Consider the following 505,045-nt stretch of genomic DNA (forward strand, 5'->3'; position numbering starts at 1 on the left):
TGGCTGCCAAGAGGGGAGAGGCCTAAGTTCCAAGTTGATAACATTTGGCCCAGAACTTAGGGGAAAAAGGATTGGAAAAACTTTTACAGTATCATCTATACTATTAAAGCAGAATACCTACTAGGATTCTACCCCTGCCTTTTCAATTATTTACAATTCTTGCCATTGCCTATTTTCCTTTAAAAAAAATAAATGACGCCAATATATTTTGACCAATCAGAAATCTTCAGTTATTAAAACATATCCATAACGTCATCAAAATGCATTGAAACAATTAAGGCCCACATCCGCGTAAGCTCGTGCCTTTTTAAATAAATCGGAAAGAATGATGAGCCCATCAAAATCATCTTCATAATCAAATCCTATTCCATGAAAATCCCATCGAAATCATCTTTCGTAATCAAACCCTACCCCGAAATATGAAGTTTTCGGGGTTAAAACTCTAAACAAACCATATTCCATAACACAATAATTTAAAACTATAAAACACTAACCAAGATGAATATAACGTATGGATTCTCAGAAAATTAAATCAATGTTCACATGCTTATTAAGATGATTCATTACACCTACCTATATGTTATGATTCGTTTATCAAAATGCAATGTATAATGATGGAAAATTTAATCAAACCAAAAATATGAAAATCGAATTTGAATCAAAGGTACTACAGCATATTCCCAATTTTTCAAAAAATGTTAATTAAAAAATCTATTTATCTTTTAAACAACCTTTAATTTTTATAAAGTTTTGATACCAAATTTATTCGAAGTATATTTTTCAACCCATCCCCTAATTTCAGTGTTCGGTTTAAAAAGAGTAAGGCCCTTTTTACCAAAAAGAAAAAGAAAAAAAGAGTATGCCCTCCTAGATTGTAGCAAGTATTCATAATTGTAACAGCATAATATTCCCTATTTCATTTGTTCGATTTTAAAAGAGTAAGGTACTCATAGATTTTGGCAATCACCCCCAATATTCCTTATTTGATACCTTTAATAAATGTAAAAACAAATATAGAAAGAAAAAAAGATGATACAATTAGCTATAATCACGATTCAAAAAATATAATCCATAATTATATTGCGTGTACAATAATATCTTAGGTTTCAAATTGGTAACTATATTTACTAATATTAACTAGAAAATCTCGCCAAGATTTAGAGTATGCCACATGTTTTTCCAATAACCTAAACACCTCTCCATGTCGCCTCTTCCTATTATAAATAACAACGCCTCTTCCTAATCAAACTCATGCCGTCAAACAAAAAAATGGGTTCTAAAATGCAAATAAGAAAATTGAGTGCTTCTAATGAACAAAAGTCATCGGCATTAATGACTTGAGGCCATCGAAAAACACTTCTTGGAAACAAAACATTCAACAATCAGGGAAAACCATGGAATTCATCTTGGCGGATGAGAATGTAAGCAATCCTAACTTTCTACTTGTTTTTCAAATATAGTTCAATGAACATTCATCAAACAATCTCCGTTTTTTTTTTCCTAACTACCAGTTTCAGTTCCAAGCCTAATTACTACAATTAGAAGCTTTTAAAATGCACTTACATGGGTTCGAATTGCTTTCCCGCTATGTCTCTGTCCCATGTCGTTCAGATGAATAAAGCTCTGTCTCAAAACCTTTAACTGCACGACCTGCACATCCATTGTATATATAATTAAGTCAACTCATTATCTCTAACCCCAAAAAAAAGCTATAGTCGGAGACTTATCTGTGTACTGTAAGGCTTTGGTTGGACTTTGCCTCATGTCCTTTGGGTTCGACTTGACTCATGTCCTTCCATCAGAGGATGAGTATAAAAACAACATACTGTTGTGTACAGACCAGACGTATAAGAGGATGAAGATTAAAAAAACATACTAGACGTAAAAGAGGATGAAGATAAATAGATTATACCAGTTTGGTCAGATTACAAAATGGTCTGGCCATTAGTTGATGTACTTGAGAATTATCTCTTTGTTTACATAGCAATTACCCTACAAAACTTAAAACATTAACGTCAGAACAAACCAAAAAGTGTACGTACTTGAATTATTTATTATGTGACATAAAAATTCTATATTGCTTGAGTAAGGTACGTATCTGTGTATTTTAATCAGTCATCCTTTTTTTTTTTGCAAACAGACCGGATCATCATTTTGCAAAGTATAAGACCTTTGATAAGCCCTCACTTTAACGTAACCCCAAATTTTATATAGTAACCCAAAATTTCATTAGGCCAACTGTAGTTTACATCAAAATAAACCAAGATTATGTATTAAATATCATAAAAGTTTAAGAATCTTAAGTGTAAAGGATAGGGGTGGGCACTTTACCCGATATCCGAAGTGGCATCCGAACCCGATCCGAAAAACCCGAACCGAAATCCGAACCGAAGTAGCAAAATACCCGAACGGGTATTGAATAAGGAGAGATTGGATACCCGAACCCGAACGGGTAATACCCGAACCCGAATGGATATCCGAAGATAACCGAACATATGTATAATTAATCTTATATTTTTAGTTTATATCTCTAATTTTATATAAAATATTTATATTGATACTACACATACTTTAAGTTCATATGATATACATACAATTACGGAAAAAATGATTTGCTATTCACTTAAAATGCATGTCAAATTTTTTATTTCAAAAATTAACAAAAAGATACATCCAAAATTTAAAAAAAAATAACTAAATTAATATCTTTTTAGTTTTAAAATGTTATGTCCAAATCTATTAACCATTCAATCTATTAGAAAAAAAAATTAGTTAACTGAAAGTTATATTTTTAAATACAAGAAACTTGAGAAATGAAAATTTTAATTTTTTTTCAAAATCTAAATATCCGAACCTGATCCGAAATAACCGAATCCGAACTAAAAATACCCGAACCCGATCCGAAGTGAAAAAATACCCGAACGGGTTCTACACCTCTATACCGAAATACCCGAAAATCCGAAATACCCGACCCGAACCCGAACGCCCACCCCTAGTAAAGGACATCACCTTCATGGTTGTCAAAGAAATGAACATCGCCCTTCAGATTTTGAGCAAGCCGATGGACATCACGAGCTTGACATCTGAGAAGCTCGAGATTGCTTAGGTGTTTCCGACCCCAATAGGGAATGGTCAAATTCAGTGCTAATCGAAGATCCGCTTGACTAAGATCGATCATCAGAATCAACATACAAGTCATCTGATACTTCTACATGCAAAACATTTATGGAATGGTCAAAATCAGAGAAGAGATTTTAGATTAGCATAACATCTATATATTAAGAAGAAATTAGATATTTTCATGTACCTGAACATATCTATAAAGAGGCTTCTCAGATCAAGTAGATGAATCGTAAGATAATGAGAGAGTAAATGATGGTATACCGGCAGATTTCGAGATTCTGATTTCGTATTTACTCATATAGAGTCGTACACCTTTGTTTTTCACCATCGAACACCGATTTTTCTTCGTCTCATCTTTTGTCGGCAAAGAGACCGTTCTCGATCTCTCTCTTTTTTTCCTTTTCTGTTTCTTTTTTCAGTCTTGAGAATGGTCAACATAACGAAATACCGAATCAGTGTTCTGTTGGGTTTTAAACGAGAACATTAGATTTGTTGGGGCCAATTAACTTTATATTTTTTCAAAATAAACATTCAATTATATGGGCTTTGAATTAATTTGTTTCAATAGTAAATTCTATCAAAAATATTAAACATTGTAACTGATATTATATTAATATACAATTATATACATTTACAATATGTTTGACATTATATAGCTAGCCATTTTAATTTAAATTATATTTCAAGTCATTTTTAATTTAAATTATATTGTGATACTAAAATTAAATTATATTGCAAATAATTTTTAATTGAATTTCTTGCTTAAGTTTGCAACAGCAATATAATTATTTTATTTTAAGAGTAACATTTTGTATAGATATTGATCATCCAAATTTATAACAACAACTACTAAACCAAATCATAAAAACACATGATATAAATCTTATGTAGAAACACATATGGGTTATAACAATAAGTACGTCAAAAATCAATCATTTTCTGGGTTTTTTTTTCGAACGGTCAATATGACGAAATGAAGAATGTGTTTTGGTCGAGCTCTAAACCAGAATATTAGATTTGTTGGGGGTCCATTAACTTCTAGATTTTTGGTTAATAAACTTTTTAAGTATATGGGCTTTTAATTAATTATTTCAATAGTAAATTCTATCAAAACTATTTAACATTGTACTTGATATTATATATAAAAATACAATTATAAAACGTAAACATACATTTACAATATGGGTTACATGTTATTACTAGCAATTTTTAATTTAAATTATGTTGCAAGTTATTTTTAATTTAAATTATACTACCATTCTAAAATTAAATTATATTGCAAATATTTTTGAATTGAATTTCTTGCTGAAATTTCCAACAGCAAAATAATTATTTCATTTTAAGGTTAACATTTTATATACGTATAGATCATCCAAACTTATAACAACAACTACTAAAAAATCATAAAATTATATGATATCAATTTTTGGTAGAAACTAAAATGGATTATAATAATAAATACGTAAAAAGAAACGATCCCGCGCTTTAAAAGCGCGGGTCAAAATCTAGTCATTACTTAAAGTTACATCCTCTCAGTCTCATTAGAACACCAACTAAACATACATATAATGCAGCAATAGTTGAATTTAATTTTTAAATCAGACAATAATTCAGCAAAGCTTTTTTAACTCTTTTTCCCCCAAAGTCTGGTCCAAAAGTTATCAGGTTGGACCTTAGCCTCTTCCCTCTTGGCAGCCTGCTCCTTAAGTCCTGCAAAGTCCTTTACGGGTTGCGATGGTGTTGGTGGGGGCTTATGCTTGGACCCATCTTCAAACTTCTTGGTCACATTCCCGTCTGCTGGAAGTTGTACTCTCTCAAGTCTGTGTAACCCAAGTGATCATTAGAAAAGCACATACTGATCAAAAGTGCTCAAGCCACAAACCCCCCCTGATTAACGGTTCTTACCTCAATCCTTTGGGTATACTAGACTCTTGATTCAGTTCAGTTAAGGCATGCAACATGGCGTTTGTGATGCTCTCAGATATGTGGTTTATCTCCTTTACGTCCTCTTTGTCTTCTTGTGCCCCTTGAAACACATGATCCACAGTCTTCACAAGTGTGTGCTCCTCGGTTGTTTCTTTTTCTTGATCGCCTTCTTCTCGGATTTTCCTTGAGTCGACAATGAGTGCCTGTTCCAATTCTTGTTGAGTTCTCCTTGAATCAATGTGTGCCTGCTGCAACAATAATCTAGTTTAGCTTCTTTCTCTTTGTCTCACTATGTATATACTGCTATGTAGCCTTATATATACTTCATACTTCAAATGGGAATAAAACCTAAGGAGACGTTTGTATGCTTTGCAATACTGACAATAAAAAAAAAAAGAAGCAGATTTCAAATTCGTTAAAGAAAACAAAATAGTAAAAGTTATAAAACTTGCCTCTGTTTGCTCCTTGACCATGGCAGCATGGTTCTGAGAAGCAAAGGCGGTTTGGCTTTTGCTCAATACCTTCTCCAACCTCTCAGCATTCTCCTTAGAAAGCATGGCGTCTCTCTCGAACATCCTCTCCCTCTTCTGTTGGTGTATTTTCCCACAGATGTGATTTGCATATGCAACCTTGCTCTCGCAGCTGATCTGGCAGACATGACAGAAGACAGGCCAAACATTTGTTTCCTTCGTTATATGTTTGGTTGAAACGCTGGACTTAGCATCATCACTGGCTACAGAACCAGGCTGCATCAAGAGTTAAAAAACAAAATGTTCAATGGGTTTGATTTTGATCCAAAAAAGCAAAGAGGTACAACAAGAAGTGCTGTCACTACCGTAGTATGGTTTATGTTCGTCCAATGAGATTTAATATCACAAACCACTGTTGACAAACCCTGTGGTACCATCACCTCCTTTTCTTGCACCGTTGGCCCTCCAGACAGGTTTACTGGCTTGACAATGCCATCAAAACATTCTCTGTGGCACAAGTTACAGAATATTATTAAAAACATTACAGAATATTATTAAAAACATTATTGACATACTAAACAAGTCCAAGCTGCCAAAATTTACCGTGTTTTCACTGATGCTCCAAAATCACCGAAGAAGACAGTCTCTACCCAGTCTTTAGTACTTGAACATTTTTCTTTAACACTGCTTTTTGATTTGCCATATATCTCTCTGAGCTCTTCGTTGGGCTTCTCAAAGAACTTTGTGTTCTCTTGAGACTGCGACTGAGGCTCTGCAACTGTTACCATTGGTTGAACCTTTTCTCGGACAACTTTCTCTTCATGCTTCCTAGAATCAACGAGTGCGGCCTGATCCAAACACATATATATATAAGACTTCACTCCTTCTCTTTTTACCATTGTTAAGACTTGCTCTTAGTATGTTTAAAAAGATAGAAAACGTGCCTCAGATTGATTCACCATGGCAACATGCTTCTCAAAGCACTTGCTGTCCTCTTGAACATTTTGAGACTGCAGCTGAGGCTCCACAATTGCTTCTCTTGGTTGATCTATTTCTCCGACCCCTTTCTCTTGAAGCTTCTTAGAATCATTGAGTGCCTTTGCTTTAGGCTCTGCAACTGCTTCTTTTGGTTGAACCTTTTCCCAGACACCTTTCTCTTGAAGCTTCTTAGAATTAGTGAACGCCTGAATCAACGTTAATTTATCAAGCATATGCTTAGTAAACTGTAAAAATTGGTGTGTTTGTAAATTTGTAAGTTCTCAAAAGTTAGAAACTTGCCTCTGACTGACTCATCATGGTAGCATGCTTCTGGCCCTTCAGATGAGACTCAAAGACAACTTGACTCTGGCATACCACATTGCACAAACGACAAGAATAATGCCCTTTTGGTTTAGTCCTACTACCTTCACTCGCGTTCTTCTTCCTATTCTTCTGTTTCTCCAGCACCTCCGTAGGGAGCCCAACTGGCCCACGCGACATGTTTTCGGACTTACCAGTTTGCAGCTCCAAGTTTTTTCGATGTCTTTTACCATAGGTGTGACTGTTATATGCATCTTTATTGGCGCATCTAATTTGGCAAACATTGCACAACACAGGTTCCACAAGCGCTGCTTCCTTTATGGGTTTGGGTGAAACGGTGGCTTGAGCTTTTTGACTGGCTACAAACGCTGCTTCATGTATGGGCTTGACTGAAACGTTGGCCTGAGCTTTGTGACTGGCCACAAACGCTGCTTCATGTATGGGCTTGGCTGAAACGTTTGTCTGAGCTTTGTGATTAGCCACAAACGCTGGTTCATGTATGGGTTTGGCTGAAACGTTTGTCTGAGCTTTGTGGCCAGCCACAAATGCTGCTTCATGTATGGGTTTGGGTGAAACGTTGGCTTGAGCTTTGTGACTAGCCACAAACGCTGGTTCATGTATGGGTTTGGCTGAAACGTTGGCCTGAGCTTTGTGACTAGCCACAAATGCTGCTTCATGTATGGGTTTGGGTGAAACGTTGGCCTGAGCTTTGTGACTAGCCACAACCGCTGGTTCATGCATGGGCTTGGCTGAAACGTTGGCCTGAGCTTTGTGACTGGTCACAAACGCTGTATCATATATGGGTTTGGGTGAAACGTTGGCCTGAGCTTTGTGACTAGCCACAAACGCTGGTTCATGCATGGGTTTGGCGGAAAGATTAGCCTGAGCTTTGTGACTGGCCACAAACGCTGGTTCATGTATGGGTTTGGCTAAAAGGTTAGCCTGAGCTTTGTGGCTTGCCATAAACGCTGCTTCATGTATGGGTTGGGCTGAAACGTTAGCCTGAGCTTTGTGGCTGGCCATAAACGATGCTTCATGTATGGTTTTGGCGGAAAGATTAGCCTGAGCTTTGTGACTGGCTATAAACGATGCTTCAAGTATGGGTTTGGCTGAAACGTTGGCCTGAGCTGTGTTGCTGACTACAAATGCAGTCTGCATAAAAGAAATCATACAGTTTGTTATTATATTCTTTCCGGACAAAACCATATTCAAGAATAGATCTACCAACAAGTAAGTAGCCACAAAACGATACAAGTTTACCTGAGATGTATGTCTTATATCTGAATGGTGCGCTTCAAAGCCACCACCAGAAGCAACAGATTCACCTGCGGCTCTTCTGCCATTCTGAAGCATATTTCTTCGAGTGTCGGGAGTTGAATCAGTTGGTTTGTTGGACTGACTTTGTTCAGAAACTGGACCTTTAGCCTCTTCATAGTTAGAGACAAGAGAGCGTCCACTGTCGACCAGTCGAGAAGATTCACCACTCGTAAGAGGAGGACCTCCCGAGGCTAGGCATGTCCAGAGCCATACGTATTTGGCAGCAGCAATAAGCGGAGGCGAGGCACGTGGAGGCTGAGCAAGGAGAATAGTGTACCTCCTCATGCTTAGCTGGTGGAGAGCATTGGAGAAGTCTCTATCGCCGGAGATGAGCATGAAGTTGGCTGGTGCAGGGTTGTCTACAGCCCACAGTAACATGTCCACTAGTATCTTCTTGTCGCTCGCATCTTTCACTCCTGTTATTAATACACCACCCAAACAACACAAGTTAAATCTTTCATGTTCGACACTAAAAACAATGAGATGTGATCACAGTTAAAAAAAAAAAACTAAGATCATCATCTAAGCAACATAAACTCAAAAAAAAAACACTCTTAAGATCAAACAAAACCCTGTGAACTCCAAAAAAAATAAAATAATAATTAACTCCAAAGTCAATATGATGAAACCCAATTCAATTTCTTCCCATGTATAGTAAAGATCGCTGTAAAAGTAGAGATCCTGGATCATCATTATCAACTAACCACTAACAAACAATGATCAAACTAAAGATCCCACTTTTTAAGAGAGATGGACAAATAAAAAAAAGAGAGAGAGAACCTGCAGGAACATGATTAAGACCAACACCAGTAGAAGACAAGGCTTGCTGAACAGGTTTAGGGATCAGATTGGTGTCGCCGTACGCGGAGATTGAGACAGGACCACCGTAGTTCATCTTCAACAAAGCAGAACTCACGTTCTGAGCTATCGCGTGCGCATCCCATCCTTTAGGCACCTCACAGTTCTCTATGTCCCACCAAACAGAAGTTTTGGCCTTCGAGTACTCCCCCTCAGCCGTCGTCATCGCCGGAGATAATAAGAAGACACGGTTGGTTTTAGGAGGAATCAAGAACAAACACAAAATGAACTTTGTCTCTTTCTCTCTCTCTAAATGTGGTCGGAGATAGTAAGGTAAGCTAACAATAATGGAGAAGGTTCCATTTTTATTAGCTTTACCATCTCGACGAAGAAACCTTTCGCTTTCCTTTTCTCGGAGTCGTCTTTTTCATTTATTTTCCTTTCTACTATTTTTTCTACGTATTGATGAATACTACTGTTTTCTACTCCTTTTATTAACAACGTTTAGTTTTTAAGCCACGTCAGCAAATTAAAAAAAGCGCCAATCAGACAATGATATACACTGTCTCAGTAACTTTGGAAACTGGATCTATAAAAGGTAGCTTCTTAGGCATAGTAAATATATGGACGCATGTCTCTACGTTACGTGCTAACCAGACATTTAATCATGGTTTAACCAAGTTTATGGGGATAGACTTTTTACAGATCTGAAAAATCAACGCACGTAAAAGCTGGAATTTTGTGGTTTCCTTACGCTTTTCAGAAAATAGCAGTATCTTTTTTTGTTAAGAAACATGCGCACCCAAGGAGAATAATACTTCTTCCGTTTCAATATAGATGATGTTTTAGAATAATTATTTTATTTTAATTTATATAAAGTTTTGAGATTTTAAGGTTAATTTTAACTTTATTAAAAACTGTTCAACCAATTAGATTTTACTGTCTTTTTTATAATTGGTTAACTGATTTTAAAATTATATCTTTAAAATATTTTTTTAAGAAAAAATTATGTTCTTAATTTTTATGCATTAAGGCAAAACATAAGTATTATGAAAAAACATAAGTATTATGAAAGGGAGTAATAGTTATCAAGTACAAAATTGATTAATTTAACATTGAATTTGCATATAATTAAGCATTCCGATTAAATCAACAAAAAACATTTGTTTTTCTTTGTTTTCTTATTTGCTAATATTGAAATCGTATCAACAGCAAAAGCATTGGCAAACTGTTACAGTTATTATATATGTTTATAGCTAAAAAAAATTCATTAAACTGCAGAGAGAACAAGGTCGTCGATTAGATCAAATTGCGCATAGGAACAAAAGAGAAACAACTCATCAAAACAAAACATAAAATGAGAGAAGGGATTCCACTACTGGTTTCCAATGCAATCTCATTCCATATGTATCTAAATCTCAAAAAACAAACTTGTGATCTTCGATTTTAGATGGCAGCTGCGATCCTTCCTGCGACTTGGTCAAGATCTCTCTCACCACTCGATGTGATTTTCCTCCCCCTAATCACATGAGAATGAAAAAGCAAGCTTAGCTAGTCAAATATGATCAAGTCCTAAAATGAACCAAGTAATAACAAAACCATATACAAGTCTTAAACGAACCCATGTCACAATTTCAACTTTAAGCAAGTCAATAAACTACGAGACTAAACAAGTGCATTACAAGTTTTTATATTGACCTTCAAACATGTAACATATAAGATAAAACAACAACTAACCCTTTAGTGTCGAGGTCGACAATGTTCATAGTCTGGAGTTGCTGAAGAATGTGACGAGCAACACCACCACTGCTCTTGCAGAAATGAGGTGGTCTGCTTCCGTTCCTCTTGCTTCCTCCATAGATCCTGCGGAACGCACCAACTCCAAGTCCACCTCTCAGGTACACTTTCCTTGCCATCGACGCTACAAACCAAAAAAAAAAAGAGTTCAACTTTAAATCTCAGAAACACAAACACTAACTAAACAAGTGACCAGAGATGTAGTACATACCAGCTCTGATGTAGTACCAGTCAGGGTCATAAGGAGCAAGCTCCTTAAGTTTACCGGTCTTGACGATGTCTGTCCACGGTGGCAGCTCAATCTACACCACACGATATTGTAATAAAATGCAGAAACTAATGGCCATTTCCAAGATTCGACTGTAAGATTATTATACCTTGCCGGAGCGCTTGAGGTGGGCAGCGTAAGCCTTGACGAACTCGTGTGGAGAGACATCCTTCACCGTTTTGCCTGTCGCCATTATTCTTGATTCTTCTTCTTCTTCCTGCTTCCTCGTCGGCGCTGCTATAATATTCGAGTGGGGGTGATTGAGATGAAAGTGAAATTAGGGTTTTTGAGGAGTTTTGTATTTTACATAATTACCCTTATTATTTTTGATTCCTGGGCTCATGGGCCTATGAAATATTTCTGGCCCATTTTATATATATTTTCTCATGTGATCCATATAATGTTATGCAGTTGGAGTGTATTTTTTTCTTAAATGTTTCTTTTTAAACCCAAAAAAAAAAACAGAAATCTGATTATTATTTATTTAGTCCAAAAAATCTGCAACACTGTAATACATAAACTGGGACACTATCAAGCTTTTGATTTTTACATTAATTCCATCCACAACTATATTATCTGATGGCTCAGCAGCGCCGTGCAAGTTGTTGTTCAATGGATTACGGAGTGTTGCAGACTGTAATAAACAAAAGAAAATCACTTCTGACCCCATTATGAACATAGCATTTTATTATTATCGACATTTGTGTGGAACACCACAGCCTGCAACACAAAGATTTGGCTTATTTCAATAAGTAATAAACTAGTTGTTGTTGTTTTTATTTAATTTATCTACCAACCTGTACTCTAATAATACAACAATGTCTTTTTTAATTTAAATCTCAAGATATACGTAACTCTACATGAGCTGAGTTCTTAAATGATGTAAAACAGCACTCAAAAGGGTTTTGAGAGAGAGACAAAAGAGGACACACAACAAGTAGCCACTCTCTCATCTCACCCATCTCTTTACACACATCAAGTAGCCACACTCTCTCTACTTCTCGCTGTTTTCTCCACTTTCTCTTCTCCTTCTTTCTCTACAGATCTCTTTCTCTATCTTCACTACTTTTCTTTCTAGAGGACAACTGTGACATTTTGTCTGAACGCATCTATGGCTGCTCTGGTTCTTTCACTTCTCCTTCTAGCCATGGCTGGCCATTCTAGTAAGAACTTCCACTCTTCCTTCAGATTTCTTGGCATTAGTCTTGTCTCTCTTACTGTCCGAGTCTCAAGCCTTTTGGCTCTGGTCAGAAAATGGGTTCTTGTAGTAGTAATCAAGTCCCTTGACTCAAGGGTCTTACTGTTCCTTAGTGTTCTACCATTGATAAACAGATTAAAAGTTACCATTTGTACTAGCTATTTTCTCTTGACATTCAGGCTGTATTTTTTGGTTGCTTTTCTTTTGAATAACAAAAAAAGGTTTCAAGATTTGTTTGTTCTTGTCTCATTTTTTAATTTACTTATTATCTTCTTTAAAGTGTTTTCTTCCTTGGAAAAGTTCACAAATCTCTAGAAAACTCTGCTGGTTTGCTTGTTTTCTTACAACTTTTTGCTATGTTTTTGATAATTTTTAAAGATTAAACCCCTCAAATTGAGTTCCAAGTTTTTTTACCACAGATCTTGTTGGCTTTCACATTATATAACAACAAATATGGAGTCTTTTGTATTGAATCAACCACTAAATGTAGCCTCTTGGTCTACGTAGGTGCCTCATGGTGTGTGTGTAAAACAGGGCTGAGTGATACAGTGCTACAGAGCACACTAGACTATGCCTGTGGCAATGGAGCAGACTGTAACCCCACTCACCCAAAAGCACCTTGCTTTGACCCTGACAATGTTAGGTCTCACTGCAACTATGCAGTCAATAGCTTCTTCCAAAAGAAGCACCAAGCTCCAGGCACTTGTGATTTTAGTGGCACTGCCACTCCAACTAACTCTGATCCAAGTCAGTCTCAACTATCCTCATTTGACTGCTCTTTGTCACATAAAGTTGAAGGCTTTATGTTTTGGTTACAATTTGAGTGATTTTGATAAGATTCTAAGACAATGTGGATATGCCAAATGAGTGATAAAGACTAATTTATAGCTTCAACTCTGTGGATAATCATCAATGTATTAACTTTTTTTTTGTTTGCTGGAACCCTTTTAATTGTACAGGTTACTCAGGATGCACCTTCCCTACTAGTGCCAGGTTATACTTCTGATTCAAATGGCTTTTCAAGAATTTGATTTCTATATTTGTGGCAAAGAGTACCAAGTGGACTAAAGCTTGATTTGGGTCCAAGTTTGCAACTCTTTTTTTTGTTTTGTTGTGAAAGAGATAGGATCACATTCAAATCAATTAAGGATAGCAAACATCATCATTAATATTACTTGAACCAATAAATAAATAAATAAATTTTTGATTTGAAGTTTCATCAAGGTCTGGTTATAAACTCATTTAACCAGATTCATTAATGCCTCAAAGTAGTTGTTACCTGTCTGATATTCTCTTTTATGTGTTGTTGCTTTTTTATTTTCTCTAGTGGCTCCGGTGGCAGCACCACTGTGACACCAGGCACAACCAATCCAAAAGGCGGCAGCACCACACTTCCTGGTGGCAATGGCAACAGTCCTTTTTCAGGAACCTCCTCAACCAATGGAGTTTTTGGAAACAATAGCACTGGGATTAACCCGGACTACACGACAGAGAGCAGCGCGTTTGCTCTCAGGAACTCAAGCACATTTCTCACCTACCTTCTCTTGATCGCTTTGAGTGGATTCTGTTCTTTCATGATGCTCTAAGAATGTTAACTTTCTCTGGTTTTGTTGGTGAACTTATTGTCTCAAAGGACATTGAGTCTAGCTTAGTGGTAATCGCTGTCTGGCTGTTTTGAGTCTCTCTAGCTATGTTATGTTCTTGTTGTAAGAAGATTTCAGCTCATGCTTTCACTCTTACTCTCTCAAACTGTTTCTGGTAGATTTGATCGTAGTGAAGAAATTTATATATAAAATGATCTTATCTCATGTTTACTATTAGAAGCAAATGTTGCATAGTTACCAAACATATCTTTATTTCTACTTTTGAAAATAATTTGAAAACGTTAAGAAAGTTTCGAGTCTTCTTCTTGACACGACATCTCTTACTCTCTTCCAAAACGTTCAGCCCTCATGTGTTCTTGTCACGATCTTATCGCACGCTCACTCCTCTGATCCCGTATAACGTATACGACAGACAAAGAGGACAAGCACAGTACAGGTGTGAGGAATCCCCTTTATGCCCTCTATCTTTTTTATCGACTGACAAAGATCATGCACATGAGCTTCACGTGTTCTTCATATTTGCATTTTGGGTTTGAACCCTCTGTTCTACTTAGAGTCTCTTGACACGTCCCGTATAGAGATGTGTTTACCCATTCCGTACAGCGGCGGATTAGTTATCGAGCGGATCACAACGGGCCTATCCCGCGCGGACTGCATCTTCAAAATGGCGACCCAAACCCATACCGCATAATATATAGGCTTTCACGGGCCGTCCCGGGGGACGCTTTCTTAGCAAACCGCTTGTGCTACAGCTTCTTTCATGAATGTTCAAATAAAAGAGTTGTGTAAGAGAAATGAAGAGAGCTCATTAAGCTTCACTAAAACCTTATCAAAATAAATACCACAAAGTTCTGTTTGTGCTTGCGTTCTTGAGTTAAAATCCTTCTTTTGTTATCAACATAAGCTTTTGTTAAATTTGAATCTGATTGAATTGTTGTCTTTGTAATAATTTGGCTCAAGTGTTGTATGTCTTCATCAAACCATCTCTCTTTTTAATTATTCGGATTGCAAAAAAATTCGTGAATCACTTTGCCAAATTATACAAGTGACGCGATATAAAACTAATTTTTTTCATAAACAACACCATTGGTAACCAAATTTAATTTAAGAAAAACACCACTTCACACTACTAGAAATAAAATCAATCAACTTAAACAAGAAATATCACATTGTAATAAAGCAATTCATAGTTGTGTGTAATAAAAAGAGAAAACCAAACCAAAACACCACCAAAGCTCGAATCGTCGTCGCTGGAGCTAGTGTCGTCATCGCCGGAACTCGAATCATCATCACCGAACTCGAATCATTATCATCAGAACTCCTTATGTATTTTAGGGAAAAAGTCACAAGAATAGTTTTCTTCTTACTCTCTACCTCGTTTTTTTAGGTAAAAGAAAACATGAAAAAAGCCCAGTCCCGCAAAGACCCATTCTGCGAGGCCCGCAAATTTACGGTTTTAGAAAACTTCATCCCAATACCGTTTTACAACAGTTTTTTACAGACCAAGTTCGAGTTCTAGATCCATGATTGTCATCTCTAGTCTCGTACGTTGGTAGACTCATTGTATACTTCTCGCATACTCCAAATATCGAATCATAGACTCCAAATATCGAATCATAGGGTAAATTGTCGCATTATGCAAAAGCGTATATATACTCACATGCCTTTTTTTTTTACAGAGTTACTTGTTATATCAAACATATTTACTATTAACAAAAGTTAATAATAAAAAGTTATAGCAAATATTTAGATTTGGAAGTCTCCTATACACCACTCATTTTTCAGGCAGTAGTGTATTTGGTGTGGAAGGAAAGGAACCAGAGAATTCATTCAGCTTTGGAGAAGCCGCCAGGTACTCTTATTAGAGAAGTTCAGCAGATAGTGAGACTCAGATTGGATCTTCTGACCCGTAGACAGATTATTCCTTCGGGACAGAACTCATTGCTGGCAACATGGTTCTTGTCCTTTGATTTTTGAAGCAGAAGCTCTTGGTGGAGTTAGGAGTTAAGTTAAGAGTAGTGGCTTTAGATTTGGTCGGGCCTGTTAGTTTGCTTTATTTTACAGGGCCTTCCCTGCACTATTGTATAAAGTTAAGATGAATAAAGATCCAGTTTCTAAAAAAAAAAAAAAAAAAAAAAAAAAGACTATATAGCATTTTTGGAATAAAATCCAAAAAAAAAATGGAATATATGCAGCTAGTCAAACTAGTGAAGAAAAAGTAGAGAGAGTAGAAAAGAGTGTCACGTCGATATCTGATAGGCTAGCAGAAGAAGAAGAAAATCTGCTCAAAGATCACCAATCAATCAATATCTCATGATTTACTTACATATGGGGTTTCATGTAAGTTCCAAGAAAACAAGGGTCCGTTTTTCATTTAAGTGAAAGGTTTGGGCAGTTATTGCAAATTATCTATTTTAAATGTATTTCTTCTTCCGTGTGACTTTTTTTTTTTTAATTCCACCCAGTCTCTCTCTATCTCACTGGTCCCTCAAGTCCCCCACCTTCCTCCTTCAACACGCTTTCTCTCTCTAAAACCCCTTTCTTCACTCTAAAGTTCCAAACTTTCCTTCTGGTTTTCTCATATTAGGGCTTTTCTCAGCTCACAGCGGCAGTATGGTATGTTGAATCACTCTCTCTGTCTTTACCTGACCTCGTCTGCTCTGCTTTCGTTGTGTGGATAATCATCAATGTATTAACTTTTTTTTTGTTTGCTGGAACCCTTTTAATTGTACAGGTTACTCAGGATGCACCTTCCCTACTAGTGCCAGGTTATACTTCTGATTCAAATGGCTTTTCAAGAATTTGATTTCTATATTTGTGGCAAAGAGTACCAAGTGGACTAAAGCTTGATTTGGGTCCAAGTTTGCAACTCTTTTTTTTGTTTTGTTGTGAAAGAGATAGGATCACATTCAAATCAATTAAGGATAGCAAACATCATCATTAATATTACTTGAACCAATAAATAAATAAATAAATTTTTGATTTGAAGTTTCATCAAGGTCTGGTTATAAACTCATTTAACCAGATTCATTAATGCCTCAAAGTAGTTGTTACCTGTCTGATATTCTCTTTTATGTGTTGTTGCTTTTTTATTTTCTCTAGTGGCTCCGGTGGCAGCACCACTGTGACACCAGGCACAACCAATCCAAAAGGCGGCAGCACCACACTTCCTGGTGGCAATGGCAACAGTCCTTTTTCAGGAACCTCCTCAACCAATGGAGTTTTTGGAAACAATAGCACTGGGATTAACCCGGACTACACGACAGAGAGCAGCGCGTTTGCTCTCAGGAACTCAAGCACATTTCTCACCTACCTTCTCTTGATCGCTTTGAGTGGATTCTGTTCTTTCATGATGCTCTAAGAATGTTAACTTTCTCTGGTTTTGTTGGTGAACTTATTGTCTCAAAGGACATTGAGTCTAGCTTAGTGGTAATCGCTGTCTGGCTGTTTTGAGTCTCTCTAGCTATGTTATGTTCTTGTTGTAAGTTGAAGCTATAAATTAGTCTTCTTACTCATTTGGCATATCCACATTGTCTTAGAATCTTATCAAAATCACTCAAATTGTAACCAAAACATAAAGCCTTCAACTTTATGTGACAAAGAGCAGTCAAATGAGGATAGTTGAGACTGACTTGGATCAGAGTTAGTTGGAGTGGCAGTGCCACTAAAATCACAAGTGCCTGGAGCTTGGTGCTTCTTTTGGAAGAAGCTATTGACTGCATAGTTGCAGTGAGACCTAACATTGTCAGGGTCAAAGCAAGGTGCTTTTGGGTGAGTGGGGTTACAGTCTGCTCCATTGCCACAGGCATAGTCTAGTGTGCTCTGTAGCACTGTATCACTCAGCCCTGTTTTACACACACACCATGAGGCACCTACGTAGACCAAGAGGCTACATTTAGTGGTTGATTCAATACAAAAGACTCCATATTTGTTGTTATATAATGTGAAAGCCAACAAGATCTGTGGTAAAAAAACTTGGAACTCAATTTGAGGGGTTTAATCTTTAAAAATTATCAAAAACATAGCAAAAAGTTGTAAGAAAACAAGCAAACCAGCAGAGTTTTCTAGAGATTTGTGAACTTTTCCAAGGAAGAAAACACTTTAAAGAAGATAATAAGTAAATTAAAAAATGAGACAAGAACAAACAAATCTTGAAACCTTTTTTTGTTATTCAAAAGAAAAGCAACCAAAAAATACAGCCTGAATGTCAAGAGAAAATAGCTAGTACAAATGGTAACTTTTAATCTGTTTATCAATGGTAGAACACTAAGGAACAGTAAGACCCTTGAGTCAAGGGACTTGATTACTACTACAAGAACCCATTTTCTGACCAGAGCCAAAAGGCTTGAGACTCGGACAGTAAGAGAGACAAGACTAATGCCAAGAAATCTGAAGGAAGAGTGGAAGTTCTTACTAGAATGGCCAGCCATGGCTAGAAGGAGAAGTGAAAGAACCAGAGCAGCCATAGATGCGTTCAGACAAAATGTCACAGTTGTCCTCTAGAAAGAAAAGTAGTGAAGATAGAGAAAGAGATCTGTAGAGAAAGAAGGAGAAGAGAAAGTGGAGAAAACAGCGAGAAGTAGAGAGAGTGTGGCTACTTGATGTGTGTAAAGAGATGGGTGAGATGAGAGAGTGGCTACTTGTTGTGTGTCCTCTTTTGTCTCTCTCTCAAAACCCTTTTGAGTGCTGTTTTACATCATTTAAGAACTCAGCTCATGTAGAGTTACGTATATCTTGAGATTTAAATTAAAAAAGACATTGTTGTATTATTAGAGTACAGGTTGGTAGATAAATTAAATAAAAACAACAACAACTAGTTTATTACTTATTGAAATAAGCCAAATCTTTGTGTTGCAGGCTGTGGTGTTCCACACAAATGTCGATAATAATAAAATGCTATGTTCATAATGGGGTCAGAAGTGATTTTCTTTTGTTTATTACAGTCTGCAACACTCCGTAATCCATTGAACAACAACTTGCACGGCGCTGCTGAGCCATCAGATAATATAGTTGTGGATGGAATTAATGTAAAAATCAAAAGCTTGATAGTGTCCCAGTTTATGTATTACAGTGTTGCAGATTTTTTGGACTAAATAAATAATAATCAGATTTCTGTTTTTTTTTTTGGGTTTAAAAAGAAACATTTAAGAAAAAAATACACTCCAACTGCATAACATTATATGGATCACATGAGAAAATATATATAAAATGGGCCAGAAATATTTCATAGGCCCATGAGCCCAGGAATCAAAAATAATAAGGGTAATTATGTAAAATACAAAACTCCTCAAAAACCCTAATTTCACTTTCATCTCAATCACCCCCACTCGAATATTATAGCAGCGCCGACGAGGAAGCAGGAAGAAGAAGAAGAATCAAGAATAATGGCGACAGGCAAAACGGTGAAGGATGTCTCTCCACACGAGTTCGTCAAGGCTTACGCTGCCCACCTCAAGCGCTCCGGCAAGGTATAATAATCTTACAGTCGAATCTTGGAAATGGCCATTAGTTTCTGCATTTTATTACAATATCGTGTGGTGTAGATTGAGCTGCCACCGTGGACAGACATCGTCAAGACCGGTAAACTTAAGGAGCTTGCTCCTTATGACCCTGACTGGTACTACATCAGAGCTGGTATGTACTACATCTCTGGTCACTTGTTTAGTTAGTGTTTGTGTTTCTGAGATTTAAAGTTGAACTCTTTTTTTTTTTGGTTTGTAGCGTCGATGGCAAGGAAAGTGTACCTGAGAGGTGGACTTGGAGTTGGTGCGTTCCGCAGGATCTATGGAGGAAGCAAGAGGAACGGAAGCAGACCACCTCATTTCTGCAAGAGCAGTGGTGGTGTTGCTCGTCACATTCTTCAGCAACTCCAGACTATGAACATTGTCGACCTCGACACTAAAGGGTTAGTTGTTGTTTTATCTTATATGTTACATGTTTGAAGGTCAATATAAAAACTTGTAATGCACTTGTTTAGTCTCGTAGTTTATTGACTTGCTTAAAGTTGAAATTGTGACATGGGTTCGTTTAAGACTTGTATATGGTTTTGTTATTACTTGGTTCATTTTAGGACTTGATCATATTTGACTAGCTAAGCTTGCTTTTTCATTCTCATGTGATTAGGGGGAGGAAAATCACATCGAGTGGTGAGAGAGATCTTGACCAAGTCGCAGGAAGGATCGCAGCTGCCATCTAAAATCGAAGATCACAAGTTTGTTTTTTGAGATTTAGATACATATGGAATGAGATTGCATTGGAAACCAGTAGTGGAATCCCTTCTCTCATTTTATGTTTTGTTTTGATGAGTTGTTTCTCTTTTGTTCCTATGCGCAATTTGATCTAATCGACGACCTTGTTCTCTCTGCAGTTTAATGAATTTTTTTTAGCTATAAACATATATAATAACTGTAACAGTTTGCCAATGCTTTTGCTGTTGATACGATTTCAATATTAGCAAATAAGAAAACAAAGAAAAACAAATGTTTTTTGTTGATTTAATCGGAATGCTTAATTATATGCAAATTCAATGTTAAATTAATCAATTTTGTACTTGATAACTATTACTCCCTTTCATAATACTTATGTTTTTTCATAATACTTATGTTTTGCCTTAATGCATAAAAATTAAGAACATAATTTTTTCTTAAAAAAATATTTTAAAGATATAATTTTAAAATCAGTTAACCAATTATAAAAAAGACAGTAAAATCTAATTGGTTGAACAGTTTTTAATAAAGTTAAAATTAACCTTAAAATCTCAAAACTTTATATAAATTAAAATAAAATAATTATTCTAAAACATCATCTATATTGAAACGGAAGAAGTATTATTCTCCTTGGGTGCGCATGTTTCTTAACAAAAAAAGATACTGCTATTTTCTGAAAAGCGTAAGGAAACCACAAAATTCCAGCTTTTACGTGCGTTGATTTTTCAGATCTGTAAAAAGTCTATCCCCATAAACTTGGTTAAACCATGATTAAATGTCTGGTTAGCACGTAACGTAGAGACATGCGTCCATATATTTACTATGCCTAAGAAGCTACCTTTTATAGATCCAGTTTCCAAAGTTACTGAGACAGTGTATATCATTGTCTGATTGGCGCTTTTTTTAATTTGCTGACGTGGCTTAAAAACTAAACGTTGTTAATAAAAGGAGTAGAAAACAGTAGTATTCATCAATACGTAGAAAAAATAGTAGAAAGGAAAATAAATGAAAAAGACGACTCCGAGAAAAGGAAAGCGAAAGGTTTCTTCGTCGAGATGGTAAAGCTAATAAAAATGGAACCTTCTCCATTATTGTTAGCTTACCTTACTATCTCCGACCACATTTAGAGAGAGAGAAAGAGACAAAGTTCATTTTGTGTTTGTTCTTGATTCCTCCTAAAACCAACCGTGTCTTCTTATTATCTCCGGCGATGACGACGGCTGAGGGGGAGTACTCGAAGGCCAAAACTTCTGTTTGGTGGGACATAGAGAACTGTGAGGTGCCTAAAGGATGGGATGCGCACGCGATAGCTCAGAACGTGAGTTCTGCTTTGTTGAAGATGAACTACGGTGGTCCTGTCTCAATCTCCGCGTACGGCGACACCAATCTGATCCCTAAACCTGTTCAGCAAGCCTTGTCTTCTACTGGTGTTGGTCTTAATCATGTTCCTGCAGGTTCTCTCTCTCTTTTTTTTATTTGTCCATCTCTCTTAAAAAGTGGGATCTTTAGTTTGATCATTGTTTGTTAGTGGTTAGTTGATAATGATGATCCAGGATCTCTACTTTTACAGCGATCTTTACTATACATGGGAAGAAATTGAATTGGGTTTCATCATATTGACTTTGGAGTTAATTATTATTTTATTTTTTTTGGAGTTCACAGGGTTTTGTTTGATCTTAAGAGTGTTTTTTTTTTGAGTTTATGTTGCTTAGATGATGATCTTAGTTTTTTTTTTTTAACTGTGATCACATCTCATTGTTTTTAGTGTCGAACATGAAAGATTTAACTTGTGTTGTTTGGGTGGTGTATTAATAACAGGAGTGAAAGATGCGAGCGACAAGAAGATACTAGTGGACATGTTACTGTGGGCTGTAGACAACCCTGCACCAGCCAACTTCATGCTCATCTCCGGCGATAGAGACTTCTCCAATGCTCTCCACCAGCTAAGCATGAGGAGGTACACTATTCTCCTTGCTCAGCCTCCACGTGCCTCGCCTCCGCTTATTGCTGCTGCCAAATACGTATGGCTCTGGACATGCCTAGCCTCGGGAGGTCCTCCTCTTACGAGTGGTGAATCTTCTCGACTGGTCGACAGTGGACGCTCTCTTGTCTCTAACTATGAAGAGGCTAAAGGTCCAGTTTCTGAACAAAGTCAGTCCAACAAACCAACTGATTCAACTCCCGACACTCGAAGAAATATGCTTCAGAATGGCAGAAGAGCCGCAGGTGAATCTGTTGCTTCTGGTGGTGGCTTTGAAGCGCACCATTCAGATATAAGACATACATCTCAGGTAAACTTGTATCGTTTTGTGGCTACTTACTTGTTGGTAGATCTATTCTTGAATATGGTTTTGTCCGGAAAGAATATAATAACAAACTGTATGATTTCTTTTATGCAGACTGCATTTGTAGTCAGCAACACAGCTCAGGCCAACGTTTCAGCCAAACCCATACTTGAAGCATCGTTTATAGCCAGTCACAAAGCTCAGGCTAATCTTTCCGCCAAAACCATACATGAAGCATCGTTTATGGCCAGCCACAAAGCTCAGGCTAACGTTTCAGCCCAACCCATACATGAAGCAGCGTTTATGGCAAGCCACAAAGCTCAGGCTAACCTTTTAGCCAAACCCATACATGAACCAGCGTTTGTGGCCAGTCACAAAGCTCAGGCTAATCTTTCCGCCAAACCCATGCATGAACCAGCGTTTGTGGCTAGTCACAAAGCTCAGGCCAACGTTTCACCCAAACCCATATATGATACAGCGTTTGTGACCAGTCACAAAGCTCAGGCCAACGTTTCAGCCAAGCCCATGCATGAACCAGCGGTTGTGGCTAGTCACAAAGCTCAGGCCAACGTTTCACCCAAACCCATACATGAAGCAGCATTTGTGGCTAGTCACAAAGCTCAGGCCAACGTTTCAGCCAAACCCATACATGAACCAGCGTTTGTGGCTAGTCACAAAGCTCAAGCCAACGTTTCACCCAAACCCATACATGAAGCAGCATTTGTGGCTGGCCACAAAGCTCAGACAAACGTTTCAGCCAAACCCATACATGAACCAGCGTTTGTGGCTAATCACAAAGCTCAGACAAACGTTTCAGCCAAGCCCATACATGAAGCAGCGTTTGTGGCCAGTCACAAAGCTCAGGCCAACGTTTCAGTCAAGCCCATACATGAAGCAGCGTTTGTAGCCAGTCAAAAAGCTCAAGCCACCGTTTCACCCAAACCCATAAAGGAAGCAGCGCTTGTGGAACCTGTGTTGTGCAATGTTTGCCAAATTAGATGCGCCAATAAAGATGCATATAACAGTCACACCTATGGTAAAAGACATCGAAAAAACTTGGAGCTGCAAACTGGTAAGTCCGAAAACATGTCGCGTGGGCCAGTTGGGCTCCCTACGGAGGTGCTGGAGAAACAGAAGAATAGGAAGAAGAACGCGAGTGAAGGTAGTAGGACTAAACCAAAAGGGCATTATTCTTGTCGTTTGTGCAATGTGGTATGCCAGAGTCAAGTTGTCTTTGAGTCTCATCTGAAGGGCCAGAAGCATGCTACCATGATGAGTCAGTCAGAGGCAAGTTTCTAACTTTTGAGAACTTACAAATTTACAAACACACCAATTTTTACAGTTTACTAAGCATATGCTTGATAAATTAACGTTGATTCAGGCGTTCACTAATTCTAAGAAGCTTCAAGAGAAAGGTGTCTGGGAAAAGGTTCAACCAAAAGAAGCAGTTGCAGAGCCTAAAGCAAAGGCACTCAATGATTCTAAGAAGCTTCAAGAGAAAGGGGTCGGAGAAATAGATCAACCAAGAGAAGCAATTGTGGAGCCTCAGCTGCAGTCTCAAAATGTTCAAGAGGACAGCAAGTGCTTTGAGAAGCATGTTGCCATGGTGAATCAATCTGAGGCACGTTTTCTATCTTTTTAAACATACTAAGAGCAAGTCTTAACAATGGTAAAAAGAGAAGGAGTGAAGTCTTATATATATATGTGTTTGGATCAGGCCGCACTCGTTGATTCTAGGAAGCATGAAGAGAAAGTTGTCCGAGAAAAGGTTCAACCAATGGTAACAGTTGCAGAGCCTCAGTCGCAGTCTCAAGAGAACACAAAGTTCTTTGAGAAGCCCAACGAAGAGCTCAGAGAGATATATGGCAAATCAAAAAGCAGTGTTAAAGAAAAATGTTCAAGTACTAAAGACTGGGTAGAGACTGTCTTCTTCGGTGATTTTGGAGCATCAGTGAAAACACGGTAAATTTTGGCAGCTTGGACTTGTTTAGTATGTCAATAATGTTTTTAATAATATTCTGTAATGTTTTTAATAATATTCTGTAACTTGTGCCACAGAGAATGTTTTGATGGCATTGTCAAGCCAGTAAACCTGTCTGGAGGGCCAACGGTGCAAGAAAAGGAGGTGATGGTACCACAGGGTTTGTCAACAGTGGTTTGTGATATTAAATCTCATTGGACGAACATAAACCATACTACGGTAGTGACAGCACTTCTTGTTGTACCTCTTTGCTTTTTTGGATCAAAATCAAACCCATTGAACATTTTGTTTTTTAACTCTTGATGCAGCCTGGTTCTGTAGCCAGTGATGATGCTAAGTCCAGCGTTTCAACCAAACATATAACGAAGGAAACAAATGTTTGGCCTGTCTTCTGTCATGTCTGCCAGATCAGCTGCGAGAGCAAGGTTGCATATGCAAATCACATCTGTGGGAAAATACACCAACAGAAGAGGGAGAGGATGTTCGAGAGAGACGCCATGCTTTCTAAGGAGAATGCTGAGAGGTTGGAGAAGGTATTGAGCAAAAGCCAAACCGCCTTTGCTTCTCAGAACCATGCTGCCATGGTCAAGGAGCAAACAGAGGCAAGTTTTATAACTTTTACTATTTTGTTTTCTTTAACGAATTTGAAATCTGCTTCTTTTTTTTTTATTGTCAGTATTGCAAAGCATACAAACGTCTCCTTAGGTTTTATTCCCATTTGAAGTATGAAGTATATATAAGGCTACATAGCAGTATATACATAGTGAGACAAAGAGAAAGAAGCTAAACTAGATTATTGTTGCAGCAGGCACACATTGATTCAAGGAGAACTCAACAAGAATTGGAACAGGCACTCATTGTCGACTCAAGGAAAATCCGAGAAGAAGGCGATCAAGAAAAAGAAACAACCGAGGAGCACACACTTGTGAAGACTGTGGATCATGTGTTTCAAGGGGCACAAGAAGACAAAGAGGACGTAAAGGAGATAAACCACATATCTGAGAGCATCACAAACGCCATGTTGCATGCCTTAACTGAACTGAATCAAGAGTCTAGTATACCCAAAGGATTGAGGTAAGAACCGTTAATCAGGGGGGGTTTGTGGCTTGAGCACTTTTGATCAGTATGTGCTTTTCTAATGATCACTTGGGTTACACAGACTTGAGAGAGTACAACTTCCAGCAGACGGGAATGTGACCAAGAAGTTTGAAGATGGGTCCAAGCATAAGCCCCCACCAACACCATCGCAACCCGTAAAGGACTTTGCAGGACTTAAGGAGCAGGCTGCCAAGAGGGAAGAGGCTAAGGTCCAACCTGATAACTTTTGGACCAGACTTTGGGGGAAAAAGAGTTAAAAAAGCTTTGCTGAATTATTGTCTGATTTAAAAATTAAATTCAACTATTGCTGCATTATATGTATGTTTAGTTGGTGTTCTAATGAGACTGAGAGGATGTAACTTTAAGTAATGACTAGATTTTGACCCGCGCTTTTAAAGCGCGGGATCGTTTCTTTTTACGTATTTATTATTATAATCCATTTTAGTTTCTACCAAAAATTGATATCATATAATTTTATGATTTTTTAGTAGTTGTTGTTATAAGTTTGGATGATCTATACGTATATAAAATGTTAACCTTAAAATGAAATAATTATTTTGCTGTTGGAAATTTCAGCAAGAAATTCAATTCAAAAATATTTGCAATATAATTTAATTTTAGAATGGTAGTATAATTTAAATTAAAAATAACTTGCAACATAATTTAAATTAAAAATTGCTAGTAATAACATGTAACCCATATTGTAAATGTATGTTTACGTTTTATAATTGTATTTTTATATATAATATCAAGTACAATGTTAAATAGTTTTGATAGAATTTACTATTGAAATAATTAATTAAAAGCCCATATACTTAAAAAGTTTATTAACCAAAAATCTAGAAGTTAATGGACCCCCAACAAATCTAATATTCTGGTTTAGAGCTCGACCAAAACACATTCTTCATTTCGTCATATTGACCGTTCGAAAAAAAAAACCCAGAAAATGATTGATTTTTGACGTACTTATTGTTATAACCCATATGTGTTTCTACATAAGATTTATATCATGTGTTTTTATGATTTGGTTTAGTAGTTGTTGTTATAAATTTGGATGATCAATATCTATACAAAATGTTACTCTTAAAATAAAATAATTATATTGCTGTTGCAAACTTAAGCAAGAAATTCAATTAAAAATTATTTGCAATATAATTTAATTTTAGTATCACAATATAATTTAAATTAAAAATGACTTGAAATATAATTTAAATTAAAATGGCTAGCTATATAATGTCAAACATATTGTAAATGTATATAATTGTATATTAATATAATATCAGTTACAATGTTTAATATTTTTGATAGAATTTACTATTGAAACAAATTAATTCAAAGCCCATATAATTGAATGTTTATTTTGAAAAAATATAAAGTTAATTGGCCCCCAACAAATCTAATGTTCTCGTTTAAAACCCAACAGAACACTGATTCGGTATTTCGTTATGTTGACCATTCTCAAGACTGAAAAAAGAAACAGAAAAGGAAAAAAAGAGAGAGATCGAGAACGGTCTCTTTGCCGACAAAAGATGAGACGAAGAAAAATCGGTGTTCGATGGTGAAAAACAAAGGTGTACGACTCTATATGAGTAAATACGAAATCAGAATCTCGAAATCTGCCGGTATACCATCATTTACTCTCTCATTATCTTACGATTCATCTACTTGATCTGAGAAGCCTCTTTATAGATATGTTCAGGTACATGAAAATATCTAATTTCTTCTTAATATATAGATGTTATGCTAATCTAAAATCTCTTCTCTGATTTTGACCATTCCATAAATGTTTTGCATGTAGAAGTATCAGATGACTTGTATGTTGATTCTGATGATCGATCTTAGTCAAGCGGATCTTCGATTAGCACTGAATTTGACCATTCCCTATTGGGGTCGGAAACACCTAAGCAATCTCGAGCTTCTCAGATGTCAAGCTCGTGATGTCCATCGGCTTGCTCAAAATCTGAAGGGCGATGTTCATTTCTTTGACAACCATGAAGGTGATGTCCTTTACTAGGGGTGGGCGTTCGGGTTCGGGTCGGGTATTTCGGATTTTCGGGTATTTCGGTATAGAGGTGTAGAACCCGTTCGGGTATTTTTTCACTTCGGATCGGGTTCGGGTATTTTTAGTTCGGATTCGGTTATTTCGGATCAGGTTCGGATATTTAGATTTTGAAAAAAAATTAAAATTTTCATTTCTCAAGTTTCTTGTATTTAAAAATATAACTTTCAGTTAACTAATTTTTTTTTCTAATAGATTGAATGGTTAATAGATTTGGACATAACATTTTAAAACTAAAAAGATATTAATTTAGTTATTTTTTTTTAAATTTTGGATGTATCTTTTTGTTAATTTTTGAAATAAAAAATTTGACATGCATTTTAAGTGAATAGCAAATCATTTTTTCCGTAATTGTATGTATATCATATGAACTTAAAGTATGTGTAGTATCAATATAAATATTTTATATAAAATTAGAGATATAAACTAAAAATATAAGATTAATTATACATATGTTCGGTTATCTTCGGATATCCATTCGGGTTCGGGTATTACCCGTTCGGGTTCGGGTATCCAATCTCTCCTTATTCAATACCCGTTCGGGTATTTTGCTACTTCGGTTCGGATTTCGGTTCGGGTTTTTCGGATCGGGTTCGGATGCCACTTCGGATATCGGGTAAAGTGCCCACCCCTATCCTTTACACTTAAGATTCTTAAACTTTTATGATATTTAATACATAATCTTGGTTTATTTTGATGTAAACTACAGTTGGCCTAATGAAATTTTGGGTTACTATATAAAATTTGGGGTTACGTTAAAGTGAGGGCTTATCAAAGGTCTTATACTTTGCAAAATGATGATCCGGTCTGTTTGCAAAAAAAAAAAGGATGACTGATTAAAATACACAGATACGTACCTTACTCAAGCAATATAGAATTTTTATGTCACATAATAAATAATTCAAGTACGTACACTTTTTGGTTTGTTCTGACGTTAATGTTTTAAGTTTTGTAGGGTAATTGCTATGTAAACAAAGAGATAATTCTCAAGTACATCAACTAATGGCCAGACCATTTTGTAATCTGACCAAACTGGTATAATCTATTTATCTTCATCCTCTTTTACGTCTAGTATGTTTTTTTAATCTTCATCCTCTTATACGTCTGGTCTGTACACAACAGTATGTTGTTTTTATACTCATCCTCTGATGGAAGGACATGAGTCAAGTCGAACCCAAAGGACATGAGGCAAAGTCCAACCAAAGCCTTACAGTACACAGATAAGTCTCCGACTATAGCTTTTTTTTGGGGTTAGAGATAATGAGTTGACTTAATTATATATACAATGGATGTGCAGGTCGTGCAGTTAAAGGTTTTGAGACAGAGCTTTATTCATCTGAACGACATGGGACAGAGACATAGCGGGAAAGCAATTCGAACCCATGTAAGTGCATTTTAAAAGCTTCTAATTGTAGTAATTAGGCTTGGAACTGAAACTGGTAGTTAGGAAAAAAAAAACGGAGATTGTTTGATGAATGTTCATTGAACTATATTTGAAAAACAAGTAGAAAGTTAGGATTGCTTACATTCTCATCCGCCAAGATGAATTCCATGGTTTTCCCTGATTGTTGAATGTTTTGTTTCCAAGAAGTGTTTTTCGATGGCCTCAAGTCATTAATGCCGATGACTTTTGTTCATTAGAAGCACTCAATTTTCTTATTTGCATTTTAGAACCCATTTTTTTGTTTGACGGCATGAGTTTGATTAGGAAGAGGCGTTGTTATTTATAATAGGAAGAGGCGACATGGAGAGGTGTTTAGGTTATTGGAAAAACATGTGGCATACTCTAAATCTTGGCGAGATTTTCTAGTTAATATTAGTAAATATAGTTACCAATTTGAAACCTAAGATATTATTGTACACGCAATATAATTATGGATTATATTTTTTGAATCGTGATTATAGCTAATTGTATCATCTTTTTTTCTTTCTATATTTGTTTTTACATTTATTAAAGGTATCAAATAAGGAATATTGGGGGTGATTGCCAAAATCTATGAGTACCTTACTCTTTTAAAATCGAACAAATGAAATAGGGAATATTATGCTGTTACAATTATGAATACTTGCTACAATCTAGGAGGGCATACTCTTTTTTTCTTTTTCTTTTTGGTAAAAAGGGCCTTACTCTTTTTAAACCGAACACTGAAATTAGGGGATGGGTTGAAAAATATACTTCGAATAAATTTGGTATCAAAACTTTATAAAAATTAAAGGTTGTTTAAAAGATAAATAGATTTTTTAATTAACATTTTTTGAAAAATTGGGAATATGCTGTAGTACCTTTGATTCAAATTCGATTTTCATATTTTTGGTTTGATTAAATTTTCCATCATTATACATTGCATTTTGATAAACGAATCATAACATATAGGTAGGTGTAATGAATCATCTTAATAAGCATGTGAACATTGATTTAATTTTCTGAGAATCCATACGTTATATTCATCTTGGTTAGTGTTTTATAGTTTTAAATTATTGTGTTATGGAATATGGTTTGTTTAGAGTTTTAACCCCGAAAACTTCATATTTCAGGGTATAGGGTTTGATTACGAAAGATGATTTCGATGGGATTTTCATGGAATAGGATTTGATTATGAAGATGATTTTGATGGGCTCATCATTCTTTCCGATTTATTTAAAAAGGCACGAGCTTACGCGGATGTGGGCCTTAATTGTTTCAATGCATTTTGATGACGTTATGGATATGTTTTAATAACTGAAGATTTCTGATTGGTCAAAATATATTGGCGTCATTTATTTTTTTTAAAGGAAAATAGGCAATGGCAGAGATTTGTAAATAACTTGAAAAGGCAGGGGTAGAATCCTAGTAGGTATTCTGCTTTAATAGTATAGATGTAAAGCTATTCAATACTTTTTTCAATATAACTTCTCCTAATGTCAAGTCATTTTTATAATACTTTTTTCCTCTGTTTTTCTCTTTGTCATCTTGTCTTGGAAAAGCAAAAGCTTACTTCTTCTTTTTTTTTTTGTAAAAGAGCAAACGCTTACTTGTACAAAAGATTTTTAAAGTATTTTTACTTATTTATTTTTTACATTTAAATAATTTATCTTTTATTGTTTTAAGATTTTAAAGGGTTTTATATTATTTTAGGATATATATAAGCAGACAATAAATGTAAGTAATTTTTAGTGATATCTATCTATCTATACAATTATTTGCGAAATAAATTTTAGCAACAGAGCTCTCACGTTAAATATTGGTGCGGTTAATATCTATACTATCCTTAATGAATTTTATATATTATTAATTATATAATCAAAAACGAATTTTTATTAATAATATTAACTTTTTAAAAATAAGATAATTCTTATATATTGTATTGTTATCTTAAAACATATATTTCAATTATAAAATCTAAAAATAAAATATAAAACAATTATAATAAATTAAGTAGTTAAAGTCAATGTTATCCTTAATAAATTTTAATTAAACATATATATTTAATTAGATTTTTGTTATATATATATATGTTAGATTTATTTTTTTGAAAACATCAATAATAATTATGCTGGTTTTTGAATTAATTAAAAATAAACTAATAAATATTCGTAAAGCGATTAAGCCCGTATATGCAGGCAAGACACCTAATTTTGTGTTTTAAAATATAAGTAATTTTCATATTTTTAGATAAATTTTATATTTATGGAATATAATATGACCAATTAAATTATATAAATTTATTTATTATTGGTTCGTTTATACATAATCTACAGATTAAATTTACCTTAAAAATATTTTTTTTTTTTGCGTTTTTATGTAAAACTATTATTAAGAGGAAGTAGCTTTTTTTTCAAGCTCTACATCACTACAAGTAGGTTTTTGATAAAAGCTTTCAAGTATTCTCAAACCCATTGATAAATCTTGTAAAGTAAGTTTTTTTTAATTAAATTATGTGCTTCGACTCCTCCATCACCCACGCGGCGGAGGCTGATTACGCGACGGCTAAAACTTCCGTTTGGTGGGACGTCGAGAACTGTCCTGTCCCCAAGGGCTGGGATGCTCATAGCATAGCTCAGAAACTAAACTCAGCGCTGGTGAACTTGAACTACCGGGGTCCTCTCACCATCTCTGCTTATGGCAACACAGAACTCATCCCTAAACCTGTTCAGCAAGCTCTCTCCTCCGCCGGAATCTCTCTTAACCACGTCCCCTCCGGTTAGTTATACTTTGATTCAAAGGGATGTGGTTTTTAGTATAAAGTCTTTGTCTTTTCTACTTCTAAACAGGAAAGAAGGATGCGAGTGACAAGAAGATTCTGGTTGATATGTTTTTGTGGGTGTTGGAGAATCCTGCTCCTGCTAACTTGATGCTTATCTCCGGTGACGGAGACTTCTCTTATGCTCTTAACCGTCTGCGGATGTTGAGATACAACATCCTCCTCGCGCACCCTCTTCAAGCTTCACCTTTCTTGGTTGCTTCTGCGAGGACCTCGTGGATGTGGAGAAGCTTAATTGCCACACGAAGTTGTTGCTCCTTCGGTTCTGAGCATGCTTTGTCCACACAAGCAATGGATTCAGGGTCTGTTTTTAACAAGGCTGATAAACTCAAAGGAAAAGCACCAGGTCAACAGGGGACAAGAAGAAAGAAGCTTCAGAAGGAATGGAGAGTGTGCAATGTTGCTTGCAAAAGCACTGATACTTTCACCATGGCCAGAGAACAAGCACCTCAGGTGAGCATCCTAGTTTTGAGAGCTTAATCAACTTTCTATCTTTCGTCCTTAACACTAGAGTACAGATGTGAAATTGAAAATATTATTTTTGATTTGACTGCCATTGTTGCAGGCACTCATTGATGCTAAAGAATGTGTTCAACTAGACAATGACTCGCAGTCTCGGGATGCGTTTATGAAGTGCTTGGAGAAACAGAACAAGGAACTGATGGAGACTATTGCAACATCCGAAAGGAGTGGAAGAGAGTTCTGGCATGATTTTAAAGAGAGGCTGGACAAGAGTGGTGTAGCTCCTCTCAGTGTAGATCATGTTTTCAGTGAACTTAGCCGCGACTTTCACGTGCCCAAAGAAGTGAGGTAAGTTTATGATTGTGCCTACTCCTTACTATCAAAATTGTTAAGTATATTCTGATCTAATGATATTTATGTGTAACAGGGAGTGTTTTGAAGCAATCCTCATGAAGCTAGAACCTACACAAAATGATATTGAAATTGAGAAGTTGGAGGATATGACCAAGAAGAAGAAGAGTACAGTGATTGAATCCAAATATGAACCATATGTTTGCACTATTTGCAATGTCGTTTGTGCACATCCTTCCGTGTTCGAGTCGCATCATAAGGGCCGGAAGCATGCTGCAAAGTTTAACAAGCACATAGATGTAAGTTGATCAGAGATGTGGATGAAATTTTATGGTTTCATTAGAAGAAAGTTGATGATGATACATTGTTATTGAAACAGGATCTGCGTGATAGGCATCAACTACAAGAGAAAATCATTCAAGATAACGGTCTCCCGAAAGATATGGCAGTGAATGGAGACAAAGCTGAACCATATGTTTGCAGTATTTGCAATGTCATTTGTGCACATCCTTCCGTGTTCGAGTCTCATCATAAGGGCCGGAAGCATGCTGCTAAGATTAAAAAGCAGGCAGATGATACATTATCATTGAAACAGGCTCTGCTTGGTGATCAACAAATACAAGATAATGGTGTTCCGAAAGATATGAAAAAGGAGCTCCAAATCAAGCTTGTAGAGGCACCTGAGAACATGGACTACTTAGATAAGCAAAGGCAAGAGCTGGGAGAGAGATGTGCCACCAACTCCGGGAGGAGTGTTGAAGATTTTTTTCAAACTATTGAAGAAGTAGTAGAGAATGATTACAAATCTCTTTCGAATGAAGAGTGTTTTTTCATCGAACTAAACTCTGAGTTTTCTGCCTCTGAAGAATCTAGGTAAGAAGAACCTTCCAACTTTGACTTCTTTAACTATTGCCAAATTGAAGTTTTCTCATTTCCAATGGATGCTATCCTACAGAGAATGTATTGATGCCATTTTCAAGAAACCAGAAGTCTCACAAGATGCAAACTTAACCCGGGAGTTTGAGAATATACCAAGCCAGAACCTGGAGATGAACTCAGGCGATTCTGAAAGTAGCTCTGCAGGAGGAGCCACTGAGCATCCCGAGGAGTACATGATGAACATGAAGAAGGAGAAGGTGACTAAGTCCAGCGTTTCAACCAAACCTATAACGAAGGAACCAAAGGTTTTGCAGCTTGTCTGGTGCCAAATCTGCCGGATCAGCTGCGAGAGCAAGGTTGCATATGCAAATCACATCTGTGGGAAAATACACCAGCAGAAGAGGGAGAGGATGTCTGAGAGAGAAGCCATGCTTTCTAAGGAGACTGCAGAGAGATTGAGCAAAAGCCAAACCGCCTTTGATTCACAGAACCATGCTGCCATGGTCAAGGAGCAAACAGAGGCAAGTTTTATAACTTTACTATTTGGTTTTCTTTAACGAACTTAGAATTTGCTTCTTCTTTTTTTTTTATGGTCAGAGTATTACAAAGCATACCGTAGGTTTAATTCAACATTGAAAGTATGAAGAATATTAGATCTTACTCTTGAAGGTTACATAGCAGTATATACATAGAAAAAACAAAGAGAAAGAAGCTAAACTAATGGCTTATTGTTGTAGAAGGCATTTGTTGATTCACTGAGAACTCGCCAAGAACTTCGCCAAAGAGCAGTGGAACATCCATTGGGAAAAGCAGAGGCAACAGAGGAGCAGACTTTTGTAAAGACCGAGGATCATGGGTTTCAAGGGGCACAAGAAGATAAAGAGGAAGTGAAGGAGATAAACACCATATCTGAGAACCTAACGCGTGCCTTTATTGGAATGAATCAAGAGTCAAGTGTACCCAAAGAATCGAGGTAAGAACCATTAATCAGGGGGTTATTTCTTGAGCTCTTTTTGATCAGTATGTGTGTGCTCTAATGATTACTTGGATCTTGGGTTACAGAGGATGTTTGGATGTGATTCCTCAGAGAGTAAAAGCGCCAGCAGATGTGAATGTGACAGAGAAGTTGGAAGATGAGTCCAAACATAAACCCCAAACAACACCAGAGGAACCTTTAAAGGAGTTTGCAGGACCTAAGGAGCACCTCGGAGTGGCTGCCAAGAGGGGAGAGGCTAAGTTCCAAGTTGATAACTTTTGGACCAGACTTTGGGGGAAAAAGGAGTTGGAAAAACTTTACCGTATAATCTAATACTATTAAAGCAAAATTCATACTAGTATTCTGCCATTAATTTTTGAAATAATTAATAATATGACATTCCTATATTTATGGTTAACAACTTTTTTTTTTTCAATTAGGAAAATAATATGATCATCTAAACTACTCACCTTCGCCTGCTAATAGTCTAATACTTAGCTAATACTTCGCCTACCTAAAGGATGCTTGAAGGAAATCTAGTCTTTGTGTAATCGGTTCTTATGGTCGGGTGATATTCAAAAATGCTGTGCAGCCAAAGTTTCATGGCAGTCTTGTTGCCTACCAAAAACAGAAGGTGGCTTGGGATTGAGGGATTTTGGGGTATGGAATAAAACACTTAACCTCAAGTTTATTTGGCTTCTCTTTGCTTCAACCACTTCCTTAGCGGGTCAGCTTTTGAGCTGTAGAGTGGGTGACGGTAGCAGAATAAGCTTCTGGTATGATAACTGGTCTATTCATGGTCCCCTGTTCAGGTTTATTGGCACCAATGGACCTCTTCTAATGAGAATTCAAGATCATTACTCTGTTGCTGATACCCTATTGGTGAGGGATTGGCAAGCTCCCTCTCGGTCTCGTAATCAAAACATCTCCCTCCTAAGAGAAACGTAAAGACCTTTTGACACAAAGGTCAGATGCAACAGAGCCAGACACTTTCTTTTGGGGACCTCCAGAAAACAATTCAGGTGGCTTCTCTACAAAGGAAACTTGGAAATTTCTCCGGCCAAGAGCTGCAGCTAAGGATTGGTCAAAAGTGGTTTGGTTCAAAAACATGGTTCCTAAACACGCCTTTAACTTTTGGGTGGCTAACCTTGATAGGTTGCCGGTGAATGAGCGACTGGTGCAATGGGGTTTGATGGATATTGGAACCTGTACTTTCTGCTCCACTGATGAGGAAACTAGGGATCACTTGCTCTTTAGTTGCAGGTTTGCAGTGGAGATATGGGATCGTGTGAAACATAGGTTGGGAGCTCCACGTATCTTTTTTACCTCTGGGCAAGCGATGATTGGGTGGCTTGTCCAGCAGAGATGGTCACCAAGGAGAAGGCTTCTCAGTTTAATTGTCTGTCAAGCTACAGTCTACCACATATGGAGAGAAAGAATTGATAGGAAACATGGAAGACCTCCATCAACGCCTCTAGCTATCTTCAACAAGATTGATAGGGTAACGAAGGACATTCTTCTAGCAAGACGACGCAACAAGGGGTGTACAACCTTACTCTCCTTATGGTTCAAGTATAGCTAACCTTAGCTAACATTTTGCTGCACCAAACTGTTAGCTTCTCACTGGTTTTTAATTTTTTTGGCCATAGAAGTACCCTGCTCTTGAAGCTCATGTAACCAATATTATTTTGGAAATATAATTTACAGTTATCAAAAAAAAAAAAAACTTAGCTAATATTTATATCTAATGTATCAACAAATTTGGACCACACAGTTAATGTACTATCAGCTTCAAAAAAGATTAATATCTCTATTGGTTATAAATTTTCTTATTTCTATTGATTTTCGTTAGTTATTATTTCTATTAGTTATAAAACTTTGACGGCCATAATATCTTTTTGACAAATGTGGAATCCTATACCAAATGCTTAGATTTTATTATTTGCCATGATTTAGCTTACATAACAATAATACCAAAGAAGATAATGTAAAATGGAACTCAATAATATTACCATATGATTATAACAGCTTTCGTTTTTTTTTTTAAATGATAGAAACAACTTTAAATTAAATGATCAATATATATTATGTGAATAAAATAATAATACTTCATGTGATTCCAAAATGTAAGAAAATTGTAACAAACTTTTGTTTTGAAACACTACAACTTATTTTAACATATTAAATTTATATAAAGCTTAAAATCTACAATTATCTAACATTCACGTCAAAAACTTTTAAATAATTTTGAATTTTTTAAAATGCTTTAAATGAGTCTAAACAGGTATAAATGAGTTAATATAATAATTACAGGACTAACAAGACAAATTTATAAGATTTTAAATTAAATGGATATAAAGAGTTAGAAGCTTATTAACACAGCATTAGACTTTTACAACATGAAACATTTTGCGTTTTCAAAAGCGCAGATTAAAATCTAATTGTATGTTTTAAAACTGTGGTTAATGGTCAACTATTACATTATATCTATGTTTAGTTAGTGTGTTCCAATGGGACTGAGAGAATATAACGTTATTAAGCAATGATCTGAAACAGAAACTAAACATAATCCAGTTGTAAAGCTTTCAACTGTTTCTCCTCAAGTCTATTGTCATTTTTATAATATTTTTATTTTCCTCTGTTTTTCTCCTTGTCGTCTTGCTTTGGAAAGCAAAAGCTTACTTGTACAAAAGATTATTAAAGTACTAGGGCCGGCCCGCCCTACGGGCGGGATATTAGTTAATTTGATATTCACTAAATGCTCGAGTTGAAATTTGTTTTAAGATTCAAGAATTTGGTTATCTGTTATGTGTTACTTATTAGTATGTGGTGGTATAGTTGTTTTTCGATTATTTTTGCTTTGGTATTGTATCAAATTAACTAATTGTCCAATTCATAATTATAGATGTACAAATGTGGATTTGTGATAAAGTTTGATGACAATACTGTTTTTTTTTAATTCTTATTCATAATAGAGTGTGCATGTGTTAGAAAGAGGCCTATAACAACTTTTATGTTTTTGTATGGATTTTAAATATATATTATTTTGTATAATGCATACTTGCTCTACAACATTTGCTTGTACACTAAAAAAATTGTTTTCTATATTTTTAAAAGAAAAAATATTTAGTCTAGAATATAACATGGACATATGTATTGACTATATATAAAAGTTGGGTGTTATTTTAAAATGACATATGTATAGAGATTTTTCAACCATTACTTCACTGGCACAAAACATTTATAATTGTAAATACCTTCTTTTAAAAGCAAAACTAATAAAAGTAACTAATAAAAGTGTGTACAACAAATGTATTTTGATATATATTATGTGCATCAAGTTATAAAGGTTGGAAACATTGCAAAACTATTTGGAGCAAAAATTTTAACTTCACGATCTTCATCTTGACGCCAGTTCAGTGTCGGCCTTGGCCACAAGCAGAAGAAGCATGGGCTTCCAGCTGACACGATAATAAGTATTTTCGCGGCCATATATTTATAAAAAGTGACTTTAGCCTAGTGGTTCTAAGAGAAATTACCAGTGCTAGAGGTGTTGGGTTCAATTACCCTTAACTGCATTCATTTATTTTGGTCCTAAATATAAAATGGGACACGTGTCACTCCCAGAACGCACGAATTGATGAGGTGGCTTCACGGGAGAGAGACGAACATTTCTTTATATATATAGATTTTTACTTATTTATTTTTTACATTTAAATAATTTCAACTTCTATTATTTTGGGGTTTTATTTTATTTTTAGGTTTATTAATATAGATCATTTTAAAGCTCTAAGCTTTTGATAAAAGCTTTCAACTTTCAATTATTGTCAAACCTCACTGATCTAGTAAAGTAGTTAATTTTTTTTAATAATGTGCTTCGATTCCTCCATCACCCACACGGCGGAGGCTGAGTACGCGACGGCTAAAACGTCCGTTTGGTGGGACATCGAGAACTGTCCTGTCCCCAAGGGCTGGGATGCTCATAGCATCGCTAAGAAACTAAACTCAGCGCTGGTGAACTTGAACTACCGTGGTCCTCTCACCATCTCTGCTTATGGCAACACAGACCTCATCCCTAAAGCTGTTCAGCAAGCTCTCTCCTCTGCCGGAATCTCTCTTAACCACGTCCCCTCCGGTTAGTTAAAAACCGATACTTTAGTTACTGTTTGGATTCAAAGGGAAGTGATTTAGTATAAAGTCTTTGTCTTTCAGGAAAGAAGGATGCGAGTGACAAGAAGATTCTGGTTGATATGTTTTTGTGGGTGTTGGAGAATCCTGCTCCTGCTAACTTGATGCTTATCTCCGGTGACGGAGACTTCTCTTATGCTCTTAACCGTCTGCGTATGTTGAGATACAACATTCTTCTCGCCCACCCTCTTCAAGCTTCGCCTTTCTTGGTTGCTTCTGCGAGGACCTCGTGGATGTGGAGAAGCTTAATTGCAAGTGGTTGTCATTCCTCACGAAGTTGTTGTTCCTTTGGTTCTGAAATGTCCAGCCAAGATGCTTCTGTTTCTGAGCATGCTTTGTCCACACAAGCAATGGATTTTGGGTCTGGTTCTAGTAAGGCTGCGCGAAAGAAACTGAAAGATGTCCTGAAAGAGCTAAATCAACAGGAGACAAATAGAATGAAGCTTCAGAAGAAGTGCAGTGAGACTGGTGAATCTGAATTGTTATGCAATGTTGCTTGCAAAAGCATTGAAGTTTTCACTACGGGCAAAGAACCTGCAGCTCAGGTATGCATCCTAGTGTTAGGGTCTAATTGAGTCAACAATTTACCACAAGCATCCAGTTCTCTTTGCCTTTCAAAGAAGAAAATTTCATGCTAGAACATGATGTTTTTTGAAGAAAAAAAAACATATATGCTTGCCTTTAAGAGGATATGAAACTTGACCTCATGTTAATCTCCACTGGATATGCTTTTGGTTGTGAAGTGGGAGCTGAAGCAAAACCTTGAGCCTGAAAACATAGCTGCAGCATCAAGTGAGTGTCATGAGCAAGACACGGAGATAACGAATAAGGTGGTTGAAGCAGGAGCTGAGATGTTTGCACTTTGCGGTTCGCCCAGTGTGGTGAAGAAGCAAGCAGAGGCTAGTTTTTTTTTTAATATTTGATATTAAGTTTTTATATCTCCGTACTTAATACTAGAGAATCCAGATGTGAACTTGACTGACATTGTGGCAGGCTCTCGTTGATGCTAAAGACAGTGACCTGAAGTCTCAGGATGCCCAAGAGTCTGAAAAGAGTGGAAGAGAGTTCTGGCAGGATTTTAAAGAAAGGCTGGACAAGAATGGTGTCGCTCCTCTCAATGTAGATCATGTTTTCAGTGAACTTAGCCGCGACTTTCACGTGCCCAAAGAAGTGAGGTAAATTTATGATTGTGCATACTCTTTATAATTATATTCTGATGTAATGATATATGTGTGTAACAGGGAGTGTTTTGAAGCAATCTTCAAGAAGCTAGAACCTACGCAAAATGATATTGAAATCGAGAAGTTGGAGAGCATGCTCAAACAAGGCTTGGAAATAGAGTCAAATGAGCCAGGAAAAGCACCTGCAGAACCGACTGAGAATCTCGAGGGGGACATGACCAAGAAGAAGAGTACAGTGATTGAAGACAAATATGAACCATATGTTTGCACTATTTGCAATGTCGTTTGTGCACATCCTTCCGTGTTCGAGTCTCACCATAAGGGCCGGAAGCATGTTGCTAAGTTTAAGCTGCACATAGATGTAAGATTCAGAGATTTGGTTGAAAAATTTAATGGTTTTATTGGAAGAAAGTTGATGATGATACATTGTTATTGAAACAGGCCATGCTTGATAATAAGCATATACAAGAGGAAGTCATTCAAGATAACGGTCTCCCGAAAGATATGACAAAGGAGCTCCAAATCAAGCCTGTAAAGGCGCCTGAGAACATAGATGACCAAAGACAGGAGCTGAGAGAGGGATGTGATGAAGAAAATTTTCAAACTATTGAAGAAGTATGCGAGAATGATTACAAATCTCTTCCAAATGCAGAGTGTATCTTCACCGAACTAAACCCTGAGTTTCCTGCCTCTGAAGAATCTAGGTAAGAAAGAACCTTCCAACTTTGACTTCTTTAACTATGCCAAATTGAAGTTTTCTCATTTCCAATGGATGCTATCCTACAGAGAATGTATTGATGCCATTTTCAAGAAACCAGAAGTCTCACAAGATGCAAACTTAACCCGGGAGCTTGAGAGTATACCAAGCCAAAACCTGGAAATGAACTCAGGCGATTCTGAAGGTAGCTCTGCAGGAGGCACTGAGCACCCAGAGGAGTACATGGACATGAAGAAGGAGAAGGTGGCTAAAGATAAAAAAGCTGAGCTTAAAGCATATGTATGTAGTATTTGCAGTGTGATCTGCCTTTCTCCAACCGTCTTTGAGGCTCACCTGATGGGCCGAAAGCACGCTAAAGGGGTAAAGAAACACGCAGAGGTTGGTTTAGGAGTTTTGGTTTAGCGCTTATCATTAGATTTGAATGAGCATGAGAACTAATATCTGGTTATCACTGAGTACAGGTTCTCTTTGATGATAAAAAGATTCTGGAACAGAGTCTTGAAGAGAACGTTCACTCAAGAGACGCAGCGGAAGAGCTACAGATTGAATCTAAGGATGCACAAGTGAGCATCAAAGAAGTTACTCAAATCAGTAAAGCACGAGTAGATAATAAAGATAGTGAACAGATTCTGAGTGTTGAGTTTGCAGAACCCAAAGAAGCGAGGTGATGTACTGACTTAGTTGTATTTTAATTAGTAAAAAGTTATGGTTTTACTTGTTTCTGATAGCAGTGGCCTTTCTCTTTGTTTAAGCAGCAGAGAGCGATTTGACTCAATTGTCAAAAGATTAGACCTTTTCATGGAGAAAACGTCAAAGCAGACGCTGGTTGAGTCTGAAAAAGCATCTGAAGGTGTGGAGGAGGAGGTGGTGGGGACAGGGAAGGTGTGGAGGAGCAGTAGCTCAACTGGATTTTGATTCACATCTAGCAGGTAAGAAGCATGCTGCCACTTTGAGAAAGCATGTTCCTCTGGTGAAGAAGGAAGTTGCCGTGGTGTAGAAGCAAGCTGGGACCAAACCTGCTTATGTTAGAAAGAATGGGCCTTAAGCTCACGGTATCAATTGTCATGTGATGACTAACAAAACTGTAATTAATGGACCTCTTAAGGTTCATTAAGATGTGGCCTATTTAAATAAATATTGCCTATGACTCAATGAAAAAAATGAATGGGTCAACAAAAGAAATGGGTTTATTTGTATTATTAATCAAAATAGACTTGTAAAGTTTTTGACTAACATAATCCACAACTTGTTCTCCATTTTTTTTTTTTAAATATTCTAAATTGGTATATATATATATATTAACTCATCTCATATCCAAATCTTGAATAAACTTGTTCAAAAGGAAAGAAAAAAACTCAGTAATTTATTTAAGTTGTCAACTTTTAAACATTCGTTTTCTTATATATAAATTGTCAAATTGTATAAATTTGGCTTGCATAACAGTAAAATACTACTGCATAATTGTCAAACAATTCAAGTTGATATTGTGGGGGTTAGAATATGCTGGTTGACAAAGTCAACAAAGAATGTTCTTTATTGCATGACAAGTTGAGATTAACATAGAACACCCAAACGTCAAAATGGAAAATTGGGATGGCTCATGCACTCATAAACTAATCATTGGGTACAAAATTAGACAAGAAAATAATAAATTTATTTTGGGAATAAAATAATATTTAAACATTTAATTAATTACAAAATAAATAAATTATTAGTGCTAAATTAAATAACTTTGTTTTAACACGCTTACTTACTGCTAAACGAGAACAATATATCTGCTAATAATTTCGTGGGTCGTTCTCTAAGTCGTTTCCGCGTTAACTCCCATTTGTTGATCCCTTCTTCTTCTTTTTCGTCGTCGCATTGATTTGGTCATTGTTTCGTGCCATTAAGAACCCAATCTTCTTCTTTCTCATCGACTCCACTTCTTCTTCTTCTTCGCTCATCCAGGTATACCCCCGATCTGCTCTCTCTCAGTGCTCAATTTCAGATATCTACTTGTTTGATAGATCCTAGGGTTTTCGATTCTTCTCTGTGTTTCCCCCCCAACGACTTTTCCGATTGTTGTTGTTTCGATGCCTAGAGAATTAGAGAAGCTATCGATTGATTTTTTTTGTGATAAGTCCGGAGTTTTACTGCTGCTTGTGTAGTTATATTGTCCTGTAAGCTATTCTCTCATAAGTGGAATCATCGATGGATCTTTACATCTTCCCTATGGATTTATCCTAACTTGATGAACTTTAAAGCTTTGTTTTTTATTTTATTTTACTTTTAGTCTCTTTGCTTTAAAAGTTTGATTCACCGCATCAATTCTGATTACTGCTTGATCTCTGCAGGAAGGAAGGTTTACTTTGAGAGACGAGACAATGTTTGGTTTGAGGAAATCTCCAGCTAAGCTTCCCAAGCACAACTCTGCTGATCCTGGCTTTCACAAATCTTCAAAGCCCAATCCTTTCGATTCAGATGATGAGCTGGACAACAACAGCAACAAACACGCGCTTAACCCTTCCAAGAGGACTTCCTCTGAGCCTTCTTTGGCCGACATGAGTCCCAACCCTTTTGACGGTGAGGAGAAAGTGTTTACTTCGTCATCCAAGCAGTCGTTGACTTCTAACTCCAGATACCAGTACAAGAACAACTTCCGCGATTCCGGAGGTGTTGAGAACCAGTCTGTTCAGGAGCTTGAGGGTTATGCTGTCTACAAGGCTGAAGAGACTACCAAATCTGTACAAGGTTGTCTCAAGGTGGCTGAAGATATAAGGTCTGATGCTACTAGGACTTTGGTCATGTTGCATGAGCAGGGTGAGCAGATCACCAGGACGCACCATCAAGCTGTTGAAATTGATCATGATCTCAGTAGAGTAAGCTAGCTTCTTTTCTTTTTTTTTTTACATCTTTCTTATTCCTTGGAATAAGAGTGACAAGGTACTTATATTATATGGCTTTTTTTTTTATTTGCAGGGTGAGAAGCTTCTTGGTAGCCTTGGAGGTATGTTTTCAAAGACTTGGAAGCCGAAGAAGACTCGCCCTATTAATGGTCCTGTCATTACTAGAGGTTTGTGTTTCTTGCTCATTGATTCCTCTATTCTATTTTTGCGTTTTTTCCTGATTGTGTGATTCCCTTTCTGTTAGATCACTCACCGACGAGAAGAATTAACCACTTAGAGAAAAGGGAGAAACTGGGACTGAACCCAGCACCCAATGGACAATCAAGAAGCAGAGAACCGCTTCCTGAATCAGCTGATGCGTATCAGAGAGTGGAGGTTAGTACGACTTATATCTTCCCTCTCTTCATTTTTTTCCTCCTTTCATATGAGTTGCATGAACATCATGCAAATGCACAAGGAGGCAGTGATGAACATTGAAAGGCCAGCTTCTTAAATTTTATACTCTGTAATCTTGCTAAATTTTATACTCCCGCTTATGACAGATGGAAAAAGCCAAGCAAGACGATGGGCTTTCAGATCTGAGTGATCTACTGGGAGAGCTAAAGAACATGGCAGTTGATATGGGAAGTGAAATCGAAAAGCAGAATAAAGGACTTGATCATCTTCAAGATGATGTTGACGAACTCAACTTCAGAGTCCAACAATCAAACCAACGCGGCCGCCGTTTACTCGGAAAGTAATGGACAGAGTTATATGCTATCATTAGTCATTCAACTACTTCCTCCTTCGTTCCAGCTTCTTTGATCTTTGTTGCTTAAAACTCAAACCGGTACTTATCATTGTTATATACGTTTCTATGCTTGTATTTGATATTATCATGAAAAACCAAAAATCTTATTTTGCAAAACACAAGCACTCTTGTATTGTTTTTCTGTATTATACTGACAACAGATGAATAGTGTGTTTGAATCCCAGAATTATATAGCCTTACAGAATCAGTGCTAAAGATGGACATAAGAGTACAAGAAAGTTGGGAACAATTCCATGAAATAACAGCAGAACTGTGTGAAGATTATTAAGAAAAATCACAAAGGAAAGAAACTCTTTATTTCTCTTAACTCTATCTCTGCTCTAATCCAATAATTCCCCCCCCCTGAAAATGACAAACCTACAAGTACTACTGAACCTTGAGTTCCATGATGTTCTTGGTCTTGGGAGGATATGCCAAGTAAACCTTGAGAACCCTCTCTACAACCTCCAGATGTTCTTTACCTTCAGCATAAACCTCATTCACCTTTGACTGATCAGTGAGGTTCCCGTTCATGCGGAAACCATCCAAGGTCCTTCGCTTTGTGTACTCCCTGATGTTGTAGTCAGGGTATTTACGTCCCGCTCGAAGCAGAGAACGACAGAGGCTGATCACTTGACATTTCGCTACCATTGCAAAACCAAACCCTGCTGCTTAAATACCATAGAATCAGTATAAGAATAAACATTAACTGGGAACGCAGGGGAATTTAATTAGCAATGCCAAAGAGAAGAAGTCAAGATAACGGCTGTAAAAGTCGCATACTTTGAATCAAGAAGTTAAAAATTCTACAGAAAAATCTAACTAGTGATGAGATTCATCATCAGTAGCATTCAATTCCAACTCTTCCAAAATTATCAACAAACTCAGAACTTCAACAAAATCCATCAAAAACAGTCTTTAAAACAATCAATTAGACAAGAACAGCTGAATCACAAGAGGTTCCGAACCACATTTCACCAAAACCAATGCACAACCAAAAGAGACAAGAGCAGCTGAATCACAAGAGGATGCGACCAAATTTCACCAATTGTTATAACAATTAACATAGAATTATACGGATAAGGAATTATACATACCAGAACGAATACGCCGGAGGGTAGTTACTTCCCTCACGTCAACAAAGCGAGCTTAGCAGATATGAGATTCTCTGTTCCGTTCGAAGGTGTGCTACTACATAGCCAACCTAGTTTACCCGAAACAAAACCGGGAAAATAATCTGAAAACCGGTTATAAAATGGGCCGAATATTAAGGCCCGTTATATTGGGCCGATAGTGATAATAAGCCTTGTATGAGCTGGCGTGTTCAAGTTCAACAACACACAAATATAGTAAACAAAACTCATCTTCTCTGTTGTCTTCTTCTTCTTCTTCTTATAAAATTCGATTCGATCTTCGACGAGCAAACCCTTAGCGCAAACTCTTATAGATTCCTCAGAAAATCTGTAACTCCGAGCTTTGATTTCACCAGCTCTGTTTCCTCTCTCTCCATCCATCTCCTCGCTGGGTAAGGTACGAGCTCGATTCAGTTCTATCTTTCATTGAAATTGATTTGCTAATTCGTCGTTGCTATTCATCATTGGATTCGTATGCCTTAGTTTTTGAAAAGTCTTTGATGCTTTAATTAGTTTCCATATTTGCGATTTCACTAATTTGTTTTTAACGTTGTGTTGGCAGATCTTTACAGCTCATATCTACTGCTGCTTTCTTGGCTGAGGAGAGATTAACCCGCTAAGGTTGAGTCTCGTCTCGTGTCGATGTGGGAGGGACAGTAGGATGAAGATCCCTAATCATTAAGACTTTTTTTTTTAATTCAAGAGTGATGCTCATCTTCTCTCCTCTGTCTATGGCTTTTACTGTCATCCTTCAAAAGCTTAGTGTCTTTGGTCCTGGTTTGAATCCCTCTTTCCCTTACTGCTTCGCCAATCACTCCCGTTAACTCTTCCTCCTTCACTTGTCTACACTCTTTGATATTGCTTTTGACATTCTTGAGTCAGATATTATACACCAAACAGGTCATGTAAAGCTGTGCTCTCTCATAGCATAAGTGTATCTTGCTTAGTTAGTTCTTGAGGAAGTCTTCTTTGACCTTCTACACCAAAACCCGCATCTTACTTTCAAAGCTAGTACCCAAGAATGATCCAAGACCTGCCGGTTGCATTCTCGCTCCGGCGTAACTCCTTCAGACGCCGTTCCCCTAGATCAAACGTCGATGACAGGGGGTGGACTCCGCTCCACGTCAAAGCCAGGAAAGGCGATCTCAAATCCGTCAAACAGCTCCTCGACCAAGGGTTCGACGTGAACGCTCTAGCGTGGGGACCCAAATCAAAGGGAGTGACTCCGCTTCACCTTGCTGCTGAGGGAGGTCATATAGAAGTTATGGATCTGCTTCTCGAGCGTGGGGCCAACATCGATGCTAGAACATGGGGCTCTTGCGGGTGGACTCCTCTCCACGCTGCGGCCAAAGAGAGGAAGAGAGAAGCGGTGAAGTTTCTGGTGGAGAATGGGGCGTTTCTGCCGGATGACATAAGTGATACGAGGTTCAATCCGCCCGTGCATTACTGTCATGGGCTGGAGTGGGCGTACGAGGAGATGGAGAAGCTTAAGAGCGAGTCTTCTTCTTCTTCATCTGGTGGAGACACATCTTGCAGTTCAGAGAACTGATCTTTGTTGCTGTCTTTTTTTGCTTTGATATTTCTCTTGTCAGAAATCAGAATGTTACGGTTTTGTCAGAACTCTGAAGAAATGTTATGGTTTGTGTTTGGTTTTGTATCTTCTGTATGTCAAAACTGCTACTGGTATGCCTTTGCATAATAAATCTTGTGTATGTCAACTTATGTTCGACAACGTAGCTAACTTTGGTTTAACGCTTGCTCTCGGTTAACCGGTTCTGGATTGAACAAATATGAGCACACTTCAAGTGTCACTTGTCTTGGTCTCATCTGAATTATGTTTCTACCACAAGGTTAATTAATTAGTGAGGCGAATGAATCTAATCATCTCTATTAACATAATCAACATAGGGGATGATTGGTAAGTGCCGTAGCTTTATATTTTTTGCTGTAGAATTTAATCTGTAGATTTATTTGCTGTAGCTTTCTTTGCTGTTGATTTCTAAAGCACTAATTTTTTGCTCTGGAAATAAAGCTCTCAACGGCCATATTTTGATTTTGCAGAGATTTTTTTTGCTGTGAGTTTTTTAAGGAAAGCAAAGCTCGATTGGTTGAGATATATAGCTGTAGACTAAATTTTGGTTGTCCAGAGCATCTACAGCCCCAACCAATCATCCCCATAGAAACTAAATACAGTATAACTTCTTTAAATTAATACTCTATAAATTAATATACACTAAAAATCTCTATAAAATAATATAATTTTATAATAAATTGAGTTTTTAGCTTAATTAGTATATGATAAATTAATAAAAAAAATTATAGTTTTGGTGTAATCCCAACATTACTAATTTATAGAGGTTTCATTATACAAAACTTTAAAATTGTGAGTCTAAATCTTAACAATTTAGTGTGACCATTTGCTAATATTTATATTAACATTTTCCAACATGGTAGTGATTTTTATTCGTTGACAAATTAAAAGAAACCTGACGGGGTTGGTCCAAAACCAATATAAATCTGTTACAAACCCGGGTCGTTACCAAACCCGTCGGTGAGAAACGGGTTCGAAAACACGTATTCGGAAGAGAAGAAAAAAAAATGGCTTTCCCTTTATAACATAGCTCGCCTCTTAGATCCGTTTTGTTCTCATTCACACTTGATTGAGCTGTCAAGCAAAAGAGAAACCATGGCTTCTCGGTGTGAGCTACTCCTGATCTGCGTCTTGTCTCTCCTCTTCGCTGTCTCTCACTCCAAGACGTTGAAGCGAGACGGTAACTCTGCTTCTTCCCACTCAATTCCTGGTTATGTATCTACGGATCGCCTCCATTGCTTGATTGTTTTATAGCTCTCTCTTTAACAAATTTAGAAACTTTTTTTGTTGGGTTTCCTTTCTGATCTAAGCTGAGCTGAATTTTGGCAGATTCATGTGTAGGAAACAGTGATTAGATCTGATAGTCGAGTTCTGTCTTATTAGCTCATGTGTTGGATCTTGTGCTACAGTGAAGGCTTTGAATGAAATAAAAGCATCTTTGGGATGGAGAGTGGTGTATTCATGGGTTGGTGATGATCCTTGTGGAGATGGAGACCTTCCTCCTTGGTCTGGTGTCACCTGCTCTACTCAAGGTGACTATAGGGTTGTCACTGAGTTGTAAGTTCCCAAGTTTCTCTTACTTTTATATGTTTTCTTCTTCTTCTGGATATCAACCTGATCTGCTTGATCTTTCTGATTTTGCAGAGAGGTTTATGCGGTTTCGATTGTTGGACCCTTCCCCATTGCAGTAACGAACCTTCTCGATCTCACTAGACTGTAAGCTTCTCTTTTTGTGTGTGACATTAGAATAGATGTATGTTAGACATCTTTGAATGTCTATCTGCAAACGAGATGAAGGTTAGAGCTTTTGATGTTTTTGAGATGGTTGGATTGAAAAATGGTTTTGATTTTTTTCAGGGATCTACATAACAACAAGCTCACTGGTCCAATCCCTCCCCAAATTGGACGCCTGAAACGGCTTAAAGTACTGTATGTTCCTTTTGCTCTTATATTCTTGTTGATTATCTGCCTTTTTATTTCTTTATCGTTCTGAGACCAAACTCGAGATAGTATCCAAGTTTCTTCCGGAACAAAGATTTGAATTTAAGGTCATCATATCATGCACAATGCTTATAAATACTTCACCCTAATCATCTACTCTCTTGTAACCAATAGAAACCTGAGGTGGAATAAACTGCAAGATGTGATTCCCCCTGAGATTGGGGAGCTCAAGAGACTAACGCATTTGTAAGTGTACCTCTTGTTTCTTGTTTAGCTTCTGGTGATTGTTCATTTGCCTCCAAAGGAAATCATCTTTTTTTTTTTGTAGGTACTTGAGCTTCAATAGTTTCAAGGGAGAAATTCCAAAGGAACTGGCTGCTCTTCCCGAACTTCGGTATCTGTATCTTCAAGAAAACCGTCTCATTGGTAGAATTCCTGCTGAACTGGGGACGCTTCAAAACCTCCGCCATCTGTAAACACCCAGCTCCCATCTTCTACGTACAGTTAGGGTCTTTTTTTTATCACTAATGAGATCTGGTTTTTGGTTATTTTTTTCAGAGATGCTGGTAATAATCATTTGGTGGGAACTATAAGGGAGCTCATCCGTTTTGATGGTAGTTTCCCATCTCTTCGCAACCTGTAAGCATCCCTTCACAATCTGCTCTTTTGCTTCTCTTTTCCAATTTTATATATATTCTATTATTATACACACTGCTTTTTTTTTTCTCTTTCTAAAATCTCTGATCATTTAGGTACTTGAACAATAACTATTTGAGTGGAGGAATCCCTGCGCAGCTATCGAATCTTACAAGCTTAGAGATTGTGTAAGCATCCTACACTGCACATTAAGAAACCGTAACTGGATATCTCTTAATCTTGGGTTACTTTATTATGTAGGTACCTGTCTTGCAACAAATTTATTGGAAACATTCCTTTTGCCATTGCTCATATTCCTAAGCTGACATTCCTGTAAGTTTTTATCTCCGTCTCAGATTTGCTTACAGTCCACATAAAATATGCATTCTCATTGGCTAATTATGAAACCAGGTATCTTGATCACAACCAATTCACTGGGAGAATCCCAGACGCATTCTATAAGCATCCATTCCTCAAAGAGATGTGAGTTCTCTCGCCCTACTCAATTCAAAACAATGAAACTCGGGAGTTATAAGAATTTGAACGAGTTTCTGATGACTGATGGTGCAGCAGACAAGTTTTAGGTTTTGCTTTCTTCAGTATTCATTCTGACAATAAAGAGACCTGTTTCAAATTTTCAGGTACATTGAAGGCAACATGTTCAAACAAGGCGTGAACCCAATTGGTACCCACAAAGTTCTTGAAGTTTCTGATGCTGATTTTGCTGTGTGATGACGAGGTAGAAGAATTCTAGGAGGCTGTAGAGAAAAATGTCTCAGACCTACCATAGAAAGATGGTGCCACTTTAGCTTTCTTCACTATTTGATGTTTTGTATGGTCTTGATCGTTGCAAATGAAAGAGAACATAGACTACAAGTGTTTTTCTTATTTTATATTGTATAGTTTAGTCACATTCCACTAATCTATATTTCTCCGTAATCAAATGATATGAAAGTAGATTGGAATAAACCCAGTTATCAACGTATTGTTGTCCAATAGCATGTGTATGCATGCAGTTGCGAAGGTATATCCACTTTTTGTTATTCAGATTTTCATTTTTACAAGTTACCAAAAGATCGTCATGGTCCTTCATGAACAAGCAGGAGCATCAAAGGTAGGCAACACAATGAACGAGATGGACAATGGATTGATATAAACAGGAGATTTCACTCCGTGGCGAACCGGCTCAAGCTTTGGGATATCTCCAGTGACCGTTGGTTCCAAAGGGTCACCATTCAACATCATTATCTTGCTCCTCAAGTCACCGTCTTTTGGACTCAAGTGATACTCTTCTCTGTTCAAATATCCATCAGAAGCTTTCTTTCCCACCCAAGAAACCTTGCTCTTGATTGTTTCCAAGAAAGATCTCCTCTTCGTAGATTCTGCTTGCAAAACCACCTTCACGCCATTGCTGACTCCTACTGTAAACGTCGTTTGCTTGCTCAGATTAATCAGAAGAATCGTTATCCCCGCCTGAGATGATAGCTTCCATGGTCACAAAACTAGAGGATCATTTATAGACAAGAGAGATAAAGATAATACACACACTCACTCTTCCTTTGGAACAATGAACGTAAGTCCGTAGATACTCTGACGCATTTGTCTGAACGCCAAGAACGCCTTTACCCATTAAACGATGCCAAAGAAGCGCACTGTAGTAATCTGGATTGGGAACAAACGTTTCCTTTTCGAGCAGCCCGTAGAAACCTCCAACCAAAGCTTGTCTGCAGTATACTTTAGTGTTGTGCATAGACGACATACCAAACTGATCTAGATACCTAACAAGGAACAGGTTTTGGTTAATCATTAAAGAAACTGAGAGAAAAGATTATGATTGTTTTATTACCAGAAGCTGTTAATGAATGTCTCAGAAACCTCCCGGCCACCGCTATTAAAAGCTCCTCCAGCTTCTCCAACCCAAGCAGAAGCCCAAGGTCCATGTTCTTGAATCGTTCTCTCAACATTCTTGAATAGTCCCGTAACTGATCCGCTCAAGTACTTGGGATCTAGTATCCTACTCACAAGCTTTGGATCATTCCCTACCAAAGATTCAATTCTAACTCAAACACTCATACTGTTTAGGAATGATGCTACAAAAGAGAATCTAATTAATGCAGACCTGGACCAAGGTTGTATATATGATGAGTCATGACATCAAGAACACCAGGTCCAGAGAGGCGAAAAAGCTCCGAGTACCATTTTTCTTCATAGAACCCTCCAGGAGCTAGAAGCAATGGCTTGGTTTGAGAAGTCTTGTAAACGTTCTTGATTACATCTTTAAGTACTATCAAGTCGTTACCGTAAAGCTCTACACTTACACTTGCACCAATCCCGCTTCCACTAAGCTCATTACCTAGTCAAGACCAAGAAAAGAGAGAAAAAAACATTAAGAAACGGTTAGGCAGAGCAGGAAAAGAGATATAAGTTGTACATACCAAACTCCCATGAGTCTACAGCGTAACCCTTTGAGACTGTATAGTTCATGAAATCTTGAGTATTGGTGTGATCCCACTCCCCTCCCCATGCATTTCCTCTGAGTTTCTCTCTCCCGTATAACGCATTCAAACCGAAAGTCACAATAGCCCTGTAGAACATTGAGGATATATTATCCGAAATCCGAAAACCGAAACCTAACTAAAATTTACAAAAACCTGAACGGTTCCTATTTCTTTTAATACGTAAACGGAACATGTATGCATATATCCAAAATATAATTTATTTACAGAAAACTATAAATAAATAAATAAAAATTATTCAAAACCTAATTAGAATGTTTTTCGGGTTTAGTTCATTTTTTTGGATTTTTTCGGTTTTTTTGGCTTAAAACTCAAATCAAATCCGAATTGTTTCTAATTTGGTTATGTTTCCAATTTTTAAAAAAAGTTTGAAACTTGATCCGAAATCAATATTCCGCAAACTAATCTGAACACTCCAACCGAATAACTCAAAACCCGAATAATCCGATCCGACCGTACTGCAAACCCGAATGCCCAGCGCTAATTGAGGATTAAGTCAAAGAACAACTATACTAGTAAGGCTTGTTTACGTACCCGGTTGCGTGGAAGAAACGGTTAAGTTCGTCCCAACGTTCCATATACAAACATCCTTCAGAAAATCCGAACAAGCCATCGTCAGTCTTTTTGAACTGAGTGCAAGGAGTCTTCAAGTCTCCTACGTCGTAGATCACTTGGTCTTGCAAGGAGCCACCTATTCTTATCCTCAGTGTCTTAAAAGCTAGACAACAATCGAGATGTTTCAGCATAAAGTATGTTGGAATGCGAATATGGTTTGTGATTAGAGGTTGCACAAACCTTGAATAGCTTTAGCAAGAAGAGGAGAAGACAAGTTCTGAACTCATTTTGAAAACATTAAGATGAAAGTAAGAGAAGGTACGTGGTCAAAGCTTAAAGGTGTTTTTTATATTACCAAGTTGATGAGTGACGCGTAGCCCCAAGGACACTGATCATAGTTGCATTTTTCAGGTGGCCACCAATCAAGTGTTGCGCAGACAAAGTTCTCATCGATCTCAGCGATTTGACGTGTACCGTCTATTACTATAGTGGTTTGTTCCATGTTGGTAGCAAAAGTAACACCAGGTAGAAGTAGACAACTCAAGAACACAAGGAAACAAACGTTATAGCTCATTTTTTAGGTTTGTTTGTGACGCACGTCTCAGTCGGTTGATCTGAGAGTAAGAAAACATAAAACATATAAGTGAAAATTTTCAGAGAGACCAAGAAGAGATCAGTTGAGGAACTGAGAACTCTTGCAACAAATATCAAGAAAAGGGAAAATACAATACAGAGGAAGAAGGGGAACAGAACTCACTCTTGCTTATCAGAACAAGCAAATGATTACAGAGGAAACTGAATTTTAAATAAGAAAATTTCTCTACAGATAAACCTTAAAATGAAAAAAAAAATAAAAAACTGGTGGCTTGTTCAACTGGTATAGCAGACTATTCTTAAGAAAAAAAAACAATTCAAAATTTGATAAAAAAAAAAACAATTCAAAATTTTAGTTGAAAAGTAAACCATATTATTTGTTTATGAAATTTGTATGTGGATATTTTAATTTACGATATTTTGGTTAACTTTACAAGTTTCATTATTTGGGTATATTTCAAAGCAATTATATCTAAATTACAATTAAAACATAGCTATACTTTTTTAATTAGATGTAGGATGATTGGTCAAACATGTTTCCAGAGACGCAAGCACAAGAGCATTAGTTGACTTTTGGGTCAAAAATAGAAAAAGTTACATCCCGAGTAATTTTTTTCAGCGTGGGTGGAAGGAGTCATGCATTATATAATTCAAAATGCAAGTTGGTCTCAGTGACGAAGATGGCGACAGTCAATTCAAACTCCACCAGGTAATGTTTAGTTCTAATATTTCTTATATGGTTAGTTCATAATATACATGTAGTTAACTCTAATCAACTTGAGCAGAGAGATGATTGATATGAAGCAAATATCAGAAGAGAAACTGACCTGAGAAGAAGAATCACGCATCCATAGTTGTAAGTCGTGTCTGAATCGCAAGCAGAGAGCAGATGTTCGTTTTGTTCTTGGCGTCGACAACACTTCTTTCAAAGTCTTGTCATAATCTTGAATTTTATCGCCTCTTCTCTCTCTTTATTGTTTGTCTTTTTCATAAAGCGTGCTCAAACTAATTTAACCGAATATTAGCGTAAGATCATCTCCAGCGTAAAACTTTATTTTTTCCTCCAACATAGAGTAAAAGTAAAAATGAAGTAAAATTGCTCCAACCTACTCTATTTCCCACTTTATAATGGAGTGATAAACAAACAAAAATATATTACTCCATTCATGAAGTAAATTTCATTATAAAGTGAAATATAGAGTTGGGTTAGAGCATTCATTACTATATATTCACTTTTACTCCATTTTAGAAGAAAAAATGGAGTAGAGATGAAGATGCCCTAGAAACAGAAAAAATTGTAAATTAAGGAGTTAGAATTTGAAAGTTTATTTGGAATTTTCATTTGAAAGTTTTCAACTGATAATTTAACAAGATTTCAAAATTTTCTAATTTTGAAGAAGTTGAAAATTGTACCATAATTGTTTTTGTACCACATTTTGTTATGATTTTATCACTTTTGTTAAATGTTGAGATCTAGTAATTGTTTCATCTCGTAATATAGATTCCTCATGTTTTCCTTTGAGAATAAGTATAGACTAGATTTATTACCCGCACGGAGTGCGGGTAGATTTTCATTTTATAAATATATAACATATATCATCGCAAAACTTTCAAAGATATAATTTATATTTTAGTGTTATATATTGTGTAAATCTATAATGTTATTGATTATGTTTTTTTGATTCGATATTATTAATGTATACTGATTTATTTTATACATTTTACTTTATTATTAATCTTTATTATATATTAATATATTTTTGAGTTTGGTAAAATAAATTCATAGTATGAAATAAACAAATTGAGAATGTCTTTCATTTGTTTTCTAATTTTTACAGACTGAATACAATACATTTTAACATTTTTTTAGTTATACTATAGAAATGATATTTTCTTAGCATAATTGTGGGATTTTATAAGTAAATAGATTATAATAATACTATATTATCAATTATGAAATCAATCGCTGCATTAATTTAAAAATATTTTAAATTTTTATTAAGATTTTGTTAGATTTTTTTCAATATATTTTGTTATAAGTAAAAATAAAATTTAAATTTACAGTTAAAATTTATTTATTAATATCTATATATTTTATAAGATTTTTTAGAAATGTTATATATTAAATAGATTAATTTAAATAATCAAATATATGTAATTGATGAAATAAACCTAGTATGATTTTATGGTATTTCTTTTAATAAAGAAGATATAGAATATAATTATAAAATTTGAAAAATTACATACACTTTTATTTTATTTTGTTTTATGATAAAGTATTATTTAAAGTAATGTACAATAGTATATATTATTAATTACGAAATTAATCAATGATATTAATTTAAATAAAATATTTTAAATTTTTAGAAAGTTTTTGTCAGATTTTTTATCAACATTTTGTTATAACTAAAAATAAAATTTAAATTTACAGTTAAAATTTATTTAGTATTAATATATTTATATATTTAATAGATTAATGTAAATAATTAAATAAATGTATTAATGAAATGGATCTAATAAAGCTAGTATGACTTTTTTTATGGTAGATTAAAATGGTACTTCTTTTTTAATAGAGAATATGGTTATTAATATTTATGATATTTTTTTATATTTTCTTCCTCCGTTCCGAGAGATGAAATGTTGCATATTAATAAGAACTTCAACCAAACAACAAAAAAATAAAGTTTTCAACTGATAATTTAACAAGATTTTTTGTAATTTTTAAGAAGTTGTAAATTGTACCAAAATTGTTTTTGTACCACACATTTTATGATTTAGCACTTTTGTTAAATCTTGAGATCTCGTAACAATTACAAAGAATTGTTTCATCTCGTAAGACATATAGATTCCTCATGTTATCCTTTGAGAATAAGTACAGATGGTTATTAATATTTATGATATTTTTATATATTTTCCTCCTCTGTTCCACTGGTTCCAAGAGATAAAATGTTGCATATTAATAAGAACTTCAACCAAACAACAAGAAAATAAAGTTTTTCTTTGTATTGGAGATCGAAGATTCAACTATAAGATATATATATATATATATATTATTTTTTTGTAAGTTCATATAATAATCAGTAACAACTAACAAATTATATAAGATATATTTGATATAAATTTCATAAAATCTATACAAAATATTTATTAAATCTAGTATTTTCTGTTAAAAAATTCTCAACTCTTAAATTTTTTAAAACCATCAAAATCCACATAAATTCTGCGGCCAATAACCCTTTTAAATTGTCAATTTCCTCTGTGCCAAGATACAATAATAATTTCCTTTCACTTGGGATCTACTATATTGGAGTTAAATTCATGCATTTTCTCATTATTTGATGGGAATATATAGAGATTAATGATACTCAGATTTTTATTGAAACCATCAAATCCAGTTATCAGTTATATAATAAATTTAAAATTAGACAGAAAACATCAATTATTAATTTGACCTTAAGTAACTTAAGCAAGAAATTAACACAAAAAAAACTTAATTATATGCTTCATGTGTGTGTTTTCTTTTCCTTAATAACCAAATCTCTCTTTTCTTATTTCATCAATCTGTTTCCATATAAAAAGAAAATATAATCTCGTCTAGGAAGACAATCTTTTGGTACATATATTATTTTTTCTCTTCATCTTCTGCCGATTTCTTTGTCTTCTTATTTTAATTTCTCAGAGAATTCTAAGTTATAGTTTCTCTAGCAACAATCCAAAGGTATCGTTTCTCTGACTTCTTGCGTTTTGGTTAAGTTTGTGTTGGTTTGAAGTTGAAACTGCTAATTAGGGGTTAAAGCGTGTAGAGTACGTAGTTAGTTCTCTGCGGTACTGTAGAATTAGGTCGTTGTCCTCAAAACTTTGACCAGAACGCAATATTAGATATAAAGAAATTAAAATCATTCAACGATCAGATTATTTTGTCTTTTAGGTATTGATGTGATTGATGGTTGGAGTATTATATATCTTGATTGAGAACTCTTGCAAGTCAACACTTGTCCTTCTTTGGGTGTAGATTCTTTCAGTTAAAACCATGTTTTGATGTTGGAATGAAGAATAGAATGTTTGAGTCATCTTTTTGGTAGATTCTTTTGTCTACAGATTTGTTCTTTAATAATGATTTCAAGTTCTACAATATGATCATGATTAATAGATAGATAATTAGATATTGTTACTGATTAATCACACTCTTCTGTCATTAGATTCTGTGATGATGGCTGTGGAGAATAGCTCAGAGATCAAAAACTGTGCAATGGCTGAAGAGAATAATACTTCAGAGGTCAAAGAGATTGATACAAATCCTAAGGAGATGATGATGTCTGAAGAAGGTTCTGTAAGAAGAGTAATTGTCAAGGATGTGGGAAACGTGGAAGATGTAGCATTGAAGGATCAAGAAGAGTGTGTATCAAAGACTAAAGAAGTGCCTAAGCCACCAAGTGTGAGCTTGAGACGTCATTCAACTGGAGCGATAGGTACACTAGGAGGAGGTAAACTGGAGGTTAAGTCCCGTTACCGCGGGAATCATCATGTGCCCTCAACTCATGATCTCTGTAAACACGGGAAGGCCCATGATCATCGTGATGATGCGGTGAAACCATGGAAGGTGGTGAGGAGAAGAGCAAGTGTTGAAGGCTCGGAGGCGGATAAAGTTGAGACTACTTCAGGTTTGAGAAGGATGTCATTGGGAAGTACCAAACCTGAGAGTTCTGCGGTTGCAAAGAGAGATGCATTGGCTGTGAAGAAAAAAACATGTGCTTCTGTGAACTCAGAAACATCTAGCGTTAAAGGAGGTAGCGAGATGGCGAGATCTGTTGATGGTTTAAGCGTTAGAAGCAATGATAAACCTCGGAAGCAGAACAAGGGAACCGAGAGTACTGTGACTGGTGGTGGTTCATCTGTTGTTAAAAAGGTTGCTGGCTTAGGAAGTGAGAAGTCAAGTTGTAAGGTTTATACTCCAAAGAATAAAGAGAAGGCAAAGACTCAGACAATAAGTGGTGAAGATGTAAAAGAGAAGACTGTGTGTGTTGTCGAAGCTAGCGTCAAAGGTGTTCAGAGCGAGAAGAAAAACATGAGAAGTAGACTAAAAATCTTGGCTACTCCTACTAAACGTGGTTCCGCATATCATACCTCTTTGACTAAGAGGAAAGTAAGTGGTGATGCAGACCTTTTAGCAAAGAAGATTAGGCCTACTAAGAAGACAGGTGTAAAGGTTACTCTAGGGAAGCAGCTGAGTTTCAATAAAGGGAAGACTCTTGAACCAAAACTACTTGAGGAGCAAGAAACCCAAAGCGAAGGAAGGAAGAAGAATCTGAAAGGTATTGTTGGTGAGACTAAAAGCGTTTCTTGTGAAGGAAGTAAACGTGAGAAGGTTGTTCTGAGGCGTAGAATGGTAGAAGGGAAGAAGAAAAGGATGACACTGTTCAACAGTGTGATTGAGGAGACAATGAATAAGTTGATAAAGGTGAGGAAAACCACCAAAGTGAAAGCTCTTACTGGTGCTTTTGAATTTGTAATCTCTCTTCAGGACACTAAGACACCTCACAGCAAGGACGTGACATCAGAGTCTAAGGTTTAATCCTTTTGGTTCCAAACAGTGAAAACAAAACATACCCAAGCACTTATGTCTGTGCATATTTTTAATTGGCTTGTTGCTGCTGTTCTTAAAATTACAAAATGACTTCTTCTTTTTTTTGTGCAAACATCAAAATGACTTATTAATGTATTTTGACAATAACTGAACTGAACAGGAAGTTGTAAAGCTTTCAAGTTTTATCTCTACAAGATTCTTTTACAATACTCAAAAATACATTTTTTTTTTACAATCAAGATACAATGAACGTTCATGATCTTAATAGTAGTACTCAGGTAGGACTAATCTCTTTTCTCGTGATTAGAAGAACTTGAGGGCATGCCTGTATTTACCTTTGGAGTCTGATCAGGCTGTTGTCTGTAGATAGCTGCAGCCATTTTGTTATATAGATCCATGTTCATTGTCTGCATTAACATGACCAACAACAGTGAACTCTCAAGTTTTTTTATTTCTCAAATCATTTTTCGAAAAAAAAAACAGTTAAAAAATAAAGTATCGGTAACTTAGGGGTAGTGCAAGAGGATTAGTTCCCTTTTGCCCCGGGTTCAAACCATCTTAAAGACAGAAAAAATATTCTTTAAATCAGAATATCTAAAGACTAACTCCGGAGCCCACAACTTTCACCATTAACCCAAAAAAAGAACAGTTAAAAGTGATTTTACCTGTGCGAGAAAAGCACTGTAGGGATCAGTTAAAGAAGCTGAAGAAGCATTAGTGCAGTCTCTGTTATCCATAGGAGGGATCATCAATGGTGGAGGAGGAGGAACTAAACCTCCATAAGAAGCATTGCCACCGCCTCCCATTCCCATTCGCGCCATTGTTGCAAGTAAAGACATCTGAAACTGCTGTTGCTGTTGTTGTTGCTGCTGCTGCTGCTGTTGTTGTTGGTGTTGGATGCTGAGAACTGATTGTGGAGGAGGTAGTTGTGGCATCATCATTTGTTGTGGCAAGTTGGCTCTTAAGCTCATAAACTGAACCTGTGCTTGTAGCTGTTTCAAATGTTCTATTACATCATCCAAAATGGAGACTTTATCCGCCTGCAATATCCAGATAATGATTTAACTAACCGACTTGTGGTATAGATACAAAGTCCTAAACTTTGAAAGTGGGGTTTTCTGGTTTTGTAATGTTCAAAAAATTGGTATAGGTAGCCTAGTCGGTAAGTCAGGTATGAATAAAACGATTTTTTAAAACCGGCTTTTGAAAAAAATTGGTCTAGATGTTAAACAATAATTTTCTATAAACCGCCTAACCACCGCCTTATCGATTTCTTAAACATTTTGTAATATATATACCTTACTTGCAGTAGGAAGCAGCTTCTGAAGTGTTCTCATCCTTTGGTTTATCCTGTCACGCCTTCTCTGCATGCATCACAACCAAAAGAGTCAGTATGGAAACTATGGATAGCAAAAAAAAAGTATATGTATTGTTTTTTTTTTACCCTTTCAGACTCGTTGTGAATAGCTGCGGCTCGTCCTCTTCTTCCATTATTAGATCTCCCAGCTTCTCCTCTAGTCTCTTGTTCATCTCCTTCAGTTTCTTGAGTTTCCTGTAAAGACTTTTACTGATTATTCCTCAAGTCATCTTTCAGAAAAAAAAGTGTTTTTTTGTTTGTTCTTTACCGATCCAGAGAATAAATAGTCTCTGTCTCCGGTTCTAGCCGTCTTCAAGCTACGACCAGATTCAAAAGAAGCCCAAGACATGTTGGTACCACTTGCACTTGCAGTCACGCTATGACCAACTCTATGGCTCTCCTCTTGACCAGAGAACCAACAGTCCATTTCTTGGGGATAACCGCGTTTTCTTGAACAGGATCCGTCCTTGCTCTCAGAGTTGTTGTGGTCCCGTCCATTCTGGCTCTGCAGCTTGTTTGGCTGCAGAGCCGCCTGGTGGACCACAGACTCCAAAGTCTCACACCCGTTGAGAGCTTGAGTCCATAAAAGGTTAGCTGAGGTTGTTGTTGGTTCGACTCCTTCGCCTAGACCATGGACCGTTAACTGCCCATTTTCCCATGTGAGCTCTTTCACTCCGTAGTTCGACCTGAAAAGACATTCGTTTTGTGTTAATAGAGAGAGTAACAAATAAAGAAACGAGACAGAAGCGTGAGGCTTTGTCTTCTTTAAGAAACAAAGAAGAGTAGTTCTTGTCAGGAACAGAGAGTATACATGTGTTGTTGTTACTTAGGCCGCACGTTTGCAGAGAATAAACTGACAATTCAGCTTTTCTTTTTTTCTTCTTCGTTTTTGTGGTGTAATCTTGGTGTCCTCCTCTGTTTTCAAGCTCTTCACAATCACAGCGACAACTCATGTAATGTATCTTCATTTGATCCACATTGAAGTAATATAATAAAGAGACAATGGTCCCTGCAATAACAATGGTTTTTATGTGGAGGAAGCACATGTGTGGCAAAGGATTGCTGTTGCCCTGCCTAGAATCCTCTCTCTACCCCCAAAAATCCAATAAGAGGGCATTTTCGTCATTTAACTCAGCTGTGAGGGCAAGATCATTTATTGCATGCATTTGACCACTCGGTATAAAGGAAAGCGTGTGATTCACCGATTAGGAAACAAACAAATTTCTAATAATAGTTTTTTTTTTTAAAAGAAGAATGTGAATTTCAACGTTACTTAAACGTAGTTGAAACCTTAGTATGTATTCATGTTGATAAAAGCATTAAATAATAGAAGACAAAGATATATTTATTGGAGCAAACACGTAAGAATCCGAAACTATAGTATGGTATTCGAATGTCAAAAATGAGTGAGATGTGAGGCTGATGGTATCAACAAGTCCATTTGATGCAAGTTGCTGAGGAATAAATCAATATGGTCTCACTTCTCAGCCACTCTTAATCTATTCTTTCTCTGTCCACATTCTTCTGTCATCTGATCTCACAATATCAAATGGCTGATTCGGGATTTGACCATAGAAATATTCATATTGAAACATTTGTATGCAACTTATACATGTCATCAGGAGTTCATATTCCAAAAGAACAAAACACAGTATTAGACTATTAGTTAATCTAGGATGAAAGAAAAAAAGGGGAAGACAGGACTTACTGTATGGGAAGAAGAACACTAAGAAGTTTTATTTATTTATTTTCTATTAAAATAAATGATTGTAATATTTAGTTTCATTTTTCTTCTGAAACTGGTTTTTATTTAGTTTCATTTGCTTGCAAATTTTACCAAGACATGAAGCTTCAAGGATTGCAAAACAATATTTTCGATCATTGCCTTTCTTACTTGTACTGTATATGATTTGGGTACAACCATTAGTTGAGGGCCTAGCTAGCTTCCATAGCCAGGCGGTGGCAATAAACTCGATACTAATGAAATTTTTGGGGGTAAGAGATTTGATGAAATAAATAAATATATATATATATATATATTACCAACCTGAATGTTCCAAGAATATTTTTATTGAATTTATCTCAATGAAAATTTTAACATTAAAATAATAAAGAGAATGGGATGGATTTTTCATATGAAAAACTCCAAAAATCTTGAAAGATCCATATAAGACATTTGGTTTTATATCTCATTAATTTATATATATATTATATTTATAAGTTTAAATATATAGTTATACTATATCAAATATATTTTTATTATATAAGAGAGGTATTCATAAGAGTTTACTAATGATCTCTAAATAGTTTTAATGATTTTTCATGAAAAAGGTTATAATGATTATATAATATTTAGTTTCATTTGCTTGCAAACTTTACCAAGACATGAAGCTTAAAGTTAGAGAATTGCAATACAATATTTTTAGGTCATTGGGTTTATTACTTGTACTGTATAGGATCTGGTTACAACCATTAGTTGAGGTCCTAGCTTGAATAGCCTGACGGTGGCTTAAAAAACCTTTTCTTTTTTGAAAATTGGTGGCTAATAAACTTGATATGAATGAAATATGTAATGTTGAGTCAGAATAAATACTCCCTCTGTTCCTAAATAATCTATGTTTTAGAATTTTCACACTTATTAAGAAAACACTTAAAATTTTGATAATAAATGTATGATTTTCTGTGTTTAGCTATTTCCTATGATTTTTAACCAATCAAAATCCAGTAAACACAATTAATGTTTTTGAAGTTTACAATTTGCCATTATTACATACATTGAAAATGTAAAATATGGATCTTTTAGAAACAAAATATTTTTCTAAAACATGGATCATTTAGGAACGGAGGGAGTATAAGTTTTTCTTGAAATATGTGATTATTACGAGATCAACCTTTGTAAACCTAAAGAGATCATCTCCCAATCATTTGGTGTCACATCAAAATCTTAAGTGATATCACCCACCCGCTCGAGCTACGGCCGACAGCTTAAACCTCATGTCGTCACAAGGACACATGTATATATTTTACTGGATAATATTTCTGGGACCCAGGTTGATCTGTAAGTTCAGCCAATCAACTTCTTGCATTAGATTCTTGACAACGAATCCTAACGCTCCTCTGAAGTTTATCTGTTCATAGTTCTCTTCTCTTATTTTTTTTCTTCTTTTAAAGTCTAAACTATCTTCTCTTCACATCAATTACCTTCTGTTAATGATTTGATTTGTGATTATCCTTCTTTTTATCACTGCAATTCTAGTTGACCAGTGGTGTTATATAATACATATAACTAAAATTGAAAAGAAAATGTTGTTTTTGGAAATATTATGTATTACATGTCTTTCTCTTATGTTTACATTGTATGTACTAGTCTAACTCTTGCACTTCATGGATATATATGTTGACAACTTAACATATATACATGAAGTTACTTTTCTGAAAAGAAATGTTGTTGGATTTTCCATATTGAACTTATTTCTCAAGAAAATACGTTGTGACAAAATTATAATTGGAATGCATTACAACAATTTGATGCGGCCATTATTATCATTCAAGAAACGCGAATTCATACCATCAGATCAGTGAACAAAACTCTTCACGGCATATATTCAAAGAACACGGCAAAATCATTAATAAATAAATAAAAATTGTCAAAATCTTTTGATAGAGAAATGTACAATGACAGACTGACATTATTACATGATTTCCAAATAAGAAGATAGAATAGTAAATGCGAATGGTCCTGACCACCATGTAGAGCAGTTGCAACGATCTTACCATTGAAGAAATTAATAACTTAGGCCTAAGAGGGAGACTGGACCAAATAATGCTTCATTTTCATATGAGTTTATATCTCTAAAACTTAGCAGTTGTAATCTTTTTATCAAAATCATTTTTGGTCCCTTCTTTGTGTTCACTCGTCTTTGTATAATACTCCCTCCGTTCCTAAATGATCCATGTTTTAGAAAAATATTTTGTTTCTAAAAGATCCATATTTTACATTTTCAATGTATGTAATAATGGCAAATTGTAAACTTCAAAAACATTAATTGTGTTTACTGGATTTTGATTGGTTAAAAATCATAGGAAATAGCTAAACACAGAAAATCATACATTTATTATCAAAATTTTAAGTGTTTTCTTAATAAGTGTGAAAATTCTAAAACATAGATTATTTAGGAACAGAGGGAGTACATTCCGTGTGAGATGAGTAAACATCGACTATCACATTATATATTTGATTATTTAATGAGCACAATTATTTTTAATTTTTTCATTAAAATGCAATATTATATACAAAAGTATAATTACTTTATACTTTCTATTTATTTGTGAGATTACCAATCATAGTTTATCGATTTTTCATAGACAACACCCACGAATATAGTATAATTAATAGAACTAGTTATTATTTTAGTAATTAAATCGAAAGCATAAATAATTGGCAGGGACTTTTCCAGTTCGACGCATTTTCTTAACTTTTTCTTGAACTTGAGCTTCTTGGCTCCTCTTCTTCTCCTCAAGCTGTTTCTTGGCTCCATCAGCAATAACTTGGATCCGTGCTAACTTTGTCTTATAATGCTGGTTATTTATTTCTGTTCTTTTCTGCAACTCACTCTAATTACACAAATTTAAAACAAAATCAAATTATCTATTAGTCGAGTACTTAAAGACACACAATAAATGAATGTTTAGTCATTTTTATGATGGGAAAACAACCTTTCTTTTCTCCATTCTGAGTTTAGCTGCTGATTTTCTCTCATTTTCCCAACCCACAATTTCAGCTTTCATTTTCTCATACCTTCGAGTAAAGTTTGATTTCTAGTTTCTAATAAGATTCTGTATACCTTTATATTAAATGACTAATTAAGAATGAAATTTGACCTTAATTTGATTTTGTCGAGTTGAGATTTTTCCCAAGAATCTGCTTTACTTGGCGCTGAAGCAAGTCCCAATGTTCTAGAGGAAGAGCCAATCTCTTGTTCCCTACGGTCCTTTTGTGGATTGTCCATCTGTTGTTTTTTGAAACTCTCCTCTGGGGAAAATTAAGTTAAAAGTTTATAAGTTCAATATAGGCTAGTAACGACTTAGATAATTTTATTTGTATTAGTTACCTCCAATGGTCAAGTCTTGAGTAAATGATCTGTTGATTCTCTTTACTTCGGATTTAGCTATTACCGGATTGGTTTTCTTCTTGCGAGACCTCTTGGTTTCTTCTCTCATTCTTTTCGCATTTTCTTTATAGGCTTCCTCCATTGCTCTGATGACAAACGCAGCAGCTGCAACAGAAGTTGCAAATTCGCTTTCTTTCTCGTCGTAGTAGTCCATTTTCTCGTACCAATATGCTTGGTTTTTCAGCCAGTTTAGTGCTGGATTATCTTCAGTTTAATATTAAACAAGGCAAAAGTTTATCATACATAATGTGATTTTTCTTTAATAAACAAAAACGGATAACCAAGTGAAATGTACCGGTTATGGCCAGTTCTGATAGATTCGGCATATCCGTTTGTTTGTTCTCCGAAACTGACACCCTATAAAGATCAATTACAAATATATATTTTTGCACAAACGTTTTTTAGATGTATAATGCGATTAAGTTTTATAAAAATATGTACACAATAAATTTAAATAAAATGGAGATTGGACGTTTACCTTCTTCTTCTTTGCTTAACTAAATTTTCCCCAAGAGACTCCAATATTGTTTGAGCTTCATAGATTCGTCCTATATTCTCTTATACTATACTATGGGAAAGAGGAAATGTAGTTGTTTGTTCATGAAGCAAAAATAAACATAGAAAATAGCCAAAATTCGTATTCCACTGTAAAGGAACATGCCAAGTATCAAAGCATGTGTTCTAATATGCTATTATTCATGTACAATTTAGTCGCATTATAACGAATAGATGGAAAAACGTGTTTAGAAAATAATTGCAAGTCGTTTGGGCCTTTAGAGGAAGAGCTTGAGCTTCTGGTCTCTGAAACGAAGAGAAAATGAATATTAGTATTGGCATAAGTACTCAGGTTAAGGCCCCTGATGTCAACTCTCTTAAACTGTAATATGAGCAATGGGAAGTCTTGCAACTTCTAGCTAGAAAGTTAGACCACTTTTGGGCTGCTTTATTCTTATCTTCCAAAGGGCCCATTTGTAGCTGGTCATGCCTATAACCCTACCTTCTCGGCAAAGGCTACTTGGAACAATTATCCGCACGCACGTTTCTAAATTGTGGTATGGACGGTAGGTTCACCAGAACAGTTCAAAACAAGCTTTCCGGATGTGGCTAGCGACACCAAACTTAACGACCTCCCAACTCTAAAACAAGATCTATCGGTGGAATCAGAGGCGGTCATGGACATACCGTGATGACAAATTAAGTCTCCAAGATATTAATGGTTAACATGTATTTATCATTAAGTTCTCAAATGGTTCAAAAAAAATATTCACTTAATAATTATTTCAAGCCTCATAAGTTTCAGTTAATATTTTTATGGAAATCTCTCCACCTCTGTTGTTTGTGTTATGCTAGATAATTCAACTTCAGAAGGAAACTTGATAAATTTAAAGAAAAAATGAGAGAGTTTTTATTCTATTTTCCCTAAAATATACTCCATTTGTTCCTATAAATAAGATTTTTGGGTTTTAGTCTTGTTCCACAAAGAAGAATTTTGTGCATTAATATTTTTTTTAAAAAGATAAACTAACTAATTTACAGTTACTTTTACAATCTAGTCTACTAAAATAGAGTCATATTTTTTTATCTGCCATACATAAGTCTATGTTAAGATCATTCATTAGAAATTTAACTAAACATCATAAAAATACTCATATATGATATTCTCCTAACAAAACCAATATAAATCTAAACAATAAAATTTCTAAGAAAACATAAATATATTGTCATTAGGTAATTATCATTTGACTGTTTATCATATTTAATATAGATCATATTTTATATATTCCAGTAACTAATTTTGAAATTAAATAGTATAGCCCAATTCTTTTTAAATTACCAAATTAAATTTTTATATAAAACAAAATAAATAATATTTTATTGGTTGTAACATTCTATGTTGATATTTTTAGTAAAAATAAAAATATTAAACTGAAATATAATATATTAAATAAAATAATATTTTAAAATATAACAAAAATAATTTAATTTATTCACATAAAAACATTTCGAGAATAAAAATTTTTAAACAAGGAAGCTAATAATTTTTTTTATTAATTCATATAAAAATAATGTTTAAAATTAAACTATTAATACTGATGTTGCATTTTAAATAAATAAACAAAAATACTTCATTAATATATGATTTGTACAATATCATCAAACAAATTTCAACAAATATAAATTTTCAAAATAAAAATTATATACATCAAACTGATATTAGATATATATCTTTATAACATATTTTATATTTTCAATATTAATTTAAAAATAGAAATATATCTGCACGGATGTACGGGTTAATATATAGTAATTAACTTAAATACTAGTTTTTGGGTAAAGACAATTTTACTTTTCTACAAACGTGAATGGTTAAGAAAGAAATTGGAATATTGGTAAGTGGAAATTGGTCTAACTACAATAATTAAGAAAAATAAAAAAAAGTAAATATTTGAAGTAAATATTAAACACAAATGATTAGAAAAGTATGTGTTTATTGTTTCTTAATCTTTGTGTATTAAGGAATAACATCATGTATTGTGAAACAGAGAGATGTAGTATATGAAAACAGAGGGAGTATGTAAAAAAGGAAATTAAAATGAACCACACGACTCGTAGCTAGAAAGGATTCTACAGCGAGAAACACGTTTCTTAGATTTTGTGGTGTTCAAGGCAACTATTTTATTTATATTTTCCATTTTTAATTACCATTATTGCTATACCACTCATTACACGCTGCAGCAGTCACACCATTCAACCAGCAAATTGACATAAATTATCTTGTTATAGTTGTCTGTATTAGCTCATGTTTGTTTGCGTCTAAGATCATCTCCGATGTAATTTGCTATTTTTACCTCTAAAATAGGGGAATTCTATAATAGAGGTGAGATATGTTCTAATGTATTCCCTTAAAATAGCAATTTCTAAAATATAGAGTAAAAAATAGAAGAATGCTATTTCTTCCTCTATAAATAGAGGAAAAAATAGAAATCTCTATTATAGAAGAAGAAATAAAGATGGGTTAGAGCAATTTCACCTCTAAATAGTATTATAGAGGTGAAAATATATGATTGTAGTGCCTATGCAGCTTCATGCCAATCATTTTGTCGATCCTTCTCGACACATCAACCCATCCTATTCGTACAATGTTGTCGTTTTTTTCGAGAAACAAGACTCACGTGTTTATATAATTGACAAGGTAATTCCGAACAGATTTTTAACAACCCAAATCTAATGTCAAGTTTAAAATATTAGATAAAATCACAAGATTTGAGGTGAGAAAAGGAAATTGATACGATGCGGACTTGACCATATTATATGTACGTGACCTACGATAATTCGATATGTATGTAAAGGGATAAAAAAAAATTGATAGGATATCGACTTGACCAAATTATTCAGATTGGTAACGTGTACCGAATGCTCGTTCATTGGTTGGTGTCACCTTCTGTGAGAATGACGCGACCCTTTATATTTTACGTCAACAACTCTACATAATCTATTTCGTCGGCAAAGATTTCTTTCTATGACGCGACCCCTATGGCTTGTAACAATTTTTTTTTTTTTTTTTGATAAAAATTGTAACAATTTTATTTCTCATGCATTCAATATGAAAGCCTTTTGTCAAAAAAAAAGAAGAATACTTTTTTTCTATTTTCTTTTAAAAAACGGAAAAGCAAACTAACTGGAAAATGAAATATTCCAGATTGGTGATAGGTAAAACAACATGACACGTAAATTTGCTGAAGTCACCATTTCATTGACCTTCTCAGATATTCTAAAATGATGTTACTTTTATCCTATTTACAAGATGTTTTGGTTAAGAAGCATAGACATTAGTTTACCAAAAAAAGCACAGGAATTTAAATAAAACTTAAGTGCGTTTAAATTTTTATATAATTTTTTCATTTAAGAACATTTTTAAATAATAAAAAATACTAAATTTTTAATAGTCACATCATATTACATAAATATAAATACTGCTTAAGAACTTGAGAAAAATCAATTGAACTGAAACAATTTAGAAACTTTTAAAATATCTTATTCATTTCGTTTTATAATATATGATGTTTTCAAAGATTTATTTTGTTTTAAAATATAAGATATTTTATATAGCTATATACAACAAAATCTCTATAAATTAATACTTAATATGCGACACTATAAATGAATAAATTTCTTCTGTCTCAAGTTAGACCGGTTCAATATATGACAGAAATCGATAAGATAATAAGATAATAGCTTTTTAAACAGTTCTATCTAAATATATGGTATCATTAAATTATAAATTAATAATATATATATTTGATATATGCATAAATAAACTATTATATTGTTTGTTTTATATTCAAAATAGAATTATACTTATTTTTTCTTAACACTTAATATATTTTGATGAGATTTAGTAAAATTATATCCAAAACCACATTTAAACTCTATGACACATATTTTATATACATCAAATGATATAATAACAACAATATGAATGTCGAGTTTCAAAAATTTAATTAATGTATATACACAAAATCAAATGTTTTCTTGTTTTAGAAAAAATATATATTTAAAATATAAAAACTAAATAAAAAAACACTTTTTATAAATTATTAACTCTATAAATTAATAAAATATTAATTTATAGAGTTTTTGTTGTAGCTTTAGTTTTATTGAAACTGTTTAACTAAATATAATTCATAGTCTTTTTAACGATTGGTTGAATTATTTTACAAAAATTAAGTTTTTTTACTTTCATCCAAAACATCATATATTATATATTTATATATTATGAAATAGTGGGAGTATATAACAAAACCAAGTATATAATACTCTATAGACTTCATAATTTTATGAAATAATGATAAGATTCATGATTTTTTTCTAGAAAAGTAGAATAAATATTTTTTTGCTGATAACAGTTCCAGAAAACATATGGAAATGTTACTTTCTTTCTCATCTTTAATATTGGTGAAAAGAATCACGGTAAAAAGTTTAGTAAGACATGTCTTTCAAAAATAACATGTCTAATTCAACCGTAGTTTTCAGCTTACATTTTTTGAGTAATTTTAACAACAGTTCAGATGTGAAAAGCAAAGCTGTAGAAATACTACACGATTGCCTTTTAAGGAAATTTACTGTCGTCGAAATAGTGTCGAACAAGTCCCTCGTGAAAAAATAGTTTCCTCGGTTAAAAAAACACATTTAAACTGGACCTACGCAAAATTGAAATTGTCGGTTTGACGTAAGGTTGATCATCCAGAGATCTTGATTGATCGAACCGGGTCCCATTTATCAAAATGAATAAATATGTAATGTTAATTGTTTTTATTGATAATACCTAATGTTGCCCGGATTCAATTATTGCTTAGATACCGTGCACAACAAATATTGAATCTCGATATTCACAAATAGAATTAATAATATATTAAACTTTGGATGCTACCTATATGCCTCATTTTATTTTAGAGTATATAGTAAACTTATATATAATAATGAACATAAATTTTCTTATAAGGAACAGTTACATATAGAATATCATAATATAAAATGTATTATATGCAAATGTAGATACTGCAAAAATAGATAATTGTGATTAATTTTAAGTATCATCCCCTACAGTTAATGTGGATTATTCAGTGTAATAAAACCAAAGCCGGTTCAATGGTTTCATGGGTCCTGGGGTAAAAAAAATTTTAATTTCCAAACTATTATTTTTCTTTAAAAAATCTGATAGATATATGTTTTTCTTCCAAAATACCAGAAGTATCTTTAAAAATAAATATATGAAAAAAAATATTTTCATATTAGAAAAAATTGGGTCTCTTTTCTTATTTTTGATATAAAAATACATGTACTTTTTAAAAAAAATTGGATCATTATCTATTAAAAAATAGAGAGACAACGGATTGGGTCTGGAACGGTCGCACCGCTCGCCCCCTTATCTAGGCCAACCCTGAATAAAACTGAATCAATGTGATAGAAAAATGTGACTTGATTGAGAATATTGTATAAATATTTTATTACTTTTTAAAAACTGTATTATACAAATATAGTTCAGTAGTAAATGAATCAAACAAAATAAAGCAAAACTGATTAGTTAAAATATAGTAATATATAAAAATATAGTTTTTCAAAGGATAATAATCTAATTATATAAAAATGATATAATATAAACACTAATCTATATATTTCTATTAATAATATTTAAATATTCGAAGTTTTAGCTCTATAAATTTATTATTTTGTTTAAAGTTTCTTTTCATGGATTTTAAATAAAATAGGATTAATAACTATAATTTATATACAGAAAAATGTTAACACATTTTGCTTGGAGTGTATATCTTAAGTTCTTAACAGTAGCAACTGTATATCTTATAATTCTTCTTTTACTTAGAGTGTATATCTTATTTTTAGAAAACTTGAATTTCAATGCAATAATAATCCAATACAAAAGAAAAAAATATGACAAACAGAAAACAATCAACTATTTATAGAATACCCCATGAGCCATGTGAGTGTAAGACCACGACGGACAAACAAAATCAACATCATAATCATTCTATCTCCGACCACCAACAAAGATGGTGTTAGTAATATCAGAGCCAATTAAGAGCCAATCAAAGACGGTATGTGTGATAGGCGCAGGACCATCAGGGTTAGTGTCGGCGAGAGAGCTCAAGAAAGAAGGGCATAAAGTGGTGGTGATGGAGCAAAACGACGACGTAGGAGGGCAATGGCTATACCAACCAAACGTGGAAGAAGAAGATCCATTGGGAAAAACTAAAGCCCTAAAAGTCCATAGCAGCATTTACTCATCCTTGAGGTTGATTTCTCCGAGAGAGGTAATGGGTTTCTCTGATTTTCCGTTCACGGTTAAGGAAGGAAGAGACTCGAGGAGATTTCCCGGTCATGAGGAGCTTTGGTTGTATCTTAAAGATTTTTGTGAGGTGTTTGGGTTGAGAGAGATGATAAGGTTTAATGTTAGGGTTGAGTTTGTGGGGATGGTGGATGATGATAAAGATGTTGATGATAATATGAAGAGATGGATGGTGAAAAGTGTAGCGAAGAAGACTGGTGAGGTTATTGAAGAAGTGTTTGATGCTGTTGTTGTTGCCTCTGGCCATTACTCTTATCCTAGATTGCCTTCCATTAAAGGTATATATGTGTGTGAATTGATCATTGTTTATATAATGCTACACCGTGTATGATTCCTAGATATAGACAGGAGGAATTCAAATTATTTGGAGTCCATGCAAATTTAATACTCAAAATTTTCTGTTGAGAAATTAGTTTTCATATCAGAAAGTTCAAAAAAGGATGGTGGTGTTTTCATAGTTTGGATGTTTATAGGAATGGATTCGTGGAAGAGGAAGCAACTTCATAGCCATATCTACAGGGTGCCTGATCCTTTTCGCGATGAGGTGATGATAATTAATAGATAAAACTTGATGATACATATGTAATAATTAATGACGCACATGTTGTATAATGTATGATGCATGATGATAAATGTTAGGTCGTGGTGGTCGTTGGTTGCTCGATGAGTGGACAAGACATATCTATAGAGCTTGTGGAAGTTGCAAAGGAAGTTCATCTAAGTGCCAAATCACTCGACGTTCCTCCTGGCTTGTCTAAAGTCATTTCAAAACATCATAACTTCCATCTTCATCTTGAGGTACACTCTCACCATCACCATGTTAATTTCATATATACAATATAGATTATTAAAGATTGTTCATATATTCGAATGGTTGTAGATTGAATCTCTAGAGGAAGACGGACGGGTCATTTTCGTTGATGGGTCTTGTATTGTTGCTGACACCATTTTGTATTGTACCGGGTAAATTTATTTTCCACTCTTTTACATCATGGTGACTTAGTTTTTGACTACGTTATAAAAAATCAATACGTATTTGTGGCCTTTAAAATATAATTATATACTAGACGAATCAACGATATATATATTGCGGGACAAATAAACTCTTATTATATAAGTATATATCATTTTTTTTTTTTTTTTTTTTTTTTGATCAAATATATATCATTTATATTTTCAAATATACTACAATCTGATTAGTAAAAACCGCTTAAAGAACTATAAATATACAGTACATTATTGATATCCTTTATCAACATTCGTAGAAATTGAAATATATGGCCATAATCTCTAATATATATAGCATGAAATTATTGGCATATTTTTCTATGTTGTGTTTCAACAGAATTGAAGTATTATTAATTTTAAATGTTAGAGTATATGTCAACATGAGTGGACTACAAATCTTGTTAAATTTCTTTCCACGACAAAGTCTTTTTCTTATCCCTATTTCTTGGGACCGAGTCAACCGACATCGATAGATTCATTCCAAAAAAAGAAAAAGTTAACATATATGAATTCCATTTAAAATAAACATTTGTTATGAACTTATAATAAACATTTTCTGTAAGTGTTTTCTAATCGCTATGATCCTAAAAATTGTTTTTACAAAAGCTTTCTTTTTAATAGTTACATGTTTTAAGTTTTGTAGATATTTTTTATTAGGTAATAATAATATATTACAAATTTTTAAAATAATCTAAATTTAATGAAATATTATTGGTCTAAAATTATTTGAAATTGGTGAATACAGAAAATAATAAATTTATTATCAAAATTTAATATGTTTTTTTAGATATGTATAAAAAACAGATAAATATATAAACATATACTCCATCTGTTTTTTTTTAAAATATATGTTATAGAGTCTTCACAAGTATTAAAAATATTTTAAATTTTGATGTATTATTTTTTATATTAAATATTTTTCATAATTTTTAACAAATAAAATTTCAGCAAACACAATTATTGATTTTAAAGTTTACATTAAATGATACAAGAAAATGTAAAATATATTTTTTGAAATAATTTTTTTCTAAAACGTGGATATCTTTTAAGAACAAATGAATTGTTTAACAAATTATTTTCTTGGTTTAAGAAGTTAAAATAGTTGATATGTAAATAAGGGTGCTTAGATTTGAGTAATTATAAGTTTTTCGATTGAAACGAATAAATGTGTGCACACTTGGTTAGGTATTGGTACAAGTTCCCATTTCTTGAGAGTAAAGGAAGAGTAGAAGTTGATGATAATAGAGTAGGCCCACTCTTCGAACACACTTTCTCACCTTTCCTTTCTCCTTCTCTCTCCTTTGTCGGCATCCCTCGAAAGGTGATAAAATGATTTTACTCCGCTAAACCCAAACCTAATCATATTATCATCAATCAATCAGTCTCTTGTTAACTCAACGTTGGTGTTACGAGATTTTGCAGCTGATAGGGTTCCCATTCTTCGAATCACAAGCTAAATGGATTGCAAAGCTTTTGTCAGGGAAAACTTCACTTCCTTCCTTTGATGAAATGATGGAATCAATCTCCGAGTTCTACCTCGCCAGAGAAGCCGCCGGAATCCCTAAACGCAACACTCACGACATCTGTGATTTCAATGTACCAAACCTCGCAATCTCACTCTCTTTTTGTTCAATGGTCGATTATTAGTAAATATTCATCTAAATATTTGTTTGTTTATTTATTACATGGTGTTTACTGTTTACAGTATAGCGATAAATACGCGGACTACATTGGATTTCCACATCTGGAGGAATGGAGAAAGGAGCTGTGTATGTCGGCCTTATTGAACTCCATTGAAAATCTGGATACTTATCGAGATTCTTGGGACGACGATGATCTCCTTCAAGAAACCCTTCAAAACCCTTATTTCACCCAATTCACTAGTCCTTAGAAAGGTTTTAACTTTTAATGCAAGTTTCAGTTTTAACATCAATAAAATCACAAACTTTTTTGTGAGAAATTATTATGTTTAACCAGATTTAACTGAAAGGAAAAATAAAGCTTTAAATGGTAAAAAAAAAGTGAATTAATGGAATAAAAATGAATAATATATAAAATAAATTTATCACACTCATTTATATCAAAATCATAGAGGAAACTTTTTTCTTACCGAATAGAAGAAATAATCTTACACTAGGATAGTAACTTACACTTTGAAAGCAGAGTTACTTTTGTTAATAAATTTATTAATATGTATGCTTGTTCACTAATATATTTAGGCATGGTTTTTCAGTTTTTGATTTTTACTTTGGTTCTGGTCGGTTGTGGTTTTGGTTTTTGATCAATAAATAATCAATAAATATATGAACAACTCGGTTGTCTATGAATATGATTTTTTGCTTTATTTATTTTGGTTTGGTTCAAATAACAATATTATGAACCCGAAAAAAATTGAATTCAATTCAAGCGCGTGGATTTGCGTAGAGATATTCATTTAACATGCATCCATTGTCAATTTTGTTAGTATGTAGTTGTCAGTATTAGCTCATTTGTGCTTGTATCCAAGTAATGGTTGTAATGTTTACAGCCATTGCATGCATATATCGACGCACCAATATCTTTTTGTCCTTTAAAAACAATTTCGACTGCACACAAAAAGGTACAAATAATTATTTTATGAAATTGATATGGTACCCTAGCAAAATTAACTTAGTAATCAAATCGAAAAGCAAATCTCGTTCTCAGTTTAACCTAATTGTCTTATTCATACACATTGTTATTCATTCCGTTTCAGTTTATTTGTCGTTGTAAAGTAAAAATTTTACTGCAAAATAAGTGTTATTTTATAGTTTATATACAAAATTTATTAATAAAATTCTCTCATTGATTTTTCTATTGGTTATATTGGTTGAAATATGGTTAAATGTATAAATAATGATGTTTTTATTTTGAAAATATATAAAATTAACTATTTTATTAATTTGTGTGTACTAATGTAAAACGAAAAACAAAACAAAACATGGAGGGAGTATAATTTTTAACACACGTCAATATCGATTGGTGCAAATTTAAAGTTATCCGCAGACCAAACATAAATAGTAATAATATGTACTAATTGATGGAATTGATATCGTACCTAACCAAATTATAGTCTGACCTTAATTATTGTCTCTGATATCTCTGAATCCAGCACTGACAATAATTTGGTTATAGAAAATATAGGCTTTTCATAAAATACTCATCCACAAAGAAAATGACAGAATATAAAACTAAACGATGTCACTAGCATTTTTACTTGACCATCAGTGCAATAATAAACATAAATAATAAGTAAATTGACCATGAAAAACATAAATCAACTATATAAAGAAGGCCCTCGTTAGCATACCGCGAGAAACAAAAGCAAGCTAAATAAAAGATCATATCATCCACCAACAAAATGGTGTTAGAGACAACAAAAAGTGAGGAACCAATCATGAGCCAGTCAAAGACGGTATGTGTGATAGGCGCAGGACCATCAGGGTTAGTGTCGGCGAGAGAGCTAAAGAAAGAAGGGCATAAGGTGGTGGTGATGGAGCAAAACGACGACGTAGGAGGGCAATGGCTATACCAACCAAACGTGGAAGAAGAAGACTCATTGGGGAAAACCAAAATCCTAAAAGTACATAGCAGCATTTACTCATCCTTGAGGTTGATTTCGCCGAGAGAAATAATGGGTTTCTCTGACTTCCCTTTCACGGTTAAGGAAGGAAGAGACACGAGGAGATTTCCCGGTCATGAGGAGCTTTGGTTGTATCTTAAGGATTTTTGTGAGGTGTTTGGGTTGAGAGAGATGATTAGGTTTAATGTTAGGGTTGAATTTGTGGGGATGGTGAATGATGATGATATTACGAAGAGATGGAGAGTGAAGAGTGTAGAGAAGAAGAGTGGTGAGGTTATTGAAGAAGTGTTTGATGCTGTTGTTGTTGCCACTGGCCATTACTCTTACCCCAGATTGCCTTCTATTAAAGGTATATATATTTTTGTATACGAATTTATCTTTGATTAAATACTATCACATCGTGTATGACTTAAAGATATGGATACGAGGATCTATCTCAAAAAAAATTGCCTATATATATATATATATACATAAATAAACAATTAATACTATTTATACAAATGGATCATAATTCATTTTATTGATCAGATTTTTTAGTTTTTCATATCTCAAATTTTTTGTTAAAGCAAAAAAGGATGGTATTGTTTCTGATAGTTTGTGTTTTTGTTTATACTTTAATAGGAATGGATTTGTGGAAGGGAAAGCAAGTTCATAGCCATGTCTACAGGGTGCCTGATCCTTTTCGTGACGAGGTAACCACAATTGATCAAATAAAACTCCATGATATGTATGTGATAATGATTATTCACGATGACGAATGTTAGGTGGTGGTGGTCGTAGGCGGCTTCATCAGTGGACCGGACATATCAATAGAGCTTGTGAAAGTAGCAAAGGAAGTTCATTTAAGTGTCAAATCACTTGACGTTTCTCCTGGCCTGTCTAAAGCCATTACAAAACATCAGAGCTTGCATCTCCAACCACAGGTATAAATACCATATTAATTTCATCGCCACTCTCATTTCAAAAATCAAAAACTTTGTAGTATCATTCAATATGAAAGGTTTTCTTTACAATTCTCACTAATTAATGGTTGTAGATCGAATCTCTAGAGGAAGATGGACGTGTCATTTTCGTTGATGGGTCTTGTATCGTAGCTGACACCATTTTATACTGTACTGGGTAAGTTATGTATTCAACGTACGTATAATACTTCAAATTATGATACTAGTACAAACTTCAACGTATATTCTACACACGTGTGTCTAGGTATCGGTACAAATTTCCATTTCTCGAGAGTCAAGGAAGAGTAGAAGTTGATGATAATAGAGTGGGTCCACTCTTCGAACACACATTCTCACCTTCTCTTTCTCCTTCTCTGTCCTTTGTCGGCATCCCTCAAAAGGTAACATGATTTGGTCCGATAAACCCCAAATTAATCATATAATCAATCAGTCGACTACCAGTTAACTCCGGTTAACTCAAGATCATTTTCATTGTACTTTATTATTATTAATCAAAAATAAAGTGACTCTACAATATAGATGAAAATTACTCAAATATTAGTATAAAATAGCATATAAAGTAAAAATATAAATTTTATTTTAGAGAATGAAATACAAAATAAGTTAATAGTTAAATTTTAGGGAAATATCCTAGGATAGCACTAAAAATTTTTTTATCACAAATATAGAATCTAAGAATCAAAATGACCAAAAATGTTTCATTAAATAGATAAATATACACTTAAACCTCTAGGGTTAACTAGGATTTGGATTTGAGGCTTAAAATTTTATAAAATAGAAAATAAATATTAAAAATTTGAAAATAAAAATTTTAAAAATAGTTTCAAAAAATATTTTCGAATTACAAAAAAAAAATTCAGAATTTTTTTTTTTTTTAATGTTTGAATTTGAAAACATATAATCTAAAACTATAAAACAAAATATCTAGGGTATTAGTGTCCTTTTACCTATTAAATAAAATATTTTGATCATTTTTCTCTTTGTAGCCTAACCAAAACTTGAAAATAGTTTATTTACGAGAATTGTCCTAAATTTTATCTTTAAATTGCTACTAACACAATTATAAAGACGAATTTGAGATGTTCTTGATATAAATAAAAAGGAATGTCACCAAATTTTGCAGTTGATAGGGTTTCCATTCTTCGAATCACAAGCGAAATGGATTGCAATGATTTTGTCAGGCAAGACTTCACTTCCTTCCTACGATGAAATGATGCAATCAGTGGCCGAGTTCTACCGCGCCAATGGAGTCCCTAAGCGTAACACTCATGACATCGGAAGAGACTTCGTCAATGTAACCCAACTTTGCCACTTTTTTTTTTTAATTTTATGTTTGAAACATTGTTTTATTTTTTAAAAGATTGGTATAATATAATTGGCAGTATTGCGATAAATACGCGGATTACACGGGATATCCACATCTGGAGGAATGGAGAAAGAAGCTGTGTGTGACAACTATACTGAGATCCCTGGATAATCTTGAGACTTATCGTGATTCTTGGGACGATGATCATGAGCTCCTTCAAGAAGCTCTTCAAGACCCTTATTTTGCTCAACGAACTACCCCTTAAAAGAGAAAAGCTTTTGATGCAAGTTTCGACTTTTGTCTGATTGATTAATTATAATAAACCCCAAAAAAAAAAAGAACTCTTAAACATTCTGTGGTGTATTTTCATATATATATATAAATAAACCTCCTATCATCTAAGTTCATCCCTTTAGATGAAATATAGAAAGCTAGACACATTATATTCTTCTTCTTCCAAGAGAGGGAGAGAGTGAGCATTGTTCGTTTCAGAAGCTTCCATCTCATGACTCTTAGAACAATATTTCAGAAAGTGAAGTGTTTGCATCTTTTATTCCTTTGGCTTCCATCTATGTTAAACTGTAATGCCATTTGGCCTAACATAATCTTTATGGAGTTGGAAACTTGTTTGATGAAAAAGGAAGGACCAGTTGTGCCAAAGTAACAAGAATGAATGACTAGAAAGCATCATCATATATTAATGATGATAGGTTTTGAAACTAATAACAAATGCTAAAGTTTGTAGGTGATCGTCATCATCAAAATATTTAGTGTTGGGAGTAGAATATCTCTCTCTCTAATACTACTACTCTGCAACAACAACACTAATCTCGTCCTTCTCAAGCAAATCATAGAATGCTCTAGTCTTCCTCTGCTCGTTCCAGTGGTGCATCTTCCACATCCCACCAGCAGCTATCCCTAGCGCGAGACCGATAATTAACTCCTTCACAACACTTGGACCTTTCAAGGTTGCATGTGCAATCTTGTGCCCAGCCATCTCTTTCTTCCCCACTCTCCTGCTCATAAAGCCAAACCAACATAGATCATGAACACACATTAAAGGTAAACATTAACATTCAACAAAAAAACAAACAGAGAGACAGACAGACAACTTCATTTCAAACAAACTAACAACAATGTTGGAACATAAGATCAACAACCAGCAAGACTTTCTCAAAAGCTTCAACCAGACAAGAGAACATATAGCAAGTCTAATAATAAGGTGGATCAGTCAAGGAGGTCTTTGATCAGTGCAGGAGTTTTTATGAGGGCAGCTAATTGATGATGATAACAAAGCCACACAAGGGAGACTAATTGTAAATATATATAGGGAGAATTCTAGATTGACAATCAATGTTAGAAAGCAACCCCAAGCCTTTAAAAATCGACCCATCAGATTCAAGACACCAGCAGCACCAACCAAGGTGCAGTGGCGAGAATCAGGTTCATTGTTGGAGAGTTTGCGGAGCCACAGATGCCATATCTCAAGGCATGGACAAGGGCCCTCTCCTATTTTTAGGTTTTTTTGAACAAAATAGTCCCCAAGGAAACTTAAATTAAACATCAAAAATAGCCACACACACATATAAAAGCATCCTGCTCAGACCTTTTACTTTTATCATTCCATCATCTCCACTCCACCACACAAGATACATATCAAAACAAGACTTCTCTAGTTTAACAGATATTTAAAGCTATAAACTTTAGCTACCTAAACCAACAACAGATAAGAAAGGAATCGACCCAGTTCCTGAAATCGAGTTTTTTTTTCAGCCATTATACAGATGCAGACAAAACAGAGACATTGTGAGCTAAACACGCAACAAGAGAAAGCATGAAACTTTAAAGTATACTAAACTGATAAGTTGAGAAAGAGAGAAACCTGTTCAACGGAGCTTGGCAAAGCTGAGAGATTATAATGCAGAAGAAACTTCACTTCTGGATGTGCTTTATATACGTGTAGGTCATTAAGCTCATCTCTAGGGCTTCAGAAAAAAACAAACAAAACGACAGCGTTTTGCCTTCTGTTGATCATTGAGTACTTTGGGAGTTTTCTACCTGTAGTAGTTGATCATTAAGCTCATACTCTGTGATTTTCTGTGTACTGACTTTTAACATTTGTGGATTATTAGAAAACTGAAATGATGTTTGATATATAAATGAGTTTTCCACTATCAAAAGATTGTAATACAACAACACAGCACACACCAAAAAGAAGTAATCAAATCTATTCCTGCGGTTTTGTTAAAACTTTATGCTTCAGACAGACCGTTTCTGTTCTTGAGACCGAACAGATTCTTCAGCAAATCTGCAGTGTTTGGAGGAATCTTGGCAGGTCGTGGAGCCATGAAGTTGACTATCTTCTCGTGCACATTATACCTGTTTCGTTTTTTTTTGTACACAGCAATGATCAGAATAGGTAAACACTCAAACTGAATCCAAACCAGAGGAGATATGTTACCTGATCTTTCGGCTCTTGGAGGCACGCCGATCCACAACTTTCCTCTTCTTTGTTTGAAACTTCTTCATTGCGTAGAAAGCCGCCTCTGCCACCAATGTCAAGATTTTGATAGTTCAGTAAACGGATGGCTGGCTCTTCTTTTAAGAAAAAACAAAACACAATTATACCTGAGGAAGCTGGATCGATGGTCTCAAAGAACTCCTTTAGTAACTGTTGATAGAATTCTGCATCCTCCACAAGTTCAGGGTCTCCTTCAACTTGTTTTTCCTGGAACAAAAGTGTGTATACATGTTTAGAGAATGAACTGATAAAATAATTTGATCCTATTTTGACTCGAAAACTGTGACGATACCTCTTGTTTTGGTTGTTTTGGTTCCATGGTTTCCTCAGGGACCTGTGAAATAATACTTAAAGGATCAGCACAAGCTCATGTATTGATAGTTAAACTGTTAAGACCCAAAACTTACAGTTCCAAAAACAGCAACAGTAGATCTTGATTGTTGCATTTGCTTAATCATTCTACTTGGATCCCTCATGTAAGAAGCAACCTGCTCACTAACGTTCTGTTTTTTGAAAATGATTAAATCAGAGTTAGATTCCTGATCAAATGCATAAGAGCAAAATCATGTTCTGTGTTTGTTGATTGTCTATACCTGGTTAAAGGCATGGAGCTTTCCTTTAATAGCAGCTGCACCAGTTGTGACTTGTGTTCTTCTTTGCCATTTGTCCACAGCCTTGTTTCGGAACACACACATTCTACATAGAAACGACCGAAACTTGTGTTAACAATGAGACTGGTCACTGAATGAAGACTAACATGTTTTTTTACTAAACAGTGACTCTTTTGCTTGAACATAATACGGAGAATTTTGATGTTGTACAGTTAAACAGTTAGTCTTAGATACCTTTTCTGCATGTCAGATACTCGGTGCCATTCATCGCTATCTTCTGCATCTGATTTAATGGATTCGGTACCATTTGCTTGTTGGTCAACCGAGGGATTCTTCTCAAACAAAGCCTGCAAAATTCTTAAAAGAGTTAAACAAAAGTAGCAGAGAGACAAGACAACACACTCTGAGACTCCAAGCGTACAGTTACAGAAGCAAGATATAATTTTCAATACAAAAGGAAAATAGAAGAAGAACTATGAATCTTGACATACATACCTCTTGCAACTCCAAGAGGGAATCTAATGTCTTCTTAGACGAAGTAATTAGCTCTGAATATGCTGTTGAGACCTTCTCATCTTCCGAACAAAAAGACGATTTGACAGTCTCCTGAAAATCATTTCCTTCTGATATAAGCATAACGACACAAACAAGGATGAAGAGAAGAAAGAAGAGAACAGAAGATAGCTTACCTGTGGCAATCTGTTTGAACTGCTAAATGCTTTCTGAAGTAAGAATCTGAACTCCAAAGTTTTATCCCAAAGAGCCTTTACATAGAGCACACAAAAAAAGAATCATCTTTAAACAGAAATTCTCTCTAGGTTAATTTCATCAATATAAATGTAGGATTACACATCTGCAATTCCAAGAATGTGATTTCTAGTAGGACTACATCACAAACAGTAGCGTAAAGTAATACCTTCTGGTTCTTCACAGCTTGACCTTTAGCAGCATCCTCACCCTTATCACGCTTCAGGTTTTTCAATATATCCCTATACCAGGAAGAAGCATATTAAACAAGTTAGCTACTGAGCATATCCCAATGACTTCAATAAGCTCAAAACCACTTCTAAATCCAGCCAACACTCTTGTTTATGCTAGTGAGCTAAATTAAAACAAGTTAAGACTTCAATAAGACTACCAACAGTTTCTACAAAGAGATACAACAAAACTAGAGATAGATAAGATAAGTCTTACTGTTCCTGTGAACGGAGCTCCTGGTACTCTTTCTCAAGCTCTTCCATGGCAGCATCTTTATTGTCATCATCCTCTTCATCGCCACTCTCGCTTTCTTCGTCATCTCCATCATCAAGTTCATCGCTTTCTCCATCCACATCTTCCTTCTCACCTCCTTCATCACTTTCCTCACTATCTCCTTCTTCATCTTCCTCTTCACTCCCTTCCATGCTATCTCCTTCACCATCAGACAACTCTTCATCTTCACTCTCCCCTTCGACCTAATAAAAGAACTCCTCAAAACCAAATTAATTCACTTAAACAGCCATCTAAAACAACTTAAACCAATACAATAGCAACACAAACCTCGAGATTGTCATCAGGCTCGCTCATCTCTTCTGATTCACTTTCATAAAGTCTTGCTCTTTTAGACATCTTTGATCCCCCAGCCATCTTAAACACCCCTAAAGCTACAAATTAACGAGAAACTTAATCAGAAGAGGGAGCAGAGTCTATTATACAGACACAAAGATTAAAAAGTACATAACTTTAGGAAGCAGATTCGTAATCAAAGTAAACTAACCTCAAAACTGTCGAGCAAACTTGGAGTCGTCGACCTCAAAGCTGTCTACGAGCACAGAAGAAGCTGTGAAAAGAAGAAACTTGGCTGAGCTAATCATAAACCCTAGAGCTTTCACTTAACCCGCGAACCGGTCGGTTCGGTTAGAAGAACCGGTTTCCAGTTTTTAATTGTTTTTGGTTTAGTAGGACCGCTTGGATTACAATTCGACCGTTAAACCGGTCGGTCTACCTGTAACTAGAAACATTCAAATAGAAAAAGAAAAAAAAAACTAAAAAAAGTATAATGGACGTGTTTATGTTCTTCTCTCCGTTAGAAGAAAATTATAAAAACTCTAATTGACATGATCATTAATCTAAATCTTTTTACTTATAAAAGGTATTACTGACATTCTTGATCTTCTCTCCATTAGAAGAAAATTAGATAGAAATTGAAAGTTGAATTAAAGGGTTTTGCTTTCACAGCTTCAGGTATAGAGAGATTAGTGATAAAGACTACTCACTAGCACTTTTGTCGTTTTAGTAGTGTAAACCGGATCATTAACATAACACACTATCAACTAACATAACATAGTCTATTACTCTTGTCTGTTTCATGAAAACAGTGACTATTTCTTCTTCTATCTCTGTAATGAAAATATTGTCTATGCTCAAAAACTAAAGACTCTTTCTTATTAATGTGAATCTTGTCAACATCTTCATTAACATTAAGAAAGTAACTAAACCATTGCTTAGGGATGATATACATAAACTGTCGGCAATGAAACTCCACTGTAGAATTAACCAAATGTGAATTACAAGATTGGCATTAATTATAGTTTCTGATATGTGACTGACTTTACATGATGACAAGTAAAAGAGGAAAATGTAATAACTAAAATAAAGAAAACAAAAGCAGAATGAGAGAAGTTTGCAGATCCTGTGATTGATTGTTCTCCACCGTCTACCTTTGCCCTTCTTTGAAGTGAAAGCTACCTGAAGAGTATCTTTAAAGAATCAATAATCTCTTTACAGAAATTCACAAGATTTCCTGGAAACTCTTTGGTCCTTTGATGCATATCTTGGTGTTCTCTGTCTCGCTGATTTGAATCTTGATAGAGTACTCGTCTTCTCTACTGATCCTTTGATCCTCATCGTTCTTGACGCAGCTTTGGTAAAAGAGGTAGTTGACTATGGTGTCAAGAACCAAGAAGAGAGCGTACAAGTAAGCTATGAACGCTCCTTCGAGAGCTATGGAGGTGATGCCTCTATCTCCTTTGTAATAAGAGCTCACTACTCGGTACTGAAACAAAGCTTCTACGCCTGCTAAGCAGAGATTGGTAGGCAGAGAAAGAGCCAGTGCTGTCGAAGTTCTTCCTTGGATGAGAAGACACGCCTTGAGAATCGTTGTGTATCCTCCTGAGGAAGAGGAAGTTGACGAAACCAACGCTAGGTTGGAGATGACAAATGCGTTTGCGAGGATGATGGAGTAGATAATGGCTGAGGATAAGGAGAAGAGAGTGTAGAAGTTTCTTGAAGAGAGTCCGAAAGATTCAATGAGATTGAATGATACAAAGAACAGAGCAAAAGCAGAGGCGTTTGCGGAGAGAAGGAAGAAGGAGTTGCAAATGTAAGTTCTGAGAAGACGGAAGTAATAAAGAGAGGAGTCTCCATGGCTGTTTGAAAGAAGCTTGATGATGTAAGCTTTGGAGAAGAGGAGGAAAGTGAGGGAGAAAGGGAGAGTGAACAGAGAGGAAGAGAGGGTTTGTGAGAGTTTAAGGCTTAGAATGTTGAAGAAGTCAAGAGAAGAAGAGAAACCAGCACCGCGGAAGAGCATGTTTAGCTTCCCATGAAGGGAGGAAGAGGAAGAAGAGAAGAAGGGCTGAGAGAGGAGGAGAGCGGCTGAGAAAGGGAGGACAAGGGCGGCTGCGGTGGTGGCTCGGTCATAGTGTTTGAGGAAAGTGTAGATTGATCTTCTCATGATCTTGCTTGGCTCTTCCATTGTCTTCTTCATTCTAGTTTTGCTATTTTTTTTCTCTTTCAAGAAGTTGAAGATGTGTGTGTTCTTGAATGATCCACCAAATCTTGAAATAGGTTTCTCAAGCAAGGTCTTCTATATATATGTATATTTATAAACATGTAATGCTTTATAAATGAATATATGTATATATATTGCTAAATAATTTGTGGGTTGGGTGTTAATTGTTTAAGAAGGGAAATAGAGATAGGCCAACCGATTTTGCCTGACGATGAGGAGTTGGTTAGAAAATTTAATAAACTGAAACTCTCTTCTTTTTTTCTTGTAAAGCAAATAAAAGGAGCAATGCTTTTTTGCATGTAAATGATTTTTCTTGTGAGTAGAAATACAAATATAATATCATACAAAACGTTTCCTTGTTAGGTTAAATTGGGTATAATGTAGATTTGTTTCTTAGGTAATGTTGTTAGGAGAAATAAATCTATTTTTTTGGGTTTGATTTTGATACATGTTTCTTGAAAAGTCTGTTGCTTGTATGATATGCTTACTGTTATAATTGGATTTGGATGCTTACAACACACTCCATTGCATAAATACGTATGTATATGATATATACATTGAATAGATGTATACAAAGGATTGAAAGCTTAGTAACTATAGGTTTGAGGAAGCTGGAAGTCTTAGCTTTCAAGAAATTGAATAATGATAAGAACTCAAATGAGTAAAATAAATTTTAAATAACTAAAATTATAATGGAAAATATGGGTGCTCGTGTTATGCTTTTTCATAATGCAAACAACTTAGAATGGTTCTTGAGTGAGAAATTTCCAAACTTTTGGCGAGGCGACTTAATCATATGCAAGTTACCAAACCGACTATAAGATGGCTTTAGTGAAAAGTAAGAATGTTTACAAAAAGTCTATAGCCTATATACCATGTTATCTACTATATAGTTTAACTATATATAATGTATTTTATCCATGTGTATATATTAATTAACAAGCATGTTCTTATAACAATTATATAATATGAAATACAGCCTTTTAAATCAATCAAATAATCATTTGGCTTTGTAAATAATCAAGAGAAGGATTTTGACAGAGGTGAGAAATTATCAAACTTGTCCAACCTCTGGTATGCAGACTTATTGACTTGGACTTGGTGGTTAGGGAGCTCTCCATTTGCTTGTTTGAAATTTCATATTTATTGTATATAGTTTCTGTATATTATTAAATATTCTTTCGTTTCTTATTATCCACTATCAATAATTTATTTCTGTTAATGGCATATTGTAACAATTTAGGCGTGATCCATCATTAGTGAGTTCCATTAGAATGGTTTAGCGTCTACCAGGTAAGAAAACTTTTATGTATAAATCTACACGGAGAATAAAATTTCAAATTGTATTTGATAGAAAAACTCAAATTGAGAAATAATAAGAGTTAAATGTATTAGTTTACTTGTAAATCAGGTTAAAACTCACAAAAAGGTTGGTGGTGTTGGTGTTTTTGTGTTTAGTACAACCAAACATCTAAAACACTATGGTTAGGTGAATAACCAATACGAACCCTTCTCGTTGACATGCTTCTTTCTTACACCACCTAATTATGTATGCTATAAATCACTATTTTATTTTTTTTGAAGTATGATGGTTTGTATAGATATTGCTACTCTTGAAACAAATACAAAACAACAATTTCTTAGATTTAATTATAAATGTTTACTGGTTTCTCGTGTGGCTAAACAAATGAACTAAAGTAACATATACTTAATTAATTGGTGTTTAATCAATAATAAAAAGTGGATACCATACTTTATAGCTAATCAAAACTTAAAATGAACATAGATCCTATTAAACACAAAAATGGTTGGGTTATAGACCTTGGTATGGTGGGACTAGAAGCCCCTCCACAAACTAGAATAGACAATATGCTACGACTAATCTCAGGTCAACGTTCTCAAAAAGTCAACGTTCTTCACATAGTTGCACTTGCACCTTCTTTTTTTTTTTGAAAAAGGGCTTTTAATTGCACTTGCACCTTTACTAACTGGAATTGTATTCTGTTGACACAAAACTTGAATTATATTTTTGAGTTTAAACTTATTTATTTGATAACAAGAAGATTAATTTTCATAATTTGCAGTTTAAAATCTACACTCACAACCTCCAACTAATAAACCATTTATTATGCCATTATATATCAATTAATTAGTAATCTCTCAACGTAGGTTTAATATTATTTATACTTTATACTATCATTATCATCATTATAATTTGTAGATCAAATAACTCGTCAATCATTGTGTAAGTGTGATTTGGATAGTGTTGTTTTATCAACCGATCCAGAATATTGTGACATCTAATCTACCTAATGAATTATACATCTTTGTATGTATTATTGACAATTGAAATCTCAGGTTGGAATTTAACTCTAAATTGTATAAAATACATATTAAGATTAACCATAACTACAAATACCGTTTTTCACTGATTGACATATAATATATTTCAATATTTATGTATGATCGCAGGCAAGAATTTAGAACCGAATAGTAATAGAGACTACTAAGCAAAATTAACATTAGGATTAGTTCGGATTATTTATTTTAGTCTTTGTCAACACAAGTACTTGTTACATAACTCGAATGATTAAATTGCAAAAGAAAAATAAATTCACGTGGAACGACGGCTGGAATGTTTACCTGTGATCTGTACTGCTGTGGCCAAGAAATAAAACTACATACATATGGCTCATAGAATAATTACATCTCAGAGTTTATCCAAATTTAAGTTGACTTAGAAACATGCTATAAGACAAACATTTCGTAGTTCAATAGAGCTATAATTGAAATAGTTATCGAATTATAAGAGAAACAAACACTAGTTTACAAAAATAAAACACTGCATGGTTGGCACACATGCATTATATAGTTGATATGATATATGTACCACCCTCTGCAACTGTTCTAAGCCGACAGATTCATGGAGGGGAAGATGATTTTCTTTAGATGTGTATTGGGCAGACTAAAATAACAAACCAATTTTCAGGTTCATTATGTTGGGCTTAGTTGGGTCAAAACTTTACCATCAATCTGGGTTCATATGATAGCCATATAATTGTCATGGATTTGTATCCAAAACTTTGTTTGACCTTTGTCATGGACTTGTATCCAAAACACAATCTCCGGACAGGATTTGTGATGGGTCTAACTGCTTGTTAGATGGCAGAGATGTCCTCGAGTCAGGGTAAAAACAGAACAGTTTCTCCTCGTGGCTGCTTCCTTTGCACACAAGTCACTGAGTTACATATCTTGAGACGGATTAGCGTACAAATACAAGACCATCAAACTGGGACTTGTTACAAAACCATTAGCAATGCAAGAAAAATGACAATACAATGTTGGATTTGTGAAAATCTATGTTCAACTCTATATTGTCGGATTAGTACAATATTGTCTATTTTAAACTTAAGAAACTAGTTAGAGTTCGACACCTCTTTATATATTAGACTTTTTCTTTTATCTAACTTTCCGATGTCGGATTTGTTTGATATCTCGAATACAATATCTATTACAAGATAGATTTCAGTGTTTTTATTTCTTTCTGATAAAAATAGATTTTGACAATCACACCATCTGGTATATGAAGTAATAATGTATTTCGTTATGGTAAGCAGATAATTATCGTTGACAAATAAAACAAAGTAACGAAGTGCAATGAATCAACGAACGCAGACACAAGCTCGTCTCGTGCGCTCAATCGTTGTCGTGTGAAAAAACAAACCCTAGCGACACAAATGGTGGAACATGAAGACCTAAACTCCCAAGAACATAACGACGATCTCCTTGTCTTCCCGCCGATCAACCACGAGAATCTCTACACCGATGGTTTCGACATGGAGCGAGAATCATCCCCCACTCCCTCATCTTCGTCGTCGTTCGGTTCAGACGGACGTACGAATTTAACCGGAAACCGCAGTGTCACCCGTTAGAAACCGACGGAAAATCTCCGCCGTCTCGATGGACGTTCTTGAGTCACTACTCAGCATTCGAGACTAGTATCATCCAACGTTGGTGGAAGCTCCTTCTCGCGCGAGTATTGCCAAGGTTCCGGACAATGGTGTCGTGCCTATGTTCCTTCTCGGAGACTCTCCGGTCGTTTTATCCAGTCATTGTCGTCGTAATCTGGTGGTGGATGCGTAACCGAGCTCGCCGACGAGGAGAAACCGAAGCTCATCTTAGAGAGAGTATCAAAGAGAGAGACGAGGTTTGTATCTACTACTCATACAAAGTGTTCGATGAAATGCACAATGGTTAAATACTCTGTTTCTAACAGTTTCTTCCCTTTCTCTATTTTTACTGCAGGTAATAGCTAAGCTTTTACATCAGATTGTTCAGATGAATGAGTTACTTATAGAGAAGAAACATTCGAATTGATTAAGGCTGTTGTACTAGCTCAAACTAGAAGATTCACACAGAGATTATTGTCAGTTATTGTGACAAGACGAGAACACTAAAAAAAAAGTTACCTGAGTTTTTATCTTGTGATACACATACATCATATGTTCTTCTTCGTCTTGCTCCTGCGTTTCGGTTTTGGTTTCACTTTCGGCTTGGCTTTATCCATCTTAGGACGAATCTTTAAGCTGAGTGCACGAGGATCCACCAATGCAGCCTCTTCTTTCTTCTTCATGGGTTTGAAAACCTCTGTGACACAAGGATCAAGCAGCTCGATGGAGCAACTAAGCGTAACACCGAGTGACATTGCCTCTTCCCAAAGCTCTCTTCCTTTCTCAAAGTCTCCTCCTTTACATAGTTTTGGTATGAGCAGATCATAAACCTGACCATAACCACCCACAGAGCTTCTCTTCATCTTCTCAAACAGTTGGAGCGCGAAATTCACCCGCTTCACACCACAAAGAACTCCAATCAGATCATAATAGAACTTGCGTTCGGGTCTCAGCCCTCTCTCGATCATCTCATCCACCGTTTGGTTGCCTTTACCAAACCTCCCTGTCAAATACAGAACCCTCACAACGAAGTAATAGCTAGCTGTATCGGGTTCACACCCCGATCTCTTCATCTGTTCTAGAATTTGGCAAGACTCTTTCACCCTCCTCGTCCTTCCCAAGCAAGAAAGCAATATGTTGTAACTAAGAGACGTAGGTTGGACTTTGTAAGACCTCATCTCCAACATAATGTTCAAAGCCTCAGGGACAAGACCAGAAGGGTTTCGAGTCACGTTTCTTTCGCATAAGCATGTAAGCATTGTGTTGTAGCAGAACAAATCCGGACTAACCCCTGCTGATTTCATATCTTGTATAACTCTTCTTGCCTCCTTCACGTTTCTTTGGACCGACCAGCCGAATAAAAGACTTCTGTACACAGACAATTCGTTACCGGATACCAAGTCCTTGTGATGGTGCATCACTCCCAATGCTCTCTTCACATGTCCTTTTGAGCAAAGCGCGCTTATAATAGTCGTCACTGTGAAGCTATCTTGCGGGCAAGAGAACTTGTCCAAGATCTTGAAAATACCTATTGCATCTTCTTCTTTGCCAATCTTAACCAGAGTTTCAGCAACGAGGCTAAACGTCTGCTTATCCATGGCCCTATTCTCCTTCCTGAGATCTGATAAGAGTATCTGAATAGCTGTGTAGTCCTTCTTCTCAGACAAAACTCTTAGGACATGGTTGAATTCCTTGTCCTGTAAACTGGAACCAAGGTGTTTACAAGACCAGGAGAAGAATCTCAAAAGCCTTCTCGGTGAAGTCTCGTTCTTACAGGAGTCAATCACTTGGGTAACGAAGTTGGGTGATGGAGAAACCGAAACCTTGTTCAAGTGTTCTTCAAGTTCATCAAGACCACCAATGTGGGAAGAAACAATCCGAATAACTTCCTGCAACTCCGTCGATGCATGGTCTACCAAGTGATTAGAGCATAAACAGCGCGTCAGTTTTGTAGTATTCGTTAGAAACGCTAACCCCTTTGATCTGACTAACGAAATCATTGTTCTATGAGGAATTTCATCAAACAGTTGGTCTGCACTTGCTCCTTCAGACTTCTAGAGATGACTAATCATTGAAAGGGTTGTGAAAATGCTCCCCGAAGATACACGTTTCTCAGAGCAATCACAGCTTCGGTGTAAATTCTCCAAAGGAACACGACAATCAGATTCTATTACAAGACCAGCCTTTTTTGCAGAACACTAGCGACTGGCTGTAATACAAATAGACAGATAAGTCGAGTACAACACCGTAATCAAACCGGATTAAACCGATAATTGGGAGACGGTAGTTCCAGGAAAAATGCTAACCGGATTGATTACCCCGACACGTGATAAATACTATTTTGTTATGGATAAATTGAATCTCCCGATATCTTCTTGCTGCAAGCAACCATTTATAACTTTCGAGTTTCGAATAATTAAAATCATATAATTGGTCAATGGTCGATGGCGAAAACGTAATGAAAGTTGAACCGGTTCGAGACGTGTCTTGCGGCGAATAAACTTGATATATGTTATGCTTTTCTATCCCGCATTGGTCCACTTGGGCGAACCAGATTCGCGTCTATATAGAGCCAGTCGGAATACAAAAATATTATAAGCACGTCGACTACTTACTACAAAAGTTTAGCTACTTAAATTAACTATTTTTATGATTATGACAACTAAACAATTTGCTTCACCCAACCACTAATAGGATAACATATTTTTTACCCTGACACTATGTTTTTTTTTTCTGTCAAGAATATCACATTTATCAATATAAATCCAAAAAATATGAGATACCCATATATCATTCCATTAACACAAGTTTTCTAGGTTTGTCCAAAAAAAACAGAACTTTTCTAGTGTACACATTCCATCCATTTTTGTTGGTCATGTAAAACTATATGGCCTGGATTATGAAAATAACAAAATGGATGCGGTACCGTTTAAAGAAAAATATCATATTAGACTACGAATTTTGACTTAGTGTTTGAATATTAATATTAATATTGGGAAATTGCATCCACTATACACAACAAAAACCAAAATTCATTAACTAATTAAAAACACTCCTTTTCTCCTACTTTCTCTTCCTATCTTTTTCTACTTTCTCTCTAAAAATCTAATTTCCCTTATTTTTTTGGTTATTTAGCAAATAAGCCCTTGAATATTTGGTTAATTTTTTTTGGGAAATTGCACTAGATGTCAAAGTTATGATAGGTAATTGGGTATATGGTACAGGGACTGTGCAAAATGAGGTAATGCCCAAAGTGTCCTTATATCCATAAGTAAATCCAAACCAACGCACACTGACACGTCAAAAGTAATAGATTGACGCGACAGTTTCCTATAGTAGAAGAACCAATAATGCAAACAACCTCGAGACTTCTGAAAACGCAAAAACCCAAAGAGATTTGCGGTATTAAATTGTTCCATTATATTGTCTCTTCCGCCTAAACAATTATTGCAAAGTTCAGTCTGCAAAATCTCTCTTTTCCGAGTTCGTAATGGTCTCTGCAAGACTAGTAGATTTTCCAGAAGACATAGAAGATGAAACCGATGTGGAGTTACCTCAGATGATGTTCGCGGATGGAGAGGAACCAGTGGGCGTGAGGGTTCTGACTTACCAGTCCTCCCGATCAATCAGCTCCATCGTCAATTCTCTCAACGAAGATGAAATCCGATATCTGAGAGCTTCATCTTTCGGTAAATTATTGGAGATAGCAGAAAAACCGGCTTTTTCTGGTAGATTTGTTAGATATCTACTCTCGCGTCAACTTAAGGTGCAAAAAAAACATGAAGCGTGGTTTCGTTTTGCCGGTCACCCTATTAGGTTTTCCTTGCGTGAGTTCGCCATCGTCACAGGACTTCGTTGCGATCAACTTCCCAAAAAATCGCAGCTGAAGAAGAAAAAGAACATCAACGAAAAACCTTATTGGCCGCAGCTCTTTGGCAGTATGGAAGAAATGCGAGTTTCGAGGGTGGTGAAGATGCTTCGCAAAAATACCGTTACAGATCCAGATATCCGGATTAAATTGGCATGTCTTGCTTTAGTGTCGTCTGTGTTGCTGTCAACGAATATAAACATGAAAATGCTGAAGGAGTATGCAGAGCTTCTTGTAGACATCGAAGATTTTATGAGTTACCCATGGGGACGTCTTGCATTTGATATGCTGATGACAAGCATAAAAAACATAGATGAGATAGCGTTATCTCAGAATACCACCGCGTTAAAAGGTTTTGCTTTAGCTCTCCAGCTTGTAATTGTAGAAGCGGTACCGGCTTTGACAGAAGTGGTTCAAGATGCGTTGTCTTCTTCAGAATCGGAAAGTGAAGATGATGAAACAGAGTACCATGTCTGCAAGGCGAAGAGGAAGACATTGAATCCGGCCCACGCCCGAGAAGTAGATAGAAAAGCATTTCAAATGCTAGTCGACCCCACGGAAAGGAAAAGAACTCTTCCAAGTCTACCATTGCATCTGCATGCTCCTTAATCATCTTCATCTTCAAGTTAGTAGCCAGTAGAACCGAAGACACGATCGCCAGACATGCCAACTTAATCCTAACTTCTTTATCTGTTACCGTTTTTCTCCTCAGATTTTTCAATGCAGTTGTTACCCGAAGATCATCGCTTCTGCCAAATAACTCGGGCCAATAGGGTTTTGCCTTTCTCTTCAGCTTCGAATTGGTTTTGGATTTTTTAGGATACTCCCCGCAGTTTAGTCCCGTAACAATTGCGAACTCGCGTAGGGAAAACTTTATTGGTTTCCCAGCAAACCGAAACCAAGCCTCATGTTTCTTCTCGACCTTTAGCTGCTGTGAAAGCATGAATCGAGCAAATCTTCCCGAAAAACTTGGTTTTTCGCTTATCTCCACGATCTTCCAAAAGGGGGACATCCGCAATGTCTGGATCTCATCGTCTTCGAGCGATTCAAGTATGTGATTAATGGATCTGGAGGACTGGTAAGTAAGAACTCTAACTCCAACCGGTTCTTCCCCCGCCGCAAACATCATCTCCGGTATAGAAATCATATCGTCGCCAGTTATGGGTTCTGGATGAACCGGTAATGGAGTTTCGTCCATTTTTCTACAGTTTCTGTTGTTTGAAAAAATTAAAACGGAGCGGAGAAGGAAAATGACCAGGGTCGCTGATGATGATAAGCTTAAATTAAAAATAAAACTTAAATTTTGAAAAATTTTGGACAGCAGACCGTCATTATTTCTCACGAAGCGTGCATGTAAACACTGACACGACGTCAATCAGACTCTCGGAGACGGTGCAATAGGGTTATAGGTGTATCCCGTTTTTTCACGGAGTAAATTATCACCAAGAAGCCCAATAACTTTTTGAGTAACCGGCCCACAAAAGGTTTAAAAATTTCCCAATTAGGTATTAGGGCCTATATATTTACTTCCAGGTAACCGATTATTTATATTTACAAAATTATATATGCCGTGTCGATATGTGAGCCACTAAATTTACCAGACTATGAATTAATACCGGGTGAACAGAAGGGAAGTCCCAGAATCAGATCGGAGATGCAAGTGAAAGGAGAGGTACCGAAAAAATGATTTTGAAACCTAGAGGTCTAAATCTTGTTGACCGGAAACTTTGTAGAATTTAATTGACAAAATACTCTGCAACTGCAGCATCCTGCCTATCAATTTGTAAAATATATCAAAACTCCTCTCTGTTCAATTATTAGAGCTACATCCGGTTGCAAAATCTTATATCATAGTTTTAAATTAATGTAGCCGGTTTCGCCTAGAGTATTGCGTTTTCGTTACAAATTATATTATTTTCGAGTAACCCCGGTAGCAAGTAACGAGGAAGGTGTGGCTAAAGGAGAAAATGGGCAACGCATGTAAAAAATGACATGGTTCGCTAATTATTAAAAAGTTTGCATAGTTCTGCAATTACCACCTTCAATTTTGATTTCTAACTAAATAGGCCATTTTTTTTTTAGAAATGTTATAGCATCTTGTAATTGAAAAACCTAACCCACACTACTTATGTGATAGTCTCTTTTCTTAATTTCATTGAATAACAATGTCTAGATCATGCACATGTAGCATGATAGGAGTGCCATGCTTCAACTATTAAATGTGTTTCATTCAACCATTCAATGTAGTCTGAAGAGTATATGTGATAAAATCATTTTGTATACCATCGATCTTAACTGAAAAAAATTGAAGTCCTGTTTTCTCTAGTATTTTTTTTCGAATTGGATTATACGAAGCCGGCCGACAAAAAAACAAAGACGAAATGGGAAAGCATCCTAATGTTTGGTATTTTGGTTTGATCATAGATTTTCTCAAAATTTCTGTCAAATATAATTTTTATAATAATTGATTTTGATATGGAGATGCATCTTATCTAGGCTGTATCCACCATTAAAAATATCTTATGATATTTTCCAGATAGTGACGTGGCCTTTTCTCTATCTCAACCAAACTATCCTCACCACTTTATTTCCTTTATTTTCTCTGCACTTTTTTCTTCCACGTCATCTCCTTGTCCTAAAAATATCCCCGCGCGTCTCACCAACGCGCACTGTCGGAGAAACTTCCAATCTCCGCCGTCCATTCTCATCAACGCCTTCAGATTACCATCGTCCATTTCCCCTTCTCAGCGTCTCATTATTTGACCCCTGATTGACAAAAACAAATATCTCTCTCTCTCGTGTTTTTCTCACTTCTTGTCGGAAAGGAAACTCTCTCTCCTCAATCTCACCGCCGGCGTTGCTTCGGATCGCCGGTGATTTTTGTTTGAGCTGCTATCGATTGTTGATTTCAACACTTTACCGGAGATAAAGAGTTTGACTTTTTTGTTCTTAGATTTAGTTTTTGGTTTAACGTTTCGATGGCTATAAGATTAGGTTGGGTGGATAAAAAGAGTAACTTTTGGTTTGTTGTTGTGAAATGAAGTGACTTTGAATAGACAAATTAGGCGACTTTGTAGGGACACTGTACCGAAACCCTAAGTTCTGGTTTGGCCATGGAAGTATCATAGCACTTTCTCTTGTCTGGGTTTTATTTGTCTTAATCTTTTGTATAACCCTCTTTTTTTTTAATTTTTAGTGGAAAATTAGTTTCTTTGATTAGATATTTTTGTGGGTTTTGTGGGGTTTTGTCTGTAAATCTGATCATGGATTTGAACGGAGAGTGTAAGGGAGGAGGAGGAGATGGGTTTATTGACAGAAGCAGAGTTAGGATTTTGCTTTGTGACAATGATCCCAATAGCTTGGGAGAGGTTTTCACCCTCCTTTCACAGTGTTCTTATCAAGGTATATTTTATATTCAGTTTGATGATGGATTTGAGTTTTTTTTTTACTCTTTGTACAATGAGTATTGTGGATGGCTGTTTTTGTAGTGACGTCAGTCAAATCAGCAAGGCAGGTGATTGATGCACTGAATGCAGAGGGGCCTGACATCGATATAATACTGGCGGAGATTGATCTCCCAATGGCCAAGGGTATGAAGATGCTAAGGTACATCACACGTGACAAAGATCTTCGGAGAATCCCTGTCATCAGTAAGTTCCATTTTCTTTTTAAGTATTCATTTACTTTCTCTACTTAGCAAAGTTTTTTTTTAAATGCATGAGGGTTTGCTGTATGATAACTAATCTTATGATATTTTTCAATTTAAGTGATGTCGAGGCAAGACGAGGTCCCTGTGGTGGTAAAGTGCTTGAAGCTAGGTGCAGCTGACTACCTTGTGAAGCCTCTTCGGACCAACGAGCTTCTCAACTTGTGGACACACATGTGGAGAAGAAGACGCATGGTTTGTTTTTTTTCTATCTTTAGTTCTCTCTATGCGGTTAACTGTCATATTCCTTGTTATATGATTGAGCGTGTGTGTGTGTGTGTTTGTTTTGGCAGCTAGGACTTGCTGAGAAGAACATGTTGAGCTATGAGTTCGATCTCGTGGGATCTGACCCAAGTGATCCAAATACAAACAGCACCAACCTCTTCTCTGATGACACAGATGAGAGAAGTATTAGGTCCACCAATCCGCAGAGAGGAAGTCATCAGGAAAAGGAGGTGAGATAGTATTATGAAAGTCTACAAGTCCTTTCAAAATAGGCAAATTAGCTAATTTTTCTTAGTTTGCGCTCAATGCTTTTGCTGGCAGTGGCCTGTTCCTACTGGTTCCGTTTGTGCTGGCGATGGTGCTGCTGATGGCACAGCCACGTCAACTCCTCCCGTTGCTATCATAGAGCCTCCTTTGAATCATCTTCCTGAACCTCACCATGAGCCTACCAAAAGAAATACTAATCCAGGTGAGATTGCATTGCTTTGATGTAGCACTTTCTAATAACGAGTCTAGCTTCTAATATAGCTACGGTTTTTGTAGCGCAATTTTCTTCAGTACCAAAGAAGAGTAGATTGAAGATTGGAGAGTCCTCCGCTTTCTTCACATATGTCAAGTCTACTGTCAATGGAAATGGCTCAGTTCATCCAGGTATGGCTGAGAAGCTTCAAGCGGTGGCAAGTGAGGTGATCAACAACGCCAAACAAACACGAGGAGGTAGAGAGACTGAGAAAAACAAAGCTCAAGGAGAGAACTTAGTGAACGGCACGCTTGAGCGGTCACGCACGCTTCCAACACCAATGGAACTTCATGGCAGTAGGAGTTACCAAGAAGTTCCAAATTCTATTGAGCGGTCACGCACGCTTCCACCACCAATGGAACTTCACGGTACTAGGAGTTGTTACCAAGAAGGATCTATGGATGATGCCCGGGTTGCTGCTGCTAAGGATTCATCTCAGTTCCCTGCGCAAAATGCCTATCCTTACTATATGCATGGTGTCATGAACCAAGTTATGATGCAATCAGCAGCCATGATGCCTCAGTATGGTCATCATCAACATCCTCACTGCCCGCCTAATCATCTGAATGGCATGACAGGGTTTCCTTATTACCACCACCACCACCAGATGAACACATCGTTACAGAACGGTCATGTGCCTTTACAGAATGGTCAGATGCCTCCTATGGTTCATCATCATCATTCTTGGCCACAGGTGGGAAACCACCCGTCTCCTAACGAGGTGAGAGTGACTAAGCTTGACAGAAGAGAGGAAGCGTTGCTTAAATTTAGACGTAAGAGGAACCAAAGGTGTTTTGATAAGAAGATTAGGTATGTGAATAGGAAGAAGCTTGCTGAGAGGAGGCCACGTGTTAAGGGTCAGTTTGTTAGGAAGATGAACGGCGTAAATGTTGACTTGAACGGGCAGCCTGAACCTGACTCTGCTGACTATGATGACGAGGAAGAGGAGGATGAAGAAGAAGAGGAGAATCGGGACTCGTCTCCTCAGGATGATGCTCTTGGGACTTGAGAAACATGGGAGAACTGAAAACCTTGTTTGGTTTTATGATGAGAAACTTTGCTTGATGATGATGATCTATTGACACGGAAGGAATGATGCTGCTGCTCATGTTGGCTTAGCAGAGCATTGAAAATCACTATGTAGGTGTGGCTTAGCTCGTTGATAAAACATAAGATGTGTTTGATCTTGTTCACTCACTTTCAGTGAGTTATGTATAAACCTTTCTTCTCCTTCCAGCATTTTCCTTGGATTTTATTTTTCCTTTTGTTCCCTCGTCTGTTTAAACATGTATGACCACTCCATGGAAAGGTATAAAGAGACATGTGTTCCATAACTTTAAAGCATCCCTTTTTGCTCGGATAGACACATGTCTGCACATGCAATCCTGCTATAGACAAAGATACTGTAAGAACAAACAACAGTTACTGTGTTGGTCTTTATGAACCAAATAAGTGAACTACTTGAGAGCATTGCCGTTCTTTTTGGGTTCAAGCTCAGTTGTATATTAAGGACATGCTTTTACAAAGAGTAAGCAGAGACAAATGAAAATGCTTTATTTTCCCAAAGTCAAAAATACTTATGTAACATCTTATTTTTTATCACATTGTTATAATTGCATAATGTATGGAATTTGCATATCCACAAAATCTACTAGACAACAACATCAACATCTCGGGTGACCTTTTTTTATAGCTTTTCCTGAAATAAGAGGAGTTGTAACTCATATCAAAGAACCATAGATCAAATAGTCTCTTTTTGCTTCATATTACACAGCCACAGCTTCTGGCCTCTTGCTGTTCTTGATTCCTTTTATAGCTGCAGATTTTTTTGAAAAAAAATAAGCAAACAGAACTTGAGACTATTGTCCAAAAACTGAGCAAGTATATATAAATTTCCAAAGTGTCTATACCTTCTTCATAGTCTTTAGCGCCAAATACAGCTGATCCAGCTACTAGAGCATTTGCTCCAGCCTCAATAACCTATTACAACTCCCAAAAAAAGATTCATAATCCAGAGATCTCTAGGGAACACAGGAGTATCTATAGTTAAAGATGAGTAGACTTGGAAGAGTTTTCGAGGCTTCACCTTGTATGCATTCTTTGGAGTGACACCACCATCAACTTCAATCCATGGGTTTACTCCCTAAACATACACAAGACAAATTTTTATTAGTAGAGAATGACAGTAAGCTTATACTCAGGAAGTAGAAGAAGTAACTATAACTGATACCTTTTCGACACACATTCTTCTCAAATCCGAGATTTTTTTAACTTGGCTTTCGATAAAGCTCTGTCCGCCAAACCCGGGGTTGACCGACATGATCAAGACCAGATCCACCTCTGGTTCCAGAAACAAATGTTACTCCAGTGAGAATGATTCTACCATTTCTTACTGATGCAAGTGCCTAGAGAGAAAGAAAAAGAACTCACCTTCCAATACATATTCTATAGCACTCAATGGGGTTCCAGGGTTTAGGACAACTCCAGCTTTAGCACCTAAGCTTTTGATCTAACCAGCAACACAAGGTAAGGTTAACTGTGATAGTAATATTCCACCAGAAGCAAAAAAAAAAAAAACTCAAAAGAGAGGAAGCAAGAAAATGTTAGTACTTGATTGACAGTGCGATGCAAATGGATGGTGGATGACTGCTCACAGTGTACACTGACTATGTCTGCACCTGCTTTGATGAAATCTGGTACCCTCAGATCCGGTTCCACTATCATCTGGTTAGAGAGAAATTAAAAAAAAAAAAAGTAACATCAAGAAACAATATATATATAGAGAGAGAGAGAGGATAGAAAGGAGAGAGGTTTACAAGATGAACATCCAAGGGAAGATCAGTAACAGGACGCAAAGCATCAACCACGAGAGGACCAATAGTGATGTTGGGCACAAAACGACCATCCATCACATCAACATGGATCCAGTCACAGCCTGCACACTCTACTGCTTTTACCTGAATAAAAAAAACAAGAAATCAGTGAAACAGGTAACTTTGAAAGGGAAAGAGAGAGAGGGGAGAAGAACCTGCTCGCCTAGTTTGGCGAAATTAGCAGAGAGGATGGAGGGAGAGACGATGATATCACTTTTGGAAAACTTATCAACACGAGCTGTGGCCTTCACAACACCATGACCTCTCCTTCTGCACATACCAAAATGTGACAAGAGGATGTTAATGCAAAGATTGATTCTTTTCAAGTAACAAACTGCAATCAGAAGCTCAACATCTATGCTACTGCAGTAAACTAGTGTTTACTCTCTCAATCATATCCACAAACACATTAGATATACATTCATCTAAACAACCAAATCAAATCAATTCAAGAAAAGATGAATACCTGGAGAAAGAAAAGGAAGAGGGTTGGTAAAGGAGCGACCTTTGAGGCCCAAGAGCGAACCCATTGACCTGGGTTGACGAACAACACAAGGAAGTGGATAATGAGGTCGACATACCCGAGAATCCTTTGATACTATTCTTCTTCTTTTTAACGAGGAGAGAAGATTCAAGCTCTCAGTAGAATCCCAGATAGAGTTGGTAGTGAGAGAGACCACCCGAATCGTTCTATCTTTCTCTTTTTCTCTTCAACAAGTTTTTTTTGCTTCCGGGGAAAGGAAGAAAATCTGGAAGATTATGTTTTTTTGCTGCCACGTGTGATTACGTCTCGTGGGCAACGCCTTCTTCTTCATCTTCTGATCCAATGTAAGCTTATCTCAAATGGTTGGCTCTCTCTTGCTGACTTATTGTCTTTTTTTTTTTGCAAAATTATATCTAGAAGTATATTATTAGTATATTCTTACATTAAAAAAACTCAAATAAATAAGACAGAAGAAATTTTATTAACAAAATTTTTTTTTCTTGAGTTTATTTTTGAATCTATTATTACTCCATTTATTAACTCAAAAGGCTTATTTACACCTTCCATGGCTATATATTTGATCAAGAAGACTAGAAGAGTTTTACTAAGCAATAACACAAATTATAAAGATGGATATAAATCTCATTTTATTCAAAAACTTCCTTCCATTTTATTTAATTAAACACAAGACGATTCATGCTTGTAGTAGTACTAGTTGCACACATACACACACAAATTTACTTCTTGCTTTGTCCACTGCCGTGCAAGTTACCAAAGTACGCTTGAGGGTTACTCTCAAATCCACCTCTTGAGATGTAAGCACCTCCTTTTGAACCTGGTGCTACCATATAACCTCCTCCTCCACCGCCACCGCTACCACCACTGCTCTTTCCTCCTCCACTGCCACCGCTCTTTCCTCCACCGCCGTTGCCACTTTTTCCACTCATTTTCCTGTAAGGTTTCTGTTCAAGAACTTGGGGATTTGAGACTGCTGTATGGGAGTGTGCAGGATTGAACATTGGCAATTTATAGAGATATATAGAGAAGTTTCAAAACGTTGGTCAAAGAAACGATTGGTACCAAGATTTTTGTGATAACTGCATTGTTTAACTGATCGTTCACATCACCTCGTAAAAGTGTATGAACTTGTAGGGAGTATCAAATTACATTTTCAAAGTGGTTTCCATTTATTAAAGGGTTGAATTAATCCAACGGCTCTCCACATTCGCTACAACAAATTCTCTTTCTCTCTCTCTCTCAAAGGCTTGAATTAAACTTCCTTCCGTTCCATTAAGATACTTTTTTTTATAAAAAAAGTTTGTTTGTATTTTTGTGTTTTCTAAAAAAAAATTGTAAGCTTCAAAAAAATTAAATGAATTTATTGAATTATTATTGATTAAAAATTATTAAAAATTGAAAATTACAAAAAATAATATATTTATTATAGTAGTTTAATATGTTTTCTTAATACGTGTGAAAATACTAAAAAGTCTATTTTTTTGGAACGGATCGAGTATTGTGCAACGATAGATGTAATTTTAATGGGTTTAATTTGATACTCTAAAACATCCCAAATTGTGTCTTGGACTATATATATCACTCGATTTTCTATCCTTTTTACTCCACTTTCGTTTTTTTTTTCCTTTTTCTTTTCAACACTATTTTTTTGCCAGATAACCAGTAAAATTAGTATATCTTGCTTAGTATATCTTCCTTCAGAGTTTAGAATACAAGCGCTACCACGTGTACACAAAACAAAGAAAAGCGCTCCCAGAGTATAGCATAAACATGTTTTAATTTTTAACTTTTAACTAGAGCTTGATCCGTGCATCGGCTCGAGTATTCGTTTTAATAGAATAGAAAATTTTAATTTTTCACACCGAAAAAATGTAATAGTTGCACAAACACGCTCCCAGAGTATAGCACAAACATGTTTTAACTTTTAACTAGAGCTTTACCAGTGCATCGACACGAGTGTTCGTTTTAATAGAATAGAAAATTTTAATTTTTCACAACGAAAAAATGTAATAGTTGCACAAACATGTGTATGTATGGATGTTTGTTCGATTAATGATATATAATATCGATGGTTTTTAATTATCTATAATTTGTTGATTGCTCATATTGCGGTTGGATATAAAACCAATCAAGATTATATGTTATATAAATATTTGTTTATTTGTTGCATCCCAATAATTCAAATATACGTGTGAATTATATTAATCATTAAATTTTTTAACATATATTAGAAAAATAAATTTATATGTTTGAACAAAAACATTTATAGTTTCCATTTTGTATGTGAAAATAATAATATATATGAATATGTAATAATTAAAAAATTTATTAACATTTTTAATAATCTTTTAAATTTATAGTTAATATATTTTAGAGAATAATCGCAAGTTTGGTAAGTTTAATTAGAGAATAATCTAACAAAATAAATGATTTTTGGTTAATTGATTAAGTTTTGTAATTTGTAATTATTGAGAATGAGAGAAGAATCTTAAAAAATGTTATTAATTAAGTTTTGATAGAGAAGAATCTTAAAAAAATAAATAATTAATTAATAGTTATTAACTCAATGGCAAAAGTTGTAATTATTGATATGAGAGAAATGTTATTTCTGAATGGTACAAAATAAATAATTAATTAATAGTTATTAACTCAATGGCAAAAGTTGTAATTATTGAAATGAGAGAAATGTTATTTCTGAATGGTACAAAATAATTAATTAATTAATAGTTATTAATTTAGTGGTAAAGCCTAAAGGTTGCAATTATTAAAATAAAAGAAGGGTTATTTCTAAAAATTACTTTAGTTTGAGTAGAATAGCTAGATACATGAATATATAACATTTAAATTTTGTAGTCGTATTTTGAATATTTTTATAAATATTTCTTAGATAATAATCTGGTTATAGAATAATCTAACAAAAGAAATGATTTTGGTTAGTTAATTAAGTTCAGTAAGTTTGGATAGAGAAAAATATAACAAAATAATTAATTAATAATTATTAATTCAGTGGAAAATTATAATTATTAGGATGAAAAGGGTGATTTTTAAAAGTATTTCAGTTTTAATATAATAGATAATTGGAACATGAATAGTAATAAAATTATGCACTCAGTTTTATATTCTTGGTTCATTAATATATGTAAAACGCATTATGGAGAAATCAAATGACTAAACCGAGTTATGCTTGGTTTGAGAGAATTTAAATGAGTAAACCCGAGTTATGTTTGGTTTTGGTTTCAGAAATCAGATGATTACTTGATATGGTAATTAAATTGGGGTGGTTATGACAAGTTGTTAAATAACGTGAAGGCATGTTAATGATGTATTAAGGAAGTAGTTTTATTGTCAATGGAAAACAAGAAAGATAAAAAAAAAAGTGAAAATGTTGTTACTGATCTTACTCAAATTATTCTAAAGAGTTAATTACAAATTATTCTAAAGAGTTAATTACTCTCTCAAATAAGAAGTTCAGTTGTAGTACTTAGGGATCGAATTTACAAGTAGCTAGGAAACCTAATAAATCTAATCAGAGTAATTAAGCTAGGTTGATTATGATTAAATGTAAATAGCAGGTTTGTGAGTAAGACAGTTGCTCGATTGATTTGATTAGGTTTTTGGTACTTAGATGAAATAGCTAGACTTAGGGTTTCTATTTAGGTAATCAATATTATAATCTTACAGATGCGTAATAAGTTGTACGCATGATATTACAGAGCTCAACACTTATAAACAAACCGACCGGCTCTCGCTTTCTAGGTTTGTCCATTGACCAGATATAAATGTCTATAGATGATTCTATAGGAATATCGATCGATACACTTGTTGTACCGTCGATCGATTAATCGATTGGAATATCGATCGACCTGTTTTGTCAAGCTTTACGTGCGGGTTGAATTGTGCTTACTAGGCTTCCTATATGAGCTCTCGCCTTACTCTAGCAATCCTAGCTCAATTAGGATGAATTCAGGGTGAGATGCAAGTGATGACTTGAGTGTACAACTTCTAGATCAAGTTCTAGGTAGCTAAACTAGAAACATGCTTTAATGACAATCCTAATGATGAATATCACAACTTAACAATCTATAGTTAGGGGTAATCTCTCATAACATATTTAAACCCTAAACCTAACCAAAGAACTACTTAGACATAGCTAAGCAATTCATAACAACAATTAGGTATAAAAACTGCATAAATAAATAGATAGATATCAATGGAGTTTCAATCACAAATATCTTTAGATCTTCTCTCCAATCTACTAAAAATCGTATAAAGCCTTTGCTGTGAAAATAAGAAAACGAGAAAGCACACTTTGCCTCTAACATGTTGGCAAACTATATATAATTAGGTTAAAACTCGTCAGGAGTAATCTTGTAAATTGGTGAAGTCTTGGGCTTTATGTCGGCTGTAACCAAACGGGCTTCTGCAAGCTTCGCCGTCGATCGATATCACATGATGTGCATCAATCATTATTTCTTCTAAATGTCGACCGCTGGTCTTGTTCGATGGTTAGCTCGGATGGTTCCTCCAAATATTTCTAAAATACTCCAAAATCATCACTTTCTACCAAATCATTTATGATTTTATGAATATAGTAAATAGACTCTAAAATATAATAATTAGTTATTAAAACAATTATAAACCATAGGTAAAAATGGATAAAATTCATGACCTACAGTTACCGTAGCAAAATACAAATAAAATTGAATGTGTTTTTTCTCTTTTTTTTTTAAAGTAAATGGAATAAAAGTTAAAATATTAATTTCCACTTGATTGGTATAATTTTAGTGGAACTTGGAATAAATAAAAAACTTAATTTACTCTAAAAGGGCAGTACAGTTACACTCTTAGTGATACTGGCAGAGGCTACCGACGCCTCAAGAGACACATGGTACTAATGGGTCGTGGTCATGCTAATTGCACTGTAAATTTGTGCCTCTTTGTAAGATCATAGGGGCATTTTACAATTCGTTTATTATATTTCGTTAAATCATTGAGGGATAAGTTGGGTCAAAAGGCCATCTACGTCACTGAATTATTTTGTCCAAACAACTGTGAAAACGTTATCGCCTTTTTCCTTTTTCGAGTTAAGATATCTACTCGTGTTTTTTTATGGTTAAAGTGTTTTCATTCAAATTTAGTATTGAAACAAAGCCATAAGGTGGTGGTGGTGCAGTCAAATATAAACCATATCTGGAAGCAAGTCATCAACAGAATAATATTTCACAACCAGTAGTTGATCACGCCTAATGTTATCTTCATCCTCATTTAAGAGAACTCAAGTGAATCGTCTGGAGTCGCCGCAATAAGCGTCAGTTCAGAAAATAATGTCCCCTTTGGATCTGATGAACTCTGTTTCATTTCTAATCTCAACTTCTTATAGCTTCCATGTTTTTTTATTCTTTTTGCCGTGAGGGCCTATTTTATTTACGTTTACTTATTGTATTCACCTAAAATTTCATTCACGGTGATTAACGTTTTGGCACATAAATACTTTGGTAGTACTTTATATTATAGTATAAACATGACTATTAAGATTTGATTCTGTTTTTGAACCACATATATACACTTGGAATGTCTTTTTTGTTGTCGTTCTTGGAACGTATTTTTTCCTTTTTGAGTTTTTTCTTCGGTAGAATTTATTTTATAATTATTTTGAAAATAGTATTTATTCTATAATATATTGGAAAGAAAAAAGATGTTGTGGTCCGTTCTTATCCAGCGAAAGATACCACCACCTTCATGCCATGGAAAGAGGAGCATGGAAAAAGAGAGAACGATTGATGATGATTATAAAGGACTTTACCTTTTTCTTTTTACATGATTATACTGCATCTTGTGTTTATCCCCGTGCTTTGCACAGAGTAGTTTTGCATGCATTTAAAATATTTTATTTAATAAATATTGAATGTTCTGTTTTTTTTTTATCAGAACTAAAAAGAAACTCAGATTTTTTGGAGCTGGATAAACTGAACAGCTAAAGTCAAAACACTTAAGAGCATCTGCAATGAGAATCATTAAGGAAGAGTCTTTAAGAGGGAGTCTTTAGAGAAAACATAATTAAATAATAAGTAGACCACACCAAAGACTAATGATTCAATCATTAAAATCTCTAAATAAAGACTCTTTTTTAGTGAATTCTTGCACTATTTGCGGGTCTCCACGACATGTGGCGATCCACAATTGGTTGATAATTTTTTTTTAGAAAAAGAAAAAAAAATAATATTTCAAAAAATCAAAATATACTTTTTCTAAGGACTCCTCTTTGGGTAACACCATTACGAATGCTCTAAGGGCATCTCCATATCTACTCCATTTTTTCCTCTAAAATGGAGTAAAAGTGAATATGAAGTAAGGAATGCTCCAACTCAACTTCATATCTCACTCTATAATGAAATTTACTCTATAAATGTAGTAATCTATTTTTTGTTTGTTCATCACTCTATTATGGAGTGAAAAATGAAGTAGGGTTGAAGCAATTTTATTCCATTTTTACTTTTACTCCATTTTGGAGGAAAAAATGGAGTTATACATTAGAGATGCTCTAACAACTCAAATGGGGTGTTTAAAATTTTATTTTTTTTATTTTTTTCTGATTAAAAAAAATTAAAAATGGACCAATCGCAGACCGTCACGTATCAATGGAGCCCGCGAACAATGCAAGCAGCAGTGCTTAAATAGAATGCGGAAGAGCTGGTGCTTAAAATTTTATAGATCTCACCCTGAAATCCACCCATTATTATATTATTTTTTGTTAAGCACTCCTCCCATAAGCATTTAGGTTAAAGATGCTCTTAGTAGTTTCATATTCAAACTTAATAGAATTATTATGATTTTTTTCAGAAATACATGTTTCCCAACAATTTTTTTATCAGTTTTATCGAAATAGAACTGAACATCAACACATCAAAATATGATAAAATATTGAATGATATTTTAGTTCTATTTGTACCTGTGTTTTAAATAAGTCTTCTTTAAAATAAAAATCTGTTTACTTTTAATACACTGAAATTTAAAGTGACTCTAAAATAAAATATGAAAACATTAAACTTTTATTGAAAGTATAACTATACTGAAGTATATTAAACTTTTATTGAAAATAATCGGCTAGGTATAAACTGTATGGATTTGTTAGCTACACTCAAAACACACAAAGAAATATGAAGAATAAACGATGGAAAGAAAAAAAGGAAGAAAAAAATAAATTAGTTGCTTGAAAATTACATAAGAAATAGAAATTGTTAAAACTCGTTACATGATGGAACTGAGAAATTATGGTTAACACGATTTTCTTTTTGAAATATCAACGTGTTGTTGGTGATATGAGAAAATTTAGGGCATTAGGCATTTATAGTTTCTGAAAAATGATAATCATAGAAAGATATTTTTTTCATTGACATTGTTATATTTGTTAAACATATGACAAAAAAATGACAAAAAAAAAGGTTATATTTGTTAAACATATGTGCATGTGCCAGAACTTGGTTGGTTACTTGATTTGTGTGTTTTCGATATGTAAAAGATGAAAACTGTTTAATGGTGAAAAAATTACGGGATAAAATTCTGATAAAAATTAGGTATCTAGGTAGTTGGAGATTTTTGCAAAAAAAAATGGAGACCGAAGAAAAGAAAGTTTCAATTTTTTTTTTGTCTTTTTTTTCTATAAGTTTTGAGAAAAATTAGGAAGTGAGTAGTTAATAATATTTAGACTACTGAAAAAATCCAATTGTCTTTTTAATATTCTTAAGATTTTCCACTTATCAATTGGTTTTTAATTTTTTCTAAAAGTTTTTTAGATGGCACAATCTGATTCGCGAGACGAATTGTGCTTTATTATATAAGGGATGCACGGACTAGTTTTTCATGCATTTAAATTATTTTATTTAATAAATATTGAATGTTCTGTTTTCTTTTCTTTTTATCAAAACTAAAAAGAAATAGTCACATTTTTTGGAGCTGGATAAACTGAACATCTAAAATTAGTAGTTTCACGTTCAAAATTAATAGAATTATTATGATTTATCAGAAAATACATGTTTTCCAGCAATTTTTTTATCAGTTTTATCGAAAAAGAACTGAATACCAACACATCAAAATATGATAAAATATTGAATGATTCGTTTAGTTCTATTTGTAATTGTGTTTTAAATAAGTCTTCTTTAAAATAAAAATCTGTTCATTTTTAATAAACTAAAATTTAAAGTGACTCTAAAATAAAATATGAAAACATTAAACTTTTATCGAAAGTATATTTGTACTAAAGTATATTAAAAATTTACTGAAAATAATCTAAATAAAGGCTAGGTATAAACTTTATGGATTTTTTAGCTACACTCAAAACACACAAAGAAATATGAAGAATAAACGATGAAAATGGAAAAAGGAGGAAAATAATAAATTAGTTGTTTGAAAATTACATAAGAGATAGAAATTGTTAAAACTCATTACATGATGGAATTGGGGCTTGTTGTTCGTGATATGAGAAAATTACACGATTTTCTTTTTGAAATATCAACGTGTTGTTGGTGATATGAGAAAATTAGGGCGTTAGACATTTACAGTTTCTGAAAATATGATAATCGTCGAAAGATATTTTTTTATTAACATTGTTCTTTTTTGTTAAATATGGATATGTGTCACAACTTGGTTGGTTATTTGATTTGTGTGTTTTCAATAAATAAAAGATGAAAACTTTTTAATGGTGAAAAAATTACGGGATAAAAGTTCTGATAAAAATCAGGTATCTATGTAGTTGGAGATTTTTTGCGAAAAAAAATGGAGACAGAAGAAAAGAAAGTTTCAATCGTTTTTTTTTTGTCTTTTTGTTTTTTGTTTTCTATAAATTTCGAGAAAATTAGGAAGCGAATAGTTAATATTTAGACTACTGAAAAATTCAATTGTTTTGAATGTGTTTTTTAAGATTTTTCCATTTGTCAATTGTTTTTTAATTTTTTCTAAAACTTTTCGAGATATTACTATTTAATTTGCCAAATGACTTGCGCTTAAGTATATAAGGGATTATGAGTTATAATATGATAAATAAAACAAACAAACTTTATTATATTTACCATTGTAAAACATCATTGCCCACCCAAATCAATTACCAATTGATCCGTGAGGTTACATGCATGCATGGTTCTCAATGGCAGAGAAACCCTTATTCGAATATTATTTTTTTACTTCTTGCGGAAACTTAAGATTAAACCCTTATTTGACATGATATAACCCCTAAACTCGGGATTACTAACCCTGAAGGCTTGGACGTATACTAAACGATGCAAATAATACACACGTACATATAACTTCTCGTTGGCAAGTTTCAAATAGTTTGAAACCTGTCTGTTTGGTAATGAAGACTCTCATATGAGGGAATCAGACTCCGTGTCATATACGAAATCCGCATGGTCAAGAAGATAATTTGACCAACCCTCGAAATTTTCAATCATATTGTCTTGATCATCAACGCTAGTTGATGAGACTTCTTGAGACACATCAGACATAAGAAGATCATGACCATACTCGACATTCATATCGTTCTCCTCGTTGTGGTCATCTCTCCCAAGCTTTTCAAGAAAATGTGAGAAATCGTAATCCATACCGAGATCAGAAGTAGCGTTGATCTCATGCTCACTGTACAACGGTGATTGGGAGAAGGGATCGAACTCGGCGAGAGTATTTGTCAGGAACGCGTTGGAACTATCCTCTTCATTGCCAATCTGCTCAGAGAAGCCATTAGAATGGCTTGCATATGGTAATGTAGTAGCGCTCAAGCTACCTTCCATGGAAGCCGACAATATTTCTTTTACAGAAGTGACCTTAGCCGCAACTTTATTCAAAAGCCTTGATGTAGAACTCGACTTCTTGAAACGTTTTTTGTGACTCAAGGCACCGCCTTGAACTGGTGTCCCATCTTTGTTGGTAAGACGAGACAGGGAAGGCATTGAGCTCGACCGGGAGTATTGCTTGTCGGAACTAGGCGCAGCAAGGGAATGCAAATTCTCTGGAGGCGTGTTGACAGTATGGTTGGAATTAGAAGCCAGTGGCTTGTGAGTCACGGGATCAATACACTGTTCGATCAAACGTTTTTTAAGATGAGTGTTCCAGTAATTCTTGACCTCATTGTCTGTTCTTCTAGGTAAATGTCTCGCTATGTCCGACCACCTAAAGACAAGAAGGGAGATTGAGATCATATCAAAGACGGTATTAATATGATTCCTTTGTGGAGCTTTTCGCGGAAGGGACTATATTAACTAATAATGATCGTATCTTTAAAGTAATATGTGAAACTTTTTCATGCATTTCATTATTAATTGGAGGATCCATGCATACACATACACATTTAAGCATATAAACGTACTTGTTACCACGAGAAGCATGAAGCATGATAATAATCTGTTCCTCCTCTGAGCTAAACTCGCCTCTTTTGACATCAGGTTTTAGGTAGTTAGTCCAACGCAGTCTACAACTCTTTCCACACCTTTTAAACCCTAATTACATACCATAATCTTAATTAATTAGAATTTTATACAAGTACGATTACTAAATAAGCATGTGTATGTTTTCATAGATATTTAACCAGCTTTTTGGGGAATGTCGCGCCAGCCTCCTTCTCCATGTTCGTGGATGTAAGAGATGAGTTTCTTATCTTCTTCGGTGGTCCATGCCCCTTTCTTCAGCCCTTCTCCGACACAACACGGTTTTCTTGACATTTTTAGTCGCTATATATGCACACTAGTAGGCAAAGTTTCATATATATATAACCCTCAAAAACACCCAAGAATGCAAATAATATAGAGAGAGATATACTTAAAGAAAGAAAATTTTCTAATCAGATAAGAAAGAAATAGATCTTTTGATGAGAACTCTGATGCATCTGAATATGAGACTTATCGAAAAACACTCTTGGGTCTTACCCACATAGCTGCAAGGTGTTTTCATGTTTTTTTCACTTAGACTCCAAATTTTGCTTTTTTATATATTCATGCAATGTTATAATACCTAAAACATAATATATAATCTTATGATTTAGAGCTAAGAGGCGTAAATTGTTTGATGCATGGTGGTGAGCTTATGAGCTATATATACTCACTATATATATGCATAATGTTAACAGATATTTTGGTGGATAAATTATTGAACAATATATAGATTAATTGTTAAAGCCAGCTTGTAGTTATTGTATATTTTAAAAGAAAAAGGCTTGCAAAGTAAAGAAAATTAAAATTATTGTTGATCATTGAGAAATGAAAGGATATTGTAACATCACGATTATTTTCGAGGTAGGTCCTCTATTTGTTTGCCACTTTTGTTGGTTTACATTTTTGCTAAAGCTGCCACTTTTGTTGTTATATTATTGTTCGTTGCTTACCATCTCTCACATTATCACCTATATATTTCTGAACAATCTCTCTCATATTCTCGTTTCCTTTTTTCTGTATTTTTCTTTTGATTAAAATGGAGTATCCTGAATTTAAGGAAGAGTCTAGACTAAATTTTAATTAGGGATGGCGAAAGAAATCGAATCTGAAAATACGAACAGATTCAATCCGAAAAAAGTAAATCTAACCGGAGTGAAATCGATATAATATCCAAATGGATTTTGTTCTAAAGTATTTCAGGTTTTGAGTTTTACCCGAACCGAATCCGAATCCAACTGATATCTAAAAATCCAATCTTTTCAAAAACTCAAGATCAAAACATCGTACCAAACACAAACTCAGACCTCAATAAGTACTCTAATAATTATTTATTACATGAAAATTAACTCCAATATTTAGTCTAATGTATATTTTTGATAATTATTCAAATACTAAATTTTTTATGTTTTGACCATTGTATTTAAAGTTTGATTGTAATTAAGTTTTATTTTCAAAAGTTTTAAAACTATATTATTTTTAAAATTTAAATGATGTTTCTAACGTTTATAGAATTGTTATTTGTTAGTTTTTACTTGTTTATGTTTATCTCTTCTTAGCAACCACTTCTTAATTATGCCATGAAGCCTTTGTTAATGCAAATTGTTTTATTTTTTCAAGTTTGTGAACTTAAATATGAACTTTTGAGTCACAAATAAGTATTTGGATAACTGAATCCTGAATTAGAACAAAACCCGAATTTAAAACGGGTTCAACCAGGTTCCAATGTGTTACTGTATCCGAACCAACCCCGAGTAAACCTGAACCGACATAGAACCAAACTTTTATAATATCTGAATGACACCAAATTTGTGCTCTAAAAAACCGAACCCAAATTGACCCCAAACCAAAACTGATTGAACACCCGAACACCTATATCTACTAATTTCTAAGAAAAGGTGCAGCCCACAAACGGACTACCTCTTCAGATATTCAAATAAAATCCAAATCATAGTTCTCTAACCGCATAGCCATATAGATTTAGTTTCATAAGGTTTTGAACCCCGGTCTCCCCAAAGTTCTACTATGTTTTATGTATATTAAACAAATTGATTAACTTGTTACCTACTTGATTTTGTTTTGTTTTGGTATTGAAAAAATGGTGCTCTTTATGTGTCGTGGTGGTTCTCAAAGTAAATTTCACCAGTTTGGAACTCACTTTGATGATCGTTTTCTAGGGCTTACGACTAAATTAAGGCCACTAGAGAGTTTCTTAACATATTTAACATCTCTTTATTATTAAAAGAGAAACACTTTTAAAATTAACCTTTGTTTAGTAATTTATTTACAAATATACCATTTTGGCTTAGGTGTCATCACCACATGCTTCTTTAGCCTTCAATTTTAATAGATCAATACTTACTAGACAAATTACAATATATGTCATTGGTACTTATATAATATGTATATTGTTATTAATAAAATGACTACATATATGCCATTACATTTAATATTTTTACACCAGTACTAATAAAAACGTGTTTCTTCTTCATTTGACATCAAATGTAGTAAAAAGAATATTCTTTGTTTAGAATACTCTCTTCTAATTTTGTTCTAATACGTTTTTACAGTAGACTTCAAACACACATGTAAATAATACTTTATGTTCCGAAAATGGGCACCACAAACATCAAGACCCTTTTTAGTGTCAATTATGAGTCCTGCATTTCAATGGCGATTATGCCAAAAATATTTTCATGCATCAGAGAATTTTATGCAAAAAAAAAAAAAAAATTATAAGAACATACACAAATTATTATTAATAGAAACACATACACATTATTTTTTTACTGAATCACATACACAATATATGTTTAAAGTTTCAACTTAACCCAAACTACGTTTTCATCTAAGTTCCAAGCTTAGGTTTTTCAGTTGCCATGTTTTGACTGATCGTATAATCTCTATAAACATATTACATATATATATATATTATTTATTATTTTATGTATAGGTTGCAGGTCGAGATAATCATTTAAGTAAAAAAAACACACACAATTATTTTATATAAATTATGTAGTACTTACACAAATTTGTTTTGTAATTACACAGTTACAAAAAAAAATATTTCTTATTCCATGTGAATATAACTTAAACATATGTAAATTTTTAATTAAAAACTTTGATATATATTTCACTCTGCACAGGGTGCTCTTGCACGGGTTATCACCTAGTTTGATAATATTTGATCACTAAAAATATAACACGTGATGAATTTTTTGTGTGAATTGACAACAACTTATGAAAAAAGCAGGTGTAGAAAGAATCTTTCATTAATTTGTCTTGGTCTCCAGGAGCTTCTCTACCTTCTTCTCTCTTTTTTTTTTTTTTTACAAATCTCTACCTTCTTCTCTCTTTTCTTTATTACTAGGTCTTTCCTCCTAAGTTTTGACAAAGTATATTACTACCAACGTAACATTTTGACCATCTGCGTGACTTATAAAAAAGTCCACAACGATATCTGATATACCGTATTATGATGCTTATCACACGAATTTAGAGGTTTACTGTACGTATATAATGTAAAGTTTCTTCTGTCATCGGCTGTGTTTTGGACACGTTGTTTCATCATCCCACCATCTTGGCATTGGAGGAATTTCAGAACGATATATAGTAATCACATCATATACTTAGAAAACCACCCTAGCAGGCCAAGACGTGTTTTTATAGATTCCCCGAGTTATAATTCACTATTCAAATAAAAGCCGACACCAGTCACGCATTGGATTTGGGAAAGCAAGCTCCACAACGACAAGTTACTAAAGACCATAGTATTTGGGAAAATACAGATGCACACCGACGTAGATTGTTTGTAATTATGTCGTGATCCATTGGTCAGTGAACTAATTATATTGAAACAATAAAACGAAAATGTCTTTATCTTTAGCCATTCGTTTGGGACCAGGTTGCTGAAGCCCAAACGTGGGAAACAGCCACTCACTCCCAAAAATAAAATCCACCGAAGAAGCTTTAAAAAAAAAAGATTTTTCCTTTTTTAACATGTAAAAATAAATATTTTATTCATAAATAAGAAAATAATACATTCCTACTTTCACTTCGAAAGGGATACCACAACGGGGATCACTGATTTCAGTTGTGCTGTCAGTTGCCATCTCAATTATTTTTTTGCTTTCAATAGTTAATACTACTATATAACATTTGGCGATAATAAGTATACAAAAATTAGTATCATAAATAAATATTCAAACGGAATGTTTTTTTTTGTAAAATAACAGAATGTATATATGTTTCTTTAAATATGATCAAATACATCAGTTCGCGTTCACAATTACGAATGAAAGTCCTTCTCAATTATGGTAATATAATTAATGATGTGATGTATTTTTAAGATAATATAATTAATAAAATTGTTAAACTGACTGAAATATGGAAAGACAATTAATGTAATTATATTAATAAAATTATTAAAAGAATACTATATTTTTTATTATATTATTATCTATGTTTCCAAATAATTCTCATTTATACTGCTATGCATGTTTTCAAACAGTACTAAAAGATACTTCAATTTTAATAACACATACTAAAGATTGACCGTTCATCCGCACGGGTATTGGTTCTTACATTTTTATATATTTATATTTGTTTTTAATGATGAGTGTTATATATTTTATATGAGTCTTAATAACACTAATTGTATTTAAAAGAAATAGAACGAATCGGATGATATGGTTATTTTTGGTACAAATATCAGAATCCGTTTCAATACATTTGTTATTTAGATATTTTTAGGTTTTTATACATAAGAACCGAACTCAATCAGATCCTGAAGGATCCAACTCAAAATCCACACATAAATTTATAATATTCGAACGAGCCTAATTTTAAAACAAAGAAAACGATACCCGAGAAGAACAAATTATACCTAAATTGATAGTCAATGTCCATGCCTAACTAATTTTATAAACTAATAAAAATGACTACTTCTATGTGTTTGACTAAATTAAGTGAAATAGAAAGAGTCTTTTATTTAGGAAAATAATTATATGAAGTGAAAACTTAAGTGACAATAAATATAATACATTTTTATTATTTTGATTTAAGTTATTATTTTATTCACAAAACATGTTTTTGAATTATGTTTTAGGCTACGTAATTTTCCACCGATTGAAACTAAAATAAAAAAAAATTAATAAAAAAATAAACCGAACATTTAACCATATGGAAAACCCAATATCTTACATTTTTATTTTATAATTGACACAAATTTAATGTTGATTAACTAATAAACAAAAGTATGCACTATTATTACTATAGTAATATAATTAGTGATGTGGTGTATTGTTAAGGTAATAAAATTAATGAAATTGTTAAATTGAGTGAAATATAGAAAGATAATTAATGTAATTATGTTAATGAAATTAGTAAAAGGACATCATACTTTTTTTTTATACTGCTACTTATGTTTCTAAACAATTATTATTTGTATTGATATCCATGTTTCAAAACAGTACAAAAAGGTACTTCAGTTTTAATAGATTAGATTAGAACTTGATCTGCTTCCCCGTGCAGTGTTTGATTTTTGTATTCAACGTAAACTCATAAACCGCTAGTTTTGTAAAACAAATTTCATGTATATTTTTTATGTTTTGTAATTGACATATAGAGTAAAATATATTATATTATAATATAGATGTTTGATAATAATTTTTTATTTGTACATAATATTATATTAAAAAATTTATAACTTGATGTAGTTTGATGTAATTGTACTATTTATATATTAACCTATTGTTTTATTATTAATTTATTTTAAAATGAAACAACATACTTATAATTTTAGTTTTTTTTTGCATTAGTTTTTTTATAAATTATTATTAATTTTATGATATTTTTTTCTTTAAAATTGATCGCTCAAAATTTTTACATTTGACTAAATTAAATAAGGTAATACTAAAAAAAGGTAACACTATATTTAATTTTTTTAATATAATATATACTATATATTTCAAGTTTTGTTATTTCCCTATAATATATTCGATTTAGTTAATATTCGTACAATATTAATAAACGTCGATATATGAATATTGAGTTGGTTAGATAAGCTTTAGAATTATAATTAATTAATTAAAATTTATTTTAAATGTAGTGGCATAATCTGTAAATAAAAAGAAATATAAAAAAGAAGTGTTTAATTTATTGTAAATGTAATGACTGAATGTGTAAATAAAAAGAAGTATTTTTTTATAATGCTATCCATTTCTTTAAAACAATTCTTATTTATAATGGTATGTATGTTTCTAAACAATACCAAAAGATACTTATTCGATTAACTTTTAGCAGGGTAAATATAGCTTTTGATAGCCTAAACAGATAAAATCGTGTTTTTAGTGAAAAGGGAATTAAGAAAAAAAGCAAATTTACATATTGTCATCAAGTACTTTACCACTAAATCATTACCACTTGATTTATTGGTTATTTTAAAGAAGACAATGTTTCAGTCACACAAGAACACGTTTACCCCTGTTGGTTTATTAATCAAATTGCAATAATATATATACATAATGAGTGAATTTGGCTTGGCTAAAGAAAATCAATGAAACGAAATGTGTGTCATGTGGTTACACCTTCAAGGTTTCCTTTTGAGATGGAAACAAAAAATGAAAAAACAATGAAATGATGGAAGGTGGGGGCTGTCTATGATAAAAGTCATGTGGTTTTGCATTTGTCATTCTTAAATAAATATAGACATTATCGTACATAAATTTATATTTTACCTTATGCTATTAAGAAAAGTTGTGCTTTTAAAATCTTCAATTTATATAATCTGCAGGTTTTGGTTCACTAGAAAACAAGATGATAATCGACTTTGATTGATCGAACAGACGAGGATGGTCTAGATATGATTCTCTCGAAGCAAAACAAATAATTCAAGAACGAAGATGTCAGATGATTGTGTTTAGATGATTGTGTCTAGGGGAATATAAGCTTCGAATGGTATCTCAAGAAAACGCAGATCAAACCAAAAACGCAGATCAAACATAACAAATGCAGATCATGCAGATTATGCAGAATAAATGCAGATCTAACTGATTAGCTAATTTATCGAATTAGTGTATTAAACCAAATGTTAAAAATAATTTTGTAAATTAAATATCTAAAACAAAAAAAATACAAATTCTTATCAATATTTTTATTAGTTTAATAAATACAAAAAAGTTAAACATTATATAAAAGGTAAACACAATTACAACAAAAAAAAAGTAAAACAAATTTTTTTTTATCATTTTAATAAATATATTAAAACTTAAAAATTATATAAAATTCATTAAAATGACAAAGAGTATTTCATTTCCCTTTAATTAGTTTATCGTCCAAATTAAAATCCAATTAAAATCCAAAGACGTTAATTAGAAACCGAACCCGAACCGAAAAAACTGACTTGTACCAAGTCCAAAATGTAAAAAAAATACATGAATGGGTTTTGTAGGGGGTTATAAAATATATCCGAACCGAAAATGTTATTAACTGAACCCAAACAGGTGAAAAGTCTGAAAACATATCTACAAAACCAATATGAATGTCCAAATTATTATATAAACGATTATTATTATTATTTTAACTAAAAAGAAACATTTTATAAAAAAAATATTTTAAATATATAAAATCCATTCATGTGTTATATGTTAACAAAAAACGTTATAATATATATGAAAGAACAATATATATATATATAGTACAATATATTTTATTCTATATAAATATAAATTTATTTTAAAATAACTTTTTGATTTATAAATATATTAAATTAAAATATAAATTGATAAATATTAAACTATAATTTTGAGGAATTTTTGGTTGAATTAAAACTGAATGAAATAAGTTAAATACATAAAACTATTAATAAGAAATAAATAGGAAGAAAAATAACAAACTTACATGTATTGGTGATCTGCATATTACCCAACACATTTTTCTTAGTTTTGCAGATTAAATATTTTACTGAACAACATTAATCTGCAATTCTGCATGCAGATTTTTAAATATTTTATAATTTTTATTTGTTCTCCAATTAAAATGATGAATGAGAAAAAAATGCAGATGGATCTGCATAATTAGTAAACTGCATTAATACTGCACTTTATCTGCATCCACATCCACAGTCATAATGTGGTTTTGCTGTGATTTATAAATACTGTTACAAAAAAAAAATGTGAGATGACCGTTGCTTTAAGCCTTTAATAATCATCTGTACGGATTTTCTCTCAGATATACTTTTTATTTGTTTGTGTAATCTTCTCACGAAATGGAGTCCTGAACAAATAATATCAAATATATAATATATAACGTCTAATATATAATGTACAATTCTAATTGGTACAAAAAAATTTAGAAAACCATTAGAAAAAATATTAATAGTGTTTCTTGACTGTTTTCTAAAATAAAACAAACTAGAGCTTGATCCGCGCGGATGTTTATTTTTATTTTTATAAATATTTATTTGTATAAACGATAATCTATATTTTAAAATTTGTCCGTTTAAATAATTGTCTAGTATGACCTTTCTAAACATGTTTATCTTATAAACCATCAATTGTATCAGTAATATTTTTTGAATATGATCTGTATATCCTTACAAATGTATTTTTTATGGTTCAAATGTACTTTTATTTTTAAAAATATATGGTGCTATATATTTTCTACTTCCAGCATTCATCATACTAAATTTACATTGGACTATTATTTATATGAAAATATATGTAACATAATATATTTATATATTGATCTATATATTATATAAATCGTTATTTTTATGTGATTTTTATTTTAGTTATTACTTATATATAATAAAAATATAATTATATAGCTTTTAAAACAATATTGTTCATTGACTATTTAAAGCTAGATAGATAATTAAAAAGAAAATAATCTAAAAGGTAAGTTAATTAATATGTATTTAATTATGATATATATATATAATTAATTATTTCCAAACACACACACATATATATATATATAATAAAATAGGAAAAGACAAATAATACTAAAAGTTAGATTTATGAATTATTGTTTCCATGATTTTTTTAGTTAGAATTTGATTTTGGAATTTGCATTAATTAAAGATGAAATGACAATCATAAAAAATAGGTTAATTAATAACTTCAGTGGCATGCTATTGTAAATAACTTGCAAAACTAAGGGGTAGTTTAAAGAGGCTCTTTGAATAGAGATTAGATAAAGTAAAACTTGAGCGGTGTAAATTAGTATAGTAATTTAGAGAAAAAGATACGATTTAGCCTTTAGGTGAAGTCTATAGAACCGGGCCTGTTAGTACTAGTGTTATTTTTGTTTTGCGTATGTACAACTACATACGTAATGATCCAGTGACTGAGTGGGCCAATTTGTATTGACCTCGGGCTAGCCCTATTATCAACGATGGAGTTCTTGATTCTTGCATATGAAGATAAGGATACATTTTAAATAAGTTAAGAGTTCTTGATTAATATTGTGTGATGATAATTGATACCCACTTATATGGTTAAGTTTACATCTTTGGTATTTCACTATTTTGTTTCATTCACGGCTAACTTTCGTGATTTCCCATTTCGTGGGACATGATGGTTTTGTTGAGCTTTTAGCGTTTAGTTTTAGATTTTAATGTTTCCTATATGGTTTGAGTTTCAACATCTAATAATTTATGATTATTACATAGAAATGGTCAAAACAACAGAAACACTATTTTGAAAATCATCTAATAACTATAGATATTAGATGCATAAGTATTATGTAGGTCTAAAGTGGAGTTTTTCGCTATCATTTTACTAAGTTCATTAGTGGATGAAGGGTTCATATCATTTTTATCTGAAAGGAAAAACAAAATCTCGTTTGTTCTTGCCGAGCTTATATGATTAATAGATTAGGAAGAAACATGAACTAACATTTGGTTTGTAAGTGGAAATAAACTGGTGAACAATTAACATCTAATTATGACACGTGCGTATACGTATCCATGTAAAACCCGCAATTAGTTGTGAACGTAATATTTTAAGATATACGCAGCCCAAAGTAGAAAAATACAAAATTTTAATGTAAGTGTTCTTTAAGTTTGGGAACTGGCTATAAAGGGCTTTGGTAAAATTGGCTTGTTTTTCTTGAGGTAAACATGCTTAACAATAAGAAAATGAAAAAAAACTGCTAAATTATGAATATTTTAATATAACTAAATCTATATTTGTAAGCCATTACAGAACTAGCTAAATTTCTAAGGTGGATTAAATTCATAATTAACATATATTATAGAGATCAATAAACTAATTTTGCAATATTTTCCAGTATTTAGAATAGTACAAGTATTTTCTTATATATAAAACTCACATAGGTCATATGACACTCACTCCTCCTAAAAAGCTGGCTTCCCCACTGCGTTTAAGCCTTTCGAATCGAACCATTATTTCATTGAAAAAATTGGAGTGTTACAAAATGTAGCTTGTAATGTAACGATAACAGTTGATATTGACCCCTTTTAATGATATACTAGATTTTGACCCGCGCTTAAAAGCGCGGATTATTTTTCAGTTAATAAAAATATATGATATGAATTAGTATTTTAGTCTTATTATACATTATTATGTTACAAAATTTTATTCTATCAAAAAATATTATTTTTATTTAGTTTGTTAATGTAATTATATTTTTAATCATTTGATTACTTTTTTCAAAAACATTATATGGATTGATCAGACTCAGTGCGTCTATTATTTTAAAATAAATTATTTTCAATTAGATGAGAACAATACTTTTATATAAAGTTTGGACCCGTCTTCGAACCAGTAAACACGATGACTTGTACATAAGTTGGTTTAGATTTAATGAAAACTCGTTAATTTAAAGCATGCAAACTTCGAAAAAACATGCAATCAAGTGTGACCCGGCATTTGGTTGACATGGTAGGAAAAAAAATCTTCAATAATATTTTAAGAGATGAATGAAACTTCTAATATATTAACGTAATAAAAAATAATTTAGCGTAAATATATATAATTTTGTTTTAACAAATGATTGGCTAAAGTGTTTTTTTTATTAAATTTGATTTTGTAATTATTTAGAATTATATAATGTTAGATGACATGATATAATATGTTTTATGATATATGCTTTCATTTTAATAATTGATATCTAAATATTATATATCCATCTTTGAGCATAATATATGATGTATATAACGTTATTGAATAACAACAATAACATTGGATGATAATAAGAAAAATAATTAGAGAAGTGTATCATACATAATGAGAAATAATAATAATAGGATATATTTAAAATATTTAAATTATTTATAGTTATTGTAGTTAATGGTATGATAAAAAATAAAGAGTTTTATATAGATGTTATAAATTCTTATCTATATAAAATATTCTTATCAAAAATCATCATAACAATATATTTAGAATATACTGTTAAACTAAAGTACACAAAATAATCTCTAACAATATATTTAGAATAAATTGTTAAACTGTATGCAAAATAACTTCCTTTAAAATATAGTCAAAATTATTAGAAGTGTTATTCAAAGAGAATCTATGATGTATAAGCCTTGTAGATAAATATTTCAGAAAGGTTAACATATTCATTTGAAAAACCACATTTCAATCAACGAAAAAATGATAGAGTGAAACCTTTGGTCAAAAAATAAATGATAGTGTGAAATATTGAAAAGTTGGTGGCACCAAGGAACAATATAGTTTTGGTATTTAAATTTACCAGTCACGTTTTGGTTACGGATTCATGAGACATGTTTTGGTAAGATGATATTTTAGTATAATGGAGTTATGTATAATTTTTTGGTGTATCATAATAAGTTGAGTAATAAATAAGAGCATTGATTATTTTATAGTTAGAGAAATATAAGGTAATTAATTATTGCATAGTTAGAGAAATATAAGGTGAGACCAAAAAAATAGTTAAGTCTAATGAAAGGGTCCAACAACTTTTCATATGTAGATTTTTTAAAACTCCTTCTCTTTTAATAGTATATATATATATATATATTCCGATAAATCCGGTCGATTTCCTTAGAAAAACGCAATTAATTTTACATAGTGGACTGACTACCACAAAACCAAATCTAATTAATATCTTATATGTACCAAGAATTGAATAATAACGAACAGAAAATTAATAGAATAATAACAAAACAGTAGCACTTGATGTAATTAAAATTTTGATTGAATAAAATTTTACAATCGTTTAAAAAAAGAAAAAAAATCAATAGAAAATGAGAACAGGGGGATAAAATGTAAATCAAAATTCGAAAGAAAAGACAAATGTTAAAAAGATGGGTTAAGGAAGATGTCGTGTGGGACTCAATTTATCTCATTTCTAGTTATGATCATACCATCACGTGCTTCTCCCACCTCTCCTCGCCTTTTGTTTGGTAATTCGAATTGTGTTATGAAATAAAGGATATGGATCATTATTTCAGCGAGTTTAAATCATATAATTAGTTATTTTAATGGTTATATACTTATATGATACCTTTCAATAAACATCAGTAAATCATTCTAGCCAGAAAGAGTGTGACAATCCATCCCGCTCACTCGGAATCCGGCTCACAGCATTTCCACTGAACTGCAGATCAATTGGTGACAGCTTGTCCAGTGGCAATGCTGTTAAAGGGTGAGGTCATGGGTTCGAGGCTCACCAACAATTTAATTATGGAGTTAGAGAGAACTCATAATAGAGAGGTTGGGGTCGGTGTTCTGCAGCGCTGTGAGCCTGGGACCCAAAAGGCGGGTTGTCACAAAGAGATTCGCAGTGTTAATACTCGAATTTGGCGACTCTTGTGATGCTCATGTATTCTTCTCACCCATAAAAATCTTTTCTTTTTTTTTTTTTTGAAAATTAAACCCCCCCCCCCCCCCCCCCCCCCCCCCCATAAAATTTTAAAATCAATGATTAAATTCAAATTCCTTATATATTGCAGCATAAGAACATATGGTGTCGCATGATAGAATATATATATATATATATTAAAAAATAAAAAGATGTGGTACGTAATACATATGGACAATACACACAAATTTCAAGAATCACGCATAACAGCTTTATAACGGAATAGATCCGTCATGGAACGAATGCAAGAAGATTGAGAAAATGCGAAATATAAACATTTTAAAAGTTAAATTATTATTGTTATTATATATTTATATCATATAGTTATTTTCTTCGAATCATATATGCCTAGTTTAATTTCCTATATAATTACAAAGATTGTTTTATAATGGGTTTTTAGTAATTAAACCCCTCAACTAAAGATGAATCGTAAAAAAAACCCTCAATTAAAAATCCTGTGAAATAAACCCTCAACTTTAGTTCCGTTAACATATGTTACCCTCCGTCTAAAAAACCGTGACGGAGGGTAACAAATGTTAACGGTTTATAAGTTGAGGGTTTATTTCACTGGACTTTTAGTTGAGGGTTTTTTTTACGATTCATCTTTAGTTGAGGGGTTTTATCACTAAAAGTCATTAAATATTATTAAATTATTTATTATCATTTATACATTGTTTTAAGATTTATAAGCCTTTAAAACTAATTTATAAATTTTAATACATTAATATATTTGTATATTAATTTATACATCTTAAATTAATAATTTTTAAAACTACTTACAACTTATTATAACTTTGAAATATTAAATTATTTGATATTTGGCAATAGTGATATAAAAAAAATTTGTGTGTTTATATCGTCATTGTCAAATATGAAATAATTTATAGTTTCTAAGTTATATTAAGTCTTAAGTAGTGTCGAGATAATTCATCCATGAAGTCAATCTTTCTATTTAGAGTATGACGCACTTTTTCCTATTTTCATGATTTCTGTCATCCGATTCATATTTTTCCCCCTCCAAAATAATGCATGATTATTTTTATTCTCATTGATTTCTGAATAACTACATTATATTTTTATTTTCTTGATCAATAATATATTTGAAACATAAAGTAATACAATAAATCAAGAACAATATAGGAAAATAGGAAAGTATAAGCCTCATGATGAAAATAATGAAAATAAGAAAAAGTACGTCATACTCCAAATAGAAAGATTGACTTCATGGATGAATTATCCTCAACACTACTTAAGACTTAATATAACTTAGAAACTTTCAATTATTTGATATTTGAAAATGACGATATAAACACACAATTTTTTTATATCACTATTGCCAAATATCAAATAATTTAATATTTTGAAGTTATAATAAGTTATAAATCGTGTTGAAAATTATTAATTTAGGATGTATAAATTAATTTTATAATAGATTAATATATTAAAAATATAAATTAGTTTTAAAGGCTTACAAATCAATCTAAAACAATGTATAAATGGATAATAAATAACTTAAAAACCCTTTAATGACTTTTAGTGATGAAACCCCTCAACTATTTTTGAATCGTAAAAAAAACCCTCAACTAAGTTTTCAACATTATAAACCCTCAACTTATAAACCGTTAACATATGTCACCCTCCGTAACGGTTTTTTAGACGGAGGGTAATATATGTTAACGGAACTAAAGTTGAGGGTTTATTTCACAGGATTTTTAGTTGAGGGTTTTTTTTACGATTCATCTTTAGTTGAGGGGTTTAATTACTAAAAACCCTTTTATAATATACAACGTAGTTTCTTACTAAAACTCCAAGGCCTATTTAATAATAAAACTGATATAAGATATTGTAAACCTTAATTAGATTTTTTATATATATTCTATTTCTCCTCACATGCTTTTTCCAGTAGTATTAGAAACGGGATACTTTTGAAACTCTACTAATTGATACGTTACGTAAATTTAGGTTTTATGTTCATGGAAATTGTGTTTCACTTTACACATTCCCGAAATCTTAATAAACCACATAAGAGATGCATATATACATATATATATATATATATATATATAAACCTTAAACTCTACTTTGATGTCTTTTAACAGTAAACTAAATTTTGATCCGCGCTTGGAAATCGCGGAGTTGTTGGATTATATTATAATAAAAAGTTTTATTATATCGAAAAACATAATTTTTAACAGCTATATAATCTACAAATTAGTTTATTTGAGATTTTATATGTACACTTTTACGTAAGTTTTTTTTCGACATGAGAATTATATCCGGATCAAAAAAACAAACCGAACCGACCCAAAATTATAGGTTTAGTTCAGGTCCAGAGAAGATAACCTATTGGGTTTTTTTGACCTGCAGATCTTTGTTTGAGTCCGGGTCCTACCCTAGACCCGATCATAAATATGTGTTTATTAGGTATATTTGGATATTCCGAATATGTTTCCGGTATTATGGATATTGTTTTTAAGTTTTTGGTTTACGATTAGAGTTTTGATTTCAGGTAAATTTTTCAAATTAAAAAAAAAAATTGGGTATTTGGATAAATTTTTGGGTATTTTTCAGTTCAACGTGTCAGATTTTGAATAAAATTTTAAATTTTTAGGTATTTGAATTTTTTTGGTATTTGTTTGGAGTTTCAAATACTTTTCGTGTTTTGGATATTTTTCAGATTTTTCATATATTTCAAATTTTTTTAGGATCTTAAATACCCGAACAGATGTGGACTCATTACGTCCATATCAGGTCTAACAACCTTTTGATATAGATTTTCAACGTTATTGTACAAAAACATGGTTGATGAAATATTTTTCTAAGTAAAGGTATCATAAGAAATAATATTAAGATCTGTTAAAAATATTTAAAATATTGTATGTTTTGAATGATTAATGTATTATCAGAAAAATAATAAATAGTTATACATAACTCCAACAACTTTTTTATATTAGATTTTTTTAGAACTCTTTCATTTTTAATAGTATTGATTCGTTTTAAGTGAAAAGTATATAAAATTATAATATCTAAACAAATAATTTTCAAAATCTTGAATAATCAATACTGATATCGTGAAGTCATGTTAGCTTTAATAGAACCAATGAATTTCTTCATTTTTGTGAAGGTAGCATGAATATTCAGAAAAATCATTTTTAAATATGAAAATATTATCAAACTATAGACGGTTGAAAGTTTAGTATATGATATGAGATTTTAGTGAAAAAGTTTATATATGATATGATTACTTTATTATAAATAAAAGAGGAAGTTAAAATGTACACATATATGTCTTGTAATTTATCTTGCTTTAAATCATATATTATATGATAAAAGTGATAATATAAAACATTAGTTTCAATGCTTTTACGATTAAAAATCAAAATAATAAATATAGTAATAGTAATGATTAGGATTTAGGAGTGAGATTTAAATAAATAAAAGAATTGACTAAATTATTGTTAGAGAAATATATGGTAACATATTGTTAGTATAAATTTAAGGTAAGACAAAAAAATAATGAATTAAATAAAAGAGTCCAAACAACTTTTATAGGCAGATTTTTTTAGACTTCTTCTCTTTTAATAGTATTGATATATAATCAAACATCTTTTCTCTACTTTGTGGTCTTCTGAAACTCAGAATTAGACTTAGTTTATATGTTCTACATGTATAGCTTGAAATAAGACTGGTTTCTACCAAACAACAACATGAATATTTATCTGTTGACATCTATTATGAGATTTATTTATTTTTTGGTGAAAAATGTTAAGATTATTATTATAAGATTTATGAAAGCATGAATATTGTATATGTTCATTATATTATTCATTAGTCATTCTTACTATTAATTGCTACAAGCCTAAAATATTATGAATACTTTTAGAACATTATTACTACTTGTTAGAACCAGTGTTTTGAAAACCAGATCGGACCGGTCGGTCGAACCGGTCCGACCATGACTCATTGAAGAAACCGAGTCCGGTTCAGTTTAAAATCCGAATTTGAGAAAAACCAGTGAAACCGTCTAAAACCGGTAAAACTGGTGACCCAGTTAAACTTCAAAATCCGGTTTTGAAGAAATCAACATATAATTAATGTTTTATCAATTGTTATTAAAATTTAGTATTTCATAATCAGTGTTTAATTTTTACTATTTAATTGTTTTTTTTTAATTCTATTTTTCAAAGAAAAATGTTAAAAAAATCCCTTTTTGACTCTCATATTCTATTCTTATTTTACCATATTCATAAAATTTAAGAATTTTAGTTGTAAAAATAAATAAATACGTAATTTAAATGGTCAATCATTTGTTTTTTATCAATTTCAATTGATATAATATTCACTTGTTAACTGTATATATAACTAAGCTTATGGTTACTGTGTATTATATAATTAATAAAAAAGAACATAGAACATATTATACGTAAAACTACATTTTAGCTCAGCATTAGCTCAGCATTGTGTATATATATGATTATATATATTTATTTATTTTAAATAGAAAACCCGGTTTGATCAGTTCCGACCGGTGAACCAGTAGTTACACCGAGTTGGTATCCGGTCCGATTTTAAAAAGATTGGTTAGAACCCAAATAATTTGTATTCTTTGATTATTAAAAGTCAAAATTTGCAGTGGATGTGAATACCATGGTAAGTAGGCGCCTTAGCGGTCTCAGTTCTTGACCAAAATTTTAAAGTGCTAAAATATACATTTAAATATAAAAACTGTTGAGAGACAATAGTTTCGAGAAACACATTAAACTAAACTGTAGCTAAAGATTTGCAGATCTCTTCAAACTGTATTTTTCTGTCAATAATCCACACAATCTACAGCATTTGAATTCGGATAATGGACACAGTGTCAATACTAGTACAAATCACCATGTTTCTTTTTCTTGTTTTGAATGAAAACAAATCACCATGTTTCTTTTTCTTGTTTTGAATGAATACAAATCACCATGTTTCCATAGTCATTTGAACTGCATCTACAAATTAAAAAATAGGAAGGTGCATATTCTTTTCATTCGAAAGCAAATTATACAATGTGTCAACGGTTATCACCTATACTAGATTGTTAATATAGAAATTGGTAAACTTCTATTTATCTAAGTAAATATTAAAATCTAAACCTTTTTAAGAATGACTTTCACTTTTTGAAGACTCTGAACTTCAAATGTCAAAGCACTAAAAACAAACCAATGGTAAAAGGGTAAAATGACCCAATAGCTCTTAGGGTGTGTAAATATATTATCATCAATTATGATAAATAGTACCCAATAAACTCTCCTCGCTCTCTATCAAGCACCACGTACCAAATTATATTTTTAAGTTTCTTTTTGAGTATAACATATAGTGGAAGTTGAGATTGTAATAATCTATACAAACGTTGACACACCAGACTAAAAGGTGAAATTGTTTTCTTACTTTCTTTATGACAGTAAATTAGTGAACACGAGACTCTTGAATCTTCTTCAGTAGTTCCAGAAAGGTTCAAGATCAACTGGTCCAGCAGAGGACGACGGATCTTCTTGAGCACGTCTCTTACCGTATTCAAAATCCGACGAAATATCGGTGTTCATGTCAGTAGAAACTGCGGTTTCTTGTGAGACACTCATCCCTTTGAGACTCTGCCTTGTGTTGTTATCAATCATAGCATGCAGGACCGAATGCTCTTGACCGAGAATGGGACTCTGAAGATTACCAGAGACCTGGAGGGATTGAGTTTGGTAGAGTGGAATCCTGTGGAAAATGTCAGGGCTGCTGAAGCAGTTAAGTGGGTTTCCTTGGGCTTGATCAGTTTGGTTGGAGAAGCAGGGCACGTAAACCGGTTCTGTTTTGGTTTTCTCGTTGAAAGGTGAAGCATCGGTTAAAGAAGGCATAAGGGAAGGGTTAAAGTCGGTTCCGAGTGAACCGATTCGGATTAGACTTGAAATAGGGATCTTCTTCCCTCCAGCACTCTTCTGGAACACCCTACATATCACCCATTCATTCTGAAAAAAAACCAACAAAAATTATCAAACAAAAGGGTTTTAGATAGAGAAAGAAAAAACAGAGTAATTGTTGTTACCTTTGCGGTTTTAGGTAAATTATGAGCAGAGAGTTTGCCTTCAAGCCTATACTCATGCATCACCCAATTGGTTTTCTGACCTTTAGGAGCTCTACCTCTATAGAAAACAAGTGTCTTCTTCATCCCAACAAGGGATTTACCACGGTAAATCTCCTTATCCTTTCCGGTCGCCTTCCAATAACCGGCTTCAGTTGCCCGGTTAGTCCTCAAACCGGTTGGATATTTTCTGTCCCTCACACAGAAGAAGTACCATTCTTTCTCGCCCATTTTTGCCATCCCTGTATGAAACAAACACCCACAACGTTAGGTTTCAAGAAGAATACAAAAGAAAATGTTAAAACGTGATAATCTTGAACTATTACATGGTAACTCCCATGGTTCTGATTTGTTCAAGTCAACTTCACCAATAGCTTTGGCTGAGAAGCTGATGTCAAGAACCTTCTTGTGGAGATAGTGACTTATGAGTTCTTCATCCGTTGGATGAAACCTGAACCCTGGAGGTAAATCCATCTGTTCTTCTTCCTTCTGAAAACCACAAAACGTCTCCATTTTTTTTTCTCTCCTCAAGAAACCTTAAACCCTTTTTGATCTTGAACGATTTTTTATGGGAGAGATGGATTCAGAGAATGGTATGTGAAGATATTTATTATAACTAGAGAGAGAGAAAACGATGAACAGAGAAGTTTGGGAGAAAGGTTAGGAATATGAAGAGGAAAATATAAAGGGAAAATGGGCAGATGAAACTATAAAGGAGTTGGAAAAACAAAATTGCATTGTTTTCATTTTCTTAATCACAAGAATTAAAACGAAAATATTGTTTTGTAGAATATGGAAATGAAAAAGAATATATTTCCCCATTTTTGTGTGTGGGGAGAAAGATACGTAGTGTGTAACGCAACTTGGGTAGGTTGTTTTAGCACTTTCCCCTTTTTAAAAACCTTTTTCTGAGCTTTTTAAATATTCGTATAAATTACTTCAATTTGAAAAATAAATTATTGGACTTTAACAGAAAAGGGACTGTTTTTGGATCGTCATATGAGCTAGAAATAAAAAGATATATGCGAAATTAACAAGAGAACGGATAATTACGATTCTTTGATTAATCTAACTCATCAGCATAGTTACTATAATTGTTATGAGAAATACAACGAATGATTTATATCACTATTACGTCAGTTTAAGTAATACAATGAATAAAGACTATGTTTTAGAGAAATAAGTAACAAAGAAATATCACATATGTTATTGAATTATTATGGTGGAAACTTTTTTGTTCGTGATTTGTGAATGAATTTATAGTTCTAGTTTAAGCTTTACGTTCGATATAATTTTTTTAAAATAGTAAAGAATTTAGAGTTCAAGATAATATACACACTTTATGAAAATTACTAATTATATTCAGTTTGTTTGTCATGAATAGTAAATTGCATTTTTGATAACATTAATCTAGTATTATTCTGTTGTTATTTTCTCATAAATATTTTAGAATTTTGACTGAATCTGCATATACATATCATGTAAAACAAATCAATCAATATTTATTTCTATTTTTGTTAATAGTGTGTAATATATGCGTTAAATCTCATTTCGCTATTGTGGATATTCTTTTAAAAATAAATAAATTATCTTGTATGACTCCTTTAGTATATGAATATTAAATTAATTTATTCATGAAGTAACTATAATCCAACCACTTTTGAGATCAGATAGTTTTAGTAAAGAAGTATGTGGATGTTAGCAAATAAGAATAATAAAATGTCGAAGTTTTGTTCCAGCTGGAGTGCCCGTCCCTGGGTTCGAGTCTTGACCACTACGGAATTTACATATGGGCTGCAGCATCCGAGACCGAAGACCGTTACACAGTGAGCCACATGGTGACGTCCTGGCAGCGTCCATGCTCACTTCGGTCTCTAGTCTGGACCACCTCGGTGGGGCCAGAATACTCGGTTAGCAAAAAAAAAAAAAAAAAGTTTTCATGACTCAGAACTAATTTAATATATGTAAATAGATTACTTAGTATAGAAAATAGTCTTAATAATTAATTTTAATTGTTTAATTTTGAAACCCTCTTTCCCAAAGAAGAATCACGAAGGCATGATTGACAAATGATGTTTGATGTTCTTGCCCTTATTGGTTCTTTAATCTTGTTACCTTATTCGTCAAAATTGTAATACTTTATTACAATTAGAAGAACCACTTAGAAAAGGTCAAAAAGAAGTATATGCATAATATTCTTTTTAAAAAGTTATTCTGTTTGGAAGAGCGAAGTGCGTTCGGTGTATGACTAACACTGTCTGATTTGGTACCAAATATTGGCATACAATCTGTTCGAGTGGATGTTCGCCTATAATCGCATTATGTCCATTTTATTTACATCGTCAAATACTTGTTATAGTTTTATTATATATTTGAATTCAATCATGTATAATACATGTGATATAGGAAAAATATGCCTTCTTTCTATAGGAAAAGCATTACAGAAGCTTTAAGAAAGAAACATATACTCGTCAAAATATGTTTAAGAAAAGCATTACAGAAACCTATACTCGTCCAAAACAAAACCATGCTTTCTTTCTTTAGAAAAAACATTGCAGAAACTTTAAGAAAGAAACATTAGGTTCATACCATGTCTTTTTTTTTTTGTTATAGCATTTACATCGTCAAAATACCATGTGCAAGATGCCAAGATGTCTTAATGATCTATAGAAAAAAAAAACAGAATCGAAGAACGAAATCTAAATGCAACAGTACTGGACAACAGTCCACGATGGAAGATCATGCCATGTGCAAAATACAAACGGTTCATGTTGTGGATTGTTGACTGTGAGCTGAGGTTTGTAACTTAAAAGATGTTTCGGTCGTCTTGGTCACTATAGTCTATAGGAAAAAGAAAAATGGTTCATGCAACAATTATAAATTTACGATTAGCATATAGTTTTCTTTCAACAATTTGAAATTATCTTTTTATAAAGAAAGATTTTTGTTGTTAACTTTCCAACAGACCTTATTTTTTAATTTTCAGATCGGAACCCTAAAAATACAAAATGGTCTTTCATATTTTTTATATAATGATCATATATATTAAAAATGAAAGGTCGAAATTCACTCACATTTACACTGAGACATATATACACACACATACCTAAAAAATATTTACATATTTTACGTACGCTATGTTTATATCAAATGCCTAATGCCTATACTGTTATATGTATTATATATAAGCTTTTCTTCTTCTTTTCTTGTAGAATTAACACCTTTTCAGGTAATGAAATTACATAATACAAAAGGTGCTGTCTCTTCTGTTTATTAAACACCAACTATAAGTAATTTAAAAATGGATTTCACTAATTGACCTAAATTATAGTAGAGACAAAAGGGGGAATATTATAGCATATTCCTGATCACTTATCTCTAAAAGTTATACGCTCTTTAGTTTAGGCAAATCAGAGTGGCAATGCATTTTGACAATTACTTATCTAAACATAGTAAAAGAAAGATCATCTACTCTTCTAAGTCCATAACAGTATTATACGCACTAGAAACTAATCCACCCTTACTAGTTATCATATAACTTTTAGCAATAACAAATTACTTTTACTTATCTTCAACTAACAAAAAGATTAGAAGAATCTAGCTAGCAATATGCACAAAATGTCAAACTAGTCGATGATAATTTTAATTGATCTATAAAATAATGTCATGGTGGGGAAAGAAGTGGATCGAATAAACATTTTGGTCCTCGAATATATTTAATAATCTGCTTATAGAAAATGTTGCAAATTAGGTGGTAAGATAGCAACTAATATTTCTATTTAAGGAAACTATCCAGTAAGACAAGACCACGTACCAATTTACATCGTTTGCAAAGACCTTCCGGACTCTTCGTACATCGCATTTTATTTGTTAATGTAATTTTGTATTGTAAACTTGTAGATGTAGACAACATGTCCTACTATATCTGTCTGCAACGTCATATTTATTTTCTTACTTCACTCCCGAAATTAAGGCAACGGCTACGTGTCGACATCTTTAAGAGCCGATTAGTATTGATAAATAAGGATTAAACCAATGGGATGATTGAGTTGACCAGATATTATCAGTTCGTGCATCCAAGCCACTTTGCAGTTTGCATATTTGTAATTTGCTGCATAGATGTATTTTTTTCTTTGTTCTGACTTTTATATTCGATTGTAAAACGAAATACACATTAATATTTCTTTCTTTTTTCTTGATAAAAGGGTTAAACCCATGTATATTAAAGACACATACCTAACTTCCGAATAAAGGGTGCAGTCCACGACATATCTTTTCCTGAATATTCATAAGGACATATTCACAACCGTGGTGAACAGATCAATGTAACTTGCATCCAAAGTCCGTCCACAAGGTCCGCTCATTAATATTTCCCTAGCAGATCAGTAATAAACGTCTAATAGTTATTCTTTAAGCTATTTAACTATCATCAATTAGTATTTCACTGTAATAGTATATTGTGTTCAAAAAGAGAATACGGTTCTTTTTATACTAAACTCCCTCTTTTCCATGAAAATATAGTTCTGAAATTTTTATTTAATTTATAAATATAATTATTATATATTTTCAGTGTAACTTTATAGTTTATTTACTTATTTTTGCCCATTAATTAAAATAATTATATTATATAAAAAATTTAATTTTGTAAATCATGTACTAAAATATAATTATTTTGATATTGTAATTTTATTATTAAAAGTGTGAAAATCTAAAGCTACTATTTCTGTGGAACGGACAGAGTATAGGACAACATAAAAACCTTACTTAGCATTACAAGTCTGGATACATTCAAAGTTAGTCAGCACCACAGTTATGCTTATAAAAGTATATGGATTTGAATTTCGATTGCAATAAAATAATGTGCTAACGTAAATCACTAAATTTCATTGTTCAGTTCATTAAGTTCTCGAATACAACATACATTAAGGAAGCTTGTTGAGACGGTGATAGGCAAGTCACACCAGTTTTCAAAACTGGGCTCCAATTTGTGGGCTTTGATGAAATGACAGGTTTTGAAATTATAAAATCATAAGGCTGTTAATCATACCTCTTATGATCCTAATATTCTCTCAATTGTGGGCTTTGGAACAATCAATTCATAGATGTACATAGCCTATATAGCATGAGTTACAAACATAAAACAAAGTTGCTAATTGCTATACATAGAAAATAAAATTAGACTGGTTTTGTACCTTAATGGTTTATAATTTTATATTATTTGCCACAATATAGTTCTGTCTCTATACGTTGTTTTGGATTAAAAAGCTGTGGGCTGCTTCTTGGATTCCTTGGACTATATTTCGGCCGAATGAATAAAAAATTTATGAAACTATGGGCTGCCCTTTTTCAACCTTTTAATATTTATATATCTTGCAAAAATCAGATCATGGATAATGCAAATAAATCCAGTTTTACTGAATCACAGAAGATGAAAATTTAAAATATATATTCTTCAAATAAGATATACATCCCATTTTGAAAATGTATAACAAAAGAAATAAAAAATTCAATGCATTTAGAAAATGGAATTTATCAAAATTTATATAGTCAAATAGAAAATAACAATTAGTTCTGCAATTAATTTGATTTGAATATGGTTTAGCTTCCAATTAAGCTTTCGCAATAATAAAGATTCATTACCACTGTTATATTTGAATAAGCCAAGTGGGACCATATCCAACGAGGAAAAGCCTCAAACACAGTCAGCAACACGTTTCATGCGGCGACCCTGACAGTGATGCATTTTACCCCCTTCTCAGTACTATTATAATACGGAAAATAAAAATCAGTTACAAAAAAAAACTTATATAAAATGTTGTTTTGTTTACTGGATAATCATAATATTATCATAATCATTGTATCATCCAATACTACTGTACTGATAAATTCACAATACAAGTTTCGGTCAATCAATAATTTAAAGCAGAACATTTAAGTTAAAAATCCGGTCAAATAAGCGTTAATTACAATAAAGTAAAAATTAAATATAGGCACGAATCACGAACGTAACAGGTAAAATAGATATGGATAAAGTCAATAATAATAATGAATCCAGTTGGATATAGAAGGACCCCACCCAACATAAGAACAACAAGTTTCTGCATAAACTGTACTCATTGGTCTTCTTCTTCGCTTTCGAGAGGTCAATAAAGTGACCAACTTTTGTTGCTTTTTTTCTCATTCAATCAAAAAACCTCTGCACTTTCTCTCTTCTTCTTCTTCATCTCAATAATCACTTCATCTCTCTGCAATTTTCTGAGTCTTTCTCCTGTAGACGGACATGGACGCTATTTCACCTCTCAGAGCTGTTTGTGGAAGTGGTGGTGCTCAATACTCCAGGACTAGAATCGATCATGGGCTTTCTGGGTTTTGTTCATTTTCTCAGGAAAACAAATCAAAATCGAAACTTTCCCCTGTTATGAGCATTGATCTGAAGGAACATCCCATGGCTTCAAACCAAACACTTACCGCCTTGTCTTCTTCCTATGTAGTTCCTGTAAGCAAAAAACATCTCTTTTTTTTTCCTTTAGTGTTTTGGTTTATAGGTTCTTAAACAAGTTAAAAATGTTTGATTTCAGACAAAGACATCATCAATTGGTATGAGTAGAGGAATGAGATGGTGGGAAAAGTCAACGAAAGTCAACATGTTAGAGATTCACTCTGCTAATCATCTTGTTGACTCTTTGCTTAACGCTGGTGATAGATTAGTTGTTCTTGATTTCTACTCTCCTGGTTGTGGTGGCTGCAAATCTCTCCACCCAAAGGTATGTTTGTGCATAGTCAATAACTAGTTCCACTTTTTTTCTTTCATTTCAGTTGATTTGATTTATGTTTTGTTTGTTTATAACCAGATCTGTCAATTGGCTGAATCAAACCCAAACGTGATGTTTCTCAAAGTGAATCAAGAAGAGCTTAGAACAATGTGTCATGGCCTTAACGTTCATGTGCTCCCTTTCTTCAAGTTCTATAGAGGAGCAGAGGGTAAACTATGTAGTTTCAGCTGCACCATCGCCACCGTAAGCAAATCACATTGATCAATCAGCTTTTCTATATCATTGGCAATTAGTAGTAAAATTGAATCTCGTTTTGTTGCTTTGAAACCGCAGATCAACAAGTTCAAGAAAGCGTTGGACAAACACGGCAGCGAGAGGTGCAGCCTCGGGCCAGCAAAAGGTTTAGACAGCAAGGAGCTTATGGCTTTAGCGTCAGTAGGGGAACTTAAAATGGATCTGGACTCATTAACAGTGCATCAAGATGTGTTGTCGTCATCAAAAGCTAGCAACTTCTTCTATAAACCAGAGGAACAACATCAGAAGATGGTGGTATGAAGAGATGGTGTTTTCCATCAGGGTTCTTATTGATTTGTAGATATATGATTATTGGTTAGTATCATTGTGTTTTGCTTAGCTTCTAGGGTTGGTTATTATAATTTCTTTCACAATACTAGCAGCCTAGTAGCAATGCCTTAAAACTTCAAGACATTGAATCTAATCTGTATCTCAAGCTTTTGTTTCAAATCATTGGTCCTCAAAATTTACATTATCATCACAAAAGTTCTGGTTTTACAATCTGGATCTTGTTCCCAAGATCTTATCTCTATTCCAGGACCATCTGAGTTGAAATCAATGTTTAGATTCACAATCATCTGAGCTAAACACATGGAGAAAACCCAAGTATGTCGAACTGTTGGAAAATATGTTTGAAGGCTTTAAACCTCAGCATCAAGATTGTAATCACATATGTTTTTACACATCAGATCTGATGATTATTTGAATCCATCATTGGTAAAAAGCCTTCACACGTTCAATCGTAATCAAAACAGAACATAAGTTTAAAACACAGAACAAAAGTCAAGGTAAAAATAGAGTTGGTTTATTGCATCAGAGAGATTCCCATTAAAGACTAAAGTCAACACAGATTTATTTCTGATGTCCCTGTCTGTTTAATCGTCACTTGCAAATAACCATCAAATCCACTTCACAAACAATTAAAAAAAGAAAAAACCCGTCAAAACCAAGACCAGATGATACCCAGTAGAAGAAAAAAAAAGACTTGAGCTTTTAAAAAAACAAAAAAACTATAGTACTCAAAGAAGATTGTGATGAAGAAACAGGTTTAGGACAGAACAGAGACTGTAAGGGTTTTGGGGTGTTCGTTCCTCGTACTTATAAAGAAGATTTTGGAGGAAGGGTGTATGTAAAACATTAACTAACATATTTGGATGGTTATCAAAGGGGATGTAGCTCAGATGGTAGAGCGCTCGCTTAGCATGCGAGAGGTACGGGGATCGATACCCCGCATCTCCATCTTTTTTTTAACCCAAATCTTCCTATTTTTTAGTACTTGAACTATATGCCCAAGAAGGCAAGAAGCATCTAAATCATTCATGTGAATGTGATCATAAACACAAAAGGCTTTTTTTCCCGTAGATCAGGTCATCACTGCCACGGAAGTAGTAATTAAAGATTTAAGACAAAAAGTCCTTTCAGAAGCGAGGACATGTTGATACATTTAGAGAGTTCTAAACTCAATTGTTTTTATAATTAAACTCATTTCCTGTTTCAGATTATACAAGCGACAATCAAGCTTTCATCCTGACTTCTTCAACACTACTTCTTTGGCGGGAGTCTCATTCTCTGACGATCGAATCCCTTCCTCAATACGCTACAGCACAACCACCACGAAGAATCATGGTTAACGGTGTTTTATTGAGGATTAAAGACTTGTAAAACTTTCTAAACTCCTTTCTTACCTGAAGAAGATAGTTGTGAAGCCAATCCAGCGTCTGTGGGAAAGTGGTGGCTGATATATTAACAACAGTCACTCCCTGTGAATTGAAGGAGCAAAGGTAGTCTTCAATTGTCTTTAGGTTTGTTATTAGTCTCTCTTTCTCCTATCAAACAAAACAAACTGTGTTCACACACTACTTTCAAGATCAGTTTAGTGAAGGGCTTGAGGGTTTTGTTTATATACCTTAGATGTATATTTATCTCCACATGTACGCGAAGATATCCACTCCTCTAGCAAAGCCTGAGACAACAAGATTCAACATATTACAACAACTGAGAAAGACTACTTTCTGCATCGTAAAAACTTGAATCACCTTATGATCAAACTCAGCCATCTTTAACACAATAGATATGACTATGGGCTCAGGACCTGATTTCGCCTTTCCACTTCCATCTACAGGTTTCATCCTCTCTTCAGTTTCTTTTACTGTTTCTGCTGCAACACACAAATGTAACATTACAAAGAATCAAATGCAAGAAACTTCATAGGAAGATAGGGAGATAGATGATGAGAATACTATAAACAATACCATCGATTTTACTGTGTGTAACTTTTTCAGACAGTTCTTCTTCCACAGATGTCGTCATGGCTTCAACCTGAGAATGAGGTTCTTCTGTAGCACTATCATCTTCGGTTTCTTTAGTGTTTGAAGAACCCGCCTCCTCGGGGGAGGTTACATCTCCTGAAGAGTTTGTTTCTTTGCTGCTACTCTTGTCGGGATCATTTGATGGAGATTTGTTCTCATCTGTCATTAAGTATATGCTTGGATCTAAATGTCTTCCCTGTTAAGATGATAATTCATAACCAAATATTAATATAAGAAAAAAGCTGAAATAAAAAGCTTTTCACAAAGGATATAATAATAATACCTCAATGATAATGGGTTTCCCATCTTTCATTGCTTTCTTCAAATCACCAGCAAGTCCTAAGCAAACAACAACAAAACCATTTGTGATAATGTAACAATCCACAAACACAAAGTGGAAAAAAACAAAAACAAAAAGTACCTTTACGAACAATTCTGCATTCTCTACAGAACTCAGCTATGAGCTCCTCTGATGATGCGAACTCACGAGTCCATACAGGGGTTGATGTCAAAGGAGCACTAAGATTAAACCAAAAAAAAAACAACAATACATTCATTATTTGTCAGACTAGAGGATAAGAATGTGATAGATAGAAGGTGAAACTTACTCAGTTGCTGTACGTAGCAGTTCATACACCATATCAGTCTGTAGAAACAGAAGAGAGCAACATGAGATTTGAAAAAGAAAACAAATGAAGAAGAAGTGGGGTATTGAGTGAGATGAGATAAATACATGTAAGACGTTAGGCAAGTTGAGTCTCTGAGCAAGTTGTGTGGCTATTGTTGACTTCCCAACACATGCTGTTCCGCATACTAGTATCACCAGTGGTACTCTCTGATGATGAAATCTATATAACCCACATACACAAAAAATTTAAAACTTTGAAAGTAAAAAAAGTATATATATATATATATAGTTAGCACTTACTTGGTCATCATATTGTAGCGATTAACGTACTCCTTCCCGTAACCACGTCGCTCCATAAGCTGCAATTTTGAATCAGAATTAGTTTTAAAAACGTTTTTCACAAGACCATCTAAAGATATGTATGCACCATACCATAAACAAACTGGTTTCCAAATCTTTCTGAGACCTGCAAAAAGACAAAACGAAGCAAAACTAGTGTTCAAAAACAACATCGATAATAAGAAGACCAATAGTGTGACAAAAGAAGAGCATACACATCTAGAAGACTGTTGTCAATCAGAAGCTTCTTGAGCTCAAGAGCAATCTTCACAGCCACATGATTTGGAATCTGAATCAAACATGTTGTGGAGAATCAATTCAGGACCAACCTTAGAAAAATATTCAATTTGAGTTGAAATTGGACAAACCTTAGTAACAGTTAGCATTCTACAGACTAAGAAACGAGACAGAACATAGTAGTGATCTGCATCTCCAAGCCATACCTTCACCTGACAATTTTGTTGATAAAGGAAGATTAAATTTTAAAAAAAAATAATAATTCAAAGTTTTTGATGAAGAATAAAAAAAGAAATAAAAAAAATCGAACCTTGACGAAATCGTATTTAGAGGAAGCGTTGCGAGGAGAAGAAGGAACAGAAGAGAATGGTCGGATGTTGATCTCTCGAGGTGGTTCGTGTTCACCGTTAGGGTTGTTCGTTGTTGATCCTGAAGAGCCAGATGATTCCTCTCTGTTTTTCATCTTCCAGAGACTAACAAGTTTTTTTGCTCTCGATCGGTCTTGGATACTTTTTTATTACTCTGCTGATGTTTCCGACAATCTGATTACCTTTCACTTATTACAGTCAGCTTTTTTTTTGTTTTTATTTCTCGTATTTAACTTTTGTAATGATAATTATTAGCCCATATTGAGAAGTGAGCCCATGTTTAGTTGGGCTAGCCCATAATAATCGTTGTACTAACATTGTCGTCATTACTGACAAAGAAAATATGACGTGATCAGTTCTGTAATTAGTACAATTTTGAGGATTACGGGTTAAATAACCGAATACAATGTTGTTTTAGGGGAAATCTCAGTTTTGTATTTTCTTATCAGTTTTTTTATGAGCTGAATGTATATATACAATGTTATTCCAATTTTTAGATTTTCAATGTTTTATCAATGCCAGTTATCTTATCACATTTATAGAAAATAAGTTCACTTATTCGATAAGTGCATGGCAATAAACTATTATGACTAAAACTAAACAATTACAACGTTTAGTACTCACCTAAATCACAGCAAGCTTATCAGAATTGATAATTTTCTAACATAGCTCAAAATAGTCCAAAAAGAAATGAAAAATTGAAATCTATAGACATTTTGGATTTCTAGGAGTTTATGGACCAGGTTAGTATAATACCTACAATTATACTTCCTCCGTTCTTTAATATAAGATGTTTTGCTTGAATGCACAAGAATTAAGAAACTTACTTTTAAGAAGATAATATTATTAAATAATATAAATTAAATATAAGTTAATCAATCGTAAATAATGCAGTAAAATATAATTGGTTGACCAATTTTTGATAAAGTTAAAGTAACTTAAAAGTATCAAAACATCTTATATTTTGAAACATCAAAACTTTTCCAAAACATCTTTATATTGTGGAACGAAGAGATTATGTAATAGTATTAGTTTTGCTTCAAACATGATTTGATCATAAAAATTAAGCTTTGTTTTTGAATTAACCTTTCAGTTGAGTTAATGGACAACATGGTATTTATAAACATTTATAGTCAAAAACTTATAAGTTACTTAATTTTGCTTGCCATCAGGCAAAGCAACGTGAGATAATTAACTAGCATTTTTTCTGAGTGTAATTAACTAAGTTAGAAGGCAAAACAAGACTAATTAAACTTAGGGTTTGGCTTTGTGCCTCCCTGCATTAGGAGAGTTTGACCAAAAGGAGACTCAATCAGCAAGGGATCTAATTTACGAGTCAGTTCTATTCATTTGCATCTACTTTTCTATTAGAATTTCTTTCTGATTAATATGACATATTTTCCTGGTCGCTTTCTGCTATTCTTAAAGTCCTTTTAGGCGAATCTTGACAGATTTTATAAAAAAGGGTTTTTGTTGGGTTTCTTTATGTTTCCCAGATCTTCCATCTTCTTTCATATAGGGGAGTTATCACCTTGACTTTGTGGTACACCTGAATCTTGTCTTTGGATCTTCCTCTTGTTATTAAGAAACAGCTTCTTGGTTTGGATTTATAATATCCAAGTGAGTTCGTTTTCTTTCTAAAAATCCTTTAGATTCATACGGATTACTAATCTTGACAGGAACAAGATGGTGAGAGGGAAAATTGAGATCAAAAGAATTGAGAACCAGACAAGCAGGCAAATCACGTTCTCCAAGCGTAGGAAAGGTCTCTTGAAGAAGGCTCTCGAGCTTTCAGTTCTTTGCGATGCTCAAGTTGCAGCGATTGTCTTTTCTCAGAAAGGAAAAATATACGAATTCGCAAGCTCCGAGTAAGTAATTTTGCATTTATAAAAACCTTTAATCCAATCAATAATCATCGATGAATCTTTTGTCCTTGCTTTACTTTGATTATTATTCTTGTTTATTCTTGTTGTTAGTAGTGATATATATAACTTTCTTTCTCTCCAACTCATTTCCCAAATATCGTAGTAGAGAAATTAAGGTAAATACAGCTGCTTAATTTATGTTTTCGACAATATATGCCTTTAAAAAAATGTTGGTCATTTACATTTTCTGTAATTTACTTTACTAATTAACGAAGTTTTTTATTTGTATGAATTCAAACATTCATCACAATTAGTTTTACCAGATGTTTTTCCTGAACTTAATTAAGTTTTTATTTAAATGAATTCAAATATCTGAGGGCTTTCCAAAAAAGTGTTCTTGAACTTTGAACCTAGTATGCCTTGGAACTCATGCTCAAACAACTTGCCATTTTTATAATTATATTAAAATAATCCTAGTGTGTATACCATACTTTATAAGTACAATTGGACCGTTTTAAAAACCCTGCATATGTATTTATGTATGAGATAAAATCTTGTGGATTTCTGCTAGGGTCTCATTATTTATTCCTCGACAGTTTTCATGATTCGTAATTGTGTTGATCTTTAATTTAGTAGGCAATTGGATTTCTTTAAACAAATCCATAACAATGTTTCAAATGATTATCAAACCCCAGTTCTGATCAGTTATGTGAAAGCACATAGGCACATATTATAGCCACTTAGCTACATTTGAAATAAGTTTTGATGAGTAACCAACAAAATCTCTTGCAATCCATAGCATCCGTAATTTCGAGTTTTACAATGGTTTTAACAATTTCAATCAAATTGTTGGTACGTATAGTGAAAAGGCGTGTGTAGCCATAGTATCATATGTAAAGCTTTTTTCTGTTGAGTTTGTAAGTTTTAACGGTCTTAATTAGCCCACAATATATAGGTCAAGCCGTCGTGCTTATAAGTATCATTGGTTAGTATAAATAGGAAACCAAAATATATATTACTTACGTTGGTATATCAGATATTTGTTTTGCAATCTCTTCTCCCTAAGTAGGCCAGTAACATATTGAGAACCTTTATATGTACTGTACATACATTCTCCTAACAGATTTACCGTGTCAAGTATCTACAATGTGTATTTAATTTTACGTTTGAACAAATACGTGATATGTATACATAACATTAATCCATGATTCTTGCATGTGTGAATGTTCTTGTTGGGCATGATAACATTTTCGGAATTTAATACATGCTTAAATAATATAATAAATGATGAAGAGGTTAATTAACTTGAAAATGATTCAGCATGAAGAAGATGATGGAACAATGTGAGATATATAGGAGTGGATATTTTCATGCGGAGAGACTCCAAGAAGAGAGAGATGTGCAGGATCTCAAGAACGAAGTAACGGTAATGGTGAACAGAATTGAACTTCTTCAACTTCATTGCCGGTTAGCTTCTGATATATCTATATCTACTATATGTGTTTCTAATGTAATGTATGATTGTAAATACATTCATGAACGCGATAACATGCATCTTAATTAGGAAGCTTATGGGGCAAGATTTAGGTTCGTGCTCGGTGGATGAGCTCAATGAAATAACTATCCAAATTGAGAAAAGTCTTACTCTTATCAGATCAAGAAAGGTAAGCTTATATGATTTGTCTTAACGTGTTTAACAATAATGGGTCTTATAATTAGCGGTGTTGTTCTAGAGGATGTCTGGTTTTATATATATGTTCTATGAGACGTCTGATCGTATCTAAGTTATTAGATATCAAATCAGCCTAGCTCATTCAGGGTTCTACCAATATTTTGGCAGGCTAAGGTGCATGAAGAAGAGGTAGGGAAACTAAAAGCGGAGGTAATATTACTAATGTGTATTTTAGTCAGTTCTTAGTGGCATTTACTTTCTAATTTTCAGTAATTGCCTGTGTGTTTTTGGTTTGATCTCATTAGATTGCAGGAACGAGAGAGCTCGTGAACGAGAGAGCTACGCTGCACGAAATGGTATAATAACACACACGCATATAAATACTACCCAAGAACATATGCATGTCTTCAAACATGCACACCCACGCTTATTTAACCATGGATTTTACTTTCTACTACCTAACTGCTACATAATTTGGATAATAGATATATTGCCAGGATTTGAATTTCATAGCAAAAACATCAACTACCGCTATGATTCTTTAGTAGGGAAAACCCTTAATTTTTTCTTAAATTTCATGAAAAATCTTATGGTAGTTTAATACTACTTTTTTTTAGCAACTTGTAGTTTAATACTACTACTTATGAATAAATTTTAAAGTGAGACTGAAAAGTAGTCCATCAAAAACTGGCGTCTCATGAATGTTTTTTTTTTCTCTCTCGAATTATTGAGTTCTCTTTTTTCCATGAAATTTAGGAAAATAACTTGTTATTATTTCAGTTTGAAGAAAAACCCTTGTGGATGCAGTCGGGGAGCCTAGAGAGTGAAAATAATGCATTATCATCATCTGCTTTTGAAAACATGAACATATCGGACGTTGAAACTGATTTGTTCATCGGATTGCCTAGAAGACAAGTGTAGTCGTATGTTAAACCAACCGGTTCTCGTTTTCTTATTTTCCAAGTATCTATACGACTTGCAGAATGTTTTAGTCGTCTCTCTATTTGCATAAGCAATGAAATACAACGGGTTTTTTTCTTACAATTTTTTTGCATCTGTAGAACCGAGTTTATTTTTCTGATGCCAATGGCATGTTTTTTATTATGACCCCAACGTGATTAATAATTTACAAAATGAACATCTCTTTCAAAAAAGTAGAAACTTGCATGAGATGTGGTAATATAAAACAAAAAAAATCCACTCTGTTAAAAATCAGATTGATGATAAATCATGAAGTAATACTTAGAAAATCTGCAAGCAAAGTGTGTACACCTTTATAAACTAATATTTTACATAGAAAGGAGAAGGTTATTTCAATTTCAAGAACGAGGAGCGGCCATTTGCTGCTTCTTTATCCTCTCATGCGACTTCACCATGCTGTAACAGAGCACAAGAGTGTGAGTCTCATCCAAACATCAACTTCAAAACAGAGTTCAATGGTGTTGAAAATTAATCTGTGTTACCTGATATCATGAGGAGTGATGAACATCCACTGCGCTCCATGTGCAATTGCGAAATCCACCAGAGCGTCCAAACTGATTTTCCGGCTTACAGCATCCTAGATTTACAGAACAGAGAGGTTAAAACAAAAAGGTTTATTTCAGTAAAGCTCTCATCCCAATGTAATGAAAGGATTCTCAGAAAGACATAATACCATAAACACATCAAACTCATCCATTGCTCGAAATGGGGCTTCTGTCATATCGTGAAGAGCTAATGCAAAGCACAAAGTTGAGAAAGAACGTTCTCCTCCTGAAAGTTCAAGATAGGAGCTGTGTCTTAGATGACCAATGTCCAATATAGGAAATGTTGTCTGTATATAACAATATGTTGGGTTTTTTTTTTAAGTGGAGAAGGAAGCTGAACCTGAAAGACCTTTGGTGTCTCGAACGGCATTACTAGTTGCATCTTGCGGCATCTTAACCTGTCGGAAACAAAAGTCATCAATCAGATAATGCAATAATATGGACACACAAGTCACAGATATCTTAAGCATAGCAGTGTCACTTACCTCTATGGACAAAGTTTTATTTTCATAACTGACTTTGATGTGTCCACTGATACCTTTCTTTCCCAAGTGAGAGTTGAATCTGCTTCGAATATCAAAATCAAAGAAAGCTCCATACAGAAGAAAAAAAAATCTTAAAGAGACAACCGAACTACAAGTTTATCTATGTGGTTGGCAATAAGGGAAAGCAACTCTTACTGCCACGTTAGCTGGCGCCGAAGCAAAGATGCATTCCTTTGAAACTTGCCCCACCGCGAATCCAGAGCAGTTTTGCAGGCCTGATCAAACAGTAATGAATATTAAATGATGCAGCTATAACAACAACACATAAAGCTTTAACATAAACAGATCTGCAAAGGCTCAACCATGAGTTTTTCTCGATAGCCTTGGTACAATTTGCGCTTCTTTGCAATCTTTCGTTCTAGTTTCTCGTACATCATCCTAAGGTCATCGATTGATTCAGAAAACCTGCACCAAACAAAAAATTGAAGCATGTGGTTTACTGTACACATGTCCTTTACGTTTGAAGGAAGAGCTGAAAGACAATACTAAAAAATACACACTGCTGATTCTCTCGATGAAGTCTCTGATTCATTCTGTTAATCTGCGCACTGAGCTGCTCAGGAGTACTCCCATCCCAAGGCCCCAAAGACAATATCTCACTCTCAGGACAAATTTCAGAGGCCTTCTGGTCGCTTTCCTGAAATTTAAGCATATGTAATTTGTTACCGAAAGATAAAATGAAAACAAAAAATACTAACGGACTGAAATTTCATGATTACTTATGTGTACCTTTCGCTTAGTTTTAAGCTCCTCATAATTAGCCTCAGCCTCATTGATATCAGGTAGGACCTTGTTTTTCATTATATTCTCGTAATGGATTTTCTCCTGAAACAGAATAACGCTTGCTTACCTTCTGCATTCAAAGCAAGTACAAGATCAATTTGTTTTAAACATAGAGGCGAGGAAGGGTACCGCTTCGGCAGACTGAAGATCTTTCTCAATCTTCTTTAGCTCGTTCTCTGCTTCCTCGAAGGCATCAATTTCACCCTTGGCTGACTCTGCATGCACGTTCCGGATGAAATGAAAGAATAAAAATCAGTCGGTCAATCAAGATGATCTATCAATGTTTTTGAGAAACAATGGTCTATCACAGACATACCACGTAAGTTCTCAAATGAAGCATTAAGTTTATTAGCTTTTAGTTCAGCTTCTTTCAAGCACATCTGGAGCTTCTCAAGGAAAGCTTCTTTCTCCTCCATTTCTTCTCGTTCTTTCTGATATATTAATTAGAAGAAAAACACCTACTTTAAGGCATAACACCGTGGTGAAACCAATCGCAATAAAATAGTATCGTCACCAGCAAACAAACCATGATTTCAAGTTGAAGCTCATTAACACTTGAAGACGATGATGCTTCATTCTCCGCAGCGACTGTGCTCTTCAAATCTCGCATCTCGAATTCCTTTGTCGTCAAAACTTTCTCTGCTTGGCTTCGGTGCTTCTGCATGAACCAAAGAAAGGAAAATGCAAAAACTGTTATGAAAACTAGAGCTATGTGAAAACAAGCTAATCATTTAAGTTAAGACGCCTAACGAGTGGGAACATTAGTCTAGACATGTCCACTGGATTAATTAATGAATTCAAATTTACCTTCAGTGTGCGGATTTTCAACTCAAGTTCTTCGAGATTCTCCTCTGCTCCCCTCTTACGTCTCATGCATTGATTTATCTCGTTTTGTCCTCGAGAAGCCTCTATTTCAAGATCCTTGATCTGGTCATCAAAAGAAGCACATAGTCGCGTAGGTTTACGAGGAATAGGAGGAAGAGTTGTCTGAACTGGCCCACGAAAAAACCTGAGGTAAGAGTAGATACATTATTGTTATGACTGGGGAAGATCCTCATCTATCCCCTAGATTGTCTCAAGTCAATCCCTTGTCACGTTCACAATTGTATTAAAAAGAACAAAAGATATCTGTAAACGAGTTGTTCTTGTTTGCAAGTGAAGATATAGAGACTTTCCATGCCAAAGCTAACAAGTTACTTACATTCTGTATCCGTCTAAAGTGTAAACATCCTTCAGATTTGAGAGCCTTTGCCCAAAAGCAACTGCCTTTCCCACCTCATAGTTCTCTGCCAGTACTTGCCTCTCAACATTACTCTGAAATATCCAGAAAACAAGACCAAAATATGTATACCGTCATATAAGATTGTAAGAAAGTAGAAAATTAGTAAGTCTGAGGGGAAATCTGAAAGTAAGATTACCACATCCACCAAGACATTAAGAACGGTTGGATTATCAGAATGCAAGACAGAGAGAATTGTTGGATGCTCTGTCTGAGGAATCATGTGCCTTGGTATATTTAACCTGCACAAATGAAGAAAGAAAGCAAATTGTGCTGTCATAAGCTACTTATTCATTAATTTTAAAGGGTTAAAAGAAAAGATTAAAATGTTTCATTGAACTTTGAACCTTGGTCTCGAAAAGTCATATATGATAATCCTAAGGTTTTTATAATTGGCTTCATTAGCACAGCTTCTTAAAGTGAGAGAATCTTTGTGATCAGTCACAATGAATGCATTTAACATGTTTCCAAGAGCTTGTTCAACTGCAGACGCCCATTTATTGCCATTGATCAACGTCTGTAGAACATCACACCATTAGAAGATATTTTATGAGATTTTTGATTCCACAAACTATTAGTACATTGGAAGATTGTTTTGGAGCAGAGATTTGCAAAATAAACAAATAGAAACTTACCACATGGGAGCCAATAGGACCAATTGGAGGCTTTTTGAATCTACGATGATGTCTCTCAATAGCCTGCAGAAGATAAATGACTCTGTCCCCTCCAAACGCAGTAACCTAGTAAGCATGCATGTAATTGTGTGCCTCTTAGGTTTTATCGAAAGAGGTTTGGCAATATCCAGTTGAAACACCAATATTATAATTAAATCATGCAAACCGTACCTTGTTTGTTTGATGTTTCTTTAGATCATAAATGTTGGAGTTTATATTATTTTGTCTCTTTTGATGATCTCGAATCTAGAAGCCAAAAGACCAAAAAAATGAAAAATGTGTTAATTACAAAATTAAAGCAACCTGCATAAGAAACTGATAAGATTCTTATAAATATTCATGTGGAATGTATGTAAGTAGCAAATATTTTGTACCATATCCTCGATATGTTCCATCTCTCTCCTTCCAGCTGACGCTTTTTCCAGTAAGGAATTCTCTTCCTCTTTCAATCTAAAGGTATCAAATATTTGAAGAAGAATGAGACGACTACAGAAGATGGATAGGAACAAGAAAAAAGAAATGATAAAACTTAATATTATAACCTGGAAAGTAGTGTTTCAGCCTTCTCAATCTCCTGTTCCAAGTATCTCAGTTTCTCCTCGGTTTCAGATTGTTCAGCCTGCATCATTAACAACCTATGAGAAATATACCTTCACAACACATTACTGTTTTGCCAAGACACTGAGCACAAAAGGATACTGTCAATGACCAATACAGAGGACCTGAGTGTTTCTCATTGTCTGTTCATTGATATCTCCAACCTGCCGTTCAAGCCTTCTAACACGATCCTTAATCTTCTGAACACTATTTCGCTTATGATTGAATTCTTCTTCTAGAGCAATCTTTTCTCGTGCCGCCTACAGTCAGAATTAACATCATGAACACACAAGACAAGATACATCAAAATCACATTCTAAAAGTTCATTAAACCCAAAGCAATTTTTCCAAACTAAATCTCGTTGAATGTTATTTTCATGCTGTCCACGTTCAGAATCTATGTATATTTGAGCCATGCAACGCATTTGGCAAATCCAGTACATTCATATGCCTAATATATGTTGTTAAATGAAGGAAGATAAACTGCTAATTCTATACGGAAAATCCCATCCACTAGACCCCTTTAAAAATTATATACTACATACCGTCTTGGCTGATTGGTGACAAGTCTCTATCTCTCTCTTCATCGCAGTTGATTCATCCATCAGACATGCAACTTTAGCTTTCTTCTTGGTCAAGCGATCCCTTAATGATTCGACTTTACCCTACAGAATTGAACAGTTAGAATCAAACAGTTGGAGTTCCAGAACATTAAGTAAGCAATATATTCAGCTCTGTGTAAATAGCTCTCTATAAATTTCAGTTTGAGTTCAGCCATATATTCAGTTTAAGTTCTAGAACATGAATTAAGCAATACAATCAGTAAGCTACAAGGTTCAAACTCTAAGCAACTCGACCATTAGGCAAAACCACACCCAAACTTAAGGAAGCTTGATAATATGTCTTAACCATGGTCCTTGAAGAATACTTTAGGGTGCAAATACATCAAGACTCCACTTAATCAAACTCTCTCTTTTTATACAGCTATAAAATTCATTGTTACCAGGGAGAAACTAGCGCTATAGTGCAGCGATTTTTCATAGCCATCCAGATAATGAAAAAGTATGTATGACTTACTAGTTCCCAGTCTATTTTAGCTTGGCAAGTAGGTATGCGTTCTTTAAGCTTAACAATCTTATCGGTCTGTTCCTGGAGCTGCCTATCCACATCATACACCCAAGACCAAGCAAGTTTCTTTTTCAACTGCTGTAACTTTTGAGCTATTTCTTCAACTTGTTCCATGTTCTTTATCTTTCCACGCAACTCATTGATCTCTTTCTCTATTGGTTTAATTGTTTCCTCCATTTCATCGACTATGGCAGTTGCAGAATTCAAGTGCTCGTAGATACTTTGGAGAAGATCATTAACTTGCTGGAGAAGAGTTGCCTTAAAAAAGAACTAAAGAACAGAAGCTTTTAGCCCAAAAAAAAAATCGAATATGGTTGACATCAATTTAAACCAGTTTACAGCAGATACCTTAAATTTATCTTTATCATTTCCAGAATGCAGGAACTCCCTGCTCTTGTCTTGACTCATTACTACGCAAGGATTCTCAACATCAATCTACACATGTACATAAGACAGATCAACCAATGAGTATGGCAATATGGCAACGAGTTTGAATGAAAGACAAAAAAACTCACATTATAATGTTCAACAAGTTCCCGTAGCTCATCCTTTCGGCTACTTACTTTTTTCCCTGCAGCACATAGGTTTCATAATAATAAGAACAGAAAAAACCCCTTTGAGGAAAGAGAAGGGCTAAAGCGAATAAACCTTCATGATCCTTGAGAATGGTAGAACTAGCAGACTCGGTTATCCTACGCTCGATAATTATAACGTCACCATATACTTCAGGCTTAAAAGCATCTTCTCCTTGGTTTTTCATTTCAACATGAACAACCGCATAGCTGCAACGAGTTCCAATTGAAAAGAAGTTTCAGTCACTCTTACCACTAAGTTCCCAAGTGTTTGCAGCATAACAAACCTGCATCCAGTTTTAATGAAATCCTTCAAAGTGGAAGCGCGTTGAGTCCCTTTCGCTCTACACCCGAATGCAACACATAGAGCAGTCAATATCGCACTCTTTCCACCTTGCCAACACACACACCAACCAAATTAGCTTTCGAGAAACATCACAGAGCGTGAATTTCAAAACCCCAACTCTCAATAAGGCATGCGTATTTCAATTCAATCGATTAGAGAGCTAAAGATGAAAACTTTAGTGACGGAAGAGACACTTACTTCCGTTTTGGCCGGTGATGAAATTGACCCACTCGCCAAACTCGATCTGGAGATTACTATGGCACATGAAATTCTCGAGCTTAATCCTAAGGATAGTACCCGACCCGGAACGCTGTTTGATGAAGGAAGCGCTGGGTCGAGCCCCAGGTTTCGCCATGGCTTTGTCGCGTTTCTAGGGTTTTTCGCTCCGGCTGAGACTAATTAGAAAAGAGAGGAAGGCTAATCGCCGGGTGCTTTAGGGCGGGAAAGAGACGAGACGAGGTGAGGCTATTATACACCGCGTGTATGCTAACCATGCCCGTCTTCACCGTCCGATCTTCTAGAGATAGCCATTATGGGCCTTACAATTTACTTAACATCGGCCCATTAGCCATATTTGTATACTTTGTTTTTTTTCTTTTAGAGCGAAACGCTGTCGTTTCGACGCTTCTACACATTTACATAAGTTTATGATTTAGTTTTAAAAACATAGCATAGCATTATTATTCCTTTTTAGGGACCAAAAGCATAGCATTATTATTCATAGCTCAAAACTAACACACATGATAGAGATAATCATAATACAAGAGATTCATGAGAATCAAATCACGTATGTATCTGTAAGCGAATTTTATGTAAACAAAGATGTGAACTGGTCTTTGAGATTTTCACCTGGATGACCAAATCCATCACCCTCCTTGTAGAACAAATAGATCACACGTGCAAGATTGAAGACCCGCACAAGGATTTGGCGTGGTACAGTGGATGAAGCTTTAAAGAACTCTTCCATCATTATCTCGTGGTGATCCTTTATCATCTTCTTTAATTCTGTAACCGCTTCTTCTTGAGTAACACTATGTTGTTTCATGTAACAGTTGACTCCATTTGCCACTTCCCCTCTCTTCAGCTCTTCCTCGAAAGTGGCTATGTCGTTCGTCAGACGAAGCACAACATTAAAAGCATGGATGAATTTGGGTTTGGATGCGACCCACTCGTACATTATTTTCTCATCACAGTCTTCCATACCTAGAAAGATGTAGAGTGTCATGTCATCCATTGCGGCTGTGACGACCCCAACCTCCATGTACTCCTCAAAGCTTGGTACATGACCTGTTCGTGCCCATTTTGCTATCTTTATGTACCCTTCCTTCATCAAGCTCTTTATCTATGTTTGTCGATATAAACATACAACATTAATCGTATGCATCATACTGTCTTTGTCTAATGATAATTAACATTTACGCACCTCATTAATAGTTGGTTGTACACCGCCATGTCTTCCTAGCGAACTCATTTCTCGTTCAATATCTTGAATAATTTCCCACAAATTTCGGAAGATGATTTGCATATAGCTTGGTAGATCTTCAATGGCTCCAATATCCCACCTAGCCATTAAGTTTATCAGACCAAAAGACTAGAGTTCAGGTTAAAATAATGTTGCATGTACCTTTGCAAAGCATCAGTGAAACTTGTGACTTCAGGAAGAGTACCATATGCATCATATGTGTCATCAACAACCGTCATGATCATGGAAATTTTAGTGCATATAACCCTCGCTAGGGAATATCGTGGCTCTAAATATATACCCACCATGCCCAAACCGTACTCCGCAATTCTATCCCGGAAGGTATACGGCAGCTTGGATGCAAGATCTATCTCTTTCCACCATCTGCAATCACATATGAAATTACCAAGACGGACACAACAAGATTGAGGGTCCATATGTAAGGTTTTACGGTTACCAACTCAAAGCTAGTTGATAATAAATTGAACTGGTCTATATTGTGTGTCTATTATAATAGCTCTGGTATCATCACACTTTTGATGTGAGATTCCTACTAATATAATATATGATTTTAGAATTAGCTAAAGGAGATTACTTAGTGAGAGCTTTGAGCTCTTTGATGTAATGCAGCTGGCAATAGCTGAAGTTGAGTTTCGCAAACTTGAGCAGCTTCTCATCGTGATATTCTTCTTCTTTGTAAAAAGAGATGTATTCTCTTGCAACTGCTATCTCTATGCAACGATATCTAGGTATGTATAATACATGTTCTATGAGCTTTGAGAGATGTGGATGAGTAGTAGTCACTGCTAAGTGAGTCCTAGTGAAACTCCGTGCTTCCTCCATTATATCCTCATCTTTTGTTTTGAGATATGATGCTTGGTACAACTGCAACATCCCTCTAACATCTCCAACTACACTTTCCTTGAACTTTCCATCATGTTCCCCTTTGAATCTTTCAAACACAACTATAATGAAATCGACATGAGTGATATATATATAGTCAAAATAAGAATAAACATATATGCTAATCAAAGAAACTAATATAAGGGATAAGGCCATTACCACAAGGCATTTTGTGTCCATACAATCTGAAAACCTCAAACATAATAGAGATTGTTTCAAGATCATCTTCATTGTCGGTTAATATCTCCAGCTCCCCAAAAGTCTTGTTTAGAATCTCTTCAATTTCATTTTCGAAATAATGGGAAATCGCTAGACTGATAAGCAAGTGAATGAGACGAATCTTATCCTTGGTACAGGTGTGAAAAGACATGAGCATATCTCTCACACACGGCTTCATAACTGATTCAATCTCATGCTCAATTTCATCGATTTCCTATAAAAATATGACGTAAGAAACACATGTTAGATGTAGTTACGATATGACATAATGGGTTTAAAAGATATGACGCGCTATCTTAAAAGAAAATTAAAAAATGAACCAATGGGATATCTTAACTGTCTTAACTACAACTAACAATACATAGTCATGAACTTCTGTCTGAAGACACATCGGGAAGCTATGTACTTACAGAATCATTGACAGGAACAGAGAAGTGGTGATCTCCTAAGAAAGTGGGGGTAAACTGAGCCAAGGGACGAGTATTCTCAAGATCGTTACTAGTAGCCATTACATAGAACGAATCTTGTTTTGTGGGTTTTCGAGGAAGAGTTTGGTTTTGAAGCAAAGGGCGAGGTAAAAGAGAAAGCTTGGTCTTGTGATAGAGAGTGACTTTGTGAGTGCGAGGGATAATTTTAGGACCAAAACTCATCGACATACTTGAAGTTTGCATTTTTAAACGCTGTCAATAAAAAAGATAGACACGAGAGAGTTTCTACTCTGCTTTATGTTTTGATGATGGATTGGATGGTTCACTTTGCTCTCACATCTTCAGCTTGCTTTAAATAGATACAAGATCTAGTGGAGACTAGACAGCCTAGACAATATTTTAACAGTGAAACTAAACTAAACTACTTACGTCTAGTGGAAGTTTATAAATCTCTCCTTTTCTTTTATAATGAAATTAAATTTTACTCTAAATCTTATTTCATTTTCAAGTTAAAAATGAAGTATTGTGTAAAAGATAAATGCATTACTCTATGAATAATTTTATTTCACTATAAATAGAAAATAGAATGAGATTCAAGAAAATTAATTCTAAATTTTATATTTATAAAAATGTTGTTAGACACATCATGATCTATATATTTGGAGGAACTATTTTCTTATACATACCCTGAAAAAAGAAGTTACTTAATTTGGAAAATAAAAATTAAGCAAAGAATTAAAAAAGTGTATAAAACGAATACGATTATAATTGTCATAAGTGTGTATTGTTTTCTTTTCCAGTTTTGGGTAGACAACATATACACTTTTGACTCTGGCAAGATCTGTACCATCCAAAGAGAGTATTTATACTTTCTGTGTATTTTTAAAATTACAAATGTCAGATAGTCTTTGTTAACATTTTTGTCAAGCAGCTTGCTTTAGACAAAAAATCTATATTCCAACATGTCCTTGTTCCCTGTTAGATATCAGAGATTCAGAATTGTCCATGCTTTTTATGAAATGATTAGACCTGAAAGATGCCTAAGGTATTATTGTGTTAAGTGGCTGTAACATTTACCGAAAGAATACAATAATTTCATATGACGGGGGATTTTGTGCCAGGATCCAAATTAATCTTCAAAATCTATGAAAGAATTATGCCTGCTTCTACAATAACCATCCAAACATGATTACAAAATTTAACTAAAAGTGCAAGAATTCACTCTACTCCCTTAACTTGCATGGTAAGTCTTTCTACACGCTACACCACCAAAGAGTAGTTAAATTACTATTATCGAAATTTCTCAAACGTTACAAGGGTTTCTTTTCAATTAGATCTGGGAAAATAGCAGATGAACATTAAATGGGAAATTTTATCGTGCGTTTATTATACATCAACCATTAATATAACCTTAGGTCAACTCTTCTAATATTATCATATTGACACTGACTGAAACCACAATATAAAATTACTATAATACAACTTGAATTCGATACATCGAGACCACACCATAAATGATCATGTTCATCTTTTCCAAATGTAGAAGTAGTAGTATAACACAAGTGACGAGAGCCTATACATTAAACACTGCCACTGGTACTCTGTTCTATGTTTTGATTGTCTGTTTAACTTTTTTTTTCCTCCAACGAGGCATTTTTCTTTTTCATTCATTAAAAGCTTACGAGTTCAGTCGAATTGATTACCATATGGGACACATTTTGAGTTTCTATTGCATATAAAGACACTTTCTACTTGCAAGGCACTTTGTGGTGGGCTCAAAGAAAATGTGGACAGTTATGCCCTTATTGAAATGAAAGAGAAGTTGGCTTACGGTTTCGATAGCACGTGAACTTTTTGTTTTTGTTTTGAAATAGTCTTTTTTTAACACTTTTTTGGAATAGTTTGAAATTGTTATTTTATTTTTTGATCAAATATTTTGGTTATGTTGTGGATGTGGACGACCATAGATAAAAAAAGAGATCTTTTAAATTTGTGGATAGAGAATCCAAACTTGATGTGGTGGACAGAGTCACTAACACTAAACAACTTAGATAAAAAAAAATTGTGACATTAAAAGGCTATGGATATAGATACTAATGTGTCCAAATCTCAAAGATGAACAAGTTAATAAGTTCAAACCAAAAACAGCCACGTACATGTCCATTGAGAAAAACAAAAGGTGGGTGATGAAAAACAAAGTTAAACAGACCAAAAGGTTAATAACTTCAAACATGTCCAACAAGAAAAACAAAGCTTAAATTCAAACATGTCCAACGATTATATATGAATGAGCTCTTGGTAACTTACGGTTTCTCTTGATGGATTTACAGCTTCTTTTAAGTCCCATTAGCCACGGCAGTGTTACCCTCCTGAAACCATGAGAAACCCCAACACTTTGAATCTATCTTAAGACAAAGAACACAACATCATTGTTACTTCACATAAAAGCAAAAAGAGTAACCCGAACTGGATTGCAACTGCCTAGAAAATGGTTTATGGAAGGTTTGAGACTTGAGATGAATATGCTTTTTTTGTGGATGCTCTTTTTGTGGACAGGATCTTGGGAACAATATTACCAACTCTATGAACAAATGTGGATTGTCAATGCATACTCATTACCAATTCTAGTAGGCAAGTAGATTCCACACTCATAAACCAAGATTTAAAAAAACTGTGAAAAGAAGTCAAACATGACAGAAAAAGATGCAATTAATACAATATCCATAATCTAAGATGATTACCAGGTGAAAGAGCAGCAAAGTACAAAGGTCTTCCTAGAACTCAAGACCCTCCATGCTTCAGAACTCGAGACCATGAATGTCACCAACCACAACAACTTTTGAATCAGAGTCCAGATCATCAACATGGACAATAATGCGTTCTTGGTGGAGGATTTTGGAAGCAGTGAGGATGAGGGAGTCGAAGACGTTGACAGGCATCACTGAAGGGAACTGAGAAGGAGGGAGGTTCCATGAAGACTATTCAAAAGAGGACATAAGGCCATGTACCCACTCGTTGGTGAGAGTCCATCCATTTGTCCATGTAACGGGTGATGGTGGAGCACGTTCCGTTGGAAATAACTGAAGCTATAAATGTAAACACAAACCAAAAGAGACTCTGGTTATAACATAAGCAAAGTATTTAGAGATCAAAGCCCTTACGAAGAAGTTACAATGATAAAACCATTACAATAACTCAATGATTCTGGAAACAGAAAGGTAGAAACCATCCATAAGAACATCAAAATCCAATCTTTATATACAAATTACATACGTTACACATTCTCCTCATCAGAACAACAAAAGCTCAAAATCTGTATATTTGTTTACGGAAAGAGATCAAACCTGGCCACCAAGGACATCTACGGTTGGGAGAGCTTTCCAAAGGCTCTCTGTATTTTGTTAATCAAACCTATAAAACTTCTCATCCTTGCCATGTTTCCTCGAACGGATCAAAGAACCTCTCACCGACGCTCAGATCTAGTTAACTAGTTCCAGCGAAATCTGGAAAGAGGTTATCTCACAGTGGATTTGAAATGTCCGGTGAGTTTTACGGGTTATCGAGGCGGTGAAACGGTCGCTGAATCTCGAGCTTTTCCACTCTCTGATACTCTACAGCAGCTACCCTGAGCTCAGCCACGGCGGATCCCGAGCTCATCCACGGCGGATCCCGAGTTCAGCCACGGCGGATCCCGAGCTCAGCCACGGCGGACCCCGAGCTCATCCACGGCGGATCCCGAGCTCAGCCATGGCGAATCCCGAGCTCATCACGGCGGATCCCGAGCTCAGCCACGGCGAATCCCGAGCTCATCCACGGTGGATCCCGAGCTCATCCACGGCGGATCCCGAGCTCTGCAGCCACGGCGAATCCCGAGCTCATCCACGGTGGATCCCGAGCTCATCCATGGCGGATCCCGAGCTCAGCCACGGCGAATCCTGATCCCGTCCATGATCGATTTCATTACAAGCTCTGGTCTTATCATCACACCAATCAATCCTCTTTTGATTTTTTTATTGAACTCTGTGAATTAGGTTTGAACATTTGAGAAAATATAATTGAGTTAAGAAAGAGGATGAATTTGTTATTCTTTCGAGAAAAAAAAAGAAGAGTTTGCGTAACGAGTTAGGAGAGAAGAAGAGTGAGAAACTGAAATTTAGTCTAGTTCAGGGATGTTAGTGTCTTTAGATACACAAAATGTGTGTGGCAAGTGCAATGTGTCTCCAAGTGTAATTGGAAATTCATAAAGTCTCTCTAGGAGTAAATTTTTCAATTTTAAATAGTCTCGAATATAAAACAGTGACCTCTCGTAGATAACATGGGCTTCGATATCTTCGTCCAAAATGGGCTTGGTGTTTTCTAGCCCAAATATTGCTAACTAGGGAGACCGACATGAATTTTCTATACTTTTTTTTTTTACTGCATGAATTTTCTATACTTGAGGGCTTTTTCGTCGTACCGTGTGTATTAATTAGTCAACTATTTATCAGTCAAACTAAAAATTATTTGCATGCCATAACTTTTGTATTAAGCTGCAAAATAATAAAAACACTAAACATTTGAAGGTGATTTCTATTATATAAGAAAAACAGGGAATAATAATTAGTTTGCTGAATAATTGTTAGAGCATATATGTCACTAAACATTTATGGTAAGTGGATAACTCCTTTTGAATAGAACTCTACACGTACTTACGTATTCCTCAATCTCTGCAACTATATATACCTCGAAATGATACAAAACAACATATTCAAACAAACACTTCTCCCAGAAAAAAACATTAAAAATCTCTACCTTCTTTCTTTCCATCGTCATGATGTATTCACTTCTCAATGAAACAAGAAACTGTCAAGTGTGCAAGAAATCATTTCCAAATGGGAGAGCTTTAGGAGGCCACATGAGGTCCCACACTCGGAAAATTTCGGCATCAAACGCAGAATCAGCAACTGGCTCGACCGTCCCAACATTGAAGACACTCACCAAACTTGCAGCAAACATCAGACCTAATGAAACAGTTTTGATGAGATCTGTCCACACAAGTGAAGTTGGTCCGGAACCAGATCTAAAGAGAGGAGAAGGTGGACAACAAATAAAAGGCAAGAGAAAGTTCGTCGTGGATGTAGATGAGTGTCCGAGTTCTTTAACAGCTGTTGAAGAATGTGCTTTGTGTCTTGTAGCCATGTCTAAGGGACAGAGACCAGAAAATTCTCAGAATTGGAATGCTATTGACCGCTTGCTAGCAACTCCAAATGAAAAAGAAGAATATACTCGAAAGTCTATCGATATAGATTCTGATGATGATGACAGAGAAGACAAAGATAAATATGTTGCTTCAAATGTGAGAGTCTTAACAGAAGACATCGATGAGAATGAAGATGAGGATGACGAGGATGAAACATATTTAGTTGAGAAGGAGAATCAGTGTAAGAAAAAATTTACGTGTGATATATGTGGAAAAGTTTTGCATTCGTATCAGGCATTAGGTGGTCATCGAACGAGTCACAGGACCAAACGGTTGAAGATTTGTGACAAGAATGGTCAAGCCATGGTTCGACATTACAAATGTGAAATATGTGGCAGAGTGTTTGGATCCGGTCAAGCACTTGGTGGTCACAAGAAGGTTCATTATGTGTTTCTATAACCAAGTAACTAGGTTCGTTATGTTTGGTTAGTGACTTCAGCCGAGTAGCATAGAATAAAGGGTGGAATTTGGGTGATTAATAGATTTGGATGAAAGATAATCAAAATGTGTTCTCTATTTTTATGTTGTTGTCCCTTTTAGTTTATTAACAAAACTCTGGTTTAAGTTTAAGTTTTCTTTTCTGTTTTCTCAGTTATTGTAGCCCTTTGGTTTATTTATCATATATTAACAAAAGTTTGGTTCAAAGTTATGTTTTCTTCCTTCATATAATCTCTTATTCAGAATGTGTATATGTTTTTAAAAAATTTGAACTGCAAGATTTCGAAATATCAAATTAGGATCCTAGATGTAGTGATACAATATGATGCAGAGAAATCGACCTAATTAGAGACTATTCATAATATTGTGTTAGTCAAAAGACAAAATCAAACATTCATAGTAAAAAAATATGTTCTACTTTCTAAAAGAGAGAAAAAATATTCGTGTAAGTTTACAAAATAAATAAAAATTAAGTTTTTGTTTGACTAACTGAAATCAAAGATATTATATTCAAATATATCCATTGGTTTTTTTCTTGGGTCAAAATATATCAATTGATTCAAAAATAGAAATACTATGATATATGGAAACAGTGTAATCAAAATAAATAGTGGTACTACTAAGAATAGGAATAGCATGTTATATGGAATTAAAATTAAATAGAGTCATCATTTTATTGTCTTTCTTACTAATTCATAATTTGATTGTTTCTTTGCATTTAACATGTTAAAGTAGTGTATTACATTAAGAAGAAATACGTACATGTGTTTTGTTTTAATTCCTTGAATATGATTTGCAAAAGTGTGAAACAAAAACATTAATAGTTATCACTTGCAAATGATATATATATATATATATATATATATATATATATATATATATATATTTGATTAACATGTAAATGCTAAGGTGGACGCAGGGTGAGGGAGTGTTAAACCGTCTGAAATCATTCTCTATAATCATCTTTTTTTGTCAGTTTCACATTCTATTTTATTATTTTTCCTTGAAGCCAATGCAAGTTAGTTTGCTCCAAAGCAAAACACTGATTTTGCAACTAATGTTGCCTCTGAAGTGAATATAGAACTTTTTCAGTAATGTGTCAATGAAGACTACTAGAAAGTCATTGTGATAATTAGCAGGGAATTAGCCATTCAAATCTTCTGAATGAAGCTGCATGCAAATGGACAGTTCCACTCTTCACGTAAAAAACCTGTCTCAAATTATTCTTTAGCCCAGTAAACGTAGAAGCTTGTTTGATATTCCTCAAAAACGAAAAATCGAAATATTTCACTCATATAATAAAACACAAAAGCAAAAAAAGTACACTCATATATATACTCTTAACACCATTCAAAAAAAATTAACTCTACCATTACAAAGCACCACCAAATACAAAGATATATCAACAAATCACACTCCAATCTTCTGACATTTAACACCAGCATTACCACCACAAACACCTTCCAGATTAACATCACTAACATTGCCAAGAACAACCACATTATCTCCCACTGTCTTCCTCTTTGGCTTCGCCTCTTGGAGAATCAGCAACACATCTCTCATCGGCGGCCGATCCGTTGGATTCCGACTTGTACACAACAATGCAATCCTCAACATCTGTTTCATCTCTTCTCTTATGAGACTACACGACCTACCCCTGCTTTTGTCTAGCACTTCCTCTACATCTTCCTTTGTCTTCAGCTTTGATCTAACCCAATCCACGATACTATTACCTTCTCCAAATTCCGGTTCGACCGATTTTTTTCCGGTTATGATTTCTAATAGTATCACTCCAAAACTGTAGATATCACTCTTTTTATCCACTTGTAGTGTGTATGCATACTCTATATAACCAAAACAAAATATAGTCAGAGGTTGTCGTAATCATATATCTAACCAAAACAAAAACAAGATAAAAGAGTCAGAGGTTGTCGTCATCACACGACAAGAAGAATGTTTTAACAAACCGACAAATAAAAAAAAAGGACAAAAGTACACATTTTTAAAACTAGAGGGAAAATTAAGTAATAAAAAAGAATAACGAGGGTACCTGGCGCAATATAACCGTAAGATCCGGCAACGACGGACATAGACTCATCGGTCTGAATCAACTTCGCGACGCCGAAGTCCGCCACACGCGCCTCGAAGTCCCCGTCGAGGAGAATATTACTAGGCTTCAAATCACGGTGCACGATCACCGGATCACAGTCGTGGTGGAGGTAGCAAATCCCCTGAGCGACTCCGATCGCGATATTATACAACGCCGTCCACTCCGCCGCCGCGTTAGTCGTCTTATCCCCTCCGTGGAGGAGATCGTCCAAGCTCCCGTTGGGCATGTACTCGTACAGAAGCATCGTGCACTCCCGGTTCGAGCAGCATCCGAGGAGGCGCACGATGTTCCGGTGGCGCACGTGGCCTAACACGTCGACCTCCGCGAGCACGCCGCTCTTCCGCCGCCGGATCTTCCCGTTCTCCTTGTTCTTCCCCCAGAGCTTCTTCACCGCGATGACCTCCCCGTTCGGCATCTCGGCCTTGTACACCGTCCCCGTCGACCCCATCCCGAGGATGTTGTCCGTCTTCGAGAGACACTCGACGACGTCGTCCGCCGTGAAGTTCAGCCTCTGGAACGCCGTCAGCTTCCACGGTCCTACCTCTCCGCCGTCGACTTTGCTTTTCTTGAAGCACCGAGCGGCGGCGACGAGGAGGAAGAACGCGGCGCCGATGGCCGCCGCCATTATCCAGACTATAGCTCCGGCGGTTTTCTTCCGGCCGTAAATCTCCGGTTCCGTATCGGAGCCGCAAGGCTTCCTTAGCACGTCTCCGCACAGCCCCTCGTTAGAGGAGAAGAACAACGGATTCAAATGCGTGAACGAACCGGTCGGAACCGGACCGGTTAACTGATTAAACGAAACGTTGAAAGTCGTTATGGTTTTGGAGCTTCCGAAGTCGGAGGGGATCGTACCGGTTAAGAGGTTACGAGAAAGATCCACGTCAGCAATGGAAGGAAGCGTGGAAATCTCCCAGGGGATGATTCCGGTTAAGTAGTTGCGGCTGAGGTTCAAAGAGAGAAGCTTTTCGCAGTGTCCTATGTCCCAAGGGATGGTCCCGTTGAGCGAGTTTCCTTGCAGCTCAACCCTGTAGAAGCTCTTGCATCCCACGTAGTTTGGAACCTCACCGATCACGTCGCTGAAACTCGCCGAGAAGATCTGCAAGTTGGGAGCTTTCCAGATATTCTCCGGTAATCTGCTGTGGAACGAGTTGCAGGAGAGGTTCAAGTACTGAAGAACAGGAGCTTCGGCGAAGTCCGATGGAATCTGGTCGGTGAATCTGTTGCTGCTCAGGTCTACGAACGTGAGGTTGTCAAGAGAGCCGAATCCTAACGGTATGGTGCCGTTTAGTCTGTTGTTTTGAGTCCTGAACCTCCAGAGAGACGTGCAGGTTGTTAAGCTCTTTGGGAGCTGGCCTTCGAGGTTGTTGGAGAAGAGGATGAGTTTGTAAAGCTTGTTGCCGTTGCAGAGAGAAGGAGGGATGGTTCCGGTGAATGAGTTGTTTGAGACGTCTAAAGTCTCGAGCTTTCCGTTTGTTCCGAGCTTCTGCGGTAAAGCTCCGGTGAAGTTGTTGTTCCAGAGAGACAATGTGGTTAGCTCCGGGAGCTCCCCGATGCCTTCGGGGACTTCCCCCGAGAGATTGTTGCTGATTACGCTAAACCACGTGAGATTCTTTAAGGAGGAGAAGCCTGGAGGGATGGTGCCTGAGAGCTGGTTGCTTGATAAATCTAGTGACTTTAGAGATTTTAAGTTGCTGAAACTCTCTGGGATTGCGCCGGTGAAGCCGTTGAAGAAGAGGAGCAAAGTCTCGAGCTTTGTGAGGTTTCCGAGTTCTTGAGGGAGAGAGCCAGAGAGGGTGCAGTTGGAGACGTCAAGGTACTTAAGATTCGAGAGTGATGAGAATTCAGAAGGTATGTTTCCTGTGAACTGATTGTAACCGATCTCGATGTGTTGGAGGTTTGGTAGGAAGCCTAATCTCGGAGGTAAAGCGCCTCCGAGAAGGTTTCCGGCTAAATGGATAAACTTTAGTCTCTGTAAACCACCGTAAGCTGCAGGTATCTCTCCTTCGAAGTAGCTACCACCGAGGTTAAGCTCTTCCAAGAAACGGAGACGAGCCACTTCCAGAGGCAACAAGCCTTCGAAGTTGTTGCTGAAGGCGTTGAAGACTCTTAAGAACTTGAGCTTGGAGATTCCAGGAGGGAAACTTGATTCAAAGGAGTTATGGCTGATGTCAAGAGTGGTGAGCTTGGTGAGGTCAAAGAGAGAAGTGGGAAACGGACCCACCAAGGAGTTCTTACTGAGGTTCAAGTAGAGCAAGCTTGATGACAAGTAACGAATCTGTTGAGGAAGATGGCCTGTGAGGTTCCGGTTAGAGAGGTCAAGAGAAATGACTTGAGCCGTTGCATTGTCGCAGACTACACCGGACCAAGAACACCAAACGGCGCCGTTTTGGTTATCGGTGACTTTCCAGTCTTGAAAGGCAGAGGGGGAGGAGGAGAGAGATGTTTTGAGGGAAATGAGAGAGGAGAGCTGAGGTGAAAGCTTGAGAGATAAGGAAGAGAAAGGAAGAAGAAGGATAAAGAGATGAACAAGAGAAAGAGAAGTGTTCTTCTTGTTCATGGCTTTTTTAGGAAGAAGAAAGTGAAAAGATTGTCTGAATAAGTGAGGTGAAGTTGAGAAAGGCTTTAGGGTTAACAATGGTGGATATAAGGGTTTGAAGAAGGTGAAGAAGGAGAAGAGAAGAAGTCATCATGAAGGTGATGATTGTGGAGTGCGTCTAATGGTCTGGCTTTTGTTGGTTAAGGCATTATGGTTTGTGTGGGGAAGAAAAGAAAAGACGAACTCAATCCATTTTCCACTCTTCTTTTACTTTTCTTACCTTTTTCAAAATTACTTACTTCTTATTTTAATACTTGTTCCTTCTTTATTGGTTGTTGGTTAAGGCATTCTGTTATGTCATACATAAACAATTAATATTTATAATCCATTTGTTTGTAATTGTTGAGCAAACAAAATTCCTATGAATTACTAATTACAATTTTGTTTTATTTAATAAAACATTATTTGTCAAACTATTTTATAATATGCATGCATTATATAGGTCTATTTTTTTGTTCCCATCATACAAATTACAATACTGGCTTCTGGGTGGAGATCTTTGAAAATCAGAAACCAAATCAACATGCCACTCATTCTTATTAAAAATACATTATTTACATTTTAGATTTGTCTGCATCTTATTTTTACCTCTTTTAAATTATTTTTCCATTTTTGGTTTTCTTTTTGAAACCATTTGCAGACAAATTGAATGTTTATTGGAATGTATAGAACATGCATACATACATACACACACAAGAAATGTGTATATAAGTAAGTGAAAGTGGGCTGTATGTATCTCAGTCACTCACAGGATCCAATAAAGCTAAATTCCTCTGTTACTCCACTAACTCTCAAAGCCCACTTTGTATATTTATTAAATACGAAATTTTTATTTATTTATAAAAAATACATTCAAACTAGTATGATTTATTCGAACACCAATTCTGGCGCCCAAAAAGATTCAAGGTTCTTCAAGGCTTCAAGCAATCCATCACACCATTCAGTTCATACGTATAGTCGATTAGATATACGCGTGCATCTCTTTAGTACTTTTAATAAATAAAAACAAATAACCCAGAGTTACTTGCTTTCAATTAGTTGACACAATAATCTTATCATTATCATTGAAATCTTAGTGAAAAGATGTACATATTGTTCTTTTGGTTTGCATAATGACTCCTTTATATAGCTATTAGATCACTGTAGATTAGTTAAAAAAGAATCTTTTCAATTAGTTGTCTTGCATGTCTTATTTACGAATTCGGTTAATTTTCAAATAAATTAACAACATTATGAAATATTTTTATATTCACTCTGTAACATTTTCATGTAATTCTTAAGATAGCTCAATGACATGGTCATGTTCTACTAAAAACATACTTTTATCTCATTTTGATTAATCTACAAGTGTGTTAGTCAAAAAATAAAATGATCTACAAGTGTATATATGTGATTGTAAGTTTGTCATAATGGACATTTATTTAAATTCATGGTTTCTAACATTTTTCATGTATTTTTTAAAAGATCTCAATCACATGCACAGCCGATCCTGGCATCAAACGAGTGAAGCAGTTGCTTGCGGCTGTTTATTTTATGAATAAATTCCGGCGACATATTTTCAAAATTCTCCTTAGTTTAGTGGCAAAGCTCACATATCTCCCATTCTTCATTTTCTGGGTTGGACTATCAGTGGTTAGCCACATTTTTTTTTTGCTTCCGATTTTAAATGACCGGCTCTGATCACAGGTTTCTTTTCTACTTTAGATATTTTTGGTCTCATTTTAAACATTTAATACTGCTAGGAGGAGATCCAAACTTTGCCTTTTTCTTGTATATTTTTCGGACACGATGGCTTTCTCTTATTATATATTATTTATTTTCATTGTTAACATTCTTTGAGAAAACAATATAGTATTATTTTTGTCAGTGCTGTATATATAAAGTTATAGCTGTAGAAATTGACTTAGAGGCATTATAAGGATTGTGTAATGATGGTTGCTTGCCATTATAGATTCACTTTTCATCATCAGGCTGGGTGAAACTAATATCTCACATATATTCCATTTACCCCTAAAAGTTCAAAAACTATCATCATTAATCTTCAACTAATCACCTAAATTATCGCCAATGTATAAAATCTCCAAGGTACATACATGAGCGGTGAGCAAAATGCATTAATTAACTGCGAACACAAAATGATAGACATTTTTTTTTGAAAAAATACACACATTATACTGCATGTAGTTTCATTTTCCTTATATCCTAACATCGCTGCATGCACAGTATGAATATACACATGCATTTGCGTGAAGTGTTTATTTTACGTTCAAATGATTTTATAGCCTATATGAATATAATGTAGCCTTGATTTCTCAAAAAAAAAAAATGTAGCCTTGAAGTAGAATGATATACGTTTTACAAACTCGTCCTATTAGGACCAATGGTCCAAAATTTTCTGAATTCTTTTGTAAAAAATAAATAGATAGCAATAATGAGAATAAATGTGTAGAAGCATGCGTCATTTGATTTCTCTTTTGTTAGTGTTTTGTTGTCACGCGTGTCTTTTTCGCAACAACAGTGTAGTATGTTTTGCCTTTTATCATATGACGGTTCCACCCCCAACTGAACTATAGGATATATGAGATTTTGCAATATGAATTAGAGTTTGATGCAGTGCAGGTGCTCTTGGTTTGGATGCAGGTGTTCTTGGTTTGTTTTATTAAATGCAAGGATTCTTAGGTTTAGAGGTTGACTAAAATATTTAGACTTACACAGAATGAGGGTTTTACCATTTGTTTTTTGAAAGAATCCGCACACAAACTGAAGTGTCAAAGAGAAATAGGATTGAACGTTTGCTTATGACGGAATCATTATTATATATTTTTAACATTTGGTAGGAAGAAAATCGTGTTTATACATTAAAATACACAACATTTCATGATGGTAAGAAAAAATATTTTAATGATAGTAATGTTCGAAATGTTTCGGTGCTGGATTGTGATTTCTTGGTGAAATTATATTGGAAAGTTTTCTTACACAATAACGGGATTAAATCCCACTATTAAAAAATGTTTGAACAGCAGCTAAGTATTTCGAATTGAGTTAGACATAAAGATTTTGATTGGATATATGTATTCAAGTTATTTTGTTTGTATATGTAAAACATATTCATTTTTATATATTTTTTCTGGTTTCACAAAAAAAAATTTTCTATATTTTAAGATATTTTGTATTTAAAAAATAATAATAATTAAAAATATGTAAATTGATTAAATATAATTGGTTGACGGTAACTAGAAAATATACAATAAAATTATATAACAAATTTAATATAACTAATTATCATATTTTAATATGTATAAATACTCTTAAAAATTTAACAACGGATTAGAGGAAAATTATTTAAATTTGGAAGTACACTACAAACAAAAAAAGGTGGATTAGAAAGGAACAATAGTAATAAAAGTTTCCTCAAGAGAATGATGAAAGAATTGAACATTCTTCAAAAGTAAACAAGAGGATGAAATAAAGAGAAAAAGATAACGATTGATGGGAGTGAGGCCATTTCAATATATAATATGATATAATGTGACTACTTTTTATAAACTTTTTTTATTAGAAATACCACCGTTAGTGTTATTTTATTTGACATTTGTTATATCACACTTTTCGATTTTATTTCATGTTCATAATGAAACGATTTGTCATAGTGTGAATATCAAGCCTCATTCCTTTTCAATCTCTTATTACAAATCATATGATTAATGTATTTATATACTATAAAATGACAATGTAAAGTCCATATGAGCTTTAATTTTGTTCAAAATGAACTAACTAGTTCAAATAAAACAACTAACTACGGAACGTCAATAATATCTAAGTTAATTATGCAAAAGGAGTTACACTCACAATCTAAAAATAAATACATACATTTATATTGAAATAAATAAATAATTATCATGTAGCCATTTATTAGATGAACAAATATTTTATCCGTAACTTCAATCAGTTAATTTTGTGTGTAGTATATACATTTTCTCAAAGGATAAACAAACACTTTCGCTTATATGGTTGAAAAGTTTTTTTTTTTTGTCAACCCCATCACAATTAACAGAAGATGATTTGACACTAATTTCCATATTCCTCACATAAAGCCAGATTAGATGTCAGTTTTGCCATATAGTTTAAGCAGTCTGACCCGTATTAGTTTTTTTCTTGTTAAGACACTCGTATTAGTTTATAATATTTGAACAAATTTAATATACATGGCCCATGCTTTTATTTTGTCATATGTGTTGTGGGCACAGAGACGCTTTAGCTTGAAGTTATGAGCACATTTAAAGTGGCAATAATGCATTATCATTCACCTATGAAATTCCATAACATTTTCAAAGTTGTTAAGCAGATTAGATGGTAGAGCCAATGAACAAAAACAAACAAAATTAATTTATCAAAATATGTAATCATGTTGTTCATGGAAAAGAGATGGTATACTTTTTGGAAATAGATGAGTATTCATTCCCACGGGATTCTGAATCAACAACCCTAATCATCATTTTCATTACAAAACCTTGTCTTTTCTTTAATTTATGCCACATTTTCAAAACAAAATGTTATGATTGTGGGGTGAAAATGGTGGAGAGTTGGAGGACAGCCCATATGCCCATTGACCTTTCCTTTTTTCTGTAACCAGAGTGGATTTTTGTTCTTATTCACTCTTCTATAAGCTGAAGCTGATGTAAAAACTGAAGTTAGTAGTCTACACAATTAATTTTGTGTATTAACACACAATATATACATTTCTTGAATCCTAGCTTATGAGTTCTGAATTATAACGGGCCCAAGTTGTTCATATATTACGAGATAAGAATTAACCAGTTTTTCTCGTATCTTGTGGAACCAACATTTTGGAAAGACTTGAATAGACAGAAATGGTAACTTCTGAAACCCTATCAACAGAAAGATGAGGAAAAAACATATAGATCTTGAGATTGTTTCGTATACAACCAAATTATAAATGATTTGGTCGTTGAAACGGTGGAAAAGTCATTTTCCACAACCAAATAACAAGTAGGAACTTGGAACCTGAAGATTGCAGTTTACATTCTAAGTGGGGTCAAAGTTTATTTACAACATGAAGTTTATATTAATAAGAACTGGTGGGTTACAAACTGTAGTAACCACATCCGGAAGTCCTAAAGATTATTGTAATATTCTTCGATGCCTTTAGCTAGCAACAAAACATTTTCTTTTTATATCTGCACTCTGAGATAGTAGTATAAGCTCAAAGATTATGGTAACACTTTTTTTTTTGTAACTTAAGATTATGGTAACACTTCGTTACCTTTCTTATCAGAATCAAGACTTTCATTCACAGTATAAAATCAAATATTTTCGAACATTTTATAACTTTCATATGACAATTCTTATTTTTTGTCTTTGATTCCGGCTACAACAGTATGACTGTTTTATCCTAATTCAAAGTTCAAACAACATATTCTTATTTCATAACAATATTTATTAGTGTTAATAAACCAACTTCCATGATAATTTTATCTGATGTGTGTGATATAACAAACTAAGTCTCAAATTGGAGAATTAGACAAGGAGTGTCTAATATATAAAGAGATGTCCAACTCTAATAGTACGAGGCCTTTTGGGATGGAAACCAAAAGTAAATCCATGCGGGCTTGCCAATTAGGCCCAAAGTGGACAATATCGTACTAATCGGATAATACATAGTTGGACACGAGATTTCACAATCCCAACAATTGGTATCAGAGCCGGTTGACGAGAAATCTGCAAGAAAGATCGAAATACCCTTTGAGTGATAAATGAGTGATGAATGAGTATCCTATGAGTTAGGAATGAGAGGTGTGTGGCAGAAATCAAGTCAGAAGATTTTGGAAGTCAGTTGTGGGACACGAGATGAAAGTGATCCTTAGTTTGAAGGGGAGAATGTGATATAACAAACTAAGTCCCACATTGGAAAATTAGACAAGGAGTGTCTAATATATAAAGAGATGTTCAACTCTAATAGTACGAGACCTTTTGGGATGGAAACCAAAAGTAAATCCATGCGGGCTTGCCAATTAAGCCCAAAGTGGACAATATCGTATTAATAATCGGATAATACAGAGTTGGATACGGGATTTCATAATCACAATAATGTGCAACCTTTACTATGGAGCTCCACGACGATCTGGCCCGATTACGGGTTTAAAGAGCAATTATAAAGGTAACGGGTTTGTTTATTCATATTGTACAAGTATACGGCTAATTTAGAAACGTACAAAAGTATGAGACCTTAAAATAAATATGTAAGAAAAATAATAACTGTTCCATTATTAAACACTTTTGTAATAACTTGCAAGTAATAGTAAGCGCCGTTTCCGGCTTACAGAGCAAGAAAACTAGGCGGCGAAAATGGACATCAGAATCCTTAACGGTGGCGGCGGAGAGCAGCTGGAGACTTTCGAAGAAGCTGGTGCTGCTACAGCGACCAATCTCGGCAATAAGAAACCATCCATGTCACCATCAGTTTCCTCGTCCTCTGTCTCTTCTTCCACATCGGTGGAGAGAGCTGAGCCGGTGATTGATTCGTTTGAGGAGGAGGATGAGTTTGAGTGGGTGGCTGTTGAAAGAGAGGATAAAGCTCCGGAGATTGAGGAAGTTGAGCATGCTTTCTCTGCACTTCAACTGTGAGTTTTGAAAGGTTGTTTCTTTACATGTATTAAGGGTTCTCAAGATTAAAAAGGAAGTCATCTTTATATGTTAGGATGTTCAATGAAGCTGATGGTGATAAATCAGAAGACCAAGTTTCAGATCAGTCGGAGTTTGTAGATTGGATTGAGCCTCCATTGCAGCTCTGCAATACTAGTCTTCTGCAGCCTTATATGCTGGACAGATTCTACGACGCCTTTCATATGTTTCAGACGGATCCCTCAGTTCAGGTTCTGTATTGTTTGATAGCTGTCTTGAGTTCCATCATTTGCTAAAGATGTTTGAAAAGAAACATTTGGTGTCTAATGTTGTTTGCAGAGAATGGTTATGTCATTGGCTTCAGACAGGGCTGTTTGGGATGCGGTGATGAACAATGAGGTTGTCCGTGAGCTCATTACCAACGGTAAGAGAAATATAAAAGTGGACTGTTGTTGGTTATAAATGATGATGATTATGTGAAGAGTTTTCATTGAATTTTATAACGCAGCTGAGAGTTCAGAAGAAGACTCTGGTATAACCGTGAACTTCATAAGGAGGCTGCTTCAGAGAAGTGCCGTCAAAATCATGGACGCAATGGAAGTAGTCACAAAGTACGTCACCGACCTCTTCAGTGGAGATGATGATACGGTTGTTCCTGGAGATGAGACGGTTGTGTTAGCCACAGGTGCTGCGCCAGCGATGGAGAAGCTTCAGATGACGGTTCTGCTCACCATTGTTGTTCTGCTTATCGTGTTTGTAACCAGAGCCACAAAAGCTAGATAGTATAAAACACTCATGGTCCATCGCCTGCGTTACAATTGTATAAGAGATTTCTGCAGCTGTGATCCTTGTGCTACTATTTGTTGTAATAAAAGAAAAACAGTGATTTCAAACACAACATATACATCATTTGAAATCATTAATCCCAGCTAAATTAGATGTAAGAATAAAGTTACATTCACATTTTGTTTTCTGAACGACTTTGAAATCAGTTCTGATCAATAGCAAATTACAATTGATCTGCTGCATAAACTTCAGATGAACGAGTGATCAAAACACAACACAACACCTTACAGTTTCTTTTGAAGAGAAAAGGAAATTATGAGAGTTTTTATGTACAGTGCAGAGCCACCAAGCCATCCATGACGACACCAGTGATTGCTTTCACCCTGGTATTTTAGGTGCTTGAGCTACCGAGATCAAAGTCCATTGTGTAATCATACTCGATCGTTGGAATAACTGATGCCATGAACTTCAAGAACAGGAATAGGTACCTGGAAAAGAATAGCAAAATGGTGTAATCAGCAAAAGGCCCAAATGAACTATAAGAAGAGCTGTTTTTTTGCAATATAAACCACTCTCTCACTTGTCAACTTCAGGTTCTACTCCACGCGACATTAATACATCAATGATCTTCTTCATAACAGCTCCATGTCGACATGGATGGACTGAAGCATGTTTCCCAGGCAAGTGTGGATGATCTTCAATTGTCACCTGTTGTAGTTTTTTTTTTTTTAACAGAGGATTGCACAATTAATCTACTACATTGGTCAGACTCAGAGAATTTACAAAGTTTTATTTAGCTTCGTCTCATTTTTACCGTCTTACGAGCATGGTCTTGGCTTACATCCTCCATTACAAGTTCAGGTTGCAGCAGCATCCTTGACTACAAGATAGATGGATACATCACAGCTCTTAAGATAGATAAAAAGAGCATAAACAAGCAGCAAAATCCAAGAGTTCTAAGATGAAAAATAAAAAAGAAACAGGAATTAAATAAGATGCAGACCTCATCATAACCGGTCAGCCAAACACGAGGAGTTTGGAAATACTTATCATACCTGAACCAAAGTGAAGTGTTATGAGTTTGCTATTAATCCAAAAGAATGAGTGAGAATCTAGACAATAAAGCAGTGAGAGAGATTCGTTGGGTATGTTAAGACAGGATGCTTACGTTATGCTGATATCATATGTACGAGTTCGGAGAATGTTATCGTCATCAGGTTCATGAGCCACAAGATAAGTTGCCTAGACTCAAAGGAAGATAAAAGATTTGTCAACTGGAAGTCACATGAGATAGTAATTAGTAACGAAGAAGAAAATAAACTCACCGGATCATTTTCCACCATATTGTCAGCCTCATCAAACTCTTCCATATCTGGAATATCATCATCCTCCTCCTCAGCTCCAAAATAGGTAGGTATTGATCGTATACCTCTTTTCTCGTTTATATCCAAGGCATCCATGGACGGCAAGTTCTCATCTTCACTGCCTTTATCTAAAATCAAAGACAAAACATTAAACCATGAGGAAAGTGAGGCACAAAACTAACATTCACCTTTGGGTTTCCCATGAGTTGCCAGCCAACCATCATCATCTTCATCATCAACCAACACTTCCCCTCCCGCAGCTTCGTATTCCTCTGCCACAGATGCAGCTCTCCGTAGACAAGGTACTGTTCATTCAACCCAATAAAAACTTAAAGAGAAATGTCCATACATAACACAACAAATCAAACATAAAAAAAAAGCTCAAATTCACCATTTCTAGTAATCAAAAACTGTTTCTCGGTGGGTAAGTATGACTTCCTCTTGCTTGGGTCACCAGATTCCCTAGTTAAACATCAACTTGATCTCATCACAATCTCACAAACTAGTATATAAAACACTAAAAGTCAATAACTTTATCCCCAAACCAGAGAAACCCATCACCCATATACCTCGAAGATCGAGTTTACAGCTAACCCATATCGTATAATTGCGAAATTCACAAACCTCAAAAATTAAAAATCGCGACTTTGTAATTCACATTCATCAATAAAACATTTTTGACTAACCAAGACCAGGTAGGGCACTTGGAGACGAGATTATCGCCGGCGAGGACGAACTCGCTGACGCTGAGGACTCCCTTCTCCTTGAAGGCCGAGGTCGTACGAGGACCTGTGAATCTCTCCACCGTGCCTTTGTATGCTTCATGAAGCTTCTGCGTAAACATTTTAATCTCGCGATGAATTGGAGAATCTGATCAAGTTTTAGTTGTTGTCGAGAGAAGGATTATTCTTCTCGTATGGAAGACGACTTCTTAATCGGAGATTCGATTCTGTGCACAAGCTATCTTAGAAGATTCCGTCTTCATTGATCCTCCTACTTTTATATATTTACGTTTTGCCCCTTTCTTTTTATATTTTAGTTTTAAAGAGTTTTTAAATAATTTAAGTGGATTACGAATGTTACATTGATTTTTTTTTTTTGAATATATGTTAAACTAGGTGTCTTGCCCGCATATGCGGGCTTAATCGTTTTACAAATATTTATTAGTTTATTTTTTATTAATTCAAAAACCATCATAATAACTTATTATTTATGTTTTAAAAAAAAATAAATCAAACATATATATATATGACAAAAATTTTAAGATAATAACACAATATATAAGAATTATCTTATTTTTAAAAAAGTTAATATTATTAATAAAAATTCGTTTTTGATAATATAATTAATTATATATAAAATTCATTAAAGGTATTATAGATATTAATCGCTCTAACTTTTAACATGAGAACTCGATTCCAAAAATTTACTTTGCAAATAATAGTATAGTTAATTAAAATATTTAAGATAACATTGACTTTAACTACGGTTTAAACACTGTTTTTGAGTATTTTTGAGTATTCCAATATTTGTTTAAACACGGTTTTTGAGTATTTTTCCAATGGGCACTGCTCGGCAGTGAATGGTAGTTAGATCACAAAGTTTATAGCATTATAATTGATTATCTTATATCAGAGCTATTTGGTCACCAGTCTCATTTAAGATCTCCAGTATATTACTATAGTATTAACAGAAAAATATCAAACAACTTGTCAATAACACAGCGCATACAATTAACAAACGAAATTATTTGATTTGTTCTCCTCTCTCTCTCTCGCTCTCTAATTATTTTCTGGAGGCAGTTTTCTCGGAAAATCAAACAGAGAAGAGACGAGAACTGAAGCTATTCATTCGTCCTGCTGCAGCAGCAGCTACTCGCTTCGACTGATCGATCCCAGAGTATGAGGCTTCCTTCCCCAAGTCCCGTTGAGCCGAGGCACCGTTTATCAAGTCAAACGTAAGTCTCCGCCACTTTCTTCTTCTTCTTCTTCCGTCTTCCGAGATTCTGAGGAAGTCTCCTCTCTAGCCTTATGTACTTGCATCCTTCTTCGCTCTCGTCATGATCCTCTCTCTTCCTCTTCCCGTTACTCTTTATCACCAGCGTCCTCTCTTCCTCTACAGTCACCTATTCAAATAATCAGACGAAACCATTACACATGTCTATCGGTTCGGTGGTTATACAATATGAGATAAGATAATTAATCTCTTAATTTCTGATTAAAATAAACGTTTATAATGATCACTCTTCTTATATTTATACTGAAGAAAGAGTGGTAACAAACTAATAAACCAATAACAGAATATTAAACCGGTCGGTTCAGCATATTAAACCGTACTCTGTTTTACAATACCTGGATGTCGGATTTGGAGATTCCGGGGATGTCGACGTAGAAGATGTACTCTTTGGGAGATTCAAGAATGTCAATTGGGATGTTGTTGTTGCTTCCTCCTCGAGTCTCGTTACCTTCACCGGAGCGGGAAGTCGGGAAGATCAGCTTCTCGATGGTCTCAGGCAAACCGAACAAGTGGTTAATTGCAACAGCACTCATTTCTCTTGTCTTTCGGAACGAATCTTCTTATGATTGTTGGCTTCTGCTTCGTTTTGAATAAGAGTGATGCTTAGCTTCAAACTTATAAAGAGAGATGAACCAATAAGCTGGAAAGTTCCAGATGGATAAATCTAGAATGTGCGAGTGGTTTACGCGTATCAATAATGGTAGACACTGACCTGACACTATAAGATGCTTCAGCCTCATCAGTCATCAGTCCATTTCTATGGGCCTTTAAAGTTATGACGATATAGCCCATTGGATCTGAATTATTTCTTCTATCTGTCCATTTTTGGGCCAGCATTTTTTTTTTATCAAGGCCAGCATTTAACTTTATATATACAAACTAGGTGTCTTGCCCGCATATGCGGGCTTAATCGTTTAACAAATATTTATTAGTTTATTTTTTATTAATTCAAAAACCATCATAATAACTTATTATTTATGTTTTCAAAAAAATTAAATCAAACATATATATATATATATATATGACAAAAATCTAATTAAATATATATGTTTAATTAAAATTTATTAAAGATAACATTGACTTTAACCACTGAATTTATTATAATTGTTTTATAGTTTCTTTTTAAATTTTATAATTGAAAAATATGTTTTAAGATAACAACACAATATATAAGACTTATCTTATTTTTAAAAAAGTTAATATTATTAATAAAAATTTGTTTTTGGTTATATAATTAATTATATATAAAATTCATTAAGGGTATTATAGATATTAACCGCTCTAACTTTTAACGTGAGAGCTCGATTCCAAAAATTTACTTCGCAAATAATAGTATAATTAATTAAAATTTATTAAAGATAACATTGACTTTAACCACTGAATTTATTATAATTTTTTATAGTTTATTTTTAAATTTTATAATTGAAAAATATGTTTTAAGATAACAACACAATATATAAGAATTATCTTATTTCCAAAAAGTTAATATTATTAATTAAAATTCGTTTTTGATTATATAATTAATTATTTAGAAAATTCATTAAGGGTATTATAGATATTAACCGCTCTAACTTTTAACGTGAGAGCTCGATTCCAAAATTTTACTTCGCAAATAATAGTATAGATTAATTAAAATTCGTTTTTGATTATATAATTAATTATTTAGAAAATTCATTAAGGGTATTATAGATATTAACCGCTCTAACTTTTAACGTGAGAGCTCGATTCCAAAAATTTACTTCGCAAATAATAGTATAGATTTATTCAAAAGCCTACTTTGTTTACAACAAGTGTTTTTTTTTGAGAAAGCTAGAACTTAGTTACAATCCAAATATGACTTGAAGTATACGGAAACGTTAACCTTGAAGGCAAGCCACAATGTTAACGCTCCCATATACTTCAAGTCTCCTATTTGTCGCAATGAAAAACATTTGTTTCTGAATTGTCTATCGATTACTTCACCAGGGGACCTACCAATATGGGTGTACCACCATGCACCATGTCTTCTTTCATTTCTCTTCCGCCATAGGAATGAAACAATTACTTGCAATGTGTATCGAGTGAGGAACCTTTCCAACAAACCTCCATTAGTATCCATAACCAACACCATCAGCTCCAACCACAGAGTTGTGAACGAGTTCTGCAGCAAACCTTGCATCAGTTTCGACCAGACTTCTGCCGAGTAACTACACTCAAAGAAGAGATTATCTCTTGATTCCATCACATTCTGACAGAGAACACATGATGAATTAGCTCCTACATTTCAAGCCAGCATGCGATCTCCTGTTGATAATCTATTTTGAATTGCTAGCCAATGAAGGAAAGCATATTTTGGAATATGATGTCTAAACCAGATGCTCTTCCACCATGAACCGGAGGATCCTCTTTTCGAATGAGTTTCCATGTCTGTTTTGTCTTGAAAACAGCTTTGTACTTTCCTTCACTCTGTTTCCGAAGTGCTATATCTGCGTCTCCAGTGAGCTTCAGCCTCTGATCCTCACAAATTTTTTCTACTTCATTAAGCACATCAACCCTATGCCTTCGCCTCCTTCGGTTTCTCAGAGCCCCATCTACAGTTGTAATCAATGGTACTCCCATATCAATACTACCGTGTGAGCCAAACAAATCATATAGCCTTTCCATACTAGACCAGGAGTCAAACCAAAAAGAAGTATTGTTTCCATCACCTACTTGCATCTTGTGGAAATCCTCTGCCTTGTCTCGAAGCTTCACCAACTTGAGCCACATCCAAAAACCTTTCGTAGTAGTTTCTTTGATAGACCAAAAATGTTACATTGATTTTAATTAGAACATTCTAATAAGATTTATATTTTTTAACTGAGAAACTCCATTAATATACATTAAAATCACCACAAAACTACTCAAATTTAACATTGAATTAAAATTACAATTTAAAATTACAAGTTCAATAATACTATTTTTATATAAATTTCTAAAATTCATATTTGAATAAATAGTGCAATTTATTTATTTATTTTTCATATGAATAAATCACTTCAGATAACAATTTGAATACACTCATTTTCATCTTTGATGGTTTCACATAACTTGAGATTATATGTTTGGGAGATTAACTACTAATAGAAGTGGTTCCTTGGCAATCACGCTTCCTAGTCAGTTTCCCCCAGAACCAATGCTTCTCCCAAAGTCCAGCCACCTTCTCGATCGGAACATTCTTAGTCTCCGGCAGAAACAGCTGCACCGCCACCGTCATCACCGCCACCCACCCTCCATAAAAGAAGAAAATCCCCGCTTGGAACTTGCACAACATCGGTGGCACGCTTTGAGCCACAGCGAAAGTAAACACAAAACTAACCGCCACCGTCACGCTCTGCGCCGCTGACCTAATCTCCAACGGAAAGATCTCGCTCGGTACAAGCCACCCTAGTGGACCCCACGACCACCCAAACCCCGCCACGTATACACACACCAAAACCACAACCGCGTAACCGTACCTTTCCCCGATCACACCGTCGCGAACCTCCGCCACCATAATGATCACACCGATGATAACTTGCGACGCAAGCATCTGCAACCCTCCTAGCAGAAACAGAGTCTTTCTACCGATTCTGTCGACCACAAGCATCGACAAGAACGTCGAAGCTGTTCCCACGATCCCGCTCACGAGCGTCGACATCAGCGAACCGCTCTCCCCAAACCCGACGGTTCGAAACAGAACCGGTGCGTAGAAAGCGACGACGTTGATGCCCGTAACCTGCTGAAAGAACGGTATAGCAAAAGCCATCGCTAACTCAGGCCTGTATCTTGTCTGGAGCAAGTTCAAGAACCCGTGTCGTGCGTTTGAGTTTGACTCAGAACTGGCTTCAACGAGATCGGCAAGCTCGTCTTGTACATTGTTTGTTCCACGGATACGGCGGAGCATGAGCTCGGCCTTGTGAACGTCCCCGGTGGTTTGTATGAGACTGTTGGGAGTTTCAGGGAGAAAGAGTGAGCCTAACGTGAGGATTGAAGCTGGAACCGCGGCTGTCGCTAAAGAGATTCTCCAACCGTAGCCTTCTTTGATCTTTTGAGTTTCGTAGTTGGTGAAGTTTGCGGTTAAAAACCCTATTCCGATGCAGAGCTGGAAGCCATTGCTGATTGCTCCTCTGTATCTCGCCGGAGCCATCTCCGACAGATATAGAGGAACCGACTGTACAAACACAAACAAACATAAACAAACAACTCTTGTTCTAAAAATCAGTTTATACGGCGTTTAAGCACATGTCTATGCACCAATCCCTTCTAAAGCAGCTAACTACTGTTTAATAATTTTTAAAACATTTATAGATATTGTGACCATGTTCACATATCACATTGTCCAACTAAATGGAAATATACTGTAGAGCAAGATGTGTATCTTGTGAACTAATTGTTGTGAAGTGAATTCTATGAAGTCTATGAAATCCAAACCAACAATACTATAGAAATTTAATTGTGATAAAGATTAGTTAATTTAGATGATTTAGATAAGTTATATTCCTAGTTAAATATGTCTAAGTCTTGTGTATATACAACTCTCTTGTAAGATATTAAGACAACACAACAATATTTTGTCCTATCTCTACTTTACACAACTCGTACCTGGTTTGCGAATCCAACTCCTACACCTAGCAAGAGACGTGCAATGATGAGCATAGCAACGTTTTGAGCAGAGCCGCCGAGAGCAGAGCCAGCGAGAAAAGCCACGCCGCCTAGAAATATAGAGGGCTTGCGACCCCAAGAACGAGTCACTGACGAAGCTAACAGAGTAGCTATGAAACCGGAGACGTAGAGAGAAGACGTGAAGGACGTAAGAAGTTGGCTATTGAAAAGGCAATAGTGGTTCTTGTTGTTATGGCTTCTTCTTATTCTATCTTCTTCTTGGAGCTTATATACTTTTGGAAAAAATCTTTCAAGAAATGGCCCCATTGACATCACTCCACCTACGTAGGTCATTACATGATTTCCATATTATATCTAAAAACACGTTTAAGAAATCCATTTTAATTTATCAGCCACATAAACCAATTTGCTTACGTTTTCTTTCTAGTTTTAATGTATACTTTTCTCATGTCAGCTATAGTTATGTCAATCATTTTTTATAAATGAGAATACAACCACAAAACATGGATTTGAAACGATCGAAAACTATAAAGTATATGTTATATATGTAAACCTGAAACTCCGATGTCGTAGCCGAAGATGACACCTCCCATGGCGGCCATAACACATGAAGCCACCACAAAATAAGTTATCTTCCCGCCAGATTTTGATGCAGCCATGGCTCCTTTTCTTGATTCTTTTTCTTCCATGTCCACGTAGAGAGACAGATCAGACACAACACAAGTGATAACTTTTCTTCAAAAGAAACTAAAACCAAGCTATAATTCCAAGAAATGGCCAAATAAATCTCTCTTAGAGTAGATTTTAGTCTATATCATCTTAATGTTGATGAGTTTCGAGGTATGCAAACTTGTTGGACCACTGGAGTGTCTTTTTTGGACTCGAGTGTGGAACTCTTGGTTGTTGTTTGGCTAATGAGAAATCTATAGTGCACAATAGTAAGAATAGACATGTGAAGAAAGACTTTTCTATTGCGTAGACAAGTCAAAAGTTTATTTGTTTCTTTATTTTGCCTACTACAATCATTATCTTTTTGTTTGTTGTTTGATTTAACATTTGATTTGATGAAGAAAGAGGAGATGATTATCTTCTTAAAGTAAATGATTGGATGATAAGCTCTGGAGATGAGATCGGACCCACTAAGTTGCATGTTTTGATTGTTTAATAATCCAGTAATAGAGAAGGGCATTGGAGTGTCGAGTGTGATTATGCAGAAACGGTAAAACCCTATCAAATAATGGAAACCGGAGCTTGATCCGCGCCGATTTTGATTTTTACTTTTTTTTTTAATAAATTATTTTTATTTTTTTTAACACAAATATTTTTTTTTAATTATTTGAATATTTTTAGGTTTTTACGAACCTATCCGGGTCTAGAAGGATCGACTCAAATCCCGTCTGAAAATCTATAATTTTAGAGAGACACGTCACTAATTGGAGATATCTTGAGCTGACACGTGTCTGATTTACTAAACGCATCGTAACACTATTATTTTCGAAACTGGTTGGGCCTGTCTTTATATTTGGTCTGTGCATTTTGATTTAGCAAGCCCGGTCCCATATAAATCGTATTATGATATTTCGAAACGCAACGTTTCTTTTTTTTTTTAGTTTCATCATCTTCTCAGCTGTAGCGAAATCTAGGGTTTTGATTGATTTATTTATCTTCTTCCTACGATCCAGAAATCAATCGGTTATGGATTCATCCCTATTAATTTCCTTCTTAAATCCATCATACACGATCTATCTTCAATGGCACCTTTGCTCTTCAAAGGCGTGGAGGTTCAACTACAAAAAGGTTAGCATTCCTTCACTCTGAATCATCCTAACAATCTATTAGAACAAATCAATCTACTTCAAGCTTTTAGTTTCAAGTTTCAATTTTTGATTCTTAGAATGAAACCAAATTTTGTTTTAAGAGCTTTTGTTATCGAGTCATGTTTCTGGTTTGATATTCGTTGATCCAGAACACGATTTAGTGTTATTTTTAATCCTTCATCTTGCTTTCAGTTTCTGCTACACCTTCCCATGTTTAGTTTAAAAAATGGTTACTTACTATTGTGTAGATCATCATTCGATTGGAGGCTTGGTCCCTCTTCTCGGCTTTCTGAAGAACTCTCAAGCTAATATTCGAGCCAAAGCTGCTGATTTTGTAGGCACGATAGTTCAGAACAATCCTCGAAGTCAAGAGTTAGTTATGAAGGCCAATGTTTAGTTACGATTGCTATCAAACTTCACTTTCGTCACAGATATTAATGCTCAAACTCAATCTCTCAACGCAATATCATGTAAGCCTGCTCTGGTGGTTTATACTAAGTAAAGATTTAGATGATCAAAACCTTATGTGATTTTTATAATGTTTTGGTTATGTACATCTACTAAAGACTACATTTATCTTATCTTATGCAGCTTTGATTCGCCATAACAAACCAGGAGTCACTGCTTTCAAGCTTGACAATGGTTATGCTGGCCTAATAGATGCTTTGGCATCTGATAGTGTGGATTTCTACACCCTAAAATTATCAGTTCATTCTTCTCACTCAAAAGCTTTGAAGAAAATCCAGCGACCAAAAATGCTAACTCCACTGTTTTGCCTAAGCACAAACCGATGAAGGTATAGTCTTTATGTATATTAATAGTCTAACAGTTTTTATGTGATTTGCTTGGTACGTGGTTGAGTCTAAATGTGATCATGTTGAATTCAGTATTATGAGTGCATCGTGTTTAGTTCTTATGTATATTAGTCTATAGTGATTCACTTGGTATGTGGATTGTGGCTAAGTCTAAACATGGTCATGTTTCATGCAATATGATGATTTACCCGGCACGGGGTTGAACCTGATATGAATGTCTTTGATTCAGTATGATGAGAAGGACTGTGATAAGGCTGTTAAAAGGGATAGAAAGCTTAGGCTAGGAACGGAACAGCTCTGTGGACGTTGGAAAAAGTCTCGACAGACTATGAACATCTGACTGAGACTTACCAGAAAGCTCTTGCGGAGCACCATATCCCAGAGTCCCAGACACATTGAAGAGGCTGAGGAGTCAAGAAGGAATTGGAGCAGCAAGAGTATTCTGATCCCTGTATTGGTGCGGCGGAGCATGAGAAAGGTATTTTGGTTTTGCAAGTATATATTGGTAAAGCAAGTTATACTAATATCATGTTGTGTTTGTAATACAGATACTGAGTTATTCAGGGAGCAGTGGTATCATGATGTTGTGAGACACCACACTGAAACGATAAAAATAAATCCACAAGACCCTAGAGTAAGTCCAGTTCTAATCCTCTTATGTGTTTCATTGTTATTTCTTCCTTTCTCGGTTTAGAGAGAGCCAGTGACCTTAGTTTATTTTGTTTTCTTCTTGCAGGCTAGGGTCTAGGGGAATACAAGATCCGGTAATCCAGAACATTCTCACAGTTCCTGTAATGGGACAGGTAATGAATCAAAATTCGCTTCTCTACATTTCACCTCGATTCACAAATCAATGTTTAGTTAAGATTTGCTGCAGCAATCCATGTTGATGTTAATGATGTCTCACCAAAATCCACCACTTCTCTATGAACAGATTATGTCTGATTTCCAGGAGAATCCACCAACTGCACAAAAACACATGCAGATACCGATGATCATGAAGAAATACAAAATCATATCAGCTCAGGATTTCCAGGAGAATCCGCCAAACGGTTCAGTATTTGAATAAACCTAAGCACAGAGTTGTTACGGTTTGAAACTCTCAAACCAAAATCGAGTTTTTTCTATTGTTTCAGAATAATCTGACATGACATTTTCTTCTTAAATCAATTTGTTTTTATAAGACAGAGATTTGAATTGCTTACATTACTGCATAACCCATAACAATTTCACAGTAATTATTCAGTACGTAGGGATAGTCTTGAAAAAATAAAAACAAAATGTCTTAGCCACCAACTTCTTCATCCTTGGACGAAAGACCAGAAGACAATGCGAGCTCTTGATTTTTTTGAATTTTCAGCTGATGACTTAGGTTGCTGATGAAGTTGAGGCTCAGGATCAGGACGAAGAGATGGTTGTGCAGGAGCCTGAGGAATTGGAGCAGGGGTTTGGAGAGGAAACATAAGCTTACATCGAGATCTTTAAAGGCAAAGATGATTTTATCCACTACCATGATACAAAAGCTTTAGGAAGCGAGTTTATACACCCAAGGCTCGGTTTCCAAATATTACTCATTCCATTTGGTGGAATTAATGAGTTAACATAAATAAAATATCATTTACACATCAATAAAGGAATCATTATGAAATTCAATATTTGGCTTATTGGAAAGCAAAGGAATATGAGAACAAAACTAATATAAAAAAAACATATGAGATGGCTCGAGAGTTTATCTAATTTTGTGATTTTTTAACTGATAATGTTATAGCTCTTTATGTTTGAAAATCACCAAGAGGAACATCTTTTAGTTTTAGCTATGTATAATCTGAGGATGAATATAAATATTAAGTACGAAAAAGGAAAAAAATTGAAGAGTGAAGTATTTGAGGAGCAAGTTCCATAAAATTTGTGATTTTGATCTGATGATAATATTTGATGAACAGAGTATTTCAATTCTGAAATCTGATGATAATATTTGAACGATTTTAGATTTATTTCCTTGGAATTTCGTATGCTTTTTTTGTCTTTGAATTCTTCTTTTGGTTGGTAATTTTTAAAGCTGCATAAAACTAAACAAACTAAAAACAAACAAAAATCAAAGTCAGAAAATATTTACCCTCATACAAATAAATATATTGTAAAATTCTTTATTGGCTACCAAATATGTAATATTGTCAAAATAAAATAATATTCTCTTTTGTAATATAGAAATTAATTCAACTTCATATGTTAGATGAATACTTTGTTTTTCAAGACCATGAAATTAATTTCAATTCCACTAGCACATATATTATCATCGAAATCTGGCGCGTAGCGCCGGGCTCCTCTAGTATTCAAATAAAGTTTAATTTTAGAACTCAAAAAAGCCGATATCCAAAAAACTTGATTCATACTTGAATGGATACATGGATGATTCTAGCTGATTGTACAAAAAAAATGTTAACCGTTTTGAAATCTTGTCACAAATGAATTAATTTCATTCAAACCTGTAAAATTATTATGGTTAAGAAGTAAAATAAATGATGTCGAATTACTATAATAGAAAGAGAAAAAAAGCAAAATGTGATAGAATACTTAAAAATATGTAAATTATGTTTTATACTTTGTAATAAATGATGTCAAATTAATTAAAAAATAAAATAAATTAAATGATTAAAATTAGTTTAAAAAAACGAAAATCTGTATAAACTACTTAAAAATATGTAAATATTATTTTTTACTTCAGTTTTAATAGAATATATGTGGAGTTATATGTTGGCAGATTAATATATAGGGTAAAATTTATGATAACAAATGACAGTTTTATGTAGTTTTTATTAGTTTAATCTGTAAAATTTATTTCTTATTAGTTTTATTCCTTGTAGTTTTTGTATTTCACTATGTTCTGAACTTCTGCAACACTAGACATGATGGGCCAAATTATCAAATTAGAAGTTTAGGTCTCAATTTCGATAATGAGAAAAAGACGATGGACTAGTAAATAATTTTATTTTAAAATAAAAAAAACTGGAAAATGGTTAGATTTTGATGGCTCCACCTCTAAAACTTCTACACGTGGCACTACTACGGAAGAAAAATCAAAAGGATGACTTTCCTATTCAAAATTCAAAGCCCAGAGAAAATTTAAAAGGGTGGAACTTTTGTTTCTCCTCGGACGATCTCGTCGTCGTCGTCGTCTTTGATCGTCTCAAGGGATCGGGTTCGATCGTCTCAAATTTCTCTGAGGACTTCTAAAAGGTTTTGATGCTCGATTGCTCTTGTCACTTTGTTATTTTCGATTGTCCGTTGATTTGATTGGTTAGAGATTATAGGTTTAGGGTTTATGGTTGGTTTCTAAAAAGTTATCTCCTTTTTGAAATGTTGTGTTCAAAGGTTTTGTTTCTTCTATAGAAAAACTGTATATGATTGGATGGAGCTGAGCTGATGACTTTTAGTTTTAGATAATTTTATTTATTTATAAGATTGATTACAACGAATAGTAGGGCCTATGTGTTTGTGTCATAATCAAACATAGTTTGCTAAAGAATAGTGAGTATTGAGAGTTTATGAAGCCTTTTTTTTTGTTTATTGATCTAAACAGGTTTAAAGTGATTTGTTTCAAAGCGATGCCTTCTCTTATCTCACAACAATGGCAGGAGAGAACTAGTGGATTCTTTTCTTCCTCAGGTTTAGATAGTTTATACACTAACTAACGTCTTTACTCTCTGTGTGAGTATGTGTTTGTGGTTGAAGGAAGGCTTACTATTGTTTTATGCTGTGGAATAGGAACGAAGCTTAGGGAAGCTAGGCAATCTGCTGGTGCTTTTGTCGGGGAAGTGGCTAAGGATGCGAAAGTGAATGTTAGTGATGTTGCTGAAAGAGTTGGGTCGTTGTTCAAAAGCAGGTGGGCGATTCTTCAGCAGCCTGCAACTAGACACGCTGTGCAAGAACACCTCATAACAGCTGCTGCCACAACTGGGACTTTGGTCAGGAAAGGTATCACTGAGACTAAAGAAAAGGTTTCCGTTGGAAAGATCAAAGTGGAAGAGGTAATTTATTCAAATAAATAACTTCTCCAACTTTCATTTTCCAACGTGTGAGAGCTAATGTTCTTTTGATGTTCGTTTTCTTTTAAGGCGGCAAAAAAGACTGCACAGAAGAGCAAGACTCTTTTGACGGATATCGAAAGATGGCAGAAGGTATATATTGAGCCTTGCATCTGATTCTAGCTGTTGATTTGAGTTTTGTCTCTAATGTTTGATTCTTTGTAAACCTGCAGGGAGTTGCCAGCTCAGATGGTACGATAGTCGCGGTTTATGCATTTATAGACGTTGGTTAATCATTCTAAGTTTATGCTTTGCTTGTCTTTTGTGCTCAGTGTTTGGTGTTGCGATTGAGGTCACTGTCCAGCGGCAAGAGTCGACCAGACCTATTCCAATAATAATGATCAAGTGCGCAGACTATCTCATATTAACAGGTAAGAATATTCCAACTAATTGTGGCTGTACTGCTTATATAGCTCATACGATGTTTCTTCTCCTCAGGACTTAACTCACCGAACTTGTTCAAAACCGAAGGAGACAAAAAGCTGATCCAGCAATTGGTTTCTGCTTACAATCAAGGTAAACCAACGTTGTAACAAGTTTTCTTCTCTGACTCTTATGGCTCAGGGAGGATTCTGTGTTAAACTAGTCACTTGTTTGTCAGATCCTAGCGCGTCAATACCTGAAGGCGTGAATCCAGTTGATGTCGCTGCCCTCATGAAATACTATCTCGCAAGCCTTCCAACACCACTAACAACTTTTGAGCTTTATAATGAAATCAAAGATGCAAGGTCAAGCGTTAACAGAATGAGAAAGTCACTCCAAAAGCTTTCCAGTGTGAACTATAATACACTTGAGTTCGTAACTGCGTTGTTACTTCGTGTGAGCGAGAAATCACAGCTCAACAAGGTAGGAATGTCTTCTCTATAATCACTCAACGTAGTTATAAGTTAACACTGGCTTGTAATCTTGATGATTGAGAATCGTTTTCTCGAACTTGGACAGATGGATTCACACAGCCTAGCTATGGAGATGGCTCCGGTGATCATGTGGCGAGAAGACAAGAGGCCTGAGTCTTATAGGGAATATTGGAGACGCCCATCGAGGAGTCCTAAGAAAAGCAACGACTTTGAAACTGCTACTCCATGGGACTTACTCTCAGGTAAACAAAAACCGCAATAAAGAACTTAGCTTTTATACTTCTACCACTAAAAGCAGAGTTTATATATATCTTCAATGGGTTACAGATGAAGGAGAAGGTGTAGATGCATCTTCATCAATCTCTCTAGATGATATTGTTCAAGTTGATTTTGGTGCGGTCGAGGTTGTGCAGTGCCTGATTGAACATCATAACGCGATTTTCACGGATGCAGACGAGACTGTATGGAGGTGAAAACAACAGCTTGCCAGTCTTTCTCTAATGGTCCCCAGATTCAAGTCAGTGGTTTCTCAATTTGTGGACCAAACGAGAAGAACATATGCATTGTTGATGTGGATGATGATTAACTAGTGGTTTTAGTAAATAAGCTTTGTTTCATATGGTTTTTGTGTAACATTGTTTTGATAAGTAAGAATTCAATTTTCTGATTACTTTCTTCTATATGAAACATAAAGCAATCACCTTGCTATTAACGCAACTAGCTTAACCTTGCCGATCAGAGAACACAGCTGATTGTGTTTTCTTTGCCAACTCCAAACCGATTAAACCGAACCGTATAGTACTGGCAGTTATCTGAGTCATGAGCTCTTTCACCAACTCCAAACCGATTCAAACCGAACCGTATATACTGGCAGTTATTTGAGTCATGAGCAGACCAATGAACATAAAGTCAATAGAGCAAGACAGATAACTTTTGTAGCTTCTAAAGCTCACAGGTCATGGCGAGAAGCTATCTTTCGATTATTCTCTCTACTCTCCTTCTGTTTCTGCCTCTACTGACGGTAAGTGACTTCTGAAAATCTCAATTCAGTTGGAACTGGGGAATAAAAATCGAAACTTTGATCACTTTATGAGTTAGGTAGGTGAACCAGTCATGAGTCATGACAAAAGCGTTTTGGGTCTCTGCTTCCAAGTCTAGATATCTCTCGATTTTGCCAAATTTGAATGCTTTTCTTATTTTGGATGTACATACTCTGAAAACCGGATCCTTAACTAGGTTCTGTCTGAATGGTTTTGGTTCAGGCAGCTGAAGCAGAGTTGGGGAAACCAAAGAAGTTCCCAGTAGTGGTGAGCACTTGGCCTTTCATAGAAGCGGTTAGAGCAGCTTGGAGATCAGTTGATAAAGGAAGCTCTGCAGTAGAGGCTGTTGTGGAAGGTTGTTCTGCTTGTGAGGAACTCCGCTGTGACGGTACAGGTAAAAAAGCCTATCAAAAACATTAGTTTATCTAACTTTACTTTTTGCAAAATGATAAATTTTATTTTGATTAGTTGGGCCTGGAGGAAGTCCGAATGAGAACGGTGAAACCATGCTTGATGCTTTAATCATGGACGGGGTAATAAATAATTAAATCCCTTTCTGTAAAAATGCATCAAAGATCTTGAAGAAAATGACTCTCAAGTCTGTTTGGAGATTCTTAGGTGACTATGGAGGTTGGAGCTGTTGCTGCAATGCGGTATGTCAAAGACGGTATAAGAGCTGCGTGGCTTGTGATGAAGCACTCTCAACACACGTTGTTAGCTGGAGAAGGAGCATCAGCTTTTGCTATCTCCATGGGTCTTCCTGGACCTATGAACCTGAGCTCCCCTGAATCTTTAAAGAAGTGGTTGGACTGGAAAGAGAATCGGTGTCAGCCCAATTTTAGAAAGAACGTTGTCCCTGCGAATGGCTGTGGACCTTACAAGCCGAAACATGGTGGTATGGATGTTTCTACTGAGTCTTGTGAGATGGGAACAATAGAGTATAGACTTATTCCTCTTGTTGGTCCTCACAACCATGATACCATATCGATGGCTGTTATTGACAAGGTAAGGATGAGTTTCAGTCTCTTATACATCTTTTTTTTTTTTGACATGAAGAGATAAACTGAGTGTAGTCCTTTTAAATAGATGGGGCATATAGCTGTTGGGACATCCACCAACGGTGCAACATTCAAGATTCCCGGAAGGTAATGCCCTGACTCTCTTATTTCATGCAAAGATTTAAAAGAAAAAACCATTTTTAAGTCTTGATTATGAAACACAGGGTGGGTGATGGGCCTATAGCGGGCTCATCAGCCTATGCTGATGATGAAGTAGGTGGGTGTGGTGCAACTGGAGATGGAGACATCATGATGCGCTTCCTTCCCTGGTAATCATCACCCAATCTCTGTGAGCAAAGCTATAGATTTTGTATTTTCTAGCTTAAAGCAAGGTAATGATCCAGACATGTTTTTCTTGGTTGTTTGCATTGGTCACACTGATGAATCATGTCTATTAACGTGCATGCACTGTATGGCATGTTTAAGTTAAAAGTTAAATGGTTATTATTATTATTATTTTTTCTTGATTGTTACTTATGATGGTTCTTCCTCTGGTTTACTTGGCTGTGGTTTAAGTTACCAAGTCGTGGAGAGCATGAGACAAGGAATGAAACCAGAGCAAGCTGCTAAGGACGCGGTCTCGAGAATCGCTAGGAAGTTTCCTGATTTTGTGGGAGCGGTTGTTGCTGTTGACAAGAACGGGTCTCACGCAGGAGCTTGCCATGGCTGGACCTTTCAGTACTCAGTCCGGGACCCTAACATGGACGATGTTCAAGTCTTCACGGTTCTCCCATGAAAAAAAAAAAACAGGTAAATTTTGTGTTACTAAGAATCATATTTGATTGATTCATATCAAATGAGTTTCTTGAAATTTTTAGTATTGATAAAAAAAAATTCCTTTGCAGCCAGGCTTCTAAAAAGATAAAGAAACGCCACGAAGTTCATGTCTGGAAATACGGAACGGCAAGCTCGTTGGAGAATATTCTGAATTATTGTTTCTTTAAAACAAAAATCTGCTCCCCATTGGCCAGGCAAGGAGACTCAGGAACCTCTATTATTATTATTATTGTTCCTGTAAACAACAGAACATATATGCTTAGTTGACTTCATGTAGTTTTGTGATTAAATATTAAATATTTGTCAAACATACGAGCTACATAAAGCTTGGGGAATTCCTTGGTATATCCTCGACGGTTCTATATTAATTCTCAACTTATTGCAAGTTTTTCATTAATAAAGAAGATAGATATATACAAATCATGTTATAGTTCTAGTTTTGTTAGAATATGTAATCATAGAATATAGTAAAAAATGGTTAGAAAAGACGTGACAGAAGGGAAGGGGAATATCATGTAGACAACAACTACATCATAATAATGACACCCTGTAATTTCAAGGTTCATCTCAATATCTAATTCATAAACTCTCTTTTTTTTTAAACACCATCTAATTCATAAACTCAAACTAAAGTATTAAACATAAAATAATATACATGTCCATGTAAGGGTGGTCTTGAGATAAAACTCAAAAAACATCAAGTTTTATACGTTAAAATTTATACAAAAGTTTAAAGGTATCAAATTTGGTGATGTAAAGGACTGTGCATATGTCCATGAATCATGCTCACAGAGAAACAGTCGTTGCTGAGTAATAATGGATTGGGTTCTCAACTTAAGGATGATAAAAAAGTGTAGCTTCTTGCCCCTTCTTCAATTTTAGAATTCATTTTTATTTCGATGTAATTTATAATTTTGATATATAGGTCGCTTCTCATGCCTTTGCTGATGGATAAGAATTTTTTTTTTTTTAAACTGGATATTTTTATAGCGTTTGTTTGACTTTGTTTAAAAAACTGCAATCTGGGGGATATACCAACGTAGATCCTTTTACGACGAATATGATGATAAAACTATATAAGAAATTTAGAAAAGTCTGTATTATTGGTTCAACGTATGAAGAAAATTAATTAATTAGGGAGCTGACTATAACAGTATATACATGCGGTTTGTGGCGGCAACAACGTGCTTGCTTGTGTCAATGCTTTCGTCTAAAATTTTTTTCACAACATTACCAAACTTGGGGTTCTTCTCCTCCTTCCTCATTGTTCTCTGATCGAAAATATATATTGGGTAAGTTCTGCTTTGTTCCGTACTATGCAAGTTAGGTATTGATACACAGTACATTTTAGACGGTGTTTTTTCAAAACTTTCAGGTAAAGCAATGGATGAGAAAAAAGCAGCAAGAGCGCTAAGCGTTCACCTAGCTCTACCTCCTCCTCCACCTCCTACTGTAGCTGTAGCCATTAATGGAAAGAAAAAGAGCAAATACGTAGCCTTTTGGGCTCTTGAGAAGTTCATCCCCGAAGGCTTCTCTGATTTCACATTGCTCTACGTCCGTCCTCCTGTCACTTACATCCCTACCCCAAGTAAGTTGCCTGTGACTACAAGACTCGGAATATTTTTGTAACTTGATGCACAAGTCATCTGTTGTGCCTTAATTACAAAGATCCGAGTCTTGTTTTGTTTGGTTTTCAGTGGGGAATGCGATATCGGTAACAGAGCTTAGAGATGATCTCGTATCTGCTTATAAACAAGAACTAGATTGGAACACAAAAGAGATACTTCAACCTTACAAGAAGATGTTCGACAGGAGAAAGGTTTTTGTTCTTTTTTGTTTTGTTTTGTTTTCTCATAATCCAAAAACAAAAAAAATAATTACAAATGGTATAAAAAAATAGGTGCAAGTAGAGATTCTCGTGCTTGAATCAAACGATCCTGCTGCTGCTATAGCGCAAGAGATTGCTGGAACAGGAGTCACAAAGCTCGTTATAGGAATGTCTCTACGAGGATTCTTCTCAAGAAAGATCGATATGTCTTCCATGATCGCGACCGCTGTGCCAAGATTCTGCACCGTCTACGTGGTTTCAAAGGGGAAGCTAGCTTCCGTGCGTCCTTCTGATTCAGACGCTAGCGGAAGCATAAGACTGGAGACAAGTAGTTCCACGAGTGGCTCCACTGATAGTCCTAGACTCCCTTCTGGTAATTAAAAAATTTATATAGTTTTACATAATAAAGTACGTCAAGTTATTAACATGCTCTTTTGAAACACAGAGTACCAAGACTTCAACTCGTTTGTTTCGGAAGCTCAGTCTCGAGTCTCGGAGATGAGAAGCAGCGGTGTGGCTCACATGGACACGAGTTGTAGCGAGACGGGTCAATCAGATGTGTCTAGAGAGAGAGGGATGCAGATTGTACTGAGCGGCGGCGGTGGTAATGAAGGGAGGAAGAGTAACTATAACAATAACAATGAGAGCTTTAGCGCATCGTTTCCAATGGGAGAGGAGGCGTATCACGCTATGAGCTGGACTTCTAGATGGAGAGATCATGAGGAAAGGAGATCGATCATGAGCTCTTCTTCTAGCAACAACCACGAGCTAGCTAATATGGAGTGGGGTGCAGTTGTTCCTGAGAACTATTCTTGGGTTTCTCATCAAGCTTCTAACATGTCTGATGGACGCATCAGTTTCCACTCCTTCAACGATAATCAGGTAGATTCTTGATTATTTTCTTCTCAAGCAGGGCCGGTCTTGAACCAAACCTGATGAAACATTCGCTTCATGTCCAAAATTTTTTGAAAAATTTATATATGCATAAACCCCCAAATTTGTATTAAAAAAAATTTTAGACCTCCAAATTGAAACATTTACTAATCTCCAAAATTTCAGGACCACCTCAAAAAAGATGAGAGCCAGTTATCATATCAGTTTGAGATATAACTTAGAGAACAAGATATGTACGTTGTTGACTTAACTATTAGAGACCGTTACATTCAGTTATGAAGAGATGTAACTAGTCTGTAACGGTATAAGTTAGCCAGCCGGCTCAATATTACTAAGGGCACTTGGGCAAAAATGTTTTAAGACTATAATTAGTTAATTTTTTAAAAAATATTACATGTTACTTTGATATTTTAACCAGAAAAATTAGTAATATTATGTTTCTAATGTTGTACCTAAATCTAATACCAAACATGTTGAAAACCCGAATTAAAAAGTTATATACAACAATCATTTTGATCTTGATTCTGTTTTTTGTTTTTTTACGGGAGAGAGACGGAACATGTTTTTGTTTGGTACTGAAATAAGGTCTAATCGTGTAGGTGAATCTGACCTTTGAGATAGAGAAGCTGAGATCCGAACTGCAACATCTTCAGGAGATGTATGCCATGGCTCAAAACGAGAATGTGGATGCCTCGAAAAAGGTTCAGTTTCTTGAACCGCATATTATGTTTTTTTTCCACGTATTATGTTGCATAACGTGTTTTTATTTGTGTCTTGTTTGCAGCTAACTGAGCTAAACCAGAGAAGATTCGAGGAGTCAGAGAAGCTTGTGGATCTTAAAGAAAAGGAAGAAGCAGCTAAAGACACAGCTTCAAAGGAGAGGCAGAGGTACGAAGAGGTGATGAAGGAGGCAGAGAAGGTTAAAGAGCTAATGGTGAAAGAGGCTTTACATAGAAGAGAAGCTGAGATCAAAGCAGAACGTGAAGCTAAAGAGAAAGATAAGCTCCAAGCTTCTCTCGTATGTCCCGGGATACAGTACCAGCATTACTCGTGGGAGGAAATCACAGCCGCGACTAATGATTTTTCAGAAGATCTCAAGATCGGAGTTGGAGCCTATGGAACCGTCTACAAATGCAATCTCCATCACACGACCGGTGCTGTAAAGGTCCTTCACGCTGGAGAAACTCAGCTATCTAAACAGTTCGATCAAGAGGTGAGATAATAATCCGTATTGTATTAAGTTAGATGGACTTCCAACCTAAGTTACCGACCAGAGTCTACATTTTGTGTTTTTTTGTTTTGACAGCTTGAGATCTTGAGCAAGATCCGTCATCCTCACCTCGTCCTTCTCCTCGGGGCGTGTCCTGAGCGAGGCTGCCTCGTCTACGAGTACATGGACAACGGAAGCTTAGATGACAGGTTGATGCTAGTCAACGACACACCTCCCATCCCTTGGTTCGAGCGTTTCAGGATCGCGTTAGAGGTCGCTTCAGCGCTTGTCTTCCTCCACAAATCCAAGCCTAGACCAATCATTCACCGCGACCTCAAACCAGGAAACATCTTGCTCGACCAAAACTTCGTCAGTAAACTCGGCGACGTTGGTCTCTCCACGATGGTTAACCAAGACGACGCTGCTTCTAAACTAACCGTCTTCAAGAAAACCAGTCCCGTGGGAACGCTTTGTTACATCGACCCGGAGTATCAGCGGACCGGGATCATCTCACCTAAGTCAGATGTGTATTCTCTAGGTGTTGTGATTCTCCAGCTCATAACCGCGAAGCCAGCCATAGCGATTACTCATATGGTGGAAGAAGCGATAGGGGACGATGCTGAGTTCATGGCACTGTTGGATGTGAAAGCTGGATCTTGGCCTATTAGTGAGACTCGTGAGTTAGCTGCTTTGGGATTGTGTTGTACTGAAATGAGACGCAGAGACAGACCAGACCTTAAAGATCAGATCATACCGACATTAGAAAGGCTTTGGAAAGTTGTTGAGAAAGCTCAAAACTCACTCTCGAGAACTTCGTTGGATCCTCCATCTCATTTCATTTGCCCACTTCTCAAGGTTAGTATAAGCCCTAGGAATGTAACTGGTTACTTGAGTAACAAGAAACCTTGTTTTTTTTTTCTTTTGACCTAATTGTTTATTCGGTTTTGATCATAGGGAGTGATGAACCAGCCCTGCGTGGCTGCAGATGGGTTCACGTATGATCGTGAAGCCATAGAGGACTGGCTGAGAGAGAATGATACGTCGCCAGTGACGAATCTTCCATTGCCTAACAAGAACCTTCTTGCTAATTACACTCTTTACTCAGCCATCATGGAGTGGAAAGCCAATAAATAATATTGAGAGAGGGAGAGAGATTCGACAATAAGTAATATGGATTCTATCTATGTGTTTACTATTTATCTCTTTCGTGTGGGTTCTCTCTTTGTTCTTCCCTTTGTCTCTGTACCAACGATTTTATGTTTTGTGTGATGAGATGCAAGATTAAAACAATAGAGAGATAAATGTCTTTTTATTAAATTTTATCGTGTTTCTTTTCTACTCGTTTGATAAAAGTCTTACTCTCGTTTCAGTCCAAATAGACTGCTATGTGGATAGTGGACCATCCCCAGGAAATAACCCGCACCTACATTATCATGTCAAACACGAGATATCCATTAGGTAAGGCCAGCAAATGCACATGACTATTGATAAAGTTAAAACTGTATTTATCAAACGCATAATTTGAAGTTTTGCAAAAAGAAAAATATAATTGGAGTTTTGCTCTCCATAACATCCTTATCTCAGACCACCAAGCACCTGCTATTTTGTCCAACATTGAATATCATCCACTATTCAAGCCATTTAATGCAGATAATAAATGCTATAAACCTACATCTGTACATATCATATTTTTAGACTTGATTATAATACATCCACAAAGTAATCCAATGAAATAATGTCATTTAATATATATATATATATATATATATATATATATATATATATATATATATGTTTCATAATACATAAACTAGGTAATAATCCGCGCCTTACACAGAATGTGAGAGGACATTAATTTGTTTAATCTGGATATCGGTTCAGTTTTAGGTTGTTTTTTGTTTTTAATCTCCTAAAATATAACTGTCATTTTAAATTAATATTTATTTAGTTTGTTCGGTTATAATATTTGATGTTTTTTTTTCCTGTGATAATAAAAAAATACTATTATTTGTTTGTTTTCATGTTATGAATCTTAGATAGTCGTGATGTCGAACCAATGGTTTCATATTATAGTTTCTAAACGAATAATAGTTAAAAAAAAAAAAAATTTATTAAGACAATTCATTTTACTACAATTTAGTCGATAGTAAAAGAAACATTAAGAAAAATAATATTTTAACATCCAAAAAATTAGATATTTTAGTTGTGATAAATACTTAGTTATAAGGTGCTCACGTCAATGTGTACATGTATGTGTATATAAAAGTATATAAAGATGGTTGATAAATATATAAAGATACTGTTAATTAATATTAAATGACATATTTTTCAAAATAATACATGAAAAATAAAATTCTTAAAATGAAATTATTTAAAAACAAAAATATTGTAAATTTTATATAAACTATAATATATAACTTATATATAATTCTTTAAATATATGTATATATATGCATATAACGGATCAGATTGGATATCCGTTCCTATAAATATTGATATTTGTGATTGTTTTTATGGATGCATTTTAGTATTTGATTTGCTTCGTAGAGTAACGGATATCCAAAATTTTCGGTTCGATTCAAAATGGATAACGAATCAAATCAAAATTAATGAATAATTTGTTCAGTTCTATTCGTTAACAGTAAAAATAACGTAAAGAAGAACCATGCATGTGAGTTTTATATTAAAAAAAACGTAAAGTACATAGTGTGAACATATTTATGTAGAGTTTGGTTGAGAAGATCTCTACATATGACATGTGTCCATTTTAGTGTGAACGCATTTATTATAATGCTTTTTCTTTAATATATAAATGATGTTTTTGAGACTTAGCATAACTTTAAAGAAATTTACTAAAGTGTCTATTAGAAAATATATGAGAAAATAAGAGTAAAGTTGCATGAATAAGTAGATCAAGCTTGTAGTGTGGCCATCAAACTCAAGAAGTGAGCATCCATACTTGAGTTCTGAAAGCTTTATGGGACATGTCACATGTGATCTGCTTAAGTGTGAAACTTACTTTGTCAAAAGAGTGTGAAAGTTATGGAATACCTATACCTATATACTAAAAGGTCAAGTGGAGAAGTTGTCATTGGGACTGTAAGAGTTTAGACAACAAAGGGGTGTTTGTCTACGAAGCTTCAAATTGTATTGTCACGGGGAGATCCACGTGGTAAGTTTTCCGGAGGTGTCGACGCAAAGACTCCAAGAAAGGAGCTGCTATGTCGATAGTTTCCCACACGTACTATGTCCTGATTCGCTTCTTTTTTTACTTATTACTACAGTATTACATAACTTAAATTTATTAGTTAAATATTTAGGCGAAAATATGTTTCATGTCACTATTAAAAATAAGGGCAAAAAATAATCGTAAAAGAGAAACCATATGGGATTTTTTCAATAAACGGAAAAATGATAAATTCGAAAAAGAATTATAGTTGAACAAGAAAACCAAAAACGAAAAGAAAATTGTTTTTTGCAGAAATGAGCCTACCATTTCACAAGGGACAACACACCACAGATTGAAAAGTCAACAATATTGACTAAACAAGCTGGTAGTCCGACAAGATCCCAAGTTGTGTCTGACTTTCAACGACCTCTCGTTTCTCAAACCTTTGGGAGCTACCCGGAAAAGACATCACATTCACACAAAGAACATAAACTCTTCTAGACATTTGACATTTTCATACCTTATTCTTACGTTTTTATCATTACTTTCTCGAATCTTGTTTATAATAATATAGTATTATCAAGAATTCAACACAGTTGCTCATAAATTTCCGTGTAACTAAAATATTTTAATTAGGAGATTCGTTCACTGACTCAAATTTGATTCGTCATTTTCTTTACTCCTCTCTTCGACGACCTACCTCTGTCCATCGATTTGTCGAGTTTCTGGGAAAAGCTTTGGAGGTTTCAAGTCAAAACATCATTTAGGTATTTTCAAATCTTATCTGATAGACTGATACCATTGTTTGGCCTTTCTGGCCGTTTCTTAAAGTCTTACAAAAAAACAAACCTTAAAACCCTGATTATCTCAGCCGTTGAGTTGATTAACAAGATTTTCTATCTTTCTATTGTATTTTTTTCTGATAAAAACTTATTTTGTTTTTTTTTTTTATTCAATAAGAATTCAACTTGTTTGGATTGTCTTGAGAAATATCCTTGTAACTACATTAATTAATAAAATAAGAACATACCATTACCAGTTCATGACGCTATCCTCTCTCCCTTTTATCTCTACAGCTAAGCTGTTAAGTCATCTTGTACCACAAGATTAAGATATCTTCAAAGATAATCGCTTAATTACCCTTTCTTGGTTCCGTTGAAGTTCGAGATATGAGGGAAGGAGCTTTAATTGTAGCGGTAGCGATCAAAGGGAACAATAGCAAAATCAAAGGCGTTATTCGATGGGCACTTCAAGAATTCGCTTCTCAAGAACATGTTGTCTTCAAGCTCTTACATGTCCAGCCAAGTAAGAGTTACAAACGTGACAACTTTTACAAAATTTCAGTAACAAACTTCCATCTGATTTGTTTTGTATGAAACAGGAGATTCGATGTCAGTTTCAACCTCAAGAAAAGACTCGACCACAACTATCAAGATATTGAGAGAGAGAGCACAAAAACTTAAACTGTGTATATTAACTTAATGAAGAATGTACAATGTGTGTCCTTTATATACAAGTATACGGTATATAGTAAAGTATGCTAAGCCTCTGTTTCTATACAAGTATTAGAGAGCTTAGTATACTCAATACGCCCCTCTCAAGCCTCTGAAATGGAAGGTAGAGTTGATGAAGTAGAAGGTGAAGATGATGATGGAGTGAAGAGGCTTGAAACAGACATACGAGAGAGGATGTGATGAAAAGGAGATGGATGTAGCGGCTTGGTGAAGATATCCGCATGATTGTCAGCACTAATGACATGTATGAGCCTGATGAAGCCTTTCTTGACCTGATCACGCGTCGTGTGACAATCAATCTCTATATGTTTAGTGCGTTCATGGAAGACCGGATTAGTCGCAATGTGAATGGCAGACTTGTTGTCACAAAAGAGCTTAGCCGTGTGTTGAACTGTAATCTTCAAATCAGTAAGCAACTGTTGCAACCAGATGAGTTCACAAGTCGCCAAAGCCATGCTGCGATATTCTGCTTCAGTACTGCTTCAGTACTGCTTCTACTCACTGTCTGTTGCTTCTTACACTTCCAACTGATCAATGATTTGCCAAGATAGACACAGAAGCCAGTAACAGAGCGTCGAGTGTCGGGACAAGAAGCCCAATCTGCATCAACAAAGGCATTCAAGCATGTCTCCGAGTCAGCAGCATAGAACAAACCCTGGCCAGGGTTAGATTTCACATAACGAATAATCCGATGAGCAGCCTGAAAGTGAACATCAGTAGGAGCAGATAGAAACTGACTCAACCGATGAACAGCATACGTAATATCAGGCCGAGTTATCGTGAGATAGAGTAGCCGTCCAATCAACTCACGATAAGGAGTAGCATCAGGCAAAGAGACTCCAGTAGTGGCACTCAGAGGAATAGATGGATCCATTGGGACGGCACATGGCTTTGAGGCAAGCAAACCTGTATCCGCAAGGAGATCCAGTGCATACTTCCGTTGAGATACCGAAATGCCTGTCGAGTTTCTTGCTATCTCCAGACCAAGAAAGAATCGAGCAGGGCCTAAGTCTTTTATCTTGAAAGCTTGATGAAGGACCTTCTTAACATCAAGAACAGCTTGAGGATTATTGCTAGTGATGAGAATATCATCAACGTAGACAAGCAACGCAATAAAGGATGATCCAGAGGTCTTCACAAAGAGAGAGTGATCTCCTGGAGAAGGTGAGAAACCATTTGCGAGCAGAACAGAAGAGAAACAGTTGTACCACTGGCGAGACGCCTGCTTCAGACCATATATCGATTTGTTGAGACGGCAAACCGGATTTGGTGGCAAGCTGACACCAGGGGGTGGAGTATATCCCAATGGTAAGCTCATGTATATCTCCTCATCAAGCGCACTATGCAAAAACGCATTTGTGACATCCATTTGATCCAGACTCCAACCTTGTGAAGCTGCAAGACTGAGAATAAGCTTCACACTAGTCATTTTAGCCACTGGAGAGAAGGTATCTGTATAATCAAGACCCTCTTGTTGTGTATATCCTTTAGCAACAAGGCGTGCTTTCGGTCTCTCCACAGTGCCATCTGCATTGTATTTGATCGTATAGATCCATCTGCAACCCACAACATTTTTACCCGGGGGCAGAGAAACAACAGTGAAAGTCTCATTACGATCCATTCCCTCAAACTCCACATTCATTGCTTTTGTCCAAAACTCAGACTTCACGGCTTGCTTAAAAGATGTAGGTACTGTCTCAAGAGAACATGTAAGGACAGCATCTTTGAAAGAAAAGGAGATGTTATCATATGAGAGAACAGAGGAAAGTGGATAGAGTGGTTCAGATGAAGGAGAGGAAATGATATTAGCAACATAGTGGTTTTTCAAAGAAGAATCCATAGAAATGAGAGAACAATGATAGTCAGAAAGATAGGTAGGAGCCTTACCTGTTCGTTTTGGCCGAGCTCTACCAAGTTCAGTATTTGTTGTTCCAGAAGTCACAGCTCCTCCATCCAAAGGAACACTTGAAGGAACCGATGGCAATGCAGAGGATGATGATGATGCATGCGAATGCAAAGGAACATGAACAGGAATGGCAGAATCAATAGCAACAGGAACAGGTAATGGCAAAATGGAATGAGAGAAGATATTATCTGGTTTCGAGCTACTTTCAAGTTTCTGAAATGGAAAATCTGTTTCGTGAAAGAGAACATTTCGAGAAACAGAAACAATACGAGTTTCAATATTAAGAACTTTGTAACCCTTAATGCCTGATGGATATCCCAAGAAAATGCATGGTTCAGCTCGAGGTGAGAATTTATGTCTATCCTTTTGTAAAGTTGATGCATAGCACAAGCACCCAAACGATTTTAAGAAACTGTAATCTGGTTTCTTTCCTGTCAACTTTTCATAAGGCGAGATCTTATTTAAAAGTAATGACGGAGTTCTATTAATAAGAAAAACCGCAGTAAGAACACAATCACTCCAGTATTGTAATGGGACACTAGATTGAAACATTAATGCACGTGCAACGTTTAAGAGATGCTGATGCTTACGCTCAACAACAGAGTTCTGTTGAGGAGTGTAAGCACATGAAAATTGATGCATAATACCATTCTCTCTTATCAGGTTTGAAAAGGCAAGTTCTTGAGCATTATCACTACGAATCATTTTGATATTAGCCTTATATTGAATGCGCACAAGCTTAACAAAAGATGGTAAGATAACAGAAACATCACTTTTATATTTCATCATATAGATCCACGTTACACGAGTATGATCATCTACAATTGTAAGAAAGTACTTGTAACCCTCAACAGACTCAACACTAAAAGGACCCCAAGTGTCTATATGAATAAGATCAAATGGTTCCTTAGACATGTTATTTTTATGAGGAAAGGGTAAACGACGTTGCTTAGCTAATGGACAAACAGGACAACTAGCATGTTCGAGTAAAGAAGACTTATCTAAATCAATATCAGCAGAGAGATGTTGTAACTTGGCAGAAGATGGATGTCCGAGGCGTTGATGCCAAAGAGAACCATCAACCTTCAAGGATCCACAGAAGTTCAACGACGGAGAAAGCATTTGTTGATCAAGAATGTATAGATTGTGAATCACTGAACCTCTACCAATCATCAAGCCCTGAGTATGCTCCTGTATATGACATGAATCAAAAAAGAAATGAGCAGAGTGGCGATGTTGTTGTAATAGACTACTAACACTGATGAGATTAAACCGGAATGATGGCACATGTAAGACATTCAACAAGACAAGTGAATCAGATAAATGCACTGTGCCAGTATGAGTTATCGGTTCCTTAGCACCATTTGGAAGAGAGACTGTAACTCCTGAAACAAGAGACACTGAACTAAACATAGCTAAGTCAGAACAAACATGTGTAGTAGCACCACTATCTATTATCCAGGAACCCAAAGGGAGATTTGTAGATAAGGAAGAAAGTGTTTGGTGTTGAAAGGTTAAAGATTGATGCTCAAAACGCAGGCTAGTGGAAGGAAAAGAGAAATTTGAGACAATACCACTTGATGATTGAGCAGCCATGAAACCTTTGTCTGTGATTGACGCATTAACCAATGACTGTGAAGCAAGAGAGTCAGGAGGTCGCATATGAGACTGTAACTGTTGAATGAGCTGATGAACTTGATCAGGATGAAAAGCAGTCAGATCCAAAGTCCCTGCCTGAGGAGCAATCGAGGAAGCAGTTGTTACATTAGCAACATTGTTCTGCTTAGAGTAAGATTGTGCAGGCTTTGTTTGAAGTGGTCTCTGAGAAGAACCAGACTGAGGATTATGCTGAGAGTTGCTTCGCTGAGAGTTGTTGTTGTTGTAGAATCTATGACCAGGCGGATAACCATGCAACTTGAAACATTTCTGCACAATGTGTCCTGCAACGCCGCAATGTGTACAAATAGGACGTGGCCTAGACCGATATGAGTTATTGTTGTTGACAGTAGCATATGCCGCATTCTCAACTGGTCCAGAGTAGTGAGACTGATCAAACTCACTCGTCGAGCTTTGAAAGACAACATTATCAACTCTTGTAGCTGGCTTAATACTCTTCTGACGCTCATCTTGAGTAACCAAGTTGAAAACTTCCTCAATTGGGGGAATTGGTTTCAGCATCAGAATGTGACGTCGAGTAGCTTCATAGGACTCATTCAAACCCATCAAGAACTTCATGACACGACTCCTTTGTTGAAGCTTCTCCCAAGACGCCGCTGCACTACACTCACACTTGCCACACGTACACACAGGGAGATCAACATAATTTTGATACTCTTCCCAAAGCGTGACAAGTTCCGTATAGTAAGTACTGATGTCCAAAGAACCTTGCTGGATAGAGCTCAACTTTTGCTCAATCTCAAAGATGCGAGGAGCATCATCCTGCTTGAACCTCGTCATAAGATTCTTCCAAATACATTCAGCACTAGACATGAAGAGCAAACTCTGACCTATCTTCTTAGAAACCGAATTCATTAGCCACGTAGAGACCATATCGTTGCACCTAGACCAAGCACCAGAGTCTCTATGATCAGCAGAAGGTTTCAAGATTGTACCGTCAATGAAGCCGAGTTTGTTCCTGACATTAAGAGCCATACGAACGGAACGACGCCAAGAATGGAAGTCAGCACCAGAGGCAAGACGATCGGTAACAAGCGCCAAACCAGCATGATCAGAGTTGTGAAGATAGTAAGGATTCTCATACTGATCCACGAGTGGGCGAGTCGAAGTAGAAGGCGAAGTCGCCATCGAATGAACGTCAAGAAACGAGTCGACTCAGTGATGAAAGTCGAGTTGAGCTGAATCGGAGTTTGCAAAACGGAATCGAAAGAACCGGAACAAAGAACCGAGAGCCGCGATGCGAATCGGAGCTCAATCGAAGATGAAACAGAGCTCAGAGGCACGCAAGATGAAGAACGACGACGAAACAAACGAAAGCAATCAGATCCAGCACTCGAATCACCAATGAGATGAAGAAATCAAAGAAAAGATTTGAGATCGAAGCACTCATGGTGAGAATCGAAGCTCAAGAATGAAGAAAAATGGCGGAAAAGTTAGTTATGCTCTGATACCATATCAAGATATTGAGAGAGAGAGCACAAAAACTTAAACTGTGTATATTAACTTAATGAAGAATGTACAATGTGTGTCCTTTATATACAAGTATACGGTATATAGTAAAGTATGCTAAGCCTCTGTTTCTATACAAGTATTAGAGAGCTTAGTATACTCAATAACAACGGTTTACAAGAAAGATGTTGATAGGAAAACAAGAGAAATGCTTCATCCAAGCAGTTCCATGTTTGCTCATAGAGAGGTATGTATTGGAATCATGGACTTCTTCACAGTGGATATATGGTTTCTTGTTTCATGTTTTTGTTAACAAGAATCTAACATCTTGTGAAATGTGAAAGGTTCAATTGGATATGATGGTACTTGAATCAGATGATGTAGCCGATGCAATCTCTAAAGCGGTTCAAGATCATGGAATCAGTGAGTTAGTCATTGGAGCTTCCTCTTCTATCATCTTCTCATGGTAACATATCAAAAACACTCTCTTCACTAAAGATTTCTTTATATATATTTTGGTTTTCTTTAGTAATTTTTTTTTGGTTCTTTTGCAGGAAGCTGAAGAGAAGCAACTTATCTTCAAGAATATCAGATGTTACACCGAGATTTTGCACCGTTCACGTTATCTCCAGAGGGAAGCTTCTAAATGTTCGAAAATCCGATGTAGACATTGAAACAAGCATAGCAGATGATAGGAGTGAAAGCCAGTTCTCTTCAAGTAGCCAGTCAGGTATTAACTACTTCACTAGCCGGTCCTGAGATTTAATTACATATTAGCTAATTATATTTTGGGTGTCAAAACCAATTTTTCATCTGGCTATGCTCAAAACCGGTTATGTCTATATATATAGGACGCAAGAAAATCTTGATAACCGGTTTGATTTGATTGATTGTTTCTCTAACATTCTAGGGTCAGTAAGTTCGACATCGAGTCATCAATTCTCATCTACATCTCTACTCTATCAAAGAGTCCAAGCGCTTTCAACCGTTAACCAAAAGGTCGGGACAAATATGGGAACAAAGAAGAGTATTGATACGCACCATAGCAGAGCCGCCTCTCTAGATGTGGATGAACCAAACCAAAGGGGCTATTACCGGACGAACAGCTCATTGGTTAGGTATAAAGAAAGTGATATCCACAGCCGGAGAAGCTCTCTTACTGAGGAAGGATCAAGCTCAGGTTGCTACAGTGACCCTACTTCATCTAGTAGCCAGGTATATTTTCATTTTCATAACCAATCCATAATACCAATTGATGATAAGTGGAGTGATCGATCTTATAATTTTTCGAGTGTGGCATTCTTAACATTCAGATGAATAAAGATTTTGAGCTAGAGAAGCTGAAGATTGAACTCCGTCACATCAAAGGAATGTATGCAGTTGCTCAAAGTGAAGTCTTGGATGCTACTAAAAAGGTTCATTGTTTGTTACAATATTTGGTTATAAATATATTTTTTTCCTTTTGATATTTAAGTTTATATGTATCCTCTTTGTTGTCGCCAAAAAAAAAAAAAAATATGTATCCTCTTTGTTATCTCAGATGCAAGATCTTAACCAGCGTAGGTCAGAGGAAGCTACGAGGCTCAAGAACTTAACGATAAGAGAAGAATACGCGGAGGAGGCTGTGGAAATGGAGAGGGAGAGACAAGAGGAGGCGGAAAACGAAGCTGAGCTCGTGAGAGAATGTGTTGAGAGAGAAGCTGAGGAGAGACTTGAGGCGGAAGCAAGAGCGGAAGAGGTTAGAAAGGAGAAGCAGAGGCTTGAGGATGCACTTGAGGGAGGACCACTTCAACGCCAACAGTACATGAAGTTTGAGTGGGAAGATATCGTTCAGGCCACGTCATCGTTCTCTGATGAACTCAAAATCGGATCGGGCGGGTACGGAAGCGTGTACCGGTGTAACTTGCACCACACAACAGTAGCTGTCAAGGTTCTTCATTCAGACAAAAGCAGCTTAACCAAACAGTTTCACCAAGAGGTAAATAAAAAACATTATTTTACTTTTTTAACCTTGAAGAATATATTTACTGTTTTCTCAAACGATTTGTCATCTTCAGCTTGAGATTCTTAGCAAGATTCGTCACCCGCACTTGCTTCTCCTCCTAGGCGCGTGTCCTGAACGCGGCAGCTTGGTCTACGAGTACATGCACAACGGAAACCTAGAGGAAAGACTCATGAAACGCAGACCAAACACTGACGCACCGCAACAACCGTTACTATGGTTTGAGCGGTTCAGAATCGCTTGGGAGATTGCTTCAGCGCTCTACTTTCTCCACACAAACGAGCCGAGACCAATCGTTCACCGCGATCTTAAACCGGCTAATATACTCCTAGACCGGAACAATGTGAGCAAAATCGGCGACGTAGGCCTTTCCAAAATGGTTAACCTCGACCCTTCTCATGCATCAACGGTTTTCAACGAAACCGGTCCGGTTGGAACGTTTTTCTACATCGATCCTGAATACCAAAGAACCGGTGTGGTAACTCCAGAATCTGATATCTACGCGTTTGGGATCATACTTCTTCAGCTAGCTACGGCTAGATCCGCGATGGGTTTGGCTCATTCGGTTGAGAAAGCGTTGAGAGATCAAACCGGGAATTTTTCAGAGATTTTGGATAAAACTGCTGGAGATTGGCCGGTTAAGGAAGCTAAAGAGATGGTTATGATAGGGCTCAGATGTGCGGAGATGAGGAAGCGTGACCGTCCGTATTTAGGGAAAGAGATTTTACCGGTTCTTGAACGGTTAAAGGATATTGCTTGTGACGCAAGAAACATGTTTTCTGAAACCGTAAACAAACATAACAACCACGCTCCGAGCCATTTCTATTGTCCAATAACTAAGGTAATTAATTATAATCATTATCTTTTAATTTTACGTCGCTTTATTGCTTTTGTTTTGATCATTTTAGTATGGTTCAATTGATGAATATTAGGATGTCATGGAGAATCCATGTGTTGCTTCGGATGGATATACATACGAGAAGAGAGCCATTAAGGAATGGCTTGAGAAGAATCATAAATCTCCAATGACGGATTCGCCCTTCCCCAACCAAACTCTTCTTCCTAATCATTCTCTTCTTTTTGCTATCAAGGAGTGGATATCGTCACATACAATTAAATAGAAAAAAGTTTCAAAGTTACAAGGCAAAAGTACTCTCGTCGATTAACATGCATCATTGTGTTTTTTACACCATTCTTTGCGCACACATACCACACACGACTACACGAATAGGTAGATGATGTTTATACATATTGAAAAGATTGGAGTTTTTGTTCGTAAAATTAGTGACCTTATTTGTCAAAGAAAAAACCTTATTCATTTTATTGTACAAATAGGTTATAGGTTTTGACTGCGCACTCGCAGGAAAAGATAATACAGTAGTATTGGTTTTTGTTTTATCACAAGTATTTTCTTGTATTGTATTTGTACATGTCTATATATATTTTTCCAAAAATAAACATAACGTTCAGTTTTGTTGAATACTATAATGAAACTTGATTGAGAAAATCATAGCTGGAAAAAAGTATTCAAATTTCAATTTGCATGGGAAAGGTACATTTTTCTAATCTTTAGTTGTGAATGATTTATTCAAGATATATGATAGGATCGTAAAGTTGGCCTATATGGTTCCCATTAAGAAGATACTCATATCTTTTATTATTCTGTTTGGTCCAACCACTTTTGTTTTTGGGTGAATTGGTTTAAAACCCTAAAAAAATGAAAATACCAATGATGTGACTAGTTTGTGTCTATGAAAAAAGGTATAACATTGTGGGATTTAGGGTATTTGGTTAATTAGGGTAAAAGTTTAGTGTATGGGGTGCAATTTCTCTTTGTTTTTTTCTTAACACCTATCGGTCCCATAGGAAAAAGAATAGTCCCAGCTGAATGGTATGTAAAAAAATAATTAATTCGTAAATTTTGTGACTTTTGTCAAGTACGATTTTATTGAATGTAAATGTTGTTTAGGTTAATAAATATGAGTATACGTATACAAATCTGGTTATGTGATATTGTCAAGACACCTAGATAGGCCATTAAATAGTGTGGGTTCTATACTTCTATACAGACCAGTAAACCAATAATGACATCGATTTTTTATGCTAAGAAAGACCTAATAAATGGTGTGTGATATTGTCAAGACCTACCCTAGCTTATTCTGCTAAGAAAGACCAGTATATTAAAGACTAGTAAACCAATAACTACATGGATCTTTTATATCAAATATACAGACTTATAAACCCTTTGTATTGCATGCATTGACCATGTTTCAGAATGGGTCAATGTAATAAAATTAACCAGTAAAAATCTTGACAAATTGTTCATAATTCATAAAGCAACATTTCAAGTGAGTTGTGATTGTTGAAAGCCTGTGGCATGAAGGGTCCCCTCTCCAACCTTTGCTATGTCAGTATATGACAATTGCGTGCGGGAGTGGGACTATATAAGGACTATACGTTGTGGAAGGATAGATTGTCATTAGATTATTTAAAATTTTCTATAATTGTTTGGTTAGTAATATACATAGTCATAAACAAATCTCTTTATGATTATTAATCATGCCTAAGTATAACTCAATTACAAATCGTGCTGTCCGTGATCATTTTGATTTCCCTTTGTTAATTTTCCACGTCTAGTTCTAGTAAGTCTAACACTAGAAGAGAGTAAACTAGTCCTTCCAATAAATTGACCTAGACAAATTGGATATCAGTAAGTCTAACACTAGAAGAGAGTAAACTAGTCCTTCCAATAAATTGACCTAGACAAATTGGATATCAGTAGGTCATAAACACATGCAATTGGTTGGGAACTTGAGAGGAGAAGAAAACACATTTCAATAATAGCAAGGAAAATAAGACACAAGTCCACATTAATACAACAAGTAACATGTTTTCAGATCTACATTTATATGAATTAACTTTCCCTTAAATATACTAATCATTTTCTTTCTTCACACACATCAATATCACTACTGTGAACAAAAATATTAGTTTTTTTTTTCCATATTTTTTTTGCTTTTTCATTTTTTAATTCTCACACCTAAAAAAGGAAACCTTCCTCAAAATAAATCAAGCTTTAAATCTCTCATTTTACTACCCAAAAACAGAGAACGAAACCTTCTCCCATGAGATGAGAACGCATTTGCTAAAACTGATACTTGCAGTATCTCTACCAACTACATTCTCGATAGCACTCGCCATCATTGTAATCTTCATCCTCTGCAGAAGAAGAACAACAACAACAGAGTCCAATGAGCTCCAACACGACGTCGAATCTCCTTACGAAAAACAAGACTTCTCCGGTTCAGAAACAGAGGAGGAGGAGGAGCTTGTCATCTTCGAAGGAGGAGAAGATCTCACCATCTGCGACATCCTCGAAGCTCCCGGAGAAGTCATCGGGAAATCAAGCTACGGAACATTATACAAAGCGAGTTTGCAGCGAAGTGGGAAAGTCAGAGTTCTTAGGTTCCTTCGACCTTTATGTGCAGTGAGATCTGATCCGGAGGAGCTTGATGGCGTCATCGAGTCGCTTGGATTTGTCAGACATGATTACTTGGTTCCTCTGTTAGGTTTCTACGTTGGAAACAGAGGAGAGAAGCTTATGATTCATCCCTTCTTCGCCTCCGGGAATCTCTCCGAGTTCATTAGATGTAAGTCTCTCTGTTCTTCTTAAACCGCAAAAAGATTAAAGACATATACTTTAAAAAAAATTCGAAGAAAAGTAAATAACTTTTTAGCTATCTAGATTAGCTTTCGTGTCTGTGTTCTCTCTTCTCGTTGATTCTTGTTTTCTGTGTATGTTTTTTGTTTCCTGGGAAACAAACAGAATCCTGAGTTCTCACTTTCCCGGAAAAAATGGTAAAACAGTTATCAATGCATTTAAGAAAATAATTACGGTTATCAAATACCTTCCCTTTTCAAAAAATGAAGAAATTGTTAAATTCAAAAAGTTTAAATTAAATTATTGGCCAGAAATTAAAATAAATTGTTTCTTATACATAAATAAAAATATTTATTATTATGCATTACTCATTTTTTTAATACGTGTGAAAAATTTATACTCCCTCCGTTCTCCGTTCCTAAAAAAATGTATGTTCTGGAAAAAAAAATTGTTTTAAAAAAATACATTTTTTACTTTTTCAATGTATGATTTTATGAAAAATTGTAAGTTTCAAAAAAATTAATGGTGTGTATTGAAGTTCTATTGGCTTAAAGTTATGGAAAATTGTTATTTACAAAAAACAATGCATATTTAATGAGTTTTCTTAATATATGTGAAAAATTTAGAATATGCATTTTTTAAAAACAGAGGGAGTAAAATTTATAATTGGGGAAGGGAAGAAGTATTACATACATCAAATCATTTGGTAACTGTAATGATCCAAACTAAACGAAATGGTCTGATGTTTATTGATCTGTCTTTTGTAGTATGGATCACTACAATTATTGATCTATCTTTTGTCGGTAACTACTTTTTTAGTCACGTCCCACTTTCTCATGCTCACCCATGAAAGACAAAAACTTTATAGATCTCGTTTTAAAAAAACATCGAAATCAGCAAAAGCATTGTCATTAGTTTTCTATTAGTTTTATTCACCATGTGCTTAAAAAAATTGCATAGTTTTGGCAGGTGGAGATGTTGAATCACACAAATGGAGCAATATCTTGAGCATCACCACTGGAATAGCCAAAGCTCTTGACCATCTCCACACAGGAATGCAGAAACCTATCGTTCACGGGAACCTCAAGTCCAAAAACGTTCTCTTGGACCAGAGTTTTAGGCCTAGAGTCTCTGATTTCGGCTTGCATTTGCTCTTGAATCTCGCGGCTGGGCAAGAGATACTAGAGGCTTCAGCTGGAGAGGGTTATAAAGCGCCTGAGTTGATTAAGATGAAGGAAGTGAGCAAGGAGAGCGATGTTTACAGCTTCGGTGTGATCATGCTTGAGTTGGTTTCGAGTAAACTGCCAACGAACAAGAGTTCAACTACTAGTTCTGTTCTTGACAATGAGAAATTGTTGGATTTGTGCCGTGCTGAGATTCTTGGGAGGGGTGAGGGAGATGGAGTCGGTGTGACCAAAGAGTATGTTCTTGAATACATTGAGCTGGCAATGTCTTGTTGCTCTCCAACGCCTTCCCTTAGACCCAGCTTCAAGCAAGTGTTGAGGAAACTTGAAGAGATCAAGAAATGATGCCTAGCAAGCTGACTAATCTTCGGTACAAACAAGCCAAGAGAAAGTTTTAAATCTTTCAAGCATTCAGATACTTTCACCATCGATAACAGATACAAGGGAGAGAGCCTTCTTGAACAAAATTTCACCAGGGGATGATACAATACATATCACATGCTCTAGACAGTCGATACTTACAGAGACGAAATTTTGCTTAGGCAGGACTTCAAGAATAGTGGGTGGAGAGAGGAAGATAGTTTCAGACGCCAACAAGGGACTCAAGGAACTTCACAAGGCCTTCCGTAACCCAAGAACACCATCAACTGTCTTGAAAGTAACACGGTTTCTTGAATGTAATGTCCTTGACGTTGTTTCTCATAGCATTGTGTGCAGTATGTGCAGCAAGATTACGATTCAATGCTTTTTACTCTTTATTTTCTCCATCAAATCATTCAAAACTCTGTATATATCATCCTTCTGGGGATGGTGGTGATCCCCAGAGCAAAACTTGTGGATTTGACCTCCAATGGTAATCCAGCTCAGGCCAGGTTCTTTTCTCATGGCTTGAGAGTTCATCACATTCCTTACGCTCAACTCAGCTTCAATATTCCCAGCTTCTCTGTACGCGTTTGACAATAGAACAAGAGCAGCTGAATCTTCCGTGTTATAACAAACAACCTTTCGAGCCGCAATCTCTGCCAACTGAACGTCCCCATGAACCCTACAAGCTCCAAGCAACGTCGACCAGACTTTCTCATCAGGCTCCATAGGCATCTTCATTATAAACTCCCATGCTTCGGATAGACGTCCCACACGGCCCAGTATATCAACCACACAAGCATAATGTTCAATCTCCGGGACCAGTCCATATTTATCCTCCATCAAGTGAAAACACCTCAGGCCTTCGTCCACTAGTCCTCCGTGGCTGCAAGCAAAGAGAAGACATAGGAACGTAACAGAGTTTGGTTTGGGAAAGACTAACTCCTCCATCTTTCTAAAGAGTTTTAACGCATCTTTAGCCATGCCGTGTTGGGCGTATCCAGATATCATGGCCGTCCACGAGACGACATCAGGGTCTTTCAAAGATTCAAACACCTTGATGGCGTCTCTCACGCTACCGCATTTCGCATACATGTCGATGAGAGCACTCTCGACGCATTTGTCTGTAGCAAAGCCAGTTTTGTATGTCAAGCTGTGGACTTGCTGTCCATATTCAAGGAAACAGAGGCTAGCACACGACGCGAGCACAGCTGAAAACGTGATCTGGTTCGGTTGAAACCCCGCTTCTCTCATCTGGGAGAAAACGCTTAGTGCTTCCTCCTCCCATTCAGAAGACTGAGAGTAAGCTGTCACAAGCGTTGTCCATGAGATCTGATTCGCATCCTCTCTATTAACGTCGAAAAGCTTCCTCATCGCTCCAAGCTCACCACATTTGGCGTATGCATCCATCAAGGCGTTGAAAAGACTCATCACACCAGTCGTTTCTCCCCCACCTTTCACGATCATTCCATGAACCTGCTTTACATATTCTAAAGACCTCATGTCAGCAATTGAATTCAACGCACTGCAATACGTGTACACATCTCTCTCGACATCATTCCGACACATTCTAAGGAACAGTAACACCGCTTCTTCCCCCTCTCTAGAACTTGTATAACCAGATAACAAAGCGTTCCACGGTAAATTCACTCCTCTGCATCCAGAGAAACTCGACTCAAAAACCGACCTCGCTTCGGTTAAGCATCCACATTTCGCAAACATATCAATCAAAGCTGTCCCCACGTGGACGTTCGACTGCACACCCATCTCTAACGCAACACGAGTAATGTATCTACCTTTCTCAGCATCTCCCAGCTTCCCAACAGCTTTGGAGACGCTGATAAAACACGGCACGTTCGGTCTAATCCCTTCCTCCAGCATCCTCGAGAAACTAACGTACGCTTCCGAGTAAAGACCGTTCGACGCAAACCCTGATATCATCGCGTTCCACGAAACCTCGTTACGACTCTCCATGGAGCTAAACACCTTACGGGAATCCCCAACCCTCCCCAGCTTAGCGTACACGCTAAGCAAAGACGTGTTAACAAACGTGAGAGACGAGAACCCGCGTATCACAACTTGAGCGTGAACCATTTCACAGAGAGTAACGCCGTCCACGCAACAAGTACACGCCTGCGCTGCAGCGGAAAGAGCGTATTCATCTGGGGAAACATCACAGCTAAGCATCTCGACGAAGTAGCCAAACCCGTCGCGGTGAAACCCGTTCTCTGTAGCTCCGACTATTAATACAGTCCACGAGAAAACACTCTTGTGGGGAATTTCGTCGAACACCTGGCGTGCGGAGCCGAAGTCTGAGGTTTTTGAATACGCGATGACCATTTGATTCAACAGCAGCGTCATGGACTTCGACGTAAACTGAGATTTGGTGACGATCCCATGAATCGATTTCGTGTTTTGAAGAGAGTTTTTATCTGCAGCATCTCGTAAAAGCTCTGTCAGTGATGTAACTGGATAAGGTAATGAGATTGAGATTTCTCGAGGCTTTTGCTTAATCTGTGATGGTGGAAACAGTGATGAGGTTCCTGTCTGGAAGGAACACGAGATCTCGTCATGAATGAAAAAGGAAGCTACTTTAAAGATAAGAAGTACAGAGAAAGAGAGAGAGAGTTCTTACAGATGATGGGGTATTAATGGTTAGAGGAAACGATATCCCGACAGAGGAGCTCATCCCAGATGTTCTGTCGGATATCAAGTAACAGAGGATTCCGGCAAGGAGTGGATAGAAACTCCCCGGGAAAAAACAGATGTTTATGTTCAACAAACTAAAAAAGTTACAAAACGGCGAGCAGTGCTATCATATTTAACAGGAACGGCAGTGTTTTCTTTGTTTTGTATGTCTTCTGAGTTTTATAATCATTGCCAGAACTGTTTATCCATTTCCCACATACATTAGAAAGCTCTTGAATTTGTGTAACGAGTAACGACAAAAATATATTTTACTAGTTTTTCTATTAAAGATCTGTTCTTTTTTTTTTAAACTAATTTTCTCCGCTAAAATCAATTCTACACAGAGATTCGATTCTAAGCTGTTTCAATCCTACGATCTCGGATTTGTTCTATCCGTACGTACGAATATGGAAGCTTCGATTTCGTTTCGTGGGTCAACTACAAAGCCCAACCTTTCATCACTTATCAGCCCTTCTTCTTCCGTCGTCCTCCACCCTCGTCTCCCTCTTCCTGCTTTGAGGCTGAAGAAAGTCTCAGCCTTTCCTCGAATCTCCCACCGTAACCGCCTCGTCAGAGCTCAGTGCTCAGATGGATTGAGACCAGAGGAAGACGATGGGTTTGTGCTAGAAGACGTCCCTCACTTGACAACCTTCCTCCCTAATCTGTCGGTAAAACTCTCGTGTTTTTTTTTTAACTTTCTCGTTAGTGCATAGAAGAAGCTTATGGTATGTCTGTAATGAGTTTTTACATTTAAAGGTAATAACTTTTTCTCTTGGGTTTCATAAGATTTTAATTTGTTTCTGATGTCATAGTCGTACCCAAATCCACTGAAGGAAAGCCAAGCATACGCCATTGTTAAGTAAGTTAAACTTCTTTTCTACATGGCATTAGTAAGTGAACTAGTAATGTCTTGTAATGTATAATGTTTATGGCTGTTTCTGTAGGCGAACCTTTGTCAGTTCCGAAGATGTGGTTGCACAAAATGTAACCTTTGATCTTTTTATCCCCTAAGCATTCTTCTTTAATTTTGCTTGCTCAAGTTTCTTCTTCATCTTTTCAGATTGTAGTCCAGAAGGGAAGTAAGCGAGGAGTACACTTTAGGCGAGCAGGGCCTCGAGAAAGAGTATGTTTTTTAAACTTTTTGTCAAAAAAATTATTCTCGCAACTGAAACCTTTTTTTTCTCAGGTCTACTTCAGATCAGATGAAGTAAAAGCTTGCATAGTGACGTGTGGGGGCTTGTGCCCTGGGATTAATACGGTTATTAGGGAGATTGTATGTGGATTAAACAGTATGTATGGAGTCAGTAATATTCTCGGCATTCAGGGAGGATATAAAGGCTTTTATTCTAAAAACACTATCACCTTGACGCCTAAAGTGGTTAATGATATTCATAAACGTGGTGGCACTTTTCTTCAAACCTCGAGAGGAGGACATGATACAGCCAAGATTGTTGATAACATTCAAGATAGAGGAATAAATCAGGTAGCTAACATAAACTAATAACCTTTTTTTTTTCTTTTTTTTAGGGTATAGTGTTTGGACTAAGCCATAGCTTTCAGGTGTATATTATTGGAGGTGATGGGACTCAAAAGGGTGCAGAGAAGATATACCAGGTGATTTGATTTCATCATCACTTGTTAGTAGTTGTTGTGTATATGTAACATTAAGTAATTGAATTGTGAAGGAAGTGGAGAGGCGTGGGCTTCAGGTGGCGGTTTCTGGCATCCCCAAGACAATTGATAATGATATTGCTGTAAGAACTCTTTCATCTTTGAGGTCTATTTTGATCTCGTATGGAGTTTCTTATACATCTATCTTCTTCTTCATCCATTGTTTTAGGTGATTGACAAATCCTTTGGGTTTGACACTGCTGTTGAGGAAGCTCAGAGAGCTATCAATGCTGCACATGTGGAAGTGGAGAGCGTGGAGAATGGAGTTGGAATTGTTAAACTCATGGGCAGATACAGCGGTGAATGTTCCTGTGGTCTCTACTCTCTTTTTGTGAATCTGAAGGTTAAAACTTTTTTGGTACAAATTTTCTGCAGGTTTTATTGCTATGATTGCAACTTTAGCAAACCGTGATGTGGTAACAATAGACACTCTTATTTGATTGTTAAAAATTTGTCACAATTAAAGTTTCTTCTATATATAGTGGCGTTAGTAACAATGAAATGTGTGCAGGATTGTTGCCTGATTCCAGAGTCTCCGTTCTACCTTGAAGGAAAAGGTGGGCTGTTTGAGTTTATAGAACAACGACTCAAAGAGAATAGCCACATGGTTATTGTGATAGCCGAAGGAGCTGGACAGGACTATGTTGCTCAAAGCATGCGCGCTTCTGAAACTAAAGATGCGTCAGGAAATAGACTCTTGCTTGATGTTGGTCTGTGGTTGACTCAACAGATTAAGGTTAGAAAATGGTTTCTAAGTTGTTGTTTTTTGTTTTTTTTTGAGAAACATTCGAGATGAGTTTTTTTTGTGAACACAACGTTGCAGGATCATTTTACAAATGTTCGGAAAATGACTATAAACATGAAGTACATAGGTATATATATATATATCTTCAGATTCGTTGTCTCTGTCTTGTTAATGATCTTCTGCACATTTTATTGACTCAATATACTTTGTAGATCCGACGTATATGATAAGAGCAATACCGAGTAACGCATCAGACAATGTCTATTGCACTCTTCTTGCCCAAAGTGCAGTTCATGGAGCAATGGCTGGGTACTCTGGTTTCACCGTTGGACCAGTTAACAGCAGACATGCTTACATCCCAATTTCTGTAAGCTTTACACAATTTTTACTTAATCATGGAGGAGTCATATATATAATAATTCAATGACTTTTGAGTGACATGTTGTGTATTTGTGCAGCGAGTGACAGAAGTGACCAATACGGTGAAGTTAACGGATAGGATGTGGGCTAGACTCCTTGCATCGACAAATCAACCGAGTTTCTTGACTGGTGAAGGAGCGTTGAAGAATGTGATCGACATGGAAACTCAAGATAAGATTGATAACATGAAGATCTCTTCTATCTAGCTAGAAACAGGCCACGTTATATATATTCATCAACTGTTGCTAGACCATATGCATAGAAGAGATATCTCTTTATCGACAACCATGGAGTATTTCATTGGTTACAAGAACTCTTTGGTTATAGCTTATTCGCAATAATAATACTCAATTTAGATGTAAACACACAGATCTTTAGTCTCTCTCTATCTATCTCTCTGCTAGTTTAAAACTGCAACTTGTGCATCTCTCCTCCATCTTTTAGCTGTTGTGTGTGGTCCTTGCAATTCCTTGTCAGATTTGCAAATGAATGCTGCTGACTTGTACCCAACCATGAGACAACACTTGGGTACATTTTTTTTAATTCTGGTCCCTCTTGCACAACTTGGATATCTACTCAATTCTTTGATTCATACTCTCTGGACATCACTACCAATTAATACCTCACACTGATCCTACAGCTCTTTAACCAATGAAAGAACACACAAGTTCCATTGTCACATAGTACATACTCTGCAAAACACATTAACTACACTAATCCAACATCTTCTTGGCTCTATACATAATACTTCACATGCTTATATAGATTTACCTATACTAATTAAACTTAAGCATCACTAGTCCCATTAGTTTGATGATGAATTGCTCGTAGCTGTTCCTTGAGGCTCCGGTACATCGGTTCTTCTCCTCTTCCGGCAAGAATTGACCGGGGCATCATACTTTCCTGCATCCAAAGGAAAGTTGAGCACAGCTTTTCTTCCCCTGAGCTTAAAAGCTTCATGGTCATAAGCTCTTGCAGCATCAATATCACTCTCAAAAGTGCCTAGCCAAATCCTTGATCCTTTCTTTGCCGGATCTCGAATCTCTGCTGCGAATTTTCCCCATGGCCTCCTTCTCACGCCTCTGTAATGCCTTGTCTCTTCAGCTCTCTTTGATCTTTTCCGGTTTGAGACAGTTTCAACCTCAGGTGATGTTGTAGTTGTTGTTGTTGTTGATGATGATGATTCTGCTTCCATTTGCAGAAACTCTTGGACATAGGAATCTGGATCAAGAACCGGTGAACTAGGCTCCTGTTTAGGAACTTGGTTTAAGGGTTCTAGAGACCAGAGTCCTGAGAAAAAAGCAGCGTCATCAAAGACAAAATCTTCCATGAAACCATCAGGGATCATCAAGTCTTCAAAGAGATGCTTCTCCAAATCAGAGATTTCCTCAATAGTTGCCATATTTTATTTTCTTATGCTGGCAGACAAGACAGAAGAAGAAAAGTCTTGCAAGTGATGTTTTGAATTAAAGTTCTGATCTATCTTTTGTGTTTATAAAGACAGAAGAAAATAAAAAATCATAAACATGTGTTTGACAAACATGGGTGTGAGGTGTCACATGTCTCTCTTGATTACTATGTGATCCCCCAGTCTTATCCATTAACCATTTATGGAGACAAGTTAAAAGATCTTTTGTCAAGTTGATCAAATTGCTTTTCTTGTAGGGTTGTCTTTGCTAGCTACTTGCTCGTATATGATTTGAAGCAACTTGATGTTTCCTTCTTTCTACTTAACTTTGCAGGGCTCCACTTATATAACCAAACCCTACTACCCTCTTGCTCAGTTGCTTGAAAAATTATACTCCTAACCTAGTAATAATATTTATTTTTCTTATCTATTAATAATAGCAATCCCAATTAATTTATAGGGTTGCGTCTTTTCATTATAACTTTACTCATACTTGTTTATTGTATTTTTTCGTTTATATCCGTTTAAGATAACTACAGATGTATCTATTCGTTGTAAAGTTGTATCTTTTCATTATAAAGTTATATCTTTTCCTTTTGTCTTTTGAATTATATATAATTGTGTTGTTCACAATTTTTTTGCACCATCGAATCATTATAATCTCACTCTCACTAATACACATCTCTGCACTTTCAACCGGCTATCTCCAACCAACTATTAAACAATTTTCTTTTGATTTGGGGCCGACATTGACCCTGCGCTGGATCTTTTTTTTTTACCCTGCTGGTTGTTTTCCCTTCTTATTTACTTTCTGTTTTAGTATATTTAGATCTCTGGTTCCTACCATTAAAATCACTGGAAAAGACGATTCATAACGGTGGAGTCATCTTTGCACGCATCTTCATATTTGTTCATTTGTTGTTTCCAGAGATTAAGAACTACGACTACACGGTTTTTAGATTCTCGGATTTCGTCACAGCGTTGAGTAATCTCCATTAATTTACGTGGTTACTTTTAGTACTTGTCTTTGTTTCTCTTGATGACGAACACCACTACCGGGGGATGCGGTTAAAGGATGAGCCACCATTGTCGTAACCAAACACCACTACAGGGGGAAACAGCCGTGACATCAAAACCATCGTAATGGATCCAAATAATGGAGACGTGGATGAGACAAGACAAAGATCAAATTCTTTTACAATAAGACTTGCATATAAAAAGAGACAAATGAAGGTGCAGTAATCATTGTTCTCGGAATATATATATTTGCATGAACAAATTGATAAACAAAACAAATCTGGATTTTGTTTGTCATGTTGTTGTTATTTCTTTTCGCAAAGTAAAAGATAAAATAACTGTGTGTGATGAAAAGTCACAATAGTTCATGCATGTGTCTTTACGTAGATTAATGAAATTAATTATTTAATTACTTCAAAATAATAGATTAGTCGTGTCATGGAATTGAACGGGTGCATGCATAATCTAAAAAATCTTATTTTTTCTTTCTAATGTTTTAGCGGCAACAACAGCAAAGTCTATTGCGATAATTATTATCCTCTTTATATTTTCGTTTGTAATCCTAAAAACGTTTGTTTATGTTTAATGCTAATATTTACAAACTTCGAAATGTATAAACTCGTGAACTTGTAAGTTATTTTGAATACATAAAATGATAATTCTATTTATAAAAATATTTATTATACTAAAAAATAATATACACAAAAATAACATTGACAATGATGCCAAAAGCAATGAAGTAGTGTCATTTTGAGTGAAAATCTTGTTGGTTAAGAATTTATTATTCTGTAAAAATAAATTCATATAACTTTAGTTCTAATTTGGTTGGTATAACAATCATTGAAATAAATAAATAAAATTGTTACTGATAAGGTTCTTGAGAAATATTATTAGTTGAACAATATATAATATATTTATTTGTGTGTCTTGGTTTAAAAAAACATTATTGCTATTTTTTGGTTATTTCTCATTTTACTTATATTATACATTTTAAAAGTCTATAGAAAGTTAGAAGATAGTGTTTCAAAAAAAAAAAAAAAGTTAGAAGATATCCTTTTCTCTTTCGTGTCGTATAAACTTCTTTGACACAATAACAAGATGTTGTTATATAAAAATATAAATTATACAAAGTGGCATATATTTTTAACTAATGATTTCAAGATGTGTGTGTTTTTTACCAACTGATTATAACTTTTAAGTTATGGGGTATTTCAAAAACAGTTATGGGATATTTTTCATGTAACAATTGAATAGTTTATGAATATTTATTTTTATTACTCTCAATTTTATCTCTATTTAAAATTTTACCAACTGATTATAACTTTTAATGTGTGTGTTCTTTTACCAACTGATTATAATTTTTACGTTATGGGGTATTTCAAAAACAGTTATGGGGTATTTTTCACGTAACAATTGAATAGTTTATGAATATTTATTTTTATTACTCTCAATTTTATCTCTATTTTAAAATTTTATTTTATTTTACATGAAAAATGCATTTGTTTATTAAAGGATTTTTTTCTGTTGAAGAGATGCATCCATTAAAAAAAATACTACTTTAAAGTGTATCCTTTCAAAAAGGTAAAATTTTTAAGTTTAAATAATATTTCAGATAAAAATAATATGTTTATATCAATGTATTTTTTATTTTTTTCTTGAATAAATTGAAATATGTATTAGACTCTTTTTTAATTAGTTTCAAATATTTAGTTGTTTTCGGGATTTTTAATACCTTAGTTAAATAGATAATAAAACATATATATTATGTGGTATTGACATATTTGTTATTTTATTGCAACCAAACCTATAAACAAAAAATAGATTTGTAGTACTATCAATAAAGTAATATAATTTCATGAAAGATAATTTTGTAAAACATGTATTTCGTCAAAAACAATTAAAACAGTTTTAATAAAAGGTTATTTTATAAAATATAGCATTTTTATTTGTATAAAATGAGTTTCCGTGCGATATCGCACGGGTTCATTACCTAGTAAATATAATAATGGATAATTCTCGAACATTTTTATGTTTTTGTCACAAAAATAGACCTCAAAAACTAAAATGATCAAAATAACATTTTTTATTTTGAATTTTTTTTTTTCTTAAAAAAAATTTGAAATCCTATCCCAAAACTCCACTCTTCAACTCTAAACTCTAAACCCTAAACTCCACTCCTTAACTCTAAACATTAATGTCTATATTAATTAACCATAGAAGTATAAGTGTATATTTACTTCTTTTGATAAAACATTTAAGTCTATTTTGGTCATTTTTATTTTTAAGGTTTATATTTGTGACAAAAAAAATATTAGGTCTATCCTAGATAATTTTCTATAATAATCAACTTTCTTAATTATATAATAATATATGTAAGATAATGTTGATTACACACTTTTATGGATGCTTTGTAGATAATCTTAGACGGCAATATCCATTGATTAGTGTAGTTCTACTATTGAAATTCTTAACTTTCATAAACTACTTCTTGTGTTTTTTTACATTATTTTAGTTATTTTTCTTCTTTCTATTATATACTCTATTGACTATTTAGCAGATGGGGAGTAATATAGATGACTTAATACTTATGACCAAGAATATTTTTATTACAGTCAACGAATTTATAAGAAATGAAAAATACAAAGTATCATTTAAATTTTCAACATCCATAATTTTCCTATTAAAAATTAATAAATAAAATGATTGGTACTAAACTATTAATATGATATTTGTACACTAGTGCTATACTTATATACTATAGAAATAAAGAAATTTTGAGTGACGTAAGTGAAAACGTCATCAACCGTTGACAAGTCCGAAGTTCAAGTAACGGAGATAACGGAGAAGTTGGGAGACGTCGGAGATAACGGAGGAACACTGAAAATCCCGTCTCCTGCTCCCACATCCCAAAACCCCATCCAACTTGACGGCGTTAAAGGTACTGCTTCAACCTCAGCCTTAGCCTCAGCCTCCGTTGTCTCCGTGGTATCACTCTCTTCTTCCTCAACTTTAACCCTAACAGCTACCGCCTTCTCATCCTCCTCCACCGCCGGAGAACTCTTAACCCTCTTACGTTTCCCATTAACCCCTTCCTCAAGAAAACTTTCTGACGTAGCCCTAACATCTAGAGGGAAATTCAAGATTGCTTTTCGTCCACGCAACTGAAACGCCGCTTGGTCGTAAGCTCTTGCAGCTTCCACGGCCCTGTCGTAAGTGCCTAGCCATATCCTAGAGCCTTTCTTGTTCGGATCCCTAATCTCTGCCGCATATTTTCCCCATGGCCTCCTCCTAACTCCCCTGTAGTGTCTCTCCTCTTCCTCTTCTCCTGTCTTCTTCACCGTACCAGAGACTGTTCTTGAAACGGATAGGTTCGGTAAGGGCGGTTTACGTCGGTTAAGAGTAGAGTTTGGTTTATGGGTCTGGTTGTTGATGGTTCTTGGGCTTGTCTCTAAGTGATAGTCGTGAACTTGGCTGGTAAAGAGAGATGGGCCAGTTTCATGAAGAGTGAAACTGGAAGGTTTGGTTTCTGTGGAAGCAAAATCTGTGAGAAGGTGTTGGCTTATGAATTCGATGGCTAAAGATTCTTGTTTAGTTGTCATCTTCAGTACTCCTTATTAACTTACTTGAACCTCTTGATCTTTGTGTATGTGTGGAATTGAAGTGTGAAGAAGAGTGACGAGGAATATGGTAATATATAGTGGTGGGAGCTTTAGAAAGTAAGAGAGGGTTCGAGGGAGTTTCGTGGATCGGACCGAGAACGATCATACTACCTTGTGTTTGTTTGGAATTGTAGTGGACTTCTGACTTGTTTCTTTATCTATTAGATTTCGTCGTTTTGTTCTTTTCTGTTTTTCCTTCTTGTCTTTTTCCCTCAACATGGACTTTTTGTCATTTAATAGTACTAATCAAGTTATCATGATGACTTCTTTTAGACTTTTAAATATACAGAGTTTCAGGTTTTTGGTTTATTCGCAGGAGTTTTGAGATTTTAGGTGAAGTTTTTTTTTTATGGATATTTATAACATAACTGTAAGAAGTTTGATGTATTGTGATTTGGTCTCACTGACTGAAAAATCATCCGTTTGATCCGGCTTTGGTTCTGTATTTGCTTCTACCCGATCCATATTTATGTTATTATTTTATAACAAAATTTAATATCTTTAAAATAAATAGAAGACAGCAAGATCAAAGCTAGAAAGGAAAGAACATTGCATATAAAAGGAAAAGAATTGCATGCCGGAGTCTGTCAAAGGTATATTACTACAAATATCATTGTAATTTTTCTCAGAGCATCTCTAATGAAAATTTCATTTTTTTTCTTCAAAATAGAATCGAATAGAATATGAGTAAAATGCTTCAATCTAACTCTATATCTCATTTTATGGAGTAATCTCATTATAAAGTGAGATATAGAGTTGAATTGGAGCATTGTCTACTTCATACTCTATTTTAGAGTAAAAAAATGGAATGAGAATGAAGATACCCTTATAAAACGTTTCTATTATTCCTATCATTTGTAATTAACTATAATTTTTTTTTTGTTTAAGGTTCATGCAAGACAATTATAAATGTACAAATTTTATGTATTTATCTGTTTAAATAAAAACATTACAAATATACTAATTTTGATCAATAAAAATTATTTATTAATTATATATCTCAAGCAATATTAAATTTTATTTAAAATACTAATAAAATTATTTATTTCACAACAAAAATCTTTTCTTAAACATCAAATAAATTAAAATAAAAAGAGTATCAACATATTGAATTGAATGTTGAATTGTTGCAGCAAAATCTGGAAACTAAAATACCATGTTTTTGGTGTTCCACCACATATGGTTGCAGCAAAATCTGGAAACTAAAATACTAATGGAATGCTTTCTCAAAAAAAGAAAAGTTACCATTGGAATATAAACATATTGAACGTTGAATTTGTTTCATCCGAGAAATGAATGGTTGAATTTTCTGACCATTATGACTAAAGGCGCGACCACTCGTCAAAGCCAACGGCCACGGCTAGAATATTAATTATTTCGTTGGCTCCACGAAGGTGTCTCACTTCAACTTGCCAAGATTAACATTTTATTTATTTGTAACCAGTAAAAGATTTATGACTGAAATAATATTCTCTCTGTTTCATAAAAAGTATAATATGAACATATTTCATGCAAATTAAAAAAAATACACTGATATATCCTTATTTATTATATAATTATTTAATAAAATAATTGAACTAAACATTTATTGGTTATTTAAAAGAGTAATAAAGAGATTTAATGTAAAAAATTACATTAGAAATGTAAATGATATTTTCTTGAAACAAAATAAAAAATCTAAAATGAAATTCTTTATGAAATAGAAGAGTATCAAATAGTGTTATCTTGACATTTTTTTTACAAAAAAATGTCATTTTACAGTATTCAGTATAATTCATATTTAACTTAAATTTGATATTAACTAAATATGTTGATAGTAATAAAAACATAAATACATTTCAATTTTTTTTAAAAAAATTATATGAAAATTGTTTAGCTGACACTCTTTGAGAAACTAAAACAATGCCAAATAGTACCAAAAGTTTTAAAATTGGCAGATTCAGTATGAATTTTCAGGCCCAAAATATTAGGATTGATTGAATGCAGTCGGAGAAGAGAGGCCAATCCCTTACTTATTAATAGGGAAGCATTTTGAAAAAATAACCTTTATTTTATATTTTATTTACTGAGATGCCATTATGCTGAGGTGGCAAACCCACATACTTCCTCAGCCTAACTAATCAAATGACCTTTGATTACTAGAATTATTATCAAGACTGCCATTATATATTGCAGTCGATATTAATCATACAACAAAGTTTAAAAATAAAAGGGATAAGAATACAAACTAAATAATAAAGAAAAACAGAAAAGCAATATCATTTGTTTTCTTTCATACGAAATCTGGGTTTTCTACCTGAGAAATCTTACAGCTATTGGTTTTCTTTCATACGAAATCTGGGTTTTCTCCTTGAGAAATCTTACAGCTGCTTCTACACAATTAGAGACCATCTCCGGCTACAAAGAAGAGATCAGAAGGGCTTCCGCAGACGCAGAGCTCGACGTCCACCGTACGGCAAAGAATTAGTCTCAATTAAGCAACCCTTGCGTCGGACAATATGGTATGAGAGCAACACCTAGAGATATCCCGTTTATAGCTGTGAAATCGACTACTAAGTCTCCGTTGTTTTATAAGTCGAACGCCGTAGAAGATGACGGAGAACGAACTCAACCCTCAAAACAGCACAAGCTACGGAGGAACCGAATACAAAGGAGAGATTTTTTGATGTGGGTTTAGATATAGAGATCTTTTTCTGGTTTGGGGTATTTGCTGATAGTATGTTTCGGGAGATTGAATGGCTTTCAGTTGATAGAAGATGAGTGGACCACAGAAGAAAGACTTCATGTGTTTGAACATTTTCATATAACTTTTTTTTACTGAATATAAATTGTTTATTAGGTGAACTTTCGTGTGATTCAGACCACAAGTGTTAAGGTATTTTCGTTGTGAGTTTATTTATGAACTGAATTGATATATTTTTCAAAAAAACACTTTGTCTAATTAGTTATTAAGGTAACAAAATAATTGAGAAAAATGATATGGTTATAATAAAAATAAATATATTTTCTTAATATATATGAAAACATGAAACAAAATCTGTTAGTGTAAAATAAAAAAGTATACAATTATAAATTAGCTATTAGTCGTTGTAATTAAATTTAAAATCGATTTAATGTAAAAACACTAAATCTTTCATCAATCATGTAACTATTTTTTACACCAAAAAAATAATTTGACCAACTCAAAAATATCAGTTTAAGGAAATGTTTTATCATTCAATGTATAATTTATATGTAATCATATAACACGGAAAATATAAAAATTATGATTAATTCTAAGCCATGAGCTCTGATGAATATCAATTATGTGAACATTGAAAGCTTCACTCTATGCTTTTTGTAACCTTTAAGAAAGTTAAAAAAAATACTATCAGTAATATGTCATAAAATTTGTTTTATTGGTTGTTTTATTCTGATCTAGCTTCAAGTTTGAGTAATAAAATAATTCTTCGTCAAAAAAAAGTCATAGAACATTTAAACAAAAAAAGTCAATAAACATTTTTTATTTTGTTTGAACATATGAAGATGCTGTTATTTTATGTTATCTTTATAGAAATTATATTTAAATTTCATTTGGTTTGGACTAATTAGTTTTAGAAAGTATTAGGCTAATAAACATGTTTCCAATTATAGTCTCAATAGCCCATCAAAAATGGCGATTCCATCAAAGTTTTCAAATAATTTTGTCCATATCAATGATAAATCCAAAACGGATGTATACGAAAATCTGAAATCTACCTGATTTCTTTTAGTGTTATTTACTATAAACTTTTTATTGTGCACTAATTTAACATTTTACATACGTATATCAAACTAAATCTCTTATATATTAATTGAAGAGCATTACAAAAAATTTTTGTAGCCAATTGTCATCACTTGGATGATTCTTATAATTTTTTTTAAGTTGGTTCATCTAAACATATATTATACATTTTATTAAATTAAATATAACATTGATTAGTAGTATACAAAAAAATATTCTCATTTTTTTCCTTAAATAAAAACTACAGAATTACCTAATATGATTAACATATTATGTCAATGAATGATTTCGAATAATAAAAATCTGCTAACAATTTTTGTATCATTCACGTTTTTGATTAGTTTTATATTTCTAAAAGAAACTAAACAATCACATGAAAATAAACAATCACTTTAATCATATATCACTAAAACAATATTGTAAATAAACAAAAATGATTATTTTGATTTATGTGATTACTCCAGTTTAATTATATACATAGTATTTATTCGCTTCTCAATTATTCAATATACTTATTATTTCATAATACATGATGAACACAAAATAAATAATAATATGCAAAAATAATTTCTATATATAATATTCGTTACACGTCTTCATCCCGCGCAAGGCGCGGATCTTTATCTAGTTGATGCATATGTTGCATGACTACTCACATAAATAACTATAACAACCGATTCTAAGTTTAAAATATAGTTGATTTAACAAAAATAATCACATAGATTAATATTCTGCTTTTTAGTTTTAAACGAAAGAAGAAAAAACGAATTGACGTGTCGTAGAGGAACTTCATTCGCAAATGTCTCAATTGCATGCATGAAAATATCGTCTTCAGACACTTGTCGTACACGTACGTAGACCTTATACTTTTCTCCTCCAAAGCTGGACCCCTACTCTTTACTCAGAATCGTATAAAAATTCTATTACTAAATGCATTTCTTTTTCACAAAAGATATACCGCTAGCTAATGCTGCTGGTATATCCGCCGTGCCTCTGATGATTCTCACCGGTTTAGCACTTGCCGGTACGGCCGTGGTGTTAATGGTTATGACGCCGGTTTTTTTAGTTCTTAGCCCGATTCTCGTAACGGCGGTTATCACTTCGAGTTTCTTGGTGACGGGGTTCTTAGCTTCTGGTAGGCTTGGAGCATCGGCGATCGCCCTCTTCGTCTGGCTCTACAAAGAATTAATTAAGTAATCAAAATTTTTATCGTGAAATATTAACTAAGTAGCTATCTTCTTAATTATTAATTTGAAACATTTTGCGGTTCGAGTTCTGTACATATGTTAAAAATATATAGGGATTTTTATTATATACATGCATTTATACGTCTGTTTCGTGTGTAGATTCATTGATTCATGGCATGTTTGGTTAGGCTGGTACATTACGTACAGACGACGAATAACAAACATATGTATTGATATGGCATCATATAAATTCTCTTTTTTTAAGCATCATATAAATTCTTGTACGTAGATTTTGATTTCTAAATATTTAAATAGATAATTAATAAAATAGGTAGAAGTAAACTATTTTTTCTTAGAAACAACAACATTCATTATATTTTCGTTTGTTATAGACTTCGCTTTGTTGTAGTAACATTGTAACAAATAACAAATAATGGTTTAACAAACAAATAATGGTTTTAGTTACCCCATAGGATTTGCTTTGTTTAACATTAATATGATTTTGTAGAACGTATGCCGCTCATGATATGCAGTCAGTCTTATGTGACCCCGTTCGTAAGTAGATTACCATATATTTGAAGTTTGTAATTAAAACTTGTGTGTATGTGTGAGATGCTTATAGGAAAGAAGAGTACTCTAGATCTATTATGCATGCGCGAGTTCGACCTAACGAGGATAATATTGCGAAGCTCTCGAGAGGAGATAAACCTCCGGAGGAAGAAAGGCTGCCGGAAATAAATAAGACGGCGGATGAAATTAATTCGACTGGAAGAGACAAGGCCGAGGAATACAAGCCGTCAGAGATACACAAATTGTCGCAGAGAGATCATAATCCAGCGGAGGAAGATAAATCACTGGGAGTCAAGCATGCGGAAGAAGGGCCATTAATCTCCGAGATATCAAAGGTACTATAACAATGATGTTTATTTATTTTTCTTTCACATTTACGCGTAACGTCAATTCAGTGCTAATTTCATTTGGTGTATAAATTAATGGTACGTAGATTTTACTGGTGGAGCAAAATTCAATTGGCTCCAAGCGCAGCGGTCCAGGTACTTTCAAAAGATCTCATGAACTTGGATTTGCCATGGATCCTGGTAAGGTACAATCTATTTTTATGAAAGAATACCAAAAAGTCCCTCGTGTCGGAGCTTTTGCATATAAATATTTTACATCGCGCGACAAGAAATACATAAACCATTTTCATATATGACATTGACATCTATCAAAAACAAATATATGCAGCATCTTTACGAGTAATAACATTATAATACCCACAATGATGCTGAATCATCATATTAGACATACAACTTGTTCTATATAAGCCAACATTACTTGCTTTTTTGGGTGTACGTATTTATATCAACTATACGAATGCATCTACTTTAGGCAGTGTTTTGAAACCCGACCCGGACCCGCGGTTGAACCGGTAAACCCGGTGACCCAGAAAAAATCCAGTTTGGGTTTTGTGAAAAACCCGAAATTTAAAAACCCACAAAAACCCGCAAAAACCCACTAAAACTCGGAACCCGATACCGGTTGAACCACCGGTTGAACCAATAAATAACTTTTACGTCATTTTTTAGTTTTTAGATTATGTTTTATATTCTAAGTTTCTAATTAAGAAGTTAGATGTTGGCAAAAAAAAGTTAGGTTTTCCCTTTTCAGTTTTATATTTGTGATTTTTAAATTTTAATGAAGATTTTACTATGTCACTTGAAGAAAATAAAGTCAACGATGGTAGAGAGAACCATTAGTTGATGTGATTTGGTGTTAGTTTATTTTTGATATTGATAATTTAATACAATGATTTTTTACTTTTGGTTTATTTTGAATTTGAAGTTTACTTTATTATTCACATTAGACATTTAAATATTTGTGAATTTTATATCTTGATTTTTTTAGATATCATAACTCTTACTTTGTTTCAGAAAAAATTAAATAATCTAAACTATTCTTTGATATTTTGTATGTCAAATGAAAATAAAAATATAAAAAATTAAAGTTAAGTATTTTCTAAATACTTTTTAAACATAAAATATATACATATTCAAATTATTATTTTATGTTTTAAAAAACATTAAACTTTTAGTTTTTATATATGTATTTTTATAGCTAATATATTATTATAAATTAATTTACTTATTAATCCGCGGTTCACCCGCGGTCGACCCAGTGACCCAACGATCCGGTAAGTCGTCCGGTTCAGTGTCCGGGTCGGGTTTAAAAACATTGACTTTAGGTGCTAGGAATTTTTTTCTTTTTTTTTTGGAAATTTCGCTAGATAGCAAAAAAAGAGATGTAAATTAGGTAGGTGGTAAAGACACTATGCATTTTGAAGTAATACCAAAAGTGTCCCTATTACTATAAGAAAAGTAAATTAAACGACATATTACACGTCAGATGAATAGACAGTTACACAGAGAAAAATAATATTAATGCAAAGAATCTAAAGAGACTGTTGCACAGGGAGAGAAAATGATAATAATGCAAAAAAATCGAGAATGTTCTAATACTCTTTCTCTTTCCTGCAAAAACCCAAAGAGATTTGATACAATTCATATTTCAATATATCGTCTCTCTGTAAAAGTAAATCTCATTTCTTAGTTCTGTCTGCAAAATATGTCTGCAAAATCTCATTATTCGACCCCTCCCGGATCACCAAAACAAATCCATGTAAAAATCATCGTTTTATATCTAACAATAATAATCTATTGCAGTAACATATATTTGTAACCGGTTATTTCCGTCTTCTGAATGCAATTTTAGGTTTCATTATCTTATTACTATGAACACTATATCCGGTTTCATTATCTTATTACTTCAAGTATCTCAAATAGTTATTAATACTGTATCCGGATTGTAAAATATCTTACAAGTGTGTAAAATATCTGGCGTTTATAAAATATCTTAGTTGGGTATGAAAATATCTTCCTTTTAATCACATTTGCGCCACACTTTTTGAAAAATATGTTACAACTCATCGCTTTTTAATTATTAAACATATATCCGGTTTCAATATCTAAATACTTCAAGTATCTCAAATGTAACCGGTTTAGTTCATAGATTACGCTTCCTCTTCACTTGTAATAAAAATCAATTTTGTTCCTCAACCCCGGTAGCAGGTCATTAAATACGTCTTAGCTCGAGGACAGAATTGGCAAATCAACACAAAAATTACTTGGTTCTGTAAATGATTAAAAAAATGCATAAATCTACAATTACCACACACATTTTGTATATTCACCTAAATAGCCCCTTTTTTTTTTTATTAAGTTGCTAGGAATTCTAAGTTAACATGTACACACCATATTAAACACTCATTTTATATCGTATTTACTTATTTAGAAAACAATACATCAACTCTATATGCTGCTTAGACAACACTATCACTACGACCACATAAAGGAAAACACAACCAAAATAACCTTTACAAATTTGGGGAAAAGATCTGTCATTCGTCAGCTCCATAAGGAACCACCAATCTGTTCTTATACGTAAATTTTCTTTCATGAGAAACAATTTGAAAGACAAAGAAAACATTTTATGATGTGGGGGTGCTCAACCCCAAAACCTTTTTCTCCCCTTAAGTAACCTACCCATGTCAATGGATTGCGCTTTCTATAGACTACAAATACGGTGCAACCTATGCTTAATTTTCTTGCAAATCTATAAAATAAATTAATTTCTTAGAAGGAAAAAGTTCAAAGGACAAGAGTTTGATGGTTCATGAGGGCTACCGACGGATCCATAAGTATCTCATGGTCGTCAAGAATGATCAATCTTTTTTTTTCTCAAGAACTGGAAACTCAAAGATCAAATGCTTAGTTTATGTTAAAGAACTTCAATGAGATTTTAGAAAACCATGAATAAGCGACGCTTTGGTGACGATAATAAGCGACGCTTTGGTGACGATAATAAGCGACGCGTGTTTGTATTTAAAAATTAAAAAAAAAAACAGCAGAAAGCGATGCTGCTTAATTAGGGCTCCAAATTTGCAATATTTTTTGTATTGAAAAATAAACAACCATAAAATTCGGATGTTCAAGTTTGGAAATAATCTTCCCAAATAAGCAAACATGACTATATTTCTTCCATTTTAATTGGTCAAAATTTCCAAATATTAATTTTGACTTCAAAGCGTCTAGGCTGGAACATACATGAATCTACATTTAACCCCTACTCAACTATATCTTTCTTAAAGATGAATATATATCATAGTTATATTCGCTGGTAAAGATATATGTTAGTGAATATCTAGTTCATGTAAACTATGTTATTTTGCAACGAATTTTTTTGGTCGTGATTCGTTATAAAATAAAATAGTCTTACAACAAACTGAGATTAAAGGAAACCAATAATGTGAAAATGTATGTTATCATGTCAAAGTGACTTTCTCCGTAAAAAAAAAAAGGGATATTGAATTAAACATCCTCGGATTTCACGTGTGCGTGCTAAAAGGACTTTGCCTTAATTTTTCTAACATGCATTTTACATACATATATATATATATATATATATATATATATATATATATATTTAAAGAAGAGTTGTAATTAAGTAATTAGATTAAAGTAAAAGTAAATTTCAACTGCATTAGACTAGTAGGACTGCGCACTTTACCTGATACCCGAAGCTGCATCCGAACCTGATCCGAAAAACCCAAACCGAATTAGTAAAATACTCGAACGGGTATTGAATTAGAAGATATTGGATATCCAAACAGATAATATCCGAATCCGAATAGATATCCGAAGATAACCGAACATATGTATACATAATTTTATATTTATAGTTTACTTCTCTTATTTTATTCAAAATATTTATATTGATGCTACATATAGTTTAAGATCAGATAATATACATATAATTATGGATTGCTACTCAACTGAAAAACATGTCAAGCTTCTTGTTTCGGACATTAACAAAAATTGTATCCAAATTTTTAAACACAATAACCAAATTAGTGTCTTTTTAGATTTAAATACATATTAATCATTTGATCTATTAAAAATTAAAAAAAATCAATTAAGTTAAATGTATATTTTTAAATATAAAAATTTTAAATAATGAATAATTTGATTTTGTTTTTCAAAATTTAAATATCTGAACTCAAACTAAAAATAACTGAACCAAATACGAAATATAGAATACCGAACATGTTCTATATCACTATATCAAAATATCCGAAATCCGAAATACCGAACATCCACCTCTGCGGATTATGATTGATAATGATAAAAATCTGGGTATCTTAGCTAGGAATATCTCAGCTATATACCCGGAATTAATATCCCCTACGTACATTCTTTAGCTGGAAAATAATCCAACGGTTAAAATCTCCAGTAAAGCGTAACTTAAAACATCTACACCGTTAGTTATGATCTTAGGCTGATACTGCTGGATTTTTTTCTTATAATAACTAGTAACTATGGTCAAAACTTCCAAATAAAAGAAGATAAATAAGGAAGCGCATTATCTCTTAAGGAAAAGAGAAAATGGTAAAACACCTAATACATACTCAAAAACAGCTCAGCATATTCGGATAAATATCGTATATATATAACACCTATAACTAACTACACGCAGAGATTATAGATATAAATACAATTCGTGACATCGTGAGAGATTCTAGTTTGCGTGACGTCGTAGAGAGATGGTGAAGGAGATGGTGACGACGGGGAAGACATGTTCACATTGTGGCCACAATGGTCATAAAGCACCGACATGTCTTAACGGAGTCAATAAAGGAAGCGTTAAACTGTTCGGCGTTAACATATCGTCTGACCCGATTAGGTCGCCTGAGGTGACGGCGTTAAGGAAGAGTGTCAGTTTGGGAAATCTTGATGCGCTTCTCGCTAACGATAACAGTAATGGTGATCCAATCGCCGCCGTCGAAGATAACGGTTATCATTCCGATGGTCAGATTCATTCTAAGACGGGGAGATCCGCTCATGAGAAGAAAAAGGGTAAATTTTCTTCTTTTTTGTTTAATCATGTTAAAAGGGTAAATTTTCTTATTTTTATGAAAATAATTAAGAAGAAAATGACTCGTTTTACAAGTTAAAAATTAAACTTTCTAGGGAAGCCATGGAGCGAAGAAGAACATCGGATCTTCTTGGTTGGATTGAAGGAACTCGGAAAAGGAGATTGGAGAGGAATCGCAAAGAAATTCGTGACGACAAGAACACCGACACAAGTCGCAAGTCATGCTCAGAAATATTTTCTTAGGTTAAATGCTAACGACAAGAGAAGAAGACGTGCTAGTCTCTTTGACATGTCTCTCGAAGATCATCAGGTTTTTTTTGTCTTTCTTCCCAAGTAACCAATCAATCAAAGTTTATATATTGATGTTTATTATGGTTTTAATTTTTTGGTTAATTTTAATAGAAGAACAAAGAGAGGAACTCTCAAGTGATGACGACAGATGCATCATCATCATTATCGAAGATTCCACCTAGACAACCAATAACCGGCTCTCAAGAACCGGTACAAGTTCAAACCCAAGCTGAGATATCAAACCGGTTTCAGAATCTATCAATGGATCACATGCCAATCTACCCAACCGTGCCACCTTACTACAACTTTCCATCTGTTATGATCCATCCAATGTACTACTATCCCAATCCTGAACATGTTAGGTATGTTCACCCTTCCGGTATACCTGTACCAAGGCCTTTGCCGATTGGTATGCCTCAACCTCATGCAAATGATGCTTCACGTATAGCAAAGAAAGATGGTATGGAACCTGATATCGGTCTGCGTCCACCTCCTCCTCCTCCACAAGCTACCGCAGAAACAGACTTGGCGGGTCATGGCGTCATTCATGTGAAGTGAAATGACATTTTATTTTTGATATCTAAAGATACAGATGTGTTAATTGTTTTCTTAGTTATGAGTTATACATGAATACATACCTCTATATATATTCAGAAGTTTTGTCAACCGGATTTCATGTACAAGTTTCTAAGAAAATATAATTGGATTTAAATTTAGCTGCCCCTTCATTAACCAGAAAACAAACATTCATAGTTTTAGCAAAACTTATAGATTAAATAAAAATAATCAAAACAAATCTTAGAAACCTTTGATCAGTTTCCTTGAAGCTCGCCTGTTCCGATCAACATGGTGTGGTTTGTCTGAATCACCACCTAGTTCTAAGGTGGCTCCCAAGAAACCAGTCTGAGTTCCATCGCTGTCATTGTCAATGTCCCCTTCGATTGTCAATCCTTCAATCCTAGCCGCAATAGATTCCTCTCTCATCCCAACATCCACATCTACAAAATTCGTTTCTGTTAATATTACTCGGTTATGATATACAAGATTAAATTTCTTTTTTTTTTTCTTTTAAAAAAAGTGTGGAAGGTTTTATATCTTACCATAAACATGTTAAGCATGATGTACAAAAGTATTTTCTTTGAATAAATTTAACATTAAATTAAAAAAAATTACGCGGTTATGATTAACAAATATTGCATGTAGATAAGATAACTTTTCAAAAATACTAAAAATTCATGGTTTTCTTTTTTAAATATATTTTAGTATGTCACGTATAAGTATAAAGTGGCCATGTTCGGATTGGATTCACATAGGGTTTGGACCTAAATGTGTGTATATATATACCTGGATTTGAGAAGAGCCAATTAAAGGACGAGAGCGCATGCAAGAAGAACAAAAGGAATGATGTGAATAGCGTTTTCTGCGAACTTGGCACGTGACTTCTCCTTCTTGATCATCTCCTCTGGTGGATTATTATATGAAGGTAGTTCGTCATCGTCGAGGGAACCGATCATCGAGCCCATCCACAGTCCTTTAGGTGGTGCGGACGAGTAGTCTTCTGTCCCACGGTTCCAACTCGCGGATCTGTACATGTTGCTTTTATTTAGTTTATTACAATAGAAAGTGCTTTTTGTAGGATGCTGATTATTTTTGTAAACGAGCTTGATCAGTTTCTCTATTACATTTTTAGTAATTCGTTGATTGCGAATATATAGCCTATGGTTTTGGTACATTTGGATCAAAATTAGGACTTTGTCAAATATCTCACTCGTTTCTTCTTCCCAGGGTGACGAAAGTAACTTCTTGAGGTTTATTTTGCAATAATAACAATCTTAGTCTATACAAAACTAGGTGATTTTCCGGTGTTCATACATGGGTATAAATATTTCTAAAGTAAATATATAATATAATTAATTACTACTTATTTTTAATTTTTAATTAATTTTTAATTTATATGCAATATTTATATTAATAATATTATATTACTTTAATTATACATATGATTTTATATATGTTATATCTAATCGGTTTTGTTGTTTTTCAATCGATTTGGTTATCATTTGGGTAAATTAGATTGCATATATGAAATCAACTGTAATATTTTTATTTTATATATTAAAATTTTGATTAATTTAGGTGGTTGTTGTCTTATATATGTAAATATATTTTATGAAGATTATATATAACTTAAGATATATCGTTCTTAGAATGAAGTTAAAAAAAAACTAAAGTGTCTGATTCCAAATTACATAAATTAATATAATGAAAAGATAATATTCTGAAGTCTCATGCATATATATAAATTTTACAAAATAACTAAATTGTAACACTTGGTTAATATTTTATTTTCATTTTTAATATGTTTTGAGTTGTCATATGATTTATATTTATAAAATAAATTAATATTCTTATAAAACTATATATTCTTATCAAAGTTAAATCTATGATTTTATATATAAGTTGGATTAGTCGAATCATTCATGTTGTGAGTATATTGAGTTACATATATTCTTTCAAATACAAAATGAAGTATAATTATTTTTTTATTATAGTTAAGTCAAATCTGCATGTATTTTCATAATATTTACCAAATTATGTGTTGATGTTTTTTTAAAAAATATTAGAAAATAAAGCGATGATATATAGAAAGTTACATGCGTAAGTAGGTGATAAATTTTTGAAAGATCATGAACACATATCAATATTTACAATAATTAAAATATTTTAAATTTTTTTAATAACTTTATGCCTTTGATTTATTGAATGAAAACTAATATTTATTTTAAATAATCTTAAAAATGAGAATTCAGATTTGCTTTGTTATTTTGATTATGGTTTTATTAAGTTCCACAAACATACAAACATAAAATTTTAAAGCATATTTAATATTAAGGAAAAAATAAATTTAATAATGATAAAATATAATATATCTACCTCATTAAACTATTTTGTAATTATTTGATAAAACGATGTTTATTTTAAAAAATAATTTTTAGTTCTTTTAATATCTCTTTAAAATAAGCAGTAAAAATTGCTTAAAAATTAGCAGTAAAAATTGTGATTGTATTTAAAAATAATATTATATAAGTAAAATATATTTTATCGATATTTTTTTGCTGTAATTGAAAAATATTATAGTCAACTAAATATATGAAAAACAAAAAAAATAAAACATTTCAATATTACTAATTATAAAATATTTTTAGACAATTAAACATATACCAGTTTATGTTACTTAATTATTTTATGTAATCATCTAGAAAATATATAGATATCTAAAATTGTTTTTCTTATTACTCTGAATTTTTTTGTATTGTTTAAATTACGTTTTAAAAGAAATAATATTTATGTTTATGTTTATGAAATCACATTATATAGAAATTTATAATTTTCATCTAAAAAAATATAGATATAAAGCAAGTATTTTATTACTTCAAAATTATATTTTGTTTTATTTAAAAATATTTTTTAAATATAATATTACTATTTTGTGAACTTTCCCATATATATATATTTTCGTTTTTCAATTCTTTTTTTTAACTTTATAAACAAAATTCCTTTTTATTATATGTGTGTATTTTTTGGAAATTTTTTAAAAGGAAACTAAATAAAATAATAAGTAATAGTATTTAAAATGTAAATTAATTTATTAAGGGTATCGTGAGAGTTAACGTGAGAGCGACACGTAGAAAACTGATTTTGCAAATAATACTATAGAGATACGAAAAGTAAAAATGAGATATTATTAATCAATGTTCTATTAAATGTATATAGACGGCCGTCTAAACATTACAAACGATAAACCCTTTAAATCCAAGACGATTTCTTTCTAAACTGAATCATTGTAATAATACTATAATAAATAATATAAATTTATTATTATAAATTATAATAATGAATATATTATAGTATAAAATGTTGTGAAAATAAATAATATAAATTTATTATTTTCAATAATGATTTAATATATTATATATTTTTATTAATTTATAAATGTTTAAACTGTATAACTAATAATTCAAATATTTTAGGCGCTAAACATTAAATTGACCGTCTATCTTTAGACTAACTTCAGTCCGAAGTGTGTAATGGGTTCTTAAGCTATGGTTTCGAATGGTATAAAAACGTATAGATATATGGTATATGTAGAGATTTTTGTTACTGTTGACTGCGGTGCAGTGCGGAACGAATGTTACCAAGGAGCCTATGAATGTTAACCGCGGGACAAGTGTATCGCATGGCGGGAGGGAAAATGGGTCACCATTCAGCTAATTGTATTGGAACATACCTTGTAACGCACATGCATGATTTTAGGTGTGGTTTGTATTATATAAGATGTGTTTTTCAAAGTAAATATATTTTATGTTACCTAAAGTATTTTATATTATACTACTAGATTTTTGTTATACTACAGCATACACGGCCATCATGAAAATGCATATTTATTTTTATTACCTTTTGGTGTCAAAAGACAAAAACCTATATTCAACCCTTAATATTTATCTATATAATATGCAAAAAATATATTTTAACTGTGTATTATCTAGTTAACGAAATCAAAAATGTAGTTAGAGGTATATTATCATAGAAAACTTTGTTTTTATTATTTTTAATCTCTAAATAGTCGAAACACATATTAAAATATAATTTTATTTTCTATCTTTCCTTGTTTATTGTAACTTTCTTTTCCAAAGAAAAATTAGTATAATTTTACAGATATAAATGCTAAATTAATATCGATAAATTTATTTTATTTTATTACTTATTAAATATGAAGAACATAGAACAAAATACCTTTCATTGATATTGTATTTATATAATATATAAAAATAAATGTGTATTATTTGGGTGATAAAATTTAATTTTACTAAAAAATACTTTTTTCATCAAAAAGCTATAAGTTGTATTTTGAAACTATAACAAATATTATAAAACTAAATATAGTTAATATTTAAAAATATTCACTGTAGTATAGATTTTAAATACTTATTTCAGATGCATGTTAAGATTTGATGGTAGTAAATATAAGTTTGGACACATTCATCCAGAATCAAAAAATCAAACTGAAAATAAAGTTTTGTTCGGGTTTGGATCCTGTCAATTATACTAGTAGACTTATATCTCTAGAACTGAAAAACTAGAACTGAACCGAGAACCGAATAGATCCAAATTCTTATAGTTTATATATTTATAAATTAAAATATATATTTAGTTTTAAAATAATTAAATAACATAAAGTATTGTTTATATGTCAAAATACCCAAAAATATAATTCATATTTTAGCTATATAAATATTTTTAAAATAATATAAATATTTTTAAGATTATATTAGTATCACTAATATTTTAGTTTATAAATTATAAAATACATTATATCTATCCCGCAGTTGCACTATTCATTGTAAATGTCACCATTCATATTTTATTATGAACCGCACCGCTTAGACAAACCGCAGTTGTTCTGCAATATGCGTTTCTCCTGTATAAACCGCGGTAAAACCGCACCGCACTAACTAATCCCGCACCGCCCAACCCGCTGTTACCATTCAGAGCCTTAATGGACTTCTCCACTAGCTTGGGACCATTTGTTACTATCGTTAATCGAAAGCTTAAATACAAAACGAATGCAAAATTTTGCACCTACTTTGTAATTAAATAAACTTGAAGCATAAGCCGAAACATCCTATTGCCCACCTAACTAGTCTCCTCTGTTTCTCCAGAACTTGCCGTGAACATACTTAACAAGCTCTGTTTGGGATTCAGTACCAGTAGACAAACCAACAAGGAACCTTCTCCGATCGCATAGGGTCCTGACACCGATGCTTCGGCGTCGGGAAACCAGTTTGCTCAATTCGCCGCCGGTTCTTTCTGGAGCGTCGAATTAGTTTACCAGAGGGTTCCGGGCATACCGAGGTCCGATATTATTACAGATAAATTAATTCCACATCAGGAATTCAATGAGACATTAATTAATATATAAAGGGATAAAGTTAATCCACTAATTGGTTTTAAGTTGGAAGCCCATGATAAATTCGAATCTAACATGATATCAGAGGCAAAATCTTAAATACGCTAAACCCATAATTAATATCTGACACTTCCCGACTGGGTATAAAGATCGTAATTAACTCGCTCGACCGAGTATAATTGTTTTAAAGTTCCAAAATTTCTATCCGATAAGAGCCTTCATCTCGAGCAGTGATATGAGAGATAAATTAATCTCACATAAAAAATTTAATGAGACATTAACTAATGTATAAAAAGTTAGGACTAATATACTAATTTTCAATTGGTTTTAAGTTGAAAGACCATAATAAACCTGAATCTAACATATATTTTCAATCATGCATAACCCTTCTTACGAGGATGCATGTTCGGGAACATCGAATCACGTAGAAGTTGTTCGTAATCAGTATGATCTTAAAGAGTGTAGGTTCGAGTCGCTTCTTGAGTTGTTCTGGTGGTCTATGCATGATCCCACTACCTTGAATCGTCAGGTTAGGTTTTTTTTTTCTCTTTTAATCGTCTGATGTATCTGATGCTCAGATATGTATTGGTTAAAACTCTTAGGTGATACATGGCTTATTGTCTCTGCAATATGTGGTTGCTCTGTTTTAATGATTTTTTTTTATCATTTTGAACTGATCAGGGAAACAATGTGGGAAGCCAATACAGATCAGGGATATATTACTACAACCCGGAGCAAGAGAAACTAGCACGCGAGTCACTGGAGTACATTGGCCGGTCATGGGCCAAGCCTAACGAAACATTCGCTTTGGACTCCCAAAAATTCATATATACATAACTTCCCAAATTTGTAAAAAAAAAAAAAGTTAGATCTCCAAATTATTGAAATCTTTATTAAATCGTCTAAAGTCTCCTAAATTTCAGGGTCGGTTCTGCTGGAGAGTCACCAGCAACATGTGGATAGGAAGATTGTGACAGAGATCTTACCGGCTACGAAATTCTACCGAGCTGAGGAAGATAACCAGCAATACTTGTCTAAAGGAGGGAGGTTCGGACTCAAGCAATCCAGTGCAAAAGGTTGCAACGACCCAATCCGCTGCTACGGGTGATAAAGCCTTGCTTCTATCTAGAGGCAGAGGGCTTTACTTTCACCTACCTATAGACTTTAGTTAGCTGTTGTTGTGTGTAGAAGGTGCTGGCTACTTATGTATGTTACTTGTCGTGTTGATAGAAGTTTGAGTGTCGAGAAAATTTAAAGTATATAATAGTATAGTTTTGTATTGTTCTTCTTTTAATATTTAGTTCCTAACCAAAGTGAAATAGATTTTAAAAGTTCAGATTAAAAACTATATATATATATTAAAATAAAATATTCAAACCGACAAGGAATTTTAGATCAGTAGACCGTAGTGCTTGTAGTGAATAATTTGTCCGAATTAATGTTTTAAAAAATGAAAAGAAATAAACTTAACATTAAATCACTTTAGATGGTTGTGTTGTGTCATAATTTCTAACTTTTTAATCTTCGCATCAATTTCAAGTTTAAATTCTTATGGCCCGTGATATTAATATATATATATTTTGGGTTATGTCAAATATTTGCGTTGATGATAGATAAACCTTTCAAGCTCTCAGCCAGCGATTGGATGAAGCGTATATGCTGGATTTGTATGTTTTGATTTTTTTTTTGTGGATTTTAATTTAATGTGGTCGCACCTAAGGGCATCATTAACTGAAACCCTTTGATGGTTTCTAAAAAATATATATTAATATTTAATTATTTGAGTGTTCTGAAACATTGTAAGAACAACAACTATCTCTAAATATGTAGAACCGGTTCCAAAACTTACTAAATAAGAACCTGTGAACTGTTTTTCTCTCATGATTTATTAATTTTTATTTAATTTTAATTCTTAAGAACTCTTTTATATCTCTACGTTAAAGGTGCTCTAATACGAATAATAACTAGCATTATAAAGCACCGTACGTTCACACACATTATAGAAGACTAAAGATAATCAAGGGGAGTCAAGCAAGTGAAAAAGACAGAGGTGGTGATCTTGTGATAACAAAAATATTTAGAATCTGCTTAAATAAATAATGACAAAATGCAAAGTAATATATAAATTGAACTACGTGTCGTTAATATCCCTAGCTCTAACGTGAGTAGCACGAATTGAGGTCGCAACTCTCGTACGTGGCTTTCCCTCTATCGCCCATAATATATTTCCATTTCAGTTAGATGCTAAGTTAGGATTGAACCCTCATTGGCTTTGTCATATATATATTTGTCGAACATAAAGATTATTGTATAATTAAGATGCATTAGAATACTATTCGAGGATTCACGAACGTCAACTAAAAGAAGTTTCGTGTAAAAGGATGTCTCGTTTAACCAAAAAGATGTTTCATAATATAACCAACACATTACACATAATGTATATATGGGGATTTAATAACTTTGGCTAGTTGACGTTAGTGAATATTAATTATTTGCTATAAGTTAACGTTAAATTGTGATGGTTTCTAACCTTTTAATTGTTGTAATTAACCGTATGAACCTCAATGAAATCACTATTCAAGATTATTAGACTGCTTAAAGATTATCTCAATATCTTTGCATACTCACAAGTTCAGGTAGTTTAAAAGAAAAGATTAATCTGACGAAAAAATAAGGGGCAAATTAATTTGGTGGGTTAACCAACACAAACCCTGAGCAAAACCAACACTTACGTTACTATTATTGTATATTCTTTCTCAAACACACCCAATAATCATATCCTCATAATTAATACAAAACTTAAGGTTATGATTTTTTCGTCAAATTTGTATTAAAACAATGATTATACATTTATACCTCCCGGTATTCCTTTAACTTGATTAGGACATGTATGAAATCTCAGTCGCCCCCTCCCCCCTCCCCCCCAAAAAAAAATCAGTTGACATTCGAGGATAATTTCACCGTCGAAGTTTTAGATAACGAAAATTGATTTAGAAGGAAATATAATGCAACGGAGTATATTATATTATTATACGTATATCCCATATATATTAATTGAAAAATATTCTAATTTTTTTTGTAGCTACGTGTCATCAGTATGATAATTTTTAGAATCATTAGAAAATATGTTGACCCATCTAGTTATATAATAATTTTTTTATTAAACGTACAATAAATTTATTATTAATGTTCTTTATTATTTTCTTAAATAAAAGTTACGAACTTACCTAATGTGGTTAAAATATATATAACAATAAATGATTTTGAATAATAAAGATTTGATAAAAATTAGTGTATCTTTTATCATATTTGTTTATTTTTAAAATATTAAAATAAATTAAACAACCACATTAACCATATAATAAAATTCTAAATTTTCTGTAAATGTTATATTTTGAATTAAAAAAAAACGACTATATATTACTACAACTGTTAAAAGTCTCACATTCAAATTTTGTGATCCATGGTTTGAAATTTTTGTTATGGCAAAATACTAATGATTACAAACTCATATAAATAAAAAGTCTAATTTAATTAATTATTAAGATTATATATATATATATATATATCATTTTAAATTAAACTTTATACCATATCAAAGACATAAATATTTTAATTTCGAAATTTACTTTGAAAATTCTTTTTTTTTTGATAAAAGTTTTGAACAAACATTGACAACTTAATTTAAAAAATATAAAAATTACTAAAACTATTGATCCCACAATGAAAATTTTGTTATCAGTAGTTTAAAATTTTTGATATAAAGATACAAATGATCAAAAAACCGTATGAGTAGAAAACATCATTTAGTAGACAATTAATATTAAAATATATTATATATGTTAATATCATTTAAATTTAATTATATATCCTATCAAATAAAAAAATTTATTGTTTAGATTAATAACATTTATTTATATGTTTGTACCAATTTAATTATATATATAATAGTTACAGATTTCTTAATTATTCAATATATATTTATTATATGTAAAAATATAGAATACATAAAATAATTTTTATATATAATGTTTATTTCGCGCGAGGTACGGATGTAGATATCATAAAATCGTAGGTGTATTAGAGCTATGTATGAGCTACCCTAACCTACAAGACGCCACAATACATATATAAGTAAATGCATATATATAAAATCGTCATTTAATTTGATAGTTAAAAAGTTTAACATGTATGTTGAGAGGCCAATTGTTGAGACCAAATTTATGACGTCTTAACTCTTAAGTCTTTATTTCCAGAGTCTGGATTTCCATATTTCTTTTCTTTTAATCTTTCATTTTTTTCTCTATCCTTGTTTTGGAAGCTAAGTTAGTGACTTACACTTCATTAACCACCAGAAGTCTGTTAAAATATATGAAAACTAATCTTGAGTATTTCTTGAGTATCCAAATGAAACTAATCATGAGTATCCAAATGAAACTAATATCAAATTTAAAAATGTAGATAATGCGTGAATAACCACATGAAGATTTACTGGTGAGTGTTTATTACTACATTTAATAAAGTGATTTAAATTTCATAGACCAAAATAATGAAAGGAGTATATCAATATATTTTAATAGACAGTAAAATGTATATACTATATTGAATATGATATGAGTCGCAACCTTTTAGTTCCTTGTATATAAACAACACTCCAAATGACAGGCAAAATACAGAAACCAAAACAAGTAATGTAATAAACTCGTCAAACATAGCTCTGCTTTTTCTTTTCCTTCGATCAGATTCAGATCCAGACAATGAATCAAGATCTTCAAGAACCAATGGCGGAGATCATGCCAAATATCATAACAGCAATGTCGTATCTATTGCAAAGGGTATCGGAGACCAACGACCATCTGAGCCAGAAACAGAGCATCTCAGGCTTCCATGGAATAACCAAACCTTCAATCTCAATCAGAAGCTACCTCGAGAGGATCTTCAAGTACGCAAACTGCAGCCATTCGTGTTACATCGTCGCGTATATATACTTGGATCGGTTCATCAAGAAGCAGCCCTTTTTGCTCATCAATTCCTTTAGTGTTCATAGGTTTATAATCACAAGTGTCTTGGTCTCTGCTAAATTCATGGATGACTTGTAAGTAAATCATTCTGAGGCTAATTTATTGAAATTCACTAATCAACAGATGTTTGATTTATTTACAACTAGGGGTGTACCGGCGCGTAGCGCCGGTTTTTCAACGTTAGATTTTTGTTTTTCAATGTAATAGTGTAAATATATATAATCTGACTGCTAATATGTATTTAATGTGATTCTACCAAAATTCGGGTGCAATCCACTCATTTAAAATGTGAAATATAACTTTTAAAAATAAATTAATTTTACATTAAAAGTAATATTAATTTTAACAATATTTTTATTAAAAATTTTCATTTATTAGTTTATTTTCATTTTTTAAAATCATATAGTTGAAAATGCATTGGCTTAAGTATTTTCCTAATTTGAACATAATATAATAAGTATAATGTAGTTTAAATTTTACATAAATTATTTCTCTTTTGTTATTTGTGTTTCTTAAATTCAATAGTTTTTTTTCTTTTTATATATTTATAAGAAAATGTAAATTAAGACAAAGCGTAATTAAAATAGCTAATTCACAGTAATAGAAAAAGATTTTAAGTTAGTTACCCATCATAAAATATAATATATTAACAAACTCTTTTGGTGAATCATGTATTAAGTAATAACTATTTTTGTACCATCAAAGCTCACTGGAATCTTGAATTACAACATATGGCTATTGCTGTCGTTAAAGCTCGGTTGGTTTGAAACCCAGCAAGTGCCGGACAACAATGTGCTAGATATGCAGTTTCAAATGTAAATATTCCTTTACAACTACGCATGCACTATGAACCCAATGCATTTTGAGATGCTGAAGTTCATGATATCGGCACTGTACCACATGTACCAATCGCTTATTACATTTTGAATTCATGAGTATATCACTTGGGAAAGTTCACTCTAGTCAAGTCATTTTTGTTCTTTCACTTTCACATGGAACCAATGAAATATCAGCTTCTGTTTCATATGTAAAACAAAAAATTAGTAAAAGAAATGTGAAGAACAATAGTAACTGAAGATAACAGTTTCACTAATCTCTGCAATTTTGTGTTTTGATCAAGATCTGCCAGATTGCTGGAATATGCACATAGCTTGAAGCTTCAATCACTCGTAATTCACCTTCTCCAGGAAAATCTTGTTCAATAAGTGAAGAGTTATCTGTTATTGTCACCATATAGATCCGGGCTCACCTATTGTAAAGCAAACACAGGTCATTATACAGTATGAGAAACAAAATCATATTCATATATATTCCCTAGAAGCTAACTGAGTGTATCTGCCAACCTTATATGCTGCACCTTATCCCCCACACATTTATAGTCACTTTAGATACTTATCCCTGTCCACATAAGCTATGGCACGCTACTGTTCAAGAAACCAAAACAAACAACACAACTCAGATCAAGAAACCAACAATAAAAAAAAAAAGAAACTTTGACACACCTAGTGACCACTTTGGTTGTGAGGCCAGGTTCTGCAGATTTAGGTAAGATGACAGTTCTATGCTTCTTCTTGCCATATATTTTGACTGAACTTGCTCTCAAGGTATCATCTTCCTTTGTCCTCCTCATGGGAATGGTTCCTTCGGCACATTTACCATATCAATTCCATAACTGAGGGATATGTATGCCCTTCTCTTTTGACTTAGTAGGAGACACTTTAATTTGTTGTCATCAAATAATTCCTCAGGATGGTAATTAGGCTTCATCCAAAGAAGAAACCGCAAGTAAAATAAACTAAACATTAGCACTTAGAACATAAAACATAAATCCCAAATAAATTCTAAGTAAACGTCATTCTATGTACCTGAATCTTGTGATATTTGAGGAAAGGGTGATCAAAAGCTGGTTGCTTTGAGATAGGAACACAATCAATTATATCACCATCTGAGCTCTGTAAATGACATCCAAAGTTATAAACTTTCGTAAGAGGAACCGTATCTTTCATTGTGAGATCACGACGCAATGTGTACTTGTTAGTTATTCAATTAGGAAAAAAATGTAAACAAAACCAAAAAGTAAAAGAAATCATCATGTGTAGTGTAGTAGGAAAGAGAAACCAGGAATCATTAGATTGTGATACTTACCCAAATCAATCCAGACAGAAAAATGCTTAAAAGAAGAAGACAATAAGTACACTCTCGAGGAGCTAAGAGGAGGTTCTCGGAAGAGAACACGACGAAGAAGAAGATCGACGTGAGGCTGAGGAAAGAGAGAGAAACCATGGTGAAAGCTAGACCCGGTTCGATATGGACTAACCCAGTTCGAGGACTTGACTGAATGGTTTAGGCGGGTTTCTTCTCTGCTTCTCTTCTTTCTCTCCGGCTTTTTTATTTTTTTTCTGGTGAGGGACTTCGCTAGCAATTGAACGTATGCTCTGAAAAGACGTCTGTACCGTCGACGGTTACTGGAGCAACGATCAGCTTCACATGTCCTTCTAGCTCTTCCAAAATTCGAACACAGTAAAACACGATCACGAAAGCCTTCTGTAGTGAGAGATTCTGGTCATAGCCGTACTTTTTTTGAGAGGATTGGAATGATGAATTTAACAGGATAAGGCGTAACTTTATATAGTCGGAGATTCAGGAAAAGGAAGTGGAGGCATTCATTGATGAATTGTGAAAGGAATGGAGCTATTCTTAATGATTGCTTTAAAGACGACGTTTGGATTCAGCCTGATTTTGTAACATCTCCAGATTTTTCATCGCCGGTAAGATGAATTGTCGCAGAACATATATAGACAGCTAGAAGTTCTAATCTAAACGTCGGAGTCTCCTAGACGTACTCTACCTGACTATACATGGCCTAGTTTAGAGTGGAATAAAGGCCCATACAGATTTAAACCAATAATCTAATATCTAACCCATTAAAAACGAACCACAACGCAGGTCGTAATCTTTTTTTCTTGAAACCGATTTTTTTCGTTTTATTTTTTAAGATGACACGTGGCGTCAGAAGCCCCTATCTTCTTGCTGATGTGGAGGCCTAAGGAGAGAGACAAGCCAACTTTATTATATATGATTTATTTTATATAACAACTTCAGGTGTTGCAACAACGGATATTACGCTCACGTTGGAGGAATAAGCAAAAAGAGGAGATGAACATGCTTGAGCTTGATTTCTTGTTCGGAGTCGGGTTTCAGTTAAACGTTACCATTTCTACTTTCAATAACTATTGCTCTTTTCTACGTAGAGAGATGGTGAGGTTGACAAATATGAATTCACTGTTTGTGGAACCTTCTCTTTCTTTCAGAAGTTCTTTTGAGACCAAGCTTGTGATGAATACACTCGAGGAAGACTCTTTAATCACTCATCACAACAAGAAACAACTAGCTGCTGCTTGATTATAATTAATGTATAGATTATATATATGCATGTAGCAAACATTGTCATTCATGTCTTTAAAGACACTTGATACATCTTATGGTGGTTTATATATTTATATATATTGTGCAGTTATAACGGAACTTTCCACAAAATAGCCTAAATATAATATCATTTTCTTTTGAAAATTAAAGTGTTTTACGATTGTAGCTGACTGTATGTTTCCTTACATTTAGAGACACATGCAAATACATCATAAGATTCGCTGAGCACATAATCCATATATAAAGCATACGAGATAGGAAGTTACATTTTAAAAGGGTACCAAACCTAATAACCTTGATATTACAAGAGAACACTTATACCACTCCCATAACCTTTTACGTTGCGAGAAATTACAAGTTATCATCATGGATGAGACTTACTACCGTGGCTCAATGTGGCAACTGCACCGTTGTAACCACCACCGCCACCTCCACCGGACCGACCATTTCCGCTACCGTAACCATACCCACCACCACGGGCTCCGCCACCTCCAGAGCCATATCCGTATCCGCTTCCTGATCCGGATCCAGATCCATACCCGTATCCGGATCCTCTTCCCCACCCCGTCGACGATCTACCGGAACCTGACCCGTAACCCCATCCAGATCCTGGAGCAGAGCCCCAACCCCAGTTGTACCCCCAATTGGGCCCACGCCCCGACCCACTTTCACCTTGGTAGTTTTGGCCTGGTTGCATGTCACCTTTGGACCATGCGAATGGACGAGAAACTGAAGTCTTCACAGTGATAAAAAAGAACAAAACTAACAAGAGTCCTCTAATCATTTTCTAAATTTTGTTCTATAAGGTTCTTATATAGATCTTTTAGATTTTGTTTTGCTATGAGGTTATTGTAAGAAAGCTTCTCCCACCGGTTATATAGGCAACAGCATGAAGCAGCATTGAAATGCAAACGGTCCGTGAATAGTTGATTTAATAGTGTGAGATGGGCCAGACCCACCCTTTTCTGAAATTCTAGTCTAAAATTTTGGGAAAAGATATTTAAAAACACATTGCAAGTGTATCTCTTACACATGTTGTGAACTAATATAAACTTTTATTATATATTTTTACTTAAGATGTAGTTATCAAGTTAACAACTGTAAATAGGCACCACCGCCCTAACAATATAATAAGAAGATCAATCATGAAATCACTAGCTATGGACAATTTTTAAACTTTTTCTTGTTTTAAATATCAATTACCACTCAAAGAGTTTATCTTTATTGTCTCTAGAATAGTCGGTATTACAATATATACAGAAATGTCAAGATAAATGATTAGATATTTGATATTACTGAGATACTTGAGTTTCTTTAAAGTACAAAATATTATCTTCAAGAAACCCTTTAAGATGCGTCTCAGCGTCAATCCCACTGAGAAATTTTACTAATTGCGGCTTGTGGTTAAGAAATGTTCAGCATCATCTTCATCACTACAAATAAATACATCTATAAAGAAGCATATACACATGAAAACCATTGACAACTGAAAATTGTAGATAAATCACTATTTCATTAGTTTCTTGGACTTCCACCATAAAACTAATTGGTAATTAGTAGATTGGCCCAAGTCGTTTGTATATTACTCAAGTCTCTTTCATATTTTCTGATGTGAGATCTTCTCTCCAATGCCTTCCTTCGAAATAATGGTACGTATAACCATTAATCTCGCAAAATTCATCATATCCCCTCCAAGACCATGTTTTATTTTCTACCGATCTCGGTGAAACTGAGCCTTCTATGGACCATCAGCCAATGGGATAATCGAGCCACTGTTCGGGTTGAATTAATAGGTCAGGATATTGAACCCGCTCTGATACCATGATAAATTTTTTGGGTTTCCAACTTAAAACTAATTAACAATTGATAGATTAATCAAAATCCCTTATATATTACTCAAGTTTCTTTCGTATTTTTGATGGAGGATCTTCTCTCCAATACATCTTTATAATAAATCGTGCTACCACTTCAGTCAAAGCGATCTACTGGATTTTGCATGATACCGCTCACCTATAATGCTCTATTTTCCAGAATTTAATTTGTCTTTATACCACAAAAAGACCATAGATTTGACTATTTGGCTAAATTGGTTCACCGGGCTATTGTAATGATCCCTTGTTAAGTGCAGGTTTGTTAATGAATGTTTTTTCTATCAAGCAAACCAGATATATCGTGTTTTGAAAAAATATCACTTCAACATATCCAACTAGCTAGGATCTTAACGATTAACTAATCGAACTCAACAGGAAACCTTCCAAGCTAACATTTGCTATAGGAAATTCAGATTGTCTTTAAAAAAATAAATAATCAGATGGTCTACACATTTCTAAGATGTTTAAGGTTATTGAAAAACTGAAAATCAATAAACTATTCAAGCTTTATTTTAAAATAAAACAAAAAGCGATTTATTACATATGTACCAGATCATATGGCTTTACATAGTATATGTTAAATTAAAAATGGTTTCAAATAAGCTCGTTGTTTTGTGAAATTCTTTTTGAATGATAATATTATTACCCAGTCCTATCCTGCTATATATATTAATTGAAAAGTCACTTAAGTGATTTATGCTTAGGCATCATTCATAGGTGAAATTTAAAATTAATTCTCTTAATTTGATTTTTTGTTAGTATTTAAATTTTTATTTATTTAATTAAAGTCTTAAAAAGAAAACTAATCCTAAAACTACATGATCTAATCTATATTACCATACAAACAATTAAACATTTTAAGATAGAAGAATTAAAATAATATGTTTATAGAAACAATTAAATATCATAGATTACATTATAGAAATTTAAATAAATACATATGATATGATAGAAATAATTAAATAAACGATTTTAACATATTTTTATTAATATTGGATACAATAAATTATAGATTACAGAAAACTAATTAACCTAAACCTAATTATATTTTCTTATACTCACTATATATATATATATATTTTTTTTCTTCCTAAAATGTTTTTAATGGATACAAAACAGTCAAATATACAATTTTAAAAACATTTATTAATTTTTCAATGACAAATGTTGATTGTATAATTGAGTTATTACTTTCAGAAATGATTAAAGTATTTGTATATTTAAAAACATAAAATATATAGTAAGTCTTTTTAAATAATATTAATAAATGAAAATATTTATTATAATATAAAATTGAAAAATTGGAACATTATACTAATACGAGACTAAAGTTAATATACTATATTAATATAATTATTATAGTCTTGATTATAATAAAATTATATGGTAAATTCTTTAAAATAATATTAATCAGTGAAATTTTTATTATAATATAAATTAAAAATGAGAACAATATATTAATACATGACTAGAGTTAAAATTCTATTGATATAGTTTTGATTATAATAAAATTGACATGTTTATTTTGTAATAGGAAAAAAGAAAGGATAAATATACAAAACATCAGTGAAGAGTAATAAAACTTGTTTTTTTATATTATTGGTTGTATTCTTTGTTATTTTATATTTTTGTGTACTTAATTTTTTATTTGTTTACCAAAAAACATGTGTTTTACGTATTACTATAACTGTAAATTAATTATTTGTAACTATTTTACTTCTAAATAAAATAAAATAGTTGATAAAATAATGCGAAAATAGAAAGTGTTATAAAATAACATTTTTCTCATTAATCTTTGGTTTTTGAAAATAATGTAATAAAAAGATTTTTTGGAAACTTACAATAAAATTTATAGAATTAGCAATATATCTCAATAATATTCTAATATTATACAATACCAAAAATTTTGATTTTCAAACTATTTAAAATAAAAAGTTATTTTTAGTAGTTATGATTATTATTTAAATATAAAATTATTAACATAATATATAATTTTCATAAAATATTTATATCCGTGAAATCACGAGCAACCACCTAGTTTATATGAAAATGTGTATGCATCTTCAGTAAGTAACATTTAATTTCAGAGGTAATAAAAACATACATGTTAAATGACATGAAAATTTCAACAGGCTAAAACAACTTTGTAATCCATATTCGACGTGTAAATGTAAATAAAATATACATTTAAATTGTTTAAAAATTCGAGATGTTAAGTGATTTGAATATATTTATAGATCAGAAAGGACAATTTATTTTGTTAGCTTCCTCTTTCTTTCTTTTTTTTGTCAAAGAAATACTTTATAGAAACTTAAACCGGGCCTGAACCTAAAGTTTAGCCCAATAAAGGGTTCATTACAAGAAACTGAAGACGACGAGTAAGTTTCGCCAGAGCGTCTGCTTCACGATTCTCAGATCGTGGGATGAAAACAAAAGAGATAGATAAAAACAGAGATGAGAGATGATTGATGTCAGCCACAACACCAATAATCTCCTTAGTTATAGCTCTGTTGGTAATGGCTCAAAACTCAATTTTGACTAAATTTTTTGACTCATAGCTCTGTTGGTAATGACCTTGTTAGCTTCCTCTAAGGTCATTTCCAACCCTACTTCATTTTTGACTCAAAACTCAATTTTGGAATAAAATTTTTTCCAATCCCACTCTATATTCAACTCCGAAATGTAGTAACGGGTAAGATTACCTCATAAGAGTTGAACTTTTCTATTTATGAAATGGTCGTTTTAATCTTTAATTTTTTTGTTTCTTACTTAAAATAATATAATAACATAAAAAATATAAAACTCCACAAAAGATTATTTAATAGTTTACATAAAATATGCATAATCATAAAAGTCAAACTAAGAATACATAATATAAAATAAATATAATATAAATAAGTAATTCAATAATTAATTCGATAAATTGTTTTCGAAACTACCAAAATTGGTGATGTATTATTCAAACGGAATAGATGAATTTTTTAATCGTGGGTAAAAAATTTGATTGATTACATTTGTACTTGTTGAACTTGATATATGCACAAACAATGGGACCCAATACATAATTCAAATTACAAAACAAAACTTTGTTTTTTAATGTTCTTTTAATGCATATAAATATTTTTGAATTAGAAAAATTGCATATGATAAAAACTGCACAAATTGAAATTGGAAGATAATCTCTAGTTGTATTTTTAATGATAAATATTTAATTTAAATAAAGTATATTATTATTGAAATTTTGTAAACATAAAATAGTTGAGTTAATTGTTAAATTTTTATAAGTTGAAAGTACTACTAACAATTATTAACTAAATAAAAAAATATTTTTTTTGAGTAAAAGATGAAATAATATTTTGGAGTAAAATTTAATTTTATTTTGGAATTACACTATTTTGGAGTAAAATTTGGAGTAATACATCGGAGATGTTGTAATATATATCTACGGTTGTCTTATTGCTTTGTGGTGTACGTGATGGTTGTTTTGCAATTACTGTATTTATCCTTAATGATTGTACTCATTCTACATGTTTTACACTTTTTTTTTGTAACAACACGTTTTAAACTTATCCACAAGCTTAACATTAATCACAAGTTTTATAGTAATTTTGTTATCCCCAGCAATGATTATATGTATAGTGCATAGTCATACTGGAAGTGTTTGGCTCTAAGAAATATCTAAAGGATACTTTTTGGAATGATGGCAACTTTTAACATATTTTCAACGGGGGAAGCGGTCCACACGCACAACTTCCTACGGTGGAGCAACTACCATATGCTATATCTCTTTTAGGATATTTATCGAATAGTCATAATCTATATTCGTTATACCTATCCCCCTCCCCCTCCCCGAAAAAAAAGATGGGCTAATTGGCTTACTAGCCACATTTCGGTGAGAACTCAAGGAAATGGACATGATTTTGACATAATACAGTCACTAACTTTTTGCCTTAATTTCTGCCGGTTATAGCCTTATATGTAACAGGTTACTGGTTCTTTCAGATGGAGAAAACAACGTGGTGGTTTTCTGTCCCCTAATAACAATGAAACACTTTTAGAAGCGCGTACATAAACCATATTCAAAATCAAAAGAAAAAAAAGATGCAGAGAGAGGAATTGATGATAAGTAAGTGTAAAAGACAACGTTAAACAAACGGAGAATCCATGAACTGTAGTTCCATACTATATATTGTAGATAGAATAATATAAAAACAAATATAGTTCCAATTGAAAGAGCATCTATATTGGACAGTTAAAATATGCATGATATACGCAAAGTATGTAATACTTTATCCAAAATGAAGTTATATATTGCCAAAATAAGTCTGATATTGCAAAAATATAAGTTACCATCTTATGTTCCCTTCATAACACTGCAAAGAAAGTTTAATTTCCATTTCAAAGTAGTACTACACATAATAGAGAATACTATTTTTTTATATCGTAGAACTATTCCATATGGTAACATAACCATATCATTTATAAAGTAAAAATGCAAATCAAACACAACGTACTGGTGACTAGTAAAATGCATTACCATTCTACATGAGGCATATATAATAGAAATGGTAAAAATATATTTGCAATCTAAAGATCATTTTAACATATTTTTCAAATGCTGATATGGTCATGTCTTCATGGAAGGTGGTAATGCATGCCCCAATGCCAACTCCAATCGTACATAAACTAAACTCTATCAACTATCACTAAACCCTACATAAAATATAAACCCTAATCTAATATCAACTCTAATCTTCCATAAACTAAACCCTTGCCATTAATCACTAAACCCTATATGGAAATATAAACCCTAATCCAATGTCAACCCCAATCTTTCATAAACTAAACTCCCAAGTAACATGCATTTTCATTCTACATGAGCTATAGAATATAAAATGTGACAAACGATATAGCATAGTACATGTATATATTGTTCAAATTTTGAAATGTCTATGATTATTGGGGCAAATATTATATACTATGTTATATCGGTAAACTAAATCTACATGTAATAAAAGGGACATGTATTTACATTCTTCATTAGCCACATGAAATACAAAGCTAATGGGAATGATAATATAACATTTGAGAGTAAAAACTAAACCCAAGTTAAGAAAATATAAACCCCAATACATAGGTAACCCAAATCTTTGTGAAATTAAATCCACATGTCATACTATTGAGAACATGTATTTATATTCCTCATGACCAACATGAAATACAAAGCTAATGGGATTGGTAATAGAACACTTGATAGTAAACACTAAACCCAAGTTAAGAAAATACAAACCCGAATACATAGGAAACCCAAATCTTATGAAAATATAAACCTCATGAGCCACATGGAATTTGCTGTGGGAAACGTAGGTACAATCTCCTGCGAATGTTATTCCATATGATTGTGCTATGTATTTATTATTTTAAATGTTCCATTCCATATACCATATACTATGTTACTTGGATACAAATCTAATGGGGGAGTGGTAAAACTACACTTGACATTAAACACCTAACACAAGTTGATGACATCTATTACATATGAAAGAGTAGGAGGATGCCACGTACACCTCCTGATTTACCAAGATATCTTCACCGTGTAAATTTAAAAAATGGGTATAAGGTAATGATTACGAGAAGGGAAATGTGTGTTATAGGGTTACGAGAAGACTTTTATTCCATTGGAACAGTACTATTTAAAATGGTACTATGTGTATAGTAGATCAAGCATTGAGCACCATGATATACAAAGATAAATGGGATGGTAACCAAACAATCGATAATAAACACTAAACCCAAGTTAGAAAAGTATAAACCCTAATCCCTAGACAACCCAAATTTTACTGAAATTAAATCATGGTAAATACCTCATATATGAACACCAAACGTACAAACTTACACAACCTAATTCCAAATTTAAACAGAGAGAGACTGCAAATAAGATCATTTCCATTTCATATACACTGAATCAAATAGAAATAGAGGCAGTTATAAGTGCAAAGTCTTGAATAGCATACCGAATTGGCTTCTCCACGAAAAGCCACTAAAGTTCGAAGTCCGTCTCATTGATCAACTGTCGTGAAAGAAGGTAATGAAGAAACATAACCGAGAAGGTATGGGACCCCATCTTCAGTACTTGGCCAAACTGTGAAGTACTCAACATCGTCAGATCCTCATCCTCTAATGCACTCTTTATCACTTCAATCCAACGGAGATTGAAATAGTTGTTAACCTTTTTCTTGCCACTAGGTTCGCTGCTTGTCTCAAACAATCTACTTGGAAGCTCTAACTCGTCCATATAAAACCTGAAGAATGGAAAGTAAGAGAGTCAAAGAGTGAAGATGGTTCACAATGTCATATGCAATATATAAATGAATAATGAGCTAAACAGGGTAAGAACCGGCAACGGAATGGAACAACATATTATGTGAAAGTACCATTCCATGTGAAATAGAATATTATGAATAACATACTATTCCAGTTAATATGACACTCATCAGGCTAAATATACAGATACAGACGTAACATACATGTGGTTTGGGTTTAGTGTTCCACAAAATAATCGATATTTCTAGACAATGAACAATGGACCACAAAGACAGAAACCCCAAAGCAAGCATAACTTAGATTAACGACATCAGACTGAGAACCACACCCAAACACAAAGTGAGACAGATAAAACATTATTGCAAGTGCTACTATCCTAAATGGAATGGTTTAATGGGATATGAATACTTACGCTGTTGTCAAAGCAGAGAAACATAGATGAATCAGAAAGCCAAAAAACTTACGCTGTTGTCAAAGCTCTGAGAAAACGCCTCTGTGAAGTTGGAGATGCCGGCGGTGTTACTCCCCTGCGCCGAAACCGTCGCGCAAAACCGAACCACCGACACCCGTAAAGCCGAAGCCGATGAGAAGGAAAGATGACAGAGATGAAAAGTTGATTGCAGTGAGAGGCGAGCCGTAGGAGCAGAGAAGCGGCAGGGTCGTTTGGAATTCTAGAGAGAACCGACGAAGAAAGCGAGAAGGAGAAGGTGTGTGGAATGGGAGAATACACGATTTACTTTGGACAATAAACGTTATTTTTTTTTTAATTGTAGCAGGTTAGCCGGTGAAAGAAAAAGGGTAGGATAGTATTATTATGTATTATTGACGCCGTATATATATCTGTTAGGTAAAAATGCTATATGGTAAATTACCTTTTTTTTTTCATGTCTATAGCCTCCAATTTCCCAAAAAAGATCCGGTCAGAAAATCGGCATTAAGTACTCTTTTGTTTTATTTAAATTTTATCTTCATTATATAACATAATTTGTTAAATAAAGAAACATAATTTGCAAGTTAAAGTTTGAGCAATTTTCTCAAATAACTTTTTTTAAGTTTTGGTCAGAAAATAGCTTTCAAAAAAGAAAATGACCAAAATAATTTTTTTTTATTTTAAAAATTTTAATATTTATTTTTTATTTTTTAAAATTTAAAACTCTATCCCCAAAATCTCACTTCTTAACTCTAAATCTTAAGTTTAGATTAGTTAACCATATGATAATTTATTTTATTTTAATAAAATTTATTTTGATTATTTTATTTATTAGGAGCTATTTTTACAAAAATAAACTAAAAAGATTATTATAGGGAACTTTTTTTAAAGTTTCCATTTGGGCTATTTGTTCTACTAGTGTCTCAGTGTAATAAATTAACAAACAGTATGTGACCCTTAACTTGCGCCACATGCTGGACTCTCACCGGTCACTACTATTTCCACCAACTTCCTCTATTGTTACACAACATATAAGTATGTATATGCATATGTATTTTCTTCATGTGTTCTATACAAACGCGTTTATAACAATTATGATGACAAGAAAATCCCACGGGCTGACGGAATAAGCAACAAAGAACAACTTTAATGCAGCACAATTATGTAGCGACTACAAAGACCGTGCTCTCGAAGATTCAAACAGTTCATGGTACATTATTCTTGTAATTCGAACTCGAACACAAGATACAGGAGCATCGATAATCGATTAATCATTGGTTCCACTTTAAATTTATGTCACATATGTAAGGTTGATTTTTCCCTTTAAAAAAAAGTTGATTAATCGTCTTTTTTTTTTTGGGAAATTAGGCTCTATAGCCACACAAAAATGCCTAATTCACTATCTACACAATTTCCCTAACAGATCTATACACGTCGTTACTTTTCTATATTAATACTGTTTTGCCCCTTATGTCAACCGGTGAAACCTGCAAAACAAAAAATAATTTTTAGTGTTAATTATTAAGCGTAAAACAGTAAATTGTGGCTTACCTTTCTCCACATCCTCTGGCACCGGAGTAACCCCGTCGCCTCCGTCTGCATCTCTTCAATTTTTGATATCTCCTTCACTGTTATAAACATCCGTCTCTACTCCGCTTCTGAAATCGGCTCCCAATCGGCAGCGTTAAGTCCGCAGCGGCGCCTTCCAACAACCCGTTAAGTCCGCAGCAGTTGCAAAAGATTTGATCACCTCCATCTATACGAACGACACCATCATCGCGTCACCACCGTATGTTCTTCTCTTCTATTTAATGTATCAACAATAAAATCTGTCTCTTTGATGCGGTTATATGTATTATCTCCACTAATATCGCAAGATACATTTATATTTTGTCGCCGTGGATGACCTAAGTTGATCGGAGAAGATGAACAATTTCTGTTTATTTTGTTCTATTCTATTCGCATATAGAATAGAAATGTATTATGTTTGTTATATTCATGTTATGAAATGCAATATATTATGCTACTTTTCTATTTTATTATGTTCCATTCTATTTGATGATTACTAAAGAGTGTTTTATTTTGTTTAGAAATATAGTTTTGAACAAGTAAATATCATACAATGATCTAGATTGTGTAGTTTAATATTACATAATATAATTTAATTTACATAATATATGTTATTTTTTAGATTTTGATATTTGAGTTTAGGGTTTATATTTAGGTTTAGTGTTTATACATGGGTTTAGGGTTTAGTGAATATAGTTTACGGTTTAGTATTTAGAAGGTGAGGGGATATGGTTGGGGTCAGCATTAACTTCTTCGATGAAATCATAAATATTTCATTATTTCACCAATATATACCATGCTATTTATTTTGTTCCATTCTATTTGGGTTTAGAGTTTATTTTTGGGTTTAGGGTTTAGTGAATCATATTTAGGGTTTAGTATTTAGAAAGTGAGGGGTTTTGGTTGGGGTAAGCATTAACTTTAATTTCTTCCATGAAATCATAGATATTTCATAATTTCACCAATATATAACATACTATTATTTTGTTCCATTCTATTTGGGTTTATAGTTTATATTTGGGTTTAGGGTCTAGTGAATAGGGTGTAGGGTTTAGTGAATATGGTTTAGGGTTTAGTATTTAGAAGATGAAGGGGTATGGTTGGGGTCAACATCAACTTTTTCCATGAAATCATAGACATTTCTTACATGCAATCGTATACATTTCATAATTTCACTAATATGTATTATGTTATTTATTTTGTTCCATTCTATTTGGGTTTAATATTTATATTTGGGTTTAGGGTTTCTATTTGGGTTATGGTTTAGTGATTAGAGTTTAGGGTTTAGGGTTTAGTATTTAGAAGGGTTTATATTTAGGGTTTATATTTTTCGTGTAGGGTTTCGTGATGATTAGATAGGGTTTAGTTTCTGGAATATTGGGTTCACCATTGGGAAAGCATTACTTGTTTCTGTTCTGTTTGGATATGGAATAGAACACTTCTGAACTTTCATACCATGTGTTTTAATTTTGGTGATATATTGGTATATTACATAATATAATTTAATATAACATAATTTAGTTTAATATTACATACCATTATGTATTTTTTAGATTTTGATATATGAGTTTAGGGTTTATATTTGGGTTAGGGTTTAGTGATTAAATTTTAGGGTTTAGTTTTTATCTGATATGGAATAAAACTTAGATGATATGGAATATAAATCTTGATGTTTATGTATGTGATCAATAAAGTTATACGTGGATAGCTTTTTCTTCTTTCAAAAAACCACAAATACATACTTTCAGTATTATAAGAGGTGTTACTATGGCTCACAAAATGACCATGTCGTTTTTTTTATGTGAAGGAACTGGGTACCTGTTACCAACAAGGATATAACCGGCTGTAATGATGGCAAAAAGACAGTCACTACATTCTGTCAAAATCATGTCTATTCTTTTGATTTTCCTCTGAAATATGGCTATTAAGCCAATAAGCCCTTTTTTTTTTCAGTTGAGGTAGCAGCCTTTAGTCGTTATAAGTTTTTTTTTTGGTCTAACGTTATAAGTTTGATTAGAATATCAATGTTAAGTTTGATATCTTTATGGACTTCATGGGAATTCACGCTGATGTAAAACACATATTCTAACTCTCCTATTTGTGGAATGAAACTTCTTTATTACAAATCCAAATTTGTTAAACTCCAACATTAAATCACGAAAACATTTTTTATATTAAAATGAATATTGAATACAGAAAACAACAACCTTCTAATTCTCGCAACAATAAAAAAAACCCAGCATTCCAAGCTGTTGAGCTTGAATAGTACCAATTAATACCACGATAATTATCTTTATTAAAAAGTCAAAACCAATATATTAAAATTAAAAATTGAAAAAAATCAGAGAACAATGATAACTAAACCCTAGATCTGAATCTTAGTGGAAATTGAGCTTTGAGATTCTTACGTATAGGATACTTAATTAGGCCCTAACATATTAAACTAGGCCTTCTTAGCTTGGAAAAATGTTTTACAAAACTAAACGTTAATTTAATTCAACCCAGCCCACATTTGTGTTTAATCCTCACCTCCTATGTAGGTGCATATAATTCACATTATGCAAGAATTCACATTATGTGCTGCATAATTCACATTATTCACATTATGAAATCTCAAACTCTTATGTTAGTGTAGGTGCTGCATAATTCACATTATGCAAAAAGTGCATGTTATTTTCTATTGTTAAAAATGATGAAGGGTGGAATTAAAATAGTGTTTACTCTTGCCCAAAAAACTCAAAGAAATTTATATATGATAGCAGTGACAAAAAAAACAAGATGACAAATAACAAGTTAGTATGTATGAATTATCCATTTGAAAAATTTCCAAGTTAGGAGAAAAAAATGAAAAATTTCTATCGACAAAAAACTCTATTTCTTATCAGATATGTGTTTCAATCAACCTTAATTACAATCACTTTGGCGGGAATAAATTAGTCGCAAACATGGTGGACTACATCAGACTGCGAATCTGCGAGCCGTTTGCAGAGCTACATCGACAAGACAGCGAAGGATCACAATTACACAAAAATTGAGGAGAAAAGGCTATGAAGAAGCGATGAGAAGATGGTTTGACACACGATGATTCTCTTGGTCTCTGTTTGAGTTCAAGCTCTTTACCATACAAAGTTACAAACATTTAACTAGCTGATAGTTTTTTTACACAATGTTGCAATTTTTTAAGAAAAGTTTTCGTGGCCGAATTTTTTTTACATTCATTCAGAAAAAAAAAATCCTGTCACCACAAGTTTTCTGAGAACAAATTTTGTTTTTTTTTATTCTGAACCAATCAAAATATGGAACAAGTGTCATATAAATAAAAGGACAACCAATAAAAGCTCGGCCACGTATGATTCTTATTCCTTGTTTTACACAAGCCTCAATTGATTATGAGAGATTACAAAGAATGAGGAGGGAGGAGCCAGCTGGATCCTTGGATGTAGCCGAGCGAGATGAAAGAGTTAGCTTCTATGTTGTCAATGTCTTGTGTATACTTAACTCTCTTTTCCTTTCGCGATCCTGGTCCTGAGCACTTATACTCTCCATAGAACACCGTCCTGCTCATCCATCCGTGTAAATTTACATATAAATATATTTGTTGACATACCATTTTGTTAGTGCATCATATAATATAATAAAATGGTTTTTGATTACATACTTGTCACGCTCTGTTTGGGTGTTTTCATGCCATCCAGACGGGTTTACAACACTTGACATGTCAGTGTATGCGTAGACGACCTTGGGGTGGCTCATCCATGCTCGACCCAAGTAAATCCCAGTTCCAGTCCCTGTAACCTTGCAGTGCACGAATGAATACCCGCTTTTCTCTTCCGTGCTTTTCCCCGCATGAGCTGTGATCACTCTGAGTCCATCTCCCACAACGTTTAGTTGTGTACTCTTTTCATGCATCAACCAAAAAGGAGGATTTTAGTTAGAAATCATCACGAAAACATGCATGTATACAAGAGTTTAGGTCTTAGGTACGTACGAGGTATAAAGAGCGTCCGCTCCCAAAGATGAAATCAAATGTCCCTTCGATGTAACAGTCTTTGAAGAAATGGTTTCCAGTGTCATCACAAATCGTGTCTTGATAACCATAGAATTTACAGTTATAGAAAGCTGCTTTGTTGCCAGAGATTCTCATAGATAAAGCTTGTGCTCCTTTCCTTTTCCCATCCGGCATTGGAGCAGAATTCTACCAATTTTTTAAAATGTTATCTAGACATCTTTTTTGTTACAATGATGAATCTAGGGTTTATTACGTAGGCTACCTAAATTCATATCAGTAAGTTTTTAAGAGATGAAAAAATACCTTGACAATGATGTTAATGGCCATGAAGTAGTCGGACAAGACAATGAGAGTTGCGCTATCGACTGTTCCGTATTCGGCTGCCGTACCATCGAATGTCAACACGGGCATCGCATTTGGATCACCGTACAATGTGATGAAAGGCTTGTTTCTATCGATCGTAACCTTCTCTTTGTATTCACCGTGACCTAACTTGATGATCACGCGTTCCTTGTTCCCTACGGGTACACTATTTATCGCCTCGGTTAATGTCTTGAAATCGCCTCTTCCATTTTGCCTCACCTGCATTTATAGATACACCAAACTTATTCTCATGAATAAAACCCATGTTTAATTATTATCATGCATTATTTTGGCGGCCTAGTTGACTTTAGCATTGATCGATTTAGTTACAATTTATTTAGAACACTAGTACTATTTGAATGTAATGATCTGAATATTGTTATGCCTTAATAACACGCGGGGTAGCCTCAGCAGTCAACAGAGCTGGATCTAACGTGTCTTTTCTACTAGCCAACGAAGGGACGTTGTTGTTGAACCACTGCTCGATTCGGTTTTTGTTCTGAGGAATTGGTGTAGCATCGTTACCATAAACCACGGGCCATGTAATCACGACAAGCAAGATTGTTAGTATTAAGGACACACAATTGTATCCCATTTCTTACTACTTTTTTGTAGAATAAAGATGAATAACTCTTGTTCTTTTCTGATGGTATATGTATACCTTCGCCGAAAGTTAAAGAACACTTAATTGCCATTCATTTTTTACCCTAATTTGGTTTCTGTTTCTTGCAGCTCTTTATTCGTTTTATCCCTAACTATATATATACATTTTTAAGTTCTTCGACTTAACTAAATTAGTTAAGGTGTAAACCTGTTAGTTTTGTTTTTGGGACAAATGATTTGCTAATAAGTATTAAAACCAAACATAATAGTAATATATGCCAAGATTGATTAGTTGAATTCACATATATAACACCAAGATCCATGATGTGATGACACAGCTTGGATGTGAGAAATACATCAACTAATTTGCATATACTCAGCCCAACAATCAAAATTGGCATAAGCAAGTATTTTCTGTTCATATTAATTTGTAAATATAAATAAAGTATGCAACAACGAATAATTATGCGACATCTCAACATAGGCTGAAGCCTTCTATGTAAAAAAAAAGTGTACTAGACTAATAGTATATACAGATTGCATGAGAAGTATTAACAGGTTGTTTGCGTGTGCCTCAAGACACATCTTTGACTCAAAAATAGAACCCTAACTTGAAAAATCAGGCCTCAAGACAAGGAAATGAAGGCTTGAGCAGATTTAGCGACTTTGATGAAGACATCTTCGAGAGTTGTGTCGGCAAGTCCCCAAGCAAAGACTGTGAAGTTGGATTTGGCCTTTTCTACAGCCCTAAACACCTCAGCAATCCTAACTTCTTGCTTTGGGAGCTCGAACTTCTGTGTACCAGCGAGATGATATACTTTCTTGGCGTTGGGAGACACAGTTGAAACCAATCTCTCGACATCTTCCTCATGTTCTGAAGATGTTGTCATCGTGAACACATATGATCCACCGTATCTGCTCTTTAGTTCCTTGGAGTTTCCTATGCATTGCAAGGCTCCGTCTACAAATATCCCCAATCTATCGCATAGAAACTCTGCTTCTTCCATCGAGTGAGCTGAAAATGAAGTCTTAACGTTAAGGTTAAGTCTAGTTTGAGAAGAACACTTAATCACATCCCATATATAATCTAAGAAAATAATATATGTATGTATATACTTGTGAGGATAATTGCTGTGTTTTGTTTTGCACGCTGAATCACATCCCATAAGTTCTTCCTCGAGGCTGGATCAAGTCCTGTGCTTGGCTCATCCAAATAAACTACCTAATTAAGAGAATGATTAATCACACCTTAGGTTTGTTAATAACTAACATGACCCATTCATTGCTTGAAAACACGACACAACTAACAAGAATGCATGTACCTTGGGGTTCCCAATAAGTGATATAGCCACACTAAGCCGCCTTTTCATACCTCCACTGTAATTTCCAGCAGGCTTGTCGCCAACTCCTCCATCGAAAAGGCTGACACTCTTTAGAGATTCTTCCACGGCCTTCAAATTATTATTTATATATATATATATCCATTAATTAACAATATGTCTTCTGGAATTATAACACAAAAACTAAACTAAGTTAGCAAGGTGCGGCAGATATATATACTTGCGTTAGAGCAGAGCCCTTAATGTTCTTGAGTCGCCCGTAAAAGAGAAGATGTTCTCTTCCTGTTAATGTTTCCCAAAGCAAGCTGAAATCAAGAGAATGCTATAAAAACAAATATGTTCTTTAAAATGTTCCTTATTTGCTTGGTAATGAAAGAAAATGCAAAAGTATTGTTAAAGAGCATTTACTCGTGCTGTGGGCATACACCCATGCTAGTGTATACTTTGTTCATATCCTTGCATATGTCCAAACCTTGAACCAATGCTGTTCCAGATGAAGGTTTGAGTAGCCCAGTCATCTATCACAACAACCAAAAATACAGTACAAGATTACAAACTTTGACACTCTCTAACGTTTTTTTTTGTTAAACTGTTTTGGGAAACTGACCATACTAATGAAGGATGTTTTTCCAGCGCCATTAGGTCCAAGCATGCCGAAGCATTCTCCAGAAGGCACGTCGAGATATAACCCTCTTACTGCCATTTTTGGAGGGTTTCCATCTCTACCTGGATACACTTTTTTCAAGTTGTCACACAAGATGGCGTGCCCTGCGCTACCTTCATTTCTCAATTGTTGCACCTTTTCCCTCTGTTTATTATCTCATTTTATGTTAATATCAAAGAAACATGGAAAGGCTAAAAAGATGACGTTTTAAACATACCTCCTGAGAGACATCTATTTTTCCCATATCTATGGAGACTTTTTTAGAATCCACCCTCTGCATGGTAGGCTTACTTGGTATAGATGAAGATTTCTTGAAAAGGTTCAAGAAAAAGAAAGGGTGCTTCCCAGATGAGAAAACTTGATCAATATAGAAAGCTATGATGAGAGCCAGAAACCACTCTATTGACATGATGCATAAAACTTCACCCATTCCACTATCACTGAGATCTTGCCACTTCATCCCATTTCCCCTGGAGGCATATTGTGAAAACTCATACAACCCGCGGTACAAAGAAAAACCAGGATACAATTCCAAGGCAACAATCCATTCCTCTGTAAAGCATATAGATATTATATACCAAAAACAAAGCAGTGAGTGATAAAAATGAGCATGTTTTTCTTGTTAAAATTAAGTTACCTGGGAATGACTGATTTTCAAGCATCGTTTGGAAGAGAAAGCTGCCTAAGAGGCCAGTACCGTACACCAATATGTAAGCAACGACTACATTTTATCCATAAAGACAAAGAGACCGTTCAAATTTTTGAAAACTGGCATGTTTTTGATGAGAAATGTAATATGTTATTATTTTACCTGTAACAGTCTTAACCTTTGAGAATATTGAAGAAACTAGAAAACCAATGGCTATTTGAAGATTTAAGTAGATAAAATAGAAAACGAACTGGATGCTATAGGAATTGAGCCGAAAGTACTTGAGTCCTATCACTGACCCAAATATCACCAAAGAAGCAACGTACAACACAGATATGGTTAGAAAATAGGCATATGAAATCAACCAATATGGACCATCGCCTAGGCCGTGCATTTTCATTATAATCCTTAGACGTTCTTGTTTCTCATACACCAATGATGTCAAGATCACCTGCATGATTTATAGCTAGTCATTTCACATACAATGGGATAAATTAAAAAAAAAAACATCCAAGTTATTTGTAAGAGAGAACTTACGGGGAACAAAAGAAGAACAACCCAAGTGAAGAAAAGTGGGCCAAGCAAAGACGCAATGTCAGTATTAAATCTAGTTGCGTGTTTAGGAACTTCTTTGACAAACTCAAATAATATCCTAAGCCCGGGGCCTTTCAGAAACTTCAGATAAGCATTTGATATCTGCAGAGGCATATGTTACAATGAGAGAAACATGATTGTAAGTGAATGCATGCCTTGACTCTTGAAAGTACAACATGATACCTGATTGATAGATCGGGGAACTCGGACCAGCTTTACAGGCCCAGTTGAAAACTCGTCCTTGTAGGTTGAGTTATACCAGATGGTCACATTGAAGTTTTTCTTATCCGTATTCATGAGATCATATGCTAATGCAAAGAAACAATGAGGTGGATCCTAAACATACGCTATGAAGATAATATATAAATGTAATAAGTAAATGGAAGACAATTTCAAAACCTGCAGCGATCTCATTTGTAATCCCAGCAGGGTTTCCCCTATAACTACCCTTGAAAAGCTCATTATTGACATCTGCAGAGTTATTTCTCCAGAGACACAACCCTTGAACACACTTCACCTCTGAGATATTTAGACACAAAACCACTTCATATTAGTTTATCATCTTTCAAGTCAAACTTTTTCTTCGAACATCACAAGAAAGAAGTAAAAAAAAAAGTCATACCTGTCTGAATTTTTTCGAGAGAGAGTGGCCATGTAGAGTTTGCAGTGCACAGAGGTTGGATATTGTAGATGGGGAGACCTGGGGCAAGACCTGGATCTGCGTAATTGTCTTTAGCTGCTGCTATTGGTGAACCCTAAAATTAAAAAAAGGAGATGGAATGAGTGTAGACTCTTGCACTCAAATTCAGACATATATATAGCCTTTAAAAGAAAGACATACCAAGATATTATTGGCTAAAGTAGGCAAGAGGTCGGAGGAATTAACCGCAAAAGAAGTAGCAAATATATTCGCGGATATAGCTGAAAGAGAACACGCTTGGGTAAGTTTCACATGCAGCAAGGATAAATAAAAGAGTTACGTATCAAACAAGGAAGATAAGCATATACCTTTACCAAGGGGCTGTTTTTCACCAGTCATAAGTATAGTTACAGGACAAGATCCTCCCATTGTTCCTCTACAGGACTTGTCAGGGAGGTCTTTGTAGGGAAGAAAATCGGTTTTAACAGAACGGAGTTCATGCTGTGGAATCTGCAACATGGGAGGCAACATGGGAGGGTTTGGGATGGGACACATACCACCAGATAAGTCAGCGTTACTCTTACAATCACCAGTCATATCAGAGACACCCTTCATCAGCGCATCGAGAACATGTTGAATCGCTAGGAGAATTAAGCAGAGGAAGAGTGGAACTAGGATGAGCCTTACATTTGTCCATATATGTTTCCTCTGCATTTCAATTTCCATTAATTAAATAAACCCTTTTCTCAACTATATATATATAAGAAGTGGTGGTACTTGCTATTTAAATTTAATCAGAGAGGAAACAGACCTGGTAGGTTAAGTTCTTCCTGAGTAACGCATTTGCCTGCATCCAAAAACTTGCCTGACTAGGATCAGCCATCAATGAAGATAGAAAGAACGTTGGAGAATAGCCAAACACTTAAATTTGGAAACAAAATATCACAACATATAATCAGTTATAAGGAAAAGATAAATAAATAGAACTGCCCAAAAATAGATCATAGGTGAAATACACACAGTTGAACGTGAAAAACCTTAAAATTTGGAAACAAAAGATTGCATGTCCGTAAACGTTTTTGAAAAAAAAATTGTTTCCTAACATATTTTTAGATATAGAATTAGTAGAAAAGAAAACGTTTTTATATTTTTTTTAAGTAATAAAATTAAGTACCCAAAAAAAAAATCTTGATAATGATTTTGCAACAAGGCTTACCGCTTCTTTATCAGCAGTTCACGGCGTTATTCAAGAAGAACCTGCTGCTCTCATGGAGGAACAAGAGATCTACGTGTCTTCAGCTCTTCTCATCATTCTTCTTCATCCTTGTCATATTCTGTATCGAGGAAGCTATGAAGGCGAGCGAGGCGTCCTCAAGTGCCTACAAGAACGTCACCGATCCCATGCTTTTGTTTTCGCCGCCTATTCTTCCTTGTGAGGATAAGTTCTTCGTGAAGCTTCCTTGCTACGACTTCGTATGGAGCGGTAACAATAGCCGTCGTGTGACTGACATCGTCTCTGCAATCATGGCTAACAATCCGGGGAGACCAATTCCGACCAACAAGGTTAGGTTCATATTATGTTTGGTTCTTGTTATAGTTTTAACTTAATATTGGTTCTAAAATGTTTCTCGTGTATGTTTTTTTTTCAGGTCCAATCATTCAAAGGGCCTGAGGAGGTAGATGCATGGTTTATGTCACATCCTTTGCAAGTCCCAGGAGCTTTGCATTTTGCGGAAAGGAACGCTACAGTAGTCAGCTATGGAGTTCAGACAAATTCCTCATCGGAAGAAAAACGTGGTCGTATTGAAGATCCAACATTTAAGTTCCTTATTCCTCTTCAAATAGCTGCAGAGCGTGAGATAGCAAGGTCTTTAATTGGAGGTAACATCTTGAAATCTTTGAGCTTAGAGACAAATGTCTTATATTGAAAGTTGAAGATAATCCTAATTAGTAGTAATAAGTAATATGGACCAGTCCACTTATCATCAATTATTTTTTAATTACTTTTTAATTGGAAATCCTGTGACTCTTTTGTATTCTCACAATTTCAGATCCAAAGTTTGGTTGGAGTTTTGGATTTAAAGAATTTGCACGCCCAGCTATTATAGGTGAAGCTATCTCTGCACTCAAAGTTATGGGACCAATCTTCTTTCTTGCCTTCTCCATGTTTGGTTTCGTTCTCCAGCTCGGTTCTCTTGTTACCGAGAAAGAGCTAAAACTTCGTCAGGCAATGACAATGATGGGAGTTTTTGATACAGCTTATTGGTTATCATGGCTCATATGGGAAGGACTCCTTACGTTTGTATCATCACTCTTCTTAGTCCTCTTTGGAATGATCTTCCAATTCGATTTTTTCTTGAAGAACAGTTTCTTTGTTGTCTTCCTACTTTTCTTGCTTTTTCAGTTTAATATGGTAAATTAAAGATCCTCATCATTCTTAATTATTTTCCATTGATTTTGCTGGGATAACACTTAAAATTAACTATGTCCTTTATGTTGCTAGATTAGCCTAGCGTTTGTGCTATCATCTTTCATTAGCAAATCATCTTCAGCTACAACTGTTGGTTTCCTTGTGTTTCTCATTAGCTTTATCTTACAGGTTTGATTCTCTTGGCTTTAACCTAGTTCCTTAAATCATGACCACTTCTTCTTACTAGTTACCATTTCTAAATGCTCAGATTGTATCAGCTACTGGATTCCCTTACTCCAGCGCTTATTCTGCTTCTCGCCGAGCGATTTGGTCACTCTTCCCACCCAACACTTTTTCTGCGGGCCTTAAGCTTCTTCTTGATGCAACTTCAACTCCAGAAAGTTCTGGAATTAGCTGGAGTGAAAGAGCTGTATGCGAAGGGGGCATGTCAACTTGTGTAATTTCAGTTGTATGTGGACGGTCATTCATAAAACATATTTCATTCATCAAATACTTTTTTAACATTTTTTTTTTCAAACCACTACTTGTACATCTTTTTGTAGGATATTATCTACCAATGGCAAGTCGGATCGTTCCTTTTCTGGTTTGTTCTCGCCATGTACTTTGACAATATTATTCCCAACGCGTCAGGTGTAAGAAAACCCATCTTCTATTTTTTAACACCTGGTTACTGGACTGGCAAAGGAGGCAATAAAATGGAAGGTATTGTTTCCTCATAGTTCTCCTGAGCAGTCTTTTAATTTGTTGGAAAATATAAACCCAAAACATGTTCCTATACACACTTTACAGAAGGTAGCATTTTTAGCTGTATCGGTTCAGTTCCACCCGTAGAGCATGTAGCGTCAGAGGACCAGGATGTGCTTGAAGAGGAGACACTAGTTAAGCAACAAGCAATGGATGGAATAGTTGATCCTAACATTGCAGTTCAGATTCATGGTCTTGCTAAGACGTATCCTGGAACTACAAAGCTTGGTTGTTGTAAATGCACCAAAACATCTCCTTTTCATGCTGTAAAGGTAATCTTTCTTGTTGAGGAAGTTAGTGGGTGTTATATGTCAAAGACTATAATCCACAAACCCTAATATGCTCATTGCCCGTTATCGTTTCTAACATGAAAATGTAATATTATAACAACATTTCCATTTATTTATTTTTGGCTAAACAGTTCATGGAATATATGTTTAGGGTTTGTGGATGAATATAGCCAAAGACCAGTTGTTTTGTATGCTTGGACCCAATGGTGCAGGGAAGACAACTTCTATCAGCTGTTTGACTGGCATAAATCCAATTACTGGTGGGGATGGTAAGGATCTGTTTGACAAGAAGCTAGTTTCCAAAACGTTTTTTAACCATTCTAATCTAATTAATAAGTTCAATCTGATTGACTTAAAACAGCTCTTATCTATGGAGATTCCGTAAGAAGCTCTGTTGGTATGTCTAACATTCGTAAAATGATAGGAGTGTGTCCTCAGGTAGACTAGTTTCATTTTACTTAATAACATCGCAGCTTCTGTCACAATAGTCTAATTGTTCAGCGTAAATGTGTTTCACGTTTTTTTTCTTACAGTTTGATATCCTTTGGGATGCTTTATCAAGTGAAGAACACCTCCACCTCTTTGCTAGCATCAAAGGCTTGCCACCGCCATCGATCAACTCGGTACTAAGTCACCTGAATATCATCTCAAAATACTGCTGGGATCTCTAATGACTGATTTTAACATTAAAGCACACTTCTCTTCTTTATATATCTTTTAGTTACTTTTTTTTTGTTACAGACCGCTGAGAAGTTACTGGCGGATGTAAAACTGACAGGAGCGGCCAAAGTTAGAGCAGGAAGTTACAGTGGTGGAATGAAACGTAGACTCAGTGTTGCAGTTGCACTCATTGGTGATCCCAAGCTGGTCTTCCTAGATGAACCGGCATGTCACATGCTAACTCCTCTTTTAATGTGTTTATTAATTATACAAATCGATTTAAGATGGTGTACTTATATATGTATTGTAGACAACTGGCATGGACCCTATCACGAGGAGACATGTGTGGGACATTATACAAGAGTCAAAGAAAGGTCGTGCCATCATACTGACCACGCATTCCATGGAGGAAGCTGATATTTTAAGTGACCGAATAGGGATCATGGCTAAGGGCAGGCTCCGGTGCATTGGGACTTCAATCAGATTAAAATCCCGCTTCGGAACTGGTTTTGTTGCTACCGTTAGCTTCACTGAAAGCAAAAAGGACAATAGCAATGCTTCTGGAGATTCGCATGAGCCAGTGAAGAGATTCTTTAACGAGGTACGAATACACAATCAAAAGTTGTTTTAGTGGCCACTTTGACCTAAAGAAGAATTATTATTTGTAGCATTTGAAAGTTGAGCCAGCAGATGAAAACAAGGCTTTCATGACTTTTGTTATCCCCCACGACAAAGAGAAACTGCTTACGGTAAGGATGTACCAGAAATATATATATATGTATGTCTCTTAGGTATTAATCTACATATGATATTCATCATTGTCGTCTCCACACGTAGGGTTTTTTTGAAGAGTTAGAAAACAGAGAATCTGAGTTTGGAATCTCGGACATACAGCTCGGGCTTGCAACTCTTGAAGAAGTGTTTCTGAACATCGCTAGACGGGCTGAACTGGAAAATGCAACTACTGAAGGGATCATGGTCACTCTTGATTTAGTATCTGGCATCTCACTAGAGGTAAATCCAACTGCACACAAATATATATATATATTATATTTTGTGTGTGTTCAAAATGTACCAGAGTTGAAGAATTCTAATAAGTTATATGGCGAATGTACAGATACCTGTGGGAGCCAGATTTGTTGGGATCCCTGATACAGAAAGCGCAGAGAATCCAAGTGGGGTAATGGTTGAAGTCTACTGGCAACAAGACGGGTCGGGATCGATGTGCATCACGGGACATTCATCGGAGATGCGGGTCCCACAGAATGTTTTGGTGACACGTCCACCATCTCCAAATGCATTAGGACATAAAGGGCTACGCCAAGCGGTTCGGGGTATTGTCATCGATTTATGAATCTAACAGATGATGTGTTTGCTTTGGAATCATGTACAAAGAGTGGATCGTTCTTTTCTTGTAGAGATTATAAAGTTGTAGCAATATCACATTATGTTTTGTGTTTGTTCAATGTGACAAAAGTAAGCGCACATACATGTTTTTTTTGAACTATTTATTCAACCAATTTTTTTTTACAAGCGCACATACATGTTTCAGACATGTTCGTGATTGACTTAGTTGCTGACATGTAATCAACTTTTTTATGATTGGTTTTCTTTCTTCCCAACGATATATAACTTACTTTTCAACTTTTTATTTGTTAGATACCCTCCCTTTTCCACCATTGGAGGTGCTCTAGTGAATTCAAACTTAAATAAATTAAAGAGAAATAAATTACTAAAAAGAGTATTCTAACACAAACATGATTTCTCAAGTTCTTTTATTATTTAGAAGACCATTTTCTTAAATATTTACAAAAAATATATGACCATAATTTCCCGTCATAAATATCATTACAATCTTTTTTAGAAAAATATGGTGGATTATATGCAACTACTAGCTTCCTTTATGGTAGTCAAACCTTTTTTACTCTTAAATTAGAATGTTATCGTCCGAGTAATTCCCCTAAGTTTTTTCCTTTAACTACATATATCTACTGTTGGACTCAATTCCGGTCAATACGTTAATGGGCTCCGATCAAAGTTATAGGCCGAAAGGAACCAATGTCTGTGGCAAGCAATCGAGCTCGAAAGCTAAGAAGTCGAGGCCCCGGAGATCGCGGAGCAGTTACGGAGGTCGCGGAGCAGCTACATACGGAGATCACGAAGTCGACTCATTATAAAGGAAGGAGAAGGGACATGAAGAAAGGCACGTTGAAACCCCTAAAGAGAGCTACACATTAACATCGATCTTGTTTTCTTCCCGATCTTAGACTCTTTCTTTAGGGATCTCATTTGTATCATTCGATCTAGTTCACCTCATTGTATTCGATCTTATTCATCAATAAAGTCAATTTTTGTCTATTGGAAACTGTTTGAACATCATTGTGCTCTAAAGATATTGTTGCCTACATCATTTGTCTTCCCTAGATCAAACTCCGATCACTATCAAATACTTAGTGTAGATTTTAGATTCTACATCTGCTACTATTTACATCATAGTTTGATCATTGTCCAGTTTAGGATCTCACTGTTAAAAAAAGTAAACAAAATCATGTGGTTCTCCTATATATAAGGAACATTTTGTAAACATGTTGATTGTTCATTTTAAGGGCAGTGTATCAATCTGATCTAATGTCCTTACTAAATATAGTGAGACGAAGAAAGTGACCACGTCTATAAAAGTAGACCCAGAGAAGAGCGAATAGCCATAGAAATTTTAGCAAATTTCTTTTTCCATTCTTCCATGACCATGAATCTATAGAAGTTTATAGACAATTTCATTCACTTTAATAGTTAAATTTAGACTTTTAAACATATATATAAATTCACTTCTCACAATAAAAACACAATCACTCAAAAATAAAAACAAAAACAAAAACAAGATAAATTAATAATAAATTCAGTCAAAAAAATTATCTTCTCTAAGAATAAAATGGCAAAAACGTCATTAACTATATATCTATCGTTACTTGTTGCATTAAGCACTGTTTATGAAACACAAGGGACATTCTCATTACCCCTTTACTTGAAGAACTTTCCCAAAGTAGGCCATGATTTTGAGTCTTTTGCTTACAAAGGTATGATGGATTTCATGGGTGACTTGGAAGGCAAATGTCCTCAGACCACAGAGTTTAAGGATTTTTTTCTAAAGCTGAAGGATTACATGGCATGTTACAGTTCAACAGCACCCGGGTCAAAAGATCTCCAAGTTGAGTTGTCAATAAAATCTGAGACACTCTTCAGGGCTATGTCTGATTTTAGTGGAACTAAAGGCGGAACATCAGTAAGTTTCATTTAGACGTTAACACTGGTATAGCAGGAAATAGTGCTGGTCTGACATTTAAAAAAAATTCATACTACCCTACTTTAAAATAAAAATTTGTCTTTATTCTTCCTATAATTTTTTTCGTTATGTTTTACATACAGTTAAAATTGTTATATAAAATCTTGATGTTCTAAACGACCTTTGTCTATGCCTTTAGACCCGGCCTGTCTATGCCTTCGGGCTGGTACGAAAGAAGATTTTCTCAACTTAAACTGGAAGTAAATGCAAGAGAAAGAAAAATGTTTCAAGCTCATTGGAAATTGTTTTGTTGTTTCGTTCCTTTTTGACGATAGGAGGATTCATGGACGCTAGTGGATGGCTTATTGTCAATGGGGAAGAGTTTGGTTGAGATGAAGAAGAGCGGTTCTAAGGAAATAACTTTTGAACAAAGAAAAGAAACGATTCAATCTATGGTGAAATGGACTAGAGGAATCGGTCTATTCGTAAAGAAAGTCTCTGAGAGTAAAGGAAAATCTATTGATTTATCATCATTTGGAATTGACTATGACAACAATGTGTCTTCTCCATCTGAGAGAGCTCTTTACGAAACACAAGGAACGTTCTCATTGCCCCACTACGTGAAGGATTTTCCAAAAATGAGCAAAGACTTTGAGCCTTTTGCTTACAAAGGTATGTCAGGTTTCTTGGGGGCTTTGGAGAGTAAGTGTCCTGCCACAGCAGAGTTCAAAGATCTCTTTGTAACGGTAGCGGACTACATGGCCTGCTTCAAGTCAGGTATCAAGGTCGAAATGCAAGAAAAATCAGTGAAACTCTTTAGGGCTATTTCTGTATTGGATGGTACTAACGGCGGAACATCAGTAAGTTATAGTCCCATATATTAACATTCATATGGTACCCGGGCATGTTCCTCGCGGTTTTATATTAAAAAAATTGTGGTATTTTTGTTTTCTTTTTGGCGATAGGTGGATTCTTGGAGGATGGTCGACGGTATGTTGTCAATGGGAATACTTGTGACTGAGATGAAGAAGAATGTTTCTCAGGAGATAACTTTTGAACAAAGAAAGGAACTGATAGGGGGTATGGTGAAATGGGCTCGAGCTATTGGTCTACTTGTTAAGACAGCCTCCGAGAAAAAAGGAAAATCAATTGATCTAGCATCTTTTGGAGTTGATTATAGCCCCCATGTTGCTTCTCCTTTCAAAGGAGCTAGCGGTGAGCTATAAAGATAAGCCCTGCAGTTTCTACTTTAATTCCAATAATGTAAAAAGTAAAATATTATTTCAACAAGAAATCTTTTATCAGTTGTAAAAGATTTAGCTATTGTAAATATAATTCTATATTAATAAAAGATTTATCAAGTCTACTTGTTTCTCAGTCGACTACCTTCGATGGTAGTTAAGGTTCATTTTTTTATAATCAACAAAATCTCAATTCTCGTTACTGCTATTGGGACTTGGGAGAGTGTAATTTAAGACCAGAACACCTTTATTCACTGTGAAATTTTAAATAAAAAGCATTGCAATCTAAATGTCCCCGTAAACTAATTTTAAAACTCTAGCATAATATATTAATCGCTAGATTCATAAGCAATCACGGAACCCCGAACTCGTCGCTGCCCACGTCCTAACACTTGTGATGGTGGTTCATATAACACCGAAACATTCTGAGGTATACACATCTCCGGGGAGTGTCCAGAGATGCACATCGATCCAGAACCATCTTGTTGCCAGTACACTTCCACCATCATTCCTCTAGGATTCTCCGCGTTTTCCGTTCCTGGTATACCTACAAATCTTGCTCCAACAGGTATCTGCACATACAAAGAGTTTATTTCCATTAATAACTAGAACATTGTAGATGATTTACCTCGACCAAGATGCCTGATTCTAACTCGAGAGTAACCACGGTTCCTTCAGCTGTTGCACTTTCTAGTTCAGCCCGTCTTGCGATGTTCAGAAACACTTCTTCAAGAGTTGCAAGCCCAAGCTGTATGTCCGAGATTCCAAACTCGGATTCTCTGTATTGTAGCTCTTCGAAAAATCCCTATCCATGGAGAAACGATGATGAACCTCATAGACGAAGATCTAAGAGGTTTCTAGAGCTTTTAAAAATAGTTACCGCCAAAAGTTTCTCTTTGTCGTGGGGGATAACAAAAGTCATGAAAGCTTTTTTCTCTTCTATTGGCTCAACTTTCAGATGCTGCAAGAAAGATATTATTCCAGGCTCAGAGGCACTACCTACTTAAACAATGCCAGTTAAAAAAAAAAAAAAAACTTAGGCCTGAGTGTACATACCTTCTTGAAGAATCTTTTAAGTGGTTCTGGTGAGGTTCCAGAACCGTCCTTTTTGTTTTCAAGGAAGCTAACTGTAGTAATGAAACCTGTGCCGAAGCGAGATTTTAGCCTGATGGAGGTTCCAATGCATCGGAGCCTGCCTTTAGCCATGATCCCTATTCTATCACCTAAAATATCAGCTTCTTCCATAGAATGAGTTGTTAGTATGATGGCACGGCCTTTCTTTGATTTCTGTATAATGTCCCACACATGTCTCCTTGTGATAGGGTCCATACCAGTAGTCTACAATCCAAAAAATATGTGTTAGTGTGTGTGTGTGTGTGTTTATCTATAAACACTAGAGGAAAGTATCAAGCTGCATGGCATACATACCGGTTCATCTAGAAAGACCAGCTTGGGATCACCAATGAGTGCAATTGCAACACTGAGTCTGCGTTTCATTCCACCACTGTAGCTTCCTGCTCTAATTTTAGCTGCTCCCGTCAGCTTTACATCTGCCAGTAACTTCTCTGCAATCTGTTTAACCAGAAAGAAAAATCTGTAAGCAAATTATATATATATTAAAAAAAAAGAGGGAAAGGTAAATCAGATACCATTTGTAAAATAAATGAATAACTTACCGGTTTGATAGATGCAGGTGGCAACCCTTTGATGCTAGCAAAGAGGTGGAGGTGTTCTTCACTTGACAAAGCATCCCAAAGGATATCAAACTGTAAAATAATAAGTGATGAAGAAACAAATCATTTAAGCAGAACATAAAGATCATTTTGTAAGGAAAAGAGAAGATATTGCAGGGAGAACTTGACCTTACCTGAGGACACACTCCTATCATTTTACGAATGTTGGACATACCAACAGAGCTTCTTATGGAATCTCCATAGATAAGAGCTGTTTTAAGTCGAATCAAATTGAACTTACCAATTAGTATTAGAATGGTTTAAAAAAAGTTTGGAAAGTAGCTTCTTGTAAAAGAGATCCTTACCATCCCCACCAGTAACTGGATTTATACCAGTCAAACAGCTGATAGTTGTTGTCTTCCCTGCACCATTGGGTCCAAGAAGACAAAACAACTGGTCTTTGGCTATATTCATCCACAAACCCTAAACATATTTCATGAGCCAAAAAGAAATGTAATAAATAATACATTATAAACCATAAGAGACAACTAATGAGCATTAGGATTTGTTGAATAGTCTTGACGCCTTAGAACACACACAACAGGACTGATTGATTACCTTTACAGCATGAAAAGGGGATGTTTTGGTGCATTTGCAGCAACCAAGCTTTGTCGTTCCAGGATACATCTTTGCAAGACCATGAATCTGAACAGCAATGTTAGGATCAACTGTTCCATCCATTGCTTGTTTCTTAACTAGTGTCTCCTCTTCAAGCACATCTTGGTCATCTGATGTTAAATGCTCTACAGGTGGAACTGAGCCAAAGCAGCTACAAATGCTCCCTTCTGAAAAAAGTGTTACATAGGAACATTTTTTGGCTTTACACTTTCCAAACACACACATTCTTATTAATAAAAGCAAGAGACAAAGAAAATACCTTCCACTTTATTGCCCTCTTTGCCAGTCCAGTAACTAGGCTTTAGAAAGTAGAAGATTTTTTTTCTTACACCAGAGGCATTGGGGATGATATTTTCAAAGTAGATAGCCAAAACAAACCAGAAAAAGAATGTACCCACAAGCCATATGTAGATTTTATTCTGCACAAAGACTCAAAATGAGAGACATAGACAACAACTCTTGGGTGAAATCTGTTGTCGAAAAATTGGCATACCATTGTAAGAAAGCAGGTGGTGTCATCCATTTTTGAGCATACATCTCTTTTACTCCAACTAATTCCAGGGCTTCCGGGAACTGATGTTGCTTCGATAAGCAGCTGCAACCCAGCAGAAAAGGTATTGGGTGGAAAGAATGACCAAATCACCCGGCGAGAAAGGGAATGTGTGCTTGAATAAGGGAATCCACTGGTAGCTACTGTCTGCAGTCAGAACTGTACCCAGTAAGAATCCAACAAATCTCAGCTACTGTTTTAGCTAAAGAGAGGCCACACACACCTGTGTGATAAAGCTAATGAGAAACACAAGGAAACCAACAGTTGTTGCTGAAGATGACTTGCTAATGAAAGATGATAGCATGAATGCTAGGCTAATCTAGCAACACGAAGGATATAAGATAAGTTAAGTGATATCCCAGCAAAAATCAATGGAAAATAATTTAAGAATGATGAGGATCTTTAATTTACCATATTAAACTGAAAAAGCAAGAAAAGTAGGAAGACAACAAAGAAACTGTTCTTCAAGAAAAAATCGAATTGGAACATCATTCCAAAGAGGACTAAGAAGAGTGATGATACAAACGTAAGGATGCCTTCCCATATGAGCCATGATAACAAATAAGCTGTATCGTAAACTCCCATCACTGTCATTGCCTGTTAGAAAAAAAAAAACATGATTGAACAATCTAAATACAAATACACAATGGGAACAGACTCTAAATGAAACAGAGTATTAAACCTGGCGAAGTTTAAGCTCTTTCTCGGTAGCTAGAGAACCGAGTTGGAGAACAAAACCAAACATGGAGAAAGCAAGAAAGAACACTGGTCCCATAAGATTCAGTGGAGAGATAGTTACGTCTTTAGCAACAGCTGGTTGTGCAAACTCTTTAAATCCAAAACTCCAACCAAACTTTGGATCTGATAATAATGCATATATAAAAGGCATTTAAATCTCCATATAGAACATATGTCTCCTAACTCAAAATATTTTCAAGATGGATGGTACCTCCAATTAAAAACCTTGCTATCTCACGCTCTGCAGCGATTTGAAGAGGGACAAGAAACTTAAACGTCGGATCTTCAGTCCGACCACGTTTTGTAGCCAAAGAAGAGTTTGTCTGAACTCCATAGCTGATCACTGTAGCGTTCCTTTCCGTAAAATGCAAAGCTCCTGGGGCATGCAAAGGATGTGATGTAAACCATGCATCTACCTCCTCAGGCCCTTTGAATGATTTAACCTGGAAAAAAAAAACTCACAAGTTAAACATTTCGGAAACAAACGTTAAAGGTTAAAACTAAAAAGAACCAAACCTAATAAGAACCAAACCTTGTTGGTCGGAATAGGTCTTCCTGGATTGTTCGCCATAATAGCAGAGACGATGTCAGACACTCGACGGCTCTGGTTCCCACTCCACACGAAGTCGTAGCATGGAAGCTTCACGTAGAACTTATCCTCACAAGGCGGAATCGGAGACGATGCTGATGCCTTGGGATCGGTGATATTCACGTCCGCCGACGAGCTTACGTCGCTCGCCTTCATCGCTTCTTGGATACAGAAGATGAGAAAGATGAAGAAGAAGGAAGAGAAGAGATGGAGACACGTGGCGCTTTTGTTTCGCCATGAGAGCAGTAGATTCTTTTTGAACAGCGCTGTGAACTGCTGATACAGAAGCGGCATGCCTTCTCTCAGAGTCATGATCAGAGGAAGAAGACGATTGGACTATTTTTTGGTTCTTGTCTTCTTCTTTTTTTTATATATATATAATTCACGTTATGTTTATTAATTATGATAAAATTACTGAGTAACGCTTATGAAAGAAAAGACTAACCATTTATAAAGACAACGGTGTTTATAAGACTCTCATTTATTAACAAAAAATTACAAAAAGAATCTTCCTACTGTTAACAGCTGTTAATGTTTTAATCAAAACTTATATTTTGAATCATGAAATAAATGATATTTTCCTATTTTGTGTAATTAATTCATTGAAACGCGGTTTTCTAAATTAGTAAATACAATGTATGTATTTATATTTTTCCGTTTCTACAATAAAGTTGTTTCCAGTTACCCTTTGATATGTTTGGCAACAAATCTTCTTTTAGTGGAAGGGTGGTGCAAGATTAGCATCACAGATTTTTAGCAAAAAAAAAAGATTAGCATCACAGATGAGCTGTTCCTATTGACATTGTCACACTGTGTTCAACCAAACTTTAACACAAATATGTTAATGGATTATTATTGATTATGATTTGATTTATTAGTGGAGTATGTTTCGTTTTCTCTTATTTCTTTCCCATTAAAGGCTGATTAGTTCCCACATTAACGTCGAAAATCAAAGTGATATTGAGCTTTATATTTATTAACCCTAGAAAAACAAAAACGTTCAGGAAAAAAATTAAACAGAGGAAAAAAGACAAAACGAAAGCTTCTTTCTCCCATCAATGGCAGATCATGGTCAAGCCAGTTTCTGGACTCAGGCAAATGCGTTACTAAGGAAGAACTTAACTTACCAGGTAATGTTTTGTACATGTGCTGTATCTGCGGTTCGGTGGAAATCAAGATGCTTGTCCTCCTCGATGTAATATTGTGAATCTTTTTCTTTTGGTACAGAGGAAACACATATGGACAAATGTTAGACTCGTTCTGGTTCCACTCTTCCTCTGCTTACTTCTCCTATCGATTCAACTCTTGCTCGAGGCTGTAATGAACAAAGTCTTGGATATGGCTAAATGTGGAAGTAAAGATGCTCCCAATGGAGATTATTGTCCAATCCCAAACCCTCCATTGTTACCTCCCATGTTGCATATTCCAGAACCTGAGTCTCGTGCTGTTAAAGCTGGTTTATTTCCCTACAGTGACCTTCCTGACTTGTCCTGCAGAAAAACAAAAACTTGTCCTGTAACTATGCTTCTTACTGGGAACAACCAGTCTCTTGGTAAAGGTATATATATGCTTATTATGATTGTTACTCTTCCTTCTTTCATATACATACTTATTACCTGCATGTTTGTTTCTTCCAGTGTTGTCCGGGACTATGTTTGGTGGTTCTTTTGCAGTGAATACCTCTGACCTCTTGCCTAGTTTAGCTGATAATGTCTTGGTATGTTTGCTTTTTTCTTTTCGTTGGAGAAAAAAAAAAGTAAACGAAAAAAAAAAGTGAAACACATATATATCTCTATTTCTTACTAAAAGGTCAATGAGCTTTTAGGGTACAACACTAGGAGCAGGGATGGACAGTTTCAGGGATCCAGGGATTACCTCAGGACTCCCCATTTACAGCATCCAACCTCAGTGCAATGCAAACTCTACATGGCCACTTTCATTAGGAAAAACCCGTACAGGTAACTTAACTGTATGAGTCCTATTGTACATTTAACAAAGAATGAGAGAATAAATTGAAAAAAATGAGAAATGAAATGATTAACATAATGGTTTGTATCAAAACTATCCCAGAGGTGAAGTGTGTTCAAGGTTTGTGCCGTTGGAGAAATTCATCTGCAGAGATCAATAAGGAGATTTTCAAGGGTAGTTGGAGGGGAACTCCTGAGCGGATGACAAATGAGATTGCTGCAGGTTTTGTTAAATCTTCTTCTATTTATTTATATATGAGTTATATGCATGCTTTAGTATACATATTGACTGTTGACTGATGTATATCTTGTTGCCTTTTAGCATATGATCTCTTGAGTACGGATGGAAAAAACTTGGATGTGAACATCTGGTATAATGCCACATATTACAGTGGCGGTCCTCAAAACAAGCCTTTGGTCCGAGTTCCCCGCTTGATCAGTCTGGTATGAACTTAGGTCTTGGTATATGCTCTTTCTTTATATATGTTTAATTAACTGAACGGGTCAAAAAACTGCAGGTATCAAGTGCTTATCTAAAGTTTCTGAAAGGCCCTGGGACAAAGATACTATTCGAGTTTGTCAAAGAAGTTCCTAAGAACTCTACTAAAAGCAATTCAGATATTGCATCCTTGTTTGGTCCGCTTTTCTTCACTTGGGTTGTTCTTCTTCTGTTCCCTGTAAGTTGTATATTATTACTAAAGTTAAATACTTTTAGGCCCATTACCAAACTCCACAACATATTTACTCATCATCCTAATGTAATTTTTTTGCAGGTGATTGTGACATCATTGGTGTATGAGAAACAAGAACGTCTAAGAATTATAATGAAAATGCATGGCCTAGGCGATGGTCCATACTGGTTGATTTCATATGCCTATTTTCTTACCATATCCGTGTTGTACATTCTTTCTTTGGTGAGCTTCGGGTCAGTGATAGGACTCAACTACTTCCGGCTCAATTCCTATAGCGTCCAGTTCGTTTTCTATTTTATCTACTTAAATCTGCAAATCGCCATTGCCTTTCTAGTCTCTACAATGTTTTCAAAGGTTAAGACTGTTACAGGTAATAAATAACAACATATCACATTTCTTGAATCTTCTCCTCAAAGAGTGAAAATTTCAACGTCTTCTTGGCTTTTAAATGTTAGTTGTTTCTTACATTATGGTGTTTGGGACTGGGCTCTTGGGAAACTTTCTCTTCGCACAGCTACTTGACTCTCCCTCATTCCCCGGTTAGTTAAAACTAGATCAATACACATGTTTTTTACCACTTTTGTTAACTAGTATTTTTTACCTAAAACAGAGAAATGGATTATTGTGTTGGAGTTGTTTCCTGGATTTTCATTATTCCGAGGATTGCATGAGTTTGCACAAGCTGCCTTCCATGGAAACGGGATGAAGTGGGGGGATCTCAGCGAAAGTGGAATGGATAAAGTGTTCTACATCATGTTAGTGGAATGGTTTGTGACTCTCACTGTGGCCTACTTTGTCGATCAGGTTCTTACATCAGGGAAAAGCCCTTGCTTGTTCACCAAGAAAACTACTACTTCCCTACCAGACCCTAGTGTACAGAGTCGTCAAAGCTCTGACAACGTCCTCATTGACATGGAAAAAGCAGATGTCACTCACGAGGTATGTTAAAAAAAAATTGCTATTCTTTTTTTCTCCATGTCGTTCTGATAAAAAAAAAAGGCGGAAACTAATCAGAGGGAGAAAGTGGAGCTAATGAGGATAGAAGGGAGCACAGGGCACGCGATTGTGTGTGACAATCTGAAGAAGGTGTATCCAGGTAGAGATGGTAACCCACCAAAAATAGCAGTAAGAGGGATGTATCTCGACGTGCCTTCAGGGGAATGTTTTGGCATGCTTGGACCCAACGGTGCTGGCAAAACCTCTTTCATCAATATGGTCAGTTATGCCAAAAAAAAAAAGAAAAAAAAAACAATTTTCTTACACTGAATAACGTTTCAGATTGTTATAAAATTTTGTAAATTTTTCTGTGTTGTGTTTAGATGACTGGCCTCTTGAAACCGACATCTGGAACTGCGTTGGTTCAAGGTTGGGACATATGCAAGGATATGAACAAAGTATACACTAGCATGGGCGTATGCCCACAGCACGAGTAAATTACTCTTCAACAATACTTTTGCATTTTCTTTCATTACCAAGAAAATAAATAACAGCTTTTGTTTTGATGTCTTCAGCTTGCTTTGGGAGACACTAACAGGAAGAGAACATCTTCTCTTTTACGGGAGACTTAAGAACATCAAGGGCCCTGCTCTAAAGCAAGTATGTTTTAACACTTCACTATTATTATCTTATATGGTATTACTTCACCAAGATAATGTTAATATTTATGGATGTATGATTATATTTTCAAGGCTGTGGAAGAGTCTCTCAAAAGTGTTAGCCTCTTTGATGGAGGAGTTGCTGACAAACCTGCTGGAAAATACAGTGGAGGTATGAAACGGCGACTTAGTGTGGCCATTTCGCTTATTGGCAACCCAAAGGTACATCTCCTGGTCTCTTGTCATGTGATTTTGTTAGAAATATATCAATAAAAAAAATTTGTGGAAACTCTTTGATCTATTTATCCGTAGTAGACAAGACTTTGTTTTATCTAAGCCAATTTCAAAATTAACTTTAAAAAATTCCATTTTCTAATATGTTAAAGGTGGTGTACATGGATGAGCCTAGCACTGGACTTGATCCAGCCTCAAGAAAGAACTTATGGACCGTGATCCAGCGTGCAAAAGAGGACACAGCCATAATCCTCACAAGTATTCCAATCTCTATCTCTGTCTCACTAACTACTCTTCTGCAGACAATTACTATCAGATAAGAAACTGATGAATATTTTTTTTAACCTCGCTTGCCCCTCACGTTTTTTCAGCTCATTCAATGGAAGAAGCAGAGTTTCTCTGCGACAGATTAGGGATTTTTGTTGACGGAGGCTTGCAGTGCATAGGAAACCCTAGAGAGCTTAAGGGAAGGTACGGTGGATCGTATGTCTTCACGATGACAACCTCATCAGAACACGAGGAGATAGTAGAGAGACTGGTTCAAAACATTTCACCAAACGCGAAGAAAGTGTATCATCTCTCAGGAACACAGAAGTTCGAGATCCCTAAGCAAGAAGTCATGATTTCAGATCTGTTTTTAATGGTGGAGAGTGCCAAAAGCAAGTTCACAGTGTTTGCTTGGGGGCTCGCCGACACAACTCTCGAAGACGTCTTCTTCAAGGTTGCTACAAGTGCTCAAGCTTCCTTGTCTTAAATGTAGCGGTATCAAATTAGGGCTTTTTATTATCAAATTTGATGTCTTATGGAACACGTTAGTTCTTAAAAAGTCATGTAACTCTGGTTTTGATTTTAATAACATTGTGAAAGAGAAACAACTTAAAGCTCATCACGGTCCGTAACTAACGACCTCGTGATGTTCACTATACGTTCTTGATCGATCCCAAACACGCCTCCAATATTCACGACTCCAGGACTCTGGCTATTGTAAAAGGAGAGAGCGGTGGCTCGTTCGAAGCCACCGCTCAAGCAGAAATGAAGCAAGCCTCTAGGGAAGACAAATACATCGCCTTTCCGCAGAACCGTCTGAAAAATCTTGTCGTTGGTATCGACAAATCCAGCGAACACGACTCCACTGACCACGAAGAGCAACTCGGATGACCTTGGATGCGAATGGAGCGGCACGGATCCGTCCCTTTCGAGGTCAGTGCGTGAGACGGAGAGGCCAAGAGTGTTGAGGCCTGGAAACTCTGATGCTGTGAGCATTGTGACGTTGGACTGGAGATAATTGTCTGTGTCTCCGGCTATAGTAAGTTTGGTGGACTTGAAATCCTGAGCGTTGATCTCGGTCGGATTCTTGCAAGGATAGCCGTTGATGAAGAATATGCTCTCTTCTCCTTGAGCCGTCGGACAAGTATCTTGCATATTGTCTGAATCTGAAGAGACAGTTAAGAAGATTGCACAAAACAAGATCAAGAAGAAGAGTTTCAGCATTATGAATTAGGTATGAAGACTACTTAACTTGTAAATGTTCAGATATATATTTATAGAAAATAAAAGTGAAGCCCAACAACACCAAAATTAAACCACTGTTTCTAATCGATGTGTAGCTTAGAATTGAGTACACTACTTTAGTGGCTTTTTGAGTAAGATTATGTTTTAAGATGAAAATCGCTTCTAAGTAATACTTTTCATTAATGTTCCAACTTACTGATGTTGACATTATTACTTCTTCTAGTTCTGATTCTATTTTGTTTACCAAATATATGCAATTCAGCTTTGCTATAACAGGAAAGCAAACAAGCTTCATAGGCATAGCTAACTTGAAATTGAAGTATTATAGAATTAAAGGGGACAAAAAGTTTATGTCCAAACACATAATTTGAAACGAGTCAGAGAAAAACACCTAGTGCCCATTTTCATACTGGGACGTATCAGTTTCATGGCTGTTGTCCGAGCTCTCAAGTATATCTTGGATGAAGTTTATGAAAGAGCAGAGTCCACCCAAGAACGTATGGTCGATGACACCATTTCCATCAAGAACATGAGTAAAATCCACCAGCTTTACTTGTGCCCGGGCTCCTTTCATCAAACACGAATCTGTGACAACCCATCCCGCTCACTCGGAATCCGGCTCGCAGTCATGCAGGGCACTGACCCTAACCCCTCTCATGTGCGCTCCTCTCGGCCATACATAGGTTATTGATGCACTTGGCGTTACTCCAACCCAAGACCTCAACCTTTAACAACACTCAAATGAGTTGTCATCAATTGATCTTGGGTTCGAAGAACGCCGGGAGGGACGCACATGAGAGAAGTTAGGGTCGGTGCCCTGCGTGAACCGGATTCCAAGTGAGCGGGATAGGTTGTCAGAGAATCATTCTCATAAAACATCAAAACCGAGCAAGAATTGAAATGGTATAGCGTTTGAGTTTCCAACCAAGCCTTAAGATCTAACAACTGTGTTAAGATCCCGCCATAAACTTTTGAACGCAAATGCACAGTCTGGCGGTATCGAGTTGGCTAGCGAGAAGGTAGCCCAACCGTGACACACTACAGTCCAAGCTTCTGCTTCAAAATACCGAAATGGGCCTTGTTTCAACTCCTTCTCAAGCCCATCAAAAAGATAGCCCAACCGTGACATACTACAGTCCAAACTTCTGCTTCAAAATACCGAGAAGGTAAATCACTAAAAAAATTTGGGAATCACTAAAATATCTCTAAAATTATTTACGAAAATTAATGACTAAACCTAAAATAATGAAGAAAATAATAAATAAGCAAAATCAGTTATCAAAATAATAGTATAAATAGATATATTTTCAATTTCATATATAATTTATGTATATAGTTTTTTAACCAGTTTTAAAAGCAGTTTCATTTCTAATACTGTATGTTTTCAAAATAGTATAATTCATTTATTTAATTTTTGGGAAAATTTCCTAACAGAATTTAAAATGGGGACTTCGGACCAAAAGAAAACACAAAAATGACCAGAATATATTTTATTAACAAGATAAAAGACAATTCTTTTACCATTACTTAATAAATATATACATATAAATAATTATTTAAATAATTACAAAATACGTTTTCAATTTTAACTTTTAATTTTATTTTTGAATCTCTTTTTCAATTTTTCCGAAATTTTATTTCGAAATTCTAAAATTATTTTTGAAATTATTTTAAAAATTCTTACTTTAAATTTCAAATAGTTATTTAATTAATTTTAAAATCCTAAACTCCAATGCTCAAAAACCCACCTTTCAAATATAAACCGTAAGTCTATATTAGTTAACTATGAGATAATGTCCTTTTACTTCTTCAATGAAACATTTTGGTCATTTTGATCCTTGTGTGATATATTTATGATTAAAAAATTTAATGCTATTATAGAGAATTTCTCATAAATTTTTATAGTCAATTAATTTTATTTTATAATTTGAAATTAAAATGACGCAATCCATAATTTTAACAGGTGTCGCATTGCTTAATTTGTTTTGTATTTGATAATATTTTTGATGTTTGTTGAAACATTTCGAAAATGCACTTGCAAAATATCAACTCTATCATCTTATATTTTAAATATTCTATAAATTAAAATCAAGTATAATTAACATAAATATATCCTTTTCAATACTTTTAATAAATTTAGTTTATCTTATAAATTGTTGAATTTTTTTATTTGTATTATAATTATTTGATCTTTTAATTTATGAATTAATTACTATATTAATTCTATAAATTATTGATATATTTATCTACAAAGTATAAAAATAATATACATTATTTTAGTGTATATTCATTATGTATTTTTAATTTAATTTACAATACTTAAGAATATGTTATATGTGTATATATATGGTTAAAGTGAAAATAGAAAAGCATTATAAACTATACAACAAGTGTAAAAGTAGAATAAATTATTTGAATATTTATATAAAAATTTATCTTATATTAGAAATGTATGTCAATTTTATTGTATAGTATATAAAATAGAAAATAGAAAATTTCTTAAATATATATGACTACTAAAATTTATATTTTCCTAAACCCTCGCTGAGTAGATTATAATTTGCTGCTATTGGTTTTATTTTTGGTTATAAATAGTATATTTTTCATGTGAGAAAAGTATTAAATAGAATTTTAAATATTTCATTCCATAATAACTATATTAGAATTTTAAATATTTTAATCAATTTAAGATGTTTTTATTGGATTGGTGTTTTAAAAATATTATATTGCATATATTTAGGAATGAAAACAATACCATATTTTGCATGTGAGAAAAGTATTAAACATAAAGTCCATGGGTTGAAATCAATAACAACTATATTATAATTTTAAATATTTAAAACAGTTTTAGATGTTGTTATTAGTTTGGTTTTTGAAAAATATTATATTGCATATTTACCAATGAAAACAACAAATTATAAATTAAAATATATTAGTTAGTAATTGTGACCCATAAAATTTAGTCTAGAATTTGATTTCAAACACTTTTAATTAACTTCTTAGGAATTATAAATGTGTATCAAAATAATAAGAAGATTGATTAGATGTAATAATTTTTTATTTTTACAATAATAACTAAACTATGATGTATGTTCTACTAGTTTGGATAGCCAAACCGAAAAATATAAAATCGATATAGAACATAGCATAATGAAAACTTATATCACCTTGTACAAGTATGTCTATCACTGAATTGTGTTCTTTTGATATATGTCGGACCTTGAAAGTATGAAAGAAAGTCTTATTGGATCGAGACGTAAATATAAAACCTTTTTTTTGTCATCAAAATATAAAACCTTTAAACATTAACCATTAGACTTAGGTTCTTCTAATTTATATGTATTTGATTTGGTACCAAATCGAAGCTTCAGCAAACGAATCTTAACACAACGCATCCATCCAAAAATATATCTTTCCAATTAGCACACAGGAAAAACAATAGATCTTCCCCTCACACGTGCTTGTCGATTCTCATCGTTCGAATGATAATTTACAATATATAGTCCTAATTTTTCCTTTTAAAAAAAGTCCTAATTTTTCCTTATTATTAATTTATTACTGCATGCAAGGAAACGGGTTGAATATAGAAAATTATTCTTTCGGTCCGGGTCCATAAAGAAGACAACAAAGTTCACCTAATATGAAATGTATTTCTCTTCTCGACTCCAGTGCCTTTAAAATCTGCTTTTGAAATGTTGACATTATCGCAAAACTCACAATTTTTTTCACTGCACAAACTAATTATCGCTGAATGTTGACCAGTGTGAAATGTTGTAACTGGCAAAAGATAAAAATGATGCAGATAAGACTGTTTTCACTGACTACCCTTCTCCATTATCAAAACTATGATTGTGTCTCTCAAGACTCTTTAAAATGTTACTGTGCCATCACCTCAGACTCGTTCTCGTCATTTTCAATTGCTAATCCCTATTACTGAAAAGTAAGAACATAAACCCTCTCTCTGGTTTTGTTGCCCATGCCTTGTGGGCCTTGTTGTGGTCCTAGTGACAGAATGTGATTACGATGTCTGTAACGGGATATTTTGATCATCTAAGTGTTAGGTTTTGGTAATCAAGGTCCAATTTATAATGATATCCGGTAATTGAGAAAAAGCGGGTCCCTCGAGAAATCGGTAAGTACACAAATTCTACTGGTGGGATCCATCATCTTCTTTTAAACTGTAACATCAAGACAGTTCATCATCATCAAAATTTGTAATCATGGGTTTCTTTTTATCCTTAAAACTATCTTAATGAATTTATGTGGTTCGCTTAGAGATTATTTGTCTGCCAAAAAGTTGCATTATTGATTGAAGCTTATAGTGACATGCATGTGAATTACAGTATTAATATGTCTATGTGACGTAAATTTATGACTTGCTGAATGTATTAATACACACAATGAAACAAATCAGAAGATTTGTCAATGATTAGGTAACAAGTAACAAACCACGTTTCAACAGATTTAGAATTAGAAACAACAAGGCTCCAAACTAAAATTAAATTAGTATTTATGGATCCTAAAATCTACACACTAGTTATTTAAGTATTTGTATTTAAAAATTAGGAAAGAAAAAACAATAAGGCACGAAATCTTTAAAGCAACAATGATGTAAATTATCCTCAAATTGACAAGAATAAACTATATTGATGAATTACAAGATCGTAAATGTAAGTAAGAATCGAAGCAGAGCAAATATGAACTCGATGTTTAAATGGATATATGCGCGTGTTAATGTCGTGGCTTTCGCCTCTTTCTCCTTTTATACTCGTCTCTATTGTTATCATCTCAAATATCTTCATTTTTTTTTTGGTCAAATCATCTCAAATATCTCTTCTTTCATTTGCTCACTTGATTGCAGAGTTTTTGAGATCGAATTCGACACCTATCTCACGCCTATTTCAATGTCTAACTAATCGCACCTCGATTTCGATACTAGATTAGGGTCAAATAACATTCTCTCATCAAATTTATATTTTTTTTCTCTAACTTTCTTTTGTTTTTTAATAAGAGTTCATGTATTTAGATTCTTATTTCTAATGAAAGTTTTAAAAAAAAAACTCCCTCCATTGATGATATAAATAAAGAAGTAAAAAATGAAATAATTCACAATTAAAAAACACGCCATTTTCATCGTCTTCCACTTCCACTTACCCTCACCAGTCACCACACTATCACCCTTTTTAAACCTTACCCTAACCGAACACAGAAAGAGAAACAAACAGAGCCATGAAACTTCTCCTCATCCTCCTCCTTCTCCTCCACATTTCACACTCCTTCGCCGCCGTTCATCAACTCTCCGAGCTCCGTGCTCTTCTCTCACTCAAATCCTCCCTCACCAGCAACGAAAATGACCAACAACACTCGCCTCTCGCCTCATGGGACCTCTCCACAAGCTTCTGCCTATGGACAGGAGTCACGTGCGACGCCTCTCTCCGTCACGTGATCTCCCTCGACTTATCCGGCCTCAACCTCTCGGGGACTCTCCCCTCCTCCGTAGCTCACTTACCTCTCTTGCGAAACCTCTCCCTCGCCGCTAACCAGATCTCGGGCCACATCCCCCCGGAGATGGCCAGCCTCTCGGAGCTCCGCCGTCTAAACCTCTCCAACAACGTCTTCAACGGCTCGTTCCCCGACGAGCTCTCCGCCGGATTGGTGAACCTCCGGGTCCTCGATTTGTACAACAACAACTTAACCGGAGACTTGCCCGTCTCCATCACCAACCTGACGGAGCTCCGTCACCTCCACCTCGGCGGGAACTACTTCGCCGGAAGAATCCCGCCGGCGTACGGAAGCTGGCCTGCTCTCGAGTATTTAGCAGTTTCCGGCAACGAACTCGCCGGAAAAATCCCCCCGGAGATCGGAAACCTGACGACTCTCCGAGAGCTCTACATCGGATACTTCAACGCCTTCGACGGCGGTCTTCCGGCGGAGATCGGAAACCTATCGGAACTCCTCAGGCTCGACGCCGCGAACTGCGGGTTGAGAGGAGAGATTCCGCCGGAGATCGGGAGGCTTCGGAGGCTCGACACGCTCTTCCTCCAAGTAAACGCCTTCTCGGGGACGTTACCGCCGGAGCTGGGAACGATCTCGAGCTTGAAATCGATGGATCTGTCTAACAACATGTTCACCGGAGAGATCCCACCTCGTTTCGAGCAGCTGAGGAATCTGACGCTATTGAATCTGTTCAGGAACAAGCTGTACGGCGCTATACCGGAGTTCATCGGCGATATGCCGGGGCTCGAGGTGTTGCAGCTGTGGGAGAACAACTTCACCGGAAGCATCCCTCGGAAGCTTGGTGAGAACGGTAGGCTGGTGATTCTTGACCTCTCCTCCAACAAACTCACGGGAACTTTGCCGCCAAATATGTGCTTCGGTAACCGGTTAGTGACGTTGATCACGCTCGGCAACTTCTTGTTCGGTTCGATCCCTGATTCGCTTGGGAAATGCGAGTCTTTGACCCGGATCCGGATGGGTCAGAATTTCCTTAACGGGTCGATTCCCAACGGGCTTTTCGGTTTACCCGAGTTATCTCAAGTGGAGCTCCAAGACAATTACCTCACGGGAGAGTTACCGTTACCGATAAGCGGAGGAGTGTCTGTTAACCTCGGTCAGATCAGTCTTTCGAATAACCAACTCTCCGGTCCGTTACCGCCTGCCATCGGGAGCTTCTCCGGCGTCCAGAAACTACTCTTGGACGGTAACAAGTTCTCCGGTGCGATTCCCTCAGAGATAGGGAGGCTTCAGCAGCTTTCGAAGCTGGATTTTAGCCACAATCTGTTCTCCGGCGGGATCCCGCCGGAGATCAGCCGCTGTAAGCTGCTGACGTACGTTGACCTGAGCCGTAACGAGCTCTCAGGTGAGATCCCTAACGAGATCACAAGCATGAGGATCTTGAATTACTTGAATGTTTCCAGAAACCATCTCGTCGGTTCGATCCCTGTGACGATATCGTCAATGCAGAGTTTAACATCTATTGATTTCTCTTACAACAACCTCTCCGGTTTGGTTCCCAGCACTGGACAGTTCGGTTACTTTAATCACACATCCTTCTTGGGTAACTCTGATCTTTGCGGTCCCTATTTGGGTCCTTGCAACCAGCCTCATCATGTCAGACCTCTATCCGCTACTACAAAGCTCTTACTCGTCCTCGGGTTGCTGTTCTGTTCCATGGTGTTTGCTATAGCTGCCATAGTCAAAGCCAGGTCCTTGAGAAACGCCGCCGAGTCCAAGGCTTGGAGATTGACTGCTTTCCAGAGACTAGACTTCACTTGCGATGACGTCTTGGTCTGTCTCAAGGAAGACAACATCATAGGCAAAGGCGGCGCCGGGATTGTCTACAAAGGCGTGATGCCTAGCGGAGACCTAGTAGCGGTCAAGAGATTAGCTACAATGTCGCACGGATCTTCTCATGATCATGGGTTCAACGCCGAGATTCAGACTTTAGGTAGGATCAGACACAGGCACATTGTCAGGCTGCTTGGGTTTTGCGCTAACCATGAAACCAATCTCCTCGTGTACGAGTACATGCCCCACGGTAGCCTTGGAGAGGTCCTTCATGGGAAGAAAGGAGGTCATTTGCATTGGGACACACGTTACAAGGTTGCTCTTGAAGCAGCCAAGGGTCTTTGCTATCTCCACCATGACTGTTCTCCTCTGATCGTTCACAGAGATGTCAAATCCAACAACATCCTCCTAGACTCCAACTTTGAAGCTCATGTCGCCGACTTTGGTCTTGCCAAGTTCTTACAAGACTCCGGTACTTCTGAGTGTATGTCTGCGATTGCCGGCTCCTACGGCTACATCGCTCCAGGTACTTACTACTACTTACTGCCTTCCTTTTACTCACACTGGCATGTAATAACTAGTATGTGTTCTTGTTATATGGGCAGAGTATGCGTATACGTTGAAGGTAGATGAGAAGAGCGATGTGTACAGCTTCGGTGTTGTTCTTTTGGAACTCGTCACCGGGAGGAAACCCGTCGGAGAATTCGGAGACGGCGTGGATATCGTTCAGTGGGTGCGAAGCATGACGGATTCGAACAAAGAATGTGTGCTCAAAGTTATCGATCATAGACTCTCTTCTGTACCCGTCCACGAAGTAACGCACGTCTTCTACGTTGCGATGCTTTGCGTCGAAGAACAGGCGGTGGCGAGGCCGATGATGAGAGAAGTCGTTCAGATCCTCACCGAGGTCCCAAAGATCCCTCTTTCGGAACAGCTTGCGGTGGAATCAGACGTGACAGAGAAATCTCCGGCAGTAGATGAAGAAGATCTCCTCAGTAATTAGACTTCCCGAGGACGGGTTTAAGTTCATGGAGGGGCAAGCGTGTCTTTTAAGGCAAAGAGATGGTGTTAATCACGTGTTTTAATCCCTCTTCTTTGATTCGGACAAGGCAACTAACTACGAGTTCAGTCTTTACTGGTTTAAGCAACTCTTGAAGTTGTTGTTTTTTTCTGCCCATAAATATTCGAGTTGCATTACTTTTACCCTTTGATAGAAATTTTGATATGAGGCTGTGAGTTCTTGTTTTCACCTTGGTTTATCCTTTTAGACCCAGGACCGGCTTAGATAGGGGGGCGAGCGGTGCGACCTCTCCGGGCCCAATCCGTTGTCCTCCTATTTTTTAATAGAGAATGATCTGATTTGTTTTAAAAATACATGTATTTTTATATTAAAAATAAGAAAAAAGTTCAATTTTTTTTATATGAAAGTTTTTTTTTATTTCCGAAGATTTATTTTTAAAAATACTTCTGGTATTTAAAAAAAACATATATCTATTGGAATTTTTTTAAAAAAAATAATAATTTGGAAATTAAATTTTTTTTTACCCCAGGGTCCATGATACCATTGAGCCGACCCTGTTTGGACCGTAACTGAATGTGGTAACTGTTACGATGCAAGAAGACATTACATGTGAGAGGAGACAGAGAGGGAAAACTAAGGTATGAATGTGTGTGTGGGGACTTCCTGATGATAAATTATGCTGAGAAGGGAGAAACTGAAAGCTCACTCACAATTTCTCCAGTTTATTGTAAATGCATGTGTAGTGTCTTTAATGAATCAAATGGTCCTGAGATCTTTTTCAACCCTCTTCCCTTGTCTTGAAGCAAAAATCTAAATTTATATGAAGCATTTATGACATCTCCTCATTATTGTAAGCCATATATATCCAACTTTGATTTTGACCCATCAAATTCGAATCCTTAGGTGTTGCTGCTTTCTTTGATATCTAACCATGACTATGAGATAAGAAAGATGAGAGTTAAAAGTATATTTTTAAAGATATTTTAGATATAATCTTTCATTATCAAAGATGTATGAACATTGATGAAAATGATGATATAATAAATGTTTAAAATTATATATATTATTTTTTGACAAAGAAATGTTTTGTAGATTGAGTTTGAGTTCACAAGTTTTTAAACCAAATATTAGAATATATACTTCGGTTTTGGATCAATTTGAGTTTGATTGGTTTGGTTTGGTTTTGACCTATTTTTACTAAAATATGTAGAAAACAGAAATATATTTTTTGGACCAATTCTTTTAGAACACATGTCTTTTTAAAACAAAGAAAATATCAATTATACGAATTCAGTTAAATATTGTATTTTTTCTTAAGTTACATATTATATTTGTTTTGATGTTATATATTTATGAGAAATTAAAATTTCCCTTTATTAGATTTTATAAGTATTTTTTATTTTATCTTGTCAATGTTTTTGGAGAAAATCTTGGGATAAATACAAAACTTTTTTTTAATACAATAAAAGATAAGGTTGATTGTTTTTTTGTTATTTAATGACAAATAATTAATGATAATTATTCAGAACTATAATCCTACGTGGATTTAATCTATTCTGAGAAATAACCTATATTAAATTCAAGTCATATAACGTGAACGATCCTTAGCCCTCAGGAAAAAAATAGTATGCCTTCTCAGAAGAAGACTTGCCGTATATGTTTTAACAATGATTTTGAAATTCATCAGATGCATTCCATCGCTTTATGCGGTCATCAATTCTGTGTGGAGTGCATGAAACAGTATATAGAAGCGATGCTATTTGAGGGAGGAGTACCGAGATGTCCTCATTATCAATGCGAGTTTATGCCAACTCTTAGAAGTTTTACCAATCTTTTGACACCTAAACTAAGAAAGATGTGGGAACAAAGGGTCCAAAAAGACTCGATTCCCGTGGCTGACAGAGTTTATTGACTCTCTAAATCTACTAATGGTAAATTATTAGAACTAACAAAATATTTGTCAAATTATTAGTAAAATTTCCTCATAAAATATTTTATCTTTGGAAAGCACTGGTCAAGATCTAGTTTTTCTTTTAAACTTGATGAGAATCAGTACCTTTGCGAATTGATAAATATACCTAACAAATTTTAATTTTAGTTTTAAATTTTTATTCAAAATTAGATTGAACTATATACGAATTTTAATTAAGTTTATATTATCTCTATAATTTTAATATATATATATATTTTTTATCCCAATCATGACAAATAGATATATTAACATATAGTTTTAAATAATAATATTACACTAATGACTTATCCTATAATTGTTGAAATATGATAAATCAGAAAAAAAATACTTTTCAAATAATAGCATAGATTTGTTAATAATTATCTTAATGATTTATAGTTATAAATCGGATTTTGGTTAGGTGGTTAATGAAAAAGAACTTGTAATACAGTAAAGATAAAAATTAAACTTATACGCACAAAAATTCAGTAGACTTTTTATAGCCCAATCACTGAAATGGGCTCGTTACTTTCGCAATAAATATGTAATTCCTGAGTCGTTTTTTTTGGCTGAAAAATTATATTAAGAGCATGACTAACCCGAACTCTTAATTTAAGGTTTTTAATTTAAGATTTAACATTTTTTTTATACTTTTTGGTTAAGAGTCGGTTTTTATATCTTTTATTTAAGAGACGGTTTGTAGTTTTTTTAGTTAAAAGCTAAAAAACAGTTGTTAGCCGAAGCTATAAAAATTCCACTCTAAAAACTCGGGTTAATCATGGTCTAATGCATAGACTATAATGTCATCAGTCACTGCATAGTCATAGGCTCATAGCATGAGAAAGTTATGGCATGCGGTCATGAAGCCCACGTGACTGCATTCTTTGTTCAAATTTGATATGTTAAAATGTGTTTCTTTCTCTTTTTTTCTTTTCAAAAATGAAACTGTGCCATTAAGAATTTGGACAAATGTCAAACAATGACAGGAGATAATTCCCTATATGTGAATCTACGATCTTGTTCTATTTTTATAAAAACAACCGACCAGATTGTGATTTGTTATAGATATTTGTGATCTAAATCTTATCGAGACTAACTCACAAATCTCAAAATTTAATTAAAAAAGTTTCTTGAGTAAAAGACCATACGTATGGTCGATGATAGAGATGACAACTTCTGGATGGGTCGTATGCAATTAAGAACATCACTGTTTGCAAAATTCTCTAAAGATACGAATATCAACCAAAATTCTCAAAATCATTTCAACGTGTCTATATTATTATTTTTACCTGGAGAATACTTTATGTTATACGGGTCGACGACCAAAATAATGCTCCTCACATGTAATGACTTTTCTGTTGTTACATGCGGTTTCTCCGCATTTCATACAGTAGGGAACCGAATCGATATTAGATGTGTTGTTAGATTTGTTTTCATAGAAAATTGACAACTGATATTTTATTTTATTTGTATGATTTTGATTATTTCGTTCGTCGTAGACCCAACAACGCACATGGGATTTCGAATAATTTATTGTTTTGAGAGTATTCTGAAAAAGTAATATTTATTGTTTATTGTATTGAGTTTGCAATTCTACATAATTAATTAGTATCATAATCTTTGACCGGTATATATATATGATTAACCGATGTTAAAAAAATAATGAAATTAAGCGATAAAAATAAACTAGGATACTATGTCTATGATATTTGATAGTTTCGATTGATAATTTTGGATTTTAGATTCTTAAATTGCTACTATTGAGAAGTTGACAAAATGAAATAACTACTGATGAGAAAATAAATATTCTTTCCAAATGATTATACATATAGGTTTCTCCAACCAAAAGAAACAGAATGATTGACTGATATAGCGTATGTAAGTTTCTAACAATCGTTGCATAAAATCATATGATCTTTGATGTAATGTACCACAACATAGCATGTAATTAAAAAATTGCAATTAACGAAAATCCTGTTAGGGGTGGGATGTTATGTACTAAAGCCACTAAACGTTCTAACCAATTAAAATCAGTCATGTGTTTTGTTTTTCAATTTCCAAGACTGTATATGCTCTAACCTACGTTAGTTAGTGATCACTGCAGTCAAATGAGAATGTATGATGTATCAAAATGAGAAAGTATTACACGTATACATGTATTATGGATAGCTGAAAATATATACCAACTTAACTTAATAAATGTTGAAAAAGTTCAAAATAAAGTAAATCAATGTGAGTAAATTCATAGCTGTAAAGATTATTAGCTTAGGTTACTTAGGTTAGGAGTTATCTTGACCTAGGTCTAGTACTGAAAGTAAAGACACAAGAGATTTAACGACTTCCCGGCCCTCGGCGCGGTACGTGTCGTGGGAGAACTTCTGCTCCCAAAATCCACTAGATCAAAGAGACACTAGCAACACCAATTCAGTGTGCTAGATAAACTGTTTACAAAGAACCAAATACTCCAAAGCTAGAGGATACAACAAAGCCCTTAGATAATAGTCTTAGGCCTAAGCTATCTATCTTGTATTGTTGTCTCCTTCCTCTTGCTTATCTCCCTTGATTGATCTGATCCTTGTTGCTGTAAACTATGATGTTTCCTTATTGCTTTCGTAACCCTAATCATCATACTCACATCTATTATATATGCTTCGTATGTGATCAGGTGTTATAGGCTGGAGTGGGCCTGTTGCGAACTCAGCCCATAGGGAACATGGTGTTGTTGCTGGCCCATTTGACTTCTGGCGAGGCCCAAGCTTCACAAATCTCCACCAGCTTGAATCGAGCCCAATAATAGCCCATCCGGCAAATCTTGTTGCCGACAGCCCAGCTCCTCCTTGTCTCTTTGTCTTGATCGAAGAAAGACGAGTCAGTATGACTCTCTCTCCTCTCTCTCCTCTCTCTCGCGAACCTTCTCCACTGAAATGGACTCGGTCTCACCTTGAGAGAGATCTCCGTTTGCTCCACCTCGCAAACGTCGCTCCGATTGAAGAAGATCTTGCTAGCTCCACCACGATGGCGTCGCATCTCCTCGTTCTATCTCCTCCAATTGAAGTCTCTTCGCCGCAAGGCGATTTACTTCTCCGTGGCGATGAAAGCTGACTCCGTCAACCTTTTTTCTTTCAATATCCTCAGGTACATCTACTCTCTCCTTGTCTCGAGTGAGTAGCATCATCTGTTAAGAATATTGAACAGATCTTGTTAGCGTGTAGCTAACCTGTGGCATATTTTGCATGTCTTCCCAGATTGCTCTTTCGGATGCAGCTGAGATCCCGACATGTCTTTGAGCTCATGCCTGAGCTCCACCTCTTTCGTAGATCAGGTAATCCCCTGACTCAGCGGAACTATCTTCAATGACGTTAATCCTCTGTTGATTTGACTCCTCTCTTGTATTTCAGGAGTCGACTCAGCTCGATGATGAGCTGTCTGGATTTCTTTATTGAAATTCCTTGATTAATCAGACACTGTCACGTTCTGTTGGTGAGCCACTTCGGAATTACTCTTGTGACTCGTAACACTCCACAAACTTGTTACTAATATTTGTATCTTGTGGCTCCATGTAGATTTACTGTCTCTGAAAGATTCCATTTATGGTGCCTCTCTTAAGTTACCAGACCCTGATGCCCTATCTGAGTCTGTTCCTGTATGGGAATGTCTGGTGGTTCCCGGTTACTCCACCTGAATCGAGTACTCTTTCTCGATTCTCATTATCCTCCAGGTGATTCCTTGTTCTTTATTGACACTCCCTGTTGATTTAGATTCACAATTGCACACATACTGACCTTTGAGTTTGTTGTCTGTGTTGTGCGAGAGTGGACCTCTTCAACTATGAATCACCTGGAGCGTCTCCAGTCTTATCAGTTCACATTCAAAAGCTCACAGCAAAGCTGGAACTTCTGACCAGGTACCGTCTTTGTTAGGAAATCTGCAGGGTTGACATTAGTGTGAATCTTGTTTAGAACAATGTCTCCTGCTTCCACTAGGTCTCGAATGAAATTGAACTTGGTAGCTATGTGCTTTGTCTTTTCGTGGTTGACTGGATTTCTTGCTAGAGCTAGGGCACTTTGAGAATCGCAGTAGAGTTTGATTCCCTGTTGTTTGAATCCTAGTTCAGCGCATATTTCTTTTAGCCACATTGCTTCTTTAGCTGCTTCATTCATGGCCATGTACTCTGCTTCTGTGGTAGATAGAGCAACCACTGATTGTAAACATGATTTCCATGAGATAGTGTTTCCTCCAAACTTGAATGCATATCCTGTAACTGAGCGCCTTCTGTCCATGTCTGTTGCATAATCTGAGTCTGAGTATCCTTCCACTAGGAGTGTAGAATTCTTCTTGAATGTTAGATTCGAATTTACTGCTCCCTTTAGATACCTTAGAATCCACTGAACAGCTTTCCAGTGTTCTCTTCCTGGTTTACTCATGAATCTGCATACGTAGCCTACTGCGAAGCCTAGGTCAGGTCTAGAGCCTACCATGGCGTACATTAGGCTCCCCACGGCGCTGGCATAGGGAATCCTTTCCATCTGAGAAGCCTCCATTTTCCACTCGTCATCTGTAAGGCTTCTTAGTTTGAAATGTGATGCAGTAGGTGTTATCACAGGCTTAGCGTCCTGCATTCCGAACGTTTTTAGAACTTTCTCGATGTAGTTGCTCTGAGATAGGATTAGGGTTCCTTTCTCTCGGTCCCTTGTAATGTCCATGCCCAAGATCCTTGAGGCTTTTCCCATATCCTTCATCTCAAATTCTCCACCTAGCTTCTCCTTAAGATCTTTGATCACCGTTTTGTTTCCTGAGGCAATCAACATGTCGTCGACATATAGGAGTAGGTAGATAGCCTTATCTGTTTGAACATCTCTCATGTAGACACAAAGGTCCTTACTGCAACGTTCAAATAGCTGATCCTTCATAAAGGTGTTGAACCGATGGTTCCATCTTCTTGGGGATTGCTTCAGGCCATACAGAGACTTCCTTAATAGGCAAACTTTGTTCTCTGTCCCTGGCTTTATAAACCCCTCAGGCTGTTCCATTAAGATTCTCTCCTCTAGACTCCCGTGTAGGAAAGCAGTTTTAACATCCATCTGTTCCAGTTCTAAGTTCAAATTCACTACAATGCTGAGCATGAGCCTGATGGATACATGTTTTACAACCGGCGAGAAAATCTCATTGTAGTCAATTCCTTCTGTCTGAGAATACCCTTTAGCAACCAGTCTTCCTTTATAACGTTCATCCTCAACCCCTGGAATTTCTGGCTTTAGCTTGAATATCCATCTGCATCCCACAAGTTTTGCCTTTGCAGGCTTCTCAATGAGGTCCCATGTTCTGTTCTTTCTATGAGACTCCATCTCTTCTTCAGCCGCATTCTTCCACAACTTCTTTTGTGGACTTCTCATTGCCTCAGCATAGGACTTAGGTTCTTGAACCTCTAGGTCTGCAATGACATTGAGCGCGTAAGCTACAAAATTGCCATCTTCGTAGCGTGACGGAGGCCTCACGTTCTGCCTTCGTTCTCTATCTCGAGCCAGAACGTATGTATCCAGTGAGGCATGATCACCATCCTCACTCTCAATTTTATGCTCCTGTTCTGTGTCACCAGAGCTATTTGAGCTTTCAGATGATGAATCTTCTCCACCTTGATCAGGTGATACTTCGGATTCACCAGAAGAAGAAGGTCCCCTGATCAATTCATCACTAAAAGATACTCTTTTCTTAGCTTCCTTTTTGCGAAGCTTCTCGTTCTCCTTAGTTACTTCTGGGCTCTCCTTTTCTTTAGCAACAGTATGCTTGTATAACTCATCCTCGTTGAATACAACATTTCTGCTGGTTCTGCATCTGCCCTCGTTTTCTATCCAAACCCTGTAGCCTTTAGTGCCCATGGGGTATCCCACAAACACTCCCTTGATGGCTCTAGGTCCCGTTTTCTCCTCAGTTATGTGCACATAAGCAGTGCACCCAAACGTTCTGAGATGTCCGAAATCAGGTTTATAACCTGACCACACTTCTTCAGGCATTTTGAATTCCAGCGTAGAGTTAGGTGATCTATTAATCAAATGAATCGCAGTAGATGCAGCTTCTGCCCAGAAGCTTTGGTCCAAGCCAGATTCGGCTAACATACATCTCACCTTATCCATAATTGTTCTGTTCATTCTTTCTGAAACTCCATTCTGCTGCGGAGTGTAAGTGCAGGTTCTATGCCTCTTAATTCCAGCCTTCTTGCAGTAATCATCAAACTGTTTATTACAGAACTCCAAACCATTATCTGTCCTTAAACACTTGATTTTCTTCTCTGTCTTAGTTTCAACTTCAGCCTTCCATTCCCTGAACTTAGAAAATACTTCATCCTTAGTCTTCAGAAAATAAATCCAGACCTTTTTCGAAAAATCATCAATAAACGTAACAAAATACTTAGCTCCAGCAAGGCTGTCTGGGGTAGATGGAGAACCCCATAAATCAGAATGAACATACTCCAGAATCCCATTAGTCACATGTTTAGCTTTAGGAAAGCTTTGTTTGTGTGACTTTCCGATAATACAATGTTCACAGAAATCCAATGTCTTAACCTCCTTGTCAATGATAAATCCCTGTTTGACAAGTTCAGACATGTTTTTGAGACTCATATGACCGAGGCGTGAATGCCAAACATTAGTCATATTCTTCTCTGCTCTAGATAAATTAGCCTCTCCTCTTAAGACTGTCCCTTGAAGATAGTACAATCCCAGATGATATCTCCCAGAAAGAACCCTTTTATCATCTTTGTAGAAATTAACGGTAAGATCTTTTCCTTCATATCGACAACCTGCTGTTTCCAGCATTCCATATGAAATCAAATTTCTGCTCATATCTGGCATGTACCTGACTCCTGTTAAGATTACCAGAGAACCGTCAGGGTTAAGAATTTTGATCTTTCCAATTCCCTGAACATTGCTATGAGTGTTATTTGCCATTAACACTTTGCCTCCTTTGAATTCCTCCAAGTCAAATAGAAAACTCTTGTCAGGTGTGATATGAAACGAGCATCCTGAATCCATGACCCACTCATCTTTAGTATCTTGAGTACTGACGCTTAAGATTAGAGGTTCCGTAGACTCTGCTGCTATGTTGGCTGAGTCCTGAGGTTTGAAAGATCTCCTATCAGGGCACTATCTCTTCCAGTGGCCCTCTTTACCACATATGAAACATCCTTTGTTGCTTTTGTTGTTCCTAGGGCGTGACTTAGATCTTCCATTCCGGCTCTTGGATCTTCCTTTATAGGATTTTCCATTGCCCTTTCCAGATCGCTGGCTTGATCTTCCTCTATCATCCACCATCAGACCTTCTCCACCTGACCTGGTAAACTTGCCGCTCTCAATCAGCTCTCTTTCTTTGGACCTTGCGGCCCCTGTGACCTCAGCTAGACTCAGTGTGTCTCTCCCATATTTGAGAGTCTCCTTGAGTTGATCATATTTATTAGGTAGAGAACTTAGCAACAGAATTGCCTGAACTTCCTCGGATACTTCAACTTGCAGGTTGTTCAAATCTGCCACTAGCTTTAGGAATTCATCCACATTCTCATCAATAGATTTTGAATCAATCATCTTGAAAGTATAGAACCTGAGCTGTAGATAGATCCGGTTTGGTAACGAAGTCTCTGTGTACAGACTATTCAATGTACTCCACATTGCAGCAGCAGTCTCACAGTGTTGTATTTTCCTCAGGACTTTGTTTCCAACATTCAGCACAATCAGGTCCTTAGCTCTCTCTGATTTTTAGAATTTTGCAGGATCAACTGCAGGTGTTGGCGTGACGATTCCTGCCAGTCCCTTTCCAGTGTCTTTCATGGCAGACTCTGGTTCATCCTTTGTGTCAGCATCATCCTTTAAAAGCTTCTCATCAGTAAGGATAGCTTTTAATCCGAGCACTTCAAAATGAGCAAGCATTCTCACTTTCCATAGTGCGAAGTCACCATCTCCCTCGAACCTGTCGATCTCGATGCGTTCCTTTGACTTCACCATTGAGCAGGTACTGATTCTGTACCTCCTCTGTCTCTCTCTCTATCCTAAGCAACCTTGATGAAAACCGGAAGCTCTGATACCACTTGTAGAGATTATTAGCTTAGGTTACTTAGGTTAGGAGTTATCTTGACCTAGGTCTAGTACTGAAAGTAAAGACACAAGAGATTTAACGACTTCCTGGCCCTCGGCGCGGTACGTGTCGTGGGAGAACTTCTGCTCCCAAAATCCACTAGATCAAAGAGACACTAGCAACACCAATTCAGTGTGCTAGATAAACTGTTTACAAAGAACCAAATACTCCAAAGCTAGAGGATACAACAAAGCCCTTAGATAATAGTCTTAGGCCTAAGCTATCTATCTTGTATTGTTGTCTCCTTCCTCTTGCTTATCTCCCTTGATTGATCTGATCCTTGTTGCTGTAAACTATGATGTTTCCTTATTGCTTTCGTAACCCTAATCATCATACTCACATCTATTATATATGCTTCGTATGTGATCAGGTGTTATAGGCTGGAGTGGGCCTGTTGCGAACTCAGCCCATAGGGAACATGGTGTTGTTGCTGGCCCATTTGACTTCTGGCGAGGCCCAAGCTTCACAAATCTCCACCAGCTTGAATCGAGCCCAATAATAGCCCATCCGGCAAATCTTGTTGCCGACAGCCCAGCTCCTCCTTGTCTCTTTGTCTTGATCGAAGAAAGACGAGTCAGTATGACTCTCTCTCCTCTCTCTCCTCTCTCTCGCGAACCTTCTCCACTGAAATGGACTCGGTCTCACCTTGAGAGAGATCTCCGTTTGCTCCACCTCGCAAACGTCGCTCCGATTGAAGAAGATCTTGCTAGCTCCACCACGATGGCGTCGCATCTCCTCGTTCTATCTCCTCCAATTGAAGTCTCTTCGCCGCAAGGCGATTTACTTCTCCGTGGCGATGAAAGCTGACTCCGTCAACCTTTTTTCTTTCAATATCCTCAGGTACATCTACTCTCTCCTTGTCTCGAGTGAGTAGCATCATCTGTTAAGAATATTGAACAGATCTTGTTAGCGTGTAGCTAACCTGTGGCATATTTTGCATGTCTTCCCAGATTGCTCTTTCGGATGCAGCTGAGATCCCGACATGTCTTTGAGCTCATGCCTGAGCTCCACCTCTTTCGTAGATCAGGTAATCCCCTGACTCAGCGGAACTATCTTCAATGACGTTAATCCTCTGTTGATTTGACTCCTCTCTTGTATTTCAGGAGTCGACTCAGCTCGATGATGAGCTGTCTGGATTTCTTTATTGAAATCCCTTGATTAATCAGACACTGTCACGTTCTGTTGGTGAGCCACTTCGGAATTACTCTTGTGACTCGTAACACTCCACAAACTTGTTACTAATATTTGTATCTTGTGGCTCCATGTAGATTTACTGTCTCTGAAAGATTCCATTTATGGTGCCTCTCTTAAGTTACCAGACCCTGATGCCCTATCTGAGTCTGTTCCTGTATGGGAATGTCTGGTGGTTCCCGGTTACTCCACCTGAATCGAGTACTCTTTCTCGATTCTCATTATCCTCCAGGTGATTCCTTGTTCTTTATTGACACTCCCTGTTGATTTAGATTCACAATTGCACACATACTGACCTTTGAGTTTGTTGTCTGTGTTGTGCGAGAGTGGACCTCTTCAACTATGAATCACCTGGAGCGTCTCCAGTCTTATCAGTTCACATTCAAAAGCTCACAGCAAAGCTGGAACTTCTGACCAGGTACCGTCTTTGTTAGGAAATCTGCAGGGTTGACATTAGTGTGAATCTTGTTTAGAACAATGTCTCCTGCTTCCACTAGGTCTCGAATGAAATTGAACTTGGTAGCTATGTGCTTTGTCTTTTCGTGGTTGACTGGATTTCTTGCTAGAGCTAGGGCACTTTGAGAATCGCAGTAGAGTTTGATTCCCTGTTGTTTGAATCCTAGTTCAGCGCATATTTCTTTTAGCCACATTGCTTCTTTAGCTGCTTCATTCATGGCCATGTACTCTGCTTCTGTGGTAGATAGAGCAACCACTGATTGTAAACATGATTTCCATGAGATAGTGTTTCCTCCAAACTTGAATGCATATCCTGTAACTGAGCGCCTTCTGTCCATGTCTGTTGCATAATCTGAGTCTGAGTATCCTTCCACTAGGAGTGTAGAATTCTTCTTGAATGTTAGATTCGAATTTACTGCTCCCTTTAGATACCTTAGAATCCACTGAACAGCTTTCCAGTGTTCTCTTCCTGGTTTACTCATGAATCTGCATACGTAGCCTACTGCGAAGCCTAGGTCAGGTCTAGAGCCTACCATGGCGTACATTAGGCTCCCCACGGCGCTGGCATAGGGAATCCTTTCCATCTGAGAAGCCTCCATTTTCCACTCGTCATCTGTAAGGCTTCTTAGTTTGAAATGTGATGCAGTAGGTGTTATCACAGGCTTAGCGTCCTGCATTCCGAACGTTTTTAGAACTTTCTCGATGTAGTTGCTCTGAGATAGGATTAGGGTTCCTTTCTCTCGGTCCCTTGTAATGTCCATGCCCAAGATCCTTGAGGCTTTTCCCATATCCTTCATCTCAAATTCTCCACCTAGCTTCTCCTTAAGATCTTTGATCACCGTTTTGTTTCCTGAGGCAATCAACATGTCGTCGACATATAGGAGTAGGTAGATAGCCTTATCTGTTTGAACATCTCTCATGTAGACACAAAGGTCCTTACTGCAACGTTCAAATAGCTGATCCTTCATAAAGGTGTTGAACCGATGGTTCCATCTTCTTGGGGATTGCTTCAGGCCATACAGAGACTTCCTTAATAGGCAAACTTTGTTCTCTGTCCCTGGCTTTATAAACCCCTCAGGCTGTTCCATTAAGATTCTCTCCTCTAGACTCCCGTGTAGGAAAGCAGTTTTAACATCCATCTGTTCCAGTTCTAAGTTCAAATTCACTACAATGCTGAGCATGAGCCTGATGGATACATGTTTTACAACCGGCGAGAAAATCTCATTGTAGTCAATTCCTTCTGTCTGAGAATACCCTTTAGCAACCAGTCTTCCTTTATAACGTTCATCCTCAACCCCTGGAATTTCTGGCTTTAGCTTGAATATCCATCTGCATCCCACAAGTTTTGCCTTTGCAGGCTTCTCAATGAGGTCCCATGTTCTGTTCTTTCTATGAGACTCCATCTCTTCTTCAGCCGCATTCTTCCACAACTTCTTTTGTGGACTTCTCATTGCCTCAGCATAGGACTTAGGTTCTTGAACCTCTAGGTCTGCAATGACATTGAGCGCGTAAGCTACAAAATTGCCATCTTCGTAGCGTGACGGAGGCCTCACGTTCTGCCTTCGTTCTCTATCTCGAGCCAGAACGTATGTATCCAGTGAGGCATGATCACCATCCTCACTCTCAATTTTATGCTCCTGTTCTGTGTCACCAGAGCTATTTGAGCTTTCAGATGATGAATCTTCTCCACCTTGATCAGGTGATACTTCGGATTCACCAGAAGAAGAAGGTCCCCTGATCAATTCATCACTAAAAGATACTCTTTTCTTAGCTTCCTTTTTGCGAAGCTTCTCGTTCTCCTTAGTTACTTCTGGGCTCTCCTTTTCTTTAGCAACAGTATGCTTGTATAACTCATCCTCGTTGAATACAACATTTCTGCTGGTTCTGCATCTGCCCTCGTTTTCTATCCAAACCCTGTAGCCTTTAGTGCCCATGGGGTATCCCACAAACACTCCCTTGATGGCTCTAGGTCCCGTTTTCTCCTCAGTTATGTGCACATAAGCAGTGCACCCAAACGTTCTGAGATGTCCGAAATCAGGTTTATAACCTGACCACACTTCTTCAGGCATTTTGAATTCCAGCGTAGAGTTAGGTGATCTATTAATCAAATGAATCGCAGTAGATGCAGCTTCTGCCCAGAAGCTTTGGTCCAAGCCAGATTCGGCTAACATACATCTCACCTTATCCATAATTGTTCTGTTCATTCTTTCTGAAACTCCATTCTGCTGCGGAGTGTAAGTGCAGGTTCTATGCCTCTTAATTCCAGCCTTCTTGCAGTAATCATCAAACTGTTTATTACAGAACTCCAAACCATTATCTGTCCTTAAACACTTGATTTTCTTCTCTGTCTTAGTTTCAACTTCAGCCTTCCATTCCCTGAACTTAGAAAATACTTCATCCTTAGTCTTCAGAAAATAAATCCAGACCTTTTTCGAAAAATCATCAATAAACGTAACAAAATACTTAGCTCCAGCAAGGCTGTCTGGGGTAGATGGAGAACCCCATAAATCAGAATGAACATACTCCAGAATCCCATTAGTCACATGTTTAGCTTTAGGAAAGCTTTGTTTGTGTGACTTTCCGATAATACAATGTTCACAGAAATCCAATGTCTTAACCTCCTTGTCAATGATAAATCCCTGTTTGACAAGTTCAGACATGTTTTTGAGACTCATATGACCGAGGCGTGAATGCCAAACATTAGTCATATTCTTCTCTGCTCTAGATAAATTAGCCTCTCCTCTTAAGACTGTCCCTTGAAGATAGTACAATCCCAGATGATATCTCCCAGAAAGAACCCTTTTATCATCTTTGTAGAAATTAACGGTAAGATCTTTTCCTTCATATCGACAACCTGCTGTTTCCAGCATTCCATATGAAATCAAATTTCTGCTCATATCTGGCATGTACCTGACTCCTGTTAAGATTACCAGAGAACCGTCAGGGTTAAGAATTTTGATCTTTCCAATTCCCTGAACATTGCTATGAGTGTTATTTGCCATTAACACTTTGCCTCCTTTGAATTCCTCCAAGTCAAATAGAAAACTCTTGTCAGGTGTGATATGAAACGAGCATCCTGAATCCATGACCCACTCATCTTTAGTATCTTGAGTACTGACGCTTAAGATTAGAGGTTCCGTAGACTCTGCTGCTATGTTGGCTGAGTCCTGAGGTTTGAAAGATCTCCTATCAGGGCACTATCTCTTCCAGTGGCCCTCTTTACCACATATGAAACATCCTTTGTTGCTTTTGTTGTTCCTAGGGCGTGACTTAGATCTTCCATTCCGGCTCTTGGATCTTCCTTTATAGGATTTTCCATTGCCCTTTCCAGATCGCTGGCTTGATCTTCCTCTATCATCCACCATCAGACCTTCTCCACCTGACCTGGTAAACTTGCCGCTCTCAATCAGCTCTCTTTCTTTGGACCTTGCGGCCCCTGTGACCTCAGCTAGACTCAGTGTGTCTCTCCCATATTTGAGAGTCTCCTTGAGTTGATCATATTTATTAGGTAGAGAACTTAGCAACAGAATTGCCTGAACTTCCTCGGATACTTCAACTTGCAGGTTGTTCAAATCTGCCACTAGCTTTAGGAATTCATCCACATTCTCATCAATAGATTTTGAATCAATCATCTTGAAAGTATAGAACCTGAGCTGTAGATAGATCCGGTTTGGTAACGAAGTCTCTGTGTACAGACTATTCAATGTACTCCACATTGCAGCAGCAGTCTCACAGTGTTGTATTTTCCTCAGGACTTTGTTTCCAACATTCAGCACAATCAGGTCCTTAGCTCTCTCTGATTTTTAGAATTTTGCAGGATCAACTGCAGGTGTTGGCGTGACGATTCCTGCCAGTCCCTTTCCAGTGTCTTTCATGGCAGACTCTGGTTCATCCTTTGTGTCAGCATCATCCTTTAAAAGCTTCTCATCAGTAAGGATAGCTTTTAATCCGAGCACTTCAAAATGAGCAAGCATTCTCACTTTCCATAGTGCGAAGTCACCATCTCCCTCGAACCTGTCGATCTCGATGCGTTCCTTTGACTTCACCATTGAGCAGGTACTGATTCTGTACCTCCTCTGTCTCTCTCTCTATCCTAAGCAACCTTGATGAAAACCGGAAGCTCTGATACCACTTGTAGAGATTATTAGCTTAGGTTACTTAGGTTAGGAGTTATCTTGACCTAGGTCTAGTACTGAAAGTAAAGACACAAGAGATTTAACGACTTCCCGGCCCTCGGCGCGGTACGTGTCGTGGGAGAACTTCTGCTCCCAAAATTCACTAGATCAAAGAGACACTAGCAACACCAATTCAGTGTGCTAGATAAACTGTTTACAAAGAACCAAATACTCCAAAGCTAGAGGATACAACAAAACCCTTAGATAATAGTCTTAGGCCTAAGCTATCTATCTTGTATTGTTGTCTCCTTCCTCTTGCTTATCTCCCTTGATTGATCTGATCCTTGTTGCTGTAAACTATGATGTTTCCTTATTGCTTTCGTAACCCTAATCATCATACTCACATCTATTATATATGCTTCGTATGTGATCAGGTGTTATAGGCTGGAGTGGGCCTGTTGCGAACTCAGCCCATAGGGAACATGGTGTTGTTGCTGGCCCATTTGACTTCTGGCGAGGCCCAAGCTTCACAATAGCCAACATGTGTACAATGCAAAAGATATCAAACTTACGAAAATATGAGATGTACTTTTTTTTTTTTTGGTCAAATTTTTTTGGTCAAAATATGAGATGTACTTATCTTTTACATATGAGATGTACTTATCTTTTACATTTATATGCATACACACGCAGCTTGCCAGCTTACGAAAATATGAGATGTATTTTACAAAAGATATCAAACTTACGAAAATATGAGATGTACTTATCTTTTACATTTATATGCATACACACGCAGCTTGCCAGCTTTCGCTGACAGTACAAGGGGATATATTTAAATAGCCATTGCAAACGCAAACTTGGATCCAGTGCACTTAACTAGTAACACTTACATCCAAAAGAAAAAAATCACAACAGGCTCTTAAAGAAGCACACATACATGAATAATTAAATAAAATATAGTTATATGAAATGAGAAAGAATATAGTGTTATTTTTTAAAAGAATATAGTGATATAAATATTTTGGAAAATGTTAATACACTTTCCAAAATATTGAAAAACGAATTATTTATATAAATATGAAGATTTTTGTGCCTTAAACATGGGACGATGATATTAATTTCATCGTTCATCAGGTACACGGTCGGTCCATGACACCCGGAAAACCCAGTTAGAGACAGTCCTCTTCCTCAAACTCTTGATCCTCTCATGGCTGCTCTTTGATATCAATCTCCTACTATCTGTTGACTCTACGTATTCTTTGAGCCTTTTCATCGCCAAATCGAGTGTCTCTTCACTCATGTTAGCGAAACAAACCCTAAACCAACCCGGTTCAGTACAATGACACGATGAACCGGGTGAAATGTTCAGTTTCACTTCATATACAATCTTCTTCCATAGCTCGAGCTCTGCTTCGAATGTGTTTGTGTCCAAGAGATGTCTCATGTCGACCCAACAAAACAAACCAGCGTTGCTTTTAAGACAAGTAACCCCTGCAGCTTCAAGACCGGACACGAGTTGCTTTTGACGAATCTTGAGTCTTTTCTGGTTCTCGTTGAGGTATGTTCCTGTGAACTTCTTGTCGGAAAGCAGTGCAGAGAGAAGGTACTGTGTTTGGGAAGAAACGAGGCCGAAACTCGACATTTTTGTCGCAGCCGAAACAACCATTTCGTCGTTGGAGTATATTGCTCCAACGCGAAAACCGGGTAAGCCTAGATCTTTGGAAAGACTGTAAACGACGTGAACCCTTTTGGAGACTTCGCTGTTCTCGAGTTTTTTGTCTTTTAAGACATCCATGACACTAACGAATTGTTCGAACCCGAAAACTGTACCTGAATAGATCTCGTCGCTTATGAGATGAATGTTTTTGGAAGTAATGAAGTCAACGAGTAGGTTAAGTTCTCTTCTGGTCAACATTGTGCCAAGTGGGTTAGATGGGTTGGTAACAAGAACTCCTTTGACCTTAAGATCAAGCTTCTGAGCTTGTTGATAAGCTTGTTGAAGAGCTGATTCTGTTATTTGGAACCCATTAGAGCTCGAGCAATGAATGGGTACGATCTCTGCTCCCGTTCTCCATTTCAAATCCCTATCAAATCTGTATACACATAAGCGAATGAAATGTCAGTTCCGGTTTCTTGGGGGCCAAGTAAAGTAAAGATTAAACAATTAGTTAGGGGTTAGAAATTACCCTGGATAGTAAGGAGTGGGTAAAAGAAAAGCATCTCCGGGTTCCGCTAGACAAAACATGAGAGTTTCGTTGGCAGAGGTTGAACCAGCAGCTAGGACAATCTTGCTTGGATCAAATGTTACTCTATTACCTCTTATTTCCTCCATAAACTCTGCCAAAGCCTGTGGACAGGTAAACCATATTAGATTACTTGTGTCTTAAGTTAGATATTTATTTTTGGAAATATGAGGGGTACCATTTTAGTTACTTAATTACCTTCTTGAACTCGGGTAGGCCATGATAATCTTGGAAGAGAGCAAGTTCTTTGAAAATGGATTGGCCGTCCTTCTTGAGCCCGGCTGCGTCCGGATTCTTAGCTAACCATGTCTCTATGAGATCAAAACATAGCTGCATACAAAGGAACATCATATTAAGTACCAAAGAAAAAAGATTGACTAATGATTTGTCGATTGGTTTAAAAACTTGGAGTTATATATATTTACCTGATTTTCGGCAAGACCCATTTGAATAATACCATTAGGGTTCTTGATTTCGTCGTAAGGGTTCTTCTCGTATTCTTCCCATCCCAAGAAGTAGGAAGAGTCTTGTCCATGAGCATTGCTTGTCACTTTTGTCGACAACTGTTTCATTTTTTGTATATACAAAAGAATTTTTTTGTTTTTAATGAGAGATGATCAATGAAGAATAAGAGATTGGTTGTTGGAGAGAGAGATGTTGAATTAGGTTTCGTTAGTTGGTGAAGAGTGAGATGTGGGATGTAGATGCTTGAGGTATGTGGGATGTGTATATATACATTTTTTCCTAAGAAACTTTGTCTCCACATGTGAGAGACAACTTCCGTTTTTTACTTGACTGACGTACCTAATAATCTATCAGTTATTATTTATTGTCATTACGAGCTTAAACATTCAAGATTTTGGTACTAAAAGTAAAAGATATTCAAAATACTGCTTCATTTGTTGTTTTAGTTTTATGAATTTTTAAATAAACTGAGATTTTGCTAATCTTACACAAATCTAAACATATCTTTTAAGTATATTTAACCTACTCATTTAAAAATATAGGGGAAATTTTACTTATACACTTTACATCATACCACTTTTCACTTATACCACCACTCAAAGGACATTTTCATAAATAACACATTCATTAATTGGTAAAAGACTAAACTAACCTTATCTTCACTTCAATCTATCGTCTCTTTCTTCTCCACCGTCGTGATCCTTCTTCTCTCTCCTTTCGGATTCACCGTCTCTCTCTCCGTCGGATCCACCGTCTCTCTCTCCGTCAGATCCGCCGTCTCTCTTTCCGAGATCCATCGTCTCTCTCCCTGTGGAGATCGTTCTTCTCTCTCCGTTGAGATATGTCGTCATCTCCGACGAGATCCATCGTCGTCTCCGTTGAGTTCCATCGTCACTCTCTCTCACGCATCTAGCGATAAGCAATTACGAGAATCACGATTCAAAACTTCAAAGATGTTGGCTCCTCTCCACGATTCACACTGGTATGTTTTTAATTTGTGTATTTGTTTTGTTCGATTCAAGTAATATTTTGGATTTGTTCTTTCTGTTATAAAAAAAAATCAACGAAGGTTGGTTTATAAAGGTCGATCTAAGAGAAAGAGTTTTGATAGTGAACATTGAGTTTTCAAAAAATTATAAACCTTTATAAATCTGGGTTCAAGTAATTTTAGGATTTTCGTTCCTCTGTTATTCAAAAAACAAATAAGGTTGATTTAGACTTGTCATTTGAATAGTTCTGGTTAGGAGAAATATTTTCGGATAGTGAACATTGTATTTTAAAAAATTATAACCTCATATAAATGTGGGTTTTAAGATATTGTTGATAGTACAACTCAATGCTTACAAGGTTTGGTTCTTGTTAGTTTGTGTTTGCCCTTGCGAGTCTTTTCCTTATATGCACTTATGTATCTATGAATAGGAGAGCTTTGTGTTTGGAGCCAGACAAAAACAAACAGTGCAACCTGGCCATCTGCTTGATGCGTATGGGTCGAATCCCAGAAGCTAAATCTCTGATTGATGCTGTGAGAGATTCTTCTGCAGAGATTGAGTTCGGAGATGAACCGTTCACGAAGTCTTACGACAGAGCCGTTGAGATGTTAGCAGAAGTGGAATCTAAAGATCCAGAAGATGGTCTTTCGGATAAGTTCTATGCGGGATGTTCATTTGCAAACGAAACAATGAAGGAAAACAAAGCTCCTCGGAATGCAAACAGGAACCACTCGCATGTTCCTCCTTCTCCAGCATCTGTTAGACAAACGTGAGAGAGGCTCTGTTGGTCCAAGGATGGATGAAACTGGCCCTTATCTTCCCACTGAGAAGGTTGATCAATTGCAAAGTTCTGATACAAGGGAAAGGAAGGTAGTCTTGCTGCAGCTTGGGTTCTAGCTAATCTATATTATCTTGCATGTTAGAAACCTCTTATAAGGGTTTATAAAACTATTTATAAGAACTTATAAATCATTTATAAGGTTTTGTAAATATATTTATAAAAGTTTATGAATCTGTATATAAGGGTTTATAAAAATATTATAAGAGTTTAATAATCTTCATACCACAATTTATAAGAGTTAATAAATCTTTTTCAAGAGTTTATAAATCTTTACAAACATTTAGTAGTAAAATATTCATAAAGCAAGTGTCTATAATTCTAATATAAATGTTTGTAAATTATTATAATAAATAAAAGATTATTTATAATGGTTTATAAAACAATTAATAAGACTTTATAAAATCAGTCTATAAAGTTTTTTAAATATATTATTAAAGTATAATTCATTTATAAGAGTTTATAAAATCAGTTTATAAGGCTTTATAAGGATTATAAATAATTAATAAATATTTATGAATAATTTATGAAGATTTAGAAATCATTTATAAACCTTTATCAATAGTTCATATATATTTCTCATGTGGTGGAAAACAGCAAGATGAGGCAGCAGAGGTTCGTGGGGATATTGAGTTTGCTGTATATCGTTGCGTTCTTAGCTAAGAATAAGAGCGAGTGTCTCCAAGAAGAATGGGGAGTGTTGGAGAAGTCTCCGGAGGCGGCTTTAGATGTGGATCAGACGATCTTTGTGGCTGTTTTGTGGTGAATTATAGAATATTTCTGGATGTTGAATCGTTCTTGAGTGTAGATTTGCTCATGAATCATGATTGAACCTTACCGAGTCTATATATATAATCTTTAGTTGATTGTAGATGATGTTAATGATGTACCTCTGTTTGCTAAGAAAATCTGAGAAATGATATAATTGTTTTATAAAGAAAAGGCAGAGAAACCATATCAAATTATATCATCATAATAAAATCCTTATAAGGCTTTATAAAGATAATAAATAATTTATAAATGTTTATAAATCATTTATGAAAATTTAGAAATCATTTATAAACCTTTATCAATAGTTTATATATATTCCTATAAATGATTTATAAACCTTTATAAAATCACTTATAAGAATATACCAAATATTTATAAGGTTTTATAAAATCATTTATAAATATTTAAAAAGGTAATTTCATTTATAAGGTCTTAAAAATCATTTATATGAATATATAGAAACTTTTTATAAGGGTCTATAAATCATTTATAAGAATGTTTAAAATTATTTATAAGGGTTTATAAAATCATTTATGAGGATTTGTAGAATTTCAAAAGGTAATTATGTTATGAAGTCTTATAAAATTTTATAGAGGCTTATAAATCTGTATATAAGAGTTTATAAAAATATTATAAGAGTTAATGTTGCAATGTCACAGACGCTGGACTTGACGTTGTTCGGGATCCATTCCACAAAGTAGGATGAGTTCTTGTTCTGGATGTTCATCATCTGCTCATCAACCTCCTTAGTGCTCAGCTTTCCACGGAACACAGTGGATGCAGTTAAGTATCGTCCGTGACGAGGGTCAGCAGCGCACATCATGTTCTTCGCATCCCACATCTGCTGGGTCAGCTCAGGGACACTGAAGGCACTGTATTGCTGTGATCCTCTCGATGTCAACAGAACAAAACCCACCATGAAGAAGTGGAGCCTTGGGAAAGGGATCAGGTTCACAGCGAGCTTCCTATGGTCGGAGTTGAGTTGACCAGGGAAACAAAGACAGCATGTAACACCACTCATTGTAGCCAAGATGAGATGGTTCAGATCACCAACTAGCAAATCACACAAAACAAACAAGTCAAGACCCAAATGTTACATTAAGGTTAATATATACAGAGTCTTTTACTCACAGGAGGGGTCAGAAAGCTTGAGGGTATGGAAGCAGATGTCGTAGAGAGCCTCATTGTCGAGAACAATACACTCGTCAGCGTTTTCAACGAGCTGATGCACAGAGAGCGTTGCATTATATGGCTCAACAACAGTGTCAGAGACCTTAGGAGAAGGAAACAAGAGTTATTTACTAAAAATTAAATTTGTTCCAAATATTTTTTTACACCTTTATAAATATAAATCTAGATTTCAAGATATTGTTAAAAGTACAACTCGACGATTTATAAATCTTTATAAAGAAGTATTTAAACAAGAGTTCAATTAATTTTAGGATTTGCTTCTTTCTGTTATCCAAAAAAACAAATAAGGCTTAACTTGTTATTTGAATAGTTCTGGTTAAGATTAAGATTTTCGGATAGTGAACACTACATTTTTACAGAACTATAATTCCTTATAAATCTGAATTTTAGGATATTGTTAAAAGTACAACTGGACTATTTATAAGTTTTTATAAAGAAGTTTTCAAACAAAAGTGGATCGCATATGTCTATAAAAAACATATAAATGTGTGAACTTGGGAAGTCTTTGAGGAATGCTAGGCAAAATGAGTACAAGGAACTCAAAAATGATTTATAAACATTTATAAAAGAACTAAATGCAACAAAAGAAGTAACAAAGAACTCTGCATTAGAAGCATATGCTATTACTTCTTCAGCCTCACTCCTTCGTCTCTTTGTTTCCTCTAATTCTTGTTCATCCAATTCCTTGTAGCCACCACCACGACCTCCCCTATATGGAGAAAATAAATGAATAAGCACAGGTCTTTCAAGAGAACAGTGAACAACAGCCTATCAGGCTGAAACATAACGTTTCTTAATGCAAAACTAATTTGGCCAAAACATTTCAAGTGAGAAAGCACATTTTGATGCATTAGGAGCTTTGTCATACTGAACATATTACCAAAGAAAGCATTCGGTCAAATTTCAGAAGATAATATTGTTTCCCCTTTTCCAGTTATCTACGAGGCCATGTTTAAAGATGAATAAGCTGACACGAAGACTACCATTATCGAACAAAAATCTTATAAATGTATCCTAAATTCACCGCAAAAGCATCTATAATACCAATCCTCAGCTCGAATACTGTTAAAGAACAATACAAATGAAAGTTGTCATTGACATTGAGTCATACCGCACACCACATTCATTCTGACCATGTTTATTGGTGTTGCAGACATTACATTTTAAACGCTTAGCCCAGTTGACATTGCCACACCTGATAATTAAAATGTTAGAGCAAAAGAAACGGATTGCTCCTGCTTTGAAAACCAAAGTATATGACTACTAAAGACTGGAACGGCGGAACCAAAGCATATATATACCCACAGCACAAGTACATAAAATGCATAATTACCCAATGAAAACATTCTATTAGCTAAACTAGTAGAAAAGTAGTATAAACTTCTGTATAACATAAAATATACACATATCGAGTTGCAGTTAGCCCTGAAACTACAAGATATTCACCAAATTAACAAACTTTTCCAAATTAACAAGGAATATCAATGGATAAACTGAAGCAAGAGACACATACTAAACTAAGAATTCATAAGCAACCCAAAGATAAAAGCATCTCACACTGAGACAACTACCAAACAAGCTTATATGTCTCATTTAGACTTACAAGTGGATAAAGGAGGGTTCTTTCAGCATTCTTCTGATTACTCTAAGCCGAAACCAAAAACGATATCCAAAAGCTTTAGTGATTGCTTTTACGGAATTTTGGTATAGATTGTAAAACTAAGTTGAATCGAGAAAGTAAGAAGGAGATTGAAACAGTGGAGCTTCCATGGAATTCATAAACACAATCGAAAAAACTTGATGGTGGTTAGTCGTCTTCATTCATAAGCACTATGTTCTTGATCGATAAATTTATAAAGTTTTATAAATTTGAGATTTGAAAACTTTATGAGAAAGACTTCGTCTTCCTTCTCAGAAATTGATCGATTTTGAGAAATCAAAGATTAAACTACAGAAAGAGACGAAAATCACCATATATTATTATCCTCTCACCTTTGTTACGCATTCGTCATGTTTTGTTCGTTTGAGCTTGTAGTCTTCGCCAAATCTCGTCGGACGTCAGCGTCTTCAAATCTCGCCGGAGTCGTCGAATCTCGCCGGAGAAATCATCATAATCGTAGAATCTCCTCGGAGTCGTGAATCTCGTCATTCAATTTGGGAACTGTTTGAATCCTGGGAGAAAGAAAATAGGTGTATGTTTGATTAAATAAGGGTATAATGGTACTTTAGCCATTAAAATTTTAATGGTAAAATTGAAAAGTGTAAAGTTGAAAAGTGGTATTAGGAAAGTGGTATTAGTGGCAATTCCCCAATAATCTTTATAATTTTTGTAATTGTGGTGAATTTTCATATAATTTAAAATTTCACAGTATTAATTAAAATGATGATATTTATTGTTATTTTATCAACATGGTTTTATTACTTATTTATAATAACTTGTAATTTGTTTAGATATTTATTTTTTATTAGAAAAAATCAACATTTATTTAAATAAAATAATTTATTAAATTAGTTTGGTCTATATTTGTTCTATGTGATTTGTATCTATTCTGCATAATATGCATTTCTGTTTGATTTCATTTATTAATATGCATCATCCATTCGAAGCCATATATACTCTAATGTGGATAATTTTGTAAAGAAATCGAAGCTATACTATACTCCCACTCTTTTGGAGACAATCAAGTACTTATCACAAATACGCATGATCCAAGAACATGCAGCTAGCCACGTGGAATGGTGTTCGTTAGTTAACGAACGGTGAATCAATGTGACTCTTGACTTTAAAGATACGCGACGGCTCGCCTCTTCGAAAGCGCTAGCACCTCACACCGTCCACATGTCTGGCCGTGATTTCGTATTAATATAACTTTGATATCTTCTTCCTTTACATATAAAATTTAATAGATCTTTGGTACTAAAAGACTAAAAGAGCACCGCCACTGTTATCCATTTGCTTCAACTTGAAAGATACTTCTAAAAAAAGATAGACGGAATATTTTAATAAAATAAGCTTCAATTTGTTATAATGAGTGAGGGAAAGTAAATATATAATGTTTTTATCAGTTCCTAACTTCCTACCAATATTAAATTCACACGATGAGGCACGACCGTGCAGTTTTTTTTTTCCCCAAATTAAAATTTCATTCGTAATCAAATTACCGGTATTCATACACAAACTGGCGGCAAAACAAAATAGTCCCAAAACCAAAAGTTCATAAGAAGCAGCGGCTAAAATCCACACTGGGGCGACTAAAACCCACACTCGGGTGATTTACAAACAAACACAAACCATAAAAACTAAAGTGCAATTGTCAATAATAGCACCTTTTGAAGTTTATGTCACAAAAATAACACTAGAAGGAGAAAGTCACAAAAATGACATTCATTAAAGGGTAAAATATCCCTAATACCCTTGGTTTAAAATTAAATAAACAAACAAAAATAAATATAAATAAATAAAATAAAAATAAAAAAAAAATTAAAAAAAAGAATTTTTTTTATAGTTTCAGATTATATTTTTCAGATTCAAAATTTTTATAATATTTTTTTGAATTTGTTTTTTGAATTTTTTTTTTTTAATTTTCTTTTTATAATTTAAAAATACTTTTTGAAACTGTTTTTAAAATTTTTATTTTTATTTTAGTATTTATTTTTTATAAAATTTTAAACCCTAATTCCAAAACCCCACCCCCTTAACTCTAAACCCTAAGGTTTGGATTAATTAACCCAAAGGGTATAAGTGTATATTTACCTCTTTAATGAAACCTATTTTTGTGACTTTGAGCCTTGAGTGCTACTTTGGGAACAAAAACTTGGTTTGGTGCTATCTTAGTCTTTTTCTCAAAACTAAATCAACTCTAGCACCAAAAACACGTTAACATCCACGCAAAAGCCTCATCAGATCACTTAGCAGCTTTTAAAACAGAGTAAATGTCAATGGTCGGAAAAGTACCGCTGCTGTCTATAGTCCACCACCCGATACCCTCCACTTTTGCACTTAAACCGCACTTATCGCTGCTGCCTCGTCCGCGAAACGATAAGACCAAAACCCGGGGTTTTAAAGTACTTGTATTTCTAATATTAATATTATTCCATTGGATTGGGGTTTCTGAAGAAGAAACTGGTGCAGATTCCATAATCACCCCATGCTCGAAACTTCCAGTAAAACCCAATTAATTCGTCTTGTATCACACGCATGTATACACACACTTGCACACCTTTGTCTCCATCGTATCTACTCGGTAGATCAGTTATCTGCACCACAATAATAATAATACACAAACTCTCTCTTTCTCTCTCTATCTTTCTCTCTCTATCTTTCTTATTACAATTCCGTTATTGGCTTTGACGTCATTATTTGAATTCTTATCCAATTCCGAAATATTATTTTTCTTTTCTTTTCTCATACTCTGAGAATCTTGATATTCCCACTTCCTTCTTTAATACTCTTGCTCTGTTCTAATAAATTTTGCTTCCACTGATTTTTCCATGAAAATGAGAGAGAAATGGTGTTAAAAGCTCCCGACAGCAACAAAAGAGTTTAAGTTATGTCTTAAAATTCACTCTCTCTCTCTCTCGTCTTCTTCTTTGGTTCTGTAATAGTTATATGGATTTAGCGTTAAGCAAAAAAGGTTTTAATTTCGCTCTAAGAAACAAGAAGTGGATTCTACTCGCAGCCACTGGCTATGGCGCCTTTAAGGTTTATCATTCCCAGAAAAGGAAGCGAATCTCTAAGCTCTTCACTCTCCTCTTCAATCTCATCGACGCAGCCTCTCATTCCGCAGAAGCGGTTAGCGTAATCGCCAAGGATCTAACGGAGTTTCTCAGATCCGATTCCGACCAAATCCCGAACAGCTTCAAACAGATCTCCAAACTCGCCAAATCCGACGAGCTCAATTCCTCTTTGATCGGACTCACTCAAGCCGTCACCGTCGGGTTGCTCAGAGGATCCGGTAACGATGAATCCGGGTCGGGTTTCACGGACCGGGTTATGGATAAGCTGTTCACGAAGCCCGGTACGGGTTTCGCTTCGGCGATCGTCGGAAGCTTCGCTAGAAACTTAGTCGTCGCGCTCTCCTCCGGCGAGTCTTCCATCTTCTCTGATTCGAAACTGCGCGACGCGGTTTGCTCCGAGGACGGGAGAAAGCTAATCGGCGATTGCGTTCAGCGTTTCGTCAGCACGGCGGTTTCGGTTTATTTAGACGAGACGAGGGACGTCAACGTGTTCGACGATTTGTTCGCCGGTTTAACCAACCCGAAACACGGAGACAAGGTTAAGCAAACGCTTGTAACGGTTTGTAACGGTGCGGTTGAAACGTTTGTGAGAGCGTCGAGAAGACAAGAACCGGGATCGGACCGGTCGTTATCTAAAACGATGACCGTTGGATTTAAACCGACGCCTACGTGGATCGATCGGGTTTCGTCGTCGCTGTCTGTACCGAGTAACCGGAAATACGTGGTGGATTTAACCGGGAGGGTGACGTTTGAGACGGTTAGGTCGTTGTTAGAGGTGTTGGTGGAGAGAGCGAATGGTAAAGTGGAGAGTTACGTGGAGAAAGTTAGAGAGAGAGGGAACGAGACGAGGAGATTCGTGAGAGTTAAATCATCTCTTCTACATAGTTTATGTTTGTCTATGTGTTTACAGATTGTTGAAGCTCCTTGGATACTGACTCCAAGAAACTGATCAGGCTTAAAGACAAGACCACAGTTTTTTTCTTCTTCTTTTTTTTTCTGTAATTCTTGGATTCAATCAAATTCGATGTAAAATTGCTTCTTTTTTCTTTAATTGGAGAAGAAAATGATTTGTTTGTTTTGTTCTGGATTTGGATATTTGGATAATGATAGGCTTGGGACATTATTTGTTACACGTTTGTGTTGGTTTTTGTGGATAAATATGGTATGGATATTGTTGCTGAGTCTGAGTGAGGTTGTTGACGTGGATAAGACAAGAACCATAGCAATATATGTTCTTTTATGCGAAAAGGTTAAAGAAAGTTTCTTGTATTCTAGAGAAAACAAAGTTGATCACTCTCTTGTCCTGATTTGATCTGATCTTACTTACCTCTGGTTATACTTGATATACTTTTAGCCCAAAAGCCTCAAAAGCAACGTCTAATGTGTTTCGCAAACATGTTAATGTGTGTGTCCGAGAATCACAACGCCAAAAACTAGTAAGTCTTTTTTGTAACTGAGCTTGCCAAAAACTAGTATTAAAGGCATGTTATAGCACAAACATCCATTTCAAAGGTTATGAAAAAAAGAACATCCAACTAACTCCATTTTTTCACTTAAGAAGTTAAGAAACAAATAATGCTGACCATCAACATCCTTACTTCTCATCAGAAGAGTCGAACCATCTTCAAGTCTTACATTAATATCCTGATCAGTGGCGGATGTGAACAATCTTCTTTTGGGGGAAAATTACACATAAACATTAAAATTAAAGGTAGAATATGATTTTAGTAAGGGGAAATAACTAAAATATAGTAATATTATTAAAATAAATTTAAATTTCCTGGTCTGATGCAAGTTTTTATTTGCCAACTGCCTGATGCAAGATTGTGTGACTGACAACCATCGCAGGAACACTGAGAATGAATAAGAAAAGAATAAATAGGAACAAAATTTTGGGAATGATGAGGAATTATGATTTTTTATCAAAATTAACAAGAAACAAAATTACATTATAATTCTCTACAAAAAAAAGAATGAAAAAAAACAAAGAAATTTTTTTTTTGATGAATGGTAATTTTTTTAAGGAACGTTAAAGTATATAGTTTTCTTGTTCATTCCCTTGGTGACCATCCATACCTTATATATATCATTGCCACACATTTCGTCCTTTCTAATTTGATATTGTTCTTTTGAAAAAAATTTGACCGCCTCTTTGGTATTTTCGCTTTGGAGACAGAAATAAAGATAAAAAATCGCAGACAAAAAATATAATTTTGATCTTTAGACAGCTTGAGATATTTTACTTAACTAAGATAAATGTTAGAACCTTTACATTACATGAACTTGTAATTTGACGAAAAATGCAAAATCAAGAACTAGAAAGCTCAGAATCGACGACCTTTTTGTATGTTCATGATAAAATGTTTTTTTTTTGTCAAAGGTTCATGATAAAATGTTTTATTAATGCATGGTGTATATTCACACATAAAACACATAAAAAAGAAGAGATAGAAGATAATATATATTATGAAGCTATTCTCTAACACAAGGAGCTTTGCAAGAAACTAGAGACTTAAGACTATTCTTTCCTTTTGACACAACCTTGTCATCTTCAGTTTCTGCATCACTTGTACACTTTCTCATCGCCATAAGAAAAGGATCATAATCTTTCTCTTGTCGTTTCTTTCCTGCTTTTTTCCATTTCATTATACAAGAATATGTCACTAAGGAGGAAGATGTAACCAACCGTTTTGGTGACGGATATGGTGGTGGCAAAGGTAGCAATGCTGGTACCACCGTTTTATCTTCGTTATTTGACGTCATTCCTGTCTCTAAGCTAGATACTGATGACGAATCTTACGAAAACATGACTTTACATTCTATGTAAATTTTGAGAATTTGATTTAGAAACGATAACACGATTTTGAAGAAAATAACAGAAAAGTTTGATAGATTTGCAATCTTTATATATACGGATCTATCACATCACACGATCTTGTTACGTTTCGAATGGTTCCAGTTGAGACATGATAAAAGCATGCAAAAACAATCAAAGAGGAGACATGCTTGCATGTGTTAGTGTTATGGTTATTATTGAAATAAATGTTACAAGAGCATGCATGCATGCATGAACGGGACTTTATTATTCACATTTAATACATATTTTTACTAAAAACCAAATTCGATCAAAATCTCATCCAGCTGCAACCTCGTTGCTTCGTAGCTCCAATCATATTCATAGCTTCTCTCGTCTCTTCAGCTTCTTTCCACAAACCCGCCCCTGCGTAAATATTCGACAGCTGAACATAAACCGAGGAAGGATCATCCTTCTCTTGTTCCATTATCAACCTAGCAACCATCTTCCCCAGCTTCAAATCTCCATGAGCAGCACAAGCACTAAACAAACCCCACAACGCATCTACCCCACACCCGCTCATCTTCACCAACCTTTCCGCTTCATCCAGGTAACCCGCCCGACCGAGAAGGTCCACCAAGCACGAAAAATGATCCACGCTCGGTCTCACAATCGAGTCAAAGATCTCAAGTCCCTCTTTCACCAAACCGGCGTGGCTGCAAGCAGAGAGAACCGCTGTGAACGTGGCTGCATCGGCATCCACTTTTCCTTCCTCTCGCATCCTCTTGTAGTTCATAACCGCGCTCTCTCCTTCCCCGTGCCTCGCGTAGGCAGAGATCAGAGAGTTCCATGACACAACGTCCTTTTCAGACATCTGGTTGAACACTTGAAGAGACTTTTGCACAGTCCCGCATTGAGAGTACATGTTTACAAGGGCGTTGCTTATCAAAGTCTCCTCGAATAGTCCGTGTCTGATTACATAAGCATGAGCCTGCTTCCCGAGAATCAAGGACGAAATGTTTACACAAATGCTCAAGAGAGTGCTGAGAGTATACGCATCAGGTAAGACCACGACCTCTGTTTCTAGCAAGCTAGAGAATCTTTTCAAACCTTCAAAGGGAAACCCGTTATGGTAACACCCTGAGATTATCGCGTTCCATGAGATTAGATTCTTCTTTAAAGCTCCTTCAAATATTAGATCAGCTTTTGCTATCACACCGTGCTTAGAGTAGGTAGAGATCAACGCGTTGGAAACTTCCGTCTTCGAACTGAGACCATATTTGATCACACACGCTTGAACCATCTCCAAAGCATCCAAATCTAGAGAGCTTGCTAAGAGACTTCCGAAAGTAAACTCATCCGGTTTAACTCCTACTCTATGCATCCCCTTGTACACCAACATCGCACACTCACCCAACCTCGCTTGGTTATACCCTGAGATCATTGTGTTCCAAGTAACCAAATCTCTCTCTTCCAACCACTCGAAAACCTTTCTCGCCGCCACAAGATCCTCAAAAGAAGAGTACATTGACATCGTTGAATTGCTAACCAGAGTATAATCTTCATACCCTGTCTTGACGGCTAGTCCATGTACTTGGCGTCCCATATCCGCACAAGAACACGAACTCATAACACTCACAAAAGTCAAATCAGTCGGTCTAAGACCAGCTTCCAACATTTCTCTAAAAACCAACAAAGACTCTCCTCTTTTCAAACACGCTAAACCATCAATAACAACATTAAAAGTAACCTGATCACGAACACCACCAGCTTCTTCAAACACCAAACAAGCGTCACAAACCACTCGGCCATTAAAATACATTGTTATAACGGCATTCACAACAGAGGAAGCAGATAAAAATCCAGCCTTTACAACGAGAGAATGCACCTGCGTACCGAAACACAACGAACACATACTCAAAACAGTAGCGAATCCGAACTTATCGTGCCTAACACCAACCTCGTGCATCTCTCGAAAGAGCTCGATACTCGTCCCGTGGTAACCACTCTCCTTGCAGCCAGTGATCATCGCGTTCCAAATCGCGGCGTCGTCTCTCTCAGGCATTTCGTCGAACACCTCGAAGGCGTAGTCGATATCGCCAAGCTTGAAACTTGCGCTGAGAAGCGTCGTCCACGAGTAAACGTCGGGCTCTTCGATCTCTAGGAAGATATTTTTCAGTGAGGGTAAGCTCCCCGATCTCGCGTAGAGGGAGAGAAGCGTGTTGGAGACGTGGGAGTGACGGAATAGACCCGAGCGGATGGCGTAGGAGTGTAATTGCGCGCCGAAGACGGTGGCGGTGTCGCGGAGGTGGGAAGCGGCGGTGATGGCGGAGGAGAGGGTGTACTGATCGGGTTTTGGAGTTGGGGAACGGTGGATATCGGCGAAGAGGTTGAGAGCGTTTGTGTTGGAGCCGGAGCGAGTGAGGGCGGTTAGTCGGCGGTTGAGATTGAGCAAGGTTGTTGAGGTTTCGGATATTGATGACAAGCTCTCTGTAAGACATAGAGCTTTTCTCATCTGTTGTTGTCGGAGAATTGGTCTGTGATTATTCAAACGCAGAGGAGGAAAAGGAAGAAGACGCAAACGGAGTCGTTTTAGTGAGATTGCATTTGTAAATGAACCCAGAGAACGAACCGAACCAAACCAAACCAAACCAAAATGGAAAAGTTAAATAACCTGAACCAAACCATACTAGAGAGATTGCATGAAGTTTGGGTGAGCTTTGTTAAATGGCCGCCCATACGACGGTTAAACAAGTTAATGTTTAAGTTCGTCTTGTTTTTTTTATTAAAAGCCAGTTAGATCTATTTTGGGCTCATATCATTCTCCAGATCGATCGAGTGGATTATGATTAAATAAGGCCTTGAAAGATTCAATATATATCCGCATGTTCGTCTGCTTGTTGCTAACAAGCAGCTCTGACCAAACCCAATATTGTTGGTAGCATATCATAAATTCATAATCAATCATGTCTGGCGTAAATTAATTAAAATGTTTGTTAAATATTTTTTTATAATTATTATTTTTATAATTTATAATAAATTAATAATTATTTAAGCTGATAAGTAATTTACCTGTTTAAAACAACCCAAAAATAATATAAATCTGATAATTATTTCCAAGCTATATATTCCTTTTTATACATTCCCAAACATAAAAAAGTTTGAAAATGTGCTAACTGCTAAGCATATCAGGTTCCAAAATGATATATCCAATTGTGTGGTCATGCGATATAGATTTCTAATTCTAATTGCAAGGATAAAAATAAAGAAGAGTTTGTCTGTGAGTGTATTTAACTCTAGAGAACTAGAAGAGATGGGTGTGAGATTATTATAATAGTAACAACTCTTTTCGTTCTTCAAATTGTTTTGTTCTTTTATGTCCGGCATACGACAAATAGAGAATATTCGAGATCATCTAGTTATTTGACGAATCAAACTTACAAACGAACAATCATCCCTGCATATCATCGGCTATACATAGTGGTTACAAGATCTTTATCTTGCTTGTAAATAATATATATATATATATATATATATATAATTATATATGTATATATTTAGTTTGATAAATGGTCTATCATTATACATTCCATGTTATTGTGTTGAGCAAATTCATTTTCTGTCGGTAATTATGGTTTACGTTTTCTTCGGCTTGTCTATTATTTAGGGTAGCTAATATTTCAAAATATCCAGCTTGATCTTGTTGATATCTGTTTCCAGCAACTAATTTAGATACGTATTATATATATATATATAAATTAAAAATTAGATACAAATAATTACATTTGCATATTTGTGATTACAGGCAGATTCAGATTCTTAGAACTTGGTTAGCATATTTGTCATCATTTGTATTTTTACATATTTTGCTGTACCCTATATTTTTACTAATACATTCTGTAGAACTGTGATAATTAAAAAATTTAATACGACTTTGTTTTCAGATAACTCGCAAATTAGGAGGTGAAAGCCCCAACACATCATATGACAGTCGATCTTATATCAGGTTTTGTATAGTCTTGGTCGGTAATGCATTGTCAGGTGTGGGCGGTGACAGTAAACGCGTTTTATAAACAAACTCATTTTTAATTGGGTTACTATTCATTTCTACCGTATTTATTATCTCGTGTGCTTGTGTAATAGTATTATTCAACTTGCTCTAATTTTAATAACACTCGTCTATTTCTTCTATTCATTTTCATTATAGTCAACCGAAATTAGTTCGGTTTTGGATTGGGTTTGGTTCAGTTTGTGTTCTGTTCATTTTGAGCTTGGTTTGATTTGTGTCCAGTTTAGCTCAGTTGAGTTGCTTTTTGTTTGGTTATAGTTCGATTAACAAAAATCAATTTATAAGACATAAAACAATTCATCATTTGATAACCAAATTATCAACTTTTTCAAACGTAAGATTAAATATTACAATAAAAATATAAATTCAATAATTTAAAATTATTATATACAAACCTAGTAAATTTATCGTAGGTGGTTTTTTTTGGTTTTGATGACAATGAAAAAAAATCATATTCTTTTCTTTTATTGTTAGTTTTATTTTCTATACATATAGAAGAACAAAATATAAAATTATATTTAGTCGTTTAAGTTAGATGGTTAATTAATCTTACTGTCAATAATACTAATATTTAGTTAATCTAATAAAATAAGCATATTGGTTTTTCTATTAGGTTCAATTTGAAACCAAGACAAACCAAACTGTTTTGATTGATAGAAATTTTGACCGAATGGTTTGGGTTGAATTGAGTTTGACTTGTTTGGTTTGTTTTTTCTGTCCACGCAAACTTTTTGGGGAATTGCCACTAATACCACTTTCCTAATACCACTTTTCAACTTTACACTTTTCAATTTTACCATTAAAATTTTAATGGCTAAAGTACCATTATACCCTTATTTAATCAAACATACACCTATTTTCTTTCTCCCAGGATTCAAACAGTTCCCAAATTGAATGACGAGATTCACGACTCCGAGGAGATTCTACGATTATGATGATTTCTCCGGCGAGATTCGACGACTCCGGCGAGATTTGAAGACGCTGACGTCCGACGAGATTTGGCGAAGACTACAAGCTCAAACGAACAAAACATGACGAATGCGTAACAAAGGTGAGAGGATAATAATATATGGTGATTTTCGTCTCTTTCTGTAGTTTAATCTTTGATTTCTCAAAATCGATCAATTTCTGAGAAGGAAGACGAAGTCTTTCTCATAAAGTTTTCAAATCTCAAATTTATAAAACTTTATAAATTTATCGATCAAGAACATAGTGCTTATGAATGAAGACGACTAACCACCATCAAGTTTTTTCGATTGTGTTTATGAATTCCATGGAAGCTCCACTGTTTCAATCTCCTTCTTACTTTCTCGATTCAACTTAGTTTTACAATCTATACCAAAATTCCGTAAAAGCAATCACTAAAGCTTTTGGATATCGTTTTTGGTTTCGGCTTAGAGTAATCAGAAGAATGCTGAAAGAACCCTCCTTTATCCACTTGTAAGTCTAAATGAGACATATAAGCTTGTTTGGTAGTTGTCTCAGTGTGAGATGCTTTTATCTTTGGGTTGCTTATGAATTCTTAGTTTAGTATGTGTCTCTTGCTTCAGTTTATCCATTGATATTCCTTGTTAATTTGGAAAAGTTTGTTAATTTGGTGAATATCTTGTAGTTTCAGGGCTAACTGCAACTCGATATGTGTATATTTTATGTTATACAGAAGTTTATACTACTTTTCTACTAGTTTAGCTAATAGAATGTTTTCATTGGGTAATTATGCATTTTATGTACTTGTGCTGTGGGTATATATATGCTTTGGTTCCGCCGTTCCAGTCTTTAGTAGTCATATACTTTGGTTTTCAAAGCAGGAGCAATCCGTTTCTTTTGCTCTAACATTTTAATTATCAGGTGTGGCAATGTCAACTGGGCTAAGCGTTTAAAATGTAATGTCTGCAACACCAATAAACATGGTCAGAATGAATGTGGTGTGCGGTATGACTCAATGTCAATGACAACTTTCATTTGTATTGTTCTTTAACAGTATTCGAGCTGAGGATTGGTATTATAGATGCTTTTGCGGTGAATTTAGGATACATTTATAAGATTTTTGTTCGATAATGGTAGTCTTCGTGTCAGCTTATTCATCTTTAAACATGGCCTCGTAGATAACTGGAAAAGGGGAAACAATATTATCTTCTGAAATTTGACCGAATGCTTTCTTTGGTAATATGTTCAGTATGACAAAGCTCCTAATGCATCAAAATGTGCTTTCTCACTTGAAATGTTTTGGCCAAATTAGTTTTGCATTAAGAAACGTTATGTTTCAGCCTGATAGGCTGTTGTTCACTGTTCTCTTGAAAGACCTGTGCTTATTCATTTATTTTCTCCATATAGGGGAGGTCGTGGTGGTGGCTACAAGGAATTGGATGAACAAGAATTAGAGGAAACAAAGAGACGAAGGAGTGAGGCTGAAGAAGTAATAGCATATGCTTCTAATGCAGAGTTCTTTGTTACTTCTTTTGTTGCATTTAGTTCTTTTATAAATGTTTATAAATCATTTTTGAGTTCCTTGTACTCATTTTGCCTAGCATTCCTCAAAGACTTCCCAAGTTCACACATTTATATGTTTTTTATAGACATATGCGATCCACTTTTGTTTGAAAACTTCTTTATAAAAACTTATAAATAGTCCAGTTGTACTTTTAACAATATCCTAAAATTCAGATTTATAAGGAATTATAGTTCTGTAAAAATGTAGTGTTCACTATCCGAAAATCTTAATCTTAACCAGAACTATTCAAATAACAAGTTAAGCCTTATTTGTTTTTTTGGATAACAGAAAGAAGCAAATCCTAAAATTAATTGAACTCTTGTTTAAATACTTCTTTATAAAGATTTATAAATCGTCGAGTTGTACTTTTAACAATATCTTGAAATCTAGATTTATATTTATAAAGGTGTAAAAAAATATTTGGAACAAATTTAATTTTTAGTAAATAACTCTTGTTTCCTTCTCCTAAGGTCTCTGACACTGTTGTTGAGCCATATAATGCAACGCTCTCTGTGCATCAGCTCGTTGAAAACGCTGACGAGTGTATTGTTCTCGACAATGAGGCTCTCTACGACATCTGCTTCCATACCCTCAAGCTTTCTGACCCCTCCTGTGAGTAAAAGACTCTGTATATATTAACCTTAATGTAACATTTGGGTCTTGACTTGTTTGTTTTGTGTGATTTGCTAGTTGGTGATCTGAACCATCTCATCTTGGCTACAATGAGTGGTGTTACATGCTGTCTTTGTTTCCCTGGTCAACTCAACTCCGACCATAGGAAGCTCGCTGTGAACCTGATCCCTTTCCCAAGGCTCCACTTCTTCATGGTGGGTTTTGTTCTGTTGACATCGAGAGGATCACAGCAATACAGTGCCTTCAGTGTCCCTGAGCTGACCCAGCAGATGTGGGATGCGAAGAACATGATGTGCGCTGCTGACCCTCGTCACGGACGATACTTAACTGCATCCACTGTGTTCCGTGGAAAGCTGAGCACTAAGGAGGTTGATGAGCAGATGATGAACATCCAGAACAAGAACTCATCCTACTTTGTGGAATGGATCCCGAACAACGTCAAGTCCAGCGTCTGTGACATTGCAACATTAACTCTTATAATATTTTTATAAACTCTTATATACAGATTTATAAGCCTCTATAAAATTTTATAAGACTTCATAACATAATTACCTTTTGAAATTCTACAAATCCTCATAAATGATTTTATAAACCCTTATAAATAATTTTAAACATTCTTATAAATGATTTATAGACCCTTATAAAAAGTTTCTATATATTCATATAAATGATTTTTAAGACCTTATAAATGAAATTACCTTTTTAAATATTTATAAATGATTTTATAAAACCTTATAAATATTTGGTATATTCTTATAAGTGATTTTATAAAGGTTTATAAATCATTTATAGGAATATATATAAACTATTGATAAAGGTTTATAAATGATTTCTAAATTTTCATAAATGATTTATAAACATTTATAAATTATTTATTATCTTTATAAAGCCTTATAAGGATTTTATTATGATGATATAATTTGATATGGTTTCTCTGCCTTTTCTTTATAAAACAATTATATCATTTCTCAGATTTTCTTAGCAAACAGAGGTACATCATTAACATCATCTACAATCAACTAAAGATTATATATATAGACTCGGTAAGGTTCAATCATGATTCATGAGCAAATCTACACTCAAGAACGATTCAACATCCAGAAATATTCTATAATTCACCACAAAACAGCCACAAAGATCGTCTGATCCACATCTAAAGCCGCCTCCGGAGACTTCTCCAACACTCCCCATTCTTCTTGGAGACACTCGCTCTTATTCTTAGCTAAGAACGCAACGATATACAGCAAACTCAATATCCCCACGAACCTCTGCTGCCTCATCTTGCTGTTTTCCACCACATGAGAAATATATATGAACTATTGATAAAGGTTTATAAATGATTTCTAAATCTTCATAAATTATTCATAAATATTTATTAATTATTTATAATCCTTATAAAGCCTTATAAACTGATTTTATAAACTCTTATAAATGAATTATACTTTAATAATATATTTAAAAAACTTTATAGACTGATTTTATAAAGTCTTATTAATTGTTTTATAAACCATTATAAATAATCTTTTATTTATTATAATAATTTACAAACATTTATATTAGAATTATAGACACTTGCTTTATGAATATTTTACTACTAAATGTTTGTAAAGATTTATAAACTCTTGAAAAAGATTTATTAACTCTTATAAATTGTGGTATGAAGATTATTAAACTCTTATAATATTTTTATAAACCCTTATATACAGATTCATAAACTTTTATAAATATATTTACAAAACCTTATAAATGATTTATAAGTTCTTATAAATAGTTTTATAAACCCTTATAAGAGGTTTCTAACATGCAAGATAATATAGATTAGCTAGAACCCAAGCTGCAGCAAGACTACCTTCCTTTCCCTTGTATCAGAACTTTGCAATTGATCAACCTTCTCAGTGGGAAGATAAGGGCCAGTTTCATCCATCCTTGGACCAACAGAGCCTCTCTCACGTTTGTCTAACAGATGCTGGAGAAGGAGGAACATGCGAGTGGTTCCTGTTTGCATTCCGAGGAGCTTTGTTTTCCTTCATTGTTTCGTTTGCAAATGAACATCCCGCATAGAACTTATCCGAAAGACCATCTTCTGGATCTTTAGATTCCACTTCTGCTAACATCTCAACGGCTCTGTCGTAAGACTTCGTGAACGGTTCATCTCCGAACTCAATCTCTGCAGAAGAATCTCTCACAGCATCAATCAGAGATTTAGCTTCTGGGATTCGACCCATACGCATCAAGCAGATGGCCAGGTTGCACTGTTTGTTTTTGTCTGGCTCCAAACACAAAGCTCTCCTATTCATAGATACATAAGTGCATATAAGGAAAAGACTCGCAAGGGCAAACACAAACTAACAAGAACCAAACCTTGTAAGCATTGAGTTGTACTATCAACAATATCTTAAAACCCACATTTATATGAGGTTATAATTTTTTAAAATACAATGTTCACTATCCGAAAATATTTCTCCTAACCAGAACTATTCAAATGACAAGTCTAAATCAACCTTATTTGTTTTTTGAATAACAGAGGAACGAAAATCCTAAAATTACTTGAACCCAGATTTATAAAGGTTTATAATTTTTTGAAAACTCAATGTTCACTATCAAAACTCTTTCTCTTAGATCGACCTTTATAAACCAACCTTCGTTGATTTTTTTTTATAACAGAAAGAACAAATCCAAAATATTACTTGAATCGAACAAAACAAATACACAAATTAAAAACATACCAGTGTGAATCGTGGAGAGGAGCCAACATCTTTGAAGTTTTGAATCGTGATTCTCGTAATTGCTTATCGCTAGATGCGTGAGAGAGAGTGACGATGGAACTCAACGGAGACGACGATGGATCTCGTCGGAGATGACGACATATCTCAACGGAGAGAGAAGAACGATCTCCACAGGGAGAGAGACGATGGATCTCGGAAAGAGAGACGGCGGATCTGACGGAGAGAGAGACGGTGGATCCGACGGAGAGAGAGACGGTGAATCCGAAAGGAGAGAGAAGAAGGATCACGACGGTGGAGAAGAAAGAGACGATAGATTGAAGTGAAGATAAGGTTAGTTTAGTCTTTTACCAATTAATGAATGTGTTATTTATGAAAATGTCCTTTGAGTGGTGGTATAAGTGAAAAGTGGTATGATGTAAAGTGTATAAGTAAAATTTTTCTTGTTTTACTCTTATTTTTGTATCTTTATTCGATTTTTGGTTCTTTCTTACCATTTGGTTCAACTATAAAATTAATATTATCAATTTTTATATATGTTATTATATCAACAAAATCTTATTTAAAATTTTAAAATATGAAAATGTATACATATATATACATGAACTATAATATATATGTTTCTCTATCAATGTAAATGTTATATATAATTTGAGTGAAGCGGAAAAAAATAGATGATACAAAATAACTTGGATGGCTACTTCTTATAATTTTTTATAAATAAAATATATAAACTATGGATATGTTAAATATATAATTTTGTGTAAATGATTTTATAAAAGATACTTATATTTTAAAATAAATTATTTCATAAAACGAAAATATTAAATCTTATGTTTAAAGATTTATTTGTGAGGTTTGAAAATGAATAATATGAATTAATAAAGTAGCCTATCAAGCAATAATCAATAAAAATAATTAAATTTGTATTCATTTGTCATCTGCAAATGTCCCAGCCATTTTCTCTTCTTTTATGCACATCAAAAATTTTAAGCACAATCCTAATCTGCAAGCAGATTTTTTATTAATGTAATCTTTTAATTTTGTTCTGCAGTTAAATGATGAAAGGAGAAAAGAATACATGATAAACTGCATAGAAAGATGACTGCATATCTCCTGTATTTTTCATGCATATCATTCAAAGGCTATGATTATTACAAGATTCTTCGATTCTTCTGAAACTATTAAATGAAAAGTATTATATATATTGTTAGGTTTTTCAAATCATGATCCAAAAATATTTTATTTCTAAAATACGTTTGAGCATTACTGCATTAGTAAATTAGTAAAAGGAAAGTAATACTTATATACGTTTGAGCTAGAAGTATCATAATTTTAAAAATCCAAAAATATAATTTAATTATTCAATAATTTTAGAATTCTATTAAGAAGTTGCAATAATCATTTTTACAAAAGAAAAAAACTTGCAACAATAATGACTTTTATGATTGTTTTATCTGAAGTGTGGATTTACGTTAGCATACGTGGACTGTAGACATATACATTCGTTTTGTTCGGTTAAGTTTAATTTAATTTAAAATTAGATTTGTTTGCAGTTTTATATACGTAGATATTTATTTTAGATAATTAGATGTATATACTTTTAAAAGGTTAATCATATATTTAAATGTTTATATAACTATTTCAGAGACAATAATTTTATAGTTTATATGTTGTAGCTAATCAATTGTTTAAAACCTTCATATGTATTTGTTGCTTCTTATTATATATTTATCTTATTATATAGAATTATTTATTTTATAAACGATAATAAAATATATATTAATACATAATAATAGTTCATTGCTAAATACAAAATTAGTGAAAATATTTACAAAAATTTTTTGAAAATTAAAATATTGTTAAAATATTTATCAACATATTTGTTAGAATAAAATTTATATATATATATATATATGAAAAGATATCATCATTAAAGTAGTTGCAAATATTTTATATTATTAGCTTTAATAAAATACATGTTAATTTATATATATATATATATATTATATATATATATATATATATTTTGTTAATGTTAACCCGTCTTACCAATATATTATATTTTTTAACATGAATATTTATAATTATGAAACTAAATTATATATTAATTTATTAATTTAAAATAATTTTATCATATTTAGCTCAATATAATAATTTTATTTTAATAAGATTTATTATGATTATATAATAGATAAAAATATGATAGAATTTTATTTTTATTTTATAAATGATAGCTGAATATATTAATGTATAATAATATTTCAAAATTAGTTACGAAATTAGTGAAAATATTTACATATACGTTTTAAAAATTAATATATTTTAGGATTCTTAGTTTTCAATTAGGTTGAATTTGGGATTTTTGATCTGTCAGGTTTATTAAGAAATGTAATGTTGGGTCGGTTTTTCTGTATGGTCGGGTTATTGTTTGGTCTAATTTTATGCCTGGTTGGGATTTCAGTTTTGTATCGGGTATTGAAGATTTTGAATTAGGATTACTAAGCAGTGACAAAACCAAAATCTGTGAAGAAATAAGATTTAAACTGTTTTATCGGAAGATATATAATGAAGTTATATTTTGGAAGACATCTAATGATATATGATATTTTTCGTAGAGAAATAGCTCATCGATCCAATTTATGTTTTATAGTTTTTAATATTTTCTTATCAATTTTCATGATTTATTTCTTTTTAAGAATTTATATTTTTCCTTTCACGATTTCTGTATATATTCATAAAAGTATTTTTTATTTCTCTCCAAATTTAGGGGTGTATAATAAATATATATGGTTCCCAATATTTTAAAGTTTAGAACTTCAAAACCCTTTTTTCAAACCGTCTCTCTTTTTCTCTATCTCCATGCGCCGCCAGTACTGAGAGCCGAGTTCTCAATCCCCAAACTCCAAACCCTATATTCATTTTCGATTTGGATCTTGTCATCTGCCTCCTTCTTGATCCTCTCCTAAAACAAGGTGAAAAGTTGGTTTGCTCATTTTCGATATTTGGTTCATGACTCCTTCCACTAGTCTAATATATTATATATAATATTAAATCTTGCTTGCTAGATCTTGATTGTTGATTGCTGCAACAATATTTTAATGACCTAAATTATATTGATATGACTGTAAACCAAATTTGATTCATGTAATTGTTAAATTTATAATTGATGCTTAATGATTGAGAACAAGGAACTTAAAATGTATATTTAAGTTATTCGGCGACAAGTGGATTGATTCAAATTTCTTATATTATTCATGTCGTATCGAAAATTTTGATATCCGCATACGCCCTCTCGTGATAATGATTCGTACAACCATTAATCTTGACAATATCCCAGTTTTAGATTCGATTTGGATCAAATCGATTTCAGTTTGATTAAATAGTATGTGTTTGAGTTTTGATATCATTCATAGATTTTTAACTTAAAATTAACTGATGATAACTGGATTGGTCCAAATTCTTTATGTATTTTTTATATTCTATTGAAATTCATGATATAATTTCACATGTTCCTTCTTCGAAATAATGATTGGTATAACCATTAATTTTTACAATATCTCAATTTAGTATTCGGTTGGGACAAATCATTTATACATCGCAATAAATCCAATGCACACAAGTCTCTGGAAATTCCATTGTATTCAGAATTTTTTCAAAAAAAAACTGAAAAAGCATTTTGTTTCGGTTTCATAACTTTCGACGCTAGTGTTTCAACATGGTTGCTAGAATCTTAAACATGATCTTATAGATTGTGTTACATAGCACAACTGTGAGGTAATCTTTTCATATTTTATGCATCCAACTATCTTGGAGACCCAACCTAAAAGCGTTACGTTAACTCTATACGGCATAAATCTTACGTTAACTCCATACGACATAAATTCACTGTGAAAGTATGATTGCATCGCAGTGACAAAGTCATGGTCTGCAACAAATGTCATGTTTTTGTTTCTTTTTGGTTTGTTTTGGTGAGTGTGTTTCCTTGTTTGGTTAGTGTGTTTTCGTAATCTCTGGCATTTTTTGTTGAATATCTGAGTCATTAATGCAATTAAAGAACTTGGATCCTCTTAACCGTCTCTTCTAACATCTCAGTTTCACGTTTTTGTGATGGTTTCATCTCTTGACAGAGAAAAAGAAGTTGTGAATATGGGAGCTCCAAAGCATAAGTGGACACCGGAAGAAGAAGAAGCTCTTATGGCTGGAGTACTCGAACATGGAATCGGAAAATGGCGTTCGATTCTCGGAAACCCTGAGTATTCCTCTGTTTTGCACTCTCGCTCAAATGTGGATCTCAAGGTAAATAATTAAAAAACAAAAAAAAAAAACAAGAAACGTTAAAGAGATTAGATAAGGGTTAATAGAAACTTGAAACACTTTGTCAGGACAAATGGAGAAACATAAGTGTAGCAGCTACTTGTGGATCTAGGAAGAAGGCTAAGCAAGGTGATGATGGAGGACAACAGATTGTTCCAGCATCTGCTCCTCTTGCATTCTCATATGAGCCACCACAAGATCTCTTCACAAGGTTTTGACTTCTTGTATATGAGTCATCTGATCAATGCTGTGAAATGTTTTCATATTGGAAAGAGTCTAAGATTCTTGAAAATAGTCCTAAGCTCAAAAATATGTCTTCCTTCTTGTAGTGTGGATAACATGATTTTGGAGGCTATAACTAACTTTAAGGGACCGTTGGGTCCTGATAGAAACTCAATCTTGCTGTCTGCAGAGGTAACTCTTAAGCATTCTTTCTATGTTTTATTCCTTGAGTCATCTATTCAAATCATCATTGACTTAGTGTAGCTGTAACTTCTTTTTTTTTCAGGTGAATGCTAATATGCCAATGTATATGGAACCGCTTGTGAGTTCAAGACTCGAGCATTTGATCAATACTGAAACAATAATTAAGGTAAAGAAAGAGAGACTTTGATTGAAAAAAAAAAACTGTGCTTATAATATAAACTTTTCACATGACTCAGCTTTAACAATTGTTTTGTTCTCTCGTCTCTCAGAGAGAGCACAGGTACAGTGTTTCTCAGGGCTATGCAGCTGCAAAAGCAATAGCAGAAGCAGAGTTGGCACTAGCAGAAGCTGAATTAGCGGCAAGAGAAGCGGATAACGCAGAAGCTAAGGCCGAAGCTGCCCGTATTTTCGCAAAAGTTGCAATGAAAGCTTTGAAAGCAACTCGGTAAGAGATATTTGTGATTCTTGTTTCTGTGCTGATAGGGAAGACAGATCATGTCATGTCTGAACCTTGCATCTAAACTTGCACCTTTGTTATGTCAGATTCTGTTTAAAACCTTCTCTCTCTTTTTTTTTAAAGTTGTTGTAGTAACTTTATTACCTTCAGGTTTCTCATGACCCATTTAGAGAAAACTGGTTTGAAGGAAACAAATCAAAGCTTTTGAAACATTTTTTGTTTTTGAGTTTCCAAAATTGCAAATGGTTTAGAATAGAATACAATCCACATCTAATATACAGAGACAAGACTGGACCAGCAGCAGAGACAAGAAAATAGAGACAAACTCTTCAACCATCATCATTGTCACGCAGGCACACAATACATGAAGAAGACTAAGAAGAGAGAATGTGTGTTCTTGGTGAAGTTTTAGTTCTTTGATTTTGAATGCTTTACCAGCCAATCAATGACCTGATCAATGTTGGTAGAGTTCTTGCAAGATATCATGAAACAGCAAACTTCTCTATCCGTAAGCGACTGAAGCTCCCTGCAATCACAATAACATACAAAAACATGATCAGATCGAGCTACAAGGAGACAGACTCTTGTGCTGGTTTTAGTTGAAGAAACAAGGCTATACATTTCGTGGGTTAAGGCTTCTTTAGAGAGAGCTCCAGGTTTGTCGATCTTGTTCCCAAGAACCAGAAGAGGGATACCGTTGAGAGAAGTCTTGCTCAACAAATCATGGAGTTCGCTTTTGGAGACACTTAGGTTGTCAGGATCCGCAGCATCAACTACATACCTGCAGGATAAAAGGACTCTTAACATGAACCAAACAAAACAAAACAAAAACTGTGGGAGATATAAAGAGATCCTTACACAATAGCGGAAACAGCGCGGCAATAACGTTCCCACATACTGCGGAATCTAGGTTGACCACCAAGATCCCATAGCTTGATTGTAACATTTCCTTTTGTCACTTTCCTCATGTTAAAACCCACCTGAATAGCACAAAAGAAGATAAAGAAATATCATCATGTTATTGATGTCTTTCTTAAAGATGAATTGTATAAGAGAAAAAGATGTAAACACTTACCGTAGGAATCATGTCCTCACTATAACCACCAGTCTAATAAAAAAAAGAGATAAAAGATATCAAACTGAATGTTAAGACGAGAAAAAAAAAAAGAGGGTGTTTGTCAGGAAGAAGCAATATAGACTTACTGCAACAACATTGACAAGTGATGTCTTTCCTGCATTCTGAAGCCCTATCAAAGAAAGCTCCATTTCTTGCTTGAAGAAGAGGCTACAAAAAAAAAGCATAACCCAAACAAAACAAGTGAATCTGTGTTCTGTCGGAATAGGAACATAACTTGTCTACCAGCAGACATGTTTAATCGGTCTATTTCCAGCAATTGAATTCGAATAAAATCAACAAAAAAAAGAAACTCAATACGATTCAAGATGAGATTATCTCACCTACGAAGCCAATTGAGGAAAGCTTCCCATAAACCCATTGAATTGATTCACTGAAGAGCTCAGGCAGAGATTCTGAAACAGATGTCAGATCCGCCTGCCAACAACTCTCGTCACGGATCTCTTTTGAGAGGTCAGAAGCTTCTTCTTCTCCTCCTCCTCCTCCGTCGCTTACTAATGATTGAGAGAGAGAGAGACGGCAAACTAAAAAAGAGTCAAAGCCACGAGATCTAGACCGTTTAAATTTTTAATTCTGTTCCTTTTTAATCAACGGTTTCGATCTTCTAAGCGTTTTATTTATCTGCTGTTTGGTCGGTAGACCGAACATTATGGGTAGCTATTTTTAAATAATAGTATTTAATTTTGGTTTTGGCCAATCAGAGTAGAGATATGGTGACAGATAAACTAGAAGCTTGGGAAGAAGAACATATACACCACTCGTGATAAAGATGTGCGTGAACAACACGTACGTCCACTATTATTGGCGGGTGCCGCTAGAGATGTCAAATGGGCGGGTTGGGCAGGTCTGGATGTGTCCGAATGGACTTCATTTTTTTGCTGGACATTTTTGGTCGAAGCCCAAATAGAACCATGTCCAAATGAGACCATAACCAAATAAGACAATGTTTTGTTGCGCTATCCATGGGCGGCCTATACGCCCACTTAATGTAAACAACATAATTTCAGTTTTAAAGATTTAAAGATTTTTAAGTTTTCAATTTTAAAAATGTCATATACTTAAACTTTATGTTTTAAACTTCATGTTTCAAAATTATAAAAAATACAAGATAAGTTCAAAAGATTCGTGATTTCGTCTGACTTGCGGAAACAGAAACAGTCGTGAGACTCGCCACCAGCTTCGTTATGAACACAAATCACCAATCCATCTAACACCTAACCCATAACACAATATTAGTAGATGATACGAATCGTACCTAATAGTGAAAACCCATAACACAAATCACGAAATCAAACCTTAAGAGATGATGAAATCAGAAGTTGGTGAAGAATCGAAAGAGAATCGAAGAAGAACGAAGACGCGGAAGAAGAATCGAACACGAAGAGGAAGAATCGAATACGAGGGCTCGAAGAAGAAAAATCGAAGACGAGGACTAGAAGAGGAAGAATCAAACACGAAGAAAAATCGCAAGAGTAAGACGGAAAGAAAAAAAAGAGGTGATTTGTGTTTTTCTCAATTTTTTCAAACCCTAGTCATTTAAGGTTATTGGGCCGGCCATTGTCCAATTGGTTAAGTCCAATGTTGTCCATAGATATAATTGGATTCACCCATCTGGACAAATTTTAATTATGGTTTAATATGGGTGTGTCCATTTTGGACCATATTGATTTGGACACGGGTCACCCATTTATAGCCTGCCCATTTGACATCTCTAGGTGCCGCCAAAGGAGCTTGCGGTGCCAGTGATACTGGAGATCAGGGGAGGTGCATTACATGTGTCGTTTACCCTTAATCGTGGTGATTTTGTATGTAGAATTGTAGATAAACATTTGATTGAGTTCTCTTTATCATGGGCTTTTTAACTGACCCACGGTAATGGGGCAAACAAGATGATCATTTTATTAACCATGAATTTACTTCCAAATAATTCTTTTCAAATTAAGTAAATTTCGTATTATATGCCTTTGTTTGAGTATATTATGATTTATTTTCTTTCGGTTCAACAATACACTTTTCATTAACCAAATTCAAGAGCTTACAACCGGTTTATCAACATCTACAAAAGTTTTTAACCACGTTAGTAAAACAGAATACAACTTAGGTATAAAGAACGCGAACGTATAAGTTTCCTTGAGTAATACTCCACATCAAAACCTCGATTTTCTGCCATCAAGAAAGAGATTTTGAAATCTGCGATAGAAGTTTTATTGTCGGTCACATAGATTTTTCTCCATTGATTAGCTTTTTTACCACCATGGAATCTGTCTCAAAAACCACTCGTGTATATCGAAGTTTGAGAGAATTTGAATGGCCCATCTTAGTGCTTCAGCCTCTGCTTCTAACGCTCATCTCAATCTTGATAGCTTCCTCGCTCCTGCCCACACTTGATTTCCATGATGGTCTCTCGCCACCTATCCTATTCCACCTTCTCCCGTATCTTTATTCCAGGCTCCATCGGTGTTACATTTGATCCATGTTAGTGGTAGTGATTTCCATCTCTGATCAGGTTTCTATACGGTGATGTTTTTAACCTCTACACTTTTAATTTCTTCTCTGCTTTTTCAGTGCCTCTCGTCCTCTTTTGTTTTAGTAATCGTATATTATGATTTTATTGTTTGATACTTGAGTGTGTATTCAATCTATTATGATTTGATTGTTAATAAAAGTGTAATTTTAGTTGAATTTAAATTTTTTACTATGATTTTAATTAAAATAGTTTAAAATATCATATAAAACTATGATATTTGAATAATTTATTTTATTTTAAATTATAAAAATTCAGTAAAACATTTTGAATATCTTATAAACCTAAAATTTACAATTAAAAATATTTTAAGGGACTACTCCTGTTTTAAAAAAATTGGCATGAGTATACTCAGTCGAGTGCGGGTCAAATAAAACCAGACCCGAATCCGGAAAAAGGAGGTTATCTATTGTTTAATTGCGCCAGCGAAATTAGGGCACCCCCAATAAACCCTTGTCGACCCTTTTCCACCGGAGAGCTCAAAGTTCGCCGTAACTCGGAGAAATAGAGAAAAAAATATATTAAATTTACGGCGGGAAAGTGTAACAATGGCTGACAGGGAGAAAAGTGGAGGAGATAGCAGCAGCAGCGAAGATGAGGATCCCAAGTGGAAAGCCGCCATCAATTCGATAGTCACCACCACAGCTTACGCCGCCTCCGCCTCGAAGCTCGCAGCTACTGCTCAGCAACACGAAGATGGAGACTTTCGCGTCAAACCTAAAAAGCTAACACATGCCCAAATCAAGGTTAGTCATTGCCGAATCATCTTATTAAAGTAGAGAATGTGAGTATAGTTTCAATGTCTATCTTTATTAGTGTCTAGTTAAGGTTAAGTCATCATTGGTAAAGCTTGAAAACAGGTGAAGAAGCTTTTGAATGAGATGGTGGAAAATACTTTAGACTTTGTGAAAGATCCTGTCGCTGTTGTTCCCCAAAATGAAGAACCCGAGAATGACTGTGGAGTTCGGCTTTTTAAGCGGTGTTCAACAGGCATTGTCTTTGATCATGTAGGTTAGTCATCACCACCACCACGCTCTCTTCTAAACTCCAGTGAAGAAACTTATTGTCTTGTTAACCAGATGAGCTTCAAGGACCTAAGAAGAAGCCTAATTTACACCCCTCTAGAGGAATTGAAGGAAGCTCTAAAGAGGTTTTCATTGAACACGATTGTTCTGTTTTATAGCGGAACATGATTCTGTGAAAGCTAATTTCTTTGTTTTTTTTTTTTTTTAATTGCAGTTTAAGAAACGAATAAAATCAATTGCGGTTGACGGGTCCGATGTCTTGTCTGCTGCTGTGGAAGCAGCTAAGAAAGCTTCAGCTAGACTGGAGGCGAAAGAAGCGGCTGCGAAAGCTAAAGCTAAGAAAGAAGAAGAGAGAGTTGCTGAACTGAAGAAAGTAAGGGGAGAAAAATGGCTACCTTCCGTTGCACGGGCTTTGCAGGTAAAAAACTTCTCATCTTCTTGTTTTCATTCTTGTGTTTGTATGTATATACACATGAACTTGACAAAACTCTCTGTGTATATAACATTTGCAGCTAAACAAAAATTCGACGGCGAGATCTGCAAAATCGTAAACATCCATTCAATCAACTTTTATATCAAGTTTGGAGAGAGTGAGATCATTTGGTCTTTTTGATGTAGTGAGAGTGAAGTTCTTCAGAGATGTTGTCTTCGTCTTTAATCCAAACGAATTATATATTCTATTCATCATATATATGTCCTCAACTTTTGCATGATTTTATTGTTTCACGATCATATAATGGAACAAATTGTTTTGACATTTAGTTTACCGAAAGTGCGTTAAAACTTAATTAAATCTTAGAAAAAAATCAACCAATAAAATACAAAAGAAAAATTGATGTTCTTTCAACTTTCGAAAAATATATAATTAAATATTATAACGAATTTTAAAGTAAACGTTTGACAATTTTTGTACTCACTCTAATATTTTAATAAATTTTTAAGAATATTTTTCATATTAGAAGATTCACACAAGAGCCGCTTTTTTTTTCATCTATGTTTTCTCTCTTGTATCTTTCACAGAGAAAATGAGAAAGCGATTGAGTTTTGATCGATGCTGGTTCTTCTTTCCGGCTTCGATTTGTTATATAGCCACCGGATCTTGTCCGGTTTCTGTTTCCCGATAGTTCTGGCTTTTGACACTGGGGAGAGGTGGTTCACATAACATCATCTTCGCCGACTTTTATCTTCGGGAAAAGGTGATTCCTTTTCATCATCTTCGCCAGCTTATCACCGGTTTGATACCAGTTTTGTCTACCTACAGTTCTCTTATTCTGAGCTACAACCTCTTATCTCAATTCTCTGATCGCTCCTCTTTTCATGTGTTGGCCGCTACATCTTCAAGTTTATTCTTATCTTTAAAAATGTCAATGTTTCTTGGTTGGAAGATTGGAGTTTTGGATTCAATCGTAGGGCAGTTGCAATCTTTTCATCAAATCGTAGATCTGTCAGGGTTGGTTCATAGTCTTGAGTTTAAGGGATGTTTTGTTTGAGCGGTTTTTTCTCTAGTTTGGCTTTGCTGATGGTGGAGCTGGCGCCTTCCTCTACGGTTTTTCATTGGACTTATGAGTCATAAGATGTAATGTTTAGTGGTCTGTTGTTTAGGCTTTTTTTGTTCGGTTTATGGCTTTTCATGGTCTTTTATATTTATGTCGTTATTGGGTTTCGTCTCTTTTTGGACTTAATCTTTTAATAAAATTTTGGTGGAAAAAAAGAAAAAAAGATTCACACAGTTTCGGCTTTTTGTTTTCCAGCAATTCCCTTCTCTCAAAGTTTTTCAGGTCGCATGTGTAATTTTAATGATAAAGGCGCATTATAAAACTCACAAGAGTGGTAGTCGCATAAAAGCCCAAGCCCATTATACACAAAGCCCTAATTTTTCTCCTAAACCTAGCTCTGTAACAGACTATATATTCAGTTAACACTCTCATCCGCTTCCTCCTTCCACAGAAAAAAAACCCTAAAGAGACCTTCTCCATTTCCAAACCGGCGGCGAAAATGAAGTACAACCCAAGAGTCACCTCCTCCCGCAGGAAGAACCGCAAGGCTCACTTCACAGCCTCCTCAAGCGAGAGGCGCGTCATCATGAGCTCCCCTCTCTCCACCGACCTTCGCGCCAAGTACAACGTCAGATCCATGCCCATCCGCAAGGACGACGAGGTCCAGATCGTCCGCGGGACCTACAAGGGACGCGAAGGAAAGGTCGTGCAGGTGTACCGTCGCAAGTGGGTGATTCACATCGAGAGGATCACGAGGGAGAAGGTGAACGGCACCACCGTGAACGTCGGCGTGCAGCCGTCGAAGGTTGTGATAACGAAGCTGAGGTTGGATAAGGACAGGAAGTCGCTTTTGGAGAGGAAGGCCAAGGGCCGTGCCGCGGCGGATGAGGACAAGGGGACCAAGTTTACTGCTGAGGATGTTATGCAGAACGTTGATTAAACACAAAGGTTTATTATCTTTTTAGTTTTTGATTATCAGCGAGTACTCTCTTGGCTTTGAGTTTTGTTTTGTCGGATGTTATATTTATGTTTCGGACTTGAGAAGGATTATTTCAATTTCGATTATGAGTTTGAAGATTTTGCCATTTTCTTCATATTGCTTGTTATATGAATGTTTGCTTATTAGTTGATTGTGGTTATTGAATTTGGTAGCTAAGGTGAATTGATTTAACATATGAATTGTGCGAGTAAGCTAGAGATTTGATAGTATGAGTTATTGCCTATGGGTATAGTTTTTATTTTATGCGTGACTTCAAAATCAAATCTTTGTACGAAGAAATCATTTCAGTTGTTTTTAGAATTGAAAGATCCATTTATTAGTGGTGGCTTTCTTTTTGTATTTAACCAATGTCTCAACTTCGAATTTAGAAGAAAAATCACTTGTATAAATAATCAGTTTCGTTCTCTTGTGCTTCAAATAATGCTTATTCTTGTTAGTGTATAAATTTCTTACTAATGGTTTTTGATTCATTTTGCTTCAAACTACTTTGTCAAGTGCTCTCTTGACCCAATTTCGCTGAACATGAAAATAGTATACACAATTAACCACACCAGATTCATTTCGCTTCCGAAAATATATTTTTCGACTGAAATTGATATAAAATGGTTCCATTTGGGCATAACCAAAATATTCCACTAAGTAAAAAAGTGAATACGAATTTGAAAAAATATTCCACTAAGTAAAAAGTGAAAACGAATTTGAAAAACAATATACTACATGAGGGTTTACAAAGGATCTTATGTTTTCAATTGTTTGTTCGGGCTCGTAGTCACGCTACAAAACATTAAGTCCATCGGATGCACTGATAATACTGTTTTTATTCTATCTGTTTGGGCATCTACACATCGATCTTCCATCAGGGTCTCTCGTGCCCAAAACGAACATAGGAGACTTCAACTTTGAAAAAAAAAAGAAGCTAAGATTGTTTGATTGAGCAAGGCTCAAGAATAGCCTAAAAAACCAACAAATGCGAAAACTAATTCTTCCAAGAGAAGTTTTACCTTCCCACAACTCATTATTTAACTGAATACAAAACCGAAACTCAAGCCTCTCCACCAACGGCATACGAGAGAGAACAAAAAAGGTCATTGGTAACTTGTAGCTACTAAGCTCTCTTCTTCAAGGTTTAAGAGCAAGCGAGAGACCAAACCTCGGGTACTTCTCCAACGTCTTGGTATCAATCTCCCCAGAGATCGTCACAATCGACTTCGGCAGAACCTCATGCTGCACAAGAGCACCAAGCTTACCGTTACTATTCAACTTAGCTTTCACACTCGTCAAGTGATCAACCGCATACAACCCACCAACAGTAATCACGTTCTCATTCGTCGAGAACTTCCTGTAAACCTCCCCCACCGCAGCGCTCCTCTTGGACTCATCTAGGTGTTGAAGATAAGAGGCTTTGATCGAATCTGCTTTATCTCCACTGTAAGTAACCAAAAGAGTTGTTTCAGATTAATCTATTAATAAAAGGAACATCTTTATTTGATCATCTTACAGTATTATGGAGGCACATTTATCAGGCTTTGTGACACTGATACCGAAGTTGTACTTAGTGAAAGACCGAGAAGTAGTGTCGTATCCAGCTTCGGCACCGAATGAGATAGTTGGGGAGCCAAGAGTAGCTGTTAGATCAACCAGAGGGTTTTGTTTCAAAGCTGCAGTGGCTGTAACCGTCGCGTGATCATGGAAGTATTGAACCTCTAGCTGTTAAAAAAAGAGTTAGAAAAAAATCATCATTAATTATATATTTAGATTTAAAAAAAGAAAAAAGAAAAAAGAAAGCACCTTGCTGGAGTTGTAATCAGGCACTTTGAAGGAAGCGATAGCTTTCGTAGAGGGGAGGATCTCAGTGATTGTGATGGTTGTCATGACCTGCCCAAAGTTTGAAAAAGACATGTTTTTTTTTTTGAACTTGTTGTAATAAGACAAAAGTTGTTAATAAGGATCGAAGAGGACTCTTTGTACGTTTGAATCAGTGTCGATCTTGACGTCGAAGAGAGCGTTTCGGTACTTGTATTGAGTGGAAACATCAGCAGCGTGGACAACTCCTTTCTTAAGAACAGTTGAAGTAAGAGCCTAGGGACAATAAACATGTTATTAGCTAAGCAATTCATGTAAGATTGTTGAATAGGGGAATTTGAATTGAACTTACTACACCGGAGAGAGTGTTAGTGGAGATACTGAACTTCTGATCCGTGTTGTAATCTCTCGTCAATAGATCTATTTACAAAAAAAAAAAAAAAAAACTTGGAAAAATCAGCTTAAACCCCAGATTTCATCAGAAGATAAAATAAACTTAATGCAAACGGCGGCGTTTCGGTTCATGGCAAATCGAAAGCTAGAGAGGTAGAAGAGTATTATAATTACCTCTGGCCTTTTTGCCGATGTCGGCGAATAGTCCCGGTCCCTTACTCATCCCTGTTCCGAGAGCTAGCCTAAATAGATCGGTAATAAAGTTGCTAGAGAGAGAGAAAGACCGAGAAGAGACTCCACAAGGTCAAATATACACTGAAGACTAAAGTATATATTTTATATTCGATATACCTTTGTCAACAGTTTACTAAAGAGGTTTCGTGGTGTAGTTGGTTATCACGTCAGTCTAACACACTGAAGGTCTCCGGTTCGAACCCGGGCGAAGCCAATATCCTTTTGTTCTTTTTACTTTTCGAAAGAAAAATTTAGGCTTCCAGTCATTGGGCCTTCAGATGGCTCTTCTCAAGAGATTCACGGTGCAACGAAATGATGAATAGCCAGATCAATAGTATTATATTAACTTACAAACTATATCTCAAGTACGTACGAACAAACCCAACAGTGTCACAACTTAAAAATTGTTGATGGTATTGGTAGATTTCAACTAAGTATTTAAACAAAAACTTAGATAATCAGTATAACCTCGGATTTTTTTTGTTATTAATGAAGTTAGAGTTAGACGTTAATAAAATAAATCGATCATCAAAAAGAAGAGCTGAGTGGCAATGAACAAGAGTTTTGTGTATTCTCTGCTTTATCATGACAGATCTTTACTTGCCAAGGACATATTTATTGTGTAGCCCAAAGTTTATGTTAAACTTTTGTTGTTCTTTTTGTTCAAGTTAACTTGGGCCAAGAACACAAAATCAAAGGATAAAATTGATATTCTAATAAATTATTTGAAAGTTACATGAACATATCGAGTTCCATTTATAGAGTTATTTTTAATTATATAAATTTCTAAATACCTGGGGAAAAAAATAGATAAGAAAAATAACTTCATAAACTTTTAATTTCCTTGTGGAAGTCCCCTTAGTCCAATGGTCTGACTAATGGTTCATTAATGCTTCTACACCAGGAAGTTTGAGTTTCAAATTCCAACAAAGGCGAATTATGCAGATTTATAGAGAAAAACATATAGGAGATCTTCGGCATAGCGCAAGGAGTACCGTCAGACATGGATCTCATAGAACGGCTCAGGATGATGTAGTCAGACGTGAATCCTCATCAGATAGGTATAATTGCCGGCTATAAAATTATCTTGTAATATTTCTCATAGTTTGTAATAGCATATTAACCATAGACAAAAAAAAACCTTTAATTTCTTAACTTTTTGAGTTAAAATAATAAAACAACCAACCTTTGATTTTCATGTAGAAAACACGTTACATGAAACATTAAAATTAAAAAGGAAAATCAAATTTGCCATCAAATATCTCTCACTCACTCACTTGCTCCCGGGACCTCGTTTATCTCAACTGTCCATTCTACATCGTTATCATTCCATGTAACTATCTTCATTTATTTTCTGTGGTATTATATATCTATTTCTAGTTAAATAAAAATACTGTTATTCATGATTTGAAAACACAGTTAGAAAACAATTCTAGAAATTTCTTAAAAGAATTCGATAAAAACTTGAAACCTAAATTTTTGTTCTAAATATCAAACTTACAAGCAAACATAACTTAAAAAAAAGGAGAAAGATAATGAAGCTGGTGATCACAACCAATGTAGTAGCCTGAGCCTTAAGAAAGTCACGTACCGTCTTTTTTAAGTTTCCACCAAATCTCCATCCACGTCCACCATACATAACAATCCACGTGTCCAAACCAAATAATCAAACTTGATCCAGCCAATGAAAACACGACAGGCCAGCTATGACCCAGCGCCACACAGCACAGATTCACAGGTGAAAAGATTCGCTAAACTGGCCAAACCTTTAAACTAACTCTGCAGAGATTGTCAACTCAAAAGCTTCATCAACAACATATCCACGTTTACTAATGTAAATTATGAGTGGTTATATAGTGTTAGTAAATATTTTTATTTGAAATCTCTGTGATTGTTCTCTTTTTCTATGTATAATATTTTTTTCCCTTTGCAAAATAAAATAAATAAGGATAGATTGAATTAAGCTGATTAATACATGATTTGGACTGGTACCTATCGCCAAAACTGGCACAACTTTGATAAGTACTTTGATATTTCATCTGTGTGACTGTATTACCTTTTTCGGGGTTTCAATAAAGGTTGATGTTAGACTCTAATACATATATAGTTTACTTGATTTTATCCCACCGCACATCATTTAAATATAGGCATTCTTAGATTAAGCATTATAAGAAAACAAGTTGGTCCTATTGAAAATATGGGGTTTTCAGTTTCTGATGTTATTAATTAATCTAGAATTTCATATATTTATATATTTACATGGTGTTCAGATTTCGGTTTTCATATATTTTTATGTACGGAATGAAATTAGTTCAATGTTTATATTCCTCTCTGTATATATTAATAAAATATAATAATTATTAAAAATTAAAAAATAGGATGAGACATTAATGGCTATGGAGGAATAAGAGAAGAAGCACCACTTAGAGCCCACGTTCCAACTCTTAATCACCCAAAAATTATACACAAAGACGTGCTTCTCACATCTCATCTCACTCCCTCACCAGCTCACTTCACTCAATCCTCTTTATTTTTCTTTCCTTTTTTAATTGTTATACAACAATCTCTCTCAATCCTCAAGTAATCAGAGGTGACCATATGGCTCTCGACACTCTCAATTCTCCAACCTCCACCACCGCTCCTCCTCCTTTCCTAACCGAGCCGGAGAATCTTGAGTCGTGGACCAAAAGAAAACGCACAAAACGACACCGAACTGTAGATCAGTCACACCCTCCTTCCGAAGAAGAGTATCTTGCTATCTGCCTCCTCATGCTCGCTCGTGGCTCCTCCTCCTCCTCCTCCAATGATGGTAATGATCATCACTCTCCTCCTGCTCCACCGTCCGATCATCACCACCGAGACTACAAGTGCTCCGTCTGTGGCAAATCTTTCCCGTCTTATCAAGCGTTAGGTGGACACAAAACCAGTCACCGGAAACCGGTTAGTAATACTAATTGCCAAGATACTAATAACAGTGGTAATGGTTCCGTTACTAATAAGGGAAATATTAGTAACGGTTTAATTGGTCAAAGTGGGAAGACTCATAAGTGCTCTATCTGTTTTAAGTCGTTTCCCTCTGGTCAAGCATTGGGTGGTCACAAACGGTGTCATTACGACGGTGGGAACGGTAACGGTAGTAATAATCACGGCTTTGACCTGAATTTACCGGCTGATCACGATGAAACACTTGTAAAAAGTCAACTCTCCGGCGAAGAATTAAAGTCGGAGTCTGATTATTAATAATTTTTACCGATCAGCTAGCTAGTGTGGATCATTAGCTGAGATGTTGATGAGTCTGTAATGAAAATGATTGGAGTGGACTTTGGATTATTTTTAGTTTCTTTTTTACGTATACGAAAAGAAAAAAAAATCTTCATATGATTATTCGTTTTTGGGTTTTGTTTATAAAAAGTAAATAAAGAGGATATATTTGGATTTGTATTTTGCTTTAATAAGAAAAATAATAAAGGAGAAATGGATTAATGAAACTTCTACTTCTTGGAAATTTCCTTTTTTTTTTCATTTACTACTTCCGCAAGCTAAGGAGCCACTTCTGTGACTAAGATTGTCAGTGATCTGTTCCTTACGATTAACTACTTTGCCAAACATTTTTAATATTTAAGCAATCAATTCCCAATTCGAAATAACATGTTTTGATTGGAGAAATTAGTATTAATTTTGGAAATGTTAGTATTAATTATTAAAGTAGTGATAGATCGGTTAGTAGTACTAGTACCTAACGAAGCTAATCCTTAAGTGTCATGTCGTCTTTGATTACTATTTATCCATTTGATTGGTTGGCACTCACACTTCCCTCCACGCTTTGATTTTTTTTCTTTTTATAAATCTGTATTACTTTTTTCATGAGTGTTAGGAGACTAGTTATTATGATAGTTTATTACGTTAAATATCGTACACGTCCTAATCGATCCCAGTTCTTGTGTATCTTATAAGAAAAAGAGTAGTTATGCATTCCGAAGAAAAGGTAAATTTTGGGTATCTTCTCTGAATTTAGTGCCCATATATACATAAGACGAGTAGTATTATTTTTGACACTGAAAATTGATTTTTAAATCTTACATTATCGAAAAGGTAATTTTGGCTAAGTGGCAAATAATGACTTGTTCGTATTTGTAGGCAAAACTCGGTCTAATGAATTTACCAAATTTCTTGGGTAATTTGCAACATGTATTAATAGTACGGCCTTATATGTGTGTTAAAGGCCTAAGCAGTCGTATGATCCAATAACATCCAAATTCTTTTTGCAGTGGTGCCGCTCAAATGGTGCAGTGTACCAATGACTCATCATTGTTTGGACATAGGAAAACTGTATTAGAGATCATAGTGGATCCTGTCTAATAGCTGAGAACTTAAGCCCAATTATGTTAATAGACCAGGTTTTATTTTAAATAATTAAATCAGAACTCGGCGTGAAATAGATTTTGGAACAAAAGAAGCAATATACCCTATTGGTTAAACTGGTCAGTTTCGGGAAGACATATTTAGTGCTACAGAATTTACTGGATATCATACCACTAGTGCAAAGGACGGACCGATCGTCTATATGCAGTTGAGATTTATTGTCGATTTTTCTCCTTTTTTCTTTTGATATCAAACTGTCGCATGTTATATAGCACGGTTGTTCAAAACCTCACTAATTATCCCCAGCAAAAAGAGCATACGTGCATGTTAGAGTTAGAAATTGTTAGATGATCCATTGTAAAAGAATGGGTATGTGAATATTGGAAAGCCTAATCTAATGTGACATATATACACATGTATATATATGATATGATTGAGAGAATTTTTTTTCACTTCAGTTGAAAAAAGAAGAGAAAATGTTTAGGATCAAATCGGTAGACTTTTTTAAAAAAACTAAACCGGCGATAAATAAATTCGAAAAGTATTATATAATTTTTATTTAATAGGAAATTTGAAAGAATATGAAAATATATAAATTTAATGAAATTTAGTTTCCAGTGAATTAAAAATTATACAACTTTTATTGAAATTCTCTAAAATCACATCCACATGAGACTGATATTTTTTTAAAAAATAAAACTTAATAATATATTTTCAATCACCAAAATTTTACTAAAACATATATAAACAATATATAAACTACATTCTCAAATCAATAGTTCAATATCATTTTATTTTAAAACAATTTAAAATGTTTTTATAATAAATAATTATTATTTTACTACAAATCAATGAATATACAAACATTTTAAATTAAATGGAAAGAATTTGGATGGGATGTAATTCACAATTCATAAATAAAAGTTAAAAAGACGTAAATAAGATATTTTTAAACGGAGTAAATAATAGTATGAACACTGATAATATCTCAAATGAGTTCATACCTAATATGTATATAAGATATTAAAAGTAGAAGTGAGAAATGTCTTTTGTACAAGTGACTCTCAACAAAGATTTTAAAAGACTATTGATACATGTTCACCTTACAATGATACATATATTTTTAATGATTAAAATTGATCATATAACTAAAATAGTTTAAAAGAACAATTTAATAATGTGCAAAGACCTATAAGAAATACTTATGGATGCTAATACTCTAACATTACCGAAGTAAGAAACATGAATACATGATTTGAAGTCAAGCAGGGAATTTAGATCTATGTTGAATAAACTAGGCCTAGAACTAGAACAAACCACATGATCAAACTTAAGCCGTCACTACAAGAAAACAGCGGCATACTGAGGGAAAAAAATCGTCAGTATGTCGTCGGAATAACGCTATTCCGACGACATACCGACGAAAAAAGTCATCGGAAATAACTCCTCGGAAATTCATTTTTCCTCAGAAATCCCTCGGAAATTTCCGACGGAATTCCGAGGAAATGAATTTCCGAGGAAATTCCGAGGACCACAAGTTCGTCGGAAAGTCCTCGGAATATCCCGAGGAAGATGTCGTCGGAATATCCCGAGGGATACACTTCCTCGGAATATTTCCAAAATTTAAAAAAAAAAATATAAATTTATTTTTTTAAATTGAAATTCGAAAATATAAAATTAAAATTGAAATAGAAAACATATTTAAAATACAAAAAATAATAAAATAGTTTTTATAAATAAAAAAATGTTTTATAAATACAAAATTAGTTTTAATAAATATAAATATTTTTATAAATATGAAATCATCTTTTTATAAATACAAAATAGTTTTTATAAATACAAAAAATAATAAAATAGTGATTATAAATCAAAAAAATGTTTTATAAATACAAAATTAGTTTTAATAAATATAAATATTTTTATAGATATGAAATCATCTTTTTATAAATACAAAATAGTTTTTATAAATGCAAAAAATAATAAAATAATGTTTATAAATCAAAAAATGTTTTATAAATACAAAATTAGTTTTATAAATATAAATATTTTTATAGATATGAAATCATCTTTTATAAATACAAAATAGTTTTTATAAATACAAAAAATAATAAAATAGTGTTTATAAATCAAAAAAATGTTTTATAAATACAAAATTAGTTTTAAAATATGAAATCATCTTTTATAAATCCAAAAATCTAATTTATATACAAAAAACGTTTTGTATATTTAAAAATAGTTTTTATAAATACAAAAATAAAAAATAGTGTTTATAAATAAAAAAAAATGTTTTATAAATACAAAATTAGTTTTAATAAATATAAATAATTTTATAAATATGAAATCATCTTTTATAAATCCAAAAATCGAATTTATATACAAAAAACGTTTTGTAAAATCGAATTTATATAGAAAAAACGTTTTGTAAATACAAAAATAATAAACAATTTATAAAAAAGTTCTAAATCAATTCAACACAACCAAATCACAATTCTAAACCTATTACACAACAAATCACAATCCTACCCAATCACCCTAGCAAAAATCTATCAAAAAACTTCTAAAATCATCAAATCTACTTAAAACCTAACAAATAGGACCTAAGAGAGTGGGATAGAGTCCTTACATGATTTGTAAGGGAATGGAGAGGATTCGCCGGAGAGATCGTCGCGAGAGAAGGTGGAGAACGCCGGAAGGAGAGAGAGATCGCCGGAGAGGAAGAAGAGATCAATGGGGAAGAAGATGCGTTTCGAGTTTATAAAACTTAGGGTCGACGGATATTTTCCGTCGGAATTCCCTCAGTATTTTCAATTTCAATTTTCGCGAAATATTTGACGGCTTGTTTGCCCGGTTAAATGAAAATATTCCGAGGAAATTCCGACGGCCACTTAAATATCCGTCGGAATTTCCTTGGAATATTTTCATTAATTCGAAGAAAAAAAATATCCTGTGCATGTATTTCTATTAATTTATATTGTTCCTCGGAATTTCCTCGGAATATTCCGAGGAAATTCCGAGGAACACATGTTTGGGGTTTCAAAACATCAATTTTTTTTTGCCATATATCATTTCTTATACAAATGCAATGCATATCATTGAGGAATCTTTGTATAGATGATCATAAACCATGAAATAATAAAATTTCAAAACGAATTGTAAGTATTCCTTTTACCGTTCATTAAAGTGTATAAGTGTTTCTCTTATGTTGTGTGGATTTCGTTCATACAATCGGAAAAGTGTTATATAAGTGTTTCACTTAAATAAATTTTTAACTTCATAATCAGTCTAAGACACTTAATAGGGGTTATATAAGTGTTATTCAAACCGCAAAACGTTGTTTTCGGTTTAAAAACCCTACTTCCTCGGAAAAGCCTCGGAATATTCCGAGGAAATTCCGAGGAAAAACAAGTGTTCCTCGGAATTTCCTTGGAATATTCCGAGGCTTTTCCGAGGAAACAGAAACCCTAAAAGCAAAGCCCTGAATCGTCGGAAAAGTCTCGGACTATTCCGAGGAAATTCCGAGGAAATTCCGAAGAAATTCCTAAATCCTATTATCCCTCGGAATTTCCTCGGATATTCGTCGGTGTTTTCCGAGGAATATGATTTCCTCGGTATTTCATCGGTATATTCCGAGAAAATTCCGAGGAAACCCAAAATTTGGGTTTCCTCGGAATTTCCTCGGAAATTCGTCGGAATATTCTGAGAATCTCATTTTCCGTCAGAATGTCCGTCAGAATTACGCTGTTTTCTTGTAGTGCATCAAAATTTGATGTCAACTCTAAAATGAGTTGATCACTTATTTTAAAAAATTACGCAGCTGTTTTGACTCGAAATCCACCTAAATGAATATTATTAAATGTCAAATCAAATAAGATAAGTAAAAGATCTTTAACACAATTTCTAATTTGAGAAATAGGAAGAAATGAAGAATGATGTAAGGTCGAGAACCAATTCTATGTATACACACTATACTCATCTCTTAAATTTCTTGGTTCTTATAAGAGTCTCGAAGTTGTTAATGATGAGGCTGAAGAAAGTCTCCAAGTGGGAAGCTTCTGGCTAGTTTCTTTGACTGTTCTGCAATTAACGTGGATATCTTTTGATATCTATTGCTGACTTTTAATATTTTATCTTACGAGTTGTTAGTGAATACAATTTGAGTATTCCTCTTAGTTATATGAATTATTAATTAAATCAATTCGTATGTTCTATTTTGTGTGACATGTTATAAAGGTCTTAAGATATCAAGTTATTATCTTTTGTTTAAAAAATTGTTTACCGGATCTAAAATTTTATTGAAACTTTTGTTTTCCGCCCATAATTATTCGCTATGTTACATTGCATCAATTTACCACATGTCATATACAAACACAGTACTATATTATATTGAAATTTCAGTTTTTCCACCAATAAAATTTTGAAAATTCCAGTTTCCCTATTCAGAATTAGGCCTTATACTAGTAAGTAATACGTTCCATGACTAATACCTACTTTATCACACAACACTATTATAACATAGTACTGTGTAAGTAAGTTACATGCTGTCTTCGTGACCAAAGTTTTGGCCCTCAAGTATTCTGGATCGACAGTTTATATGACTTACAAATGTTTACTTAAACAACGAAGTTAAAAAAAAAACGAAGTTCAATGAATATGCATGCTTTTTAAATACTAAAGAAAATGAATTGATAGGGGAATAGATAAAGTATATACAAAACGGCTGCATTCAGTGGAAACTTGCCTGATTGACCGAATGCCGAGTCGGTAATGACCACCATGTAAAAAGCATGCATATTCATTAAACTTACATGAAGTAGAAGCATACACTTACATGAACTAAAGATTAATAACCATATAAATGCTTATATCTTTTGTTTTCTAATGTTAAGGACAAGTTATATTTAATTTGGTCACACACGTGAGACAACTAGGATCGTTGGCAAAATCCCTATATTTTCTTCTAAAACATTGTTTATACTAACCATCAAAACCCTTAAGGATGATTTAAGGGTCAGATGGTGGGTTTGTTTAGCTGAAGGGGCAGCTTAGACTTAACCCCAAACAAACTAATTTTCTTGGTTTGATGAATTAAACAAATTGTGTACAAGTCTACGTACATGAACCTTAGCTATTTGTAAAAGCATACATGAGATGATTAAGAAATGTAAGTTTAGTTTAACGAGTTCAACAGATTATTGAACAAATAGAAATGCTACTTTAACTTGACAATTGTCATCAAATACTCGAGATCGTTCACGCATGACGTTTATATGAATCATAAAAAATGAATAAAATTTTGAAAAAAGAACCAATGGCTGAGGAGGCATAGGCTATTCGCGGAGACACGGAGCCGTTTGCACTTTGCACCCATCACCTTGGAATCTCACTTTTACTTCTCTCTCCTAATCACCAACTAGTCAACAACCACACACCATTTCCTTTTGTAAAACTTAATTCAAATTCACTTTCTTCCTACTTAGTTTGTTCATATAGATTTTCTTGTTTACACAATTTAATCAATTGTCTAAGTATATTTGCCGAATATTTATTTTGCTGCAGTAATCATTCGATTTGCAAATTATTTAGTAGGGTTCATCCATTATTTATCATCCAATTAAAATGTTTATGATAAAATAAAAAATCACAGAATGGCCCATTCCTTAACTCAAGTATCAATGCATCTCTCTATATATACATTGGTCTGCTTCATCTTCCAAAAACATTGAATACCTTGTCGGAATCTCTATTATCTCTCTCTCTCCAAATATTTCTTTCTTGCATCCAAAGCAAATCTTCATCATCTTCTTCAAATTCTCTTGAATCTCCCAGATAACAGCAAACCAGGAGAAAATTAAAACATTAATTAATATTATCTGAAACTATGAGTTGCAATGGTTGTCGTGTTCTCCGGAAAGGTTGCAGCGAGACTTGCATTCTCCGTCCCTGTATCCAGTGGATCGAATCAGCCGAAGCTCAAGGCCACGCCACCGTCTTTGTAGCCAAATTCTTCGGCCGTGCTGGCCTCATGTCGTTCATCTCCTCCGTACCGGAATCTCAGTGCCCTGGTACTTAAGTAAACCAACTACTACTCTAAATCTGCTTTTCTTTAAAACGGCATCGTTTTCTGATCGTTGTAGGGGTATTTTGGTCATTTTCAGCTTTGTTTCAGTCCTTGCTCTACGAAGCTTGCGGAAGAACTGTGAATCCGGTGAACGGCGCCGTCGGGTTGCTGTGGACGGGGAACTGGAGTGTCTGTCAAGCGGCGGTTGAGACGGTGCTCCGCGGCGGTTCTTTGAGACCTATCCCTGAGCTGCTTACACGTGACGGCGGATTCCCGTCGCCGACTTCCGACGAAGCATCCGAGATTTGCATGGAGATGATGAATGATTCCGGTGATCGGAATGTCTACTACCACCACTCCAGATTCTCGAGCTCTAGGTCCAGAGCGACGGCTTCTCCGCCCAAACGGAGACGATTAGCGTCAGAGCAACAACAAGAACGACCGTCGTCGGAGCTAGATTTCTCTCTAATCCCTACTTTTCCGGTTAAAACGACACCGTTTAAGGAGGAAACGCGTCGACCAGAAACACCGTACTCGGAGGAATCCGTTACAACGGCGCCGTTTCTGGATCACATCGCCAGTGAGCGGTTTGTACGCGGCGGAGGAGAAACGACAAAGTTGCTCAACCTTTTCGCTTGAACGGCCTTGTTTTTTTTAAATTTTGGGTTAAAAATGTAATTTTGATAAACTTTTTTTGCCTCTTCGTGGATTAATATTTTGGAAAGTTAATACACTGGCAAATTACGTGATTGTTTTTTTCTTTTTGAACAACTCGTGATTTTTTTTCTCTCAGCTTAATTATGACGAATTAACCAAATTAATTGACAGGGTAATGAACTAATGATGATGAGACGTTGGTAATGTGTACGATGAATGAATATTATCAGTATATACAAACAGTAAATTATAGGGAAATTGCCACAAATACCACATTCATAGTACCACTTTTCATGTTTACACTAACCACTTTTACCCTCACTTTTAATGAAGGGTAAAATACAATTATACCCTTAGGGTTAACTAATATAGACTTAGGGTTTAGAGTTGAGGGGTGGGGTAGGATTTTTGGAATGTTAAATTTATGATTCTAATAAATATATAAATACTTAAAAAATATATAAAAAATTTAAAAAAAATAGTTTCAAACATAATTTTCGTTTTTCAAAAAGAAATTTGAAAAAAAAATATAAAAAAAAAATTCGAAAAAAAAAATTCAAAAAAAAAAATTTATAAAAAAGTTCGAATTTGAAAAAGTATAATTCGAAAACATAAAAATTTAATTTAATTTTTTTATTTTTTTTTATTTTTTTATTTTTTATTTTTTTTATTTAAATAATAATTTATTATATATATAAATAACAAGGGCATAAGAGTCTTTTGCCACTTAATGAAGAAGGTATTTTTGAAAATGTCTCATTAGTGGTGGTAAAAATGAAAAGTGGTACCATAAAAGTGGTAAACATGTAATTTCCCCTAAATTATAATAATGATATTATACTCAGCATACTTCAATTCTTTGAGGACCAACATGTTGCATTTGCTTATACAAAATACACATAATGATATTTTATAATAATCTTGAATTCTTGATCACCATATATATATATATATATATATATATATATACTCCCTCTGTTTTTATTTGTAAGTAGTTTTAGTTTTTTTTTTTTTTGATCAAACCATTCATAGATAGATAAAAGGAGTCTAGAAGCAAGATGTTTATCCCAACATAGGGGAATGCTGCAGCTCAAACAAGACTGATTTAGCAAGAGAATCAGCCACTACATTCCCAAGTCAGGGGGACAAAATGAAAAGCGACAGAAACAAAGGAGTTTGCCAAAACGGCGATATCATGTAGGATACAGAGAGCAGAGACATCTCGCTCTTTCTTTTTTATCAGAGAGATGAGAGTCTTGCAGTCCGAAAACACCTCAATGTGTTGGATTCCGAGAGTAGCTGCCGTTGATAGGGCAGTTTTAGTTAAAAATGTGAATATGAAGAAAACTTTTACTTTTGAAAAAAATAGCATTTAATACATACATTCAACCAATAATAAAAAAATATGAATTATTTGATTGGTCACATGTAATAAATGTAAAAAGTGTTTTGGATTATGTAAACATTTTATGAAACAAATATTTTTTTGCTAAAACTACTTAAATATCAAAATAGAGGGAGTATATAATAAGATAATTGTTGCTACTTAAAAAAGAAAATTGTTGTTACTTGATAATATTTTATATTTTTTCACTTCACTCGGGTCGATTTTGAATTTTTTCACTCGGGTCGATTTTGAAGTTTTTGTAAACTCATCAGTATTCATAAAAATTTCTTAATTTAAATTATATTATATAAAAATTAACCAATAAAATGCTGACAAATACTGAAAATTTTCTTAAAAATTTCTCAGAATCTTTAAAAGGAAAGACACTTATATTTTTTTCCTTTTTCTATTTAATTTTATTTATGTTATAATTTCTAAGAAATTTTTTTTTAAGAAACTTATCACTGAGGATACTCTAACATCACAAAGTTTTATAACCCACCCTCTCTCAAACTCAATGGCAGGTCGTATTCTTTTAGTGTGAAATACAGTTTCATTGGCGTATACTTAGTACATAGAGCGTATGAATACATAGTTTTTTTTTTTTTTTTTTTGCAAATGAGTATGAATACATAGTTGATACTTAATAGTTTACACAAAACCTAAGAACAAAACAAAAAGGATTAGGTGCATTACATGAAGTACAAAACATCGTATCAGTTTAATATATGTAATGTAATATGATAAGTATGGATTATATAATTCATGTAGTTGGATTGAACCAAAAAAGTTGGGGTAAAGCCGCTTTTGTGAACGGAGAGGCGTCTTTTGGACGATGCTAAGGGTCGTTTACTACTTAACTTCGTGGAATCTTCAGTACTTTTCATCTTTCGTTTTTCGTTTTCTGCTTCTTCTTCTAATTCACATATTGTTTAATTGAAAAATTATAAGGTATCTCTACTGTGCTTTGTGGTGTGGATAATGGCGTATAAACAATGAAATAGACCAATAAGATGTTGATTCTACATAAACATTATCTTTTTTGGATTTGCTGATTCTAAAGCAGATTGATGAATGTCAAACAAAAAAACAGGAAAATCCAGTGACTAGTTATGATTACAAATCATATTGTTTTGGTCTAATATGATCGTATATTTTTTCGAATATGATAATAAGTTTTATTGTAATAACACTACTAATAAAATTACACGAAAACTTCAAACATATATTTTAAAAAAGTTTAAAAATTTAACACACAGATGGAATACTAAAAATACACAAAATTAAAATCTATGTTACTGTTAGTAACTCAACTGGTGGACTAGTAATATGAAGTGATTATTGGCATTCGTCGAAACTTTATGAGAAAAGTAAAACATAGAAACTTCAAAATTGTAAAATTGTAAAATACACAAAGCGACTTTACTTGTAATAATGAGACTTGTCAAGCACTATCCCAAACAAAGTGAAAAATTAAAATGAGATATACTATGTTCGAACAGAAGAAGTGATTTGGAGATCTTGCAAAGTGGGACCAGCTAAAAATATACTTTCGGACCAACCACCAATTGGCAAACAAATGCTTGTGGTCCACGTCACTCTCCCTTCTTTTTCTGACCACCTGACTTTTTCAGTCCTTTTATATAAACTTGTTAAATATTTTTAGTTGTGTCCCTTCCCTAGTTTCTCACGACCTATCATCAACAAACCCTCTCAGCTTAACAATTAAATTTTAAAAATGATTAATAGTGGACACTAAAAAACAGAGAAGATTTATCATTTTTCTGCATAATAACAAGCTGGAAAATTAAGAAAACGAATTTGCTTTATTTATTTCGAATGCTATATTCGATTCATAGTTGGCAAGAACAAATGGATATGTTAGAAAAAGGTTCAATGTAAAGGATTCAATTTTCTTTGCAAGACGTTACAATGATTTTTTTCTTGTTCCAGATTTTGTTTTGGCTGAAAAACACCCTGCAAAGTATTTTCAATTATGTTTGTTTTTATAGAAAAAATTATATCACAATTTCGTCAATGCAAAGATAGATTATATTGTGAATGACTTTAGAAATTAATAGGATTAAGTTAATTTTAAAATGCGAGAATCTATCTTTCAGAAAATGAAAATAATTAAGGGTCTTTGTACAACTAAATAAAATATACAACTATTTTGAAAAAATAATCTTCCATTCTGACTTTAAAAATGGCATGGAAAATTAAAAGTTAGTGTTCCGCGATCTGAGGATTTTAATGAAAGATTTTCTCGAATAACGGGACATGAAAGTGGGGTTTATTTGCATTCTCCAACTTTCAGTCTCGTCCGTTCATTACACCTAATCAGTGTCTAATCATGAATTTACAAAATTTATGGAACTAATGTTTCTTTACTACGCTGATGGAGCTAATTATACTCAACGATTCTCCTTACATTTTAAAATACTAATTTGGATAAACATGAGCCCACCAAGAATAAAATAACATCAGCAATTCATGTTTGATGCCGAAAGCCACGAGGAGCCGCAGTTTCTGATGGGCCCAAATACATTCATCACCTCTTCCACCTAGAGTCGGTGTGGGCGAAGCCAGACATATTTATTACTGGGTGCACATAAATTAAATAACTATATATAAAGATATATATAAGTTAAAATAGGTGTATCGAACTCAGGTTTTTCAAAAGTTACGGGTGCACCTTGACCAATTAAGCCATTTTCCCTTATATCTCTAATGTAAAAATTTCAAAACCTAAATAACAGTGGGTGCACGTGCAGTCCTACTCTATGGTGTAGCTTCGCCCCTGGGTGTGAGTCCACTTGATGTTTTCTTAAACTTTTCTTTCGAATACGAACAGAAATTAGTTATTAAACCTAAACATGAGTTTCTTTAGTCGTTTAAAATGAGACATAATGTAGCCGACAAAAAATTAGTAAGAAGAAAGTAAAGGTGAAAACATGAAAGTGAAAAAATCAATATCAAACAAAACGATGTGGAACATCAACACAAAATTCCGAATAAAATAGATGAAACTTTATGTTAAAATGTTTTGAAATCACATGATGCCATACGTAAACTATAACTAGATGTGTAGCTACTGGTTAGTTTCTTGATGTATATGCATACGTTTATTTAGAATAAATTTAATGAAATTCTTCTTCTAAGTTGTATTTATAACTAGTATAGTTTAAGATTTTATAAATTAGATTATTACATTAATATAGCATATATAAAGTATGTTATACATTTTTTCTATGTTATACATTTTTAATCAGTCAAAAAGATTTTATACATAATATGCTATTCAAAAGATTTTATACATAATATGCTATTCAAAAGAATTTATACATCACTGCAAAAGTGATATATCATATCCCCCTACATTTTGTATATGTATACATTACGGACTTTTAAAACAAACATATAGTATTCTGATTGATTCCACGATTGATATATATATATATATGTATATATTTTTTATTATATTTATTTTTCTCAAGTTAGCTTCTGATATTTCAAGGATGCGTTTTGATTGTTTGTATCGATAATAAATCTATCCCAACAATTGTTATTGTTTTTAATCAGGATGATCATAAGACTTGATCTACTTATTTCGTTGAGGAAGAGCCAGGTTTAGGGCTTCGTGTGATCATTCTTCGAGTATTAGGAGAAGACCAAGAGCCATCTTGCCCCTTCAAAGCTTTTATTAGCCTTACATTTATTTACACTTTTGATATCATTTATTAAAGCCCTAAAGAATTTAATAATAATACTAATGTAATGTACTCCCTCTGTTCCTTAATATTACATATTCTAGAAAACAAATTTGTTTTAAAAAATTTAATTTTTTCCATTTTCAAGACATGTTTTATTAACTAATTGCAAATTTCAAAAAACATAATTGTACTCACTGAATTTTTATTGGATTAAAATTATGGAACAAAGATAAACACAAAAAATTATATAAATTTAATGTGTTTTATTAAAATGTGTGAAAAAGCTAGAATATGTAACATTAAGAAACAGAAGGAGTATGAAACAAGATTATCCAAGTCGTTTTCTACGTCGAGTTCTTTAATTTCTGATTGATTCAAGTTTTATAGTATTATTTTATTATATAACGTCACTAAAATTATCGTTTGCAGATCTAATCTTTGCGAGAAGGGTAGTTAGGTAAATCTAAACGAGACTTTGGAGGAGCTCGGATCAGTGAAGATCTGGAGAGAGATCGCGACATGGACTTTAATAACTGATCCGACACGTGACTGGTTCCCTCATCGCTGGAACATATTATCCACTCTTCACCTTTGGGTCCCACTAAAGCTTCTGACCTTTGACTGATCTTGTACAACATATTGGAATATTTATATACAAGTTAAAACTACATATACGGATTAATCTCCAAGAGAACCTTATTGACAAAAAAAGGTAAACTTCAAATTTGAGATTTGAAGGTGTTCCTTTTTAATGTTACAATCTTAAATCTAACTTTAAAATTATTTTTATTTGCATTATAGTCTTTAAAATTAATCAAAATTATAAAATTTTATAAATTATAAAGCATACATTAAAGAATATCACAAACAATATTAACACTATATTAATGAATGAGAATTCCAAAAACAAAAATTAAATCATAAATTGTAAGTGAAATAGCAAATTACTTAATATAACTATTTTGTAATGTTCTAATACAAGATCAATAGAATATAACATATGTATGTACATTTTATGATATTATTTTGTTGAATCATATTGGTCAAAAGAATACTGATCATCAAATGAAATAAGAAAAAAGTAGAAAAAGTATAATATTACATAATATATATCATACTGTAGCCATATACTTTTGATATGATATGTTGAATTACAGTTTTTTTTGGTTATCCAATGATGTTGTGAATTCTACATCAAAAGTTTATAAAAATAATAATATATTATATAAATAATGTCCAGTTTTTACTAGGAGGAGCAAAAAGATAATCTATGTTAACTTTACTTTTTGGATCAAAAGTGTATAATATAATACTAATCGGTAACAGAAAAATCGGTTACATAAAAGTTGAACATGAGCTAAAAAATACCTAACAATTAGTGTTAGAACTGGGATGTCAAAAATTTGCAAGAATACAAAATAATTTTCAGGTTCAATAAGTCCACACATCAAGGGAAATAAAACAACACACGTGGATGTGGTAGAAACCAGTAATTAAGATCATGGATGTTCGGTTATAGGAAGAGTGTCCTCAATGTGACTTTGTGATTAAAAATACTAGGACTTTATGTCGGATGTCTCTTCCTTACGGTGATACAAAGATTAGGTGAATAATTTCTAATGATGTCAAGAAGATTAGGTGGTGGTGTCTTAATGATGTTGCATTTCTTAGGTGAATAAATTCTAATACGACGATATATCATATATCAAGTTCATTAAGTTTTCTTTCACACTCAAAATAGACAAATATCAGACCAATTGGTGGCAGTCTGATGGCTTAACTCGAATGCTTCTGCACCTCCGGGAAAATGCAGAATATTGATAACGTTGATTGATTCGCAAAAGTTTCTTTCTAAACTCACATTATTGCTTCATCATCAATAGTTCCAAGATTTTATTGTTCATGGCCACTAATTACGAAAAGAAAAGGGTGTATAATAAATAAAGCCAGAACATAAATCGTTGATTGAAACACAACTAAACCTTTCCGCATACAAAAAGAGATTCAAAATCTTTAGAACAAAACACAAAATATTACATGAAATGATATAAAAAGAAACTGGTTGTTTTTTTTTTGTGAAACCAGTTTGTGAAATGATATAAAAAGAAACTGGTTGTTTAACACTCTGAGATACGCTTAGTATTATTACCTTAAAGAGGAATAGAAGATGGACCAGAAACAGCAACAGCCTTCTGAGCACGCTGAGTTTCAAACCGATAAAGCTCCTTTGTCTCTTTCTTCATCTTCCTCGCTTCCCTCTTCTCTGTTTTCACAGCAGCTTTCCTCTCTTTCTTCTCCTCTTTCGTCTCTTGCCCATGAGTCTTCCTCTTGACCGGTTCAGCTTTCGGTTTCACACTGGTTTGCTCAGCTCTCCTACCGGGTAAAAACTCAACCGGAAGCTTCTCTTTCCCCTGGAGGGTAATGATCCTACTCCCACCACCATTCAAACTCTTTGCTTTAGCTAGTGCTTCGCTCAGCTTCTTCCTAGCTCTCTCTGGATCACAGATTAAACCAGGGTGGTTATCGAGATTCGAGTACGTTGTCACTATGGTCTCGCAATCCCACTTCTCGCTTTCGTCGCTGCTTTCTTCAACCACCTCCACAAACTCATCTTCGTTGCTGTTTACCAAATTCTCACCGTATTGTACAGACCTGCGGATGATGTACTCAAGCTCCTCTTTATCTTTCGCAGAGTCACTGTTCTTCAACAGATCCGCAGGGTTCATATACTTCTCATCAAGCTCGTAATCTTTCGGCTTCTCGTAAATAAGATCACCAACGCTCTGCGCCTTGAAGTCCTCTTCTTCTTCTCCATCATAGTCACTCTCACTTCCATACTCATTAAGCTCAAGCTGATCAAACAACTCATCAATCTGACGAGGAACTCTCGGGTTGTTCTCAGCCGCCACAGGAGGTCTAGCAAACTCCTCCTCATTGCTCACACCAGAACAACCCTCTCCCTCTTCAGCAAGATTAGCTCGGACAACAAAATCCTCCTCCAAATCCTCAACATCAGAACCAAACTCAGACCCATCACTGTCCTCAAGCAAAGCAGCAACTTCAGGATCAATAGCCTTCTTCACCTTAACATTAACAGTCTTGGACGCCACGCTATACATCAACTTATCATCCTCACCACCATCTCCATCCACCACCACGCCAGATACCTTAACACGAGACGCATCATAAGCCTTGACGTCACGAGGAAGATACTCACCTTCGAACTTAGGGTTAGCGTAGAAGTTAGAACCGCCGCCAGTGTTCTTGATCTCTCTCAAATGGTCCAAGTAGTTGTACCCGTCATCAGGATAACCCAGCTCGAGAATCTCCTTCCTCACATCAGCGGGTAAAGGGTTGTTGCTACTCGAACCCGCGAAGCTGGAGTAGCCATAAGCCAAATCTTCTTCTCCTTCTTCAGGGGCGTCATCGAACTGTGAGTTGTCCTCAGCGAAACCGTTGATGTTCACAGGGTTCTGATCGACTCGTAGGAAGATCTTATCGCCTCCTGGTGCGTCGCTGTATAAAGGGTCTGACGTGTCGCGAGGGCAGAGCTCGAAAGTCGCCGCCTTTTTCTTGTCGATGAACTTCTTCTTCCCCATGGTTGTCTGTGACTGTGAGCTACAAACTAACTAATAAAGGTGAGATCTTTGCAACTAGGGTTTGATTATCAATACGAAATCATCGAAGCTAAGCCTATAAACGATGCGAGAGCATAACTGGAGTAAGAAGAAAGATTACCTGAGAGTTTCAGAGAGAGGCGCAGAGAGAGACGATGAAGGACGGAAAGGAAACGCCTTGAAGCTATTTAGGGTTTAAGACGGACAAAACGCGGCGTTTTGAGAAAATATAATATCCACTAAAGGTAATAATCCAGTGCGGGAGACCTCACTGAATGATATATGCAAATGCTTTCTCTTGGCATGTGATGTGGTAGGCATTAGACTTTTGCCACTCACAAGATATAAATGTAACGCACAGAGATGTCAAAGCCACACAATGTTATGATCGACCATGAATTGCGCAGATTTCGCCTAATAGTTTGGGGTCTCTCTGGTGTGAGTTTTGTCATCCAAACATCCGTGTTTTTTTTTAAACACTTTCATTCATATCAATAACCAAAAACACATCCAAGTACAAAGAGGGATCAGAGATAATCCAAAGGGCTTATTTGTGAACTAGCCATATTTCACTAACAAATTAAGAATATGGCATTGATTTTGACGTTATTAGATCTCATAGCATTTGTGCAATATTTTTCCGGTTTTCTCCTTCTTTTGAACCAGTTGCCAGTCAAAGAAAAAAAATTGTGATCAATATTTGTGGTGATTATTGCTGGTCGCGGCGTTAGTGGTTATCAGAACGGTGATATTGGTTATCACACCGGCGGTAGTGGTGACTACGAAGATGATGAATTTTTTTTTTCTTCTAAAAAAGAATTAGGACAATATACTACAACAAGAGTGGTTAAGGATGAAACACAAGTTGTCAATCCAAAAGAAACAGTCATCTTTCATACAAAAATTAATATGACTGCAATGATCAAAAAAAGATCTAATGTTTACGGAAGAAGATAAACAGAAGAAATAGAATAGAACATTCTGCATATGGTATAGTTCATATTAATGAAATTAATAATAGTGGAAGTAGTGCTTATTCCATGTCAATCCAAATCTTCTATAAACTAAATCCAAAACATTGATCACTAAACTATAAAATAAAATATAAACCCTAATCCTAATATCAAAATATACACACAGTACATAATATGAAGCATTATTAAAATAGAGTAGTGACAAAACGAAATAGCATAGTACATATTAACGTCAACTCAAACCTTTCATAAACTAAACCCAAAACACTAATCACTAAACCCTAAAAGGAAATATAAACCCTAACCAAAATATCAAAATATGCACATAGTACATAATATAAAGCATTATCAGATAGAATAGTAACAAACGAAATAGCATAGTACATATTTTTCAAATTTTGAAATGTTTATGATTGCAGGAATGAGGTAATGCTTACCCCAACGTCAATCTAAACCTTACATAAACTAAACCCAAAACACTAATCACCAAAACCCAAAAGAAAATATAAATCCTAACCGAGATATCAAAACATGCATGTACTACATAATATGAAGCATATTAAATAAAATAGTAACAAACGAAATGACATAGTACATATTGTCCAAATAGCATAGTACAACCAAAAACTTAGGATACAAATGAGGGCACCTCGACCGTAACGCCGTCGTGAACTGTAGATTTCATGGCTATGGTGATGGTGGTTCAGTGATGAATGTGAATATGAGTGAGGTGAGAATAATTATGAAAAAGGGATACTGATTATAGAAAAAAATAATAATCTTTAAAGAGACGATAAACACAAAATAAAGTGGAGAATTAGTGATGATGGTATTATAACGGCGTCGGAAAACAAGGTGGTGGAGATGAAAGCATATTGATGGTAGTAGTTAATCGAAGAAGAAGAAGATATTTTTTTTATCTTTTATTAACCGGTTGCTAAGGGTATTATAGTATATATTACATAAATAATGGAGGTACTTTTTTTTTTGGCTAGATATTTAATTATATTTTGTTTTGTAGCTATCCACCCCAATTTCCCTAATCCAAATTGGCAACAAAGCACAAGGAGTTTTAAACAAACAAAAAACTCCTAAGCAAAGCAGGAAAATCTGACGCAATGTAAGATTGAAACAGATCCTCTTAACAACACTTTTCGCTATGAGAAAAGCTGTTTTAAGGGCATGACGAGACTGAACTTTCACTTGCCAAACATCCGTTTTTTGTTATTGTTTTTTTTATATCTAAACTATATACAACTAGGTGAAGTTCCGTACCTTGTGCGGATTAATATATATATATATATCTAACGAATTATAATTTAATATAAATATTATATTAATTTAATAATTTTTAAATTAATATTTTTAGTCGTTGAGAGTTTTATTATGCTTTATTTAACCAAATTTTAATTGCTTGTTGTGTAGATTTCTTTTTTTTTTCTTATTGTTTTTGAATTATTATTCATTTTGAAAATATAATTTTTCACTTTATTGAGTACACAAATGACTTTCGTGAAACTTCGTGAAACTTCGTGAAGTTTTTTTCAAGATTGCAGAATGGTGGTGTTTGTTTAGTTTTGATTGGTTTGACTCTAGGTTACCACAAACTTGACGATTATCGTCGTATCATCAATGAAGAAGGACACTAGCAAAGTGTATTAATACTTCCTATTTTTACCTAAAGAACATATATTTATATTTTAATGGCATACAAGAAAAATGTTCCTTTTTAAATAAATAACTAGATTTTGATCCGCGCTTTCCAAGCACGGGGTTGTTGGATTATATTATAATACAAAATTTTATTATATCGAAAAACATAATTTTTAACAGCTATATAATCTACAAATTAGTTTATTTGAGATTTTATATGTACACTTTTACGTAAGTTTCTTTTCGACATGAGAATTATATCCGGATCAAAAAAACAAATTAAACCGACCCAAAATTATAGGTTAGTTCATGTCCAGAGAAGATAACCTATTATGTTTTTTTTTACCCGCAGGTCTTTGTTTGAGTCCGGCTCCTACCCTGGACCCGATCATAAATATGTGTTTATTAGGTATATTTGGATATTTCGAATATGTTTCCGGTATTATGGATATTGTTTTTAAGTTTTTGGTTTACGATTAGAGTTTTGATTTCAGGTAAATTTTTCAAATTAAAAAAAAAAAATTGGGTATTTGGATAAAATTTTGGGTATTTTCCACTTCATCGTGTTAGATTTTGAATAAGATTTTAAATTTTTAGGTATTTAAATTTTTTTGGTATTTGTTTGGAGTTTCAAATACTTTTCGTGTTTCGGATATTTTTCAGATTTTTTATATATTTCGAATTCTTTTAGGATCTTAAATACCCGAACAGATGTGGACTCATTACGTCCATATTAGGTCCAACAACTTTTTGATATAGATTTTTAACGTTATTGTACAAAAACATGGTTGATGAAATATTTTTCTGAGTAAAGGTATCATAAGAAATAATATTAAGATCTGTTAAAAATATTTAAAATATTGTATGTTTAGAATGATTAATGTATTATCAGAAAAATAATAAATAGTTATACATAACTCCAACAACTTTTTGATATTAGATTTTTTAAAATTCTTTCTCTTTTAATAGTATTGATTCGTTTTAAGTGAAAAGTATATAAAAGTATAATATTTAAACAAATAATTTTGAAAATCTTGAATAATCAATACTGATATCGTGAAGTCGGGTTAGCTTTAATAGAACCAATGAATTTTTTCATTTTTGTGAAGGTAATATGAATATTCAGAAAAATCATTTTTAAATATGAAAATATTATCAAACTATAGACGGTTGAAAGTTTAGTATATGATATGAGATTTTAGTGGGAAAATTTATATATGATATGATTACTTTATTATAAACGAAAGAGGAAGTTAGAATGTACACATATATATCTTGTAATTTATCTTGCTTTAAATCATATATTATATGATCAAAGTGATAATATAAAACATTAGTTTCAATGTTTTTATGATTAAAAATCAAAATGATAAATATAGTAATAGTAATGATTATGATTTAGGAGTGAGATTTAAATAAATAAAAGAATTGACTAAATTATTGTTAGAGAAATATATGGTAACATTGTTAGTATAAATTTATGGTAAGACCAAAAAATTATGAGTTAAATAAAAGGGTCCAAACAACTTTTATAGGTAAATTTTTTTAGACTCCTTCCCTTTTAATAGTATTGATATAATATCAAATTTTTATGTGGACTATACATTGTAGTTATTATAATTTGTTTCAAAACTATTTATTATTAAAATATATAAATATTATGGAAAATATTTATTAAAAAAACTAATTCTTAAATAAAATTATAGAAAATATATCTATCTTTTAATGGGATGCCAAAAAAATCTCTTTTAAATAATAATAAATAAGATAATATCAAATATTTATATACATGTTCATCAAAAAAAAATATTTATATACATGTAATCATCATAGTTTTCAAAACCTTTTTAATTAAATTATATAAATATTATAAAAACTATTTATTAAAATTATTAGGACATGACTATTTCTAAAATTATAGAAAAGTTGACAAGTAAACAAATTGACTTGTCAAATAATAGTATAGATATGGAGTTATTATCAATAGCTAAGCTTGATCTAATGTTATCTCATATGTCAGATACTCAATTTCTAGTGGATTTACAGAGGCAGGACTATGACTATTCTTTGGACATGTGGACTCTCGGTTGCATATTTGATGGTATGGTGTAGGCCTGGGCAATAAATCCGAACCCGAAAACCCGAACCGAACCCGGTCCGATAAAACCGGTTCGGGTCGGGTTCGGATCCTCTAAATATACCGATCGGGCCATGTTTTCTTGGTACAACGGGTGTCGGGTCGGGTCGGGTAAAAACCCGAGATCCGATTGGTTACTCCCGAAACCCGAACTTCATCAACCCTAATCCCTTTCCATTTTCATTTCGATTACACAGCCTAACACCGAGATTCTCTGCGAAATCCTCTACCAAACCTTTCCGAAATCTCATCATCCCGTAATATTTTGTTTCATATATCTTTTCCTTAACCCCGTAATCAAATATCCTCACTGATTCTCATCATCGATTCAAATTTGAAACCCTATATACCAGTTCCTATATAAATGGCTTTGCGATTCTTCAAAATTGATAAACCAATCCATCTCTTTAGTCAGAAAATAATCAATCCGAGGTACTCAATTTTCTCTTGAGTTCTCGACAAATTTAATTTCTTTTTTCAATTTCATGTCTCGTGATTTTGATTAGTCTTAATATTCGATACATGTAACTTCTGTTGTTTTTAGATTCTATAATTGTTCTCTTATTTTGACTTTGGTTGAAAACCTTTACGCTTCTGTCACAAATCGTTTTTAGAAGATTTTGTTATTGACTTTGGTTGAAAGTTCTTAAGATATAACTTGTTTCATATTACTGTGATGAGTGTGATGAAGCTTGAACTTCACGTGTGATGTCTGATGAGTTAACATATGCTGATTCTGTAATTGATTTTATTTTTTAATATTGACATTATGTGTAATGAGTCATCAAGCGTTGATCATATATGTGTTGTGATATCGAGTCTATTGGTTGTGATGTGGCTGATATATTAATGATCATGTTTAACGTATGATGTTTGAATTTATTGTAAACAAGCTCTTACTAATTCTAACGCTTGTTCTTCTTCTATTACAGATGGCATCCTCATCTTCTAAGAACCAAGCCACTGAAGAAGCAATGGATGTGGAATACGAAGAGCAAGAGTACCAAGGGAAAAGTGCTGATGCAAATGGACCATCGTCTCAGGCGAGCAAGGTGAAGAAGCTGGTTGAGCCAAGGTCGTTTGTCTGGAAGAATTACACCAGAACCAAAGAGAGTCGTGACAAATGCATCTGTCACCATTGCCAAAAGACCTTCTCATGTGCATCCAAGTCTGGCACTTCTAACCTGAAGAAGCATTTGCAAATCTGCAAAGAACACCAAGCGTGGTTAACCAGTCAGAAAAAGAACCAATAGCGGCTTGGTAGTGAAGGAAATCTGAAAGCATCTAAAGTGTCTGAGGCGGTTTTCAAAGAAGCTTGTAACGAGCTTCTAGTGTTAGGAGAACTGCCACTTTCATTCATTGAAAGTACTGCTTTTAAGCACTTCTGCGAAAAGGTAATACCTTGTATAACATTGTCTTATTAATATTTGTTTTGAAATAATATAACTTTACTTACTCTTTTAATCTCTTATATTGCAAGGTTAACCTGTTCAAGCCTCAGTCAAGAAGGACTGCGACAAGGAACATTGTGGAGATGTTTGTGACAAAGAAAGCAGCATTGAAGAATTTGCTCTCTACAAACAAACAAAGAGTTTCACTTACCACTGATATTTGGGTATCTCATGTCACAGGTAAAGTGTTTTATTTATTAATTGTGTCTATACAATTCATAGTTTAATAATGACGTACAATTATACAAATTTGTTCACGGCTTTCATTCATGACTCACAAGTGCAAGTTACATGGTTATCACTGCACATTTCATTGACGAATCATGGCAACTAAAGAAGCTAATCATTGGATTCAAGTATGTCATGGATCACAAAGGTCAGACCATTGCTACTGTTCTTTTAGACTGTTTAGCAGACTGGGGAATTGAGAAAGTGTTCTGCATCACAGTAGATAATGCAACTGCTAATACTTCTGCTCTTAGGAGGTTCCATAGTGAGTTTAGGTCGATTTCTCCTGATGCTTTGGTCTTAGATGGGAACTTTTTGCACATGAGGTGTTCTGCTCATATTATCAACTTGATTGCTAAGGAGGGGTTGAATGATTTAGGCGAGAGTGTCTTAGCTATCTGTAATGCTGTTCAGTATGTTCGATCTTCTACCAGTCGCTTGAATGCATTTGATCAAAGAGTCACGACTGGTAAGATGACTCGTGGTAGCTTGCCCCTAGACATAAAGACTAGGTGGAATTCAACTTTTCTCATGTTATCTAGGGCAATGCAGTTTAAGATAGCATTTGATAGGAAGGAAGCTGAAGATAGGTTGTATAATGACTACTTTTTAGAAGTAGAAAACGGGTCTAAGAGGTGTGGACCACCTGCTGCTAGCGATTGGAGTGCTGTTGAGAAGCTAATTCGATTTTTAATCATCTTTTACAACAGCACTCTGGTTGTCTCAGCCTCATCTAAGGTCAATGCATTCAAATGCTATGGTGAGATTGTGACAATCGAGAGAAATCTCAATCTTTTAGCTAGTAGCTTAGACTCTGAGTTGAAGGTGAAAGCATCTGAAATGTTGAAGAAGTTCTTGAAGTATTGGGATGGCATCAAGGGTGTCAATAAAATGGTGATCCTAGCGACAATCTTTGATCCTAGGAATAAGATGCATTTTGCAAAGCTTTGTTTTGAGAAACTGTATGGGAAAGACAGCTTTGAGGCTAAGGAAATGCTAAAGTCAGTGACTGATCTTCTCACATGCATGTTCAACGAGTACAACATGCGCTTCAAGGGGGCTTCTGGACAATCATCACAGTCGCAGGTGGCTTCTAATGTCACTGGTTCAGAGTCTCAGGAACAAGCAACAGACAGAATGGAGCTGGTAGTTGACGATTTTGGCTATGAAAGAATGGATGTTGTGTACAAGGATCTTGTTGCTGAAAAAGGTGAAGATACAAGGGATGAGCTGGAAGTTTACTTGAAGGAAGCTGTGGAGAATCCTAAGATCTTACTGGGACTCGATTTTGACATTCTGTCATGGTGGAAGGTGCATAAAATCAAGTACCCGGTTCTTGCAGAAATGGCCAGAGATCTCTTTGCTATGCAAGTATCATCAGTCGCATCGGAAAGTGCTTTTAGCACAAGTGGAAGGATATTGGAACCACATAGAAGTTGTTTAACTCACTTCATGATTGAGGTTCTTATGTGTACTGAGCAATGGATGCAAGCTGACATCAACACTACAAGAAAACGTAATTTTAACGAGGAAATTTAACGAGGAAAAATAATCCTCGTAAAAAAACGTTGATTTTGCGAGGAAAGTACGTTGAGAAAGAAAAGCATCGTTATTTCGTCGTAAGCTAACGACAAAAAATATTCGTCGTAAAGACGATGTAAATTAACGTGGCTTTTACGAGGAAACAGTTTTTCCTCGTAAAAGCCACGTAAATTTCGCGAGTGCTTTACGACGAAATATTTTACGTGTACTTAACGAGGAAATTTTGAATCCACCAACTTGGTAGGTGGCTCACGTTTTTTTTTGGCTATACAATTAATTTTCGTCGTAATTTCATAGTAAAATTACAACTACCAGATTCGAAATTTTCTATAAATATGGATGTTGGAACATCATTTTAAACACACCAACAACAAAACACGTGAAAGAAAAAAAAATGGCTGGCTGTGGGACTATTTACGAGTTGCGGAATTGGATGTATATGCATAGAGATGCTAACGGGAGAGTGACGAAAGAATACCTTGCGGGGCTGGAGACATTTATGCACCAAGCAGATTCAACACCGCTCGCCCAAGAAAGTGGTAAGATGTTCTGTCCTTGTCGGAAATGCAACAATTCGAAATTGGCAAACCGTGAAAATGTTTGGAAGCATTTAATAAATAGAGGTTTCACGCCAAATTACTATATCTGGTTTCAACATGGGGAAGTTTATAATTATGATCAGAATGAAGCTAGTAGTAGTAATAGCAATTTTCAGGAAGAACCGGTTAATCATCATTTGCATAATGAACATAGTTACCATCAGGAGGAGATGGTAGATTATGATAGGGTTCATGATATGGTAGCTGATGCATTCGTAGCTCATGATGAAGATGAAGAACCTAATATAGATGCAAAAAAGTTTTACGGAATGTTAAACGCGGCGAATCAACCACTTTACAGTGGTTGTAGAGAAGGTCTCTCTAAATTGTCGTTGGCTGCTAGAATGATGAATATTAAAACTGATCACAATCTACCTGAAAGTTGCATGAACGAATGGGCGGACTTGTTTAAAGAGTATTTGCCGGAAGACAATGTGTCTGCTGATTCTTATTATGAGATTCAGAAATTAGTTTATAGTCTTGGGTTGCCTTCGGAGATGATAGATGTCTGCATCGACAACTGCATGATCTATTGGGGAGATGATGAGAAGCTAGAAGTATGTCGATTCTGCAAGAAGCCACGATTCAAGCCGCAAGGACGGGGACGTAATAGGGTACCGTACCAAAGGATGTGGTACCTACCAATTACAGACAGATTGAAAAGATTGTATCAATCAGAGCAGACTGCTGCAAAGATGAGATGGCATGCCGAGCATACTCAGACGGATGGTGAGATGACTCATCCATCAGATGCAAGAGCCTGGAAACATTTCAACAAAGTACATCCGGATTTTGCTAGCAATAGCCGGAATGTGTATCTCGGATTATGCACAGATGGATTTAGTCCGTTCGGAATGTCAGGGAGACAATATTCATTGTGGCCAGTCTTTCTTACGCCATACAACCTGCCACCGGAGATGTGCATGCAACGGGAGTTGCTATTCTTGACGATATTGATACCTGGTCCGAACCATCCAAAAAGGTCCCTGGATGTTTTCCTACAACCACTGATAAAAGAGTTGAAGGATTTGTGGTCAACAGGGGTGAGGACGTATGATTGTTCAACGAAGACGAATTTTACGATGCGAGCTATGCTTTTGTGGACCATAAGTGACTTTCCTGCATATGGGATGTTGTCTGGATGGACTACACATGGGAGATTAGCTTGTCCATATTGTAATGGAACGACAGATGCGTTTCAACTGAAGAATGGTAGGAAGACAAGTTGGTTTGATTGTCATCGTCGATTTCTTCCCATTGGCCATCCTTACCGAAGAAACAAGAATTTGTTTAGGCACAAAAGGGTTGTGAGAGACACTTCTCCACCATATCTAACTGGAGAACAAATTGAAGCACAAATCGACTACTACGGAGCTAACGAAACAGTTCGTTGGGGTGGTAATTGGCATGTCCCTCGTAATATGCCTGATTCTTACGGTGTTCATCACAACTGGCACAAGAAGAGTATATTTTGGGAGTTGCCATATTGGAAGGATCTTCTTCTGCGCCACAACCTCGATGTGATGCATATAGAGAAGAATTTCTTTGAGAACATCATGAATACAATATTGAATGTCCCAGGGAAGACAAAAGACAACATAAAATCGAGGTTGGACTTGCCGGATATTTGCTCAAGAAGCGAGTTACATATTAAAAGCAATGGACAAGTTCCCGTTCCGATATTCAGACTGTCTTCAGAAAAAAAGTCGGTGTTGTTCAACTGGGTGGCATCAGAAGTGAAGTTCCCCGATGGGTATGTTTCAAATCTCTCTAGATGTGTTGAAAAGGGTCAAAAGTTCTCTGGGATGAAGAGTCATGATTGTCATGTCTTTATGCAACGACTACTGCCCTTTGCATTTGCGGAGCTACTTCCAACAAACGTACATGAAGCACTTGCAGGTTCGTAGTGTTTTATATCACAATAATTTTATAACGGTCTAGTTTGCAAAATAATATACGACTAACAATGTGTTTAATTGTTTTTGGAATATAAAAGGCATTGGAGCATTTTTCAGGGATCTGAGCACACGCACTCTTAAAGAAGAAGTTGTAGAACAGCTTCAGGAGAACATTCCCATCTTATTGTGCAACTTGGAGAAGATATTTCCTCCTGGATTTTTTGACGTCATGGAGCATCTAGCTGTCCACCTCCCATATGAAGCATTGCTTCGTGGACCTGTACATTACGGATGGATGTATCAGTATGAGCGAGCCATGAAATATTTGAAGGGAAAAGCAAAGAACCTCGCCAAAGTTGAAGGTTCTATAATTGCTGGAAGTTTGACGGAAGAAGTTTCTCACTTCACATCGTACTACTTTGCGTCAAAAGTACGTACCCGTAGAAGAGCTCCAAGAAGATATGATGATGGTGGAGTTGCGCCAACATATGCAGTTGCTGGTGTTCCAGACATCTTTAGCCAGATTGGACGACTCGGTGGGAAGTCTAAAGAGGTTTGGTGGTCGAGTGAACAAGACGCTCATAGTGCACACACCTATATTCTACTCAATTGCGAGGATCCATTGATGCGTTATTTTGAAAGGTAACATATATGGACACTTCAAAACACATATAATTAATTATATAATTGCAAGAGATTCATTCCTATGAAATGTGATTAATTTTACAGCCTATTTGTTTCTCAAGTCGAAGAAACATTTCCTGGTATATCCACAAGTGACGTAGACAAAAGGAAAGATCAGCACTTCATTAAGTGGTTGCGGAATCAGGTATTATAACTCAAACTATTTTTTCATACATGATTTGTATTTTAATGTTCTCTTTATTTTTGCAGGTTGATTATGACGACGATGCAGATTATCCTAAGTGGTTACACGAAGTAATTCAATCTCCACTTGTAAAGGTCACCACATCACAGATGTATTTCACACGAGGCTACACTTTTCACACATATGAGTATGGTAGACAGCGGGCGACCAGTAACTATGGAATATGTGTGAAAGGGGAAACAGATTTCTACGGGATCTTGACGGAGATTATTGAAGTCGAATTTCCAGGGATACTGAAGCTGAAATGCGTCATCTTCAAATGTGAATGGTTCGACCCCGTCGTCAACAGAGGTGTTCGGTCTAACAAATTTGGTGTAGTTGATGTCAACGGTGGACGTCGGTACAACAAATTCGAGCCTTTCATCTTAGCTTCACAAGCAGACCAAGTTAGCTTCCTTCCATACCCTCGGATGAGAGATTCGGGTATAAATTGGTTAGCAGTGATCAAAGTTACACCTCGAGGACGAATCATCAGTGGAGAAGAACCACCATTGCAAGAAGAACAGATAAATGAAGTCGAGGAACCTGAACAAGAAGTTGATGACATCCTTCTCATTGATCCGCATAATCACGAATACGAAGATCTTACCGATGATGCCACAGACGAAGCTGTAGAAGACGAGTTTAATGAAAATGATGATATTTCTAGTGATGACGAGAATGTCGATGTATCCGATTGATGTATTTGATTTTGTGTAGTTTGTTTTATGAATAAGGTAATGTGAGAGTTTGTTTTATGAATAAGGTAATGTGGGAGTTTGTTTTATGAATAAGAAATTGTGGGAGTTTGTTTTATAAATAAGTAAATGTGGGAATTGTGGTTTGGAATGGAAATAAACATGGGGTTTGGAATATATGAAGTAGAAGATAAGGAATATGGGGTTTTGGGGTTTGGGGTTTCGGATTTTAGGGATTTAAACGTACTGCTCGTTAATTCCTCGTAATTTGACGTCGAATGTACGACGTAATCGTCGTTTATTCCACGTAGGATAGAATCGTCGTAAAGACCTCGTAAGGTAAATTGACGTAAATACCACGTAAAGTAAATGACGAAGGAGGCACTCTTTAATTCCACGTAGGATGATTTCGTCGTAAACACCTCGTAAGGCCACGAGGATTTTACGACGAAATTAAAAAAGCGGGGCACGCTAATTCCACGTAAGCCAGAATCGTCGTAAAAGAGTCGTAAACTAACGACGATATTACGACGAAAATATTAAAAATACTAAAAAAAAGAAGAGAAGAAAGATGCTTGAATCACATTTGGCGAGACTTACGTAAGTCTCGACCACATGAGTTCCAAATATCTTCTTCTCTTCTTTTTTTTCCAAATTTTCTAAATTGGTGAAAAGCGGGACTTGCTACTTCCTCATAGTATAAAAACTAGAAAAAAAAGAAAAAAAGAAAGATACTAGAATTATATGTGGCGAGACTTAAGTCTCACCCACATAAATTCTAATATCTTCTTTTCTTATTTTTTTTTCAAATATTTCTAATTTGAAAAGTATTTTGGTGAGGAGTGTGACTTGTGTGTGTGGGACTTGTGTGTGTGGTTTGAGAAGGAAAGTTGTGGGTATTTATAGAAAATAAAGGCTCGCTAATTCCTCGTAACTGGTTTACTCGTTAATTCCACGTAACCTTTTCGTCGTAAAAACGTCGTTAACGAAAACGCGGGCCTTTGTATTTCGTCGCTATTTCGTCGTAACTGAAAACGCGGGCCTCTGTAATTCCTCGTAAGTTTACGAGGAAATTACGAGGACAAGTAATCTTATATATATCCCGAGCGAGCTCGCTCCGTCTTTCCTCTCCACTTCCTCTCCACTTCCTCCCTAATTCGTAGCAATGGTAAGTCTCTCTAATTCCTCTCTAGTTTGATTAGTTTAGGATAGATTAGGTGGTTAGTATAGGGAATTTAGATAGGTTTACGGATCTTATGTTATTTAGTGTTGATTAGGTGGATAATGTTGGGAAGTATATGTTTACGAAAATTTAAAAAATTAATTTTTTTCTCAGGTTCGAAAAGGTAGACTTACTGCCCATTACAGAGAGATGTTCGGAGAGCCGGGTAGTCGTTTAGACCCGTCGTCTTCTTCAGCTCCCGGTTCTTCGGGTCAGGAGACTGTCCCCGAGACTCAGTACACTCAGAGAGTCATTGGATCTCCTTCTTCTAGTGCACCATCGGTTCTTCACGTGCCTCCCCAGATGCCTCCTCCTCCTGTGCCTCCTACGATGCCGGCACCTCCGATGCCCGCGGCCGAGATTCATCCCGATTTGATGGTGCCTCCGAGTGCTCCTTACTCGCAGTACACCGTAGAGGACATTCTCCGTCTGCCAGGCAGAGAAGGTTTACCAGTCATCGACCCCGACCGACCGGACAGAACTTTATGGTATGTTTCATTATTTTTTTATTCTTTTTAAATTATTTTATAACTTTAAAAAATAATTTATATTTTAAATTTGTATTTTTCAGGTGGGGGATTGACGGATGTCTTGCATCGGACGTAACCGACACGATAAAATGTTACTTCTCCATGGCACATCCGAACTGGAAAATGACGCCCCACTACGTCAGAAAGACGTGGTTCAAAATTTACGCTGTAAGTTCTATTAATTAAATTTTTTTTTAAATTTTTTTATTATTTATATATATATTTTTTTCTGAAAAACTAATTATAAATTATTTTTTCCAACAGCAAAAATATAATTGGGCCTTCGGGATCACTGAGAGGGTGAGGAAGAAGTTTGAAGCGAAGGCGAAAGTTCGCTTGTTGGACACGGTCTCCAACTGGAATGGTGACTAGATCGTGAAGGGGTATGAGCGTGGCAAACCCGCTGAGCTCACCACGGATGTCTGGGATGGCCTCATCCGATATTGGCGTCTTCCTGATTCCATTAGAATCGCCCAGTCTTGCTCTAACTCCCGTAACACAGTCGATGAGCACGGGAACGGGCCGATGCTTCACACTACGGGCCAAAAACCCCACGCTGGTGTCCGTTTGGAAATGGTAATTAAAAATTTAATTATATTAAATTTTTAGTATATTTTTATATATATTCTAATTAACAACTTTCTTAAATGTTTTTTTAGGCCAAAGAGACGGGAGAATTCCCGTCTCTTATGCAACTTTACGAGAGGACCCACAAGAACAAGGCGGGCCGATTTATAGATGGCAAGTCCGAGCAAATCTACAACGATTTGGCTGCTCGGGTTGAAGAACGCCAGACCCAGCTGACCCAACAGTCCACCGATGGATTACCCGTCACCTTATCCACACCTGAAGTGGATAAGCTTTACGAGGAGGTAAATTTTCTAAAATTTTAATTTTTTTAAATATTCATTTAATTTAACTTTAAATTTTTACTAACAAAATTTATTTTTTGTTTTTAAGGTTGTCCCTAAAAAAAAGGGACGGACGTTGGGGATTGGTTCCGTCAACGATGTTCCGAGAGCGACATCGTCTTATGTTCAGCGACGGGATGATGAAGTCTCTCAGCTGCGTAGGGAGTCCGAAGAGCTGCGTAGAGAGTCTACTCAGCTGCGTAGAGATTCTACTCAGCTGCGATCTCGTATGGGTGGACTCGAGGGCTTCTTGGACGTTGTAGCGGCCACAAATCCGGAATGGGCGACTTTGTTGAGGACCATGCGACAAGAAAATCCTATCCCAGGCCAGTCACCGACCGACGACTCACATGCCGAGGCGGATGTTCAGGCGAGGAGTGATGAATTCTACGAGGCGATTAATTAACGACCACCCAAGTTCTTTTTAATTTCGGTTCTTGTATTATGAATTCAAAACTTATTTATATATAAAATATTTTGGTTTTGATTTTTTTAGAATTTTAATTTTATTAATAATTTAAATAATTTAAATTATATTTATAATTATAATTTTTTATATTTCTATAAAATAATGAAACGAAGTAAATTCGTAGCTAATTTTGCGGCTTCTTTACGTGGAAGCTTAACGTGGTTTTTACGAGGAAACATTTACAAGGAAATAACGTGGAAATCTATCAAGGTTTTTACGTTTTCTTTACGTGGAAAGCTGTCAAGGTATTTACGTTAATTTTACGAGTATTTATTTACGTGGGTTTTACGAGGAAAGTTTTTTGTGGTAATTACAAGGAAACTTAGCGACGTCCTTACGAGGAATCTTTACGTGGTCTTTACGAGGAAAATTAGCGACGTCCTTACGAGGAATCTTTACGTGGTCTTTACGACGAAATATCCTCCTTCGCTTTTACGACGAAATTATTTCCTCGCTAACTTACGACGAATTAGCGAGGATATATGCGTTACGACAAACGTATAACGACGAAACGGGTTTCCTCGCTAATTCGTCGTAACACTGCTTTTACGACGAATTAGCGAGGAAAACTGCCCTCGTAAAACTTGTGTTTTCTTGTAGTGCAAGCTTAATGCAAGCATCACTACAAATGAACAAATCCTAGCTGATGTTGAGATGCTTGATAAGCTTCAGAAAGGTATGTGTCTTTAACTTATGCTTTATTCATTAAATTTTGTGTATTAGTCATTTCACTTAAATCATTTACCTTTTCTTGTCAGAGTTTGAAGCTCAAAACATTGGCGATTGATGTCTGGATGTTTGAGTTTGAAGGCTGAAGCTTGAAAGTTCAAGGCTGAAGATTGAAGTATGAAAGAGTTGGTTTTTATTTTATTGAATAATGTTGCTTTTAGACTTGGTTTTCACTTGGGTATTGGTTATTCTCGTTTGGTTTTTCATTTCAATAACTATGATCTTTGCATCACTTCTTTTTAATAAAGTTTGAAAGTTGCTTTTATCTGCGTCTGAGTACAAGTCGATGTGTCTATTCTTATGTTTGTCTATTTTTATGTTAGCTTTACAACATGTTTTTAGTTTAACGTACATGGCATTATTCATAAAGAGATCGAGTGGTAATACAATAGCAAGTATTTAGTAGTGTCTAAGCAAGTATAACTTAGTGTTTGAGAACCGAAACCCGGTTAAGAACCAAAACCCGAAAGTATATTGGGTTTAGTCGGATCTTCGGTATGTTACCAAACCCGGACCGAACCCGACTAAACCCGAACCGAGACCGATCCGAACTTTAAGAAGATCCGAATGGGGCTGATTTTTGTAAACCCGAAAACCCGACACCCGATTAGACCCAAACCGAAACCCGATTGGGACCCCGAATGCTCAGGCTTAGTATGGTGAGTGCTATGCTACATTTTGCGCCACCGTTTCATAACACATTTCATATGTGTCAATATTTCATACTAGTTACTCATAAGTTTTAGTGATTAGAAACCGAAATAACCAAACAAAGTATTTTATTTTATTGGAGGAAACAGAACAACTTCTTGGAAATTATTAAAAAAAGATTAAACTGAATCATACAGAAGAAAAACAGTTCTTCATCCCACTTTAGGACTCCTAAATGACGATCCAAGTGTCAGCACAATCTCTATGGCCTATCAAAGTTCAGACCTATTCTAGGAAAATCTTAGGTATTTCCTATAACTACTACTCTCCATAGTTTATCTCCCTAATTGTAACTTTGTTTTACAATCCATGTGATTGATTACCAAGACAAGCTACTTAGCTATTAAAAAGGAAAATACTAAATCAAAAAGCAAAATTGAAGAATTTTTAATCAAAATATACAGTGTTTTTATAAATTACTTGGATTGTAAAATTGAACTCTCTGGAATGGCTCTATGAACTCGGAATGCGATATACAAGGCATGTTGGTATTTTGGGTATTGCATGTCGTTTGATATTCTAGCAGCCATAGATAAGACCACTGAAGACAAGGTTATGTCTTGTCCATCTCGCTTGTGTTAGGCATGTTGAACTATGACCAAGACGGTATTGCTATCGGGACATTAGCAGCAGTGGACAGAGAGGAATCTTTGTCTCCCCCTATGCGAGAAACTCCGGTTCACGAGAATCAACGTTGATGAATGTAGCTCCTTGGATTACCACAGTTGGAGTGGGAACTGTGGATAGAGATTTCCGAGCGATTGCCGTCCTCGGAAACGTCAAAACCTTTGTCGGATACTCATTGTTGTTCAAACAGCGTCGTAGGATTTTCTTATAACTACTACTCTCTATAGTTTCTGTCCTTAATTGTAAGTTTGTTTTACAATCCAGATGATTGATTACCAAGACAAGCTACTCAGCTATTAAAAATAGGAAAATGCTAAATCGAATAGCAAAATCGACCTATTTTTAACCAAAATATACAACGGTTTTATAAACTATGGTAGAAAGATTAAAAATGGGTTAAAAGGGTTTCTAACTTGTTGACGAATGATCAAATATAAAATGGTTGAAAATAATTAAATAAAAAATTGGGCAAAAAATAATAAATTTAAAAGCAAAATTGAAGTACTTTTTAATCAAAACATAAAACAATTTTATAAACAATGCATACAACTGTTTATATATGTGTAAGTTATATTGTGATTTTGGAAGCAAATAAAAATAACTTGTGATCGTTTATAAACTTGACATGTGACCAGGGGCGGACTTACGGCCAATGTAGGTACATGCCCCATACTATGTTCGAAAGTTTTTAACTGGTTGATGTTTTATTAATTTATTTGTTGAGTCTCTTATGGATCCCCCATGCAATGTGAAATCAATTGCTAAGTTTTTTACTGATTTATTTGTTGAGTTGCGGGTGTGTATATATAAATATAATAATTGCGTTGTATATATATATATATATATACTAACTAATAATTCTTATGGTAATGTTTTGATGTTATCTGCCCTTCCTTTTTCATTTTAACTTTTCATTTTATTTTTATTTTTCACGTTTATTAGGTTTTTTGACCGATTATAATCTGTATGTTATACGTCTGTAATTTGAAGAACAGAAGGCCACAAACAAATTTGAAATATAGTTAACAAGTAATGAGCTAAAAATCAAAATAATATTTGAAAATTATCTTGATTCTTGAATGACAACCATATTTGAACAACATTACCAGTAGACTAACAAATATATTTTTTTCAAAACAAAAATCAAATAATACCTAATAGTTATGGTTCTTAAATCCATACTTTTTGTGCTTGAGCTCAAATCGGGCATTGTTCCATAATCAAATTCTAAAACACATTACAACTTTTAGTTTAAATATTTTGTTATGTTAGAAATCTAATTTGTGCCACATTCCAATTTTTTCTTTAGGTCCCCCCCTGCATGTGACTAAGAGAAGGTTACTGGGAAACTAATTTGGGTAGAATTTGATTTTCTTTTAATGATTGGTTTTAATAGTTGTGGATTATGCAAATATATATATATATATATATATATATTCTTGATTGTAAAATTCTATCTAATTTTTATAGATTGGTACAGATTTTTCCTTGATTGTATTACTTATTTTCTATTATTTTTTTTGTAAAGTATATGTATGTTTTTGCTAAGAATTTTCTAAAATATTTTCTTACAATATAGCATGTTTATTTGTCTCTTTGTAAATAATATGTATCCATTAATCATGAAAACATCATTAAAATATTTTCTTCCAATATACACATGTTTATGTGTGTTTGAATCTCGCGCACAGTCCCACGGATTCTCCATCCACATGAGAAGCAAACAAAGATTTTGAATTTTATGAATCGGAAAGGGTCTTATGATATAGAACAATGAAAATAGCCTAAATTCTAAGTCACTTATGCCATGTACAAACTCTGAAACCTATTCTGGTCTTAAAATTCTCAAAAAGCCAAATACAAAAGAGTTAATAGAGAGAGAGGGAAGAATGAACATAATATACCACCAATATTACTACTATTCGAGAGCTTTTTATGAAAACGGGTTTTGGCATGAGGACAAAAGGCTCTGTACACATTAGAGAGAGAGCTATTCAGTAAGAGGATGAGGTTTTAAGCCCTCTTAGTGAGGCGGCATAACATCTTCTTCTTCTTCTTCTTCATCTGACATGATGGTCTCTCCTCCAAACTCATTCATTAGCTTCATGAAACAATGATCAAGCTCTTCTTTGTCCGGTTCTCCTTCATATTCATCTCCATCCAACAGCATCTGGAGACAACCAACCCAATTATTCTCAAAGATTGTCTCTCAACTCCATCGCAAAAAAATAAATATTATAATATGAAAACAATACTTACATCTTCGATTGTGGGAAACCTTAATCCTCCATATGGATTTGGAGAGTTGTTAAACAAAAACTGCCCATCAACTTCAAAAGGAGGAGGAGCTTGAGGTATCATCAATACATCTTCAGTATGATCAGCAGATACACGTTGCCTTCCAATTTGCACCGTCCCTTCTCTCTGATTACGAGCCGTAACGTCACTCCGAGATCGAGCTATTGTTCGAGGCATAGATGATGTATTATGAGACTTGCTCATCATCATCAGCTCATCAACACGCTTCTTCAATCTCTTTGCTCTATCCTGCGCCTCATCAATCTTACACAGTATCTCGCCTATGTGATCATCAGAACAATGTGACTCAGAAACAAAACAATCATCATCTTCCTTGCCCGTAGCTTTTCGCCCCGTCTCACCAGGAACAGGACACTGAGGTTTAAGAGTTGTTGTTCGCTTCCTCTTTTCTGAAACACACAAAGTTTACATTAGAAGAACATTGTAGTCACAACTAAAGAAAGATTCAAACTGTGGCATACCGGCATAAGAGAAAACGTTATGGTTGGAGATGTAAGCAGAAACATCTGTTGTCTCTTCCACACGTCTCCTTCTTCCTCTCTTGAAAACAACACTCTTTCTCTGAGTTTGATCATCACCATAATAAGGTTTCGACTTCTCCAAATCAAAATGTTTACTCTGATAGTAGCTTTGGACTTCTTTATCATACCCTCTTGCTTGAGACTCGATTTCCTTAACCTTGAGCTCTAACCACTTGCACCTCCACATTAATGGCTGACTAAACCTCCTCCACTCATCCGTCAGCTTCTTCTTCTTTAGACCCAAAACCTCAGTACCAATACTACAAGTCTCAGGTAATGGATAATCTTTGCTTAACATAGATTCGGCTTCATCATCATCATCTTCACGAGCACACATTGAATCACCAAAAGAACTCGAAGATGATTGACATAAAATCTCTTCTCCCTCTTGGTCTTCCGACTGTTTTTGATTTGATTTAAGCATCATAAAGCCCCCAAAAAAGCCTTCAGCCTTTGTTCTACTATGACCAAAACAGAATCAGACAATGAGATTGAAAAACAAAACCAGACAGTGAGAGTAAACCCATGTAAGACAAAAGCTTTTAGTATTTTTATTTTCATTGGAATCTAATTTGAAAAAGCGGTGAAATTTGATCTTTACTGATTCCAAAGCCTAAAGTTATTCAATCATATAACAAATAAAAAGGAATTTCACTGGTAAATTTATCAGAAGCTAAAGTGAATCAGTGATCTTCGAAAATATAAAACATGCCCAGCAGCGATTCTAATGAATCAGACTCTGTTAGCGTGAATCCAAAATTTATTGGTGAGCCTTAAACCCTAAACCCTGAGAGAAAGACAGAGAGTAAGAAAGATAAGATTATTCACCAAACTGTTCCGAGAATTGACTGGCCGGTTCTCTCAGATCGCTTTAGTCGAATCTAAAAGACGTTTTAATCTCCACACGAGCTGTTGTAAAAATAAATATTTCACTTTTTTTTTGAGAAAATCGCATAAAAAGCCTTGAAAGTCTCACTTACTAGCACTTTAAACCTTGAAGTTTTTTCGCTAGCACTTTTAACCTTCAAAGTGACATTTTTATCATAAAAAACCTCCAAACAAGAAAAATGACCGGTTGAACAGATTAAAAACAGTTTTTTTTTTCAAAAAATAATTATTTAATTAATAAAATAAACAAAAAAATTAAGAAAAATCGAAAAATTTAACAAAAAACTCACAAATTAAAAAATGAGAAAAATAAATAAGATCAAATTAAAATGGAGAAAAATAAAAAAAAATCATAAATTTAAAAAAAAAGTGAAATTTTTTGAAACTGTTTTTTAAATTTTTATTTTTAATTTTTTAGTATTTATTTTTTATTTTATAAAATTTTAAACCCTAATTCCAAAACCTCACCCATTAACTTTAAACCCTAAAGTTTGGATTAATTAACCCAATGGGTATAAGTGTATATTTACCTCTTTAATGAAACTTATTTTTGTGACTTTGAGCCTTGAATACTAGTTTGAGAACAAAAACTTGGTTTGGTGTTATCTTAGTCTTCTTTTTAATCAACACATATCTCCAATGATAATTTCCGACATTATATTTGAAAATGAAAAAAAAACTTTTTGAATTTTCAATTTTTTGAAATTTATTATTATTTTTTCTGTATTTTAATTTGATCTTATTTATTTTTTAATTTTTAGTTATTTTTTTATTTAATTTTCTAAATCTTTATTTATTTTTCTCACTTTTTTAATTTATGAGTTTTTTGTTAAATTTTTCGATTTTATTATTGTTTTTGTTTATTTATTAATTAAATAATTATTTTTTGAAAAAAAAACTGTTTTTAACCTGTTCAGCAGGTCATTTTTCTTCTTTAGAGGTTTTTTATGATAAAAATGTCACTTTAAAGGTTAAAAGTGTTACTGAAAAAATTTCAAAGTTTAAAGTGCTAGTAAGTGACACTTTCAAGGTTTTTTATGCGATTTTCCTTTTTTTTTTCTTTGGTCAATGATTTTATATGATTCTCGAAAATATCGTAATTGTTTATATTTCATTTAATCTTTGAAAGTAATTAACAATATGTATATTTTCTCACGCCAGATTAGTTGCAAAACAAAACTTTTGCTCAGTTATTGGATTTTCATTTTTTATTAACTTGCATTAATTAAACATAAACATAAACAAAAACATTGTGATCCGCATGGAAAATTTGTACTACCTTTGTTTCATAATAAATGTTATTTTAACATAAAAATGTTATTTTAGAATTTCAATGCAAATTATAATTACTTTCAGCTGAATATTAATTACAAATATAAACAACTTAAATATATTTCAATCATTTTTTTAATCTGTATAAAAAATATCAAAGTGATACAGTACTTATTAAGAAACGGAAGGAGTATAAAATAAGTTGGTACATAATACAGAGGCATGAAATTAACATTGCTTAGAAAATGTTCGTTTTTGTTGCCTTTGTCCACTTGAACTAAAGAACTGAGATCCCCTTGTCCTAATCCAATAATGCCATAAGCCGCACGTTGACTGTAGAGATCACCGGTCTCCACATTCTCACATCTGAAATGACTGTGGGATCACTTTTTTTTGTGGGATCATAATTACACATCTTCAAAATATAAATAAGAATGTTAGATGGTTTCTATAGAATATTGAAAGATAATATGTAGATATTTCTTGTTGTCACACCTTTTATTGATCAGGACAGTGTATACCTCGCAGGCTAACGTGACAAGGTCTCGCTAATCACAGGTCATACAAAAGAATCCGATAACACAATTTCATTTTGAGCTACTCATCATAGGTTTTGGTTCTATATATATCATGAATTCAGATTTAAATTGATTGATTATCAATTGTTTTTTTTTTTTTTGCTAAAAATTTGATTGATTATCAATTGTTCAGAAAAGAATTTTGATTGATCATCAAATGTTGAATAAAGATTATTCCATTAAACTTTTTATCATCCAATTTAATTCCACTGTACATTTTTAAAAAAAGAATTTGACCACAACCCAAAACTGAATTGCTCTTCAAATCTCTAAATCGATTCCAAAACTACTCGACCTTCGTAACAAATCCACTATCCCTGAAACCGCCATTACCGGTTTCGTATAAACCTCCGACGACGAATCCACCACTATTTATCTGAATCTCCGACATGTAACTCCTCACTTCCGCCTTAATCATCTCCTGCACCACCCTCATAAATTCACCTCTACGTCCTTCTTCACTCTCCTCTACATTAATAATCTTCATCTGACTCTCAAACCGCGGAAACAGCAACGAGTTGTTCCTCGACTCCTGACTGACGTCAGCTCCGGGAAGTGACAGTGACAGGCTCAGCGACGTCGCCGGATCCTCCTCCGACGATGACATTTCCACCGGCGACGGCACCGTGAATCCGCCGGAGACCGGCATTGGTTTAAAAAGCTGAGCAGCAACCGGAGACGGAATCGTACTCGAGTCACTGACGCCGGTGGGACTCTCAGGGCTCATGTACAATCCAGTGTCCACCAGAGGAGCAGATTCAGAGCTCACCGATCTCCTCTTCTTCCGCCGATCCTCCTCCGCCGTCACCACAACGAGATCACAGTCTCCTCCTCCTCCTCCGCCTACGAATTTTCTCTTAAGCGTCGAGTTCCAGTGGTTCTTCACGGCGTTGTCCGTGCGTCCGTTGAGGAGACGAGCGATCGTGGCCCATCTGTTGCCGAACTTAGCGCGAGCGGAGAGGATCGTCTCGTCTTCCTCCGCCGAGAAGGGACGGTGCTCAACCTCCGGAGATAACTGATTGCACCACCGTAACCGGCACGATTTACCGGATCGGCCTGGAATCGATTTGCTGATCGCCGACCAGTTCCTCGGCCCGTATTTCTCCACCATCCTCCGTAGCTGCTCGTCTTCTTCTTCGCTCCACGGACCTTTTACACGATCCGCCATTGATTCTTTGAGAAAGGGGAGCGAAGGAAGAAGAAGGTCGAGAAAGGTATTTATACAGAGGAAGTTAAAACGTAACCGGTAACTGGTTGAGTCGGTGGAGAAAGTCATGGGTCCCATGGGCACCGCTTCTTCCACGCAAGCGGTTTTGGAAGTTTTGTTGGGTACAGCTGTAGATAGACACGTGTCATGAACTTGCTGCGTCTATGTCTCTGTTTTCTGTTACGCGATTGAGCGTGCAAAAGCAAGAGAGGAGTGAGGTCACGCGAGTGAGGAACGCGTGGGGTAATGTGGGAAGTTAAAGCGACAAAATCACGGAAACCTACAAGGAAAGCTCTGATAGTTTTTTTTGAACAAAAGAAAAGCTTCCGATATTATTCGGACAATGTGACGTTAAAATTTTAGAAAGTTGTTTTATTTTTATTTTGAAACTAAAATATCTGAAAATAAAGACGATAACGGTTAGGTTTGGCCGTTTGGGTAAAGACAGATCTTTATGCAGTTCTGACTTTTGACTGGCCAAGCCAACCTGTACACCTTTTTCTTTATATTTTTAAAAATACAAAACGCCTATTTTGAAATTTTAGAAAAAGTTTAAAGTAGTTGCAGTTTTGATGCATAATGGACCAGGCAATAATAATGCCAGAATAAACGCAATAAAACAAAATTGTAAATGCAGTTTTTAATAGTATCAAATTAGTAGTTATTTGTATTAACAAGAATTTTTTTTGTCAATTTGATGAACAGTTTCCTTTTACAAAAATGGCTAAACTGATTACCGAACACATGCGTGATAACTGTCACAATTTATTTTCACATACTTTTTCAATTTCAAATTAGATGTTGTTTAAAATTTTCATACATGTTTTTTTTTAAAATAATTAGTCAGTTTCATTTGTATTTAATTATTTAAATTGCACAATGTTAATTGTTTATTAATTTAATTTGAGACAAAATAAATAAATTAATGTAAAACTGCATAAAAATTGTGATAGAAATTTTACTCAATAATGACATTTAATTTAAAACATAGAAAGTAATATATATATATATATATATATACACGGCATAGGAAACTTCACTCAAGTATATACATAATTCATAATTCGAATTAATATTATATTTCATAAACTTGTTATAAAAAAATTTTCTTTTTGCGGGGAATCCAAACATTGTTAATGACTATTTAAGTACGAAGCACAAATCGAACCGGACGACAGAAGTTACGGCCGCTCCTTTTATTATCAGAGCCGATTCGTTATGATTTTTACCAAAAAACTTGTTACATAGAAACGGCCACAAAATATAAAAGTAAATGGTCGGAAATTTTTAAAGAAAACTAAAGTTTAGTGATATGGCGTAAACGACAAAGAGAGTTTGCCCAATAAGAATGCGAAATCATCGCTTACCATCTAAAAATCTTCTTAAAGAATTGATGCAAAGTCCAGGCTGTAATCCTCAACAAACAACCAACTGTCATCCACTGGACAAACTGCCACGTGTCATTTAGAACTATTTTGATAAAGGTGTGTAACTGTCTCTAGCGTTATTAGTAACGCTCTTTAGTCATCTGCACCTTCCCCCAACCTTCCCTTGAACGGTTTCACAACTATTGACCATTAGTAAGTATTCTTTTCTTTAAACGTATCCTTTTCCGTTTTTTTTTATGTCAAATTAGTTACAAACAATAGATTCATTGTCAATCATAGACGTATCAACCCATTTGTGATATAATAATTGATTTGTGTACTAACCTTGATATATGCATGAACAAGAGGAGTAAAGTCATAAACAGGAAAATCTACTGAATTTTGACGTTTTTTCGTAGCTTATAGATAAGAACATGGAGCATCCTGTAATATTCGTGTATAGTACCGAAATTTCTGGTTGTAGCATTAATTTGATTTATATACATCTTTTCAGCTTTTAAATTACTTGGACCGTTCTTATAAATACCCTCTCATCGATCTATAAGTTTGCTAAAAATGTTAAATATGTTATGAAACATATATAATTTGGAATTATTGTAATTGCACGTACATCTGCTTTGTACGCCTACTTAGATTTGAAGGATGCACGTGAACATAATACCTCAGATGTGGAATTATTCCAATAATCGTTCTGTTGATTGAAAATATGTAATTAAACTATTGGTAACAGGTTGTTGTCAAAAGGAACAAGACGGTGCACGATGGGAATACATTATATTGCGAGACCTAATATATATTTTTGCTGTTTGTTGTTACGATCCATGCTTGTATTGTCGGGCCTGTTCAATTATTTTTTTAATGTAGGGTTCCATTTTGCTGACATAAAATAGTGAAATATATTCGAATAAAAACAATACGGTTTAGCTACCAGAAAGATAACACATGCGGTCGTAAGTCGGTGTCTGATAGAGGGAATAACAAATGTTGACTGAGTTCATTGTGTTGTTCTGATTAATAGACAAATCCAAATTCCGTATAGATTTGTTTGACGTTTTGTGAATTTATGTATGAATTAAAAGTATAAGAATCACATATGCGTAAATATGTTGGCCATATCTTTATCTTGCACTTTGTAATTTAATTCTTGGAACGAAAACTATAAGGAGCATCTTCATATTATCATAACTTGGAGCAATTGCAGCTGGATGTATATAAAAATAATATATCAGGAAATTGATTCTTGTCATACTTGAACATATAATACGGTAGAAAGAATTATGAAGCCGAAGCCACTATAGAGAGGAATACCAAATGTTTAGCCAAAAAAAAGAGTAAAAAAAGAAATATAGAGAGGAATGAATATATATATATATATATATACTTCATTATTAAAACTCTTACTGATTTTTAAAAACGTTTTATATACTTTAAAAAAACTTTTTAAATAGACGATGATAATTCCTAATAGTTTTATAGTTTTGATGATGTATGTTTTATCATCAAGTTTAACGGTTTTCTAAAACACACAGAATTCAAGACTTCATATAGATCTTTATGACTAATATTTTTCTTACGAAATTAAAATACATACAATTTGATTTGTTTTTTTTCTCAATAGTAGAAGTTATACATGATCAAGTGTCCCACCCTTGTTCTTTTTCGAATTTGATTCTACTCCCTCACAATGTTAAAGGACACCTAGGCCATGGAAAATGTACAAATTGTGACTAAAATACAACCATTGTAGCATCACCGAGTTATTTTACTAATCAAGATGATGTAGTTTTATGAAAGTAACAAAAAAATCTTCTCTTCTTCCATTTTTTTGCCAAGATTAGTTTCTTGACAGAAAAATAAGGCTCGTTCGCTTACATATGTAAAGGATCTAAGGGGTATTGTTTTGGGGTTATACTCATTACTCATAAACTAAAAGAGATCTAGGGCTGCAAAAGGTGAAAGTAGGTTAGAGAATGGAACACATGAGATAACTCAGCCCCATTATATATTTGATAAAATGTTCAATATATATACACGTTATAGCAAGTCATTGGAGATGTAACTAAATCAGGGATTTAGAATTTTCTTTCATTTTGTGTAGCCTTTGGAAGAAAATTTTACCCAAATTAAATACCATATCCTAAAATAAACCTTTTTTTACTACAACATGCAAAAATGCATTTTACAAAAAAACATGCAAAAATGGAACTGAAACAATATCCACTAACGTACACTCTATTTTCGGTTAATACGCACTTCTAAAATACATATCCAATAACAAGAGAAAATAATAGTGGATAATAAACGAACCTTCCTCTCAAGTTGTTTTCCATCATCAAAATTCAAAAAGTATGCTGAAAAGAGAGGGAAAATAAAGGAAATAACCAGATAGTGGAAAAGTAGTTTCAAAAAAATAAAATAATAACCCGATAGTGGAGGTAAGGTAGGTGGATATACATTTGCTCTAGTCATCCTTCGTAAAGAAGTTGTCATTCTTGATCGGGTCTCTGATAAACTGCTTCGTTGGTCTTCCTTCCGTATAGTGCATATGTGGTCAGGACTGGCCCTGAAATTTTGGAGGTCTCACATGATTTAGTAAGGATTTCAAAAATTTAGAGGTTCAAAATTTTTTTTTTCACAAATTTTGGGGTCTATTTATATATAATTTTTTTAAAAAAATTTGGAAACCGAATGTTTCGTTAAGCGTGGTCCAGGACCGACCATGTATGTGGTGCATCGTGCAGTACAATTTATACGAACGCTTTGTTTTTTTTTTTTGTAAAAATATATGAACGATTTGTTGAACAAATAATTCATATCTTCAATGGCTAGCGTCTAGCCCATGATCTTCATTCACTTATACATATATTATATATATACACTTTTTATAGTCTTACGAAACTTATTATTTGATTCGCATCGCTTTAAGTTAAACTGTGTTTTTTGATAACACTAAGGTTAAGAATTAACCATAAAATTTTACGTATAATTCGTTTGACTTGAAAATTTAAGATATTTGTAATGATAAAAATATGTTGGAGGTCCTCTTGTCTTTGATGGCTTCGATCGGTTAATGGAAGTTTTATAAAGAGGTTGAGGCTGTTGATTCTCCGATGAAGGTTCAGTTAAGAAGGGAGCTTTATTTCCAGGTGTTTGTTTGTTTGCTTCTCGGTTGGTGTTTAGTGTTAGGCTTGTGAGCTCTGGTTTGGTTTTGTGAACTGAAGGTTCATGTTTTCTTAGTCTTGTGTCGTTGTTGAAGGACATGGCATCGCTGTTTCCTCTTGTGCAGTTCGCAGTAAGTTGTCCGGCTCGTCAAAGTTCAGAGGTCTTATCTCTATTTTCCTTTTCAAGGATTGTTTTCGAGGCTGGATACAAGAGTGAAGATTAATCTAGTGTTCGGAATAGTTTTTGTATGGCACCCGTTGTTTGGGTTTGAGCTTTCCTGCTGTGGGCTATGATTATGTTAAGATAGTTAGTCTTTTATCCATGTATGTTCCTTTGTTTCATCAATCAAAACTAGTTGGCAACAAAAAAAAATATGTTGGAGGTTGTTTTTTTCTTCTGGTGGTTCAATCAACCAATGCATGACGTATAAAGATGAAACCATTCGGATAGGAACATATGACATATATGGAACATCAATTTTAGAAAGTTTTGATACACTCGAAATGATTAAAAACGCAAATGATAAAATATGATAATTCTTATTATTTCTTCCAAATTATGTATATAGTTATTGTTATTTTTTTCAAATTATGAATTGTTCACGTTTTTATTTTCTCTTTTAAAGTTAAGTAACATATTTATTTATTTATTTATTCAGTTTTTCTCTCCTTTTCCTCTGTTCTCTTTTTAGGATCCTTTAAAGAGGAGAAATTGCAGAGAAGAAACTCATCTCAACACCATGATGATTTGAAGAACCTTCTCTTTTTTCTTTTTTTCCTCTTTAAAATCTTTCACAGGAGAAATAGGATGAGATGAATCTTCTTGTTCTCGCCGGTGTTCTGATTTTTGACTCCGGCGTCGCATCTGTCCCTCAGATGGTCGTCCGGCCTCTGCCTCCGGTGCTCTCCCTTTTTGTTGGTGATGAGTATCCAGCTTCCGATTCCGCATCACATCTTCCAATCGTGAGTGCTCGAGTTGTGTGATGTTCCATTGTAGTGTATGGTGGCTTGAGTTTGGATGATTGATTGACGTTCTTCTAAGCTCAGGTGATTAAGTGGTGGATCATGAATTTTCTATATCTCCAATACAGTCGTTGGAGGTGGTTTTTAGTGGTCGTGGTTAATTCTTGGTGTTTTCCGGTGGTCAAGTGATTTGGTTGGTCCGGTGATGATTTTATATCATTAATTTCTGGTGAAGGCTCGTGATTCCGGTGGAAGTCTCGGCGGCAGTTTCGGTGAAGTTGGTGGTGTGTCTAGTCCACACATCTCTTTTCTGTGTATTTTGTGTTTCAAGCGGTGGATAATGGGCCTTTTCATTTTTTTTTTTGGGTTTGTTTATGTTGTTTGGACTCGGTCTTTTGGGTTTTATGTATTTTGTGTCTTTGTTGACCTTTCTAAGTCTTTAATAAAATGGAAAACTTAGTGAAAAAAAAAAAGTAACATATTTATTCATTGGTAAGCAGATTCTATTATTTAAAAAACACAGAGCTGGACGATGGAATAGACGAAATTATCCCTTAACGTCTCACTTTCACCGACAAAACCATTTCAAATTTAGCCGCTCAGTCGCCGACTAAAAGACTTTCTGTACTAGTCAACTACACGTGTTTGGTACGCGCACGTGTGACTACTCACATGCACGGGTGCATCTAAACCGAGATCCAGTAGCATAAACGTGCTGCTAAATATAAATGGGCCGTCTCTATACTACGTTCGCTAACTTTTTGGCCCTTGAGCTACTTACTAGTGACGTCATCTTAATTTCTCTAGAAACCAACGGTCAAATACTACTGATTCTTTTCGTTGCGTTCTTTGCAATAGCTACAGGCTTTGATTCAAGAGCCAGGGTCTAAAATGTCACTAGTGATTTGAAATTTCGGATATTTTTATAGGGTTCATGAGATTTTACAGTGGTCGTCTTAGCTGATAGGTGTAAGACGTGTAGTATGTAACTTAAAAGACTCACTGACTCAGTATCCGTAATGAATAATAAAGAGACTAGATGCTGGATTTGTCGAGGGACTCATAAATTCACAATCACTAGTTGATTATAACAACTCTGGTTTTGTAAACTTAAGTGATAATGCGATGTTTCCAGTTCCACTGGTTGCTTATGTTTATAAGCATTTCTACTGGCGATATCAACTGGTTGGTGCTTGAGCTACTTACTAGAATAGCTTCTTTGAGTTTAGGCTGTTCAGCATCGAATCTTTGATACAGTGTTAATCTTTAGAACGTTATAAAACTTTTTACTTTAGAACAATTTCAAATTTCAACCATAACACTAAATGTAGTGTTGAAATAAACATCAATTTTGTGTTTTCGTAATTAATTAAATTTTTTTCTCCAACCAGAACATCAATTTCTACACCAAAATGATATTATATATTATTAATTTAATTTTAATAATTAAAATTCATTAATTATTGTAATTGAATAACTATCAACTTATCACTATTAGATTTTGTCTTTATTTGTTAAAGTTATGTAATTTTACGTCCTTACAATTTATTTAAAATGCTATTTTATAGGTAATTTATCTATTAATTTATTTGTTTTATGTGAAATATTAGTTGAAACTAAAAGTTTATACATTTAAAAATGAGAAGTACAAAATAAATGAATTTTATTTTGTTAAATTTGACTATACTCATTTAGTTATATTATTAAATAAAAATATAGATATAATTTATTCTAATGTTTATTAGTGTGGAAATACAGAATAGTAATATATATTCTAATGTTTATTAATGTGGAAATACAAAATAGTATAAGTTTAAACTAGTTAATAACACTATGTAACTAATTAACGGAAAGTAATACAATACATTATTTCAATATTTGGTGTGAGGGACAATATTATCCAAAATTGGTGCTACACTCATAAAACACAAATTTATGTAATGGTGTAATTTAAAAGAAAAATATTTGGAAAAGAAACTACACCAAATTTGGTGTTTTTGATTCTCATTGGAGTTGGTCTTAGTGTAAAGATTTATTCCTAATATGATTTATCAGAGTCTAGTGTTTTCTTTCTTTATTTCTTGAAATTATTACTAATATTTAATTTTCTAGAGTGCAATGAAGATACTACTTCCAAAAAAAGACACAAGGCTCTGAAATAACAGAACAAATAGTTCTCTTCTGAGTTCTGAGTTGTTTGGTTCTGGTACATTCACTCCTTTCAACCAAAAGCTTGAAATTTTCCTTTATTTTGAACCTATTCAATGCTATTTGGTCCTCTGTAACAACAAGACTCTTCTTCAAGGAAGGTATTTTTATTTTATGTTTTGACATGACATTGCAATGACAAATACAAGAGAAAGTGATGTGTAAAAATGTTATGTGTATATCTCTTCTCACACAGTTTTGCTTTTCACCACAAATGAAAAGAAACAAATACTTAAATCAACCCAATTGTTTGGTCTAACTTCAAATGATTTCAAATAAAAACAACTATGGAAACTGGAACAAAAAATAAACAAAGAAACGCATGATTTGGAGAAGCCAAACAATGCTTACGAAGACGAGAGTTTTATTTGATTCTCAAAATTATTAGTTGTCCAACCAAACCAACTCTTTTAGTTGTTTCTTCAAATCAGAGTACAAATTTCCTCAAATCTGTACTAAGTAGATAACCAATAATGTCATGTGATTTTTCAGACAAAGGACGAGTACTATGATGATAACATTGGTTCTTATGAAAGATCCAACACAAAAAGACAAGTCTGGAGTCTTCGATTGTTTGCGTTATTAAATCATCATTCAACCGTTACACAAGTTGTTCATAAGAAAAACATCTGTGTTTTTTTTTCAATGATCAAATACCGATAAAGTAAACCATGTGAAACCGTCCTTTAACACAAGAGCCAAGTAAAACACATAATGTTTCTGCCTTACCATAGCCGCTAATATGTAAAACAGGAGAAAACACACATATTTGATCGGTTGTTGAAAATTATTAGCGAGGACTACTAGTGAACACATCGAGAAACATTCTGTTTATTGAAGACAACTTCATCTGCTGCTCATGCACTCTTCTCCTCTTGTATAGAGGCTCTGAAGACACAACCCATGACTCGTTCGAGCCATCAGAGCTTAATGACGCATGCATCACCCTCTTCTTGCTTGGATTGTGATCTAACACTAACTCATAGCATTTATTTACTTTCTCCTGAATAAGTAAAAATGAATACGGAATCAGTTCTTGATCTTAACACTTAACTACATTGCCATTTATTGATCCAATAGTAACACCACATACCGGATCGACTTTGAGTAGAGTCATGAGCTGAGATTCGTATTCAGCTTCCTTGAAATCTCTAGCAACAGAGACCATTATTGCAGTGGCTAACACAGAAGGGGTGTAACTTAGAAACCTCGAATCTGAAAGCCACAATAACCCCCAAGAGTTTAAGAACCACAAGAGATCAAATGATGTAATAGTGGAAGAAGGCATTACCATGAACAATGGAGAGCAACAGAGATTCACATCTACTCAAGAACTGGTGAGAGTTAGAGCTGTATCGACGGATAATATGATCGAAAAACGAGACTGGAGTCACAGGATGCATCCTCCATTGAAGAGTAGAGAGAATCAAAAGCTCCATTCTTTGTATAGTCTTAGCTTCAAAGACATATCTCGCCTCTCCCACCTTTACACCAAAAAACACGAAACTCAAACTCTCATTTCAAGAGTCATTTTGAATCTGAGTAAGTAGAAATAGACTTACTTGGAGATCTAAGAGCAACGGAACACGGATCTCTTCAACTTTAGCAGCTAGAGACAAACAAGCGACAGCTGTCAGCTGAGACATCCATGGCTTATCTGTCTGAAACTTCCTGCTTGTAATAAACCTATCGAAGTAGTTTACAGCGAGAAGAGCCGTCAACGAACTAAACCCGTAGTAGCCTTTCACTCTAAAAATCCAACCGAGTGCGTTTTCACGACACAGATACAGAAACTCGTCTAAGGCTTTGTCGGAAAGACACGGTTTTAGCTCGTCCTGTTTCGAGATCAGACCTAGTAACTCGTCGTCGTCCCATAACATGTCGTGATAGAGAAAACCCAGATGAAAAGATGGAGACTTTACGACGCTCTCGTCTTCCTCGAACACACTACAACTCTCTTCCTCACAGAAAAGCATACAAAACGGTGCGTTTTGGGTCTCTTCCTCTTCTTCTAAAGCCATATTTTATCTTCCTCTTTGGTGGGTGAAGAGATTGTGAAAGGCCTTTGTTCATTCTGCCATTAGAGCTCTCTCTCTCCCCTATGTGTGAAGAAGACAAATGCCAAGAAAGTGAAGGGTTTTAATCTCACGCTTGTCCTCATTTTTGCTTTATTTTTCTTTGTTTTTTTATTTTAAGGTCTTATTTTTATTATTTTTAATTTTGTCTTTTATTATTCGGATGTTTGGCGCGCGAGAAAATTGATGAAACCGTACTTCTCCTTTGTTTTATTCTCTGGAATGGAAAAATCTTCTAATTATTTATTTGTTTTTTTCCTTCAAAATACTGAATTAAATTAATTAATAATAGTTTAATTAACCAGCGATATGTGTTATTACGAAAAGCTTTGCTCACGCGTTAGTCACGTGTGTATACACGCTCTTTAATCCCTATCCGTCCGATGCGGATAATAGAAGCTCTCTCAGTTGAAGCGTGTGATTTACGTGATCTTGTGATGGTGTTAAGAGTTTTCAGTGGTGTGAATATATCGTTGACCATTAATTATTTCTGTCATCTTTCGGTTTTTGAGCATCGATGATTACTATAAGATTATTGTTTGTCTTTTTCTTTAATACTTTGATACTATAATGTAGCAAATAATTATTGAATTATTTAACTTCAAAATTGTAGCCTGTGAAATCATTATTTTTGAAATTTGAAAGTAAGCTTTTAGATCATTGCTTAGATTGTAATTCTTACGTAGATTTAAAAAGGGCAATTGTCAATAATAGCACATTTTAAGTTTTTGTCTAAAAAATAGTGCTAGAAGGAGATTGTCACAAAAATGACATTTATTAAAGGGTAAAATATCCCTAATACCCTTGGTTTAAAATTAAATAAATAAACAAAAATAAATAAAATAAGAATAAGAAAAATGAATTTTTTTTATAGTTTCAGATCATATGTTTTCAGATTCGAAATTTTTACAATTTTTTTTCGAATTTTTTTTTATTTTTATTTTTTATAATTCAAAAATACATTTTAAAACTATTTTTAAAATTTTTATTTTTAATTTCTTAGTATTTATATTTTATTTTATAAAATTTTAAACTTTAATTCTAAAACTCCACCCTTTAACTCTAAACCCTAAGATTTAAATTAATTAACCCAATGGATATAAATGTATATTTACCTATGAAACCTATTTTTATTACTTTGAGCATTAAATGCTAATTTGAGAACAAAAACTTGATTTATTGTTATCCTAATCTTTTTCTCATTTAAAAATGCTTGAAACAACAAATACAATTACGAGTACTGCAAATGCATATTCTTTTGTCGTCAATTAAATTTGATATACGGAGGGGATGATTCGAAATGATATAACAATCTTATAATAATCAGTCGTGGGGTCATATATGTCAGAAAAATCCACGTGGACGAATGGTAAGTTTAATCTGGTCAACGAGCTGACATAAACATTTGAATAAGCAATAACATATCAATAATTAAATTTTACTCGTTCTGTTAAAACGCTCGCGCTTTTATATTATTATTTTAACTAAATTAGATTATTATTTTCTTTATGTATCCTATAAAGGTCTTTTCTAAAATATACTAGCTCGATTTTGATGAACATTTTTAAGCTTAATTCTCGCTGCTTTATATGCTAATAGCCTAATACTAAGACGGAGGCCTAGAAAGCCGATTAAAACGTGTAAAACTGTAAAGTATTCGTTGTACTATGCAAAAAGTTCTACCAAACTTTAACGTTCAAAGCTTCATAAATGCAGCTCATATAGAAAAATATAACTGGTGTTTATCTATAATAATTGTGGAACAAACAGTTTAGTTATTAGTTAGTACAAAACAAATGTACAATTAAAAGTTTAATAAATTAAGATTCGGACTATTGAAAATAATGAATTAAGAAAATTCAACTCAATGTATCAGAACATTTTTGCTTTTCCCATGTTTGAGGGCATTATATACATGTATAAACTTCTTTGCACAAAAAAAAAAAATACATGTATAAACTTCTTATAATCGTAAAAGTATTACACTAAACAAAAAAAATCATTTTTTAAAACTAAAACAAATATATATTCATGCTTTTGGGGTAAAAATCACACATATCTTCATGTTCTTTATCGATTGTGAAAGTAAGCAATGTGTGGTAAAAGAACTAAAAATGAAATTAAAAAAATAAAGCAAAAGACAAATAAATAAGGGAATGGGAAAAAGTAAATCACGAGAGAAAGTGAAGCCATTGGTAACAAGCGGAGTCTGAGATTCAAAGTTTAATATAGTGACTTCTCACTACCACTTTCCATATCTATCTTTCAGAAAATAACAAATGAAATTCATGTGTTAAAAAAATGAAATTCCTTAATTATCTGTTTTTAGTTTTTACTATGCTTTTGATTGGTTGTTCCTGTAATTGCATACAAGTTCTACAATCTGTTTTTTTTTTTACCAATCACACTCTAACTTTGATATATAAATTTTCTATTTCAGCATTTTAATGATGACAATTTATACTTTTTTTCGTGAGATAAAATTATGTACTTTTCCTTGTTAGTTACATTATAATAAAATCAATTTCCTTATAAAAAATAACTACTAACAGTAATTGATATATTGTTTTCATTTAAGTTTAGTAATTTTGTAGTATATGTTTATCTTTTTCCAATAATATCATTAATCATAATCATAACCTATGTACTATATATTGATATGCTTGTTTTGTACGTATCTTGAATTTTGGTACACATTTATACTTCTTTTAAAATCTGTACTTATCAAATAACACATAACAGTATTTTGTACTCTATAATGTATTTAGTGATAATTAATATTACATTTGCAATTTTGTCTTGAAAGTATGAGTGACATCTATTATGAAGAAAACTTCAAAATTTGAGCAAGTTAACTTATAAAGTAAAAGGAGTATAAAATTAGAAAGAAGAAAGAAAAAAACAGGTTGCAACAATACTAGTAGTAAATTAGTAATAGTGGTCCAAGAGACCGGACGGTAACCTTTTATTTAATGGGTCATCAAGCTGGAAGACAAGTGAGATGAGTCTTTTGTTTTATCATTTTGATGATAGGTGATACTACTAATAACCAAAAAACAAAACAAGTTGATTAGATTAAGAGGATGTGTGTGTAAGTGTTTTGTCGTGTTGATTAGATCGAAGAAGGTTTTTGGGTCATAATTAATAATGGCGTCTTGTCTGCCAGAAACCAACGCCGTACGCTAACTTTCGATCTCCATCTTCCTACCCTAACTAACAACACCCTTTTATTAGTTCTTTAACTAATCTTATATCATTACTATAAAGTATAAGTGTACACATAGTTTCTAATAAACTTATTTCAGTGTTAGGTGTCACCCATTTAATGTTAAATGTATTGCCTAGCTTTGCTCCGATTCCTCATAGTGTTTTGTGCATTTTGGTTTCTTTAATACTTAAGAAGTTCCATGCTTCTGGTCTATTTTGGAGTAGTATGTAACTTGAGGATTGTTCATACAGTCTTCACTTTAAAACCATGTGTAACGAAGGAGTTGAAAATTATTCAACAGTTGACTGAATGCAATGAAGATGTAACCAGAACGAGTCAGCTTTGGTGGTAAAGGGGTTGCGGCTGTAACTTCCGCCACCCGGGTTCGATTCGTGCTGGGAGGGACTATTTACATTGCTTGGGTTCCCGGCAAAGAGGTGAAAACACTTTTTTTTATCAAATGAAGATGTAGAAAAACAAAAAAAAATGATGTAGCTTATTTTGTGTTAAATCGTTTCAACGGGTTGAAACAAAATGAAAAGAGAACCACATTGATGATATGAATGATTATTGTAAGCAAATTATTGGTTGGTGAAATCTTTTACTTTTATTACTGCAACCTAATTATTTTAGATCAATTATTTTGAGAAAACATTGTAGCAAAATTCATATGCTTTATAAAAAGAAGAGTACTTTTGTCATTTGTCTTACCTGACTCTTATTAAGCCAAGATCCGAGATGGTCTTCGAGTTCTCTAGGTTATTGATGCAACATCCAACACTCATGGATATTTTGAAGAAAAGAATAGAATGAACCACAGAAGATGGTCTAATAGAAAAGTGCTAAGAACATCGAAACAATTATTTTGGTGCATAGAAAGCTATATTATTCATATAGAAACAGAGTCCATACAAAAAAATGTTTTACTTGTGTGTGTAAACTGTGTATATGGTAAAACTTGAATTCTCAAGCTCAGTCGCTTTCATAGTCTTCTTCCTCATCTCCAAAGGAGAAGACCGATGCATCTGCAGCAATGGCTTTGATATTACTAACTGCCAATGAGTCGTCTTGCACTGGATTATTATTATAAAGACCCGAGGACGATGAACTTGTGATACTCCTGTTTGCAGAATTGTCATCAGTCTTCGGTGGCTCAGTGATCTGGTGATCTCTACTAGTTTGGTGCATCGAGCCTGCAGTTTTGTCCTTAGTTGAACTAGAATCGACGGCTTTGGAGTTTCCTTCCTCTTCCCCATCACTGTCGGAGAATACATCATCGTCTCTGCTCTGTTTGGACTTGATTTTGCCTGAATCAGCACCGGAGCTGCTTTGAGGTTGTTGTTGGGTGGAGTTGTCGGATTCTGCCATTACTATCTCGACATGGAACCCCGGAGCCGGTAGTTTCCTCTGCAAAACCGTAACCGGATCAGGTCAACACAGATATAGCAAAAGAAAAACAGCTTTGTTTCGCAGATCATTAAAGATACAAACATCTCTCTCTCTCTTTTACCTTTTCAAAGCCATCAAAGTCGATACCTTTCAGCATTGTTCTGGTATCCGTCAGTGTAGTATTAAGCCAACTGCATGTAGGAAACAGAGAGAGTTAGTGAAATTTGAGAACAGGCACTGTGAAGGAGGGAGAGTTTACCAATAGAAATCTCCATCACTGTCTTGAAAGTGGATTTTGAAGTCGCCGGCTAATTCTGTAAGACCAGCTTCACCAGGTATTGCAAAGACAACAACTCCTTTCTTCGGTGCTTTAATCCAAAAATCTTCAGGCTATATACATGTCAAGACTAGTCTACGTTAAAAGTAGAAAATAACAACAAAAGAGAGTGAGAGAACAATGCCTCCTACCACTAAATCCTTGGTCTTCTCATGCTTCTTTGTTGAGAAAAGTATATCTGTTACGTAGAAGAAAAGAGAGCATCTATTATCACACATTATGAAAAACAAGAGACAAGAAATAATTAGATATGTACCATTGTGGTTTGAGATGGTAATGGCAGGTCTGATCCAGTAAGGGCAGTTGATTAAGCGAAATCCTCTGAGCATACATCTACACATAAATGTTTTGTTCAGTGGTTATTATCACCGCGATTAAACTAACTGATTGGTCAGATATATATATCTGAAGCATACCTTCGTTCAGGTGGAACTTTCCCACCAAACTGATTTTGAACACGTTCGTAGTACTTGACATATCGCTGAAGGAAACATGAAAGCTCGTTTAATAGGATGAGGAGGAATCAAACAAACACATAGGAAGATTAGCATGAGGTTCTGGACTTACAATCTGACTGGGGAGAGTGAGAGCTCTCCCGTCGAGACATCTCTTTTGGTTGTAGTAATCAATAGCTTCCTCTGCTGTAGGAAAGAACTGAAATGGAGTTACAAGTCAAATCAGTCACATATGTCTTGGCCAAAAACGTTTATCCTCATTCAAGTTTTCACCTTGAGATATAGAAGAAGACAGCAAATCATCAGACCGGTTCTTGCCATACCAGCTTTACAATGAACTACCACTACATTCTGGATGTCGTCCTTCAACCATGTGTATGCACTTTGACAAAACGATGGTATTAGTTGAATTGGAGGACAGTTATGGTCATCAAACGGGAAAGAAGCAACCTGGAAGAGAGAAAACAAGATACATTATGAAGCAAACGCTATGCCAGGTCTATAAACACAATAGCTTTGAAATTGCCTGCAAGATATATGGTCTGAGATATCGAGTAAGTTTGTAATGTACCTTCCCCTCAAATCTTGAAGCATCATACAATCTCTCTGAACAAAGGTTGTAGACCTTATATTTGTCCTGTAGATTGAGAACAAGCATTAGAGATGATCCAGCGTGGACCAACATGATCAAAACACAAGCCAATAGGTTCAAGAGGCTTCAAGGTCTGTGTCAATGGTTAGTTGGTTACCTTGTGATGAGTTTCAAAAAACTTGATCACCTCCTCCATGTGATTGCGATATAGTCCCTGAATATGATACTCTGTCAATAACAAACTCAAACCCAGAGAAGAAAAGAACAAGCTGGGGAGCTCAAATTTCAGACCAGGACAAGCTTATTTATTCACCTCGAAAAATCCGAAAAGACCAGAGCTTATATCACCAGCTGGGAACCCCATTGCGATTATATTCTCAGTTATGTATGTCATGTCCAAATCAAACTCCCCTTCCTGAAGCAAAGTGCCATGTAAAAACACACAGATGTAAGTGATACTGAAGGATAGTGTTATTGCTGCAACAAGCTTTGTGTTTACAATAAAGAACATTTTGAACCAGTCACTATTGTTAAATGAATCTTAACAAGAACAGGAAGACAAATTGACTATTCTAGACTATACCTGGTATCTTCTCTTGTTCTGAGAGACAATGTGGCGTGCTTTCACCTGCATTGCTTTCACGGCACCAAGCGACGAATCCACCACGGCTTTCGTTAGCGACTCAAGAGCACCACCAACTTGTGTGTTGGGCGATTCACCGACCTCATCTGACCCTTTCGTTGGCAAATGCAGACCAAGATCAGAGGTGAACCTAGTGAAAGCCGAATCCGCAGCGTTAAAACCCTTGGCCCAAGACGAAAGACCAGAGGAAGAAAACATAGACGGCGGCGAGGAACCAGGCGGGCATGGAACTATCTCATCCTCTGCTTTACTCCGAGGCTCCACCTTCGCAGCTGAAGCTTCTGTACTAGTGGAGTCTCTAGCATCTTTCTCAGAGATCTTAGGTGGTAAAGAGTCAGCATGATCAGTCTCCATTTTTCACCAGTCCAATGCTGCTAACACACAAAGGAAGCTTTAATCACTGATTCAAACACAGAACACGATTCACACAATCGCTTCTACAATCTAAATCGATCTCTCAATCGCGGGGAAATTAATAACGGATTCGTGGAAACGGATCTTTCGAATCATGTTGGATCAATGGGGGAGAAAATGGAACTAGGCTTCCCTATTCGACAACGTAAAACGAGAGGAGACATTGGGGTTAACTTACCGGAGAATGTGGGGACGATGAGCTCACGGCGGAGAAGAGATTCAAGGAAGGAAGCGGATTCGAAATTTCTCTGATGGACGTGCGGAGATTAACGAGCAATTAATGAGTCCCCCGCTCTTGCCGGTCAGTGTTGTGTCGATCGTTCATTGGGCCTTTAAGATGGGCCTATATGGGCTGAAATATAATCCTAGCAATTTTCCTTGTCTCAAATTCTTATTTATATAAAATCTAAAGTTTTTTTTTTTGGGTCTAAATGTTAAGATTTATAACCATTTTCTAAAGCTCAAATTAACATCGTCATTTTTCAGATTTCCTACTCAAATTTACATCCTTCATATTTTAACTTTAGCCTGCATTAAAATTTTGGGGTTATAATTTCACAATCTAATAGATTTTAACTAGATTGATAATTTCTGATGTTAGAAGCAAGTGCTTTAAAATCTGTTTAAAACTAGTTTAGGTGGTAGGAGTTCTTCATCTGCTATGTTTTACGTCGATTCTATGTTTTCGATTTAGCTATATGAACTGATAGAACACATAAATACTTTAGATATTGTTGTCATAAAAAAAAGTAAATCATGACGGTGAATACAACACTAATGCATATTATCTCTTTGGAGCGAGGGTTGTGTTGGATGAATTGCAATGTAACAAATAGACCGCATCCAATGATTTTAGAAACCCGAGTGTTACAATATCAACGTTCATACCTTGAAATAAAGATAATACATACATATAATTATAACACACACATATATTCATTTTGAATAAAAAAAAGTGAGCTACAAAAGTAATGAATGCTAAGAAGGTGGCTTATAATAAGCATAAACAGCATAAAAACTCTGACACAATGTGAGCACTAGTAGAATAACTGCAGCACAGAAAGACACAACTGCCCATGGATTGTTGAAGTACTTGTGTTTCAAGGCAGCTCTCCAAGCATTCCACTTCTGATTGTAATAACGGTTAATCTCAGCTGATAACCGAGATAGATAACTATCTTCTGTATCAAAAACAACTTCTTCACATAACCTGTTGAACAAATTCGCAACCTCAGCATCGCTCCCTAGCCAATGTTCGATAATACCGCAGTAGTGCAAGTAGCTCACATCTTCATGAGAATCTATTAGATTGTCCATGAAGATTATGTAGGATGTTATGTCATTGCTCGAGTCAATATGGCACTGCTCAAAAGCTATAAGGTTCAAGAAAAGAGATTTGGTACCTACAAAAAAAGTGCACACATCTTTTATATTGCTTGCATCATTTTTTGAATTAGTCAATATGTAGAGGGAATCATTGATGACATTTCATTACTTCAGCCATTTGATATATGATGAATAAATAAATAAAACGTGACAGAATTATTTTTATACAAGCTAGCTGGATATCACATTATGATCCTAACTAATATGGGGGCCTGGAAATAAAAAGAGAATAAATAAAGTAGATAACGTGAACGTACCATCATGAATAAGTAGCCTTGGTATCTCTAGATAACCGTTATTGAATTGAATATCCCAAAACCGGTCGGTTTTTCTTCTCCTGAACTTGATACCGGCCTCTTTCAGTTCCGTCACGCAATGTATCAGCTGTTGTCGGCGCTTGTCCGCCACACGTGTGTTCCTAGACCATCTCCTTCTTGATAACCTCGGCTCTGGTTTAGGACTAGACCGGAGCAGACTTCGACGGAAAACATCAAGACAGTGCAACTCGCCCATGTCGGCGAATGGGTCAAAGGCTTTATCTCCTGCCAGATAGTTCTCGAGTTTTGACTGGTCGGTTTTGGTCATTGGCTCGTCTGTTGGCATTAGTGGATCAAAGAACCGAACTGCTAATTGCGCCACTAAACCGGTTTGGTTCTTCGTACCAAGCTGTAGCTCTAGTAACCGGTTTAGAATGAACAAAGGGAGCTGATTTTCCAGCATTATCATATCACGTTGAATTGAATGCATCGATCCTCTCATCGCGAAAACCGGATCATTGCGTGCATATCTACACAAAAAACAATAATTCAAAATCAAAATGATTGAGATCGGTTTAGTAATTTATTTGAGATAACCGGAAATAACCAATAATTTTAACCAGGCTTACCCGAGTTCCGTGAATCCTTCAACGGCTCCTCTGAAGAGCTCAAGCACAAAACAACCATCAAGAACAAGCATTTCCACGAACTCGTTACTGCTCAAACCCAAAGGACCTTCATAGCAAGCTCGAGCCTTCTCCTCGAGCTCTCTCATTGCGTCAATATATATTTTAATGCTTTGGTTCGTACGTTTCAAGATTCTATTGACCGCGCGCCATTTGTGACGGTCCATGGACCGGAGCCGTTTCTTGCCATGGTGGTACGGACCAAGAGACACGGTTTGAGGAAAATACGATTGGTTGTCGTTTTCTTGCAAGTAATATGGAACTCTGTAGATACAGAGCTTTCCCCAGATGGTCGTGTCGTCATCTCTATCTGCTTGCTCGAGTTTGTCAGTGATTGAGATCACCCAATCATCTCGTGTCTCTTTTGGGCTCTCTTTGGTTACCTCGATCTTACCGGTTTCGGACAGAGTCTGCTCGTGGTTATGAATGTTTTGGTCTTGATCGGATCTGGTGACTTGTAAAGGGAGAAGGTTTTGATCTTGGTTGACAGGTTCGGATCCTTGGTTTTCGGCTTCGAGTTTTTCGCGGATCTTGAGGGTGAGTAAGTACCAGCTCAACATGTCTTTGTAGAAGACAGCCACCATTTTTTTGTTCTTGTTGTTGAAGCTTTTTTCAGAAGAATGAAGTAGTTGTGAAATATCGGAGAAGCTTTATCAAAGAAAGAAAAGAAATATTAGAAGCGACTATATGTAATGATTTGAAGCTTTAATTGGTTGGTTACTGTACTTATGGACCCAAGTGATCTGTAATGACAATAACCATAATTAGATATATCTAAACGCCACACACACACGCATAATTTGAAATCTTTCTTTTCGTTCAACATAATTCTAAAAAATAACATCAAATTTATATTCTATAACTGACTATTTAATTGATATATATCTCAAAAGTTAAAGAAATTCACACCAACTTTCTTCCATCATGATTGGACTTTTATGATTTGCTTAAAAAGAGTTTAGTGCGAAATTATACTATTAGGCTATTAGAGCATCATTAGAGCACCATTAAACCTAGTACCCTAAATGGGATGCTTAATTTTTTTTTTAGTTTTTTTTTCTGATTTAAAAAAAATAATAATTAAAAACAAACCAATCGCAGACCGTCATGTGTAAGTGGAATCCGCGAAACAGTACAAGCCTCGACGTTTGATCTGGCGTCTTTGGCATCGTTTTTTCTCCTTTTGTGGTGGAGTCTACCCCTTAGCACACCCCTAAACCCATGCATTAATCATGCTCTTAGTGTTTAGTTTCTCAAGCATGGCCCCTTGTTATTATTATATTAGTTTTTCAAAACAAATGAATTACATGATTAAAAATTTAAAGCTGAAAATAGAAGTGTATCAACATAATACAGACACATACTTTCTCAGTCTCTTCAAATTATAAGGCAGTCCCTTTATCCTCCCTTTTTATTCTCTTTCTCTCCCATTTTCTATTATTTTTATTAGTTTTCTAAGTGAGAGATTCATAAAATACAACATCCTTGCCGGTGCTTTAGAACATCCCATTAGTGAACTTATGGGGAGTTCACAAAAATTCTAAAAAAAAAAATATTAAAATAATAAACAGTGATGAACCTGTCTCTCTCCAGCTCTTTCCAATGAACCTGTATCTGACGGGTTTATCACTGTTTCACGGGCTCCACGACACGTAGTGGCCCGCAATTGATTCGATTTTTTTTTAATTAAACAAAAAATTTAATAATAAAATATTATAAATTTAAACCCCAAGAGGAGATTCACTAATAGGGATGCTTTTAAAACATTATTAGTGGTGGTCTCTATATACAGTTTTGGCAAAAATAATAATAAAATATAATAAATTATGAGAGAAATTAAAGAAAAAACAAGAAACATATATTCTAGAGAATTGTTGCACACACGGGAAAAGATTAGTTCTACAGATGTCTTTTTCTTTATTATTGTAACTATTTTTAGTTATTAAAATTTAATCAGATAAATGTATTGTGTTAAACTATCATTATAAATGCATGAATAACTGTGATAAAGATATTTCAACGATGCTGATGCTCTTAGCTTTTGATTGGAGATATCCTAAAAGTATTTCCGACAATAAATTCTCAGAAGGCATTTTATAATTGGCCAATCTACTACTCACTAGATAAGTTATTTTGTCAAATCAGGGAAATTTTAAAGATATAAAATCATAAAATTAAAACTATTATGTAGGTCTTTTAGGTTTCTATAATTGTCGAATTCCAGTTTTTTTTTTTTTTTTGGTAAAAATGTAAAGTTGTCGAATTCCAGTTCACAATTCATTACGGTTATTGATGTTTAGGCGTGTTTTCTTATGCACTGTGATATTTTTCTTCTATGATGATGAAGGCATAACGGAACATGCTCATTACACAGCTAATGAGGAACATGGCACGACATCACCATTTTCCATATAAATGATGTTTGCTTTAACAAACGCTGAAATCTGTTGGTCGGGACACGTTTTATTTGTTTATTTTGTTAGTCAAACTCTTATATGAATATGATATGATTTTATTTATAATAAGTTCTTGTAATCCGGTTTGGAGAATGCTAACGAGCATGAATGGTCCGATAGTCTGAAAACGTATCCCGTCAAATAGCTGCTACACACTTTTATGCTGGTTTACGAATTACGACCAAGTCTTGTAGTTTTTATTAACTTTGAATGTAGGAGAATCATATGAATAACATTCACAGAACTTAACATAATATATGGCCTCAATAGACTGTGAAGTCTGATCTTTTAGTTAACTTTTTGCAATACGATAAAAGTATACTGTGAAGAAAAATACACAATGTTCGGCAAAAAATAAAGAGATAGTACAAACATTCCAAATTTATTGAATGAAATAAACTATGGAACAATGGTGAAAATTAAGAATGTGGATTAAAATATGGATAAGCACTAAAAAAACTCTGAAACAACGTGAGAACTAGGAGGACAAGAGCAGCAAAGAAAGAAAAATACGCCCAAGGATTATTGAAGTACTTGTGTTTCAAGACCGCCTTCATAACATTCCACTTTCGGCTATAGTTACGGTCAACCTTGTTCGACAATTGAGACAGATAGCTATTTTGAGGGTCGAAAGCCACTTCTTGACATAGCCGGTTAAACATATCCGCAACCTCAAGATCACTTCCTAGCCAATGCTCGATAATACCACAGTAATGCAAATAGCTAACATCTTGTGGAGAATCTATTAAATTATCCATGAATATTTATGTAGGATGTAATGTCATTGCTCGAGTCGATATGGCATTGTTCGAAAGCTATAAGATTCGAAAAGAGAGATTTGGTACCGTCATGGATAAGTAGTTTGGGTATCTCTAGATAACCATTTTTGAATCTTATATCCCAAAACCGGTCGGTTTTTCTTATCTTGAATTTAATACCAGCCTCTCTTAATTCCGTCACACAATGTATCAGTTGTTGTTGACGCTTATCGGCCACACGTGTTTTCCATGACCATCTCCTCCGTGACAATCTTGGCTCTGGCTTTGTACTAGGTCGAAGGAGGCTTCTTCGGAAAACATCCAGACAGTGCAACTCGTCCTGGTCCTTGTCTGCTATTGGGTTAAAGAATTTATCTTCTCCCAGATTTGACGTGTTGGTTTTGGTCAATGGTTGGTTTGTTGGCATTAGTGGGTCGAAGAACCGAATAGCTAACTGCGCCACTAAACCGGTTTGGTTTTGTGGACCAAGCTGTAGCTCTAATAACCGGTTGAGAACAAATAGAGGAAGTTGATTTTCTAGCATAACCATGTCGCGTTGAATTGAATGCATGGATCCTCGCATTGCGAAAACCGGATCGTTACGATCGTATCTACAGTACGTCCAAACACCAAAACAAAGAAAAAGAATTAAAGTCAACAACTTAGATAACTCAAACGGGTTTAGCATGTACTCCCTCCTTTTTTAATAGATGGCTTTTAAGAAACTTTGTTGTTTATTTTAAATTACATGACCTTATAAAAAATTTATGTGTATTTTATTAATTTTATGTCATATGATTTTTATATTCTATAACATTTTATATTGGTTTAATTGTAGTTTGGTAGATAGTTGATGATATGTTTATTTAAAGAATGTATAGAATTAAATATTTTTTTTAAAAAATGGTGTGTACAAATCTAAAGCTGCAAGCTATAAAAAAAAAGGATCGGAGTATATGAAATAAGCAAAACTTGGATGATGCATACCCGAGTTCCGAGAATCCTTTATCAGCTCCCCTGAAGAGTTCGAGAACAAAACAACCGTCAAGAACCAACATTTCTGTGAACTTGTTACTACTCAAACCAATGGGACCTTCGTAGCAAGCACGAGCCCTCTCCTCGAGCTCTTTCATGGCATCAAGATACATTTCGATGCCTTGCTTGGTGCGTGCCATTATCATATTGATTGCCCGCCACTTGTGACGATCCATAGGCAGGAGATGGTCCTTGCCATGGTGGTAGGGGCCAAGCGAGACGGTCTGAGGGAAGTAGGACTTGTTGTCGTTCTCTTGAAGGTATTGTGGAACTCTATAGATGCATAGCCTTTCCCAGCTAGTTGTGGCATCCTCTCTGAGTGTTTGTTCCATCTTGTCTTTAATCGAAATCACCCATTCTTCTCGTGTCTCTTCAGGTTGCTGGTTTCGGGTTTGGAGTTTTTGGCGCATCACAAGGGTGAGCAAGTACCAGGTCAACATGTCTTTTTGGATCAGAGACATGTCCTTGTTGATGAAAGACGGCAATGTTGGATTGATTTTTCGTCTCTTGAGCCAAGGAAGACTCGGTCCAAATGATGGCGGTGGCGGTGGTGCTGGTGGTGGATTTTTGCTTTTTTTTTTGAAGAAATACCGTCTTCTACGAGGAATCGATCCAAATGATGGTTGTGGTGGTGGTGATGGTGGTGGATTTTTGCTCCTTTTTTTGAAGGAATGCCGTTGAGGAGGAATCGATCTAAATGATGGCGGAGGCGGTGGTGGTGGTGGTAAAGTAAGAATATGCACCATTTTTGTTGGCTGGGAGCTTTTTCAAAAGTTTAAGAAAGAAAAATGTGAAAATGCACAACATAAAAGAGAGATCTCTGCGCTGCAAAACAGATATGTACACACACTAATAAGTTTGAGTATATACACATACATCTAATCATGACTTAAAATGTGCTGGTTAACGCCATGATTGGTCACGTTTGGTTTGTTTGTGTTCTACAAATTCTTATAAAAATACTAGAAAAGTACGTGTTCGTTAGTAGCTCCATTATGGTAGGCTTGAAAGCTATAGATGAAAAATCTCTCAAGATAAAAATCTGAATCTTGCCGACATGAGTAAATTGTATATGTTTTGGTTCTTGGTCTTAGGACTTTATGTCTAAAACCACTTCTTGGTAAACTAAAACTCGTTGCTATAAATTCTTGTAATTGGTTTAATGCAAGATAAATATTTGCTACTAGTTTGATAAAAGTTATCCGTTGCAAGTTTTGCAACACAAAATGAAAATTAGCTGGGAGTAGGACTTGATTTCTAGTGCCCATAGTAAATATAACTTATGCATCCACCATTGGTGTGTCGTTTGGGTAGAGCTATCTCTCATAGAATAGTTTTTTCTTGGGTCTAACTCATAGAATAGTTGTGATCTTATATGCCTTAGTTAGATTCTTTCGTCATAATGATAAGTCATAATATGTGATACAGTGATATCAAAAGAGCTTTACTGATGATGGTGTGTGATAAAAAGAAATCTGGTAGCAATTTTTGTTTGTTTATACATGCATCAACACATTTTTTTGTTGATTAATCAAGTAAAACATAACCTGACTTAAACAATCTTCCCTAGTTTTGACATCTGGCTTAAAGAACATACTGAAAGCAGCAATTCGTTTATTTAATTGCGATACAATAGAAAATAGAGTGAAAAGGTACAAACATTCCAAGTGAATGAAATAATCAAATAAACTATGGAATAAAGAAAATCAAGAAGGTGGTTTAATGTAAGCATAAGCAGTAAAAAAACTCTGGAACAATGTGAGAAGTAGCAAGATAACTGCAGCGATAAAGGAGAAATATGCCCATGGATTGTTGAAATACTTGTGTTTCAAGGTTGCCTTCATAACATTCCACTTTCGGTTATAATTGTGGTCAACCTTATTGGACAATTCAGATAAATAGCTATCTTGGAGGTCGAAAGCCACCTCTTGACATAGCCGGTTGAACAAATCTGCAACTTCAGAATCAGTTCCTAACCAATGTTCGATGATGCCACAGTAGTGCAAGTATCTGACATCTTCGGCAGAGTCTATCAAATTGTCCATGAAGATTATGTAGGATGTTATGTCGTTGTTTGAGTCAATATGGCATTGCTCAAAAGCTATAAGATTCGAGAAGAGAGATTTGGTACCTACAAAAGAAAAACAAATATGAGAGACAATAGGGCGTTTTTGTAAGTTTAATGAACTAAGGGAATTATCTAGAAAAAATGCATTTGCTTGAATCATTCTATACTAGTCAAATGAAGAATCATTGATGACCGTTTAATAATCTATTTAATTTAGCAACTTGTGGACAAGAATTTAACAAAATGACAAAATACGTCATGCATATTTTGCTTTTAAAAACATAAATAAATAATACACGTTATAAAATACTGTAATATGATTTTTTTTTTTTTTGAACACAAAAAAATAAAAAATACTGTAATATGATTAGAAAAGCCTTTTATTATCTATTTAGTCAAACTTAACCGATAAAAGATTGTTCCCAAAAATAAATATATCGTGTTTGACTTGCATAGAAAAAAAAGAAAAAACTATTTGTATGTAGATGGGAATCACGTTGTGATATTAAGTAATAGGTTTTTATCAATACATATATGGTATAGTTGTAAAAGTTAGATTTCAAATGTAACAGAACCAAAAAAAGAATTTAATAAAACATGGGCAATGGCTTAAAAATAAGATAGAACAAAAATCGTGAACGTACCATCATGGATAAGTAGTTTGGGTATCTCCAGATAACCGTTTTTGAACCGGATATCCCAAAACCGGTCGGTTTTCCTTCTCTTGAATTTAATACCAGCCTCTCTCAGTTCCGTCACACAGTGTATTAGTTGTTGTTGGCGCTTGTCCGCTGCACGCCTTTTCCACGACCATCTAGTTCGTGATAACCTTGGCTCCGGTTTTTGACTAGGCCGGAGCAAACTTCGCCGGAAAACATCTAGACAGTGCAACTCTTCCTTGTCCTTGTCAGCGATTGGGTTAAAGAAGTTATCGTTTTCTAACGAGATCTTAATTTCTACCTGGTCGGTTTTGGTTGCTAACTTATCGGTTGGCATTAACGGGTTGAAAAACCGAATTGCTAGTTGCACCACTAAACCGGTTTGGTATTCTGAACCAAGTTGTAGCTCTAATAACCGGTTAAGTACGAACAAAGGAAGTTGATTTTCAAGCATTACCATGTCACGTTGAATCGAATGCATCGATCCCCGCATCGCGAAGACCGGATCGTTACGACCATACCTAGCCAAAACCAAAAAAAAAACTAAAGATTCCGGACTAACGGTCTATATAATAAGATTTAAGTTTGATTTGAATATTAAATTTAAAAAAAAAACTGAAAATCCAAAACAAGAACCAAACTGAATCAAACTTACCCGAGTACCAAGAATCCTTTATCGTTATCAGCTCCTCTGAAGAGCTCAAGAATAAACAAACCATCAAGAAACATCATTTCTGCGAACTTATTACTACTCCAAACAATAGGACCTTCATAACAAGCACGAGCTTTCTCCTCAAGCTCTTTCATGGCATCAATATACATTTCAATGCGGTGCTTGGTGCGTTTCATGACCATATTGACCGCACGCCATTTGTGATGTTCCATAGGCACTAGATGTTCTTTGCTATGGTGGTATGGACCAAGCGAGACCGTTTGAGGAAAATAGGACTTCTTGTCGTTTTCTTGAAGGTAACGTGGAACTCTATAGATACAGAGCTTGTCTCTGCTAGTTGTTGCGTCGACTCTAAGGGTTGCATCCATTTTTTCTTTGATCGAGATCACCCATGCTTCTCTTGTCTCTTCGGGTTTCTGATTTAGGGTTTGGAGTTTTTGACGCATTTTGAGGGTGATCAAGTACCAGGTCAACATGCGTTGATGGTACAATTTTCTTCTTCTTCTACTTATTATTAAATGCGGTAGAGGAAGAATCGGCACAAATGGTGGTGGTGGTGGCGGTGGTCGTGGCCGAGGTGGTGGTGGTGGTGGCGGGGGTCGTGAAAGTGGTCGCAGTGGTCGTGGCCATGACGGTGGTGGTGGTGGTCTAGGCACTGGTTGACTTCTTGTTAGTCTTTGGATTAAATTTCCAGCAGACCGGGACGAAATGGATCTGAATTGTGGTGGTGGAGGTGGTGGTGGTGGCGGTCGATTAGTAAGATTCACCATCTCTTTTTGCTTGAAGCTTTTACAGAATATTGAGAGTGAGTGAAAATGTCAAAAGCAAAGATGTAACAAACATAACAACTAATTAAAGTTGTCATAGTTGCTAATATTTATGGACATCTGTAATGACAACAACCATAATTATTATACATAACACTTCTGTGCACAACAGCATACACACGCTAATAAGTCTGACAAACAGAAGAACTGTTTTCTGATATTGTACTAATCATAAGCATGTTTAAACGTATTGGATAATGCCTTAACGGGCCATGTTTGGTTTGATATTTCTTCTACAACTCTTATTTAAAGACTATAAAAAGACTAAAAAAAGTCTTGTGGCAAATTATCGTAATATAGTAATAATATTTTAATGAAGTTGAAACATTCAAACTCGCATTAAGAAAGGAAAATGCTCTGTAACACAACGATTGAGATTTGAAATATCCAAACTCTTATTAATAAAAACATTCCAGGATGTCAATACTCAATAGAATATCAAGTTCATACTTTTATTATAGCAGCATTTTTAAAATATGTCCGAATCAACCGGACCTAATGCAGCTGTCAATTGTCATTAGCATCCTCTATATATTAAGTGAAAAACAAAATAGAAATGCACCTCTGTATTTTGTCGAAAAAGAAAGAAAAAATTCAGCTCTTATTCCGTAAATATTTACATTTCATGTCAGTACTCCAACTTCATATTTTTATACATCAATACATACATTTTTTAGAAACCTTTTGCAGACTCGTTGCCTCTATTATAAGGCAAAAACATTCCTTCAAACCCCAAAATATAATCAAAATTAAAAGGCTATATCTTTGGAAATATAAGTTTGGTTAAATGGTTACCTAGTCCAAAATTCGCTCTTGAGATTACGGTTCTAAATTCTCATTTCTTTCCATCTATTACTGTTTTTGGGACACACGTTGTTTGTAATGATGCCACATTTTCTTTGGGGCTTTGGACTCCCAAAACTATGGGACATCATTGACCTTTTACATCTTCTATATATCGTGCTAGAATATCCTCCACATTTTGTTTGTAATTACAGCGTTCATTAAACGAACAGGACTAACGCCTTACTCGAGAACCGGCACCTTAAGGTCTTCCTTCTTCGTCCAGTCTTCCTGATGAATAACCTCCTCATTCATATAATATTCTTATATATACGCTTTTACTATAGTTTTAGACGTCTGTTACAATTAAAGATATAATATTTTATTTTCAACGTATATTTTTCGGCCTATACACAACATTGTTCATTAGTGGAGAAATGAATCGCACGTTTGCGTGTCATACCCTACGACCCCACGTCCCTACCCCGGTGGTGCTCAAATATGGTTGGGGTGGGGAAGAATCCAATTAAGATGTAATAGTATAAATCAGAAACTCAGCACATGGCACGACCTCACCAGTCTCGTAGAAATGATAAGTTTTTTGGTCATATATAGTATATTAACAATTGAATATTTAAATCTTTTAATTCTTTTTATATATTTTATCAATGATATGCTTGGTCTAACACAGTTAATGTTACAATGCGGAGTTTTTGCAAAAAGACACCACATTGCATAATCCTAATTTGAAATGCTTTCTATTTATGTCAGAATATCTTCTAGGATGGTATTACATATATCTACATATAGGCTAAGAATGGGAAGCTGTAAAAACATGGTTCAACCACCCGGTGAATGTGCCACATGTGTATTTGCCATTCATCAACTTTGATTTTATAAAATGTGTTTCCTCTTTTTTAATAATAAAAAATTAATGAACCACTAGTGGTTCAATTTTACAAAGAAAAATTAAGTTATGCTATGAACAGTAGATATACATCATTTAACTAGTGTTATAGTGAATAATAAGCAGTTCTTGATTTTTAATAATAAATATAAATAAATATTGATAATTTTATCATTATAAGAACAACAATATTTGTTAAATGAAATGTGTTCCATCTTGCAAAATCATAGTCAACATATTGAATTGATGTGTAGTTAATATCAATGTCAAAAGTTCAAAACTATTATACTACTTTGATGTGTTGGTTAATATTAAACTCAAAATTATCAAATTATAGTATTTTAAAATCATTATATTTGTATATTTAATTTAAAATCCCAAAATAATTCTATATATATGTTTGAATTAATTTTATATAGTATTTTGAATACAAATATAAAGAAATTATGTTTATGACATTATAACTTATTTTTAAATGATTACTTTAAATACTGAAAATAGTTATTTTAAAACTATAAAAATTATGTTTATGACATTATAATAATTTTTACATTATTAATTTTAATAATGAAAATATATATTAAAAATAAATTATAATAAAATTATACAATATTTTGAACCGATTTTTATCTATTTTCACCATTCAAACCTATGTTTTGAAGCGCTAGACCTGCTTGATCTGTTCGATCCGCTTGATCCGCTTTTGATCTGCTCGATCCGCTTGATCCGCTTTTGATCTGCTCGATCCGCTTGATCCTCTTTTGATCTGCTCGATCCGCTCGATTCGTTTGATCCACTAGATCCGCAACGCTTGGTCCGCTTTTTCCATTTGGAAACCTTGAAAAAATGTTTTATTAGTACATTTCCAAATCTCGCCTATGAATTGACACAACCATACAGACACCTTATTAAAAAAATTAACTAACCAAATACAGTGCTCGGATATAGTACTGTTCTAGCATAGCCAGTCTTGGGCCAAACCAGATAAAACATCCACCTCCATCCCCCAAAAATTTTGAAAACAATTATATATAAATAGGTTCCAAAATTTGTAAAAAAAACTTTTAGGCCCTCAAACTATAAAAATCAATTTTAAACCGTCTATATCCCCCTCCCAAAATCTCAAAACTGGCCATGTGTTCTAGTATATGAACCTAATCAGCTCGAACCGCCGAGCATGTATCTAAGCCATCACTATCTCAAGTTAGACACTTCTGTAAATATTTCTTCATTTGTTACAATATATAGAGATAAAAAATTCACATATCGGATTTTTTCTTGAAATTTGTTCTCTCCCGTTCTTTCATAAAATTAATAAAATTTCAGACACAGCCATAGTCGTTGCCATCAATATTTCATATGTTATTATAATCAATAGAATTAAAGCTTATATGATGATGTGCCCAGTGATAAAAAAAAAGTAATCAACATTCCCTTGTTTTAATGTCTGATTTTATGCATTAATTCACATTCTTATATATTTTATGAAAACTATTTCTGAAAATATTTAAAAGAACATATATAAAATAAAGTTAAGATGACATATATAATTTTGAAACTCAATTTAGCAAAAAAATCACTTTAAGAATAGCTAAAACTTTTAAATATAAGAAAACATATAAAATATAAACTGTATGCTTTTTACAAATTTCACAAAAGACAAGGTTTTACCTAAAACTCGGAATCGAATTTCAATGTGAAAAATTTGTATTAATTGAGATAGGGTGGCCGTTCGGTATCATTTGTGTTTGTTTCAGATTCTTAGGTTTTCATATTTTTGTGTTTATTTTCCTAGGTTCAGTTCGAGTTTTATATATGTTCAGATCAGGTTTATTTAATAATACTTCTGATTATTTTATAACTTTGTCTAAAACTCATTTTGGATTTAAATTTATTTTGGATTTGGTTAATTTCAAAATTCATTTTTTTTTTACAGCAAGACATTCACAGACTCATGTTGACTCTATAAACCAAATCGGCAACTCCGCATCCATATGAACGACGAAAGATGGTTGTTTCCTAGCACTACGTGCCAAGCTATCCGCCCTTTGGTTCTCCGTCCGGGGTACATGGATGATGTCTGAGTTGAGGAAGCTTCTTCGTAAAAGCTTGATATCTTCCAGGTAGCTTTCAAATGCTGGCCATTCTTCTGGTTCTGAAACCATCTTCACCAATTGAGAACAATTTGTTGCAAACGTAACCTGAAACTGTCGTAAGTTCTTCATACATTCCATTGCCCAAATCAACGCCTCCACCTCCGAGTGAAGAGGTGATAGACATGCCCTTACATTCTTTGCTCCTAGTAAACCATCAAAACCCGGTAAGGTACTATACCATCCTTGTCCCGAAAATAGCTCTTTTTCCTTCCACGAACCATCTATGAAACACCATCGTCCTGTAGTTCTAATATAGGTCTGGTCTGTACTTGCCGCTCCCTACTTTGAGTAGTGATTACCTGTGCTTCAGCCCAAAGTGTCGATTCTAGTTCTGCTAATCGAAGTGTTTCCCTTGGATCAATATCCAGATTATTAAACATTTTATTGTTCCTACCTTTCCATATATACCATAATATCCATGCGAATTGGTGATCATCCATTTTTGGAGTAACTCTCCAAAAGAGATGATCCATGTTATCAAAAAACGAACAAGTAGGAAAATAGTTCTGATTCGATGGTATCTTAGATAAGACCCACACTTGACGTGCTGGAGGGTATTCAAAAAACACATGATTTATTGATTCCTCCGGGTCTCCACATCGAGCACAACAAATATCTCTTTGTATCCCTCTCCCACAAAGATTCTTCATTACCGCTATACAACCCGAAAGGAGTTGCCATAGGAAATGCTTTAACTTCGGCGGGCACCGCACTTCCCAACAGAAAGCTTTTAACGTATCCATTGTGGGTTCATAAAAATCTGGTGGTTTTTCCTTATCAGGATAGACCCGTTCCACTTGATACCCTGATTTAACCGAATATTTCTCATTATTAGTAAAATGCCATCCATTCCTATCTTCCATCTGGTGTCTACTTAATGGAATACTTTCAATAATTTTTGCATCATGAAGATCCACCAAAGCTCTAATTACCTCAATATTCCAAGTTCGGGATTTCAAATTAACGAGGGATTCCAAATTAATTTCAAAATTCATATTCCGGTATTTATAGTATCATATGAAAATAAATGTTGAATTGAAACATTTTAATTATTTAGTTAGGTTCTGAAAACTATCATGGATAGTAATTTGGATTTCTGGTTGCTTTTTCTCTGAGGTGCTTAGGTTATTCAATTTTTTGAGTTTGTCTGGTCATTCATTCGAATTTGGCTAATAACACTTCAGATTTAGATATATGTAATATCATCATGCAGATCCATTTGGATTTTTCACAGCTCGGGTACAGATTCGGATTTAGGTTTTTGGTACGGGTTTGGAATTGAAAAAAGAACAAGAAAAAGGTGATTTTTTCTAATCAAGAACTGTTTTACCGATGATGCTCGTGCATCGGTGTTGCTCCACGACGCCTCTATTTCGTTCCATCCAGACCATGCATCCAGATGTGGTTCATGGAATTTGGAAAGCAAATGGAAGAAGAAATATACATGTTGCATTATTCCTAGAAGGTGTGATCCTATTTTTTTTTTTTTGACGTCGAAGTGTGATCCTATTTACAAAGACTTTCCCATCACCGAATTAAGATGTGTCATAAATTAGATGTAATATCTTACTAGACCTTGACCCGCCCGACCGGGCGGGTATTTATTTTATGTTTTTAGTTTTTTTTTTATATTAAATGATGTATTTGTAATATTGAAAAATAAATTTATATTGAAAATTAGTCTTTGCACTTATAATAAAAATTAAAAGTTAAATAAAATATTCTGATATAAATTTTAAATTTCATAATTAAAATAATATAGTGGCGGTCATATTTTTTTCCAATTTCAAAATCTAATCTTCCTTAAAGACAAAGAAAATAAATTTATAAATACATAAAATATATAAACATATTTGGAACTATAATTTCAATTAAAATAAATTTGTTAAAGAAAAATAATCTTACTGTTATTATTTATTTCTAGAGCTTGACCCGTGACCGTATAAATATTTGCTTTCACTTTATTTTTTTTCTTTGTACTAATGGTATAATATATATATGTAAATTAAAATATATTACATAATTGTTAATATAACATTTTTAAACATAACAATTTTATTTATTACTTTGAATAATTATATTTTTTTATTTTAATCGTCTATTATATCACAATGTATCATATAAACAAAATTCAATATTTATAACTAATTGGACTTATATTATGACAGCATTATACTAATATATGAATAAACTATTTTATATTTTATTTATATGTTATATAAATTGATTATGATGTGTGATTTTTTATTTTATTATTTATTACTTATAAATATTAAAAATATTGAGTATGTTAATACGAAATATATTAGGAAATTTATTTTGGTTATGATTTGATAAAGAAAATCTATTATTTAAATTTTGGAAAGATATTAAATTCTTAAATCTATTATTTAAATTAGGAAAAGACAAGCATGCTTAAATATAGGTTCAATAAATATCTTAATAGCATTCTAATGTAAATAAGTAGTAAAACTAAGGGATATTTCTATTTTGTACTTCTCTTTTAATAATATAGATGCACAACCCCTTATGGAATTAAGATGTAATAAATCGTAAAGATCGGAAACTCGGCACATGGCACGACCTCACCATCCTCGTATAAATGAGGAGGTGCTATTATAAAAAGACCAATAAATTTGTGTTATATCTGGCGATTAATATATTCAAATCACATTAGGAATTAGGGCAATGATAAGTTCTTATAATAGATTCTAGGGAGATATTGACACGGTCACACTTTTCTTAAAGTTCATGACCATACGAAAACAACACATACTAATAAGTTGTTGAAAAAAAATTCTTATTTGTGTAATTTATTCGAATCAAGAGGCACTACGTGGAGTACGATACACAAATGGGCAGATATCATCATGTGATTCGAAAAAACTGACCAACCAAAATAGTGGTCAGACTTGCAAACTAGTGTCCAAGTAAAGAGAAATCAGTTTGCCTCGAACCCAAGTGCGTTAGTTTTATAAATATTTCCTTTCACACGATATATATATGGAGATCCAAAACTCAGCCATCAGTTTCACTTTCTCTTAAAATTTGTTCTCTCTCTCTTGTTCTATCCGTACATCTAGTTAAGATTCAAGTGTAAATCACTGTTTTCTGTGTACTTGTGATTGAACAATTTTCACTATTAGTTTTACAAAAAAATAATCCAAAATCGAACAGTTTAATCTGTTTTTCTTACACAAACTTATTGAAAATCAAAAATGTTACAACATCATTTTTTTTCTTTCATAGAAGAAAATACAACTTCCTGGAAAAACAAGAACTGAAATGAAAAATATAATGACAATGAATGTCAAGAAGGTGGCTTATAATAAGCATAAACAGCATAAATTTGTTTTTTTTCTTTCATAGAAGAAAATACAACTTATTGGAAAACAAGAACTGAAATGAAAAAATAAAATGACAATGAATGTCAAGAAGGTGGCTTATAATAAGCATAAACAGCATAAAAGCTCTGGACTAATGTGAGCACTAGCAGGATCACTGCAGCGAAAAATGAGAAATATGCCCAAGGGTTATTGAAGTACCTGTGTTTTAAAGTAGCCTTCAAAGCATTCCACCTACGGCTATAGTAATAGTTAACCTCATCAGACAGTTTAGATAAATAACTATCTTTGGGATCGAAAAACACTTCCTGACATAGCCGGTTGAACAAATCCGCAACTTCAGCATCACTCCCTAGCCAATGTTCAATGATACCACAGTAGTGCAAGTAGCTAACATCTTCAGAAGAATTTATTAGATTATCCATGAAAATTATGTATGATGTTATGTCCTTGGTCGAGTCAATATGGCATTGTTCGAAAGCTATAAGATTCGAAAAGAGGGATTTGGTACCTACAATAAACACAAGGAGGGTTCCATGAAATTTTAGTTTTTATACAAAATAAAACAACAGAAAGTTGATCATGAGGCTGCGTAACTGGAATACCATTTTTCTGGATCTAGATATTACATTATGATTCCTAACAAATATATTATTTGTAAAAATACATATAATACAAGAAGTAGATGTAACAAGTTTAGTGGATGATGGATAAAGAAAGAAATTAAATAGTTAAATATATATATGTGGACTGAACTATAAAATCTAAAAAACCAGAAATAAATAAACGAAAACGTTGTGACTTACCGTCGTGGATTAGTAGTTTGGGTATCTCTAGACAACCGTGTTCGAACCGGATATCCCAAAACCTGTCGGTTTTCCTTGTCTTGAATTTAACACCAGCTTCTCTTAGTTCCGTGACGCAATGTACGAGTTGTTGTTGTCGCTTGTCCACCAGGTTCAACGGGAGCGGATCCTCCTCAGACCTCGGATTCGGTGTATAACTAAACTTGAGGAGGCTTCGACGGAAAACATCTAGACAGTGCAAGTCACCATTGTCGCCAAGTGAGTTCAAGGATCTTTCCAGCCAGGGCTTGAGTTTTGACGGGTTCAATCTGGTAGAGGCCTCTCCTGTTGGCATTAGTGGATCAAAGAACTTAACGGCTACTTGTGCCACTAAACCGGTTTGGTTCAGTGTACCAAGCTGTAGCTCTAATAACCGGTCTAGAACGAAGAGAGGTAGTTGATTTTCCAGCATTACCATGTCACGTTGAATTGAATGCATCAATCCCCGCATGGCGAAAACAGGATCGTTGCGTGCATATCTGCTCAGCCAAAACAATAATAATCATAAGAATGAGATCGTATCATCACTAATGTACAGGATACGATCATAACTCTGATGTTAAACATGATTTTAAAATATAGTAAATAATTAAAATAATAATGAAATTCAAAATTTTAGATAATTGAATGAACATTAGACAACAAGTAACAAGACAAAACCGTAGGTTTATTTAGACTTACCCGATTGGCTGGAATCCTTCCACAGTTCCCCTGAAGAGCTCTAGGACAAAACAGCCATCAAGAACAAGCATTTCTGTGAACTCATTAACGCTTAAAGCAATAGGCCCTTGGTAGCAAGCACGAGCCCTCTCCTCAAGCTCTTTCATGGCATCAATATATATTTCAATGCCTTGCCCGGTGCGTGACATGATCATGTTGACTGCACGCCACTTGTGAAACTCCATGGGCAGAAGATGTTTGTTGCCATGATGGTACGGACCTAGCGAGACGGTTTGAGGGAAGTAGGACTTCTTGTCGTTTTCTTGCAGGTGAAGTGGAACTCTATAAATACAGAGTTTGTCCCAACTAGTTGTGGAGCCGTCTCGAAGTGCTTGCTCCATCTTGCCTTTCACTGAAATCACCCATTCTTCTCTTTGCTGCTCGTGGTTCTGCAAGCCATTCTCTTGACCCAGTCCGTTAATACCCGGTAAAGGTAAACCAAGGAGATTCAGATCTTGAACCGGTTGAGATTGTCGGTTTCTTGTTTGATCTCTCATGCGTAGTAAGTACCAGGTCAACATGCGTCTGTTGATGATAATTGGTTGACCATCGGTGTGAAGATTAACTAAAACCATTGTTCTCGCTGGTTGAAGTCGTTTCAGGAGAGTGTGAGCGAGAGGGATAGGTCGAGAGTGTAACTGTGAAATGTCAAATAAACTGCTGAAAGTAATTTAAAGCTGTGATTTGGCCATGTGTTTGCTTATTTTTCAAACTAAAAATCTCGTATAAAAAGATTTGTACTCTTATAATAAGACTCTCATAAATGCTTGTTATTTCTAAAGTCAATGAGTGAGATTCAAACACCAAAACTCTTATTAAAAATAAAGACGCTAAACTCTTATAAAAAGACTTAACAAAATTCGTGTAACATGCTCAAGGGAAATTGCAATACATGAGAAGAAATGTGAAAAAAATTAGGAAAACAATATATTAAAAATCCAGATTTGCATCGAGTACGTGTTTTTTTTTAATATACGCGGTATTTTCTTCCATGTTCAAAACAAATTTAGAAAGACAAATATGTCCAAGGGTTATCAAAGTATTTGTTTTTCAAGTTCGTCTTTATATGATTCCAAACCTAAACGAGTCTTTATTAATTCATAGAAAAGAGTAGATGTAAGATTTCGAAGGTAGTCCCAAAGTGGTTAGCAAATGAAGAGTTATTGTATGTATCATTTATGGAGTTAAATTTATTATTTATATAAGATGAGTGATTGACAGTACGTACCATTTATGAGACTATCAACAAGTAGTATATGAATTAAGTTGTTTTATTTACCGTCAATAAACAAATGCAAGTTTTATTTGTAAAATGATTTTTGCTAAGGATGTTTAGTACAACTCATATAGTTTATTTATAAATTGACATTTTACATTATAAAATATAACGAGTCTGTTCTTTTTTTTTTTAACTCAATAGATTTTTTAAATTAAGAAAACGGGCCAAGCCCAAATTACAAAGCCCAGAGCCCAGCAACCAAACCAAAAGGCGATAGACCCATAAACCAGAAGGCAAACAAACGAACCCATTAATCGGGCCGTCAGCCCAAACATTAAAAACCGAGCGACGTCGGCCGAGTCACGCGTCGAGGAGGCTGGATGGTGGACACGTGGAAGCATCTATACTATCAGAAAGACACGCGTCGCCTCCGCCTCGACTTGACCGTCCCCGCCACGACTCACCGCCGGAACCACATCACCTCACCATCATTTCGTCGGAGCTCAGAAACCGCAGAGCCTCCGCCGAAACCATCTCTGTTCTTCAAACCTGTCTACCCGTCGGAGAGCTTCATCGCTTCTTCGAAATCTCATCCGACTAGGCCAACGCTCCACCACTAGAGACAAACAAGAACCAACCACACCAAATTCGAAACCCAAACACAAGGAACCGCCACGAAATACTTAAAGCCGGCGACGCAAAGCTGTTGTAGCCCTCACCCTCCGGAAACTAGAGCCGAAACGGCGAAGCTGAAGAAACTTCCACCACCCGGAAACAAGGGCCGGCGGCGACGGAGCTGTGGAAGCCTCCATTTCCCGGAATCAAAACCCAAACTACAATTTTCTTCACCACGCCATAGCCTCGAAGCAACCGCGTCTTCACTCCAAGAACAGAGACACCACGGGTGGTGTTTCGCCAGAGCTCAGACAAGGCGGACGCCGGAGACGATGGGGAGAAGACAAAGACCGGACAGTTTAAACTGAAAGACGACGGGTTCCGGCGACGGCACGCGCGCTCACGCGCCGGCCGTACGCCGAAACCAATCTGAGATCTACTTTCTCTCACTGCGTTTCTTTCTTTTTAACGAGTCTGTTCTTCTTCTCTCGTTTTTTTGACAATACAATTCTGGTTTCTTCGTATTACTAATCCCACCTATTAAAATAGACGGTTCTATTTTTAAGTACAAAAAACTTTTGCTTGATTCGCTACCACTTTTTTATAAAACATTCACGCTTTGTTGTATATATTAACAAGCACTCGTGTAGTTGATGTATGTCTTCTTTATAAATGTATGTCTTAACCTTTTCGATGTATACTAGTCTAAGGTGTGCACTTGAAGGAGCCATGTTATCTAATGTGGCTCATCAAACTTTAACAGAGTAAAAAGAATAATCCCAGACACCCCCCCCTCCCCACCCCCACACACACACATTCAGTTTTACTTAATTAACTGGTTCTGTTTTGAGGTTGAACATAATAAGTCTGCTAAGTTTGTTTCGTATCAACAACTTGTTCCGCTCTCTTTACTGTATTTAGTTCAAGCAGTAAAGTTACTTAGCAGACTTAGCAAAAAAAAAAGTTACTATTTTGAAGCACGGTTACTTGAACCGGCTATAAAGCGAATTTTACGGTACGTTTGATTTGGACTTTATGATTTTCATGTTTCAACATTTAAGCTAGACCTAGTTATTGGGCCGAAGTTCATAAAACGAATCATAAACTAAAAACAAAAACCTAGTAGAGGAATATTGTTTGGGTGGGCGCTTAAACCGATTTTTTAACACCTAAATCGATTTTTAATAAATAGGTTTTAAAAAACCGATTTGTTCATATCTGATATGAAGGCGCTGCCTAAACCAATTTTTAGAATATTGGTTAGTATAATCTAAGAAGATAAGTTAAGTTTTTATGATATGTTATATTTAAGGTCAGTTAGCTACATGAGCCCAAAAGTTTGCCAAAAGAACCCACTAGTATATATTTGCATATTCATTATTCCACATGAATTTTCCTTTCGTATAAAAAGAAGAATATCCAAATTTTATAAGTACAGTGAAACATCTATAAATTAATAATGTTGGAACTACACCAAAACTATAATTTTTTTATTAATTTATAGAAATATTAATTTATCGATATACTAATTGAACCAAAAACTCAATATACGACTATAAAATTATATTATTTTATAGAGTTTTTTAGCGTATATTAATTTATAGAGTATTAATTTAAAGAAGTTATACTATAGGTCCAATAAGTCCCATGTTGATCCCTTCAGACAATGACAACTTGTTAGTTGCTTCCTTAATTCCAGGTAAGTTACACATAAAATGCTATAACACAATAGTAGAAGATAAACATGGTAAATCCACAAACAATTATGTTTCTCAAGCTGCGAACCTCAACAACGAAATCTTTAAACTCTTTATCACAACCGTAGACGGTAGTTTTCATCTCTTCTATCTCCTTCTCAAATTCAACAATGACGTCATTCATCTCTTTTATCTTCTGCCCGTAGCTGTCCTTTATATCATCAATCTCTTCCACAACTGCTTCATCTGTCCACTTAAGCAAATGGTTTTTTTCCTTTTTTGATCCATTTGGACAACAATGGAAAAGCCTCCCTGGATTTTCATAGGTTTTTGAAGTTCTAATTAAAGAAGCTTCTCCACATCTACAAGTTTTAGGCATTCCTCTCTCCCCTTCATCACCACAGTGTTTCCATTCTGAACTCATTCTTGCATAAATTTCACATCATATTTCAATTTGAAGAAGTAAAAATAACCATTTGTGATGGATTTCAATTGCATAAATAGGCGTAATCCCTCAATCGAGCACATCATTAATACATTTACATACCTGAAGCTGCAGAGGGAATGTGATTCTCTGGGGAAGATATTCCAGGCGTCGTGTTTGTCTTCGAGCAATCAAAAACTCTTAGCGATGCAGAAGATTTGTGAAAGGGGACAAATGAAAAGAAGATTATTTAATTTGTTTTCACAAAAAAAAAACTAACAACATGGTTTTGATTACTTTCTCAAAAAAAAACATGGTTTTGATAACTACGGTATAGTTTATGAACAAAGACACATGGCTCGGCCGCCATGTCATTTTCGGTTAAAAGGATTGACTCATAGAATACGGTCAAAGCATGTTTGAACATGTTAGTTTTAGTTTAGATATAAATTTAAATACAAACCAAACATGGATATGATTTTGCATATGTAGTATTACAAGACGGAATCAGGACCACAGTTCCCCTCCCCAAACTTGTCTCCAAGATTACACTATTGTTCATATATAAAAACATATATAATACCTGGTTTGATCGGTTGCTTGATTTTGTGTTTGTATGTGTGATATATAATATTTTTATAGACAACAGATCACAATTTGCAAAGTATATTATTAGATTTTATTTTATTGACTTTAAACAGGGCATGCCTTCCCTTGTATAAATTCCGAATAGCATGCATAATGCATGCTTGAATTCTACTAATAAATTATATGAAAATTAATCAAAGGCATTAAGTGACGCAAATTTACGAATATGAAAAATGAATAAAAATAATTAAGTGTGTTAAGATCATTGGTATACTAGGTATTTTGCAGTTTTTGACCCAAAAAAGGGTATTTTGCAATTTGATTGTAAGGTTGTAATTTGTTGCATACTTTTTTTTGTATTAATTGTCTTCTTTTAGAAATAGAAGGGATGCATGCATGTTTTTTTTGGCAAAAGGATGCGTGCATGCATGTTTTGATGTTAAAAGATGTATTTGGATTCAAATTGTTTGTCCAACCAAGTAAATACTCTGGAACCCCCAAACTGATAATCCAATAAATTTTTTTTTTGGTAAAAGATAATCCAATAAATTAGTCAAGGTATGCATAGCTTTTGTCCATACTAATATATCGCATACTTATATAGTTGGCTTTGGAGTAGTTCTCGTTCATTGATTATATGGTGAATCATTGCTACTTGTGCAAATTGTCAAACGGCGATTTTAATAGAAACTATCATGGAACATTATGTAAGATGTGATACGTTGATTTTCAATGGAAGCAAATCTATATATATATATATATACTATAATAAAAGGGATATATGAGGAGTAGGGAGGCTGTCCACGTCAGACAATAAAATCGACCAATCAGGAGATTCGTTTTTGACACGTCACATCCTCTTTGTCGACATGGGCCAAATGTGTTAGCTTTTTCAAAAAAATGTTTGTGGTCCATCTGAGACCCTCTCTTTTGTGCGGAAACCCTGGGACTCCACTTAACCAAACTCTGCGTTTTATGTTTTAGTTGATTAAGGGTTTCATTGTTCTCTTTCTTCGACCTTTCAGCCTTGCCGTCTTCGCTGATTTTAACATGCAAACCGACGATTTGTTTTCTTAAGAGAAGAAGGAGCCAGTGCGCCGTAGGATGGAGCAGACGGTGGCGTGGATGAGATGGCGGCTTTGGTGCGTCGTAGGGCACAGCGTAAGGAGAGGAAGTTGATGACCGTACGGTGGATTGTTTCCGTCGGAGGAGTAAGGTAGCTGAGGAGGTGGCTGTTGATTTCCACAACCGTAACAGTAACCTGACATCGCTGGAAACGAAAAGGTAAACACTTTTCAAAAGAGATCGAAGAAGAGAATGATTTAGCCTTAAAGCTCTGTTTCTTTTAGTTTTTGATAGACTTTTTTTCTTTCTACATGACTTAGGAGAAAGAAGCAAAGAAAGAAGCTTTCAAGAAGTATTTAGAGTTCAGTGGAGTTATTGATTCTCTCACCAAAGGTATTGTTTCTTTTTGTACATTACACCATTACTAAAACATAATGCAACAGTTTATGTATCAAATAGTTTGATCGTTTTCTGACATAATAATTTGATTTATACTCTTTCGTATGTTCTGGAACACAATGTGGGTTTCGAATGTACTTCTGGTTGTTTTGTATGAGCAGGATGACAAGCAGTTCCTGGACACCTTTGTTTCCAACCAATATGTACACAGGTGATCATAGCTTTTATGAACTTAATCCACATATGACTTATGTTCGTATGAATAAGATCTAGGCCTTGCAGCACAGATAGTTCATGTGGTAATTGCTGCAACTTTGTTGAATTCCCCCGTAAACTTTTAACCGGTCAGGTACTGATAACTTTCTCTGCTGATATACATCTTCAGCTGTCCGTTTTTATGATCGTTAATGGTTGATTTCTGCAGGACATGTCCTACAAAGATCAGTCAATACTGTATGAGCCCATCAAAGAGCTTGATATCATGTTAAACCAAGTGAGTTAAAACCACCACCTGTGCCTTATCAATTCTGTTGAGGAAATTTCAGACTTTTGTTTTGTTTATAGACTGTTTTAGTAGATGCAGGAGTTTCAGTAGATATAATTTCAGGCGTGAATGATCCAGTAACTTTGCATTATCTCAGCAGGTTTGCAAATACATAACAAAAACTAGAAAAAAAATGTTAGTATGGACATATTATCTTAAGGCCGTTTTCCTTTTCTACAGCCACCGATCAGTTGCCTTTTCCCCCGATCAGCACCTTATAACACCTTCAGATCATGTAGAAATCTTCACTCATTTGATGTGGATAATATCAGGTATGATTACTGTACATGATGGACACAATCTCTTAACTGTAGTTCATTTTTTTAGCTAAACCTGTTGGGTTCTTTTTGACATTTTCTTGCAGATTTCTTGGAACTTATGGTAAGAAAATCAATGACCTTCACAAGTACTCAGAAGCTAAAAGCAAGCTTGATTTTGTCGAAAGAGCACTGAGGTGGAGACATCTTGCTTCCACTGCACCTAATACACTCAGTGAGAATTCACCTCCCCCCTTGCAAAATATACATTTTAAAACTTTTATTTTTGAGTCTATTGGTTGGATTCACTTCTTTGCAGACTGTTATCCTTTCACTGATGGAGACTCTTTCGTGATTGAAACTTGCCCTCATGTCATAAATATCACAACTGTTTGGTAAAAGGTACAATCTCCTTCCATAGAGATTGATTATATAATTATATAAATACATGGTAGATACTTTTTTTTTGTTTCTTGGGTCAAATAGTGCTCTAAGTATGCTGGGTAATATATTAATGTTGCAGGGTCAGAAGGTCAGCTGGTTAGGTTGATCTGCATTCCTAAATTTTGTGAGATCGGTATTGCTGTTGCAGTGAGTTGAAATTTGAGAAGATACCATCCTCAGTGGAATTCAATTCTTCTTTTGTATCTCAATTAATCAAATATGGTTGTTCTTTGGCAGAAGAACTAAAGGAATCTGGAGTGTCACACGCGTAGCTTTAACATTCAGTTATAAAGTTAATCACAACACTGGAAAATGTAGGTCTCTAGGTCATACCAAATAGATATATGTTATGTATTTTCCAGAGAAATACTTTTTGAGATCTTTGGAAGTGTTATTGTATTATTTCATTACTTTGTATATATAATTTTATAAATTCCAGAGTTTTTTTTAGAAAACCAAACTATTACAATTCTATATTGTTCGATGTTCGAATAAATTGTTAAAATTAAACCTGAATTTCATATCTCTTGCCTTACACTATTTAATTTATATACTAACAACTGCATAAATAAATATTAACCCATAAATCTCAGGTTTTGAACTTGAAACCGCTAATAACGCTAATGATCGATCAAATCATTACGAAGATAAGATATGAAAATATCAACACATGAGTTTACCGGTCATTTTTATATTAACCTAATCAAGCTGTTTCACTATCAGTGTTCCATTTATCACCACTATAGACAACCTTAGAGAAAAAAAATAAAAAAAAATGACAATTCCGTACACAAAACTACACAAGGCATCAATAACTAATCCAGAGACACTGCCAGGTCAGCCGTTTGTAAAAACGTATCATATTTAATTTTCTTTTTTTGTGTGTGTATATATATGTTTGTGTAAAAAAATTTGTTGAAATAAATTTGAGATTTATTTAGCAATTGCATGGGTGGTGGCAATGATAAGTAACAACTAAATTTGGTTTGGTCTTTCAAATTAACTGAACACTAATTAATAAGTTATTTAGTTAGATAACAACTGAATACGACAGTTTCTAAGTTTATGAAAAAATTAACCCAACAAATTAGATTGTATCCAATGATAAAAAAAAATATTTTAGAATGTATTTACAACCAATAAGGAGAAAATAAAAGCCGGTAGTAGATGAGAAGGACGATGTCAAGAAAGAAGAGCATAGGTTCCTCAGTTAGTAAGCATGACTGAGTGATCTTATTTTTTGACAAAGAAGCTTACCCTATTTCTGAAGGAAAAAAGTCAGGTTTTTGATAGAAGTTCGATTTTTTTCTATGGTTTGGTTTTGCTTAATTATGTCATATTTTCATTTATATTGTTTTCTCATGAACTATGCCCATGTTTGGATGACAATACTCTTTTGTAGTTTTGGTTATAATTTGACTTAACTTATCCCGAATCATAAGATGATTCAGTTTGGCATAAAAATAACAGATTTAAATCATGGGCTATTTTAAACAGAAACCATGTTAACTAATTTCATTTATCCTATTTCTGCTGAGATTTCATCAACGCCATTTCACAAATTTTCTACAGATTTTTTTTCTTGGTCACTTAGAAAACATTTTCAATATGTATATCAAACTAAGTTTGCCTAGCTGTGAACTTAGTTAGACCAATGAACTTAATTTCTCAACTGAAATAAACGAAGTAAGAAGCCCGTTAATATGTTAGTTTGTACTTCCTTTTGAGGACGGAAGACTTATAAATGTGAACTCAATAACTCTAAAACCATAAGAATGGTTAAATCATTTGTAAATTTATCAATTATTTAATATAAAAATAATCAAAATAAAATAGATTTCTGAACATTACTAAAGTTTAATAACTGCCGGTCCATTTTTCTGACCATTCTATATACAATTTCCTAAAAAATACACAACAAATTGTGAATTTAACCATTTTGAATTTATTGAAAAACAATGAATACATAAAATAAATTTAAAATTTCCAAATAATTTTAGATTTTTCTATTATTTTGTAATTTATAATTGATTCTAATGTACATTTACAAATACAAATGTTAAGTTATAAATTCTAAAGCTATAAAAAACAAATCCGGGCGTAGCCCGGAACAGTTCCTAGTAAAAATTAATGATTACTAGGGGGGTTCTGATATGTAAATATCGGTATCAGATTGTTTAAGTTTTAAAATGCTTCGTGAAAGCATTAATTAGTTTTTTTCATGCGATGATTAAATTGGTATTGAAGATTTAAGTTTAACCATGAAATGCTACATTTTCATTGCATCAGAAAAAAATTAAACATGGAAATTGAACAATAGCAAATTTAGTAGAATATTTTTCTTAGTATAGGAAGTATATATATAATTTGTTTTCTAAAATTCTGTATACTAATTTTCGATTAAATAATCAGCAAACTGTTTAGCCTTTTTTTTTAAACAGATCTCCAGGAAGTAATTTACTTAGGGCCATGGGATACGTAACAAAACTTAATAATAGAAAAGAGACTTATATAAAACTAACCTATACTTCGTATATTCCCCCTCTTTGACTCCTAATTCACCAATGGAGAGTTCCCCGATATAAACGGTTCTAAATTTTGAATAAACTATATATAGAACACACAACTATCCATAAAGTCTAAGCATGCACCATCGTCTCCAATCTTTCTTCTTCTTCTTCTTTTAGACGTCTTCGTAATCAGAGAACCCTAATCTTTTCTTCTTGATTTCTTCAAATGCATCACAAGGCTTCAAGCAGAGACACCAACAGCCAGAACTTTCCAAAACTCAAGAGTGTAGAAACTGATCCAGATCCTGACATTTATGACATAACATACGTCGATGTCTCTCCCTCTGTCGGCTCCACTTCTCCTTTATCCAAGTCCCCATGGATCGCACACGTCGATCCCACCGACCTGGAACCGCCCCATTCGGGGATAAAGTCCACAGCCAACACAAGAGAACCTAAAAACTACTCACCTAACATCCTCATGGGCTCTCTCTTCCGCGAAGAAGGCCATATATATTCTCTAGCCACATCTGGCGACCTACTCTACACGGGATCTGACTCCAAGAACATTAGGGTTTGGAAAAACCAAACCGAGTTCTCGAGTTTTAAATCCAACAGCGGTTTGGTCAAAGCCATTGTCCTAGCTGGAGACAAGATCTTCACCGGACACCAAGACGGGAAGATCCGCGTGTGGAAAGTCTCGTCCAAAGACTCCAACATCTTTCGACGTATAGGAACCATGCCGGTTTTTCGAGACTACCTAAGAAACTCCATCACGCCTTCTTCGTACTTCAGCTTCATGAGAAAGAACCCGACCAGCACCAGCGCTCAGGGGTTCCGCCACGTGGACGCGATCTCGTGCCTCACGTTGAGCGAAGACAACAAGCTTTTGTACTCCGGGTCGTGGGACCAGACGTTTAAAGTGTGGAGGATCTCGGACCTCAGATGCTTGGAGTCGGTGAAGGCCCACGACGACGCCGTAAACGCCGTCGTTTCCGGTTTCGACGGTTTGGTTTTCTCCGGTTCGGCGGACGGTACGGTTAAGGTGTGGAGGAGAGAGGACCAAGCTAAGGAGACGAAACATTTCTTCTCCGAGACGCTGCTGAAACAAGACTGCGCCGTTACGGCGATCGCGGTTGATCAGAGCGCGACGTTAGTTTACTGCGGTTCGTCTGACGGAACCGTTAACTTCTGGGAGCGGGATAATAACATGAAAAACGGCGGCGTTTTGAAGGGGCATAAGCTCGCGGTGCTCTGCCTCGTGGCTGCGGGGAGCTTGTTGTTCAGTGGCTCGGCTGATCTCGGGATTCGCGTTTGGAGGAGACCGGAACGTGGTGACGGCAGAGGCGGAGACGTTGGAGGAGGAGGAGGAGAGCACGTGTGTATTGCGGTGTTGAAGGGACATGCAGGTCCGGTGAAGTGTATGGCAGTGGAGAGAGATCAAGAATCGGCTTCGGGTGAGAAACGGTGGATCGTGTACAGTGGGAGTTTAGATAGGTCGGTGAAGATGTGGCGTGTGTCGGAGAGTTCGCCGCCTATTGAAGACCAGTCATCGGATCCGTTTGATGGTCCGACTGAATTAACGATGGCTCCTAGCTTCTCGGGTAAAGGGAGAGAATGAAACCAACCCCAAACACTAGTTTTGTTTCGTTTTGTATGTGTAACGATTTACATTTTTTTTTCTTTTTAATTTGGTAAAATATGTTCGTTAATTATTTCTTTTTTTTTTAATATGGTAAAATGTTTTCGTTAATTATTTTTTCTTTCTTGTTAACATCATCTCATCTACTTGATCGAGTGTTAGGCATATATCATAAAGTTAAGGGGATAATACAAGTTCTTGTAAGGATTTCATTTCTATTACCTTTCCTAGGTCTCGGCATTAATTTAGGTTCAGTTTAGGTCTTTCGAGTTTTCAGATTTCTAGATTCATTCTCATAGACAATATTCACATTATATGAATTGGTTTGGTTAATAAAGATTTTGGTTCATATGTAGATTATAACTCAGTGCAAAATTAAGTTTGTGAATTTTTTTCCTCAATTTAATTTGCCTTTAAGAGCATGTTTATATCCTCCAATCTGACGGCAGTTGAGTTAGAAAAACTGCTCCACTTAATTCGTCAGCTCAATTATAAGCCCAGCTACTGATCTCCTATAAAACCACACACGATATAGGTCGGTGTTTTTCCAATTAGGATTTAAAAGAACAAAATAAATTCGTGATAATATAAAATCAAGATAAATAGAGCTAAATAGTATTTGAATTTGTAACTTTGTAAACCATAAACCACCGCAATGTTAGTGTCCCTATGGCAATCGTGTCTAGAGCTAATAGTCCTCCTAATGGCATTGGTTTCAAACCATCCCGTGGCAATCCAACCGGCCGGTTTACCAATGGCCGTACTATAGCTGATATCGTTGGTAAGTTAATAGAAACATTCATACAAAATATAAACTGATATTTCATTTTTGTAATGATTATACTAACATTTATTTTAATGCTGTTTTGTTGTTTATAGGAGAAAAGCTAGGGCAACCAAATTATGCAGTTCCATATCTAGCACCAAACGCAAGTGGTGATGTATTACTAAATGGTGTGAATTGCGCATTATGTAGTGGTGGAATTCACAGTGCTGCTGGAAGTGTATTTGTAAGTCATGTTCGTTTATCTGCAGCATACTATATGTCATGTTCGTTTGGTTGGCCGAGAAGTTCATGTTATAATGAGAAAGTAAATTATTTTTATAAATATGTGTGAAAGCATGTTTTCAGCTCAAATGATTTATTCGACTGTGTAACAAATATATTCGTAGTCCATGGACCTTCTAAAACATCCAGCATTAACACTTGACTACTGGGCTCATTTAGCTAAAAAACGGAAATACGTGTAATATTATTCTTTGCAACTTCACATTATCGTCATTCATCATACTAAGAACAACATTATTGGAATTTCTTGCTACTGAGGGTCCGAATGGTAACCGCGGAATTGGTAATATTAGCAAGACGGAATTTAAGTGCGGTACGGTCCAAGTGTGGTTCGTGCGGTTTGTGGGACTAGTGCGGATTTGACAAAATTAGTGGTGCGGAATTGTATTGATTGGTGAACATATATAGTTTGCGGAATTGAACAATTAAAAAAATAGTGTTAAACAAAAATATCAATGAAATCAATATAATTTATGTTTTCTTTTATTAACTAGAAAATTAATTAATAAGTATAAATCTAGCTATATATAATAAAAAAATGAATATTACGATATTTATTTATTTTTACAATTAAAATTTTAAATTTTATGAGTATACCAAAATAAGAATAACATATGAGAGCTAAAAAGATTTTTTACATTCTTTCTTAAGAAAATAATTTTATAGTTATACATACATATACATTTCTTTAGTTAATTTAAAGTTAAGACTAAAATTTAAAATTCGGTTGAGCCGGTTGGACCGGCCGACCATTGATCCATTTATAGTGGTGAATTCAATTTTCGAAATATTGTATAGATGTTTTATAAATCTTTATAAATAGTTTATAAGGATTAATTAGTCTTTTATCACAAACTGGTTTAGTGCTAACGTGTAAATACATTAAAATAACTAATTTATTTAATAGTAATCCACTAAAAATTATAACTACATCAAAAAGTTGTTACGTGTTTTAGTGCTAGCATAGTACTACTATGCAAGAAAGTTGTCTTGATTTATTAGTCTTATATACAAATAAAATTTGTTAGTAAAAGAGAATAATTTGTCTTTCAAAATGCACAGTCCATTAAAAAGTACAGTCCATTACACCAAAAAATGCACAGTTCATTTAAAAAAAAATTCCATAACATATTTATAGTATTATCTTTTACTGTGTCATATGCATATTTTAAAAATATATATTACAAAATAAAGTAAATATAATTACTGTTGCAAAGTATATTTAAAATGCACTGTCCATTAAAAAGTAACAAAAATGAACAGTTACAATTAAAAACACAGTGCTAATTGTTACAAAGTAAATTAAAAATGCACAGTCCATCACGTAACAATAACATACATATTTACTCTATTTTTATTTAAATTGAAAGTAACATTTTAAGGGTTTGTGTTCAAACAAAAAAAATGAATAAAAATAACTAAAACTTGAAAAACGCCTTTGAACCGCATGAAAATTGGAGATATGAGAAAACAGGTGCGGTATTGACGAAACTTGAACAAACAAAAAAATTGTTTGAAGAGTGCGTTATTTAACAAATACGCACCGCTAATTGGTTTTCACTGTGATTGGTGACATTTTTAAAAACCTGTCAAATCGAAAGAAAAACGTCCCGCACTAGTGTTTCCATTCGTAACCTAAGTTCTTAAAATACATGTATGTGTATATATATATTATATATGCGTATGTAATTGCGGAGTTCTAAACTTTACGGAAAACCCAACCGAAAGATTCTTATTTAAAAAACTTTCGGTTGGATTTCCCTTCTAAGCTTTACGGGAAATCCAACCGAAAGATTCTTATTTAAGAAATTTTCGGTTGGATTTCTCGTAAAGTTTAGAACTCTACAATTATACACCCATATATAATACATACATACATATATATATATTTTAAGAACCCATGATCAAGAAATCCCAATAATGTTGCTCTAATGTTTTAGGACTTCCTATCAGAATTCTACTAATATCTAACAAATTAGAAAATGTGATTTTATCAGTTTTTATTGATTATTGAAAATTGATAAATAGGGTTTAGGACGGCGAGGGAGGCGTGCTGTGTGACGGGAGGGATATTGCCATGTGGACCAACCTATAGCCTTTGTACGGACCGGTCAAACCATGTGTTTTGGGACGCGTACCATCCCAGGCCCAGCGAAGCTGCTAATCTCCTCATTGCTGACAAATTCGTTACTCTTTTAATCTTCTCGACCCTCGGGACCTTTGAGAATCTTTATGTATATTTCCCTTATCGAAAAATTGTTATTTCTAATATGACTGTGATATTCTTTATTTGTTTTGTTTTCTGTTAGCTATGGTTATATATTACCGCTGAAAACATAATATTAGTTTTGTTTTGTATGACAAAAAACATAATATTGTTCCTATTAGAAGAATGAATCGACATTGAGCAACTCATGTTTATGGAAGTAATAAAGAACAAAAAATTCCGAAAAGCAAAAAAAGGGAATAATCAGTTATATGTTGTTTATAAGAAATACTATTTGGCCAACTGAAGTAAGAAAAAGATTGGACCGTTGGGCTCCAACGATCGCAGATAAACATGTTGTGATCAAGAAAAAGACGAAACTGAGCCTCTTTGATGCACATGCAAAAGACAAAAACGCCCTAATAGAGAGGTTGTTAAGAAACGGAATGGGAGAACAGAGAGGATTGAGGAAGAAAAAGACAAGAAGAAAAGAGAGGAATAAGGGAGAGGGTGTCAGTAGTATGATCTGAAAGGACTGGCCGGACCCAATGACCGACAATGAAAGGACGGGTGTAATGCAAATCGTCCCAGATGGCGCACCACAACATACAAACCACACTTCTCTGCTCTATCCACTGTTTTGGGTGTGAAAGCGACTAGAGAGAGAGAGAGAGAAGTCGTTGAAATCGATGGTGGTTCATGTGTGGGTCATATCATCTTCCCCCGGCTGCGCGTGCTTATCTACCTCCTTCGACCCTCCCCGACAGCTTCACTTTTGTCTGTTTGACCGTCTCTCCCTCTGCTAAATATATGTATATAAGTTTGTTTGTAACTCATTTTTCACTTATATACAAATGGACCAGACCAGTATGGAAACTTAAACGTCTGATTAGTTATTTGTCTTAGTCACATCCTATGTTTGGTAGAGTATTTTCTTGACGTGCACCTGCAAAGTCGTTATGTTTTTGTTGTTGTTGTTGTTTCATTTCGTATAATAAGTTGCTTGCAAAAAAAAAAAAAAGTCGTTATGTTTTTTAAAAATAATTCGAGGAATCTTATAATAATAATTTAAGAGAAAAAAAGACAAGAAGTGAACGATAAATACAGAGAGAGACAGAATGATGGGAGGGGTTGGGACAAGGCGTGAAGAACTGTTACTACACTTTTCCCTCTGATTGCGGCTTCCGAATCCGATTCCCTCCATCACAGTTTTCTTATAATATTTTCATTATTAGCTGAAAATATAAATGGTGAAATATTACTATAAAATATACCTACAAATTTGAATTTGGATGATATTATTCCATTTATTATACTGTATAATATATGAACATATTCGTTTATATGTCACGAGTGATCGCCATATACTGTATAATATATAGTGATTAATCACAATGACTAATTACATAATCTTAAAACATTTAAACAAACAATATTTGGTCACAAGTCATAATCGTAAAAGCACACAAACAAACAAGACTACGGAGAAATGCATTTCCATATTTGCTTGTTTGCTATACTACTGCTATTATTTTGTATAAAATGCTATGTTTGTTTTCGTACCATCTAGTGTGTATTTTTTGGATATAAGTTTCCTTTTTATCTCATGTTTTAACTTTAAATCACAAAACCCAAATAGTTACTGAATGGAATCAAATAATTGATTAATCAAATAAAACAGATTGGATCAGAGATACTTTCAAAAATCCAAATATTTAGTTCGGATTAATGTGATTCTCTTGACCAAATCAAACTCCAATATACAAATTGTTTTAATCGTCTTATGTCGACTAACATATATTATGATCCGTCTGTCAAATTCAAAGAAACAAAACCATAATCTACGACGTGAATTTAATTGGTTAGAAATGATAATACGTTAGTGTTTTACTGAAGAATCACAAAAGCAGGGTCCATCGTAATTACCATTCTAATTAGAAATCCAGCACTATGTAAAAATTTTAATTAAATAAGCGACTGTCATCCGTCTTTATTCCAGACTATGAAATTTATTGCAGATTACATGAAATCCAGTTATGTAGTATTGTCGGTTGTTGAATCGTCTATGTAATCTTTTCTATATCATAATTGTAAGATTGTAATAAATCAGCGTTAAAAAAAATAAGTATTTTCAAAAAGAACAATCTCCAAATAAACAAACAAAGATTTAAATCTTTAATTTCAAAAGCTGCGTGATCCCACGAAGAGCAATTATAATTTAATTAGTGTCAAACAAAGTAATATAACAAATCCAATAGTCCATTTTCAAGTTTAAATCTGACGAAAACGATCGAAAGTGTTCATTGTTTCAAACTTTGTTGAACATGCATTTGATTTTCTTGGAATGATTTCTAATAGTATATAAAAAAATATATCAAATATAACCATTACATAATTACACATGTATATAATATGAACGTGTCACCAATTACAAAGACTATAAGATTAATTTGATATATATAAACATGTGTTATGTAACTAACTTTATAGTTAAATATTATTATTGTTGAAAATGGATCAATCGTCACAATATAACAACTAATGTTAAAAACTGATTCAATCTAATTTAACCAAATTCGATCTAATTTAATTGATAGTTTTTAATTGGTTTAGATCATTTACAGTCAGTTTTTTACTTAGAGCATGTTGGTTTTTAATATATTAACTTGTCGAATTCCGAGTTCACTTTTCCAACAACAGACATATAGTTATATTGTTAATTAATATATGTTATTATTTTAGGCATATATACGTATATATACATATTAATTAATAAATTGTGTTTTTAATTTTAATATATGTTTATTATTTTGATTTTATAGTTTGCACTTTGCAATGAAGAACACATTAATGTTTTCCAATTTGTGACAATTTGATAGTGTGTAATTGATATAATTCACAATTATTTTATTTTTAAAATATCCAAATTTACTATATTCCTTTGTTATTAGCTTACATTAAATCAATCACTTGAATAAATATAATCTGATAATGATATATTAAAAATCGGTTATAAAAAATGATATATTAAAAATACAGTATTTTTTTATTCTAAACAATTGGATATATCAAAATAAATTATCGAAAAATTAAGTTACTTTGTGCATCAGAAACTTATTATCATATTTGAGCATGAAACTTAAAAAATCTTGTAGAATTAATGGGAAGGGGGCGTACATTGATAAACACAACAGCCTCCTCCTACCTGTGTGTTGCCCACTGCGACCTAGACCTCTCTCTCTACGCATAATCTCTGTATTATTTTATTCCACATGCATTTGTTTTCCACAAGAGACGTAATATGTCACTATTACTAGTTTTGACTCTTGTTTACTAATTGAACTTAAAGACAATGCCATGACTCCATGACGAAACTTTCACATTATTAAACAAATAAGTACAATAATTGTCTTTTTGTCAAAAATTCTTTATAAGGTTGGTAAAGATAGTACTAAAATATGTATCATGATGTTTTCCCGGTAATATAGGTATCAAGGATTTAGTAATTTTAGAACCACTACTGTGAATGATCACCTCGTTGAAGTTTTTGAAAAATAGTTTACGTTTTAAACTCATTTCATATAACCTCAACCTCAAGAATATTCAACTAAACGTTAGTTGTGCCATATATATACTTTTCACATAATCAATAGTACTATTTTTGTAGTCAAATATTGCGAGATATATTTTCTTTTCTTTTCTTTTTTTTTTGCTAAATTAGAGATATATTTTCATGACGGCCTTTATGTGCAAATTTATATGCTCCTTTTTTTGAACTTGAATTTATTATGCTCCTTGGAAAACGTATATATCAAGTTAACTCGAATATCATTTTTTTAAAATAAAAAATACAATATAAGATAAAAATGTAAAAAACTCTTAAAGAAAACTTAAAAAAAATATTTATGAAAATTCCATGACAAACTTACCGTTCATTTTAAAAAATTAAACTTAGTTTTATAACTACATTATATCAAAAAATTGATTTAGAATATCATTAAAAGTTTCCATGGATAAAACAATAGCTTACATCAAACAATTAGTTTACAATTCAATAAACATCCAATATTCACACTGCAAACAAAGTGAGTTTGTAAGAAAATTATAATAATTTAAAATCTGAGATTTCGTTTTACCTAAGGGCATCTCCAACCCTATTCCATTTTTGACTCCAAACTCAATTATGGAGTAAAATCTTTTCTAACCCCACTCCATATTCAACTCCAAAATGGAGTAATAGCTAGGGTTACTCCATTTATGGAGTAATCTTACTCATTACTCCATTTTGGAAATGGAGTAACCCTAGCTATTACTCCATTTTGGAGTTGAACTTTTTATATTTATGAAATGGTCCTTTTGATTTTTAATGTTTTTAATTCATACTTAAAATAACATAATAACATAAAAAAATATAATACTCCACAAAAGATTACTACTTTATAGTTTACAGAAAATATGCATAAACTCATAAAAGTCAAAACTAAGAATAAAAAATATAAAATAAATATAATATAATATAAATAAGTAATTTAATAATTAATTCGGTAAATTGTTTTCGAAACTACCAAAAGCGGTGAAGTATTATTCAAACGGAATATATGAGTTTTTTAATTTTGTGGGTCAAAATTTTGATTGATAACATTTGTACTTGTTGAACTTGATATATGCACAAACAAACAATAGGATCCAATACATAATTCAAATTACAAAAAAAAAACTTTATTTTTTTTTATGTTTTTTTGATGCATAAAAATATTTTTGAATTAGAAAAATTGCATATGATAAAATTTGCACGAATTGAAATTGGAAGATAATCTCTAGTTGTATTTTTAATGATAAATATTTAATTTAAATAAAATATATTATTATAGAAATTTTGTAAACATAAAATAGTTGGGTTAATTGTTAATTTTTTATAAGTTGAAGGTACTAATAATAATTATATACTAAATGAAAAAAGAACCCTTTTGTTTGGAGTAAAAAATAGAGTAATACATTGGAGTAAAATCCAACTTCATTTTGGAGTTACACCATTTTGAAGTAAAATTTGGAGTAATACATTGGAGATGCTCTAAGATAGAATAACGAATAAATGTTTCATGTGTTCAAACAGAAAGCCTTGAAAGAAGAGCCGCCTACGTATGAAGTGAGCCGACTAGTAGTGTTAAGGGAGCAAACAGAGCCAACACTGTTCACAATAATCCATAGCCGATTCAACGATTCCAAAAGAGACAAACTTTTAAGACAAGAGAGAGAGAAAAGTCTTTCTTCTCCATCACCATCTCTATCTGCGCATGTTTCCTCCATAAAAACCAAAACAAACCTCCCCAAAAGCTCCAACCTTTAACCCAAAAGCTCCAATCTTTCTTCTTTCCCGCGTCTTCTTTGATGACGACGTCTGACTCCGGCGAATCACGACGCACGGCGATGAGGCCTCACGGCGGAATAACGGGGCTTCCACCGGCCACGGAGCAGCAAGAGCAGCTCCCGTGTCCTCGCTGCGACTCAACCAACACCAAGTTCTGTTACTACAACAACTACAACTTCTCCCAGCCTCGCCACTTCTGCAAATCCTGCCGCCGTTACTGGACTCACGGCGGAACTCTTCGCGACATTCCCGTCGGCGGCGGCACTCGCAAAGCCGCGAAACGCTCCCGCACTTGCTCCTCCTCCGCCGGAGTCCTCAACGCTCCGTTGCAAGCGACGCCTGTTCTCTTCCCTCAAACGTCGCTCTCTAACGACGTTTGCCACGCCGTTACCGAGAACGACGGAAAGGGAAGTTCTTTGTCTCTCTGCGGCAGTTTCACGTCTCTCCTGAACCAAAACGCCAACGCAGCGAGTGCCACGACGCATGGAACAGGCGGGTTTGGAAGCGGACTCGGGTCGGGTTATGATGACGTCAGCTTTGGACTCGGAAGAGCGGCTTGGCCGTTTTCGACCGTGGGCGACGCTGCAACGACGAATGTGGGGAGTAACGGTGGTCATCACGCGGTTCAGATACCCGCCACGTGGCAGTTCGAGGGTTTAGAGAGCAGCAACGCCGGTGGGTTCGTTCCCGGTGAGTACTTTGCGTGGCCGGACCTCTCCATCACAACACCAGTGAGCTCACTCAAATGAATGCAAAGCTTCTGTCTTTACTAGAGGGTTTCTATTGCTTTGGCTTTGTCTGATCTCTTAGTCTTAGTGTGTCTGGTCGTTTTAGAACTTGTGTAATGAAACTAGAAAACAGAGCAAGTTTGTGTTTTTCTTTGTCTCTAAGATCTTTACCTTGTTGCTTTGGACTCTGTTTTATAATTGCAATGATGATACTTGTTTTTGGAACAACTCTTAATGGGAACAGTTAGGTCTTGTAAGGAATTGATCTTGTTCAATGGATGGTGATGATGATCTACACAACATATTACTCTTTAACCTATGTAATTCATCTTGCACTTGTATTACTTCTGTGTTAGACTGATCCCCAGAGGAGAAAACTTGAGTACCGTTGTTGTTCACTTCAATCCAGCTCAATCCTGGATCTTTAGCAGAAGCTAATCCTCTAATCTTCCTTCTCATCTCTGCAACATCCTCCCATCTTCCTTTCACCGCATAAAGATTCGACAGTAGTATGTATGTTGCAGTGTCTTCTGGATCAAGTCTCAGGATCTGCTCAGCCGCGTATAGCCCCATCTGCAAGTTTCTTGTGTTGACACATGCGCTTAACAGAGTTCTCCAGAGCTCTGTTTGGTTATTTCCAGGAAGAGACTCTTGTATCAGTTCCAGTGCTTCGTCTACTAACCCAGCTTTAGATACCAAATTCACCATGCAAGAATAGTGCTTAAATCCGGCTTTGATGCCTCTCTCCTTCATTTGGTTCCACAGGAACTTACCTTGCCGAGTTGATCCGCTGTGGCTGCAGGCTACTAGTAAAGACAAGTACGTTACTGCATCAGGGGTGAGACCGTTTTGTAGGATCTGTTCAAAGAAACTCAGAGCCTTTTCTAACATTCCATGTTGACTATAAGCTCCTAGCATTGAGTTCCAACATTTCAAATCCGGATTTGAAACAAGAGAGAATACTGATTCTGCAGCACTGTATTTTCCGGTTTTCCCATACATGTCTACTAAGGCTCCACATACCGACATCACACTATCGAATCCTGTCTTCACGGTAAGAGAATGGAACACTTCACCTTGTCTTAGCAATGCCATATCTGAACACGCTCCCAAGACACTGCTCAGGGAAAAACCATCAGTTCTATTTTTCTCTCTGTACATTTCAACGAAGAGTTGGACAGCACACTCGCTGTTTCCTACTCTCGATTGTCCAACGATCATCTCAGTCCACAGAACAATATCCCTCTCTCTAATCACGTCAAACACCTTCTGAGCAGCTTCAGCTTCCCCGTTCTTGAAGTACATGGACAGGAGCGTTGTCCCAACAAAAACACTCCTTTCATATCCCAATTTCATTACCTGTCCATGGAAAAGCTTTCCATGGACGAACCTCTCTGTTTCCCCTGTCGCACATATAACAGCAGAGAGAGTATATTCATCTGGCCTCGGTGTGGACCTCCTCCGTAACCTTCCATACATAAGAATCGCTTCCTCTCCAAATCCATTCTCTGAACAACCCGAGATAATCGAGTTCCATGCAATCAAATTTGGGTTATGAATCCTCTCAAACACAAAGAGCGCTTCTTTCACATCCCCACAACTGCAATACATATCTAGAAGTGCGTTCTCCACAACTGAATCAGCTAAACCATCCGAGACTATTATCCGGGCATGGATTACTTTCCCCAGTGAATAGCTTCCCAACTTACTACAAGCACTCAGCACCATCGAATACGTGAACTGCGTTGGAACAACACCAGACATCAACATGGTTCTAAACAGCGCAAGTCCTTCTTCTACCTCATCATTTCTCAAACTCCCAGATATCATCGTGTTCCAAACCACCGCATCTCCACCTTCTACACACTCAAAGACCCTCCTTGCGGATTCTAACTCATTACAACTAGAGTACATCCCCAAAACCGATGTCTGGACAACCACATTGTCTAAAAATCCAACCTTTATGATCTGAGAATGTAGCAAAGATCCCATCAAAACATCCTCGAGCAAAGCGCAGACCTGCACTAAGCTAGTGAAAGTCGAGCTATTGGGCTTCAAGGACTCAGACGCCATACGGGTTACCAGACCAAAAGCGTAACTTGCGTGGCTTTGGTTCCGGGAATACGCTGAACAAAGCGCGTTGTAAGAAACCACGTTTCTCTGAGGCATTGTGTCGAACAGCTTCCGCGCTTGTTCTAGAGAGCCGCACCTCACGTACATCGAGATGAGGTTGTTGCTTGCGTACGGAGAGTCGTGAGCTGCGCCCCCGGTGAGGACGAGTGCGTGGAGCTGACGCGCCCGTTTTAGTGCGGTGGTCGAAACGCATCTCCGTGTAAGCTCGACGACGGAAGAAGCTAGTTCGTTAAGTGGCATAGAAGCTACGTAACGTAATGGGACTCTAAACGCCGCGTTTTAATATAGCTAGAGAGCTTCTTTATATTAAAACGCCGCGTTTTAATTTTGTTTCAATCTTTAATGTCTGTCACTCACGCGCCTCTGTTTTTCTATTGCGAGCTAGCTGCATTATGATCATCATCAAGTCCTGCTTGATTACCCTTTTTATTTAAGGACATCGGTGCTGGCTGTGCTGAGGTTAATCCTTACCTCTTTAAGTTATTTGAGTATCAATACTGTATATGATTTTTTATTTTGTTTAATGTGAGATCAGCCATTTCTAGCTCTTGTACTCTAGTCTTTTTAAGTGTTTGTCTAGAGTTTCCAAAATTCCCTAATGCATTTGATTGACTCCTGCTTAACATCCACTGTATATCCTGGTAGATGCTTCATCTTTAAAGAGAACATTTGTCTTGCTGGAGACCTGTATGGTTGAACAAAAGTGGAAGTTATGTTCCCATGCTTTTGAAGATGCTAAAGACTGTCTTATTTCATTGGGTCGGGTATGAAAACACTGGAAGAAACTCATTCCATACAACCCATAAGATCTTCTATGACGGTTTGCTTACTGTAAACTCACCTATTCATTTAATCACCTAACTGAAACTTCTCTTATACTGAGGGAGGTTAACGTTTCAAGAACTCTGTCTAATCCAAAGAGTAATTAGGAAGTCATGTTCAACAATGTTAGCTGCTACGAGAAGTATTTATCTTAATCTCTCAGTTGAGATTCTCTGAGATAGAAGGATCAGATGCCAAGGCAGTCTCCTTTCCAGATCAAATTTCAAACTTATTGTCATATGTAGAATTCTGTAAGTTCGAGAATCTCATGTCTAATCAAATTTTCTTGGGTTCTGACACAAGTGAGTTCTGTTTCTGTATAGAGATACTACATTCTTGGCTGGTGCAGGAGCTATACCAATCAGAGAGCATTATGTTCTTGTCTCCACAATCCAAACCCGAACGGTATAAGATACTCTTGTTTTAAACCAATGTGGAACTGCCTCATCCAAATACAGCAAGCAATGTAACCCATAATATCAAGAATCACAAGGGCTCTTATTCATATCATAAATATAACAAAGCGTTAGAGATACACACTCCAGAGGGGATAGCTTTAAAATTTCAGGATACTCAAACTCAATACAAAGTTACACTTTTATCAGTTGTATTTTGCTGCTATTTCCTGTAACAGTAGAGAAAGCTGTTGAGGCTTGGTGATCATAGCCATGTGACCAGCTTCTTCGACCACTTTCACTTCATTAGGTTCGTAGTTACTAATCATCCACCTCTGAATCTCCTCTGGAACCACATTGTCACCTTCGCAGACGATAAACACTCTCTTCATAGATCCATACCTCTCCTTGGTCAGCAAATCTTTACCTTCCATTTCCTTTGGGTATAACCTGCTCGGTTTCACCAACGTCATGGCTAGTTCTAGATCCTGACAATCAAAATATATTAGTATATTACCAACATTAGTCACCTAATCTTGGTTTGTAAAACTGATTATGCCATAAGCAAGTCCAGGCAGTCTTAGTCCCCAAATTTTTAAAAGTTAATATATATTTGATTTGATGGTCCTTAAATTATAATAATTCTTTATTAAGATTTATACTATTATAATCCCAAAAAAAAACTCAGCCTCTGGTCATAGATGGATGTAATGAATGTAAAACTGACCTCTGACTGGCAGTTACTATATGCCTTCTCCTTCATGAAGCTATTACCGAACATAACTGAACTTGGCGGCTGTCCTGGTCCTTCCTCAAATGTAAACTCACAATCCATGGCGAATCCATCAGGGAGACGTTTGAAATACTACAGACAAACAGAAAGTGACATACAATTATCAGATAAGATATATCCTCAAGAGTGGTCCCAATAACTTTATTTTATTTTTCTTTGAGATTTTTTTCTGGCTACCTCTTGAATGAGAACGGAAGGAGGAGACTCATGGTGTGGCATATAAGCAGAGATGAAGATTCCGACAGAGATTTTGGTCGGAAACCTTTCCATAGCGAGAGAGGTTCCAATGCCACCATAGCTATGACCAACAAGGACCACCTTCTCTTCCTCAGGGAGAGACTCCATGAAACTCATCAAAGGCTCTAGATACTCGGAGACAGAACGAACCTCGTCGAGCCTCCTCTTGTCGATACCGGACCCACCAAGTTCAATAGCTGTCACTCGTTGACCATTGCCCTTGAGCTTTCCCGCCAGCTTGAACCAGCACCATGCCCCATGACATGATCCGTGGACAAGCACGAAATGGTGGTGGTGTTGTTGTTGCATGTGCTGTGTTTGCATTTGATATTGTTTGGTAAGTGATGTTATCCTTGTCTATTCGTGTGTGTATATATAGCCATTCATCGGTAAAGGTGGAACCATTTAATTGTTTTTTAACCTATTAAGGGATATGTATCCCACATTGGAAAATCAATGGGACATTAAGTAATATATAAAGGGTTAGGGCCAATCCACTAATTGCCAATTGGTTTTGAGTTGGAAGCCCATAATAAACCTGAATCTAACATGGTATCAGAGCCCAGATCCTAATAAGTTAAACCCCTAATTAATATTAACCCTATCCGACCGGGTATATAGGTTGTAATTGACTCGCTCGACCGAGTATAACTGTCTTAAAGTTCCGAGATTTCTGGCCGATAAGAGTCATCATCTCGAGGAGGAGTATTAAGGGATATGTATCCCACATTGGAAAATCAATGGGACATTAAGTAATATATAAAGGGTTAGGGCCAATCCACTAATTGCCAATTGGTTTTGAGTTGGAAGCCCATAATAAACCTGAATCTAACATAACCGGTTGGAACCGATTATCAAGGAAAGAGTATCAACCATAACTCATATGATTCACTCAATCACTATAATCGCTCCATCATATATTCTTCTTAATGATTATATGATCTTCACATTTATTGTTTGATTCATATAGCTCTAATATATAAAGCTTTGTAACTCTCTTTGTATTAAGAACACAATTCATACATTTCTCATAAGTTATTACCGATAGGACTGGTTCTAGTTTGGAACATGTGTAGTTTTAGATTCCAACAAGGTAAGAACAGTAAAACGAAAAAAACTAGAATACGAGCTAATTACAATTATATATTGGGTTAACGCCTCCTGCGGTATAAGATCTAACTATATTACGAGTTTATTAATGCTATTAAATCAGTTAATTATTATCTGATTTAATACAGTGATTTTCTAAAGCTACTTTAAGTTATTAGTTAATTGAAAGAAAGACTATTTGGACGGTTAAAGATAAGCACGTGGAATACAAGAAATTCAATGCATTATGAAATGATAAATGTCAAATCTGAAACTGTTCAACCTTTGTTTTGGTATCTTTCTCTTAAAATATTGTCAGTGTCAGATCTCTTTGTTAATAGGCTATTAGGCCACATTGCAACGTTTCCGAGTCAATCTTGTCTGCCGAAGCTATAAACTATTTGAGAAAGTAAGACAATATTAGGTGAGATGATTTTATACTAGCATTGTATGATTTTTTTTTTTTTTGAGAAATGGTATTTGTATGTTTTGTTTGAGAGAGTGCTTTTTATTTGTGCTTTAAATATGAAAGAAATCTTTGACTGTGTATAGTTTCACATTTTCAATTTTAACAATGTGTGTAATAATATTTAATAAATATATTTTCAAATATATCTAGCTATCTTTATTAAGTGTTCTAAAAAGAAAGATATATTTTTTTCTGTCAACAAAAAAGAATGAATCTCGGTATATACAGTTATAAATCTATAATGTGACTCTAGAGAATTTACATAGATATTTTCTATTAATGTGATGGTATTCTTCATTTTCAAAATCCTAATATGTTTACTATTTTTTGTAGGCACCAAATTTACTAGATAAAGAAATTTGATATGTAAAGCAAAAAATTTACAAATAACATGTATAAAAAATACAACAATATAATATCGTAGTTGGAAAAGAACTAGGTTGAAGCAGAGTCGAGATTAAATCTCTTTCCTTAATCCTTTAAACACCCGTAGTGTGCCGGTTTGATACGTTTAAGAATCCCATGATACAACTACCTACATCTTCAGTCTCACAGTACTTGAGAACCAAAGCATTTCGAACATATTTATATGTTATACTCTCAGGCACAAAACAAAAAAAAAACTTAGGAGAAAGTGGTTTGTATTGGATGTGTGTGTTTGGGCTAACAAGATTAATCTTATTTGCATATGAATTTGGGCTAACAAGATTAATCTTATTTCCTTAATTCCAAAACTTGATCTAGCCCAATTATCTCTTTTCTTAATACACCAAAGTGTCTACAAAGTTTTTATAACTTTGTTTTAGTTTCTACATTTATATACAAGAGGATTTCCACCTCATATTTCTAATATGAATATTTTACAAATAATTTCATATTAGACTTTCATTTCTCATTCAAAATGAACTTCGTTTTTGACATATGATTTCACTATATTATAGTGCTCATAACAATGAATCCAACGATTCCTCAATCCGGTCATTCCGACAATCAAATTGCTCGAAAAAATCACTGGAATATTGGTCATAGCCATTTGTCCAAAAAACAGTTCCAACATTTTTATTTACTCTCATTTTTATGTTTAGTAGTAGCGTTATGTTTTAAAATTACGATACCGAACAACTAGGGCGAAAAAGCCCTAAAAATCTGAACGGAACTAATCAGAAAAATAAATATGAACTGAACTGAATCCAACATAATTATTTAAATAGATCTTGTTTTATGGTATTTCAGATTTTGAGTATCAATGAACTGAATCCTAAAGCAAACATATATCTGAAAAGAACTCAAAACATTTTTTTAAGTATGCTACATGAAAACAGAATCCCGAATAAGTATCCAAAATACTCAATATTTTTAATGCAAACTATAAAAATACCGATTACACAAATAATTAATTCAACTACTCAGGTAGATGTATATTTGCTATTTGATCAACAATTGAGGTTCTTATGTTTAAAATTTACATTCTAACTTTGATTATGAGTAGAAATTTGCTTTTGAAGTTTAAACAATGTTATTTTATTTTGAAATTCAAATAATATTTCATGCATTTATAGAGTTTATAGAGTTGTTAGTTACTTTTACGTTTCTCTCCTACAACTAATTTTAAATCAAACCACCAACTTTGCCTAGTGTAAATTGTGTAAACTTCAAAATTTTGCGAACTAATATGTTTGCTTTTGAATCACAAATCTAATCTATTAAAATTGAAGTACAAATTTGATTTAACCCTGAATTTTACTCAATAATTACAATGACAAACCACTGACCAAAACACAGTAGTTTTACACATTCTTTAACCAATTAATTTTGTAGACTAATAAAATCACTAAACCAATCTGTCTGGTATACAATATCTTCTCTATTAAAAGAGAAATACCATTTTTATCTACTACAAAATTCTAGGTCCATATATTCAAATAATATTTTTATTGTTTACATTAGTTTATTTAATGTATAACATTTCTAAATAATTATAAAGATATTAATAACAAATCCATTTTAACTATAAATTTAAATTTTAGTTTTAGGATAGCAAAATCTGTTGAGGAAAAATCTAACAAAATCTTTTTAAAATTTTAAATATTCTTTTAATTAATGCACTGATTAATTTCACAATTAGTAGTATAATGTTATTATAAATTAATTTTAATTACATTTTTATTGTAAACAAAATAATGAAATTATTTGCTAATTTTATAAATTTTATAAGTATATTCTACATTATATTAAAATAGAAGTAATTAATGAATTACATATTAAAATTATGTTTTTTGTGCAAACATATTAAAATTATGTTGAATTGGTAAACCAATATATTTTTAAAAAATACTTTCATTAAGATATATAAATAAAATATCATTCACCGTTTAAAGTGACTATAATATCATTCACCTTTTAAAATGATTAAAATTCATAAATTATGTAATAATTTTTACAAAAAAAATAAAATTGTAACATATGTTAAATTTTAATATTTAGAACTATATATCATCTATTTAGTTATTTTTAAAATGACAGCAATATATTATCATAAATTAGTATATACAAAATAACATAAATTTTTACTATTTTCCATTATTTTATTAAAATTGTAAATTTATTTTACTATGAAAATTATAAAATAAAATAACTAAACTAAAAGAAAATTAGAATACGACACATAATCTAAACATAAATCTCCGCATCACAAAGAAAAAGAAAAATACTATATTAACACTAACTCGATAAAGGTCTGGAACACAAATGAACGCGATCAAGCACCAATCCAAAAAAAAAAATAGATCAGAAGAAGAATAATCAACGGAATACCAAAGTCACCACAAAGCCGGAAAACACATGCCTAAAGTACAACCACCAGCTAAGAGGTAAGAACCACCTCACAAACAAAACAACCACATATAAGGGGCTCATGCCAATGAAAAACTCACAAAACTCTGCATAGAAGAGACTAACTCAACGCACCTACACCAATGAAAGCATGAGAAGAAGAAAACAACCTAAGGGAGGAAGAATAGAAGCCAACCACAGAGAAACCAAAGCTCAAGTTTGAGACAAGAAATAATCTTCCAAGCCTACAAAACATACACGAAAGAAAACACTTCCAACCCTGGAGTGGCAAACATGGCGAAATGGAAAGCCACCAGAGACACAACCAGCAATGAAAAGTGTAACGAGATGAGAGAACAAAAAGAGAAAAAGAGACTACACAAAATCAGCAAACTATGGAACACAAATGAACGCGATCAAACACCAACCCAGAAAAACCAAAAAAGCGAATCAAAGGAAGAATAATCACCGGAAGACCAAAGTTACCATGAAGCTGGAAAACACATGCTTATAGCACTATCACCAGCTAAGAGGTAAGAAACACCTCACAAACAAAACAACCATATACAAGGTGCCACACCAATGAAGAACCACAAAGCTCTGAACAGAAGAGACGAAAGCTCCAAGAAACTAACTCCACAAACCTATACCAAGGGAAGCATGAGAAGAAGAAAAACAACCTAAAGGAGCGAGAATGGAAGCCAACCACAGAGAAACCAAAGCTCAAGTTTAAGACAAGAAATAATCTTCCAAGCCCACAAAACATACGCGGAGGAAAACACTATCTAAACCTGGAGTGGCAAACATGGCGAAATGGAGAGTCACTAGAGATGAAAAGTGCAGTAAGATGAGAGAACAAAGAGAGAAAATGAAACTACAAAAAATCAGCAAACTATGGAGTCGTCCTCGAGCTATGAAGAGAACATAAAGCCAGATCACGAAAAACCAGATCTTGAAAACCAAGACGCGCATGGACTATCAACGGCAAGCCAACTACGAGGAAGACAACATAAAAGACAACTAAACTCAGACCCAACCCAAGGAGATGTAATTCCTAACATTAGCCAAATCTAAGGAAGAATATGACAAATATTGACCAGAACAGCGTACAACATCATGAGAAACAATTGCACAACTAGAAACTCATAAACCTGATCTAGAACAAATCTGAGATAATATCTCAAGAGAAGAATACGAGAAAAACAAGAGAAACGAAGGTGAGTCTTTTTTTGGTGATGGTAAAAGACATCGACACCGGAAATGTAAACAAAATACATAGATGGTGACGGCTCAAACAAAATATATGGAGACGAAAAAAAAACATCTTAGGAGAATAATGTTCGACGTTGTTAAAAAAAGAATAATGTTCAAAATTTGAAAATATGAAATACAATTTTGACGCTAAAACCGTTAATGTTAGAATTAATAAATGCTTAAATGCAAAGTTATTGAAATTTAATATGCTTTACACCAGAAGCTCAATTCACCGCTAATAAATACTACTATACACACAACAACACATTATTGAAAAGACAAACACATAATACATTAACCTATAACCTAATACTACATAACACAATAAAATACTAAACCATGCTCTTCACAAACAAATAGTGACCACATAATTACATCATCCAAAAATATTATACTTAACAACAATAAAATAATATTCCGCACACCTCCTAGTATATATAATTTAAAACTATATTTTGAAAAGATTGACTGCAAGTCTGCAAGTGTGTAAATGTGGAACTACAACACGTTTCTTTTAAAGCAACCTTTGGTTAAGAGAATCCAACGATCCAAGTACAAGTTCTTTCCAAATCAAACTCTCAAAAGACAATTACCGCAAAGAGTAAAAGAAGAAAAAGGCAATCATTCTTTGCGGAAAAGCATAAATGACCACCCAATTTTGGAAATTGTCTAAAAAGCTTGAATGCACTAACAAGAAAAGGAGAGGGAAAAACAAAGAACTGAAAGAGACAACACAAGAAAGTAATTATCTATAAACAGTAACATGTCCCAGAAGAAGACTTTTTATGAGGAAGTGGCAAATTAAAAGGAAGAGAAGTTAAACCGCTGATCAGTTGTGAGATGAACGGTTTGAAGCATCCTCTTGGTCAGTGCGGTGCGAAGCACTGTGAGGGCCCGAGGCAGATAATATAGTTTTATCTAAGTTTATTTTTTACAAAAATTATTAATAAAATAAAATTATACAAGATTTTATATTTGTACTAAAAATTTAGAATTTTATAATTATAGAATATAATATATATATTGAAAATAAAAATAAGATATTTATAATATAGTAGATATTTATATTTATTTACAACCATGAAAAATAAAACTATATATCTATTTATAAATTTATATCTTTAATTCATAGTATAAACATATAATATTACCGTTGCAAATTTAAGAGTCCGAATTCAATGTACAAACTACCATGTGATATAACAATTAACTAAATTATAAAATTAAATGTAATTAATATAACTAATTAAACTAAGTACTAGGGAAAAAAAGAACCCTAAATTTAACAGTTTTGGAGGGGGCCTAAGGCAATTGCCTCATTTTGTATGCCTTAGGCACGACTCTGAGTTTTGGTCCAGGTCATCACAAAGAAGCTGCACCAGTCAAGCCACGCAGCTTCTCATGTTAAACTCTCGAGCCTTAGGGAATCAACATTGCACACTGGAAACAAGATGGAAAATGTCAAAACTTTTGAGTTATTTACTAAGGATTTTAGAGGTCACAAAATTAAACTGGGTTGGAAATAATCCACTTTTCAGAAAGAGTTAAATTACATGGCACGGATCTCGCCATGTGATATATATGGACCCATAACTTTTTAATTATTAAGAAATAGAAATTTATTTAAACAAAAAAAAGAAGAAGAAGAAATTCTTAGCCTTCATAAAATATTTAAAAGATTGTTCAAGCAATGTACTATTCTGTAGTCATTGGCAGAGCCATGAGCAAGGAAAAAGTCATTTGCCACATACTTTTTTTTTACAAAGAAGCCATTTGCCACATACTCAAAAACGGTGCAAGTTGTAGGAAAACAAGATAGACAAATCAGTTTCAACAATAATTTTCAGATGTTTACGATTCATATTTCTCTTGCTTTTTTGCTGGCACAAATTACTTTCTGTTTTTCTTTTGATAATTTGGAAATACGTTGAAATCCAGTTACAAAAAAAGGAACAAAAAAAGGAAATACATTGAAATCGGATGTTTTAAAATTCATTAAATCTGAGTACTTTTACCATCTAAAACATTTAAAGGTAGTCAAATAGAGTGATGAAATAGTTTCACATTCGAGAAAATTTAATTCTTGACTTGAGCTAACATAACAAATCCTCAACAAAATAAAATCCTCACACATTTTAAAACTACCAAATAATTATTGGAAATAAGAGAAGATAAGACAAATGAGATCCATGTAACAACACAATCTTCTTCTTTTTTTGTAAATGAACAACACAATCTTCATTACAATGTTTTTTCTTATGCAGACTTGATTCTCTTTGAGCTAATAGGACTATAGGAGACACTTATACAAATCAAGAAAATACCTCCACCCTATTTGAGATCCGGTAACACGAAGCATGACTCGTGCAGTTGATCGTGGAGGGTAGACAAGAACCGTGTTGTGGCTGGCTCGCGCAGCCTAACCAATTTCGCTGCAGAATTGGTCACTGGCAACCAACACACCAAGTTTCATGGACAAACGTGAAGTAATTTCCAACCAGACATTTGATCCACAGTTACAGAGTCCACAACGTTATGTACGTCTGAGTATGCAAAACAAAACACGACTCCATCGTCCTCCAATGCAATCCGGTGCATGTGAGGTATGCGGTCATGGGGTAAGGCTGTCCAGCTACTCTTAGTCTTTGATAAAGCACAAATTCTAAAATTCTGGTATGTATCAGACAACTCATCGGCTCTTTGGGTAACCAAATAAACATAGCAGAATACTAAAAGCATTTCCATCCGTTGATAAACTCAAATATATTATTTTATTTTAAAATAATATAAAATACGTTTGAAAATTTGGTTATTAGTTTTTTTTTTAAGTTCTTCCGATAAGAATCCATTTCCATTCTAATTTCTTATTAAAATTTCCAATAAAAATGTTTTAGTGAATGATGATGTATTTTTGAAGCCTCAAACTCAGTAGCTTATCATTATATACCATTTGGTTCAAGCTTCAAGTTTCAACTTGAGAAATTAAATATTAGAAAATGAAACGACAGTTTTAATTAATTACATCAAAATACAAAAAAATGGAACAAAATGTATTGATTAAAGTATCAAACACAGAGAGACAAAACCTTAAATCAATCAGTCTAATAACCAAACAAATTTCTTTCAATTGGTAACTTTGGTTGCAAATAGTTGCTTAATTAGATTTAGAAGAACGAACTTCAATGTAGTTACCAATTAATTACCAACTACACTGATTCTGGACTCTGCTAAAATCATACTCCTTCCGTTCCTAAATCAAATATGTTTAGGTAAAACAAACACATATTAAAAGATTATTTTTTATCTAGAAAATATCATTTTAATGACAAATTAATGATATTCAACCAATTACAAAATAAATCATAAAATATGATTGGGTATGTACAATTTTTAATAAATTAAAAATTATCTAGAAAAATAAAAACATCTTATATATTGGAACATCAATTTTTTTTATAAATATTCTATATTTACAAACGGAGGGAGTATCATTTAAATTTGTTTGTACATGTTTTTTTTTGTCAACAGTACATGTTTATTTATTTCACTAATTTTAATCTTCTTCAAAAAAAATTAACATGTTACACAATTTTCTGTTCTACAAATTATTTATTTATCTAATCCTTCCATTATTCACAAGTCAACACCTTTTCTAACCATGGGATTAGGGAAAAAACTATTGTCTAACTTCAAATAAAATTTGCAATTTCCTACATATTATATTACAGTTACCCATTTTTATTTTGTATGATTTTAAGGCCCTTTTATCAATTAAAAGGCCTAGTTAGATTCTGTAGTAGTTTTGCTCCACGTGCCGGAATTAATGAGTTCTATTAAGGTTGTGATAGTTTTGGGCTTCGGAGTTCGGATTGCACTCGTAAAAATCGCGTATGGGTATTTGACATGAGCTAAGAAACCGACATGGTTCCACATCAACATCAGCTGCAAGCAGTGTTTTAAAACCCGATCCGGATCCGCAGTTGAACCAATATACTTGGTGACCCAGAAAAAAATCCGGTTTGGATTTTATGAAAAATTTAATATTGAAAACCCTGCAAAACTCCGCGAAAACCCAGTATCAAACGACCGGTCGAACCAATAAATAACATTTACTTCATTTTTAAGTTTTCAATTAAGTTTTTAGATTATGTTTTATATTATAAGTTTCCAATTAAGAAGTTAGGTGCTGATAAAAAAAAGTTAGGTTTTTTTTTTTCAGTTTTATATTTGTGATTTTTAGATTTTGATGAAGATTTCAGTTTCTCTATGTCACCTGAAGAAAATAAAGTGAACGATGATAGAGAGAACCAAAATTAGTTGATGTGATTTGGTGTTAGTTTATTTCCGCTATTGACATTTTATTATAATGATCTTTTATTTTTGGTTTATTTTGTATTTGAAATTTAATTTATTATTCAATTAGACATTTAAATATTTATAAATTTTATGTCTTGATTTTTTTAGATGTCGTAAATCTTATTTTGTTGGAAAAAATTTTAAATAATCTAAACTACTTTTTGATATTTTGTATATCAAATGAAATTAAAAATATTAAAACTAAAGTTAAGTATTTTCTAAAAAAATTTAAACATAAAATATATACATATCTAAACTATTAATTTATGTTTTAAAAAATATTTAGAAAATATTAAACTTTAGTTTTTATATTTTTATTTACATAGCTAATATATTATTATATAATAAAATTAATTTATTTATTAACCCGTGGTTTATCTGTAATCCGGTAAGTCGTCCGGTTTAGTGTCCGGATCGGGTTTAAAAACATTGGCTGCAAGGGAAAAGTTACAACTAAACGATGCCGTAACTAACATCATACAAATATATAAGTTGTTGATAACAAAAAGGTTTGTTCAATGATCTTTGCTATTCAACTATATTGAACCAAACTTAATAAAATGATTTTTTGTAAACGACTTAAAAAGTGTTAAAAGAATCACTAGTTCACTATGCATTTTCATACGATTTATTATTGAAAACTTGGCTAAGTTAGTTCTGTTGTATACATGACAAAATATATATTCTGTTTTAAGTAAAAGAAAATGAAAATATTTAGGTGTAGATTTCAGAATTGATATGAAAGCAGCAATTTCATGGATATTTCTATATTTTTATGTGTGGTTTGTTAATTTCTCAACATATATTAGATATATACTTAAAACAAAACTCACAGTGCAATGATTCTTAGGTACAAGAGAAGAATCATAGACTTAGAGAATACAGATTGGTAAAAATTTCATTAGAAGTATTTTAAACAAATGTTTTATACTTCAAAGATGATTTTGTTAAATAATTAACTTTAATTTTGAAAAGAAAATAAATCATTAAATAACATACAAGTGATATTTGAATTCTTGTATGTTTCACTAAATTTCTTTTTCGAAAACTCTTTTTACCCTCTTTCTTTTTATTATTATCTTATTTTTACCATACAAAATCAAATTAAGTGAGTGACTGATTACAAAGTAAATAATTGAGATTTTCTAATCTCTATATTCCTCGTAATTTAGTAATCACTAAGCTAATTTAATCATCAATAATCACAAAAATGATGATGAATGTATTGTCCCTCAAAATTAATATCAATTAAATTGATTTTTTTTGTGAAACTATTAAAACATGGACCTCATTACAATCCTCTCTCTTCTTCATATACAAAGAAACTAATAAAGAAATAGTTTCCTCCTCTAAATTTGATAAGCAACGTTTGTTGTCTGTATTCAATTTCTTTTTCCAGCTCAATACATTAAAGAAAATATCATTTTCATTCATTTTGTTAATTAAGTAGTCATCAAGTAAAGCTGATTTCTCTGTATTTTCCTCGTATTTAGTGATCACAACAACTTCTACATCCAAACATCTCTTTTTTACCTAGAAAGAAAGATAGTCGTCGGACCCATACTAATCAAAGTCTACAACTTTTGTCTGATATAGTTAATAACCAATTCGAAAACAACTTGTTATGTTAACAAAAGACTTCCACATTTCCATATAAATAGACTCCTCACTCATGAACCTCTAGATTTAAAGTTAATCTCCTCCTATCGCGTTTAATCTAATCTCAACAAAATGGTTATCGAGCTTATGGCAGGGGCTGCTCTTGGACTTGCTCTCCAAGTCGTCCACGAAGCCATTAAAAAAGCAATAGAGAGATCTTTAAGCACAAGATATATCTTGTACCGTCTTGAGGATACAATCTCGAGGATCACTACATTTGTGGCTCAAGTCGATAAACTCAGTGAAGAAGTTGAAGATTCTCCGAGGAAAATCATTGAAGATCTTAAGAATCACCTTGACAACGCTGCTTCTCTTCTTAAAGCTTATGCGGAGCTCAGACGCAGAAATTTAATCAAGAAGTATAGGTATGTTTACTGTATATGAATAGTATCAATTTATATGACATGAAAATGCATGAAAAAGTCTTCTGGCTTATATGAAGTAGCGTTAGTTCTTAATTTAAATACTTTAAAGAAATATCTTCTTTCTATTTTTATTTGAGATTACGTGTACACATGGATACCACTAGAAACTTATATTGATATCTTGATTTACATGTAAATGAATTATTGGAGATGGTTAATGGTTATATTTGATCAGGGATGGTTAATTGGATTTTTTGGGGTTATATTTCATGGTTTGTCACTCACAACCAATTTAATTACTACACTATAGGTCTCATCTCACTTTGCGTTTACAAAATTAAATTTCAATTGGATAATATATTTTTATTTTCAACAAAATTATAGTTTTAAATAAGAGATTTCCAAAAAAAAAAAAAAACAAAGTAAATGTGGTTAAGTATCTTTTATATATTTTTCAGTACCCTTCCCGTTTAGCCAAATTATAGGTTGGCTCATTCCCTAATCGATCCCAACATCTAATGTAAATGTGTTGGTGATCTGTAGGTGCAGGAGAAGCATCAAAGAGTTGGAAGCTTCATTGAGATGCATGATAAATGTGGATGTTCAAGTCAACCATTGGGATATCAAAAAGCTGATGGCCACGATGTCTGAAACGAACACTAAACTCCAACCAACGGATTGTTTCAAGAGCAAACATTGCATATCACAAAGTAGTAATCAACATATATTCAAAGCAAGAGACCCATCTTCAGAGGAACGAGCTGAATGTCTGAGTGATGAACCTAAACCGAAAATTGATATCCACATACGATGGAGTTCAAGAAAACGGAACAAAGATCGTGATATAAGGTTCACTATCAAGTGATGATTCTTGAACAAAGATCGTGATATACGGTAAATAAAATAATATGATAACATCTGGTTCTATGAAATAGGATTAGTTCAAATGTGTAGATTCTAAATGGGATCTTGTACTCAAACTATTTGTAGAATTCCTTTTTTCTTTCCATAAATCTGATGTCATACAATGTGTATAAATCTGCCAATAGTTATTAAAATAAAGAGAAATATATTACAAATTATATATATATATATATATGTATATATGTAAATTGAAAGTTTTTTTGTCAACAAAATCCACAAAAAAATTTTACACGGTTTGATTACAACTCTCTATAAGCTTTGATATTTATGATATAAAGCCTAAAAAAATATTATATCTCATCTTCCTACGGATTGTCACTGTTTCAAGATCAAGCATAGCACATCATTGGTACAACAAAGTAGTAACCAAAATATAACTCCATGATACACAGACCGATCTTCAGAGAAAGATGAAGAAAGGTCTGAGAGATGGAACCAAACCATAGACTTGCCTTCATGTGATGTGTCTGGCAACACATAAAATGAATGCTCAAAGGGATCATATATTATAAAAATATATTACACATATATATATGTATATGAATCCGAAGTCTGTAGATAAAATAAAAGACAAACAAACGATCCAATAATAAAAGGATGGTGGTAGAGAAGCTTAAGAGAAGACAAAGACTCCAACAGTGTCTGAACAGTACGGCGGACAAAACAGACTTTGTCCTCTGAAACTCTCAAAGAGCATAAACTATCTCTCCGCTACTGTCAACATCAATCTCAGATTCGGAATCAAAGTCATCCATGTCATCGTCAAGGTCAAGATTATCAGCCATGAAGTCATCAAGGCAACGGTTTCTAACGGCTGGAATGGTAGCCTCCGAGATGATCTGCATGATAGTGTCCAGGCTCTGCATCGGCTGCTCCGGCTCTTGGAACTGACTACTCATTCTGTTCTCGTCCATCAGATCACCGGGGAGATTCTTCAAGAACCATTCATGGGATTTGATCTCTGGGATGCTGATTCTCTGCAACACAGATGGATCTCTCTCTCGTCAGGAAGATTCTTAAAGAAGAGAGAGAGAGAGAGTGTAAGAAAGAACTTACTGTTGCAGGATCGGCTACGAAGATCCTTGAGATAAGCTGGCGACATCCTGGTGAGAGGTTTAAGTCCTCAGGGATTGAGTAAGTGACACTAAGGATTCTCTGCGTTTTTAAAAGCAAACACAAACAATCAAAGTTTGAAACAAGAGAGTTGGTTAATGATGTGAAAGAAGGTTTTTACTTGTATAGTCTTTCGATAGTCTCTTGGCTCAGCTGGATCCTCAAATGGATAAGCTCCAACCAACATAACGTATAAGGTCACACCGCATGACCATACATCTGCCATCTGTTAAAAATGTAAATCAGGAGGAGAACTCAAAGCATAAACAATAAAGAGAGAAGAATTGGTCCATACCTTGCCATCATATTCCTGACGAAGAAGGATCTCTGGTGCGATGTATGCAGGAGTACCAACAGTTGACTTTGGTTGCGAGTGAAGAACAGAAGACTGAAGAAAACGAAAAATGCAAAGTTACAATGATAATCAGTAGGAAACACAAGGAGGAATACATATAGTATTAGTATACATATACCTTGGAGTAACCAAAATCACAAATTTTCAAACGAGGGGCAGGACTTCCATCCAACAATGTATTCTCCAGCTTCAGGTCTCGATGACATATTTGCTTCACAGTGGGTAATCAACATCAACATCAACACAAAGAATAAAAATCACTAAAACAAAAAAAAAGGTTCAAAAGTTGGCAAGAAAGGTACCATTGCATGACAATAATTAACTCCAGAGATAAGCTGCTGAAAGAAGAACCTAGCCTGTTGTTTAACATTTAAAACACAAATCAGTAGTAGTAGCAAAAATTGATTAAGTAAAAAAAAGAGTACACTAGTAGAGACAGACCTCATCTTCACTAAACCGGCCAGCGTTACAGATGCGGTCATAAAGCTCACCACCAGAAGCATACTCCATCACAATAGCCAGATGGCTAGGCGTCAAAATCACCTCCTTAAACCTGACGATATTAGGATGCCTCAGTGACCTGTGGTTGATGATCTCCCTCTGCACATTCTCATCAATCTGGCAAAAAAAAAAAAAAAAGATCACAACTTTATCAAAAGCATTTATTGGAAGAAAAAAAAACGGTTGAGAGAATAAAAAAGTTAGCACCTTTAAAAGCATTTAATTGACAAATCTAAAAGAGGGAAGCTACTAAATCTAGAAACTTATCATCACTACAACTACCCTCTATATATCAATCTAGGAGGAGGAGAGTACATGGAATTGAAAAGGAGCGTACTTTGTCACCTCTCTCGATGTACTTAACAGCGACGAGCTCCTTTGTAACTCTATCGGTCATGAGACGAGCTACTCCGAAGTTGCCAGACCCAATATCTCTCACGAAGTCGTACCGATCGCTCTCGTGTATGATCGGCAAATCAATCGGCATCACCGCCGCCGTCGTCGGATCCATTGAAAGAAGAAGGAAGGAAAGAAGCTTCGCGTTAAGCTGAGAAAATATCTTCTTGTGTGGAAGGAAGGTAAAATGATATTTCTGGGGGGGAGACCAGACAACGAATGAGATTAGACAAAGGGGCTTAATTATTGGTCCCTATCAAAATAGATAACAGAGAGGGAGAGATAGAGAGAGATAGAGTAAAAACGACGGCGTTTTTGTTGGCTTTTTTTTGTTTTGATACGACAAAAGCCGCCGCGTTTTGATAGTTTTTTCTTTGTTGTCTGCATTTTCAAATAGATTTTGTTTTTCTAAGTTTATCTTTAATTTTTATATAAGAAAATACATAATAAATATTGATGAATTCACTACAATACAAACCCATTTGCAAATATGTTAGTCAACTTGATAAAAATATATAATAATTTTCTTGAATTACTACACCATTCATAAACTTTAAAAAAAAAAAAAATTAAGCTTACAAATAGTGTTTGATAAACCGACCAATTGGTTGACATAATACATAAAATAAGATAAATTTTTGTTCAAAAAAAAACAAAATTAAATAAATTAAATTTTTTCAGCAGCTCCCATGGCTGAATCAAGTTTGAAGTATGCTTCCACCATTCTCTGCATCTCTCTTATTATATGTTGCTCATTCTCTGATCTGATCGTCTAATGGAATGTCTCTCGCTGGTTTCTTGGCAGCTCCTCCGTCGATCAAACTTACGCTGAGATTGTTGTTGTTCGTCATGGAGAAACATCTTGGAATGCAGAGAGAAAGATCCAGGTAATAATACCTATTCAACTAGAATAAATTATGGTTGTAGTTAGGCCTCGAACTTGATACCTGATTCCCCTACTCTCTTCTTGAATTTTTTTTCAGTAATGTTTAATTAATCTTTGTATTAGTTCAAGATTAGGAGTATTATTCCCTCTAGGATCTTGACTGGTAACCTTTAGATGTTGTTGTAATAACAAAATGTACTTTTGGGTTGCAGGGTCATATAGATGTTGAGCTAAACGATGCAGGAAGACAACAAGCAGTGAGAGTATGTGTCTTTTTACTTTTTAACAGTTTTGTCTAATTTTATAACTGTCGTAACGTTTAAAGACTTTTCTTTCCTTTCGATAAAAGGTTGCTGAGAGGTTATCAAAGGAGCCTAAGATATCTTATGTCTACTCTTCTGACTTGAAGAGAGCCTTTGAGACTGCTCAGATCATTGCAGCTAGATGTGGCAACCTTGAGGTATTAATTAACCTCATTTCCTTTTTTACGAGTCTCCAGCTTTTGCTAGACGCTATAGAGGTTTCTCAACTGTGTGTGCAGGTACTTACTGATCCTCACTTGCGGGAAAGACATTTAGGAGATATGCAAGGTCTTGTGTATCAAGAAGCTTCCAAGATTCGCCCGATAGCTTACAAGGCCTTTTTATCTAACCGTACAGACGTTGATATTCCAGTAAGAATTGTTATTATTCTCCCTTAGTTTCTTAATTCAACTACTAAGTTTTGCTCGTTTTATATGAATAAAAGGGTGGAGGAGAAAGTCTTGACAAACTATATGATAGATGTACATCTGCATTGCAGAGAATCGGCGACAAACATAAAGGTTTTATTTCTTTCTTTCTCACTAATCATGTTAGTAGTCAACACACATTGTTCTTCTAAGCATTGCTTTTTGTTCTTACTTTGTGGTGATGATGAAGGTGAGAGAGTGGTGGTAGTGACTCATGGAGGTGTGATACGATCTCGGTACGAAAGAGCTCGTCCAAAAGCACGAAAAGTTGACAAGATTCTCAATACATCAGTTAATGTGTTCCGTTTATTCGACGGAGACAAATGGAGAATCCAAGTTTGGGGAGATGTGACTCATTTGGACCAAACCGGTTTCTTAAAATCCGGTTTTGGTGGTGACAGAACCTCTGGTTAAGACTCAGTTACTCTTTCTTTCCATTGATTTTTTTCTGTGATACAAGTTTGACTCCGTTATGTAATTGAGATGACTGATGAAATAATTGTTATAAACTTCAAGGGTTGGAGATTAAATAGTTTCGTAAAAATTTGTATGTGACATTGAATACTGAAAACAATCTATATTGGAAAGAACTATATTTCCGACAAAATGTTTTTGTTGAAAATTCATCACGTCAGGAAGGTTTTTCCAACGTATTCCCAACGAATTTGTTGATCAAAAATTGCATGGTTTCTTGTACTGCGAACACGTAGTTTCAAATCAACAAACAAAAAAAAATCTGAACACTGAAAAAGATGAAAGTATTTATCGACTCTTTTCTGAATCATTTGATAAGTAGGTGTGGCCAAAATAAAGTCATATTTAGAAAAAAAAATTCAGCAATAGAACGTCGTGTGCATTGTGTTTTTTACAAAGAAAAAAAAAGATATTAGGATTCTTTTGACAAAAGAGGAATTAAGTTAAAATTTGTTAAAACCTGCTAAACACAAACAATGTTGTGAAAAACTAAATATAATAAATATCTCCAGTCATATGACTAAAGGGATACTTTTCAAAATATACTAAAGGATATAACTAAAACTAAGAAATTTAGCTGAAGTAATTAAGCTAACAAGTTAAAAGCTTAGCAGTTCAGTTAACAACAAATAACAACTGATTCTATCGTTAAGTTGTATTTAGTTTTTAATTAAGATAGATTATGTTTTTCTTCAACTAATTGATATGCATACCGAGAAGAATAAAATATTATATTTTGCAACAATAAAATTGGGCATTATCGCAATCTAAATAAATCAAAGATTTGAACCACGAAATGAAAATTAGATATCCATTAATATGTGGCGTATCATAAGATTATAAAACGAAACAAAAATTGGAGGAGGCAACAGAAAGAAGGTGACTAGCCATGCAAGAAGAAAACGTTTAAGTAAACTGAATTATACAATAAGAATCACGAATAAAAAGGAAAAGAAACATCCATTTCGTGTGCTAAATGGTTCTGTTTCTTTCCCGTAAGATTCCACTCGTTGGATTGAAGACTTTGATATAATATATTCCTAACGATCTTCCAAGTCAAAACAAATTATTTCTCTTAAGAAGATTTGATCTCACGTAGTTGAATGAGATCGAATTTTATTGGTTTTTAACATGTCAGTTGCGGATACAAAAGAAAAAGAAGAAAAGAGAAAGAAAGCCATACAATATATTAATTAATTAAAACTTATAACGAAAGAGGCGTCCATAGGATATAGACGACAACACTATTGCATGACTAAACGAACCAAAACAAGACAAAACCATTAAAGAAAAAAAACCTAATCAAAATGATAAAAAAAAAAACTAGTACATGATGTGACAAGTGAAACGAACTAGAGAAACAAAGTAGGGATCGGTGAAATATCCCCAAATGGCATCTTCGCATTCATTTTTCATGTTGACGACAAGATTGCAACAATAATCACTGACTTGAAACATCCTCGTGTAGAAACTAAACGCCATCTGCCCACGACATTCTCCAACAGGTCCCATGTTTCTCACACAACTTCCAAAGTGTTCCAATGGACTCTGATGGTGATGATGATGATGATGTTCCGGAGGTGGATTTGATGGCTCGCTAGGAGACGATGAGCCATCACCACCGCTTGGTGGTGGAGGAGATGGAGAATTCTTGGGAGTTGGAGGCGGAAGAGATGGTGTTGGTGGCGGTGGAGATGGAGACTTCTCTGGAGTTGGAGTCGCAAGAGACTGTGTTGGCGGCGGTGGAGATATTTTGGGAGTTGGAAGAGGAGATGGTGTAGGTGGCAGGGAAGCCATTTTGGGTGTTGGAGGCGAAGGTGTACTAGTTGTTGGTGTTGGCGGGGGCGATATTTTGGGTGTTGGAGGCCCAGGAGATGGTGTAGGCGACGGTGGAAATATTTTGAGAGTTGGAGACGGAAGAGATGGTGTTGGTGCTGGTGTTGGTGGAGGAGATATTTTGGGAGATGGAGGCGCAGGAGATGGTGTAGGCGACGGTGGAGATATTTTGAGAGTTGGAGACGGAGGAGATGGTGTTGGCGGCGGTAGAGATATTTTGGGAGTTGAAGGCTGAGGAGATGGTGTTGGCGGCAGTGTAGATATTTTGGGAGTTGGAGGGGGAAGAGATGGTGTAGGTGGAGGAGGAGATGGTGTTGACGGGGTTGGAGATATTTTGGGAATTGGAGGCGGAGGAGGAGACGTTTTGGGAGTAGGAGGCGAAGCTGACGGTGTTGACGGTGAAGGTGTTGATGGTGTTGACGGTATTGACGGAGAAATGGAAATGGCTGGACCAGATCCGTTGCTATAAGTACATTTCCAGACTTTGGAATCTCCATAGTTGAATTTATGGGAAGTGCTCGTTAACATTACGTTTCTGTAGGTATCCGACGGATGTGGCCATCCTTTGATGGGGTTTGGCCAGAATCTCAGGTCTTTTCCTAAGGTTATGGTCGGAAAAATTACGAGGCAGAGGAAAGCTGCTGCCACGAGGAACATGGAGCTTTTCATGGTTTATGGTGGAAAAGAGGAGAGGAAGTGTATAAACAAATCTAAGGCACGGCTATATACGCTTATATATACAGAAAATGATAGGTTAAAAGTATCTCAAATCTACTGAAGAATATTTAAGTTATTCGTTATTATCACGATCTTAAACTGATAATATCTTTAGGTCCAAATATTTTGGAGAGCCGTGCTGACCCTCATCAAAAAGAATTTAGAATTTACTGTATTTTACCGGTGTGTAATGTGTAAACTTAAGTGTACTATTAAAATGTTTTGATTAGATCATTGAAACTCTCGTGTAATTATAGTACTAGAGTTTATCCCGCACATTGTGCGGGCATATTTTCATTTTATAAAATATTTAATTTTGATACTATTATATAAATTTAAATATACAATTTATATTTTAGTGTTATGTATTTTATAACTTTTTAATTTTATTGTTTAAGTTTCTTATTACTTTATTAATATAAGAGTTTGTTTTATATATTTTATCTTTTTTATTATGTTTTCAAGTTTTCATAATTTCAAATAATCAAATAAAAAATATTTTTCAACATATGATTTTTGAAAATATATAGCTGTAGAAATAAATTTTTAACATATGTTAATAACTTCATTTGTATAAACAAATCTGACATGATTAACAAATTTGAACCCGTTTTAGTGGTAGATGATAATTTATTTAAATGAAAGCATTATATTATTTAATTACAAAATTAATTAATGCAATATCTAATAAAAAATATTTAAAAATTTAGTAGAATTTTGTTAGATTTTTCTCAACAGATTTTGTTATAACTGAAAATAAAATTCAAATCTATAGTTAAAATTAATTTATTATTAATATTTCTAATAATTATTATGTCATATTATGTTATTAATGAAATGGTCTTAGTAGATTTTTAAATAGTGGATAAAAATGGTATTTCTATTTTAATAGAGAATATTGATTTACGTCTCCACTTACCATTTTCTTTTCGTAGTCGAGAAAGGCTCAATATGAATAATATTTTAAGCCCACCACCATACAAGCATATTTCATAGCATAAAACAGGATTCTTTATGATCTTCTTGGGCCTAATTTCAAGGCCTACTTCATCTATGATGACAGAGTCTAAAAAGACCAAATTGAGAATAAATTTTCACATTCAAACTTAATTGATCTGTAAAAGCAATCAATCCTCCAGTCCATTTACAACTAACTGAGAATACTAAAGGAAAAGATCAACAAGTAGTTGAGCAGAAAAAAAAAGAGTAGAAAGTTTCATAACAAGAAGACTTTTTTTTTTGCATGTTGCAAAACATTTAGTTTAAATGTAGAAGAAAGAGTCATTAGATAACCAAAAAACTAGTAATCTGCCCGTAGAAACTTCTCGTACTCAGTCCCATTCAATGTCTTGTTTATATCTTCCCAATTCTTGATATGATCCGACAAATCTCCTCTGTGTATTTTCACCTGTCTGCTTGACAAATCCTTCACAGGAATGCTCAAAAACTCCTGAACTTCCTTCAACCTCTGCACCAAACACCAAAAGGAGTTAACACCCACAACAAACTTTGCTTCTATAGATAAAACCTTACCGTTCGATTTGTTATCAAATCTTCATAGAAAACAACCATATGACGAGTGGTATTGAAATACTCCAAAGCCTTTGCAGCTAAACTCTCTGTTTCTTGTAAATCATGGATCAACGACGTCGAGTTAATCACAGGCTTGTACCTAGAAAGTGCATCTGCCTACAACAATCCCAAAATCAAAAACCAAAACAATCTAAATTATTAAATGCTTATAAAAAATACAAAACCTCTTCAGGAGAATGAACATGAGACTTGTGAGTTCCATTCAACAGCTTAGCGTAACGGTCATAAGAGTTTGCCAACAGAGAAACCATTCTCCTCAGAGGATTCCTTCTGAACAAGAATATAGCCGAGACGCCTCTCCGGTTAAAGTAATCCACAATCTCCACATGGTTAGCTAACAAGCCTTGGTTAAGCATCCATTTGAACCCAATCGCGGCAGAGCATTCGTTCTTCGAAGCGCTCGTGAACCAATCAAGATTATAAACTCTATCGAGAGTCTCGACGATGGAAGAAACGTTCTTTCTTCGTTCCAGAACAGAGAAGATCTCTCCGTTGGAGCTCACGTTGTCGTGACTGTTCAACAACGTTTCGAACCAACCGCTTCCTGATCTCTGCATCGAGAGTATCGCAAAGAACCTCACGGGGTTGTGCCCACATTCAGCTCTGTTTTTTTAAACGAAACCCAGAAACAGAGCATAAGAAACAGAGTGTCGACACACAGACAAGAACAGAGAGTAGTTTACCGATTAAAAGTCTGTGGCATTGGGTAATGAATCCGAGTGAGAACGTGTAATGAGTGAGAAACAACAGGACTTGGAACGAGTTGGGAGGTTTGGAGACTAAACTGTTTTAAGCAAACAGAGCAAATGAAGAGACCACAGACCATTGCAAACACTAAGACTATCATTCTTAAGAACAAAGGCGACTTCTTTGGTTGCTTTATTACAATCGATGCACTGTCCTGTTGCATTAACATCAAATCAAATCATTAGACTTGAGTGAATCTTCAATCTTGAGATCATAATAAAGGTAGAAACTTTGAATCTTTATGAAGAAAGAAACAGAGTTTGCTGGTAGATTAGAGTGATGAAGCATACATGCAGAGATGCCCAGAAGCTTAATCATAGAAAATATATACGAGAGAGAGAGAGAGAGAGGGAGAGAGAGAGAGAGAGAGAGAGAAGACCTTTGCGAATAAACAGATGAACTCCGCCATTGATGCTTCTAGAAGCTGAGGAAGCGAAAGAGCAAAAGGTTAGATAGAGAGAGGAGATATATGGATTCACGAATCCATCTTCTTGGTCCAGAGAATCTGAGAAGAAAGAAGAAGAAGAAGAAGCCAAAGGAGTTTGGTATTTGAGCAAAGATTTTGTATAAAACTATAAAAGTTTCCCTCGTGGAAATTCGAGCCACTGCCATTAAGACATGGGGACTGTCTTTTTTGTTTAATTAAATGTTTAGTTTTTATTTCGCTTTCGCCACTAATTCAGTATTAGCAAAGCTTTCGGATTAGGATATTATCATTAATCTCTTCATATTTCCTTGTTTTTGGGGTTGGCTTGTTAAAACATTTCATGTTAAATTCTTGAGTTATGAGCATTTTTATAGGGAAAGTTTCACTTTGATATCTCATAAATTAGGAAATTTAATTTTTTTTAAAAATATATATTATTTCAAGTATTTCAATGTTGATTACCATATCAAAACATATTTCAAATGTTTTATTTTGAGTTATTTATAATAAATTTCTTAACATTTGAGATAACTATTTAGCAAAATAAACTTAACACTATGAGAATTATGGCGAAGTTATCTAAAAGATATACTCTAAGAGCATCAGCATTGGAGGTTCATTAGGAGGTTCACACGTTTTTCAAGAAAAAAAAATATTATAATATGTAACAGTGATGATCCTGTCTCTCCAAGCCCCTTCTGTATGAACCTGGGTCGTTACTGTTCAGCGGGCTCCACGCCACGTGGCGGCCCGCTATTGGTCAATTTTTTTTTTTTTTTTTTAAATAACAAACGAAAAATGAAAAAAAAAATAATAAAAAATTCAAATTATGAATCCTAACCAGGGGTTCATTAATGCTGGTGCTCTAATTATGTTAGTGGAAGGAGTAAAAAAGGTCGACGCGGTCGAGGAAACCATTTTCACTAATTCTTGTCTTTCTTTTCTTTTTTATTAGGATTCATTCATGGATCCTCTTCTCGAGTTTTGCTTTAATCTTGTTGCAAACTTTTTCAGACTTATGAGTGAAAACTCATACTTGTATTACTTATGCATTTTAATTAAAAAAAAAATTGGAAGTAGTAAATCATAAGTTAACTAAGCCCCTTAAACTAACAACTTTAAAAAAATCTAATTTTGGTCTAATCATTTATCTAGTTTTTTTGGTTAAATCAATAATGCTACTTTGCACTATTTATTCGATCATTTAAAGGAGGCTTGTTTACAGACGACTTAAACTTCTGAAGCGGGAGTCAAGGAAAAAGACCGTTTAACGTGTTTCTTCTTTTTTAAAGTTGTTGGTTTGCAAGTGATTATCAAGATCAATATTAAAACTAAAGTTGCAATACTTTTGTAAAATATAAATCCTATAACACAGCTAAGAGGAAAAATATTCGACGATTTTCGTACAGAAAATATTAAATTTATAGTATTAATATAGTACATTCATAAAATTAGCCATACAGAATACAAACGCCTAACTGACAAAAGAAACATATATACAAATATATTAAAGTTCGAGCTACCGACACCGTACGTTATAACTGGTCGGCTGATAAAACTGAATCAAAAGTATTTATTCGGTCTTTACAAGATTTAATGTCACATCCCAAAACACATGAAACTATTCTTCACCGTAGTTTCTAAATTTCCAAATCTATAAAATAGTAGTATAGTACTAATTTTTTGTTTGTTCGTAGAACAGAAAAGTGTAGCCGGGTTTGTTGCAGTTTGAGACGGTCCATTGATGGCCTTATTTGAGCAAATCCTATTTATTTTAGCCCGAGGATAGTGTGATCAGCAGCGGATCTACGTCAAGTTAAAAGTCAAAGGGGTCGCACTTGCATCATGAAATTTTCAAATTCTTTGTTTGTAAACTTAAGTTATTTGTCTTTATTAAAATCATGTTTTGATGTTAACAAATCATGTTTTTAATGTTAAAAAGCATGTTTTAAATCCTATTAGTTATATTTGTCTCTATCAAAAATCACGTTCTAGGTTTACATTTTTATATTTATGTATGATTTGCCTCCTATAAAAAGTTTACATCCTCCCCTAAGTGTGATGGCATTGGCATATATACGTCGATGGTAAGTTTCATCTATAAAAAAGACTGTGTATGTCAAATACATCAAGGTTGTGTTTTTGATCATTTTCCGGAAATCAAATGCACGAACATTCCAAACCAATCAATCAGTTATATCTAGCTAGAAGTTGACCACAATTAGTTTCAGTAAAGAACAACTCACGATGTATAGGATCAATTGACTTTTGAAGACGATATATAGTATAATGTTATTTGCATTTGAATGAAGTCATATAAACGAGATGCACATATCTATATATATCAAATGAATATATACCATTATCAAGGCAAAGCATGCTCGATGCAAATGAATATATAAATGAACTATACATAGAGATATCATGACTATTATAATTTGTCAGGGGATATATAGATATGTTATCAATGAGTTGATTACGGAGACACTTTTTTATTTTTCTTTACGCTTAAAAACACTTTTTACATGTGAACCAACGATAGATTGTGAACAATTTTACTTTTAATGAAAATGACAATCGTGGATACTCAGTTGATGTGTGGACGTTTGTTGTGTGGATGAGAAATTTTTTTTGTGGATAGAAACTGCCAGTTTGACGAATGACGAAGGTTATGGTTTGGAGTGGAATTTGTGGATGGCACGAGAACTGTGGATGTGGTCATAACTATATACATGTTATAGAAAATTCAATAAACAAAACAACAAGTTGCATAATAGATTGTACCGACGTTTGGGTTATGTGTGATATGCAACTACAAAATAACAATCTATACTGTAAAGTCAAAAAGATGGAACAAAAAAATGTTATATATAGGATAACAAAGGAGGTCTTCGTATGCAGATTTAAAGATCTGAGAAACTTCCACTATAACCATGACATAACTCTCATTACAATGTTATTAATCGGTCAATTGGCTGTGGACGGTTTACCTGCACCTACTTCACCAAACAAGACATCACCAGAAGTCACTCCACTAGTCTTCGGAGATTCTGTCCACACGGAGCAATACCATGACGCCCTATTCACATATCATCCATCCCCACATCAATCGTCCACACACAACCAATCACGTGCCGGCTATCCACACACCACCCATCCACACAAACCCCATACACACACCACCCGTGTACCCCTTCCGAGTCCACACCACACTCCACCCATCAAAATTAAAATTGAAACTTTGCTGATCTGGTTTTGAAATCCACAACAACACTAAGAAATCAACAAAACAAAAATGAATCTTGTAGAATCTAAACTTGGATAAACAAGTTAAAACCCCAAATTCCAGACAAATATGGTATGAGTTGCGAAGAAACTAAACCTCACTTTGTTTCTGGGTTATATTAAAAAATCTAACATTTTTAGCTTTTGTTATCTGAACTGTTTAAAAGAGGAGATATGATAGACAAAACAGAAGATAAGTTTGGCTTCCATAGTGTTCTACAAATTAAAGAAGATGAAGAAATCTGTAATTCGAAAGTAAATCTGAATTTCGAAAGGAGAGAGAAGAAAGAGATTATAGATTCAGATTTGTATTTTTAATTAATTTTTTATTTTTATCTAATTGAGATGAGATTAGTTAGAAAAGGTTAAGAATGTATAGTTATGTCTTAGTTGAGGGTAATAAAGATAAATCACATTAAAAAGTGTATTACAAATGGAAAGTGTATTCAAGTATAGTTCCAAAGTGAGAATGTGTGCTATAGGATAAATTTTTCATTATCAATTCATCATTGTATTTTCTATACATTAAATTGAGAATTTTTTGTTTAAAAAAATATCTTTATATCCTATTTAAAAGTGTCATCACCAGAAATATTTATAAATTTAATTTAAAAATAAATTTTAATTATTAAAATAGTTACAAGACATGTCCTTCATAATTTGGTTAAAATAAAATAATTCTTATTAAACTAACAATAAATTAATTATCGATCTAAAATATCTAATATTTTAAAAATTACAAAAATTCTGTTATCTTTAACTCAGGTTACTTACCTATATAATATATATCATTATCAGGCCACTGCATGAAAACAAATATATAAATGAACTAACGTATTTATTATCATTCTTAAATTCGGCATGCGATACAATTTTCATAATTCATCATGACGTACAGACAATAATGATTCAGTTTGCAATGTTTTCCAGCATCGCTATGCATACGGGAAAAGAAGAAAATAAATTAAATCATAGTGTTTTGAGGAGATCTATTAGTTTTCTTGTTCTAATAAGAAGAGAAAAACTAATGTATTCAGTTTCAAAAAAAAAGAAAAACTAATGTATTCGATTGTTTTTTTTTTTTGCAAATAATGTATTCGATTGTTGTTTAATAGTATTTCTTAAGAAGCGAAAAGGATTTGGGTTGGTAACGTATGGTTCAAGTCTTTCATCGCTTAAGTATTGAATCACAAACAAACCTTAATAAGAAGTCCTTCTCTTATTAATCACTTCAAAGCTCAAATCACCAAAAGGTTTCACACACAATTCGTAAGAGATGCAAACACACATACATCTCTATATATAGGACCTTATAAATCCTAAACCTAATCAAACAACACTTTAAGTATTTCCTAATCCTTTTAGGTAAACATAACTCAAAATAGGAAACTTGCAACTTAAGATATCTTCAAGCTTATCCAACATTCTCCCCCTTAAGCTTGAATCCATCTTTGCTTACATCTTGAACTCCAACAAGTCTTCTCATCTCCAAGAAATTAACTCGGCCAAGTGATTTCGTCAAGATATCAGCTCTTTGCTCATTTCCTGGAACATGCTCAACATCTACTTGCTCATTCTCAACACACTCTCGTATAAAATGAAACCTTCGATGTATGTGCTTGCTTCGTCCATGAAAAACTGAATTTTTCGTTAGTGCAATAGCCGACTTATTGTCCACACGTATCGTTACCTTCTTGCTTGTCTTTCCGACAACTTCTCCTAGTAAATCTTGAAGCCATATCGCTTGTTTAGCTGCTTTGGTTGCAGCCATAAACTCTGCCTCACATGATGATAACGCAACGATCTCTTGCTTCTGTGAACACCACGATATCGGACTTTGATCTAGATAAAACACATAACCTGTAGTGCTTTTGCCATCATCGTCATCTACATTGTGTGAACTGTCACTGAAACCTATCAACTCATACTTTCTTGTCCGAGTAAACGCGAGCCCAAGTGTGGTCGTTCCCCGTAGATATCGTAGAACTTGTTTTAGTGCAGCACCGTGAGATTCCTTGGGCTCTTGCATGTATCTACTTAGAACCCCAACAGCAAAAGATAAGTCTGGCCGAGTATGGAGCAAGTAGCGTAGACATCCTATGCTCCTCCTATACTCTGTTTCGTTTATGCTTTTTTCTTCAGAAGATTTTGACATCTTTACATTCATATCCATTGGTATGTGCGTCGGATTGCACATACTCATGCCGGTTTCTTCTAATATCTTTTGAGCATACCGTTCTTGTTTTAGTATAATGCCTTCGCCATACTGTTGTACCTCAATTCCCAAATAATAGGTTAGCTTCCCAAGATCGCTCATCTCGAATTTCATAGACATCTTGCGCTTGAACTCAATGATGGACCGTTGCGATGTCCCAGTCACAAGTAAATCATCCACGTATACTACCACAACAAGAAGTTCATTCTTTTCTTCCTTCCTATACAATGAAGGTTCCTTCGAGCATCTTTGAAATTTTAACTCCAAGAGAATCTTGTTCAATTTGGTGTTCCAAGCTCTGGGTGCTTGCTTTAAGCCGTAGAGAGCTTTCTTTAGTTTGTAGACTTTGTTTTGTTTCCCTGCGACTTGAAAACCTTCTGGCTGTAACACGCACACTTCCTCTTTAAGCTCACCGTGCAAGAACGCTGTTTTCACATCTAGATGATGAATTTCCCAACCTTCACATGCTGCTAACGCTATGACCAGTCGAATGGTCTCAATGCGGGCTACCAGAGCGAACACTTCGTCGTAGTCGACGCCATGTCGTTGAACATACCCTTTTGCCACTAACCGAGCTTTGTATTTGCTAATTGTTCCATCTGCGTTTCTTTTTATTTTGAAAACCCACTTCAAACCGATAGGTTTAACTCCTAGAGGAAGATCAACAAGCTCCCAAGTATCATTCTTCTCAATAGAAGAGATCTCTTCTCCACACGCATTGAGCCATACTTTCATCTTTTTTGCTTCTTCGAAATCGTATGGCTCATCATTTATCACCATAAGAAGTCTTTCGCACTCTAGTTCTGCAACAAGAACGTAGTCATCTAGATATGCTGGTTTACTAACAATTCTAGACGATCTACGCACTTCAGGTTGACCGTTTTCTTCAGCATTATCATCTTCTTCATTGCCTAACTCAACTTCTTCGTTAGCGTTGTCATTTGATTCAGAGATTCTCTCTTCTGCTCCTTCCTTTATTAAACTGTAACCATCCAAGAACATGTCGCTATCAAGTGTGCTTGTAGTCTTTTTGTTCCAGTCCCATACTCTGTTTTCCTCAAAGACAACGTCTCGACTTACTACAATTTTCTTGCTAGACGGATCATACAAGCGATAAGCTTTCGAACCGGGTTCAGTTCCCAAGTGAACTAATCTTCTCGACCTATCATCGAGTTTCCTTCGTCCCACCGTGTCGGTTTTAGCATGACACACACAGCCAAAGACTCGAACATGAGAAAGGTTTGGTTTCTTGGACCGTAGAGCTTCGTATGGCGTCATTCCTTGCAGGGCTCTTGTCGTGATCCTATTTAATAGATAGGTAGCATGTCGCACCGCTTCTCCCCACATATTGTTTGGTACTTTCATATGCTTCAGGATACTTCTAGTCATCTCTAGAAGCGTTCGATTCCGTCTCTCTACAACCCCATTCTGTTGAGGGGAATACGGTGCTGTCATATGTCGTTGGACTCCATTCTTGCTGCAATATTCTTGGAATTCTCTTGACATAAACTCACCACCACGGTCTGTTCTAAACATCTTTAGCTCTCCTTTTGTTTTTTGTTCAGCCATCGCCTTGAAACATTTGAATTTATCAAATGCTTCACTCTTATCTGATAACAGAATAGTCCACATGTAGCGAGTATGATCGTCGATGAGGACAAAGACATATCTCTTTTGTGATGGTGTTGACGGCGTGATGGGTCCACATAGGTCTCCGTGGACGAGTTCAAGTGGACGTGATGCTCGGAAGTTAGTTGATTTCGGAAAAGGTTGTCTTACTTGCTTCCCAAGCAAGCATGACGTACATGTCTCCTTCTCTACTTCGATGCTTGGGACGCCAGTGACCAATTTGTTTCTTATCATGCCTTTCATTGTCTCTGTGTTAACATGGCCGAGCCGGGCGTGCCACTTATTTGACTCGGTCATGACTAGCTTCAAGCATTCCGCACTCTCATGAACCTCCAACTTCACTTTGTACAGCCTATTCTTTGTTCTATTTGTCTTCACCATTAGTCCACCGAGTTTGTCGTATAACATCAAAACGTCTCCTTTCATGCTCACCTCACAGCCAGCTTCAGTGGCCTGTCCTAGACTAACGATATTGCTCTTTAGTCCAGGTATGAAGTATACATCGTGTAGTACCTTCTTCTCGCCCTCTTTGAAGATAAATTGGATAGATCCTTTTCCTCGAATATCGATTCTAGAATCGTCACCAAACCTTACCTTTCCTGTGATTGTCTCATCTAAATTCACGAAAAAGGACCGGTTCCCACTCATATGATTACTAGCTCCATTGTCAAGATACCACATATTCTTCATGTCAAGTTCTGTTTCGAAACCGCTTGGATTCACCTTTTTTTCATTAAGGTAAACAACTTCATGCATCATAAGTTCGTCGGCTTCTTCCGTATCATTAGCCTTGTTTTCAGCAGTTTCTTGTAGCTTAAGCAACTTGTCGGGACAATCACTCGCATAGTGACCACGTTTATCGCAACTAAAGCATGTGATATGTGATATATCTTTTTCTTGCCCTTGGTTCTGTCCGTTGCTCTGTTTGTAAGCGTCTCTTCGCGTATAAAAGCTTCCACGGCCGCGACCTCTTCCACGCCAGTTAGAGCGACCTCCACGTCCTCTTGCACCACGACCACCGTAGCCGTTATAGCTACCTTGTTGTGACTCTGCGTTGGTATACATTAGTTTCTCTTGGTCATCTTGCCGAGTTTCTTCTTCCTCTGAAACTCTCTCTTCGTATGCTTTCAAACGTCCAACGATATCCTCAAAGCTTGTTTCATTCAGATTAAGAACTTGTTCAAGGGAAGCATCAATGTGTATGTACTTTTTCCTTGGCAAGCTCTTTAAAAACTTCTTTACAAGCTTTGATTCTTCGATGGTTTCCCCGAGAGATGCAGTTTTTGATGATATTTCGGATAACTTGCCAACAAAGGCATCGATTGTATCTTCATCTTTCATCTTTAGTCTGTCAAATTCTGCCATCAATGTCTGGAGCCTTGCTTCTCGCACTCTATCTGCACCTACATGTCTTGCCTTAATCGCCTCCCACACAGCCTTTGCTGTGTCGTGATCTCCAATCTGAAGCGTCAATGCCTCAGGGATAGATTGGAACAGCAAGGCAATGGCCATGTTATTTTTATCTTCAGCCTTGTTCCCTGGATCTATGGCTTCCCACACTTTGTTCACCTTGAGAGCAATCTTCATACGCATTGCCCATACTGTATAATTTGTGGAGTTTAGCATAGGAAATCGTATAGAAGAAGGTCTAGTCTCTACGCCGCTCATCTCGTGTTCTTCCTTGATATCGCTCATGGTAATAGGGTTAGCACGCGTTTGTCGTTCGAAGAGTTTGTGAATATGTTTGGCTCTGATACCAAATATTGAATCACAAACAAACCTTAATAAGAAGTCCTTCTCTTATTAATCACTTCAAAGCTGAAATCACCAAAAGGTTTCACACACAATTCGTAAGAGATGCAAACACACATACATCTCTATATATAGGACCTTATAAATCCTAAACCTAATCAAACAACACTTTAAGTATTTCCTAATCCTTTTAGGTAAACATAACTCAAAATAGGAAACTTGCAACTTAAGATATCTTCAAGCTTATCCAACATTAAGTGCGGCCCAACATGGCTCTCACAGATGTAGAAATCAAATGGTACGAAGACTTGACTCAAGGTGCAGACAAACTATGTGTGTATTTGTTATGGGTCTTGGTTGATTCTTTGCCATCAACTCATCAACATCAGATTAGTTTGCCGGATCATGGTTTATTGTAGCCAGAGGAAATTCAATTTGCTCTAAACCTCTTTAGAATAGGAAACCAAATTGGTTTTATTATTTTATACGTACCTTTTCCAGTTACTGAACCTTATGAGTTCAAATTTCACTTTTGCTTACATTAACTACTTTCCTAATTAGTTCTATTGTGTTCTTTAAAAAAGGGAATGTTGTACCCTAGCTTTGATGAAATTTTGTTTAGTTTGGCCCAAAAACCTGATGAGGTGAGCGGTAAGGCAAGCAAACCAAGATACAATGGTATGTATCGAGGTGGTCTAGATTTTGATTGTTAACCGAGAAATTAGACTAAGGCCAATTATATAATCTAGGAAGCCCATTTTATTTTCTTGATTCGATCTAAGTAGCCCAGTGTTTTTTTTCTTTCTGGATGTCATTATAAAGCCCGTTATTCTATCAGGGAATAGCAAGCTATTTCTTTTGTTTTTGTAAAATTTAGGATAAAAAAAAATCAGAATTTTACAAAGCCTTAAAAGCTTAGAGAAAAAACCCAGCAATTTATGGCTTTAGAATATATTTAAGCTTTAAAAGTTTTCAAGCCACTTTTTATAAAAATCACAGCCACAACAGCCTAAACCAATCGGAGCCATAGTTTTTAAATAGGTAAAATTAAGGTAATGATACATGTGATGATTTCACAAACATGACATGCTTCTTAATTTGGATGATCAATTGATATATTTCATAAGCATAAAAGTTTAGTTTGTTTCTATCACATAAGAAAAGGTTGGAGCAGAAGAAAACCACGTGAATAATGGATATTTTTATACTTCCATCGGTTAGACCATCTCCTACCCACCTCTATTTTTATCTCTATATTTTCCTCTAAAATAGAGAAACTCTATTATAGAGGTGGATTTGCTCCAATGTATGCCTTTATAATAGAGTTTTTTTATTTATAGGGAAAATATAGAGATTTGTCATTTTCATCTCTAAATATAGAGGTAAAAAATAAGATTTCTTTATATTTTCCTCTAAAATAGAGGAACTCTATTATAGAGACATATATTGGAGCAAATCTACCTCTATAATAAAAATCTTTATTTTAGAAAAAATATAGAGATATACATTAGAGATGCTTTTAGATGCACAGTCGAAAAAGAAAAATGACATCACTTTCTTTTTTTAAATACAAAAACTTTCATGAGTCTCCAAAGAAAGTCTTGTAGAGTGCATGATTGCAGTCTAGGGAATTAGAAATTCAGAGGAAGAATAATAGTTTAAAAGTGATGTGCTTTCTTTTCCCACTATAATTGTGCTTGGTGAATCAATACTATTAAATTAGAAACATGCCCAGTTGATAATAGTTGATGAACTTAAGTTATAACTGTATCTAAAACTTAACTGCATAATGTTATATAACTGCATGTAAATGAATATGTTTTAATGTCCTATTTTAAAGGGATAACCACTTTAAGTCCTATTTTAAAGGGATAACCACTTTAAATCATATTTCATATTTTAAATGACAACGTATATGGCAACAAAAAATTTTAAAACTATATTTTTGTATTTTTTTCATTATTTGGTGTTTTAAAAAAAATAAACCCTTATATATAGCAATACATGTGTAATACCAAAAAAAAACCCCTTAGACAATTGGTCATGTACCATAAAAATATAAACGTTTATAAAGGTTAAAATTAATGCTCGACATTAAAAATACAATTTTGTAGCCATATATTTTTGTTATGTTTTTTGTTATTGGGTGTTCAAATAAAAATTATTTTTAGAATTTTAACCTTTTATTTGATTAATATAACACGTTATTTTATATAATTATGTATACAGTTACATTATTGACATCTCTTTCTATAATGATATGATAATTATTCCTCATAATTATAATAAACTTTGATATATTTTTTTCAGAAATTATTATCACACTACAAAAACATAACTTACATCTCAGCCCAAGAAATTATGATTTATTCAACTAGACATTAATTTTTTCAAATTTTAAATATTTTACACATACATTAAATTTATCAATTAGCAAAGCACGTGAAGTTAAAAATAGGGTTTAACAGGATTTAAGTGGAATTTTAATACAAATAAATATTCATATAAACTCAATTAGTTTAACGGGTTTTAAATAGGTTATTCGATTAAAAATATTTATTAAATGTGATTTTACTTAAAGTTATTGAAGACCATATTAACCCGTTTACATATATATATTTAACAGAATATATTAAAAATATAATTTTTCAAACATTTTTCAAAAAACATTGTTCGGTTTTCGGTGCGGGTTGGGTTTGATATTGGTTTTTGGATATAACATTTTAAGAACCATTCAAATATATAAGTCATGTCTAATAGAGTATTAGAGTTTGATTTTTGGGTCGATTACGAATCGGATTTTTTTAATACAAATATTCTTGACTAACTATGTTAGATAACTATTAAGAAAATATAATATGTTGTAATTTTTATGAATAAAGTTTAAAAATAATTTCTGAAATACATATGATATGTATATTTATGCAACTTGACATATTTAATATAATTACTAAAAATTATACTAAAGTAAATTAACATTAGACATAAATATGATTAATAAACATAAATATAAAATTAAATCATTCAAAAAAAGTTTAAAACAAAAATATACCCGCTCCTATATCCGCTCCAAAAATATACCCGTCCTTGAAAGGGCGGGTCAAAATCTAGTAATAATTTAAAGTACCTGAAAAATATCACTTTATCTCCTTTCTTTCATTTCTTAGATAAAAACGTAACTTTTTTCTTTGATTAATGATTGTATAAAGCTGTCGTCAGCATTCTTTGGTATATGAAGATATAAAAACTGTATTTGATCCAAAAAAAAAACTATTTTTTAAAAATATATCTCTTATTACTAGTTGTTGATGTTTTCTTCCACGCTAGTTATAGACCATTCTTAATGGTTTATTATATTTTTTACTCTAAAATAAAATAATTCTATAATAGAATTTGATTGCTTCAATAATATTCTATTTTAGAGTAGAAAATAGAATGATGAACAAAAAAATAAATTATTTTATATTTGGCGTAAACCAATTTTTCACTCTATTATAAAGTGAAAAATATAATAATATTAAAATATTTTTACTCTAAACTTTATTTATGAATGAAAAATAGAGTGAGGTTGAAGATGATTTTAACTATACGTGTGGCTAGGTACATAACTTGCAGCCATTTATAACGGGAGCACGTATTATGCCCACTTTTCAATATCTAAACTATAACGCAAAGCTTCATGTTCATTATCGACGAATTTTCTCAGTTCCAGGAGCGGACGCAGGTGAGACAGAAGTGTGGCACGTGCCTTACTCTCATTTTTATTTTTTTGGTAATTTTTTTAATATAACTTTTTTATTATAAAAAGTTACAAACGGTATGATTTGTATAAAGTTCAGCAAAAAGAAAAGAAACGAACAACAAAACAAGATAGATGAAAGGAGAAAACGCGACTTAATTAATGAAGTTTGAACTCTGGTGAGAAAAATCATAAATATAAATATTTAACCACTTATCTAAAGATACATCCTCACTATATTGTATTGACCGAATGACCTTTTTCTGGAAAATATAGATCTTTAATTTGTTTTTAACATGCTACAATGTAATAAGTAGCTAGATTACTTGTTGTTTTGCAAATAGCCAATCAATTAAGTGTAACTTCTGCTCGATATATTTTGATAACTTTCTTAAGATGGGTCACCCGTATATAAAATTTATCCGTAAAGTTAAAACATTCCACTCAATTGCACATTCTACAAATAAGGTGAAAGAAATGTCCACTAGAAGACGAGCTTCTTTAACTTCTTGTGAAGTAGATTATAAATACGTTATACATACTTCACATCTACAAGAACAATGTATCTTAGTTCTGATTATTCATCTAATTAGTTAGTAGTTCATCGATCCCTTTGGCTTTGTTCTCTTATATATGGGCCAGTCGATCATGTTTAATGTTCAAATGAAAATATAAAGTCCCATAAATTAAGAACTCTTTGTCAAATTTCCTCTTTTTTGAAACTCTTTCTAATATATATTATAATCTATAATATAATGAAGCAATTCTTGAACCACCACGTCAGTATTTTGGTGGGTCTCACTTTTAAAAAGTGTAAAAAAAAAGTGTCAAACATGTAGTTCGAGCCCGGGTTATAGAGCTATAAACACCAATATTTATACTACTAAACTAAAATATATTTTTACATTGATGACCAAAACTAATATATATTTATGAAGGTCGGAAAACTTTGTTTCTTCGGTTTTCTCTGTGGGTTAGGCCTACAAGTGTATTATGAATTTCATTTTTAAATAACATTCATCACGTTAATCTTCTATTTATCACATTTATTTAGTATATTATTTTTAATTGATTTCATGATTCTTTGTTAAATAATATTATTTGCAGATTCCGTGATTCATGAGTTTATTCTCGCTGGACGTGCTAATCATTACATACCATGTTTGAAAGTCGGTTTCATTGTGAAAGTCGATCGTTTTGAGGTTACTAGGTGCTCAATCATGTACACGATAATTGATCATCCATTCCTCATTCGTTTCATCTCACCAACTATTATTGATGAAGTCATCACGGGTGCTCCTGAGATCAATCTCCAATCACTATTAGACTGTTTGACAATTTCCAAGTGATGCGAACATAAACCTAGAACTCCCATGTATATTATCATATTGCATTTGGGTTTATAATATGTTTCGTTATCATAACTGATATTTAAACTCGCAGATGCGGTTGGAAAAATCCATTATGTCCAAGGCTCTGACTTTAGCAAATAAACAACTCGAGTCGTTATTTGTCTCTTCATTGATCCGTAAGAAACAATCAACACACAATTTCCTTTATATTATTATACATATTGTGCTAACATCAATAATCAAAAATATTTTCTACTAAAATTATGTGGTCGTCTACTTATATTCTCTACTTATCAAACTAATTTTACACAAACCTTTTTTTTACAGCTTAAAAGAAACCACAACAACCCAAACAAGCAAAACACCAAAAACTAGAATTCCAAGAAAGACTAATCATTAATGATCACCTCTTTTTTTTGTATAATCTTAGAATAAACCTCAAAACAATTATACCAAACCAATCACCTCAACTAAAACTCAACGACACATAAATCTAGTCAGCTAAACAAATACAAACTACATGGACAGCTATTTAACAATTTACAAACTTACTTTCACAACGACACATACATCAAGTCAGCTAAACAAATACAAACTACACGGCCAGCTATTTAACAATTTACAAACTTACTTTCGCAACGAAGAAGACGAAGACGACAATCAAGATCAGTAAAATTACCTGAACAAAAAAACAGAGTAAGTTATGAACTCTGATAAATACAACTAACAATGATTTTTGTTTACATATTACCCATCAAATAGAAGATAAACAAACACAGCCACAACAGGAGATACAAGAGACAATTCCGACAGACACAAAGGCGGCAACAACATCTCTACCTGCTCACTCCTCTTGTCTTATAAAAATAGCTTACATGCCCAGTGTCAACATGCCAATGCTATTGTCTTCTTATGAGAAATACATAAATTCGTTTAAAACTCATTAAAGCCCAAATACTCAGAATTATCAATCATTTTATAGATATTTCTACAAGTCTTCATGTATTTGTTTTAAAGGTCCGGTAAGAGCAACAAGTTTAAAAATAAAATAAAAATATATAACAAACATAATAAGGATAATAAAAATTATTATTTAATACACACAACTTACACAACTAACTGGAGAAAACATATTCAGAAACAAAAAGTAATTTCAACAACTTTAATATAATTTAAGTATTCTCAACAGTACAAGAAACAAATTAAAAAGACAAACAAACGATAAGTTTCAGTGACACAGTAACCAACAACACGAACTATATTAATCATATTACTAACACAGTTTAGTTCTTCATAAGTGGAGAACAATGCATACACAGTTCATCATCACAAACTCTAACCCTATAACAATAAAAAAAACTTGAAAAACAAATCAAAATACAAAATTCACAACTACAATAACTCTAACAAATATTGAGATAAAATAAAAATTATGTCCACAACTCCGCGCTTACGTAGAGATAATGCTCCTAGTTCATAAAAGGACAAACGTCAAGACAAAAAGAAAAAAAACGTCAAAACAAAACAAAACAAAAACTCATAAAAGGACAATTATTGGATGACATATGTGAATTTGGCTTGATCAATTTAATTAAGGTTTAGTTCGGAATAATTAGCCTTGTTGTGGTCCACAACCTCCACTAACAGTGGTTGTGATTTGTGAATCATGTGACAGCTTCACACCTACATATTCCTCATAAATAAGTTATTAATTAGGTTAATCTCGTAAGAAACGGACAAAACTATCAAATGGCATATAATTAAGGTTTGATTCTTCTATATGTACATTCAAATTAAAAGCCGAACTACACCCAAACATTAATGAAAACGAAATTAACAAAAAGGATAAAATATCTTTTTCGTTTTATTGGATATCTTTCCCCTCTAGAAAAAGCAATTTGTAGTTGTGTCGCAAATTTATTCACTTTTCATGATCGACAGTCTTTGTCTGGATAAATGGTTCTACGTGACAAAAAAATGGTAATTGTTTAATATAAATATTATTACAATTATCATATTTAAAGTTACCCATCATAACGACTATGGGCGTGATTGGTTGGGTTGTAACTATAGAAAATTTACTTTAACATTTTGTCTGTAGGATTTTTGATTTAGCTTTAAGTGATGTAGATTTAAAATTTCCTACAGCTAAAAATATGAGGCTTTAGAAAATAAGACTTTTACAACAATTTTTTATGTGTTTTTGCTGTAGATTTAATTTTTTGGTTGTAACTTTAAAAACTAAGATAAAGCATGATTGGTAGTATTTAAGGTTGTAGATGAAAATTAAAACTAAAACCACTTCCTACAACCCAACCAATCACCCCATATATATATGTTCACCACGAGTTTTAGTAGTTAAGGATTTATTAAATATATGTATTAGTATCTGAGAAGTTAATTTTCTATATGGCGCCTTAGTTTAACTTTTACGGTAGTTTATTTCATTGATACATTTAATGAATTAAATCTATTACATAATTACTATTATTAATATTTTATTTTTATTTTGTTTCTATTAATACATTTCTATTATAACCAAATTGTTATCAAAAAGGAATTTTATATAAAAGGCAATATCTATAAATATTTCTATTTTACTTTCATTTTTATTAATAAAAGCATTATATGATGGTTTATTACAAATTGAGTTTATTATCATAAATTTTGTTATTAATTTTTTTATTTTTATGTTCTTTTTATTAATACATTCCTTTACAACTAAATTGTTATCAAAAAGGAATTTCATATAAAAGACAATATCTAGAAATATTTTCGTTTTTTATTTTAGTTTTTATTAATAAAACCATATTTTATGGAAAAGGCAATACTTTTACTATTAAAATGCAGAGTTATAATATATTTAGAATATATTCATTCTTAATAAAAAGGAAAATATGTGATTATACCTTTTTGATAATTATACAAAATTTTATTTCTATAAAAATATCCGCACAGTTTTATGCATTTTTTTTACATCATAAAGTATTAATCCTAATACTATTTAAATGATTCAAAAATCATAAATAAGCAACTGATTCTCATATATCTAAACTATTAAACTATCAACATCAATACAAAATATAAGTCAATTATTCAGTCACATAAAATCTTTCGTATTCATAAAAAAAGATATATTTCCTCCTTGGTAGGAAAAAAATTTATATGACTTCCATTCGAAAATTTTGTTCTTCTTTAGATATATGCATCTAAAATCAAAATAAACGTTATGACGTTTTTGAAAAAAAAATATCTTAAAGAAGTTGTTTCTATAAAGATGGTTTTGATTGAAGATGAGATAATTTTTAAAATTCATATCTTTCAACTTTTACTAATCCTACAATTATAAAAGTCAAAATTGAAGAAGAGGAACCATATCAACTACAAGTAATGATTTGGTTAAAAAGTTCGAGAAAATTGGTAAAATTTGAATTCAAAATAATTAACACATTTAATATCAATTTTTCCACTAGATTTTTGAAATAAATATTATGACCAAGTTGAATATATTGCACAAAAAATTATAACACAACAACTAAATAATTTATAAATAAAACTTTAATTAAAACAACTTGAAAATACACAAACAAATACAACTAAAACTAAAAAATTACCCAAAATGATTACATTTTGATTTATTAAAAAAGTTTATATCCGCGCATAGGCGGGTGAATCACCTAGTTATTAGTATTACAAGTGTGTCTTTTTGTTCACAAGTATTACAAGTGTTACTTTTTATAAATAAAACGTTTTCAAACTAAACATGAGAATATATGATAAACTCAAACGTTATAATAAGTATATATGACAGAAATTGTGTTGCTTATAATAATTAAAATAAAATCTGCCACAGTATAATATACTCTTTCGCTTATATAAGTGAAAAGTTTCAAAAAATGTTTTTAAAAATACATGTTTAATATATAATTTCTATTAGTTAATAATGATGAATTGTAAATTTTGAAAATTAGTTATATATTATATTATGACAAGTTTAATTTTTTTGGAAATAGCTAATCATAAAAAATGATGTATTTATAGTTCAAATTTAACATGCGTACACATACAAATACATATTTCAAAATTAGAAGAAATATATATATACTAACAGTATTGGATATTAAGGTTTTGACTGTAAAACACTTCTGGAGTAAAAATAATTAGGTGGAAAACATTTTACTCCTAGTTACTCTACAAGTTTGCCAATCAAGTTAAAAGTTTATTTATGTCTTTTCCTCTAGTTACTATTTAGATAGAGTAAAATGTACTTACAACTTTACTCTCTCACATATAAGAGTAAATATTTACTCCAATTTCTTCTCTTTTCCACACTTATTTTTTCTCCCTTTTTCACTTATTTATTTTTCTCCCATTTACTCTAAAAATATCCAGTCACACAGTGTATCAAATTGAATGGTATGATGAACATTCAGACAGTGTATCATCTTGTGAATTCAAGAATTGATGTATAGGTGGACGACGAATTTTTCGAATCACAATAAGACGAAAGATGATGGATATTAATTTGGTATTTCGTATATATTTTTATTTATCAAAAGCCAAAATAAGTTATTATTCAATAAAGCAATTTAAGTGCCGGGTTCTGACTTCCTATTTAAATATTGCCCCACTACATATTAATCGATCATCCGTATTTATGTACGAGTAATGTCAAATATAAATTTTTACTGTGATATATTAATTTCTAAGCACGTGAATATGTTTGTATGCGTATTATATTGCCACAACAAATCAACATGTTATAGCATTCATTTCATTATCGCGTTACATACCGTCATGCATGGCCCTAGATTTATAAAGATACGGATGTTAACCAGGGGCGAAGCTATGAATTATTTTTAGTGGGTGCAAAATTCATAAAGGGCAAAATAAATAGCAAAGTTGGTGTCGAACCCTGGATACTTAGGGGTGCACAAGTAAACATTAACCATTTTTACTAGCTGGAACTTGCAAAGTTTCATACAAAACTCCTTAATAGTCATAAAACTATGGGTGCATGTGCACACACAGCTGCTTTACTGGCTTCGCCCCTGATGTTAACCCCCCTTTAAAGTTAAATATTACGACTATATAGTAAAGCTAAAAAACTTTAATGTTATAAATATAAAAATCCAAAATAAAGACGAATTTCTTTTCTTTTTTCTTATTATCTACGAATTTTTCATTATAGGAAAATGAAATAATTATATTCAAAAAAAGAAAGAAAGAAAGAATTTTTTTTTTTTTGTCAGAAGGAAAGAAAGAAATAATTTGTAATCGTCCAGGATGGTTGGCTGGTATTTTCGTTATTTCACTGTAGACCAAAGGCTTTCTGACATACACTCGCAATTATTACGACCAACGATAAACAAATCACGATCTTATCTTAGAACCACGAGAAGCATTCTCATTCTCTCCTTCCGTCCTTGATTCCATTGGAAAAGTAAAACAAGTACTACTATATTACTAAAAGAAACAAAACATATAATTCAATATTCGAAACTCGAACTTTATGCACCGAGTCTCTAACGTTTGAGGACGTTAAGTGTAAGAACCTAGTCTATCAATCACACGTATCAGCGAGCTATAGGATTTTGGCCTGAATATAACGGCGCCGTCAGATTTCCCGTTACGTATTGGAGTCTGTCATTGGTCCCCACCCCCCACCAATATCATTCGCTTCTTCTTCTTCACACGAGGCTTTTCCAAGTGAAAATGACAAGAGCAGATAGTGGCCGTTCATAATTACGATCGTCATCACAAGTAGTGAGTAAAACTAGTACTATAATACAAGAAACCATATGTTACAAGAAGAGCTAGAGAGAGAGAGCGCACGCATGCATTACTAGAGAGAGGTCTCTAGAAGACGGTGACTTGGGAGATTGATGGCGGGGGGAAATGTAAGTGTGAGAGGTAGGAGAAGAGAACTAGATGTGTCCGAAGAAAATGAAGCGAATACTACACCGAAACGAAGGAAGCTGGAAGTAGATGTAGAATCTAGGATTGTCTTTTCTCCGTGTGTACAGTCAACGAGTCGTGGTGGAACCGTGGCGAGAAACTCGGCTGGTGCGTCGGAGACAAGCGTCGTTATTGTTCGAAGGAGAGAATCTCCCGTCGACGAACAGTGTCAGATTCCTAGCTCGGTTTCTTGCTGTTCAAGTAATGTATCCGAAGAGAAAACGAAACGGAGGATAGAGTTTGTAGATCTTGAGGTAAGACCATTGTCGTCTTCTCTCTCTGTGGTAATATTTTTTTTATTTTCAAGAATATATGTTTTGAGTTTCTTTATATCTTCAGGAAGATGACGATGGTAATCTTGATCAAACCGTAACATCGTGGATTTATGATAACTTCAACAACACGAGGTACGTTACATTTTGAACTCGGAGTTACCAAAGCTTTTGTCATATACATATAATTGTGTCTTTAATTTATAATCTCATATCAGGAGAGATATGCAACACGAGGATTCGACGGCTATGGAGGTCCAAGAGGTCGAGTGTCGCCGTCGGTTAAAGATGAAGAAGAGCCGTGAGACGGTGAAGGAAGCCGAGCTGGAAGATTTTTTTCAGGCGGCGGAGAAAGATGTCAGGAATAATAAGATGTTGGAATGTTCTTGGAAGTAAGAGTTTTTATTCTAATTCTCCATCTATATTTACTAAAAAATAAAGATTTAATAAACTAACGATTTTGAGAATTTACAGGTATAATTTCGATTTTGAGAAAGATGAGCCACTTGGTGGACGGTACGAGTGGGTAAAGTTGAATCCATGAAGATGAAGACGATAATCGCTCACCTTTCTCTTCATAATAATGTAACTTGTAGAATGTAATGTATTAATATTTCTTACCCAAACAATGTAAATATCTCTCAAATAATCAGTAACATGTAATCCAGAAACTCCTACTTTCATTTGTATGCGTAGTAGTTAATTAGATCCATGTTGTTTCTCGGTTAATCAATATGTTATTTGTGTCCGCTTAAAAATAGTACATTATTGTCAGTAGAGAGTGCACTGCAGCAAAAAGGCAAAAGCGAACTGGCTGTCGTGGGAAAGAAATATTACTGTTTATTCATCAGGCTTTTCCAATTTAATAATTCACCTTTTATTTTCACTTTGATTTACGTGCTACTCTAACGATTTAACTACGAACTTGTGCTTCACATGCAAAACTATTTATCAGTTTCCATCCCTGTTAAAAAACACGGCCGTTGTTCGGAAGTTGACCACAGTGAATATATCCAAGTTGGTGTAGTTAGGCGTTAATCCGTATTGACCCGCATAAGATCACATAATTTTTGCGTTGACCATCTAATTCCCGCCTAACTTTTGTCTAGACCGGCTATGTTTTTTTCCGTCTGTCTAAAGTTTAAATACGGTTGATTATTTTTTATTCATTATTGACAGATTTTATGTAATTAATCATTACTAAATAATTACAGTTAGCTATCAAACCCAAAACAAACACATAATTATTTCATTTAGGAATTTTTTCATACCAAACACACCATAATCTAGATGTTCAACGAATCAAAAAGAGGTTGATTAAAATTATATATAAAAAATTATTTAATTATGTCTAAGAACATGTGTCATCATGTTTAAAATTAGCTAAATATATTATAAATATATTAAATTGTATTTAGAACTAGACTCCGCGTAATTTCCGAGTACTCTCCGATTTTTTTTGGTAACTTGCTAGGTTCAGAGTTGTCGCCCGACTAACGTCTAGCGTAGTTCCGAACATGAGTTTCCATAATCCATTTTTTAATTTTTAAAATAAAGTTTGAAAACAGCTTAAAAATAGTCAGCTTATATTTTCCTCTCCTATTTTTCAACTAAATTGCCAATTTAGCTAATTTATTTTATTTGTATTAGTGTATCTATTTTACGTGGATTTTAACAGAAATAATTGGTGTTTATTTTTGAGAAAGAAAGAACGATTGGTGTTCATTTTCCTGGCCAATCACAAATCTTTTCATAGCAAACTCTGCCATTATCATATAAGATCATCGTTAATGCATGTTTTTTAGGAAGAGACTCTTAACGAATATATGATACATTTTTTAACTTTTAATTAAAAAAAACTAAGAAACGTTTTTTATATTCGGTAAGAGATTCCCTAAGAAACTTGCATTAAGCCCTAACACTCTTTGTTATCCTAAACCGACAATGACTTTATAAATAACTTTTCCCTCCTTTTATTTCCTTCTCAATTCCTTTTTTCGTTATTCTTATCTTTCTAACTTTAAAAGTATCAGAGCTCAAAGGTTATGATTAAAATGTGTAAATTTCGTACTTGTACTGTTCGGTTAGAGAAACTGACACGACACAAAGATGCGGGAGTGTACACTAAAAACCTAGGAGGTATAGGCTCCGACTGGTGACATGTAGTATTAAAGCCGAGTTGCAGTATGATTTGTAATTTGATGTAACTTGCAGTAAAAATTATGTGGTATAAACTGTAAGTTTATGTGGTAAGTTCGCAGTAAAAATAAGAGTAATCATTTTTTAAAAACTATTGACTGGTAACTTTTTTGATGTATAAGTTGCAGTATGATTTTTTTAATAAAATAAATGAATATATAAACATATTAATAGTGATATATTTATTAAAAACAAATAAACCATTAAATATTTAAAAATGTTTTAAATAAGTATTAAATTTGAAAAATATTTTTCAATATATATTATTTCTAAATATTATAATCGAATAATAATATTTATTCTAATATAAATAATAAAAAATGAAATAACAATAATTATAACATGACCTTTAAATTAAAAAATCCAATAAAATATATATATATATTTTTTATAAATGTTCATTCCAAATCATGTTTGCAATCTCATCTCGTATGTTGTTCATGTATTGACCATCAATTGTTATTTCTTCTTCTTCAAGTCTACTAAACTCTTCTTCTTCAATCCGTCATCTTTGTTGTGCTTGACCACTGCTATCTCTATCTTCAAAATCAGCATCTGGAATTTTGTGAAGCCTGATAAAATTGTGAAGAACCATTGTTGCATGCACAATTCTATTTTGGGTCTTGACGTTATAGCGAGGCAAGTTATCAAGAATTCTCCATTTCTTTTTCCAAACTCCGAAAGTTCTTTCGATGACTGAGCGAAGTGATGCATGCCATTTATTGAACAATTCCTTCTTGTTTCTAGGAGGACCATCATCAAATTCCGAGAGATGATATCTGATATTTTCTTTACTGCTTCCTCTGTATGGGGCTAGAAATCCTCGCTTATTAGCATATCCAGAATCAACAAGATAGTATTTACCTATAGGAGATTTAGGAAATATAGGGTCTCCATCTATTGCATATTGCAACACCAATGAATCATGTGTAGACCCAGATGCACCTAGCCATGCATACGTGAAGATCATGTTTATATCACATATGCCCATTATGTTTAAACTTGTTTGTCACACGTAAGTTTTCAAAAATCATTATTTTCTTTTTTATTTTTTAAACAGAAAAAGTAATTAAATTTGTAAATCAACTTCTAATACATGAAAATTTGGTTGATGTTGGTTTAAGTTTTGATTTAGCAAGTTTACAAAGGATCTAAGTCAAAATGATACCTCAAGTACAATACATGTTAAATCAAACTTAAAATCAAAAAAATAAATTTAATGCATGATTGATAACATTTTTGAGTTACAATCACAAATCAAACTTAATCAAGTTTACCACATGTCACCAATCAAAGCCATAATAATTTGTTTACCTTTTTTACGGGGAAAAAAAAGAAAAGGTTTTTATTAAAAAAAAAGGGTTTTATCCTCTCTTTTTTCTTGTGAAGAAGAGCCAAAGAGAGGTGGAATCGTTCGTGACTTAATTCGTTTTAACAAGACGGGCCTTACGACAAAACAGAGTTCTTTTTTTTCGTGAATCCAACGTAAATACTAGAAATTTATTTTGACTCAATTCATATGTGAAAGCATTTCCTATACAAGAAGACTTACGTCTAAAAGCGTTTAATGAAAATGAAATAGCTCATCATCATCAAAACATGATTATGCCACAAGGTGATCGGCTTATGAGATTAGCAAAAGTTGAAGTGCTTTATTTTTTTTATTTTAAATATGATGCATTTGTTGTAAAAAAAGCTATTTTCTTTTGAATAAACTTAACGTATATTCAAAAAAAAAATTGCAGAAAAGCAAAGAGAAAAAGCTTAATTTTGAACAATAATAGCAAAAGATTTTCATTGATATAAAATATGTAGGAGGAGAATTATACTAGAGGCAACTCTCAAGGATATTTCTTCTTCTCATACAAGTTATACTATACAGGTTTGACCTTTTGGGAACCTTAAACAGTGGACTTCGCCTTTAATGTTTTAGTATTCCCCTACAAACTTGGCGCTGGATAAAAGCAAGATGCCAAATTTGAATGCATATGAATATGGTTTTGAAAAAAAAATATGACTAGTTGAAGATCAATGTGAAATAGGAAGATAATTCTAGTTAGTTTAGTGTAATAACTAGTATTATCCCCGTGCTAACTCACGGGATACTTTCACTATTTTCCAAATTATCTGATAAGTTATAATGATTCAAAGCTTAAAAATAAAAATTATTTTAGTCATATTTTCTAAACCTAGATAACACATGTAAAACCTAGATAACACATGTAAAACTTGATTAAATATTTCACTGAATATTTACTTGCACCCATTTTCATATTAAAATATATTTCTCGTAGAAATTTCATTGATAGATTAGTAAAATTAGTGATGTTAAAAAGATAGTAAAATCAACAAACTATAAATAAGATATACATATGTTTCCCATACAGCTTCTCTGTTTATTTTAGTCATATTTTCTAAACCTAGATAACACATGTTTAACCGCACTCTGTTTTTCTAGTTTTTTTTCTAACTTTTTTTAAAAAATGTCTACAAAACTTCATCTATCTAAACATATTTTAGATAATTACAATTTTAAATGTAATCAGTTTACCTCTTTCACAGGAATAACCACGCTGAGAATCAAATAACTTCATGCTTCTAATAGTAATATCCTTTAAAACAAATCTCTGGTTTTCACTCTTTAAAAAAAATAGAATACAAAATAGAAGTGAAGTATGATATCAACTTGAATCATATAGAAAGAATCATAAAAAAATGATTTTTAAATGATCGATTTGAATAAAGATATCTGCTGCACTCAAAACCTACATAAAAAGACAAAGAAAGTGAAACTGTTGAGACAAATAAAAAAAGAAGAATCGAAAGATAAAAATAGTTAACTGAACTCTATATATGAGATAGGCAGTTGGTATCAGGAGTTACCGAATTTATGGAACGTGTGATGATATCAGTTCGAGGAAAAACAGTGATTTAATAATTTTGTAATTACATAATCAAAAATTTTGGTCAAATTTTTTTTGTAAAAACAATTACACATGTCAAAATCTTATTGCTTGAGTGACTTGTGCTTTAGTATATAAGGGATTACACATGTCAAAATCTTATTGCTTGAGTGACTTGTGCTTTAGTATATAAGGGATATATTCAGGTTTTTTTAACATATATATCTCACAATGATCAGAGGTTTTGCCTTCTTAACTTCACTATGGCTAATAAAATTTACTTCTTACAACTAAACACTGCACGTTAATAACTAGCTGTTCTCTTTGGTCCACTAAACACATTGTGTTGTGTACGTACAACTGTACATTCATCAAACCAGGAACTTGCAGTCACAAATCTCATCATTATCAAACCCAAAATAGCATATTTCAATCAAGTTTCCAGATAACCTATTTTAACATCGAATCCAAGCCAGCCAGCAATTCAACCCAACACCCGACAATTTTCCATCCTCTGTCTCAAAAGAAAGAAACTAATAGATTATGTGTGGTTTGTACAATTGGTTATGTTAAACCAAGATCATCACTACTATAAATAGTGAAATCGTTGTAAGTCGTTGGCAGGATTAAAATCTCAAGCGACCATTAGTAGCCAGATCAT

At 34.5% G+C, this 505,045-nt stretch overlaps 98 protein-coding genes, 7 long non-coding RNA genes, 3 other non-coding genes and 1 pseudogene across 165 annotated transcripts; 51 read left to right on the top strand and 58 right to left on the bottom strand.

The window, feature by feature from the left end:
• Positions 1 to 433: 433 nt before the first annotated feature.
• LOC117132447 lies at positions 434 to 3,613 on the bottom strand. Its single transcript, XR_004456014.1, has 3 exons — positions 3,308 to 3,613; positions 3,010 to 3,208; positions 434 to 2,238 (listed from the first exon to the last, which is right to left on the bottom strand). It is a non-coding gene; the product is annotated as an uncharacterized LOC117132447 (long non-coding RNA).
• A 933-nt stretch (positions 3,614 to 4,546) lies between these two features.
• On the bottom strand, positions 4,547 to 9,403 carry LOC117132433. 2 transcript variants are annotated; one of them, XM_033286480.1, is made up of 9 exons: positions 8,916 to 9,403; positions 8,079 to 8,551; positions 6,798 to 7,970; positions 6,464 to 6,703; positions 6,123 to 6,367; positions 5,885 to 6,026; positions 5,502 to 5,795; positions 5,029 to 5,294; positions 4,547 to 4,943 (listed from the first exon to the last, which is right to left on the bottom strand). In XM_033286480.1, exons 1-9 carry the CDS (start codon positions 9,157 to 9,159, stop codon positions 4,748 to 4,750), a joined length of 3,273 nt encoding a protein of 1,090 aa, XP_033142371.1. In that variant the 5' UTR covers positions 9,160 to 9,403; the 3' UTR covers positions 4,547 to 4,747. The 2 variants fall into 2 exon arrangements, with proteins under 2 accessions (XP_033142371.1, XP_033142370.1); XM_033286479.1 differs by having other exon boundaries at positions 5,029 to 5,297; positions 8,916 to 9,402.
• A 750-nt stretch (positions 9,404 to 10,153) lies between these two features.
• On the bottom strand, positions 10,154 to 11,303 carry LOC117132439 (40S ribosomal protein S19-3). Its single transcript, XM_033286506.1, has 4 exons — positions 11,108 to 11,303; positions 10,942 to 11,032; positions 10,671 to 10,854; positions 10,154 to 10,452 (listed from the first exon to the last, which is right to left on the bottom strand). The coding sequence occupies exons 1-4, from the start codon at positions 11,189 to 11,191 to the stop codon at positions 10,380 to 10,382; spliced, it is 432 nt and encodes a 143-aa protein (XP_033142397.1). The 5' UTR covers positions 11,192 to 11,303; the 3' UTR covers positions 10,154 to 10,379.
• A 218-nt stretch (positions 11,304 to 11,521) lies between these two features.
• On the top strand, positions 11,522 to 14,004 carry LOC117132437 (PLASMODESMATA CALLOSE-BINDING PROTEIN 1-like). The gene is made up of 4 exons (XM_033286504.1): positions 11,522 to 12,161; positions 12,704 to 12,943; positions 13,156 to 13,189; positions 13,524 to 14,004. Exons 1-4 carry the CDS (start codon positions 12,110 to 12,112, stop codon positions 13,780 to 13,782), a joined length of 585 nt encoding a protein of 194 aa, XP_033142395.1. The 5' UTR covers positions 11,522 to 12,109; the 3' UTR covers positions 13,783 to 14,004.
• Positions 13,764 to 33,030, bottom strand: LOC117132446. Its single transcript, XR_004456013.1, has 2 exons — positions 32,944 to 33,030; positions 13,764 to 16,081 (listed from the first exon to the last, which is right to left on the bottom strand). It is a non-coding gene; the product is annotated as an uncharacterized LOC117132446 (long non-coding RNA).
• On the top strand, positions 16,088 to 17,286 carry LOC117132444. Its single transcript, XR_004456011.1, has 2 exons — positions 16,088 to 16,568; positions 16,903 to 17,286. It is a non-coding gene; the product is annotated as an uncharacterized LOC117132444 (long non-coding RNA).
• LOC117132441 lies at positions 17,442 to 18,475 on the bottom strand. Its single transcript, XR_004456002.1, has 2 exons — positions 18,215 to 18,475; positions 17,442 to 17,672 (listed from the first exon to the last, which is right to left on the bottom strand). It is a non-coding gene; the product is annotated as an uncharacterized LOC117132441 (long non-coding RNA).
• LOC117132438 (40S ribosomal protein S19-3) lies at positions 19,073 to 20,222 on the top strand. Its single transcript, XM_033286505.1, has 4 exons — positions 19,073 to 19,268; positions 19,344 to 19,434; positions 19,522 to 19,705; positions 19,924 to 20,222. Exons 1-4 carry the CDS (start codon positions 19,185 to 19,187, stop codon positions 19,994 to 19,996), a joined length of 432 nt encoding a protein of 143 aa, XP_033142396.1. The 5' UTR covers positions 19,073 to 19,184; the 3' UTR covers positions 19,997 to 20,222.
• Positions 20,969 to 25,828, top strand: LOC117132432. 2 transcript variants are annotated; one of them, XM_033286478.1, is made up of 9 exons: positions 20,969 to 21,460; positions 21,825 to 22,297; positions 22,406 to 23,578; positions 23,673 to 23,912; positions 24,009 to 24,253; positions 24,350 to 24,491; positions 24,581 to 24,874; positions 25,081 to 25,346; positions 25,432 to 25,828. In XM_033286478.1, exons 1-9 carry the CDS (start codon positions 21,217 to 21,219, stop codon positions 25,625 to 25,627), a joined length of 3,273 nt encoding a protein of 1,090 aa, XP_033142369.1. In that variant the 5' UTR covers positions 20,969 to 21,216; the 3' UTR covers positions 25,628 to 25,828. The 2 variants fall into 2 exon arrangements, with proteins under 2 accessions (XP_033142369.1, XP_033142368.1); XM_033286477.1 differs by having other exon boundaries at positions 20,971 to 21,460; positions 25,078 to 25,346.
• LOC117132434 lies at positions 31,260 to 34,770 on the top strand. Of its 2 annotated transcripts, none has more exons than XM_033286483.1 (8): positions 31,260 to 31,609; positions 31,681 to 32,123; positions 32,236 to 32,480; positions 32,560 to 32,782; positions 32,863 to 33,356; positions 33,439 to 33,883; positions 34,103 to 34,335; positions 34,425 to 34,770. In XM_033286483.1, the coding sequence occupies exons 1-8, from the start codon at positions 31,345 to 31,347 to the stop codon at positions 34,669 to 34,671; spliced, it is 2,595 nt and encodes an 864-aa protein (XP_033142374.1). In that variant the 5' UTR covers positions 31,260 to 31,344; the 3' UTR covers positions 34,672 to 34,770. The 2 variants fall into 2 exon arrangements, with proteins under 2 accessions (XP_033142374.1, XP_033142372.1); XM_033286481.1 differs by having other exon boundaries at positions 31,263 to 31,609; positions 34,100 to 34,335.
• A 149-nt stretch (positions 34,771 to 34,919) lies between these two features.
• LOC108871187 lies at positions 34,920 to 36,688 on the top strand. The gene is made up of 2 exons (XM_018657364.2): positions 34,920 to 34,998; positions 35,277 to 36,688. Exons 1-2 carry the CDS (start codon positions 34,920 to 34,922, stop codon positions 35,918 to 35,920), a joined length of 723 nt encoding a protein of 240 aa, XP_018512880.1. The 3' UTR covers positions 35,921 to 36,688.
• Positions 36,689 to 38,132: 1,444 nt separating this feature from the next.
• On the top strand, positions 38,133 to 41,713 carry LOC103860573. 2 transcript variants are annotated; one of them, XM_009138194.3, is made up of 9 exons: positions 38,133 to 38,473; positions 38,551 to 39,071; positions 39,270 to 39,425; positions 39,520 to 39,701; positions 39,768 to 40,068; positions 40,149 to 40,411; positions 40,494 to 40,803; positions 40,887 to 41,089; positions 41,184 to 41,713. In XM_009138194.3, the coding sequence occupies exons 1-9, from the start codon at positions 38,209 to 38,211 to the stop codon at positions 41,338 to 41,340; spliced, it is 2,358 nt and encodes a 785-aa protein (XP_009136442.1). In that variant the 5' UTR covers positions 38,133 to 38,208; the 3' UTR covers positions 41,341 to 41,713. The 2 variants fall into 2 exon arrangements, with proteins under 2 accessions (XP_009136442.1, XP_009136441.1); XM_009138193.3 differs by having other exon boundaries at positions 38,135 to 38,473; positions 41,181 to 41,713.
• Positions 41,714 to 42,156: 443 nt separating this feature from the next.
• LOC103860575 (SNAP25 homologous protein SNAP33) lies at positions 42,157 to 44,222 on the top strand. The gene is made up of 5 exons (XM_009138195.3): positions 42,157 to 42,375; positions 42,762 to 43,286; positions 43,387 to 43,480; positions 43,558 to 43,688; positions 43,856 to 44,222. Exons 2-5 carry the CDS (start codon positions 42,792 to 42,794, stop codon positions 44,051 to 44,053), a joined length of 918 nt encoding a protein of 305 aa, XP_009136443.1. The 5' UTR covers positions 42,157 to 42,375; positions 42,762 to 42,791; the 3' UTR covers positions 44,054 to 44,222.
• A 47-nt stretch (positions 44,223 to 44,269) lies between these two features.
• LOC103860576 (LYR motif-containing protein 4B) lies at positions 44,270 to 45,361 on the bottom strand. 3 transcript variants are annotated; one of them, XM_009138196.3, is made up of 2 exons: positions 45,201 to 45,351; positions 44,270 to 44,771 (listed from the first exon to the last, which is right to left on the bottom strand). In XM_009138196.3, the coding sequence occupies exon 2, from the start codon at positions 44,752 to 44,754 to the stop codon at positions 44,491 to 44,493; it is 264 nt and encodes an 87-aa protein (XP_009136444.1). In that variant the 5' UTR covers positions 44,755 to 44,771; positions 45,201 to 45,351; the 3' UTR covers positions 44,270 to 44,490. The 3 variants fall into 3 exon arrangements, with proteins under 3 accessions (XP_009136444.1, XP_009136445.1, XP_033142402.1); XM_009138197.3 differs by having other exon boundaries at positions 44,273 to 44,768; positions 45,201 to 45,361; XM_033286511.1 differs by having other exon boundaries at positions 44,273 to 44,774; positions 45,201 to 45,299.
• A 56-nt stretch (positions 45,362 to 45,417) lies between these two features.
• Positions 45,418 to 46,958, top strand: LOC103860577 (phytochrome-interacting ankyrin-repeat protein 2). Of its 2 annotated transcripts, none has more exons than XM_009138199.3 (2): positions 45,418 to 45,633; positions 45,799 to 46,958. In XM_009138199.3, the coding sequence occupies exon 2, from the start codon at positions 46,258 to 46,260 to the stop codon at positions 46,783 to 46,785; it is 528 nt and encodes a 175-aa protein (XP_009136447.1). In that variant the 5' UTR covers positions 45,418 to 45,633; positions 45,799 to 46,257; the 3' UTR covers positions 46,786 to 46,958. The 2 variants fall into 2 exon arrangements, with proteins under 2 accessions (XP_009136447.1, XP_009136448.1); XM_009138200.3 differs by having other exon boundaries at positions 45,446 to 45,628.
• A 796-nt stretch (positions 46,959 to 47,754) lies between these two features.
• Positions 47,755 to 50,373, top strand: LOC103860581 (probable leucine-rich repeat receptor-like protein kinase At1g35710). The gene is made up of 11 exons (XM_009138209.3): positions 47,755 to 48,007; positions 48,237 to 48,384; positions 48,472 to 48,543; positions 48,685 to 48,756; positions 48,943 to 49,014; positions 49,097 to 49,240; positions 49,327 to 49,407; positions 49,521 to 49,592; positions 49,666 to 49,737; positions 49,816 to 49,887; positions 50,046 to 50,373. Exons 1-11 carry the CDS (start codon positions 47,923 to 47,925, stop codon positions 50,134 to 50,136), a joined length of 981 nt encoding a protein of 326 aa, XP_009136457.1. The 5' UTR covers positions 47,755 to 47,922; the 3' UTR covers positions 50,137 to 50,373.
• On the bottom strand, positions 50,349 to 54,737 carry LOC103860580 (heparanase-like protein 2). Of its 2 annotated transcripts, none has more exons than XM_033286491.1 (9): positions 53,233 to 54,737; positions 52,831 to 53,089; positions 52,716 to 52,752; positions 52,455 to 52,638; positions 51,840 to 51,988; positions 51,524 to 51,757; positions 51,251 to 51,443; positions 50,957 to 51,182; positions 50,349 to 50,877 (listed from the first exon to the last, which is right to left on the bottom strand). In XM_033286491.1, exons 2-9 carry the CDS (start codon positions 53,047 to 53,049, stop codon positions 50,494 to 50,496), a joined length of 1,626 nt encoding a protein of 541 aa, XP_033142382.1. In that variant the 5' UTR covers positions 53,050 to 53,089; positions 53,233 to 54,737; the 3' UTR covers positions 50,349 to 50,493. The 2 variants fall into 2 exon arrangements, with proteins under 2 accessions (XP_033142382.1, XP_009136456.1); XM_009138208.3 differs by having other exon boundaries at positions 53,897 to 54,736.
• A 307-nt stretch (positions 54,738 to 55,044) lies between these two features.
• On the top strand, positions 55,045 to 59,288 carry LOC103860579. Of its 2 annotated transcripts, none has more exons than XM_009138204.3 (2): positions 55,045 to 56,682; positions 57,269 to 59,288. In XM_009138204.3, exon 2 carries the CDS (start codon positions 57,277 to 57,279, stop codon positions 58,639 to 58,641), a length of 1,365 nt encoding a protein of 454 aa, XP_009136452.1. In that variant the 5' UTR covers positions 55,045 to 56,682; positions 57,269 to 57,276; the 3' UTR covers positions 58,642 to 59,288. The 2 variants fall into 2 exon arrangements, with proteins under 2 accessions (XP_009136452.1, XP_009136451.1); XM_009138203.3 differs by having other exon boundaries at positions 55,046 to 56,787.
• Positions 58,741 to 61,246, bottom strand: LOC103860578 (transcription factor PIF7). The gene is made up of 6 exons (XM_009138201.3): positions 60,822 to 61,246; positions 60,279 to 60,696; positions 60,098 to 60,205; positions 59,952 to 60,017; positions 59,319 to 59,693; positions 58,741 to 59,060 (listed from the first exon to the last, which is right to left on the bottom strand). Coding segments are annotated over exons 1-6 (1,092 nt in total). The 5' UTR covers positions 60,824 to 61,246; the 3' UTR covers positions 58,741 to 58,937.
• Positions 61,247 to 64,287: 3,041 nt separating this feature from the next.
• Positions 64,288 to 67,089, bottom strand: LOC103861116 (remorin 1.4). Its single transcript, XM_018657443.2, has 6 exons — positions 65,660 to 67,089; positions 65,477 to 65,538; positions 65,122 to 65,385; positions 64,892 to 65,042; positions 64,727 to 64,808; positions 64,288 to 64,624 (listed from the first exon to the last, which is right to left on the bottom strand). Exons 2-6 carry the CDS (start codon positions 65,505 to 65,507, stop codon positions 64,421 to 64,423), a joined length of 732 nt encoding a protein of 243 aa, XP_018512959.1. The 5' UTR covers positions 65,508 to 65,538; positions 65,660 to 67,089; the 3' UTR covers positions 64,288 to 64,420.
• A 4,539-nt stretch (positions 67,090 to 71,628) lies between these two features.
• On the top strand, positions 71,629 to 74,987 carry LOC103860582 (flavin-containing monooxygenase FMO GS-OX-like 8). Its single transcript, XM_009138210.3, has 7 exons — positions 71,629 to 72,324; positions 72,520 to 72,590; positions 72,686 to 72,844; positions 72,927 to 73,009; positions 74,240 to 74,375; positions 74,477 to 74,650; positions 74,760 to 74,987. The coding sequence occupies exons 1-7, from the start codon at positions 71,751 to 71,753 to the stop codon at positions 74,943 to 74,945; spliced, it is 1,383 nt and encodes a 460-aa protein (XP_009136458.2). The 5' UTR covers positions 71,629 to 71,750; the 3' UTR covers positions 74,946 to 74,987.
• Positions 74,942 to 79,363, top strand: LOC103860583 (flavin-containing monooxygenase FMO GS-OX-like 8). Its single transcript, XM_009138211.3, has 7 exons — positions 74,942 to 77,004; positions 77,277 to 77,347; positions 77,420 to 77,578; positions 77,692 to 77,774; positions 77,862 to 77,997; positions 78,741 to 78,911; positions 79,000 to 79,363. The coding sequence occupies exons 1-7, from the start codon at positions 76,434 to 76,436 to the stop codon at positions 79,186 to 79,188; spliced, it is 1,380 nt and encodes a 459-aa protein (XP_009136459.1). The 5' UTR covers positions 74,942 to 76,433; the 3' UTR covers positions 79,189 to 79,363.
• Positions 79,364 to 79,599: 236 nt separating this feature from the next.
• LOC103860584 (probable cytochrome c oxidase subunit 5C-1) lies at positions 79,600 to 80,801 on the bottom strand. The gene is made up of 2 exons (XM_033286512.1): positions 80,782 to 80,801; positions 79,600 to 79,939 (listed from the first exon to the last, which is right to left on the bottom strand). The coding sequence occupies exon 2, from the start codon at positions 79,918 to 79,920 to the stop codon at positions 79,729 to 79,731; it is 192 nt and encodes a 63-aa protein (XP_033142403.1). The 5' UTR covers positions 79,921 to 79,939; positions 80,782 to 80,801; the 3' UTR covers positions 79,600 to 79,728.
• Positions 80,802 to 81,048: 247 nt separating this feature from the next.
• Positions 81,049 to 83,956, bottom strand: LOC103860585 (putative uncharacterized protein DDB_G0270496). Of its 2 annotated transcripts, XM_009138214.3 has the most exons (14): positions 83,812 to 83,956; positions 83,595 to 83,698; positions 83,363 to 83,509; positions 83,250 to 83,320; positions 82,972 to 83,044; positions 82,745 to 82,819; positions 82,551 to 82,661; positions 82,290 to 82,402; positions 82,038 to 82,140; positions 81,852 to 81,947; positions 81,737 to 81,778; positions 81,552 to 81,651; positions 81,385 to 81,469; positions 81,049 to 81,302 (listed from the first exon to the last, which is right to left on the bottom strand). In XM_009138214.3, the coding sequence occupies exons 2-14, from the start codon at positions 83,679 to 83,681 to the stop codon at positions 81,176 to 81,178; spliced, it is 1,230 nt and encodes a 409-aa protein (XP_009136462.1). In that variant the 5' UTR covers positions 83,682 to 83,698; positions 83,812 to 83,956; the 3' UTR covers positions 81,049 to 81,175. The 2 variants fall into 2 exon arrangements, with proteins under 2 accessions (XP_009136462.1, XP_009136461.1); XM_009138213.3 differs by having other exon boundaries at positions 83,250 to 83,509.
• A 537-nt stretch (positions 83,957 to 84,493) lies between these two features.
• Positions 84,494 to 86,372, bottom strand: LOC103860586. The gene has a single exon (XM_009138215.3). It carries the CDS (start codon positions 85,798 to 85,800, stop codon positions 84,826 to 84,828), a length of 975 nt encoding a protein of 324 aa, XP_009136463.2. The 5' UTR covers positions 85,801 to 86,372; the 3' UTR covers positions 84,494 to 84,825.
• Positions 86,373 to 89,763: 3,391 nt separating this feature from the next.
• On the bottom strand, positions 89,764 to 92,790 carry LOC103860588 (pentatricopeptide repeat-containing protein At5g61370, mitochondrial). The gene is made up of 2 exons (XM_009138216.3): positions 90,294 to 92,790; positions 89,764 to 90,001 (listed from the first exon to the last, which is right to left on the bottom strand). Exon 1 carries the CDS (start codon positions 91,772 to 91,774, stop codon positions 90,323 to 90,325), a length of 1,452 nt encoding a protein of 483 aa, XP_009136464.1. The 5' UTR covers positions 91,775 to 92,790; the 3' UTR covers positions 89,764 to 90,001; positions 90,294 to 90,322.
• A 3,518-nt stretch (positions 92,791 to 96,308) lies between these two features.
• On the top strand, positions 96,309 to 99,430 carry LOC103860589 (two-component response regulator-like APRR1). Of its 2 annotated transcripts, none has more exons than XM_009138218.2 (6): positions 96,309 to 97,044; positions 97,131 to 97,292; positions 97,410 to 97,543; positions 97,642 to 97,803; positions 97,895 to 98,042; positions 98,132 to 99,430. In XM_009138218.2, exons 1-6 carry the CDS (start codon positions 96,906 to 96,908, stop codon positions 99,100 to 99,102), a joined length of 1,716 nt encoding a protein of 571 aa, XP_009136466.1. In that variant the 5' UTR covers positions 96,309 to 96,905; the 3' UTR covers positions 99,103 to 99,430. The 2 variants fall into 2 exon arrangements, with proteins under 2 accessions (XP_009136466.1, NP_001288903.1); NM_001301974.1 differs by having other exon boundaries at positions 96,906 to 97,044; positions 98,117 to 99,102.
• Positions 99,431 to 99,630: 200 nt separating this feature from the next.
• Positions 99,631 to 101,760, bottom strand: LOC103860590 (ribulose-5-phosphate-3-epimerase, chloroplastic). Its single transcript, XM_009138220.3, has 9 exons — positions 101,433 to 101,760; positions 101,122 to 101,236; positions 100,910 to 101,050; positions 100,704 to 100,817; positions 100,524 to 100,602; positions 100,324 to 100,433; positions 100,180 to 100,236; positions 100,004 to 100,073; positions 99,631 to 99,909 (listed from the first exon to the last, which is right to left on the bottom strand). The coding sequence occupies exons 1-9, from the start codon at positions 101,543 to 101,545 to the stop codon at positions 99,860 to 99,862; spliced, it is 849 nt and encodes a 282-aa protein (XP_009136468.1). The 5' UTR covers positions 101,546 to 101,760; the 3' UTR covers positions 99,631 to 99,859.
• A 309-nt stretch (positions 101,761 to 102,069) lies between these two features.
• Positions 102,070 to 105,132, bottom strand: LOC103860591 (glycine-rich cell wall structural protein). Its single transcript, XM_033286510.1, has one exon. The coding sequence runs from the start codon at positions 102,467 to 102,469 to the stop codon at positions 102,188 to 102,190; it is 282 nt and encodes a 93-aa protein (XP_033142401.1). The 5' UTR covers positions 102,470 to 105,132; the 3' UTR covers positions 102,070 to 102,187.
• A 5,366-nt stretch (positions 105,133 to 110,498) lies between these two features.
• Positions 110,499 to 114,005, bottom strand: LOC103860592 (transcription factor MYB28). Of its 2 annotated transcripts, XM_033286499.1 has the most exons (4): positions 112,379 to 114,005; positions 112,042 to 112,143; positions 111,823 to 111,952; positions 110,499 to 111,626 (listed from the first exon to the last, which is right to left on the bottom strand). In XM_033286499.1, exons 1-4 carry the CDS (start codon positions 112,401 to 112,403, stop codon positions 110,825 to 110,827), a joined length of 1,059 nt encoding a protein of 352 aa, XP_033142390.1. In that variant the 5' UTR covers positions 112,404 to 114,005; the 3' UTR covers positions 110,499 to 110,824. The 2 variants fall into 2 exon arrangements, with proteins under 2 accessions (XP_033142390.1, XP_009136470.1); XM_009138222.2 differs by having other exon boundaries at positions 112,042 to 113,570.
• Positions 114,006 to 129,937: 15,932 nt separating this feature from the next.
• Positions 129,938 to 132,456, bottom strand: LOC103860593 (NAC domain-containing protein 100). Its single transcript, XM_009138223.2, has 3 exons — positions 131,165 to 132,456; positions 130,803 to 131,080; positions 129,938 to 130,725 (listed from the first exon to the last, which is right to left on the bottom strand). Exons 1-3 carry the CDS (start codon positions 131,349 to 131,351, stop codon positions 130,207 to 130,209), a joined length of 984 nt encoding a protein of 327 aa, XP_009136471.2. The 5' UTR covers positions 131,352 to 132,456; the 3' UTR covers positions 129,938 to 130,206.
• Positions 132,457 to 137,017: 4,561 nt separating this feature from the next.
• LOC103860594 (thioredoxin-like 1-2, chloroplastic) lies at positions 137,018 to 138,383 on the top strand. Its single transcript, XM_009138224.3, has 4 exons — positions 137,018 to 137,334; positions 137,417 to 137,602; positions 137,690 to 137,854; positions 137,945 to 138,383. The coding sequence occupies exons 1-4, from the start codon at positions 137,119 to 137,121 to the stop codon at positions 138,164 to 138,166; spliced, it is 789 nt and encodes a 262-aa protein (XP_009136472.2). The 5' UTR covers positions 137,018 to 137,118; the 3' UTR covers positions 138,167 to 138,383.
• Positions 138,384 to 138,549: 166 nt separating this feature from the next.
• On the bottom strand, positions 138,550 to 138,625 carry LOC117133265. The gene has a single exon (XR_004457086.1). It is a non-coding gene; the product is annotated as a small nucleolar RNA snoR124 (small nucleolar RNA).
• An 87-nt stretch (positions 138,626 to 138,712) lies between these two features.
• On the bottom strand, positions 138,713 to 138,798 carry LOC117133228 (annotated as a pseudogene).
• A 273-nt stretch (positions 138,799 to 139,071) lies between these two features.
• On the top strand, positions 139,072 to 139,144 carry TRNAA-AGC. Its single transcript has one exon. It is a non-coding gene; the product is annotated as a tRNA-Ala (tRNA).
• A 72-nt stretch (positions 139,145 to 139,216) lies between these two features.
• On the bottom strand, positions 139,217 to 141,987 carry LOC103860595. 2 transcript variants are annotated; one of them, XM_009138226.3, is made up of 14 exons: positions 141,729 to 141,987; positions 141,550 to 141,630; positions 141,397 to 141,470; positions 141,275 to 141,308; positions 141,143 to 141,201; positions 140,948 to 141,062; positions 140,823 to 140,860; positions 140,636 to 140,733; positions 140,498 to 140,553; positions 140,158 to 140,410; positions 139,942 to 140,060; positions 139,812 to 139,868; positions 139,591 to 139,731; positions 139,217 to 139,502 (listed from the first exon to the last, which is right to left on the bottom strand). In XM_009138226.3, the coding sequence occupies exons 1-14, from the start codon at positions 141,879 to 141,881 to the stop codon at positions 139,428 to 139,430; spliced, it is 1,353 nt and encodes a 450-aa protein (XP_009136474.1). In that variant the 5' UTR covers positions 141,882 to 141,987; the 3' UTR covers positions 139,217 to 139,427. The 2 variants fall into 2 exon arrangements, with proteins under 2 accessions (XP_009136474.1, XP_009136473.1); XM_009138225.3 differs by having other exon boundaries at positions 139,942 to 140,063.
• Positions 141,988 to 142,001: 14 nt separating this feature from the next.
• LOC103860597 (MADS-box protein AGL72) lies at positions 142,002 to 146,623 on the top strand. 3 transcript variants are annotated; one of them, XM_009138229.3, is made up of 7 exons: positions 142,002 to 143,329; positions 143,466 to 143,654; positions 144,972 to 145,118; positions 145,216 to 145,315; positions 145,492 to 145,533; positions 145,629 to 145,679; positions 146,104 to 146,623. In XM_009138229.3, the coding sequence occupies exons 2-7, from the start codon at positions 143,473 to 143,475 to the stop codon at positions 146,242 to 146,244; spliced, it is 663 nt and encodes a 220-aa protein (XP_009136477.1). In that variant the 5' UTR covers positions 142,002 to 143,329; positions 143,466 to 143,472; the 3' UTR covers positions 146,245 to 146,623. The 3 variants fall into 3 exon arrangements, with proteins under 3 accessions (XP_009136477.1, XP_033142394.1, XP_009136478.1); XM_009138230.3 differs by having other exon boundaries at positions 142,235 to 143,121; XM_033286503.1 differs by lacking the exon at positions 146,104 to 146,623 and having other exon boundaries at positions 145,629 to 146,097.
• LOC103860596 (structural maintenance of chromosomes protein 6B) lies at positions 146,476 to 153,211 on the bottom strand. Of its 2 annotated transcripts, XM_009138228.3 has the most exons (28): positions 152,972 to 153,211; positions 152,715 to 152,820; positions 152,504 to 152,637; positions 152,371 to 152,426; positions 152,204 to 152,290; positions 151,805 to 152,125; positions 151,273 to 151,392; positions 150,853 to 150,987; positions 150,673 to 150,749; positions 150,505 to 150,580; positions 150,302 to 150,376; positions 150,092 to 150,196; positions 149,804 to 149,973; positions 149,596 to 149,698; positions 149,379 to 149,491; positions 148,985 to 149,186; positions 148,704 to 148,835; positions 148,494 to 148,608; positions 148,307 to 148,392; positions 148,124 to 148,219; positions 147,895 to 148,031; positions 147,697 to 147,799; positions 147,530 to 147,609; positions 147,335 to 147,413; positions 147,190 to 147,247; positions 146,978 to 147,075; positions 146,787 to 146,881; positions 146,476 to 146,700 (listed from the first exon to the last, which is right to left on the bottom strand). In XM_009138228.3, the coding sequence occupies exons 1-28, from the start codon at positions 153,126 to 153,128 to the stop codon at positions 146,643 to 146,645; spliced, it is 3,174 nt and encodes a 1,057-aa protein (XP_009136476.1). In that variant the 5' UTR covers positions 153,129 to 153,211; the 3' UTR covers positions 146,476 to 146,642. The 2 variants fall into 2 exon arrangements, 1 of the variants encoding a protein (XP_009136476.1); XR_004455998.1 differs by lacking the exons at positions 146,476 to 146,700; positions 146,787 to 146,881; positions 146,978 to 147,075; positions 147,190 to 147,247 and having other exon boundaries at positions 147,359 to 147,413; positions 147,881 to 148,031.
• A 285-nt stretch (positions 153,212 to 153,496) lies between these two features.
• On the bottom strand, positions 153,497 to 162,334 carry LOC103860598 (terpenoid synthase 25). 2 transcript variants are annotated; one of them, XM_033286488.1, is made up of 7 exons: positions 159,130 to 162,334; positions 155,768 to 158,871; positions 155,298 to 155,571; positions 154,831 to 155,200; positions 154,398 to 154,619; positions 154,197 to 154,335; positions 153,497 to 154,115 (listed from the first exon to the last, which is right to left on the bottom strand). In XM_033286488.1, the coding sequence occupies exons 2-7, from the start codon at positions 156,026 to 156,028 to the stop codon at positions 153,582 to 153,584; spliced, it is 1,800 nt and encodes a 599-aa protein (XP_033142379.1). In that variant the 5' UTR covers positions 156,029 to 158,871; positions 159,130 to 162,334; the 3' UTR covers positions 153,497 to 153,581. The 2 variants fall into 2 exon arrangements, with proteins under 2 accessions (XP_033142379.1, XP_009136480.1); XM_009138232.3 differs by having other exon boundaries at positions 155,768 to 162,334.
• LOC103861117 (zinc finger protein ZAT1) lies at positions 160,599 to 161,423 on the top strand. The gene has a single exon (XM_009138822.1). It carries the CDS (start codon positions 160,599 to 160,601, stop codon positions 161,421 to 161,423), a length of 825 nt encoding a protein of 274 aa, XP_009137070.1.
• Positions 162,335 to 162,704: 370 nt separating the features above from the next.
• LOC103860599 (leucine-rich repeat receptor-like protein kinase TDR) lies at positions 162,705 to 166,377 on the bottom strand. Its single transcript, XM_009138233.3, has 2 exons — positions 163,513 to 166,377; positions 162,705 to 163,306 (listed from the first exon to the last, which is right to left on the bottom strand). Exons 1-2 carry the CDS (start codon positions 166,127 to 166,129, stop codon positions 162,873 to 162,875), a joined length of 3,051 nt encoding a protein of 1,016 aa, XP_009136481.1. The 5' UTR covers positions 166,130 to 166,377; the 3' UTR covers positions 162,705 to 162,872.
• A 342-nt stretch (positions 166,378 to 166,719) lies between these two features.
• Positions 166,720 to 173,733, top strand: LOC103861118. 2 transcript variants are annotated; one of them, XM_033286502.1, is made up of 4 exons: positions 166,720 to 172,809; positions 172,887 to 173,061; positions 173,150 to 173,241; positions 173,320 to 173,733. In XM_033286502.1, the coding sequence occupies exons 1-4, from the start codon at positions 172,535 to 172,537 to the stop codon at positions 173,591 to 173,593; spliced, it is 816 nt and encodes a 271-aa protein (XP_033142393.1). In that variant the 5' UTR covers positions 166,720 to 172,534; the 3' UTR covers positions 173,594 to 173,733. The 2 variants fall into 2 exon arrangements, with proteins under 2 accessions (XP_033142393.1, XP_018512958.1); XM_018657442.2 differs by having other exon boundaries at positions 173,150 to 173,234; positions 173,319 to 173,733.
• On the bottom strand, positions 173,727 to 175,946 carry LOC103860600 (autophagy-related protein 3). 2 transcript variants are annotated; one of them, XM_018657441.2, is made up of 9 exons: positions 175,647 to 175,944; positions 175,352 to 175,422; positions 175,149 to 175,265; positions 174,922 to 175,088; positions 174,765 to 174,838; positions 174,600 to 174,651; positions 174,411 to 174,476; positions 174,177 to 174,304; positions 173,727 to 174,084 (listed from the first exon to the last, which is right to left on the bottom strand). In XM_018657441.2, the coding sequence occupies exons 1-9, from the start codon at positions 175,802 to 175,804 to the stop codon at positions 173,988 to 173,990; spliced, it is 930 nt and encodes a 309-aa protein (XP_018512957.1). In that variant the 5' UTR covers positions 175,805 to 175,944; the 3' UTR covers positions 173,727 to 173,987. The 2 variants fall into 2 exon arrangements, with proteins under 2 accessions (XP_018512957.1, XP_033142392.1); XM_033286501.1 differs by lacking the exon at positions 175,352 to 175,422 and having other exon boundaries at positions 175,647 to 175,946.
• Positions 175,947 to 176,614: 668 nt separating this feature from the next.
• Positions 176,615 to 177,572, bottom strand: LOC103860601 (17.4 kDa class III heat shock protein). The gene is made up of 2 exons (XM_009138237.3): positions 177,312 to 177,572; positions 176,615 to 177,085 (listed from the first exon to the last, which is right to left on the bottom strand). Exons 1-2 carry the CDS (start codon positions 177,507 to 177,509, stop codon positions 176,912 to 176,914), a joined length of 372 nt encoding a protein of 123 aa, XP_009136485.1. The 5' UTR covers positions 177,510 to 177,572; the 3' UTR covers positions 176,615 to 176,911.
• A 1,220-nt stretch (positions 177,573 to 178,792) lies between these two features.
• On the bottom strand, positions 178,793 to 179,724 carry LOC108871188. Its single transcript, XM_018657365.1, has 3 exons — positions 179,328 to 179,724; positions 179,059 to 179,232; positions 178,793 to 178,884 (listed from the first exon to the last, which is right to left on the bottom strand). Exons 1-3 carry the CDS (start codon positions 179,722 to 179,724, stop codon positions 178,793 to 178,795), a joined length of 663 nt encoding a protein of 220 aa, XP_018512881.1.
• A 217-nt stretch (positions 179,725 to 179,941) lies between these two features.
• On the bottom strand, positions 179,942 to 187,042 carry LOC108868755 (sugar transport protein 3). The gene is made up of 3 exons (XM_009138234.2): positions 182,153 to 187,042; positions 181,579 to 181,919; positions 179,942 to 181,147 (listed from the first exon to the last, which is right to left on the bottom strand). Exons 1-3 carry the CDS (start codon positions 182,286 to 182,288, stop codon positions 180,068 to 180,070), a joined length of 1,557 nt encoding a protein of 518 aa, XP_009136482.1. The 5' UTR covers positions 182,289 to 187,042; the 3' UTR covers positions 179,942 to 180,067.
• A 249-nt stretch (positions 187,043 to 187,291) lies between these two features.
• On the top strand, positions 187,292 to 189,843 carry LOC103860602 (uncharacterized Rho GTPase-activating protein At5g61530). Its single transcript, XM_009138238.3, has 10 exons — positions 187,292 to 187,468; positions 187,812 to 187,897; positions 187,997 to 188,259; positions 188,347 to 188,409; positions 188,490 to 188,508; positions 188,589 to 188,687; positions 188,755 to 188,832; positions 188,918 to 189,162; positions 189,259 to 189,415; positions 189,501 to 189,843. Exons 2-10 carry the CDS (start codon positions 187,837 to 187,839, stop codon positions 189,644 to 189,646), a joined length of 1,131 nt encoding a protein of 376 aa, XP_009136486.1. The 5' UTR covers positions 187,292 to 187,468; positions 187,812 to 187,836; the 3' UTR covers positions 189,647 to 189,843.
• Positions 189,844 to 189,973: 130 nt separating this feature from the next.
• Positions 189,974 to 192,395, top strand: LOC103860603 (probable isoaspartyl peptidase/L-asparaginase 3). 4 transcript variants are annotated; one of them, XM_009138240.3, is made up of 8 exons: positions 189,974 to 190,194; positions 190,436 to 190,607; positions 190,682 to 190,746; positions 190,832 to 191,218; positions 191,300 to 191,358; positions 191,436 to 191,540; positions 191,788 to 192,021; positions 192,121 to 192,395. In XM_009138240.3, the coding sequence occupies exons 1-7, from the start codon at positions 190,132 to 190,134 to the stop codon at positions 192,005 to 192,007; spliced, it is 1,071 nt and encodes a 356-aa protein (XP_009136488.1). In that variant the 5' UTR covers positions 189,974 to 190,131; the 3' UTR covers positions 192,008 to 192,021; positions 192,121 to 192,395. The 4 variants fall into 4 exon arrangements, with proteins under 4 accessions (XP_009136488.1, XP_018512954.1, XP_033142389.1 ...); XM_018657438.2 differs by having other exon boundaries at positions 191,788 to 192,020; positions 192,114 to 192,395; XM_033286498.1 differs by having other exon boundaries at positions 191,788 to 192,009; positions 192,118 to 192,395.
• A 269-nt stretch (positions 192,396 to 192,664) lies between these two features.
• LOC103861119 (U-box domain-containing protein 52) lies at positions 192,665 to 198,322 on the top strand. Its single transcript, XM_009138824.3, has 8 exons — positions 192,665 to 193,636; positions 193,746 to 193,867; positions 193,949 to 194,249; positions 194,322 to 194,758; positions 195,370 to 195,471; positions 195,555 to 195,983; positions 196,077 to 196,835; positions 196,935 to 198,322. The coding sequence occupies exons 1-8, from the start codon at positions 193,432 to 193,434 to the stop codon at positions 197,112 to 197,114; spliced, it is 2,535 nt and encodes an 844-aa protein (XP_009137072.2). The 5' UTR covers positions 192,665 to 193,431; the 3' UTR covers positions 197,115 to 198,322.
• A 222-nt stretch (positions 198,323 to 198,544) lies between these two features.
• Positions 198,545 to 209,095, top strand: LOC103860604 (U-box domain-containing protein 51). 3 transcript variants are annotated; one of them, XM_009138241.3, is made up of 11 exons: positions 198,545 to 199,916; positions 200,226 to 200,454; positions 200,531 to 200,571; positions 205,862 to 205,942; positions 206,040 to 206,161; positions 206,250 to 206,425; positions 206,606 to 206,910; positions 207,009 to 207,110; positions 207,236 to 207,673; positions 207,753 to 208,538; positions 208,630 to 209,095. In XM_009138241.3, the coding sequence occupies exons 2-11, from the start codon at positions 200,319 to 200,321 to the stop codon at positions 208,816 to 208,818; spliced, it is 2,376 nt and encodes a 791-aa protein (XP_009136489.1). In that variant the 5' UTR covers positions 198,545 to 199,916; positions 200,226 to 200,318; the 3' UTR covers positions 208,819 to 209,095. The 3 variants fall into 3 exon arrangements, with proteins under 3 accessions (XP_009136489.1, XP_009136491.1, XP_009136490.1); XM_009138243.3 differs by having other exon boundaries at positions 200,311 to 200,454; XM_009138242.3 differs by having other exon boundaries at positions 200,317 to 200,454.
• Positions 209,096 to 210,451: 1,356 nt separating this feature from the next.
• Positions 210,452 to 213,300, top strand: LOC103860607 (putative kinase-like protein TMKL1). 2 transcript variants are annotated; one of them, XM_009138245.3, is made up of 2 exons: positions 210,452 to 211,347; positions 212,319 to 213,300. In XM_009138245.3, the coding sequence occupies exons 1-2, from the start codon at positions 210,828 to 210,830 to the stop codon at positions 212,885 to 212,887; spliced, it is 1,089 nt and encodes a 362-aa protein (XP_009136493.1). In that variant the 5' UTR covers positions 210,452 to 210,827; the 3' UTR covers positions 212,888 to 213,300. The 2 variants fall into 2 exon arrangements, with proteins under 2 accessions (XP_009136493.1, XP_009136494.1); XM_009138246.3 differs by having other exon boundaries at positions 210,457 to 211,347; positions 212,328 to 213,300.
• LOC103860606 (pentatricopeptide repeat-containing protein At3g53360, mitochondrial) lies at positions 212,933 to 215,781 on the bottom strand. The gene is made up of 2 exons (XM_009138244.3): positions 215,541 to 215,781; positions 212,933 to 215,452 (listed from the first exon to the last, which is right to left on the bottom strand). Exons 1-2 carry the CDS (start codon positions 215,592 to 215,594, stop codon positions 213,281 to 213,283), a joined length of 2,226 nt encoding a protein of 741 aa, XP_009136492.1. The 5' UTR covers positions 215,595 to 215,781; the 3' UTR covers positions 212,933 to 213,280.
• Positions 215,754 to 218,792, top strand: LOC103860608 (ATP-dependent 6-phosphofructokinase 4, chloroplastic). Its single transcript, XM_009138247.3, has 13 exons — positions 215,754 to 216,261; positions 216,406 to 216,452; positions 216,538 to 216,577; positions 216,654 to 216,716; positions 216,780 to 217,076; positions 217,154 to 217,207; positions 217,279 to 217,347; positions 217,434 to 217,563; positions 217,640 to 217,680; positions 217,776 to 218,000; positions 218,088 to 218,136; positions 218,222 to 218,376; positions 218,468 to 218,792. The coding sequence occupies exons 1-13, from the start codon at positions 216,001 to 216,003 to the stop codon at positions 218,633 to 218,635; spliced, it is 1,599 nt and encodes a 532-aa protein (XP_009136495.1). The 5' UTR covers positions 215,754 to 216,000; the 3' UTR covers positions 218,636 to 218,792.
• Positions 218,793 to 219,000: 208 nt separating this feature from the next.
• On the bottom strand, positions 219,001 to 220,081 carry LOC103860609 (ethylene-responsive transcription factor ERF107). Its single transcript, XM_009138249.3, has one exon. It carries the CDS (start codon positions 219,829 to 219,831, stop codon positions 219,235 to 219,237), a length of 597 nt encoding a protein of 198 aa, XP_009136497.1. The 5' UTR covers positions 219,832 to 220,081; the 3' UTR covers positions 219,001 to 219,234.
• A 3,343-nt stretch (positions 220,082 to 223,424) lies between these two features.
• LOC103860610 (ethylene-responsive transcription factor ERF104) lies at positions 223,425 to 224,704 on the bottom strand. Its single transcript, XM_009138250.3, has one exon. It carries the CDS (start codon positions 224,451 to 224,453, stop codon positions 223,677 to 223,679), a length of 777 nt encoding a protein of 258 aa, XP_009136498.1. The 5' UTR covers positions 224,454 to 224,704; the 3' UTR covers positions 223,425 to 223,676.
• Positions 224,705 to 228,958: 4,254 nt separating this feature from the next.
• Positions 228,959 to 235,076, top strand: LOC103860612 (oleosin 16 kDa). Of its 8 annotated transcripts, none has more exons than XM_033289079.1 (4): positions 228,959 to 229,469; positions 230,086 to 230,368; positions 230,467 to 230,565; positions 235,053 to 235,076. In XM_033289079.1, exons 1-4 carry the CDS (start codon positions 229,207 to 229,209, stop codon positions 235,059 to 235,061), a joined length of 654 nt encoding a protein of 217 aa, XP_033144970.1. In that variant the 5' UTR covers positions 228,959 to 229,206; the 3' UTR covers positions 235,062 to 235,076. The 8 variants fall into 8 exon arrangements, with proteins under 8 accessions (XP_033144970.1, XP_033144972.1, XP_033144969.1 ...); XM_033289081.1 differs by lacking the exon at positions 235,053 to 235,076 and adding an exon at positions 234,890 to 235,044 and having other exon boundaries at positions 230,467 to 230,515; XM_033289078.1 differs by lacking the exon at positions 235,053 to 235,076 and adding an exon at positions 233,157 to 234,409.
• Positions 235,051 to 236,458, top strand: LOC103860611 (probable transcription factor At5g61620). The gene is made up of 3 exons (XM_033289075.1): positions 235,051 to 235,432; positions 235,547 to 235,761; positions 235,854 to 236,458. The coding sequence occupies exons 1-3, from the start codon at positions 235,120 to 235,122 to the stop codon at positions 236,298 to 236,300; spliced, it is 975 nt and encodes a 324-aa protein (XP_033144966.1). The 5' UTR covers positions 235,051 to 235,119; the 3' UTR covers positions 236,301 to 236,458.
• On the bottom strand, positions 236,444 to 238,873 carry LOC103860613. Its single transcript, XM_009138256.3, is given in 3 exon segments — positions 236,444 to 236,740; positions 237,087 to 237,105; positions 237,107 to 238,873. Coding segments are annotated over 3 exon segments (588 nt in total). The 5' UTR covers positions 237,476 to 238,873; the 3' UTR covers positions 236,444 to 236,540.
• Positions 238,874 to 239,979: 1,106 nt separating this feature from the next.
• LOC103861121 (peptide methionine sulfoxide reductase A1) lies at positions 239,980 to 245,017 on the top strand. The gene is given in 5 exon segments (XM_033287380.1): positions 239,980 to 240,061; positions 241,463 to 241,655; positions 242,050 to 242,239; positions 242,392 to 242,486; positions 242,653 to 245,017. Coding segments are annotated over 5 exon segments (726 nt in total). The 3' UTR covers positions 242,819 to 245,017.
• A 530-nt stretch (positions 245,018 to 245,547) lies between these two features.
• On the top strand, positions 245,548 to 248,056 carry LOC103860616 (cyclin-U4-3). Its single transcript, XM_033289085.1, has 2 exons — positions 245,548 to 246,805; positions 247,852 to 248,056. Exons 1-2 carry the CDS (start codon positions 246,468 to 246,470, stop codon positions 247,934 to 247,936), a joined length of 423 nt encoding a protein of 140 aa, XP_033144976.1. The 5' UTR covers positions 245,548 to 246,467; the 3' UTR covers positions 247,937 to 248,056.
• Positions 248,057 to 249,129: 1,073 nt separating this feature from the next.
• Positions 249,130 to 250,990, bottom strand: LOC103860617 (putative glycine-rich cell wall structural protein 1). The gene has a single exon (XM_009138258.3). It carries the CDS (start codon positions 250,939 to 250,941, stop codon positions 250,522 to 250,524), a length of 420 nt encoding a protein of 139 aa, XP_009136506.1. The 5' UTR covers positions 250,942 to 250,990; the 3' UTR covers positions 249,130 to 250,521.
• LOC103860618 (putative pectinesterase 63) lies at positions 250,205 to 265,373 on the bottom strand. The gene is made up of 5 exons (XM_009138260.3): positions 265,109 to 265,373; positions 264,664 to 264,942; positions 264,340 to 264,546; positions 264,010 to 264,248; positions 250,205 to 263,908 (listed from the first exon to the last, which is right to left on the bottom strand). The coding sequence occupies exons 1-5, from the start codon at positions 265,316 to 265,318 to the stop codon at positions 263,749 to 263,751; spliced, it is 1,095 nt and encodes a 364-aa protein (XP_009136508.1). The 5' UTR covers positions 265,319 to 265,373; the 3' UTR covers positions 250,205 to 263,748.
• Positions 265,374 to 265,720: 347 nt separating this feature from the next.
• On the bottom strand, positions 265,721 to 270,109 carry LOC103861122 (ABC transporter A family member 12). Of its 2 annotated transcripts, none has more exons than XM_009138826.3 (16): positions 270,025 to 270,109; positions 269,582 to 269,921; positions 269,415 to 269,494; positions 269,196 to 269,328; positions 268,973 to 269,092; positions 268,757 to 268,881; positions 268,517 to 268,675; positions 268,142 to 268,430; positions 267,968 to 268,051; positions 267,548 to 267,882; positions 267,274 to 267,474; positions 267,075 to 267,184; positions 266,887 to 266,971; positions 266,649 to 266,777; positions 266,443 to 266,548; positions 265,721 to 266,341 (listed from the first exon to the last, which is right to left on the bottom strand). In XM_009138826.3, exons 1-16 carry the CDS (start codon positions 270,094 to 270,096, stop codon positions 265,953 to 265,955), a joined length of 2,757 nt encoding a protein of 918 aa, XP_009137074.2. In that variant the 5' UTR covers positions 270,097 to 270,109; the 3' UTR covers positions 265,721 to 265,952. The 2 variants fall into 2 exon arrangements, with proteins under 2 accessions (XP_009137074.2, XP_018512760.2); XM_018657244.2 differs by having other exon boundaries at positions 266,054 to 266,354.
• Positions 270,110 to 270,354: 245 nt separating this feature from the next.
• On the top strand, positions 270,355 to 276,212 carry LOC103860619 (ABC transporter A family member 11). The gene is made up of 15 exons (XM_009138262.3): positions 270,355 to 270,776; positions 270,863 to 271,094; positions 271,265 to 271,626; positions 271,717 to 271,812; positions 271,892 to 272,092; positions 272,187 to 272,346; positions 272,434 to 272,660; positions 272,830 to 272,947; positions 273,040 to 273,116; positions 273,212 to 273,301; positions 273,420 to 273,563; positions 273,649 to 273,939; positions 274,007 to 274,087; positions 274,176 to 274,352; positions 274,456 to 276,212. The coding sequence occupies exons 1-15, from the start codon at positions 270,408 to 270,410 to the stop codon at positions 274,690 to 274,692; spliced, it is 2,862 nt and encodes a 953-aa protein (XP_009136510.1). The 5' UTR covers positions 270,355 to 270,407; the 3' UTR covers positions 274,693 to 276,212.
• On the top strand, positions 276,210 to 277,984 carry LOC103860620. Its single transcript, XM_009138263.3, has 3 exons — positions 276,210 to 276,618; positions 276,954 to 277,478; positions 277,584 to 277,984. Exons 1-3 carry the CDS (start codon positions 276,268 to 276,270, stop codon positions 277,842 to 277,844), a joined length of 1,137 nt encoding a protein of 378 aa, XP_009136511.1. The 5' UTR covers positions 276,210 to 276,267; the 3' UTR covers positions 277,845 to 277,984.
• Positions 277,985 to 278,010: 26 nt separating this feature from the next.
• On the bottom strand, positions 278,011 to 282,399 carry LOC103860621 (ABC transporter A family member 9). The gene is made up of 16 exons (XM_009138264.2): positions 282,031 to 282,399; positions 281,710 to 281,941; positions 281,443 to 281,621; positions 281,172 to 281,357; positions 280,984 to 281,079; positions 280,704 to 280,907; positions 280,470 to 280,629; positions 280,151 to 280,377; positions 279,898 to 280,015; positions 279,727 to 279,803; positions 279,536 to 279,625; positions 279,288 to 279,431; positions 278,916 to 279,197; positions 278,740 to 278,820; positions 278,488 to 278,664; positions 278,011 to 278,431 (listed from the first exon to the last, which is right to left on the bottom strand). The coding sequence occupies exons 1-16, from the start codon at positions 282,397 to 282,399 to the stop codon at positions 278,189 to 278,191; spliced, it is 2,865 nt and encodes a 954-aa protein (XP_009136512.1). The 3' UTR covers positions 278,011 to 278,188.
• A 28-nt stretch (positions 282,400 to 282,427) lies between these two features.
• Positions 282,428 to 287,461, top strand: LOC103860623 (ABC transporter A family member 10). 2 transcript variants are annotated; one of them, XM_009138266.3, is made up of 16 exons: positions 282,429 to 283,217; positions 283,315 to 283,645; positions 283,725 to 283,804; positions 283,913 to 284,045; positions 284,158 to 284,277; positions 284,377 to 284,498; positions 284,573 to 284,731; positions 284,828 to 285,116; positions 285,202 to 285,285; positions 285,357 to 285,685; positions 285,761 to 285,961; positions 286,066 to 286,175; positions 286,258 to 286,342; positions 286,435 to 286,563; positions 286,728 to 286,833; positions 286,947 to 287,329. In XM_009138266.3, exons 1-16 carry the CDS (start codon positions 283,146 to 283,148, stop codon positions 287,327 to 287,329), a joined length of 2,733 nt encoding a protein of 910 aa, XP_009136514.1. In that variant the 5' UTR covers positions 282,429 to 283,145. The 2 variants fall into 2 exon arrangements, with proteins under 2 accessions (XP_033144965.1, XP_009136514.1); XM_033289074.1 differs by having other exon boundaries at positions 282,428 to 283,217; positions 284,573 to 285,116; positions 286,947 to 287,461.
• LOC103860622 (germin-like protein subfamily 3 member 4) lies at positions 287,333 to 292,773 on the bottom strand. The gene has a single exon (XM_033289084.1). It carries the CDS (start codon positions 288,064 to 288,066, stop codon positions 287,452 to 287,454), a length of 615 nt encoding a protein of 204 aa, XP_033144975.1. The 5' UTR covers positions 288,067 to 292,773; the 3' UTR covers positions 287,333 to 287,451.
• A 290-nt stretch (positions 292,774 to 293,063) lies between these two features.
• Positions 293,064 to 296,794, top strand: LOC103860625 (leucine-rich repeat receptor-like serine/threonine-protein kinase BAM2). 2 transcript variants are annotated; one of them, XR_004456901.1, is made up of 3 exons: positions 293,064 to 295,900; positions 295,980 to 296,428; positions 296,461 to 296,794. XR_004456901.1 is itself a non-coding variant. In XM_009138267.3 (2 exons), exons 1-2 carry the CDS (start codon positions 293,317 to 293,319, stop codon positions 296,375 to 296,377), a joined length of 2,982 nt encoding a protein of 993 aa, XP_009136515.1. In that variant the 5' UTR covers positions 293,064 to 293,316; the 3' UTR covers positions 296,378 to 296,628. The 2 variants fall into 2 exon arrangements, 1 of the variants encoding a protein (XP_009136515.1); XM_009138267.3 differs by having other exon boundaries at positions 295,980 to 296,628.
• Positions 296,795 to 313,297: 16,503 nt separating this feature from the next.
• On the bottom strand, positions 313,298 to 315,064 carry LOC103860626 (1-aminocyclopropane-1-carboxylate synthase 9). Its single transcript, XM_009138268.2, has 4 exons — positions 314,898 to 315,064; positions 314,671 to 314,802; positions 314,416 to 314,576; positions 313,298 to 314,322 (listed from the first exon to the last, which is right to left on the bottom strand). Exons 1-4 carry the CDS (start codon positions 315,042 to 315,044, stop codon positions 313,350 to 313,352), a joined length of 1,413 nt encoding a protein of 470 aa, XP_009136516.1. The 5' UTR covers positions 315,045 to 315,064; the 3' UTR covers positions 313,298 to 313,349.
• Positions 315,065 to 315,478: 414 nt separating this feature from the next.
• On the bottom strand, positions 315,479 to 318,826 carry LOC117133056 (tubulin beta-4 chain-like; the record flags this gene model as incomplete). The annotated part of the gene is made up of 2 exons (XM_033289087.1): positions 315,479 to 318,588; positions 318,667 to 318,826. Coding segments are annotated over 2 exons (594 nt in total), but the record flags the coding sequence as incomplete, so codon positions are not given.
• Positions 315,692 to 317,635, top strand: LOC117133055 (protein POLLENLESS 3-like). Its single transcript, XM_033289086.1, has 2 exons — positions 315,692 to 315,919; positions 316,357 to 317,635. The coding sequence occupies exons 1-2, from the start codon at positions 315,891 to 315,893 to the stop codon at positions 316,697 to 316,699; spliced, it is 372 nt and encodes a 123-aa protein (XP_033144977.1). The 5' UTR covers positions 315,692 to 315,890; the 3' UTR covers positions 316,700 to 317,635.
• Positions 318,827 to 318,859: 33 nt separating the features above from the next.
• On the bottom strand, positions 318,860 to 321,070 carry LOC117133057. 2 transcript variants are annotated; one of them, XR_004456903.1, is made up of 2 exons: positions 320,719 to 321,070; positions 318,860 to 319,921 (listed from the first exon to the last, which is right to left on the bottom strand). It is a non-coding gene; the product is annotated as an uncharacterized LOC117133057 (long non-coding RNA). The 2 variants fall into 2 exon arrangements; XR_004456902.1 differs by having other exon boundaries at positions 320,330 to 321,059.
• A 1,711-nt stretch (positions 321,071 to 322,781) lies between these two features.
• LOC103860630 (protein PHLOEM PROTEIN 2-LIKE A10) lies at positions 322,782 to 324,544 on the top strand. Its single transcript, XM_009138270.3, has one exon. The coding sequence runs from the start codon at positions 323,336 to 323,338 to the stop codon at positions 324,410 to 324,412; it is 1,077 nt and encodes a 358-aa protein (XP_009136518.1). The 5' UTR covers positions 322,782 to 323,335; the 3' UTR covers positions 324,413 to 324,544.
• Positions 324,545 to 326,439: 1,895 nt separating this feature from the next.
• LOC103860631 (pentatricopeptide repeat-containing protein At3g49740) lies at positions 326,440 to 329,003 on the bottom strand. Its single transcript, XM_009138271.3, has one exon. The coding sequence runs from the start codon at positions 328,770 to 328,772 to the stop codon at positions 326,589 to 326,591; it is 2,184 nt and encodes a 727-aa protein (XP_009136519.1). The 5' UTR covers positions 328,773 to 329,003; the 3' UTR covers positions 326,440 to 326,588.
• Positions 329,004 to 331,214: 2,211 nt separating this feature from the next.
• Positions 331,215 to 333,236, top strand: LOC117132496. Of its 2 annotated transcripts, none has more exons than XR_004456088.1 (2): positions 331,215 to 331,377; positions 332,175 to 333,236. It is a non-coding gene; the product is annotated as an uncharacterized LOC117132496 (long non-coding RNA). The 2 variants fall into 2 exon arrangements; XR_004456087.1 differs by lacking the exon at positions 331,215 to 331,377 and adding an exon at positions 331,671 to 331,766.
• A 33-nt stretch (positions 333,237 to 333,269) lies between these two features.
• On the top strand, positions 333,270 to 334,582 carry LOC103861124 (tubulin beta-4 chain; the record flags this gene model as incomplete). The annotated part of the gene is made up of 2 exons (XM_033286790.1): positions 333,270 to 333,429; positions 333,508 to 334,582. Coding segments are annotated over 2 exons (594 nt in total), but the record flags the coding sequence as incomplete, so codon positions are not given.
• LOC117132495 (protein POLLENLESS 3-like) lies at positions 334,461 to 336,608 on the bottom strand. The gene is made up of 2 exons (XM_033286789.1): positions 336,177 to 336,608; positions 334,461 to 335,739 (listed from the first exon to the last, which is right to left on the bottom strand). Exons 1-2 carry the CDS (start codon positions 336,203 to 336,205, stop codon positions 335,397 to 335,399), a joined length of 372 nt encoding a protein of 123 aa, XP_033142680.1. The 5' UTR covers positions 336,206 to 336,608; the 3' UTR covers positions 334,461 to 335,396.
• A 1,673-nt stretch (positions 336,609 to 338,281) lies between these two features.
• Positions 338,282 to 341,594, top strand: LOC103860633 (telomere repeat-binding factor 3). Of its 2 annotated transcripts, XM_009138273.3 has the most exons (6): positions 338,286 to 339,148; positions 340,304 to 340,472; positions 340,559 to 340,701; positions 340,820 to 340,904; positions 340,999 to 341,082; positions 341,186 to 341,594. In XM_009138273.3, the coding sequence occupies exons 2-6, from the start codon at positions 340,323 to 340,325 to the stop codon at positions 341,363 to 341,365; spliced, it is 642 nt and encodes a 213-aa protein (XP_009136521.1). In that variant the 5' UTR covers positions 338,286 to 339,148; positions 340,304 to 340,322; the 3' UTR covers positions 341,366 to 341,594. The 2 variants fall into 2 exon arrangements, with proteins under 2 accessions (XP_033142678.1, XP_009136521.1); XM_033286787.1 differs by having other exon boundaries at positions 338,282 to 340,472.
• LOC103860632 (ADP-ribosylation factor-like protein 8a) lies at positions 341,554 to 343,085 on the bottom strand. Its single transcript, XM_009138272.3, has 6 exons — positions 342,832 to 343,085; positions 342,577 to 342,658; positions 342,449 to 342,481; positions 342,232 to 342,353; positions 341,993 to 342,154; positions 341,554 to 341,899 (listed from the first exon to the last, which is right to left on the bottom strand). Exons 1-6 carry the CDS (start codon positions 342,867 to 342,869, stop codon positions 341,782 to 341,784), a joined length of 555 nt encoding a protein of 184 aa, XP_009136520.1. The 5' UTR covers positions 342,870 to 343,085; the 3' UTR covers positions 341,554 to 341,781.
• Positions 343,086 to 345,362: 2,277 nt separating this feature from the next.
• LOC103860634 lies at positions 345,363 to 346,818 on the top strand. Its single transcript, XM_009138274.3, has 5 exons — positions 345,363 to 345,778; positions 345,893 to 346,043; positions 346,112 to 346,182; positions 346,272 to 346,475; positions 346,570 to 346,818. Exons 1-5 carry the CDS (start codon positions 345,581 to 345,583, stop codon positions 346,606 to 346,608), a joined length of 663 nt encoding a protein of 220 aa, XP_009136522.1. The 5' UTR covers positions 345,363 to 345,580; the 3' UTR covers positions 346,609 to 346,818.
• A 1,163-nt stretch (positions 346,819 to 347,981) lies between these two features.
• LOC103860635 (60S ribosomal protein L26-1) lies at positions 347,982 to 348,649 on the top strand. The gene has a single exon (XM_009138275.3). It carries the CDS (start codon positions 348,053 to 348,055, stop codon positions 348,491 to 348,493), a length of 441 nt encoding a protein of 146 aa, XP_009136523.1. The 5' UTR covers positions 347,982 to 348,052; the 3' UTR covers positions 348,494 to 348,649.
• Positions 348,650 to 349,351: 702 nt separating this feature from the next.
• On the bottom strand, positions 349,352 to 351,112 carry LOC103860636 (mitochondrial outer membrane protein porin 2). Its single transcript, XM_009138276.2, has 6 exons — positions 350,924 to 351,112; positions 350,709 to 350,776; positions 350,522 to 350,632; positions 350,342 to 350,428; positions 350,052 to 350,260; positions 349,352 to 349,979 (listed from the first exon to the last, which is right to left on the bottom strand). The coding sequence occupies exons 1-6, from the start codon at positions 350,970 to 350,972 to the stop codon at positions 349,673 to 349,675; spliced, it is 831 nt and encodes a 276-aa protein (XP_009136524.1). The 5' UTR covers positions 350,973 to 351,112; the 3' UTR covers positions 349,352 to 349,672.
• Positions 351,113 to 351,123: 11 nt separating this feature from the next.
• Positions 351,124 to 351,197, top strand: TRNAV-AAC. The gene has a single exon. It is a non-coding gene; the product is annotated as a tRNA-Val (tRNA).
• Positions 351,198 to 351,351: 154 nt separating this feature from the next.
• On the top strand, positions 351,352 to 355,910 carry LOC103860638 (zinc finger protein AZF1). Of its 2 annotated transcripts, XM_009138278.3 has the most exons (2): positions 351,352 to 353,923; positions 354,050 to 355,910. In XM_009138278.3, exons 1-2 carry the CDS (start codon positions 353,582 to 353,584, stop codon positions 354,221 to 354,223), a joined length of 516 nt encoding a protein of 171 aa, XP_009136526.1. In that variant the 5' UTR covers positions 351,352 to 353,581; the 3' UTR covers positions 354,224 to 355,910. The 2 variants fall into 2 exon arrangements, with proteins under 2 accessions (XP_009136526.1, XP_033142679.1); XM_033286788.1 differs by having other exon boundaries at positions 351,352 to 355,910.
• A 4,083-nt stretch (positions 355,911 to 359,993) lies between these two features.
• On the top strand, positions 359,994 to 362,195 carry LOC103860639 (LOB domain-containing protein 38). The gene is made up of 2 exons (XM_009138281.3): positions 359,994 to 361,407; positions 361,501 to 362,195. Exons 1-2 carry the CDS (start codon positions 361,224 to 361,226, stop codon positions 362,040 to 362,042), a joined length of 726 nt encoding a protein of 241 aa, XP_009136529.1. The 5' UTR covers positions 359,994 to 361,223; the 3' UTR covers positions 362,043 to 362,195.
• Positions 362,196 to 369,073: 6,878 nt separating this feature from the next.
• LOC103860640 (protein LTV1 homolog) lies at positions 369,074 to 371,025 on the bottom strand. 4 transcript variants are annotated; one of them, XM_033287890.1, is made up of 3 exons: positions 370,911 to 371,025; positions 369,267 to 370,787; positions 369,074 to 369,218 (listed from the first exon to the last, which is right to left on the bottom strand). In XM_033287890.1, the coding sequence occupies exon 2, from the start codon at positions 370,757 to 370,759 to the stop codon at positions 369,311 to 369,313; it is 1,449 nt and encodes a 482-aa protein (XP_033143781.1). In that variant the 5' UTR covers positions 370,760 to 370,787; positions 370,911 to 371,025; the 3' UTR covers positions 369,074 to 369,218; positions 369,267 to 369,310. The 4 variants fall into 4 exon arrangements, with proteins under 4 accessions (XP_033143781.1, XP_009136530.1, XP_009136531.1 ...); XM_009138282.3 differs by having other exon boundaries at positions 369,267 to 370,785; positions 370,899 to 371,000; XM_009138283.3 differs by having other exon boundaries at positions 369,267 to 370,778; positions 370,899 to 370,998.
• Positions 371,026 to 386,382: 15,357 nt separating this feature from the next.
• LOC117132990 lies at positions 386,383 to 387,033 on the top strand. Its single transcript, XR_004456789.1, has 2 exons — positions 386,383 to 386,633; positions 386,716 to 387,033. It is a non-coding gene; the product is annotated as an uncharacterized LOC117132990 (long non-coding RNA).
• Positions 387,034 to 388,907: 1,874 nt separating this feature from the next.
• Positions 388,908 to 391,945, bottom strand: LOC103860641. 2 transcript variants are annotated; one of them, XM_018657541.2, is made up of 4 exons: positions 391,693 to 391,945; positions 390,805 to 391,322; positions 390,284 to 390,732; positions 388,908 to 390,194 (listed from the first exon to the last, which is right to left on the bottom strand). In XM_018657541.2, exons 2-4 carry the CDS (start codon positions 391,289 to 391,291, stop codon positions 390,048 to 390,050), a joined length of 1,083 nt encoding a protein of 360 aa, XP_018513057.1. In that variant the 5' UTR covers positions 391,292 to 391,322; positions 391,693 to 391,945; the 3' UTR covers positions 388,908 to 390,047. The 2 variants fall into 2 exon arrangements, with proteins under 2 accessions (XP_018513057.1, XP_033144626.1); XM_033288735.1 differs by having other exon boundaries at positions 390,805 to 391,944.
• A 1,797-nt stretch (positions 391,946 to 393,742) lies between these two features.
• On the bottom strand, positions 393,743 to 394,801 carry LOC103860642 (transcription factor MYB77). The gene has a single exon (XM_009138286.3). The coding sequence runs from the start codon at positions 394,768 to 394,770 to the stop codon at positions 393,889 to 393,891; it is 882 nt and encodes a 293-aa protein (XP_009136534.1). The 5' UTR covers positions 394,771 to 394,801; the 3' UTR covers positions 393,743 to 393,888.
• A 3,582-nt stretch (positions 394,802 to 398,383) lies between these two features.
• Positions 398,384 to 405,382, bottom strand: LOC103860643 (cyclin-D3-3). Its single transcript, XM_009138287.3, has 4 exons — positions 404,092 to 405,382; positions 403,821 to 404,013; positions 403,623 to 403,744; positions 398,384 to 403,532 (listed from the first exon to the last, which is right to left on the bottom strand). The coding sequence occupies exons 1-4, from the start codon at positions 404,548 to 404,550 to the stop codon at positions 403,320 to 403,322; spliced, it is 987 nt and encodes a 328-aa protein (XP_009136535.1). The 5' UTR covers positions 404,551 to 405,382; the 3' UTR covers positions 398,384 to 403,319.
• A 3,240-nt stretch (positions 405,383 to 408,622) lies between these two features.
• Positions 408,623 to 411,943, bottom strand: LOC103860644 (phosphatidylinositol 3,4,5-trisphosphate 3-phosphatase and protein-tyrosine-phosphatase PTEN2B). Of its 2 annotated transcripts, XM_033288049.1 has the most exons (13): positions 411,821 to 411,943; positions 411,169 to 411,599; positions 410,899 to 411,000; positions 410,743 to 410,799; positions 410,565 to 410,630; positions 410,267 to 410,443; positions 410,106 to 410,192; positions 409,955 to 410,019; positions 409,795 to 409,871; positions 409,670 to 409,716; positions 409,461 to 409,591; positions 409,323 to 409,392; positions 408,785 to 409,219 (listed from the first exon to the last, which is right to left on the bottom strand). In XM_033288049.1, the coding sequence occupies exons 2-13, from the start codon at positions 411,580 to 411,582 to the stop codon at positions 408,785 to 408,787; spliced, it is 1,728 nt and encodes a 575-aa protein (XP_033143940.1). In that variant the 5' UTR covers positions 411,583 to 411,599; positions 411,821 to 411,943. The 2 variants fall into 2 exon arrangements, with proteins under 2 accessions (XP_033143939.1, XP_033143940.1); XM_033288048.1 differs by having other exon boundaries at positions 408,623 to 409,219; positions 409,670 to 409,871.
• A 523-nt stretch (positions 411,944 to 412,466) lies between these two features.
• LOC103860645 (UPF0481 protein At3g47200) lies at positions 412,467 to 414,555 on the bottom strand. Its single transcript, XM_009138290.3, has 3 exons — positions 413,915 to 414,555; positions 413,286 to 413,815; positions 412,467 to 413,045 (listed from the first exon to the last, which is right to left on the bottom strand). Exons 1-3 carry the CDS (start codon positions 414,553 to 414,555, stop codon positions 412,621 to 412,623), a joined length of 1,596 nt encoding a protein of 531 aa, XP_009136538.1. The 3' UTR covers positions 412,467 to 412,620.
• Positions 414,556 to 415,141: 586 nt separating this feature from the next.
• LOC103860646 (UPF0481 protein At3g47200) lies at positions 415,142 to 419,525 on the bottom strand. Its single transcript, XM_009138291.3, is given in 3 exon segments — positions 415,142 to 417,191; positions 417,193 to 417,796; positions 418,173 to 419,525. Coding segments are annotated over 3 exon segments (1,743 nt in total). The 5' UTR covers positions 418,967 to 419,525; the 3' UTR covers positions 415,142 to 416,846.
• A 292-nt stretch (positions 419,526 to 419,817) lies between these two features.
• LOC103860647 (UPF0481 protein At3g47200) lies at positions 419,818 to 428,105 on the bottom strand. The gene is made up of 3 exons (XM_009138292.3): positions 421,603 to 428,105; positions 420,933 to 421,468; positions 419,818 to 420,351 (listed from the first exon to the last, which is right to left on the bottom strand). Exons 1-3 carry the CDS (start codon positions 422,388 to 422,390, stop codon positions 419,927 to 419,929), a joined length of 1,749 nt encoding a protein of 582 aa, XP_009136540.1. The 5' UTR covers positions 422,391 to 428,105; the 3' UTR covers positions 419,818 to 419,926.
• A 1,429-nt stretch (positions 428,106 to 429,534) lies between these two features.
• Positions 429,535 to 431,833, bottom strand: LOC103860648 (UPF0481 protein At3g47200). Its single transcript, XM_009138293.3, has 3 exons — positions 431,164 to 431,833; positions 430,444 to 430,961; positions 429,535 to 430,148 (listed from the first exon to the last, which is right to left on the bottom strand). Exons 1-3 carry the CDS (start codon positions 431,775 to 431,777, stop codon positions 429,724 to 429,726), a joined length of 1,557 nt encoding a protein of 518 aa, XP_009136541.1. The 5' UTR covers positions 431,778 to 431,833; the 3' UTR covers positions 429,535 to 429,723.
• A 2,825-nt stretch (positions 431,834 to 434,658) lies between these two features.
• Positions 434,659 to 435,157, bottom strand: LOC117132624 (uncharacterized protein At4g04775-like). The gene is made up of 2 exons (XM_033287381.1): positions 434,822 to 435,157; positions 434,659 to 434,754 (listed from the first exon to the last, which is right to left on the bottom strand). Exons 1-2 carry the CDS (start codon positions 435,155 to 435,157, stop codon positions 434,659 to 434,661), a joined length of 432 nt encoding a protein of 143 aa, XP_033143272.1.
• Positions 435,158 to 436,787: 1,630 nt separating this feature from the next.
• On the top strand, positions 436,788 to 449,841 carry LOC103860650 (protein JINGUBANG-like). Of its 13 annotated transcripts, none has more exons than XM_033287880.1 (10): positions 436,788 to 437,029; positions 437,131 to 437,420; positions 437,497 to 437,558; positions 437,634 to 437,702; positions 437,787 to 437,853; positions 437,934 to 438,025; positions 438,118 to 438,245; positions 438,330 to 438,412; positions 438,534 to 438,601; positions 438,692 to 449,841. In XM_033287880.1, exon 10 carries the CDS (start codon positions 441,191 to 441,193, stop codon positions 442,583 to 442,585), a length of 1,395 nt encoding a protein of 464 aa, XP_033143771.1. In that variant the 5' UTR covers positions 436,788 to 437,029; positions 437,131 to 437,420; positions 437,497 to 437,558; positions 437,634 to 437,702; positions 437,787 to 437,853; positions 437,934 to 438,025; positions 438,118 to 438,245; positions 438,330 to 438,412; positions 438,534 to 438,601; positions 438,692 to 441,190; the 3' UTR covers positions 442,586 to 449,841. The 13 variants fall into 13 exon arrangements, with proteins under 13 accessions (XP_033143771.1, XP_033143766.1, XP_033143764.1 ...); XM_033287875.1 differs by having other exon boundaries at positions 437,131 to 437,203; positions 437,371 to 437,420; positions 437,492 to 437,558; positions 437,784 to 437,853; positions 438,534 to 449,841; XM_033287873.1 differs by having other exon boundaries at positions 437,131 to 437,203; positions 437,371 to 437,420; positions 437,492 to 437,558; positions 438,534 to 449,841.
• On the top strand, positions 436,876 to 438,700 carry LOC117132625 (DNA polymerase delta small subunit-like). The gene is made up of 9 exons (XM_033287382.1): positions 436,876 to 436,956; positions 437,131 to 437,203; positions 437,477 to 437,538; positions 437,634 to 437,702; positions 437,774 to 437,830; positions 437,934 to 438,025; positions 438,118 to 438,245; positions 438,534 to 438,601; positions 438,692 to 438,700. Exons 1-9 carry the CDS (start codon positions 436,876 to 436,878, stop codon positions 438,698 to 438,700), a joined length of 639 nt encoding a protein of 212 aa, XP_033143273.1.
• On the top strand, positions 443,276 to 443,857 carry LOC117132626 (GDSL esterase/lipase At3g50400). The gene is made up of 3 exons (XM_033287383.1): positions 443,276 to 443,387; positions 443,486 to 443,616; positions 443,780 to 443,857. The coding sequence occupies exons 1-3, from the start codon at positions 443,276 to 443,278 to the stop codon at positions 443,855 to 443,857; spliced, it is 321 nt and encodes a 106-aa protein (XP_033143274.1).
• Positions 449,842 to 450,192: 351 nt separating the features above from the next.
• LOC103860654 (dof zinc finger protein DOF3.4) lies at positions 450,193 to 452,207 on the top strand. Its single transcript, XM_009138296.3, has one exon. It carries the CDS (start codon positions 451,270 to 451,272, stop codon positions 451,996 to 451,998), a length of 729 nt encoding a protein of 242 aa, XP_009136544.1. The 5' UTR covers positions 450,193 to 451,269; the 3' UTR covers positions 451,999 to 452,207.
• On the bottom strand, positions 452,153 to 455,157 carry LOC103860653 (pentatricopeptide repeat-containing protein At3g50420). The gene has a single exon (XM_009138295.3). The coding sequence runs from the start codon at positions 454,348 to 454,350 to the stop codon at positions 452,209 to 452,211; it is 2,142 nt and encodes a 713-aa protein (XP_009136543.1). The 5' UTR covers positions 454,351 to 455,157; the 3' UTR covers positions 452,153 to 452,208.
• Positions 455,158 to 455,411: 254 nt separating this feature from the next.
• Positions 455,412 to 458,526, bottom strand: LOC103861127 (methylesterase 10). Its single transcript, XM_018657115.2, has 4 exons — positions 457,196 to 458,526; positions 456,298 to 456,778; positions 456,055 to 456,192; positions 455,412 to 455,815 (listed from the first exon to the last, which is right to left on the bottom strand). Exons 2-4 carry the CDS (start codon positions 456,679 to 456,681, stop codon positions 455,534 to 455,536), a joined length of 804 nt encoding a protein of 267 aa, XP_018512631.2. The 5' UTR covers positions 456,682 to 456,778; positions 457,196 to 458,526; the 3' UTR covers positions 455,412 to 455,533.
• Positions 458,527 to 465,564: 7,038 nt separating this feature from the next.
• LOC103860655 (RPW8-like protein 3) lies at positions 465,565 to 469,463 on the top strand. Its single transcript, XM_009138299.3, has 2 exons — positions 465,565 to 468,381; positions 468,925 to 469,463. The coding sequence occupies exons 1-2, from the start codon at positions 468,089 to 468,091 to the stop codon at positions 469,244 to 469,246; spliced, it is 615 nt and encodes a 204-aa protein (XP_009136547.1). The 5' UTR covers positions 465,565 to 468,088; the 3' UTR covers positions 469,247 to 469,463.
• Positions 469,464 to 469,788: 325 nt separating this feature from the next.
• Positions 469,789 to 471,927, bottom strand: LOC103860656 (serine/threonine-protein kinase SRK2D). Its single transcript, XM_009138300.3, has 8 exons — positions 471,612 to 471,927; positions 471,215 to 471,391; positions 471,076 to 471,129; positions 470,892 to 470,984; positions 470,714 to 470,806; positions 470,540 to 470,644; positions 470,362 to 470,460; positions 469,789 to 470,282 (listed from the first exon to the last, which is right to left on the bottom strand). The coding sequence occupies exons 1-8, from the start codon at positions 471,783 to 471,785 to the stop codon at positions 469,992 to 469,994; spliced, it is 1,086 nt and encodes a 361-aa protein (XP_009136548.1). The 5' UTR covers positions 471,786 to 471,927; the 3' UTR covers positions 469,789 to 469,991.
• Positions 471,928 to 472,166: 239 nt separating this feature from the next.
• LOC103860657 (phosphoglycerate mutase-like protein 4) lies at positions 472,167 to 475,009 on the top strand. 2 transcript variants are annotated; one of them, XM_009138301.3, is made up of 7 exons: positions 472,167 to 472,379; positions 472,476 to 472,557; positions 472,769 to 472,819; positions 472,906 to 473,016; positions 473,098 to 473,229; positions 473,304 to 473,379; positions 473,477 to 475,009. In XM_009138301.3, the coding sequence occupies exons 1-7, from the start codon at positions 472,360 to 472,362 to the stop codon at positions 473,698 to 473,700; spliced, it is 696 nt and encodes a 231-aa protein (XP_009136549.1). In that variant the 5' UTR covers positions 472,167 to 472,359; the 3' UTR covers positions 473,701 to 475,009. The 2 variants fall into 2 exon arrangements, with proteins under 2 accessions (XP_009136549.1, XP_033143941.1); XM_033288050.1 differs by having other exon boundaries at positions 472,906 to 473,229.
• On the bottom strand, positions 474,928 to 476,774 carry LOC103860658 (vegetative cell wall protein gp1-like). Its single transcript, XM_018657612.2, has one exon. It carries the CDS (start codon positions 476,263 to 476,265, stop codon positions 475,084 to 475,086), a length of 1,182 nt encoding a protein of 393 aa, XP_018513128.1. The 5' UTR covers positions 476,266 to 476,774; the 3' UTR covers positions 474,928 to 475,083.
• A 619-nt stretch (positions 476,775 to 477,393) lies between these two features.
• LOC103860659 (nodulation protein H) lies at positions 477,394 to 479,284 on the bottom strand. Its single transcript, XM_009138303.3, has 5 exons — positions 479,033 to 479,284; positions 478,590 to 478,807; positions 478,071 to 478,509; positions 477,847 to 478,002; positions 477,394 to 477,781 (listed from the first exon to the last, which is right to left on the bottom strand). Exons 1-5 carry the CDS (start codon positions 479,060 to 479,062, stop codon positions 477,614 to 477,616), a joined length of 1,011 nt encoding a protein of 336 aa, XP_009136551.1. The 5' UTR covers positions 479,063 to 479,284; the 3' UTR covers positions 477,394 to 477,613.
• A 19,418-nt stretch (positions 479,285 to 498,702) lies between these two features.
• LOC103860660 (cyclin-dependent kinase inhibitor 2) lies at positions 498,703 to 500,031 on the top strand. Its single transcript, XM_009138304.3, has 4 exons — positions 498,703 to 499,264; positions 499,350 to 499,417; positions 499,501 to 499,674; positions 499,757 to 500,031. The coding sequence occupies exons 1-4, from the start codon at positions 498,938 to 498,940 to the stop codon at positions 499,824 to 499,826; spliced, it is 639 nt and encodes a 212-aa protein (XP_009136552.1). The 5' UTR covers positions 498,703 to 498,937; the 3' UTR covers positions 499,827 to 500,031.
• Positions 500,032 to 505,045: the final 5,014 nt, after the last annotated feature.

The sequence above is a fragment of the Brassica rapa genome, chromosome A03 (genome assembly GCF_000309985.2).
Source record: "Brassica rapa cultivar Chiifu-401-42 chromosome A03, CAAS_Brap_v3.01, whole genome shotgun sequence".
Taxonomy (NCBI): Eukaryota; Viridiplantae; Streptophyta; class Magnoliopsida; order Brassicales; family Brassicaceae; genus Brassica; species Brassica rapa.

What these genes read in the sequence shown, in the direction of transcription:
- LOC117132624 (XM_033287381.1), bottom strand. Translation starts at nt 435,157, where the DNA reads ATGAGTTCAGAATGGAAACACTGTGGTGATGAAGGGGAGAGAGGAATG. An exon ending in TTAAAGATTTCGTTGTTGAG is followed by an intron (nt 434,755 to 434,821) that starts GTTCGCAGCTTG and finishes ATTGTGTTATAG; the next exon opens with CATTTTATGTGTAACTTACC.
- LOC103860588 (XM_009138216.3), bottom strand. Translation starts at nt 91,774, where the DNA reads ATGATTTCGTTAGTCAGATCAAAGGGGTTAGCGTTTCTAACGAATACT.
- LOC117132434 (XM_033286481.1), top strand. Translation starts at nt 31,345, where the DNA reads ATGTGCTTCGACTCCTCCATCACCCACGCGGCGGAGGCTGATTACGCG. An exon ending in TCTTAACCACGTCCCCTCCG is followed by an intron (nt 31,610 to 31,680) that starts GTTAGTTATACT and finishes ACTTCTAAACAG; the next exon opens with GAAAGAAGGATGCGAGTGAC. An exon ending in CCAGAGAACAAGCACCTCAG is followed by an intron (nt 32,124 to 32,235) that starts GTGAGCATCCTA and finishes CCATTGTTGCAG; the next exon opens with GCACTCATTGATGCTAAAGA.
- LOC103860596 (XM_009138228.3), bottom strand. Translation starts at nt 153,128, where the DNA reads ATGGCGAAACCTGGGGCTCGACCCAGCGCTTCCTTCATCAAACAGCGT. An exon ending in GTCACCAATCAGCCAAGACG is followed by an intron (nt 150,988 to 151,272) that starts GTATGTAGTATA and finishes TTCTGACTGTAG; the next exon opens with GCGGCACGAGAAAAGATTGC. An exon ending in ATAAAACTTTGTCCATAGAG is followed by an intron (nt 147,248 to 147,334) that starts GTAAGTGACACT and finishes TGTTTCCGACAG; the next exon opens with GTTAAGATGCCGCAAGATGC.
- LOC103860597 (XM_009138229.3), top strand. Translation starts at nt 143,473, where the DNA reads ATGGTGAGAGGGAAAATTGAGATCAAAAGAATTGAGAACCAGACAAGC. An exon ending in TAGGGAAACTAAAAGCGGAG is followed by an intron (nt 145,534 to 145,628) that starts GTAATATTACTA and finishes TGATCTCATTAG; the next exon opens with ATTGCAGGAACGAGAGAGCT. An exon ending in GAGCTACGCTGCACGAAATG is followed by an intron (nt 145,680 to 146,103) that starts GTATAATAACAC and finishes TTATTATTTCAG; the next exon opens with TTTGAAGAAAAACCCTTGTG.
- LOC117132438 (XM_033286505.1), top strand. Translation starts at nt 19,185, where the DNA reads ATGGCGACAGGCAAAACGGTGAAGGATGTCTCTCCACACGAGTTCGTC. An exon ending in CTGGTACTACATCAGAGCTG is followed by an intron (nt 19,435 to 19,521) that starts GTATGTACTACA and finishes TTTGGTTTGTAG; the next exon opens with CGTCGATGGCAAGGAAAGTG. An exon ending in GTCGACCTCGACACTAAAGG is followed by an intron (nt 19,706 to 19,923) that starts GTTAGTTGTTGT and finishes TCATGTGATTAG; the next exon opens with GGGGAGGAAAATCACATCGA.
- LOC103860616 (XM_033289085.1), top strand. Translation starts at nt 246,468, where the DNA reads ATGAATCAAGATCTTCAAGAACCAATGGCGGAGATCATGCCAAATATC. An exon ending in GCTAAATTCATGGATGACTT is followed by an intron (nt 246,806 to 247,851) that starts GTAAGTAAATCA and finishes GTTTTGATCAAG; the next exon opens with ATCTGCCAGATTGCTGGAAT.
- LOC117132626 (XM_033287383.1), top strand. Translation starts at nt 443,276, where the DNA reads ATGGCAATCGTGTCTAGAGCTAATAGTCCTCCTAATGGCATTGGTTTC. An exon ending in TACTATAGCTGATATCGTTG is followed by an intron (nt 443,388 to 443,485) that starts GTAAGTTAATAG and finishes TGTTGTTTATAG; the next exon opens with GAGAAAAGCTAGGGCAACCA. An exon ending in GTGCTGCTGGAAGTGTATTT is followed by an intron (nt 443,617 to 443,779) that starts GTAAGTCATGTT and finishes ATATATTCGTAG; the next exon opens with TCCATGGACCTTCTAAAACA.
- LOC117132439 (XM_033286506.1), bottom strand. Translation starts at nt 11,191, where the DNA reads ATGGCGACAGGCAAAACGGTGAAGGATGTCTCTCCACACGAGTTCGTC. An exon ending in ACCTCAAGCGCTCCGGCAAG is followed by an intron (nt 11,033 to 11,107) that starts GTATAATAATCT and finishes CGTGTGGTGTAG; the next exon opens with ATTGAGCTGCCACCGTGGAC. An exon ending in GTCGACCTCGACACTAAAGG is followed by an intron (nt 10,453 to 10,670) that starts GTTAGTTGTTGT and finishes TCATGTGATTAG; the next exon opens with GGGGAGGAAAATCACATCGA.
- LOC103860602 (XM_009138238.3), top strand. Translation starts at nt 187,837, where the DNA reads ATGCCTTCTCTTATCTCACAACAATGGCAGGAGAGAACTAGTGGATTC. An exon ending in GGTTTCTGCTTACAATCAAG is followed by an intron (nt 188,833 to 188,917) that starts GTAAACCAACGT and finishes CTTGTTTGTCAG; the next exon opens with ATCCTAGCGCGTCAATACCT. An exon ending in AGAAATCACAGCTCAACAAG is followed by an intron (nt 189,163 to 189,258) that starts GTAGGAATGTCT and finishes GAACTTGGACAG; the next exon opens with ATGGATTCACACAGCCTAGC.
- LOC103860576 (XM_009138196.3), bottom strand. Translation starts at nt 44,754, where the DNA reads ATGGTAGCGAAATGTCAAGTGATCAGCCTCTGTCGTTCTCTGCTTCGA.
- LOC103860621 (XM_009138264.2), bottom strand. Translation starts at nt 282,399, where the DNA reads ATGACTCTGAGAGAAGGCATGCCGCTTCTGTATCAGCAGTTCACAGCG. An exon ending in TTAAAAGATTCTTCAAGAAG is followed by an intron (nt 278,821 to 278,915) that starts GTATGTACACTC and finishes TCTTTCTTGCAG; the next exon opens with CATCTGAAAGTTGAGCCAAT. An exon ending in AATCAGGCATCTTGGTCGAG is followed by an intron (nt 278,432 to 278,487) that starts GTAAATCATCTA and finishes TTGTATGTGCAG; the next exon opens with ATACCTGTTGGAGCAAGATT.
- LOC103860642 (XM_009138286.3), bottom strand. Translation starts at nt 394,770, where the DNA reads ATGGCGGATCGTGTAAAAGGTCCGTGGAGCGAAGAAGAAGACGAGCAG.
- LOC103860603 (XM_009138240.3), top strand. Translation starts at nt 190,132, where the DNA reads ATGGCGAGAAGCTATCTTTCGATTATTCTCTCTACTCTCCTTCTGTTT. An exon ending in ATGCTTTAATCATGGACGGG is followed by an intron (nt 190,747 to 190,831) that starts GTAATAAATAAT and finishes GGAGATTCTTAG; the next exon opens with GTGACTATGGAGGTTGGAGC. An exon ending in ACATTCAAGATTCCCGGAAG is followed by an intron (nt 191,359 to 191,435) that starts GTAATGCCCTGA and finishes TATGAAACACAG; the next exon opens with GGTGGGTGATGGGCCTATAG.
- LOC103860612 (XM_018657366.2), top strand. Translation starts at nt 229,207, where the DNA reads ATGCATTTCTTTTTCACAAAAGATATACCGCTAGCTAATGCTGCTGGT. An exon ending in CTCTACAAAGAATTAATTAA is followed by an intron (nt 229,470 to 230,085) that starts GTAATCAAAATT and finishes AGATGCTTATAG; the next exon opens with GAAAGAAGAGTACTCTAGAT. An exon ending in TAATCTCCGAGATATCAAAG is followed by an intron (nt 230,369 to 230,466) that starts GTACTATAACAA and finishes AATGGTACGTAG; the next exon opens with ATTTTACTGGTGGAGCAAAA.
- LOC103860611 (XM_033289075.1), top strand. Translation starts at nt 235,120, where the DNA reads ATGGTGAAGGAGATGGTGACGACGGGGAAGACATGTTCACATTGTGGC. An exon ending in CGCTCATGAGAAGAAAAAGG is followed by an intron (nt 235,433 to 235,546) that starts GTAAATTTTCTT and finishes TAAACTTTCTAG; the next exon opens with GGAAGCCATGGAGCGAAGAA. An exon ending in TGTCTCTCGAAGATCATCAG is followed by an intron (nt 235,762 to 235,853) that starts GTTTTTTTTGTC and finishes TAATTTTAATAG; the next exon opens with AAGAACAAAGAGAGGAACTC.
- LOC103860608 (XM_009138247.3), top strand. Translation starts at nt 216,001, where the DNA reads ATGGAAGCTTCGATTTCGTTTCGTGGGTCAACTACAAAGCCCAACCTT. An exon ending in CCTTCCTCCCTAATCTGTCG is followed by an intron (nt 216,262 to 216,405) that starts GTAAAACTCTCG and finishes CTGATGTCATAG; the next exon opens with TCGTACCCAAATCCACTGAA. An exon ending in GTGCAGAGAAGATATACCAG is followed by an intron (nt 217,208 to 217,278) that starts GTGATTTGATTT and finishes TGAATTGTGAAG; the next exon opens with GAAGTGGAGAGGCGTGGGCT.
- LOC103860585 (XM_009138213.3), bottom strand. Translation starts at nt 83,681, where the DNA reads ATGGCTGGGGGATCAAAGATGTCTAAAAGAGCAAGACTTTATGAAAGT. An exon ending in AGCCTGATGACAATCTCGAG is followed by an intron (nt 83,510 to 83,594) that starts GTTTGTGTTGCT and finishes TTCTTTTATTAG; the next exon opens with GTCGAAGGGGAGAGTGAAGA. An exon ending in AAGCTGTGAAGAACCAGAAG is followed by an intron (nt 82,820 to 82,971) that starts GTATTACTTTAC and finishes CTCTATGTAAAG; the next exon opens with GCTCTTTGGGATAAAACTTT.
- LOC103860609 (XM_009138249.3), bottom strand. Translation starts at nt 219,831, where the DNA reads ATGGCAACTATTGAGGAAATCTCTGATTTGGAGAAGCATCTCTTTGAA.
- LOC103860579 (XM_009138204.3), top strand. Translation starts at nt 57,277, where the DNA reads ATGATGGCTGTGGAGAATAGCTCAGAGATCAAAAACTGTGCAATGGCT.
- LOC103860639 (XM_009138281.3), top strand. Translation starts at nt 361,224, where the DNA reads ATGAGTTGCAATGGTTGTCGTGTTCTCCGGAAAGGTTGCAGCGAGACT. An exon ending in ACCGGAATCTCAGTGCCCTG is followed by an intron (nt 361,408 to 361,500) that starts GTACTTAAGTAA and finishes GGTCATTTTCAG; the next exon opens with CTTTGTTTCAGTCCTTGCTC.
- LOC103860598 (XM_033286488.1), bottom strand. Translation starts at nt 156,028, where the DNA reads ATGCAAACTTCAAGTATGTCGATGAGTTTTGGTCCTAAAATTATCCCT. An exon ending in CTGTTCCTGTCAATGATTCT is followed by an intron (nt 155,572 to 155,767) that starts GTAAGTACATAG and finishes ATATTTTTATAG; the next exon opens with GAAATCGATGAAATTGAGCA. An exon ending in TGGACACAAAATGCCTTGTG is followed by an intron (nt 155,201 to 155,297) that starts GTAATGGCCTTA and finishes ATTTCATTATAG; the next exon opens with TTGTGTTTGAAAGATTCAAA.
- LOC103860575 (XM_009138195.3), top strand. Translation starts at nt 42,792, where the DNA reads ATGTTTGGTTTGAGGAAATCTCCAGCTAAGCTTCCCAAGCACAACTCT. An exon ending in TTGATCATGATCTCAGTAGA is followed by an intron (nt 43,287 to 43,386) that starts GTAAGCTAGCTT and finishes TTTTATTTGCAG; the next exon opens with GGTGAGAAGCTTCTTGGTAG. An exon ending in TGGTCCTGTCATTACTAGAG is followed by an intron (nt 43,481 to 43,557) that starts GTTTGTGTTTCT and finishes CCTTTCTGTTAG; the next exon opens with ATCACTCACCGACGAGAAGA.
- LOC103860606 (XM_009138244.3), bottom strand. Translation starts at nt 215,594, where the DNA reads ATGAGCTCCTCTGTCGGGATATCGTTTCCTCTAACCATTAATACCCCA. An exon ending in CCATTAATACCCCATCATCT is followed by an intron (nt 215,453 to 215,540) that starts GTAAGAACTCTC and finishes TGTTCCTTCCAG; the next exon opens with ACAGGAACCTCATCACTGTT.
- LOC103860619 (XM_009138262.3), top strand. Translation starts at nt 270,408, where the DNA reads ATGATTTTGCAACAAGGCTTACCGCTTCTTTATCAGCAGTTCACGGCG. An exon ending in CAACTTGTGTAATTTCAGTT is followed by an intron (nt 272,093 to 272,186) that starts GTATGTGGACGG and finishes ATCTTTTTGTAG; the next exon opens with GATATTATCTACCAATGGCA. An exon ending in AGGAGGCAATAAAATGGAAG is followed by an intron (nt 272,347 to 272,433) that starts GTATTGTTTCCT and finishes CACACTTTACAG; the next exon opens with AAGGTAGCATTTTTAGCTGT.
- LOC103860573 (XM_009138193.3), top strand. Translation starts at nt 38,209, where the DNA reads ATGTGCTTCGATTCCTCCATCACCCACACGGCGGAGGCTGAGTACGCG. An exon ending in CCTGCCTCTGAAGAATCTAG is followed by an intron (nt 40,412 to 40,493) that starts GTAAGAAAGAAC and finishes GCTATCCTACAG; the next exon opens with AGAATGTATTGATGCCATTT. An exon ending in GGGTAAAGAAACACGCAGAG is followed by an intron (nt 40,804 to 40,886) that starts GTTGGTTTAGGA and finishes CACTGAGTACAG; the next exon opens with GTTCTCTTTGATGATAAAAA.
- LOC103860645 (XM_009138290.3), bottom strand. Translation starts at nt 414,555, where the DNA reads ATGGTGGCTGTCTTCTACAAAGACATGTTGAGCTGGTACTTACTCACC. An exon ending in GAAGGATTCACGGAACTCGG is followed by an intron (nt 413,816 to 413,914) that starts GTAAGCCTGGTT and finishes TTTTTTGTGTAG; the next exon opens with ATATGCACGCAATGATCCGG. An exon ending in AAGGCTACTTATTCATGATG is followed by an intron (nt 413,046 to 413,285) that starts GTACGTTCACGT and finishes CTTTTTTTGTAG; the next exon opens with GTACCAAATCTCTTTTCTTG.
- LOC103860618 (XM_009138260.3), bottom strand. Translation starts at nt 265,318, where the DNA reads ATGGGATACAATTGTGTGTCCTTAATACTAACAATCTTGCTTGTCGTG. An exon ending in CTACCCCGCGTGTTATTAAG is followed by an intron (nt 264,943 to 265,108) that starts GCATAACAATAT and finishes CTATAAATGCAG; the next exon opens with GTGAGGCAAAATGGAAGAGG. An exon ending in CCATTAACATCATTGTCAAG is followed by an intron (nt 264,547 to 264,663) that starts GTATTTTTTCAT and finishes AAAAATTGGTAG; the next exon opens with AATTCTGCTCCAATGCCGGA.
- LOC103860633 (XM_033286787.1), top strand. Translation starts at nt 340,284, where the DNA reads ATGGTTTCATCTCTTGACAGAGAAAAAGAAGTTGTGAATATGGGAGCT. An exon ending in CAATCTTGCTGTCTGCAGAG is followed by an intron (nt 340,905 to 340,998) that starts GTAACTCTTAAG and finishes TTTTTTTTTCAG; the next exon opens with GTGAATGCTAATATGCCAAT. An exon ending in ATACTGAAACAATAATTAAG is followed by an intron (nt 341,083 to 341,185) that starts GTAAAGAAAGAG and finishes CTCGTCTCTCAG; the next exon opens with AGAGAGCACAGGTACAGTGT.
- LOC103860626 (XM_009138268.2), bottom strand. Translation starts at nt 315,044, where the DNA reads ATGAAACAGTTGTCGACAAAAGTGACAAGCAATGCTCATGGACAAGAC. An exon ending in GCCTACCCGAGTTCAAGAAG is followed by an intron (nt 314,577 to 314,670) that starts GTAATTAAGTAA and finishes ACCTGTCCACAG; the next exon opens with GCTTTGGCAGAGTTTATGGA. An exon ending in CCCACTCCTTACTATCCAGG is followed by an intron (nt 314,323 to 314,415) that starts GTAATTTCTAAC and finishes ATGTGTATACAG; the next exon opens with ATTTGATAGGGATTTGAAAT.
- LOC103861122 (XM_009138826.3), bottom strand. Translation starts at nt 270,096, where the DNA reads ATGGCTGATCCTAGTCAGGCAAGTTTTTGGATGCAGGCAAATGCGTTA. An exon ending in AGGGCTCTGCTCTAACGCAA is followed by an intron (nt 266,778 to 266,886) that starts GTATATATATCT and finishes AATAATTTGAAG; the next exon opens with GCCGTGGAAGAATCTCTAAA. An exon ending in CACAGCAATTATCCTCACAA is followed by an intron (nt 266,342 to 266,442) that starts GTATATACATAC and finishes CTTCATTTTCAG; the next exon opens with CTCACTCGATGGAAGAAGCA.
- LOC103860657 (XM_033288050.1), top strand. Translation starts at nt 472,360, where the DNA reads ATGGCTGAATCAAGTTTGAA. An exon ending in GAAGACAACAAGCAGTGAGA is followed by an intron (nt 472,820 to 472,905) that starts GTATGTGTCTTT and finishes TTTCGATAAAAG; the next exon opens with GTTGCTGAGAGGTTATCAAA. An exon ending in AATCGGCGACAAACATAAAG is followed by an intron (nt 473,380 to 473,476) that starts GTTTTATTTCTT and finishes GTGATGATGAAG; the next exon opens with GTGAGAGAGTGGTGGTAGTG.
- LOC117132495 (XM_033286789.1), bottom strand. Translation starts at nt 336,205, where the DNA reads ATGTTGGCTCCTCTCCACGATTCACACTG. An exon ending in CCTCTCCACGATTCACACTG is followed by an intron (nt 335,740 to 336,176) that starts GTATGTTTTTAA and finishes ATCTATGAATAG; the next exon opens with GAGAGCTTTGTGTTTGGAGC.
- LOC108868755 (XM_009138234.2), bottom strand. Translation starts at nt 182,288, where the DNA reads ATGGAAGAAAAAGAATCAAGAAAAGGAGCCATGGCTGCATCAAAATCT. An exon ending in CTACGACATCGGAGTTTCAG is followed by an intron (nt 181,920 to 182,152) that starts GTTTACATATAT and finishes TGACCTACGTAG; the next exon opens with GTGGAGTGATGTCAATGGGG. An exon ending in GAGTTGGATTCGCAAACCAG is followed by an intron (nt 181,148 to 181,578) that starts GTACGAGTTGTG and finishes GTGTTTGTACAG; the next exon opens with TCGGTTCCTCTATATCTGTC.
- LOC103860610 (XM_009138250.3), bottom strand. Translation starts at nt 224,453, where the DNA reads ATGACAACTAAACAAGAATCTTTAGCCATCGAATTCATAAGCCAACAC.
- LOC103860622 (XM_033289084.1), bottom strand. Translation starts at nt 288,066, where the DNA reads ATGCTGAAACTCTTCTTCTTGATCTTGTTTTGTGCAATCTTCTTAACT.
- LOC103860583 (XM_009138211.3), top strand. Translation starts at nt 76,434, where the DNA reads ATGGTGTTAGAGACAACAAAAAGTGAGGAACCAATCATGAGCCAGTCA. An exon ending in CTGATCCTTTTCGTGACGAG is followed by an intron (nt 77,348 to 77,419) that starts GTAACCACAATT and finishes GACGAATGTTAG; the next exon opens with GTGGTGGTGGTCGTAGGCGG. An exon ending in TTGTCGGCATCCCTCAAAAG is followed by an intron (nt 77,998 to 78,740) that starts GTAACATGATTT and finishes CAAATTTTGCAG; the next exon opens with TTGATAGGGTTTCCATTCTT.
- LOC103861127 (XM_018657115.2), bottom strand. Translation starts at nt 456,681, where the DNA reads ATGCAAACACAGCACATGCAACAACAACACCACCACCATTTCGTGCTT. An exon ending in CTTCCGTTCTCATTCAAGAG is followed by an intron (nt 456,193 to 456,297) that starts GTAGCCAGAAAA and finishes GTTTGTCTGTAG; the next exon opens with TATTTCAAACGTCTCCCTGA. An exon ending in ATAGTAACTGCCAGTCAGAG is followed by an intron (nt 455,816 to 456,054) that starts GTCAGTTTTACA and finishes TTTGATTGTCAG; the next exon opens with GATCTAGAACTAGCCATGAC.
- LOC117132432 (XM_033286477.1), top strand. Translation starts at nt 21,217, where the DNA reads ATGACGACGGCTGAGGGGGAGTACTCGAAGGCCAAAACTTCTGTTTGG. An exon ending in TCTTAATCATGTTCCTGCAG is followed by an intron (nt 21,461 to 21,824) that starts GTTCTCTCTCTC and finishes TATTAATAACAG; the next exon opens with GAGTGAAAGATGCGAGCGAC. An exon ending in GGAGCATCAGTGAAAACACG is followed by an intron (nt 24,254 to 24,349) that starts GTAAATTTTGGC and finishes CTTGTGCCACAG; the next exon opens with AGAATGTTTTGATGGCATTG.
- LOC103860630 (XM_009138270.3), top strand. Translation starts at nt 323,336, where the DNA reads ATGGATTTAGCGTTAAGCAAAAAAGGTTTTAATTTCGCTCTAAGAAAC.
- LOC103860636 (XM_009138276.2), bottom strand. Translation starts at nt 350,972, where the DNA reads ATGAGTAAGGGACCGGGACTATTCGCCGACATCGGCAAAAAGGCCAGA. An exon ending in CATCGGCAAAAAGGCCAGAG is followed by an intron (nt 350,777 to 350,923) that starts GTAATTATAATA and finishes TTTTGTAAATAG; the next exon opens with ATCTATTGACGAGAGATTAC. An exon ending in CTGATTACAACTCCAGCAAG is followed by an intron (nt 350,261 to 350,341) that starts GTGCTTTCTTTT and finishes TTTTTTTAACAG; the next exon opens with CTAGAGGTTCAATACTTCCA.
- LOC103860658 (XM_018657612.2), bottom strand. Translation starts at nt 476,265, where the DNA reads ATGAAAAGCTCCATGTTCCTCGTGGCAGCAGCTTTCCTCTGCCTCGTA.
- LOC103860625 (XM_009138267.3), top strand. Translation starts at nt 293,317, where the DNA reads ATGAAACTTCTCCTCATCCTCCTCCTTCTCCTCCACATTTCACACTCC. An exon ending in CTACGGCTACATCGCTCCAG is followed by an intron (nt 295,901 to 295,979) that starts GTACTTACTACT and finishes TTATATGGGCAG; the next exon opens with AGTATGCGTATACGTTGAAG.
- LOC117132437 (XM_033286504.1), top strand. Translation starts at nt 12,110, where the DNA reads ATGGCTGCTCTGGTTCTTTCACTTCTCCTTCTAGCCATGGCTGGCCAT. An exon ending in TCCAACTAACTCTGATCCAA is followed by an intron (nt 12,944 to 13,155) that starts GTCAGTCTCAAC and finishes TTAATTGTACAG; the next exon opens with GTTACTCAGGATGCACCTTC. An exon ending in ACCTTCCCTACTAGTGCCAG is followed by an intron (nt 13,190 to 13,523) that starts GTTATACTTCTG and finishes TATTTTCTCTAG; the next exon opens with TGGCTCCGGTGGCAGCACCA.
- LOC103861119 (XM_009138824.3), top strand. Translation starts at nt 193,432, where the DNA reads ATGGATGAGAAAAAAGCAGCAAGAGCGCTAAGCGTTCACCTAGCTCTA. An exon ending in AGATGTTCGACAGGAGAAAG is followed by an intron (nt 193,868 to 193,948) that starts GTTTTTGTTCTT and finishes ATAAAAAAATAG; the next exon opens with GTGCAAGTAGAGATTCTCGT. An exon ending in TCATTTGCCCACTTCTCAAG is followed by an intron (nt 196,836 to 196,934) that starts GTTAGTATAAGC and finishes TTTTGATCATAG; the next exon opens with GGAGTGATGAACCAGCCCTG.
- LOC103860582 (XM_009138210.3), top strand. Translation starts at nt 71,751, where the DNA reads ATGGTGTTAGTAATATCAGAGCCAATTAAGAGCCAATCAAAGACGGTA. An exon ending in TTGTCGGCATCCCTCGAAAG is followed by an intron (nt 74,376 to 74,476) that starts GTGATAAAATGA and finishes GAGATTTTGCAG; the next exon opens with CTGATAGGGTTCCCATTCTT. An exon ending in ACGACATCTGTGATTTCAAT is followed by an intron (nt 74,651 to 74,759) that starts GTACCAAACCTC and finishes TACTGTTTACAG; the next exon opens with TATAGCGATAAATACGCGGA.
- LOC103860584 (XM_033286512.1), bottom strand. Translation starts at nt 79,920, where the DNA reads ATGGCTGGGCACAAGATTGCACATGCAACCTTGAAAGGTCCAAGTGTT.
- LOC103860591 (XM_033286510.1), bottom strand. Translation starts at nt 102,469, where the DNA reads ATGTTCAATCCTGCACACTCCCATACAGCAGTCTCAAATCCCCAAGTT.
- LOC117133055 (XM_033289086.1), top strand. Translation starts at nt 315,891, where the DNA reads ATGTTGGCTCCTCTCCACGATTCACACTG. An exon ending in CCTCTCCACGATTCACACTG is followed by an intron (nt 315,920 to 316,356) that starts GTATGTTTTTAA and finishes ATCTATGAATAG; the next exon opens with GAGAGCTTTGTGTTTGGAGC.
- LOC103860632 (XM_009138272.3), bottom strand. Translation starts at nt 342,869, where the DNA reads ATGGGTTTATGGGAAGCTTTCCTCAATTGGCTTCGTAG. An exon ending in TTCCTCAATTGGCTTCGTAG is followed by an intron (nt 342,659 to 342,831) that starts GTGAGATAATCT and finishes TTTTTTTTGTAG; the next exon opens with CCTCTTCTTCAAGCAAGAAA. An exon ending in GAAGCCTTAACCCACGAAAT is followed by an intron (nt 341,900 to 341,992) that starts GTATAGCCTTGT and finishes TTGTGATTGCAG; the next exon opens with GGAGCTTCAGTCGCTTACGG.
- LOC103860641 (XM_018657541.2), bottom strand. Translation starts at nt 391,291, where the DNA reads ATGATGCTTAAATCAAATCAAAAACAGTCGGAAGACCAAGAGGGAGAA. An exon ending in TAACGTTTTCTCTTATGCCG is followed by an intron (nt 390,733 to 390,804) that starts GTATGCCACAGT and finishes TGTGTGTTTCAG; the next exon opens with AAAAGAGGAAGCGAACAACA. An exon ending in GGTTTCCCACAATCGAAGAT is followed by an intron (nt 390,195 to 390,283) that starts GTAAGTATTGTT and finishes GGTTGTCTCCAG; the next exon opens with ATGCTGTTGGATGGAGATGA.
- LOC117132433 (XM_033286479.1), bottom strand. Translation starts at nt 9,159, where the DNA reads ATGACGACGGCTGAGGGGGAGTACTCGAAGGCCAAAACTTCTGTTTGG. An exon ending in CGAACATAAACCATACTACG is followed by an intron (nt 5,796 to 5,884) that starts GTAGTGACAGCA and finishes CTCTTGATGCAG; the next exon opens with CCTGGTTCTGTAGCCAGTGA. An exon ending in TGGTCAAGGAGCAAACAGAG is followed by an intron (nt 5,298 to 5,501) that starts GCAAGTTTTATA and finishes TTATTGTTGCAG; the next exon opens with CAGGCACACATTGATTCAAG.
- LOC103860592 (XM_009138222.2), bottom strand. Translation starts at nt 112,174, where the DNA reads ATGTCAAGAAAACCGTGTTGTGTCGGAGAAGGGCTGAAGAAAGGGGCA. An exon ending in CGACATTCCCCAAAAAGCTG is followed by an intron (nt 111,953 to 112,041) that starts GTTAAATATCTA and finishes GTATGTAATTAG; the next exon opens with GGTTTAAAAGGTGTGGAAAG. An exon ending in CATGCTTCTCGTGGTAACAA is followed by an intron (nt 111,627 to 111,822) that starts GTACGTTTATAT and finishes TCTTGTCTTTAG; the next exon opens with GTGGTCGGACATAGCGAGAC.
- LOC103860653 (XM_009138295.3), bottom strand. Translation starts at nt 454,350, where the DNA reads ATGCCACTTAACGAACTAGCTTCTTCCGTCGTCGAGCTTACACGGAGA.
- LOC103860607 (XM_009138245.3), top strand. Translation starts at nt 210,828, where the DNA reads ATGAGAACGCATTTGCTAAAACTGATACTTGCAGTATCTCTACCAACT. An exon ending in TCTCTCCGAGTTCATTAGAT is followed by an intron (nt 211,348 to 212,318) that starts GTAAGTCTCTCT and finishes AAAATTGCATAG; the next exon opens with TTTTGGCAGGTGGAGATGTT.
- LOC103860601 (XM_009138237.3), bottom strand. Translation starts at nt 177,509, where the DNA reads ATGAGTGCTGTTGCAATTAACCACTTGTTCGGTTTGCCTGAGACCATC. An exon ending in TCTCCAAATCCGACATCCAG is followed by an intron (nt 177,086 to 177,311) that starts GTATTGTAAAAC and finishes TTATTTGAATAG; the next exon opens with GTGACTGTAGAGGAAGAGAG.
- LOC103860600 (XM_018657441.2), bottom strand. Translation starts at nt 175,804, where the DNA reads ATGTTTACGCAGAAGCTTCATGAAGCATACAAAGGCACGGTGGAGAGA. An exon ending in GTTTTTGATTACTAGAAATG is followed by an intron (nt 175,266 to 175,351) that starts GTGAATTTGAGC and finishes TTGAATGAACAG; the next exon opens with TACCTTGTCTACGGAGAGCT. An exon ending in GGCTGACCGGTTATGATGAG is followed by an intron (nt 174,477 to 174,599) that starts GTCTGCATCTTA and finishes TCTATCTTGTAG; the next exon opens with TCAAGGATGCTGCTGCAACC.
- LOC103861117 (XM_009138822.1), top strand. Translation starts at nt 160,599, where the DNA reads ATGTATTCACTTCTCAATGAAACAAGAAACTGTCAAGTGTGCAAGAAA.
- LOC108871188 (XM_018657365.1), bottom strand. Translation starts at nt 179,724, where the DNA reads ATGTGGCTCAAGTTGGTGAAGCTTCGAGACAAGGCAGAGGATTTCCAC. An exon ending in TCATGGTGGAAGAGCATCTG is followed by an intron (nt 179,233 to 179,327) that starts GTTTAGACATCA and finishes CTTGAAATGTAG; the next exon opens with GAGCTAATTCATCATGTGTT. An exon ending in GGTTATGGATACTAATGGAG is followed by an intron (nt 178,885 to 179,058) that starts GTTTGTTGGAAA and finishes TGCGACAAATAG; the next exon opens with GAGACTTGAAGTATATGGGA.
- LOC103860617 (XM_009138258.3), bottom strand. Translation starts at nt 250,941, where the DNA reads ATGATTAGAGGACTCTTGTTAGTTTTGTTCTTTTTTATCACTGTGAAG.
- LOC117132625 (XM_033287382.1), top strand. Translation starts at nt 436,876, where the DNA reads ATGGCGGCTTTGGTGCGTCGTAGGGCACAGCGTAAGGAGAGGAAGTTG. An exon ending in TTGATATCATGTTAAACCAA is followed by an intron (nt 437,703 to 437,773) that starts GTGAGTTAAAAC and finishes TTTTGTTTATAG; the next exon opens with ACTGTTTTAGTAGATGCAGG. An exon ending in TTTGATGTGGATAATATCAG is followed by an intron (nt 438,026 to 438,117) that starts GTATGATTACTG and finishes ATTTTCTTGCAG; the next exon opens with ATTTCTTGGAACTTATGGTA.
- LOC103860659 (XM_009138303.3), bottom strand. Translation starts at nt 479,062, where the DNA reads ATGGCGGAGTTCATCTGTTTATTCGCAAAG. An exon ending in TCATCTGTTTATTCGCAAAG is followed by an intron (nt 478,808 to 479,032) that starts GTCTTCTCTCTC and finishes TTAATGCAACAG; the next exon opens with GACAGTGCATCGATTGTAAT. An exon ending in ATGTTCATTCTCCTGAAGAG is followed by an intron (nt 478,003 to 478,070) that starts GTTTTGTATTTT and finishes GGATTGTTGTAG; the next exon opens with GCAGATGCACTTTCTAGGTA.
- LOC103860589 (NM_001301974.1), top strand. Translation starts at nt 96,906, where the DNA reads ATGGATTTGAACGGAGAGTGTAAGGGAGGAGGAGGAGATGGGTTTATT. An exon ending in TGTGGAGAAGAAGACGCATG is followed by an intron (nt 97,544 to 97,641) that starts GTTTGTTTTTTT and finishes TTGTTTTGGCAG; the next exon opens with CTAGGACTTGCTGAGAAGAA. An exon ending in CAAAAGAAATACTAATCCAG is followed by an intron (nt 98,043 to 98,116) that starts GTGAGATTGCAT and finishes CGGTTTTTGTAG; the next exon opens with CGCAATTTTCTTCAGTACCA.
- LOC103860604 (XM_009138241.3), top strand. Translation starts at nt 200,319, where the DNA reads ATGAGGGAAGGAGCTTTAATTGTAGCGGTAGCGATCAAAGGGAACAAT. An exon ending in CCAAACAGTTTCACCAAGAG is followed by an intron (nt 207,674 to 207,752) that starts GTAAATAAAAAA and finishes TGTCATCTTCAG; the next exon opens with CTTGAGATTCTTAGCAAGAT. An exon ending in TCTATTGTCCAATAACTAAG is followed by an intron (nt 208,539 to 208,629) that starts GTAATTAATTAT and finishes GATGAATATTAG; the next exon opens with GATGTCATGGAGAATCCATG.
- LOC103860580 (XM_033286491.1), bottom strand. Translation starts at nt 53,049, where the DNA reads ATGAGCTATAACGTTTGTTTCCTTGTGTTCTTGAGTTGTCTACTTCTA. An exon ending in CGTTTCTTCCACGCAACCGG is followed by an intron (nt 51,989 to 52,454) that starts GTACGTAAACAA and finishes AATGTTCTACAG; the next exon opens with GGCTATTGTGACTTTCGGTT. An exon ending in TATATACAACCTTGGTCCAG is followed by an intron (nt 51,444 to 51,523) that starts GTCTGCATTAAT and finishes AATCTTTGGTAG; the next exon opens with GGAATGATCCAAAGCTTGTG.
- LOC103860634 (XM_009138274.3), top strand. Translation starts at nt 345,581, where the DNA reads ATGGCTGACAGGGAGAAAAGTGGAGGAGATAGCAGCAGCAGCGAAGAT. An exon ending in CATTGTCTTTGATCATGTAG is followed by an intron (nt 346,044 to 346,111) that starts GTTAGTCATCAC and finishes CTTGTTAACCAG; the next exon opens with ATGAGCTTCAAGGACCTAAG. An exon ending in CCGTTGCACGGGCTTTGCAG is followed by an intron (nt 346,476 to 346,569) that starts GTAAAAAACTTC and finishes TAACATTTGCAG; the next exon opens with CTAAACAAAAATTCGACGGC.
- LOC103860656 (XM_009138300.3), bottom strand. Translation starts at nt 471,785, where the DNA reads ATGGATCCGACGACGGCGGCGGTGATGCCGATTGATTTGCCGATCATA. An exon ending in GCCGGTTTAGTGAAGATGAG is followed by an intron (nt 471,130 to 471,214) that starts GTCTGTCTCTAC and finishes GTTAAACAACAG; the next exon opens with GCTAGGTTCTTCTTTCAGCA. An exon ending in ACTATCGAAAGACTATACAA is followed by an intron (nt 470,461 to 470,539) that starts GTAAAAACCTTC and finishes TTAAAAACGCAG; the next exon opens with AGAATCCTTAGTGTCACTTA.
- LOC103860647 (XM_009138292.3), bottom strand. Translation starts at nt 422,390, where the DNA reads ATGGTGAATCTTACTAATCGACCGCCACCACCACCACCTCCACCACCA. An exon ending in AAAGGATTCTTGGTACTCGG is followed by an intron (nt 421,469 to 421,602) that starts GTAAGTTTGATT and finishes GGTTTTGGCTAG; the next exon opens with GTATGGTCGTAACGATCCGG. An exon ending in CAAACTACTTATCCATGATG is followed by an intron (nt 420,352 to 420,932) that starts GTACGTTCACGA and finishes TTTCTTTTGTAG; the next exon opens with GTACCAAATCTCTCTTCTCG.
- LOC108871187 (XM_018657364.2), top strand. Translation starts at nt 34,920, where the DNA reads ATGCTGTGCAGCCAAAGTTTCATGGCAGTCTTGTTGCCTACCAAAAAC. An exon ending in TGGGATTGAGGGATTTTGGG is followed by an intron (nt 34,999 to 35,276) that starts GTATGGAATAAA and finishes CTCCCTCCTAAG; the next exon opens with AGAAACGTAAAGACCTTTTG.
- LOC103860648 (XM_009138293.3), bottom strand. Translation starts at nt 431,777, where the DNA reads ATGGTTTTAGTTAATCTTCACACCGATGGTCAACCAATTATCATCAAC. An exon ending in GAAGGATTCCAGCCAATCGG is followed by an intron (nt 430,962 to 431,163) that starts GTAAGTCTAAAT and finishes TTGGCTGAGCAG; the next exon opens with ATATGCACGCAACGATCCTG. An exon ending in CAAACTACTAATCCACGACG is followed by an intron (nt 430,149 to 430,443) that starts GTAAGTCACAAC and finishes TGTTTATTGTAG; the next exon opens with GTACCAAATCCCTCTTTTCG.
- LOC103860654 (XM_009138296.3), top strand. Translation starts at nt 451,270, where the DNA reads ATGACGACGTCTGACTCCGGCGAATCACGACGCACGGCGATGAGGCCT.
- LOC103860620 (XM_009138263.3), top strand. Translation starts at nt 276,268, where the DNA reads ATGGCAAAAACGTCATTAACTATATATCTATCGTTACTTGTTGCATTA. An exon ending in GAACTAAAGGCGGAACATCA is followed by an intron (nt 276,619 to 276,953) that starts GTAAGTTTCATT and finishes TTTTGACGATAG; the next exon opens with GAGGATTCATGGACGCTAGT. An exon ending in GTACTAACGGCGGAACATCA is followed by an intron (nt 277,479 to 277,583) that starts GTAAGTTATAGT and finishes TTTTGGCGATAG; the next exon opens with GTGGATTCTTGGAGGATGGT.
- LOC103860599 (XM_009138233.3), bottom strand. Translation starts at nt 166,129, where the DNA reads ATGAACAAGAAGAACACTTCTCTTTCTCTTGTTCATCTCTTTATCCTT. An exon ending in TTACGGTTATATTGCGCCAG is followed by an intron (nt 163,307 to 163,512) that starts GTACCCTCGTTA and finishes TTGGTTATATAG; the next exon opens with AGTATGCATACACACTACAA.
- LOC103860593 (XM_009138223.2), bottom strand. Translation starts at nt 131,351, where the DNA reads ATGGAGACGTTTTGTGGTTTTCAGAAGGAAGAAGAACAGATGGATTTA. An exon ending in AGAACCATGGGAGTTACCAT is followed by an intron (nt 131,081 to 131,164) that starts GTAATAGTTCAA and finishes TGTTTCATACAG; the next exon opens with GGATGGCAAAAATGGGCGAG. An exon ending in ATTTACCTAAAACCGCAAAG is followed by an intron (nt 130,726 to 130,802) that starts GTAACAACAATT and finishes GTTTTTTTTCAG; the next exon opens with AATGAATGGGTGATATGTAG.
- LOC103860660 (XM_009138304.3), top strand. Translation starts at nt 498,938, where the DNA reads ATGGCGGGGGGAAATGTAAGTGTGAGAGGTAGGAGAAGAGAACTAGAT. An exon ending in TAGAGTTTGTAGATCTTGAG is followed by an intron (nt 499,265 to 499,349) that starts GTAAGACCATTG and finishes TTATATCTTCAG; the next exon opens with GAAGATGACGATGGTAATCT. An exon ending in ATGTTGGAATGTTCTTGGAA is followed by an intron (nt 499,675 to 499,756) that starts GTAAGAGTTTTT and finishes GAGAATTTACAG; the next exon opens with GTATAATTTCGATTTTGAGA.
- LOC103860595 (XM_009138225.3), bottom strand. Translation starts at nt 141,881, where the DNA reads ATGAAAAACAGAGAGGAATCATCTGGCTCTTCAGGATCAACAACGAAC. An exon ending in GACAACAGTCTTCTAGATGT is followed by an intron (nt 141,309 to 141,396) that starts GTATGCTCTTCT and finishes GTCTTTTTGCAG; the next exon opens with GTCTCAGAAAGATTTGGAAA. An exon ending in CTGCTACGTACAGCAACTGA is followed by an intron (nt 140,734 to 140,822) that starts GTAAGTTTCACC and finishes GTTTAATCTTAG; the next exon opens with TGCTCCTTTGACATCAACCC.
- LOC103860581 (XM_009138209.3), top strand. Translation starts at nt 47,923, where the DNA reads ATGGCTTCTCGGTGTGAGCTACTCCTGATCTGCGTCTTGTCTCTCCTC. An exon ending in CTCAAGAGACTAACGCATTT is followed by an intron (nt 49,015 to 49,096) that starts GTAAGTGTACCT and finishes TTTTTTTTGTAG; the next exon opens with GTACTTGAGCTTCAATAGTT. An exon ending in CTTACAAGCTTAGAGATTGT is followed by an intron (nt 49,593 to 49,665) that starts GTAAGCATCCTA and finishes TTTATTATGTAG; the next exon opens with GTACCTGTCTTGCAACAAAT.
- LOC103860644 (XM_033288048.1), bottom strand. Translation starts at nt 411,582, where the DNA reads ATGGAGACTGATCATGCTGACTCTTTACCACCTAAGATCTCTGAGAAA. An exon ending in GTCTTCTTCTATATCTCAAG is followed by an intron (nt 410,193 to 410,266) that starts GTGAAAACTTGA and finishes ACTCCATTTCAG; the next exon opens with TTCTTTCCTACAGCAGAGGA. An exon ending in AGTGATGGAGATTTCTATTG is followed by an intron (nt 409,393 to 409,460) that starts GTAAACTCTCCC and finishes TCCTACATGCAG; the next exon opens with TTGGCTTAATACTACACTGA.
- LOC103860638 (XM_033286788.1), top strand. Translation starts at nt 353,582, where the DNA reads ATGGCTCTCGACACTCTCAATTCTCCAACCTCCACCACCGCTCCTCCT.
- LOC103860577 (XM_009138199.3), top strand. Translation starts at nt 46,258, where the DNA reads ATGATCCAAGACCTGCCGGTTGCATTCTCGCTCCGGCGTAACTCCTTC.
- LOC103860655 (XM_009138299.3), top strand. Translation starts at nt 468,089, where the DNA reads ATGGTTATCGAGCTTATGGCAGGGGCTGCTCTTGGACTTGCTCTCCAA. An exon ending in AATTTAATCAAGAAGTATAG is followed by an intron (nt 468,382 to 468,924) that starts GTATGTTTACTG and finishes GGTGATCTGTAG; the next exon opens with GTGCAGGAGAAGCATCAAAG.
- LOC103860635 (XM_009138275.3), top strand. Translation starts at nt 348,053, where the DNA reads ATGAAGTACAACCCAAGAGTCACCTCCTCCCGCAGGAAGAACCGCAAG.
- LOC103860586 (XM_009138215.3), bottom strand. Translation starts at nt 85,800, where the DNA reads ATGAAGAAGACAATGGAAGAGCCAAGCAAGATCATGAGAAGATCAATC.
- LOC103860631 (XM_009138271.3), bottom strand. Translation starts at nt 328,772, where the DNA reads ATGAGAAAAGCTCTATGTCTTACAGAGAGCTTGTCATCAATATCCGAA.
- LOC103860643 (XM_009138287.3), bottom strand. Translation starts at nt 404,550, where the DNA reads ATGGCTTTAGAAGAAGAGGAAGAGACCCAAAACGCACCGTTTTGTATG. An exon ending in CGTTGCTCTTAGATCTCCAA is followed by an intron (nt 404,014 to 404,091) that starts GTAAGTCTATTT and finishes TTTGGTGTAAAG; the next exon opens with GTGGGAGAGGCGAGATATGT. An exon ending in CTCTACTCAAAGTCGATCCG is followed by an intron (nt 403,533 to 403,622) that starts GTATGTGGTGTT and finishes TTACTTATTCAG; the next exon opens with GAGAAAGTAAATAAATGCTA.
- LOC103860578 (XM_009138201.3), bottom strand. An exon ending in TTCACAACGAGTCTGAAAGG is followed by an intron (nt 60,018 to 60,097) that starts GTAAAAAAAAAA and finishes TGATGCATGCAG; the next exon opens with AGAAGGCGTGACAGGATAAA. An exon ending in TGCTTCCTACTGCAAGTAAG is followed by an intron (nt 59,694 to 59,951) that starts GTATATATATTA and finishes TGGATATTGCAG; the next exon opens with GCGGATAAAGTCTCCATTTT.
- LOC103860640 (XM_033287890.1), bottom strand. Translation starts at nt 370,759, where the DNA reads ATGGGGAAGAAGAAGTTCATCGACAAGAAAAAGGCGGCGACTTTCGAG.
- LOC103861116 (XM_018657443.2), bottom strand. Translation starts at nt 65,507, where the DNA reads ATGCCGAATCTATCAGAACTGGCCATAACCG. An exon ending in ATCAGAACTGGCCATAACCG is followed by an intron (nt 65,386 to 65,476) that starts GTACATTTCACT and finishes ATTAAACTGAAG; the next exon opens with ATAATCCAGCACTAAACTGG. An exon ending in TCAGAATGGAGAAAAGAAAG is followed by an intron (nt 64,625 to 64,726) that starts GTTGTTTTCCCA and finishes TTGTGTAATTAG; the next exon opens with AGTGAGTTGCAGAAAAGAAC.
- LOC103860623 (XM_033289074.1), top strand. Translation starts at nt 283,146, where the DNA reads ATGGCAGATCATGGTCAAGCCAGTTTCTGGACTCAGGCAAATGCGTTA. An exon ending in GACAAATGAGATTGCTGCAG is followed by an intron (nt 284,278 to 284,376) that starts GTTTTGTTAAAT and finishes GTTGCCTTTTAG; the next exon opens with CATATGATCTCTTGAGTACG. An exon ending in TTCCCCGCTTGATCAGTCTG is followed by an intron (nt 284,499 to 284,572) that starts GTATGAACTTAG and finishes AAAAAACTGCAG; the next exon opens with GTATCAAGTGCTTATCTAAA.
- LOC103860590 (XM_009138220.3), bottom strand. Translation starts at nt 101,545, where the DNA reads ATGTCGACCTCATTATCCACTTCCTTGTGTTGTTCGTCAACCCAGGTC. An exon ending in TCGCCAAACTAGGCGAGCAG is followed by an intron (nt 101,051 to 101,121) that starts GTTCTTCTCCCC and finishes TTTTTTATTCAG; the next exon opens with GTAAAAGCAGTAGAGTGTGC. An exon ending in TATAGAATATGTATTGGAAG is followed by an intron (nt 100,434 to 100,523) that starts GTGAGTTCTTTT and finishes TTCTGGAACCAG; the next exon opens with AGGTGGATCTGGTCTTGATC.
- LOC103860650 (XM_033287868.1), top strand. Translation starts at nt 441,191, where the DNA reads ATGCATCACAAGGCTTCAAGCAGAGACACCAACAGCCAGAACTTTCCA.
- LOC103861118 (XM_033286502.1), top strand. Translation starts at nt 172,535, where the DNA reads ATGGACATCAGAATCCTTAACGGTGGCGGCGGAGAGCAGCTGGAGACT. An exon ending in GCTTTCTCTGCACTTCAACT is followed by an intron (nt 172,810 to 172,886) that starts GTGAGTTTTGAA and finishes TTTATATGTTAG; the next exon opens with GATGTTCAATGAAGCTGATG. An exon ending in AGACGGATCCCTCAGTTCAG is followed by an intron (nt 173,062 to 173,149) that starts GTTCTGTATTGT and finishes TGTTGTTTGCAG; the next exon opens with AGAATGGTTATGTCATTGGC.
- LOC103860594 (XM_009138224.3), top strand. Translation starts at nt 137,119, where the DNA reads ATGGACGCTATTTCACCTCTCAGAGCTGTTTGTGGAAGTGGTGGTGCT. An exon ending in CTTCTTCCTATGTAGTTCCT is followed by an intron (nt 137,335 to 137,416) that starts GTAAGCAAAAAA and finishes GTTTGATTTCAG; the next exon opens with ACAAAGACATCATCAATTGG. An exon ending in TCAGCTGCACCATCGCCACC is followed by an intron (nt 137,855 to 137,944) that starts GTAAGCAAATCA and finishes TTGAAACCGCAG; the next exon opens with ATCAACAAGTTCAAGAAAGC.